Below are 576,716 nucleotides of genomic sequence, written 5' to 3' on the forward strand. Positions count from 1 at the left end.
GGTGGGTCTCAGGGTAGTCAGGACCCCCTTTCCGGGCTCCTCTGAGGTCGCCGTCTAACAACAATGAAATCAATAATATTATTAATAGAGACACTACTGCCACAATACTACTATTCTGACGACCTCCACTTTTACTTCTATTACCCTTACTATTACCCCACATATAACTATTAGCCTCAAACTGCTACTATTACCATTTTTACTCTTAGCCAATACTATACTAAGATGACCTCATCTGCTGCCGCCCTACTACTGCAGCTACCACTACTACTGCTTCTGTGACGCCTACTTCCTTAACTGTTTTTACCACCATACCACTTCTACTATTATTACTATTGCTACTATTATCAAATATACTACTGCCAATACCTCCCTTACTACCACATCTGGCAATAGAGCTGGTTCTATTACTACTACCATTATTAACAACAATCATATTAATGATAATTAATAATAGCAAACATATTAACAAGTATACTAATGGTGATGCTCTTGATGTTAACATATTATGATAACATATGCTCCTCATTTATGAAATTCTAAAAGCTCATCTCAAAAGGTTGTAGTGTCACTAGTTACCCCCATCTTTCTAAATAGGAAAACATTTAAAATGTCATTTGTTTAGATGTTTTTTTCTCTTGAAAGTGAAAACATCTCTCTCAGAAAGTGACATAAGGATTTCTATTCAAGACATACTCCTGCACCTGGATATTGGCAATACCCTGTTCCACTGCCTTCCAGAGTCCCCAAAAGCCCCCCTTATGGCACTCCTAAATGATGTAGCATATCACATCTGAGAAATATGACCAAATAACCGTCCCTCTGGTGGAACTCATCTTGCTGTATTTACTAGCAAGTACTATCCTCAAAACTAGCTGCATCATCTACAAAACCGTGACAACCGGTACTCTCTTATCTGGCTGACAAACTACCCACCTCCAGTGACTCTTGGCACACCTGCACCCAAGACACCATCAAACTGTTATAATTATCGTATTTATTTCTTCTTATAGGTATCCCCTTTTGTTAGGTATATATGATAATCGTTTATGTCTGAAAGACAAATGTGGAATACATATTTGGTTAATGTCACTTTTCCTTGCAACATGATAATCAAGCCTGCTCAAATTCTCTGTTCTAAAACAATTGTTTTCAAGTTATGTAGAACGTTTTATGGGAGCTGATAATTTCATTCCTCATTTATTGTTATTATTGAAGAAGAAGGATTTCACATAAAGAAAATATGTAAAAGACCTTAATGCCACTTTCTGCTAATTGTTTATTCTGATAGATTCAACAATCACCAGATAATGTTATATGTGTTAAGAACAGAGTGTGAAGAGGTAGAGCAGCACTTGCCAGGAGACAGTGTTGAAATAGGCCATGAAGAATCACTTAACCTACTTTTGCTGAAGGCTAACAGGAGGTGCAATCAGCCTGCACTTGCTGGGGGCGTGTTAGTCTTTCTACCAGTAGAGATGAGAATAGCAGACTATGCTATTATAGTGAACAATAACTTCATTTTTCAAGCAGGTATGCAGCTTTGAAACTTAAATCGGGTTTCACTTTTGGTGCGTAGTAAATCAAAGATGTAAGGGTTACATTGACATAAAATTAATTATTCAGTATGTTGGAATATTGTCTGCTCCTAGAAAATATTTTAAATGTTGCAGCTACTATTCAGTTTGTTTCCATTATAGTTACTATTTATATTGTGTGCACTAAGATATAATTTAAATGTTCAAATTAATCTTTAAAAAATATCCACTGTTTCCTAGTCATTTGAGTGTGCCATTCTATCATGAAAGAGGGTTTAGCTTCCACTAATCATTCCTGTCATATTTCACAAGATTGATCATTACCTGAAATGCATCTCAATCAAGTACTGCTCTGTCGGTTGTGGGGTAGTTGCTGTTTAACTGGGTTTCAGTCCATTGACAAAGCCCTTAGAATAATGGCGTCTAGAAAGTGTATTCCTGGGCTATGTTCTAGAGGATCTAGAAAACATATCAAAATTGGAGGTGAAGAAATGCATTAAAAAAACTTCAGCAATAGCCCTTCTACATTTGTGTGCCAAAATCTGGAACAACATTTATGTAACCATCAGGAGCATCACCATATGGTCAGCAAGTGCAGGGAAAGTTAAGCCAAAGGGAGAACACAATCTTCTGGTGAACAATCAGATCCCTGCAGGAGTAGGGCCTTGGGTGTAGAAAATAAGTGTCCCTGATCGGTAGATCCCACTGGTAGACCCCATGGGAGCCTACACACTCCTTGGGTGAACTTAGCATTGTAGGGACTGTAAGAAATCTAGAGGGGACTTTTTTAAACGGAGATGTTCAAATGAAACAATTGTAAGCAAACACAGGGGGCTCTGGGGGAAAGCAGCTTAACAAAATGGGAACAGGTCCTTTTAAATGCTAGTCAGAAACTGGTGAGTTTGTGAGACCCAGTGCAGAGCATGGGAGGAAGAGATATATGTTTACCCAAGTGGAACCAGCAAAGGCATTTCTGGAGCAGTTGCAGATGTGAACGGGAAGAAGCTGTGGTAGGGTTTCAGACATTTAATGCTAGGGGGCCTGGTTGGGAGATGGTATTGCTACCATATTGGGGTGGAGGGGTGGAAAGTACCCACTGGTAAGGGAGGGAAATTATGCGATGGCTGGTTCTAATTATGTGGTTTCTTTTCATGTATAATTATGATCCCTTTGCCTTTCTCCCTTTCCCCTGCAGCTCCTATGGGAGCAGCTTGTTTTTATGTATACTGGGTTAATCTATAGATTGTTTATACATTTTAATTTACAACTGTGTAAGCTTGTGAGGTTCTGGTTATGTCACTGAAGGGGTTTGCATTTTTTGCTTATTGTTAATTGAGCAGAAATCTCAAAAAGATATAAACCTAAAGACTTAATGTAGAAAATTAGGGCGACTGATAACAATATGGTATAGGAAATTGTTAGACTTCACTGAACTTTCCTGTCTGAGTGAGGAAGCTCCTTGATTCAGGAAGAGAAAGAGTAATTGAATAAAAATCACTTGTGCTCCTAAACTGTACTGTTAAGATGGCAAAGTAAAATATATATATGATTTTGTGCCACAGGCTGTACTATTCTATAAAGAAAAAGAAATTTAACTCTGTTACGGAAAGATGCAAAATGCTTGGGATAAATGAGAAAGTAAGCAGATGATCTGAACTTCCTTTATCTATCCAACCTTGGAAGCAAAGTGTGGAATAGTCAACCGGATTGTAAGTAAAGTGTTAAAGACATAGCTCCAGTTAAGTTCCACTATGATTATTTCTTTGCATTACTAAGACCAATAAAAGTGTAAATTATAATTCAAGTAAATTCCTTTGTTTTTTGTTTTGGCAGGATTTCAGTTGATGAGATCCTGGAATCTGGTGAAGTTCTGTCTGCTGCTCGATAGTCAGCCTATGTAAAGACATGCATGGACGAAGGCTAGAGTAAGAATAAGCATCGACAAGGAAGGAGCAGATACAGTGGTATTATAGTCATATTGTGGTTGCAAACCATGGGTTGGTGAGAATTTAGATCCATTTGGATGAATTGAGTATTTCATTGCAATCAAAAGTTAGATGACCAACTACCCTGTCTTTGTAGTATAAAGGAGCGTAAAGGAAAGCCCCCCCCCCCCCCCATATATCACAGAAGCATCACACCTCCAGGTGAGGGACTACCATGTTAACCTGATCTCGCTGAGTGGTCACATCTTCCTGCTATGTTTAGTCCTGTTGTAATGCACTTAAAAAATCATGGAAGTATCGCCTTACTCTGCAACAATGTGAGCAATTCAGCCGTTGAGGCACATTTTTGGGTTTGTTAATTTCTGGTCAGTATCTTTTGTCTGGGCAGTGACAGCTCTTTGTTATTATCTGAGACCTGCTTGCCTTCTGGGAGGATGAGAATGTCTTTTGTCTGACAAGAACAGCCAGCACGCTGGACTCAGAACCTACTCCTGGCATTGCTAGGCCTGGCTCTGCCTCTACTCTGTGACTACAGTTTAGGAAGAGTGCCAACAGCAGCATTTCAGACAGTGGGATCCAGAAACCTGTAAGAAAGGGAGGATGCAAGATCTGAGATGGTCTGATAGTTACAAGCCATAATTGTGTTATCCAGAATTCTTACCAAAGTCCTCATGTTTTACACACTCAGCAAAATCCACCATAGTCGCATTGATCTCCCCATCAATGCCTCACAACGAAAAGTATTTGGCCATCTGGGAGTTATCCCCCCCACACACTACAAACACTGAGTCCCATCAGTAGCTAATCTCAGTAGGCTATCACAAGTAGGCAACACACATACAACTATTTGTGTCGAATATACATGTGTAGGATGTGAACAGGATATCTGACCATGAGGTGTTGGGGAATGTTTGACCTCAGAAGACCATGACAGAAAAAACGAGGATTTTAAAGCATCCAGTGAGCATTCCTCAACGATTCTCTCCATCCACCAGAAACGGTGCAATGCTGGGCTGAACATAGAAAAACGAATACCCCCACTGTATCTCAAGCATTATATAGCATGACAAAAATATTTCATGCAGTACAGATAAATGGTGGATTTGGAGTAAAGAATAAATATTACCATGATAATGCGGTAGTTGACAATGCATTCATTATTATTGTTGATCAATATTGTTGAGCTTAACATAGTGTTATACACCCAAGGAAAGGTTTTCTAAAACTCCCATTAAAGAAGAAGGCAGGGGTGAACAGCCAGTGGCTACAGGGTTGCATATGATCCTGGCTAAAGTATATGAAATGCAACAAAGAAACAAATTATAAAGGCCACCACCAGTATTGTCTTTTTTCAGCGTGTCATAGTAACATCCTCATCTGCTTGTCCTTGAGGATACCATGTGATTAAATCTGGCCCTTTTATTGCATTGGAATTAAACTCAAGACAGTTTATTTCTGTTCCCTTTTTGTTTGATTATTTATAGGGGACACCTCATACCCCTCTATTTTTTAGTTTATTGGGGAAAGACCCCAGGTTGCCCTCTTTTGTTATTGTTCATCATGAGTCACGTATTTTCTCTTGTTTAACTTATCCTTTTACCACTTTTGCCTGTCATTTTCCAATGTTTTTGTCCCATTTGCTTTCTTTTCCTGAAGTTTTTGCCAAGATTTTTTCCCTCCAATGTTTTTGCCAGGATTTAATCAAAAGTCATAGCATCCCAGTGAAGGGAAAACATATTTTATAAAACCGTTCTAAAAGTCTGTACGGTTCACATGGTTGACTGGATCCCAAGTATACCCAATTCTGCCAAGGTGTCTCATTGAACCTGGTCTCAACTGCACTTATGGTTTCATCTTGACAGCTCCCAAGCCCTATTACAGACTGCCAGAGCAGAAGTTCATAAAGAGTTCAAGCCCGGTCAATCTGTGGACATGGTATGGGTTGATCTCTCTGACTGAGAAATGTACGCACATTTTTATCTTGTGTATTAACGGTTCTTGGAGACACACAAACCATATACTTCTCTGAGCTCCCTGAATTGCCACGTATCTCCTCTTCAGGGTTTGGTTTTAGGAAGTAGAGAAGTCGAACTGTCAAGACGTATATTTCAAGGGAAGTGTGAGGTAGAATGTTTAATGAGAAAAGCAAACACGCTGTTCACAAGAATACAACCAGTGTTTGGGAGAGTGGGTGCAGCCAAGACTCTGACCACTTTTGTGTGTAAAAAAGGTTGCTTTATTGAAACAGGTGCACATTACAAAAACATAACCGGGCAACTGCCTTACGAAATTAAAACCTCGCTATACATCCAATACCTACCACCTGATCCCACCCCCACCCCTATGATCCCCTCCAACTTGCCCAACCCTGCAATTAACACATTACAATTTATTGCAATAAAAAATTCACAATTCTATTAAACCTACATCCCATGCCTGCAATTATGAAACTGTAAAAACCAAACATCTAAAACTGAACCTTGAACTACCTGCCTACCCTTTCCCTTCCTATGGCTCCTAACTTTCAATGCCAACCAAGCTTCTGCTTACCCGTGGCAAAGTGTGCATGCCCCCATCCACCCAGAAAAAGGGGTGCACACATCCCTTTTTCTGCCCCCCCCCTTTGCTGCCAACAATTTGCATCTTCTATATTTGCCGTTGCACATTCAAAGTTCTAGCCAAAACTTCCCTGATCTCTAGCAGGTAAAGATCCATGCCTATTCTAGATAGGTGAATTCCATCCCCCCCAAAAAACCTCCACGGTGTCAAAACCAATCTCAGAGTGACAAATCCTACCAAAACTGAGTCCCCTAAAGAAACAAATCATTTCACTGTTCACCTTCCATCTTGTCCAATCTACTGCTTCCGGCTTAACTGCCCCTCTCCACGCCCTCTGGGCATGAACTCCGTCTATAACACGAAACAGCCTGCCCACTGCTCCTTGATGAGCGTCAAATCATTTTTCATGCTTCGCTTTAGCACAACCCATTTCTCTTTGCAAAGATCATTGTCTCCTGGATGCAAGACCAAAATATCTGGGCACCGACCGCCCACCAGCATGTTATTTTAACATGGGACCAGCTCCTTCCAACACAAGCCCCCTTTTCCTTTCCAAGTAATTTTGAGCAAACACTCATTAAATCCTAGATTTTGACCAAAATAGCTCTGCCGGGCTTGTACTTGCGCCCATTTAATAAACGAGTGTCCCATGACCCAAATAGCCATTTCTTCCTTCTCTGGGCCGGACACTGAACCTGAACAGACAAAAAGGTGCATAAATATCGCATATTACTGCTACCACATGCGATTCCTCCCCAACCCTCTCACATAACGCCTGTAACACTGACGACCAGCGCCCAAGCCGCATCATTTCATCCTGTTCTGATGCCGTTTCCTGCCTCTGACGCCTCTCTGATTCGAACGGAGTGTGTCCCATATCCCGACCCGTCTACCCTCAAATGTTGCAAAGCTTTCCGTATCAATGTTAACAACTGATGTGCTGTCACTCTGTCCTCCCCGGTATGCTTGACGACTGCTCCCCTAGATAACTTGGAGAAACCTGACCATTGTAATGCCCACCAAAGGGGGCAGGTGCCTGTAATACGACCCATCTTCCCTGTCCCCGCTGGTCTTTCTTGGAACAACTCAACCATATTTGCACCCAGCTGTCGTGCATGACCACGTCCTCCCAAAAAACTCCCCCTGCCCCTTTTTTCTCCAGCAATTTTGACACCTGAAATGCACCAAATAACATCCACACCATCGAAGTGGAGAAAAGGAATGTTTTCTCATCTACTCTGCATACTTTCGGCAACATCGCTAGCAACCGGTGCAACTCTGCCAGTATAAAGGCTTCCTGACACTGGCCACCGAGCCCTGATCCCGTGCCCAAACCTCCAGGATTCTCCGTCCCAGTTCCCCTGCCGATGGGGCATAGCCCCATAACAGCTTCCCCATTAAAGCAATTCCATCTAATTTACTGGCAATGGTGACCCTCAATAAGCCTCTGTCAATGAGGTATAAGATATATTGTATTACGTCCTCAGCCCGCAGCCACCCTTCATCCCGCTGCTGTGCACCCGAATGCAAAAATTCTCTCCAGGCCAAAATGTATGTCACTCTTGTGGATTCCGCAAGCGACCCTACCACCAATTGAAACATCCAACGTTGCCTAAGTACCACAGATGCTGAGGCATGGGTGTCTGCATCTTGTCGGGGTCCTTGGTCAACCCACGGAATCTCCCCCACTGTGAACAAGACAAAGCATCCGCGATGTCGTTGTCCACACCCGGTACAAGCAAAGCTTTGAAAGCAATATCATGGCTCAAGCATCCCAACACAAAGACTCTCAACAATTTTAGCTCCTGCTCATCCCAAGTGGATTAGCGGTTTACAATTTCCACTACTGCCCTGCTGTCCACCCGAAACAGCACTCTCAAATGTGTCAACTCTTCACCCCAAAGCGTCACTGCAACCACTAGGGGTAAAAACTTCAAAAAAACGATGCTTCGGCCGCCGTTACGCCAGAGTGCTGGCCATTGTTCAGCGTACCACCATCCTTGCCAAAACAGTCCAAAACCCAGGCTACTGGCCGCTACCGAAAAGATTTGCGCATCCCACTTTATGTCCCTGTCCCTCGCAAGCAGAACTCCATTGAATGGTTGCAAAAACACCCCCCACATCCTCGAGTCTTCTTTGACCCTGGCTGAGAGTCTGATGTGATTTGATGGTGAGGTAGGTGTTTTCCAGACAAAGCGCGTCCCAACCTCCTGCAGACTGTCCTCCCTGCCCTCACTACTCTAGAAGCAAAGTTAAGGTGTCCTAAAAGGACCTGTTCTTCTTTGACCTTCACTTTCTCATGAGATAACATGTCCCCCAGCAATGTTAGCATCTTGTCCTTGTCCTGTGGCTAGCGCGCCTGCATTTTCCTAGAATCATGCTAGATACCCAAAAATGACTGCTCTGTGTTAGAGCCCATTGTCTTTTCTCGTGCCAGTGGCACCCCAAGTTCCCCCATCAGCTCTTGGAAACTTTCCAGCGCTTCCTGGCATTCCACAGAGCTAGGGGGGCCCACAAAGTAAAAGTCATCCAGGTAGTGTGTCACCAACTGGTGCCCTGTGCGCCAAGAAAACAGCTACTGCAAAAATGTGCTGAAACATTCGAACAGTGTGCACGAAATGGAGCAGTTCATTGGCAATGCTTTGTCCACGTACCACTTTTCTTTTAAGTGGATACCCAAGAGCTGAAAACCATCTGGGTGGACGGGAAGCAGCTGAAACTCAGATTTAATATTTCATTTTGCCATTGGTGCCCCTGCGCCCACAGTCACTACCAGTGACATGGCCACATCAACGGATGAGTACGACACCGTGGCTGCATCCTCGTCAATAAAATTATTGACTGATCCTCCTTCCGGGCAGGACACATGCTGAATCAACCTAAATTGTCCCCCTTCTTTTTGAGAACTACGCCAATTGGGGATATAATCAAATTCTCCATAGGGAAATCCTCGAAAGGACCCGCCATCCTACCCTCCCGCACCTCCTTGTCAAGATTGTCCTGTCCTCTACTGTCTGTCTATGCTCCCTGGCTGAGCGCAAATGTTCTGCCCAACTCCTATTCCGCAGCCCCGTGTAACCCAACCCAACCTCGTCTGAAACTCCTCTCTCAAAACCCTTGCTTCCTCCTGACACCTGTATTGCTGTAGCCAGAAATCCAACCTGTCGACCCTAACCAGAGTATGAACCCTTAGGCCCAGCCCCTTGTGTGCCATTACCTGATGGTGTCACCCTGCCTGTGTTCCCTCCTGGATGCTGCCAATGACTTCCTCCCTGATGGTACCCCCCCGCCCCAAAGCAATTGACCAGAGCGTGCCAACCCCCACACTTTGAACATCCGTAGTGGAACTTACAATATTCGTTCATGCACAGCCCTGTGTTGAAGTACTAGCAAGCTCCTCCTGGCCCACTCTTCCCTGTTCCCCCCACCCCTCCCCAAGTGGGTCACCCCTGAAAGGGCCGGTAAACTATTGGCAGACCACTGGCCATGAAGATTGTCTTCCCCCATTGTGTGTTGCCACAAGTCAGTGTCTAGCTCTCACAATTTAGCTTTGGGGTCCCATGCTAGGCACGCCCTGAACTCCTCATATTGGGCTCACGCATATCTCCCACCCATGATTTGTGGTTTCCTGATGACTTCCATATAATTAAATAGGGCCACGCACCGCTCTGGATATTTCTCGCAATAGACGCTTACATATATCAGGAATGCTGCCGTCCAATTTTCAGTTGTCAGTGGCACCTTTGGCCGTTTAACCAATTCATATTCCTCCTCCTTGGACCTAACTTCCCTATGCAATAGCTTTAGCATCACTACGCATCACCCTTTCCAAATACGCTCTTTGTGGCCAGGATAAGGTGTGCCCCCAATGGTTTTGTCACCCCATGTAAGAAAGTTTCTAAAACTTCAATTCCTTACTCTCTGTACCTTCTTTCTTGTCCCCTTTATTATTTCCTTCTCCTTCTCTGTGTTTGCACTACTCTCTACTTTTTTGCCACCAAAACCCATGCCTCACTGGTGCCCACTCCCAAAACTTCCCTTTCTGTAACCTACCCTTCTCTCCCAATGGAGACCATGGCCTCACCTAACTCCAACGAGGGTGCCCGTAATGCTGCAGTCAGTACCCCCGTCCCTTCTGTTGCTCTTGCTGGCCTCACCGCAGGCTGCGACACAATTTGTTGGCCTCTCTGCTGGCCCCTGTAACACACTATGCAAAACATCAGAGTGGCCCCCGCATCCCTTTCATCATCCTCCCGTAGCTTGCCTTCTGCAAGGCTCTCTTCGTCAAAACCCAATACTTTGTTTCCTTGAAAAAACTAATGTGGCCATTTGTGGCCCTTAAGCACCTTTACCGGTGGGGCTCTAATGGCTCCTCCACCCATAACTCCCCTTTGTTTATCCGGGGGGGTGGCTGACTGTACCCTACAGGCCCCTTCTGGAACCCCTATGCGCTGAGCGTCACTCACCTTGGTCCCAGAGGTCATGCGAGACCCTCCGGGTGTTGGGGCCAGCAAGGTCGTTGTGGGCCTACATGTGCTGGCCACAACGGGCTCCTCTGCTGGCATCGGGCGTGCTGTTCTAGTCACAGCCCTCTCTTCGCCTCAGCGCCAACGAGCCGTACCCAGTTCTGCCAAGTCCGCTGCGCTGCACCACTCGTCGCCCTGTAAAACAGACAGCTGGACTGGTGTGCTGGTTCCCTGCCACAAACCTACCTGCTCTGCCCTCCTCTTCCTCCCCTGCCCTTTCGCAACTTGTGCATGTCCCTTTTCTCCCCCCTACTTCCTTTCCCTGCTCCGCTTCGCTGTCCCCTCCTTCCTCCTCCCCACTCCATTCCAGCATTTCTGCGATGAACGCAGATGCAGGCCCCTGCACCAATCCTGCCTCCTCCCCTGCCTGTTTCCCTGAACCGCTCTTTCCTAACCCCCTACCCTTCTTCTGTCCTGGGGATGCGCTGTCCCACTGTAGTGACACTCCCTTCGCCAAGTTAGCCCCCAACAGAGACACCCTGTCCCCCCTTCTCACCCCTTTACCCCATGACTGAAAGATGTCCAAAATTTAGCAATACAAACACTCTAACTCGCGTTGTTGTGTCTGTGGTAAGTATTCTGAAGGACTCCAGATGCATTCTAGTTCCCAGGGACCTACAGATGGACAATACACATTTGTTTCTTTGTGTGAGTTATGCTGGACAAAAGAAAAATATGTTGATTGGCATATCTGGGGCGCATAGATCATCTTTAACTGCTACATCTATCCACTTGCTTCAAAAGGCCTTTGCTAGTAACAACTTGCATCTAAACTGTATAAATAGTATACGTACCCTTTTCAGCACTATTTCAACTATATTAGGCTCATAGCATGAATGTTAACATATGGGTATGAAAGAGATACATATGCGATTTGGATTTGTATGTCCCAGCTGAGGTTAGATGACGATTTTATACCCAGATAATAAAAACTGGACACTGTGGCTAGTACCGACATTCATCTGCCCAATTTCTTTTGGTGCGTTGGGCTAAATACTATAAATGTTGTTTTTGTGCTGTTTAGGGCAAGGCCCGGCTTCATACAAATTGAGGAAAATCATTTCACAACTGCTGCAGTCCCTGAGGGGATTTCGATAACAGGAGCTTGTCATCCTTGAAAAGTGGGACGGGCATCCAACGACCCCCCCCCCCCCCCCACACTTTTGGCGAGTCACACCCATCACTGCCAAAATGGTGAACTCCCCCATTTATGAATAGGTATAACAGGGTTGGTGCAAGGACACAGCCTTGTCTGGCACCTCGATATATCCTAAAGGGGTCAGTCAACTGTCCCTGTTCCCCCATCTTACTCGGGGGTAATTTTCAGGGAGCAGCCAAATAAGAATTTCCAAAGATTCTCTGGTAAACTCATTTTGGAAGCTCCCTCCATAATATGCTTCCGAGTATTAAATCAAAATTTGAGGGTCGTGATAGTTTTAAGAAGGGAACCTTCCAACTCATCTAGTGCATCTCTGAAAATTTTGACCCCTAAGTAAAGAAACATCTGGGGTGTCACCTGAAGAGACAATTCCCCGAATGGCGGAGATGGCCTTTATAAGTGTCTTCAAAGGAAAATGCATAGGATTTATTCTCATTAATTTCGAGGCCAGATAGAGATGCAAAAACCGCTAAGTGCCTAGCCACTGCCATTAGGTTCAGGCGGAGATCTTTAATGTACAATATCATATCATCAGCATTTAATGAAATTGCGTGGGTTGTGCTCTCTATTGAGGTGCCCCGTCCTTGGGTATCTTGACCTATTTGCTGTGCCAAGGGCTCTAGTGATAGGACAAAAAGAAGCGGTGACAGAGAGCAGCCCTGTTATGTACCTCGCTGTATCAAGTGAAGAGCTGAAATATTTTGGCATGTGTGGGTTCGTGCGGTAGGACCAGTATAGAGAAATTTTACCCAGCGAATATATGCCAAAAGGATGCCATATTATTTAAGGGCAGCAGTCATAAAATCCCTGCTAAGCGTATCAAATTCTTCAAACTTGATAATCCACACGGTATCGTTGTTTGCAAACTATAGAAACTCTTGAAAGGTACTATTTCCTGGAGAACACGGAACACCACGGTACACTTCCCCCTATCCCCTGGTGCAGAGTGCGTCATCACCCCAGATCTACACACCTCGAATACAGAGTATTAGCGGCAATTTTAATCTTTTTCTTCTTTACAGTTCATGTTCCTTCATATATGAATATAGAGATCTGACTACCCTTAAAGCTTATCGTTCAAACTTACGCGGCCGGCCCGATGTGGTTGTAGGCGGCTTGCTGTGTATTTCCCCGTCTCTTCCTTATACTTTTTCCGTACATGATGCATCGCAATGCCGGCCCTACTAGGGATTTAGGCAGTAAGATGTGATTCACACTTTTCAACTCTTTATAAAGGATTTTCAGACTAAAAAAAAAATGAAACTCTTGAAAGGTATGATAGTGCTCGAGGTTAAAGGGCCAAGATGTGACATCCTGTGTCAGTGTGAATAAGGCAAAGCAAAATGCATTATCGAAAGTAGATTAAATCAATATGAGGAGAAGAGATATACTATCAGTATCTATCATAAGTGGGTATCTCACGTGGCCAAGTGATATTTTATTAATTTAAGATTCATATTTACAGCAGAGCGTCAACTGTCCAAAGAGTACACACAAACTTACCCTGACACAATTATTCCAGGTAAGTCTTCCAAACGGAGTGCAGAGTATCTTTATTCTCAAATTACTGAAGCTGGGCAGCGAAGTGGTTCCAGCCTGTAGCGCCATTTGTGCTTACCTTATGCCGGGTACTTTCCCCAAGCTGACAGCAGTTGTCATTTAATATCTGATCCTCGACCGCCGTCCCAAGAATCAGAAGGACAGCATGAGGCAATGGTACCGCCTTTGGGCGACAGCCACAACTCAACCTGCAGGTCTCCTAGCCAATGCCACTGAGCCTGTCCTCAAGCCTTAGGCCCCTCCCATTACCCCCAGGCCGACGGCCAAAAGTCGTGTCTGCAGCCTGGCCCATTGTTCGCCCCAAGTAGGCGTTGGTATAGGCAGCAGGCAGAGGGGCGGCGGTCAAAGTGGGGCTCAGATCCAGGCCCACAGTGATGACATTGCACTTTAGGTCAGGTTCACCACAGGAGGCTGAGGCCCCACGCGGCCAGGCCCGATGTCAGGAAGGGCACAAAATGGAGCGGTGCTGTTCACCAGGCTTAAAGATTCATGCCATCGCAGCTGGGAGTTAAGTGGGATGCATCAGGGTGACAGATGCCTCAGTGTCTCGCTAAACGAAGATAGATAACCCTCCTATTCCCAGGAGCTCAGCGATGAAGCCGCCGCCATCTCTAGCAGTTTGGCCATGCCCATGCTATCATTCCACTTAACAATGCTCCAGCTGAGGTAGGTAGGACAGCACAGAGTGGTGATAGAGCATTTATAAAAGAAAGTGCCAGAGAAGGAAGTTAACTGAGCAAACATAATGAGAGCTTCATGAGCTGAAAGAGTCAGCGCATGCTTTTTACGGAAAGGCTACTTTCCAAATCTCCCCAGGGCCTCCAGCAGCATTTAAATAATTTTAATGCATTTTGTATGGTGAGGGGCCTAGAACTGAATAGTTCAAACACAAAGTTTATGGTTTTAAGTTTGACTGGACAAATGTGTTTTAAGAGGCAAATGAATGTAGGTAAAAATTGATCAGGTGCCCTATGTTGATTATCTTCGTGTGAGGCTCACACCTAACCTAAATTGAGGTTTGCCACTCCAGAAATGTCAGTCAGTCTTAAACCAGCAATACAGCATCTATAACCAAATTCCATAGACGGAACGTTTCCAGGAGTGTAGGTGCAGCTCTGTATGGCTGTGAAATCTGGGGATTCATGCGTACTCAAATCTTAACTAAAATAGAAAATAAGTTTATTGGATCTTTCTCTTAGGACTACATGTAAGTACTCCAATGATTCCCGTATATGTCTGGAATTGACCCAAAGATGCATTGCAAACAAAGCTGAATGTAGAATATTCCTATACTGGCATTGACTGTGGTTGACAGTAGAGTTAAGTTTATATTTCATGGGGCTTCGATATTTTATGTCCCCTGAATGTGGGAAAATAGGGATGATGAATCTTTGGGTCTTGCCTGAAGAGGTGTGTTTTATTGCAATTACTAGACTAAAAGAAGTATATTAAGAATTTGTTATCGCCCAAACCATTGCAAACAGTCAAGGTTCTTTGCCAAGGGATTTTCTTGATGTAAACCTTTCCCATATTATGAGCCTACTATTGATGAAATCACTTCCCCCTTAGCATGCAAACTGTACATTCAATTTCAGTATAGAATCCCTGTGACCAAGAAACTTTGTAGCAATGGGCCAGAGCTGCACCAGGTATGACATATGTCCTGTCTGTGGAGAGGCTATGGAATCGCTAATGCACATTCTGTCTTTTTTTGTCCAGCATATCGGTTCCAGAAAAAAAAGTGGATAGCCCCCTTTTCCAGAGGTTGGGCACTGGCGATATATGGAGGCATATGGAATTCTCTGCACTGAAACAAGCAGATTGACAGTTTTCTCAATTGCATGATTCCTAATGTTTGTTTGGATCTGGCGAAGTAAGTGCACATCAGCAGTAGTAGGCTAGGAACTGGCTAAGTGCTGGTATAACAATAAAATAGGGTGCTATGTTATTTAATGTGTTTTTTATCCGCTTATCACTTTGTGATTAACAAATTGTGATGCATTATGCATGATATTTGATATAGAACCTCAATGTAAATTTGAAGGTCCCGTAATAGTGGAATCTAATTCCTAGCTATAAGGTAGACCCTGTGCCAAAACGTCAGTAAAGTAGCATTAGGATTGTTATTCTGTGGCACTTGTGATTTTATTTTTTAAATAGATGCTGTATAACCCTATGTTGAATTTTGCTCTGGACCAGGCCCTTCCTCTTTTATTCTGATTATTCTTTTATATTATAAGATGTGTTATGAGCACTTACACTTTTCGTGATTTATAATTGCACTTTCATCTGTATTGTGTATGATGCTGGCACGTTTTTAATTGTATCGTCTTACGCATATTTAGATCTGAGTCTCTATTGTAATTAAATCCTTTTTATTACCTATGGGCCCGATTCACAGAATGAACTTAAGACTAAATCCTAAACTTACTACTTTGTGGTATTCACAGAATGCACTTACTACTTTTGGTATTCACAGACTGCACTTACTACTTTTGGTAATCACAGAATGGATTTACGACTACTAACTTTACGTCCGCACTCGGGCCGGAAATTCCGGGCCGCAGGCGGGGCTTCCGGGCCGGAGGCGGAGCTTCCGGCCCGGAGGTGGAGAGTTCGGCCATGGCTAAATCTCCGCCACTGGCCGGAATCCCCACCTCCGGGCCGGAAGCTCCGCCTCTGGCCCGGAAGCCCTGCCTCCGGGGCGGAAGCTCCGCCTCCGGGGCGGAATTTCCAGCCCGAGTGCGGACTTAAAGTTAGTAGTCGTAAATCCATTCTGTGAATACCAAAAGTAGTAAGTGCAGTCTGTGAATACCAAAAGTAGTAAGTGCATTCTGTGAATACCACAAAGTAGTAAGTTTAGGATTTAGTCTTAAGTTCATTCTGTGAATCGGGCCCTATATGTTTATGATCTATGGTGATCTTCATAATGATTTTGTAAGGATGATTTTATGTTTTTTCTATGGTTATTATACTATTATTATCCTGGAGATCTAAATAAAGTTATTATGAAACTGAAAGGCTTATGCAGCTTTATAGCAAGTACACTGGAGTTGAAGAGCCCGCAAGAGAAGGCATTAAGGGATTTTTGGTAGTTTTCATTTTGAGTGTCCATCCGTTCTCATATTCAGTAGTGTAATGTGTTGACCGACTAAAAGTATCAACACAATTCTGAAGTATGCCAAATACTTAAGCAACTGTTTTGAAATGAAGCAGAACAGGGTCAAAAAGCAGTTGATGATTGTACAGATGGAGCAGAGTCAGAGAAACAACAGAATCAGATGTTGAGTTCTGGTTCAGCTTTTGCTCAATCTGAAATTTTTTAAATAAAATGGTACACAAGGGATGTAAGAAGTGGGAATGAGAAATGATATGGTGAAGACTCAGGGTGTAGGCAGTTGGAGTGAACGCAAATATCACTTTGCTATAGAATAGCACTGCTTATCAAATCTGCGGTGAAACTGATCACCGGAAGCAAGAGTGTAGACAAAACCCAGATTTAATCCAAAATGATTTTGTTACCCAGATTTAGCGAAGCACAAATCAAATAAGGCCACAGTTTACTGCCCCAGCCCAACAGACTCCAATGCAGAATGTGAAAAATCAAGAGCAGTTCCATATGAATATGACCATAGCTCAACTGTCACAACAAAACCTGAGAAATAATATGCCACATAATTCAGGGTACCAACATAGTTCATTGATTCTGAGCAAAAGATTTTTCTCAGTTTTACCCGGGACAAAATCACAATGGTGGTGTAATGGGGGGGGGGGGGGGGGGGTTTGCATACTTAGTGATGTCCTAGAGTTAGATCAGCGGTGTCCATATGTACATGGTAAAGTGAATGTTCACCTCATGTCATTTCTGATCAGTGCTGGTGCTACCAGCTCTACTGTTCGTTCTGTGGAGTTTCCAAACCTACTCCTCTCAGGAAAAGAGGTCCAAGTTGTAGGAATTAGCAGCAAAAAGATTATTAATGTGGTTACAGCAGATGTCCTAGTTAAAATAGGGTCAATGGAAAACAGTCATCGTTCAATATTGTGAGATTCAAGTCCTGCTAATTTCCCTGCAAGAGACTTGCTTTGCGAAATTAATTGTGTGATTTATTGGACAGCGGATGAGGTTGCAATTACAACACAAGATGAAGTTTCAGTTTTTAAAATCACAGGAATCGAGAATTCAGGTGTTCCCAGTCCTTACAGAAGATGATCTGCCTCTTGATTTAAGACCAAGAGTGAAAGAAAAGGTATGGGGTTTCACAGTAAAAGAAATAGGATTAATAAACAGTGCTAAACCAGTTAGGATGCAAGTCAAACAATGCCTCTGACCCCAGAAATCGGCAATACAAACTTTCACAAGAAGCAGATAAAGGAATCAAGCCTGTCCGAGAAAAAATTACAGAACAGGGCATTCTACGGTAGCTGCTTGGTAGTCCTTGCAACATTCCTGTGATAGCCAAGATAGAAGAAGGTTTAAGAAAAGTCAGCCTAATTGTAGTTCCATGTTGTCGGGTGGTACCAAATCCTGCTGCAATATTGTAACTAAAGATTTGGAAGGTTTACATTTACCCTGTAACTCAGTTTTACTGCAATATATTGATGATATACTAAAAGACAAAATACGATTTTAATTTAAATACAATTGCACTCCTACATCATCTTGCTGACAAAGATCATACACTTTCACCCACAAAGATACAGTACTGTAAAAAGAGGTGGTTTATCTTGGTCATCACATTGGGATGGGGTAAGAATAGTTTTGCAAACATTTCTGCAATCCTGAAGATTAATCCATCAACCACCACCCAGAGGGAGGTGAGGGTGTTTCTTTGAATAGTTGGTTACTGTTGTCAGTGGATTCTAATGTTTTCCTTTATTGCAAAGCCTTTAGTAAGGCCTACTTGCAGTGACATCAAGAATCCAGTCCCATTTGATGGAGAATGCCCTCAAAATGCCTTGATTATGTGGAAGAACATTATCCCTGTTACCATGGTAAGGACTGGGGTGCACTATCCATGCTGGCTCAGAAGCACTGAGGAGTAATGCAACCTGTTGGTTACATCACTGCTACACTAGATCCAGTAGCTGTGCTCTTTGTGGTTGTTTGAAAGGAGTTGCAGCTGTTCGACGTGCTATAGAACAGAGCGAACGGATTGTTATGGGTCATACATTTATTGTGTTTGTTTCTGTATCAGTTGAGATTTTGTTCACTCGCACCAAAGCCCAGCATTTGACAAACAGCAGCAGTATAAGCAGGCAATATTGGCAGCTGGAAACATTTCAGTCAAGAGGTGCAATAACCTAAATAGTACAGTTCCTTAAATAATGCAACACTTATTCTGATTACAGACAATAATGATCATGAGGAAGACCTTGCTTCAGGATTGTGTTAATGTGACAGAATTGTGTACCAAGTCAACACCAAATTTCAAAGATGTTCCTCTTGAAATGGCTGATCTTACTTTATTTGTAGGTGGTTCTTGACTGAGAGATCATCAAGGAGCACCGCACCATTTCTGAAATAATTAATGTGTCATACTAGTCTTATGTGACATCAGCACAAACAGCATAGTTAATTGCTCTGGCAAGAACTTGCTGGCTAACAAATCAATTAAGGGTGAGAATTTATACAGACAGGCAGTATCGATTGGGAGTGGTACACGATTTTGGGCAGCTATGATCACAAAGGGGTTATGTGACATTCTCTGTTACTCCCATCAGGAACGGTTTCTACATTCTCAATCTTTTAGAATCTAGTATCAGAGCATGTAGCCACAGCTTTATTAATCTAGCAAGCTTGCCTGGCCTTGTCCGCCAACAGGCCTGCTTTCATCCACTAGGATCAGAGCAGGTAGCCACAGCTTTATTAATCTAGTGTTTTCTGTGTGGTCTGTTGAATTTAGACTTCATTTAGGGCATGGATGGCATTGGATTGAGTTGGGAAAGTGTGCTTTTTGGGGGTGGCCTTTCTGATGTTGTTGGGCCTGGCCATGTGGCTGGTGGCCATTTTGAAGCCTAGGCCTGCAAGCTTGCCTGGCCTTGTCTGCCAACAGGCCTGCTTTCATCCACTAGGATCAGAGCATGTAGCCACAGCTTTATTAATCTAGTGTTTTTTGTGTGGTCTGTTGAATTTAGACTTCATTTAGGGCATGGATGGCATTGGATTGAGTTTGGGAAGTGTGCTTTTTGGGGGTGGCCTTTCTGATGTTGGTTGTCTTAAAGACATGCTTTTGTTGTATGTGTCTGGTCACTGGTGTGTTGTTGGTGTGCAATGCATGCACCCTGCAGACATTTTTGGGGCCTGTGAATGTTCGTATTTACATTTTGTTGCATTAAAAAGGCAGAGCAGTGTGCTTTAGCATGCATCCTTTACCTGGCTTTTATAGGCCTTTTGTCAGCTCCTGGTGTTCTGTTCTCCAGGCCCCCGGCTTGTTTGTGATTTGTGAGTGTCTATGTGGGTGGTGGCCTTTTTTGGTGTTTGGACTGGGAGTTATTAGTGTCCTGCTTTTGCCATAGGCCTGCATGGTTTTCCTATTGGCTATTTGGCTTACTGCTTCCATCCATCCACCCCCTTTGCCAGCAGCAGCTCCATGGATGCTGAGATGCTCAAATAATTTAATGGCAAATAGGGTCCACCCCCCACTTCCATTACATTTGTATTTTGGTGGTTATTATTAACTTTCCTATCCTTACTGAGAGTGTAGTGTGTGGCTGTACACAGTAGTATAACATAGCCCTAGTTAAAAAAAAAAAGTCATAAATGGCTAGACTATCTTTTGTTTGCACTAGTACAGTACTAAGTAACTGAACCACAACAACAAATGCAACATTTCACTGATGTTCTTCTCCTGGCTTATTTGCTTTTAGGTGCACAAAAGACAAGAGTAGGAGGTGTCATCAGCATCACCCGGCTACCCGTTGTACTGCCAACCAGACAGAAGTCCTGCTGCGCATCACGTCCACGTGTGACCAGAACTTGTTGTGCATCTGCATCCTGCCTGACATCTGAAGAAGATGGCCCCAAAGAAAGGTACCAGGTCCAGTACCAAGAAAGTTGCCGGTGAGAAGAAGGAACAGAAAAAGGAAGTGCCATTAACCACGACTGGTGGTGTGCCGGCCAATGTTTTTTTTGGCACCCAAAAAGTTACGCCTGCAGCAGCGTTGTCCGGGAACCAAGCTAGGAGCAGCACAGCGGTCCAACCACACCAACCTAGGCACAAGGGCTTTAGTGTCGCAGATGTAGCCAGTCTACTAACGAGCAGCGATGTTGAAGAAATGTCATTACCGCAAAGTAGTACACAATCAAGTTCAATGCAGGCGCAAACTCAGCAGATCAGTGTGCAGCCGCAACAAGAACAGCAGCAGCCGCCGCAACTAGAAAAGCAGCAGCCGCCGCAGCCCACCATAGTAGTTGTTGCTCCTGACGTAGGGGCATTTCAGGAAATCGAGCTTCCTGCAGACAAAGTGGAGCAAAGTGAAACCACTGTTTCAGAAGATCTATTGTCTTCCAGACCACCAGCAATGAAAAGGAGGCTTAGTCCATCATCTTCTTCTTCAAGCCCCGCTTCTGATGATCGTGATGCCACTTGGCTCCCACCAGCTCAGTCTGAGAGTGATATACGCCACAAGACAATGCTTCTGAAAAGGAAGGTCCCAGAAAAACTGAGAGTTATGGAGGTAGATGTAGAAGAGGGGGGTGATGATGTTGATGAAGACGAGCCAGTCATCACGCACATTACTCCCACCCCAAAGGGATTGGAGACCAACATTCTCACCCTATCCAGAAAGGCTGCTACTGAGCGGGATGTAGCACGGATATCACCAACACAGGTTACACCACCACTACCTCCAGCTGCCATATTTTCCAAGGCCCGGCAGGGACCTACATCCAGCTCAACCATCTCAGTAGGTAGTGGTAGTAAAAGTCACAGTCTAGGTGCACAGGGTCACATTTCAAGCACCCCCTCCAGTTCATCTGGTGTTGGAAGTGGCACATCCAGCAGTGCCAGAAAGTTCTCCTCCCCAGTTTGGGACTTCTTTTCTGTTAGCGCCAAGGAGGAGAACATTGCTATATGCTCAATTTGTCGGCAAGGTGTTCGGCGTGGTAAGCTTGGTACAAACTATGGTACCGGAGGACAAGCAAGTCATCTAAGAATACACCACACTATTGTGTGGGATGACTCAACCCATTGAAGTTGGTCAGGATGAATCAGAGAGCGATATTATTGCGGTGGCAGGTGAAGAAGAGGGAGGCATTTCTAGCCCTGTCCCCAGTAGTGCAGTGGTAACGCCCACATCCTCCTCAGTAACATCAGAGTGGCACCGCAGTAAGAGCCATACTCAGAGTCTGGGTGAGACACCAAGGCGACCGGCGAGTACCTCAATGAGACAATCATTGTCGTTGAGTCTTAGTGGGTTAATGAAAACAGCACCACTAAGGAAAGTAAGCCAGCCTACCATTGAGAGCATGTTTAGGTTGGAGGGGCAGTTCCAACGCAACCACCCAACGGCACGATTTTACAATGCGAAGCTGGCTAAAATGTTAGCGCTGGACCTTCTTCCTTTTTCATTTGTGGAAGGGGTGGGTTTCCTTGAATTTGTGTTTGCCATCTGCCCGAAATGGAAAGTTCCCAGCCGGTCCTATTTCGCAAGAATTGCTGTTCCGGCACTACATCATGATGTGCTGGAATTGGTTGCACAAGCTTTGCAGCAGAGTGCTGTGCACAATATCCACCTGACAACAGACATGTGGAGCAGTTGCCAAGCCACAGATTACATGTGCATCACTGCACACTGGATCTCTTTTGTGGGGGTTAGAGATCAACTATCTGCACGAGGTGTTGTTGACACAGCTGCGATTTTTTAAGGTACTCTGAAACATGCAACTGTAGCCATGTTCGCCATGGAGAAATCTCATACGGCTGAAAACATTTTACACAAGTTTTGCAGCAAGGTTTTGGAATGGCTGCGGCCCAGAGGGCTTGGTATTGGTTTTGTTGACACAGACAATGGCAGTAATGTACTTAAGGCCATGGAACTTGGTTCCTATTTCAGGGTTCCGTGTTTGGCGCACTGCATAAACATTATAGCTCAAGACTTTCTGAAAAAAGAACCCATAGTCAGCAATTTACTGGCCATCTGCCGAAGAATATGCACTCATTTCAGCCATTCTTTTAAAGCTCGGAAGCAGCTGAGGATCATCCAACGTGAACTTAGGATGCCAGTCAAGGCACTCATCCAGGAGGTGGCAACACGTTGGAACTCAACGTATTACATGCTTGATCGTCTGTACGAACAGCACAGGTCACTCCATGAATATGTCTGGTACAGAAGCAGGGATGCTAGTGTTAAAGGCATGAACCTTGAGAGGGATCAATGGACCCTAATTAAATGCCTGACTGAGATGCTGTCTCCTTTTGAGGTCTCCACACGTGAAGTGAGCAAGGAGGACTGTACAATGGGCCAAGCTATCCCATTACTGCAAATGCTAGAGCATGAGCTGAATAATGTGTCTGAATCATACAAAGGTGTAGAGGACAGAAGGCAATCCCATGACTTGGTGGAGAGCTTATCCCGGCGCTTAGCTGAAAATGTAAGGATACAAAATAAAATTTTGTCACAAGAACATTACATTTGTGCCACAATTCTGGATCCCCGTGCAAAATTAGGACTACTGAAGACATTCTTTGCGTTTTCCGACATTGATGTTGCCCGCTACAAAAGTTGTATAGCTGAAGCAGCCAGTAAGTTGGAAAACGAAGGGCTGCTAATCAATGTTCCCTCTAATTTCTTTCCTCTGTGTGCGGCAGTGGAGGGTCTCTGTGCGCTGCAACCATGGCTATGTGCGCCAGGAACCAGACCGCGTGTGCGCGCAGCGCCAAATGTCACTCAGCACGTTTACTTCAATAAGTGAAAAGATGGTGCATTTTCACACATACAGTGCCACAATAAGTGTCTTGAGGGCAGTTTCCAAATTAGATAAACGAGCCATGATGACATGAATTGGTTACACAGGCAAGTACACTTCAAGTATAGAAAAGCACAAGACTTAAACGGTGGTACCATCATAAGATTTTAATAAATATTCTTAACTAAGTTGAAATATGATTATGGGGAAAAAATAACACAAGCATTGGCAAAGCCAGTAGGTCTGAAATGTGTGGTCAGCCTTTTGGTTTTGTCAATGCGTGACTTGTTTAGGCATGTTTTTTGTAAAACCTTATCGTGTGGGAGCTGCTGGGCCCTCACCATTATAACAAGCATTGGCAAACGCAAAAATAGATTTTGGTCTCCAAAAAAAAGCACACATTGACACAAAGGTCATGGTTTACGCAAGGCCTAATTAAAGGCCCAATTAAAAATCTCAAAAGTGCATCCATGGTATATATCCTTGCATTAAGTGCATATATACAGTTTCTGTGAATTCACAAGAATTTACAGAAGTAGGCCAAGAAATAGTAGGGGCAAAATGGTCATGCTAATTGTTATGAAAATCAATGTGATTTTGAAGTTGGAGTGAAACTGCTTTTTCAAGAACTTTGAAGTGGGCTGGTGATGGGGGAAGAATTTGTAAAGTTGGAGGGAAGAATCATGGGTGTCTTAAGCATTGGAAGTATCTGGATAATTTTATAGGAGGGGGAAACATCTGTAGGCAACATTCCTAATGGAGTTCTTTGCTTGTCCAAAAAACATACGTTTATTAAGGGACCTTTCATGTAGACTGCTTTGCCTTTGTATGGGCGAACGGGTGGCAAAAAGAGTGTTCAGTATTTGTGGGGATTTAAACTACAGCTCTAGGAAAGGAGGTTCAGGTGGGGTGGGACAGTCACATGGTTCAAAACCCAAGAGACTTTCTTTTAAAACGTTTGACAACAGGCAAATTTAAGAGGATTTTTTTAAATATGTATTTGTTATTTCATAAATCACAAAAATAAATGAAGACAGACAGTGTGGCATACACGGTTGTGCGTCCTGACAGCCCTATTGTAGCAGATATAGTGCACTGCCTGAGGATGCACAGTATCCCTGATAAATAATGTGGATTGCGCTTGTGTGAGGGGACGTACATAAAGTACGCCCCTCAGACATGCACAGTACAGACATCCACCTACAGAGTGCTGTGTTTTGAAACATCTTTTTGTAGATGGTTCGTCCCACAGCCTGCAAATCCCCCTCGACCTCCTCGCATCAGGAGTCTGGAGAAGCCAAGAGAGCTGACCTATGTACTAGCTGCCTCCATGAGAAATAAAAACACTGCTAAATTAAATAAAAAGCAATATGGCCACAGTCGAGGGGCATGTTGTGGTGACTCACAGGTGGCCGGCTGCAACCTGAAGCCTTTGTTAAAGAACACCAATGCCCTCTGATGACTTCCAGGGAGCATTGATGTGACACTCCAGGACCAACAACTCCCTGCCCCTGGACTGTTATAATGGACTCTTGCTGATGACTCCCACTGATATCACCATCCTAGCTTCAGCTAGATTTGTAATACACTGAAGGCATTCTGTCCCTTCCTGGATACTAACCTAATTTAAATATGACGCCCCAATGCAAATCAAATAGTTAAAAAAGAGGATTGCTCAGTGGCAGACAACAAATGACAATTATACTCACTTCCCTTTTCTACTCAACTCACTCTTTTGTAAGGATCACTGCTGTACTACTGATAGCAACCTTTTGCCTGTTGTAGAGTTTTATTATTCTTTACTGAAGACATTTTAAGGAGGATGCTGGTACAGGGAAACATAGGACAACAGAGTAGTCTGACACCCTTCTGCAAGGTGCTTTAGTCCCTCATTAAGGGTACACAGTGCAATATCAATAAAATACCTATAAATGCCCTTCAAATCATACATCTTTACAACCTGCAGGACACTAACAATCCTTAGCATTCCACTTTAAAAACGTTTTAGAAGTTGAAAATCGTTCACAAAATGGAGGACAGCCAAACTAAGTGAAAGGCTTAGAAAAAAACTACATATCAATTAGAGATAAAGAGCGTATTTACCAATTGAACATGAATAGAAAGATCGAACATTTTATTTTATCCAAAATGTATGCTCTCCAAGAAATAATTCTTAAATCGCCCATATATATTTGGGTGTGCCTATCACATTGACTATTTAGGATAGCAACAAGATTTTATAAACTGTTTCCTAAAAAAGCGTAATAAGTTACTCTCCTATGAGTTTGCCTGGAGGAGGCAGCTAAACAGATATTGGGCCAACATTGCTTTGTTAACATTATCCCTAAGAGTTGACTGATATATAAAAGTTGTACCAACTATCTGCAGGGACCCAGTGCCATGGCTGTCCAACTTAATCCTTGACTTATCTGCCTTATGTGGGTGGCCTTTGGACCAGTGGAATATATAAACAGGATTTAACATGGCAGCACCAGTGTAACTTTATCTTTTACTATGAATATTGGCCATAGAATAGGTCTGATTTTAAAAGTGATATTTAGAATAAACCATTATGGATCATGAATTTTGATATGCAATTGTTTTAAGATGCAGCACCTCTTGTCCTCTTAAACAGTCCCATAAAATTATTTCATTTGAGACCAATTGAAAACTTTCACAGAAAAAGCTTCAAAGTTGTGTTTTTAATTCAGAAGTTGTGCTCAGCAACGTTGTCAAACCCGCTTTCTCCCAGATAATTATGAGTTTTCCACATATAATACAAATCAGTGCAAAACGTGGAAATGACGAAAAATCAACAAGTCTTGAAACTGATAAACATACACTTATAAAAGATGCCTATCCGAACAGCGATTTAATTTTCATTTGTACGCTGCACACCTCTAGTGATTGTTAGAGAGCTGTAGTAGTAAGCTTTCCAAAGTACAAACCAGATAATGTAAAGCTTGTCTATTCCAAATAAAAAACACCTTTATCCCGTGCTTTAAAAAGGTGTTCCATTAGGGGCTGTAGGCTACGTTCCCTGCACCGCTATTACTAGCAAAAGAGTAGAGCCAGTTTACAAACACAGCGTGTACTTCGGTACACGCTGTGATTTTAAACCGACTCTACTGTTTTGTTGGTAAAGCGCGGGGATGATTGTGGCCTTTTGTTTAAGTATTGATGGTAATCAGAGCCCCTTCACGGGCTGTGATTACCATCAATACATAAACAAAAGGCCACAATCAGTCCCGCGCTCTGCAGCCACACACCCCAGAGCACCCCCCCAAGCCACCACAAGCCCGCCACAAGCCCCCAAGCCCCCTTACCTGCACTCTCCACGACTCCTCGCCGGCACCACTGGAACAAGTGCCTGGTTTTCACGCCGCTCGCTTCTTAAAGCGGCGGCGCGGCCGGCGCCTCTCCGCCGGACGTCCTGAAATCGTTGTGTGCGCTCCACATCCGGGAGTGCGCTGTGACGTCGGCGAAGGTGCGCGTGCGCGCGCCTTAAAGAGAACGTAGCTGCTACTTAAAAGCCCGCAAGATCAACCCACAACAAGTACTGAAGCAGGCCATGCAGGATCAAGTGCAACTTCGTCGGCTGAGGGCAGTGCGTTTGGCTAACAATCACAACACTAACCATCAGTATTGAGTACAGAAACAGTAACTGGATCATTAGGCTGAGAACAATCATTATCATTACAGACTTGGTATGTAAAGATAGGCCTTTGTAAGCACAGTGCTGATGCACAGAAAAAACAGCACGAAAGCTTACCAGCAGCAACCCTGAACATTGAGCGGATGGTCCAGGCCTATCTGGACGACCCAACAGAGGTGTACGTTGATCAAAACCCATTGCAGTATTGGTATAGGAAAAGGTCTGAATGGCCACAGCTCAGCAGGCTGGCGATAAGCTATCTGGCTTGCCCTGTCGCAAGTGTCTCTTCCGAACGTGTTTTCAGTGCTGCTGGTTCCATTGTAACATTGAGAAGGACCAGTCTATCTCTAAAAAACGTGGAGAGGTTAACAATGATCAAAATGAATCCGCACTACATACCACCGAATTACACAATACATGAATCAACGGAGGAAGATGAGGACAGCGGCTCAGGTGACGGAAGTATTGTGTCAGATGATTACCTACTACTGGCTGAACCCCCAGAGTTTGAGGACGAGCTATACTTCCCTGACAATTAGGCTCGCACTTACTGTCTTCCTCCCTTTTTTCCCCCTTTGTTTATGTGGCTGTCGTTCCGGTTATAAACTTGTGAATCACAACATCCATTACCACCTTCTTCTACTCTTCTAATTTAATATACAAGTTTCAGGTGTCTGCTATTTGACAGTACAGTCCTCCGAATCCAGCTCCTCCGCTCCATCATACTGAATCTCCTGCTCAATTCCATTTCCCTCATGAATGATGATTGGATGATGGTAACAACAAATTCAAACTTTCCTAGTCCTTCCAAAAGAAGTGGAGCATGAATCAGATGACTACTATAGCTATCCTCCTTTCAGAGCCGAGAGAGACTGGCCATTAACTGAAAATAAGATGGAACAGGTAATGATTGATGCCATGCATGCCATGCACTGAATGATTTAGATTTTGTTGTGTTTGTTGTGCATGAATTTATGTAATTGTGCACTGCCACTAATCAACTTTCTACAGAACACACTAAACTTAACTCAAGGTGAATTCAATTTTCCCCTTTTTGCAAATAAGAAATTTGTACTTCTCCTGCAGCTTGGTGATACATTGCTTTTAATTCAATACAGGAAGGGCACTCACTCAATCTGCGCAATGAGTATGATTGATACAACAGACCCGTCCATCATGATGATGGCGAAATAGACGGCCCGTTAACTTAAGATGAGAAGGAACAGGTAATGATGACAATTAATGGCATGCATTGGACACCTGACTCTGTGCGATTGGTGTTTGTGTTTCCGTTGTTTGTTTGTTGTGCACAAAGTGATGTCAAAGTGTACTAGTAATCTATCTTTCTGTACACAATAATGAACGACTCAAGTCAGTAATATTTATATTTCTACTCTTGTTGTGTCATAAAAATTTTACATATACTGCAGGCCGATCTTCACAGTCAGTCAGTAAAAGTATCGGAGATGATGATGATGAAGTCAGGAGGACGTTTCATGAGTGGCATAAAACGGAAAAGCATAAAGGTAAACACGCCAACAACAACCACAGCAGACACAAATGTCTGTGTAGAAGTGGAATAGAGTGTAGCAGTGGGATGACTGCAGTGCATTGATTTTACTAACTGAAACTGTAAAATGCAATGTTTGGAATGGATAATGTGCTTTGCGTTTGTCCAACTCTTTGAGAGAAAAAAAAGGACTCTAAACTGTTAACGTAAGATGTGCTACTGCTAAGCACTGTGGGCCTGCTCTCTCCTGTTACTGTTGAAGGTCAATGCTGTAAACAGACTAGAGTAGTAGAGATGATGCATACATGCCACCTCGGAAAGTGTTCTTGTTGCACTACACCATCACTTGTGCATTTGTTTTAACTTTCTTTCTCAATATCCCCTTTGGTTTTCCATCTACAATTACAGGCCGGGCCTTGCCCAAAACTTTGTAAAACATTACAATGCATATTAATTACCTTACCAATAAATCACCTTTTTTTTCCAGCCACCTTTTTTTTTCCAGCCGGGCAGTGGCGAGTGGCGAGGCGACACACCCAAGATTGATGGACGAGAGGAGCAAGAGGAATGCCGAAATCCAGTCCACATTTTTGACCAGGATAACACAGTAACAGTATCCACTTTTATCTTCTTTTAAATAATTTGATTAATATTTTGTATACAATCTTTACAACAGTGTGTTCTTGGAGTTGTTATTATCATCATTAGGTTTGCTCTGTGTTTACGATTCTTCCCTACCAATATTTAAAATTTCTATTTGCTATCTGTAAAAGTATTAAGGCCGGAACAGAACAAGAACTAGAAGTATATGTAATCCGGGTCTCTCATCATCATGCATGCATTGCCTTTTTCTCCCTTAACATATGGATATGGTAGTCTTCAATGATTGTCTTTTGTTTGTCTATGTATGCATACTGTTTTTCTATGTCAAACCTTTCCCAAAAACCCCCTTCCCATCCATTCAACAAACCCTAACTCTCTTCCCCCGGGCTGTGTGACTTATTGTCGAGGTGTAACTAAATTAAATGTACACCAATACTTAATCACACACTTGCTGGGGCGGATGTGGTGAAAGCAACACTACTTCAATTTCAAGGCAGAGCGATGATCTTCTTCTGCTTGCCCACCCATGAGTAGGATATTTCAGAGGTTATTTTATTTAACAAAGGGACACATACCTCAGCATGAATTGCCGGCATTGATTGGATTTGTTTGTTCTCATTCCTCATATTCAGCACTAACTGTTAGGCTGTAGGCCTAGTCAAGTGACTCGACACAACTATAGTTTGTAACTGTCTAGTAGGCCATCCCAAACCACCATTCTGTTTTTTTGTCAAATATTTGAGCATATTATTGTTGATCGGTAAGTTCTGTACTGTACTTCATTCAACTACTCCTCTAACAGTCTCTCAAAGGCGATTGACTGTCTCCTTTTCTTTTTTTGCAAATGCTGCCGCCCTGCCAGTGTCTACTACTACTACTATGCTACCACCACCACCACCCCAATAATGGCATGTATGAAAAAGGAAACCATCTTCACCATGCAGCCAGTGCTGCCACAGTTGGACATAAACATCAAGCACCGGTAAGAGAGAAGTTTGGGGGAGGCAGAATTAATAATGGACATGTTGTCAATGATTTCATTTTCAAACACCACTCCAAAGAATGCATAGACTAGAGGACAGACTGAAAGTACTAGAAGGACCAGTCAATGAGTGAGGTGTGTCGCATCTATCTGTTTGTGTCTTATACAGTCAGCCAATTATTGAAATCAAACACAGGCTATGGGCGGCCATGCACCAGCAAGGAAACAGTGTGATGTAAAACAGTTACCCCACCTACAAAACATTAACAACATTGCATGTAACATAGAAAAATATATTTAATTTACCCTAACAAAAATAAACGAAACCCACAAAAGCTGACCCACCCCCCTCCCTAACCCCAACCAATGTCCATAGAAGTCCGTAACGCCCAAACAAGTTCCCACCCACCCACCCAAACAAGAATTAAAAAAGGGGCAGAACAGGATGACAGGGACTAAGTGGTGGGGCGGGACTCAAGGAGGACATGCATCTGGCGCATCTCGCCCTCTAAACGGGCGACGCGGCGTCTAAGGGCGCGGCAGTTGCAGCCACAGTGGGGGGGGGGCACTGGAGATGGCCCGGTGGCGGCGGGCAGCCGCCAGACGGTGGCGCCGTACTGCTGGAGAGCGGTGGCTGGGGCCCGGGCCACTGGAGGAGGCTTCAACAATTGCAGCCGCAGTCTCCTCCTCCTCCTTGGCTAAGACCACCAGCCGCCGGTATTCTCGCTGGATTGCCTCCAGCTTCCGGCGCCGTGCCTTGGCGGCCAACTCCTTCCGATTTTGTTTCGGAGTAGCTGTGTATCAAAAAGAAAAAACAAGACAATTGTAAAATATACTCTTAGAAAAACAGTAGGACAAGGTAATTATTTATACACACAGTGGCATGGTAGAGTAGCACTATAAAATAAAGCACAGTAGTACATAACATTTTAAATGTCGCCCGTCCTTCTTCCTTCCACCCGTCTTTCACTTTTTAGTTGAACAGTGCACCAGGTGCTCTTCTCCATAAAACTTTCAAAGCGGAGTTGAAATCAGATAGATGAGGCCATTGGTTACTCAATACTCCCGCTCCTATGCCAATTAAAGGGAATTCTAGTCTTCTAGTTCACTCTTCAAACGTCCCCAACAACTCATACTTACTTACGACATCGGATAGCGGGCGGACTTTGTCCGCCCGCCATCCTCATGCTAAAAAGGGTGGGGGTCCCGTGGGGACAATTAATTAGGATGATGCGCCCGGCACAGTGGCGGGCGCATCCTTTTTTTTTTTACATTCTGGTTGGCACAACATGACGGGCCCCGCACGGAGCCTGTCACGTTTTGCTTTGAAAGGCGGGGGGTACCATAGGATAGGTAGGTACCCTCCATGGGGGCACCCAAGCATACTCTGCAATGTCTGCATGCCTCTAGGCCTGGGTCAAAATTCCGTTCCGTTCGCGGAAATTGCGATATTTTGGCATTTTCGCGTTCCGCGGAAAGCGCGAAAATGTCAAAATTTCCGCATTCCGCAGCTTAGCGATAATTTGTTTCTTGCTCGCGCTGTAAAATAATACATTCTCACGCGCGCGCGATCGCCTTACCTGAATCCCTGCGTTCTCCGACAAGTTTTCTTGACCCGGTCGCGTTCTCCACGAGATGTTGGATTTTGATAGCCATTTTGCGATGTCTTGCGAGAGTTCGCGGCCGCATTAACGTCATTTGTCACGCGATCATGTCATTTGTCGCGCGATCACGTCTTTCTTCTCGCGATCATGCACCGCGCGAGTATGAGAAGATTGAGATCTCGAACATGTCATTCTACATCGCGAGCCAGAGGATGAGGACGCGAGCACGTGTAATCGAACGCGAACAGGAGAAAGAGACCGCGAACACGTCATATCCAACGCGACAGGGACAAAGAAGAGAACACGATCATATCGTTTTCGACACGCCGACGGAAGTAATGTGAAGCTCGAGAACTCAACAACGTAAAATTTACAATTTGGAGAGGAATATCGGCTCTAGCAGCATGAAACCATCTGCAAATGCTGATTTTGGATGAAAAGAACTCCTTACATTGACATTTTTGTGCAAGGAGTCATTTTTTTTAAAGGTGGAGAGAGGGAGGAAGTGACACAGAATCTCCAACTTCCTGTTCCTGTCCAGCAGGCTCCTCCCAGTGCTTTGTCCATCTCCTGCTCATTCTGTCTTTGGATTTGGAGCTGGAAAGATCACTCTTTTTGTCTGCTGCATCATTGCAATTGGATTTCAGGATTTTTGGAATAGGATATTTTACAAGTAAGTGGTTGTTGTGTTTGATTGTGGGCATTGCAGTTGTTGTAACTACAATTTATTTTTGTTAATTAATTAATTATCATCATTCCTTTTTTTGTTTTTTAAATTTTGTGGGTTGTAGTAGTAGGCCCGAGCTAGCCATGGGCATGGCCTCATGGGTGTGTGTGCATGATGAAGCAACTGTTCCTTTTGTTTTTTGAATGGATTTCATTTTCAAGCACATTTAGGGCATGAATGGCATTGGATTGAGTTGGGGAAGTGTGTTTTTGGGGGTGGCCATGCTGATGTTGTTGGGCCTGGCCATGTGGCTGGTGGCCATTTTGAGGCCTAGGCCTGCAAGCTTGCCTGGCCTTGTCTGCCAACAGGCCTGCTTTCATCCACTAGGACCAGAGCAGGTAGCCACAGCTTTATTAATCTACTGTTTTCTGTGTGCTCTGTTGAATTTAGACATCATTTAGGGCATGGATGGCATTGGATTGAGTTGGGGAAGTGTGTTTTTGGGGGTGGCCTTGCTGATGTTGTTGGGCCTGGCCATGTGGCTGGTGGCCATTTTGAGGCCTAGGCCTACAAGCGTGCCTGGCCTTGTCTGCCAACAGGCCTGCTTTTTCATCCACTAGGATCAGAGCAGGTAGCCACAGCTTTATTGATCAAGTGTTTTCTATGTGATCTGTTGAATTTAGGCATCATTTAGGGCATGGATGGCATTGGATTGAGTTGGGGAAGTGTGTTTTGGGGGTGGCCTTGCGGATGTTGTTGGGCCTGGCCATGTGGCTGGTGGCCATTTTGAGGCCTAGGCCTCCAAGCTTGCCTGGCCTTGTCTGCCAACAGGCCTGCTTTTTCATCCACTAGGATCAGAGCAGGTAGCCACAGCTTTATTGATCAAGTGTTTTCTATGTGATCTGTTGAATTTAGACATCATTTAGGGCATGGATGGCATTGGATTGAGTTGGGGAAGTGTGTTTTTGGGGGTGGCCTTGCTGATGTTGTTGGGCCTGGCCATGTGGCTGGTGGCCATTTTGAGGCCTAGGCCTACAAGCTTGCCTGGCCTTGTCTGCCAACAGGCCTGCTTTTTCATCCACTAGGATCAGAGCAGGTAGCCACAGCTTTATTTTTTTTTTTATTTTTTTAAAAACCTTTATTCGCATAAATCAGATACACAGCTATTCAGCCGACATCCCGGAGGTTCGGCAGCTAAACAATCAACACGTGAAGTCCTCCATGGCTCTAATGCAGGAGAATGACAAAGGTCTCATTTTTGAAAACTACCTACAATAAACACATCAAGCAAGGCAGTATACACCACAAAGTCGTGCCAGTTTCCAGCGGGGGCGCGGCCCCATTTCCAACATCAAATCAAACCACCGATCGGGAGGATGAGGGAGAGCAGAGGCACTAACATTCTAACGGAGGTGCATCAGAAAAACCCAAGTCGGAAGTGAGGCTAGGGGGAAAGTTGCTCCTCTGGCGGTTCAATGGCAGGAGGCAGACATATGCCTCCCCTATATTGGTTCCAACTTCCCCATACCTTATGCCATTTCTTAGGCCTCCCCCGTGCACTATACACCGTTTTCTCCCGAAACATGCTCCAGTCCATGTTGTCCTTCCATGCATCCAGGGTGGGCGGGCTATGGGATCCCCACAGTCGTGCTATATCTCGCTTAGCCACCATATTGCCTAGGGTCACCCATTGAGTCTGCGCTGCGTCATAATCCGTAGGACCCCACACATTCAAAAGACAGCGCCGCGCTTCTGGGTGCAGTACTATACCCATGACCTCCTGCATCACCAAGTGAATCCGCTTCCAAAAGTCCGCAATCACACCACACTCCCATATGATATGCAAAAAGGTGCCCACCATCCCGCAGCCCCTCTTGCATAACCCATCCTCGGAAAAGCCCATATGAACCAGCCGGGGCCCAGTGACGTAGACTCTGTGCAGTATCTTAAGCTGGACCAGCCGTAGTCTGGCGGGGATCGCGACCTCCTTAGGAGAGGAGACGGCGTATTGCCAATCTTCATCGTCCAGCTCAAGGCCGTCCCTAGTCCACTGATCCCGAACCCCCATGAGGAGGTCGGTCCGGACATTCACAAGCTTTTTGTAAATTAGGGAGATTGTGCTCTCCGGCATATGGCCGTCCAGGATCCGGTCCTCCAAGGGAGAGGACTCAGGCACCCTCTCCCCCTCAACGAGCACCGACCGCAGCGCATGGCGCACCTGCGCATACCGGAAATATTCCGTGCCCTCCAGCGCATATTCCGTCCGTAGTTCGTCAAACGACTTAATCCGCCCCTTGGCCAGCAGGTCGCCCACCCTGGAGATGCCAATCAGATCCCATTTCTCGAATCCCTTAGAGTGCCAAAGTTTCCCCAGCATATCTGAGTCATACAACGGAGTGGCGAGGGTGAGCCTATCTTTCCAGCCCAACGAGTTTGTGACTGTCTTCCACACATTCACCGCCACCCCGGTCGGCCCCGTGAGGGACCCAGCCGGGGGCCTCGAGTAAAGTGCTCTATAGTAGCCACCCCCACGCAGCAACCACCGGTCCATAGCAAAGCCGGGGCTAAGCGCCGGGCCGTAGACTCCATGGTTGATCGCACTCAGCTGGGAGGCCCAATAGTATCTTCTGATGTCGGGAAGCGCGATACCCCCATCGTACCAAGGAAGAGTTAGTTTTGCTATCGCTATACGCGGACGGCCGTCCCACAGCAGCGAGCGCTGGAGACTCTCGACCTCCCGAAAGTAGCTGGCCGGAACCAGCTCCTGGGTGTTCTGCAGGACATAGAGAAAACGGGGAAGAGACATCATTTTGAATAGCACAGCTCGGCCAAGGAGGGAAAGCGGCAGCCGCCGCCAGCCCGCTACATCTCGCCGCAAGCGCGCCAGCGGAGGGACCAGGTTCCTCTCATACCGTACCGTTGGGTCGGTGGAGATATAAATCCCAAGATACATGAAACCCTCCCGGGCGATCTGGGTCGGGCAATTCCGCGGGGGAACCGGGACGTCTCCACACAAGGCATACAGATATGACTTCCCCCAGTTAATGGTTAGTCCCGAATTCCTCCCGAAGGAAGTCAAAATGTCGCAGATAACTATGAGGGACTTCCGGGGTGAAGCGAGATAAAGCAGGATATCATCGGCATAGAGGGAGATGCGGTCCTCGTGGTCAGGTGACCAGCGAAGCCCCCTCACCTCCGGGTGCCATCGTATCCAGGCCGCCAGCGGCTCGAGAGCAAGAGCAAACAACAGCGGCGACAAAGGACAGCCCTGCCTGGTACCTCTCCCCAGCCCGAAAGGGCGGGACGCCCTACCGTTGACCGCGACTTGAGCGAGAGGCTCTTCATATAATAGTCTCACCCAGCCCATAAATCCGGGTCCAAAGCCGAATTTCGCAAGCGCAGCCCACAGGTATTCCCACTCTACCGTATCGAAAGCCATCGTTGCGTCGAGCGCTGCCACAATGGCCGGCTCCCGCAGTGTCCCCACCCTTGCGATCACTCCGTGGATGCGCCTAAGGTTCAACGCGGTGTTACGATGCGGGATGAATCCGGATTGGTCAGGATGGATCAGATCACCGATCACCCTGACCAAACGGGTAGCGAGGATTTTAGCGAGGATCTTCGGCTCGGCATTAAGGAGCGAGATCGGCCTATATGAGCTGCACCTGTTCCTGGGCTTACCATCTTTATGTATGACCACGATTGTTGCCAGGCGCTGGTCGCGTGGGAGGCATCCCGTCTCCCGCGCCTCCACGAACATAGCTCGCAAATGCGGAGCGATCTTATCTGGCCGGAGTTTGTAGAACTCAATTGGCAGGCCATTCGGGCCCGAGGCCTTGCCCGAACGTAACGAACGGATAGCCCCCGCGATTTCGTCGACTGTGATATCGCCATCAAGATCGTCCCTGTCTATGTCGGAAAGGCAAGGCAAAGCAAGATCACGCAGGAGTTCACACGAATCCCCCACTGGCCTGTCCGACCCGGAGGTATAGACCGTGTGGAAGTAATCCGCAAAGCACTGGACAATGCCATCGGGCTCCGCGACAACGACGCCATCCTCCGTCACGAGGTCCGGCACAACACGATTGACCCGCTCCTTTTTGTCCAGCCACGCGATTAATTTCCCGGCCTTGTCCCCGACGTCGTACAGACGGCCCTGCTGTTCCCTTCTCAAGGCTTTGGCCGCATCCGTCACAAGGGCCTTGTACTCCGACTGCTTAAGGGTCAAATTGTGCAGCGCCGCCGCCGTAACCTCCCCCTCCAATGACAGCTCCAATTCCGCGATCTCCGCCTCAATCTGGGCGACCTGGGCGACCTCCGCGTCTCGCCGACGCTTGGCCGCTACTATCAAGGAGAGGGCCTCTCCCCTAAGCACTGTTTTGAACGCTTCCCACAAAGACACAGCCGACGTGACCGAGCCGAGATTCTCCTGGAAGTAACGATCGACCGCCTTCAGCACCGCACTACGAGTCATCGGGTCCCTGAGATACCACGGGTTAATTGGGGCCACCCTACCCCCCATTCCTCTACCAACATCCATACAGATCCACACCGGCGAATGGTCAGAAATACCCCGTGCCATGTGCCTGGCCTCAGAGACAAAGGAGGCGTGTGCAGCTAGGGTAAGCACATAATCAATTCTGGAGAGACTGCCATGCGCCCCGGAATGGAAAGTGTATTGCCGCTGTGTGGGATGCAGTAGTCTCCAACAATCAACCAGTCCAAGGGTATCTACAAAGTCCGGAAGCCATTTCTGAGCCCCCCCCGAGCTCCTTGGCGGGTGTCTGTCAAGCAATCCGGAGCCTACCGCATTAAAGTCGCCACCCACCACCAACATTCCCTCTGGGAGATCCAACAAAGTCCTCTCTAAGTCCGCAAGTGTGGAAGGTTGCAGTGCAGGAGGGACATAAACCGACACCAGGACCAGCGTCCTGCCCTCCCACCTCCCCGCTACAGCCGCAAAGCGTCCCCTATCGTAAACAGTAGTGGAGTCAACCTCGAAGGGCAGGGAGGACCTGACGAGTATTCCAGCCCCTCTAGACCCCGAGGAAAACCCGGAGTGTGCAACAAACTTGTAACCTTTCCTATTGAGTGCATAGCACATGTTACCAATCAAGTGCGTCTCTTGCAATAAGACAATATCAGGGGTACATCGCTTCAGGAATTGCAGGACAATCCCACGCTTAATACGATCCCCCAAGCCATTTACATTCCAACTGAGTATTTTTAAGCCCCTACCCCCCATCCCAACATGTAAGGAGACCACCCCCCCCCGCGTGGAACCGCACTAGAGTCACAGAAGCTTGCATCCTTACGCCTTGCATAACCAAAAACAACAACAACCCCAACAACAACCCCAATCCACCCCCCACCCTGCACCCCTGCGTAAGCTCTAAAATGCCCCCCAACTTGCAGTGTGCCTGTCGCCCCATACAAAGACTAATCTACAAAAAGAACCCCAGAGGAGGAAAAAGCTCCCACACTGCCCCCGCTACCCCCCGGACTGTCACCCTCCCGGGGGAACCGGAGATCTGGTACTTAAGTCCAGGCTCATTGTTCATCGCCGCCACCGTCTGCTCCACCGGAGCGTTCCACGTTAGTCCGTCCTTGGGGCAATGTGTCCAGCCAATCTCCGACCATGTCTGGTGATTCAAAAAAGAAAGTCCGCTCCTCGAACACCACACGCAACCTGGCCGGGAAGAGCATGGCATATTTCAGTCCCATCTCTCGTAGCCTTCTCTTGACCGCCAGGAAGCCCTGTTGTTGCTTCTGTACCATCTGGGTAAAGTCCGGATAGAAACTTACAGTGGTGTTCTGGAATAGCGTCGGGCCGGACACCCGTGATGCTTGCAAAATGGCATCACGGTCCCTGAAGTTAAAGATCCTGGCGACAATTGGCCTCGGAGGGGCCCCCACCTTGGGCCTCCCGCCAGGAACTCTGTGGGCCCTTTCAACAGTAAAAAACTTACTAAGGCCTTTGGGCGCCAGATGGTTCACCACCAGGTCCTCCACAAACAGGTCCACTGACTGTTCCTCCGAATTTTCCGGGACCCCAATAATGCGCACGTTATTGCGCCTTGCGCGGCCCTCGAACTCTTCCAACCGTCGGGCAAAGTGATCATTTGCAGTCCGCAAGGTACGGACTTCCAGCTGAAGGCCGGAGACGTCGCCCAGGAGGCCTGCAGTCTTGAGGTCCAAGGACTGAACCCGCTCCTTAGTTTTCCCCAGGTCTGCCCGAATCAGATCGACGTCGATCGATATGGCATCCACTTTATGCGCCAGGGTCTCAAATTGTTGTCCGATAGAGGACTTCATCCCCTCGATGGCCCCCATGATATCTTGCAGGGTTGGTTCCACGGAGGGGGGCGACACGTCCTTCGAGGCCTCCAGTGTCTGTCCCGATCCGCCCGGTGACCCCTTCTGGTGGGCATAGCGGTCCATGTTGTTAGTCTGGGTGTAGCCTCCCCGCCTGGTACTTTTGGGCTTCTGTTTTTCGGCGTCCGATTTACTCGACATCGCTATCTGCCGCGGGGACAATCTCTTTGCCCATACAGAGTAGACAACCATGCAGCCAGTGACTGGCGCTACCCACGTCCAGGCCGGGCGCGGTGGAGACAGGAAAGTGAAAGTGAAGACACCTTCCTTCCGACGACTCGCCCCTCGCGTGGCCGCTGTTGTTCAATTAGTGCACGGGCACTGTGCCAACGCAAGTCCCGGGCACCTTCCGGGGAGTAGGCCACAAACTTCCAGGCAGTACAACTTCGGTCTCCGGTGGGCGATTTCGATCCGGGCAACGGCTCTCGCCTCAGCAACGGCTCCCCTCCAATATTCCGGGCATCAAAAGCAGGATACTAGACAGGATATCTGCCGGAGGGAGCGAGGGTCTCGGGAGCTCTAGGCTCATGCGGCCATCTTGATCACGCGCTAAGCTCCTCCCCCCAGCCACAGCTTTATTGATCAATTGTTTTCTATGTGATCTGTTGAATTTTTAGACATCATTTAGGGCAGGGATGGCATTGGATTGAGTTGGGGAAGTGTGTTTTTGGGGGTGGCCATGCTGATGTTGTTGGGCCTGGCCATGTGGCTGGTGGCCATTTTGAGGCCTAGGCCTCCAAGCTTGCCTGGCCTTGTCTGCCAACAGGCCTGCTTTCATCCACTAGGACCAGAGCAGGTAGCCACAGCTTTAGTAATCTACTGTTTTCTGTGTGCTCTGTTGAATTTAGACATCATTTAGGGCATGGATGGCATTGGATTGAGTTGGGGAAGTGTGTTTTTGGGGGTGGCCTTGCTGATGTTGTTGGGCCTGGCCATGTGGCTGGTGGCCATTTTGAAGCCTAGGCCTGAAAGCTTGCCTGGCCTTGTCTGCCAACAGGCCTGCTTTTTCATCCACTAGGATCAGAGCAGGTAGCCACAGCTTTATTGATCAATTGTTTTCTATGTGATCTGTTGAATTTTTAGACATCATTTAGGGCATGGATGGCATTGGATTGAGTTGGGGAAGTGTGTTTTTGGGGGTGGCCATGCTGATGTTGTTGGGCCTGGCCATGTGGCTGGTGGCCATTTTGAGGCCTAGGCCTGCAAGCTTGCCTGGCCTTGTCTGCCAACAGGCCTGCTTTCATCCACTAGGACCAGAGCAGGTAGCCACAGCTTTAGTAATCTACTGTTTTCTGTGTGCTCTGTTGAATTTAGACATCATTTAGGGCATGGATGGCATTGGATTGAGTTGGGGAAGTGTGTTTTTGGGGGTGGCCTTGCTGATGTTGTTGGGCCTGGCCATGTGGCTGGTGGCCATTTTGAGGCCTAGGCCTGCAAGCTTGCCTGGCCTTGTCTGCCAACAGGCCTGCTTTTTCATCCACTAGGATCAGAGCAGGTAGCCACAGCTTTATTGATCAAGTGTTTTCTATGTGATCTGTTGAATTTAGACATCATTTAGGGCATGGATGGCATTGGATTGAGTTGGGGAAGTGTGTTTTTGGGGGTGGCCTTGCTGATGTTGTTGGGCCTGGCCATGTGGCTGGTGGCCATTTTGAGGCCTAGGCCTGCAAGCTTGCCTGGCCTTGTCTGCCAACAGGCCTGCTTTTTCATCCACTAGGATCAGAGCAGGTAGCCACAGCTTTATTGATCAAGTGTTTTCTATGTGATCTGTTGAATTTAGACATCATTTAGGGCATGGATGGCATTGGATTGAGTTGGGGAAGTGTGTTTTTGGGGGTGGCCTTGCTGATGTTGTTGGGCCTGGCCATGTGGCTGGTGGCCATTTTGAGGCCTAGGCCTGCAAGCTTGCCTGGCCTTGTCTGCCAACAGGCCTGCTTTTTCATCCACTAGGATCAGAGCAGGTAGCCACAGCTTTATTGATCAAGTGTTTTCTATGTGATCTGTTGAATTTTTAGACATCACCTTCCTGAGAGTGTAGTGTGTGGCTGTACACAGTACTAGTAGTATAACATAGCTCTAGTTAAAAAAAAGTCATAAATGGCTAGACTATCTTTTGTTTGCACTAGTACAGTACTAAGTAACTGAACCACAAAAACAAATGCAACATTTCACTGATGTTCTTCTCCTGTCTTTGCTTTTAGGTACACAAAAGACAGAGTAGGAGGTGTCATCGGCATCACCTGGCTACCCGTTGTACTGCCAGCCAGACAGAAGTCCTGCTGCGCATCACGCCCACGTGTGACCAGAACTTGTTGTGCATCTGCCTCCTGCCTGACATCGGAAGAAGATGGCCCCAAAGAAAGGTACCAGGTCCAGTACCAAGAAAGTTGCTGGTGAGAAGAAGGAACAGAAAAAGGAAGTTCCATTAACCACGACTGGTGGTGTGCCGGCCAAGGTTTTTTTTGGCACCAAAGCGTTGTCCGGGAACCAAGCTGGGAGCAGCACAGCGGTCCAGCAACCCCACCAACCTAGGCCCAAGGCTTTACTGTCGCAGAGGTAGCCAGTCTACTAACGAACAGCGATGTTGAAGAAATGTCATTACCGCAAAGTAGTACACAATCAAGTTCAACGCAGGTGTAAACTCAGCAGATCAGTGTCAAGCCGCCGCAACCAGAACAGCAGCAGCCGCCGCAACCAGAACAGCAGCAGCCGCCGCAACCAGAACAGCAGCCGCCGCAACCAGAACAGCAGCAGCCGCCGCAACCAGAACAGCAGCAGCCGCCGCAACCAGAACAGCAGCTGCCGCCGCAACCAGAACAGCAGCAGCCGCCGCAACCAGAACAGCAGCAGCCGCCGCAACCAGAACAACAGCAGCAGCCGCCGCAACAGCCCACCATAGTAGTTGTTGCTCCTGACGTAGGGGCATTTCAGGAAATCGAGCTTCCTGCAGACAAAGTGGAGCGAAGTCAAACCACTGTTTCAGAAGATCAATTGTCTTCCAGACCACCAGCAAGAAAAAGGAGGCTTAGTCCATCATCTTCTTCTTCAAGCCCCGCTTCCGATGATCGTGATGACACTTGGGTCCCACCAGCTCGGTCTGAGAGTGAAGTACGCCACAAGACATTGCTTCTGAAAAGGAAGGTCCCAGAAAAACTTAGAGTTATGGAGGTAGATGTAGAAGAGGGGGGTGATGATGTTGATGAAGACGAGCCAGTCATCACGCACATTACTCCCGCCCCAAAGGGATTGGAGACCGACATTCTCACCCTATCCAGAAAGGCTGCTACTGAGCGGGATGTAGCACGGATCTCACCAACACAGGTTACACCACCACTACCTCCAGCTGCCATATTTTCCAAGGCCCGGCAGGGACCTACATCCAGCTCAACCATCTCAGTAGGAAGTGGTAGTAAAAGTCACAGTGTAGGTGGACAGGGTCACATATTTTCAAGCACCCCCTCAAGTTCATCTGGTGTTGAAAGTGGCACATCCAGCAGTGCCAGAAAGTTCTCCTCCCCAGTTTGGGACTTCTTTTCTGTTAGCGCCAAGGAGGAGAACGTTGCTATATGCTCAATTTGTCGGCAAGGTGTTCGGCGTGGTAAGCTTGGTACAAACTATGGTACCGGAGGACAAGCAAGTCATCTAAAAATACACCACAATATCGTGTGGGAGGATCACCTACGTAAGTTAAAAGAAAGTAGGAAAACTAAACCCTTTGAAGTTGGTCAGGAATCAGGGAGAGATATTATTGTGGTGGCAGGTGAAGAACAGGGAGGCATTTCTAGCCCTGTCTCCAGTAGTGCAGTCACTGCAGTGGTAACGCCCACATCCTCCTCAGTAACATTAGAGTGGCACCGCAGTAAGAGCCATACTCAGAGTGTGGGTGAGACACCAAGGCGACCGGCGAGTACCTCAATGAGACAATCTGTGTCGTTGAGCCTTAGTGGGTTGATGAAAACAGCACCACTAAGGAAAGTAAGCCAGCCTACCATTGAGAGCATGTTTAGGTTGGAGGGGCAGTTCCAACGCAACCACCCAACGGCACGATTGTACAATGCAAAGCTGGCTAAAATGTTAGCGCTGGACCTTCATCCTTTTTCATTTGTGGAAGGGGTGGGTTTCCTTGAATTTGTGTCTGCCATCTGCCCGAAATGGAAAGTTCCCAGCCGGTCCTATTTCGCAAGAATTGCTGTTCCGGCACTACATCATGATGTGCTGGAATTGGTTGGTCACGGTTTGCAGCAGAGTGCTGTGCACAATATCCACCTGACAACAGACATGTGGACCAGTTGCCAAGCCACAGATTACATGTGCATCACTGCACACTGGATCTCTTTTTTGGGGGTTAGAGATCAACTATCTGCACGAGGTGTTGTTGACACAGCTGCGATTTTTGAAGGTACTCGGAAACATGCAACTGTAGCCATGTTCGCCATGGAGAAATCTCATACGGCTGAAAACATTTTAGAAGAGTTTCGCACCAAGGTTTTGGAATGGCTGCGGCCCAGAGGGCTTGGTATTGGTTTTGTTGCCACAGACAATGGCAGTAACGTACTTAAGGCCATGGAACTTGGTTCCTATTTCAGGGTTCCGTGTTTGGCACACTGCATAAACATTATAGTGCAAGACTTTCTGAAAAAAGAACCCATAGTAAGCAATTTACTGGCCATCTGCCGAAGAATATGCACTCATTTCAGCCATTCTTTTAAAGCTCGGAAGCAGCTGAGGATCATCCAACGTGACCGTAGGATGCCAGTCAAGGCACTCATCCAGGAGGTGGCAACACGCTGGAACTCAACGTATTACATGCTTGATCGGGATTACATGCTTGATCGTCTGTACGAACAGCACAGGTCACTCAATGAATATGTCTGGTACAGAAGCAGTGATGCTAGTGTTAAAGGCATGACCCTTCAGAGGGAGCAATGGACCCTAATTCAATGCCTGACTGAGATGCTGTCTCCTTTTGAGGTCTTCACACGTGAAGTCAGCAAGGAGGACTGTACAATGGGCCAAGCTATCCCATTGTTTCAAATGCTAGAGCATGAGCTGAATAATGTGTCTGAATCCTACAAAGGTGTAGAGGACAGAAGGCAAGCCCATGACTTGGTGGAGAGCTTATCCAGGCGCTTATCAGAAAATGTAAGGATACAAAATAAAATTTTGTCACAAGAACATTACATTTGTGCCACAATTCTGGATCCACGTCCAAAATTAGGACTATTCCTTTCTTTTTCCGACAATGATGTTGCCCGCTACAAAAGTTGTATAGCTGAAGCAGCCATCAAGTTTGAAAACGAAGGGCTGCTAATTAAAAGCCCGCCACATCAACCCACAACAAGTACTGATACTGAAGCAGTCCATGCAGAATCAAGTGCAACTTCGTCGGCTGAGGGCAGTGCGGTTGGCTCACAATCGCAACACTCACCATCACCATCGACTACAAAAACAATAACTGGATCATTCGGCCGAGTACAATCATTATCAGATTGGTATGTAAGGATGGGCCTTAAGCACAGTGCTGATGCACAGAAAAAACAGCACAAAAGCTTACCAGCAGCAACCCTGAACATTGAGCGGATGGTCCAGGCCTATCTGGACGACCCAACAGAGGTGTACGTTGATCAAAACCCAGTGCAGTATTGGTATAGGAAAAGGTCTGAATGGCCACAGCTCAGCAGGCTGGCGATAAGCTATCTGGCTTGCCCTGTCGCAAGTGTCTCTTCCGAACGTGTTTTCAGTGCTGCTGGTTCCATTGTAACCTTGAGAAGGACCAGTCTATCTCCCAAAAACGTGGAGAGGTTAACAATGATCAAAATGAATCAGCACTTCATACCACCGAATTACACAATGCATGAATCAACAGAGGAAGATGAGGACAGCGGCTCAGGTGACGGAAGTATTGTGTCAGATGATTACCTACTACTGGAAGATCCCCCAGAGTTTGAGGACGAGCTATACTTCCCTGACAATTAGGCTCGCACTTACTGTCTTCCTCCCTTTTTTCCCCCTTTGTTTGTGTCTGTCGTTCCGGTTATAAACTTGTGAATCGCAACAAATGCATTATCACCGTCTTCTACTCTTCTAATTTAAGATACAAGTTTCAGGTGTCTGCCATTTGACACTACAGTCCTCAGAATCCAGCTCCTCCGCTCGATCATACTGCATCTCCTGCTCAATTCCATTTCCCTCATGAATGATGATTGGATGATGGTAACAACAAATTCAAACTTTCCTCGTCCTTCCAAAACAAGTGGACCATGAATCTGATGACTTCTATAGCTATCCTCCTTCAGAGCCGAGAGAGACTGGCCATTAACTGAAAATAAGATGCAACAGGTAATGATTGATGCCATGCATTGGCCGCAGAATAGCAGACTGAATGATGTAGATTTTGTTGTGTGTGTTGCGCATGAATGAATTGATGTAATTGTGCACTGCCACTAATCAACATTCTACAGAACACACTAATTTTCCCCTTCTTGCAAACAAGAAATGTGTACTTCTCCTGCATCTTGGTGATACATTGCTTTTAATTCAATACAGGAAGGGGACTCACTCAATCTGCGCAATGCAAATGACTGTGACTTAACAGCACCGTCCATCATGATGATGGCAAAAGAGACGGCCTGCAGCGTTAACGAGATGAGATGCAACAGGTAATGATTGATGCCAAACATTGGCCGCAGAATCGCAGACTGAATGATGTAGATTTTGTTGTGTGTGTTGCGCATGAATTGATGTAATTGTGCACTGCCACTAATCAACTTTCTACAGAACACACTCATTTTCCCCTTCTTGCAAACAAGAAATGTGTACTTCTCCTGCTTCTTGGTGATACATTGCTTTTAATTCAATACAGGAAGGGGACTCACTCAATCTGCGCAATGCAAATGACTGACTTAACAGCACCGTCCCTCATGATGATGGCGAAAGAGACGGCCCGTTAAGTTAAGATGAGAAGGAACAGGTAATGAATGACAATTAATGGCATGCATTGGACACCTGACTCTGAGCTATTGGTCTTTGTGTTTGCGTTGTTTGTTGTGCACAAAGTGATGTCAAAGTGTACTAGTAGTAATCTATCTTTCTGTACACAATAAAGAATGACTCAAGTCAGTAATATTTATATTTCTACTCTGGGTGATTCATAAAAATTATACTTATACTGCAGGCCGATCTTCAGTCAGTAAAAGTATCGATTCAGAGATGATGATGAAGTCAGGAGGAGGATGTTTCAGGAGTGGCAACGGAAAAGCCTAAAGGTAAACACGTCAACAACAACCACAGCAGACCCAAATGTCTGTGTAGAAGTTGAATAGAGTGTAGCGGTGGGATGACTGCAGTGCATTGATTTTACTAACTTTAACTGTAAAATGCTATGTTTGGAATGGATAATGTGCTTTGCGTTTGTCCAACTCTTTGAGAGAGAAAAAAAGGACTCTAAAGTGTTAACGTAGGATGTGCTAATGGTAAGCACTGTGGGCCTGATCTCTCCTGTTACTGTTGAAGGTTAATGCTGGAAACAGACTAGAGTAGAGATGATGCATATGCATACATGCCACCTCGGAAAGTGTTCTTGTTGCACTACACCATCACTTGTGCATTTGTTTTCACTTTCTTTCTCAATATCCCCTTTGGTTTTCAATCTAAAATTACAGGCCGGGCCTTGGCCAAAACTTTGTAAAACATTACAATGCATATTAATTACCTTACCAATCAATCACCTTTTTATTCCAGCCGGGCAGTGGCGAGGCGACACACCCAAGATTGATGGACGAGAGGAGCAAGAGGAATGCCGAGATGCAAAAAACCAGTCCACATTTTTGATCAGGATAAGACAGTAACAGTATCCACTTTTCACTTCTTTTAAATAATTTGATTAATATCTTGTATACATTCTTTACAACAGTGTGTTCTTGGAGTTGTTATTATCAATCATCATTACGTTTGCTCTGTGTTTACGATTCTTCACTACCAATATTTAAAATTTCTATTTGCTATCTGTTAAAGTATTAAGGCCGGAACAGAACAAGAAATAGAAGTGTATGTAATCCGGGTCTCATCATCATGCATGCATTGCCTTTTTCTCCCTTAACATATGGAATGGATATGGTATGGTAGTCTTCAATGATTGTCGTTTGTTTGTCTATGTATGCATACTGTTTTTCTATGTCAAACCTTTCCCAAAATCCCCTTTCCCATCCATTCAACAAACCCTAACCCTCTTCCCCCGGGCTGTGTGACTTATTGTCGAGGTGTAACTAAATTAAATGTACACCAATACTTAATCACACACTTGCTGGGGCGGATGTGGTGAAAGCAACACTACTTCAATCTCAATGCAGAGCGATGATCTTCTTCTGCTTGCCCACCCATGAGTAGGATATTTCAGAAGTTATTTTATTTAACAAAGGAACATATACCTCAGCATGAATTGCCGGCATTGATTGGATTTGTTTGTTGTCATTCCTCATATACAGCACTAACTGTTAGACTGTAGGCATAGTCAAGTGACTCAAGTCGACAAAACTATAGTTTGTAACTCTGTCTAGTAGGCTATCCTCATAATAACCACCATTCAGTTTTTTTGTAAAATATTTGAGCATATAATTGTTGCTCGGTAAATTCTGTGATGTACTTCATTCAACTACTCCTCTAACAGTCTCTCAAAGGCGATTGACTATCTCCTTTTCTTTTTTTGGAAATGCTGCCACCCTGCCAGTGTATACTACTACTACTATACTACCACCACCACCACCCCAATCATGGCATGTATGAAAAAGGAAACCATCTTCACCATGCAGCCAGTGCTGTGCCACAGTTGGACATAAACATCAAGCACCGGTAAGAGAGAAGTTTGGGGGAGGCAGAATTAATAATGGACATGTTGTCAATGATTTCATTTTCAAACACCACTCCAAAGAATGCATAGACTAGAGGACAGACTGAAAGTACTAGAAGGACCAGTCAATGAGTGAGGTGTGTCGCATCTATCTGTTTGTGTCTTATACAGTCAGCAAATTATTGAAATCAAACACAGGCTATGGGCGGCCATGCACCAGCAAGGAAACAGTGTGATGTAAAACAGTTACCCCACCTACAAAACATTAACAACATTGCATGTAACATAGAAAAATATATTTAATTGACCCTAACAAATAAACTAAACCCACAAAAGCTGACCCACCCCCCTCCCTAACCCCAACCACTGTCCATAGAAAAAAGTCTGGAACGCCCAAACGAACAAGAATTAAAAAAGGGGCAGTGACAGGGACTAACTGGTGGGGCGGGACTGGAGGAGGACACGCATCTGGTGCATCTTCTCCTCTAAATGGGCGACGCGGCGTCTAAGGCCGCGGCAGTTGCAGCCACAGTGGGGGGGGCACCGAAGATGACACGGTGGCGGCGGGCAGCCGCCAGGCGGTGGCGCCGTAACGCTGGAGGGCGGTGGCTGGGGCCCGGGGCACTGGAGGAGGCTTCAATAGCTGCTGCAGTTTCCTCCTCCTCCTCGGCTAGGACCACCAGCCGCCGGTATTCCTGCTGGATTGCCTCCAGCTTCCGGCACCGTGCCTTGACGGCCAACTCCTTACGGTTGACTTTCGGAGTTGCTGTGTATCAAAAAGAAAAAAACAAGATAATTGTAAAATATATTCTTAATAAAACAGTAGGACAAGGTAATTATTTATACACATAGTGGCATGGTAGAGTAGCACTATAAAATAAAGCACAGTAGTACATAACATTTTAAAATGCGCCCGTCCTTCTTCCTTCCACCTGTCCTACACTTTTTAGTTGAACAGTGCACCAGGTGCTCTTCTCCATAAAACTTTCAAAGCGGAGTTCAAATCAGATAGATGAGGCCATTGGTTACTCAATACTCCGGCTCCTAGTCCTATACCAATTAAAGGGAATTCTAGTCTTCTAGTTCACTCTTCAAACGTCCCCAAGAACTCATACTTACTTACGACATCGGATAGCGGGCGGACTTTGTCCGCCCGCCATCCGACTGCTAAAAAGGGTGGGGTTCCCGTGGGGACAATTAATTAGGATGATGCGCCCGGCACAGTGGCGGGCGCACCCTGTTTTTTAAAATTTAAATTCTGGTTGGCTTTGCTGAAAGCAATGCTAAAATGTTGTGCTGCTTTTCCAAGCACAACATGACGGGCCCCGCACGGAGCCTGTCACGTTTTGCTTTGAAAGTCGGGGGGGGTACCATAGCATCGGTAGGTACCCTCCATGGGGGCCCCCAAGCATACTCTGCAATGTGTGCATGCCTTTCCGTGGCGGACGGCAATGCCGCCACGCAAAGGCATTCCAAAATGCAGATTATATGGCTGGCGGTGTGGTGAGAGAGACACCACCGCCATATTGAACCCTTTTCCCCCTGGACATGTCTGAATATTTTCTACAGGGATGGCGGGAGGTTTGCCCCTGCGGTGACGGCAGTTCCAGCCGGCCCGGCGGGGGCAATACGCCCACCATCCTAATGGGGGCCCTAAGTCACAACTGTACAGTATACATATACATACAGTACACCCTTGCAGTGAGTGTGCTGTCAAGTTCAACAATAGTTAAAGATTATGAATCTAACTTACCACCGCCTGCCACTGGTGCTGCCACTCCCCCTACCGCTCCATCGTCGGTATCGGCAGCAACTGCCGCATCCTCTCCCTCCGCGTCGCCTTGTTCACTGGCCCCAGCACTGGTGGTCGGTAGTGCGCCTAGAAAACATTACACATTTATTAGGCGTCATATACACCTCCCCCCTATTGATCAGTAGCAAGGTTGAAAAATGAGTTAATACTAACATACATCACTAGTACAAATCAGGTAGTAGTAGAGTAGACACTAATAGTTATATGATCATTGTAGCCTTTGCTTGATTAGCCCTAGCCATGCACATGTGACGCTACCTTTACCATGCAGCTTCTTAAGACACCTTTGAGGCCACATGACCTGCCTCACACTGCTACTGTCTAGTCTACGCGCTGCGTACAAGCGGTCAACAAACATTAACAAGCCACTTTTTTAGGAAGAACTGGTGTACTACTGTTACTGTTAGTCCATATTGCTTATCCATAGATGCTACACTTTTTGGCACGGCTGAGAAATGCTTGCAATTTGCAATATACTAACGCACACCATTTCTTTTTTCGCATTAGACGCAAGATTCCCTTCTACGAACCAGAGCTTCTGAACGATGCACAAACTACCAGTACTAGGTTCTTCTGAGGTGAGGGGTCCATTCACTCACATCTTCATTTATAAATGTATATAAACTAAATTGCTATGGGATGGTGGTGCTGCCTTCCACCACTGTTCAGTTATCATGATTTAATTCCCAACTGTATAAGTGTAACAACAATGTATATTGTTTTAATGTTATTGATTTGCCGGTTGGTGCTGCTAAGAAAACAGTGTACAGACCTTCTCAAATTGAAATAAACATTTTAAACTTACATAGACTTCGTGGTATTTGGTGTGGAGTGGACTAAGTTACACGAGTGAGCAAATGAAAGTAAGGGTGTGCATGTGAATTGCTTCCACGACAGAGGTTGGGTTTGTTATGCTCTGGGTTGTCTACTTGTTGGTATCTTGGGGGGAGGGTTCCGAGACCTAATAGGTATGACAAGACAGTACTATAGTCAAGCAGTGGAATTGTGGTGGGTGCGGAATTTCTGATTGAGGTGTGCAAGGAAGGTCCAACCTACCATCACCAACATCCTATTTTCTGGTGCAAATGTATGTGCAAGATCCCTACAACAGTGGTATGTCCTATAGGGTATCATATCAAAATATTAAGAAATCTGGTAGGGCTGTTGCTGTGAATTTTCAAAGCCTCAACATCAATAAGAGTAAAAGTAGTACAAGACAACGACCCAACGGATTGTACGTGCTACTGGTGAATATGAGTTTTATATTACAACCTTTCACAAAGAGTGGCACTGGCCAACTGGGCAAGACTAGCTACTACAGTACAGACAGATTGATAGGATGTAGTAGTACTCAGAGTCATCATAGCGGAGGCAGGGATAAGATTTTTGAAACCGTACAGATCGAAGGATAATTGGTGGTAAAAAAATAGCATTTGGAAACACACTATAGTTCGGGAGAAATGGGGCAGTAAAAGTTATGGAATAAGAAATATTATTAAAAACAAGAAGACTTACTGGGGCCAGCAGAGGAGCCATCAGCGGTGTCCTCCTGGTGGTGTTCCTGTCCCGCCGACTGCCCAGTCCCTGCCCGTCTGCCCCTGGGTGCTGATGAACAGGAAAGATATAAGAAAGAGACAAACATTGATGGATGGTGTCAAACAAATACAATATTTTTCAACAACGGTCAAAAAACACTTATGTAAACAACAATTGCAATAACTACATTGACCGATCTCATCTGGTCAACATGTAATATCGGGGGATTCGCAGTTCGACTACTTAAGTTACTATTTATCAACAGTAATCCAGTCTTTCATTCTGATTCCAGAAAACTAAGTTACAACTAAGCCTAAGTAGTAGTACAACGTACCACCCAACCTAGCCCACCTATTCCAGGCATGCCAATTGTACATTAAGTATGCATTTCCACTGTATTCCTCAACAATGCGTATGGTCCAATCATGGAGGACACATGAACATGACTACATTTTTTGTATACACCAAATTTTGGTTTGATTAATGCTGATCTGCTACTGCTAAGTAACTGCTAAGCCTACCTCCACTCATTGAACAAACTAGAAAAGTTTCTAAAGACTGCCGTAATAGTAGCACGTCACGTAACTGAGTGAGGGGGGGCATCACGCATACCACTAACCAATTAGAAGCTCATACAACTACAAAGTCCCTAAACCTAAGTATCAATCCGCCCCTCTCTATTAGTGACAGGACAAAGTAAGGAGTGGACGTGAGTCACTGTAGCATTACGTAACTTAATTTCTCTAAAATAAACTCGTAAAGAATCACGCTAAGCAAGCGCAAACGCAAAGCTGCAAACAAGTAAGATTAGTAGTAGCGCAGAAGAGCACCTGTGTCATAATAATCACAGAAGACTTTTAAACGTTATTAACCTGGAATGTATTGTAAGCAGCAACATTCTAGCTGGTTGGAAGGAAAAAAAGATATTCGCAATATATAACATAGAGCAGAAGAACAGACACAAAGTTGTAATAATTAAATAGGTACTCACCAAGCCCCGGGACCTCCACTCCTAGCAGGTCCAGCAGGTCCTGCTCACGGTCCAGGATGTCGGACCACCAGTGCGTCAGCTGTGCCTGGGTGCGCCGGACCCCAGAGATGCGCGACACTGCCCGGCGCACCTTCCCCCACCGCTGCCGACGCTCCCGGAGGCCGTACCCGGACCCAGGCCTGCCACCTGCTGCCAGGGTTGAGGGGAGGTGGCGCTGCACAAAGAAAATGAGTGCAGCCAACTCCACCTCCCCAAATAAGGCCCGTGCCTGCACCCCTTGTGGGCGCCGCCTTCCACATGGAAGGCGGTCGCGGCTCTGGCTGCGGCGAGCCCTACCCTTTGAAATGGTTCTGGGGATGAGAGACGGGGTGGGAAAGAAAAGGTAATAAAATTAAAAAAGTAAGTAAAGGAAATAAATAGGCAATAGAAAGAGTGAAAAAGTAGCTAAAAAACAAAAAAAAGTAGACAAAAACCAAAAATATAGAAGCAGGAAAATAGTTAGAGAAATAATAAGTAATAAAGATCCAAAAAAAGTGGCTATAAACAAAGGATTGAAAAGATTTAGGGAGGATTGAAAATCAGGCCCCAGAACCATGCAATAGAGTGAAAAACAAGATGGCCGCGCCCATTGCGACCACGTGCGCAAGTTTGCGCGATATTTTCTCCCCGAGCAAGCAAAAAGCAACACGATCAAGTAAAAGCGGTCGCAAACAGGAAATATCGACCGCGAACGGGCGCTAACATGCATTGCGCGACACGGAACAGGAAGTAAGCATCGCGAGAGGGCGGGACAAGTGAAAACAAGATGGCCGCGCCCGTGAGCAACCGCATGGGTAAGTTGACGACCCGATATCACGCAAAAAATACCGCGAACAGGCGGGAAAAAACTTCTGCGTCTTCGCGATATTTCTGGCGTGTTTGCGGAGATTTTCAGCATTTTCGAGATAATTTGCGAAAGTTAATTTCGCAAACTCCGCCCACCCCTAGTTTTATACCATCCTCAGAGATCGTATGACCCAGGTACTCTACAGATCCTACCCCTATGCGGCACTTCTCCTTCTTTAGTGTCAAACCCGCTGCTTCCAATTTGGTCAACACTCTCCTCAAGATGGTATTATGTTCCTCCAGGTCTTTCCCGTAGATGAGGATGTCATCCTGGAAGCACATAGTACTGGGGAGGTTCTTCAGCACATGTTGCATGATCCTCTGGAAGGCAGCGGCTGCTGATGCCAACCCGAAGGGCATGCAAATGTACTGGAAGGCCCACAGGGGAGTTACAAATTAGGTTAAATGGCGGGAGTCTGGGTGCAGTTCTACCTGGTGGTAGGCAGACGAGAGGTCCAATACACTGAAACAACTAGCTCCCTTGATTAGGGTAAGAACCTCATGTATGCATGGTAATGGGTGCCTATCGACCCATATATTACTGTTTAAGTCTCTGAGGTCCACACATAGTCTGATTTCCTTGCTAGATGCTTTGGTTGTAAGGACAATCGGGGCCAACCACTGTGAGCTTTCTATGGGTTCGATAACCCCTTGTGACAAGAGTTTGTTTAACTCGGCTTGCAGGGGTGCTTGCATCAAGTGTGGTATTGGCCTAACTCTGTGGGCTACTGGTTTGGCATTACTTTTTAACTTGATGGAGTGTTGGTAGTTCTTTAGTAGGCCCTTCTCCTTAGTAAAGACTTTGGGGAAATCATCACAAACCTCAGTTCCTCCCACTGACTGGTCCACCAGGAGTACCTGGTCAGGGCTATTAGGGTCTAGCTTGATACCCAGTTCCCTTTGGTGCTTCCACCCTAACAAGTTGGATCCTTTCTGTGTGATGTAAATCTTGCCTACAGTACCCCTACCCTTGAACCCTATATTCATGGTTGTCATACCTACCAAGGGTATGGGGTCCCCATTATAACCCCTGGGATGTATGTCGGGGGGCTGCATGCTCTGTTGCCATGAAGGAAACATTTTAGTAAACATCTCAGCTTCCACCAGAGTGTAGGGTGAGGAAGAATCGGCAAACACCGTCACCTCTCTTTTGTCCATGACGGGAAATCATTTGTCTTACCGTCATTTTGTAACTGGAGCACCAGTTTGGTTTCTTGGGGAGGTTCTTGCTCAATATTAAGAACCGCTTTGGGTTGGTGACCTCTACAGAGTCTGGCAAGGTGACCCCTCCTCCCACACTAGTGACAGGTGACTGTTCTAGCTTGACACCATGAATAATGGCTGTGGCTGGCACACCTATAACACTTAAGTTTAGCCCCTGTGGGAAAGACACTGGGTCTCTTATTCTTGTTCTCCTTGGTGACTTCTTGTTTGCTTATAGCATTTACCTCAGCACTTTTCTCCCCGTCTCCCTTCATGGCTACCATGAAATCTGCTGTGTGTTCAATACCCACTGCAATGTCAATAGCTTGCCAAAGATCAGGATTTGCAACTAGGAGCCTTTCTTGTATGTTGGTGTTGTTGGTGTACCTTACCAACTGATCTCTAATTAAGGAGTCCTGCAAAGCATCAAATTCGCAAGTGTTTGCCAAACCCTTTAAGGCCGCAATATATGTCTTAACTTTTTCGTTTTTCCCTTGAAAAAAACTTGTGTCTTTCTAGTACTACGTTATTGGTTTTACCAAAGTGCTTTTCAAGTCTGTTGACTGCAAGTAAGTACATTTTCCTCATCATCGCTATCCTCCTCCGCTTCTGCTGATGCTGTGATGTTGTCGTAAGTCTTGTGCCCTTCAATCCCTAAGTTGTGAAGCAGAGTGTGCAGCTTTTGCAGTGAGGAAAACGTTTCCCCACCTATTGCAATAAGGTAGGACTCCAGCAGTCCAAATCACTGCTACCATGGTAAGAGTGGCTCCCCCACCTCGTTTAGGAAAGGGGGTGGTTGCGACATATTTGTGATGGCCATTATGTGAACTTCACACTAATACACACTCAGATACCCTTTATTACCAACTACAAGGTTAGGCTTTTCTTTGACGTGACCCTGCCAAAATTAAGACATGAGTGACTTAAAGCCAAGTAATACACTGAATATGAAGTTACATGTAAGCTGTGCGTGTCAGCATGAGATGGGAAGACAGACGGACTCTGCGCCAGTTGGAAGAACCAACCCGGTAAGTCACATGTAAGCTGTGCCTGTCAGCACGGGATGGGTCAGGCTTATGCAAGCTACGAGAGAAACGTTACACCGCCTCGTCTAGTTGTGGGAAAATGCAGTGAGGAGGGGGTTAAGCTTTAGAGATTAACGCTGAGGGAGGCCTCTATTGCCAGCAGCGCCGCCTCATTTGATGACGCGCTTACCAGGAAGATAGAGTCACTCGAGCTCCGTCGTGAGGAAACGCCGCTCTCGCTGGGGCCTTATCTTGAGACCCCACCCCAGGGCTACCGCTCACAAGGGCTGCGATGTTAGGTTAAATGTGCCCCCCACGACCCTTAAATTACACGGGCACTGGCTGGGGCTGCCGCTCACCTCCGTAAGGTTCTCTCACGCTGATACTTGAGCTTGGGCACACCGCTTGGACTGCCACTACCTGCAGTATACCAGAGGCTGCTCCTTCTTCTCGCCGATCACTTCATTGTTCAGGACACACATTAGCGATGCCATTTAACCACCACCGTCTGCGAGACGACCGGGCTCATTTCCCCTGTCAGAACAGTGCAACGTGACAGGATCGCTCGCGACACCAGAGTAGCCGCTCCGCACATTCTCTGTTATAACTGGACAGCAGGGCGACACGATGCTCTGGGCGGCTGGAGGGTTGTAGGATGAAAACGACTTCACAGACACCAGTACGTTTTTTTCGAACAGACAAGAAGCGTTGTGATACCCAATGATTCAAGTATCTTGAGGCAGAGATCCGATCATCAGCATAAGGTAAGGTAGAACCTTATAAAATTACTGGCTGTCACTGGAGTACAAATGGAGGGTGATGTATTAGAGCTGCATGTGTTCAAGTAGTTTTCACAACTATGTTCCCATTTATAAGAGAGACCAAACATATTTTCTATTTCTACCCCTTCATCTTCCAGTACCATAAGCATATACATTAAGAATTCCTGTGCATCTTGCTGGACATTTTGAGTAAACTGTGTACATCCAGAACATACATCTAAAAGATTTCTAACATCAGAAGCACTTTCTATTTTAGTTTTATCATTACTCAGCTTCTCATAAAGGAAACTCAGCAGAGAACAGAATCTTTTTTCATGATTTAGTATTATCTACTCTTTCAAACTTTCAAGATAAAATACAACATTCAGCACTACATTAGCGTAGCAGTTGACACCAGAGCTATTTTCAAAATGACAACCAACAACCTCTTCAGTATTGTCCTTTTTCTTTTTGCTTTCACATCAGTCTCTATTTGTTTACTCTTCTGTACATCCTCATTACAGATATTCTCAATTCTCCTTTTCCGACAAACAACACGATTTTTAAACACAGGATACTGACCTAAATGAGGAGCATAGCTTCTTCTTAATCTATTATACTCCTTTACACAGTTTGCATCAGCACTAACTTTTGACTCATCAAAGTCTATCATGAATAAACCAGATATTTTTTTCACGCGTGACAAAGCAACATATGCCATACCTTCATTAAACACACTAGATCCAATGTTTACAAAAGCACTATCTACAGTTAATCCTTGAGATTTGTGAATAGTTACAGCATATGCTAGAGAAAACGGAAACTGCTTCCTACGTACATATAAGTCTTTCACAAACAAGAAACGAACTGAACAACGACTAATGTCTTTAACCTCTTCAATCTGATCAAATTTTATTTTTAAAAATTCAATTCCATCTTTTTTCTGGTAATTAACAAAACCCACAACTTTACCCATAGCTCCATTCACTAAACCTTTTTCTACATCCAAATTACGTCTTAAAATTACTCGACAGTTCATACATACATAAAGATTCTTTTCTAAACCAGCTGTTTTCGATATGTTTTTCTCTAGAGAATCCAATTTAGTTGTAAATTTGCTTGTCAATATAATAGTTATTCCTTCATGCTATATTTTATCCACAGCTTCCAGTTTTATAATCTCTTCATTTTCCAATTTCAAAAGTTCTTGATTGAATATAGAGCATTCATGTAGTGTTGGCATTAAGCAGATTACAGTATTTTTTCCTGCAATTTTCTTGTATATTTTCTCTGGAACTATTTGTTCTGTTGGAAACAAATTACATAGCAATCGACTCTGTAAAGCTTTTCAGCCATGTTCTGTGAGTAGTCCAATTCTGATATCTTTGAGAATACTTGCATAATCATCATCATTTGCTTGCCGCATATTGGTAATGAGTTCTTTGTACTCAAAGTATGTCCAAATATTCACATTACCTATACTTCCTAACGACTTTTTCGTGTCTTCATGTGTAAGAGTATGAAATACTGGTTGTCCTTTAACTGGAGTGAGCTGCAGTAGATCCCCAAAAACTATAACATGTTTTCCTCCAAATAGCACGTCATAGTCTGTCTTTAGAATTTGCTGCATTCTTAAATGCACAAAGGCAAGCATTAAGTTTGATACCATGCTTACCTCATCAATAATGAGAACTTTCATTTTTTTCAATACTCTTGAAACTTCAAAACATGCTTCTCCTGTTAGCTTGTGGTATTTTGTTCTCATGCTCTACTGGTAACATTAGCAAACGATGGAGGGTAATTCCTTTTATGTTATATGCCGCTAACCCAGTTGGAGCAGTAACAACACAAGACAAAGTTGAATCAGTTTTTTTCTGTAGGTAGCTTCTAATTACTTTAATTAAGAAACTGTTTCCAGTTCCAGCTTGTCCACTCACATACATTCTGATTGGTTCACATGATATGCATGAGCACTCTTTATTTTCATGTAGTAATCCATGATCAATTTGTTTTGTAACTTCCTCATAAATTTGTTGTTGTTCATCATTCAGTTGTTCCAAATTTGGTAAGTTTATTAAATCTTCCTGAACTTGATTCATAGCTGTTTCCACTTCAGTCATGGCTATTGCAGCTTCATTTTATATGATTGGTTGTCCTAGAGGATCTTGACTGAGCGTCCCAGAACTTGGACTGTCTTGTGGACTGTCTCTAGCTACTTCAGCTGCAATTGTTGCTTCGTGTTCAATTTCTTCATTTAACATTTGTACATAAGTTGTGAAAGTACTGCATTCTATGGTATCTTTGCATGCATTAAAGGAATCTTCATAGCTTTGAAAATGTCCAAGTAATTCATCCTCTGAACGCCATGGTTTAAACAACTGTAAAAGTGCTTAGTAGTAAAATTCCTTCTTGTCAGTAGTGTCGCAACTCAGCTTTCTGTGATTTATCAAACTTCCTTTTGTTTGTTTTACCAAACATCCTTCCTCACCAATGACTTTATATTTTCCATTGTTGATGTCTTCTGTGGTATTCCGTTTAAAAATGTAGTTCTGCAGCACTTCATAGAGACACATGTTCTCAAGATGATGACTTCTCTTTGGGTAATATGTGTCCAACATGTTTGTTCTTAAAATGTCTGTACTTTCTGGTTCGTACTCTGCTAAATATTCAATTTCTCGAATAGATTTCAATACCCGATTTCGCATTCCTGCAAGGCCTAAACTTACCCAAATTATTCTTCTGGATTTGGAGTACAGACTTGCAGATGATAACCTATCTGAGCATTCGTATGACCCAATTTCTCGATGCGATAACATCTTTAAACTGAAACTGTATAGCTTTTTACTGACAGTCTTCTCGTGAGAAATCTCTTCCCACATTTCTTTCAATTCCGTTTTCTCAGATTTAGTGATGTAAGATGTGACATACCGAGCAACAGCAATAGAATTGTCAGCTACATACTGAATATCCATGTTAGCATTCCACATGGATAAAATGACTGGGTTGTAGTCATTTATATATTTTGACTCTTCTTTTCTTCTTAGGTTGTAGGTATTTTTAGGCGATTTTCTTGTAATAGTATGTCGCACAGCTGACATAAAACTGTTTACTCTTCCTTTTGAAAGAACAGGTCGTGGAAATCCAAATCGACATTTTGTGTAGAATTTATCTTTACTCTTGTACTTTCGTCGACAGTATTTTCCACACCGATGACTTTGAAAACGTAAAACTTGCTCTTTTAAGTTTTTTTCTTCTGTGCTTTTAGGTATAGCACATGTTGCATATCCTTCAATGAAAGATAAAACTGCATCATCAGAATCTGTTCCAAATTTTGGGGCATCCTTGATCCACAACAGCATATGAATATGAGGAGCACCTCTTGCTTGGTACTCTTTTCTCCAAAAGAAATCCACAACTTCTCCAAGAGGTGGATTTTTTTGATTGCAGACGAAGGACATCATAGCCTCAAATCTATGATTGAAATATCTGCAAACATTAACCGGATCCAATTAGCACAATTCTCCTGCTGTCTTGTATTGGATGTTTTCAATATTTGAATTTGCCTCTCGAAGAAAATCCAGTAAATCATCCCAAGCGTACTCAGCACAGCTTAGGGTAAGGAACCATGTAGGAGTTCCTAAATTCCGTAACATACATTTCAATTCTCCATGGCGTCGGTATCAATATTCATTAGTCCCACGCTGACAAGCCATCAGATTAATCAATTGAGATTCCAAATGATCATCTCGCTGTTGCACTTTGTTCAGAAAATCCTTTGCAGACACATTATGTAGATGTACTCCAGTTTTTAAAATGTGATTTACTGCATAAGATAGTGCAGACAAGTCACTTTCAAATAAAAGATGGAACAAATAAGGAATACTTTGACGAAATCTTGGATCTTCTGCATATAATCTTGTAGTCCGATACTCAGAAGCAGGAATCTGTACTGGACGTTCATCATATCGTCCACCTTTTCCTGTAGGAAACAGCTGGGGAAAACAACAAGCTTCCAAGCTCTCCTCCCATACACTCACTGGAGTTTCTTTTGCTTTTTTCATCTGAAACAGATCAATAGTGTTTCCCATAACTTCTTTAGAATGGAGAGGATGTATGCTGAAATGTTCATAAATTTCTTCTTTTTTTGACTTATCCACTTTTTCAATTTGCCCAGTTGGTATTCCTGTGTCTGCTAGTAAAACTTCTTCATCTTCATCCATATAAATTGATTCATACCATTTATTATTTCTTTTCAAATATAAATTTGCTCTTTGTACTTTTCTTACATCTACCAGCTCCTGCCAAATTTTCTTATTCTTTGTAGGTACACCATTAACCAGAATAACTAATGGTTGCGTTTCCAAACTATCTGCATCAATTTTTTCAATATTTTTTTCCAAATCTAATGGCAAATAGACAACTCTTCCTTTTAAACCTCTTTGTAAATCTGAAGGAGGTAATTTGCCTGTTTTGGGCTCCATACGAACTATAGTCTGAAATGGATGGACACATTGAATGAGTATAGACTCATACGTATTTAAATCACTAAGTTCTGCAGGAATATCAACCAATTCTAAATTATTATGTACAGCTCTAGCTGGAATTTTATTTTCTTCTAACTTGTTATAACAGTATTTACAAATACGCTGACCTTCACCCAAATCAAAACAATTTTCCAGAAATAAATATGTAGCAAAATCCTTCCACTTAGAATTATTTTCTTTTTCACTTTTTTTATAGAGATCAACATTCCTTGTTTGAGTTTTATAATGGCTTCTCCGGCAACAAATACAAGTAATATTTGGTCTTTCATTAGAGATGATAGTACATTTTGTCATTTGATCTTCAAAATTTTTACTAACAGTGAGTTCTACATTCTCTTCCACATTTTCTTCAATAACTGTGTCATTTCCTGCACTTTCTTGCTCTGGACCAAAGTAACAAAACTCAATATCCTCACAAACCTTCTTCACATCTGATACAGATCCACGGAACATAGCACTATTCAATTCATTTAACTTTAGTGCTGGACTTTTAGCAAAATACAATCTTCTCACAAATTTTCTCATTTCAGTATGAGCCAGCATCCTAAAATGGTGAAAAACACTTTGACAAACTTTCCTAGAAAGACAAGCCAGAGAATGTCCTTGCAAACCAGTATTCTCTCTCACTCTGCATGGATCTAGTCTTTGAAGCACATTAATCTTCTGTTTAACACTTTTTTTTACTATATTCTCTTAGAAAGTCACGTAATTTATCAATATATTCCTGTCGTAGAGTACAAATACTACTACAATTCCAAGTGTACACTGGGGCTTTAGGACGTCTCCCCATAACCTCATCAGCTAACACTTCTTCCTCATTTCTTGGAACCATTTTCTCCTTTTCCATTACACAACCATCCTTAACGTCATATGCTCGACCACTGGTGTCGACTGCATGCGGCAAACTATTACTTTGAAGATAACTCTCTTAATTAAAAAATGGTTCAGTACTTGAACTATGCTTCCATTCTCCTAAGAACACTTTACAAAAGTTTTTTTTCCCTTCTCTTTTTCTTTTTCTTTTTGACTTCATTACATTCACTAATTTATCTAATGTACGGATCCTGTTCAAAATTAAAATGAATAGTTTTCTTTTTAATTCCAAAGCCTTTGCAACAATTGATTCGATATGTTTCTTTTTCTTATAAAATTTGGCTTTCTTCCTATATTTTTTCACGTCCTTTAGCAAATTGAACATCACTCTTCTCTGAAACATTTTTCTACGAATGTTTTTAAAATCTATTTTTCTTTTTAAGTCATTCTTTCTTACTTCTGATTGTACATTAGCATTTAGTATATTCTGTCGATTGTCTTGTTGTTTTCTACTTGAAACACTATTTGCAGTGGATATATTTTTTACATTTTTTCTTTGCTTGAGGATATTTTATATAAAATCCTTAGTCTGCTTACCAGAAGACTTTTTCTTTTTTCCAACATGAGGTTCTTCAACTAATTTTTGTTGTCCAGTTGTCTTCAAATATAGATGTTGTTGCTGTTCTTTTCTCTTTCTTGATTTTATAGGCATCTTTAATTTATTTCAGTGTTGTTCAGCAATACCTGAAAGAAACTAAAAAAAAATACCTTTATGTAATTTAAATATATTACTATATTTTTTATGAGCTTTTCAAATCCTATCATATGAGCTGTCCCTTTCCTACGACTGCAAGTCTTACACAATAAAAGCTACACAAATTAAATCTCTGACAACAATTCTGCAGGCAAACGTTGCTTGAAAATCAATTGTGAATCATTACACAGTGTCCAGCCTTTTTCACATTTCAGATAAACTGTGTAATGACCAGAAGTTATACAAGGTCCATCATGGAAAATTATTGCAACTGCAACAAAAGTCTTTCCTGATATTGATAATTGATTTCCTGTAAACTTCTTTATTAAAGTGTCCAATTTTGTTCCATCAGCTCTACAACGTTGCATCATTAAAATTACATACTGTCCATATTTCTTTAAAAATAACGTTGATAACATTTCTGATTTACATTGAGAACATTCCATGTTGCGATTTGCATCTTTAACTAATGTACTAAAAGTCACTGATTTACTCTCTGGTAATGTTAAATATATGAACCTTTCAGAATCAACATTAGAGCTGCATGTGTTCAAACAGTTTTCACAACTATGTTCCCATTTATAAGAGAGACCAAACATATTTTCTATTTCTACCCCTTCATCTTCCAGTACCATAAGCATATACATTAAGAATTCCTGATCATCTTGCTGGACATTTTGAGTAAACTGTGTACATCCAGAACATACATCTAAAAGATTTCTAACATCAGAAGCACTTTCTATTTTAGTTTTATCATTACTCAGCTTCTCATAAAGGAAACTCAGCAGAGAACAGAATATTTTTTCAGGATTTAGTATTATCTGCTCTTTCAAACTTTCAAGATAAAATACAACATTCAGCACTACATTAGCGTAGCAGTTGACACCAGAGCTATTTTCAAAATGACAACCAACAACCTCTTCAGTATTGTCCTTTTTCTTTTTGCTTGCAATCACATCAGTCTCTATTTGTTTACTCTTCTGTACATCCTCATTACAGATATTCTCAATTCTCCTTTTCCGACAAACAACACGTTTTTCAAACACAGGATACTGACCTAAATGAGGAGCATAGCTTCTTCTTAATCTAGTATACTCCTTTACACAGTTTGCATCAGCACTAACTTTTGACTCATCAAAGTCTATCATGAATAAACCAGATATTTTTTTCACGCGTGACAAAGCAACATATGCCATACCTTCTTTAAACACACTAGATCCAATGTTAAGAAAAGCACTATCTACAGTTAATCCTTGAGATTTGTGAATAGTTACAGCATATGCTAGAGAAAACGGAAACTGCTTCCCACGTACATATAAGTCTTTCACTAACAAGAAACAAACTGAACAACGACTAATGTCTTTAACCTCTTCAATCTGATCAAATTTTATTTTTAAAAATTCAATTCCATCTTTTTTCTGGTAATTAACAAAACCCACAACTTTACCCATAGCTCCATTCACTAAACCTTTTTCTACATCCAAATTACGTCTTAAAATTACTCGACAGTTCATACATACATAAAGATTCTATTCTAAACCAGCTGTTTTCGATATGTTTTTCTCTAGAGAATCCAATTTAGTTGTCAATTTGCTTGTCAATATAATAGTTATTCCTTCATGCTATATTTTATCCACAGCTTCCAGTTTTATAATCTCTTCATTTTCCAATTTCAAAAGTTCTTGATTGAATATAGAGCATTCATGTAGTGTTGGCATTAAGCAGATTACAGTATTTTTTCCTGTAATTTTCTTGTATATTTTCTCTGGAACTATTTGTTCTGTTGGAAACAAATGACATAGCAATCGACTCTGTAAAGCTTTTCTGCCATGTTCTGTGAGTAGTCCAATTCTGATATCTTTGAGAATACTTGCATAATCATCATCATTTGCTTGCCGCATATTGGTAATGAGTTCTTTGTACTCAAAGTATGTCCAAATATTCACATTACCTATACTTCCTAACGACTTTTTCGTGTCTTCATGTGTAAGAGTATGAAATACTGGTTGTCCTTTAACTGGAGTGAGCTGCAGTAGATCCCCAAAAACTATAACATGTTTTCCTCCAAATAGCACATCATTGTCTGTCTTTAGAATTTGCTGCATTCTTAAATGCACAAAGGCAAGCATTTAGTTTGATACCATGCTTACCTCATCAATAATGAGAACTTTCATTTTTTTCAATACTCTTGAAACTTCAAAACGTGCTTCTCCTGTTAGCTTGTGGTATTTTGTTCTCATGCTCTACTGGTAACATTAGCAAACGATGGAGGGTAATTCCTTTTATGTTATATGCTGCTAACCCAGTTGGAGCAGTAACAACACAAGACAAAGTTGAATCCGTTTTTTTCTGTAGGTAGCTTCTAATTACTTTAATGAAGAAACTTTTTCCAGTTCCAGCTTGTCCACTCACATACATTCTGATTGGTTCACATGATATGCATGAGCACTCTTTATTTTCATGTAGTAATCCATGATCAATTTGTTTTGTGACTTCCTCATAAATTTGTTGTTCATCATTCAGTTGTTGTTCCAAATTTGGTAAGTTTATTAAATCTTCCTGAGCTTGATTCATAGCTGTTTCCACTTCAGTCATGGCTATTGCAGCTTCATTTTATATGATTGGTTGTCCTAGAGGATCTTGACTGAGCGTCCCAGAACTTTGACTGTCTTGAGGACTGTCTCTAGCTACTTCAGCTGCAATTGTTGCTTCGTGTTCAATTTCTTCATTTAACATTTGTACATAAGTTGTGAAAGTACTGCATTCTATGGTATCTTTGCATGCATTAAAGGAATCTTCATAGCTTTGAAAATGTCCAAGTAATTCATCCTCTGAACGCCATGGTTTAAACAACTGTAAAAGTGCTTAGTAGTAAAATTCCTTCTTGTCAGTAGTGTCGCAACTCAGCTTTCTGTGATTAATCAAACTTCCTTTTGTTTGTTTTACCAAACATCCTTCCTCACCAATGACTTTATATTTTCCATTGTTGATGTCTTCTGTGGTATTCCGTTTAAAAATGTAGTTCTGCAGCACTTCATAGAGACACATGTTCTCAAGATGATGACTTCTCTTTGGGTAATATGTGTCCAACATGTTTGTTCTTAAAATGTCTGTACTTTCTGGTTCGTACTCTGCTAAATATTCAATTTCTCGAATAGATTTCAATACCCGATTTCGCATTCCTGCAAGGCCTAAACTTACCCAAATTATTCTTCTGGATTTGGAGTACAGACTTGCAGATGATAACCTATCTGAGCATTCCTACGACCCAATTTCTCGATGCAATAACATCTTTAAACTGAAACTGTATAGCTTTTTACTGACAGTCTTCTCGTGAGAAATCTCTTCCCACATTTCTTTCAATTCCGTTTTCTCAGATTTAGTGATGTAAGATGTGACATACCGAGCAACAGCAATAGAATTGTCAGCTACATACTGAATATCCATGTTAGCATTCCACATGGATAAAATGACTGGGTTGTAGTCATTTATATATTTTGACTCTTCTTTTCTTCTTAGGTTGTAGGTATTTTTAGGCGATTTTCTTGTAATAGTATGTCGCACAGCTGTCATAAAACTGTTTACTCTTCCTTTTGAAAGAACAGGTCGTGGAAATCCAAATCGACATTTTGTGTAGAATTTATCTTTACTCTTGTACTTTCGTCGACAGTATTTTCCACACCGATGACTTTGAAAACGTAAAACTTGCTCTTTTAAGTTTTTTTCTTCTGTGCTTTTAGGTATAGCACATGTTGCATATCCTTCAATGAAAGATAAAACTGCATCATCAGAATCTGTTCCAAATTTTGGGGCATCCTTGATCCACAACAGCATATGAATGTGAGGAGCACCTCTTGCTTGGTACTCTTTTCTCCAAAAGAAATCCACAACTTCTCCAAGAGGTGGATTTTTTTGATTGCAGACGAAGGACATCATAGCCTCAAATCTATGATTGAAATATCTGCAAACATTAACCGGATCCAATTAGCACAATTCTCCTGCTGTCTTGTATTGGATGTTTTCAATATTTGAATTTGCCTCTCGAAGAAAATCCAGTAAATCATCCCAAGCGTACTCAGCACAGCTTAGGGTAAGGAACCATGTAGGAGTTCCTAAATTCCGTAACATACATTTCAATTCTCCATGTCGTCGGTATCAATATTCATTAGTCCCACGCTGACAAGCCATCAGATTAATCAATTGAGATTTCAAATGATCATCTTGCTGTTGCACTTTGTTCAGAAAATCCTTTGCAGACACATTATGTAGATGTACTCCAGTTTTTAAAATGTGATTTACTGCATAAGATAGTGCAGACAAGTCACTTTCAAATAAAAGATGGAACAAATAAGGAATACTTTGACGAAATCTTGGATCTTCTGCATATAATCTTGTAGTCCGATACTCAGAAGCAGGAATCTGTACTGGACGTTCATCATATCGTCCACCTTTTCCTGTAGGAAACAGCTGGGGAAAACAACAAGCTTCCAAGCTCTCCTCCCATACACTCACGGGAGTTTCTTTTGCTTTTTTCATCTGAAACAGATCAATAGTGTTTCCCATAACTTCTTTAGAATGGAGAGGATGTATGCTGAAATGTTCATAAATTTCTTCTTTTTTTGACTTATCCACTTTTTCAATTTGCCCAGTTGGTATTCCTGTGTCTGCTAGTAAAACTTCTTCATCTTCATCCATATAAATTGATTCATACCATTTATTATTTCTTTTCAAATATAAATTTGCTCTTTGTACTTTTCTTACATCTACCAGCTCCTGCCAAATTGTCTTATTCTTTGTAGGTACACCATTAACCAGACTAACTAATGGTTGCGTTTCCAAACTATCTGCATCAATTTTTTCAATATTTTTTTCCAAATCTAATGGCAAATAGACAACTCTTCCTTTTAAACCTCTTTGTAAATCTGAAGGAGGTAATTTGCCTGTCTTGGGCTCCATACGAACTATAGTCTGAAATGGATGGACACATTGAATGAGTATAGACTCATACGTATTTAAATCACTAAGTTCTGCAGGAATATCAACCAATTCTAAATTATTATGTACAGCTCTAGCTGGCATTTTATTTTCTTCTAACTTGTTATAACAGTATTTACAAATACGCTGACCTTCACCCAAATCAAAACAATTTTCCAGAAATAAATATGTAGCAAAATCCTTCCACTTAGAATTATTTTCTTTTTCACTTTTTATAGAGATCAACATTCCTTGTTTGAGTTTTATAATGGCTTCTCCGGCAACAAATACAAGTAATATTTGATCTTTCATTAGAGATGATAGTACATTTTGTCATTTGATCTTCAAAATTTTTACTAACAGTGAGTTCTACATTCTCTTCCACATTTTCTTCAATAACTGTGTCATTTCCTGCACTTTCTTGCTCTGGACCAAAGTAACAAAACTCAATATCCTCATAAACCTTCTTCACATCTGATACAGATCCACGGAACAGAGCACTATTCAATTCATTTAACTTTAGGTCTGGACTTTTAGCAAAATACAATCTTCTCACAAATTTTCTCATTTCAGTATGATGAACTGCCAGCATCCTAAAATGGTGAAAAACACTTTGACAAACTTTCCTAGAAAGACAAGCCAGAGAATGTCCTTGCAAACCAGTATTCTCTCTCACCCTGCATGGATCTAGTCTTTGAAGCACCTTAATCTTCTGTTTAACACTTTTTTTACTATATTCTCTTAGAAAGTGGCGTAATTTATCAATATATTCCTGTCGTACAGTACAAATACTACTACAATTCCAAGTGTACTCTGGGGCTTTAGGACGTCTCTCCATAACCTCATCAGCTAACACTTCTTCCTCATTTCTTGGAACCATTTTCTCCTTTTCCATTACACAACCATCCTTAACTTCATATGCTCGACCACTGGTGTCGACTGCATGCAGCAAACTATTACTTTGAAGATAACTCTCTTCATTAAAAAATGGTTCAGTACTTGAACTATGCTTCCATTCTCCTAAGAACACTTTACAAAAGTTTTTTTTTCCCTTCTCTTTTTCTTTTTCTTTTTGACTTCATTACATTCACTAATTTATCTAATGTACGGATCCTGTTCAAAATTAAAATGAATAGTTTTCTTTTTAATTCCAAAGCCTTTGCAACAATTGATTCAATATGTTTCTTTTTCTTATAAAATTTGGCTTTCTTCCTATATTTTTTCACATCCTTTAGCAAATTGAACATCACTCTTCTCTGAAACATTTTTCTACGAATGTTTTTAAAATCTATTTTTCTTTTTAAGTCATTCTTTCTTACTTCTGATTGTACATTAGCATTTAGTATATTCTGTCGATTGTCTTGTGGTTTTCTACTTGAAACACTATTTGCAGTGGATATATTTTTTACATTTTTTCTTTGCTTGAGGATATTTTTTATAAAATCCTTAGTCTGCTTACCAGAAGACTTTTTCTTTTTTCCAACATTAGGTTCCTCAACTAATTTTTGTTGTCCAGTTGTCTTCAAATATAGATGTTGTTGCTGTTCTTTTCTCTTTCTTGATTTTATAGGCATCTTTAATTTATTTCAGTGTTGTTCAGCAATACCTGAAAGAAACTAAAAAAAAATACCTTTATGTAATTTAAATATATTACTATATTTTTTATGAGCTTTTCAAATCCTATCATATGAGCTGTCCCTTTCCTACGACTGCAAGTCTTACACAATAAAAGCTACACAAATTAAATCTCTGACAACAATTCTGCAGGCAAACGTTGCTTGAAAATCAATTGTGAATCATTACACAGTGTCCAGCCTTTTTCACATTTCAGATAAACTGTGTAATGACCAGAAGTTATACAAGGTCCATCATTGAAAATATTGCAACTGCAACAAAAGTCTTTCCTGATATTGATAATTGATTTCCTGTAAACTTCTAAGTGTCCAATTTTGTTCCATCAGCTCTACAACGTTGCATCATTAAAATTACATACTGTCCATATTTCTTTAAAAATAACGTTGATAACATTTCTGATTTACATTGAGAACATTCCATGTTGCGATTTGCATCTTTAACTAATGAACTAAAAGTCACTGATTTACTCTCTGGTAATGTTAAATATATGAACCTTTCAGAATCAACATTAGAGCTGCATGTGTTCAAACAGTTTTCACAACTATGTTCCAATTTATAAGAGAGACCAAACATATTTTCTAGTTATAACAGTATTTACAAATACGCTCATCTTCACCCAAATCAAAACAATTTTCCAGAAATAAATATGTAGCAAAATCCTTCCACTTAGAATTATTTTCTTTTTCACTTTTTATAGAGATCAACATTCCTTGTTTGAGTTTTATAATGGCTTCTCCGGCAACAAATACAAGTAATATTTGATCTTTCATTAGAGATGATAGTACATTTTGTCATTTGATCTTCAAAATTTTTACTAACAGTGAGTTCTACATTCTCTTCCACATTTTCTTCAATAACTGTGTCATTTCCTGCACTTTCTTGCTCTGGACCAAAGTAACAAAACTCAATATCCTCACAAACCTTCTTCACATCTGATACAGATCCACGGAACAGAGCACTATTCAACTCATTTAACTTTAGTGCTGGACTTTTAGCAAAATACAATCTTCTCACAAATTTTCTCATTTCAGTATGATGAACTGCCAGCATCCTAAAATGGTGAAAAACACTTTGACAAACTTTCCTAGAAAGACAAGCCAGAGAATGTCCTTGCAAACCAGTATTCTCTCTCAGTCTGCATGGATCTAGTCTTTGAAGCACCTAATCTTCTGTTTAACACTTTTTACTATATTCTCTTAGAAAGTGACGTAATTTATCAATATATTCCTGTCGTACAGTACAAATACTACTACAATTCCAAGTGTACACTGGGGCTTTAGGACGTCTCTCCATAACCTCATCAGCTAACACTTCTTCCTCATTTCTTGGAACCATTTTCTCCTTTTCCATTACACAACCATCCTTAACTTCATGTGCTCGACCACTGGTGTCGACTGCATGCAGCAAACTATTACTTTGAAGATAACTCTCTTCATTAAAAAATGGTTCAGTACTTGAACTATGCTTCCATTCTCCTAAGAACACTTTACAAAAGTTTTTTTTTCCCTTCTCTTTTTCTTTTTCTTTTTGACTTCATTACATTCACTAATTTATCTAATGTACGGATCCTGTTCAAAATTAAAATGAATAGTTTTCTTTTTAATTCCAAAGCCTTTGCAACAATTGATTCAATATGTTTCTTTTTCTTATAAAATTTGGCTTTCTTCCTATATTTTTTCACATCCTTTAGCAAATTGAACATCACTCTTCTCTGAAACATTTTTCTACGAATGTTTTTAAAATCTATTTTTCTTTTTAAGTCATTCTTTCTTACTTCTGATTGTACATTAGCATTTAGTATATTCTGTCGATTGTCTTGTGGTTTTCTACTTGAAACACTATTTGCAGTGGATATATTTTTTACATTTTTTCTTTGCTTGAGGATATTTTTTATAAAATCCTTAGTCTGCTTACCAGAAGACTTTTTCTTTTTTCCAACATTAGGTTCCTCAACTAATTTTTGTTGTCCAGTTGTCTTCAAATATAGATGTTGTTGCTGTTCTTTTCTCTTTCTTGATTTTATAGGCATCTTTAATTTATTTCAGTGTTGTTCAGCAATACCTGAAAGAAACTAAAAAAAAATATATTTATGTAATTTAAATATATTACTATATTTTTTATGAGCTTTTCAAATCCTATCATATGAGCTGTCCCTTTCCTACGACTGCAAGTCTTACACAATAAAAGCTACACAAATTAAATCTCTGACAACAATTCTGCAGGCAAACGTTGCTTGAAAATCAATTGTGAATCATTACACAGTGTCCAGCCTTTTTCACATTTCAGATAAACTGTGTAATGACCAGAAGTTATACAAGGTCCATCATTGAAAATATTGCAACTGCAACAAAAGTCTTTTCTGATATTGATAATTGATTTCCTGTAAACTTCTTTATTAAAGTGTCCAATTTTGTTCCATCAGCTCTACAACGTTGCATCATTAAAATTACATACTGTCCATATTTCTTTAAAAATAACGTTGATAACATTTCTGATTTACATTGAGAACATTCCATGTTGCGATTTGCATCTTTAACTAATGAACTAAAAGTCACTGATTTACTCTCTGGTAATGTTAAATATATGAACCTTTCAGAATCAACATTAGAGCTGCATGTGTTCAAACAGTTTTCACAACTATGTTCCCATTTATAAGAGAGACCAAACATATTTTCTAGTTATAACAGTATTTACAAATACGCTCATCTTCACCCAAATCAAAACAATTTTCCAGAAATAAATATGTAGCAAAATCCTTCCACTTAAAATTATTTTCTTTTTCACTTTTTTTATAGAGATCAACATTCCTTGTTTGAGTTTTATAATGGCTTCTCCGGCAACAAATACAAGTAATATTTGATCTTTCATTAGAGACGATAGTACATTTTGTCATTTGATCTTCAAAATTTTTACTAACAGTGAGTTCTACATTCTCTTCCACATTTTCTTCAATAACTGTGTCATTTCCTGCACTTTCTTGCTCTGGACCAAAGTAACAAAACTCAATATCCTCACAAACCTTCTTCACATCTGATACAGATCCACGGAACAGAGCACTATTCAACTCATTTAACTTTAGTGCTGGACTTTTAGCAAAATACAATCTTCTCACAAATTTTCTCATTTCAGTATGATGAACTGCCAGCATCCTAAAATGGTGAAAAACACTTTGACAAACTTTCCTAGAAAGACAAACCAGAGAATGTCCTTGCAAACCAGTATTCTCTCTCAGTCTGCATGGATCTAGTCTTTGAAGCACCTTCATCTTCTGTTTAACACTTTTTACTATATTCTCTTAGAAAGTGACGTAATTTATCAATATATTCCTGTCGTACAGTACAAATACTACTACAATTCCAAGTGTACACTGGGGCTTTAGGACGTCTCTCCATAACCTCATCAGCTAACACTTCTTCCTCATTTCTTGGAACCATTTTCTCCTTTTCCATTACACAACCATCCTTAACTTCATATGCTCGACCACTGGTGTCGACTGCATGCAGCAAACTATTACTTTGAAGATAACTCTCTTCATTAAAAAATGGTTCAGTACTTGAACTATGCTTCCATTCTCCTAAGAACACTTTACAAAAGTTTTTTTTTCCCTTCTCTTTTTCTTTTTCTTTTTGACTTCATTACATTCACTAATTTATCTAATGTACGGATCCTGTTCAAAATTAAAATGAATAGTTTTCTTTTTAATTCCAAAGCCTTTGCAACAATTGATTCAATATGTTTCTTTTTCTTATAAAATTTGGCTTTCTTCCTATATTTTTTCACATCCTTTAGTAAATTGAACATCACTCTTCTCTGAAACATTTTTCTACGAATGTTTTTAAAATCTATTTTTCTTTTTAAGTCATTCTTTCTTACTTCTGATTGTACATTAGCATTTAGTATATTCTGTCGATTGTCTTGTGGTTTTCTACTTGAAACACTATTTGCAGTGGATATATTTTTTACATTTTTTCTTTGCTTGAGGATATTTTTTATAAAATCCTTAGTCTGCTTACCAGAAGACTTTTTCTTTTTTCCAACATTAGGTTCCTCAACTAATTTTTGTTGTCCAGTTGTCTTCAAATATAGATGTTGTTGCTGTTCTTTTCTCTTTCTTGATTTTATAGGCATCTTTAATTTATTTCAGTGTTGTTCAGCAATACCTGAAAGAAACTAAAAAAAAATATATTTATGTAATTTAAATATATTACTATATTTTTTATGAGCTTTTCAAATCCTATCATATGAGCTGTCCCTTTCCTACGACTGCAAGTCTTACACAATAAAAGCTACACAAATTAAATCTCTGACAACAATTCTGCAGGCAAACGTTGCTTGAAAATCAATTGTGAATCATTACACAGTGTCCAGCCTTTTTCACATTTCAGATAAACTGTGTAATGACCAGAAGTTATACAAGGTCCATCATTGAAAATATTGCAACTGCAACAAAAGTCTTTTCTGATATTGATAATTGATTTCCTGTAAACTTCTTTATTAAAGTGTCCAATTTTGTTCCATCAGCTCTACAACGTTGCCTCATAAAAATTACATACTGTCCATATTTCTTTAAAAATAACGTTGATAACATTTCTGATTTACATTGAGAACATTCCATGTTGCGATTTGCATCTTTAACTAATGAACTAAAAGTCACTGATTTACTCTCTGGTAATGTTAAATATATGAACCTTTCAGAATCAACATTAGAGCTGCATGTGTTCAAACAGTTTTCACAACTATGTTCCCATTTATAAGAGAGACCAAACATATTTTCTAGTTATAACAGTATTTACAAATACGCTCATCTTCACCCAAATCAAAACAATTTTCCAGAAATAAATATGTAGCAAAATCCTTCCACTTAAAATTATTTTCTTTTTCACTTTTTTTATAGAGATCAACATTCCTTGTTTGAGTTTTATAATGGCTTCTCCGGCAACAAATACAAGTAATATTTGATCTTTCATTAGAGATGATAGTACATTTTGTCATTTGATCTTCAAAATTTTTACTAACAGTGAGTTCTACATTCTCTTCCACATTTTCTTCAATAACTGTGTCATTTCCTGCACTTTCTTGCTCTGGACCAAAGTAACAAAACTCAATATCCTCACAAACCTTCTTCACATCTGATACAGATCCACGGAACAGAGCACTATTCAACTCATTTAACTTTAGTGCTGGACTTTTAGCAAAATACAATCTTCTCACAAATTTTCTCATTTCAGTATGATGAACTGCCAGCATCCTAAAATGGTGAAAAACACTTTGACAAACTTTCCTAGAAAGACAAGCCAGAGAATGTCCTTGCAAACCAGTATTCTCTCTCAGTCTGCATGGATCTAGTCTTTGAAGCACCTTAATCTTCTGTTTAACACTTTTTACTATATTCTCTTAGAAAGTGACGTAATTTATCAATATATTCCTGTCGTACAGTACAAATACTACTACAATTCCAAGTGTACACTGGGGCTTTAGGACGTCTCTCCATAACCTCATCAGCTAACACTTCTTCCTCATTTCTTGGAACCATTTTCTCCTTTTCCATTACACAACCATCCTTAACTTCATATGCTCGACCACTGGTGTCGACTGCATGCAGCAAACTATTACTTTGAAGATAACTCTCTTCATTAAAAAATGGTTCAGTACTTGAACTATGCTTCCATTCTCCTAAGAACACTTTACAAAAGTTTTTTTTTCCCTTCTCTTTTTCTTTTTCTTTTTGACTTCATTACATTCACTAATTTATCTAATGTACGGATCCTGTTCAAAATTAAAATGAATAGTTTTCTTTTTAATTCCAAAGCCTTTGCAACAATTGATTCAATATGTTTCTTTTTCTTATAAAATTTGGCTTTCTTCCTATATTTTTTCACATCCTTTAGCAAATTGAACATCACTCTTCTCTGAAACATTTTTCTACGAATGTTTTTAAAATCTATTTTTCTTTTTAAGTCATTCTTTCTTACTTCTGATTGTACATTAGCATTTAGTATATTCTGTCGATTGTCTTGTGGTTTTCTACTTGAAACACTATTTGCAGTGGATATATTTTTTACATTTTTTCTTTGCTTGAGGATATTTTTTATAAAATCCTTAGTCTGCTTACCAGAAGACTTTTTCTTTTTTCCAACATTAGGTTCCTCAACTAATTTTTGTTGTCCAGTTGTCTTCAAATATAGATGTTGTTGCTGTTCTTTTCTCTTTCTTGATTTTATAGGCATCTTTAATTTATTTCAGTGTTGTTCAGCAATACCTGAAAGAAACTAAAAAAATATATATTTATGTAATTTAAATATATTACTATATTTTTTATGAGCTTTTCAAATCCTATCATATGAGCTGTCCCTTTCCTACGACTGCAAGTCTTACACAATAAAAGCTACACAAATTAAATCTCTGACAACAATTCTGCAGGCAAACGTTGCTTGAAAATCAATTGTGAATCATTACACAGTGTCCAGCCTTTTTCACATTTCAGATAAACTGTGTAATGACCAGAAGTTATACAAGGTCCATCATTGAAAATATTGCAACTGCAACAAAAGTCTTTTCTGATATTGATAATTGATTTCCTGTAAACTTCTTTATTAAAGTGTCCAATTTTGTTCCATCAGCTCTACAACGTTGCATCATAAAAATTACATACTGTCCATATTTCTTTAAAAATAACGTTGATAACATTTCTGATTTACATTGAGAACATTCCATGTTGCGATTTGCATCTTTAACTAATGAACTAAAAGTCACTGATTTACTCTCTGGTAATGTTAAATATATGAACCTTTCAGAATCAACATTAGAGCTGCATGTGTTCAAACAGTTTTCACAACTATGTTCCCATTTATAAGAGAGACCAAACATATTTTCTAGTTATAACAGTATTTACAAATACGCTCATCTTCACCCAAATCAAAACAATTTTCCAGAAATAAATATGTAGCAAAATCCTTCCACTTAAAATTATTTTCTTTTTCACTTTTTTTATAGAGATCAACATTCCTTGTTTGAGTTTTATAATGGCTTCTCCGGCAACAAATACAAGTAATATTTGATCTTTCATTAGAGATGATAGTACATTTTGTCATTTGATCTTCAAAATTTTCACTAACAGTGAGTTCTACATTCTCTTCCACATTTTCTTCAATAACTGTGTCATTTCCTGCACTTTCTTGCTCTGGACCAAAGTAACAAAACTCAATATCCTCACAAACCTTCTTCACATCTGATACAGATCCACGGAACAGAGCACTATTCAACTCATTTAACTTTAGTGCTGGACTTTTAGCAAAATACAATCTTCTCACAAATTTTCTCATTTCAGTATGATGAACTTCCAGCATCCTAAAATGGTGAAAAACACTTTGACAAACTTTCCTAGAAAGACAAACCAGAGAATGTCCTTGCAAACCAGCATTCTCTCTCACTCTGCATGGATCTAGTCTTTGAAGCACCTTAATCTTCTGTTTAACACTTTTGTTACTATATTCTCTTAGAAAGTCACGCAATTTATCAATAGATTCCTGTCGTACAGTACAAATACTACTACAATTCCAAGTGTACACTGGGGCTTTAGGACGTCTCCCCATAACCTCATCAGCTAACACTTCTTCCTCATTTCCTGGAACCATTTTCTTCTTTTCCATTACACAACTATCCTTAACTTCATATGCTCGACCACTGGTGTCAACTGCATGCAGCAAACTATTACTTTGAAGATAACTCTCTTCATTAAAAAATGGTTCAGTACTTGAACTATGCTTCCATTCTCCTAAGAACACTTTACAAAAGTTTTTTTTTTCACTTCTCTTTTTCTTTTGCTTTTTGACTTCATTGCATTCACTAATTTATCTAATGTACGGATCCTTAAAATGAATAGTTTTCTTTTTAATTCCAAACCCTTTGCAACAATTGATTCAATATGTTTCTTTTTCTTATAAAATTTGGCTTTCTTCCTATATTTTTTCACATCCTTTAGCAAATTGAACATCACTCTTCTCTGAAACATTTTTCTAAGAATGTTTTTAAAATCTATTTTTCTTTTTAAATCATTCTTTCTTACCTTTGATTGTACATTAGCATTTAGTATATTCTGTCGATTGTCTTGTTGTTTTCTACTTGAAACACTATTTGCAGTGGATATATTTTTTACATTTTTTCTTTGCTTGAGGATATTTTTTATAAAATCCTTAGTCTGCTTACCAGAAGACTTTTTCTTTTTTCCAACATGAGGTTCTTCAACTAATTTTTGTTGTCCAGTTGTCTTCAAATATAGATGTTGTTGCTGTTCTTTTCTCTTTCTTGATTTTATAGGCATCTTTAATTTATTTCAGTGTTGTTCAGCAATACCTGAAAGAAACTAAAAAAAATACCTTTATGTAATTTAAATATATTACTATATTTTTTATGAGCTTTTCAAATCCTATCATATGAGCTGTCCCTTTCCTACGACTGCAAGTCTTACACAATAAAAGCTACACAAATTAAATCTCTGACAACAATTCCTGTGTGCACACAGACTCATGGTGAGATTCTAGGCAGAAATTTGATTGGCAATTTCAAAGCACATTTACTACTGTGGTAGAGCAAGTGATAATTACTGTAACAGCCTGACACATTTTCCTTATAGTTTAGGGAGGCAGAAAAGAGTATATGTCCTAACAGCTACTTGAGACCATGAGCATGTGGAACCTGGGTGAGTGATTAGACTAGAGCAAAGGAAATGAGCCTTGGTGATGTTGAATGTGGTAGCGTTACACACTGCTATATGAAATACCACACAGTGCTGAATACTTAGCATGGGAGTGCAGGAGAAGCAGCTGCCTGTGTGCTAAGAGTGTGTTTCTGGAGACTGTATTTTCAGGTGCAAGAGAGATCTGCATGGACGCTTGCACAACTGCATGAAGACTGCAGAGATGTCTGTAAGAGTAGATGTGTGGTAAGGGTTAATTGGAGTTTTGAACATGTAGGAACTACCTCACCCATTGCAGGAGTGAAAGGAAAATCTACTATGTTGATTTCAAATGTGTTAGCATTTGCCTCTCATTTGTGAGATATTGATTTGTGCTGAATGCTAACCATCACAGTTCAAGAAAACAAGCTGCCCCTTTCCTGCGAGTGCAAGTCTTACAGTACAAGAGCAACACAAATTAAATCTCTGACAACAATTCCTGTGTGCACACAGACTCATGGTGTGATTCTAGGCAGAAAACGATATTTGATTGGCAATTTCAAAGCACATTTACTACTTTGGTTTTGCAAGTGATAATTACTGTAACAGCCTGACACATTTTCCTTATAGTTTAGAGAGGCAGAAAAGAGCACATGTCCTAACAGCTACTTGAGAGCATGAGCATGTGGAACCTGGGTGAGTGATTAGACTAGAGCAAAGGAAATGAGCCTTGGTGATGTTAAATGTGGTAGCGTTACACACTACTATCTAAAATACCACACAGTGCTGAATACTTAGCATGGGAGTGCAGGAGAAGCAGCTGCCTGTATGCTAAGAGCGTGCTTCTGGAGACTGTGTATTGTCAGGTGCAAGAGAGATCTGCATGCACGCTTGCACAACTGCATAAAGACTGCAGAGATGTATGTAAGAGTACATGTGGGGTAAGGGTTAATTGGAGTTTTGAACATGTAGGAACTACCTCACCCATTGCAGGAGTGGAAGGAAAATCCACTATGTTGATTTCAAATGTGTTAGCATTTGCCTCTCATTTGTGAGATATTGATTTGTGCTGAATGCTAACCATCACAGTTCAAGAAAACAAGCTGCCCCTTTCCTGCGAGTGCAAGTCTTACAGAACAAGAGCAACACAAATTAAATCTCTGACAACAATTCCTGTGTGCACACAGACTCATGGTGTGATTCTAGGCAGGAAACTATATTTGATTGACAATTTCAAAGCACATTTACTTCTTTGGTAGAGCAAGTGATAATTACTGTAACAGCCTGACACATTTTCCTTATAGTTTAGAGAAGCAGAAAAGAGCACATGTCCTACCAGCTACTTGAGACTATGAGCATGTTTAACCTGGGTGAGTGATTAGACTACAGCAAAGGAAATGAGCCTTAGTGATATTGATTGTGTTAGCGTTACTCACTGCTATCTGAAATACCACACAGTGCTGAATAGTAAGCATGAGAGTGCAGGAGAAGCAGCTGTCTGTGTGCTAAGAGCGTACTTCTGGAGACTGTATTGTCAGGTGCAAGAGAGATCTGCATGGACGCTTGCACAACTGCATGAAGACTGCACAGATGTATGTAAGAGTACATGTGTGGTAAGGGTTAATTGGAGTTTTGAACATATAGGATCTACCTCACCCATGGCAGGAGTGGAAGGAAAATCTACCATGTTGATTTCAAATGTGTTAGCATTTGCCTCTCATTTGTGAGATATTGATTTGTGCTGAATGCTAGCCATCACAGTTCAAGAAAACAAGCTGCCCCTTTCCTACAAATGCAAGACTTACAGAACCATGGTGTGATTCTAGGCAGAAAACAGTATTCCTGGGTGATACCAGTACACCTTAACTTATGGTGAAGACATACTCCATAATATCTTACAAGTTCAAGGCAGTTAAATATCTTCCAAAACATAAAATGTAAAACACAACTTTAAAACAAGAATCACATTTCTATTTTTTTATATCAAAATGCACCACATACCCTTTAAAAGTAGTTAGTTGAGAAAGAAATGTGGCAGCCTAGTTTTTAGTGTTGAATGGTCTGAAACAGCCAATGAGATCTTTTTATTTAAAAAAAAGTATGTAAACCTCCATTTTACAACTATCTTTCTTTTCATATTGCCATTCTACTGAAAGACACCTTCTGAGTGCATCCAGATCTCCTTGAAAGATGTTCACAGTGTGGAGTGTAGGTCATAGCTATGTCTTCTGGAGTGAAAAGTATGCAGAAAAAAGAGGTATTGTGAAAGACCTTGCTTTGCCAAATGTAGACATTAAATGGATTGGTCAGAGAGGGTTAAAGTGGCACCAATTATTGCCATTGGTGAAATCCTTTCTACATCTCCCACAGCCTGACCTTATAATTGTGCACTGTGGTGGAAATGACCTAGGCACTTTAACTGGGGTAGGTCTGGAAATGCTTGTTAAGGACACCTTTGTGCAATTGATGTCTCTTTTTCCACAAACTACCTTTGTATATTCTAATATATGCCAAAGGCAAAAGTGGAACTGGTCCAACCAATATTGTCCGCAGATTGACAAAGCAAGAAAGCACGTCAATAAGCCTGTTTCTGCTTTCCTCAGAGACTATGGTATGGGTTCTATATACCACAACAACTTGCGTTACAACATGCGAGGCATTTATAGAGGAGACGGTGTACGTTTCCCAGATGAATGCAACAGAGTCTTCCTCTTGAACTTTAGACTCTGCATCGGTACTTACTTGTAGGTACAAAAAAACACTCAATGAACACAACGGCTCTTTTTAGAGCCAACCAACATCTAAACACTTAGGGCCTCATGTAGGTAGCCAAATACCGGTCGGTAACGGCCGATTTTCGGTAAATATGCCGTTACCGACCGGTATTTAGACAAGTGAGATGTAGGAGGCCAAAAACAAGTTTTCGGTAAATATGAAGCGGTAAATACCGATTCATAATTACCGAATTCGAAAATACCGATTCATATTTACCGAATACATATTTACCGATTCGGTAAATATGAAGTGGTAAATATGAATCGGTAAATATGAAGTGGTAAATATGAAGTGGTAAAACTGAAAATGACATGTAGGGAAAATCGGTAATTAAGAAATCCATGAAATTCGGTAATTAAGAGTCGGTAATTAACACTGAGTGAAAGCAGGTGGTAACCATCAACAGACCATATAAGCAATCCCAAAATGCAACAGCGTGGACAACATGGCCGCTCTGTATGTCATTGCAAGGCGCCTACGTCTACAGGCTGCAGGTCTGAGGATAAGGAGACGGGGAGGAACGCATCTACAGAGAGCGCATCACACTCTTCCAACTGACTGATGCAGAGATACATGAAAGGTACAGGCTACACCCCCAGACCATCATGGACCTGATAAGGGACCTGCACCCACTCCTGGACCAGCCAACAAGAAGGGCGCATGCCATACCACCACATGTGCAGGTGCTCTGCAGCCTACATCTACTGGCATCTGGCAGTTACCAGGGGGTGATAGCTGCGGTGGGCGGTGTATCCCAGAGTTGCCTGTCCCGTTTCTTCAGGAAGTTCCTGGATGCCATGATGCAGAGAATGCACCACTACATCAGCTTCCCAAACACACAGGCTGAACTGCAGAAAACTAAAACTGACTTTTATCACATGGCACAGTTCCCCCATGTCATTGGCTGTATTGATGGCACACACATCCCAATCTGCCCACCAGCTGACACTGAGCACATCTACAGGAACAGAAAGTCCACCCACTCCATAAATGTGCAGGTGATCTGTGATGCAGGGAACATCATCACTGATATTGTAGCGAAGTTCCTGGGAGCACCCACGACTCTTACATCTTCCAGAACAGTGGGATCTACACACGACTGATTGCCGGAGAATTTGGAGAGGGATACCTGCTAGGTAAGTAACAGTGACGCCCCATGAAACCTGCAAATCATAGTGTATAGAGGCATGTGACTGATGGTTCCCTTTTACTCACCTAGGCGACAGTGCATATGCCTGCCGGTCATTCATCCTCACTCCCTACCTACACCCATCAACCCAGAGTGAGAGACGATATAACGTGGCACATAAATCCACACGCAATGTGGTGGAGCGCACGTTTGGACTACTGAAAAGCAGGTTCCGCTGCCTCCACAAGAGCGGAGGCGCACGCCAGTACACACCGATCAACTGCTGCAAGATCATTGCCACTTGTGCAATGCTGCACAACCTTGCCACGAAGAGAGGAACAGAGGTGGAACTAACAGAGTTTGAGGACAACGAGGAAGAGTCAGGCCAGCCAGAGGGCAACGCAGCTGGAGTGCCAACTGCAATAGATGGGAGAGAGAGACGGGCAGAGATCACATGCAACTATTTCTGAGTAAGTAAGGGGACACAGCCAGTTGTGGTATGTCATGACGTAGTTTTAATGCGGCACTACGCCATGAGAACATGATCAAGCCAATCTGGCAACATAGCATATTTACAAGGAGCCGCCTGACTTGTTAATAGCACCTCTAGTGCACTTGTCACCTGCACCATCCCCCGAGACACGTCGCTGCAGCAGTGTGTCAGGCCCTCCTGCATCGACACAGAGCGCCGGCAGAGTAGAGAAGTGGCAGTTGCCAGACGGTTGAGTGCCCTGGTGTTAGTGTCCCTCCTCTGCCGTTCCCGGCGCCGTGCATCTATGTCAGCATCTAATTTGCTGCACAACTGCTGGATTGACTGGGACATGTCCCGAATGCCCGCTGCCATTGTGCTGATGTTATTGTCCATGTTGACTAATGTAGATTTCATGCACCGCATGTGCCTCTGGACTGACATGACTGCCTTTGTTTGCAGGCGCTGTTGTTTTAACATTTGGCCCTCGAGCCCCGAGAAGACACCATGGCTGTCAATGTTTGCTGGTGGACTCTGGACACGCGACCTGCGGCGCCCTCTTGTACCCGTCTGGTCTGCCTGTGAGGTGTAGGGCACAGTGGCATGGCTCCCATCCTGGGGCATAGTAATTTGCTCAGGGCCCCTGCTGTCGTCAGACGAGGTGTCTAAGGCTCGCAGCCTGGCGGCAGCACGCCTCCTCATTCTCACACATGCAGGCGGTGATGTGGCCGGTGACTCAAACATGAGTGGCGATGCTGGCTCTGGGTGAGGTGATGCTGGCTCTGGTTGAGGTGAGGCTGGCTCTGGTTGAGGTGAGGCTGGCTCTGGTTGAGGAGAGGCTGCCTGTGTTAGTGGTGCGGCTGCCTGTGGCACTGCTCCCTGGGCTGAACTTGTGCTGGCCAGAGCTGATCTGTGTGGCCGGTGTGCCCTCTCTCCTGCAGCATGTCCTGTCCTGCGCGATGTCACATCTGTGGACAGAAATGCAACATCGGCTCAGTGTACCTGAAGGGCTGCATTGCAAGCATCACAATAAAATCATGTTACACTCTAAATTTGTCCTCTGCCTGCTTTTGGCTAATGTGTGTTACATGCCTTGTTGTCCTGTGCCATTTACGTCATGGTTGGGGTTTCCCTGACTACATCTCCCAGAATGCATTGCCTGTCTTCACTAACACATGGACTGGAGTGGGATACTCATTTCACAATGGGGGATGTGGGATAGGGGTAGGGGGGGCTACATTGCTGTGCATTCGTCTTACCTTGTTGGGTGGCGGCTCTGGCAGAGCTGGCAGCATCCCCAAGGCCTACGACGCTCTCATTCTCGATTGTGGCCCCCACCAGCTCCTCCAGTTCGGTGAGGGCAGGTGCCCTGTTGGTTCCACCTCCAGTCTGGCTGGCCTCCTTCTGGATTTTCCCCATCTTCCTCTTGGTTACAATCCTCAGGTCATACCAGCGTTTTTTGAGGACCTCTATGTCCCTGTGGGTCACTCCCACAGCATTGACCTGCGCCTGGATGGCCAGCCAAATATTGCGCTTTTCTGCCTCAGGCACTTGCAGGGACTGCCTCCCAAACAGCTTCTGGTGCTGCTTCACCACCTCCTCCACCAGCACCTGGAGTTCCTTGGGGCTGAATTTTATCTTCCTCCTCCTTTCCCCTCCATCTCTCACTGTCCTCTGCGTCGACATGATGTTTTTTTGCTGCACAAACAGGCACTGGCTCCCTGCCTCTCCTCTGCACTCAAAGCCTCTCCAGTGTCTCTTAATTGTGTGCACCTGCCTGGGTGTGGCCACTTCCTGGTTGGGTGGGGTGTGGTTGCACAGGATTGGCTGTTTCATCCAGTCATGTGATTTTTTTTCCCGATTCGGTATTTACCGATTCGGTAAATACCACCTCGGTATTTACTGATTCGGTAAATTCCGATTCTTGATTACCGAATGTTACCGATTTGGTAATTATTACCGAATTTTTACCTACATATAACTTACCGATTCTTAAATACCGATTCGGTACGGTTCGGTATTTAAGAATCGGTAATTTTGATTTACCTACATGAGGCCCAAAAACGTGATTTTTAATTCAATTTTTTGTAATGTTTTTTTTGCCGCCGTGCGCGCACCCCGCTATATTTTTTTTTACATTTTTTTTTTTTTTTGTGACCTAAGGGGTCTTTCATGGTCCCCCTGAGAAGGCATAGGGGGTCAGGAACTCTCTACCCTGCCCCCTTTTAACGTTCTCCACTTGTGTTTTTAACTCTCTTCTGCCTCTAAAACTCAAAATGGCGGCTGGGGGGTGCGCGCACCCCGCGATTTTTTGAACGAAAATAAAATGTTTTTTTCACCCTTCGGGGTCCTTCAGGGACCCCCTGACAAAGGCTAGGGGGTCAGGAACTCTCTACCCTGCCCCCTTTTCATGTTCTCCACCTTTCTTTTTCCCTGTCACACACACAACACACAAAATGGCGGCCAACACTTTCTGATTTCGACCGATTCGAATGTTGACTGACATGTAACCACCAATCAGAATTAAGCTCGCGCACGGCACCGTGCGCGCACGGTGCGCACATATAGATATTTATGTGCTTTTAAATGCAATTTTCTCAGGAACTACTGAACAGATTGACACCATATATGCAAAAGGCACATGCCTGGCCTGAGGACTACCTCTTTGCCAAATTTCAAGTAATTCTGTTCAGCCGTTCGGGCTGTACCTTCGACTAAAGGTCCTATGGGAAAATGCATGGGGAAAACGCGTTTTGGGACCCCCCTTTTTTATTACGTACTGGCGGTCGCCAGTAGGCAGTTATAGTCAGGACCTATTTTTCATAGGAAATCCGCAACATTCTATTTGGAATAACTTTGGTGCCCCTTGACGAATCTCAGCCCCCGCTACATGAATCATCACAAGACTTTCAGGATAGGAGCAGACCGCTCCTATCCTGAAAGTCTTGTGATGATTCGTGTAGCGGGGGCTGAGAAAAAGGGGGGTCCCAAAACGTGTTTGCCCCATGCAATTTCCAATAGGACCTTTAGCTGCAGCTACAGCCCGAACTGCTGAACGGAATTGCACCAAATTTGGCAGAAAGATAGACCTTGGTTCAGAGTCGTGCCTTTTGCTTAAATGGTGTAAATCCGTTCAGTAGTTCCTAAGAAAATCAAAAGTAAAATCACATATATATCTGGGCGGAGCCTAACCACACATCTCATCGTGAGATCTGATTGGCTGTCAGCACTTCATCCTAGAAGTGTTGGCAGCCATCTTGGGACCAACATACCTGATGGCACCTCATTAAAAAGCATTGCAGTTAATAGAAGGTTTTAAGACTTTAGTTACATTATAAATCATTTGTTGATGGTACTGCTGGAGCGGGTAGTACAACATTTTGTACACCCCCCCATTCTGCATGTTATTTTAATCCGAATAATCAATTAACGGTAATATTACTAATCCGTTTGAAGTGATAACTCACCAATTATATTAACAAAAGAATTACACGTGGGATTTGCATTTTGCATGGCTAAATTAATTGTATACTAAGATATGTACGCATACTAATGGTAGAAGATTAGAATATTGCATGATATATATTGCTTTTGTGATATAATTGTAAGTTGCACCATATGACATCACTGGGTGAATATAAACGCTTTGAATGTTGCAATTATGCTAGATAATTACTTACACATAGGGGAATTAGTGAGGGTTTATCATTTTATTAGCCATTTCAATGTTTTAATGACGTTTTTGTGTTTGTTTTGCTTAAGTTGACCATTTGGGCCTTCGTAAAGATGGCTGACTGAGACGCACGACGTGACTGCTACTGTCCCACGAGGTTTTGGGTGAAGTGCGCCTGCGCCACCGCTAGCAACAGTGGCCTCGTCCTGACCCCAGGAGAGATGTACCCACCAAGGTCATACTGGAAGAGTTGCCAGGACTACAAAACAATGAACTGTCTTTAAAACCGGAACCAGCAAGTGCGATGACTTAATCTAATGGACTATGTGAGAACTTCACCGAGTGACGCCAAATCCACCAATCAGGACTGTCTAAAACTCATTCTTGATACATTTTGACATTCAAATCATTATAAAAGACGGTAGAATAGTAAGGAAGCTGGTCGTTCGATTTGTCTTGCTGCGAATTTCCTGATGTTATGCTGACAGAGAGGACGGTGACACTGCTGGACAGCTGTTATCCTGAATCCTTGAGAGACTGAATTGCGGCCTGACTTTGATGAATTTAAAGATTTTCCACGACTTGACTGACTTTGAGGACGTCTAATAGCCAGATTAGGTAAATATGATGTTCTGCGGTTTGGACGATGATTTTCTAAAAATTTGCAATTTAATTAGATAAAAGATGCTTTGATTAATAGACAAACGTGTTGTGTCGATTATTTGAAGAAATTAGATTAAGAGAAGAGTATAAATAAATGAATTGAATTACCAAACTATAAAAACAACTAACTGATCGCCAATGAGGAGAATATTACGAGGTTTGAAGTTAATAAAAGTATTTAATGCACATTAGGGTTTAGGTGAAAAGATATTCCTTTCATGTCAGCGTTTGGAAACTTATCCCTCTAGGGAAAAAGATCAATGAAGTGTGAGTGTTGGTGTTATGGGCCCCACCAATGAATGTATTTGAGTGAATGTGTTATTGCGATATTTGGTCTGTGACGAAGGGGGAATTTGACATTCCACGCTGCAGCAGTTTTTCTGGTAGCAGAATGATGGTTGTTATTGTTTTGGTTTGGTGATTATTGCTTGTAAATTGGTTATTGATTGATATTGGTTTATGTATTAACACTCTATGTTAAGTCGCGTCGAGTTCTATGTTGTTTGCACGGCTTCTGGGATGTAGGAAGTCGGAAGTTTGTAAAGGTTCCGTAGTAGAGCAGAGGTAAGCGCTGCTCTTGGGAAAGACGGAATTGTTGTTGCCCTTGCCCTGTAGGTACACAGGGAGAAACGTGTAACGATTGAAGTTGCACGACGCATTGTCTGGGTTCGATTTGGTGACATCGTCGTGTGTTGCCATTAGAGACATTTTTTGTGTGAGAGAAGTGTGTATGATAGCGAAGGTCATCTGTGAAATCTTGGTCTTAGGTACCAGGAGTCCAAATGGCATTCCGATAACGCTTATCACTGGAAAGGTAACAGGTGTTCTCTGAGCTTGCTAGAAGGATAAAGTAGAGGGAAGTGCTACTTTGTTAACGTATATCATAATTCTGTAGTAGGACAGACTGTTCGCTGTTCTCGGGAAAGATAGGATTCTGTGTGAATGTATTACATTTTCTCGTATGAAAGTGCGTGAATGTGAAAGCATTCGGGTTAATTGTGAAACTCTAGTTTCATTTCTCAGGAGCATTGGGTCTCCAACCATGTGTCTTAATTCTGGAGAAACGGTTAGCTAATGCTTGTTAGCAGGGTAAGGTAGAGGGATGTGCTACTTTATCAATGGAAGTAACGATTCCGTAGTAGGGCAGAGATAAGCGCTGCTCTCGGGAAAGACCGAATTCTCGTGAGAAAGGTCTATTGCTATTCCTTGGTTAGCGAAGCGGACAATGGTGGTGTTTTGTGTTGTTACTAACAGAATTGTAAATCTGATACAAAACTTACTGAGTGGATTCTGTAAAAAGGAGGGGTAGACAGGAGCTGGGGCAGCGGCTGTTGACGTCAGAACAACCGCGCTGGGATTGGCCAGTCAGTCGAAAACGTAGAACGCTCCGGATTGGTGCGTTAGTGTACGCCGCGCTAGGAGACTAGAAGCACAGGATGACGTAAACGCTCCGTTTTGGTGCGTTAGTGTGAGTCGCGCTACGATTGGACAGAAAAGCGGTACAGTTGTAAGGAGAGACTAGCGATACACGGAAGACAGGAAAATGTATTACGATCCACCAGAAAAGGAGAAAAAGTCCTAGTTTGGTAGAATTAAAAAGTGGTTTAAAAAGGACAAACCGATTGTAACTAGGGAAGGACAGTTACTCCCTCCACCAAAAACCTCTGCATCCTTTATGGTTGCGAAATATGGATATCACACCTGTATTTGGTTAGACAATTGGGTCAACTATACTGAGAAAGACAGAGTGTTGGCTTTTCCTGAACATGGTTCATTTAATTTGGCAGTTTTGAGAAATTTAAGAGAAAAAATTATGAATTTAGAACCAAGACCTAGACCGACACAATTCGAAGCATTGACAGAATGGGAAGATGAGATGCATGACCGAGAAAGACAGAGAAGTGGCGGAAGGTATGGGTACATGTTTGGTAGGTCGTACGGACATGAGAATCATGAGGATCGAATGAGAAGGTGGCGGAATGCGAGTATGACTGAGGGTTTATTTCCCGTAAGAGCTGCAGGAGAGAATGAAGGAAGAAAATGCGTAGAAAAGAGACATAATGTGGAATCAAGAGGGTATGGAGTGAATGAATCAGAGGATGATGTTCTTTTTTTTTTGTGTTCAAAATATTTTATTGAAATTTTATAATGAACATCAACAACATAGACATACAAAAATTATCAAATTCATTCCAATAGAAAAGAAATTGGTCATATTCTTATAAACTTAAAAGGAGGGGGGGAAGGGAAACATCTAATAACAAATTATTGAGTAAGCAATAAATAGAGCTACTATGACATATTAATTAGTATAAAAATCGGAAAAAGCATTACAATACATAAACATACCCCTAAGATGCAAAATAGAGATCAACAGGACTCCAAAAAGAGTGATAGGAAATAGGATTATGATTAACCCCAGACAAAGATAATTGAGCACCTCTTCTTGTAAAGATAACCCAAGACCACCAAGCATGAACTGATAACTTAGAAACATCTTTCCAACAAAAGGTAATAGATTTTAACGCAGCAGAAATCAAAAAATCAAAAAGCCTACATTCAAAAGAACTTAGAGATTGTGATAATGTAACTGATTTGCAAATTAACATTTTATATGATAAGTCTTCATGTATATTCAACAATTTCTTAATAAAATCCCAAACTTCTGTCCAGAATTTTGCAATTAAAGGGCAATCAAAAAGCATATGTCGTAACGAACCAGGATGCAATTTACAATGCCAACAAGTGTCAGATTGAAGGAGTTTAGCCTGGAATAAACGTATTGGAGTCCATAAAGAATTAAATAAAATATAGGAATTGGTTTGATAAAGTGAGACAGGTAACCAACCAGAAATACTTCTAATCCATATAATTTCCCATGAATCATTAGACAATGTAAGTGAAAGTTCATTATTCCAGAAGGTTGCAATCATCGTTATGTTACTTCCTAACGTATTAGATAATTTTTTATATAAAATGGAAACACCATTAGCTTTCAGCGATATAGTTTGCATATACACGGATAGATCAGCTGTAACACTAGTCGGAATAGCTTGTGGAAAGGAATCTAAAATTGAATTAATTAAATATTCATATTTAATACGATCAGATTGGGTTAAACCAAACCTTGTTTGTAGATCCTCAAACGGTATAAAGGTATTGTTGGAATAAATGTCTTTAAGATAAAAAATACCCGCTTTGATCCACGAAGACCAAAATCTAATGTTCCTATTTAGTTTAATGATATTGCTATACCATAATGATAATTCAACAGTGTTATACATGGGGTATAGAAAAATAGAATCTAAATCATTAAAAACCAATTTAGTGGATTTGAGAACGATAGATTTATGAAAAACTGAGGAGGTGTTAGACATAGTTAACAGCGTTGGTAATGGGAACGGCTTCACCATAGATTTTTCAATTAGGAGCCAAGAGGGTGGATTATGTAAAGGGAAATGACTAAACCATATGGCACTTTGTTTTAAAATAGAAGCTTTATGATACAGAAAAAAATCTGGGATACCAAATCCAGCATTACATTTAGACATTTTTAATTTTTTATAACTAATGCGAGGTGATTTGTTATTCCAAAGAAACTTGGAGAGAAGTTTATCAATATCTTTATAAAATTTTAATGGGAACTGAGAGGGAATCATGGAAAGAGTATAAAATATTTTTGGAGCAATATTCATTTTAATAGATTCCAGTCTACCCCACCATGAAAGATGCAGCAATGCCCATTTAGACGTTTTATCTTTAATATAATCTAAGACAAAATTACAGTTTAAAGTCATTGTAGATTTTATAGATGAGGAAAATAAAATACCAAGATATTTTAATTTAGTCTTTTGCCAAACAATTTCATTCATAGGTATCATATCAGGAGTACAATAAATGTTTAAAGGGAAAAATTCAGTTTTATTAGTGTTTAATTTATAGCCAGACACCATAGAATATTTTGTTATAATCTCTAATAAAGAAGGAAATGAGGATAAGGGGTCACTAATACATAAAAGTACATCATCAGCATACGCTAAAGTTTTAATAATAATCTCATTAATAATAATTCCTTTAATGTTATCACATTTTCTTATAGATGTAAGAAAAGGTTCAATGCCAATTAAAAACAGTAGCGGGGAAAGGGGACATCCTTGTCTAGTACCTCTAAAAAGGGAAAATTGATTTGAAATTTGGCCATTAATAAATAGACGAGCAGTAGGAGCACAATATAGAGCTGAAATCATACGAATAAAATTATCTCCAAAGTTAAAAGATGATAAAGCATGGAATAAAAATTGCCAATGCAATTTATCAAAGGCTTTTTCAGCATCCAAAGCCATAATTCCTGAAGGAGTAGTTAACGTAAGACCTTGTTCAATGACATGTAATAAAGTTCTTGTATTATTTGCAGAGTGTCTATTCTTCATAAAACCAGATTGATCCGAATGTATAATAGAGTCTAGTACAGGGGATAATCGTGTGGCTAATATTTTGGCATATCATTTACAGTCTTGATTAATTAAAGAGATAGGGCGATAATTAGATACAAGGGTGGGGTCTTTATCAGGTTTGGGAAGAACGATAATTAAAGCTTCAGTAAAGGATCCTGAAGTAATTCCCGTAGAGCCAAACGTTGTGAAAAGTTGAAATAATAAGGGTAAAAGAAGGGATTGAAACTCTTTATAAAACTCCGATGGGATACCATCAGGACCCGGAGATTTATTCTTTTTAAGAGATTTTATAGCGGTCAAAATTTCCTCCTTAGTAATTGGAGAGTCCAGTCCCATTTTATCTGATGGAGAAATTTTAGGTAAACCACATGAGGATAAAAAAGAATCAACTAAAGATTCATTATGAAAATCAGGTTTATCATATAACTTAGAGTAAAAATCCAAAAATTCATTCACAATATCTTTATGAGATAAAGCAATTTTACCATTGGATCCATGAATAGAAGTAATTTGAGTTTTATCCTTTTTGATACGTAAGTAATTCGCTAACAATCTTCCAGATCTGTTTGCATTAAAACTAAATTTAGCTTTGGCCTTAGAAATCTGAACACCAGCTCTATTACTAAGAATTGTATTAAATTCATATCGAAGCTTTTGCAACTTACTTCTATATTGAGGGTCATTAGACGAAATAAAAAGTCGTTCATATTCCGCTATTTGCTTTTCTAGCTTTTTAATATTTGCATTAAAGGTCTTATTTTCGTGAGCCATAATAGAAATAGTCACCCCTCTAATATAAGCTTTAAAAGCATCCAATCTATTAACCAATGAAGTAGTACCTTCAGGGTTAAATTGAAAAAAATCATGAATGGCAGAGAGGAGCTTTGGTTTATTAAGTTCATTGAGAGCTATACCAAAATTCATTCTCCATCTAGGCTGGTTAGTAAAGGTTGGATTTAAATTTAGAATACAAGAAACCATAGCATGGTCAGAGACATCAATGTTGCCAATCTTGGGGTTACTAACACAGTTGATCAGCTGTTTCGAAACTAATATATAATCGATCCTAGAATGAGAATTATGTGGGTTAGAAAAAAAAGTAAAACATTTTTCTGTAGGGAAGTGTAACCGCCAAATATCAACTAACTTAGTGGTTTGAAGAAATAATTTAAAAGCAAAATAAACCTTAGGGGGGTGGAATTTAGTACGAGATATTCTATCTAATAAAGGATCAGATATGACATTAAAATCACCTGCAACAATTAAAGGTACATTACCAATTTTATCCACCTCCGTTGAAAGAGTAGCCCAAAAAACTTGGTCATCTGCAGTAGGGCCATAAACATTTAATAAAAATAAGATAGAATCATGAACTTTAACCTTAACAATTAAATATCTCCCATCCGTATCTGTAATTTTGCTCAAAACTTGGCAATGTGCTTTTTTCGCACATAATATAGCTACACCATTTTTCTTGCCATTAGCAGGAGAAGAAACAATATTATCAACCCATTTTTTCTTCATATAGTTTAAAATTTTATCATCTATATGAGTTTCTTGCAAAAAACAAAAATCAGCTTTGCAACTACCTAAATAATCCAAAATTTTTGTACGTTTCACAGGATGGCGTAAACCTTTAACATTCAGTGACACTACTTTAATATTAGCCATGACAAAATAAAAAGAGAGAAGGGTTAGAAAGAAGAAGGTCAGAAAAAGACACAAATGTTAAGAAGAAAGTAGCTCCAAAACTCACAAAAGGGAATGGAAGAAATAAAACATAGCAAAAAAGACAAACAAAACACATAAATATGAAGATTGGGACGCACACACGCTCTACAAGCATGGCCAGAAACCGCTGGAGCCCAGAATATTATGAGTTATATAAATCTGTCAAAGACGATCATACATGAAAGAATCAAGTGATAGGACCCTGAGTGTCCATAGATTGCTGTACTTGTTGATCCAGAAATTGTCGTAGATCTTCAGGACGCTGAAAGGATTTTGAAAAATTATCTTTCCAAATGCGCATAGTTGAAGGGTCAAAAAGGCCATATTGGTATCCAAGGCTTCTCAATCGTGGGCGAAGATCAGTAAATCCCTTACGTGTTGCAACAGTTTCCTTGGCAAAATCTTGATGAATAAAGATTTTGTGACCATTGACCAACAATGAAGGAATTTCTCTAGCTGCTTTTCTGATCAGAACCAAATGATGGTGACGGAGAACTTTAAATATCATCTGTCTAGGCTTGCTATGTTGAGGATTGCGACGTGAAGGAATTCTATGAGCCTTATCGATTTCAAATTTTTCTGGAAATTTGACATTTAAAAGACCAGGAAGTAAGTTCTCTAAGTATAGTCGACAGTTAGATCCCTCAACCTCTTCTGGTAAATTAAATATGCGAAGATTGTATTGTCTATTGCGATTTTCCATGTCCAGAAGTTGTGAGCACAAAGGTGATATTTTCGCCACAAGTGGAGTAAAAGCATCGACTCTAACTTTATTGTCTTGTATTTTAATTGAGTTGTCTGAGATTTTCATCGACATACTCGCCATTTCCTTTCGTACATTTTTTATTTCAGTCGCAATAGTTTCTGTATTAGCACGAAGAGCCTGAATTTCCTCCAAAATTAAAGAAAGCGAGGGTTCAGATGACTCCACCACCTTTGATTTTATTGGGGGCGGTGAAATCTGCTGTTTTCTTTTATTTTTATTATCCATTTTTGAGAAAAGATAATAAAATTTGATTAAAAATGAATAGATTATGAGTAAAAAAGCGAAAAGAAGCAAAGCAGTCCTCCAAGATACTGGTGCAGCAGCTAAACTGGACTAGGGGTGTGGCTAGGCCCAAGCCAGGCCCTTTCCTGAAGTATGCTCCGCCCCCCTGACAGACTAACCAGGCAGTCCCTCAATGCAGAGCTCGGAGCAGGAACCAGGGAGCCAGAAACACGACTTCCCACGATGAAAACGAGCTGAAACCGCTTCACAATGCTGGTAAGCCTGTAATTTGAGCAGCGACCTCCTTTAAAACAAAATTTTGACAGACATTCGTCGTTTTATTTAAAAAAAACGGGCGAAAACGCGGAGGAGCTCACCGGGTGGCGGCCATCTTGATTCGCGCGCTCGCGCGTCTCAGAGGATGATGTTTTTGATGACATGTTCTATAAAGATCCACCCCCATATCGGCCAGAACCAGAAATATTAATCCCAAGTGCCCCAATGATGGAAACAGTACGAATCATAAAATCGGAACCAGAATTCCAAGATTTGGGTAAAAACAATTCCATTAGAGAGGTAGAAAAGAAGTTTGGAGGTAATATAAACAATGAAAATTCAGCAGAACTAGCAAAGACGACCCTAGAATTAACAGAGAAAATAAGAGAATTGACCAAAAATCTGGAAGCTGTAACAGTTCCAGTAACGATAGGTCCAGTAATGCCTATTTTTGATAAACAGAAAGATAGCAAACATAAGTTTGACGGTCCCTTATAAAAGCAATAAACAGGTTGAACAACCAAAACTGAGTCAAAATGATAATCCATGGAGACAGACAATAAGTATGATTGAACCAAATGTTTCAAATAATCCGTTTGTAGGCCAGAATTGTGCAGAAAGGCGTATAACAACAGTGGAGTCAATATTGGAAACACAAAAGGATTTTGGACAAGGAAACGTAGAGAAGTCAGTAGGGCCACCTACAGAGGAATTATGTGAACGGTTGAGAAGCTTGCAGAAGAAAGACAAAGAATCTCAGTCAATAGATGTGGCTAAACTACGAATGGTACTGGAAGAGTTAATAGTAGGAACTATCACTACGGAGATGTTAAAAACCTACCAAGATGAGGAGTTGTTATTAAAGCATAACGTGGAGAGCAAAAAGTCTCCATGAAAGATTAGAAGAAGTGGCAAATGAAATGGGTATAGATATTGAAAAGGTAAAAGCACTACAGAAACCATATCGGGTAGATTCCACTGAAAAGGACATTGAAAATATGAATACCACAGGACGAATAAGTCAGATTAAGGAAATAATTATTTGGTTTTGAAAATTGGGAGATGTGGACAAATGGAAAAGTAGATGGTACCGAAAACGAGATGATGTTTCAGATAAAACCTTTTCAGCTTTCCCTGTTAGAGAAAAAGAGAAGGTAGTAACAGAATGCCCTATGAGAGAAATTCCAGGGGGAGGATATGTACATGTCCCATGGACTAGGCAAGATATTTTGTCATTTACAAATGACTGCCCTCGACTACGTGAAAAATCCGTCGAGTGGTATAGACAGGTGGACAGATTTGTAAAATTGTCCAAAGTATTGTGGATTGATCTCAATAGCTTGTTTGACATAATAGTACCAGCAGATCTATGGACAGAGTGCAAAATCATGATAGATTGGCCAACACAAGAATACCCAAGAGATCCAAAAACAGGGGCTCCAGACCCCGAGGTAATGAAGAAATACGAACAGGTTATTGCGTTTCTGAAAAACAAAGTACCTCCTAAAGAGACAGATTGGGTAATAATTGACAGAACACATCAGGAAAGCAAAGCGTCAGTACACGCATATTATGAGAGGTTAATTTTGGCCTTTAAACAATTTAGTGGGGACGAAAATCTGAGTGAAAAGGATCTAAGTAATTTTGTATACAGGTTTGTATATGGTCTTCTTCCATAAATTAGTGAGATGATAAAACAGCATACCGTAGACTGTCAAAATAAGAAAATAGACGAAGTACTGAGACATGCTAAATATTTTAGTGATGAGATTGAAGCAAAACAGCGAAAATTGAAAGAAAAGGCTATGTGGGCACAAGTAAAGGTAGCAGAGAGACAGGAAGCTCAATTAGCAGAACAAGCGAATAATACAGGATCAAAATTTAATCCTGGGAAAGGTAAGGGAAACATAGAGGAAGCTAAGAATACATTTCTGTGTCATAATTGCGGTAGGATAGGGCATTGGAAATCCGAGTGTAAATTTCCCCCGAGTACTAACGATGAAAATGCATCATTGAATTCACAGGTGCAGAATGAGGTGAGTGGTCAACCGCAGCGACAGCAGCAGGTTGTAACACAATAGAATCAGGTGCCAAAACCACCTTTTCCACAGAGCAAAAATTCCCAGAAGTATAGGAATGAAACAGGATTCTACAACGGAAAACAGGTAAATAAACCGCCACGCGCTAACGCTGCTTCGCAGTATTGGCTGCAACGCGATGAAAGTGATTCAGAAGATGGTTATTGACGGTGCCGAAGGGAGGAAGAAGAGTGCGTACTTGGCGCAACTCTAAAAGTAGACCAGACAGGCCCATTTGTAGATGGAAAATTTAATAATGAAAATATTACTTTCCTAGTTGATACTGGTGCTACTCGATTAACTGTCAGATCAGCTGATGTTAAGAATCTTCCTTTCTCGGATGAAACGATCCAAGTAGTTGGTGTATCCAACAGGCAGATTAAAACTTACCTTACAGATCCAGTGAAAGTTAGCATAGGGACATTTTCTGAAATGCACCGCTTTGTCGTGTGCGACACCAGTCCTGTGAACTTGTTAGGTAGAGATTTGTTGTGCAAGATGAACTGCGCTATATTTTGTACCCCAGATGGAATAGCATTTGAAACACCAGATGATGATGTGCTGTATAAAATTACAATGGCAAACAGGGAGAAGGGGGTTACTGAAACCTATGCTGTATTTAACTCTGATGAATTATCTAAAGAATTAAAACAATCTGTTAAAGCAGAAGTTTGGGATTTCACCGGAGAAGACGTAGGATTAATGAGAAATGTAGATCCAGTAAAAATAACAGTAAAAGAAGGAGTAAGTTATCCAAATGTCCCTCAATATAAATTGACACCTGAAATAATCGAAGGAGTTACTCCTGTGATTGGAAAAATGATAAAACAAGGTATTTTGAAAGAAATAATGAGTAGTCCATGTAATTCACCAATAATGGGACTGAAAAAGCCTAGTGGGATGTTCAGGATAGTAAAAGATCTGAGAAAGATAAATTGTTGTGTCATGCTGTTCCATTGTACCGAATCCATCTGTGATTTTATATCAGATTCCCCATGACGCAGAATGGTATAAAGTGATTGATCTATGCCATGCTTTCTTTTCCATCCCATTGCACCATGACAGTCAGCAAATCTTTGCATTTCGTTTCGGTGAGCGTATTTTGGCTTGGTGCCGAATTCCACAGGGGTATACAGAAAGCCCCTCAATATTTAATTAGCTATTGAAAAAGTCCTTGGAAAATCTAGAAATGCCAGAAAATTCAGTGTTAGTTCAATACATCGATGACCTACTTGTGGCATCGAAAACCCGTGAAGCTTGTATGGTAGACACAATAGCCTTGCTGAATCATTTGGCAGATGAAGGACTAAAAGTGTCACCATCGAAATTGCAATTTTGTAAGAAGGAAGTACAATATTTAGGACATAATATTGAAAAAGGATTGAGAGGAATAACAATAGACAGAATCAGGATCATAAAGAGAATGAGTCCACCTATGACCCAAAGAGAAGTGAGAATGTTTGTGGGAATTGTTGGATATTGTCGTCAATGGATCAGCAATTTTTCGTTGATCGCAAAACCTTTGGTACGACTGACAAGAAGTGATGTGAAAGGTCCCATTGATTTGAACAAAGAGGAATTGGCAGCATTCAAAAGATTGAGAGATGGGTTGTGTGAAGCACCTGCATTAGGTATGCCTGACTATGAAAAATAATTTGAGTTGTGTTGCAGTGAGAGAAATGGATGTGCACTCTCTGTTCTAGTACAGAAGCATGGAAAACTGAGGAGACCAATTGCATATTTTTCATCAATGTTGGACCCAGTAGCTGTAGCCCTACCTGGGTATTTGAAAGCAGTAGCTGCTACATGTCGGAGTTTGGAACAGAGTGAGGGAATTGTGATGGGATATCCTGTGAAAGTGTTTGTACCTCATGATGTGGCGATCCTTTTAACAAGGAGTCGTACTCAGTATATGACACATAGTCGGCTGACTAAGTATGAAAAGGTCATATTAGGTGCAACAAATGTAAGTCTTGTGAGATGCTTGAATGTGAATCCTTCAACATTGTTGCCTGATGCAGAGATTGTGGAAATAAGAGATGAATCAGATCGTGACTGTTTGGATGTACTTGATTTCTGTACAAAACCACGACCTGACATAAAAGATGAAACTTTACCAGAAAGTGATTTTGTTATGTTTGTTGATGGGTCTTGTTTGAGGACAGATAATGGAGTGTTAAGTGCAACATATGCAGTATGCACGGTTGCAGCAGTAATGGAAGCATCCTATTTGAAAGGAGTAAAATCGGCCCAAGTAGCTGAACTTGTTGCTTTGACGAGAGCATGCAAGATTGGGAAAAGTGTGAGAGTGACTGTGATAACTGATAGCCAGTATGGCTATGGAGTTGTCCACGACTTCAGCCAGATATAGCTGCAGAGAGGATTCTTAACCTCAAGTGGAACTCCCATTAAGAATGCTGAAGTGGTTGGAAAGTTGCTTGAGGCGATATAGCTGCCTAGGCAATTGGCTGTTGTAAAGTGTGCTGCCCATAGTCGCAGTGGTGATTATATCGTCACTGGAAATAAATTTGCGAATGACATGGCACAATACTGTGCACGGAAATCAGAATTCAATTAACCGGGCTAAGGAAAAAGAGGTGATTTCTTGCTCTTTGATGTTTACTAACACTGTGGGAACATGGGAAGAAGTAAGACAATTGCAGGAAGAAGCAGGAGAGGAGGAAATAAAGCAGTGGGTAAAAGCAGGATGTGCACCAAGAGAGAAAGATCATGTGTGGGTCTATCGAGATGGAAGACCAGTCATGCCTGATAGCCTGATGTCTGCCATGGCACGGATGTATCATGGACAGGGACACATAGAGAGAGACGCTATGATCAGGTCCTTTAAACAAACCTGGTATAATGCAAAGTTCAGACTTGTAGCAGAAAGTCTTTGTCAGAGATGCCTAATATGTCAGCAATACAATCCAGGAAGTAAGACAGTAGTGAGTTTAGGAACAATAGGTCGAGAAGGAGGGCCTTTTACCAGAATGCAAGTGGATTTCATTGAAATGCCTCCCTGTAACAGGTTGAGGTATGTCTTGGTTATGGTCTGTCTATTTTCCAGATGGGTAGAGGCATTTCCAACAAGAAGAAATGATGGGATGACAGTGGCAAAATTACTTTTGAGGGAATTTATCCCTAGATTTGGGTTCCCAGTGACAATTGAATCAGACCGAGGAGGACATTTTCATAATGAGATCATAAAACTGATTTGTGAAGCATTGAATGTACAACAAAAACTACATTGTGCCTACCGACCAGAGGCTTCTGGTGTGGTGGAACAGATGAATGGTACTATCAAAAACAGGATAGGGAAAATGTGTTTAGCCACAGGTATGAATGTCTTGCCTCTAGTACTCATGACTATTAGATCAGTTCCAGACAGAACTACTGGGTTAAGTCCTCATGAAATCATCATGGGACGAGCCATGTGCCACGTGTTTATACCAGTCAACAAGCTGATGACTATAACTGATGACATGGTGTTGGAATACTGTAAAAGCCTGGCTGACACAGCTCATTCTGTGTTTCATCAGGTTGGAGCGGATGACACCACCCTTGAAGAGAAGCCAGCCCATGATTTAAGCCCAGGGGACTGGGTAAGGATAAAAGTCCACAGAAGAAGAAACTGTTTGGTTCCCAGGTGGGGAAAACCAAGACAAGTCATCTTGACCACCACAACAGCTGTGAAGTGTGCTGGATTGAAGAACTGGATCCATGCAAGCCATACTTTGAGAATTCCAAATCCAGTAGACAGCACAGAAAAGGAGTATTTTAATGAATCAGAATCCAGTACTGAGTCAGATGACGGAGAGCCAAAAGACAAAGGAAACCCTGAAAGGGGGGAAACAGAACCGAGTTTAACATTTGTCCCCAGAAGTAATTCCCTGAGGAGAAGGTTATACATTTCTGATACCAGTTCAGACTCAGAGACAGAACAAAGAGCACAATCTTCCAGGAAAGAACAAGGAAAGAACAAAGAAAAGGACAGTGAAGAGATGATAAAAAGAGATTCATGAGAAGGAAGTGCCAGATAAAAGATTGAGAGAAATTCTACCTGAAACAACACATTTAGATGGACAGGTGCCAGATACAGAGAGAGAGGGAAAGATTATTGCGGAAGACCCCCGAGGAGGTGTAGGGAACTCCAACATTCGGTTAGAAGCAGGGACAAGTAGTCAGCAGGAAGATTGCGTATCGGAGATTCGAGGAGGGACAGAAGTGGGAAAAACAAAAGAAGTGGTGGAAAAAGAAACTGTTGAGAGTAAAAAGCAAGTTGAAACAGAGTCAGAGGAAAGCAAAGATGAGATACCTGAAGGTCGAGTTCTAAGAAAGAGAGCTTGGAGAACTGAAAAGAATGATAAAGGGAGTAAATTGAAAAGAACTGCAAAAGACGATGTTTGGCCGAATAAAATAAAAAGATTGAGATATCGACTGACACAAGTAAATTCACCAAGGGCTGAACAGGTGAATGAAGTGACGAGTCAGGAGAAATCAAAAGAAGAAGAAACAATTGTAGTTAAAGAAAGCAAAAGAACAAGGAAACCTAACCAGAAGTATAAATCACCAGAATGGACGTATGTGGCCCTGCCTGAAGTAAAAGAAGAGGCGGATAGCCAAGGAAATCCAGAGGTGGTTGTACCGGAAGTGGTTGAGGAAGACGAAGAATCAGAAATCCTGAGAGTTATCTTGTCCAATATTGGAGAAGAAGCGGATGTTCAGGACATTCTGTATACTGAAAACGAAGGAAAAGTGAAAAATTATGAAATGCCAAACTGAATGAGACAAGAAAACTATTGATGGGAAGACAATAAAATACTGAAAAAGACAAAAAGTGGTAGAACCGAGTAGGTGCTTAGAGCCTTGGGTTAGAAAAACTAGTTGTGAAGTAGAAGGGCCTAAGTCAAAAGACACGGTCCATTTTAGCTAAGATGGCAAACATAGATAGTAGTAAAGGTAGATGTACATTTTTGAGGAGATGGTGTAAAATGTGTTGTTGTTGTACAGGATTATTAATGCTTCTATGGAGTATACTTGCTCTATTGATCTCATTTAAAGTTGCTATAGATACATTAGAAGGACATAGTAAAAACATAACTAATATAGTGAAGATTCAAAAGGTAGATCCGACTAGAATAGCTAAAAATTATTTACATAAAGACAGTTCTATAACTGATTTTTCTAATAATGTGTTTTCAAAACTATTGTATGAATATGTAAAGACAATGGACATAAGGGACTGCTATGTCTGCATGCAGTTACCTACCTCTGTATCGGAGGGAGTGACTTATCACAACCTTCCAGTAACTTATGGAATAACATGTAGTGTAATAGCTAGTTTATTTTATCAAACAGGTAAATTAGAGTATTATTTTTCAGATGTAGATACTATATTTTCACAAGTACCATCAATTAACAAACTAAACAAGGTAAAACCTGCAAAGGTATTAGGTGGAATTTTTCTTAGAGACTAAAGAACTAACATTAGAATACATATTTAGAAATAATTTGACTTGCAGTTTAAAGAAAGAGGAAAATACATTTTTAGATATGGTTGAAGAAAGGAGATTGAAAATGCAAAGAAAGGCTTCAGAAGGAAAAGTGGAGAAGACAGTCTGGGATGTAGAAATGGAAAAACATCTGAAAGGTGAAGCTAGTCCAACTATGGCTTTAGATTGGCCTCAGAAAGGTAAATTGTGTATTAGAAGGAATCAAACAGCATATGATAATTATTTTGTAGGGAATAGCGAGTGCCATGATACATACCGAATCATGGGTGGATGGAGATTTAAAGGTGGAGAAGATCCCGTTTTTCCTGGACTGTATTTCATTTGTGGGAACAGGGCATATTATCGTTTGCCAGGCCATTGGTATGGCACATATTATGTAGGCCTGGTTTTCCCAAAGATTTTTCATATGCATAGAGGAGAAGATGGTGTACATAGTTTAGGTAGTTATTTAGCACAAAGTAAGAGAGAATCTTGGACAGAAGTTGTGGGTGACATTTTTGGAGCATTGATACCAGCAGTGGGAATATCTCTGAATGCAAACAAAATTAGAAGACTTTCAACAGTAGTGGATCGCTTGTCAACAAGCACCGCTGGAGGATTTTTATTGGTAAATACTGAAATGGTTGCCATGCGTGCTATGGTAATGCAAAATCGACTTGCCCTTGATATATTATTGGCAAAAGAGGGTGGAGTCTGTGGAATGCTGAAAGTTCAACACTGTTGTACTTACATCCCTGACGAAAGTAAAGATTTGAAAATGTATATTAAAAATATTACAGAATTGCATGATGAAATTGCACCACTGTGTTTGGGAAAAGATTGGAAAGAAATTATCAGCTATTAAAGATTTTGTAGTAAAACTAGGTAGTACGTTTTTAGGTAAGATATTATTTCCATTAACATGTTTGATTTTCATATTATTGATAATTAGATTAGGGTGTATTTTGTCATAAAAAGGATAAAAATCAGAAAAAGTTAAGAAGAGAAAATTTAAGAAACGAGAAAGAGAATTTGAAGAAATAGAATTGGAGGAAATCAAGGAGAACATGTATAAATCAGTAAAAAAGAGAAGAAACCGGGGAAACTGAACTATGAATAAAAACAAGAAATCACTTTGATCCTCTTTAAAAGGGATACAAAATGTTGTTGGTGTGGTGATATAATCACCAAAGGGGGGATTGCTGGAGCGGGTAGTACAACATTTTGTATACCCCCCCCCCCCATTCTGCATGTTTATATTAATCAGAATAATCAACTAATTGTAATATTATTAATTCGTTTGAGGTGAAAACTCACCAATTATATTAACAAAATAATTACACATGGGACTGCATTTTGCATGGCTAAACTAATTGTATACTAATATATGTACGCATACTAATAGTAGAAAATTAGAGTATTGCATGAGATATGTTGCTTTTGTGATGTAATTGTAAGTTGCACCAGATGACATCACTGGGTGAATATAAACGCTTTGAATGTTGCTATTATGCTAGATAATTACTTACACATAGGGGAATTAGTGAGGGTTTAACATTTTATTAGCCATTTCAATGTTTTAATTACGTTTTTGTGTTTGTTTTTCTTAAGTTGACCATTTGGGCCTTCATAAAGATGGCTGACTGAGACGCACGACATGACTGCTACTGTCTCACGAGGTTTTGGGTGAAGTGCGCCTCCGCCAGCAACAATGGCCTCGTCCTGACCCCAGGAGAGATGTACCCACTAAGGTCATACTGGGAGAGTTGCCTCGATCTCAACAATGAACTGTCTTTAAAACCGGAACCAGCAAGTGTGATGACTTAATCTTACGGACTATGTGAGAACTTCAACGAGTGACCCCAAGTCCACCAATCAGGACTGTCTAAAACTCATTCTTGATACATTTTGACATTAAAATCATTATAAAAGACAATAGAATAGTGAGTTAAAAAGTACTGTCGTTCGATTTGTCTTGCTGCGAATTTCCTGACGTTATGCTGACGGAGAGGACAGTGACACTGCTGGACAGCTGTTATCCTGAATCTTTGAGAGACACCGCAGATAGCTTGGGGAATGACCTTTCCTGTCATCATATGGAGGCGAGAAACTTGCTTTTAGGACAGCAGCGTGTCCACCCTGGTGGAATAAAAAGGCAGTTAAGGAGAAACCCGCATAAGGGGCCATTGTTTGGGTTAGACACTACTGATTTACCACCAGAAGGGTTCACCACTGAGGTCGCACAGGGTAAAAGGTACAAATTGAGGTCCAGAACTCTTTTTGGGAAAGAAGTTCTCCTACAACCCCCTACGCTTCCTCCACAACTAATACAGTTGGTACAGCCCCCCCAGATCGCCGAGTCCATAGTAGACTTCCATAGAAAGCCCTCAAATAAACCAGGAAAAAAACCCCTGTGAATGGCAGAAAAAAAGATAATAATCAACCTCTCCTAAAGATAACGCCATCATTAAGGTCCTACTTTTCAGCTAATTCCCAGATTAAAAGAGACCAAGATAAACAGGCTATGGCTCAGGGGGACAAATTGTCGGCCTCAAGTTCTGCTCTCCCACTTTCAAACAGATTTTCCATATTAAGCAAAAAGACGTCAGATACTTGCGGGATGGAGGGGAGTAACCAAACTGAGGTGGAAGAGATAAGGGGTACTTCTCCAGAAGGAGGAGTATCCAGCCTCGAGGGTACTGAGCAGGGTGTAGAGCAGAGCCCTGCGACGATACAAGGAATGTTAAAACACCTATCGGCAGAGATTGGCGCTCGCTTCTCCACCTCAGAGCTTAACCAGAGGAAGATTCAAGAGACCTGCTCTAACTTAGAGGAAAATCTGACAGCACTAACATATCGAATGGAGGTGTTGGAAAACAAAGTGGGAGAAATGAACCTGATGGTTAAGGACAATTCACAGGAAGTGGTGAGGCTTAGGGAGAGGGAACGGGATCTTACTGACAGGCTGGAGAGACTTGAAAACATCTTGAGAAGGACTAGAAGGGGATAATGTGAAAGCCTATGTTATAGACATTTTGACAAAAGCATTCCCTCAGATTGCCTCGGTATCAGTCTGGGAAACCGAAATACAGCGGGTTCACAGAGATCCCTTTAAGCTGAACCCTGCACGAAAGAAACCTAGGAAGATCCTTATCTTTATCCAGTCCTATCTCGTGAAAGAACAACTTTTAGGGGCTGCCCTTAAACTTAAATCCATTCAGACCGGAGACGCCTCTTACAGAAGGTGGGAACTAGATAAGAGGATGGACACACTAAAAGAGTTGGGAGCCCAGGTGCAGTTGAGGTTCCCTGCCTTCTTGAAAGTCCTCTTGGCTAATAAAATGGACAATTTCAGGTTCCCTGAGGAAGTGGATGGTTTTTTGGCGCAAACCAAAACTAGTTCGTAATTTTTAGGCGTGGATTCATTATTAAGTAAGCTCGGTTTCGATAGTGTAGCTCTTCTGTTTTTTTGGGGGGGGCGTTTATAGGACGGGAGATCTCCGACTCACAAGGCAATAGATATTGCCAATGGTCAGACAGGGAGGGTTCCCGTGGGAGGGTTGGGTGGGGTGGTGGGGATTTCTTACTCGCTTGTTGGTGGGGGGAGTTGGGAAAAAACAAAAAAACAAAATATATAGCTTAATAATATACTCATGCGACACAATGACCTCCAGCACTAGCCAGAGTAGCGAGTAGGATCAAGCTAAAAATGGTGGGTAGTCCCCAGTATGGAAGAAAACAGACTTTGGGGCTTCTTACCTGGAATGTTAATGGCTTGAGAATACGAAGAAGGCAACGTTTAGTTCTTCAATACTTGAAAAACAGCTCAGCCAGTATCATTCTGTTTCAGGAAACCCATCTTATGTTATCAGAGTGCAAAGCATTATTTGGAAGACTGGGATGGGTGGATAAGATCATAGCCTCGGATCAGTTGTGCTGCTCGAAAGGGGTTGCTATTATACTAAAATCTAACTCAGGGATAGACCTTACTAAGTCCCTAGTGGATGACAGAGGACGTTGGGCTATTGCCGAGATTAAGATTCAGGGTTCTAAATACACTTTAGTATCCTTTTATGGTCCTAATGAGGATGACGTGGGGCCTTTAAATAATCTTTGCCTTGTGTTGGCAGATTTTGAGTCACCTCTGCTAATGGGAGGAGATTTTAATGTGCTGTTAGATAACAACTTAGATAGATCTTCCCCACGGGCACAGATTTCTGCACCACGTTTTAAAACCCACCTTATGTCTACCCTTAAGAATTTAAATCTGAGTGACGTGTGGCGGGAAATAAAGGGCCAGAATAGGGAATATTCTTTTTATAGTAAAAAGAACTCACATTGCTCCAGGCTCGACTACATATTTCTGGATCATTCTGAAATCGATAAAGTCAACCTTATCGAATACCAGCCTATCCATATTTCTGACCATGGAGCTGTAGTCCTTATTTTAGATCTCCCTCAAGAACCCCCCTTGAGGAGATGGACCCTAAATAGGAGATTTTTACTGCAGACATCTACCCCAGGCTTTCTGAAACTTGAAACAACCTGCTTTTTAAAAGATAATGTGGGATCGACGTCTCTGATTAACATTTGGGACGCATTCAAGGCCTGGTTGAGGGGTACATTAAAGGGGGCAATATCGGGTTGGAGTAAGACAGAGAGGAAAGATCTGTCGGATTTAGAAACTCAAATAAAAAAAGCCGAAGGTGACTTAAAGTTTAGGACTCCTCCTGGCACAGACTATGAATACTTAGAGAAGAGACTGGAAGCTACAATTCAGACTCAAGTCGGAGGAGATTCTGCTCCAAAAATGGGAAGTCAGCAAGATGAGAGAATTTGACCAGGGGGAGAACAGTAGGAAAATTTTAGCCATGCAGTCCAGAATCGATAGGTCTCATAAATATATATAAAATATTAGAGTAAATGCTCAAGTAATTGAGGCCAAAGATAAAATAGAACAGGCTTTTGCGCAGTTCTTCCAAGAGTTATATCATGAGGAAGAAGTTGCTGCCAAATTAGATATTTATAAATGGCTTATAGCTAAATAATTGCCAAAACTTTGTGAGGATAATCAAATGTCTCTCAAAGCAGTAATAACAGAGAGTGGGATACTGACAGCATTGGATAAAGCCAAGAGCGGTAAAGCTCCCGACCCAGATTCAATTCCGACGGAGGTTTACTCCCTACTTAAGGAAGAGCTTGTCCCTGTCTGGTGGTGGTTATTTAATGATATCCTGACCGGAAGATCTCCCATACCAGCTTCTTGGAGTGGGGCTGTCATAACTCTGATATTAAAACCCGGGAAAGACCCAATGCAATGTCAATTGTACCGACCAATCTCGTTATTAAACGCTGATTATAAGATCTTCGCAGGGATACTGAATACTCGGCTGTCTAAGATAGTGGGTACTATTATACATCAAGACCAGAAAGGTTTTCTCCCGGGTAGACAGATGTCGGAACTAGTTTACACCTTGATAGGAGCAACAGACTTGGCAGTCTCATATGATCAGCCATTTGCTATTATCACGGTTGATGCGGCCAAAGCCTTCGACCGTGTGAGCTGGGAATTCCTAGATAGGGCTCTGAAGGTTTTTGAGTTTGGTGAAGAGTTCAGAGAAGTCCTTAAAAAATATATAAATCATCTACTGCTCAGATCTTTGTAAATGGCAGTTTATCCCCCACGGTCAGAATTGGTCGGGGAACCAGACAGGGCTGCCCACTATCTCCTATTCTCTTTGACTTATATATTGAACCTTTTGTACAAAGTCTACGGCAGAATATGAAGATAGTCCCCTTTGTATCAAATGGGTTTGAAAGGAAGGTAGCCCTTTATGCAGACGACCTGGTCCTATTTTCTTCCAATGTTGAGGTCACCCTTCTTGAACTTTTGGTTGAAGCTCAGCTTTTCGGGAATCTCTCAGGATATGAGATTAACGAAGATAAAACCGAGATCATGGCCTGGAACATCCCCGATCACGGCAATACCTTCGCAAAACAGCTTAGAAATCTTAGAGTTATAACCACCCAAAACCCTGATAATATTCCAAAAGTGAACCTAGATAGGTTCTCCAAAGAGGTGGATGTCTTACTAAAGAGGTGGCAGAGTATCCCACTTTCTCATTTTGGCAGAGTAAATCTTGTTAAAATGTGCATTCTCCCAAAATACACTTACTTATTTAATAACATACCGCTGGAATTTGCAAGGGCAGACCTGCTTAAAATTCAGGGTAAGATCTCTTCCTTTATTTGGGCAAGTAAAGGAATTCGGCTCTCCTGGAAAAAACTCAGGCGCAAACTACAGAGTGGAAGTATGGGTTTGCCGGATCTACAACTATATTCATGGGCCTATCAACTGAAAAATTGCAGGATGCTACTGCAAAGACCGGATGACTCACTAATCGGGAATATGTTTAAAGCCATGCTAGTAGGTATAGCGGAATCTGGGTTTATGTACAAATTTGGGTCCCTTAAATTTTTTAAGAAAGTGCGCCTGAAGACTTTGCGTGCGGCGGCCAAGCTTTGGTCGTCCTGTCGAGGACACTTTGGACTTTCTTATTATAGTGACTGGGCCCCGGTGTGGGACTCCCCTGGAACTCCAGAATGTCTATTAGATGCTCTAGCCCGTCCTCTGATTGAGGCTGGAGTTACGCACTGGAAAGATATTATACAGGATAATAAATGTCATCCTTGGGAATACTGGGATGCCATCACCGGAGGTTCCCTTTCAAGGTTTAAATTCTACCAGATCTCCTCATGGAGTAAGACACAAAGTTGGCCTTCTCCGGTAGAGCCCTTAATAGAAAGTAACTTACAAATCCCCACATTGAGGAAGAAAGAAGTGGCTCTATGGTACAACCATTTCCTCTCCGCTGCAGATTCCAAGATGAAGAAGCAAAATCAAGTTTGGGAAAAATACTTGCCGAGCGAGGAGTTGGATGAGATATGGCAAGTATCTATAGATACTCTTTACCCACTAATAAAATCTGCTGCACTCAGGCTGAACCACTTTTTTACAATCCACAGGTTATACTGGTCCCCTCTTAAGATCTCAAGAATAAAAGGTGGTGGAGAAGCGAGATGTCCTAGATGTGGCACTTTGAACGCGGATGATATCCACATATTTGCTTCCTGTTCCAGGCTCAGTGATTTTTGGGGAAGCGTGGGTAAGACCATCGCTAGGGTGTTGGGTCCTGCTGTGGAGGTAAGCCCATATCTAATATTATTTGGGGTGACAACCAAAGCTGAGGGTGTACATACTTTAAAGGGGGTACAATAGAAGTTACTATTTTATTTGATACTCCTGGCTAGGGGAGAGATATGCAAGCTGTGGCGTCAGGAGTCTCCTCCTTCATGGAATACTTGGTGGAACTCTGTTAAATACTTTAGAGCCTTAGACCAGAGAGTAAACATACACAGAGAGAGACCGGATATTGGGTCATTTTGGAATCTGCTAGATACTGAATTCCCTACTTAGACAGAATTTAACAAGGATTTGGTTTGACTCCAATGATTAAAACCTCTGGGTCAGCTCAGACTGAGTATTTCGGGTGAAGCCCGAAAAAAAAGAAATTATCGGCTGAGACTTCAATCCACCAAGCTATCAGTAACAGAGGCGGATCAGGTCGAGAGGTTGCTATAGTTACGGAGGTCATATGAGGAGAAAGTAAAAAAAAAAGAAGAGAAAATTTAAGGAGAAGAGATAAGAAACAAGAAAGAGAATTTGAAGAAATAGAATTGGAGGAAATCAAGGAGAGTATGTATAAATCAGGAAAAAGAGAAGAAACAGGGGAAACTGAAATTTGAATAAAAACAATAAATCACTTTGATATTCCGTAAAAGGGATACAAAATTTTGTTGGTGTGGTGATATAATCACCAAAGTGGGGATTGCTGGAGCGGGTAGTACAAAACGTTGTATACCCCCCCCGCCCCCATTCTGCATGTTATATTAATCCGAATAATCAATTAATGGTAATATTACTAATCCGTATGAAGTGATAACTCACCAATTATATTAACAAAAGAATTACACGTGGGATTTGCATTTTGCATGGCTAAATTAATCGTATACTAATATATGTACGTATACTAATGGTAGAAGATTTGAATATTGCATGATATATGTTGCTTTTGTGATATAATTGTAAGTTGCACCATATGACATCACTGGGTGAATATAAACGCTTTGAATGTTGCAATTATGCTAGATAATTACTTACATATAGGGGAATTCGTGAGGGTTTATCATTTTATTAGCCATTTCAATGTTTTAATGACGTTTTTGTGTTTGTTTTGCTTAAGTTGACCATTTGGGCCTTCGTAAACATGGCCGACTGAGACGCACGACGTGACTGCTACTGTCCCACAAGGTTTTGGGTGAAGTGCGCCTGCGCCACCGCCAGCAACAATGGCCTCGTCCTGACCCCAGGAGAGATTTACCTACCAAGGTCATACTGGGAGAGTTGCCAGGACTACAAAACAATGAACTGTCTTTAAAACCGGAACCAGCAAGTGTGATGACTTAATCTAATGGACTATGTGAGAACTTCACCGAGTGACCCCAGATCCACCAATCAGGACTGTCTAAAACTCATTCTTGATACATTTTGACATTAAAATCATTATAAAAGACGGTAGAATAGTAAGGAAGCCGGTCGTTCGATTTGTCTTGCTGCGAATTTCCTGACGTTATGCTGACGGAGAGGACGGTGACACTGCTGGACAGCTTTTTGTCCTGAATCCTTAAGAGACTGAATTGCGGCCTGACTTTGATGAATTTAAAGATTTTCCACAACTTGACTGACTTAGAGGACGACTAATAGCCAGATTAGATAAATATGATGTTCTGCGGTTTGGACGATGATTTTCTAAAAATTTGCAATTTAATTAGATAAACGATGCTTTGATTAATAGACAAACGTGTTGTGTCGATTATTTGAAGAAATTAGATTAAGAGAAGAGTATAAATAAATGAATTGAATTACCAAACTATAAAAACAACTAACTGATTCATCGCCAATGAGGGGAATATCACGAGGTTTGAAGTTAATAAAAGTATTTAATGCACATTAGGGTTTAGGTGAAAAGATATTCCTTTCATGTCAGCGTTTGGAAACTTATCCCTCTAGGGAAACAGATCAATGAAGTGTGAGTGTTGGTGTTATGGGCCCCACCAATGAATGTATTTGAGTGAATGTGTTATTGCCACTTTCGTCGAGCAAAGCAGAGCCTTGCATGACACACAATCGGGTTTCAGGACTGGTTTCAGCACAGAGACCGCTCTCCTTGAGGTAGCCGAGTCGATAAGATGGTCACTGGATTCAGGAGTTTCATCTTTACTGGTGCTCCTAGATTTGTCGGCGGCCTTTGATACCGTGGACCATTCCATACTGGTTCAGAGACTGCACGGTGTAGGTTTTGGAGTGAAGGCTCTGGTTTGGTTGTCATCCTTCCTGAGCGGTCGCACTCAGAGGGTCGCCCTTAAGCCATTTGAGTCCACCCCACTACCGTTATGGTGTGGCTTCCCCCAGGGCTCCGCCCTGAGTCCCTTACTTTTCAACCTCTACCTAGCCCTGCTCTTTTCTATGATTACCAACTGGGGTGTGAAAGCGATTTCTTATGCCGATGACACCCAGCTGTTCTTCTCATTCAAAGAGCAGACCGCTGAGGCTTTCAAGAACTTCAAAGGATGCCTGCGCGACATAGCTTTATGGATGAATGCAAACAAACTAAAGCTTAACGCAGGAAAGACCGAAGTCATGTTCTTTGGTCAGGGCTGTGCCCCCGACGCGGATCTATGGTGGCCAGAAGAAATGGGACCACCACCCTCCCCCACTAATTGCATTCGCAATTTAGGAGTAAGATGGGAGTCTGGTCTTTCTCTCCTTGCTCAAATACAGCAGGTCTCCGCAACATGTTTCAGTAAATTAAAAAACTTACTGAAAATTCTGCACCTGCTACAGGAAGATTGCCGGAAAATAGTAGTCCATGCCACAGTCACATCCAGGCTGGACTACGCCAACGGCCTATATCTAGGTCTCCCTAAATACGCCATCCACCGCCTCCAGTTGGTACAGAATGCGGCTGCGAGACTGGTTCGTCGGATTCCTTTCCGACACCTCGTCTCTCCGCACCTCTTGAAGCTCCACTAGCTACCGGTCGAGAAAAGAGTTATTTTCAAGGCAATGACCCTGGCTTATAGGGCCTTACACGGAAATTGCCCACGATATTTGAAAGACAGATTATGCCCTTACAAGCAGAATCGTGTTTTACGCTCCAATTCTTCTAATCTGCTACATTCTTTCCGCTTTAGAAAATCACGTCTGGGCGGCAGAACCTTCACGGTCAAAGCCGCCACACTGTGGAACCACCTGCCTAGCCATCCACGGCTGGCAATTTCGGAATCCTACTTCCGCAAGGCCCTGAAGACATGGCTCTTCGGGTCAGAGTAATGGTAATGGAGGTCAGCCCCCCACCTTCGTATGTTAATCTAGCTTTCCCTACTGTGTTAGCGCCGGGACACCCCTGCTTGGGGTAGCTGTCGCGCTCTACAAGCTTCAGTATTATTATTATTATTATTGCGATATTTGGTCTGTGACGAAGGGGGAATTTGACATTCCATGCTGCAGCATACTCATACAGCATACTCTTCACCATACTCATTTTAGGAATTGTGGTATGTTCTAAGGTGATTTTACCATGTGAAAAAGCCTTCTGCTGGGATATCATGTTTGAGAGAAAACTATTTTCTCATGCTTTTCCCACAGAGGTTTGGAAGGTGATCTATAAGCTAAACTGAGAGCATATTTTCTGTAAATTCACATTATCTTTCTCAGTCATGTGAGAATGAAGTCTGACATTCTCAGTAAAACATGTACATCCAACAAGGGAAAAGACTGTCAGTTGATTCCTTTGTGTTCTACTCAGTGTTGCCAGATTTTTAGACCCGTCCCAAGCCCAAAGCAGCTCACATATAAGCCCAAAATAAGCCCAATCAGACCAGTTCCTGCCCAAAAACCAGCCCAAATTAGCAAGTGTCCAATTAAGCGCAAATCGACATCAGAAACAATTTTAACGACAAATATACATTCTTTTCAATATACAGATGGTGGGAGGGTGTTAACTGGGCACCTGCCTTCATGCTACTCATTTTTAAGACCAGTTCTCCCTGTAACTTTGTCATGTGAAACAGGCACTGCTCAGAATACAATAGTAGAAAACAAAGAATAAGCAAGGCATAAATAGTGGTCTGTGCAATTTACTGCTCCCTCTAAATTGGATTTTTAATAAAGTCTGTAAAACTCGGTGTCTTCATTATTCATTACACATTAAAAAGCTACATTGAAAAATGGTCACTCACCTCTCGTGATGAGCAGCAATTTTGTAAATCTTGTGGTTGTTGGATTACAGGTATGGCAGTTTTTGGCTGGACGTTGCTTTCAGCTAGCATTTGCTCTGACACCTGCTCACATTAAAGCACTTAGTAGGAGCCACTTGGGTTTCTTCCATTGCAAGACAGCAAGCAAAGTCAATAGGCACATCCTATGCCTCAGTAAGCTAGGTCAATAGGCACATGGTGTGCCTCCAGAGTAGACGCTCGTTTCAAGGGGTGAGGCAAGTCCCTGTACACATGGCCAGCACAAGGAAACTGCGAATTGTTCATTATACACTTCTTTGTATTTCAGCTTTGGCAGCTTTTGGGCTGGACACATCAAAGACCTCAGCAGGAGACACTTAGGTTTCTTCCAGGTAGAAGTCAGCAAGCTAGGTCAATAGGCACATGGTGTGCCTCCAGAGTAGACGCTCGTTTCAAGGGGTGAGGCAAGTCCCTGTAAACATGGCCAGCACAGGGAAACTGCGAATTGTTCATTAATCACTTCTTTGTATTTCAGCTTTGGCAGCTTTTGGGCTGGACAAATCAAAAACCTCAGCAGGAGACACTTAGGTTTCTTCCAGGTAGAAGACAGCAAGCTAGGTCAATAGGCACATGGTGTGCCTCCAGACACTCTATCTGTACTGGCATAACTGTGGTAATCCTAGCGCTAACACATGACAATGGCACCTGCTCCATCAAAGTAGGGGGGAAATAGGCGTGGCTCATCTTGATTAATAGCTTGGAGTATTTTGTATTTCGAGTTTGGCAGCATGTTGCTATTATCTATCAAGTGCGCATTAGTCCTCTGACACACCATGCACCTGTAAAGTAGCCAGCTGGTTAACTGAAGCTCTCAAAGTTTGCTGCAGGTTGCTTCAAATCATTGTAATGGTCATGCAGTTCTATAGGGCTGAAATATGTTATGCAAATGCACAGCAGTTTTTCCCTTCAATGGCATTCGATTCATCAATTACAAAAGAAAATGGTGATGCTCCAATATCTTTCAGCAATTCCTCTTGAAATGTGGGCCCAACAGAGACTTAATTAGTGCTGTACATTTGTTGCGGTGCATTTGGAAGGCAGGGAATTCATCTTTCAAAATTTCACCATACCCACCTATAGTATTAATGGATCTACAACAAGCAGTTTGTATGGGAAACCAGATTTCTGTTCTTTTCTGATCATTAGATATGGAAGGGATAGGTTGTACAAAGGATGCCACAGATGTGCTCGCTGCATTACAGCATGAGCGCTGTTTCGTGGTTGCTGCATGTTGCTTCAAATCATTATAATGGGCATGCAGTTCTATAGGGCAGTACTTGCACGCTGCCTCTGTATTGTCTTATTTTATTGGGTAATCCATCCTTTGGATTCAGAAACCACTACCACCGTTCTTAATCTTTTGGACTCACATGACCATGTTGCACTCTTTAAACTGCAACTGTTGGGCTGCTGGGAGAAGCTGCCCAATGATGAACTGTGTGTTGATGTGAGGGCAGGGGAATACCTCAAACTGCAAGAGACAACCATCTCTATCTGTACTGGCATAACTGTGGTTATCCTAGAGCTAATACATGACAATGGCACCTGCTCAAAGTAGGGGGGAAATAGGCGTGGCTCATCTTGAGGCAAAGCAGTGTTCCACATATGTTGCAATGCAAAAGTTTAATTTTAAGGCTATCATCTTGTTGTAATAAACGATTTTGTGTGAGGTGTTAAGAAAGGAGCATGAGGAGAGTTCTCCATTGTGACTCCAGGACCTCTGATGGACAAGTGAAAAGGGCTTCTGGCAAATCTGTTACAGGTGGTTTGGGATCGGTAAGTACTTTGTGGGGGACTTTCTAAGCACGCTGAGAGACTCGGGGAGACAAGCTTTATATTCGCACACCAATACTTTCATGAACTCCAGGCACCTTGCCACGATGCCTTCCTTTGACAGAGGGGAGTTTACTTTCTTCCACCTTGTTACGGAAAGTGAGCCCAAGATCTGCATCATCCTTTGAAAGGTAAATGGCAGAACTTTGTAAGTGTAGGGTCTGCAACTCTTCTTGATTGTTAAATGTGAAAACACTCGGTTTTAGTATCCTTTTCATTGTGGACAAGTACAGAGTATATAGATCACAGAAGATGTGGAGTGCATCCCGAGATTCTAGCTGAAAGATTTTTGTTAACGACTTTTATTTCTTTTAGCACTGGCTTTAACCCCTTCAGTGCCACGCCCTTTCCCCCTCCTGTGCCGGGCGTTGCACTAGTGGGCGGGGTTCATGACGAGATAGTCTCGTCATGGGCACAGCGCAACCGTGCTCCATGACGAGACTATCTCGTCATGGGCACTGAAGAGGTTAAGAAAGTGAGGTAAAGTAGATTTATCTCATCTTGATACATTTCTTGGAGCATCCTTGCTGCATAGCAGTGTTCCACATAGGATGCTGTGCTAAAGTGTAATTTTAAGGCATCATATTGTTCTAGTAAACGATCCACACAATCTGCCATCAGTAGCCAGCGTGTTTTGCAAGGCGAAATTAATTTCAAGGGCATGCCTCCGTCCAATGTGAGATACAACTCTTTATAGCCAGCCTGGCGTTTTGGCGAGTGGGAAAACTAGTTGTACGTTTCTCTGATCATAAATTCTATATTGCTAGGAATGCTCCTTATTGCTTTCTTAGCAATGATGTTAAGGGAGTGGCAAATAAAGCGCACAAGTTGCAAGGATGGTTGTTTATCTCGCAACAAGGTGAATGTTGAGTGGTGCTTCCCACACATGACGCTTGCCCCATCTGTACCTATGCCAATTAAATTTGTAATCTCAAGGTTACATGTTTCATGCAACTTTAGGACTGCATTTGCTATATCTTCGGAACAGGCCGATCTAATTCTACCATGGCTAGGAAGGCGCTTACAAATTTGTTAAGCTTTTTGCTGAAATATTTAATGCAAATGCACTGGTGTTTTTTCACTGCAATGTGTGTTGCTGGAAGTAGGAGCAAGGGGGAGAATGCTGCTCTTCTAGAGTTGGCACCAGCAGGACTGGCACACAATGCTGTGGGGTACACACTGGCAAGAGTAGGTCTTAGAAAGTGTTCTTCTGGTCCTGTCAGTAGCGGGCAGGTGTTCTGCCTCCTTCTGCAGGTCTGTGAAAGTGTTTTTCTACCCCTGGCAACATACATGAGCTGCATGCAGCTCCGGGGTGGTAGCGCATTGTTTCAAGTCTAATCATAGATAGCGCTGTTAAATTTTGCATACAAGAGTGGGAGTGGAACAAATGAATATGACTTTAATGCAATGCGTTTCAGTCCAAACTTAATATATAGAATATTTGACAGCAGTTTTAGGCCCATTCTGTTCCTTCGATCATTTTTTAACAGCGTCATCTGGGAAAAAACTCGTTCAGCATGAGCATTGGATATCGGGAGAGTCAACATCTTAATAGCACCCATTGCAAGCTCGTGAAAACAATGGTTGCCAGCAGCATCGGTATAGTTATACACTTCCATCCAGAACGATTCTATGTTTGAAGTGTTAAGAAAGGAGCATGAGGATAACGTTCTCCATTGTGACTCCAGGACCTCCAATGGACTATTGAAAAGGGCTTCTGGCAAATCTGTTACAGGAGGTTTGGGATCTGCAAGTACTTTTTGGGGACTCAAAGTTTCTAACTTTCTCAGCATGCTAAAAGATTCGGGGAGACAAGCTTTATATTCACACACCAATACTTTCATGAACTCCAGGCACCTTGTCACAATACCTTCCCTTGACACAGAGGGGAGTTGACTTTGTTCCAGCTTGTTTCGTAAACTGATCCCAGGATCAGCATCATCCTTTGAAAGATAAATGGCAGAACTTTGTATGTCTAGGCTCTGCAACTGTTCTTGATTGTTGCATGTGAAAACACTCGGTTTTAGTATCCTTTTCAGTGTGGACAAGTACAGAGTTTATAGATCACGGAAGATGTGGAGTGCATCCCCAGATTCTAGCTGAAAGATTTTGTTAACGACCTTTATTTCTTGGGGCACTGGCTTTAAGAAAGGGAGGTAAAGTAGATTTATCTCATCTTGATACATTTCTTGGAGCATCCTTGCTGCATAGCAGTGTTCCACATAGGATGCTGTGCTAAAGTGTAATTTTAAGGCATCATATTGTTCTAGTAAACGATCCACACAATCTGCCATCACTAGCCAGCGTGTTTCGCAAGGCGAAATTAATTTCAGGGGCATGCCTCCGTCCAATGTGAGATACAACTGTTTATAGTCAGCCTGGCGTTTTGGCGAGTGGGAAAACCAGTTGTACGTTTCTCTGATCATAAATTTTATATTGCTAGGAATGCTCCTGTAGGACCGGGGGTCACCAGGCCCTATGGGGGTAGCGTGGCGCGAGCAGGTAGGCACCCAAAGGCTTACGTGTAAAGTGACCATACAGCACACACATCCACTGAGACAGGAAACGCACGCAATAATTGACACCACACGGTAGGTTGAATAAAAAAAAACAATTAGCTTTATCTAAATCAAGGTCAGGTTCTCAAAGCATTTCATTAGACAGGTTCAGTTGAGCAATGCATTAAAACGTTAAACCATTTCAGTTGAGCATTGTATTTTAAGCAGAGCGCTTCACATAGCAATTCGTTAAAGCATCCAACATGGCATTTTAAACAGCGCGCTGCACATAGTAATTAATCAAAGCGCTAGGCAGGACAATTAATCAAAGCGCTAGGCAGGACGATTAATCAAAGTGCTACGCGTGGGAAGAAATCATAGCGCGACACATGGCAAGCTGTCAAAGTGCTAAATATGGCATTGGCATTAGAGCGCTAAACATAGCATTGACTCAAAGCGCTAGACATAGCACGCAATTGAAGCGTTAAACATGGCAGATAATCAATGCGCTAGACATAGCCTTTAACTAGAGCATTACACATAGCATTTCATTACAGCCTCCAGCATGGCATTTCCTCAGGGCATTAAACTTGACATTCGATTAAAGCATTGCAGCAGTTAAGCAGGGATAATCCGTCTCTCCAACCAAATTAGCTTTAGCGGACTCCTTTATGCCCCAAGATGCCCGGCCTATTATGCAAACGTTTAGCCCTTCACAGGGCGAGAGTTGAGGGGGCCAGGGGGCGATTTATTCTCCCTTTTGAGGCAGTGGGAGCCCACCGGGTTTGAGGAGAGACTTCCCGGGGGGAGGGGCGAGTCCAGGGCCTCTCCGGCCTTCCGCCCTCCTCCCAAGGGTTACCTTACTCTTGAGCCTCTCGCAGGCCGTCTTCGGCCGTGCGGGGGCTCGCTCCTCACAGAGCTCCTCCCGCCGGCAGGCCCAACTCTCTGGCGGTGTCTGGGGGCTGAAGCGGGACTTAGTAGCAGGCCCCGAGGTAAGCAGAGCTTCGTGGAGCCTCCGGCGGGCCTCGGGTGGCCGGGGGGGCTCCGCGCTGAAGTGGGGTCGATCTCGGGCCTTTCGATGGCTCCTGAGGCCCGGGGACTGGTCGTAGTGGCTGCCGGGAGGCGCGCCCGCAGCTGCCAGTAGCAGCGCGGCCTGCGGGGGCACGGCCTCCCCATCCAATCGGGCAGCGGCGGGGGCGGCGTTCCGCAGTCCGCCCCGGCACGTGATGCGGGTGATGGCTTCAAGGCCTAGCGCGGCCTACTTTGACACACGGCGGCCCTCTCCTGGTTGGGGGCCGCGTCGCGCGGACGACTTCGGCAGCGGCGGGGCCCGGTCTTCCCCGTGGTCCCCGAGGATGGCGGGGACATTCTACACGGCCCAGGGCCGCAGCGGTGAGCAATTCCTTTCTGGTACCCCCGGTGGGGTGGGGGAAATTAAGGGATGGCCTGCAGCTTGGGGGGGTGGTGATTTGTTCGGCGCCCAGCGCCCCCTACTCCCACAGGGATGCCCCAGCTCGGGACAGGGAGGCTGAAAGGGGGCAGGCCACACACCAGTGGCAGCACAGGATAGGGGGGACCCAGGCAAAATCAGGGAGCGCAGGAGTATCACAGCGCTGGTACCTGGTCGATCCCCCAGCAGTTCTGTGGAAGGTTAGAAGGTCTTCTTGGCACTTGTTGGTTCTGGCGCCCTTAGTTTCTTGAGGGGGGGGGCGTAGGTTGAGTTGGTGACTGAAGCGAGTTCTCAGGCAGGCTTGGTAGGATGTTCCTTGGTTCCCCTCCCGCTGGGCCAGATCAGTGGGCTAGTTCAGGATCCCTCACTCAACTTAAAAGGCAGCACCTAAGCCCTGTCACTTCCAGTGGCATAGGTCCGTGACTAGGCCCTACCGCCTAAAACTCCTGCGTAGGTTCCCCCAGGTCTGCGTCGCCCCAGCTGACTAAAATTGTTCCCTCCTTTCCTTAAGTATCCCTAGGTCAGGTGACCACTCTCTAAGGCGGCAAAAGTAAACCACACCCTTATTCTAGAAGGTTCCAGCAAGTTCCAGGAGCTTCCCCACTCTAACTATAGGAGAAAAAAGGCGGGCTGGTGTCGCAACAATGTTGTAGGGTCCCAGCCAGCTCCTGGCAGCTAGGGTGCTACTAAAAAGGCCACTCCGCAGTAGCAGGGGCCTGTGGCAGCCATATTGGGGGAAGAGAGCACCTGCACCTTAACACTGATTAGCAATGGAAAGGTGCTCGGAGACCTAAGGCCAACGAAGAAGATGGTGGAAAAAATGAGGCAAGGGCAAAAACACAGGGAAAGACCACCCTAAGGCTGACAGGTCTAACAGCTCCTTATTGCTTTCTTAGCAATGATGACAAGGGAGCGGTGAATACAGCGCACAAGTTGCAAGGATGGTTGTTTATCTTGCAACAAGGTGACTGTTGAGTGGTGCTTCCCACACATGACGCTTGCCCCATCTGTACCTATGCCAATTAAATTTGTAATCTCAAGGTTACATGTTTCAAACAACTTTAGGACTGCATTTGCTATATCTTCGGCAAGGAAGGTGCTTACAGATTTGTTAAGCTTTTTGCTAAAATATTTAATGCAAATGCACAGTAGTTTTTTCACTTCAATGTCAGTTGATTCATCGACCGATAAAGAAAATGGTGATGTTCTAATATCTTTCAGCAATTCCTCCTTAAAATATGGGCCCAACAGAGAATTAATTGGTGCTGTACATTTTGTCCGGTGCATTCGGAAGGCAGAGAACTCATCTTTCAAAATTTCACCATACCCATCTATATTATTAATGGATGTACAACAAGCAGTTTGTATGGCAAATCTGATTTCTCTTCTTTTCTGATCGTTAGATATGGAAGAGATAGGTTGTACAAAGGATGCCACAGATGTGCTTGCTGCATTACAGCGTGAGCGGTGTTTCGTGGTTGCTGCATGTTGCTTCAAATCATTATAATGGGCACGGATGTGTACATGGCAGTACTTGCATGCTGCTTTGCTATCATCTGTCCTTACAGGGGCATTCCATCTTTTTAGTTCAGGATCCAACTCCCACTCTTTTCTGTATATTTTTTTATATCCTGACCACTTGCCCATCTTGCAATATTTAAAACTGCCAAGTCAGCTGGGAGCAGAAAAATTATGAACTATTTCACGATGATGCTGGACGAATACCTGAAATTGCAACAGACAATATTCAATCAATAGCCCCATCTAGTGGATTGTTATACACTTTTTACTGAACCAATACAGGACACAAAATGAATCCTACACCATTGGTTGCCCAAACCACATTCCTAACTACAACATTTCAATACTTAGCACCCAGGGGACATGCATCCAACTGATCTGGTCAGACTTTGTCCATTCAGCATTACCCCTTTAGAATTCAATGCATGTAACATGACTGTGCTTTAAGCATGATGTATTAATTAAAAATGCATATTAAACTTGACAAAAATAAAATCTCATTTATGATTCAGATTTCTTTTTTCCTTGCGCATTTCCACGTGGTAAGAAAATTAAGGAGGATAATGAATTTGCTGGAGGGATCCATGTTTTCTCTAGCCCCAGCTTTTCATTTATAGATAAAGGCCAAGTTAAGGGCCCATCAGGCCTACTTTAGAACGAGTGACCTGCAACTTCACACTTAAATGTAAACACAAGGAAGGGGAACAAAAGAACACAGCTCATCTCTTCACAGGTACTTGAGAGGCATGCTTGACCTGTCCCAGTATTTACACGTAATTTAAATAGCAGTATTTTATTTCTTTTATAGTGCACTTCATTGTATCAGAGTGCTTAACATAACAGACACTTTGACCATAAATCCTACATCATGCAAGTGTGTAAATCAACGTAAAAGATGTGTTGCATGACTGAAGGTAAAAAGATGTAGCAGTCACACATAGCTCAATGTGCAATAGTGAAAGGCTTACTAATTATGAACTGCAAGGAACAAAAGGATCTGTGTTCAAAGCACTAGCCCACTAAAGTAGCTGCATAAAAAAACTGTCATCTGCAAATTACATTATGTGTAGTGTTTTGCCATAGACACATTCAACTTCTACACTACTTTGATTCAGATCTAGGACTGCACAAAGCAGACATCTAACAGATACTTTAACCTCCAGACTTCTCACCAATTATTATTCACTGATTACTGGGCACCTCTGAAGATGTCTTAGCCCCATAACATATTAAAAAATGCACTTTGCAACCAATTCTGCATAACAGATGTAGTACCATGCTTCTCCGTGTTGCCACTTTCATTAATGCTATTTGAAACTGCCATAAATGAAATGTGTTCCAAGTGAGTAAAGGTGCACAGAAAACCTCAGTCTCTTTTGCTTCTAGGAAACAACCCGTACATTTATATATGAGGATCTAAGTTGGCGGGCATGGATATAGCGCAGAACTTTCAAGCAAGTAGAGGAGACCAGATGTTTGTGGTTACTTTTAAAGCACAGCATTCGCCAGTTACACGGCCTCTTGTTGCTTCTGCAGACTATGGCCTGCGGTTGTGATTCATCCAGCGGTTGTTATCCACATTGCTATTTGGGGGTGGTTTGGAGAATGTGGGCTTATCTCAAGTGGGTGCTCCATAAAGTAGTGGGTCTTGTGACCTTCCACCCTAGCCAGTGAAGCTAGGCCTCCTGCGCCAGCATGCAGCACGGTCACTGTAAAAGGAGTACCATTGAGTTGGGCAACAATAAACCTCTGTTATTCAGCCCCAAGAGGCCTACGGGTGAACGTGCTCTTTACAAGAACTAGTAAGCACCGATTAATCTTTTAAATTAACAGAGTGAAAGATGTCACTGGTTTTCCAGACACTGTAAAACCTGCATGTTATCTGTCAAGAAATCTAAAACGCGCTAAGGCCCTTCTGAGTTTGTGGGAAACGTGTGTGCCCAAATGAAGGTCACAACTGGTACAATAATACCACACTTTTTAGCCTCGTACAACCTGCCATGATTTTTACATGGAAAGTACCACAGAGTACTCGTTTTTGCAGTTCAGAAGGATGAAAACTTGCACCATTACTATGATATCCCCTCCCCATTCCAAATGACAGAGCTCCTAACGGAGGTTACAGAGCGCCGGTAAATACTGCACTCAACAGGGTAATGCTAGAGCAGCGGATTTTGAATCGGTGAACTGGGTTCGAGTCTGGCCGGAGGCTCCAACATCCTGTGATTCAGGCAAAAAAGTAATGTGTCCGTCTTTAATGCAGCATTATGCAACCGGTATTCATATAAAGGCTGTGATACCTTGGGGTCGAGTTCGCGCTATATTGTGAGTTTGCGCTATAGAAAAGTGCACAAAAAAAGAAATCCTCTGAGTGCCTCAATCAAGGTTACACGTTCTTGCGGGGGGGTTTAAAGATTATGCCCCCTATTTTGAAAAAGGCCAACTGCGCACACACATTTGAGACTCACTCATTTAACAAAGCCCCCTTTTTGTTCATTATCATATTAATTGAGAGCACCTCACTTACCTGAGGAGATCGCGTCGAGGTCCACCGTCCAGGACAACAGGTACCGCTGGGCCAGCGCCGGACTGTCACCAGTCACCACTCCCAGTCCCTCACCACGTCAGTGAGCTCAGATGAGCAGACTAGAGGACTCAGGAGTGGACGGACGGTGTGGCGTGGGTCGTCGTCGTCTGATGTGCGAGTGCGAGTCTTTTCTTCTCAGCAGAAGAAGCCAGGGACCCAGGGCAGGCAAAGGAAGGCAGCCGCTGATCAGACTGTCTGTCTGTCAGACTGTGTCACTCACTCTGTGAGTGACTGACTCACTCAGAGTCAACAATGCCGTGCGCGTCACGCGTGCCACTGCAGTGCCGCCAGCCGCCGGGCTGGCCTGTGCATGTGTGCTGGCTGCTGTGGTCGGTGGTGACTCGGTCACCGGTGGCGGTGGTGGGTGGCTGGCAGTGGAAACAAAAGCTGCCTGGCACTGTGGCAGTGGCTGCCGGGCCTGGGCTGGGGGCTGGTGGGCCTGGGGCTGGCGTGACTGGGCCTGGGGCTGGGGCTGGAGCTGGGCCTGGGCCTGGGCCTAGGCCCGGGCGGCTGGGCCTGGGCCTGGTCCTGCTGATGACTGTGGTGGCCTGGTGGTGCCTGGTCAGCCGCCGCCCGCCTGAAATGCCACTGCCTTGACACGCCGCTGATGAAGACGCTCACGTCACAATTGAATGATCGGATATTCGACGTCGTGGCCGTGGACAGTGGGAGGGGGGGGGGCACTGGACTACTCCAGTACTCTCCGACTGCCGTGAGGTGAGGACCGGTCCGTCCGTGACTGTGTCAGAGTGAGAGTAGACAGTTAGACACTACTTCTAGAGTGACTAGTACCAGTAGACAGACATCATCACCACCGCCGCCCGCCACGCCGAAAAGACTGTGCTTACGTCAGCCCCCGCATTATATGAGAACCGCGGGGGCTGACCTAAAAATAATACCCAGGCAGTGTTGCCAGATTTTTAGACCCCATACCAAGCCCAAAGCAGCGCAAATATAAGCCCAAAATAAGCCCAATCAGACCAGTTCCAGCCCAAAAACCAGCCCAAATTAGCAAGTGTCCAATTAAGCGCAAATCGACATCAGAAACTATTTTAACGAGAAATATACATTCTATTCAAGATGGTGGGAGGGTGTTAACTGGGCACCTGCCTTAATGCTACTCATTTTTAAGACCAGTTCTCCCTGTGACTTTGTCATGTGAAACAGGCACTGCTCAGAATACAATAGTAGAAAACAAAGAATAAGCAAGGCATAAATAGTGGTCTGTGCAATTTACTGCTCCCTCTAAATTGGATTTTTAATAAAGTCTGTAAAGCTCAATGTCTTCATTATTCATTACACATTAAAAAGCTACATTGAAAAATGGTCACTCACTTCTCGTGATGAGCAACAATTTTGTAAATCTTGTGGTTGTTGGATTTCAGGTATGGCAGTTTTTGGCTGGACGTTGCTTTCAGCTAGCAAGTGCGCAAAAGTCCTCTGACAACTGCTCACATTAAAGCCCTTAGTAGGAGCCACTTGGGTTTCTTCCATTGCAAGACAGCAAGCAAAGTCAATAGGCACATCCTATGCCTCAGTAAGCTTGTTTCAAGGGGTGAGGCGTGATCATGGGCAGCAATTTTGTAAATCTTGTGGTTGTTGGATTTCAGGTATGGCAGTTTTTGGCTGGACGTTGCTTTCAGCAAGCAAGTGCGCATAAGTCCTCTGACACCTGCTCACATTAAAGCCCTTAGTAGGAGCCACTTGGGTTTCTTCCATTGCAAGACAGCAAGCAAAGTCAATAGGCACATCCTATGCCTCAGTAAGCTTGTTTCAAGGGGTGAGGCGTGATCATGGGCAGCAATTTTGTAAATCTTGTGGTTGTTGGATTTCAGGTATGGCAGTTTTTGGCTGGACGTTGCTTTCAGCAAGCAAGTGCGCATAAGTCCTCTGACAACTGCTCACATTAAAGCCCTTAGTAGGAGCCACTTGGGTTTCTTCCATTGCAAGACAGCAAGCAAAGTCAATAGGCACATCCTATGCCTCAGTAAGCTTGTTTCAAGGGGTGAGGCGTGATCATGGGCAGCAATTTTGTAAATCTTGTGGTTGTTGGATTTCAGGTATGGCAGTTTTTGGCTGGACGTTGCTTTCAGCTAGCAAGTGCGCATAAGTCCTCTGACAACTGCTCACATTAAAGCCCTTAGTAGGAGCCACTTGGGTTTCTTCCATTGCAAGACAGCAAGCAAAGTCAATAGGCACATCCTATGCCTCAGTAAGCTTGTTTCAAGGGGTGAGGCGTGATCATGGGCAGCAATTTTGTAAATCTTGTGGTTGTTGGATTTCAGGTATGGCAGTTTTTGGCTGGACGTTGCTTTCAGCTAGCAAGTGCGCATAAGTCCTCTGACAACTGCTCACATTAAAGCCCTTAGTAGGAGCCACTTGGGTTTCTTCCATTGCAAGACAGCAAGCAAAGTCAATAGGCACATCCTATGCCTCAGTAAGCTAGGTCAATAGGCACATGGTGTGCCTCCAGAGTAGACGCTCGTTTCAAGGGGTGAGGCAAGTCCCTGTAAACATGGCCAGCACAGGGAAACTGCAAATTGTTAATTAATCACTTCTATGTATTTCAGCTTCGGCAGCTTTTGGGCTGGTCACATCAAAGACCTCAGCAGGAGACACTTAGGTTTCTTCCAGGTAGAAGACAGCAAGCTAGGTCAATAGGCACATGATGTGCCTCCAGACACTCTATCTGTACTGGCATAACTGTGGTAATCCTAGCGCTAACACATGACAATGGCACCTGCTCCATCAAAGTAGGGGGGAAATAGGCGTGGCTCATCTTGATTAATAGCTTGGAGTATTTTGTATTTCGAGTTTGGCAGCATGTTGCTATTATCTAGCAAGTGCGCATCAGTCCTCTGACACACCATGCACCTGTAAAGTAGCCAGCTGGTTAACTGAAGCTCTCAAAGTTTGCTGCAAATCATTGTAATGGTCATGCAGTTCTATAGGGCTGAAATATGTTATGCAAATGCACAGCAGTTTTTCCCTTCAATGGCAGTCGATTCATCAATTACAAAAGAAAATGGTGATGCTCCAATATCTTTCAGCAATTCCTCTTGAAATGTGGGCTCAACAGAGACTTAATTAGTGCTGTACATTTGTTGCGGTGCATTTGGAAGGCAGGGAATTCATCTTTCAAAATTTCACCATACCCACCTATAGTATTAATGGATATACAACAAGCAGTTTGTATGGGAAACCAGATTTCTGTTCTTTTCTGATCATTAGATATGGAAGGGATAGGTTGTACAAAGGATGCCACAGATGTGCTCGCTGCATTACAGTATGAGCGCTGTTTCGTGGTTGCTGCATGTTGCTTCAAATCATTATAATGGGCATGCAGTTCTATAGGGCAGTACTTGCACGCTGCCTCTGTATTGTCTTATTTTATTGGGTAATCCATCCTTTGGATTCAGAAACCACTACCACCGTTCTTAATGTTTTGGACTCACATGACCATGTTGCACTCTTTAAACTGCAACTGTTGGGCTGCTGGGAGAAGCTGCCCAATGATGAACTGTGTGTTGATGCGAGGGCAGGGGAATACCTCAAACTGCAAGAGACAACCATCTCTATCTGTACTGGCATAACTGTGGTTATCTTAGAGCTAATGCATGACAATGGCACCTGCTCAAAGTAGGGGGGAAATAGGCGTGGCTCATCTTGAGGCAAAGCAGTGTTCCACATATGTTGCAATGCAAAAGTTTAATTTTAAGGCTATCATCTTGTTGTAATAAACGATTTTGTGTGAGGTGTTAAGAAAGGAGCATGAGGAGAGTTCTCCATTGTGACTCCAGGACCTCCGATGGACAAGTGAAAAGGGCTTCTGGCAAATCTGTTACAGGTGGTTTGGGATCGGTAAGTACTTTGTGGGGGACTTTCTAAGCACGCTGAGAGACTCGGGGAGACAAGCTTTATATTCGCACAACAATACTTTCATGAACTCTAGGCACCTTGCCACGATGCCTTCCTTTGACAGAGGGGAGTTTACTTTCTTCCACCTTGTTACGGAAAGTGAGCCCAAGATCTGCATCATCCTTTGAAAGGTAAATGGCAGAACTTTGTAAGTGTAGGGTCTGCAACTCTTCTTGATTGTTAAATGTGAAAACACTCGGTTTTAGTATCCTTTTCAGTGTGGACAAGTAGAGAGTATATAGATCACAGAAGATGTGGAGTGCATCCCCAGATTCTAGCTGAAAGATTTTTGTTAACAACTTTTATTTCTTGGAGCACTGGCTTTAACCCCTTTAGTGCCACGCCCTTTCCCCCTCCTGTGCCGGGCGTTGCACTAGTGGGTGGGGTTCATGACGAGATAGTCTCGTCATGGGCACAGCGCAACCGTGCTCCATGACGAGACTATCTCGTCATGGGCACTGAAGAGGTTAAGAAAGTGAGGTAAAGTAGATTTATCTCATCTTGATACATTTCTTGGAGCATCCTTGCTGCATAGCAGTGTTCCACATAGGATGCTGTGCTAAAGTGTAATTTTAAGGCATCATATTGTTCTAGTAAACGATCCACACAATCTGCCATCAGTAGCCAGCGTGTTTCGCAAGGCGAAATTAATTTCAGGGGCATGCCTCCGTCCAATGTGAGATACAACTCTTTATAGTCAGCCTGGCGTTTTGGCGAGTGGGAAAACTAGTTGTACGTTTCTCTGATCATAAATTCTATATTGCTAGGAATGCTCCTTATTGCTTTCTTAGCAATGATGTTAAGGGAGTGGCAAATAAAGCGCACAAGTTGCAAGGATGGTTGTTTATCTCGCAACAAGGTGAATGTTGAGTGGTGCTTCCCACACATGACGCTTGCCCCATCTGTACCTATGCCAATTAAATTTGTAATCTCAAGGTTACATGTTTCATGCAACTTTAGGACTGCATTTGCTATATATTTGGAACAGGCCTGATCTAATTCTACCATGGCAAGGAAGGCGCTTACAAATTTGTTAAGCTTTTTGCTGAAATATTTAATGGAAATGCACTGGTGTTTTTTCACTGCAATGTGTGTTGCTGGAAGTAGGAGCAAGGTGGAGAATGCTGCTCTTCTAGAGTTGGCACCAGCAGGACTGGCACACAATGCTGTGGGGTACACACTGGCAAGAGTAGGTCTTAGAAATTGTTCTTCTGGTCCTGTCAGTAGCGGGCAGGTGTTCTGCCTCCTTCTGCAGTTAATGGGCAGGTCTGTGAAAGTGTTTTCCTACCCCTGGCAACATACATGAGCTGCATGGAGCTCCGGGGTGGTAGCGCATTGTTTCAAGTCTAATCATAGATAGCGCTGTTAATTTTTGCATACAAGAGTGGGAGTGGAACAAATGAATATGACTTTAATGCAATGCGTTTCATTCCAAACTTAATATATAGAATATTTGAAAGCAGTTTTAGGCCCATTCTGTTCCTTCGATCATTTTTTAACAGCGTCATCTGGGAAAAACCTCGTTCAACATGAGCATTGGATATCGGGAGAGTCAACATCTTAATAGCACCCATTGCAAGCTCGTGAAAACAATGGTTGCCAGCAGCATCGGTATAGTTATACACTTCCATCCAGAACGATTCTATGTTTGAAGTGTTAAGAAAGGAGCATGAGGATAAAGTTCTCCATTGTGACTCCAGGACCTCCAATGGACTATTGAAAAGGGCTTCTGGCAAATCTGTTACAGGAGGTTTGGGATCGGCAAGTACTTTTTGGGGACTCAAAGTTTCTAACTTTCTCAGCATGCTAAAAGACTCGGGGAGACAAGCTTTATATTCACACACCAATACTTTCATGAACTCCAGGCACCTTGTCACAATGCCTTCCTTTGACACAGAGGGGAGTTGACTTTGTTCCAGCTTGTTTCGTAAACTGAGCCCAGGATCAGCATCATCCTTTGAAAGATAAATGGCAGAACTTTGTATGTCTAGGCTCTGCAACTATTCTTGATTGTTGCATGTGAAAACACTCGGTTTTAGTATCCTTTTCAGTGTGGACAAGTACAGAGTATATAGATCACGGAAGATGTGGAGTGCATCCCCAGATTCTAGCTGAAAGATTTTGTTAACAACCTTTATTTCTTGGGGCACTGGCTTTAAGAAAGTGAGGTAAAGTAGATTTATCTCATCTTGATACATTTCTTGGAGCATCCTTGCTGCATAGCAGTGTTCCACATAGGATGCTGTGCTAAAGTGTCATTTTAAGGCATCATATTGTTCTAGTAAACAATCCACACAATCTGCCATCACTAGCTAGTGTGTTTCGCAAGGCGAAATTAATTTCAGGGGCATGCCTCCGTCCAATGTGAGATACAACTGTTTATAGTCAGCCTGGCGTTTTGGCGAGTGGGAAAACCAGTTGTACGTTTCTCTGATCATATATTCTATATTGCTAGCAATGCTCCTGTAGGACCCGGGGGTCACCAGGCCCTATGGGGGTAGCGTGGCGTGAGCAGGTAGGCACCCAAAGGCTTACGTGTAAAGTGACCATACAGCACACACATCCACTAAGACAGGAAACGCACGCAATAATTGACACCACACGGTAGGTTGAATAAAAAAAAACAATTAGCTTTTATCTAAATCAAGGTCAGGTTCTCAAAGCATTTCATTAGACCGGTTCAGTTTAGCATTGCATTAAAACGTTAAACCATTTCAGTTGAGCATTGCATTTTAGGCAGAGCGCTGCACATAGCAATTCGTTAAAGCATCCAACATGGCATTTTAAACAGCTCGCTGCACATAGCAATTAATCAAAGCGCTAGGCAGGACAATTAATCAAAGCGCTAGGCAGGACAATTAATCAAAGCGCTACGCGTGAAAAATAATCAAAGCGCTAAATATGGCGAGAAATCATAGCGCGTCACATGGCAAGCTGTCAAAGCGCTAAATATGGCATTGGCATTAGAGCGCTAAACATAGCATTGACTCAAAGCGCTAGACATAGCACGCAATTGAAGCGTTAAACATGGCAGATAATCAATGCGCTAGACATAGCCTTTTAACTAGAGCATTACACATAGCATTTCATTACAGCCTCCAGCACGGCATTTCCTCAGGTCATTAAACTTGACATTCGATTAAAGCATTGCAGCAGTTAAGCAGGGATAATCCGTCTCTCCAACCAAATTAGCTTTAGCGGACTCCTTTATGCCCCAAGATGCCCGGCCTATTATGCAAACGTTTAGCCCTTCACAGGGCGAGAGTTGAGGGGGCCAGGGGGCGATTTATTCTCCCTTTCGAGGCAGTGGGAGCCCACCGGGCTTGAGGAGAGACTTCCCCGGGGGAGGGGCGAGTCCAGGGCCTCTCCGGCCTTCCGCCCTTCTCCCCAGGGGTTACCTTACTCTTGGGCCTCTCGCAGGTCGTCTTCGGCCGTGCGGGGGCTCGCTCCTCATAGAGCTCCTCCCGCTGGCAGGCCCAACTCTCTGGCGGTGTCTGGGGGCTGAAGCGGGACTTAGTAGCAGGCCCCGAGGTAGGCAGAGCTTCGTGGAGCCTCCGGCGGGCCTCGGGCGGCCCGCGCTGAAGTGGGGTCGATCTCGGGCCTTTCGATGGCTCCTGAGGCCCGGGGACTGGTCGTAGTGGATGCCGGGAGGCGCACCCGCAGCTGCCAGTAGCAGCGCGGCCTGCGGGGGCGCGGCCTCCCCAACCAATTGGGCAGCGGCGGGGGCGGCGTTCCGCAGTCCGCCCCGGCACGTGATGCGGGTGATGGCATCAAGGCCTAGCGCGGTCTACTTTGACACACGGTGGACCTCTCCTGTTGGACGACTTCGGCAGTGGCGGGGCCCCGGTCTTCCCCGCGGGCCCCGAGGATGGCAGGGACAGTCTACACGGCCCAGGGCCGCAGCGGTGAGCAATTCCTTTCTGGTACCCCCGGCGGGGTGGGGAAATTTAAGGGATGGCCTGCAGCTTGGGGGGTGGCGATTTGTTCGGCGCCCAGCGCCCCCTACTCCCACAGGGACACCCCAGCTCGGGACAGGCAGGCTGAAAGGGGGCAAGCCACACACCAGTGGCAGGACAGGATGGGGGGACCCAGGCAAAATCAGGGAGCGCAGGGGTATCACAGCGCTGGTACCTGGTCGATCCCCCAGCAGTTCTGTGGAAGGTTAGAAGGTCTTCTTGGCACTTGTTGGTTCTGGCGCCCTTAGTTTCTTGAGGGGGTGGGGCGTAGGTTGAGTTGGTGACTGAAGCGAGTTCTCAGGCAGGCTTGGTAGGATGTTCCTTGGTTCCCCTCCCGCTGGGCCAGATCAGTGGGCTAGTTCAGGATCCCTCACTCAACTTAAAAGGCAGCACCTAAGCCCTGTCACTTCCAGTGGCATAGAAGGTCCCCCAGGTCTGCGTCGCCCCAGCTGACTAAAAATGTTCCCTCCTTTCCTTAAGTATCCCTAGGTCAGGTGACCACTCTCTAAGGCGGCAAAAGTAAACCCCACCCTTATTCTAGAAGGTTCCAGCAAGTTCCAGGAGCTTCCCCACTCTAGCTATAGGAGAAAAAGGGGGGGGCTGGTGTCGCAACAATGTTGTAGGGTCCCAGCCAGCTCCTGGCAGCTAGGGTGCTACTAAAAAGGCCACTCCGCTGTAGCAGGGGCCTGTGGCAGCCATGTTGGGGGAAGAGAGCACCTGCACCTTAACACTGATTAGCAATGGAAAGGCGCTCGGAGACCTAAGGCCAACGAAAAATAGGGTGGAAAAAATGAGACAAGGGCAAAAACACAGGGAAAGACCACCCTAAGGCTGACAGGTCTAACAGCTCCTTATTGCTTTCTTAGCAATGATGTCAAGGGTGTGGCAAATACAGCGCAAAAGTTGCAAGGATGGTTGTTTATCTTGCAACAAGGTGACTGTTGAGTGGTGCTTCCCACACATGACGCTTGCCCCATCTGTACCTATGCCAATTAAATTTGTAATCTCAAGGTTACATGTTTCAAGCAACTTTAGGACTGCATTTGCTATATCTTTGGAACAGGCCTGATCTAACTCTACCATGGCAAGGAAGGTGCTTACAAATTTGTTAAGCTTTTTGGTAAAATATTTAATGCAAATGCACAGTAGTTTTTTCACTTTAATGTCAGTTGATTCATCGACCAATAAAGAAAATGGTGATATTCCAATATCTTTCAGCAATTCTTCCTTGAAATATGGGCCCAACATAGAATTAGTTAGTGCTGTACATTTTGTCCGGTGCATTCGGAAGGCAGAGAACTCATCTTTCAAAATTTCACCATACCCATCTATATAATTAATGGATGAACAACAAGCAGTTTGTATGCCAAATCTGATTTCTCTTCTTTTCTGATCGTTAGATATGGAAGGGATAGGTTGTACAAAGGATGCCACAGATGTGCTTGCTGCATTACAGCTTGAGCGGTGTTTCGTGGTTGCTGCATGTTGCTTCAAATTATTATAATGGGCACGGATGTGTACATGGCAGTACTTGCATGCTGCTTTGCTATCATCTGTCCTTACAGGGGCAATCCATCTTTTTAGTTCAGGATCCAACTCTCACTCTTTTCTGTATAGTTTTTTTGTATCCTGACCACTTGCCCATCTTGCAATATTTAAACTGCCAAGTCAGCTGGGAGCAGAAAAATGATGAACTATTTCACGATGATGCTGAACGAATACCTGAAATTGCAACAGACAATATGCAATCAATAGCCCCATCTAGTGGATTGTTATACACTTTTTCTTGAACCAATACAGGACACAAAATGAATCCTACACCATTGGTTTCCCAAACCACATTCCGTTACTACAACATTTCAATACTTAGCACCCAGGGGACATGCAATTCTTTTCATAAAGCTTTATTCGGCACTTATAAAAGACCATGAAAGCATAAACAAAAAAGACAACAATACATTTTTTACAAAGACATTGCAATTAAAACTTACAGTTATTAATTATAGTTATTGGCTCATTGAGTAATACATATGATCATTCATAAATATATAAAATGAATAATAAAATACGTTAAAAACTCATACTTTTCCTGGAATTGATGCACTGATTTAAAAAGGTGGCAGTATAAAAACAAATATATGCCGATTGCAGATTAAAAATTAAAGCCATAGCATGTTTGACTGTACGTGTTCCGTATTTAACAAACAGAGGTTTCAAAAATACTATACGAAAACTTGTATACAGTTTACAGAGCAGCAAAAGGTGCACAGTGCTCTGTGTAGCTACATTATCATACCTACATGGCCCAGTCGGGTGTTTCTTAATGTTTGGATGTGCTACTAAACAATGTGCCATCCCAAATCTTAGTCTGGTTAGCACAAATTTGTGTGAATGCCTAGTCACCATAGTTAGGTAAGATGGAAAACCCTCCATTAGATTGTATCTATTATAAAAAATGACAGAGGACAATGATCCGGCTATGGTTGCTCGTTTCCTTTCTGCATAAGTTAAGAATATACTTTTCATTTCTGATTTGGAGATCGTGGATGCTGCACTGGGATTATTTAAAATATTCAGATTAAAAATGTCTGAGAAACAGACAACAACATATTTAACCCAGGGAATATCTCGGTATTTATCCAAACGTAAGCAATTCTCAACAATAGTTCTGTTAAGTAGCTTCTCATCGCCAAGCCAAAAAGACCGCCAGATCATCAATGGTCTAAGTGATATCAAATCAATTAAATAATTAATGGCTAGTTCGCGATGGCTTAATTCAGTTGAGGCAGAGATGGGCAAAAACAGGAGCTTTTTTAAAAACATATTTTCCTCCAACTGTAAGTTGTAGGTACAGCTATAACCCCATACTCCCGCCCCATACAGACAATAGTCACACATCTAGCTTGGTAAATCTTGAGCATATCCCTGGTTCGACGATCCCCAACTTTTTGCAGCAGATCTATAAATACCATAAGCATTTTTTGCCATTTTATTCCGGATGTTATTAAATTCATTGTTCCATTTCCTGTCGTTAGAGAAGGTAATACCTAAATAACAAAATTTATCCACCTGTTGCACCTTTTCGCCGTCTATAAAAAAGGCATTTAACATTTTAGCTTTAGCTCCGCAGGTCATGGTATGCGTTTTTCCCTTATTAATTACTAATTTTCTATCTTTAATAAAGGAGGAAAAACTATCCATTAGTCGTTGTAATCCGACAGGTGTTCGAGAGAGTAAAACAGCGTCATCGGCATATAATAACACCGGCACCGGAACACCGTTGATCTGGGGAGCATCAGCATTAACCGTTTTTAAAATATCATCAATTCCATTAATAAATAAAATAAATAAAAGAGGTGCCAGAACACAGCCCTGTCTAATTCCTCGTGTAACACAGATTTTTGGAGTACATTCTCCTCTGGTTCCAAAACGTACATTGGTTTTCAATTTCTCGTATAACCTAGCGAGAAAAAAGATTATGCCTTCTGGGGCTCCTAACTTTAACAAAGTTGGCCATAAAATGGAATGATCTACCATATCGAATGCGCTGCTCAGGTCAGCAAAACAAAGATACAGGGAACCGGGTTTCGCTTCAGTATACTTCCCGATCAGTAGATCAAGATTGATGCACTGGTCGAGCGTACCTCGTCCCTTCCTAAAACCATACTGGCTGTCAGCCAGTATGCTATCCTGCTCAGCCCATTCCTCTAATCTTACTAACATCACTCTACTCATAACCTTGAATGAAGAGTCAAGGAGAGAGATCGGGCGGTAATTCTTAGCGTCAGATCTACTTCCCTTTTTATGAATTGGCACAATAATTGATTCACCCCAGGTTACAGAGGCCTCGGCACACACGGCAGCATTAAAAACAATGGTTAAAAGAGGGCCCCAGACATCTGGCGCAGCTTTATAAACATCTATAGGTACCCCGTCCGGGCCCTGGGCTTTCCCTCCTTTGCTAGCACCTTTACCACATTTGACCTCATTAACAGATATGTCCAAAGGCAGAGCAGGCCACTTATTGAGACTAGCATCAATGACATTATCAGAGTCAAAAATGCTGGAGAAATGTGCAATCCAACCCTCGCTAGAAACATTAGAAGTCAACTGGGGTGTTTTTTCATCCCTTAGAAAAGGCGAGTTGACCGTGGCCCAAAATAGTGTGCAATTTGATAATTCAGCAGCTTGGTTGAGGGAATCCCAAGCCTGTTGCTGCAGTTCACCCTTCCTCTGTTTGAGCGCACATTTATATTCCGTTCTTAATTTATTTACCAGTTTTTTGTCCCTGGGCCTCGCTGCTAAAGCCTGCTTGAGGCCAGTTAGTGCGGAAGTGCAAAGGTGATTAAACCATCTCGGTTCGTTCCTACTTTGCCCGCTATTGCGCCCGGTAAACTTGGCTTCAATAGCTTTGTTAATTTGGTTAAAACAATATAAAACCTTCTCAGAGTCAGAACTATTTTCTAAAATAGAAGCAATGTCCAGCAGGCTCTCATTAATTATGGAGCTAGTTAAATCATCGGCTCTTTCACCTATCCATCTTAGCCTTACACCGTTAGTCCTATGTGGTTCTACATTAGAGATAATAATTCCCACATCCACCGAACTACCGGCCCAGAGGGTGGTGTCCAGAATAATACGGTTGTGGTCACTTAAGGTAGTTACTTCAATTCTTGGTGGATCACAATAAGAACTAATATTAGAAGATGTGATCACGTGGTCAATGACCGAGCTGGTGTGCCAATTTTTAAAAGTGGGAATGGATAAACCATTAGCATCTTTACAGCACTCCACTATTTCCAGGTCATAGCAGCCCATGAGCTTATGCAGTGCTTCCCCATAACTGTTATGTCCAAAATGCGGAACATCCCAGCCGGCACTGTTGGTAACCCCACAGGCCCTTTGTGTGGACAAATCGCACAAAGTAGTATTGAAATCCCCTACCCAGATAAAATCAAATACAACATTCTCTGCCAGACATAGGTTTTCAATAGCGCCGGCTAAGTCTGTTACTACTTTGACCCGGGTAACATCAAAAATGTTATTATAATAGTTAATCAATAAAACATTATGGTCTTTGTCATCCACAAGCCAGAGGATCTGCACAAGGTCCCCTACAGGTATATACTTTTTAACCACAATAGGACGATAGATCGTTACAAGTATAAGGAGACCGCCTTTCGCTCTGCCTGTACCTCCTCCCAACGCCGGTAAATTGTAAGAAACAAATCCCTCATAGTTAACTTCATCTTTACACCATGTTTCTTGAAGACATATAATGTCATGGGCATTAACAAACGTTAACCATCCCGGATCCCTCTCCTTTGATTTCAGCCCTGCCACATTCCAACAAACAATAGTAGTAGTATCTTTACCCCTAACACAATTACTATCAAGCACCATACCGTTGTTTCGTCCCCAATTCGCATTCTGGTTTGAATTGCTTATGTCCCCACAATCGGGCGGTGCCCTTGTATCCACCGCCAATTCAATTTCTGTTTTGTTGGGCATCTCTTGGGCCATGGTATTGACTGTACAGGTATCCACACAGGGAATAATAATCACCTGGGGTAAGAACTGCCCTCCCTGATTAAGTCAATCATTTGCATCCAGAAAACTTAGGGATTGAAACCGGTTTTGCATTGAGATGTCAGGGTGTGGCCTGTGTGTGGCCGGGCATAATGTACTTCCTCTACTTCCATGAGGGGCATTATTATGATGGCTATAAAAGAAAGCAAGCGAGCGGGCACACACATTATTGTCGGTAATTGGTAATGAGGCAGCTCTTATTAATACAGTGGCAGCATGTTGAGGATGTTTAAAGTTTATAATGACGCAGTCACCACTAAAACTTTTCTTAGAGCTCCCTATCCAATTTGCCCTTCTGGTAGTCAGAACTTGATCCGAGAGTTCAGTTGGGAATCCACAATGCCTGTGCATCCAGGAAACAGTTTTATTTTTTAAAGACTCGTGGGTTTCCTGATGATTCCCATTCACAACAGGGGGAACATTGGTTAAAACTACCACATATGGTGCGCAGTCAGGGGGGAGATTAATGGGCGCCTTCGCCTTACCTCAGTCCAATCCTCTTTTCTATCAGGTATTAAAACAACCTGGCTATCATTACAGGCTAAGGGCTGTGCTGTCGGGTAGTTCTGTACAACACTCCTGCTAATATCTGAACCTGTAACATCGCCAGGAGGAGCAACCTGAGTATCATGATTGCTTATTATTGGGGCTGACACACTAGCCGCTTCCACCAGTGTTTTTTTGAGGAGATCGCCTAATCTATTAACCTCTGCGGTTAGCTGATCAATTTTTACCATAAGAGGTTTGACAATACCCTTAATCTTTAAGTCGATAGTGCTTACTAAGTTTTTGATTTGTTCCGCATCTAGTTTAACGGCGTCATTATTTGCCGTAATATCCTCATCCTTATCTGGATTCTTGAGGGGGCTAACTATTCTTTTTTTTTCGGGCCGGGCACCCCCACGTTTAGTCTGGGTCTTTCTCCATGCTCTAACCACTCTAGGTAGTGGGGTGGGTGGGTGCTGCACTATGGAATCAGTAGAAACCTCTAGGTCGACTAAGGTAGAAGTATTCTGCACAATCATTTCCCTATCAGAAACACCGGGGTTAGTGCAGACACTACTACTGTCATCCAGTGCCAATGGAGCAGGTGAAAGTTGCATACTAGGTAATGGGGGGGGGGGGGGCTGCTTAGCCCTAGGGATTGTCTCCTCTCGCAATTGATTTTACTAACAATCTTCACTAAGTAGTTATCCAGAGTCTGGGGCATAGAGGGAACTTTTTGCTTTGACATGCTTAACAGTCACAAATTATCAATTTAAAATCGAATAAAGCTTTTCCTAATTACACACAAATAATAAGATAATAAGGGCCGTTTGCAAACAGAGTGTGATATACACAACATACATATAGCCCCACATTAAAAAACAAAACACTTAATAAACTCTCACTGTATACAGGTCGCGAAGGTCGACAGCCTGTATGAATCAGAACCTTGGGCCCAGCCCAGTCACGTCCTGTCACAGACTGTCCGCCCTTTGTCCGGGCTTCGTCCTGGGCATCCCGCTCGCGTCCCGCGCAGCTGTAGGCTACCTGCAATATAAGGAGTCAGCAACCAATAGGCAGATGGGCGTGCACGGCACAGCTGAGAGCCCCCACGCGCTCCTGGGAGCTGTAGTCCCGTGTAGCGCCTCACCGGCTCCTTCCCAGCAGTCTCCAACAATCGCAGCCCCTCCTGGGACTACGGCGGCACAGGTATCAAGATGCCTCCAAAGAGCGAAGCGTGACCCGCGCCAGCGGGTTCCGCGAGGTTTAAATTGCGGCTGTAGGCAGATGGGCGTGTACGGCACAGCTGAGAGCCCCCACGCGCTCCTGGGAGCTGTAGTCCCGTGTAGCGCCTCACTGGCTCCTTCCCAGCAGTCTCCAACAATTGCAGCCCCTCCAGGGACTACGGCGGCACAGGTATCAAGATGCCTCCAAAGAGCGAAGCGGGACCCGCGCCAGCGGGTTCCGCGAGGTTTAAATTGCGGCTGTAGGCAGATGGCCGTGCACGGCACAGCTGAGAGCCCCCACGCGCTCCTGGGAGCTGTAGTTCCCGTGTAGCGCCTCACCAGCTCCTTCCCAGCAGTCTCCAACAATCGCAGCCCCTCCAGGGACTACAGCGGCACAGGTATCAAGATGCCTCCAAAGAGCGAAGCGGGACCCGCGCCAGCGGGTTCCGCGAGGTTTAAATTGCGGCTGTAGGCAGATGGGCGTGCACGGCACAGCTGAGAGCCCCCACGCGCTCCTGGGAGCTGTAGTCCCGTGTAGCGCCTCACCGGCTCCTTCCCAGCAGTCTCCAACAATCGCAGCCCCTCCAGGGACTACGGCGGCACAGGTATCAAGATGCCTCCAAAGAGCGAAGTGGGACCCGCGCCAGCGGGTTCCGCGAGGTTTAAATTGCGGCTGTAGGCAGATGGGCGTGCACGGCACAGCTGAGAGCCCCCACGTGCTCCTGGGAGCTGTAGTCCCGTGTAGCGCCTCACCGGCTCCTTCCCAGCAGTCTCCAACAATTGCAGCCCCTCCAGGGACTACGGCGGCACAGGTATCAAGATGCCTCCAAAGAGCGAAGCGGGACCCGCGCCAGCGGGTTCCGCGAGGTTTAAATTGCGGCTGTAGGCAGATGGGCGTGCACGGCACAGCTGAGAGCCCCCACGCGCTCCTGGGAGCTGTAGTCCCGTGTAGCGCCTCACCAGCTCCTTCCCAGCAGTCTCCAACAATCGCAGCCCCTCCAGGGACTACGGCGGCACAGGTATCAAGATGCCTCCAAAGAGCGAAGCGGGACCCGCGCCAGCGGGTTCCGCGAGGTTTAAATTGCGGCTGTAGGCAGATGGGCGTGCACGGCACAGCTGAGAGCCCCCACGCGCTCCTGGGAGCTGTAGTCCCATGTAGCGCCTCACCGGCTCCTTCCCAGCAGTCTCCAACAATCGCAGCCCCTCCAGGGACTACGGCGGCACAGGTATCAAGATGCCTCCAAAGAGCGAAGTGGGACCCGCGCCAGCGGGTTCCGCGAGGTTTAAATTGCAGCTGTAGGCAGATGGGCGTGCACGGCACAGCTGAGAGCCCCCACGCGCTCCTGGGAGCTGTAGTCCCGTGTAGCGCCTCACCGGCTCCTTCCCAGCAGTCTCCAACAATCGCAGCCCCTGCAGGGACTACGGCGGCACAGGTATCAAGATGCCTCCAAAGAGCGAAGCGGGACCCATCCTACTGATCTGGTCAGACTTTGTCCATTCAGCATTACCCCTTTAGAATTCAATGCATGTAACATGACTGTGCTTTAAGCATGAGCTATTGATTAAAAATGCATATTAAACTTGACAAAAAAAAAATCTCATTTAGGATTCAGATTTCTTTTTTCCTTGCGCATTTCCACGTGGTAAGAAAATTAAGGAGGATAATGAATTTGCTGGAGGGATCCATGTTTTGTCTAGCCCCAGCTTTTCATTTATAGATAAAGGCCAAGTTAAGGGCCCATCAGGCCTACTTTAGAACGCGTGACCTGCAACTTCACACTTAAATGTAAACACAAGGAAGGGGAACAAAAGAACACAGCTCATCTCTTCACAGGTACTTGAGAGGCATGCTTGACCTGTCCCAGTATTTCCACTCAATTTAAATAGCAGTATTGTATTTCTTTTATAGCGCACTTCATTGTATCAGAGTGCTTAACATAACAGACACATTGACAATAAATCATACATCATGCAAGTGTGTAAATCAACGTACAAGATGTGTTGCATGACTGAAGGTAAAAAGATGTAGCAGTCACACATAGCTCAATGTGCAATAGTGAAAGGCTTACTAATTATGAACTGCAAGGAACAAAATGATCTGTGTTCAAAGCACTTCAAAAGCACTAGCCTACTAAAGTAGCTGCATAAAAAAAACTGTCATCTGCAAATTACATTATGTGTAGTGTTTTGCCATAGACACATTCAACTTCGACACTACTTTGATTCAGATCTAGGACTGCACAAAGCAGACATCTAACAGATACTTTAACCTCCACACTTCTCACCAATTATTATTCACTGATTACTGGGTACCTCTGAAGATGTCTTAGCCCCATAAAATATTTAAAAAAGGCACTTTGCAACCAATTCTGCATAAGAGATGTAGTACCATGCTTCTCCGTGTTGCCACTTTCGTTAATGCTATTTGAAACTGCCTTAAATGAAATGTGTTCCAAGTGAGTAAAGGTGCACAGAAAACCTCAGTCTCTTTTGCTTCTAGGAAACAACCTGTACATTTATATATGGGGATCTAAGTTGGAGGGCATGGAGAGAGCGCAGAACTTTCAAGCAAGTAGAGGAGACCAGATGTTTGTGGTTACTTTTAAAGCACAGCATTCGCCAGTTACACGGCCTCTTGTTGCTTCTGCAGACTATGGCCTGCGGTTGTGATTCATCTTTAATGCAGCATTATGCAACCGGTACTCATATAAAGGCTGTGATACCTTGGGGTCGAGTTCGCGCTATATTGTGAGTTTGCGCTATAGAAAAGTGCACAAAAAAAGAAAACCTCTCAGTGCCTCAATCAAGGTTACACGTTCTTGCGGGGGGGTTTAAAGATTATGCACCCTATTTTGAAAAAGGACAACTGCGCACACACATTTGAGACTCACTCACTCAACAAAGTCCCCTTTTTGTTCATTATCATATTAATTGAGAGCAACTCACTTACCTGAGGAGATCGCGTCGAGGTCCACCGTCCAGGACACTCTGTGACTGACTCTCTCAGAGTCAACGATGCCGTGCGCGTCACGCGTGCCACTGCATTGCCGCCAGCCACCGGGCTGGCCTGTGTGCTGGCTGCTGTGGTCGGTGGTGACGCGGTCACCGGTGGCGGTGGTGGGTGGCTGGCAGTGGAAACTAAAGCTGCTAGGCACTGTGGCAGTGGCTGCCGGGCCTGGGCTGGGCGCTGGCAGGCCTGGGGCTGGCGTGACTAGGCCTGGGGCTATGGCTGGAGCTGGGCCTGGGCCCGGGCAGCTGGGCCTGGGCCTGGTCCTGCTGATGACTGTGGTGGCCTGGTGGTGCCTGGTCAGCCGCCGCCCGCCTGGAGTGCCACTGCCTTGACATGCCGCTGATGAAGACGCTCACGTCACGATCGAATATTCGTCGTCGTGGCCGTGGACGGTGGGAGTGGGGGGGACACTGGACTACTCCAGTACTCTCCGACCGCCGTGAGGTGAGGACCGGTTCGTCTGTGACTGTGTCAGAGTGAGAGTAGACAGTTAGAAACTACTTCTAGAGTGACTAGTACTAGTAGACAGACATCATCACCGCCGCCGCGCCGAAAAGACTGTGCTTACGTCAGCCCCCGCATTATATGGGAACCGCGGGGGCTGACCTAAAAATAATACCCAGGGCCGTCATTGGTAGCGTTTTCGCACGCTACAACATTGACGGCCCTGGGAGACCCCCACATTGGCTAATTTGCCTCTTCAGTAAAGTAAAAGGTAAAAAGTTAGGTGGTGTCTTGACTCGTGACTGGTGTGACGTCACATGACGTGACTTCAGACAGAGTGTGTGTGCACTGTGCAGCCTGTGCACCACCAGCAGCAGACGTCACGGCGCAGCAGCCGGCCCAGGCCCCTACTACAACAATATAACAACTTGTACTACTTACTTAAGCCAATGGCAACTGCAAGTCAAGATGATTGACTTGCCGATGCCTGGCTTGGTTGCTACTTGCTGGGCTGGCTGGCTGCTGCTGCTCTAGGGGGTGGGGCGGGATGATTGCTGGGGCTGGGACTACTGGGATTTGATTGACAAATGTTTGTGTGTGTTTCACTTTCGCACGCCGTGCAGTTTAGGCAGAGGCAGGCCCCCAAGGACGTGCGCTGCGCTCTGATTTGCCAGTGCAACTGTCTGTACAGTGACTGGCATCATGGCATGGCGGAGGTGGGCGCCCGCCCCAGGCCAGTAATTGCGCACAACCACTCCATTCCAGCACAAAAAGTAGCCCCCCGCTAGGCATGGGTTTTTCCCGCACAACTGGGATAAAAGTCGCCCAATTGTGCGGGAAATAGCCCAATCTGGCAACCTTGGTTCTACTGCAGCTTCCCAGAGTGTTCCAAAGAACAACTAGAGCGCTAACACTCCTACTTATGACAAACGTTTGGCACACCTGAAGCCATCTTGATTGGAATAAAGTGGTAACTCTTAAAACATTTAATTTAAAAAGGAACAAAATGAGGGGGTTCATTTTTGCCATAGAAAGTATGATTAGTGCTGCAGAAAGAAAAATGAGGGCACATTTTGAGTGATTTCTCAAATCCTCTTCTATTTCATAAAAAAATTCTGACATGCAGACTGAAACATGCACTTTCAATACCAGAAGCAGACTTCCCTGGTGAGCAGTAGCTTTACTACAGTGATCTAATGAGCAACTAGAGTGCTAACATTCTGAATTTATGGCAAATGTGTGACACATCTGAATGCCTTCTTGATGGAATCAAAGTAAAAAACTGAAAGTATTCCTACTGAGGAGACTGTAGTAAATTAGGAAATTCGGAAACTTCATAACAAATAAGTCTCCCAAGATGGCCACCAGAGACAAAACAGCCCAAATATAGCACAAATATCAGCCAGATGTAGCCCAAGTATAGCCCAATGACAGAATGTCCCAGAGTGTTTTAAAGAACAACTAGAGCGCTAACAGTTTTACTAATGACAAAAGTATGGCACACCTGAAGCCATCTTGATTGGAATAAAGTGGTAACACCTAAAACATTTAATTTGCAAAGGGACAAAATGAGGGGGTTCATTTTGCCGTAGAAATTATGATTAGTGCTGCAGAAAGAAAAATTAGGGCACATTTTGACTTCTCAAATCCTCTTCTATTTCATTAAAAAATTCTGACATGCAGACTGAAACATGCACTTTGAATACCAGCAGCAGACTTCCCTGGTGAGCAGTAGCTTTACTACAGTGATCTAATGAGCAACTAGAGTGCTACCATTCATAATTTATGGCAAATGTGTGACACATCTGAATGCCTTCTTGATGGAACCAGAGTAAACAAGCATTGAAAATGCAATAGGTCTCGCCCTCGTTTAAGTTAAAGCAATTCTGTTTGTAATTAGGTGGCTTTTCAGCTTTGCTTGTATTAGTGTTTTTCAAACTTTCATGTACATAACATGCATATGTATGCATATATGTATATGTTTGTATGCATTTATATTTATATAGCTATGCAGATTATATATATATATATATGTTTATATATGTATGTATATATATATATACATACATATATATAAATGCATATATATGTGCATATGTGTGCGTGTAGAGAGGTAGAGGTAGAGAGTAGTAGAGAGAGAGGTAGAGAGCGAGTAGAGAGAGTAGAGAGTGAGTAGTAGAGAGTAGTAGAGAGAGTAGCAGAGAGTGAGTAGTAGAGAGTGAGTAGTAGAGTGAGTAGTAGAGAGTGAGTAGTAGAGAGTGAGTAGTAGAGAGTAGCAGAGAGTGAGTAATAGAGAGTAGTGGAGTAGTAGTGACTGAGTAGTAGAGAGCAGTAGAGAGTGAGTAGTAGAGTGAATACTACAGAGTAGTAGAGAGCGAGTAGTAGAGAGCAAGCAGTAGAGAGTGTGTAGTAGAGAGTTAGAAGTAGAGAGAGTAAGAGTGAGTAGTAGAGAGTAGTTGAGAGCGAGTAGTAGAGAGTGAGTAGTAGAGAGTGAGTAGTAGAGAGTGAGTGGTAGAGAGTAGGAGAGAGTAGTAGAGTAAGTAGTAGAGAGTGAGTAGTAGAGAGAGTAGTAGAGAGCGAGTAGTAGAGAGTGAGTAGTAGAGAGTGCGTAGTAGAGAGAGAGTAGTAGAGAGTGAGTAGTAGAGAGTAGTAGAGTGAGTAGTAGAGAGAGAGTAGTAGAGTAGTAGAGAGTGAGTAGTAGAGAGTAGTAGAGTGAGTAGTAGAGAGAGAGTAGTAGAGTAGTAGAGAGTAAGTGGTAGAGAGTAGTCGAGTGAGTAGTAGAGAGTAGTAGAGAGTGAGTACTAGAGAGTGAGTAGTAGAGAGTAGTAGCGAGTGAGTAATAGAGAGTGAGTAGTAGAGAGTAGTAGAGAGTGAGTAGTACAGAGAAAATAGTAGAGTAGTAGAGAGTGAGTGGTAGAGAGTGGTAGAGTTAGTAGTAGAGTAGTAGAGAGTAGTAGCGAGTGAGTAGTAGAGTAGTCAGTCAGTCAGTCAGTGTCAGTCAATCAATGTCAGTCAGTCAGTTTCAGTCTATCAGTGTCAGTCAGTTTCAGCCAGTCAGTGTCAGTCAGTATCAATCAGTCAGTCAGTCAGTGTCAGCTAGAACAGCTCTGCTGACCTGGTGCTCTCGCTCTAAAGCAGCTCTGCTGACCTGGTTCTCTCTCTCTAAAGCAGCTCTGCTGACCTGGTTTCTCTGGCTCTACAACAACTCTGCTGACCTGGTTCTCTGGCTCTAAAGCAGTTCTGCTGACATGGTTCTCTGGCTCTAGAGCAGCTCTGCTGAACTGGTTCTCTCCCTCTAGAGCAGCTCTGCTGACCTGGTTCTCTCCCTCTAAAGCAGCACTACTGACCTGGTTTCTCTGGCTCTACAGCAGCTCTGCTGACCTGGTTCTCTGGCTCTAGAGCAGCTCTGCTGACCTGGTTCTAAGGCTCAAGAGCAGCTCTGCTAACCTGGTTCTCTGGCTCTAAAGCAGCTCTGCTAACCTGGTTCTATGGCTCTAAAGCAGCTCTGCTGACAAGGTTCTCTGGCTCTAGAGCAGCTCTGCTGACCTGGTTCTCTGGCTCTAAAGCAGCTCTGCTGACCTGGTTCTCTGGCTCTAAAGCAGCTGTGCTGGCCTGGTTCTCTACTCTAAAGCAGCTCTGCTGACCTGGTTCTCTTCCTCTAAAGCAGCTCTGCTGACCTGGTTTCTCTGGCTCTACAGCGGCTCTGCTGACCTGGTTCTCTGGCTCTAGAGCAGCTCTGCTGACCTAGTTCTTAGGCTCTAGAGCAGCTCTGCTGACCTGGTTCTCTGGCTCTACAGCAGCTCTGCTGACCTGGTTTTCTGCACTCACGATGCACGCACCCGACTTCGCGAAAATATATTTAAAAATAATATAAGTTTATTATAAGTACAAATATATTATGTTTATGAATATCTTACATAATCTCTTGCCCTAATATGTATATTAAAGACACATACATATCATTTTGGAACATAACGTTTTTTTGCGGGAGTCGCGCACCCCAGCATGTATATGCCGTCATGCGGGACCCGCAACCGCGCAAACATCTCGTACCGTAATGCGCATGTGTTGCGAATGCGCGGGAGCAGGAGGTGCGGACTGGTCGCATACCAACCTCGCACATCACGTAATATTAAATGTATATGATGTAACTGAAAAACACGCAGCCGTCGCACACCATACGCGGATCCTTCATGACTTTTCTAAAATGGCCGCTAGAATGCGTGCACCCATCGTGATGTGTACGCTTTGAGTGCACGACTCCGAAAAAAATTGGAATTGTTTTTTAAAGAAAATAATATAAATATATCAAAATAAAAAATGAAAACAAGAAAATTAATCAATATTTCAGTTTTAGTTTGTTTTAATTTTTTTTCCAATTTTCAGAAAAGTATATAATATAATATAATGAATAAAATATTTATAAATAAACAGTTAAAAAACTGTAGAAAATCAGTACAACAAAATAGGTATAACTACTATCACACTTAAAAATTAGCATTTAAAAAACCTTTGAAATTAACCGGAAAAAAACATAGGTTTCAGAGACATTTTAGTTAGAAATTAGCATTTAAAAAAGCTTTGAAATTCACTGAAAAAACCATAGGTTTCAGAGACGTTATAGTTAGAAATTAGCATTTAAAAACCTTAGAAATTCACAGAAAAAAACATAGGTTTCAGGGGTGTTATAGTTAGCTGGTCATTTCACTCATACAAAACCATAGAAATTCCTCCGTTATAGTTAGTTCTGCTAGCTATAACTCGCGCGCCCACAATGCACTGCTGATGATGTCACATATTGCATCTTTCATGACATGGTCAGTGACATCACTGATGACATTTCAAATAAGTAATCAGACTTCCTAATAGCCTTAGACTTGTCCGGATAGAATCTTAGAACTCTCTCTAGGCCCAAAGAATGGAGAGACCTCTCAGCTGGAGAGGAAGGATTGGGAAAGAAAGTAGGCAAAGAGAGGGATTGGTTGACATGCAAATCCGACACCACCCTCGGAAGAAAGGAAGGGTGGATTCTCAGAACTATTTTTTTGTGGTGATAAAACTGTGGACAGTTCATTAGAGCAGAGTGCCTGAATCTCGCTCACCCTAGGAGCGGAAGTGATTGCCACCAAGAAGGAGGCTTTCCATGTAAAATGTTGATGGTTCGCTTTGTGAATTGACTCCGGGGGAACCCATGAGCATGGAAAGAACCAGATTGTGCTCCTAGGGAGGTGAAGGAGGACGGACTGGGGGGAAAACTTCATTTAACCCCTGTAGAAAATCCTTTAACCACCTGAAGCTGAAAGAAATATGGTTGAGTAGGAGAATTTCTGAATGCCGTAATGGCAGCAAGGTGTACCTTTATGGAGGCAAATTTTAGACCCGACTTGGCCAATTGTAGGAGATATGGCAGAATGACCTCCTCTTGCCCTTTGGTAGATTGGAAACCCTTTTGCACACCACATATAAAACCTTTTCCATTTAAAATCAATCATGTTAATGCTTCATTGAAGGCCTTCTAGATTCCTTCAAAATGTTCATGCAGTCCTGAGTAAGACCTAGGTGTCCAAACTGGAGGACCTCAGGAGCCATTCTGCTACGTTCAGTGAGGGACGGTTCGGAATGATGGTTCCTCCCGTTCATTTTGGATAGCAGATCCAGCCTGCTCTGTGGAAACTCCGAGAGGTGTAGAATGTCCGGGTACCACCACTGTTGTGGTCAGTCTGGTGCTATCAGTATCATCCTCGCTCTGGAGTGGGAGAGCTTGGTATTGACCTTCGGGATAAGCGGCAGAGGAGGAAAAGCGAACAAAAAGCCCCCTAACCAATTGATCAAAAGGGTATTCCCTTTCAACCCTGGCCGGTAAAACCTTGACGAAAAGTCTTGGCATTTTTTGTTTTTCTTATTCGAGATGCTTGGATGACCCCATTCTTGGAAGATGTCTGCCACCACCTTGTTGTGCAAAACCCAGTCTTGCTGATCTTCTGAGTGACGACTTAGGGCATCTGCTTGAGCATTTTGATTTCCTGGCAGATGGACTGCTGTGATTGACAGTTGTCTGGGTAGAAGCCAATGCCAGATCTCTTGAGCCTCCAAGGACAAAGGGTGAGAGCGGGTCCCTCCCTGCTTGTTCAGATAGTACATAGTGATCGTGTTGTCCATCTGGACCAATACGGACTTGGACTGTACGGAGGTGTAGAAGACCTTGAGGGCTAAATGCACTGCTGGTAACTCCAGTATTTTGATGTGATATGCTTGTTACTTGCTCGACCACTGGCCCTGAGTCTGCAGAGGGCCCATGTGAACTCCCCAACCCTGAAGGGAGGCGTCTGTGATCAGAGACTGTGTTAGAGGAGTCTGGTAGAAGGGAACTCCCACCAGGAGATTTCTCTGATGAGTCCACCAAGGGATGGACGAACTCGCAGGTTGGGAAAGTAGAATCCTGTTGTCCCATTGAGCTGTTTTCTGATCCCATTTGTCCTCCAGATCCTGCTGCAGAGGCCTCATCCTCAGTCTGGCATTGGGAACTAGGAAAATGCAAGATGCCATCGAACCCAGGAGCAATGCAACCTGCCAGACCGAGAGATGATGAGCTTGAAGAAGATGATTGCATTTCAGAGTGATTGATAATAGTCTCTCCTCCGAAGGATACATTCTTCCTGCATTGGAGTCTAGAGTAGTACCGAGGTAATGTATTCTTTGAGTGGGTTGATAAACTGATTTCTCCAGATTGACCCAAAGACCCAGCCGCTGTAACAAGTCTAGAGAGATTTAATAGTGGATTTTCACACTCTGAGGAGATGAGCTCTTCAGGAGCTAGTCGTCATGGTACAGAAAGACATACAGCCCTTGGCGACGTAGAGCAGCCACTACTACAGCCATGCTCTTGGTGAACACTCAAGGAGCTGACTTCAAGCCAAATGGAAGGACTTTGAACTGGTAGTGCTTGGTTCCTACCATGAAGCATAGGAACATCCGGTGGGGCAAGGTGACTGGAACATGGAAATATGCATCCTGAAGGTCTATCGACCACATCTAGTCTCCTTGTTGGAGATGAGGATATATTTGACGGAGAGCCAGCATGCAAACTTTTTCTCTTTGGATGGCTTTGATGGGAATGCGAAGATCCAATACAGACCAATACAGACCTGAATTCTGCTTTTTGGCCCTTCTTTTGTACTAGAAAGTATCTTGAGTAAACTCTCTTCCTATCTAGGAGAGAGGAACTTCCTCTATGGGAGATTTTTGTAAGAGAGTGGATTCTTCTTGCTGTAACAGCAACAGTTGGTGACATCTTGATTTTACTGGAGGGGAGGCCTGCGGTGGGTTGTGGAAACATAGAGCGTATCCATTCTGCGGTATACGCAGTACCCATTGATTTTTTGTAATGCTGTGCCCCTCTTGCACATGGTAGGCAATACTTTCCCCCCACTGGAGTGGGAAACGGCGATAGGGGAAGCGACTGATCATTGTTTGGTTGTATTTTTGGTAGTGGAGGGTGGTTGAAGTTGTGTGCCTCTACCACGGGAAGGCCAACACCCTAGTAGTGTGTTTTGTTCTGGTGATACTGCCTTTGAGACCACTGAGGGGCTTGAACCCTCTAATGGAATTCTTCTTCTTCTCCAGACCAACACCTTTAGAGTGTCCAGTTCAGATTTCATTCTGGCCATCTCTTTGTCCGTAGTCGAGCTAAAGAGGGAATTTCCTGAAAACATGAGGTTCAAAATTTGCTGTTGGACCTCAGGCTTCAGGGCAGTGAGTCGTAACCAAGACGATCTTCTAGCACAGATGCCATGAGAGTAAGAGTGTGCAGCCAGAGACGCCCCATCTGCTGCCATGCCATGCTGATCATTTGGTTTGCCACTAAACCTCCCTCCTGAAGGATCTCTCTGAAATCCTGGTGATCCTCTTTGGGCAGCTTACCTTGAAGCACTCGAAAGAGTCCCACAGTGCTCTGTCATAGCGCCCCAAAACTGCTGAAGCGCTAGAGACCTTCAATGATGCAGCTGCAGAGCCACAAGCTTTCCTTCCCATGAGTTCTGCGCGCTGCTCCCCTTGTCTGGAGGCACCGTTGAGGAGGTGGCTACTGCGTGAGTCTTCTTCGCAGCAGCAATGATAACAGAGTCTGGAGGAGGATCCGCTCTGAGGAATAGAGGATCTTGCTCTGGTGGCTTATACTTTTTTAGGATCCTCACAGGAGCTGTTTTGAGCAACAATGGTGTGAGGTAAATATCCATGACCGGCTGAAGAAGCCCCAGAACCAAAGGCAGGATAGCCTCAAAGATGACCGATACTGATGTTTTAGGCACAGACATCTCAATGTTCAATTTGTGCGCTCCCCTTGCCAGCACGTCGTGAAAAGTATAAATGTCACCCACCAGCGATATTCTGGAGGGCGGACTGACTGTTAACATTGGAGAACAGTCTCTTTTGGAAGCTTGCATAGAAGAAGACCAAGAAGGTGTTCTGTGCCTCTTACAGTGGCTACATGAAGTGGATCTCCATCATGATGGAGTAGTCTAGAGGCTGCTGAATCTGCGTAGTGGTAGATTTCTGCTAGTGGTTTACTGGAAGGAGCCATCTGGAAGAGAGGTGAATGGAGGATATCTCTGCCCCTCCTCTCGTTGTGCAAGAGGAAAATTAAGTTGTGGTGTGTTCTTCTGTGCCTGCCGTTCCGGAGGAGGCGAAGTGGAGCTATTCGATGCTGAGAGCGGAACCTGAGGTGATCTTGTCTGCGATATTGAAGACAGTGAGTGCCCCTTCGATGTTGAGTGAATAGACAGAGTATGTCTTACCGATGGTGAGCAGTGCATCAATATCGACAGATGAGAATGCCTCGACGTCGAGCGGCTATACAGCACCAAGACTAGGCCTGGGCCAAAATTCCGTTCCGTTCGCGGAAATTGCGATATTTTGACATTTTCGCGTTCCGCGGAAAGCGCGAAAATGTCAAAATGTTCGCATTCCGCAGCTTAGCGATAATTTTTTTCTTGCTCGCGCTGTAAAACAATACATTCTCGCGCGCGCGCGATCGCCTTACCTGAATCCCTGCGTTCTCCGACAAGTTTTCTTGACCCGGTCGCGTTCTCCACGAGATGTTGGATTTTGGTAGCCATTTTGCGCTGTCTCGCGAGAGTTCGCGGCCACATTAAAGTCATTTTTCACGCGATCACGTCATTTGTCGCGCGATCACGTCTTTCTTCTCGCGATCATGCACCGCGCGAGTATGAGAAGATTGAGATCTCGAACATGTCATTCTACATCGCGAGCCAGAGGATGAGGACACGGGCACGTGAAATCGAACGCGAACAGGAGAAAGAGACCGCGAACACGTCATATCCAACGCGACAGGGACAAAGAAGAGAACGCGATCATATCGTTTTCGACACGCCGGCGGAAGTAATGTGAAGCTCGAGAACTCAACAACGTAAAATTTACAATTTGGAGAGGAATATCGGCTCTAGCAGCATGAAACCATCTGCAAATACTGATTTTGGATGAAAAGAACTCCTTACATTCACATTTGGCTTTCCTTTTTTGTGCAAGGAGTCATTTTTTTACAAGGTGGAGAGAGGGAGGAAGTGACACAGAATCTCCAACTTCCTGTTCCTGTCCAGAAGGCTCCTCCCAGTGCTTTGTCCATCTCCTGCTCATTCTGCCTTTGGATTTGGAGCTGGAAAGATCACTCTTTTTGTCTGCTGCATCATTGCAATTGGATTTCAGGATTTTTGGAATAGGATATTTTACAAGTAAGTGGTTGTTGTGTTTGATTGTGGGCATTGCAGTTGTTGTGTAACTACAATTTATTTTTGATAATTAATTAATTATCATCATTCCTTTTTTTTTTTTTTTTTTTTTTTAATTTTATGGGTTGTAGTAGTAGGTCCGAGCTAGCCATGGGCATGGCCTCATGGGTGTGTGTGTGCATGATGAAGCAACTGTTCCTTTTGTTTTTTGAATATATTTCATTTTCAAGCACATTTAGGGCATGGATGGCATTGGATTGAGTTGGGGAAGTGTGTTTTTTGGGGTGGCCTTGCTGATGTTGTTGGGCCTGGCCATGTGGCTGGTGGCCATTTTGAGGCCTAGGCCTGCAAGCTTGCCTGGCCTTGTCTGCCAACAGGCCTGCTTTCATCCACTGCTACCAGAGCAGGTAGCCACAGCTTTAGTAATCTACTGTTTTCTGTGTGCTCTGTTGAATTTAGACATCATTTAGGGCATGGATGGCATTGGATTGAGTTGGAGAAGTGTGTTTTTTGGGGTGGCCTTGCTGATGTTGTTGGGCCTGGCCATGTGGCTGGTGGCCATTTTGAGGCCTAGGCCTGCAAGCTTGCCTGGCCTTGTCTGCCAACAGGCCTGCTTTCATCCACTGCTACCAGAGCAGGTAGCCACAGCTTTAGTAATCTACTGTTTTCTGTTTGCTCTGTTGAATTTAGACATCATTTAGGGCATGGATGGCATTGGATTGAGTTGGGGAAGTGTGTTTTTTGGGGTGGCCTTGCTGATGTTGTTGGGCCTGGCCATGTGGCTGGTGGCCATTTTGAGGCCTAGGCCTGCAAGCTTGCCTGGCCTTGTCTGCCAACAGGCCTGCTTTCATCCACTGCTACCAGAGCAGGTAGCCACAGCTTTAGTAATCTACTGTTTTCTGTTTGCTCTGTTGAATTTAGACATCATTTAGGGCATGGATGGCATTGGATTGAGTTGGGGAAGTGTGTTTTTTGGGGTGGCCTTGCTGATGTTGTTGGGCCTGGCCATGTGGCTGGTGGCCATTTTGAGGCCTAGGCCTGCAATCTTGCCTGGCCTTGTCTGCCAACAGGCCTGCTTTCATCCACTGCTACCAGAGCAGGTAGCCACAGCTTTAGTAATCTACTGTTTTCTGTTTGCTCTGTTGAATTTAGACATCATTTAGGGCATGGATGGCATTGGATTGAGTTGGGAAAGTGTGTTTTTTGGGGTGGCCTTGCTGATGTTGTTGGGCCTGGCCATGTGGCTGGTGGCCATTTTGAGGCCTAGGCCTGCAAGCTTGCCTGGCCTTGTCTGGCAACAGGCCTGCTTTCATCCACTGCTACCAGAGCAGGTAGCCACAGCTTTAGTAATCTACTGTTTTCTGTGTGCTCTGTTGAATTTAGACATCAATTAGGGCATGGATGGCATTGGATTGAGTTGGGGACGTGTGTTTTTTTGGGGTGGGCTTTCTGATGTTGGTTGTCTTAAAGACATGCTTTTGTTGTGTGTGTCTGGTGAGTGTTGGTGTGCGATGCATGCTCCCTGCAGACCTTTTTGGGGCCTGTGAATGTTCGTATTTGCATTTTGTTGCATTAAAAAGGCAGAGCAGTGTGCTTCAGCATGCATCCTTTACCTGACTTTTATAGGCCTTTTGTCAGCTCCTGGTGTTTCCCAGGCCACCTGCTTGTTTGTGATTTGTGAGTGTCCATGTGGCTGGTGGCCTTTTTTGTGTTGGGAGTTATTAGTGTCCTGCTTTTGGCATATAGGCCTGCATGGTTTTCCTATTGGCTTACTGCTTCCATCCATCCACCCCCTTTGCCAGCAGCAGCTCCATGGATGCTGAGATGCTCAAATAATGCAATGGTCCACCACACTTCCATTAGTTTTTTATTTTGTTGTTTATTATTAACTTTCCTATCCTTCCTGAGAGTGTAGTGTGTGGCTGTACACAGTACTAGTAGTATAACATAGCTCTAGTTAAAAAAATAGTCATAAATGGCTAGACTATCTTTTGTTTGCACTAGTACAGTACTAAGTAACAACCACAAAAACAAATGCAACATTTCACTGATGTTCTTCTCCTGTCTTCTTTGCTTTTAGGTGCACAAAAGACATAGTAGGAGGTGTCATCGGCATCACCTGGCTACCCGTTGTACTGCCAGCCAGACAGAAGTCCTGCTGCGCATCACGCCCATGTGTGACCAGAACTTGTTGTGCATCTGCCTCCTGCCTGACATCTGAAGAAGATGGCCCCAAAGAAAGGTACCAGGTCCAGTACCAAGAAAGTTGCCGGTGAGAAGAAGGAACAGAAAAAGGAAGTGCCATTAACCACGACTGGTGGTGTGCCGGCCAATGTTTTTTTTGGCACCAAAGCGTTGTCCGGGAACCAAGCTGGGAGCAGCACAGCGGTCAAACCCCACCAACCTAGGCCCAAGGGCTTTAGTGTCGCAGAGGTAGCCAGTCTACTAACGAGCAGCGATGTTGAAGAAATGTCATTACCGCAAAGTAGTACACAATCAAGTTCAACGCAGGCGCAAACTCAGCAGATCAGTGTCAAGCCGCCGCAACCAGAACAGCAGCAGCCGCCGCAACCAGAACAGCAGCCGCCGCAACCAGAACAGCAGCCGCCGCAACCAGAACAGCAGCAGCAGCCGCCGCAACCAGAACAGCAGCAGCAGCCGCCGCAACCAGAACAACAGCAGTAGCCGCCGCAACCAGAACAGCAGCAGCAGCCGCCGCAACCAGAACAGCAGCAGCAGCCGCCGCAACCAGAACAGCAGCAGCCGCCGCAACAGCCCACCATAGTAGTTGTTGCTCCTGACGTAGGGGCATTTCAGAAAATCGAGCTTCCTGCAGACAAAGTGGAGCGAAGTCAAACCACTGTTTCAGAAGATCAATTGTCTTCCAGACCACCAGCAAGGAAAAGGAGGCTTAGTCCATCATCTTCTTCATCAAGCCCCGCTTCTGATGATCGTGATGACACTTGGGTCCCACCAGCTCGGTCTGAGAGTGAAGTACGCCACAAGACATTGCTTCTGAAAAGGAAGGTCCCAGAAAAACTTAGAGTTATGGAGGTAGATGTAGAAGAGGGGGGTGATGATGTTGATGAAGACGAGCCAGTCATCACGCACATTACTCCCGCCCCAAAGGGATTGGAGACCGACATTCTCACCCTATCCAGAAAGGCTGCTACTGAGCGGGATGTAGCACGGATCTCACCAACACAGGTTACACCACCACTACCTCCAGCTGCCATATTTTCCAAGGCCCGGAAGGGACCTACATCCAGCTCAACCATCTCAGTAGGAAGTGGTAGTAAAAGTCACAGTGTAGGTGGACAGGGTCACATATTTTCAAGCACCCCCTCAAGTTCATCTGGTGTTGAAAGTGGCACATCCAGCAGTGCCAGAAAGTTCTCCTCCCCAGTTTGGGACTTCTTTTCTGTTAGCGCCAAGGAGGAGAACGTTGCTATATGCTCAATTTGTCGGCAAGGTGTTCGGCGTGGTAAGCTTGGTACAAACTATGGTACCGGAGGACAAGCAAGTCATCTAAAAATACACCACAATATCGTGTGGGAGGATCACCTACGTAAGTTAAAAGAAAGTAGAAAAACTAAACCCTTTGAAGTTGGTCAGGAATCAGGGAGCGATATTATTGTGGTGTCAGGTGAAGAACAGGGAGGCATTTCTAGCCCTCTCTCCAGTAGTGCAGTCACTGCAGTGGTAACGCCCACATCCTCCTCAGTAACATCAGAGTGGCACCGCAGTAAGAGCCATACTCAGAGTGTGGGTGAGACACCAAGGCGACCAGCGAGTACCTCAATGAGACAATCTATGTCGTTGAGCCTTAGTGGGTTAATGAAAACAGCACAATCACAAGAACACAAAGAGGGTGAGGGACTATCACTCTTGTTCCCCCTGATTCAATCAATTAAACAACAAAAGAGTGACAAGGGATAAGGGAGCAAAAAAGGCACGGGCAAAAACCAAAAAGATTTGTTAAAAGAACCCTCACTCACCAACCTAGTTGGTGACATGCTTCATCATCGGGTTCCCACCAGAGAGGCCGAATGCCTCTCTGGTGTGCTGCGACGCCTGTGTTACAGCGGAGCTGGTTTCTGATTGTGAAAGGGAGTGAGATTAAAAGGTAAATGATTTTAACCAATAACAAATTTAATCTTGGCAAATCAAAGACCAATAAAAACGTGAGTTGGGCAAGATCTGGCTTGTTAGGTTAACCAGAGCTTGGCCAATTTATAAGGTCGACATGTTTCTGCTTATTGCGCCCAGTTGGCGAAGCTTTCATCAGGACCACAAGGGTCTCCACGGCGGTATGCACACGCTAAGGCGCACCCTAACCTGTGGAGATCAAATGGTAAAACTCACGGTTTTACCGAGAAGCCTCCTATTTATCCGGGGCTAAGAATGTCTGAAAAAGAAAATAAGACAGACAAACCACATATAAAGACACAAAGAGACAAAACATTGTTGATTGCATTTCATCTTTTTAACGTGCTTGTGTGAACAAAACTTTTTTGTAAACCGTGCTGTGGAGCGAGAGTGGGTGTCTGAATAGCGATAATAGCTAACAACACCTAGATACGAGTGATTATTCGTCGTTATGAACGGACTTATGGAAATGTAGGCTATTTTCACAAGACCGTAAACACTAATTGTGCCTGCATTTGATTACATCAAGTGGTGTCAGAGCTACTGACAAAGTGCAATCGTAGTGGCTATTTAGCCGTAGTGTATGCCGAAGATATAGCGAGCTCGTGAAGTGGTAGGCATGCTAAAAACAAGCGTCTGAGGTGTTTGCCAGGCGCCGTTGCTCCAGAGCATGTCTAACATTTAAAATTAGTTATAAAAACAGCTGCATGGAAAAACCAATTGGCCCTCTTACTTATGTTCTTGGTGTTACTAGCATCATGGGTCCGGGAGGGGGGTAGTGAGCTATAGTATCTGGCGAAAAAAGACAAATCATAACTGTTTTGATCTGTTTAAGGAAGATAAGTTGAAAGGAACCTAGTGCCGTGTCAAAAAGTGGTTTGTCAACTTACTTCCATGCTCGCACACTCCCGCGATCAACTTCGATCTGTCCTCCTCGGCCCGGATATTAGTGAGTGAATGGGGAACACGGAAGTAAATACTCCGTGGTTCCCGTCACGTGATTGTTTTTACGTGCGTATGCGTGTGATGCAGTCCGAAGGGGCGTATGATTACGAAGTTTGAGTTCGTGTTCCTATTGGTTCTCCCCTCGTGATGGGGAGGTTTTGAACTGGCGTGTTTTATTCAACAGGTTGATAATGCCAAATACAACCTCTGTCAATAAATTAAATTACAACGTCTAATCTCAATTAGTAGACTCTTTTCCCTGATGTTTGTCAGTTTGTAAGGGTTGGCATATACCAAATCATAAAACTGCCTATGGGGAGTCTTGATCGAAGACAGTTTATGTCAACATGATAATTGGGATTGTCGAGAAAATTGGGGAATCAAAGGCTGTGTACGGGCAAGGAACTGCACGGAGGCTACTAAGGTGTTGATGCCAAACTGGTTAGGTTGGGTCAGCAAATCAGTTTTTCAATATGGATCCCCAAGGGATATTGTCATTCAGACCTTTGAGATGAGTAGATAAACGATAAACCCAACGTTGTTCCTTCTCAAATAGCAATTGTTGGGTATTTGCTCCAGGCCTCAGTTTTTCAATGATCGTCCATTTCATGTCATTTGTTGTGTGATTTAACAGCAAAAAGTGTTCCGCCAGTTTTGTACTCAGCTTGCGACATCGGATAGTGCTGCGATGTTCGCAGATGCGCTGTTTTATTTTCCTACTCGTCATGCCGACGTATCTCAGTCCGCATGGGCAAGTAATCAAGTAAACCACATCGGTGGAATTGCAATTGGTGTGCATCCTCTGCATCCATTGTTTTCCTTGTTCAAGTATTAAATACTTAGAGGGGGATGTCAAATGGCAGACACTGCATGAGCCACAAGGATAGTGTCCAACAATGGGAGGAAGACCCCACGTACTGACGATGGACTGTTCTTGATTTTTATCCTGAACTTTCGGACGGGTATGCACCAGGGAGTCCTTAATGCTCCTTGCTCTTTTATAAGAGAACAAGGGTTTCTCCCAATCATGTTTATTGCTTGTCAGGGTATTCCAATGTTTCCTTATGGACTTGCTTACTGCGTTGGAGGTTGTGACTCAAGTGAGAGGTATGGTGTCCTGATCCTCTTTCTCATAAACTTCCAAAAGAGCTTCTCTGTTTTGGTTACGAGCTCGTTTGTTGCTCTTTGAGAGTATTTTGTCAGGGTAACCGCGATCTTTCAATTTAACAGTAAGTTCATTGGCTTGTTTTTTGTATGTTGAAACATCACTACAATTCCGACGGAGCCGAAGATATTGACCAAATGGCAGGTTTTCCCTCAGTGGGCGAGGGTGGTAACTAGTGAAATGTAGTAGATTGTTTTTTGCCGTCGGTTTGTGGTGAGTTTTGGTTTGAAGAGTGTCGCCTACCCTGGTGATTACTACATCCAAGAAAATCATCTCATCTTTGTTATGAGTATGTGTGAACTTGAGGTGAGGATTGCATTCATTCACCCAGTTGTAGAAATCGAGGAGGGATTCCTCAGAGCCCTGCCAGATGATCAAGACGTCGTCAATATTCTCTTTTCCAAAAGAAAATATTGGACGAAAAAGGGTTTTGTGGCGCTAGGATGAATTTACATTCAAAATCGAATACGTACAGCCCAGCTACCGAAGGCGCAAAAGTGCTGCCCATCGATGTGCCTGTTGACTGTAAGAACAGATTGCCCTTGTATTCAAAGAAATTTCTTTTTAATGCAAGTGTGGCACATGCAATCACAAATTCACGCGGAGTTGTATACATGATTGGGAGAAACCCTTGTTCTCTTATAAAAGAGCAAGGAGCATTAAGGACTCCCTGGTGCATACCCGTCCGAAAGTTCAGGATAAAAATCAAGAACAGTCCATCGTCAGTACGTGGGGTCTTCCTCCCATTGTTGGCCACTATCCTTGTGGCTCATGCAGTGTCTGCCATTTGACATCCCCCTCTAAGTATTTAATACTTGAACAAGGAAAACAATGGATGCAGAGGATGCACACCAATTGCAATTCCACCGATGTGGTTTACTTGATTACTTGCCCATGCGGACTGAGATACGTCGGCATGACGAGTAGGAAAATAAAACAGCGCATCTGCGAACATCGCAGCACCATCCGATGTCGCAAGCTGAGTACAAAACTGGCGGAACACTTTTTGCTGTTAAATCACACAACAAATGACATGAAATGGACGATCATTGAAAAACTGAGGCCTGGAGCAAATACCCAACAATTGCTATTTGAGAAGGAACAACGTTGGGTTTATCGTTTATCTACTCATCTCAAAGGTCTGAATGACAATATCCCTTGGGGTTCCATATTGAAAAACTGATTTGCTGACCCAACCTAACCAGTTTGGCATCAACACCTTAGTAGCCTCCGTGCAGTTCCTTGCCCGTACACAGCCTTTGATTCCCCAATTTTCTCGACAATCCCAATTATCATGTTGACATAAACTGTCTTCGATCAAGACTCCCCATAGGCAGTTTTATGATTTGGTATATGCCAACCCTTACAAACTGACAAACATCAGGGAAAAGAGTCTACTAATTGAGATTAGACGTTGTAATTTAATTTATTGACAGAGGTTGTATTTGGCATTATCAACCTGTTGAATAAAACACGCCAGTTCAAAACCTCCCCATCACGAGGGGCGAACCAATAGGAACACGAACTCAAACTTCGTAATCGGACTGCATCACACGCATACGCACGTAAAAACAATCACGTGACGGGAACCACGGAGTATTTACTTCCGTGTTCCCCATTCACTCACTAATATCCGGGCCGAGGAGGACAGATCGAGGTTGATCGCGGGAGTGTGCGAGCATGGAAGTAAGTTGACGAACCACTTTTTGACACGGCACTAGGTTCCTTTCAACTTATCTTCCTTAAACAGATCAAAACAGTTATGATTTGTCTTTTTTCGCCAGATACTATAGCTCACTACCCCCCTCCCGGACCCATGATGCTAGTAACACCAAGAACATAAGTAAGAGGGCCAATTGGTTTTTCCATGCAGCTGTTTTTATAACTAATTTTAAATGTTAGACATGCTCTGGAGCAACGGCGCCTGGCAAACACCTCAGACACTTGTTTTTAGCATGCCTACCACTTCACGAGCTCGCTATATCTTCGGCATACACTACGGCTAAATAGCCACTACGATTGCACTTTGTCAGTAGCTCTGACACCACTTGATGTAATCAAATGCAGGCACAATTAGTGTTTACGGTCTTGTGAAAATAGCCTACATTTCCATAAGTCCGTTCATAACGACGAATAATCACTCGTATCTAGGTGTTGTTAGCTATTATCGCTATTCGGACACCCACTCTCGCTCCACAGCACGGTTTACAAAAAAGCTTTGTTCACACAAGCACGTTAAAAAGATGAAATGCAATCAACAATGTTTTGTCTCTTTGTGTCTTTATATGTGGTTTGTCTCTCTTATTTTCTTTTTCAGACATTCTTAGCCCCGGATAAATAGGAGGCTTCTCGGTAAAACCGTGAGTTTTACCATTTGATCTCCACAGGTTAGGGTGCGCCTTAGCGTGTGCATACCGCCGTGGAGACCCTTGTGGTCCTGATGAAAGCTTCGCCAACTGGGCGCAATAAGCAGAAACATGTCGACCTTATAAATTGGCCAAGCTCTGGTTAACCTAACAAGCCAGATCTTGCCCAACTCACGACTTATTGGTCTTTGATTTGCCAAGATTAAATTTGTTATTGGTTAAAATCATTTACCTTTTAATCTCACTCCCTTTCACAATCAGAAACCAGCTCCGCTGTAACACAGGCGTCGCAGCACACCAGAGAGGCATTCGGCCTCTCTGGTGGGAACCCGATGATGAAGCATGTCACCAACTAGGTTGGTGAGTGAGGGTTCTTTTAACAAATCTTTTTGGTTTTTGCCCGTGCCTTTTTTGCTCCCTTATCCCTTGTCACTCTTTTGTTGTTTAATTAATTTAATGAAAACAGCACCACTAAGGAAAGTAAGCCAGCCTACCATTGACAGCATGTTTAGGTTGGAGGGGCAGTTCCAACGCAACCACCCAACGGCACGATTGTACAATGCGAAGCTGGCTAAAATGTTAGCGCTGGACCTTCTTCCTTTTTCATTTGTGGAAGGGGTGGGTTTCCTTGAATTTGTGTCTGCCATCTGCCCGAAATGGAAAGTTCCCAGCCGGTCCTATTTCGCAAGAATTGCTGTTCCGGCACTACATCATGATGTGCTGGAATTGGTTGGTCGCGGTTTGCAGCAGAGTGCTGTGCACAATATCCACCTGACAACAGACATGTGGAGCAGTTGCCAAGCCACAGATTACATGTGCATCACTGCAGACTGGATCTCTTTTGTGGGGGTTAGAGATCAACTATCTGCACGAGGTGTTGTTGACACAGCTGCGATTTTTGAAGGTACTCGGAAACATGCAACTGTAGCCATGTTCGCCATGGAGAAATCTCATACGGCTGAAAACATTTTAGAAGAGTTTCGCACCAAGGTTTTGGAATGGCTGCGGCCCAGAGGGCTTGGTATTGGCTTTGTTGCCACAGACAATGGCAGTAATGTACTGAAGGCCATGGAACTTGGTTCCTATTTCAGGGTTCCGTGTTTGGCACACTGCATAAACATTATAGTGCAAGACTTTCTGAAAAAAGAACCCATAGTAAGCAATTTACTGGCCATCTGCCGAAGAATATGCACTCATTTCAGCCATTCTTTTAAAGCTCGGATGCAGCTGAGGATCATCCAACGTGACCTTAGGATGCCAGTCAAGGCACTCATCCAGGAGGTGGCAACACGTTGGAACTCAACGTATTACATGCTTGATCGTCTGTACGAACAGCACAGGTCACTCAATGAATATGTCTGGTACAGAAGCAGTGATGCTAGTGTTAAAGGCATGACCCTTCAGAGGGAGCAATGGACCCTAATTCAATGCCTGACTGAGATGCTGTCTCCTTTTGAGGTCTTCACACGTGAAGTCAGCAAGGAGGACTGTACAATGGGCCAAGCTGTCCCATTGTTGCAAATGCTAGAGCATGAGCTGAATAATGTGTCTGAATCCTACAAAGGTGTAGAGGACAGAAGGCAAGCCCATGACTTGGTGGAGAGCTTATCCAGGCGCTTATCAGAAAATGTAAGGATACAAAATAAAATGTTGTCACAATAACATTACATTTGTGCCACAATTCTGGATCCACGTGCAAAATTAGGACTATTCCTTTCTTTTTCCGACAATGATGTTGCCCGCTACAAAAGTTGTATAGCTGAAGCAGCCATCAAGTTTGAAAACGAAGGGCTGCTAATTAAAAGCCCGCCAAATCAACCCACAACAAGTACTGATACTGAAGCAGGCCATGCAGAATCAAGTGCAACTTCGTCGGCTGAGGGCAGTGCGGTTGGCTCACAATCGCAACACTCACCATCACCATCGACTACAAAAACAATAACTGGATCATTCGGCTGAGTACAATCATTATCAGATTGGTACGTAAAGATGGGCCTTAAGCACAGTGCTGATGCACAGAAAAAACAGCACAAAAGCTTACCAGCAGCAACCCTGAACATTGAGCGGATGGTCCAGGCCTATCTGGACGACCCAACAGAGGTGTACGTTGACCAAAACCCAGTGCAGTATTGGTATAGGAAAAGGTCTGATTGGCCACAGCTCAGCAAGCTGGCGCTAAGCTATCTGGCTTGCCCTGTCGCAAGTGTCTCTTCTGAACGAGTTTTCAGTGCTGCTGGTTCCATTGTAACATTGAGAAGGACCAGTCTATCTCCCAAAAACGTGGAGAGGTTAACAATGATCGAAATGAATCAGCACTTCATACCACCGAATTACACAATGCAGGAATCAACAGAGGAAGATGAGGACAGCGGCTCAGGTGACGGAAGTATTGGTTCAGATGATTACCTACTACTGGAAGATCCCCCAGAGTTTGAGGACGAGCTATACTTCCCTGACAATTAGGCTCACACTTACTGTCTTCCTCCCTTTTTTCCCCCTTTGTTTGTGTCTGTCGTTCCGGTTATAAACTTGTGAATCGCAACAAATGCATTATCACCGTCTTCTACTCTTCTAATTTAAGATACAAGTTTCAGGTGTCTGCCATTTGACACTACAGTCCTCAGAATCCAGCTCCTCCGCTCGATCATACTGCATCTCCTGGTCAATTACATTTCCCTCATGGTATGAAGATTGGATGATGGTAACAACAAATTCAAACTTTCCTCTTCCTTCCAAAACAAGTGGACCATGAATCTGATGACTTCTATAGCTATCCTCCTTCAGAGCCGAGAGAGACTGGCCATTAACTGAAAATAAGATGCAACAGGTAATGATTGATGCCATGCATTGGCCGCAGAATGGCAGACTGAATGATGTAGATTTTGTGGTGTGTGTTGCGCATGAATTGATGTAATTGTGCACTGCCACTAATCAACTTTCTACAGAACACACTAGTAATTACTAATTTTCCCCTTCTGGCAAACAAGAAATGTGTACTTCTCCTGCATCTTGGTGATACATTGCTTTTAATTCAATACAGGAAGGGGACTCACTCAATCTGCGCAATGCAAATGACTGTGACTTAACAGCACCGTCCATCATGATGATGGCGAAAGAGGCGGCCTGCAGCGTTAACGAGATGAGATGCAACAGGTAATGATTGATGCCATGTATTGGCCGCAGAATGGCAGACTGAATGATGTAGATTTTGTGGTGTGTGTTGCGCATGAATTGATGTAATTGTGCACTGCCACTAATCAACTTTCTACAGAACACACTAGTAATTACTAATTTTCACCTTCTGGCAAACAAGAAATGTGTACTTCTCCTGCATCTTGGTGATACATTGCTTTTAATTCAATACAGGAAGGGGACTCACTCAATCTGCGCAATGCAAATGACTGTGACTTAACAGCACCGTCCATCATGATGATGGCGAAAGAGACGGCCTGCAGCGTTAACGAGATGAGATGCAACAGGTAATGATTGATGCCATGCATTGGCCGCAGAATGGCAGACTGAATGATGTAGATTTTGTGGTGTGTGTTGCGCATGAATTGATGTAATTGTGCACTGCCACTAATCAACTTTCTACAGAACACACTAGTAATTACTAATTTTACCCTTCTGGCAAACAAGAAATGTGTACTTCTCCTGCATCTTGGTGATACATTGCTTTTAATTCAATACAGGAAGGGGACTCACTCAATCTGCGCAATGCAAATGACTGTGACATAACAGCACCGTCCATCATGATGATGGCGAAAGAGACGGCCCGTTAACTTAAGATGAGAAGGAACAGGTAATGAATGATGACAATTAATGGCATGCATTGGACACCTGACTCTGAGCTATTGGTCTTTGTGTTTGCGTTGTTTGTTGTGCACAAAGTGATGTCAAAGTGTACTAGTGGTAATCTATCTTTCTGTACACAATAAAGAATGACTCAAGTCAGTAATATTTATATTTCTACTCTTGTTGTGTTATAAAAATTACACTTGTACTGCAGGCCGATCTCCAGTCAGTCAGTAGAAGTATCAGAGCTGATGATGAAGTCAGGAGGATGTTTCATGAGTGGCATAAAACGGAAAAGCCTAAAGGTAAACACGTCAACAACAACCACAGCACACCCAAATGTCTGTGTAGAAGTTGAATAGAGTGTAGCGGTGGGATGACTGCAGTGCATTGATTTTACTAACTTTAACTGTAAAATGCTATGTTTGGAATGGATAATGTGCTTTGCGTTTGTCCAACTCTTTGAGAGAAAAAAAAAGGACTCTAAAGTGTTAACGTAGGATGTGCTAATGGTAAGCACTGTGGGCCTGATCTCTCCTGTTACTGTTGAAGGTCTATGCTGGAAACAGACTACAGTAGAGATGATGCATATGCATACATGCCACCTCGGAAAGTGTTCTTGTTGCACTACACATCACTTGTGCATTTGTTTTCACTTTCTTTCTGAATATCCCCTTTGGTTTTCAATCTAAAATTACAGGCCGGGCCTTGTCCAAAACTTTGTAAAACATTACAATGCATATTAATTACCTTACCAATCAATCACCTTTTTATTCCAGCCGGGCAGTGGCGAGGCGACACACCCAAGATTGATGGACGAGAGGAGCAAGAGGAATGCCGAGATGCAAAAAACCAGTCCACATTTTTGACCAGGATAAGACATTAACAGCATCCACTTTTCACTTCTTTTAAATAATTTGATTAATATCTTGTATACATTCTTTACAACAGTGTGTTCTTGGAGTTGTTATTATCAATCATCATTACGTTTGCTCTGTGTTTACGATTCTTCACTACCAATATTTAAAATTTCTATTTGCTATCTGTTAAAGTATTAAGGCCGGAACAGAACAAGAAATAGAAGTGTATGTAATCCGGGTCTCATCATCATGCATGCATTGCCTTTTTCTCCCTTAACATATAGAATGGATATGGTATGGTAGACTTCAATGATTGTCGTTTGTTTGTCTATGTATGCATACTGTTTTTCTATGTCAAACCTTTCCCAAAATCCCCCTTCCCATCCAATCAACGGACCCTAACCCTCTTCCCCCGGGCTGTGTGACTTATTGTCGAGGTGGAACTAAATTAAATGTACACCAATACTTAATCACACACTTGCTGGGGCGGATGTGGTGAAAGCAACACTACTTCAATTTCAATGCAGAGCGATGATCTTCTTCTGCTTGCCCACCCATGAGTAGGATATTTCAGAGGTTATTTTATTTAACAAAGGAACATATACCTCAGCATGAATTGCCGGCATTGATTGGATTTGTTTGTTGTCATTCCTCATATACAGCACTAACTGTTAGACTGTAGGCATAGTCAAGTCGACAAAACTATAGTTTGTAACTCTGTCTAGTAGGCTATCCTCATAATAACCACCATTCAGTTTTTTTGTCAAATATTTGAGCATATAATTGTTGCTCGGTAAATTCTGTGATGTACTTCATTCAACTACTCCTCTAACAGTCTCTCAAAGGCGATTGACTATCTCCTTTTCTTTTTTTGGAAATGCTGCCACCCTGCCAGTGTATACTACTACTACTATACTACCACCACCACCACCCCAATCATGGCATGTATGAAAAAGGAAACCATCTTCACCATGCAGCCAGTGCTGTGCCACAGTTGGACATAAACATCAAGCACCGGTAAGAGAGAAGTTTGGGGGAGGCAGAATTAATAATGGACATGTTGTCAATGATTTCAGTTTCAAACACCACTCCAAAGAATGCATAGTAGGACCAGTCAATGAGTGAGGTGTGTCGCATCTATCTGTTTGTGTCTTATACAGTCAGCAAATTATTGAAATCAAACACACGCTATGGGCGGCCATGCACCAGCAAGGAAACAGTGTGATGTAAAACAGTTACCCCACCTACAAAACATTAACAACATTGCATGTAACATAGAAAAATATATTTAATTGACCCTAACAAATAAACTAAACCCACAAAAGCTGACCCACCCACCTCCCTAACCCCAACGACTGTCCATAGAAGTAGAGAACGCCCAAACAAGTGAAGAACGAACAGGAATTAAAAAAGGGGCAGTGACAGGGACTAACTGGTGGGGCGGGACTGGAGGAGGACACGCATCTGGTCCTCTAAATGGGCGACGCGGCGTCTAAGGCCGCGGCAGTTGCAGCCACAGTGGGGGGGGGGCACCGGAGATGACACGGTGGCGGCGGGCAGCCGCACCGCTGGAGGGCGGTGGCTGGGGCCCGGGGCACTGGAGGAGGGTTCAATAGCTGCAGCAGTCTCCTCCTCATCCTCGGCTAGGACCACCAGCCGCCGGTATTCCTGCTGGATTGCCTCCAGCTTCCGGCGCCGTGCCTTGGCGGCCAACTCCTTACGGTTGAGTTTCGGAGTTGCTGTGTATCAAAAAGAAAAAAACAAGACAATTGTAAAATATAGTCTTAATAAAACAGTAGGACAAGGTAATTATTTATACACATAGTGGCATGGTAGAGTAGCACTATAAAATAAAGCACAGTAGTACATAACATTTTAAATGTCGCCCGTCCTTCTTCCTTCCACCTGTCTTACACTTTTTAGTTGAACAGTGCACCAGGTGCTCTTCTCCATAAAACGTTCAAAGCGGAGTTGAAATCAGATAGATGAGGACATTGGTTACTCAATACTCCGGCTCCTAGTCCTATACCAATTAAAGGGAATTCTAGTCTTCTAGTTCACTCTTCAAACGTTCCCAAGAACTCATACTTACTTACGACATCGGATAGCGGGCGGACTTTGTCCGCCCGCCATCCGACTGCTAAAAAGGGTGGGGGTCCCGTGGGGACAATTAATTAGGATGATGCGCCCGGCACAGTGGCGGGCGCACCCTGTTTTTTTAAATTTAAATTCTGGTTGGCTTTGCTGAAAGCAATGCTAAAATGTTGTGCTGCTTTTCCAAGCACAACATGACGGGCCTCGCACGGAGCCTGTCACGTTTTGTTTTGAAAGTCGGGGGGGTACCATAGCATCGGTAGGTACCCTCCATGGGGGCCCCCAAGCATACTCTGCAATGTGTGCATGCCTTTCCGTGGCGGACGGCAATGCCGCCACGCAAAGGCATTCCAAAATGCAGATTATATGGCTGCCGGTGTGGTGAGAGAGACACCACCGCCATATTGAACCCTTTTTCGCCTGGACATGTCTGAATATTTTCTACAGGGATGGCGGGAGGTTTGCCCCTGCGGTGACGGCAGTGAATTCCAGCCGGCCCGGCGGGGGCAATACGCCCACCATCCTAATGGGGCCCTAATTCACAACTGTACAGTATACATATACATACAGTACACCTTTGCAGTGAGTGTGCTGTCAAGTTCAACAATAGTTAAAGATTATGAATCTAACTTACCACCGCCTGCCACTGGTGCTGCCACTCCCCCTCCGTTGCTATCTGCAACTGCCGCATCCTCGCCCTCGGCGTCGCCTTCGCTGGCCCCAGCAATGGTGGTCGGTAGTGCGCCTAGAAAACATTACACATTTATTAGGCGACATATACACCTCCCCCCTATTGATCAGTAGCAAGGTTGAAAAATGAGTTAATACTAACATACATCACTAGTACAAATCAGGTAGTAGTAGAGTAGACACTAAGTTATATGATCATTGTAGCATTTGCTTGATTAGCCCTAGCCATGCACATGTGACGTTACCTTTACCTTGCAGCTTCTTAAGACACCTTTGAGCCCACATGACCTGCCTCACACTGCTACTGTCTAGTCTACGCGCTACGTACAAGCGGTCAACAAACATTAACAAGCCACTTTTTTAGGAAGAACTGGTGTACTACTGTTACTGTTAGTCCATATTGCTTATCCATAGATGCTACACTTTTTGGCACGGCTGAGAAATGCTTGCAAGTTGCAATATACTAACGCACACCATTTCTTTTTTCGCATTACAGACGCCAGATTCCCTTCTACGAACCAGAGCTTCTGAACGATGCACCAACTACCAGTACTAGGTTCTTCTGAGGTGAGGGGTCCCTTCACTTACATCTTCATTTATAAATGTATATAAACTAAATTGCTATGGGATGGTGGTGCTGCCTTCCACCGCTGTTCAGTTATCATGATTTAATTCCCAACTGTATAAGTGTAACAATGTATATTGTTTTAATGTTATTGATTTGCCGGTTGGTGCTGCTAAGAAAACAGTGTACAGACCTTCTCAAATTGAAATAAACATTTTAAACTTACATAGACTTCGTGGTATTTGGTGTGGAGTGGACTAACTTACACGAGTGAGCAAATTAAAGTAAGGGTGTGCATGTGAATTGCTTCCACGACAGAGGTTGGGTGTGTTATGTTCTGGGTTGTCTACTTGTTGGTTATCTTGGGGGGAGGGTTCCGAGAGCTAATAGGTATGACAAGACAGTACTATAGTCAAGCAGTGGAATTGTGGTGGGTGCGGAATTTCTGATTAAGGTGTGCAAGGAAGGTCCAACCTACCATCACCAACATCCTATTTTCTGGTGCAAATGTATGTGCAAGATCCCTACAACAGTGGTATGTCCTATAGGGTATCATATCAAAATATTAAGAAATCTGGTAGGGCTGTTGTTGCTGTGAATTTTTAAAGCCTCAACATCAATAAGAGTAAAAGTAGTACAAGACAACGACCCAACGGATTGTACGAGCTACTGGTGAATATGAGTTTTATATTACAACCTTTCACAAAGAGTGGCACTGGCCAACTGGGCAAGACTAGCTACTACAGTACAGACAGACAGACTGATAGTATGTAGTAGTACTCAGTCATCATAGCGGAGGCAGGGATAAGCTTTTTGAAACCGTACAGATCGAAGGATAATTGGTGGTAAAAAAATAGCATTTGGAAACACACTATAGTTCGGGAGAAATGGGGCAGTAAAAGTTATGGAATAAGAAATATTATTAAAAACAAGAAGACTTACTGGGGCCAGCAGAGGAGCCCTCAGCGGTGTCCTCCTGGTGGTGTTCCTGTCCCGCCGACTGTCCAGTCCCTGTCGGTCTGCCCCTGGGTGCTGATGGACAGGAGAGATATAAGAATTAAGAAAGAGACAAACATTGATGGATGGTGTCAAACAAATACAATATTTTTCAACAACGGTCAAAAAACACTTATGTAAACAACAATTGCAATAACTACATTGACCGATCTCATCTGGTCAACATGTAATATCGTGGGATTCGCAGTTCGACTACTTAAGTTACTATTTATCAACAGTAATCCATTCTTCCATTCTGATTCCAGAAAACTAAGTTACAAGTAAGCCTAAGTATTAGTACAACGTACCACCCAACCTAGCCCACCTATTCCAGGCATGCCAATTGTACATTAAGTATGCATTTCCACTGTATTCCTCAACAATGTGTATGATCCAATCATGGAGGACACATGAACATGACTACATTTGTTGTATACACCAAATTTTGGTTTGATTGATGCTGATCTGCTACTGCTAAGTAACTGCAAAGCCTACCTCCACTCATTGAACAAACTAGAAAAGGTTCTAAAGACTGCCGTACTAGCAGCACGTCACGTAACTGAGTGAGGGGGGGCATCACGCATACCACTAACCAATTAGAAGCTCATACAAAGTACCTAAACCTAAGTATCAAGCCGCCCCTATCTATTAGTGACAGGACAAAGTAAGGAGTGGACGTGAGTCACTGTAGCATTACGTAACTTAATTTCTCTAAAATAAACTCGTAAAGAATCACGCTAAGCAAGCGCAAACGCAAAGCTGCAAACAAGTAAGATTAGTAGTAGCGCAGAAGAGCACCTGTGTCATAATCACAGAAGACTTTTAAACATTATTAACCTGGAATGTATTGTAAGCAGCAACATTCTAGCTGGTTGGAAGGAAAAAAAGATATTCGCAATATATAACATAGAGCAGAAGAACAGACACAAAGTTGTAATAATAAAATAGGTACTCACCAAGCCCCGGGACCTCCACTCCTAGCAGGTCCTGCTCACGGTCCAGGATGTCGGACCACCGGTGCGTCAGCTGTGCCTGGGTGCGCCGGACCCCAGAGATGCGCGACACTGCCTGGCGCGCCTTCCCCCACCGCTGCCGACGCTCCCGGAGGCCGTACCCGGACCCAGGCCTGCCACCTGCTGCCAGGGTTGAGGGGAGATGGCGCTGCACAAAGAAAATTAGTGCAGCCAACTCCGCCTCCCCAAATAAGGCCCGTGCCTGCACCCCTTGTGGGCGCCGCCTTCCGCAAGGAAGGCGGTCGCGGCTCTGGCTGCGCCGGCGAACAGCCCTGCCCTTGGACATGGTTCTGGGGACGGGGCGGGAAAGAAAAGGTAAAATAAATAAAGGAGTAAAGGAAATAAATAGCGGGCAATACAAAGAGAAAAAGTAGCTAAAAAACTAAAAAAAAGTAGACAAAAACCAAAAATATAGAAGCAGGAAAATAGTTAGAGAAATAATAAGTAAATAAAGATCCAAAAAAAGTGGCTATAAACAAAGGATTGAAAAGATTTAGGGAGGATTGCAAATCAGGCCCCAGAACCATGCAATAGAGTGGAAAACAAGATGGCCGCGCCCATTGCGACCACGTGCGCAAGTTCGCGCGATATTTTCTCCCCGAGCAAGCAAAAAGCAACGCGATCAAGTAAAAGCGGTCGCTAACAGGAAATATCGACCGCGAACATGCATTGCGCGACCCGGAACAGGAAGTAAACATCGCGAGAGGGCGGGACAAGTGAAAACAAGATGGCCGCGCCCGTGAGCAACCGCATGGGTAAGTTGGCGACCCGCGATCACGCAAAAAATACCGCGAACAGGCGGCAAAAAAACTTCCGCGTCTTCGCGATATATCCGGCGTGTTTGCGGAGATTTTCTGCATTTTCGCGATAATTTGTGGAAGTTAATTCCGCAAATTCCGCCCACCCCTAACCAAGACCTCTGGTTGAGAAGACACTGATGGAGTTCTCGTTCTCGGCCTTGGGGTGTGAGTCTCCAACAGAGACTGCAGTGCTGATGTCGAGTGTGTTTTATGCTTTGAAGTAGAGTGATACTGTAATAAGCAGGATTACACACATGGTTGAAGTCCGGTTAAAGGCTTCTTTATTTTCAAGATAGTTGGTAACAGCGTCCTTGCCACAGGAGGTTTATCCGCAACTGTCGTCCACGGAACCCTCCAGCCAGGCACCTTCTACATTCTACATTCTAGATTCCACACCAAGGAAAGGGACAACTTTATACCTGAATACAAAATCATAAACATTAAATACAGGATTACCACACACCTCCCCCCGAACATAATAAAAACCAAGGGAAGACAACCTAGTCACAGATATAATCCTGGAAATTAGAAGGAATAGAAGAAGTCCGAGAACTCCTACGCAGAGGAGGTGTTTGTTGGACAGGATAAGACTGGTGAGGAGAAGACTCAGTAGGAGTAACATTACGTACAGGGGCAATTCTATTAAGGTTCCAAATACGTCCATCATCAAGTCACAGCATTTTTAAATAACTTAACCACTTTATGCGGAATGGAAAACTTGCTACCTCCACTCTTCTGTGGAGACCTAACCCGTACACAGTCCCCAACATTGACTATCGTATGAGCAACAGCATGTCTAACATCAAAATTCACTTTCATCTTCCTAGACTTGGAATCTTGACGAAGCCTCCACTGAGAATCTTCAGGAATACAAACATCAGAACCATAACCTCTCATCCAAGATTGAAACAGTTGAGTGTTAGGAGTACGCCCTCTAAACAACTCAAAAGGAACCTTTTCCGTTGTGGAATGAGGAGTTAATCGATATGCTAAAACCTTTTCTTGAATAGCATTTTTCCAGTCACGCCGTAGTTCTTTAGCAGACTGTACAGCTTCCTTCAACACTCGGTTGAATCTCTCAACCATCCCGTTACATTCAGGATGATACAGAGAGCATTTTCTATGAACAATACCCCTTTTGCACAGAAAGTCTTCCATCTCCTTTGAGACAAGTTGTACTCCATTGTCACTTAACAAAGTCTCAGGGAGACCTCTGTAAAATACCTCCTCTAAAAACCTTATAACATCTCTCGTTTCAGAGCTCTGAGTGACTTTGACCTCTGGCCATCTGGAGTACATATCAATAAGGACCAAAACAAAGAACTGACCAGAATTGGAATGAATTGGTCCCAGGAGATCTAAAGCAACATCTTGCCAACACCTAGAGGGAGGATCACAAATAATCATAGGTTGTGTCCTAGTCTTGCAAACTTTGTCCGACAACCTGCATTCTGAGCAATCCCTAACTAACCGTTCTACAACAATATCAACCCCAGGCCACCAGAAGTGCATCCGAATTCGCTCTTTAGTTTTTGATAGACCCTGGTGACCATTGTGTGCAAGACGAACAATCTTCTCTTGCAAAGAACTATGTGGAACCAAACGAGAACCTTGCAACAACAGATCTTTGTGTAGAGAAAGTTTGTGTCTCACATTCCAAATTCTTCTTGCATCCTCAGATAATGACCTAATGCCTGTCCATCCATCAGACACAAACTGGCAAACTTCAATTAATACTTTGTCATTCTCTTTAAAGATTCACGCTATTCCATCTCTGAGACAACACCCTCAACGATCTCGCACACTTTGAATGTGTCAAACTCCCAGGAATCCTCTGTGTCACAAACATCATGACATACGGGTATCAAACGTGACAGGCAGTCAGCAACCTTGTTGTCAACACCAGGGATGTATTTGACAAGGAAGTCAAAATCTTGCAAGGCAATGATCCACTTACAGATTCTGGAAGAAACTGCATTAAGATCCTTCTTGCTGAACAAATCCTTGAGAGGTTTATGATCAGAATGAACAAGAAAAGAAGAACCCCACAAACATTTCTTTAGTTTTTTGATGGCCCAGTATACAAAGTGTTTCCATCTCAATCACAGAATATTGTAATTCTGGTCCAACAAGCGCTCTAGACAGAAACATAATGGTTTCTTCCTTTCCACCCTTGAATTGTTTGAGAACTGCCCCCAAACCTTTGGAACTTGCATCTGTAATCAAGACAGAGTCCAAGGAAGTGTTGAAGCTCTGTAAGGAAGGAGCTGACTTAAGCGCCTCCTTGACTTCTTCAAACTCCATCTGACACTGAGACGTCCAAATAAATTTCACCCCTTTTTTTAAGAGAGATCTTAGAGTATCAGTGCGGCTGGCGAAGTGTGGTACAAATGTATTATAATATTCAGCCATACCTAAAAAGGTTACGAGTTCCTCACGTGACTGAGGGACAGGCAAATTATCAATAGTCTTGACTAAGCTTTCCTTGGGTTTAACACCATCAGAAGTTAATTTGTGCCCAAGATACTCTATTTCCTTAAGATTAAATTTACATTTATTCTCACGAAGCGTTAAACCTCTTTTGCGAAACCGTTCAAGAACACACCTTAGTCTCGAATCATGCTCAGCTTGTGAAGAGCCATGGATCAGCACGTCGTCTTGATAAATCTTTACTCCCTTTATGTCCTTCAACACATCTTCCATGACTCTCTGAAAAACAGAGGCGGCAGAGACAAGCCCAAATGGAAGACGAGTGAATTTGAAAGTCCCAAACGGGGTGACGAAGGCTGTCAGATCCATGGATTCAGGATCAATTTTAACCTGATGGTAAGCAGCACGCAAATCAAGAGTTGAGAAAACACATGAATCCTCTAGTTGCGTGAGCATTTCAGCAATATTGGGAAGTGGATACTTGTCCGCAACCACAGCGCGGTTAAGTGCGCGCAAGTCCACACAAAGACACACCTCACCTGAGGCTTTGCGTGCAAGAACAACTGGAGCCAACCACTGACAAGCTTCAGTCTCTACAATGATACCATCCCGTTTTAATTTCTCAAGTTCAAGATGCATAGAATCTCTCATAGCAAGGGGAACGTTCCTTACCTTGCAAGAAATGGGACTTGAACCAGGTTTTAAAACAATCTTGTGAACATAGTTAGAAAGGCAACCCAGGCTTTCATTGAAGACCTCACGGAATTCAGATTGTAAATTTGTTTTGAAATCATCCGTGCAAGTAACCTGTTTATCATGAAGTCCTAAACACCTAATGCTTTTAGAGACATCAGAACTCGTTACATCCCTAAGAACACTACAAGGATCTGCCCCAGGAACTAAGGAAACTCCCAGGTCAGCCTGGTGAAACTAGCTGATGATGCTGTCACCCCTACATGATATGTAAATTTTCCCAGCTGTCAATCTCCGTTTGTATTCTAAACTACCAAGGAAGTAACCAAATAGCTTTATGGGTTGTCCCCCATACGCCAATGGTTTGATGTCGGGCTTATGTACTTCCACTTTACCTTGTAACTTTAAGTCGAAGAAATCTTTCGGTATAAGAGAAATTTAGCACCCGAATCAAACAACATTCTAATATTACAATCATTCACTAGAACACAATCTACAGGACCTTTACACTTGTTGAGAACGCCTGAAGAGATAATTTCTCCACAATGCAGTCCTTCGTGTTCACTTTCAGAGTCAACATCATCAAAGAAGATTTCTTTAACACGTTTGCTAGACTTGGGTTTCTTGGCCCTACAGGCTTTAGATACATGACCAATTTTCCCACAGTTGTGGCATTTGGAAGAAAGGGCAGGACAAGATTTCTCATTAGCAAGATGACCATAAAGATCGCAACGAAAACATTTGACTCTGTTATCTTCTTTCCATCTGGAATTGGATGAAAAATAATTAGTAGGCCGACTCTTCCTGATTGAGTCAATGTCTTTTAAGGAAGATTTCGAAGTGGAAGGTTTTTGAAAACTTTTGTCAATAGACAACTTTTTCTTGACTTTTTTCTTGACCTTTCTCTTGAGAATGACCATTTTCCTTCTTTTTGATGACCTCCACACATGCCATAGAATGTTCAATTCTTTTAGCTAGCTTGATGACTTCATCAAGAATCGGATCATTCTTTTGCCAAAGTTCGTCTTTTATTTTTTCCATATTACAACCAAGCATAAACTGGTCACGAATGCGTTCCTCTAATGAACTTTCAAATTTGCAAGTAGCACCCAATTTGCGTAAGGCTGTAATGTAACTTTCAACAGATTCTTCTGTTTGTTGAACACGTCTTCCATAATGTATTGCTCTAAAATTGTGCTGAGTCTTGGAAGATAGTGTTTATCCAACTTCTTTAGAGCAATTTCAAGTTCATTGAGGTTGTCGGCTTCATCATCGTTAAGATCTGAAAGGTGCTCAAAAACATCTTGACCTTCTGAGCCTAAGCAATGCAATAAAAGAGAAAAACGTTCTTTCTGCGCTTAGAGACACCCCACAAACTCTAGCGTAGATAAGAAATACCTTTTTCCACTTAGACCAGCGTATTGGGGGATCTCCAGGATCAGAAAGAAAGAACGGTGCTGATGTTACATTCTGCATTTAAAAAAAAAAAAAAACAATTAAGTAATGTAGAGTATTGTCAAAGTATGTATACCTTCAGGAAAAAAAAAAGTTAAAACAAATAATAAATAACAGTCACTTGCACAGGTAAAGTAATTAAACAATATTATCCAATTGACATGGAATCAGTCACCATTCACATTAAGAATAACAAGTAAATTGTGAAGAAGGTCTGAAAGTTTTTATCTTTTGCTGTGTTTGTCAGCGAGATATGACAAACAAAGGCTGTGTTTGCCAGCGCAAAGTAAACCAGGAGCAAGTAATGAAGAAGACAAGAAGCTGTGCTTGTCAGCGTAAAGCAGGAACAAGTACGGAAAAAAAAAACTTCAACATTTAGAGAATCGCACTGTTTAAGCGTTGCTATGATACAAGACACGTAGATTCTTGTAAGCGGAGACGGCGTAGGGTCGTCAATCTTATGCCAGGAAGTGTTCAAATGGATGACGACTCATACGTCGGTGAGCTTCTTAAAGGCAACGCCGCTTAGACGGCACTGTCAGCACTCCTCACGCAGCGTCACATCCAGCAAGCCCCACAGAGATGTGCTCGAGGCAGCACGCGACACGCTGAGGACTCGTGCTCACAGGCTCAGCGCTGCAATGTGTCTGACGAGATGAAAACACAGCGCGAGGAGGCTCCAAACGTGCAGTGAAGGCCACATGTTGGGATTTTGAATTAGGTGAGTAACAGGAGAACGGGAAATTTCAAAATTGTCACAAGGATGTAGAGATCGCAGACTTGGGCGTAGTTGTAAAGTGCAGACAACTAGGTGAGGATGAGGCAGCGATTACATTACTTGAAATTTTTGAATGACTTAGGCAGAAGAAACGTTGTCTGAATGAACACACATTACATGCGGGAACACGCGGTGTGTTAGGACGCTTAAAGAATTAGATCTCACCTCGCCCAGAAGTATCGTCACGAAACGTCGAATAAATGAAGCGAAAGAGTTCACCACGGGTTTCTGTCTCGTTGAGTGATCCCGGTCGTCGCCAGTGTAATAAGCAGGGTTACACACACGGTTGAAGTGTGGTTGAAAGCTTCTTTATCTTCAAGATAGTTGGTAACAGCGTCCTAGCCACAGGAGGTTCATCCGCAACTGTCGTCCACGGAACCCTCCAGCCAGGCACCGTCTACATTCTACATTCTAGATTCCACACCAAGGAAAGGGACAACTTTATACCTGAATACAAAATCATAAACATTAAATACAGGATTACCACAGATACCCTGCCAATGGAGACTGGTGCTTCGACGTTGAGAGTGAACTGCCCAATGGAGACTGATGCGTCGACGTCGTGCGGGGAGACGGCGATGGAGAACGTCCTCTGGATATCTAACCTCTTCTGGATTCTGTTAGAATTGATCAAGGCCTCAAAGTTGACTGCCGCCAGGTTGACCGCAACAGAGGACTTCGCCTCGACGTCGAACGCCGTAGCGACTGCGACATCGGAGAGCAATGTCTCGACGTTAGGCTATGAGTCGGCACCAACAGAGGTCGACTCCTCGACGTTGACCGCCACTGGGTTGACTGCAACGAAGGAGGTTGATCTGATGTCAATGCATGACGCCGATGGGTAGACGTACCTCTATCCTGAAAAGCCTTCAACGGCGAACAATGTTTTGACGCTTCTGACAATCTTGTCGACGGAGAGCCACTCACAGCCGATTTCTCCGTCGTTGGAGGTATTTTTGATGCTGAGCCCGACGCTAAAGAAGAACAGACTGGGTCCTTACTCTTCGAAGTCGACCTGGGTCTCTTCTTCTTGTGCCTCACTGGAGATCTTCCTCTGGAGGTAGTGGGTTTCTTCTTCTCTGAGAGGCCATAAAGACAGATTCAATCCCTCTCCTTGAGAGTGTGTCTTGAAAGATTCTTGCAGTGTTAGCAGGTCTCAGAATTATGAGACTCTGGAAGGCAGAGGATACAAACAGAATGGGAATCTGTTGTGGCCTTTTTTCTGCCACAGGAGGGGCAAGGCTCAAAAAGAGAAGGCATACTCTGACATAAGAAGAAACATTTCTGCCAGAAAAAAAGTACCTCTTACTTCAATAGATGAAAAATGTCGAATGAACCGAAGTTAGTTGCAATAAGAGGGAACTTTTTTGGCAAAAAAAGTACAGAGCTGAAATTCCAGGGTCCTGACTGAAGGAGCCGGAAAGAACAACTCACCCAACTGTCACCCCTGAGGCATGATGGGAAGCTGTGAGCCATGGCTGCCTTAAAGGCACAGTGCCAGTTTATGCTTGCAATTTCTTTCATTTTCTATTCTATGCTGTTAAGTTTTCAATGCAGGCTGTGGGCTAACACTGCCTGAGTTTTTTGCAGGACAACTTACTGCTGTTCATTAAAGAGAGTCCAAGTGTCTCTTTGTCCTCCTGTTTTCTGTTCTTGTTGCAAGTGCAACGTTCCAGAGCATTGGTTAGCCTTGGTATTTTGCTGGAGACTGCATTGGTTTGTGAAAAAATAATATATGAATATATAGAGCAGTTGTCAAGGCTAGAAACTATGGTTCTAATGGCACGGGAGCAGAACGACGCTAGTTTCCAATGCCCCTCTCGAACCTCCCTGCTAGTATCTCAATAAACCATTGCAGGTAAGTACCAAGGGGGGAAAGGGGAATGGGACAGAGAAGAGACAGCTCCCAACACTCTGCTTGTTCCGCCAATCTTCTTTTCTTCTTCGTAGTGTTCTTGTAGTGCTAAAACACATATGTAATGTAACTTTACTTTTCCATTAATCTAATTAGAACTTACTTTCCTTAACATTTAGTATTGCTTGTCTTACCAGGATAAGATTGGGAGCCTACTTCTCTTCTTACTTCTCTTTTTGTTTTCTTCTTTAATTATAAAGAGAAGTGCAGTTCAGTAATCTTCTTTCTACTTTTTCAGGGACGACAGCGCCTCTCCTGCTTCAGCTTCCTTCACAAGAAATGATACAGGTAAGTCAAAGTTTTATTTATTTAATTCAGTAATGGTGTGCCTCTAATTTCTATTAGTGTACTTACAGTGAGTTGAATTGAACTGGCTGTATTAAATGGGGTTCTGGGAATTCATTTCTCTGCCTTTCTTTCTTGTAACACAGTTTTAGAAAAGGCTTTTTAGTTTCCTAGTATAAATTTGCAGTAATGTGTTTTATTTATTTTCTGTAAAGCTCTTCCTGTGCTTGGAAAGCATCTGGAGCTCTAATTATTACACACGAATATCTCTGACTCTGGTAGGGACTTATTTGTTTAAGGGATGTTGTTTTTATGTTAGTTTTAATTAGCTCTACATGTCCTTGAAAAGAGCCTTGATATATGGTGTGCTAATCGTCACACTCGAATAACTCTGACTCTGGCTGAAAGGTTTTTGGTTTAAAGAATATTCCCTTTTTATTTAACTGAGAGGAAACTCGGTGTGTTAAAAGAGAAGCCCGGGGTAAAGATAGTTTGCCTCAGCTGACTGAACACAGCTGAAATTGAATGCTTGCATTTCTCGCTGGTAAACATTGCGTGTTGAAATGTCACGCCCGCGTTCCGGAGATTCCAAATGGTTCTGACAGAAATTGTCTAATGAAAGCCTTTGAAAATTCACCGAAGGTTTTGAGGGGAACTGAGGAAGCAGTTTTAAATACTTTTATTTAACCTCTATCCTCCCGGTGATATTTAGAATCTAGGCTATTAGCTTTTCACAAGCATTTCTTTTTTACATGACAAGAACTAAACAGTTCACTGACCTTGACTCTGGAAATGTTACCAACCGTCGAATCTAAACCCGGTGTGCACGCAAACGACCCTGACTGACTTCCACGACACCCATGTAATTTCGTTGCTCTTCCTTGAGGTACTTTGGTGAAGTGCACAGTGGAATCTTGGAGAATGCTTCACCAGAGTATGATTAGCCTAAATGACTAGACTGCTACAGCAGTGTTGGAATGTTGGCGGCCATGTTGGAATTTCTACGATGCCAACTTGCTCTCCAACTCAAGGGATCGAATGCTTTTTGATGGTTTTGTGAGGGGGAAATGGTGGCCAGAGTTAAATAAGGAGGAAACCTACCGTGAGTCCTGACAGCAGTATATATATGTTTTCATATATATATATATTATGTATTCCGGGGTCCCCGCGCTTGGGTGGGGATATTCAGTGCTTATGACTATTGATGAGGATCCCCTAGAAGAGAAATTAGCTTTACAATGCTATTCTCTGTACATCATTGGTTACAAGAGGCCATAGACTGCAAGGAAGGGCAGAGTAAAAATGACTATTGCATAGGCTGAAGAGTTAAGCAGTACACGCATGGCTTTGGCTTGGCATTCTCAATGTAAAATCACCCAATGTGAAGCCAGGTTTTCCTGGATGAGTTGACCTCACTGGGCCTGAATAGGGTTAATTAACTAAATACATTTGATTTACAGACATTATAAAGTATGGGCAATGGTTGGGATTTCTGTCAAAGTCACCCTTAATCATGGCTTATTGATGTTCTTCTTGGCTCCTTGTATCGAGCTGACTTTATTTAACTGTTCCTGCTCCATTTTTAAATTAAGTGGCTGTCAATGGTTTGGCGTATCGTTTGGCTCTCGGTGCCACACGTATGGTGCAGTAATATCTCAGTGTCTTTACACTTTTCACAATTCACTCCTCACCGCTTACCTTCTAGATATTCTCTCACCTAAGGAATTTCTGTTATGTAGAGTCTAGCTAGAAATGGGTGTATGTCAGGAAAAAACCTTTCCAGCAGAGCCAGTACAGAGGTTCCTCACTCCACATCCCATCATGGAGAAGAAGAAATACCTGAAAACAAACAATTTAGCATGTGAGTGGCTGTTGTCTGACCTTTCTCTTGTATCATAACACATACAATAGCAAGAGACAACTTAAGAATGTGATGCAGCGATAGATGGAAAAGGCAATAGTAGGATTGGAAAGTTGTACTTACTAGTAATCTGATGAACAGCCATTGTCTGCTGATTCCTTTAGCTGTTTGCATACAAAGAATAGAAAAGATAGAAATCTTAACACATGCAATTGTGAGTAGCACCAACAAAGATAGGGTTTATGACCATACAAATTTATGATAGATAGTGGTAACTGCAGGGAGAGTGTTGTGGAATCACCGAATGACATGGTGTTAGATTTGGGGGTCTCTAGTTGGCATAGGTAGGTACCTGTGACAAATAGGGACCCTTGCCTCTAGTCAGGGTAAGGGGCTACACTCCTAAAATAACCCCTGCTCACCCCCTTGGTAGCTTGGGACTAGCAGGCAGGCTTATCTCAGAGGCAGTTTGTAAAGCATTTGTGAACACATACAGTAATACAGTGACAACAATACAAATGGACACCACACAGGTTGTATTATAAAAATAGGTATTTTTATATAGACTTAACACAAGACCAAACGGCAAAAATCCACAATACTGTACTCAAAAATAGTCTCTTAAATGTTATAAAATAGCTTAGTTCTCTCAAGTTGTAAATTCAACACTTTACTCTCAATGTACCTTAGATGCGTAATGCAAAGAAAACAAACGGGTCGCAGGGAAGGTGATGCGCTGGTTCCTTACACGCAGGGGAGTGGATGCGTCGGTTCCTTACTGCTGCGCAGAGCAGTTGATGCTCGCTTCCTTACTGTGTGGGGAGTTGATGCATCGGTTTCTTACTGCTCTCTGGTGCAATGCGACACGCTGGCATCTCGATGCGATAAAATGGCGTCCTGGTTGTGTTGCGACAACGTTGGTGTGATGCGTGCACGCCCAACAGGCGTGCGGTGACTCGATGATCTTTGGAGCCGCGGCAGGCCCTGCGACGCGCTTCTCCGGTGATGCGACGATGACCTCTGTGGCAGCGTCCCGCTTTTTCGCCGATGCGCCGAGCCACGCATCGGCGATGATGGCAGCGGCGGCTCGCTTCCTCGGCGATACGATGACTGCGGCTGCGACACGCTTCTCGTTGTTGCATCACGCTTCCAGCTCCCAGCAACATGCAGTCTCTCAGAAGGCCCAGCACAACAGCAGGCACTTCAATTCCCAGCAAGGAAATTCAGGGGGGAGCTGGTTGGTGAAGTCTTGTGTCCCTGAGACTTCAGGCAGGAGGCAAGCTCTAGTTCAAGCCCTTGGAGATTCTTCTTCATGTTGATAGAAAGCACACTCAGTCCTTTTCTCCTATCTTTGGCAATAAAGCAACCACTGCAGGCCAACCCCCAAGCACACAGCACAGGGGTAGTCTCCTCCTTCAGCTTCCTGGTTCTTTTCCTCAGCAAAGGTTTGTCTTGATTCCCAAATCTGATCTAAAGTTCTTGGGTCTGGGTCTCAATATTTATACTACTTTTCTCTTTGTTCTCTGAAGGCAGAGAGGCCTGTGCCTAGTCCAAACCAGTTCTGGTCAGTCCTGGAGCACTTTGTTCACATGTCTCCTGCTTTCCTTTCACAGTGCAGGGCAGGGACATCAGACACACCACAGGGGGTGGAGCCAGCATTGTGGAGGGAAGGCCCAGCCCTATTCAGGTCCCAGGTGCAACTCCTCCCACCCATCTAGATGCAGATCTTTCTATTCAACCTTGTGCTGACTCACCCTGTCTCCTGGAATCCCCCAGCCCCTGTCACTGAAACTCCAGACAAGGAATACACAGCCTTGCAGAGGCAGGTTTGGATAGTTAGATAAGAAAATACCTACTTTCTAAAAGTGGTATTTTCAAACACAGAATTTTAAAACCTACTTCACTAAAAGATGTATTTTATCATTCTGAGTTCAGGCATACTAAACTCGAAATTCTACCATGTTCTCTGAGTCAGTTAGGATTATAAAATCTAATAATCAAACTGCCCATTCTGGCCTATGGAGAACAGGTAGCCTTGCAATAGTGAAAAACGAAAATGGGTGTAATTCGCTATTAGGACATGCCACACACATCAGGGCATGTCCTACCTTTTACCTACGATGCACCCTGCCCTTGGGCCTGCCATAGGGGTGACTAATATGTATCAAAGGGAAGGCTGGCAAGAGGGTGCACTTGCCCAGTCAGCATGGCAGTACCAGACTGCACACAGGCTGTGCAATGGCAGACCTGAGACACACTTTACAAGCTGCTCCGGTGGGTGGCACAATCAGTGCTGCAAGCCCACCAGCAGCATTGGTTACAAGCCCTGGGCACACGCAGTGCACTGTACCAGGGTCTGACAAGTAACCCAATCAAGCCAATCATGGAGTCACTAATCCTTACATCAATTTACCATAGGAAGAACTTGCACAGTGGCACTGAACAGCAGTGGCACAGTGCCTAAAGCATCTATAACCAGCAAAAACACATGAGGCAACAGCAAAAAATGGAAGGGAGACCCACGCCAATGGTGCCAGGTCAGTGAGGCATGCAGGGAATAATGCACATAAAAGTTCAACAGACAATGCCCCACGCAGACCCAGACTCCTTTTCCAAATCCCCTGACAGTCTTTTAACACAACTTTAAATCAAAAAGTGACAATGGAAATATTGAGACCTATACAACTGTACAGGAATCACTATAGACACATCAGCCTTTTTTTCAAATATAATATGTATTTCCGTCTGATTCCCTTGAACTACTTTCATGAGATGTAGCACGTGCAACCTAGTGTTTCCTTTGTCCATTTCACTTCAGCTGTTCATGAAAATTAACCTTGAAACTTGATAATTCGTCAACTATTTTTAAATGTTCTTGCCCTAGGAACCTGTGATATGTGAGATGTCCACCTGTCTTGGAAAAGCTCACTGACAATTAGAAGAAGGAGGGGGGGCTACCAAGATCTCTAAGTATATATTTTATAGTAGGGGGACAATGTAAAGTTTGAATCACATTCCTCTTCCTCCCACAGTTCCAGGTGTCAGAAAACAGCAGTTTAGCAGTAATCATGGATTCCAGCGCAGAGCTCCTCCTGGGATTCTCATTCATTCATAAAGCTTTATTCAATTGTTACAAATTTGCAATCATAAAAGCAAAAGTAAAACAATTTACATTACATCCAATCAGATGAAATTATAGAGTAGCAGCAATCTTGTTGGACAGACACAGTCAAAGATAAAATGTACCATAAAGTTTTAAAAGCAGTTCAAACAAACAATTATAATTCATCGGTAGTTGTTAGACCTTTCCTTAAATAGAATGCTCTCTTTAAAAACATAGCAAGCCTCCATAGTACATGTTCGTTATCCAACAGCTGAAATTTTAAAAAAGCAGGGTGGCATTGTCTTAGCCCATAAGTTTTTAAAAGCGGAACTAACCACACTTTTCTTAATTCAGTATTAAATTTACAAAAGAGAATGGAGTGGATAGTAGACTGGGATGAGTGATTATCGCAAGGACATGGCGGGAGCTGTCTCGACCAATCATTCATTTTGGGCCACGACAACAGTCTATGAAATGTATTAAACCTATATCTAGCCAATAACACTCTATCATAGGTAACAGTTACAAATGATAAATATGGCTCCATTCCAAATGTAGTTAAAATAGTTTGATGTTGGTTAACGGTGGGCTTCATAAGTTCGCTAGACAATCTAGCCTCTTCCAGCATACAGAGCCCCTCTATTTTTAGTGTTTCCCGTGAAATCCTCTGCAAAGAACTTGGATTGGTAAAATATTCAAGGTGCCCTAAGTCCTTCATAAAATCATGAACAAAACCGATCGGTATTTTTACTCATGAACAAAATCGATCCATGGTATTTTTAAGGCTCCATCTAATTTAAGACAATAAGCAAGAATATCCCGATTTAACTGTGTCTGCTCTTTAACCCAGATACTGTGCCACAGTAGTATTGGTTCTATTTTAATTAAATCAGATATAAAGGGGAGACCCAATTCTTCGTGGCTGACGAAAGATGTACTAGGGGGAACAGATAATATAAATCTTAAAAAAGAAGTCTCCACATGTTGCAGCTTCATGGTATTTGCTAATCCCCATACATTGCAGAGGTGATACACTTCACTTTATAGATTTGTATCAACTCCGCAGGGGGTTTCCGGCCCAATTTCTTAGAAAAACCCACCAAGGCGTTCGATGACCGGATAAACATCAGTTTTTTGGCATTTATAGTTTGAGCCCATGATTCATTTTGATTAAATAACACGCCCAAATATGAAAAACTCTTGGTTGAGCTTCATTTCTGCCCCTCTACGAAGATGTCCTTCACTCGCATAGGCCCACGGCCACATCTCATTACATATTTCTTTGAAATATTAATGCTAAGGCCTAGATCCTTCATAAAAACAGAGAATCCATTAAGGACCCTTTGGAGAGCAATTTGGATTCTTGAGTGCCTTGATATGTCGGCCTGCAATATGGGGAAAGTCGTGTGTGTCGTTCTTGCTAGAGCTTCTCCTAGCCCGTTGGTATACAAAATAAAGAGAAAGGGGGCCAACACGCAACCCTGCCTTACCCCCCTTCTAAATGGAAAGTTAGCTGTGCGTTCCCCCCGTTTCAAAATGCACGCCAGCTGACGCCTTACTATAAAGGTTCCTTAAGAAAACAATAATTTGAGGGTCTACCCTCAAATCCTCAAGGACCTCCCACAATCTTGCATGTTTCACACAATCTAAAGCCGCAGTTAAGTCTACAAAGACCATGTACAATCTGCTATTTTTTGCCCTCGTATACTTTCCAATGAGTAGGGCCAGATTTAAACACTGCTCCATGGTTCCAAGCCCCTTTCGAAAGCCGTATTGTAGATCTGTTAAAATATTATCTTCTGACCAATCCTGCAGGCGCTCTAAGATCACGCGTCCCACCACTTTCACCATAGAATCTAGTAAGGAAATCGGTCTATAGCAACCTGGATTCTGGCGGTCCCCTTTTTTAAAAATTGGAACTATTATTGACATTCCCCGCCTTTCGGGTAATTGGGTTCGACAACTTGCATTTATGACCTGCGTTATAATGGGCCCCCATAACGAAATATTACATTTGAACAGGTCTATTGGGATGCCGTCCGGGCCTGGTGCTTTTCTGGTCTTAATCCGGTGTAGAGCTCTATTCACTTCATCTACAGTGAAATTTAGATTAATGTTAGAACAATCTCTCTCTAAATCATCATCAGATCTAATACAGGAAGTGTCAATGCCATTATATACCTGTGAGAAATGGGTAATCCATTCCTCCTCTGAAATAGCAATTGCAATTGATGGGCCCTCCTGTGTGGTTAGGAAAGGTATCTTCACGGCCCTCCAAAAAGCTGCACTATCTTTCAATACTGATGCTGTATGTAACGCTTCCCATGCTTCATCTCTCAAGGTATTCTTCCTTTCCTTTATTGCCTGTCTATATTCCAATCGTGCAAGTCTGATGTTATCCACTATCCCAGGTTGCCTATGTAATTCCTTTTTTAAATTGGAATAAGCTTCGGTACATCTTGAGTTAAACCAGCCTGACTCCTTTTTTTTCTTACGATATTGTACTAGTAATAGCTTCTTAAGATCATTCGATATTTCAGCATAGGATGCGACGATGCTTGTAGTAGGTATTGACTCAGACAAGCAGATCTCAATCGCTGACTTACAATTTACCACAAGAGATCTAGTTATTTCGGCGGGGTCCACCTTTGACCATTTTAAAGTATAACCATTGATTCGATCTAATTTCAATTCACCCGCATCCTCTCTATCCTTATTTATATTGGGGACCTTCTTTAAGGGTAGAAAAACAACCAGGAGTAGCGGGAAATGATCACTTAAAGAATTCTGGTCGACCTCAAAGCAAAGTAATCTTACAGCATGATTATATGAAACTAGTATATAATCGATTGTAGAGGAACCTCTTCCATTATAAGTAAGGGGCATCATTACTGGGGGCTCCATAAGCTCATTTGCAAAGCCTAGATTGTTAGTAGCTAAAAATTCATTAAACAGCTCTCCCACCGGGGAATGACAAAAATGGGTTGTATGAGTACCTTCTTCAAATATATGGCCACATAATCTATTGCCCTCAGAGGGGCACATTGCACAATTAAATCGTCCATCATTATTATCATAGCATCTGCAGGGGTAGCTGTACAAATCACATTTAGATCCTCACTTAAATTTTTTTAAACCTGGCAGAGTTCTGTTGAGATAACGTTGTTATAGAAATTTACTAATACTACACATTGATTCGTAGTCAGGAACACCTTGATTATCTGATAAAAACTATTCCTCAAAAATGGCTGTTTTGGTAATTACTAACTTGTTGGAGATATACAAACTCAGGCCACCCTTAAGCCTACCCCCAAGGCCCTTCATGGCCGGTGTGTTAAAAGTTTTAAAACCATTAATGTAGATTGGATCATTGATCCAGGTTTCCTGTAGGCCTATTATATCTCTATGTTGAATAAATTTGTACCATGCTGGGTTATCTATTTTTGACTGCAACCCAGCAATATTCCAAGAAATTATATCACAAGAGAGCACATCGCCATTCAATAATGATGGCGGTTGGGCAAACCTGCAGTTGTTACTATCGCCAGAACAAGTCAATTCTAGCGTTTGCACGGCAGGAATATGGTTTAGAGGTAAGGGCACCTCCTTCTAAACCCCTCACTAGCTCATCCTCTGCTCTTTGCTGGTCACTAACTTCAAACACCTTATTGCTTATCCCCGATGATGGTAAATCCTCACCGCTAATTATTCCTGGCTTAATATTCTCGGCCGGGTGGTGAGCCCCAGCAGTCAGTCAATCAATGTGCCCCAAAGAACTTGAGACATCGAAACAGTTACTAGTTGGAATAGGCACTTAGGACATCCCTGTATGAGCTTGGTCTGCGCTCACTCTGGGACGATCCGGCGAGAGCCAGCTTCCCATCTAAAAGTATTTTAAAGAACATTTATTGGGAGCTGGTTGCTCGACGGAATTGGAATAGCTTGAGTGCTGGTTCTATGACTTCAGATTTTATAGAGGTAAGATGTATCCCTGTCTGGAACCTTACTGGGATATTATAACAAGGCCCTTAGAAAGAAAGCTTCTTTTTCAACTAAGAGTGGGTGCACTTCCCCTTAAATTTTTGACATCTAAGTGGGAAGGGGGTTCTGGTGATGGATGTCCTGTATGTGGTTCAGGTAAACAAACCATTGGTCATTTTTTATTTGTCTGCAAGTTCTACGCAGTCCCTAGGCGTAACTGGTTGACCCCGATGTGTAAAAATTTAGGAACAACCAGTGGTACCGTGGCCCTGCGTATTATACGAACTAATACTTTGCCATGGATTTCTGTAGCCACTGCAAAATATTTAGGCTGGGCGTGGTCAGTCAGACAGAGACTGCTAGTCGTTTGACTATTCTCTTGATCTGGGAGAGACTGCTAGTCTTTGATTATTCTCTCCTATGTTTTATGTCATTTTCTCTGCTTTTTAAAAAGGTTTTTAAAATATCCCTATTCCATCATTTAGTTGAGTTTTAAAAATTTTTTACCACTTACCGCCAAAAGACCAACACGTCGTAGGGTCACGTTTAAGATAAAAATTTTACGCGTATGCTTTGTATCTGATCTTTTGATCACAATTTAATACTTCTTTTAACCATGTATGAAATTGTTTATGTAAATGTATTTTTTTTTGCTTTTATGAATGATATTCGAATAAAGCATACTTTGACTTGTTACTAGTTGGAATAGGGAATCTTTGTTGAAACCCCCCTAGCGAATTCTCTATCTCAATGGGGTACTGTGGACGCCTGGGGCGTTGGTAAAAGAAGCCCAGAGGTAGGATGTTTATCCCCGTGTAGTTACAGATCTGGATCCAGCTCTCTCCAGTAAAGTTTGAATCGTGTTAGGTGAACTAAATGTTAACACTATACAATCTCCAGGCACAGATTTGCTGACCTTCCTACCCAAGCAATTCTTCTAGCCATTTTAAATTTGGCAAATAAGGTGTTAGTAAGCCCAGTCCTAGTCCCCAGTAAATGCAGAGACTTGTTTCTCAATGTTGTCCAGTGCTCTATTGTACCAGTTGGTAGTGGGAGAACATTCGCTAGGACTATAGTATATGGGGTTGCCTCCAGTGGAAGATGCAAGTTCCTGGTTTCTAGTAAGCCTTTCTGCCTCGATGTTACATTTCCTATTATAATTACGGGCTTGTCCTTACCTAATTGTGTTTGCATTTCCACCGTTGCGGCGGTTTGCATGGAGTAATTTGCCGCCATCCCTCTCCCGAATGATGTACCTCGTCTAGCATAGGTTGCCTGCGGATAAATTTGGGGGGCATTTGATGTACTTGCTCTCAACAACTCAGGTCTTGTCTGAATATTTGGGTCTAATTGTGTCTGCTGCTGGTGTATAACCCCACTCTCGTTGTTAACTAGGAGATGGCTACCTAACATAGCCCTTTTTGAACTAGGGTGTACCCCTTGTGTACTGCAGCTGCACACCGTGGTATTAGTATTCATTAAACTCTCCATTGATGTCAGCCTGTTTTCAATTTGTGTTAGCATTTGTTTTAATGGATCAAGCAGAGTCCCTACAATAGATTCAAGTTCTTGCCAGAATTCCTCCCGCCCATTGTCGGCCTGTAGACCTAGACCTGAACTTTCTTGAACACTCGTGGTTGAGACCTGCTCCTGATGTGACATATTTGCCACTGGCTTACTCTTACAAGCCTGACCTTTTGCAGTTTGTCTCTGTTTATTTATACCCTGCCCCTTTCTCTTTTTTGATGGAGGGGTAAGTCTATCACAATCGCTGGATTTTGCCTTTTGGCCTCTGGTGGTCACTTTAGGCCTGGGCCTTTTGTTACAGGTCTCTGGATTCTCTGCTGAGACAGCATCCTCTGTATCGGCCGTGATCAACTGGAGCACTGTGGTTATACATCAATCACTATTATGCGGACTATTTACTGCCGGGGTAATTACTACAGGGCAGGCTAAGGGATTTTGTGGCTCCAGCGAGAGTCTGCGCTCAGTAAGCTGTATTTCGTGGATTAGCGCTGACTCTGCCCTCATTGAGAACGCATCTAAGGTTCCCACTACCCCCCGCCCAGTAAGGGACATACGCCTACTCATTGATTATAAACCCTCCACAATAGCTTACTCGTAGCACTGTTCAAATAATTACCACCCGTACCACGTATCATAAAACCCTCAAGTCCTGATCTCAAACAAGTTCAAACTGTTGAGTTACTGCCTCGATATATATGACCCCAATTTGAGCATAAGTCACTCAAAACAGTACCTTGTTTCCTAGAATGTGGGTTATGTAGAATACAATCCAGCACATGGTATAAAACAAGGGGGGTGGCCCAGCCCGGCCTCCTTCGGCCCCCGACAGGCACAGAGGGGCCTGCCCTTCAGCCGGGTCCCACGCTGCGGGTGTGCTGCGGCGCTTTAGAGGCTGCATGCGGGGCTGCGATGACTCTCCTGTCCGGCGCCACCCAAGGGGTTACTGGGAAAGTAAGTTCTTGGCCATTCCCCTCACGGCGTGGAAGGTGCTGACAAGCCGTTCCCCTCACGGCAAATGAAAAGCTCCTTGGTGCGCGACACGACTTGGCTTTTTTTTCCAAATGGATTGCTGACTGCTCCCTCTAAACCTTGGCTGTTTATGAGGGATTCTGGGACACTGTGTCCTGTACAGCCCCTACCTTTGCCTCTGTGAGAGAGTCTGGCTGCCGCTCTGCGACTGCGCCAAAACTCAAGGGCTGCCCTCGACCACTGTGCGACCCCCTCCTCCTGTGTTGCACGAGTCTCATGCCAGTTTTCTCTGCCCCGCTCGTTCGCGGCTGTTACCGCCCCAGGGGAGACCAACCCCGTCACCACCAGTGCCTCTCCCGGGGGTAAGCCGCGATAGTCAGAAAACGGGAAAAGACCGATAAAACGGACTCCCTGGGGAGATGCAGCTGCGGGCATTGCTGAAGCGAGGTCAAACGACTTCAGAGTCTCTGGTGCTCCGGCGTTTCCCAGCTGATGGATCACGCACCGCTCCTCCTCACAGCAGCGCTCCTTTTCTCCTCAGGTAAGAGTAGTCCAATTCCCCCCTTTCAGTTGTAGTCCTCTTGACCTCTATAAATTCTCGCTTTTGCTGGGGCTCTCGGCAGAAGCGTCCCTCTCGCGTCGGCGGTTGGCAGGTGAGACGGCTGTCAGACGCACTCTGCGCGCGCACTCGCTCTCCCAAGGGTGTGTGGCCAAAACACTGGACCTCATTTTGTGAAACTGGTAGTTACGGGAGAGAGGTAGAAGCCGTAACATTGTTGTCCGGGTCATTGTGTAGCCAACAAACCCATGCGTAGTAAGTAAAATTAGTGACATGGACTTTCAGCTTTACTGATCGTTGTGCTAGTCAATGCTAATTATTGTTTCTTCACCTACTTATCTGCTTTCAGCCTCCTGCTCAGGTCCATTGTTCAGGTGAGCACTGCTTCCTAGTATTATTGACTGAGTCAGTAGTGCTACAAAAGAACACAATAAACATCCAATAGCACGTCTACGAGTATCAGCACAAACATTTAAAAAATATATATATTTTGGACGGCAATGAGAACCATAATACAAGGAAAAGTAATTGCAACAAAATTAGACCCTGTCCATTAGCAAGCGATCAGAGTAAGAGATACAGATAGAAATAATTGTTGTGGGAGTAGCAATGCACCCAGGCTGGAGGGCAGCATTACAGACAGAAGTAGCTGAGTGAAGACAGATAAGACATTTAGGGCCAGATGTACGACCATTTTTCCATGCGACAAATCGGTCGCAGATTGATTTGCGCATGCAAAAATGGCCGTACGCTATGTACGATATGCACTCGCAGTTCTAAAATTAGCATTGCGCATGAATAGCGAGTCGCAGAAAAAGCAAACGTTATTAGCGTCTACCGAATTACGAGTCGCAAGAAGCGACTCGCAAAATCAAATGTACGGAGTACACGCAAATTGCGACTACGCACAAAACGGGCCATTTGTACGTGCAATTTACCACTAACCTGAAGCAGGTGGTAACCAGTCCCAAACTATAAAAACAAGCCCAGAATGCACCAGAACCTTTCCAAAATGGCAGTCCTGTATGTGATAGCGAGGAGGATGTGGATTCTTGGTGCTCTACAGAGGAGTCGGAGACAGGAGAGGATTTTCAGAGTCAGGCTGACATTGAGAAGACTGAGGAAGAGATATATGAACAGTACAGGCTGAGTAGCACGGTCTTCCTAGACCTCATAGACACCCTGAAGCCACATTTGGAAAGCAGAACTCAGTGCAGCAATGCAGTTCCAGCACATGTGCAGGTGTTGTGCTCCCTCCACCTATTGGCCACTGGTAGCTACCAAGATGTCATTGTAGTGGCTGGAGGTGTGTCACAGAGTGCGCTTTTTGGTTTCTTCCGCAACTTTCTAGATGCCCTGCTACACCACATACATCAACACATCTATCTGCCAAGGAATGGTGAGGAACTTCAAAATACCAAATTGCAATTCTATAGAATAGCAAGATTCCCACAGGTCATAGGGTGCATAGATGGGACCCATATGTCCACCATCACGCATAGAATATATATTCCGTAATAAGAAAAGCACACATTCACTCAACATCCAAGTTGTCTGTGACGCAAACCACATCATCACAGACATTGTAGCCAAATTTCCAGGAAGCACACATGACTCATATATCTTCAGACACAGTGGCATATACCAGAAATTAGAAAGAGGTGATTTTGATTAAGGATACCTACTAGGTAATGAATCCCCTCACCCACACTGAGATGTACTTGCACATAAATGTCTGTCTGCATGTTGTCTCAACTTCTTACATTTCCTTGCAGGTGACAGTGCATATGCCTTGCGTACCTTGATCCTCACACCGTACCTGTCTCCCTCCAACGCACATGAAAGGTGATACGAAAGGGCACATAGACGCACCAGGTCAATCATCAAGCGCACATTTGGCATACTAAAATCAAGATTCAGGTGTCTACACAAGAGTGGCGGTGCCTTGCAGTATACACCGGAGACAGCCTGTAAAATTGTGGCAAGCTGCGCAATACTCCACAACATTGCATTCAGGCGTTGCCTGCCCATGGAGTTATCAAATGGGTATGGATCACGCAGTCTGTAATAATCCTTTGTTTGTCAGATTGTGGTAGCAAATATTAAAGGTTGGTTGGTGTGCAGTAAGGCATCGTCCTCTGATCCTGAATGTGTAATATAAAAATGATTGCGCTTTCACACTGGGAAGCGTTCGTTTGGTGCACTGCCGGGGTCACAAATGGAAAAGTTAATCAATTTGATCCCAAATCAGGTTGTAATTTAATTTGAAATTCTTTATTCCGCTTCAAAAATAAGCTTTTTTGTAGTAATCCGCGTGATCCATATGTCAACACAAACCTTATAACTCAATGGACGGACATCAAACGAAGGTTACAAATATCCCCAATGCTTTTCGGGCATTGATGCTCTCCTTCATCAGGGGGTAGGTTGCTGAAAAACAATAATCAAGGCGACAGTGAAACAACTGGTAAAGGATGTGCTCAACCCACTGTACCAGGTGTATAATCCTGGTGTGTTAGTGATGTATAACAATTGAATTTAACGAAGTCTCATCTTTGTTTCAAGCAGTTATAGTAAAAGATTGACAAAAGTTCCACGCAACTGTTCCGACTGTCAACGACCAGAAATGATAACACAAAGTGCCAGTTATGCAAGGTTTCAAGACCTTGTGAACGTTCTGAATAACAGGAACGTCATATGCTTGTGAATCATGCAAGTGATATTATCTGCAATAAACAATGTATATGAAATGCGGGTACATCGTAAGACATGTTTTGTTGATACCCGGTAATCCACTCGAGTGCGCGGGTGATTGGTGCTTCTATGATATGACAAAGTCAAACCAGTATTCAATAAACCCGACCCTCACGATTATAAATCAAGTAGCGGGTGCCTCATTGTGCGCGTGTTGTTGAATTCCGTAAAGGCAACGGCGTGCACAGGGTAACTGGTGTTGTGACGATACTAAACCGGTGTCAACCTACATAAATTATTTGTGTGACACTTGCAAAAAATACCTTATCAAGATGCTGTGAGTTTCCGTGGACTAGACGCGTGGTGTTTCGGTAAACACCATTACGTGTAAACCAATGTTATGGCAATAAAAATAGACAAAGGTAACGTGGCGTAAGTGAATGGGCGCCATCTTTGAATGGGTATTTGCAATGTAAACTGTGCAGACAGAACGAGATGGAGTGAAACGTAGTTTCAGAACATTATATATGTACAATGAGTGCCTCGAAGCAATGTCAATTGCAAACATGAAAGGAAGGAATAAAAGAAATATAAAGTTATAGGTCTGAATAAAATGTCAAGCACTGTCAATTGCAAACATTGAAATGAAAAAAGAAAAAGCTCAAAGGAAGGAATAAAAAGACAAGATTGTCAAGTTATAGGATTCAATGAAATCTGAGGAGACTGAATACAGGAAACCAACCACAAAATATAGTTGCAATAGAGTCATGGTAGTGAAACTGTATGGGTGTATATATGTAGTGTCTTCTGAGTTGAAAAAAAGAAAGTGAAAATGTAAATAGTATAAAGAGCGAAGAAGCCACCGGATGAACAAAGATGAGAGACGGAAAGGAGAAAACCAGCTCCAGACTTTTATAAGAAGCAGCTATATTCAATTTGGTCATTAAGCCCATGTGGCGTCAAAGTGTTAAGCTAGTTCATCCAAAAGGTTTCTCGCTGTATCAGGAATTTATGATTTTCTCTGCCTTCTTTTAAATCCACTTTCTCCAAGACCAGGAAACGTAGCTGGCTAATGTTATGATTGAGAGCCCAAAAATGTACCGCCAGGACACATTTGATGTTTTTGTTTCTGATATTGCTCTTATGTTCATTTAATCTTCTTTTAACTTTCCTTTCTGTTTTCCCCACGTAGGCTTATCCACATGGACACTTGAGTAAATACACCACATTCTTCGAATCACATGTGGCTGTGGTGAACAGTCTGATTTTATAGCCCTTGGTTGGATGATTGATTGTGTTGCCTTTGATGACATTGTTGCAATTGCTGCAATTGAAACATGATATGGTGCCTTTGTATATTTTGGTTTCTACGCTTGTCTTCTTCGCTCTCAAGAGTTAATTGAGGTTTTTACTCCTTTCATAGGCAAACGGGTATATCTGTGAATAATCCCTTGAAATCTGGCTCCAATTGGAGCATAGGCCAATATTTGAGGATGATTTTCTTGAGTCCAAAGCTTTCCGCGAAAAATCTGAATACCATTGTCATTCTGTTTGTTTTCATTTTGATTTTTGGAGTAGCCATTAGTTGAGTGTGGGAAACAGTTGATACTCTGTTTATAGCTGTGGTGAGTATGTTGGTGGGATATTCTCTTTATTTGAATCGGTCTGTCATGCTGGTCATATTGGATGTGAGCTGATTTTGATCAGATACAATTCTTTTTACTCTCAAGAGTTGTGAGTTTGGTAGATAGACTTTTAGTGCATTCTGATAGAAACTGTTGAAATGCAGCAAGTTGTTGCGATCAGTCTCCTTCCTGTACAGGGTAGTCTCCAGTTGTTGATTGTTGATGTAAATCATCACATCCAAGAAATTAATTATCTGATCATTGATATCATTTTTTTTTTTTTTTAGCTCAAACATTTTATTACGGTCTTATATTGTTTTTTTTGTAAACAGGAATTGAAAAGAAAGACATTTTGATATCATCTCAGTGCCGCCCGAATAAGACTACATCTTTTCAATATTGGCCCCATTTTCCTGATAACTAAGTCTTTCTGTGATTGCCTTAGGCCACTGGATAACAAAGGGTCTACTGTGACTGTTCCAGATCATTGGATAACAAAGGGTCTACCTGTGACTGCCCCCGTTCAATGTATAATTAAGAGTCTATCTGTGATTGCCCAAGGCCACTGGTTAATCTGACCCTCATTCACCTTATAACTAAGAGACTATCTGTGATTGCCCAAGGCCACTGGATAACAAAGGGCATACCTGTGACTGTCCCAGGTCATTGGATAACAAAGGGTCTACAAGCGACTGTCCCAGGTCTTTGTATAAGAGGGAGTCCTCCTTTTCAAATAACGTCCTAATGTGATTGCTCCAGGTCATTGGACAAGATAGGCTCATACCTTCCCGATTTCCTGTCAGTGTGATTGCTCTGGTCTTGGTATTACAAAGGGTTTATCTGTCACTGCTCCAGGTCACTGGATTGATAAGAAATGATCAATCTTTCCTGATTTCTTCTTAGTGAGATTTTCCTAGGACACTGTATAAAAAGGGTGTTGATCTATGTTGCTCCAGGTCACTGGATAAGAAAGGATCAAACTTTTCTGAGTTCCTCTCAGTGAGTATAACTAGTGATCTATCTGTACAATTGCCTCAGGTCACTGGATAACAAAGGGTCTAGCTTTGATTACTCCCGGTCAATGGATACGTTTGGGTTGATCTTTCCTGTTTTCCTCAGTGAGACTGCTTTTGGTCATTGTATAACAAAGGGTCTATCTGTGATTGCTGCAAGTCATTAGACTGATAACAAAGGGTCATTCTTTTCTGATTTCCTCTCAGTGACATTGCTCCAGTTCACTGTATAACCAAGGGCCTGCCTGTGATTGCCTCACGACACTGGATAAATAAGCTGTATCTGTGATTGCTTCAGGTCATAGCATCAGAAAGGATCCTGATTGCCTATTGGTGAGATTGAACTGGGTGATTGTATAACATAGGCTATCTATCATTGGATAAAAGGTGATCGGTCTTTCCTGATTTTCTAATCAGTTATGATTTCTGCAGGTCATTGTATAAAAAAAAGCTCTTTCTCTTGAAGGGCGCGCAGGGACTCTTCTTGAGACTTAGTCCCTTTCTTCAGCACCATCTGAATCAGCGTTGAATTCCGTGAGTTGCTGGTCTTTTCTGTAAGAACCTCTTCGGCCTCTTCATCCTAGAGTACCCCTTTGTGCCTTAGAATCTCCATTATGGATTTAATATTTCCCTTTCTTTCATTGAGACTGAGTCTGTGTTTCTTAATGAAAGTTCCACTGTTTTTTTCTTCTCTTTTGAGAGACTCCTGGGGTACATCATCCTGACCTGGTTGAGTGACCATTCCTGGTGGCCTTTGTATTTTTGAGAACTTGGAATCAATGTCACCTTCATGGAGAAAGGCGGGGCCGGCATCGGCCACGCCAAAAGTATGGCTGTCATCTGATCATTGATATCATAAGTGAAACTGATGCGGTCATTTACTTGGTTCAAAGCTTCGATAGCTGAGGTTAGATCTTCCTTGGAACCCTGCCAGATAACTAAGATATGTACTTCAGAAATTTAACCAAATGTTTCCACGTATCTTTGTTCAAAACATTGTCCATTGCAAATTTGTGCATGAACAAGTTTGTGTAACTGGGGGATGCACAATTCCCCATTGATGTCCCCGTAAGCTGTAGAAAGAACTTATCATTGTGTGAGAAATAACTGTCATAAAGGGTGAATCGAAGCAACTCCAAGAGAAAAATCTTCAAATCCTGTTTCATGTTTGATTCTAATGGAAAAAAATTCACCTGCTTCGATTCCAAAGTCGTGTGGAATGGAGGTGTATAGAGCCTTTACATTGATCATGCACAGGAATGTTTCTTTGTTCTAATCGATGTCAAGATTCCTGATTTTTAGTAAAAACTCTGTGGTGTCTTTAATGTAGATGGTCATACTTTGCACAAATCCCTGTAAATGGGGGTCAAAGTATTTGCCTACTGGTTTGTGTATTGACCACGCGTAGAAACTATAGGCCTCATTGGTGGTTTCTTTAAATCCTTGTGGATTTTAGGTAGAATGTGTAGCACAGGACTTCTTGGAAACTCTTGGATTAAATATCTCCGGTCTACTTCTGTGATGGTTCCGGAGGCCACTGCTTTATCAATCGTTTCTTTAAGTTCTCTTTCGAACTCTTCCGTAGGATTGTGTCCTTGTTCTATGTATGTTGACAAATCTTCCACATGTTCGTTTATTGTGTGATCATAGTAAGATGCATCCATTGCAACTAGGGCACCCCCTTTATCATCTTTGACACATTTAATCTGTTGGTTGTTCGCCAGAAGTTGTATGATGCTTCTTTCTTTAGTAGTCAAGTTAGATTGTTTAATTTTCTTGGTTTTGTAGAGATGTTGTAAATCGTTTTTCATGAAGGTCTCAAAAGCATCTAATATCTTATGGCTAATGGGTGCCGTATATGAACTCTTGAGTTTCAATCCCTTTAGGGTATCATCCATCTTGGGTTGTTCTTCCGTGAGGATGTTCTCAAAAAAGTGCCTTAGTCTAATTGATCGCATGAATCTGAATATGCTTACTTCTTCCAATATTTTGGATTTGTAGGTGGGCACAAACGAGGTGCTTTTTGCAGGATTTCTATTTCCAATGAATTAAACGTCTGTGAAGAAATGTTGATGACCAGGTTTTTCTTGCTCATGTCCTCTGACTCCTGGTTATTCTCTTGATGTGGTTGGGTCAGTGCTTACCTGGCCCTCCTGGTTCTTCATTTCCTAAGGGACCTGCTCCTAAAAAAGAAACGGCTGTGATGCTTGGTGTGACTGACGTTGGGATATTTCAGTGAGTGGCATGTTTCTCTGCTCTGAATGAGCGTTTGAGTCAACGGTGGTTGTTGTTCGCCTGTCATCTCAGAGTTGCTTCCGGCTGATGAAGTTTCACAGTCAGAAGCCTTGTTTTTAGGTCTGTTCTGTCTTCTCTGTGCATAGACTTCGGCCCAGTTCTAGACCTCCTCAACTTATAGTCTACTGTGTCTCTTCGAAACTTTTTCACTTTACGCTCGTGGAGTTGTCAGATACAGACTCGGGATGAAGTGCCTGGACCCCCAGCCCACCAACCAAGTGAGGGAAGCTCAGTAGCAGAGGGGCGAACGTTCAGGGACCACATAGCCTGACATTACTTTCAAGGTACGTCATTATCATTCACAAATATGCACAAGAAACTACACAAGAGAGAGTCAAACTGTGTATTGCTATATTCCTTTAATTCAAGGTCATATTGACTGAGTCTATGGAACAACCTGTACATCTCAGATAACTTTTACTACACAAATTATAAATGCAAAGTGGTTACTTCATTTTTTTTTTTTTTTTTTTTTTTGGAAAACCTTTATTGTTTACAGTGGTATCTTTACATAGTGTACATGCACCATCCATGGTATCAAATCAGTTATGCAATAGGTGAGTGCTTGTTTAACAATATGACACAGCCATTCAGCCGACAACCCTGGGGTCCGGCGGCGTTGTACATGGTGGCATTGTTGTAGCCCTTGGACGCGCACCTGAGCAAGTGATAGGTCTATTTGGTTGTGTGCGTGTGCTTGGTGTACCTGATTCGCAGTGGTGTCAGCAAGGATGGCGTTGCGTCCCAGCCCGTGCCGCAGCCACCGCCCAGACCCCAGGTAAAGTCGCGCAGAGCTTCATTAAAAACCTCAGGCTTAGGGGTCCCTAGTCGGTACAGCACCAGCGTCATGTCCGCAGCGCGGGCCGGGCGCGGTGCTGCTGCTTCAGCATAGCTCACTACGACATAAAGGAAGAGCCTTGCATTTAAATCAAGCAATTCTAGTCTGTACTGCCGTATTCGGGCCCATGTGTGTGTTGTGTGGTGCGCGCCCAGTCCCCGAGCGCTGTATCTCTCAATCCGTTGGCCATCGGGGCATGCCCAGCTCTCAACGCTACGCGCCCTCGACAAGAGGTTGCCGCAAGCTTCGGACACTCCCATCCCTGGCAGGACAGATAGGTCATCGCCGCTCCGCCGTCAGAAAGCAGGGCACGCAAAGTAGGGCAGCGCTCCGGGGATGCTAGACAGCGCAGCTACCGTGTGTTATCTGCGACAAATCAGGAATCCAGTCGGGAAACACAGCCGATAAGCAAGCCGCTCCCGGCGCTTATGCGGCAATAGGGGCAATAGGGATGAGGGTTATTAACTCAAACAGGGTCAAGGGGGGGGTGAGGGAGGAGATCATTTTGCGCCAGTGCGGAGAGGTCAACAGCCGCCCAGTGGGGCACAGCGGGTCCGTGCGCCGCGTGTGGGAGATAGCGGCCAGGAGGGGGGGGGGCTGGAGGGGCCCCCGGTCATGTTGAGAGTCCAAAGCATCCACGCAACCCCCACAGTTGGAGTCGTGAAACGCAGGGCGCTCTGCCACGCTGAAGGGGGAGTGGCAGGTCGAGACGGAGTGGTCGCATCCTCCCGCCAGGGTCCCCAGCTAGGCGCTATTTGCACTGCTTCAAGACGGGGCGGCAGTATGTAGTAGGCGTGTGTGCTATCCGTGTAGCGCTAGGCCTCAGGTGTCGGCCCCGCTGAGAGGGAGTAGAGGGTACCAGAGGCAAGTGGGGGGGAGCAGGAGGTGGCGCCGCCGCAGCTTTAAGGCCGCCTCCGTCAGTCCACAAGGAAACGGGAGGCGTTAGTGATTCAGGTTACCCCTCTTTCCTGGCAAGCCATCTGAAACGCTTTGAGAAGGTCATCCCAGAGCTGGGCGATAGGGAATTTGCGGAGCCCCGCTATTTCCTCATGGAGGAGCGCCGCGCTCTCCGCGCGCGCCCAATTGATGAAGGAGGCTGTCCAGTTATGTTATGTTATGTTATGCACTTTTGTATTGCGCACAGCTGCCCCAGCTAAGGGGCGTCCTGGCGCATGGCAGGCAATGTGCAACAGATAGCAGAGACACAACACAGATAAAAGATCTATTTAAAAAGAAACGTTTTCAGAGCTTTGCGAAAGGCCAAGAGGTCAGTCAGTAGCCGCAAGTCCACTGGGAGGGAATTCCAGAGTTCAGCCGCCCTCACCCGAAAAGAGCGACCACCAGCCCGACACAACCTGTATCGGGGGACCACCGCGAGCGCTTGGCTTCCCGATCTCAAAGCGCGGGAAGGAACATACCACGACAGGAGGTCAGCAAGAATTGGCGGACCTACTCCCCTCAAGATCTTAAACGCCAAGCACAACACCTTGAACTGGATGCGTGATTTAATGGGGAGCCAATGCAAGGATCTCAAAACACCTGAGACAGAGCTCCTTCGGGGTAAGCCTACAATGGCTCTAGCCGCGGCATTCTGCACTCGTTGAAGGCGGGTAGTCTCCGCCACGTTGGTCCCTACCAAAAGCGAGCTGGCATAGTCCAGGCGAGATAATACCGTGGCCTGGACTATCAGCTGCCTGGTACCACGGTCAAAGAACTTAAGAATGGGCCTCAGCGACCGCAAGATGCCAAGACAGCCGGCCGCGATTTTCTTCGAGTGGCCCTCGTAACTGAGAGCGGGATCCATCCACACTCCCAGATTCCTAAGATCCGTGACCGGGAGAGGGACCGGCCCCAGTTCAATGGGCCACCACTTGTCCCCCCACAGCTCCGCCTTCCTGCCAACGATCATGATCTCGGTTTTCTTCGCGTTGAGCTGGAGACAGTTGTTCTTCATCCAGCTTGCCACCGCCCTAAGTCCACTCTGAAACCTGGGGGCATCCCGATCCGCATCCCCGCCGCTAGCTGAGTATCGTCAGCATACGAGACCATAGTCATGTCCCATTGCTTGACGATCTCAGCCAGCGGTCTCACATACAGATTGAAAAGCGTGGGACTCAGCGAGGAGCCTTGCGGGACCCCCTGTCTCAGAGGAAGGAATTGGGACTGGTACGGTGGCAACGCAACGCTAAAGAAACGATCGTTCAGGAAAGAGCGAAACCACTGGAGGGCAGAGCCACCCAGCCCGACCTCCTCCAGGCGATGCAGCAGGATAGGATGGGACACGGTGTCGAACGCGGCGCTCAGATCTAATAAGACGAGCGCCGCTGTCTGCCCCGCATCCATCACTGTGCGTAGGTGTTCAGCCATGGAGAGAAGGGCAGACTCCGTGCTGTGACCAGCACGGAAGCCATTTTGGGTGGGATCCAAGATGTTAAACTGGATGAGGTGGGCCGAGAGAACTTTGTTGACATGGGCCTCCATTACTTTGGAAGGCCAGGGAAGCAAAGAGATAGGCCGATAGTTTTCAGGCTTGTCTGGGTCCAGTGAGGGCTTCTTTAGGATGGGGGAAACCATCGCCCGCTTCCAGCTACGGGGGACCGTGCCCGACTCCAACGAGATGTTGATCAGGGAGTGTACCACGGTCCGACCCACGAACGACTCATCTCTAAAGAGAGCCGAACTGAGAGGGTCGGCGGGGGACCCAGATTTCACCTGCTTTGCCAAGATGTGAAACCCTTCCAATGTCAACAGGGGAAGCGAGTGCAGGGCTGTGTCTCCACAGATGGAAATCGGAGATTCAGCTGGGGGTCCTGTGGATGGAAAGGTCATATAGATGTTTTGGACCTTTTCCTGAAAGAACACCGCAAGAGCCTCACAATGAGCAGTAGAGCCCGTCGTCGGAGCATCGGGGCGCTTAGCTAGAAGATCCTTCATCAATTTGAAAATAGTTTTCGAGGGGTTAGAGCTGTTGCCGACTTCGGCAGTATAATACAATGCCCGAGCGCGGCACACAGCCCGATGGTATACTTTGGCGGAGGCGAGATAGATAGCTTTTTTCCCCGAATCGTACGCCTTCCGCCAAGCCCTCTCTGCGCGCCTGCAACTGCCCTTGAGCGCACGTAGGGCGCCATCGTACCATGGGCTAGATTCTCTGGCACTGGTCTTACAGGCGGTGAGTGGAATGAGCGCATCTAGCGCTTTGGAGATCCACGCGCAGAACCCATCGTAACCTGAATCAACAGTTACAAACGGATCTAATGGCTCTGCAGCGAGGACACGGTGCAGATCTTCCAACCGTAATTTGCCCCAATGCCGCCTTACGATCAGCTTAGCAGGAGGGATGACAGTCCTACCTGATAAAGGGGTACTAATGGCGACCAAAGAGTGATCAGTCCAACCCAGGGGCGAGACGGCAGTGACAGCAGCATCTGTCAAATTAGAGAAGAAGGGATCTAGCGTGTGGCCACCGATGTGGGTGGGCTGCTGAACAAGCTGCAGCAACTGTAAGGCCTCCAAATCCGTGAGAATGCCACTGACGGATTTGGTAGGTTGGGTCTATCGAAATGGAGATTAAGGTCCCCCAGAATCGAAAAATTGGGACACCCCACCACCAAGGAGCTGACCACATCCGGGAAAGCGGCGCGAAACGCCGCCTCGCTCCCTGGGGGACGATAGACCACCATCCCCGAGAGAGAGAAGTGAGGAGTAACCAGAATCTTAAACAACGCACTTTCACATCCCGCAATGGTCAGTGCGGTCCAGGAGCAAGTAAGACTAGAACGAATAGCCAGGGCAATTCCCCCTCCCCTAGAAGATCGATTAAGGGTACGGACTGTATAGTCAGGGGGGAATGCCAGATTAATAATGGCTGCGTCCTCGTCTTTCAGCCATGTCTCGGTGATAGCCACGATGTCCGGGCTTTCATCCTGCAACAGGTCAAATACTGCCTGATAATGTGACACCAGAGACCTAGCATTAAAACTAAAAATGCGGAGAACATGCTCCGGGCAGGTGTAGCAAACGGCTGCCACCGGACGTGTGGGGGCAATAGAAGTAGCTTGCTCCAAAAACCACTGACAGCCAGCACAATAATAGGGACCGTCCAATGGATGTAGGAGGGGTAAGCTACAGCCAGCAGTCCGGCGTCCCAGGTCACGCAGGGTGTCACAAGAGTATGTCAACATGGCTGGAAATAACCAACCGCACCTCGTACCAGCAGGGCCTGGCCAGAGTCCCGCGCGTCCTTAGCGCGGACGGGCGCAGACGGGCAGGACTCTGGCACGACTCCGGCCAAGCGACGGCGTCCCAGCTGCGCGTTCCCGCTGCGCGGAGAGGACGACTTTAAATAGGCGTCCCCTGGACTGAAGCGAGCGTCAGGACGCTCTAAGATGGCGCCCGCAAAAGCGCCAACAGCCCCAATCCAAAATGGCGGCCAAAGTTGAATAGATATGCCCCCTCGGGACCCGGACCAGCCAAAACGGCGGTGCATCAACTCTTTAAATGCAGGTAAGTGGAGACCCTTGCCCCCAGGCCAAGCAGCAAAGCACAAGAAAAATAAACGCTAGTAAAAAGCACATTTAGTTAAAATACAGCGCTGAGGAGCGACGCGCTAAAAAGCTAGGCCAGAAGTAACAGCAGAGCCTGACCGCCGTCAGACCCCACGAGTCCGCCTTAAATAGGCGTCCCCTGGACTGAAGCGAGCGTCAGGACGCTCTAAGATGGCGCCCGCAAAAGCAGTGCCTAACGTGCGGGGACGCCGCAGCCTTCCAGTGTTTGGTGAGCAAGCGCTTGGCCGTTATAAGTCCCATGTCCCAGAAGCGCGCCTGTACTTTGTTGTTTTTTGTGCGCTTATATAACCCCAGTATGCATGCTTCCCATGTATGCGTCAGTTGCCCGTCAGTGTCGCGCACGAGCAATGCCAATACGCCGTCCCAATATGGCCGCACATCTGGGCAGTGCCACAGCATGTGCAGAAGGTCTGCTCCCGGTAGCAGGCAACGCTGGCAAGCTGCGTCTGTCAGCAGGAAGTATCTATTTATCTTGGCGGGCGTGAGATATGCGCGCTGCAGTATGTAGTACTGTATAAGTTTAAAGCGGGGGTTGCGCGGGATGTAGGTCGGGCCAGCCAGGATCTGTGTCCATTCTTTGTCCGTCCAGTCTCTTCCCCTGTCCGTCGCCCAGCGTTCCCGCAGCGGTAGCGTGGAAGGTTGCGAGTGCGCCTGCAGTGCCCGCGCTAGCCAATGTATAACGTGCGAGCCATTGCCCATAACATGTAGATATTGTATAAAGCTGTGCATCGGGAGTTCCACTGCGATGTCGCCCCACGAAGCAGTGAGCGTGCGCAAGAGGGACGCATGTAGCAGAAATTGCCCTGCCGGGAGAGCCGCGTCGTCAGCTAGGGTTGCGAAGGTGAGCAAGTCTCCATCTGCATATAGGTCGCCCAGCGTGTCCACTCCCGCGCGCCCCCAGCTGGCCAAGTGCGCCTCCGTGAGCGGCCCCGTCGGGCCAGGTGTGCCCAGGAGCGGCAGGATCGGGGCATATGGCGTTGTTGCGCGCGTGAGGCGGAGGCATCTCAGATAACACCTGCGCGCCACTGCTAGGTACATCTGGGAGGGGCAGCGCGTGCGGGTTATCGGGTGAAACAACGTGTTTATTTGCGTTTGTGTCCAGGCAGCCGCGGTCGAGGCGGTGTCCTCCAGCTGCTTGCCGCCGAGCCATCCCGCCACCCATTGCATCTGCGCCGCGAGATAGTATTGCTCCATGTTAGGGACCGCCAAGCCCCCCGAGTCCGTGGGCAGGTATAGTTTGGTCAGCACCACTCGCGGTCTCCCCTTGTTCCAGATAAGGGTGCGTAGCAGCACCTCTAGCTCGCGGAACAGCTTGGGGGGGACATACACGGGCAAATTTGCAAAATAATATAGCAGCCGGGGCAGTACAATCATCTTGGTCAGCGCCACACGGCTGGGCACATTAAGGGGTAAGGTGTTCCAGAAGCCAATTTGCGCTCGGACAGAGGCTATCGCTCGGAGGAGGTTTCCCTCCAAGACGTCCGCTGGGCTTCTGTATATTCTGATCCCCAAGTAGCGGAAGGTGGTGGGGTGCCACTGCAGCCTGTCCCCACCCAGACTGATGTCGCATTCAGGCGTGTCCGGACTAAATGGGTAGGCCCCCGATTTGGACCAGTTGACTCTCAGTCCCGACACCCCTTCAAAGGTGCGGAAAATGTCAGAGAGGGAAGCGGGGATATCCGTGATATCTCTGACGTAGAGTAGCAGGTCGTCCGCATACAGTGACACCGCATGTAGACCGTCCGCCAATGGGATTCCCCATGTCGGACCCTGTGCTCTGAGAGTCGTAGCTAAGGGCTCCATGGCCAGGGAGAATAGCAATGGCGAAAGCGGGCAGCCCTGCCGAGTGCCTCTGCGGACCCGGAGGGCGGCCGACAGTAGCCCTCCCGTGCGGATTCGGACTGTCGGGTTACCATAGAGCAAGTCAACCATGGCTCTGTACCCTCCCCCTAGCTGGTACTTCTCCGTGACTGCTTTCAGGTACGGCCACTCCACCGAGTCAAAGGCCTTCTCTAGGTCTAGTATCAGACACCCCGCTTTGGGCCACTGTTGCGTGGCGTACTCCTGCACCCTAAAAAGACGACGGATATTGTGAGAAGTATGTCGCGTGGGGACAAAACCATTTTGGTCTCGGTGCACCAGGTTGGGCACATGCGGGGCTAGTCTCCTGGCTAGGACAGATGCTAGTATTTTGTAGTCTGTGTTTAGCAGCGCCAAGGGGCGGTAGGAGACCACCCGCGTGCTATCCTTGTCTGGTTTGAGAATGGAGACCAGCGTGGCTTCGTTTAACGTTGGGGGTAAAGTGGCGCTTTCTGCCGCCGCATTGTATACTCTCAGGAGTTCCGGTACAAGAATATCCGAGCCGGCCTTGTAAAGCTCAGCTGGGAGCCCGTCCGGGCCCAGGGATTTGCCATTAGACAGGTTGAAGATGGCTTCTCGGAGCTCGTCTGTCGCAAGCGGGGCTCCCAACCCGTCTTGTTGTGCAATTGTCAGCTGTGGCATTTGCAGGGGGGAGAGGTAGCCGGCCATGTCACAAAGTGGTTACTTCATGACACCAAAAAGTGAAAAGCCAAAACAAAAAGCAAATTATTTTTGCCCCTCTGTCCTGCATATCTGGATCTGGCACTTTGAAGCATAGAGTGCCGACTGCTTCTTCTCCTCTGGGTTGGGGCATCAGCAATGGAAACACTGCTGCGGCTGGACACTTCACTGTCAGCAGTGTCTGTGCCTTCACCTGTAGCTACCATGCTAGTTTGCATAGCCTCAACAGCAGCTGTGATCTGTTGTAGGCCACTTGCTACATCACCACTGTATTGGCCCATATCAACCTGCAGTGCTAGGGTGCATTTACTGTGCAGTCTTGTTGCAGTTGCCAGACGACCGATTGCCCTCGTCATGGAGTGCATTTCTTGTGACCTGCTGCGCTCCATCCTCCTGATATGTGCTCTGTCCTCTTTAAGCTCTGCGCACAGCTGCAGAATTGCATCAGTCATGGCATCAAATTTGCACTCCTTACAGACCTGATTCTCAGACACTTGTTTGGTGATTCTGTCATATCCCATGCTCAGCTTCATATTCATAAACCTCATTTGCTTCTGTTGCAGGTGCTGAATTTTAAGCATTGATTCCTCCAGGCCAGCAAACGGAGATGCATTAACTGCCATGGTGTTGGCAGGAGCGTGCCTACGGCTTGGAACAGCCTTTGGGATCGCTGGGTCGAACGTGGTACCCTGCCCCTTGTGCCCAGAGTGCGACGTGTGGTTGGCTGCTGCTGTGGGTCTGTTGTATCAAGCCCTTGTGCACTCCCCAATGAAAATGAACTATCTCTGTGGTGGTACTGTGTTCACAACTCATGTCAGTCCCTAACAGCAATGTTTGTGTCATGTTCAACATTTCCTATGATGCACCAACTGTGACTTTTTTTATCATCTAGACGGAGCATGTAGATGTAGTTTGGCCTGTGTGTGGTGCATGCATGTGGGGTGCTGGCTTGAGTGTGACATAATATGGCATTCATTTATCACTTACCTGTGGGTGGTGGAGGTTGGGATGTGTTCAGGCTTCCAATTCCCACTACTGACTCCGGCTCTAGGGTGGCTTCCACCATTGCCTCTGCTGGAGGTTTTCGGGAGGCTGGATGGGCCACCTCCTGTTTGGTGGGCAGCACACAGCTGTTCAGCCACCCTCTCCTTTGCCCTGGAACGGAGGTCATACCACCTCTTTTTTATGTCATCGATTGACCTGTAAGCAACACAGAGGGCATTCATGCGTAGCTGCATGTCACGCCATATTTTTCGCTTGTCAGAGTTTGTCACGGTCAAATCCCGACCAAACAGCTGCTCGTGGTTGTTGCAGCACTTCTCGATGATTATGTCAATTTCTTTCACCGAAAATGTAAGTTTGCGCAGCCTCTTCTTCCCTTCTTTCTCAGATGTTTGGCTGGCCATCTTGCTGTGCTGTTCTCTCGGTGTATCAGTGTTCTACTGAGTTGCTGCACCTTGCCATGTGCTTGTAATTTTTATCAGGAATCTCCGTGGACACCACTTCCTGGTTTGGGGTCATTCAGAGTTTTAAGCATGTGATTTCTATTTTAAAATTGTTATTCGCACTCGCTATTTGTGCATGCAAAATGCATGCTTTCAACTGCGTACGCTAATTGTGCATGCAAAATGCATGTTTTCAACAGCGCATGCTATCTGTGAGCGTTTAGCGTATTGCAATTTGCAATTCACAATTTTGCGTTGCGAGCCGCTATTTGGGGCGCGGTTGTGTGGGTACATTCAATTTAGCAATTTGTCAGTCGAAATTTGGCACATCTGGCCCTTAGTGCATTGAGATGAGACAGTTTTGACCGTATGTAGAGCTTTAACAAACACAAGTAGAACTTCACTGATCACAGTCTTACACAGTGCAGTACGTATTTAGAAAACATTGACATCAACCAAAATGGATGCCTTTGTGGAGCACAATGATATGCACAGAGGAATACAAAGTATGAACATCTGTCAACCAGGATCTTTGAGCTAATGGAGCTGCTCTTTAGTAGTTAGGTCTGGAGGACAGTATATTCACCATCATCGACAGCTGTGATTATACGTTAGAGTTATTTGGGATGCATAAGACTCGCTACAGTTCTTCAAGTTGGTGTTCACTTTTTTACCCACCAACAGAAGCATCTGAGAACAGGTGTTGTGTATTTATTTATTTATTTATTTATTTATTTAACTTATATGGCGCAACAGCTACCCAATAGGGTTTCCCGGCGCCTGGACGGAACTACTGAAAAGGAGAAAGCCTATTGATTGAAAAGCCAAGTCTTAAGGGCACAACGGAAATGAGAATAAGACGGCTCTTTGCGTAGGGCAAGAGGAATGAGGTTCCAGAGAGAGGGGCCCAGGACAGAAAAGGATCTACCTCCCATTCTTGAAAGCTTAAACCTGGGAACGTGGAACTTTGCAAGTGAGGCGGAGCGAAGGGGACGGGTTGGAACATATTGACAAACAAGGTTCTGCAAATAATCAGGTGCTAGGCCCCATTTGATTTTGTGCATGAAAGAAAGGGCTTTAAACTCAATCCGTTTGTCAATACGGAGCCAATGTAGATCCCGTAGATGGGGGGAGATAGGTAAGCATCGAGGAACTCTGCATAGAAGTCGAGCAGCGGAGTTTTGCACAAGTTGCAGCCGACGGGATACTGCCTTGTTTGCACCCAAAAACAAAACATTGCCGTAGTCCAAACGAGAAGTAATGAGAGCATGGACTACGGTATTTTGGGTGTCTTTAGGCAGCATCCAAATGATCTTACGCAGCCACTTCAAGATGGTAAAGCATATGCCTGAAACTTTGATAGCTTGATGGTGCATTTTCAAAGAATCATCAATGAAGAATCCCAGGTTTCGGACATGGTCAACAGGATGGGGGAGAGAACCCAAATCATTCGGCCAGTGACGAGAACCCCAAAGATCCCTTTGTTTACCCAGAATAAGGACCTCTGTTTTATTTGCGTTTAGCTTGAGATAGTTGTTATTCATCCAAGCTGCAATTTGACGTAGGCCCGACTGGAGAACAGAAACAGAAGATAAGGGATTAGATTTGGAGAGTGAGAAGATGATCTGAGAATCATCGGCGTAGGTGAACAGGGATAGTCCTGCATTAACAGCAATGTCCGCAAGAGGCCTTACATACAGATTGAAGAGTAAAGGACTCAGAATGGAGCCCTGAGGGACTCCAAAAGGAGAGGGGGAGATGTTAGAACTATCAGATGCAGAAAACACTTGAAAAGTGCGGTCAGTGAGAAAAGAAGATAACCAATCCAAAGCTGAACCGCAGATACCAAAGGATTCAAGAGTGTTAATAAGAATGGGGTGAGAGATGGTATCAAAAGCCGTGCTCAGGTCTAACAATATGAGCGCGACTGTCTCACCAGAGTCCAAAAGGAGGCGTAGTCTTTCAGTCACGCCTAACAGTGTGGTTTCCGTCGAGAATCCGGCACGAAAACCAGACTGAGAAGGATGAAGAAGATTATTGGTATCCACAAATTTAACAAGGTGGGTGTGAATATGTTTTTCTAAAAGCTTAGATAAGATGGAAATAAGAGATATGGGGTGAAAGTTAGACAGGACTTTAGGGTCAGCAGCTGGCTTTTTCAGCAGAGGGACAACCATAGAGTGCTTCCAGATTGGAGGAACAATAGAAGATGTAAGGGAGGAGTTAAGAACTTCCATAATAACCCGGAGGTTGACAGGGTCAAGTTGTTTCAAAATGAAGGCAGGAAGAGGGTCATTAGGAGAACCGGATTTAATGGAACCAAGGATGGAAGTAAAAGTTTCCAATGTCAGAGAGGGCCAGCAAGACAGTTTAGGAGGGACACTGGAATGTTCTTCATGAGAAGCGTCGGCCAGAGTGGAAGGGGACGCAGAGCAGTTAAGTGGTGAGTTTGCTATTTCTAAATGGATGAGTGCAATTTTTTCTGAGAAGAATTTAGCAAGATCATCGCAAGATTGTTTGTTAAGAGTCAAAGGTTTAGCTATAGTTTGAGCACCAGCCAAATTTTTCACTAAGCTAAACAATGTCTTAGGGCGGTTAGAGGCAGTGTTAATGATATTGCAGGTATAAGCAGCACGCAAGGATTTGCATAGATCATGGTATATTTTTAAGGAGTTTTTATATGCTATTTTTAAATCGGGAGCATAGCTTCGCCGCCATTTTCTTTCTAATGCTTTGCATTTGGATTTTTCAACCCTAAGGCTGTCAGTAAACCAAGGTGCAGGAGGGTGATGGTAGGATGATTTTTTCTTGACAGGGGGAAGGCAAACATCTACAGCACGAGACAGCCAGTCTTGGATGCTTTTAGCAGAGACAGGTACCTGCATAGAAATGGAGGGTGAGTTTTCCTTAAGCAAGTTGTTCAAAGCATTAGTATCTAATTTTTTCCAATCTCTGGTGAAGAACATGGACTGTGGGAAAACAAAAAAAGAACTATAAGGAGCCTGAATTTGAAATTTCAGTAAAAAGTGGTCTGACCAAGAAATGGGTAACGCAGGTTCACACACTATAGATGTAACATTGGAAAAAATGGGATCCAAAAGATGACCAGCTTTATGAGTAGGACCAGAGTTACAAAGAGTTATATTCATAGCTAAGAGATCAGAAATAAGATTAGAGCAGGTAGCATTAGTAGCGTCTTCCAGATGGAGATTAAAATCACCAAGTAGTGTGAAGTTAAAGGAAGAAAAAAGGAGGGAAGAGACCAAACGAGGCAACGAGGCCGACCACAGTGAGGAGGGGCCAGGAGGTCGATAAAGCAAAAGCCCAGAAAAAGAAAAGTTAGGAGTAAGTCTAAGTTGAAATAACGCGGCTTCACAATTGGGAAGTTTAACAGGTTCTAAGTTGCATTGGAAAGACTGTTTGTAGATGACAGCAATTCCTCCGCCCAACCCAGTGGTTCGATCCAGTCTGGCGATGGCATAGTTAGACGGAAGGGCAACAGCTATATCCGGGCCAGAACTGTGTGTAGAGCTTATTGAGTATGCAAAGCAAAAGCTCTGTCCAAAATGCCTACAGGAAGATTATGAATAAAGCGTTTTTATCATGATAAAGGGTTAGACTCTATTTTCACAGCTACAACAGTCTGCAGGACTGCATGTAGCCATGGTGTAAACATAGTTTGTAAAGGGAGTATGCAAACAATTAATGCGCTTAACCTCTTGCAAGTGAGTTTAGCGTAACAATGTATCTCACAACTGGGTGCTATCCCAGCCTGGTTGAACAGTCACAAATCAGAAGCATCTGTGTGATCGTTTGAGAAATTGACAATGCCAACAGTGAAGTAGATGTAACTGGACAGAAGGAAGTGAGACACTGGCGATATGAAGCAATGCTTTTGGCAAAAGGTTTTACATTTTTTAAGTGCTGTGAGTAAGAAGTGAATGGCCAACAGGATGAGTGCATTAATGACAAGATGCATGAATTAGAATCAGCCTACAGCACACTACTGACAACCGAACAGCTTCCCAGTACTCTGTACACTGAATAAGAAGCTAGGTGGAGCATTACAAAAGCTGTGCTTTGCCTTCTTTTAAACAGTCTGCTAGTTAGGATCTAATTGTACTTTAAGAAGACAGTGCTTCCCACATCTGATGTCCCTAAACTGCAAACCACCATCCTTCTTAGGGGGTGCAGTGTTTTCTTGGAATGCGTAGTTTGTTACAGTTTTTGCAGCAGAGGGCACGTCTTATGGAGAGTTTTCATTTCTAATTGCAGAGGTACTTGGGTGCTTAGATGTGAATATGTGAGTTTGTGAAAGTGAGGTAAAGAGTCTTGAAAATCACGTGGGAACTCACCAGAGCGATTTGAGATCTTGCTGGATGACCAAGACTCGTTAAATACGTTTTTTTGCTTATAGGAAATAAAATTGAAATTGCACGTAATTTTTATACAATTACTACAAGTGGAAAGGACTGTGACATCTTTCCACTTTTTCTAATAAGGAGTTGGATGTTACAGGTCCAAAGAACAGGAACGCTCTTCATCAGAAATACAATCACAAAATACATTCAACAAAGGAACCTCCGCTCTAGACTGGTACCTCGCCTCAAAATCGCACCTTTTAAGACAAAACCATGGGTGGTACATCCTTCTCTGTTAAAGAAGCCAATCTGTGGAACTCTTTACCCCCGAATATAAGATCCACGGATAACCACTTTATCTTCAGAAGACTACCCAAGAATTGGCTTTTCCCTACATAACCACCATACTTGATTTCTGTTCACATTAGTTTATTAGGTTTTTCTTTTTGGTTCAACAGTATAACTCCCACAATGTTTATTCACATGTATACAGGGCAGTAAAGAAGCATCAGTTGAACATTTCTATTCACTTGTAACATGTTTAATTTACTGGTAACAATTCCCATTCAACATATTATGCTTGGCGTAATTTTGAGGAACAGGGAGTGCAAAGCTGTGTGTAAGGTTTTTACGATGGTGTTAACTGCCGTTCAATACTGTGTGTCACCGCCCTCTAGTGTTACATGTCCCCTCTGGGCCTGCGCGTCTATGTGTTGGGATTGTATGGTGCTTGTCTATATTCCATAAATGATTGTATTATAACTTTTTTGTGGTTATGAGGTGCATGCCATTTTTAAGGGCTGTATAGACTCTGGTCTAAGTCGTGTTGGTGTCCGCCTCACTCTGCATCAGTTATTTGCCCTCGTGTCTCATCTACCTCTTTGATGGTTGTTTGGGGCTCCTCATGCACCTGCCAGGGTTTGCGGAGATCTTGAAGTTTTGCATCCCAAGCTGCTGCTAATGGCTGCGCCCGTAGCCCTACTGTGTCTTCACGTCTCAGTGCCAAGCTTTCCGCCTGGGCCCAGCACACCATAGATTGGTACCAGGCTTCTAGTGGTGGGGGTTCTGGGGAATTCCAGCGCCTGGTAATAAGACGCTTAGCCACAATGAGTCCCGAATCTATAAATCGGGATGTCAGTTTTCTTTTTTTTTTTTTGGTTCCTCCTAAAGAGTTGTAGGAGACATACCACCCAAGTATATTCACAATACGTCTCGTGGAGCATGTCAGGTGCACTGCAACTGCTTACCTATCGGTGGAGAGTGTTCGGCAAGCCCACAACATGTGCAGAAGGTCGCCACCTACCTGCCTACATCTAGGGCATTGAGCATCAATACGACCAAAGTATTGGTTTATTCTAGCTGGTGTCATGTAGGCTCTTTTACTGTATAAAATACTGCATAAGGCGGAACCTGGTGTTTCGGGGAATATATGGGGGTCCCCCCAGAATGGTCGTCTATCCACCCTCTGTACTTTGCTGCTGTAGGTCTGTTGCAGGGATTCTGCTCATACACAGAACTATGCGCAGGAAACCAGGACCTCAGTGTATTGTTGTGTACCAAAAAAGCCACCTCAGTTCCCAGAACCCCAATCTGACTAGCATTAGTGTCTCATTCGTTTTCCGTACTACAGCAAAGCCACCATTGATTAGACAACCTAGAACATGCGACTTAGTAAACTCTCAGGAATAGTGAGAAACAAGAACACTCTTTCATTCACACTCATACTTGTCCACAACATGAGTAATCAGAGACACTGTATAGTTTAAAATGTTTATTTTTAACTAACGTGCTCTACGGTTCAGTACTCTAGCCAATACAAGCAGCATAATGCATAAAAACAATATAATTAGCATTGTTACAATTTCATAAAGCACAAAAAAGGAAATCATATTATAATGACAGTGGAAACAGACTTAAGCTCCTTTTACCACCTTCCCCGTGCTCATGAGCTAGTTTAGAATAATTATACATGACCTCTGGGCTTTGTCAGTGAGACCCCATACCTACGAGATCAGATGCAGTAAATTACGTCTCAGGATCAGCACAGCTCTTCTATGTTGGAAAGGTTTTCTCCAAGTGCCTTCTCATGCATGTAATGCCATATTAAAAGCACCCGAGTTTCAGTTGGGCCGCTGTGCTTCATGTTATGTCTATGTGCGTGGGACTGACCAAAGTGAATCAACAGCTTACATTGTTATTCGACCTTGAACAGGCTGTACAGACAGAGAGCGCGGTGCCCTGCTGAATATGTGAAAGGTAGACAGTTCTCATGTGAAGCTGCACCAGCAGTATTTCACGAGAACAGAGCCATGTAGTTTTATGTGCAACAGTAGCAGAATGGCAGCCAAGCCTATACTACTTATGCTAACTTAGCAATGTCTGCAGTTAACCCCATTTCCTCACTACAGGTCTGTATCCCATCGCTGCATAAGCGATGTCAGTGAGTATGCCGCGTGTGTCCGCAAACCATCTAATGAGGTGTTGTCCCGTGCCCATTACGTGTAAATATTGTATTGTGAGGTGAGTCATTGGCTCTTGTGTCATATCTCCCTTCAGTGCCCGCAACGCCCGCATTAGTATAGCATGCAATAGGAACTAGCGTTGTGGCAGATCCCAGCCCTCGGCTTGCATTCCAAATGACATAAGCTGTTGATCTTGGTATAGGTCCTCCAGGATTTGGATGTTTGCTGTATTCCAAGAATGAAGCTCTGTCAGAAAGAGTGTGCATATGGGGTCACTGCTTTCGTGAGTCATAGAGTGCGGTGTAAACAATTGTAAGCAATTGGATGCTGCTCCTATCCTGCCGGGGTGAAATAACTCAATGGTCTGAGTGCGAGTGTGGCCTGGCTGATGCTTAGCAGTATCTGCTATGTTCAGGCCGCTGATCCAGCAAACTACCAACTGCAGCTGGGGCGCAATATAGTAGTGTTCCAGGTGTGGTACCGCTAACCCTCCGCAATCAGTTGGTATATAGAGCTTGGCCAGCGCTATCGTGCTACGTGGACCATGCCATATGAACTGTCCCATATCTTGCTCAAATGTGCGGAAGAGCGCAGGTTTGAGATATAGGGGTGTGTTTGCAAAATGGTAGAGAAGCCTTGGGAGCACTAGCGTTTTGAGGTGCACAATGATACCCATGGTGGCTATTGGGCGGTTCCGCCAAAATGACATTTGTGCCCTGACTGCTGTTGTGGCTCAACTGAGGTTTTCCTCTAGAAGGTCCTCTGGCTCCCGATAGATTCGTATCCCCAAGTATCGGAGTGCCGACTGTTGCTAGCATACCAGGGTGTTATTGAGCACTAATCTCGGGTCAGGTGTTGTCTCGATAAATGGGTAGAAGCATGATTTCCCCCACTTTACACGGAGTCCCGATACAGAGGCAAAGTCCAGCAACTCTCTTTCTATCTCTACACATGGTTCCTGGGTGTTGCGAAGGTATACCAGTAAGTCATCTGCATACAGAGAGACTGCATGTGTGCCGTCTGCCATAAAAAATGCCCCAGTCCTCTCCCATTCCACGCAAAGATGCGGCAAGTGGTTCAATGGCCAGTAAAAACAGTAACGGGGAAAGTGGGCAACCCTGTCTGGTGCCACGTTTAATTGGGATCAGCTTTGATATATAAAGGCCCGTTCGCAGCCGCGGTGCGTCCATTGGGGTGGCTGCCGTACGGTAAAATAATTAAAATAAATGTTTTTACATTTACTTAGTTAGCAGCACGATATTTATCCGGCGCCGCACCCGACTGAATCGGGAGTGCGCAGGGGGGGCGGGCTGCCCTGGTGATTGAATGATTGACACTGTGTGAGGCACACAGTAGTGTGAGGTCTTAGTTTTTTTCCAGCATGTATGCTTCGGGCAGCAACGGGGGGGGGGTGCAGGTTTATGCTGGCGGCAGCCCCTGGCAGCAAAAGGGCGACAGGGCGAGCAGTTAGTGTGCCCTCCAAGCCAATCCTGGCCGGTCACCGCGCAGCACAGCAGGGGCAATCCATATTGGATGCCGAGCGTGGGTGGCTCAGCCGCCCTGCACAATGGCCAATCACTGTCTCTGACTTAATGTAGTCATGCAGTAATTGGCCATTTGCGGCGCGCGGCGCTGCAGTGTCGTCATTGGATCCGGTTCACGTTCCCTTCAGCCTGGTAACGGTTCACTCACTCGCCTCGTGGACCTCGTGGGTGGTGTGTGGACTAGAAGTTCAATCAGGCGTGGTGGTGGTAAGTATCCATGTGACGAGGAGTGTTGTCCATGCCGTAGCTAGCTGTATAAGCCAAGGCACACGCATAAACAGAAGTCGTTTCAGGAATGTAATATCAGAGGGGTATTGCCCGAGATTCTTGTCTGTGAATCCTGCTTCCACCGTAAGAATGTCCCCCCAAAGTGTGGAAACCTCTCTGTTGCTAATTGGGCACGACGGGCACATTAAGCTGGCATGGAACGCTAGCCGACAGCACACATTTGAGCCTACATAATTTAAGGGCTTGGAAATCTGATTTTGCTAAGCGGATTTTTTTGGGAAAACAGCCTGTGTTCACAAACTGTTCAAAGGATATTTACCTAATTGTAACCCCGCAGGATGGAAGCGGTAATAACACCTTTTAGACGTGTGTGCTGGTCTGGCGCCATTTTAATTTGCAGTGGCGGTCAACCCGAGCCTTCCAATAGACTGCAACTGCAAGTGATGCCCGGGAGCAAAGGACAACGGTCCGCCCTTTGTTCTTCAGTTCTGCCGTCCATTTACGTTTCATGTGTGTCTAATGGCGGAAATAACAAAGATATTAGCGGTGTCTCCAAAGCGTTCTGTTAATTGAAGGAACACATCAGGTAGCTGCAGAAACTATGGATTCTATCAGGCGTTGATTATAACGCTACAGGGGAAGAACAAATGCTTCAGGTGGAAGAAAATAATCAGCCTTTTGCAGGCAACCTTTTCAAAATGTAACTCAACAACACGAGGTGACAATGTTGTTATTTTCAAGATGTTTTATGTTCACTCAGCTGCTTTAATGTGACTAAATGCACATTGCCATTCCACCCGCTTGTTGCGAGCACTCTTAATTTTGCGAGCACTTTTACTTCATTGGTTTTGGGGTGCATGGGAACCCTTGACTTGAAACTGTGTTCCCTGTACAAGAGAGGGAAGAGAATCACAAAACCTGGCTCACCCGAGGACACATTTGCTTTCTCAGCTCCATATGTTTTTGGATTTGGGAAGCCTTGGCACTCAGAGCTAAAGCATTGTCCCAGCAGCATGTCATTGTCATACGTCATGACATCAGCGATGTTGTGCTTGCTATGTGAACACAATCGGTGATACCGTGCTACACGTCATAAGCATTGAATCAGCATATTTCCAGAATTTTCAGGTTTTGTTGGCTAATATAGTTATTCATATTCATTCTTCTTCAGCAAATTTCAAGATTTTGTTTTTATTTACAGTAAAGCATGCGTTTGAATGCTTCCAATAAACCTTATCATACCTAAACCACGGGATTTTGAGTTAAATTTGAGGAGGTTTCTAATGATACTGTATGCTCCTTGAGGTGCATATTTAATCTGGAGAAGTGTGGCTCACTGGTTAGAGCAGGCAGACCCTGAAGCAGAGGTCAGACCTGGGACCAGGGTTCAATTCCCGACGCGGCAGGGTCTTGAGCTCAAAATGTCCATGGACTCTATAATTCTCGCTTCGGTGCCTGACCTAATCATGGGTTCACACTCTGCAACTCTGGGCATTAAGCTTGCTTAATCTCCACAACGGCCCCCCGCGGCGGGATGCCTGGCTTTCACCTTGGGGATGCCCTGTAGGGGCTATCTCACAGGGAAAAGCCAGGACGGGTTCCCAAGGCAAGTGCGGAGATACCCCTTTGGGGGTCGATTCAGGCGCTATATAAGAAACATAATAATAATAATCTGCTGTCTTTGGCCATGCCTTCTGTAAACACACGCTCAGCAGATACAAGGCATGGCTGTTGGCCATTGCTGGTGTGCCATATGTATTGAGAACAGTTCACGTAAGGCTTGGCCTTTGTCCATGCCATTTATGATCTGCACATGGCACATGGCCTTTGGCCAGGCCAATTGTGAAGAAGCTTCAAGCGCAGTTCTCATTGAGTATGGTCGGTGACCATTTTCATGTCTAAACTGTGCAAAGTGCATTGTTTTCAGCAATATAGAGTTTTATGTAGTGCTGGGGTGGGTGCATTCATTGGATTTACACAGGGATTTAAGGGGATGAAAAAAACTGTGTAGGACTCTGAGGCCTGGCCGATGTAATTAAGGGCGTTGCTTAAAAACACGCAAGTTAAAGTCTGCGTCCATACGTCCCGGTTTATGGAGAAGTGTCCCAACACTTTTCTCCTTATTGAATAAATGTCCAGGTTTTCGGGTACTGTCTAGGTTGAGCATGCATGCAAGTGTTAAAAAGAGGTGCGCATGCTCAGTACTGGAGAAGTTGAACAACACAGCATTCTAAAACCTTTTTTTCACGGACTGTTCCGAGGTCCCAACACTATTTTCTCATTTAAATACATGGCCCCCATTGGCCCGGTTTTTTAAGATACATAAGCAACTCTGGCTTCGTTGTACATCAAATTGAGAATACTGCAAGTTGTGATATGGTTAGACTGAAGGCAAGATAACTAGTATTTTTGAAGTTACAGCAGTGGCAGTGAAGGGTGTTAGTGCGGCAGAATTAAGATTTTGACGGTGAGGGCAAACATGGAGAGCTGGATAGTGACCTGTCTCGGCACCAGCTTTTTTTTTTGTGTAAACTTCCGGTGCTGAGCACTGGCAGGACCCGGTCCACTTAAAGCCCTGGATATACATTTGCACAAATTAATGTTTGTGAGGTGCTTGTTTGATTGAGACTGCAGGATCAAACAATTGAGATAGAGACAGCTAAGCAGTACCGAGGCTGCACTGTCACTGTGGAAAAGAAAAATGCCAGAAAAAGACTACAAAAGTGTTTTTATATTTTGGATCCATTTCACAGGGGAACAAACAATAAACGAAAGGAGGAAAGAGAGGCTGAGAACTAATCCTTGAAGTCACAGTTTTCAGTAAGTGAGGAGGAGCTAGTCCTAAAGAGAGGGAATAAGCTGAAAAAAGAGAGGGGGCAGAGCAGAAGTGGACACTGCCCTTGCCTTGTCTGGGCTAGTCCTTCTCTGCCCGCCACGCCCGTCCCGAACAGCCAGGAACGCCGAGCCTTCTCTACAGAGTTCAAGTCTGGCAGGAGTCTCAAACATCCTGTGATTCTGGGAAAATCACTCAATATCCCAGTGCCTAAAAATGAATATGTCCGTTTGTAATACAACTGGTGCTCAAGGCACTGCTTTTGTCAGAGAGATCCTTTTGTTACTTGCAGTTTCTAAGTTAAAATCCTAACATACAACAGAGTGCTATTAACTGTCATCTAAGAGCTGGATGCAAACTGCAAGGAAAAAATTGGAGCGTTATGTTTTTTCCCCACAGTCTTTGTTTCATTACCCTACTGTTTCAAAAATAAATTGATATCTTTTCATTTTCAGCACCTGACAACCTGAAACATTACCGCATTTTGGGGCAATTTTCCAGCAAACAACAGGAGGACCCCAACCTCCTTTGCTGCTCTCTCACCCGACCCCGGCTACAACCCAGCAAACACCAGTGTTAAAGGTAAGGAAACTGATGCTATATATTTTTTTAAATGGGAGTTAGGGCTATGTATGTATGTGGTCACTCTCAAGGCCCTCAAGCAGTGTCTTTCAGTGCCTCCAGCAACCACTATGGCACAGAGAGGCAGGAGGCAGTACGGCTCTATTTTTAGCAGTCATTTGAGATGTATTAGGATAATGCACAAGATATATGTATAATGTATTTATACTGAAATTTGATATTATTGCACTGCACCTTATACGTTGTACTTTGATTATTGACAGGTTTCTTTAATATATATATATTGGTAAGGCCAGCAACACACCATCATGAATACAGTACAAGAGCTGATTACAAAGTCATTCCAGTCACGGCCACTTGAACAAAAACTACAGATAAAACAATTAGGACCTCATCAGCCTGAAATAAACCTACAGCAAACTACCCAGGACAGAGGAAAAATGTCAAAACGTACATTCTCAAATGCCTGGTACACAAAAGCTGATTGGCTTACAGGGTGCCCTATAAGAAATTCTCTGTTCTGCTTCACCTGCTTGCTGTTTGGCGGTGACTTTTCTTGGACACGGCAAGGAATGGTCGACCTGAAGCACATCGCTGAAAAAATAAAGAAGCATGCGCTCACAAGAAATCATCTGGAAAACCTGACAAGACTGGGAATGTTGGGGGAAGACGCACCAATTGAGCAGCAGATAAATGATGCGTATCGCAAATCCATTCAAAAACACAATGAAGCTGTTAATAAGAACAGACAAAATCTATCCAAGATCATTGATTGCATTCGTTTCTGTGGTGCTTTCGAACTGGCATTGCGAGGCCATGACGAATCAGAAACTTCCTCAAAACCTGGGATCTTCCGAGGCCTAGTGGATTTAATGTCAACCATAGACCAGGATTTGGAAAGACATTTAGCACATGCTACAGTCTTTAAGGGCACCTCTAATACAATACAAAATGAACTCCTTGACTGTATGCTCGAAATTATAAGAAGCCATATTGTGCAAGAGTTGCGAAACACAGACTTTGTGGCTATTCAGGCTGATGACACCACTGATGTGTCCACTCAAACACAGTCCGTGTTAGTGTTTCGGTACCTTGACAGTGACAAACGTTGTGGAAAGATTTTATGGCTTCACGCATTTAAGTGACTCTAGTGCAGCAACCATCACTGAAGCAATACTGTGTCAACTGGACTTAATTTTCCCGGACCTGCCTCAAAAACAAAAACTTATCGCACAAAGCTATGATGGTGCGTCCGTAATGAGTGGAAGCCTTAGTGGAGTACAGAAACGAATTCGAGATGTGTACCCTAATGCTCATTTTGTGCACTGTTACGCCCACCAACTCAATCTTATTATGCAACAGGCGGTATCACAGATCAGAGAGACACGAGTTTTCTTTCAGGATATCGGAGGCATAGCAGCATTCTTCACACGTTCCCCCAAAAGAACAGAAGCCCTTCATGAGATTGCGGACAAAAGCGTACCAAGGGGATCCTCAACTCGTTGGAACTTTCACATTCGTACAGTCAACTTAATCTTTGAACAGAGGGAGGGCCTTGAGAAATGTTTTGTCGCCATAGCATCCAGAGCAGACTTTGATCACACAAGTCAGAGTGAAGCCCATGGCTTTATTAGAACACTACAAGACAAAGAGTTTCAGTTCTTACTGTTTTTATTTCATGACATAATGATTCCTGTTGATGTGTTATACGATCAGTTGCAAAGAAAAGACATAGATACTGTCTCTGTGAAAGCCAATACATCTGCATTTGTACAACAGATTATGAAAGTGAGAGATGGGGTTGAAGATTTAGAGAGCAAACTGCCGGAGCATTCTATTTTTGCAAACCGCAGACAAAACATCACCTCTCTGGTTCGAATTGGAAAGGAGATATGTGACATTGTAATTGTGCAGGCAAAAGAACGTTTTTCATTCACAAAACATTTGGTGAGTGCAACTTTATTGCAAAGTAAAGAGTTTGCACAATATGATGAATCCTTCACTGAGCGTGCTCTGAATCAGGCTGTGGAAGCATATCCTATGCTCCAAAAAGAGCAGCTGAGAACTGAGTTAACTGTTCTACGGAATGCCTGTGTACCGGAAGGCCAGAAGCGCCTTGACTTTGCTGAGTTTAATTAATAAACTGCATATGGAAAACTCACTTACAGAGACAGTGACTTTACTAAAAATTGTGATTACGACTCCAATGACAACAGTAGAAGCTGAACGATGTTTTTCAGCCTTAAAGCGCATAAAGACATTCCTCAGGAACACCATGCTAGAGGAAAGACTAAATGCTTTGGCGATGCTATCTGTAGAGAGCAAGCTAGTCCAAAAGATACCGGACTTCAACATGAAAGTAATTGACAAGTTTGCTACACTGAAAGACAGACGTGCGGATTTCATTTACAAAAAGTGAATGCTGCTACTTGTTTGTTGAATACAAAAAATTCTGATTGAGGTAAGAAATGCATTGTTATCTCTGTTTTTAAAAGTTTTGTAGTGTTTGTTCTATTTGGAGACTACACAGATTTGCTCACCTTTGTTCACTGGCTGGACCTGTCTCCCGCAGGGTGAACGATTCGTTGCTTGTGTTGCCTATCAAACCTTTCCCCTTGGCAAATTGCGAAAACCTTTATACCATTTATATTTGGGGTACTTGCGTGGACCTATGTGAAGTGTGTGTACAAAGCTCAGCTCAACCAGAATCACGGTAACAGCGCATTGCGCTGCCTCTTTTATATTCAGTATATTGTAAGACTGTTTTTCTTCCCCCGCCTTTCCTTGTTTTGTTTCCCTGTTTTCCCCTTGCTTGCCATTCGTTACTCTAGAGTCTAATATTCAGTATGTTGTAAGACTGTTTTTCTTCCCCCGCCTTTCCTTGTTTTGTTTCCCTGTTTTCTCCTTGCGTGCCATTCGTTACTCTAGAGTCTAATAGAGTCGGAAGGCCGTAGGGGAAGATTGTGGACTTTTCTTCAAGTTCCTGACGCTCCTGCGGAACGAGCCTGGCAACCATTACACTGCTGTGCAACTTCTTCTACTCTTAGAGCTGAGATTTCCATGAGTCTTATAGTCTGAATTCAGCACCTGAGCATAATAGGACAGAATGTATGAAGCTCTGTGGTAATACTGAATAAGCAGGTACCTATGTTATGCCATCTTTTAATGTAATAACTGCACTTTCACAATTGCTTTATTAACCTTCCTGCTTTCTCAAATTTGCTTCATCTTTTTTTTCAAAATTTTCTTGGGGGGGGGGTAACACCCCCAAACCCCCCTTTTGGGGTTCGGGCTCGCTCGCTCGCTACGGTGCTGTATGCTAATTCGTTTGCGCCCCACCACTTTAAAATCTCACCCACCGCCCCTGCCCGTTCGGACATTGGCTTTTGGTCGCATGTATAATAAATTACTAGGCCTCAGAAGCTAGCGCCCAGCCCATATGTGCTGAGAGCAGCAAATATGAAATCCAATTCTAATGTGTTGAAAGCTTTTTCTAAGTCGAGCACAAAACAACCTGAATGTGGCCAACGTTCTCTAGAGTAATGGGCCACTCTGAAGAAGTGTCTCAAGTTCAGGGATGTATTATGAGCAGGTACAAATCTATTTTGATCTGCGTGTACCAGGTGTGGTACCAAAGGAGCTAGTCTATTCGCTAAGACTTTGGCTAGTATCTTGTAGTATGTGTTTAAAAATGCTAGCGGACGATACGAGCCAATCAACTCTGTATTCCTATCTGGCTTAGGTAAGGACACTAGCAAGGAATTGCGGAGCGTCTCCGGTACGTAGATGTCTCCTGTAAGTTGCGGTACGTTTCTTTCGAGTAATTGCAGGGCTGGAGCCGTTTGGTATGCTTTATAATATTCAGCTGGGAACCCGCCGGGCCAGGCGCTTTACCTGTCGCCAGTCCCTGGATTGCTGCTTGTATTTCAAAGCGTGTTATAGGTCCGTCAAGCCCGACCCTCTGCTCCGCAGACACAGAGGGTAAGGAAAGAGAGGACAGGTAAACCTCCAGTGCTGTTCACGTTGATTATTGACTTGTATACCCTAGTATAATAGTTGGTAAATTCGAGGTGTATGTCGTGTTGGGGGTTAGTAACTGTCCCGTCACGGATCTTAGCGAGAGGGTCAGTTGCTGTGTTTGCTCCTGCCTGATCAGTCTCGCTAGCAGTCTGCCTGCGCTATTTGCTGCCGTGTGCGTGCGTGCCGAGTGTGCGCTTTAATTTAGTCATCATAGGTGCTCTAGGATTTCAGTATGTTCTTTCCTCAGTTCAGCTAAGGACTGTTTGGTGCCAGTACTGATTGCTAAGGCAGTTTCTAGGTGAATGAGTGCATCTTTGATGCGTTTGACTTCATTGACTAACTGGCGGCATATGCTCCATCTGAGTCCCATGCACTGTCCTCTGACCACAGCTTTACAGGCATCCCAAACTACACCTATGTCAGGGACCGAGTCTTTCTTCGTTTCAAAGTAGGAGTCTATAGTGGTGCACAGCGAGGCCCCCTGAAGGGGGGGTCTTCCAGTGCTGCAGCCGTTTGGTATGCTTTATAATATTCAGCTGGGAACCCGCTGGGCCAGGCGCTTTACCTGTCGCCAGTCCCTGGATTGCTGCTTGTATTTCAAAGAGTGTGATAGGTTCATCAAGCTCGGCCCTCTGCTCCGCAGACACAGAGGGTAAGGAAAGAGGGGACAGGTAAGCCTCCAGTGCTGTCAACGTTGATTATTGACTTGTATACCCTAGTATAATAGGTGGTAAATTCGAGGTGTATGTCGTGTTGGGAGTTAGTAACTATCCCGTCACGGATCTTAGCGAGAGGGTCGGTTGCTGTGTTTGCTCCTGCCTGATCAGTCTCGCCATCAGTCTGCCTGCGCTATCTGCTGCCGCGTGGGTGCGTGCCGAGTGCGCGATTTAATTTAGTCATCGTAGGTGCTCTACGATTTCAGTATGTTCTTTCCTCAGTTCATCTAAGGCCTGTTTGGTGCCAGTACTGATTGCTAAGGCGGTTTCTAGGTGAATGAGTGCATCTTTGCTGCATTTGACTTCAGTGTCTAACTGGCGGCGTATGCTCCAGCTGAGTCCCATGCACTGTCCTCTGACCACAGCTTTACAGGCATCCCAAACGACACCTATGCCCAGCGAGGCCCCCTGAAGGGGGGGTCTTCAAGTGCTGCAGACTGTAATCTCCACATATGGATCGCGTTTCCTATGCTGTCCCCCTGCAATTGTAATATGTGAGGGTTATGGTCCGAGTCTGTGCTGCCTACGTTGTCAAGAAGGAGTGTTGTGTTTGCAACTAAACGATCTATGCGGACGTGTAGTCCGTGTGGGTTAGAGTAATAAGAATATAAACGTATCGTTAGGTTCAATGACCTCCAAACATCTACTAGGCCCCAGTGTCTCATCCATTCCCCCAGGGCTTGGGCGTTTGAATTGGCTGTAGTTTGCTGCAGTGGCGGGAAAGATCTATCTAGGTGCGTGCCTAGCTCTGCGTTGAAATCACCCCTTCGCAGCCAGGGGATGTTGCACCATGGGGATAGAACAGCGTATTTGGGGCGTATATGGAACCTAGCACTATTTGCCGACCATTTAGGTGACCTTTGGTCAACACGTAACGGCCACGCTTATCTATTTCTATTTCCTCAGGAGTGTATGGAGTGCCTGTGCGGCCCCATATTGAGGCCCCTCTGGCATAGGAAGAATATCCTGTGGCAAATAGTTGTCCTTTCCACCTATGCTGTAGTCAAAGGACCTCTAGTTGCGCCAGGTGTGTCTACGGCAATAACGCTATGTGGGCTGTGTCACGGTTAAGATACATGTAGGTTTTGTATTGGCGCGCTGATGTGTGCTTACCTCTAACATTCCAGGTAACTATATTTGTGGAAGGCATCTGTCATATTTATCAGTCAACGGCGCATTCAGGAGGACCAACGCGTTGGGGGCGAGACGGCAACTATTTTATCGTGTGGCGGGCGTGTACCATGTGTGCAGTGCTGTTGGGCGTGTGACAGTAGCGTGTGAGGCTGTAAACAAGGGGGTAAACGACGGGTCGTTCAACTGGGATAGAGCAGAGGGACAACATGTATCTCTGCCCAAACTACGAACCCTGCCATATGGCAACTTGTGAGTGGTTAAGCCGTGTTACTCGCCAGTAGGGAGGAAAAGTGGGGGGGGCTTTTTGGGTTGAGTCCCCGGACGGTTGGGTGCGTGCTTTGTCCTTGTAGCCAAGTGCAAATAGACTCACTGCACACTCTCCTCCGTGTGGGGCAGTGAATTTACACCGGGAGCGGTCTAGATTTATATTTACGGCTGGGATATATAGGTATTATGTCTGGTTAGATGATGCATAGATGGTGTGTAGTGTTTTGACATTAATAGACATTTATAAGGGTGGCAGTGGGTTCTTGCTCTGAGGTACTGTAAGTCATCTACCATTTGGGGTGTCACATCTGAGGGCTTCTGCAGTTCATCACCGAGTGGCCACACAGCAGATGCGTTATCTCCGCTGAGAGACCCCTCAGACAAGGCATCTGTGATTCTGTGAGCAACCCATTGATGCTGTGATGTTAGTTGTGACTTTATCTATGCATTCTTCCAGAGACGTGAAGGTTTGCGTCAGGGAGTCTCCGATTTGCACCACCGCCTGGAGCACCAAGTCTATTTTTGATTCCAACATGGGGGCCACAGGGAGTTCAGAAGCCTCATAATTTTGCCCTGGTGGGTTGGGAGTTGCAGTTTGTGGAGGTTTCCCCTTGCTGGTCCCAATGCGCTGTCTGCCCAACTTTAACCTGTTCCAAGGAGGTGCTGCGCACACCGTTCTTGGCTGACATGAGGCTAATGCAGGTCGCTTTGGAGATTCTTATGGCCAGATGCTGCGCAACAAGGTAGGTCACCTTGAGTTAGATCCTGCGCTGCATTTTCCCATTTATGCAATAGTGTCTTGACTGTTCGATGTGAATGTGTCTAGTTCACGCTCTGATATTCACTGGTCTGGTAGCAGAAACTGGTAAGGCGCTCACAAAACGTTGCCCACCACTGCAGGTGTGGATGTCTGAGTGCGGTCACTTAAGGAGTCTCTACGCCTGCCGCATACCAGTTCTGACAGAGTGGTCCTTAGTCGTCCGTTCCAGCACTCATTGCAGGGCCACCGAGCCCAGATCTGCTGGCCTCCACTATTTGCGACCGCAGCCTCCCCCACAGTTGTCTGCCTGTGTCAGCGTCATCTGCTGGGGCGCTATGCCTCCCAAATTCTCTGATCTACCCAATATGCTTTCTTGTATCGTGATAACCTCCTGGATACAATACAATTGGAATGACAGAGACGTATACGCCTTTGGGCTACAGGTCTGGGGGTATCTTGCTACCGATTGGATCTTGACCTGGCTCAGGTCAGCGAAGGACACAGGGCCCAGCACTCGCCACCAATCTCGACTACGGTCTATATTTGAGTCACTTTCCTGTGTGGTAACCTAAGAGCAGATACCGCCTTGGGCTTCACCACCCGATACAGGCTGCATCCAATTGCTACGGGTGGCACAACCACGCCTCCGCTCCATTAATTTATCTGGTTTTCTCCTTCCAACTGGGGTCCTGCTCGTGCTGGGGCTCGTCTGGTGTCTTGTTTCTCTCCTCTTGCCACCAGTGCAGGCTGTGGGTCCGTGTCATTCACTGCCAACAGTTGCTGCGCGGCTCCAGAGTACAGATCTGGGCTCGAAGCAGCCCCCCGGGCTTCGCCAGTAACTTTGTGTGCCAGTAGGGTCCATTGCTCGGATCCCGGCTCGCCTCAGGCCAAGTCACACTGGTCCACCTCTGCTACAGAGCACTCACTGGCAGGCCTAGGCTCGAGAGAGGCCCCGGACTCACCGGTCGTCTGGCGCGCTCAGAGGGGAGGGGCCACATCGGTCAAGGTCAGTCTGCGATGCCTCACAAACTCAGGCGGTGCAACTTGGCAACACCCGCCCCTCACTCACAGTTCTCACCATCTGTTTGGCCCGTGGGCTGGGACCCTGCCTCCAGCAGGTCGCCAGCAAGGATACGACCCTCCGCGTGGCCACCGTCTCTTGTGTCTCCTGAGATACAGTCCCGATCCACCAGCCAGTACGCTCCGATTTCCTGGAGGGCTGCAGTCTTCTGTGTGCACCGCAGTCAAGGTAGGCGCCTGCTTGGTCCAGTTGCGCTATCCGGCAGTCGATCGAGCAGCCTACTGCCACAGTCATGCACCAGCAGTATAGTGAGTTCGATTTGCCGGTGAGATGGCGTCAGTGGTCGGGTTATTTCAGCAGATAATATGGACATGATGCAGAGTCGCTTCAGAATGCGACTGCCATCTTTGCTAGCTAGCCATACCCCATAACCACCATACTCGATTCGATTCAATAAATCTTTATTCGGTTAATATAGACCACAAAAGCACATAAAAACTTACATTTCATATAAATGCAGACTAAAAACACAATTTCATCAGGGAAGATAAATGCAGATGTAAAATAAAAGCATATTACCAAATGCAGAGTAAAAACGTAAAAAAGTTTGCATTATAAAATGTAAGTGACCCAGTGCATTATCTTGAACAGGTTGAAGAAATTCGAACTAATACAGCATAAAATTCCACGTTCTGGATAAATACTAAATTACCCTGAGTAATGAGGTTGATAGGGGATCCCTCTAATTCTTAAATAGTTTTTTCCTCAGTCTAAGGGCACCTGAGAAGAATCTTGCATTTCCAAAACAATTCATAGGGGAGGGTAAAGTTTGTAAAAGAAACGGTGTGGGTCTTACTTGTACAAATCGGTTGTGTCTTACCAGCGAAATGATACATTCACGCCTCAAAACTGAATAAAAATCACAGAAGATTATAAAATGCAAAATATCCTATTCTGAAAAGATATCACATGGGCAAGGTTTCAGGGCTCCCGGCTTTGAATCCCATTGGAACAGTTAAAAACCAGTGTATAGAGTTAAACCTAATTCTGGTCAATAGGAAACAGTGGTGAGCATTATAGACAAAAGACAAGTAGGGTTCCCCCTCAAGCTTGTCAACAGAGCATGTTGACGCACTGGGGGTTTCTTGAGTTCCCTGTCTTCCCTTTCGCCAACCCGCCTGATGGTTAACAAATCTGAGTAGCCTAGCCTCATCAGCTGCTCCTGAACATGTCCTAATCACGGGATATGCATCGGCACTTTCAAGGGCACTACAGTCATTTAACATATGCTGGTTCAGATTGGAAGCAGAACATGACCAGATTTCATATCAAGACCAAAGGCTACCATTATGCATAAGTATATATTATTGCCACTCTGCAGCACCTTTCAACAACACAACTAACAACAATCTAGAGTTAGAACACTACTGTCCATAAATAATCTCCTCTCCTGCTCTTTTTAATGCTGGTCTGGAGAGATAAGTACCTTATTGTTTATATTCAAATATTTGTTAACTAGGGTTTGGTAAAGAGACTTAGGACTGGGAATGTGTGGGTGCTTTTAATTTATAGAAGCATATTATCTCAGAATGTTAGAAGAAAATATATTTATTTTTTATAGGTAAGCGCATGAGTTATTGAAATAATTTTAACTTCAACAGGTTTACACACATATATATTTTATTTGTGTGTTGGTTTTTTATGGGCAGTATTTCAATTTTGTATGTTTAGAGGACTTTAAGAAATTAGGAATCTTGAACGATCATAGCGCATGCAGTGTTTATTTGCGTATCTGAGCAAACACGTTGTTCCTTATCCCGCGCACTGTTTCTATGAGAGACATTAGGTTCGGCTTGAGCGGTACGCTTATCTCCTCGCATACGTTCTCTGGCCTTGGTTGGACACCGCGCGCTCTGGTTTCGCTTAACGAGGAGACGTTTCTCCATGTGCCCGAGCTGTATCCTCAAATCTCCTTGCGTACAGTCTCTGGCCTTGGCTGGTCACGCTGGTGATCTTGCGGGATCTTGGTGTGGCACAAGTTCAATTGAATAGAAGGAATGAAACGTTAGCACGATGTGTGTTACGTTAGATCAATAAAAGAAAATTGGCAGTTTGTTCTTCATGCTCGATCAGGAGAAGAGAGCGCACAGAGGTTTTTTCTTTGGATGTGTTTGGATAGTTTGTGTCAGAATTTTGAGGTGATAGTTATGGACATTTTAGGAAAACTTTAGAAAGGTTGAATTTTATAATGGAAGCTGAGCAAGGCAGCAGTGGGGGTATGATTGCATCACAAATGGGTGAGAATATGGTTAGAAGGATAATTCAGCAGGGGATGAAGAGTAAGGTTCAGGAGTCTGTGACTAATAACTTGCATAAGAAGAGAAGGCTGAGAATGGATTCAGGTGAGGATTTTTTTTCATTGTCTGAGGAGGATGACATGTCAGTAGTTATAGGGGGAAAGAGATTGAAAAAACTAAACATGTGGAGTACTTAAGTATGACTAAAATAGGGAAGGATCGTTTAAATTCCTTCAGGTGGAGAGGTGCCCTTGCGGCATGCATAGATGGGGTTCCCTAGCGGCACACAAAGGAAAGGTGTCCATTGCGGTAGAAAAAGAGATGAAAGCCTTATGCCTAATGGAAGTACATCTGAAAATGAAAAAAAATGGAATGAGTATACTTTAGATCTGCAAGGGCCTAGAATACGACGAATTTGACAATTTGGAGGATTGTAGTTTTGATGAAGTACTTAGAGACCCTTTAGGTGAGGAGATGTATTCACCCTTTAATATAAAACACCCTAGGAGTGGTGATTTGTGGCCAGTGGATCATGTGGGCAAGTTCATTAAGCAATGGATACGGAAACCTTTGGACAAGGAGGTGAGACGTGTTATGAGAGCAGAATGTTCTAGGCCTGTAATAGAGGAAAAAGTTTGAGGTACACCAAATTTAGACCCCAAACTAATAAGCTTTCTATTTAGGCTAAGTAGGTATCCAAGAAAGGGTCTAGAGCGTTCATTAAAGATTTGCCAAGACAAGGTCTTGGATGTGGGGACTTTTGCCCGTATTATGGATATTGTTGAGGAGGCACATGTAAATGGAACGCCTATTGATTTAGAGCTGCTCAGAGGTTGGAGCCAGAGGGCTGTGGTGCTACTGGGATATACTAATGCTGGATTACTAACAGAAAGAAGAAAATCAGTTCTGATGTAGCTAAGCCCTAAGTTAGGTGATATGGCTCAGAGAGAACACAGCGAAGATGCTAAAGGGTTACTCTTTGGAGAAGGGCTAGTTAAAAGTCTAGGCAATTATGTAGTCACTTGTACAGCTTTGGATAAAGCTCAGACAAATATGAGGGAGGTGTTTGGAAGGGGAATGTTAGGACGGGCCATTAGAAGGGGACCCACTACTGGCCAGGGCATGCAAATGTCCCTGTATCACTCCTAATGAGGGAGAGGAATTCAGACCTCGCACGTTTTTTTCCAGAATTGAGGAAGAACTGGAAGGACATGTAGAGACCTTTTTTCCGCAGCAGAGGGCAATCTACTGGAATCCAAGGTGAGTACGGAGACTAATATTGGTTCTTCCCAAGGAAGAGTAGGGAGTCGTTTGAAAGATTTTATAAGTCAATGGGAGAAATTATCTTAGGATCCCTGGGTATTGTAGACAGTCAAAGGTTTTGTGATAGAGTTTTTGAGTTTTCCAATTCTAAAGAAACAGTCAAGAGAATAACAGTAGGAGATAAATTACTAACAGTAGTAGACTTTGAGATAGAGGCAATGCTTCAAAAGTGAGCTATCTTATGCTTAGATAAGTCAGAGAAGTTCCTCGTAAGTACTATTTTTGGGGTAAAAAAGAAGGGCACATGATGGAGACCCGTGATCAATCTCAGTAAACTGGACAAATATTTAGTATATAGACATTTCAAAATAAAAGGCTTACATTGTCTGAGGGATTTGTTGTTAAAAAAATTACTGGTTAGAGAAATTGGATTTAAATGTTGCGTATTTCACGATTCCAGGGGAGAAAGAGAGTCAGAAGTATCTACAGTTCCTTTGGAGAGGTCAGTTGTATCAGTTTCAGTGCCTCCTGTTCGGACTTTCGTCACCACCGGGTTGTGTTACCAAGGTGATGAGACTAGTGGTAGCTTATTTGCGGGAGAGAGGAATATACGTTTGATTGCATATTTGGATGACATTTTAATTATGTCCCAAAGCATGAACAATTTAATGAGAGATTTGGAAATGGTGAAGGGCATGTTAGGATTTATAGTGAACAATTTTCTTGCCAACTCAGAGTTTGGAATTTTTAGGGTTCCAGATAAATACTGGCAGGTTGTTGTTGGAACTTCCAGAGAGGAAAGTGAAGCAAACAGATATCTCAAGTTTTAATGAAGGATTTTTTAATCCTAAGAGATCTGGCTTCTATGATTGGACTTTTATCTTCCTCCATCCAAGCAATTTCTCCAGGACCATTGCATTATCGTGCTTTGCAAAGGTTAAAAAGAGAAGCATTGAAGAATGTTTTTTGGCATGGGGACAGGATATTTCTGAGTTCAGAAGCAAGGGAGGAATTGCTTTGGTGGTTGGTAAATATACAGGCCAGGAATGGCTGAGCCATTTTTGGATGCGCCGAGCTTTGTTTTAGAGAAAGATGCAAGTTTAAGAGGTTGATGAGCTTGTTTGGGAGAGTTAGAGACAGGTGCAATTTGGTCACAGAAGGAGAGGAAAAGACAAATAAATTGTTTGTAATTAAAGGCTGTATTGTTTGCATTGAAGAGTTTGAAAGGGCAGTCAGTTTTGATGAAGTTGGACAATGTTTCCGCAGTAGTTTACATCTACTAGTTGGGAGGAAGCAGATCCAGGGGTTTAGCAGAGCTGGTGAAGGTCTTTTGGAGTTTTTGTTTAGAATACAGGATTTAGGTTAGAGTGGGATATTTACCAGGAGAAATTAATCTTTCTACAGATTGGAATTCACATAATTTGAAGGACTTCAGTGATTGGCAGTTGAAAATGTACTGTTTTGGGAAGATCAACAAACTTTGGGGACCGTTAGAAGTGGATCTCTTTACAAGCAGGTTGACTTGCCTGTTGCTGATTTATTACAGTTGGATGCTGGATCCAGAAGCTAGTACAGTGGATGCTTTTCTGCAAGTTTGATTGGGGAGGAGAGCTTATGCTTTTTCTCCTTATGCAATGATACAGAGAGTATTGTTGAAGGTGAGAGAAGAGAGATGCCAAGTTGGATTAGTGACTCCGTTTTGGAGATCTCTCGTATGGTTTCCGATTGTGATGGAGTTGGCTTGTGCAATTCCTTTTTTTGATTTCAGTAGGAGAAGGTCTTTTGATAAATAGAGAGGGCCATGAGCATCTGATGGTACAGGAAGGAGTTTTGAACCTTCTTGTTTGGAAGGTGTCAGGAGATCTGGATGTTTGCAAGGCCTTTCGAGACAAGCTGCCGAGTTATTGGAGGAATCATGGGCACCAGGAACTAGGAAAAGATATAGAGGGGTTTGGGAAATATGGGACAGTTGGTGCTAGGAAAGGGATTTATATCCCATGGAGGCTCCCATTGTGGAAGTAATTCATTTTTTAGTGGAGGAATATGAGAGAGGTCTGGAATATAGAACTTTGAATTGTTATAGGGCAGCAATTTCTGCTGGCTATTCTGAGGTTGATGTCAGTTGGAAGGAATATTATGGTTAGTAGATTTATGAATATTATGAGATTAAGGCAACCTCTCAGGGCGTGATATACAGTTTTGTGGGATGTGAATTTGGTCTTACATTTTTTTCAGGAGTGACCTGTAAATAAATATTTAGACTTGAAGAAAATTATACAGAAATTACCTACTATATTATGTCTAGTCTCTTGTAGAAGGTCTTCAGATGTTAAGGCATTGGAGATAGATAGTAGAGTTTATAGTCCGGAGGGGATATATTTTGAGATATGTAAGAGGACGGAGACAATGTCAGCGTCTGGTTTTTATCCTAGATTTTTGCAAAATTATGTGTTGTGGATTGTTTGCATAAGTATGAGGGAAGAATCTTTAAACGTAGGAATGATGGAGAGAATCAGTTATTGATTTCTTATGTCAAACCACATAGGACGGTGAGTACTTCAACTATAGCATGATGACGGGAAAACATTATGATGCAAGCAGGTGTTGATGTGAACATGTTTAAGCCGCATTCTCTGAGGGGGTGCTATGGCAACAAAATTATATCTATCTGGGGGCATTTGGAGGTAATACTTACTGAAGATATAGCTGGTTCTTATAGCCAAAAACATTATGTGTGAGTGCCAACTAAGCACACTGCAACACAAAGGATGGTGGTGTATCGTAAAACCACTCCCGCACCCCAAGTCCCTGTGCCACTCCCACCAGCGTGGCATCTTCGAGAATGGTGGTATACAGGTATTCGTTATCAATTGTCACCAACAATTGGTGTTCAGGATCATAATATACAGGACCCAGGATGTTAAGAATGTCAGTTGTATCCTGGACAAACGAGGGTTGAGTTATGACAGATTCCCTCAAGAAAAAGTCCGCAAACTGTAAGAACGGCTCTAGTAATAACATGTATCCCCCGACACAATTGGGCGACCCAGGGGTGGACGTTGTGCCTTGTGAATCTTCGGCAAGATGTAAAATGCCGGGGTCCTTGGCTTTGGATTCATCAAGAAATCAGTTTCCTTGTGGGTAATCCACTTTTTCTCTTTGGCACACGCGACCATGGCCTAGATCGTGTCCTGGAGCTCTCCCGTAGGGTCTTTCGCCGAAGTAAGTGGCAATGAAACATGTCGGCCTTTCTAACTGAAATGGACTAACACATGCCGTTCTTTTAATCTGAGTGTGATCACTGCAACCAATTAAGTATGTATATCTGCAAGTGAGTCACAACTCATTTTAGCTTGGAGAAGCAATTTTCTTCTTTCTCACAACTGGCTTCGATTGGCTAAGAATGACATAAGCATCGATATTGCATTCTCTTCCACATTCTTTTCTTTTCTTCACCTCTAAAAATTAGGACACTACCTTTTTTCTTTCTTCACAGTCATGAAAGTTACCAATGATGATAGTGTGAGCAAACTGGTGAGGACCAACCAGCAGGTCCTTTGGTGTTGCTTACGTGAGGTACTTTCTGACCTCTTACTTTTTTAGTTTTGCTCATGAGATGAGGTGTTATTTGGTGCATTGACAAACATTTTAAATTTGAACACTGGGAACTAGGTATGACTGGGATCTTGGCAAAGCCAGCTTCTTGGCAGGGTTAACTTCAGACTGCCCCAGATACTCTAAAAAAGAATAGTGTTCCCCCATAATCAGGTCTTGTGTATTATGGTTTAGTGAGTGATGGGCAATTTGATTACTTTTCCCTCTTTTGCTCCCTTTTTGTTGCCAAACCTTCCCATGCCTGTTCTCTAATGTGCTTTATCGTCAGCTAAATCACTGTTCTATATTAGGCCTGGGCCAAAATTCCGTTCCGTTCGCGGAAAATGCGATATTTTGGCATTTTCGCGTTCCGCGGAAAGTGCGAAAATGTCGACATTTCCGCATTCCGCAGCTTAGCGATAATTTGTTTCTTGCTCGCGCTGTAAAATAATACATTCTAGCGTACGCGCGATCGCCTTACCTGAATCCCCGCGTTCGCCGACAAGTTTTCCCGACCCGGTCGCGTTCTCCACGAGATGTTGGATTGTTGGTAGCCATTTTGCGCTGTCTCGCGACAGTTCGCGGCCGCATTAACGTCATTTGTCGCGCAATCACGTCATTTGTCGCGCGATCACGTCTTTCTTCTCGCGATCATGCACCGCGCGAGTATGAGAAGATTGAGATCTCGAACACGTCATTCTACATCACGAGCGAGAGGGTGAGGACGCGGGCACGTCTAATTGAACGCGAACAGGAGAAAGAGACCCCGAACACGTCATATCCAACGCGACAGGGACAAAGAGAAAGCGATCATGTCATTTTCGACACGCCGGCGGAAGTAATGTGAAGCTCGAGAACTCGAATATGTAAAATTTTCAATTTGGAGAGGAATATCAGCTCTAGCAGCATGAAACCTTCTGCAAATGCTGATTTTGGATGAAAACAACTCCTTACATTGACATTTGGCTGTCCTTTTTTGTGCAAGGAGTCCTTTTTTTAAAAGGTGGAGAGAGGGAGGAAGTGACACAGAATCTCCAACTTCCTGTTCCTGTCCAGCAGGCTCCTCCCAGTGCTTTGTCCATCTCCTGCTCATTCTGCCTTTGGATTTGGAGCTGGAAAGATCACTCTTTTTGTCTGCTGCATCATTGCAATTGGATTTGAGGATTTTTGGAATAGGATATTTTACAAGTAAGTGGTTGTTGTGTCTGTTTGATTGTGGGCATTGCAGTTGTTGTAACTACAATTTATTTTTGATAATTAATTATCATCATTCCTTTTTTATTTTTTTTTAATTTTGTGGGTAGTAGTAGTAGGCCCGAGCTAGCCATGGGCATGGCCTCATGGGTGTGTGCATGATGAAGCAACTGTTCCTTTTGTTGTTTTTTTAATGTATTTCATTTTCAAGCACATTTAGGGCATGGATGGCATTGGATTGAGTTGGAGAAGTGTGTTTTTGGGGGTGGCCTTTGTGATGTTGTTGGGCCTGGCCATGTGGCTGGTGGCCATTTTGAAGCCTAGGCCTGCAAGCTTGCCTGGCCTTGTCTGCCATCAGGCCTGCTTTTTCATCCACTAGGATCAGAGCAGGTAGCCACAGCTTTATTAATCAAGTGTTTTCTGTGTGATCTGTTGAATTTAGACATCATTTAGGGCATGGATGGCATTGGATTGAGTTGGGGAAGTGTGTTTTTTGGGGGTGGCCTTTGTGATGTTGTTGGGCCTGGCCATGTGGCTGGTGGCCATTTTGAAGCCTAGGCCTGCAAGCTTGCCTGGCCTTGTCTGCCAACAGGCCTGCTTTTTCATCCTCTAGGATCAGAGCAGGTAGCCACAGCTTTATTAATCAAGTGTTTTCTGTGTGGTCTGTTGAATTTAGACATCATTTAGGGCATGGATGGCATTGGATTGAGTTGGGGAAGTGTGTTTTTTGGGGGTGGCCTTTGTGATGTTGTTGGGCCTGGCCATGTGGCTGGTGGCCATTTTGAAGCCTAGGCCTGCAACCTTGCCTGGCCTTGTCTGCCAACAGGCCTGCTTTTTCATCCACCAGGATCAGAGCAGGTAGCCACAGCTTTATTAATTAAGTGTTTTCTGTGTGATCTGTTGAATTTAGACATCATTTAGGGCATGGATGGCATTGGATTGAGTTGGGGAAGTGTGTTTTTTGGGGGTGGCCTTTGTGATGTTGTTGGGCCTGGCCATGTGGCTGGTGGCCATTTTGAAGCCTAGGCCTACAAGCTTGCCTGGCCTTGTCTGCCAACAGGCCTGCTTTTTCATCCACCAGGATCAGAGCAGGTAGCCACAGCTTTATTAATCAAGTGTTTTCTGTGTGATCTGTTGAATTTAGACATCATTTAGGGCATGGATGGCATTGGATTGAGTTGGGGAAGTGTGTTTTTTGGGGGTGGCCTTTGTGATGTTGTTGGGCCTGGCCATGTGGCTGGTGGCCATTTTGAAGCCTAGGCCTGCAAGCTTGCCTGGCCTTGTCTGCCAACAGGCCTGCTTTTTCATCCACCAGGATCAGAGCAGGTAGCCACAGCTTTATTAATCAAGTGTTTTCTGTGTGATCTGTTGAATTTAGACATCATTTAGGGCATGGATGGCATTGGATTGAGTTGGGGAAGTGTGTTTTTTGGGGTGGCCTTTCTGATGTTGGTTGTCTTAAAGACATGCTTTTGTTGTATGTGTCTGGTGTGTTGGTGTGCAATGCATGCACCCTGCAGACCTTTTTGGGGCCTGTGAATGTTCGTATTTCCATTTTGTTGCATTAAAAAGGCAGAGCAGTGTGCTTTAGCATGAATCCTTTACCTGGCTTTTATAGGCCTTTTGTCAGCTCCTGGTGTTTCCCAGGCCCCCGGCTTGTTTGTGATTTGTGAGTGTCCATGTGGGTGGTGGCCTTTTTTGGTGTTTGGACTGTGAGTTATTAGTGTCCTGCTTTTGCCATAGGCCTGCATGGTTTTCCTATTGGCTATTTGGCTTACTGCTTCCATCCATCCACCCCCTTTGCCAGCAGCATCTCCATGGATGCTGAGATGCTCAAATAATTTAATGGTCCACCCCACTTTCATTACATTTTTATTTTGGTGGTTCTTATTAACTTTCCTATCCTTCCTGAGAGTGTAGTGTGTGGCTGTACAAAGTAGTATAACTTAGCTCTAGTTAAAAAAAAAAGTCATAAATGGCTAGACTATCTTTTGTTTGCACTAGTACAGTACTAAGTAACTGAACCACAACAACAAATGCAACATTTCACTGATGTTCTTCTCCTGTCTTATTTGCTTTTAGGTTCACAAAAGACAGAGTAGGAGGTGTCATCAGCATCACCCGGCTACCCGTTGTACTGCCAGCCAGACAGAAGTCCTGCTGCGCATCACGTCCACGTGAGACCAGAACTTGTTGTGCATCTGCATCCTGCCTGACATCTGAAGAAGATGGCCCCAAAGAAAGGTACCAGGTCCAGTACCAAGAAAGTTGCCGGTGAGAAGAAGGAACAGAAAAAGGAAGTGCCATTGACCACGACTGGTGGTGTGCCGGCCAATGTTTTTTTTGGCACCAAAGCGTTGTCCGGGAACCAAGCTGGGAGCAGCACAGCGGTCCAACCCCACCAACCTAGGCCCAAGGGCTTTAGTGTCGCAGAGGTAGCCAGTCTACTAACGAGCAGCGATGTTGAAGAAATGTCATTACCGCAAAGTAGTACACAATCAAGTTCAACGCAGGCGCAAACTCAGCAGATCAGTGTCAAGCCGCCGCAACAAGAACAGCAGCAGCTGCCGCAACAAGAACAGCAGCAGCCGCCGCAACAAGAACAACAGCAGCCGCCGCAACAAGAACAGCAGAAGCCGCCGCAACAAGAACAGCAGCAGCCGCCGCAACAGCCCACCATAGTAGTTGTTGCTCCTGACGTAGGGGCATTTCAGGAAATCGAGCTTCCTGCAGACAAAGTGGAGCAAAGTCAAACCACTGTTTCAGAAGATCTATTGTCTTCCAGACCACCAGCAAGGAAAAGGAGGCTTAGTCCATCATCTTCTTCTTCAAGCACCGCTTCTGATGATCGTGATGACACTTGGGTCCCACCAGCTCGGTCTGAGAGTGATATACGCCACAAGACAATGCTTCTGAAAAGGAAGGTCCCAGAAAAACGTAGAGTTATGGAGGTAGATGTAGAAGAGGGGGGTGATGATGTTGATGAAGACGAGCCAGTCATCACGCACATTACTCCCGCCCCAAAGGGATTGGAGACCGACATTCTCACCCTATCCAGAAAGGCTGCTACTGAGCGGGATGTAGCACGGATCTCACCAACACAGGTTACACCACCACTACCTCCAGCTGCCATATTTTCCAAGGCCCAGCAGGGACCTACATCCAGCTCAACCATCTCAGTAGGAAGTGGTAGTAAAAGTCACAGTGTAGGTGGACAGGGTCACATATTTTCAAGCACCCCCTCAAGTTCATCTGGTGTTGAAAGTGGCACATCCAGCAGTGCCAGAAAGTTCTCCTCCCCAGTTTGGGACTTCTTTTCTGTTAGCGCCAAGGAGGAGAACGTTGCTATATGCTCAATTTGTCGGCAAGGTGTTCGGCGTGGTAAGCTTGGTACAAACTATGGTACCGGAGGACAAGCAAGTCATCTAAAAATACACCACACTATCGTGTGGGAGGATCACCTACTTAAGTTAAAAGAAAGTAGAAAAACTAAACCCATTGAAGTTGGTCAGGATTCAGAATCAGGGAGCGATATTATTGTGGTGGCAGGTGAAGAACAGGAAGGCATTTCTAGCCCTGTCTCCAGTAGTGCAGTCACTGCAGTGGTAACGCCCACATCCTCCTCAGTAACATCAGAGTGGCACCGCAGTAAGAGCCATACTCAGAGTGTGGGTGAGACACCAAGGCGACCGGCGAGTACCTCAATGAGAAAATCTGTGTCCTTGAGCCTTAGTGGGTTAATGAAAACAGCACCACTAAGAAAATAAGCCAGCCTACCATTGAGAGCATGTTTAGGTTGGAGGGGCAGTTCCAAAGCAACCACCCAACGGCACGATTGTACAATGCGAAGCTGGCTAAAATGTTAGCACTGGACCTTCTTCCTTTTTCATTTGTGGAAGAGGTGGGTTTCCTTGAATTTGTGTCTGCCATCTGCCCGAAATGGAAAGTTCCCAGCCGGTCCTATTTCGCAAGAATTGCTGTTCCGGCACTACATCATGATGTGCTGCAATTGGTTGGTCAAGGTTTGCAGCAGAGTGCTGTGCACAATATCCACCTGACAACAGACATGTGGAGCAGTTGCCAAGCCACAGATTACATGTGCATCACTGCACACTGGATCTCTTTTGTGGGGGTTAGAGATAAACTATCTGCACAAGGTGTTGTTGACACAGTTGCGATTTTTGAAGGTACTCGGAAACATGCAACTGTAGCCATGTTCGCCATGGAGAAATCTCATACGGCTGAAAACATTTTAGAAGAGTTTTGCACCAAGGTTTTGGAATGGCTGCAGCCCAGAGGGCTTGGTATTGGTTTTGTTGCCACAGACAATGGCAGTAATGTACTTAAGGCCATGGAACTTAGTTCCTATTTCAGGGTTCCGTGTTTGGCACACTGCATAAACATTATAGTGCAAGACTTTCTGAAAAAAGAACCCATAGTCAGCAATTTACTGGCCATCTGCCGAAGAATATGCACTCATTTCAGCCATTCTTTTAAAGCACGGAAGCAGCTGAAGATCATCCAACGTGAATTTAGGATGCCAGTCAAGGCACTCATCCAGGAGGTGGCAACACGTTGGAATTCAACGTATTACATGCTTGATCGTCTGTACGAACAGCACAGGTCACTCCATGAATATGTCTGGTACAGAAGCAGTGATGCTAGTGTTAAAGGCATGACCCTTCAGAGGGAGCAATGGACCCTAATTAAATGCCTGACTGAGATGCTGTCTCCTTTTGAGGTCTTCACACGTGAAGTCAGCAAGGAGGACTGTACAATGGGCCAAGCTATCCCATTGTTGCAAATGCTAGAGCATGAGCTGAATAATGTGTCTGAATCCTACAAAGGTGTAGAGGACAGAAGGCAAGCCCATGAATTGGTGGAGAGCTTATCCAGGCGCTTAACTTAAAATGTAAGGATACAAAATAAAATGTTGTCACAAGAACATTACATTTGTGCCACAATTCTGGATCCACGTGCAAAATTAGGACTAGTGAAGACATTCCTTGCTTTTTCCGACAATGATGTTGCCCGCTACAAAAGTTGTATAGCTGAAGCAGCCATTAAGTTTGAAAACGAAGGGCTGCTAATTAAAAGCCCGTCACATCAACCCACAACAAGTACTGATACTGAAGCAGGCCATGCAGAATCAAGTGCAACTTCGTCGGCTGAGGGCAGTGCGGTTGGCTCACAATCACAACACTCACCATCACTATCGACTACAGAAACAATAACTGGATCATTAGGCCGAGTACAATCATTATCATTACAGGATTGGTATGTAAAGATGGGCTATTGTAAGCACAGTGCTGATGCACAGAAAAAACAGCACAAAAGCTTACCAGCAGCAACCCTGAACATTGAGCGGATGGTCCAGGCCTATCTGGACGACCCAACAGAGGTGTACGTTGATCAAAACCCATTGCAGTATTGGTATAGGAAAAGGTCTGAATGGCCACAGCTCAGCAGGCTGGCGATAAGCTATCTGGCTTGCCCTGTCGCAAGTGTCTCTTCCGAACGTGTTTTCAGTGCTGCTGGTTCCATTGTAACATTGAGAAGGACCAGTCTATCTCCAAAAAACGTGGAGAGGTTAACAATGATCAAAATGAATCAGCACTTCATACCACCGAATTACACAATACATGAATCAACAGAGGAAGATGAGGACAGCGGCTCAGGTGACGGAAGTATTGTGTCAGATGATTACCTACTACTGGAAGAACCCCCAGAGTTTGAGGACGAGCTATACTTCCCTGACGATTAGGCTCGCACTTACTGTCTTCCTCCCTTTTTTCCCCCTTTGTTTATGTGTCTGTCGTTCCGCTTATAAACTTGTGAATCGCAACAAATCCATTATCACCGTCTTCTACTCTTCTAATTTAATATACAAGTTTCAGGTGTCTGCCATTTGACAGTACAGTCCTCCGAATCCAGCTCCTCCGCTCGATCATACTGAATCTCCTGCTCAATTCCATTTCCCTCATGAATGATGATTGGATGATGGTAACAACAAATTCAAACTTTCCTCATCCTTCCAAAACAAGTGGACCATGAATCAGATGACTACTATAGCTATCCTCCTTTCAGAGCCGAGAGAGACTGGCCATTAACTGAAAATAAGATGGAACAGGTAATGATTGATGCCACGCATTGGACGCAGAGTCGCAGACTGAATGATTTAGATTTTGTTGTGTTTGTTGTGCATGAATTTATGTAATTGTGCACTGCCACTAATCAACTTCCTACAGAACACACTATTTTTCCCCTTCTTGCAAATAAGAAATTTGTACTTCTCCTGCAGCTTGGTGATACATTGCTTTTAATTCAATACAGGAAGGGGACTCACTCAATCTGCGCAATGCTTATGACTTGGACACAACAGCACCGTCCATGATGATGATGGCAAAATAGACGGCCCGTTAACAAGATGAGATGGAACAGGTAATGATTGATGCCATGCATTGGCCGCAGAGTCGCAGACTGAATGATGTAGATTTTGTTGTGTTTGTTGCGCATGAATTTATGTAATTGTGCACTGCCACTATTCAACTTTCTACAGAACACACTAATTTTCCCCTTCTTGCAAATAAGAAATTTGTACTTCTCCTGCATCTTGGTGATACATTGCTTTTAATTCAATACAGGAAGGGGACTCACTCAATCTGCGCAATGCGTATGACTGTGACACAACAGCACCGTCCATGATGATGATGGCGAAATAGACGGCCCGTTAACTTAAGATGAGAAGGAACTGGTAATGATTGATGCCATGCATTGGTCGCAGACTGAATGATGTAGATTTTGTTGTGTTTGTTGCGCATGAATTTATGTAATTGTGCACTGCCACTGATCAACTTTACAGAACACACTAAACTTAACTCAAGGTGAATTCAATTTTCCCCTTCTTGCAAATAAGAAATGTGTACTTCTCCTGCATCTTGGTGATACATTGCTTTTAATTCAATACAGGAAGGGGACTCACTCAATCTGCGCAATGCAAATGACTGTGACACAACAGCACCGTCCATCATGATGATGGCGAAAGAGATGGCCCGTTAACTTAAGATGAGAAGGAACAGGTAATGAATGATGACAATTAATGGCATGCATTGGACACCTGACTCTGAGCTATTGGTCTTTGTGTTTGCGTTGTTTGTTTGTTGTGCACAAAGTGATGTCAAAGTGTACTAGTAGTAATCTATCTTTCTGTACACAATAAAGAATGACTCAAGTCAGTAATATTTATATTTCTACTCTTGTTGTGTCATAAAAATTTTACTTATACTGCAGGCCGATCTTCACAGTCAGTCAATAAAAGTATCAGAGATGATGATGAAGTCAGGATGATGTTTCAGGAGTGGCATAAAACGGAAAAGCCTAAAGGTAAACACGTCAACAACAACCACAGCAGACCCAAATGTCTGTGTAGAAGTTGAATAGTCTGTAGTGGTGGGATGACTGCAGTGCATTGATTTTACTAACTTAAACTGTAAAATGCTATGTTTGGAATGGATAATGTGCTTTGCGTTTGTCCAACTCTTTGAGAGAAAAAAAAAGGACTCTAAAGTGTTAACGTAGGATGTGGTAATGGTAAGCACTGTGGGCCTGCTCTCTCCTGTTACTGTTGAAGGGCAATGCTGGAAACAGACTAGAGTAGAGATGATGCATACATGCCACCTCGGAAAGTGTTCTTGTTGCACTACACCATCACTTGTGCATTTGTTTTAACTTTCTTTCTCAATATCCCCTTTGGTTTTCCATCTACAATTACAGGCCGGGCCTTGCCCTAAACTTTGTAAAACATTACAATGCATATTAATTAGTAATTACTTTACCAATCCATCAACTTTTTTTTTCCAGCCGGGCAGTGGCGAGGCGACACACCCAAGATTGATGGACGAGAGGAGCAAGAGGAATGCCGAGATGCAAATCCAGTCCACATTTTTGACCGGTATAAGACAGTAACAGTATCCACTTTTATCTTCTTTTAAATAATTTGATTAATATCTTGTATACAATCTTTACAACAGTGTGTTTTTGGAGTTGTTATCATCATTAGGTTTGCTCTGTGTTTACGTTTCTTCCCTACCAATATTTAACATTTCTATTTGCTATGTGTTAAAGTATTAAGGCCGGAACAACAGAACAAGAACTAGAAGTGTAGTAATCCGGGTCTCTCATCATCATGCATGCATTGCCTTTTTCTCCCTTAACATATGGATATGGTAGTCTTCAATGATTGTCGTTTGTTTGTCTATGTATGCATACTGTTTTTCTATGTCAAACCTTTCCCAAAAACCCCCTTCCCATCCATTCAACAAACCCTAACCCTCTTCCCCCGGGCTGTGTGACTTATTGTCGAGGTGTAACTAAATTAAATGTACACCAATACTTAATCACACACTTGCTGGGGCGGATGTGGTGAAAGCAACACTACTTCAATTTCAAGGCAGAGCGATGATCTTCTTCTGCTTGGCCACCCATGAGTAGGATATTTCAGAGGTTATTTTATTTAACAAAGGAACATATACCTCAGCATGAATTGCCGGCATTGATTGGATTTGTTTGTTGTCATTCCTCATATACAGCACTAACTGTTAGACTGTAGGCATAGTCAAGTGACTCGACACAACTATAGTTTGTAACTGTCTAGTAGGCTATCCTCCTAACCACCATTCAGTTTTTTTGTCAAATATTGGAGCATATTATTGTTGCTCGGTAAGTTCTGTACTGTACTTCATTCAACTACTCCTCTAACAGTCTCTCAAAGGCGATTGACTGTCTCCTTTTCTTTTTTTGGAAATGCTGCCGCCCTGCCAGTGTCTACTACTACTACTATACTACCACCACCCCAATCATGGCATGTATGAAAAAGGAAACCATCTTCACCATCCAGCCAGTGCTGTGACACAGTTGGACATAAACATCAAGCACCGGTAAGAGACAAGTTTGGGGGAGGCAAAATTAATAATGGACATGTCAATGATTTCGTTTTCACACACCAGTACAAAGAATGCATAGACTAGAGGACAGACTGAAAGTACTAGAAGGACCAGTCAATGAGTGAGGTGTGTCTCATCTATCTGTTTGTGTCTTATACAGTCAGCCAATTATTGAAATCAAACACAGGCTATGGGCGGCCATGCACCAGCAAGGAAACAGTGTGATGTTAAACAGTTACCCCACCTACAAAACATTAACAACATTGCATGTAACATAGAAAAATATATTTAATTTACCCTAACAAAAATAAACTAAACCCCAAAAGCTGACCCACCCCCCTCCCTAACCCCAACCACTGTCCATAGTAGAAAAAAGTCTGTAACGCCCAAACGAGTTAAGAACAAGAATTAAAAAAGGGGCAGAACAGGATGACAGGGGCTAACTGGTGGGGCGGGACTCGAGGAGGACACGCATCTGGCGCATCTCGCCCTCTAAACGGGCGACGCGGCGTCTAAGGGTGCGGCAGTTGCAGCCACAGTGGGGGGGGCACCGGAGATGGCACGGTGGCGGCGGGCAGCCGCCAGACGGTGGCGCCGTACCGCTGGAGGGTGGTGGCTGGGGCCCGGGCCACGGGAGGAGCTTTCCCCAATTGCAGCCGCAGTCTCCTCCTCCTCCTCGGCTAAGACCACCAGCCGCCGGTATTCTAGCAGGATTGCCTCCAGCTTCCGGCGCCGTGCCTTGGCGGCCAACTCCCTTCGATCTAGTTTAGGAGTAGCTGTGTATCAAAAAGAAAAAAACAAGACAATTGTAAAATATACTCTTAGAAATACAGTAAGACAAGTTAATTATTTATACACATAGTGGCATGGTAGAGTAGCACTATAAAGCACAGTAGTACATAACATTTTAATTCGCGCCCGTCCTTCTTCCTTCCACCCGTCTTTCACTTTTTAGTTGAACAGTGCACCAGGTGCTCTTCTCCATAAAACTTTCAAAGCGGAGTTGAAATTAGATAGATGAGGCAATTGGTTACTCAATACTCCCGCTCCTATGCCAATTAAAGGGATTCTAGTCTTATAGTTCACACTTCAAACGTTCACAACAACTCATACTTACTACTTACGACATCGTATGGCGGGCGGACTTTGTCCGCCCGCCATCCTCACGCTAAAAAGGGTGGGGGTCCCGTGGGGACAATTAATTAGGATGATGCGCCCGGCACAGTGGCTGGCGCATCCTGTTTTTTTTACATTCTGGTTGGCGGTGCCGAAAGCAATGCTAAAAATACATGTTGTGCTGCTTTTACAAGCACATCATGACGGGCCCCGCACGGAGCCTGTCACGTTTTGCTTGGAAAGGCGGGGGGTACCATAGCATAGGTAGGTACCCTCCATGGGGGCACCCAAGCTTACTCTGCAATGTCTGCATGCCTTTCCGTGGCGGACGGCAATGCCGCCACGCAAAGGCATTCCAAAATGCAGATTATATGGCTGGCGGTGTGTTCAGAGAGACACCACCGGCATATTGAACCCTTTTCCGCCTGGTCGACATGTGGGGTTCTGAATAATTTCTACAGGGATGGCGGAGGTTTGCCCCTGCGGTGTCGGCAGTGAATTCCAGCCGGCCCGGCGGGGACAATACGCCCACCATCCTAATGGGGCCCTAAGTCACAACTGTACAGTATACATATACATACAGTACACCCTTGCAGTGAGTGTGCTGTCAAGTTCAACAATAGTTAAGGATTATGAATCTAACTTACCACCGCCTGCCACTGGTGCTGCCACTCCCCCTACCGCTCCATCGTCGGTATCGGCAGCAACTGCCGCATCCTCTTCCTCCACGTCGCCTTGTTCGCTGGCCCCGGCACTGGTGGTCGGTAGTGCGCCTAGAAAACATTACACATTTATTAGGCGTCATATACACCTCCCCCCTATTGATCAGTTGCAAGGTTGAAAAATGAGTTAATACTAACATACATCACTAGTACAAATCAGGTAGTAGTAGAGTAGACACTAATAGTTATATATGATCATTGTAGCCTTTGCTTAATTAGCCCTAGCCATGCTACCATTTTACCTTTGTGGCTTTTATTTTTGTACAAGTGACGTTACCTTTACCTTGCAGCTTCTTAAGACACCTTTGAGCCCACATGACCTGCCTCACACTGCTACTGTCTAGTCTACGCGCTGCGTACAAGCGGTCCACAAACATTAACAAGCCACTTTTTTAGGAAGTACTGGTGTACTACTGTTACTGTTAGTCCATATTGCTTATCCATAGATGCTACACTTTTTGGCACGGCTAAGAAATGCTTGCAAGTTGCAATATACTAACGCACACCATTTCTTTTTTCGCATTACAGACGCAAGATTCCCTTCTACAAACCAGAGCTTCTGAATGGTGCAACAACTACCAGTACTAGGTTCTTCTAAGGTGAGGGGTCCCTTCACTCACATCTTCTTTTATAAATGTATATAAACTAAATTGCTATGGGATGGTGGTGCTGCCTTCCACCACTGTTCAGTTATCATGATTTAATTCCCAACTGTATAAGTGTAACAATGTATATTGTTTTAATGTTATTGATTTTCCGGTTGGTGCTGCTAAGAAAACAGTGTACAGACCTTCTCAAATTGAAATAAACATTTTGAACTTACATAGACTTGGTGGTATTTGGTGTGGACTAACTTACACGAGTGAGCAAATTAAAGTAAGGGTGTGCATGTGAATTGCTTCCACGACTGAGAGGTTGGGTGTGTTATGTTCTGGGTTGTCTACTTGTTGGGTATCTTGGGGGGAGGGTTCCGAGACCTAATAGTTATGACAAGACAGTACTATAGTCAAGCAGTGGAATTGTGGTGGGTGCGGAATTTCTGATTGAGGTGTGCAAGGAAGGTCCAACCTACCATCACCAACATCCTATTTTCTGGTGCAAATGTCTGTGTATGTGCAAAATCCCTACAACAGTAGTATGTCCTATAGGGTATCATATCAAAATAGTAATAAATCTGGTAGGGCTGTTGTTGCTGTGAATTTTCAAAGCCTCAAGATCAATAAGAGTAAAAGTAGTACAAGACGACGACCCAACGGATTGGACTCAATGGCTCGAGCTACTGGTGAATATGAGTTTTATATTACAATCTTTCACAAAGAGTGGCACTGGCCAACTGGGCAAGACTAGCTACTACAGTACAGACAGACTGATAGTATGTAGTAGTAGTAGTACTCAGTCATCATAGCGGAGGCAGGGATAAGATTTTTGAAACCGTACAGATCGAAGGATAATTGGTGGTAAAAAAAATAGCATTTGGAAACAAACAATAGTTCAGGAAAAATATGGGGCAGTAAAAGTTATGGAATAAGAAATATTATTAAAAACAAGAAGACTTACTGGGGCCAGCAGAGGAGCCCTCAGCGGTGTCCTCCTGGTGGTGTTGTTCCTGTCCCGCCGACTGCCCAGTCCCTGTCGGTCTGCCCCTGGGTGCTGATGAACAGGAAAGATATAAGAAAGAGACAAACATTGATGGATGGTGTCAAACAAATACAATATTTTTCAACAACGGTCAAAAAACACTTATGTAAACAACAATTGCAATAACTACATTGACCGATCTCATCTGGTCAACATGTAATATCGGGGGATTCGCAGTTCGACTACTTAAGTTACTATTTATCAACAGTAATCCAGTCTTCCATTCTGATTCCAGAAAACTAAGTTACAACTAAGCCTAAGTACAACGTACCACCCAACCTAGCCCACCTATTCCAGGCATGCCAATTGTACATTAAGTATGCATTTCCACTGTATTCCTCAACAATGCGTATGGTCAAATCATGGAGGACACATGAACATGACTACATTTTTTGTATACACCAAATTTTGGTTTGATTGATGCTGATCTGCTACTGCTAAGTAACTGCTAAGCCTACCACCACTCATTGAACAAACTAGAAAAGGTTCTAAAGACTGCCTTACTAGCAGCACGTCACGTAACTGAGTGAGGGGGCATCACGCATACCACTAACAAATTAGAAGCTCATACAAAGTAGTGTACCTAAACATCAATCCGCCCCTATCTATTAGTGACGGGACAAAGTAAGGAGTGGACTAGAGTCACTGTAGCATTACGTAACTTAATTTCTCTAAAATAAACTCGTAAAGAATCACGCTAAGCAAGCGCAAACGCAAAGCTGCAAACAAGTAAGATTAGTAGTAGCGCAGAAGAGCACCATAATCACAGAAGACTTTTAAACGTTATTAACCTGGAATGTATTGTAAGCAGCAACATTCTAGCTGGTTGGAAGGAAAAAAAATATCCGCAATATATAACACAGAGCAGAAGAACAGACACAAAGTTGTAGTAATTAAATATGTACTCACCAAGCCCCGGGACCTCCACTCCTAGCAGGTCCGGCAGGTCCTGCTCACGGTCCAGGATGTCGGACCACCGGTGCGTCAGCTGTGCCTGGGTGCGCCGGACCCCAGAGATGCGCGACACTGCCCGGCGCACCTTTCCCCACCGCTGCCGACGCTCCCGGAGGCCGTACCCGGACCCAGGCCTGCCACCTGCTGCCAGGGTTGAGGGGAGGTGGCGCTGCACAAAGAAAATTAGTGCAGCCAACTCCTCCTCCCCAAATAAGGCCCGTGCCTGCACCCCTTGTGGGCGCCGCCTTCCGCAAGGAAGGCGGTTGCGGCTCTGGCTGCGCCGGCGAACAGCCCTACCCTTGGACATGGTTCTGGGGACGGGGCGGGAAAGAAAAGGTAAAATAAATAAAGGAGTAAAGGAAATAAATAGCAGGCAATAGAAAGAGAAAAAGTAGCTAAAAAACAAAAAAAAGTAGACAAAAACCAAAAATATAGAAGCAGGAAAATAGTTAGAGAAATAATAAGCAATAAAGATCCAAAAAAACCTATAAACAAAGGATTGAAAAGATTTTGGGAGGATTGAAAATCAGGCCCCAGAACCATGCAATAGAGTGAAAAACAAGATGACCGCGCCCATTGCGACCACGTGCGCAAGTTCGCGCGATATTTTCTCCCCGAGCAAGCAAAAAGCAACGCGATCAAGTAAAAGCGGTCGCGAACAAGAAATATCGACCGCGAACGGGTGCAAACATGCATTGCGCGACCCGGAACAGGAAGTAAGCATCGCGAGAGGTCGGGACAAGTGAAAACAAGATGGCCGCGCCCTTAAGCAACCGCATGGGTAAGTTGGCGACCCGCGATCACGCAAAAAAGACTACGAACAGGTGGGAAAATAACTTCCGCGTCTTCGCGATATTTCCGGCGTGTTTGCGGAGATTTTTAGCATTTTCGCGATAATTTGCGAAAGTTAATTTCGCAAATTCCGGCCACCCCTTTTCTATATGTTTTCCTACAAAGCCTTATCTTACCCTCATCCATAGGATGATGCTTAAGTGCCGCCATTACATTCTTGTGGGATTTTGAACGATTCCTGTCAAACCACCTTTCCCTGTTACTAACATTGGTCTTTCCACGGCCCGCCAAGTTTTCGACTATCTGCATGGTTATTTTATCGAAAGCATCTAAAAGTAGTGGGACCTACTATCCAGGCAGAAAGCAATGTCACCGGCTCTTACAAAAACGTAATTCTCTATAAAGGCATCAGGTATCACCTTGTTCCATTTCAGCCTACGGGCTTAGTCCTTTGTGCTGATACAAGTGTTTGGAGTGCTCTTGCCCACCTTCCTGTTTATATCTGACTTCCAGGCCAGATCTGACGTGATGGGATTGTGGTCACTAAAGTTGTTCCGGGAGATTTCCCATGGGGAAACTACTTGACATATGGATAACAGCACTACCCCTGGTGAGCAGCGATGGACCCCTGATGGAATCCATTTGACTAAAGTCTACATTGACCTCTGTGGTGTAATTTGGCTTCATCACCTGGTCACCCCCTTGAAAAGATGGTGTGCTATAATGCTCTCTGGCGGCTCGCCCCTGTGTTAAAACGTTCACCGGTAAGGGCCCAACCTGAGAAGTAGATCCCTTGGCCGCAGTCACCGCTATACTATTGGAGGCTATGAAGTCTGGGAATGACATCAGACAAATCTTTGCCTCTATCTCTTCAAGTCACATCTGGATAGGGGCCAACAAGCTTTTAAGCAATAATTCAAACAGGAAATAACCTGTCCTTCACATTTTATAGGTCAGAATCCATAATACGTGTAACAGGTGAAGACACCCTCTTTTGCAACGGAGGTGCTCTCTTCCTACCGGCAACTCTTCTTTTTGACCGAGGACTCCACAAGCATAGTATTATCATCCGTTTGAGACTCCATAGCATGCGTGGCTGTGGGGGATGAAAAGGCTGCCGATGTGGTACCAGCCGCTCCCTCAAGATCGATTGAAGAATGGGACCGCTGAGTGCTCCAGAGAGAGTCTCCTTTCTGTCAGGGCTATCTCCTTGGAGTTAACACTCACCGCTCAGACCAGAAAGGATTCTATGGTAGTAATGGTATCTCCCCCAGATGTGCCTGTGTTCATCTTCCTTTTCCCCATGGCAACTCAGGTTTGGGGGGGAGCAAATACCAAAAAGTACTTCTAACTTGAGGTCCTTTGGGATCAATAACCTAACCACGGACTTGGCTGCTCTGATGTCTAAAGTATGGGCCTGAGCAGAGCCACTTTGGGGGACACCTAGGCCCATAGGAACATCAGGGGAAAAAGAGGACAGTCAAAGTAAAATATCATTTAAAATGATGACATTACCTCAACAATGGAAAACAAGGAAGCAGAGTCAAGAGGGGTGGCTGTGAGGTGGAGGGGCAATACTCTCTGCCACCCAAGACCCTAGAGAAGTATACTCATAATCTTTTGACTCCCTCCTCCAAAATGTAACACCGTTGCAGCCATTGCAGTCCCAGAACGAAGAGGAAAATTTTAAAGACACCCTCCCCTATACAGGAAGAAGATTCACCGGAAGACCAATTAGGAAAAGGTGTAGGCGGGAGCAAGGACGTCTCTCCGTCGGAAGAGGAGGAGATCACAAGCAGGAAGTGTTCAGACAAGGAGTCGGGGAAAGCAGTGCGTAGGATGCCAATCGCTGTAGGAAGTCCGGAGGAAGACAAAACCGCCATATGGAGAAGAAGAGGTGGTAGAAGACAACTGTAAGGCAGGCAAAGTGGCCGACAAATGATGCAAAGACTGGTGGTTTCCACCCTGCAGAGGCGTAAACTGCCGGCGCAACTCAGGATTGTTGCAGCTGTGGCAGTGAGTGCATATCGGGCGGGACAGTGCAATTTGGGACTGGGGAGGGAACGGAGTGGGCGGGAAGCCTTTGGTGGTGTTACCGTTTTTTTTTTAATGTTATTTTTTCTTCCTCCTCCCCACTTCGTAGGAATACTATATAAGGAATGTTGATAGCAGCGTCAGGTCGGAACTTTCGTAGCTTAACTACATGAGACTCGGGTTCCATAGGGACTAGAAAGGAGCCCTTGTGGCTTATAACGGCAGTGGTAGACTATTGCACCATTCAGGCTAGCTTTCATGAACACACTCTCTCTCCCTCCTCCAACCGGCACAATGGTTATCTATAAATGGTAATTTTAATCACTCTTGTTTTGGGCAGGTAAATAGAGAAACGTGAAGGGCAGAGAAAAGAACGACTTATAGGCCTCCCCAGACATTACGACCCTCTTTCTTCTACCTAAAGACGCAGAAGCACACATCCCTTCTTTTGTTTCACAAACCGGGTGAGATGAAGGTTCCATCTCTATACCTCTCAGAAAGAGAAAAGTCTCACATGTTACTTACCACCATTTCCTTTTCTCCGAGACTGCTGGGGACCACCGCATGTAGAAGAAAAACCTGGAGAGGCCAGCCCGTGGGGAGAATAACCTGCAAAAGATGACAAAAAGGAAAAGAAGCAGCATAGACTAAAAAGACAAGACCTTAAGAGAAGAAAATTAAGAAGTTAAATGTTCCCTACATATTCCTGAACGAATGAAGCATCAAAATTGAGAAGCGTATTAAGTCTCCAAGTTTTAATTTCTGCCTATCCCTCCCACAGTAGCCCAGCCTCGGCTGCTTGCTGACAGGCACAGACGAACCCGCTCTTGGCCCATTCTTCGCCCGGGCCACGCATGGGTGCGACCTGCACCCCCCCATGCTGCGGGTGCCTCAAAAAACCTATGGCGCATGAAGGCGACGTCAGTGGACAAAGGTTGCTGCAGCACAGCGCAACACTTCCGGGCAGAACACAGCGGCAAGACGTGGGTCCCCAACCTCAAACATAAATATACAGCGGGAAACAGCGGTTAACGCGGCGCCATTACAATGCAGTCAGTACAACGACCGCGTTGTTAGCATGCGTACCATTACAACGACTTGCTGTAGGGGGCTTTAGGTGTTGGATTTTAAATCCAACACCTTCCCTACTGTTGCACAGACTGGAGTTGGAGTAGTAATTTATACATTTCCAAAGTCTAGTACCCCCTACAGCAAGTCTTAGTAATGACTTGCGTTGTAATGGGTCACGTGGTAACAACGCAGTCGTTGCACTGACCGAGTTGTAATGCATGCGAAGTAACGTCATATATTCTATACAGCATATCGTTCTGTATATAAGCATTTATTTGGACTATAGATGGGTACCGACATATGTGTAATGCTTTGTATAAATAGGTATAACAATTATGTTTTTAAAGATACAGGTATTCGTTAGCTCTGCTTAAAAATTTATTTGACATATTACTTATAGTTAGATTAGTCTATGTTTAACATGTATATAAGTGACTGCATAAATAAGTGCATCTTTTATCATAACTATCTACAATTGCTTAACTATTGAATTGCAAAAATAAAGAAAATAAATTAATCTAAAGTACATCTCTTGAAAGGTTGAGTTTATTAAATGCAACTTTAATCTACATATATAACCTTCCTTATGCATATATACCTTCCATGTACTTAATATATACCTATGATGGAAATCAAAATAAAGAGAGGAAAGGTTGAAGCCAGTTCACTTCCCCTAAGGTTATATGTAAGTATTAAAGGGAACTAGCTACCATGTAGGAGCTCCTAAAGTGTGTATGTAGAACAACACATATGTGTTTTAGGAAGACCCTCACTCAGCAATCTAGTTGGTGACATGCTTCATCATCGGGTCCCACCCGAGGTACCGAGTGCACCTTAGGTGTGCTTTGACGCCTGGATACAGCAGAGCTGGTTTTGTGCAGTGAGAGTGCAGTGAAAGTGAAATTAATGTGGTCCCGTTAAACAACAAAAGACTAATTTAATGTATGGGCCCTCGGCAGTAGTTGAAATGGAGAGAGGTGGATATCCGTGGAGGTATTTAGGCTCCGATATCCTATGTGGTCAACATGTTTCTGCCAGTCTCTCACTACTGGGCTGGCTTTCCTCAGGACCTTATGTGCGTGAAATTAAAATGGTACTTATATACACATATACATACATACATTACAGGAGGTAGGAAGAAAAGATGCTCACCTTACATAAAGAGATTACTTAGCACCGCTTGTCCCACTGCTGTATCAGCATTACTGCCAGCTTCAAGACAATAGTGCTTTGTAAAGGTGTGCCTGCTGGACCAAGTAGCTGCTCTGCAAATTTGTGTAATAGGCACACCGGCAAAGAGAGCTGTAGATGATGAGACTGCTCTCGTAGAATGCGCTTTAACCGCTGCATGCAAAGGCTTGCCAGCTTGCTGATGGCAAAATTGAATTGCACATGAGATTCAACGTGCAATAGTCTGTTTAGTCACTGGATATCCTTTTCTTATCTTTCCATAGGCTACAAGAAAGCAGATCAGCTTTACGTATACAGGCTGAGTTGTATATAAAACTTTAAACATCTCTTAACATCCAGAGAATGTAAAGCCTTTTGTGCTGGTGACTGAGGATTAGTAAAGAAAGTCTTCAAAATGACTGGCTCATTTAAGTGAAACTCTGATGTTACTTTAGGAATAAAAGCAGGATTTGTACGAAGCACAACAGAGTCCTTAGTAAATTGGAGAAAAGGGTGTTGAGTTGTCAAAGCCTGTATGTCGCTTACTCATCTAGCCGAAATAGGAGCCAAAAGAAGTGATGTTTTCCATGAGATGAATTTAAGATCAGCCCTATGAATGGTCTCAAACGGCGCTTTCATGAGTTGTGCCAACACAATGTTCAGATGCCAAGGCAGAGGTGTGCGCCTAATTGGTGGAAACATTCTAAATAATCCCTTGAGAAATTGTTTTAAAATTCTTGAAGACCAAAGCGATTGTGATCCATTTTGTCGTCGAAATCTGGAAATTGCAGCAAGGAAAACCTTAATTTTAGAGTGAGAGAGGCCAGATTTTGCCAGTTGCAAGAAAAAGGGCAGTAGCTGATCTGGTGTAGAATGAACAGGGTGAACCTTGGAAGTTTCACACCAAAGACAGAATCTCTTCCACTTGAGTTTATAAGTCGTTTTGGTGGAGGGCGCTCTGGCATTAGCAAGAACCTCCCGACAATCATCAGGTATAACTAAGTCAGCAAACTCATATTATTCAGGCGCCAGGCTGCTAATCGCAGAGATTTTGGATCCGGATGGCAGACCTGGCCGCAGTTCATTGTCAGCAAGTTCTGCAATGGGTGCAACAGTATGGGTTTGCACTCCGACAGGAGTAGAAGTTCTGTGAACCAGAACTGGCAAGGCCATCTGGGGGCTAGGAGAAGTATTCGGCAGGGTTCTTTCCTCATCTTCCGAAACACCCTTGGGACTAAAGAAATCGGAGGAAAAGCGTAAGCATATATCTTTGACCAATTTATCGAAAACGCATTCTCGCACGATATTTGTTGGGGTAGCCAACTTGCGAAGGATGGGCATTTGTGGTTCAGGTTGGTCGCAAATAGATCCACTGTGGCCACAGGAGAAACTGGAGGGGGCGATCTGATAAGCAAGGAAGGTTGCGGAAAAGGTGTCTGTGGAATGGAAGATGCCGGATCCAATGGAGGAAACCTGCGGTAGTAATCCTCTACCATGTGTTGTAAATTTGAGACAAGAGACATCGGCATTTGCATTCTCTGATTTGCATGTCTTTCTTGAGTAGTAGCCTCTAGGTAATAATTGTAATCATCATCATCATCATCATAAGAAGTTCGAAAGGACTTCGAGCAGCACCAAACCTTTCACCATCCTCTGAATCCTCTTCATCAGCTCCATAGTCAAAAATCTCCCCTGGAGGCCAAGGAGATACCTTAGCTGGAGAGGTATGTAATGGTAAAATAATGTCTTGGGAATTCTTTCTCTTCGGAAGCCCGGGACCATCCGCTAACACCGATGATGATACAAACATTGATGAAGATGTTAAGGGTACTACAGACATCAAAGTTGTAGATTTAACCAATGGTTCTTCCGTCGTTGTTATGGCCGTCGACGTACTGCGTCGACGAAGATCTGCATCGGAAAACTTCGGCACCGTCGACGAAGCTTCAGTCGACAAGGCTACTGCCGACGAGGCTACCCTCGACGAGGCCACCGTTGACAAGGCCACCGTCGACGAAGGAGATTTCTTCTTCAGCGCCGTCGACAGTCTCTGAATCTACCACCGACGTGGGCTTCTTCTTCATCGACAAGGACAATGTCGACATGAGAGGTCTTACCTTCACCAATACCAAAGTCGATGGAGAAGATGCAGACGACATAATCATCTTGGGCTGAGGAGAAGAAAAAATGGATGTTGCAGTCTTTCACCTGATGATCTGGGTGAAGACAGTAGATACATTTTTTTGTGGGGATCATCCGAATGAAGTCGTAGCTTTCCACAAGATTCACAGTGTCTGAATAAAGATCTCTTAGAAGTAGACATGTTCAGAGAACAAAATCTGAAGAAATCCGAAGGAAAAGTTGAAGTACTGAGCAGAGCTCAGGGAGACTCCCTTCACATGACGTGCGGTAGAAAATCTGAGAGCCTGGAGCCTCTGTGGAGATGGTTCTAGAGGGTGCTGTCGCCTGATTGGCTGGAGTTTAGGATGAGCTATTAAAGTGAATGGTTTTTTCTCTATTAACTTTCCTTTATTGGTATTCTATGTCCCGTGGGGCTCCCACTTCGACGACAGGGAATGATTCAAGCATGTGAATCTATGAAAGCTACCCCAATACTGGAGAAAACGTTTTTTTAGACTCTTCCCTCTTCTATAGCTCCACTATCCCTTTTCAATCCACATAACAGACTAACATTTCCACCACTCAAAATAATTTCATATTCCCCCACAGACTAATTCACCACTAATCCTTTTTAGGTCTCGCCTGAGATAGCGCTTTTTAGACATTTTGTAAGTGGGATTTTCAAAGTGCTACCCACAGTCTTTTGGCTGGCCTAAAGCTTGAGTGCACGATCACATGCACGTGCACAGCTGCCATCTAATGGCTCCTCGGCTCCCACTCCCCCCTCCCTTCTCTATAGCTTTGGCTCCTTTGTTTGTATTGCACCCTCCCTTCTCTCCCCGCTCTTTTCGCACTCCCCCCTCCCTTCTAATCAGTTTCCTTGACGCTCCTCGGATTGACCTTCCCACTCCCTTCTCTCCCCACCTCATCACAGAGACGGAGGAGAAAGAGCCATCCTGCATGGTTAATGCTTTTGCAGGTATCAGTTTTCCAATTTATGCAATCTTCACTCAACTGCACACACACGCACACATTCACACAGACACACACACACATTCTTTTCTACCTTTATTTGTTCAGGTATCAATCAGCGGCGCCCGAGATCTCATTATTCAGCAGGAGCATTCAACATATTTTGGGAATGTCTTTCAAAATAGAGACCTTTACACTGCGCGTTTTGTTTTACTTTGGAGCTCCTCTATTTCCCTCCTCCCTTCTAATCAGTTTCCTTGACGTTCCTCGGATTGACCTTCCCCCTCCCTTCTCTCCCCACCTCATCGCAGAGACGGAGGAAACTGAGCCATCCTGCATGGTTAATGCTTTTGCAGGTAGCAGTTTTCCAATTTATGCAAACTTCACTCAACTGCACACACACACACGCACACATTCACACAGACACACACACGCATTCTTTTCTACCTTTATTTGTTCAGGCATCAATCAGCGGCGCACGAGATCTCATTATTCAGCAGGAGCATTCAACATATTTTTTAAATGTCTTTCAAAATAGAGACCTTTACACTGCGTGTTTTGTTTTACTTTGGAGCTCTTCTATTGAATATTAATAATGCCTCCGTGCCTCATGTACCCGTCCCCGCATTCACTACCTTATTACATTGCAAAAAGCTATGCCCCATAATCTGGACACGCCTGAATGTACCCATCTTCTGGCGGGAAGTTGGAGTGAGGCTCTTGCCAGGGGTGAAAGCCGTGAGTGCTGCAGGGCTCACTGGCCACAGCTGACGGACCCCTCTGCTGATAAGAGATCACTTTGAAGCAAGGCCGCCATGCAGGCCCTGCAAAGAAACTTTAGCCGCGAATAGTGAGATATGCACAGGCATACATGAGTGCCAAGGCAATCGGCCAGCTGCCCTTTGCTACTTTTCTCAGCTGCCTCCCTTCCTCCACAACCCCCCCTCCCCCCCCCCCAACCCCCATTGCTTGTTTATAAAGCCTCTGTCTGTATAGATCTCTCACGGAGTCTTTCATTTACAAAAAAAAAAAAATATTTACAGAAAAACTTGGGTAAACTGTCCAACAAACAGAGGCTTGTTTTTATTAGGCCGTTGGACGTTATGGGTCCATTTCACAAAGGCATGCAAGAGTACTACTGAAGAACTGCTTCTCATAATCATATAGTAAATCAGCCATAATGTCTCACCAACTTACCCAAACATATTATTTTTACCTCAATCACCCATTCAGTCACTTACGTGCTATCTTAAAGATGAATAATCTTTATGAAATATAATTGCTGCTGATCATATTCCAGTTCACAGAGGCGGAGGAGTGTGTTGGACAAAATAGGAATAAACTTTCTAGAGGTGAACCTTCACTTCTATGACATCCCACACAAAACTCTTCCTTCCTGTGTATTGTCATCAGGAAAAGTGAGAAAACCAATGGAAAACGGAGAACCCTGGGGTAAATTGTGTAGAAAACATTCAAGTGGCCAGTTAACACTACAAAGGTTTTCTTGCAACAAACTGAAAGAAGTTGACATTTTTGAGAGACAATTCCGTACACAAAAGTGGATGCTGGGACTCTATACTTCCGAACCAAAACCATCATCGCACTCTATAGTGACTGGATTTGAAGTCCCAGCAACCCCCCAAAAAACGCGGCAAACATTCCTAAGCAGACTTTAAAAAGGAAAGCCACAGAACAGTACAACGACAAATTTAAGTCAAATGGTAAGGATAACCTCCGGATAACACTTGTAAAAAGGTTTTACTCTGCAAATATGAGGAAATATATTTCTAACAAAATGTCTTATCAACTCCAAGGCGAACAAGCTGTATACACACAGTGATTAACCTTCAAAACCATAAAGGTTTATTGGGCTTGGCTGCCAGCGGCCCTGGCCGGGGGAAACCATGACTAAATTAGCGTTCAATCTGGTCTCTCAGTGTGTTCGTGAAATATCAATGGTATTACCGCGAAATTCCAGTCACCAGATGTGATAACATTTTTAAAATACCATGAGGTCATACTATTGCAGGAAGCATAGTCCGAGGTCAACCTACCAATAGAAGGATATTTGGAATACAGGTCCCCTGCCCTGAGGTCGCACAAGTTTGGTAGATCAAGCGATGGTCTTTCAACCTACGTAGCTAGCAAGCTAAATGCTAACATTGACCAACTAATATTCGAGGAAGACTGGATATCCGGCATATGGATCGGAAATTCCAAAGCGATTGAACAACTGCTCCTGATTAACATATATATTTCACCAAGTGCCAGGGAGAAAAAATCCACGTTTGATCATTTGATCCTGCTCTTGTGTAACTTACTAAGAAACTATGGAAGAACAGCCTGTTTAATATCTGGCAATTACAACACAAACCTCTTCCAAGAACTCCCTGAAGAGAACAATGTAATATGGCCACACATCTTGGAACAAACAAAGCCCACTGGTAACAAATACAACAAACTCCGAGAATAAATGGTGCTTTAACTCAGCATTTTGGGTTACACAATCCTGAATGGTTGTTTTCCCATGGACATCCCTCCAAACTGGACAAGAACAAATGGTCGCACCCACTCCTTTCTAGGTTATACCATTTAAAATAAGGAAATGCTTTCGTTGATCGAAAATTACACCATTGGAGGAGACAGCGATCACCGACCCCAAGTGATTACCATGACATTCCACGTAGCATGGCATGCCGTGACAAGCCGGACAACAAGAGGAATCCATACAGAGAACCTCAAATGCCTAAAATGGTCAGACTCTACCATACCGACAATAATGACAAAATGTAGAGCGCTGCTAGGTGTATGGAGTGTCGATGATACCCCACTCACTACATCATGGGAGTTTTTTTCCAGTCAACTGCTTAAATTCATGTATCCCATGAAAAACCCCAAAAGATAATCTAACAATAACAACTGTTGAAACCTCTACGTAATTCCTCACTACGACAAGCACGGATGCATCCAGGGGAAGACCTTCTACTTAACACATACAAGCAAGCTCAAATGGCATTCAGGCAAGCAATATTTCTAGAGAATAAAAATGCTCTGAGCGGTTCTGGATAAAATTGGTCCATGCAAGCAAAAATCATAACTCAAAGTCATTTTGGTCCCTTGTTAACGGGAAAACATATAACCAAGGAGGACAAAGCAGTGCGAACATTCATGAAGATAAATGGCCATCTTTTCTAATGACCCACTTCAAAATACCAGAAGAAAATGAGTTACTTACCTGTAACTTTGGTTCTTCAGTATTGGTATCTTACATAGATTCACATGCTTGAATCATCCCCGTCGTTGTAGTGGGTGTCCTGCAGTATACATATAAAAGCAGTAGATAATACTACAATAGGCTACAATGCAATGAACAGTCACTGCGATAGCCTATCCATTTTCTTTAGTAAAAAAGAACCAAACTTAAGTAGCAGCCAATCAGGCGATGGCACCCTCTAGAATAATCCCAAGAGAGGCTAGGTTCCTCAGATTTTCAAGCACAAGTGTGAAACTATAAACCTTGAGGAATAAGGGAAGCCTCTCAGGGGAGAAGGTGGGTCGCATGTGAATCTATGAAAGATACCAATATTGGAAAACCGATACTGTCAGGCGGTGCAGTAATGGGCGCTAGAGGGTTGATTGATCTCCATTGGGAGGCTTGTGAGATATCTGAGTCAGGCTTAGGATGTCCTACCAGACAAGCTGGAGCTTTATACTTTTTGTCGATCCTGGGCAAGACCGGGATAACTGTGGCGGGTGTCCTCATTACTTTTATACCCTCTTCCCAAATGTGATCTACAATGGGTATAGATCTGACAGATTTTCTGGATAGATCGTTGAAATCCAAGAGAAAGCAATCTGATTGCTTGACTTTTATAGACAGTTGAAAATGTGAAGCTGCTTTTTCTATTAGAGCATGAAAGCCGCCAATATCTTCTGGTGGAGACTCTACAGTTTGAGGAGAAGGAGAAGCAGGTGTCGATATAACATAGTCCTCCCATTCATTTCTTGCTTGCCCATCTGTTTGAGGTTGACTGTCCTCAATTTCTCCTTCATCAAAAGTGTCCTAATGTTGTTGCGGCAAAACAGTATCTCCCGCAGGGGAGATCGCAGGCAAAGGTACAGAGGTACGTGGTGGAGAAGAGGCAGGCAGTGGTGGCTGTGGAGGTGGAAGAACAGCTGCTGAAGGAAAGTGTGTGCGATATTCATGCAGTAAATCTTGAAGGTCCTGTACCAGAGTGGCAGAAAGGTGGACCATAGGCTCATTGACTGGTTCCATATATTGAATCTTTGCATGAGGAGGGTGATATTCTTGTTGGTAGTAACCCTCATATTCATCATCCTCTTCCTCTTGATATTTTACATGCTGCTGAGAAGGACTATCAGCAGGTCCAAACATTCCATTGTCTTCAGATTCCTCCAAAACGTTGAAGGTGGCAAAAGTAAAACTATTGCTGGATTTTGCAAAAAATGCCTCGTCGACGGGTACTTAAGCGTAAGCTGTAAGGACGATGGATGCTTACGACCCGGCGTGGGATAAAGCGTCGTCAACGGTAGCGGCGTCTGCGTCGTCGACGAGGACATGACAGGAACGGATGAAGTCGTCAGCATCGTAGACGAGATTGTCATTGATGTGGTCGTGGACAAGGTCCTTGACGGAACCACCGTTGTGGAGAGGATGAAGACGAAAAGGTTGTAGTCTTCGTCGTCCAAGTCGCCATGGGCAATGAGGTCATCGGCTGTAACACTTTTTCTGGTGGATAAAGTATCTGCCTGTGGATTCCTCACCTATGAATATCCCCTGCGCCAGCATTCTTCGGAAATATTTTGTAGCTCTCCACGCTGACGAGTTCGTCACAATGCCATGGCTCCGCACGCGGCTCCACGTGACGTCACTGGTGCCATAAGAGGGCCACGTGATGACGTCAGTTCCACCCATTTTTTCCGTGCCACCGAGGCGAAACGGGCGGACCGACCATATAGAAAACGCATACATAGTACACATAGTACACAGTTTTCACACAAATACACACGGTGTAAAGTGAAAAAGGAAAGCACAGTAAAGCAAACATTTCCTTTAAGCCTACAGAAAGGCAAAACAGAGGCAATGCAGAATGACAATATGAAACAACATATTAACCAATACCTCTTTTAAGGTATAAAAGGGTGGACAACGGGGAAGCGGGTGGGTCAGTGAGGAATCCACAGGCAGATACTGTATCCACCAGAAAAAGTGTTAACGAAGGTAAGTAACTTGTTCTTCTGATGGATACATCACGTGTGGATTCCTCACCTTATGAATAGAACCCCACAGCAGTTCCACTCCCGGAGGAGGGTGTCCACCCTTCTATACCAAGATGTCCTGCAAAACAGAGCGCGCAAAATTGCCATCCCTCCTCACTTCGGAATCTAAGCAGTAATGCTTCGCGAAAGTGTGGAAGGAGGCCCAATTTGCTGCTTTACAGATGTCCCTCACAGGAACACCTCTGGACAAGGCAGAAGTAGACGATTTAGCCCTGGTGGAATGAGCTCTAATGCCTTCAGGAGGCTCCTTACCAGACAGAGTGTAACAGATCTTGTTGCACAAGATGATTCACCTGGATAAAGTGCGCTTGTGCACCGCCTTGCCCTTCATCCGTCCAACATAGCCCACAAAGAGCTGATCATTCTGACGAAAGTCCTTTGTTCTATCAAGATAGAAACTAATCGCCCTCTTAGGGTCCAAACGGTGAAGCCTTTCTTCCTCCTTGAAAGGGTGAGGGGGAGGATAGAAAGTAGGAAGAGTAATGGAATGTCCTAGATGGAAGGGAGTTACCACCTTAAGCAGAAAAGCAGCCGTGGTCCTGAGAACTATCTTTTCAGCATGTATGGTCAAAAACGGAGGCTTTGAACTCAAAGCCTGAAGCTCACTCACCCTCCTGGCCGAAGTGATAGCCACCAGAAAGACTGTTTTGAAAGTAAGCAGTCGCAAAGGACAGCTATGCATTGGTTCAAACGTGGAACCCATTAAAAAAGTTAACACTAAATTCAAATCCCATTGGGGCATAATAAAAGGAGTGGGCGGTAACATGTTAGTAAGTCCCTTAATGAACCTTAAAACTATTGGAGACTTAAAAAGTGACTGCTGATCAGGCAAACATAAAAATGCCGATAAAGCCGACAAATATCCTTTAACAGTGGCTACAGCAAAACCTTGCTGGGCCAAATGAAGCGAAAAACAAAGAACATCAGAAAGATGAGCTTTCAAGGGATCAATAGACTTCTCTCCACACTATTTAACAAATTTGGACCACCTGTAGGAGTAGATAGACTTAGTGGAGTGTCGCCTGGCCGATAATATAACATCCACCACATCAGGCGGGAGAGAAAAAAAATTCAGGTTGCTCCGTTCAATCTCCAGGCATGAAGGTGTAGGCTCTGGAGGTGGGGGTGTAGAACCTGCCCCTCTGACTGCGAGAGGAGATCTACCCTGAGAGGAAGACGGAGCGGAGGGTGCGATGAGAGGTGAAAAAGATCTGTGTACCACAACCTTCTTGGCCAATCCGGGGCGATCAATATAACTTGGGCCCAGTCTTGGCGAATCTTTCTCAGAACCCGCGGAATCAAGGGTATGGGAAGAAACGCGTAAAGGAGTTGTGAACTCCAATTCAACTGAAACGCGTCCCCCAACGCCCCCTGCATCGGAAACTGGAGACTGCAGAATGACAGGCAGTGCGCGTTCTCAAGAGTGGCAAACAGGTCCACCCGAGGAGTTCCCCACATCCGAAAGATATGTCGAACTACCTCTGGATGAAGCCTCCACTCATGGTCGGCGGAGAACTGCCGACTGAGACTGTCCACACGCATGTTCAGCACCCCGGCCAGATGATTTGCCATCAAGAAAATCCGATGGTCCTGAGCCCAGGACCAAAGCCGCAACGCCTCCCTGCAGAGACGGTACGACCCTACTCCTCCCTGCTTGTTGACATACCACATCGTGGCAGTGTTGTCCGTCAGGACTTGAACCGACTGACTGCGAAGGGAAGGGAGAAAGGCCTTGAGCGCTAAACGTATCGCCCGCAATTCTAGAAGATTGATATGTGACAATCTTTCCTCTGGAGACCAAAGACCCTTGATCTCCAGATCCCCCAGATGAGCACCCCACCCTAGGGTAGAGGCATCCGTTATCACTGTGGCCACCGATGGAGGAAGATGAAAGGGCTTTCCTTGAGACAGATTGCCCTCCACACTTCACCAAGATAGATCCACTGCAGCTTCTCTGGAGATCCTGACAGACTCCCGGAGATCTGCGTTGTGCTGATACCACTGCCTGCGGAGGCACCACTGGAGCGCCCTCATGTGCCAGCGTGCATGGTTGACCAATAGAATGCAGGAGGCAAACAGACCGAGCAGGCGAAGGACCTTCAGAACTGGAACATCCGCCCCATTGTAAAACAAGGGAATCATTTCCTGAATGTCGATAATCCTTTGTTTAGGAGGAAAAGCTCAACACACAGTGGTATCGGGTACCGCCCCTATGAACAGGTTGCGCTGAGAGAGCACTAGGTGAGACTTGGGTACATTTATCGAAAAACCCAAATTGTAAAACAGCTAAGCTGTTACCTGCAGATGATGAAGCACCATCTCTGGCGTCTCTGCCTTCAGAAGCCAGTCGTCCAGGTAGGGAACAACAGGACTCCCCGACCTCCTGAGATGAGCAGCCACCACTGCCATCACCTTGGTGAAGACTCGAGGTGCAGTAGTAAGACCAAACGGAAGAACCGCAAACTGGTAGTGTTGCGACCCAACCGTAAATCGGAGATACTGCCTGTGCGACTTCAGGATTGGGATGTGAAAATATGCATCCTGCAAGACGATGGACACCATCCAGTCCTCTTGCTGCAGGGCCTGAAGAACCTGCACTAGGGTGAGCATCTTGAATCTCTTCTGCTTGAGATAAAGATTCAAAATTCTGAGATCCAGGATGGGACGTAACCTGCCATCCTTTTTGGGAATCAGAAAATAGTAGCATCCCTGACTCTTCTCCTGCTCCGGAACCACCTCTATCGCACCTTTTTGTAACAGGGCAATAACCTCCTTCTGAAGGAGAAATAAATGATCCTCCATGCAAAATCCTTGGCAAGGAGGGTAAGGAGGAGGGAATTCCCTGAATGGAAGGGCGTGCCCATTTTCTACGAGATCTAGAACCCAAAGGTCTGAAGTGATTGATTTCCAATCTCGTAGAAAATGGGTAAACAGACCTCCCACAGGACCTACATGATCCAAGATGGCGGATCTAGGGCTGCTTTCCTACGTTACCAGGAGGGGGTGGGGAGGTAGAGGAGGAGGAGGAAGGAAGGATGACGCCCGGCTCCTCGTTGGCGACCTCTGTCTTTACCCCTATAGGACTTATACAAGGGGTTTTATTGTTGCTGTTGAGGCTGCCTGAAACTCCGAAAGGAAGACTTCCTGAAGCCTCTGTACCTTTTATTTATTTATTTATTTATTTTTTGAAAACCTTTATTAATCGCAGTCGCATCATTTTACAATGTACATTCACCATCCAAGGTGTCGGATCAGTGAGACAAAAGAAAGCACATGTTTCCAGTTGGTAAGACACAGCCATTCAGCCGGCAACCCGGAGGTCCGGCGGCGATGTGCAGGTGAACATTTGTATAGGAATTAGGTGCGTACATTGTGAAAATGTAGGCCTATGGTGCTTTTCTGTGTTTTGTTGTAGTGTGTCTGAAGCGCATTACTAGCCATAGAGGATGGCGCTGTGGTCCAGCCCACATTGCGGCTATTACGGTTGCCATCCAGAACCTTAGCGGGTGTCGTACAGGACACCGTGGCTACCCCCAAATGCCAAGGCCTCCGGGCGGCTTAGCACCAGCGTCATGGTCATAGTGTAGGCTGGAGCGCGACAAGGAGGTGTCGGTATAGCTCACAGTGACATATATGGCAGCGCATATATCTGACGAGCCCGGTGTGCAGCTTCGCAGTTCAAGTCTATGTGCGTGTTACGTGGCGCGCATCCGTCCCTCCAGCATTGTGCCTCTCAAGCCGCAAAGTGTCTGGGTACGCCTGATATGCAGCTCTGTGCACTCCGGGTGTAATTGTTACGTGCTTTCCGGGCGTATCCATCCCCTGCGCGGAGTGTGCGCTATCGCTGCCTCATCAGCAGTATTCAGGGCACGCTAGGTAGGGTAGCGCTTCGGGGGCGCCGGGCGACGCCTCCATCATTTGTTATCCGTGGTTAGGTAGGGATTCGATCAGGGAGCTTAGCCAATAACCAAACTGCTCCCTGTGTGCGTGCTGCGATAGGGGGGATCAACTTTAGGGTCGTAAACTCAGGCGGGGTCAAGGGTAAGGGGGGAGGAGGGGAGAGGAGATAATTCTGCGTTAGAGTGGGAGGGAGCATCAACTGTCGAATGGGGCACAGCGGGACCACGCAATATCCACGGTAAGCAGCAGGCCGGAGGGGGGGGGGGGGAAGGGGGGGGAGAGAAGGGGCTGTCAGAAAGGCCGAGAGCCCGTAGCGCCGGTATCCGCACCCTTCTTCTCTATGTATAAGGCGCTCCTCTGTGCCTGGGATGAAGCCTCTGTACCTTTTATAACCATAACCATAACCTCTCGCCTGTGTTTGCAGATCCAAAGATTTTGCTGTGGCCTTACTGTCCTTAAATCTTTGCAAAGCCGAATCTGCCTTATCTCCAAAAAGTCTAAATCCACCAAAAGGTAGATCAAGAAGAGCAGCTTGGACATCGGGAGAGAACCCAGAAGACCTCAACCATGCACATATTTTTGTTGCAATAGACAAACCCATCACTCTGGCAACAGAATCCGCAGTGTCCAGGCCCGATTGGATGTCCTGGTGAGCTGCAGCCTGAGAGTCCGCCAACACCTCACTGATATTTCCCCTGTCGTCCTCAGATAGCTTAGGAAGTAGCTGTTTGGCAGAGTCCATTAAGGCATGAATATATCTACCCAGGAGACAGGTGGCGTTGGTTGATTTCAGTGCCATGCTGGCTGAAGAAAATACCTTTTTCGCAGACTGCTCCAGCTTTTTGAAATCTCTGTCGACAGGAGCTTGCGGAAAAGTCCCTGTGAACTGCTTCGAACAAGAAGCCTGAACCATCAAGCTCTCAGGAGAGGGGTAGGATGAAAGGAACACTGGATCTCCAGGAGCAGGTCTATATCTTCTGGACACTGACCTCGAAACCGCAGGAGCAGAAAGAGGGTTGCGCCAAACATCCAGTATGGGCTCGGTCAGAGCATCATTAAAGGGCAAGAGTGGTTCAACCACCGAGGACTGTGAATGGAGCACCTCCATAAGAAGATTAGGCTTATACTCAGCCATAGGAAGCTGCAAATCTAAAAGTTCAGCCGCCTTCCTAATTACAGAATGGTAGGGAGCAACCTTCTTTGAGGGGATAGCCTTTAGAGAAACAAAGTCCCACTCTGGAGAAGCATAAAGTGCACTTGCTTCACACAAGTCCTCAAACACATCCTCTGTGTCATACACTTTTCCTTCCTCCCTCTCTTCCTGGTACTGCTCCTACTCCAACAACCTCTGCGCTTCTCTCCTCAAGTGCATCTTCGGCTGCGGCGTCGACAGTGCCACACTCTGCGTCGACAGCTCCGGGAGCGGCATCGAAGAAGGACCCACTGTGGTAACCGGCGCCCATCGAATCCGAGAAGCTTCTTGGGATGGAGCCGGGGACTGCCCATACAGAAACGACATCCTCAAAGCCGGAAAATGCCAGAACGGCGTCACTGGCATGAAGGGCACAAAGGGGGCCTGTGGATACTGCTGAGGCACACCTAAATTATATGCCAAAGGACCCATGGGACCCGAAGGTGCACCAGAGGGGTACGAGGCTCTGGCGAACACGCCATACATGGCATTAAGAAAATGCGATGGATCCGAACCCGGTGCCGGAAACTGTGGAAGTTGACCCGGTTCGAGATCCAAACGAGGCACCTCTGGAGTCGGCGCCACTGGAGCCACAGGTGGAGCAGAAGGAACCTCAACCTCAACCGGATTCGACACACCCTCTGAAGCTGGTGAGAATCTCGGAGTCGACGACCTCTCCGGAGTCTCCTTGTATGATGGGGAATGGACCGGAGTCGCCTGAGGAGACACTGAAGGAGAAGGAGGGACAAAGTCCTTTACTCAATGTCGCTGTACTGGAGAAGGCAACATCGACTCCACAGCCTTCAACGACTAGCGCCGTGAAGCATGTCTCTTCTTCTTATGCTTCCTCTCGGAGTCATGCAAAGTTGATCACCTGGACTTCGACCTTTTCCAACCCCTTTTTTCTTTCCTTGCCTTGGCCATATACAGTTTGGCCTCCCGCTCCTTCAGAGCCTTCGGGTTCATCTTCCTGCAGGAAGAACAGCCCTTGACGTCGTGGTCAGACGACAAGCACCAAAGACAGTCTTCATGCGGGTCCTTGATAGACATGTGACCTCCACATTCTTTACAGGGCTTAAAACCAGACTTCTTTGGTGCAGACATGCCAAAAGAGAAAAAGATACAATCGACAAACAAAGTATCCAGTCAAAAGTAAGGAGAGTCCCAGAAAAAACTGTTAGCGTCGATAGCGCGGAAAAAAGGGAACTGAAGTCATCACGCCGACGTGGCCATCTTATGGCTCCAGTGACGTCACGATGAAACCGCGTGCGGAGCCATGGCATTGTGACGACCTCGTCGGTGTGGAGAGCTACAAAAAATTTCTGAAGAATGCTGGCGCAGGGGATATTCATAGGGTGAGGAATCCACAGGCAGATGTATTCATCAGAAGAAGCCATCCTCGTCGCTAGAAGTGCCATCGGCGGGACCGTCGTCGTATCCGTCATCGACGATGTAGATTTCCTCGACAATGAGGTAGGAGAAGCATGTCCAGAAGGTGATCCAGATGGGAACACCATTGGTAAAACAAGCTTTCTACAGACTGAAATTTTCATCACTGAATGTACTGAAGAATGCTTGTTCTTTCTGTTTTTTTCTGTTTTTTTCCTCAGCAGGAAATAGAAGCTTTCTTTTTTGTGAGGTGCCTGTATCGTCCTGACGAGACTTTTTTGAAGACTTTTTCTTGGAAACCTCAGGAGATTCCAGAGGTCTATCTCTCCTTTTGGATGTTTCCTTAGAAGCCTGTCAGATTTAGTTTTAAGACTCTGAAGCCAAATCAATAATCTACCCTCTCTCTCTTTGAGGGTTGTTGTGGAAAAAGTCATACAGATTTTAGTCTTTTACCTTATGTTGAGGGTAAAAGCAGTAGATGCAGTTCTTATGTGGATCTTCAGCATGCAGTCTCTTCTTACCGCATGAGCCACACGACCTGAAGAGACCTTTCTATGAAGAAGCCGACATTCTGGCTGAATTCGGGGAAATAGGAAAAGAAAACTGAACAGGGCTCAGGGAGACTCCATTTCACACGACGTGCGGTAGAAAATCTGACAAACCTAGCCTCTCTTGGGATTGTTCTAGAGGGTGCGGTTGCCTGATTGGCTGCTACTTAAGTTTGGTTCTTTTTTACTAAAGAAAATGGATAGGCTATTACACTGACATTGCATTGTAGCCTATTGTAGTATTATCTACTGCTTTTATATGTATACTGTGGGACTCCCACTACGATAACGGGGATGATTCAAGCATGTGAATCTATGAAAGATTCAATTCTGGAGAAAAGAAAGAAGGTCCACCGGCCAAACTTTTAACACCGGCCCCTCAAATCAATTGCAGTTCCACCTTGGTACAATTCAAGCTGGGATATCTGAGCAACCTGCAGAATTGACCACCAGGACGCCATCTGTAATAGAACTCAAATCACAGTCCCAGCAAGAAGTGTTTCCTCAACAGGCACCTAAACCACTAGAAGCACTAACGACCCGAACAGCACGAATCATAACCAAGGGTCGTTCAGAGAGAGCTCCTGGGCCCTTCTGGGCCAAACATCTGGCACCCTTATTCAGCTACTGCTGGACCAACCAGCTCATACCTGAAACCTGGTGCGGAGCTATCATACATCCAATCTATGAAGGTGGCAAGAGATCAGACCCCAAAAATTACAGGATGATTACCCTCCTAGATGTTGAATCTAAATACTACGCTAGTTTGCTCCTTCAAGATCTGTCATCTTGGCCCACAAAAAAATCATCTTATACCCTTCAATCAGACAGGATTGTGTGTCAAAATCAGGAACCATACCAAACTTGCTTGAAAGATAGGTCCTGTTGGACATGAATGCTAATTCACTGTTGTTTTGTCGACTTCACGGCCGCTTTCGATCGTGTTCCCATGGGACAACTATGGTCCAAACTGCAGAAATGGGGGATTCCACCTCCGCTCCTACAAGCTATAATTCAGCTACACACAAACACATGGATCCGTATAAAATTCTGAGCCGGATCCCACATCTCCAGAGAGATACAAACATCACGTGGAGTAAAACAAGGTTGTGTGCTGGCGCGCCTCCTTTTCAAACTTTTCATCTCAGATCTATTGCAGTTATTTGAAGACGTCTACTCTCATCCTCCAAAACTTGCCGGGTCAGCAACCTACTGTAGGCAGATGACCTCATTCTGATTAGCTACACCAGGGTCAACTTGCAGAGACTACTTGATTGTCTTCCTACACAACCAAAAATGAGCTGGAATTAAATTTATCAAAGACAAGGGCAATCACCTACGGGTCGAGGAAATATCAAGATGACGGATGGCAGTACAATGGTAAAAGTATCGACAGGGCCACCTCATACAAATATTTTGGGTCCAAAAGAAAAAAAAACAAAAAAAATAATATTTTGGTTCCACATGGACAGAAGGGGCACGTTTCTAAAACACAGAGATGAGGTAGAAGCCAAAGCTCTGACAATTCAGGTAGCACTCACGAATCTCGCAAGGCAGCTATCTGGCCCAAGCTTGACCCCTTTAATAACCGTCATGAAGGATTTAATCCTTAATTATATCTCATATGGTCAGGAGATTATGCAGGGGAAAGATAACAGCCTTGTGAACAAAATAACAACAAGAATTTTCAAGCAAGTGTTGAGCCTACCAAAAACCGCATCCCCTGCCCAAATACAACTTGAGTTCGGCCTTCAATATCATTGAGCTTTTGGGGCTGGAGCATGCATCAAGTTGTGTAACAAGCTAAGCACCTCCAGAGAAGAAGCTTGGAGGCTATATTGTGGCAGGAAACCACAACTAGTCTGCTGGGGCGAGCATATTGACGCTACCTACAATATTCTCTACAACATCTGGAAGCAGAAGAAATTTGGAGTTCGAATCCCCCTCAGCAGACCCTCAAAATGTTTATCAAAAGGAATGTCTGCTCTTGGTCCTTCCACTCGGATAGAGCACAACTGGCACAATGTATGCAAGCCTGGACAGTCATATCAGGGTTTAAGCCAGGGGCTGTGGCACCACACTTGTCGTGTAGCTATGCAATGTTTTGGAAAAAAAAAGATTTTTGGCCCTCAGAATGGGAGAATAGCCTTTCCTGTATCATTCACCAGGCTGGCGCTGTACAAACAACAACATACTTTATTGTATCACCCAATAGTGGCTGCATCTGGTACTTTGCACATCATTCCTTTTTATTGCTCCTTGTCCTGTTCGATTTTAAAGTTTTCTACTATCCTTTGCAGGGTTTTACTTATTTACAAATAGAACTGTGGAACTGTTAGCAGGTTTTTAGTAATGACTAGTGCTTTGCCCGTTCTCTTTCGCATGATGCTAAAATTAAATGAATTATTACAGTTTTAATTATGACTTAACCAAGGGACTCCTCATCTAAACACAGTCAATATTTAAGCAGCATGAATTTAGAGAGATTATAAAATTCTTAACGGGCGTTGATTAAGTCTTAAACAACTATTTATCGTTAAATATCATACTCCTCTATTATTCATTATTTATATGTGATGCTATTAACGGATTTGAGGGCTGTACCTAGGCTTGTTTTTAAAAGAGCGTGAGGAAATAATGTAAGCAAGGATACAGAAACTCAGTTAACGTTTTTCCGGTTCTCCCAGTATGTGTAAATATCTTAGTTACCGACTGACATATGTTTTTATTGTTGTATGTCCATCATTGCAATGATTTTTATTAATCAAACAATAAAGTAATTCTAAGTTTGACTCTATATTTTGTTGAAGTTATGTGATGGGATTTAATTGCACAGACGTCACTCTCGTTTACCTCATCAGCATGTTTTTGGCATGAGGAGCTGAGCACTTTGTAATCGCATGGTTTTTGTATCAACATCAGATTCAAACACCATGGGTTTGGTCTGCTTTAAAAAGAAACAACCAGTGACAGCCTCACTCAGTAATGTTTAATATAATAAGAATTGCTGTTGTGTTCTCTCTTCTCAAATATATAGAACTCTTTTTGACCATTCCCTCAAAGGAAGAAGGTGTGTGTTCAAAAACTGCTCAAAGTTGGAAAAACCAAGGTGATTATGAGATTCAAGTAGCCCTAAAGGTGTACTATCTCTAGGAAGCTGTCTCTGTATATACTATACCAAAGTGAGGTATAGAGTGCACAGAGTCCAGTGGATCCCCAAAGGTAGGCAGAGGTAAAGTTAGATAGCACCTCACTCTGTATTTGTGGTAGTGTGGTCGAGCAGTAAGGCAGTATCAGAGGACAGTGTTAAGCATTTGTTGTGCACACTCAGTCAGCAAATAATTTCACATACTCAAAGACTGAACTTCAGGCCAATTGTTCTTGTATCAAAAATATTATTTTAGGTATTTTATTTCCTAGAGCCAAGCAAACCTGGCATAGGTAAGTGATAAGTACTTTGCAGTAAATATACAGATTGTAACAGTTTGGATTGCAATTGTAAATGTAATTTGATTTGATTACAGTAGTGTTACTGATAATGCAATGCTTTTCAGAATACAGTACATATGCTTTGAATGGAACTTTCAGTAGGATTACAGGTAAGTTACTTTTGGATTACTTTTCCTACTCAGAGTAGTATACCTGGATACTACTTTGGAACATTTCCTGTTAACAGATAAGTAAAATCGTTTTTGTTAAACAGTACAATCTTAAAGAATTTCTTTAGGTTTTCAAGCTCCTCACTTAGAAACTTTTCACAGAAAAGCAGTCAATGTTATCGTATGGAGGAAAATAGTGTTATCTGTTTTGAGGTAAGGATTTGGTAGTGGGAGTTATGGTTCTGGGGGTAGACTCAAGGGTCCTTCAGGGTCAAGGAAACCCCAGCGGCACTAGGTGTGCTGAGGCCCAATGTTATCCTATGGGGGATAGGGGGCCTCCGGTTGGTGGCTGCTAGCAAGCAGGCCACTTGGTTGTGGGAGCAAAGCTCCTGGACTTTAGCTTAGGGCGAATGGAGAAACAAAGTAGCACCAAAGGTGCACCCTCAGCAGCACTTGGGCAGCCGGGTGCTGTTTTGATGTCAGATGCCCTGTTGTTTTCAACGGGGAACCTCTGGTTTGCAAAGGCACTGCAGGCTTGGGGACGAAGGTCTTCTGGGTGCAACCACCACTTCGAGAGGTAAGTGTGGAAGTTAGGGGTTGGTTAGGCACTGTTGGTTTGGCCACACAAGGCCGGGGGCATCGGGTGCGGGGTGCCTTTTGGGGTTGGATCTTCTTACCAGCTCCTGTTCAAGGTTGGGGGGACCTTCTGGATTTAGGCTGCAGGCGTCGGCTGGAGGCTTGAGGCAGGTCAGGGGTCTCTGGATCTCGGGTCAGGATCGCCAAGGTCACCTCCTCGTGGTGTTTGCCCACTCGAGCTCAGGCCGTGGACGGCGGGTGCAGAGTGGGGCAGATTCGCGGAGTCCGGCCGGAGCCAGAGGTTGCAAATGAACAAATCCGGTGTTCACAGGAGACAGAGTCTTTGTTCTTGAAGGCAGGCAGGTCCTCTGAGGTTTTCAAGGTTGCTGGCTGCAGGCACACTGGGATTTCGTAGGAGCGGGTTCAATGGGGAGACAGGCCAGTAAGGCTGGGGCCAAGTCAGTGGGCGTCTTTCTCTTGTTAGCTGCTGCACAGCTGTTTGGTCCTTCTTCTTCTTCTTTTTGTAGTTTCTTCTTGTCTGCCTTCTTGGTTCAGGGCTGCCCCCTAAATACTGTATTTAGGGGGTGTTTAGGGGTCTCGAATCAGAAGCCAATGGGCTACTGACCTTAGTTTGACTACAACCTTGGTGTGCTCACCCCACGTGGGAAGTGAGCACAATTCCTAATCCTGATTGGGGAGGGTCTGCCATATGCAAGATGGCGGGCACTAAAGAGTGGGCTTCACCTTGCCTCCCCCACCTGAGGGGTGGAGTTGGCAGGTGGGTACACCTTCTGGGCTGGCTAGTTTTTCCCGCCTGTCTTCCTGCCGAAAAGGAGGGTAGACAGGAAGGGGGCCTGCTCCTGATAGCAGGAGAGGCTGGGGGTTGCATTACAAAGGCTGCCAGGCCTTTGAAGCTCCCCTGCCACAGATGGATCTTCCTGGCCTGAGGGAGGGGTGAACACCTCCACCTAGGAAAGGCTTTGTTTCCGGGCTCAGGGAGCGAAGGCTCACACCCTAGGGTTCCAGAAACATGTCTCGTGGTGGCAGGCTGGTATCTACAAGTCAGGGAACCCAATAGAGGCTGGTCGTTTTTCAGGGGGCATCTCTAAGATGCCCTCTGTGTGCAATTTTTATTAAATCTCACACAGGCATCAGTGTGGGTTTAATGTGCTGAGAAGTTTGATACCAAACCTCTCAGTTTTCAGTGTAGCCATTATGGTGATGTGGAGTTCGTAATGACAAAATCTCAGCACCATATACTCTTAATGGCAGCACTGCGCTTACAATGTCTAAGACTGGACTTAGACACTGTGGGGGTACAGGGCTCATTCACCTGTATCCTCACCACTGGCACCCAGCTAGAGGGGTGACTAATCAATGCCAGGGCAATGGGTTGTAGGCATGGCACGTGTGCCATGTCAACTCTTCACTTTGTTCTGCACCAAAACATGCATCCTGCAAAGGCTGTGTGTGAGTGTAAAGGTGCAGGGCCGCTAAGGGTGGCACAATAGGCGCTGCAGCCCTTAGAGGCCTTCCCTGGTCACAGTGCCCTGGGTACCTATGGTACCATTTACCAGGGGCTGACCTGTGGCCAGAGATTGTCAATTGGGTTTGTTTTGGGGAAAGAACACAGGCCCTGGGAACCTGACTGGCAGGGACCCAGGACACATCAAGTCAAAATGCATCAGTAGTCTGGCAAAAAGTGGGGGGGTTACTGCAACAGAAATCCACTTTCTTACACAATCCTTCCAGAACAAACATGATTGTTAATATCACTTTAACATCTTAAACTGCTGTCAGGATCATTTCCATGCCAGTACTGTCTTAATATCAGTTTAAAAATCTGCTACAATATATTGCATTAGTGCCACTCACTCTAGCGGGCCTACAGACTCCAAAATTATGGGGAGATTTTAGTCTGTGTTATACTTTCGAAAGTGATGGAAAACGGCTATTCTCCGATTAAAATGAATAGAGAATCAAGGTTTCATTAAAGACATGGAGGCTAACATTATGCAAAACATCTCTTTAAAGAGCTTCCAAACAATAAAACAATCTTGAACACTGTAGTCCATAAATAGCCCCAACTCAGAACACTCTCCTCTTTAAATGCAGCAAATACCCCTCCTAAGTATCTTCATCCATTTCGTTACCCCCCGCTGTACTCTTTTTTTGATCCTCCTGTACTGTGCCTCTAGAAAAAAACATCACACATATCACCGTTCTGCACCTAATCAAACCTAAAACCTAGTGCAAACCTTGACCAAACATTATTCTTACAATGCTAAATCATCTCTATACAGAACGTACTTCCTTCCTTACTTTCTTCTTCCTAAGATTAAAAGAAACTACTTACCTTCTTACTCTAATTCTTTTTTTAATAATCTCTTACTTCAAAACATCAGGAGGGTGGGATAATGATAACCTCTGTGTTTTTAATTACATTTTGATTCTCTATTCATTTCAATCGGAGAATCGCCATTTTATTTCAAGACTGGAGGTTACCATTATAAATGTTGAAAGCCCTTCAACACCACATTTGACACATGCTTTATGGGTCTAAAGTCATGCTTTGCAAATGTCCCTGCATTCTACCAGTCAGCTGCCTTCAGAATCTCTCTCAAACGCCCTTCTGAAATATATTTACAACTTGCTTGCTATAGCACCTCGTAAATAATGTGGTTTATATTTCTCTACATCTATACCTGCTTGCTTCATTACTTCTCTTACCCATCTTGCAATAGTTACTATACTAACCGCTTTGTGAGGTTTAACATGCAAATTCTATAATTGACCTACACCATGCCATCTATGCTACATCATTCTGCTGTCATACTCCTGAAAAACAATCGACAAAATCAATTTCTTTCCCTCTGGAAATAGAGGATATAAACTAGACTCTGACATAGTCTTAGTCCTCCTCCAGATGTCAAAAAGCACTCCATCTTGCCCATAAACCGTACTACTTACCTCCCATGCTTTCACTTCAGAAACCCTTCTGCAAGACACCAAACATAAGAGAGTAGCCAACTTCCCCGCAAATAATATCTTCAAATTCAACTACCTATTCACAGGCCAATCCTGAAATAAAGACAAAACTATATTTGTATCCCACAAAATATCATACTGTGCCCTGGGCGGCCCCTTCAGCCTCATACTTTTAAGAATTCTGCATTCCAATACGTTTCTTCTAAGCGATCTACCTTCAACGTGGTCATGGCCTGCTGATCTGTAACAATTCATTGTCCTGTACCCCAAACCTTTCTCATGCTGCTCTACCAAAACATTTATCACTTACATGACAAGAGCTTCCACGCGCCCAAGACTCCTCCAATAATTGTGCAACCCTGCCCGAAAGTCCCTTGCAATAGTCGGATCCCCTGACACCTTCCAAACAAGAAGAATCAACACCTTGTTCTGTACTGAAAGGTTGCTGTTCTCCATCTTCATTCCTCAGAAGACCCTTTTCCTTCGGAATTAAGAAAGGAATTGCACACACCTTCTCCATCAGAATCGAAAACCAAACCTGAGATACCCAGAATGGAGTAACCAAAACTACTTGACTCTTCTCCTCTCTCACGTCCAATAACACCCTCTGTATCATAGCAAATGGAGGGAACACATAAGCTCTCCTCCGCTTCTATACCTGCTGAAAAGCATTCACTCCTGACGCCTCTGGATGTGGTATCGAGCTGTACCACGTCTGCAACTGGAAAGTTAACCTGCTCACAGTAAGATCAACCACCAATGGTCCTAAAATCTTGTTTAGCTCTTAAAGGCAACTCCGCTCCAATTCACAGTTGCTGAAATCCCTCAAATGTCAGGAATTCCAATCTGCTGTCACATTCAACTCCCCTGGCAAATACTATGCTATCTCTGAAATTTTGTGCTCCAGGCAAAAATACCAAAACTCTTTTGCTAACTCCGACAACCCATGTCCCTCCTAACCTGTTGATATAAGCTACTGCTGAAATATTGTCCATCTTCTTCGATACCGACTGCCTTTTCAAGACCTATCTGAAGCTTTTCAGTGCATACAAACCTGCCGTAAACACCAAACAATTTATGCGGTTCATCCTTTCCTCCTCTGTCTTGCATCTCTCTCTAGCACATAATCCAGAACACATACGAAAATGGCACCGCCTTACAAGCTTGCATATTGTCCAACCACCAACTTAACTCTTCCTTCGCCTTTGTACTCAGGAAAATTCTGTCCCCATACCAAAGCCCTTTCCTCAAGGCATCCCCCTTTAACCATTGTAAAGCTCAATAATGAAGAGACCCTAGGAAAATTGCCTGTATTGAAGATGTCAACAAACCTACAATCCATGCAGGATCTCTTACAGACAGAAACTCTTTCTTTCACAAATGAAAATGTCTTTGCTTATTAACCTAATCTTGTCAGGGAGCTGCAAAACAACCTCTCATTTCCATCTGGAATCCTAAGAACTCCAACTTTTCTGTTGGCTCTAAAACAATCTTCACGCTGTGTAAAATAAATCCTAAGCCTTCCTACAAACCCCTCACCTGTACTAGATCTTCAGTTAGACTCTCCAGTTCCTGAGACATTATAAAGATATCGCCCAAATACACTATCATCCAAATGCCCCTTTCTCGCCAATATGCCTTCACCACTTTCATCACTTTCGCGAAGCACCAAGCGGGTGTTGAAAGCCTACACGTAAGACTTCGAAATTGGTACAAACAGCCTTTCCAACAGAATTGGAGAAATCTCTGATTCTCCTTCCGAATGGGAAAAGTGAAGTGCGCCTCCCTCATGTCTAACTTCACCAACCAATCATTCCTATGCAGCAGATCCCTCAGACAACGGATTCTTTCCATTTTGAAAAGTCTGGAAACCAAATACTTGTTTAACTCCGTGAGGGTTATCACTGGTCTCCATCCTTTATCTTTTTTCCTCACCAAGAAGATTGCACTTAGAAAGCACGTTCTTGATTCTTTTATGCATTCTACAGCACCCTTCAGAATCATTGACTCTTTCTAGAAATCCACTACCTTCCTCTGATAGCGCCAATTCCCTTGGCTCTCCTGTTTGATGGGGAACTCCACAAACTATATCATAAACCCTTGAACCATTTCCAACATCCACGAATCTGTGTTATACTTTTCCACTTCTTCTTGAAAATTGTCAACCGACCCCCTGCTTTTCCTTGGAGAGAACCAGTAATAATCCCCGTACTCATCTTGGAATCATGTTGAACTCTGGCCTCGTCCTCTGGAAAATCTTCCCCTTCTAGCTCTCTCAGCTCTTCCGTCATTGGGATAGAAACCTGCTGAGCCCTGATAACATCTTTTTCCATACTGATTGTAGTATTGGGACCTTTTGTATCCTTCGGCCAGTAATGGGTCCCCTTCTACTGGCCCTACCAAAAACTCCTCTACTGAAAACTCTTCTCATATTTGTTTGAGCCTTATCCAGGGCTGTAAACGTAGCTACGTATTTCCCCAGGCTTTTTACCAGGCCCTCGCCAAAACGCAAGCCTTTTGCATCCTCACTAGGCTCCCTCTGAGCCAAGTCCCCCAACTCGGGACTTGTCTTCATGAGTATAGCCTTTCTTCTCTTCGCTAGCTAGCCAGCGTTCGTGCTCCCTAGCATTACTACTGCTTGTTGACTCCATCCTCTGAGCAACTGCACGTCCACAGGAGTCTCATTAACATAGGCCTCCTCTTACTCATCTAAAATCCTGGCTATAGAGCCCAATACATGCAACAGCTTGTCCTGGCATATTTTCAACAAGCACTTCAGACCTTTCCTAGGATCCCGGCCTAACCCAAACAACAATCTTATCAACTCGTGATCCAAGTTGGGTGTTTTACCAATAACCAATAGCTGGCACAGTGCGTTCCTCTCTCATTCCTCGCCTCACATCCTTTTCCAAGGGTCTGCATATCCATTCCCTTATAAACCTACCCACATGGTCCATAATACCAAATAGGAAAAACATTTCCTCGCCCAAAGGATTTCTAAGCATACCTCTAACTTACCTTCACTCCCAAATCTATTGAAAATTAATCAAAATCTCCTTCCTGTTGTAAAATCAATATGTACTCATCCCACTCTTCACCTTCCTCTGTCAGAGGCCTTTTTGCCTGTACACTCTCTTCCTCATGTGTGCCGCTTAGGACACCCCTGTGTGCCATTCCCTGTGTGCCACAAAGGACACCACTTCTTTTGATGGTGTTCAAACCATCCTTCCAATCCTTAGTCTTATGAACGTCCTCCAAATCTTTTGTCTTCCTTTATTTTTATCCTCCACTGACTGCGAATAAAACTGCTCACCAAACTTTTTGTAAAATACTGCCAATCGTCTCCTGCACCTTATTCTGTAATTCTTGTTGTACTAATCTCCTCAAAGTAAAGCACACTGCAAGTCCTCACAATGCCACTCTGGTCAGACTCCATACCAGTAACAATCTATACAGAAAACACTGCCAAACAATTTATCCTAACTATTCCTAATAGCTATCCCTTAACAGCAAAACAATGAAAATTCACATATTTATCCGAGTTGTTTAAATCCCTCTAAAGTTGTCATCAGACCTCACCGACTGCTCACAACCGCTACCTCAACAATTCATGCTTGTATTTTTAAACCGCCATAATACCAACTGGCATCGAGCCAGTGTATCCTCGATTTCCTATATTTATTTGGGCCCATTTCAAAATGGCGCCGAATTCTCATGTGATCCCTCGCTTGGAAAGTCAAAAATCTTCCTCCTGCTGCACAACAGCGCATGAGGAGGCACTCTCCCCGGCAGCGCTGTCTGAAAGAGAGAGCACAAGTCCAATGCCCCAGTCCTACCTGTGAGACTGCACACACTTGTAAACGCTCGCTACTCCCCCGATCCAACACCGAGAAGAGGCCTACTCACCCCCACCTCTTTTGGATGTCCCATGCATGCTTTACTAAAATCTAAACACCCTGTGTTAAGCTGTATAAAACGTCTAGTTTTAAAATTGAGAAATTAGACTAAAATGTTTTTCTACATACCAAAATGATAAAACGTGCTTATGTAAATTCGAGGCACACATATATTATAAGTACCAATACTCCTAAATCAATGCCAAATTCTGTAAAAACAATAAACCTATACTCAATACTACAGTTAACACAGAACATGAAAGGCACTTATCGCTCCAAAGGAGGAAGAGTGTTCAGAGTTGGGGCTATTTATGGACTATAGTGTTCTTGATTGCTTTATTGTTTTAAAGTTCTTTAAAGATGCTGCAGAGTGGCATTAAAAAGATGTTATGCATAATGGTAGCCTCTGGTCTTCAAATGAAATCCAGATTTATGTGCTGAGCTGGTGAGGATGAATATCAATATCACAAATGAAGGACAAGCTTTTTGGAGGCCCGTCTGCTCATTGATTCCCACCCTAACAGGACAATAACATAATGGGCATCTGTGAGGCCTGTTCTCTACAAAGGTTTATCTATTTATTGCAAAGGGTACCTGAGAGAAGCTTGGTGAACCATGGGAGTGGGCTGCATTGTGCTGCACTGCCAAAGACATGTTGTAACTTGTTGGCAGCTGAAATACTGTTTGCAGGGAATCAAGAGAGGGAGGAGGAATTGTGGTTAAATAGTAAAGTCAAATATGTGCTAAATGTGCAAGGTTTCAACTTTGCTTTGCAAAAGCAGATAGCTCTGTGCATTTGTGGGCAACTACTGAGGGGAGACAATGTTCAGTCGTCCATCATGGACCAAGTAAGTTCACATTAATGTCAGAATCTCCTCCGACTAAGGTAGGCAAAGATACATTTCTGCTTACCTTTTCTTTGACAGGGAGGCTGCTCTGCTTCAGCAAATAATGAAGACGCTCTTTGCGCTCTCTTTTGTAATAACCTTTAGTTATTAAATCTGTTATTATACCTAAATTTGTAAGGATGACCTGCATGAATGGAGAGAAATTACAATGCAGGTTGAGTGAAAACCCCCTCATGAGATATTATCTATTTACAATAACACATTATGGCACGAGTTCTGCCAGGGTGGAGGGAGTATCAAAACCACTGTAGGAAAGAAGATATTAAGGCATTCCATTCTGCAAATGAAACTCAATCAATATAAGTAAACTATTTAGATTAGGCAGTCTGAATTGTTATTTATATTTCAGTTGCCTTGACATACAAATATACAAACACTCTCCCCTTCAAATAAGTGCTTGATTATGAGTATAGGTAGTATTTATCGCACATGACAAATAACGATACCATTGGATACGTTATTTAGCGAGTGTAATAAATACCACCTATTACAAGTTATTGGGGAATAACATGCAGATTTTGTGGTTTTACACATCAAAATCTGCATTCTATGTTAAATCCTGTTTAGTATTCCCCCATTACATTTCGGCAGGTTTGATCTACCAAAATTTAAGGATTGTTGAGTTACCTAACGCTTCTAGTAATTATCGGATGCATTAACTACCTGAAAACTCCTAACTTCAACCCATGCATAAACAGGGCTTTATGCACAGGACATAATTTAATGAGCAACTCAGAGTCAGGTCAAAAGAGTTTTACAGACCAATTGAATGTGGAATATAGCCACTCTAAACAGGTCGACAACACGTCCTTTCTTTGTTACTCTGATATACAACTTTCAACTTCAAGGGGATATATACTTCCTCTAAGACATGTAACAGAAGAGAAGACACACACACACTGGAAAGGAAAATATGCCGCATGCAATTTGACTGGACAGCACAGATATGGTCAATGGGACATATTAGGGTAGTGGACCAGGGTCAAAACGGACATGATAATTCTCGCCTCGGTACCTACAGGCAAGATGGCGGTCGTGTAAGACCGTAGTGCAGTGACCGGTGCTGGAGCTGAGCACGGAAGACTAACCGAGAGGAATATGTGACGCTGCGAGCAGTTATACTAATCATCTCAATGAGTATATGAATGCCTGAACGCCTGGGAAGACGAATATAGCTACTTAAGATCTTTTCTGGTGCTCCCTGATGCTCCCTGATGCTTCTCCGACTAGCTAGTGCCGCAAACGCCGGTCAACCCGGCTCAACTGGGTGTACAGGAGCTCACCTTAAGACCCTTGCAACTCTTATCGGCCTGTCCATTTTCCGCGTCTTTTGTCGGGAGCAGCTGCTGGTCACAGGGGGATCGAAGCGGAGTGGCGAAGTCAGCGCTGAAACAGCTACCGCAGTCGCAGCCACCGATCAGTCTTCTCATTGCAAGGATACACAGGGGTGCTTAGAGATGCCACCCAAAAATGCTGGTTCCACTACTACCGCCGCTAAGGCAAGGGCGGCGGCAGCAGCAGCGGCAAGATTGATACAACGGGAAGAAGCGGTAGCCGGGAGACGGGCCGCTAAAGAAACTGACACTTGACACTGGCGGCAAGGTTCAAACAAGGCAGCGAGCAGCATCGACAGAGAAGAGAGGCACACTTGCTCCGTCAGTCGCTGACCTCCTCCTATGCCGCGTCCCGACCGGAGTGCCTTCAGTGATTCCAGGTCAACCGAGGCAGAGCTTGCCAGTGAGCGCGCAGGCTCCGATTCACCCCTTCGAGGCTAGTTCCGAAACTCTTCGAGCCACAGCCGAAGAACCAGGTAACGAATTGACTGCATCATGCTCAGATCAAGCTGTGGGGGATAACTCTTCCAGTCCAGATGATCTAACAAAATTAAATGAAATGTTTCAAGATTCCCCTATTACTGCAACTCCAAAGCAAGGCAAATTCAGGCAATAACAGGCATCTGGAGGAAATACTTCAAAACGAGTTCACCATGCCTACTCTGCAATATTTGAGCTCGGCTAAAATTAAGGATACAATGATATGCAGGGCATCCCCTATCATAGACTCCGTAACATTACCCGAGGTGACACTTGATAAACTTAATGGCAGGAACGTGATTGAGCAGGATCAAAATCAAGATAACATGACCAGCTTGGGGAGAACGAGGCACTCCGGTAGCGTTTATTCTGATAGTGCTCATGAAGTAATTAAGGACAAAGCTGACTCTACTGCTGGGGTATTTACCAAAAGAGCCGCAGAAATTGATGTAGAAAAGGACCCTAGCGACTTCTACTCATTCTCAGACGATTATGAGACCTCAAACGGGACGAGTTCTATCTCTACGTGCAGTGATAATGAGGGTGGAGCTCAGAAAACAGTTAGGAAAAGAAAGGGCCATCATGGCGCAACTGAATTGCTATGGGATTATACCCCTACAATGCATCCTACACCTCAACAAAATGTAGAACATATCCCGACAAGCACCTTGTGCCCCCCTCCCCAAATGGCACCTTCCAGCTCAGGATCAACGGCGACTCTGAATACAGTAATGGAGACTGTCTTGCAGGCTATTGCGGCTCATAGGGAAGAGACAGCACAGGACGGGCGTAAGACCCAGAGTACTCTCCGGAAAGTACAAGGGGTTGTACGGAGACTAAATAAAACTGTCACTACATTTGGAAATCGACTGACGGAATTAGAGTCCTGCATAGTGGCCAATGAAACGGAGATAGCTTCAATCGCGAACTAGCTGAGTCACATGAAGCAGAACTTTCCGATGTTAGATGGAAGCTAGAGGACTATGAAAATCTCCTACGTAGAAATAATCTTCGCGTGTTGGGAATCCCGGAGATATCAGAAGGGGAGGATGCTCGTTCCTTTATCATCAGTCTATTTCGAGACTCCCTACCAGAACTCTCTTCATGGAACTGGGATATTGAAATACAGCGGGCGCATCGGGTCCCTATGTATCCAAAGGAACCTTCACGCCCTGGGGGCTATCCTCGAGCAATCCTTGTATACTTTGGCAATTTCCTTCTGAGGCAGGCAATTTCAGACAAAGCAAGGCCGGAGGCAAAGCGTGTTAGCGGCAGCATCTCTTTCGTCGTGCGTCCTGACTTTTGCCATGCCACAGTGGAAAGGAGGTGGCGCCTCCGCCAGCTGATTAAACCTTTCCAGGAGAAAAATGTGGTGGCCTATTTGAATAACCCAGCTCGCCTCAAAGTAGTTAATAAGGGAACTACAACATTTTTCACATCGGAGATTAAGGCCAAGGAATATTTGGATGATTTATGATTTTTCTTTTACAAAGATTAGTGGGGTTCTCTGCTGTAGACTTCATGTAAATTTAAGCAGAATCTTTATGACTTGGCCATATCTATGACTGAAAAGAATTTGTAATAACTATTAACTAGCAAGAAGTAGGGGGAAAGGTATTCACTCCTAGCCACCTTACCTATCTTCTGTGATTATTCTTTTATGGCCGAACATTGGCGCTTCCTTAAACCTATTGAGATATTGAAAATTTCCTCTTCTTATGTTTTTTTTTTCTTTTTTTTCTTGTTTTTTCCTTTTTTCCTCTCTTTGGGCAGAGGGTAAATTACCACCGTGTTAAACTCCAGCACCGGGATCCTGGTTGCACATTCATCACTCAGACTCTCATTGAGTCATATTGCCTTACCGAGGGTGTGGTTGTGCGGGGGCGGGGTCGGGGGTGGGACCATGTGAGTGGGAGGTGGGATGGCTATTGTAAGGGAGGGAAAAACAGGGGGGGTAAAAAAGGCAACTTCTTATGTACAGCGTTTTCTAAAGTCAAAAGGAATAGGTTACTGTTCTACTATTGTGAAGAACGAATTCTTGAAATTAAATGCCTCACACTATGGGGAAGCTAAGAATAACGTCTTAGAACGTGGCTGGTTTAAACGACAGGGCTAAAAGAGCCAGTGTTTGTGAGCTACTTAGACAAGCATCTTATGATATTCTCTGCCTACAGGAAACTCATATTACATGGGAGGACAGAGATTTACTAAGAATCCCAGGGTACGATATGTTAGCAACCACTACACAGACCTCTAAAACACGTGGTGTGGCTATTTTTGCTAGAAGCTTCTTGGGTCAACCCAAACGTAAGTTAGTAGATGCTTTTGGAAGGTGGGTTATTATTGAACTAGATCCGGGGATTACAATCTGTTCAGTCTATGCCCCTAACATAGACGACCCGCTGATATTTGAACAATTAGAGCTTGAGCTTGCTTCATGGCCCAAGTTAATGATACTGTGTGGCGACTTTAATATCTCTTTTAAACATGTAGGAATGGCACATAATCAATATATGTTCACCTATACTGGAAGGAAACCCAAAGTTTATAGGGCATTATCCCAACTCAAAGGTAGTTTGGATTTAATAGATATCTGGGCTCTCAAACATAAACAGGATCCTGGATATACATATTTTTCTTTTCCTCACAATAAATACGTACGAATCGATTACATATGGCTAGTTTGTGAGCAATCTTCAGGAGCCGAAATCGTCAAAAGCCCTAAGGTACTATCCGATCACAATATGCTCACTCTAACCATCAATCTGACTAATTTGCATAGGCCCCGTTTTAACTGGACATTCGACAGAAAACTTTTGGTAAATAAAGAATATATTGAACACATTAAGATGTGGGTACAGGGTTACTTTGACTGTAATCGCTATAGTACATCGAGGAACATGGTCTGGGATTGCTTCAAAGCGGCTCTTAGGGGAGAAACTATGAGTTTTGTAGCCAAAACAAGGAAAAAGACGGCCCTGGTTAACCAGCAGCAGATGTCAGAATTAGCTAACGCAGAGCACGAACATATAACTACTATAATGAATGGCGAGAACAGTCAAGCAATATTACGTAAACTGATAATTTTGAAAACGGAAATTAATAGCAAGCTTAATCAGAAAGCTGCGGAAACTTTCCAGGCTAATCGAAATAAACTATATGAGGACGGGGAGAGGGTGGGAAAACAACTAGCTCTTCGTACTCGACAAAAACAGTTGTTTAATAAAATCAATACCATCCATGCAAACGGTATGATATATAGGGAACCCGTGGAAATATTAGACGTTTTCAAGGGATACTACAAAGACCTTTATAAAAATGAAGACTCAATCGATCCAGACAATTTGCAAGATTTATTACGTGATTGGGGAGGGAGTAATATCCTTGACGCAAATAATAAAGAAGAATTGGATAAGGACATCGCCCTCGTAGAGGTACAATTGGCGGTAATGGATCTCGCAGCTGGTAAGGCTGCTGGCCCTGACAAGATTCCCATAGATTTATATAAAATGCTGGGGTCAGTAATTATACCCTATTTGCTAGACCTTTGCATAGGGATACAGGCGAATGGAACTACGCCTGTGTCTTGGAGGGAGACCAACATAATGATTTTTCTTAAAAAGGGCAAGTCTCCGGAGCATCCTACTTCGTATCGCCCTATCTCCCTAATCAATTCAGATGCAAAAATGTATGCAAAGGTCTTGGCCAATCGGCTCAGGAGGGTGGTGGAACGCCTGGTCTCCCCGTGGCAGCATGGATTTATCCCTCATAAGGGAACCACAGATCATACCCGTAGGGTTATTTCATTATTCGATATCATGGCTGCGACGGGGGGCCGGATGTCCATGATCCTCCTCGATGCCGAGAAGGCCTTTGACCGAGTATCCTGGAGATACTTATGGGCAATACTGAACTTTAATAACTTTGGGCCTGGTTATATTACAGCAATCCAAGCTATGTATCAAGAACCGACTGCGAAAGTTCTGATGATGGGCCTAGAATCGAGATCATTCAGAATCCAAAGGGGGACAAGACAGGGTTGCCCCTGCTCGCCGATACTGTTTGCCCTATATATAAATCCCCTGATTGAGAAATTATTGGCAAGTACTGTCATAAAACCAATCAAAACCGGCATCTACGAAACTAAGATATTGGCGTATGCTGATGACGTGGCGGTTGTGACACCTTACCCTTACGAGGCAATAGAAGAATTTGAGAAAACAACTAGGTCTTTCGGGGCTATGTCTGGGTACTCACTGAATAGTGGAAAAACTGTGGTTATTTGCACTAAGAACACCTTATTCAACGATCCACGAAAAGCAACTAATGCAGTTTATCTGGGAGTTTGTATATCCCCTCGGATTGAAAATATTAACAAACTTAATTACGACCCCATGCTTGTAAATATTAAAAAGGATCTACTCCGGGTTAACAGCCTCAATCTCTCAATTATAGGTAGGACTAATTTTGTTAAAATGAATATTTTTTCAAGGATATTGTATTTATTCCGTGCAATTCCTATCCTAGTTGAGGATAAGCTGATCAAAACTCTAGAAACACAAATCTCTAAGTTTGTCTGGGGCTATGGCAAAATCAGTAGATCCTCAAAATTTTTATCTCTTCCGCAGGAGAGAGGGGGATTAGGGCTTCCAAACATAACCCTATATTTTTGGACTAGTCTTCTCCAAGGGATGTTTCCCTTACTTAACATAAGTCTTCCATATTTTAACACAACCAGTATACGCATCCCTTCTATATACGAGCTAGCTGTAGGGGAGAAAGCAAAAGGGCTACTGCTGCGACAAATCAAACCATCATACTATAAGAAGGTTACATTTAAAATCATAGACAATGTTTGGAGGGTTTGGAGGAAAATTAGTAAACATTTTGACATCTCTAAAATTAATAGATGCACACCTTTATGGCACTCTTTCCTTCTTTCCAGACAAATCAATGATGATATTGCTAAAAGATGGGAGGCCCTTGGGGTGCTATCAGTGGGGGATATTTTAGACGCGCCGCCCAATATGAGATTCTCCAACCTTCAATCTAAATATAATATTCCGGCTTCCGATCTTTTCAAATATATTCAAATCAACTCTATTCTTTCCACGAAGCTTTTACACATCTCTATGAGGAAAGTTTCTATTCTTGAACTTAGCGGTGGAAGGAAAAAATCTAGTATAAGTATATTATACCGACTGATGTTGGAACAACATCAGGATGACCTGGGAAGAACGGAATCATGCTGGGCACTCAAACTAAATAATCCAAATGTGGACTTAGATAAGATCCTCTCCCTTGCTGGGAATGTATTTTTAACAGCAACCCCGAAAGCACAACTTTATAAGACCATATACAATTTATATTTTACACCGGCAAAACTGTTTTCATGGGGGAAACGGACAGATGATAAATGCCCTCGGTGTGGGTCAGGATCGGCTCATCTATTACATATGTTTACGGAATGTAGTAAATTGATTATTCTCAAAGCTAAAATATCAGATTTTTGGGAGGAGGTTTTTGGCCATAAAGTTCAGATGTCTCCTACTCTTTGTTTGTTAGGGTATGATAACACCCTTGGCCATAGTAAGGAGGAAGAGGTATGCATGTTTTTGGGCATGGCAGTATATAGATTAATATTGGCTACCAGATGGAAAGACATAGATCCCCCTAACTTCCAAGTCTGCCTAACCCGTTTCTTGGGAATAGCTAATCAAGAAATGGCAATCTACTCAGCTAAAGGTGTGAAGGCTAGACAACGCGGCGCCCTAATTTGGAGGCCAATTATCTCTTGGAAAGACAGGCTCTAGGATATATTCTCCTGTTTTGCTCTCTGTTGTCTTGATTAATTGCAATGTAATATATACTTGTGTTTTATCCAGCCACGGACTATTTTTTTTAATTTTTTTATTTCTCTTTTTATATTCTTTTTATATTCTTCTCTTTATCCCATAGCAAAGATATAATTTCTACTTCCTAAATGTATTCTAAAAGTACGGAAAATTAGTTTTATGTATATTGTACATATTGAAGCTGCCTAATAAAAATTTATCCCAAAAAAAAAAAAAAAAGGAAAGGAAAATATGCTGCATGCAATTTGATTGGACAGCACAGATATGATCAATGGGACATATTAGGGTAGTGGACCAGGGTCAAAACGGACTTGATAATTCTCGCCTCGGTACCTACTCTAACCTGGAACACACTCAGCAACTCTGGGCATTAAGCTTGCCTCATCTCTACAACGGCCCCCCACAGACGCCGGGGATGCCTGGTTTCACCTTGGAGATACCCAGAAAGGGACCATCTCACAGGGATAGCCAGGACGGGTTCCCCAGCGGTCTATAGCGCCGGCACACTTCCGAGTAGCTGTGCGCTGTATAAATTAAAATAACATAACATAACATATTGACTCCGAGAGGCGGAGAGAATGAAGTATATGTGATGTTTGTAGGTCACAAGACACAATAATTTTACGGATTCCAAACATATGGAAAACCTACAATTATTAGTTATTAGTCTGTGCATGGAGGAACACACTGGCAACATTAACCCATGAAAATAGTGAAAACTGAGCTACACAAAAAAGTGTTACATGACATGTTTGAATAGTCAGCTTTCACACAGTTTTATATGTGATTGTTTGAAACAAAACACCTTCAGAGTACCGTAAGATCCTCCTCTTTGAGCACATGAAACACAGACTCTATGTCAGGTGTCTCCAACCAGTCAATCGTGAGCTACCAGTAGCTTTCGGATACCTTCAAAGTAGCTTGTAACCTTGAGTTTATTTTTAAATAAGCACAGGGTCACATTTTTCTTTTAATATTAACGGAACGCTGTGTTTACTTTACATTATCATCAGGTCACAGATAGCAGAGCCTGATAAGAAAATAAGTTACTTAGCTGTAACTGTAGTTCTCCAGTATTGGAATCTTTCATAGATTTACATGCTTGAATCATTCCCCGGTATCTCTTTAAAAGTAATGTCCTAGCAGACATAAAATATATAGGCCTGAGGCCTCATTATTTAGTAACATATCCAAGTCCTTATTTAAAAAAAGGTCTAAACTTAGAAAACAGCCAATCAGATGGTACCACCCTGTAGAACCTTCGTGAGAGAAGCTCCAGTCCTTCGGATTTTTCAAGCACTAGTGCGTACAAATAAAAAAAACTGAGAGCCTTTCTCAGGGGCGGTGGGTGAGATTTTAAAGTGGTGGGGCGCAAACGAATTAGCATACAGCACCATAGTGAGCGCAGCGAGCAAGCCCGAACCCCAAAAGGGGGGTTTGGGGGGTTACCCCCCCCCCCCAGAAAATTTTGAAGAAACATCGTGCATTTTCAAGCAAATTTGAGAAAGCAGGAATGTTAATAAAGCAATTGTGAAAGTGCAGTTATTACATTAATAGATGGCATAACATAGGTAGCTGCTTATTCAGTATTACCACAGAGCTTCATACAATCTGTCCCATTATGCTCAGGTGCTGAATTCAGACTATAAGACTCATGGAAATCTCAGCTCTAAGAGTAGAAGAAGTTGCACAGCAGTGTAATGGTTGCCAGGCTCGTTCCGCAGGAGCGTCAGGAACTTGAAGAAAAGTCCACAGTCTTCCCCTACGGCCTTCCGACTCTATTAGACTCTAGAGTAACGAATGGCACGCAAGGGGAAAACAGGGAAACAAAACAAGGAAAGGCGGGGGAAGAAAAACAGTCTTACAACATACTGAATATTAGACTCTAGAGTAACGAATGGCAAGCAAGGGGAAAACAGGGAAACAAAACAAGGAAAGGCGGGGGAAGAAAAACAGTCTTACAATATACTGAATATAAAAGAGGCAGCGCAATGCGCTGTTACCGTGATTCTGGTTGAGCTGAGCTTTGTACACACACTTCACATAGGTCCACACAAGGTTTTCGCAATTTGCCAAGGGGAAAGGTTTGATAGGCAACACAAGCAACAAATCGTTCACCCTGCGGGAGACAGGTCCAGCCAGTGAACAGAGGTGAGCAAATCTGTGTAGTCTCCAAATAGAACAAACACTACAAAACTTTTGATAACAGAGATAACAATGCATTTCTTACCTCAATCAGAATTTTTTGTATTCAACAAACAAGTAGCAGCATTCACTTTTTGTAAATGAAATCCGCATGTCTGTCTTTCAGTGTAGCAAACTTGTCAATTACTTTCATGTTGAAGTCCGGTATCTTTTGGACTAGCTTGCTCTCTACAGATAGCATCGCCAAAGCATTTAGTCTTTCCTCTAGCATGGTGTTCCTGAGGAATGTCTTTATGCGCTTTAAGGCTGAAAAACATCGTTCAGCTTCTACTGTTGTCATTGGAGTCGTAATCACAATTTTTAGTAAAGTCACTGTCTCTGTAAGTGAGTTTTCCATATGCAGTTTATGAATTAAACTCAGCAAAGTCAAGGCGCTTGTGGCCTTCCGGTACACAGGCATTCCGTAGAGTACAGTTAACTCAGTTTTCAGCTGCTCTTTTTTGAGCATAGGATATGCTTCCACAGCCTGATTCCGAGCACGCTTAGGGAAGGATTCATCATATTGTGCAAACTCTTTACTTTGCAATAAAGTCGCACTCACCAAATGTTTTGTGAATGAAAAACGTTCTTTCGCCTGCACAATTACAATGTCATATCTCCTTTCCAATTCGAACCAGAGAGGTGATGTTTTGTCTGCGGTTTGCAAAAATAGAATGCTCCGGCAGTTTGCTCTCTAAATCTTCAAGCCCATCTCTCACTTTCATAATCTGTTGTACAAATGCAGATGTATTGGCTTTCACAGAGACAGTATCTAGGTCTTTTCTTTGCAACTGATCGTATAACACATCAACAGGAATCATTATGTCATGAAATAAAAACAGTAAGAACTGAAACTCTTTGTCTTGTAGTGTTCTAATAAAGCCATGGGCTTCACTCTGACTTGTGTGATCAAAGTCTGCTCTGGATGCTATGGCGACAAAACATTTCTCAAGGCCCTCCCTCTGTTCAAAGATTAAGTTGACTGTACGAATGTGAAAGTTCCAACGAGTTGAGGATCCCCTTGGTACGCTTTTGTCCACAATCTCATGAAGGGCTTCTGTTCTTTTGGGGGAACGTGTGAAGAATGCTGCTATGCCTCCGATATCCTGAAAGAAAACTCGTGTCTCTCTGATCTTTGATACCGCCTGTTGCATAATAAGATTGAGTTGGTGGACGTAACAGTGCACAAAATGAGCATTAGGGTACACATCTCGAATTCGTTTTTGTACTCTACTAAGGCTTCCACTCATTACGGATGCACCATCATAGCTTTGTGCGACAAGTTTTTGTTTTTGAGGCAGGTCCGGGAAAATTAAGTCCAGTTGACACAGTATTGCTTCAGTGATGGTTGCTGCACTAGAGTCACTTAAATGCGTGAAGCCATAAAATCTTTCCACAACGTTTCTGTCACTGTCAAGGTACCGAAACACTAACACGGACTGTGTTTGAGTGGACACATCAGTGGTGTCATCAGCCTGAATAGCCACAAAGTCTGTGTTTCGCAACTCTTGCACAATATGGCTTCTTATAATTTCGAGCATACAGTCAAGGAGTTCATTTTGTATTGTATTAGAGGTGCCCTTAAAGACTGTAGAATGTGCTAAATGTCTTTCCAAATCCTGGTCTATGGTTGACATTAAATCCACTAGGCCTCGGAAGATCCCAGGTTTTGAGGAAGTTTCTGATTCGTCATGGCCTCGCAATGCCAGTTCGAAAGCACCACAGAAACGAATGCAATCAATGATCTTGGATAGATTTTGTCTGTTCTTATCAACAGCTTCATTGTGTTTTTGAATGGATTTGCGATACGCATCATTTATCTGCTGCTCAATTGGTGCGTCTTCCCCCAACATTCCCAGTCTTGTCAGGTTTTCCAGATGATTTCTTGTGAGCGCATGCTTCTTTATTTTTTCAGCGATGTGCTTCAGGTCGACCATTCCTTGCCGTGTCCAAGAAAAGTCACCGCCAAACAGCAAGCAGGGGAAGCAGAACAGAGAATTTCTTATAGGGCACCCTGTAAGCCAATCAGCTTTTGTGTACCAGGCATTTGAGAATGTACGTTTTGACATTTTTCCTCTGTCCTGGGTAATTTGCTGTAGGTTTATTTCAGGCTGATGAGGTCCTAATTGTTTTATCTGTAGTTTTTGTTCAAGTGGCCGTGACTGGAATGACTTTGTAATCAGCTCTTGTACTGTATTCATGATGGTGTGTTGCTGGCCTTACCAATATTTATATATATTAAAGAAACCTGTCAATAATCAAAGTACAAAGTATAAGGTGCAGTGCAATAATATCAAATTTCAGTATAAATACATTATACATATATCTTGTGCATTATCCTAATACATCTCAAATGACTGCCAAAAATAGAGCCGTACTGCCTCCTGCCTCTCTGTGCCATAGTGGTTGCTGGAGGCACTGAAAGACACTGCTTGAGGGCCTTGAGAGTGACCACATACATACATATCCCTAACTCCCATGTAAAAAAATATATAGCATCAGTTTCCTCACCTTTAACACTGGTGTTTGCTGGGTTGTAGCCGGGGTCGGGTGAGAGAGCAGCAAAGGAGGTTGGGGTCCTCTTGTTGTTTGCTGGAAAATTGCCCCAAAATACGGTAATGTTTCAGGTTGTCAGGTGCTGAAAATGAAAAGATAACAATATTATTGTGACGTATTTTTGTCTGCCACTGCTTTTGGTTTGTAAAACAGTTAGTAATTTTACCAACGCATTGTCTAGAGCTCCACTGTCTTTTCTTCTTCTCTTTAAAAAAAATGTATTTATTGTAATAAATTTGTAACTTTTGATAATTGTATATATAAGGGTCATGTTTGCTTCAGTTTATTTTCTTTCCTTTTTTCTTTTCTTTGATGACTGTCAATATTACAAAGTGTAAATTTATTGTATGAGTTCTTGAACTACTGTTTAGATTAATTATAGATTGCCCCTGGTTCAGGAGCTTTTGGGCCGCCCCTGTGGTTGGTATTATAACAGATAAAGAGGGCTGGCTGAAAGCTCCATAAGTAAGTATATTATAAACAATGTTTGTAAAATAGAAAGGTTTTGGCTAACGCTCGACCTAATCAAATGGCACTCATAAAAAGGGAATTCAATGGAACACCAGCCTCCAGAAAAGCGTGATTGTTTCGGTTACACTGCCCTACAATAGCACCAAATATCAACCTTCAAATAAATGTTTCTAATGAGTTGCCTTTTGTCTGCACTGCCCCTACAAAATATTATTTGCTCCGTTTGTTTTTGGGATGTGGCTCCATTGGTAGAATTTTAGCATGTACTGCAATTTTTACTTACATTAAAGAAGTTTTGTTGGCTAACTATGCTTTGTTGTGCTTGAAAATGATGAATACCCGAGGTGATTCAAGATGAAAATCACAATGGCAAACTGGAGCTTACCAGCTAGTTACCTAAGTGAACACGTGGACACAAAGCTACGTCATCTGTGTAGATCAAGTATATTTCATAACGAGTCAACAGATTCCCCAAATTTGAATAAATGGGTACGTCTCAGTTATCGATAGAACAAGTGTTCCGAGTTAATGATGAATCTGAGACAATTCCTGTCATGAAAAAGGTAAACTTATTGGAACCTACATTTAGAACCAGAATGCAGTACTTTAACAAACCTCGTGGAAGCATCTTGCGGTGCCTTACCTATTGTGTGCGCCGCAGAAATCTGTAAAAACAGACAACTACAAACTCTAGCGAAACATCATTAATATGAGCTTGCATTGTCATTCAGGAACCGACAACAACCGGCCACACTCACCAGATTTAGTGTAAAACGTCCGAAACCATCTTCCCTTTCATGACGTCAATCCGTGAAATGTCCCTATTTGTATACACCCAGAGGAACATCCCTGAACGAATCAGAATACCAGAATTCAAACTGAATGAACTTTATTGTTCATTGCAACTCAGAGCGGGACCAGGGTCGCTCAGGTGCACAATATATGAATATAGTGAAACGAACATTTCGGGAACTAATGTACAATGAGTAAAAACAAAAGCTACCATAACTGAAAACAACACTGTATTCCTGTGAGGATCCTGTAACCGTGTATGTACATGACATCAGTATGTAAATCCTCCCAATATGTATACACCCCGAGGAAAGCCCCTCAATGACTCCAAATGTCATGGTTCCAAATAAATTAACATTATTGTTCATTCCAACTTTCAGCGGGACCGAGGTCCCCAAAGAAATGTTTTTGTGCGGATCATGCTCTTATGTTCGACTATTCAAACTTTAATTTTACGTGATGTATCAATTTCGGTCCACCTGAAAACCTCTTCAGGCTAAAGATTTTTGCCCGGATCCTTTGCTCGCGCTTCAGAGATAATAGGCCCGCCCCGGTACTCACCTGGCAACACGAGCAGGAGCAGCAGCCAGCCAGTACCACACACTAGTACACCGCCACGAGGTGTGTGTGGCGCGGTGACGACGGACTGCCAGTGCGCACCTGCTAACGATGATGGCCAATCACTGTTCGCATAAGCCACAGTGATTGGCCATACCTTGCGTGGCACCCAATGCCTGGTTTGCAGGCTGCGCGGTGTCTCTCAGCCAATCCAGAGACGCTGCAACATTAGCAGTGCCTGAATTGGCTACAGCACCGTGGGCACAGATAGGGCTCGCCCATAGGAGAGACCGGGGGCTGCTGCATGAAGCAACCCTCGGCCTTTCTGGTCCCCCTCCCTCGCTCTCCTAGCCAGTAGTGGCTGACTGGCTGACAGTGCGCATGTTTGGGTTGGTCACAACCCAAACTCGAGTATGCGCCTACGCCCCGCTGGCCTTCAGTGTGCACTGTCACTCAAACGGAGTGCTCGCCCCCGGCCCCACCCCCTTCATCGGCCGGTCCCACGCTATTGTGAAGGAAAGGAAAACTGACAGCGCTGCGTCACTGCTAGCATACGTGAGCAGCTGCGGGTCCAAGTGGCTGGTGGGGCTACGCCCCTACGCCCCAATGGACGCACCGCGGCTGGCCTTTCTTGGGGAAGCAGGTGGGTCGCGTTTGAATCTATGAAAGATTCCAATACTGCAGAACTACAGTTACAGCTATGTAACTTATTTTCTTACACCAGTATTGGAACTTTCATGCATTCACATGCTTGAATCAGAGTAGAGAGCAGTAAATAGCAAGTTTTAGATTAAATGAGACACATTATGCGAGTAACGTGAAATACTACTCCGTGCGCATATAAAAAAACAAAATATATATATATACGTACGTACATAATTATATAAATAGAAACCTATATAGAAATATTATTCCAGCCGTTAGCCCTCTTTGGGGATGTGTGCAGACATGACCTCATACTTTTGTTGACAGGTGGTCATGGCCTGACGCTGTGTGGCTGACTTGACAAGGCTGTTGGGTGTTGCTTATTGTTTGTCTTGTTCTTCTTTTTTGGTGTTTAATGGCCTGTTTCCAATCCTGCAATTTTCTTGAAAGCAAAATAGTCTACCCAAAATGTTCTGAATGGTTGACATGACACGGCTGTTGGATGTTGTCTATTGTTTGATTTTTTTTATTGTTCTCTGTTCAACTGTTTCTTCTTTACATCCTGTGGACATGTGATTTCAGTCTTGAGTTCAATGACAACAGATAGAGACATCCCTATTGCTAGCATTTTTCATGTATTGGTTAAAGGCCTCATTATTTAGTAACGTATCCATGTCCTTATTTAAAAAAGTACAAAACTTATAAAACAGCCAATGAGATGGTACCACCCTGTAGAACCTTACTGAGAGAAGCTCCAGCTCTTCAATGTTTCTACGGCATATTGTGCTAGAAAGTCTCCGATGAGCTCTACTCAGCTTTTTTCTTCACAGTTTTTTTAAGATCTAATGCTAGCAGGCCCCATCTGTATTGTGTGTCTCCCCTTGTGAGATGATCTTCCCCGGGAAGGGTATATGCTGTGGCAGCAGGTCTCTGAGCAAGGCGACTCTTGCGGGGGGAAAAAAAATATTATGTCACTTCTGAACATCTTGAAAAAACATAAGAGCGGACCCCCAATGTGGAGATCGACCCGAACATGCATGCCTTATCATGACAACTAGACTAACGTCTTTGTTCGACTTCAGGGGCAAGCACCAATTTAAGGGGGGAGGAGAGCGAAAACAGGTACGAATTCCATCCCCCTTATTTACCCCTGTATCAGTAGGAAATAGACCATCAGGTGTGTAGTTGTGTATGGAAAGTCCCAGGAGTATCTCATGTATCAGTGGGGACTGGCGTGCAATCTAAAACCTATGAGCTTTGCCCCATATGAAAGCGAGGAAGATTGGGAAGGTAGGCAACATTATTTCAGATAATGCTGTCTGCAGTCTGAGGAGTAATGTCTGGTAGCCCAGGCGAGCCCGCGTCAGTCGACCATTCCAGTATGGAGTCAGCATCTCCGGACTTTGGCAAGGATCTGACAGAGCTGGTGGGCCAAGGCGATCTGGTGGATTGAAGGGCCGCCACAGTTTGCAAAGCCCCCTGACTGGTCTGGGCCTGGGGCCGCTACGAGCGACCGCATATCTCTGCCTTCCTTCCTACGCCGGCCACGGCGGGGTCACTCGTGTGCTCGGGAATCCACAGATGGCGTAGGCGCTGTTGCCAACCCATTCTTCTCGAGCCAGTCTCAGGCCTCTGAGGGGGAATCAAATTACCGGGTGTTACCGTCCCTGATAACTCGAAGGCGGGCGGGAAAGTATCGGAGGTCCAAATCCCTAAGTTGTTTCTTGACTGCGCCACAAGTGGCTCACCTCCTTTGAACATGAGCAGTAAAGTCCGGGAAGAAGGAGACGATGCCATTTTGCACTTTAGGGCCGGGGTGTTTGCCAATTTCCCGCAGTATGATATCTCTGTCCCTGTAGTTCATCACACGAAACAAGAAAGGACGAGGGTGGGTCCCCAGAGGAGGTTTGCAGGCCGCTACTCTATGGGCCTGTTCTACTACAAACTGCAGTGAGAGCAACCCCGAGGGGCGCAGTTCTCTCATCCAGGTTTCCGTGAATTCTTCTGGATCCTGTTCCTCCGTCCCCTCCGGTAGTCCAACCACTGGCACATTACTGCAACCCGACCTCACTTCAGCATCATCTACCTTCTCCGCTAGGGTGCACACACGGTCCAACAGGTCCTGTAGTGTGGATGCGCAAATTATGGGATTGGGGCTGAAGATCTGCCAGTGTTGTCTCTGCATTGCGAATCCTGTCCGATAGCTTGGGATGATCAGCGCAGAGAAGCGTGAAGTCGGCGGTGATGGTATCCATCCTGCCTTCTAGGGAGGTTCGCGTCAGTTCCAGCGCAGTGCCGATCCTTTCCACCACTGCCACGACTGAGTCTAATTTGGCGGCTATGTCTGGTTGGCTTACCCCCCTTCCCCCCCCCGCCCACCCCTCAGTGGGTCCGGAAGCCGTGAGTGGTCCCTCTGTCTGGCCCCAAGGGGGGACATCCTGGTGTGTATAGGAACGTAAGCGGCCCATGATGATTTGCTGGTCGCTCCTCATAGGGAGCGTGCTATGAACGTCTATTTGCTGCGGACATTGCAGCACCTCCTCTGCGCTTCCCAGCTGCTCAGGGCTATGCCCTACCCCAGAGGTCACCCAAATGAGTTAGGCACGCTCCCGTTTAGCAGAAGGTTTTTTGGAGTAGGGACCACTCTAGTCAGTTGTTAGCACTACCACCGCCCTGCTAGACAGAAGCAGGCAAGGTCCTGGAAGGGAGGAGAATTTTGCAGAAGAAAAATCCTAACTTTAAGACTTTCGGTATTCACAGAAGGCATTTAGTATTCCTAAAATTGGGACTCCTAACTTCTGTGAATACCGAAATGAGTAAGTGCCTTCTGTGAATACCAAAATGAGTAAGTGCCTTCTGTGAATACCAAAATGGTAGCAAGTTTAGGATTTTGTCTTAAGTTAGTTCTGTGAATCGGGCCCTATATTATTCTTGGAGGACTTGTATGTATTTACCATGCTATGTTGGGGTTCATGTCTTAAACTTAAATGCAATAGTAGGCAGCCATATCTAGAGTGCAAGAGCTTAAATCCATGCAGGCAGGTGGTAAAAAATGACATTATAGTGTGTAGGAGTCCCGAACCAGTTGATGCCCTCTGTATAGTGATTACAATATGGATTCGGTGAGGCAGTAAGCAGTCATTGCTCAGGTTATCTGCAATATAGTAAGATGATAACGTGGAGTGTTACGGCTTTAGTATTCAATGCGTGAATGCATGGTTATTAGCACACTTCCTCCAAATAACATTCGTTTTTTGGTCACATTTACTTTCACTGGAATGTACATATATATCCATTTGCTTAATTGTGTTATTCTGATTTCTAGCTAATAAAGGGTACTGTTATCTAGTAGTGAATCACCCTCATGTTGTAAGGGCAGACATGCATAAAGGTTTGATTGCCTAGAAGTGCAAGAGCATCTTCCACATCTTCCACACTCTTCATGAAAAGGAGGAGCATGTGCCACCCTGTCCTTAACTCTCCCAGTGACAGGATAAGGGTCTTGGAGGCCACACAAGAGGCTTCCCCTTTGTCAGAAACTCCACTTGATGCTGAGCAGATCTGCCAGAAACAAGGGTGTGTTAAATAACAATGAAGGAGAAGCAAAGCACTCACTACCATTCCAGTGCATTCAGATAATATAGAACTCCATGTTTCAGTGGAAACATGATGGCCTGACAGCTCAGTGCATAGTGTGAACATCTTTGTTTGTGTATCTGAAGCAGCCTGGACCTAGAGTAAAGAAATTTTTTGCAAAACTCAATGGATCACTGACATGATATTGACGTAAACAATATTATCATTTGACACAAATATTTGTCAAAAATATAGTTTAGCAAAATATAGTACCCCTATACTTATAAGCCATAATGCAGAAATGTCAGAAAAATAATATCATTGACACTAATAATGTCCAAAAATATACAAGAATTTCGCTTTCAAATTTAAATAGAACTTAAAGTAGTAAATACACATGTTTTAATATATACATTTATAGCAGTGTAAATTAGATAAATTCCATTAATTTTTAATACTATATATATAAATATATATACATATATAAGTCTTGATCTTTATATAAAAATATACATATATTGTGTAACATAATTGACATGATATTGACGTAAACAATATTATCATTTGACACAAATATTTGTCAAAAATATCCTGTAGCAAAATATAGTACCCCTATACTTATAATGCATATTGCAAAAATGTCAGAAAAATAATATCAATGACACTAATAATGTCCAAAAATATACTAGAATATCGCTTTTTAATTTAAATAGAACTTAAAGTAGTAAATACACATGTTTTACTATATACATTTATAGCAGTGTAAATTAGATAAATTCCATTAATTTTTAATACTATATATATAAATATATATACATATATAAGTGTTTTTCTTTATATAAAAATATACATATATTGTGTAACATAATTACCAAAATTATTTTTTATACATTATATTCTTTTTTAATATTCATATTCATTACTGTGAAAATAACGCATATTTATATATATGATGTATATATATATATATGCAATTCAATAACAAAAATATATTATTTCATTTATACTATAAATTTAAATTACAAATTTGAAACCCCAATTATTTTTACTATAAAGAGTACGGAAAGTGTTGGACTTCGGATGGATTATATTACTGTACAACAGTACAAAAAGCATTGGACTTCGGAGGGGTTAAGTTTAGTATTCCCACTCTGTACAATAGTAGGAAAAGCTTTGGAATTTAGAGGGGTAACATTTACTGTTCTCACTCCAGTCTATGCTACAGCAGGGAAAGTTTTGGATTTTTTTAGAGCTTACATTTACTATACCCACTCCAGTCTATGCAACAGTAGGAAATGCATTGGACTTTGGAGGGGCAAAACTTACTGTATCCACTCCAGTCTGTGCAACAGTAATGAAATCATTGGACTTCAGAAGGGCTAAATTAACTATTTATACTCCAGGTTGTTCAACAGTAGGGAAAGCATTGGACTTCAGAGGGGTTACATTTACTATTCCCAGTCCAGATCCCTGCAACATGTGCCAGGCACCTCACTGTGCCTGCCACACGGACATGGATGTTTCCCCAGGTCTCATAGCGGAGGCCGTGAAGGGGCAGGGGTCCTGCTAGGACCCCCACCCCCATAGTCCCTTTCCGTCTGCCTTCTGTGGCAGTCAGATCACCATAGAAAGACAGAGGGAAAGGGTCATCATATTTATTTTGTAAAATCCTTTTATTGCCATTTCCTAAATTCGCCCAATACATCCATTTTGTTTAATTATAGAGTACATAACATGCAGGTTTACATTATAACACTCAGTAAACTGTTACATCCGTAGCGAGATATATTTTTGTTATCCAAGCAATTTAGTTGTGGTGAGAGTACAGACCGATTCAAGACATGACTACTTGGGACGGTGCCGAGAGCTTAGCTTGTATCTGATGTGCTAGTGCTGTGGCATAACATTTGCTGTCTTTTCGGTGTGGCACTAAACTCTTCAACCGGGGTAACTATAACTGGGGTACACTGTGTCCTGAGATATCGTGATTCGATAAGGGCCAAGTAACTGAGTCGCTCTGGGTGGTTCAGTGGTTGCATTGGCATGGTATAAGGCGGAAACGTCGATCTGGGGGTGCTCTATGTATCGTGTGTCCTCATCTGAGGGCTTTGCTTTGTTAGCCGTCTACTCTACTGGGGAGCCCCGTGTGGTCGCTGTATGGCACATCTTGTCTAAGGAGGGATCTAGCACCCTGCGAATCTGGCGTATCAGTTGTTTCCTGTTTAAAGGAATGAAGTAAAATTGCCCATTGCATGGATATGTGGTGTTTGTGGGTGCTTTTGATTTCTTCTGATTGAAGCGCCTCCTCTTCTGCGGCTCCCCACTTGCTAATCGCACCCCTCCAGACTGCTACCGGCGGTGCCTCAGGGGCTCTCCAATGCATTGCTATGCTTCTTTTAGCTAGAAGGAATGCTAGGGACGCGAACCGTGTCTCTACCTTTTGGTGTTTTCGGCGTTTGGTTATGCCCAACGCACATGCCTCCCACGTATGAATGTCTGTGAGTCCTGTAACAGTGAGGAGGGTGGCGTGTATTTTGACCCAGTAGGCTTGGAGCATTGGGCAGTCCCAAAACATGTGGAGGAAGGACGCATTAGGTTCCGGGCATTTGGGGCAGGTGAAGGATGTGTCGGGATAGTAGTGTTGTAGTTTCTCAGGAGTCAATTAGGTCCGGTGTCATGTGCAGTTGTATGTTTTTGAATCAGTAATTGCGGGACACTTTTTTGGGGAACTCCAGCACTCGCTCCCATTCTTTATCATGGAGTGGTCTCTGAATCTCTGCCTCCCATTTTTCACGAAGGGGTGTAAGAGTGCTCAGGCTCAGTGCTCATACCGCTTTATATATCCAGGTCACTAAATGTCGCCTGGGGCCCATTTGTAGTATTGTATGTATCACCAGGTGTGTGCGTGATTCTGCATCTATTGTGTGCCACATTCGACGACAGTCCTCTAGTAATTGCCTATGCATCAAGAATTACCCTCTGGGGAGATCCGTATCCGCCACAAATTCTGTGAATGTCTGTAATTGTCCATTTTCATAGAGGGAGCCAACCTCCGTAACTGAGTGTTCCGTCCACGCTCGCAGTGCCCACTCTGTGTAGTGAGCACGGCCTCCAGGGAATCCTACCAACGGTAGAATGGGGGAGTATATGGGGGCTGCACGCCTCATTCTATGTACCCGGTTCAGGCAAGTGCGTACTACTGTCACCTGAAGGGGGCACTCCTGTATTGGTTCCGCCCTGGGCAGTAGCATGCGGTGTACGGTAGGGATAGGAATTGGCCCTGTATGTGTGATTGTTTCTCCTAGCGCTCGAACCACAGTCCATCTCGACACCCATTGGAGTTGGGCTGCGAGGAAGTATGCCTCAAAAGATGGGACCCCCAACCCTCCCTGGTCCGTGGGTAGCTGCAGTGTGGCAAGGGCAATTAGTCTTTACCTTGATCCCCAAATTAGGGTCCCGAGGAGGGTGCCTAACTCCTGGAAGAATGAGCGTGGAGGAACCACCGGCAGATTAGTGAAATAATATAGCAACCTCGGACCAATATCATTTTGGCAACCAAGATTTTTCCAATGGCAGCCAGGGGAAGATCCTTCCAGAAGTTCATGGAAGATCTGATTCCGGCCATTACCCTGCAGTAGTTTCCTTCATACATGTCCTGCTGCGTGTTATATAATCGTATACCAAGGTATCGAACTGCCTGGGCGCTCCATGATACATCTATATCGCCCAGTTGTATCACCTGGGGAGGAAGACTGTCTGAGAGTGGGTATATTGTCGACTTGGACCAGTTAACTCTGAGACCTGCCACCGCCTCAAATTCCTGTTGAGAGTTTAGTATAGGCATGAGGTCTGATACATCGTCCACATATAAGGAGACTGCATGAGTAGTGTCTGCAATAGGGATAACCCACCTCTCTCCCTCCTACGGAGTTGAACCGCATTCGGTTCCATTGCCATCGCGAAGAGTAGGGGGGAAAGCGGGGATCCCTGACGCGTGCCCTCTAAGTATGGGAAATGATAGTGACATGTGTTGTCCGAGTTTCACCCTGGATGTTGGTTTGGAATATATTAATTTGGTATAAGCAAGCAGCCGGGGTCCCACTCCCATCCTACGCAGGACCCGAAAGAGATAGGGCCAGAGGAGGGTATCGAAGGCTTTCTCCAGGTCCAGGACCAAGCATCCCACACGAGGGAAGCGGTCCCGAGCCTGGTCCTAAACATGGAACAGTCGCCTTATGTTATAGGAGGTATTTCTGCCCGGACAAACCCGCATTGATTCAGATGAATCAAGATTGGGAGGATTGTGGTGTATCTGTCTGCCAAGATTTCCCCGTATATTTTATAGTATGCTGGTAATAGGGCTATGAGACAGTATGAGCCTACTTGGTGGGGTCCCTGTCCGGTTTGAGGAGAGAAACTATTACCGATTCGCACATGGATTGTGGTAGCTCGCCTGTATCCAATGCTAAAAAATTGGGTAAAAGATGGCGGCAAGGGAGCTTTCCACCACACTACTATGTGTGTTGAATCAAGTAAACGGTTCACTTCAATAGATCTTTTGATTTTTGCCCACCTCTAAAGGCCAGCCACCATCATTGGCCCTTCATTGGACAAACTATTTACACAAATAAAGAGGCAGATAACCAAAATATACAACTATAATTGAAACCTAATGTCAATGTGAAGGGACAATAAAAGGAGACAATGTGAGAGGTCCGGTGTTCTTTACAAAAATCTTGTACTTCGTTTATTCACTATACAGTTCGACACAGCCAACGCGTTTTGCCCACAATACGGTGTTCTTCAGGGCTGTAAACATAACAAACACAACTGTCAGACATCGGACAGTACATTTAAAAATCACACAAGTCTCACATTTTGTATAAAAATAAACAATCACTTATCCATAAAAACTCACAAAATACAGTATATACTTTCAAAACACAAATTGTCTTGGTGCAACACATAGATTGTATGGTTAATATCCTTTGCTAAGCACAGAGTTTAAACCTATAAATTCATAAGCATGCTAAAGCAACTTGACAAATAGGGTATATCCTATAACAATAATAGAGACTTGGTATATTTTCCCTTATATGTTTCATGTACTTGTGATGTGTGGCGTGGTGAGAAGAGACTGGCGCCTCATGTATTCATAATCCAGAAGTACAATCCATATCCATAGACTGACAACATCTCGCGAATCCTATATGAAAGGTTTCCAAAGCCAGAATGTTAGAAGAAGAGACTTTTTGAAGCAAGAAAGTTCCAACATAACTATGGTCAACATCTGTCACCATTAGAAACAAACATGCTACCAACTTCTAAAGGAAGGGTAGAAAAACCCACCGTAAACACAGTAGGTAATTCCCCTCAGATTACCGTTATCATTCGCCGGTGCAGTCTTTTACCCTTGTTAGGGTCAGTATCTGAGGGATATATAGAAGCTGTCAAGCAAACAGATTATGCTGGGCGCAATACCATTGATCACCCGTGTTAAAAAATAAAAGATCTAGATCGCATACTGCACCTCTGTGATCCTTCCACACTACATGTCCCCTAGGTGAAGTGATACGTGAATTGCATCCATTAAGTGATTCATTTACATAAAGTGCATCAGCATGTCGTATAGCCCACCTTTAAGTGACAATTAGAAGATTGCGACACAGTGACTAAATCTCGGTGTCAAACGCACAAAACACGCAAGTGTAAGGAATCAATAAAGCCACACAATAGTACTGCAGATGTGAATCTGCTCTGTACCTTCATAATTTGTGCACCGTACATATATTCATTTGAACCAATCGAGATGGTCAATGTATTTTTGTTTGACCTCACGTCAGAGGCTAAAAATATAAATTAGAACGTGTAAAGACTCTAGTTCTAATTAAATCAAGCGCAAAAGTCAATTGGACAACCTTATATTATACCAGGAGCACACCAATTCATACCTTTATGAGCAGTGCTTTGTACAGCTCTGTCAATCTTCATTAGAAATTTTTAAAATCTTCAAGGTTGGGGCTCAAATTTAAATACACTGAAATAAAACACCCTTCCATATGCATCAGAGTCCCCGCTACGTATTAATCTCATAACTTATAGTGATATAAATATCATATAATCTCATTCATTAACGTGCTCCGTTAATAACAACTTTTGAAAGACCAAGGAGGAAAGACCATTAACAATCAATACATAGTTTGCGACATCGCTAGCTCGCATAAAAGCATATTTTATTTCCCACTTTAGTATTATACGAGGGAGAGGCAACCTACACATTCAAGGTGCCTTCTCCGCATCGCTAGCCAAACTTTCAGCATTATGAATACTAAATCGATCCATTTACAAAGATAGTGCCCCAATAAGAACCCCTTTCGAGGTCCTAGGTGAAAAACGCCCATACCCATCCTACGCTTTAGGCACAGCGTCATGTCAAGTCTCAGAAACACCCAACGCACAATAATTTTCCGAACCTGCCAACAATACTACCCACCCGTGTGCGGCCATCATCGGCGCAGTGTAATGCAATATCTCAAATCAAGGAAGGTGCCCTTCTTTTTTCTAAACCTTAAATCCTGGAAGTTTTCCGGTTCAACTTGTGATCAACTAGACCTACCTCCCTTACGTTACGTAGCCCGGTGTTACGGAATGCCGAGTTCTTATTTTCAAAGCCCTAAAAACCGGAAGTCTTCTAATGTGAATAATGATCAACTAGACCGCTCCCTTATTTCCCGTAATCCAGCGTTACGAGCGCAGAGTTCGAATCTCCTAAAACCTGGTTAGTAGATATAAACAAATAATACCGGTATGACTTCTTGCCGCACCCAGTGTTACACCGCACAAGTATTCTGCATATGTTTGGAAATAAAAAAATCATTCAATTTCACTTGATTATATTTATGTCATAGCGCAGTCACTTGCAAAGCTCCAGTAACCAGGCACATCGAAACTCCTGTAATCCGGTTAGTAGAGATACACAAATAATACCAGTTTAAAGTATTTCTGCACCCCTTTTTACACCGCACAAATATTCTACATATGCTTGGAAGTAGAACAATCCTTTATTGTCACTCGATTATGTTTATGTCATAGCACAATCATGCTCGAAGCTCCAGTAACCAGGTACTTCGATACAGACAAAAGTATCAACTTGACCTCATGGTGCGCATCGTGCATCCTGCGCGCTGGATTTATACAATAATTTCAGCATTCAATTCAAGTTACATTTATATGGTGCAATCAGTTGACTTCAACCTATTCGCAACTCTCAATGCGGCCATTATATACTGTCATAATTTTGGTCTAACAAGTAGTTGAATGCATGCAAGATTCTACTCAAACTGTCCCCTTAAACAATATATGTGTGCAGAATGTCCCACCATGTTTTCTAAAACCATATGTGTGTGCAGAGTGTCCCACCATGTTTTAAGCAAAGAAAATTAATACAAAATGGTGTAACTTAGTATCCAGATTAAGTCCCTCATTGACTGATCTCAATTTACATTGATAGCGCCGCATGATGTTCCAGTGGCATCCCTGGAGCATATATAGCCAATTTGTCGGCGAGCTGCCCTGTAGCTTGCCACGCCGCTACTGTAGTATCTATTGTGTTTATTTCCGTTTTTAGAGTGCCTCGTCGCATGTGAGTGATGATACATAGGGGGGTCGGGGAGGCATCGCCTTCTTCAACTGCCACATGAGGGGTGTAATCATGTCGGTTGAACCAGTAATAAGCATATTGTACTTGAGCACTTAAGTAATATATGTATGGATCCGGTGCACTGAAGCCCCCCCTGGCATAGTCTAACATAATAGTAGCCCAAGCCACACAAGTCTGCCTACCTCCCCAGATCAATCGAAGCAGCGATCTTCGCAATGCAGTGAAAAACCCTTGTGTCAGTTTTATTGGGATGTTAGAAAAAAGATTTTAAAAAACGGGGCAATACCACCATTTTTATTATAGCTCTGCGGTCCGCTAGGGACAGTGGCAATGCTATCCGTGTATCTATTTGGTGATCAAGTGAGACACAGGCTCTCCCATAGTTCTCTTTTATAACGACATCAGTATCTCGATGAATCCAGACTCCTAGATATTTGACCGGGTCAGCAGACCAAACTATCCGGTATTCCATAGGTGGTGCAGGGTGGCTGCCGTCAAAGGGATAATAATTGGCTCATCCCAGTTAATGTGGAGACCAGAGAGCAGTCCGAATCTGATATATATTCCCTCAGCACCTGCGCCAAATATCGAGCGGGTTCTCTAATAAAAGGCACCATGTCATTGGCATAAAGTGATATACCAACTGGACGGTAATTACAATTTAGAGCAGTCTCCCTGTGTCTTTGGCGTATCACACACGCCAGGGGCTCAATTAGAATAGCAAACAGCAGCGGCGATAGAGGGCAGCCCTGATGGGTACCTCGCTTGATAGGAAAGGGTTCGGACGTCTGACCCCCCACTCGGACCTTCGCCGACGGATCAGCATAGAGTATCTTCACCCATCCCAAGAAAAGCAATGGGAATCCCATGCGCTGTAAAATGTGAAACATGTAGTTTCACTCTATGGAATTGAACGCTTTAGCCGCCTCTAGCATGACCACCGCAGTTTGCAAATTGGGGTCGAGAACAGGCATCATTGCGAAGATGGTCCATAAATTGTGAGACATGGATCGCTCCGGGATAAATCTCGATTGGTCCGGTAAGACCAAGCACGGCATCAATGGCCGAAGTTTAGTGGCCAGGATCTTGGCAAGTATTTTAGCGTCAATGTTGATCAGAGATAAGGGCCGGTAGGATTCACATGCGTCAGTGGGTTTGTCTTTCTTTAAAAGGGTGATAATTAGAGCCCGTCTAAGGGAGAGAGGCAAAGCCCCAGTCTCATGCGCCTCAGCGTACATCTCCAATAGGTATGGAGTGAGGAGATCTGTATAGGCTTTATAGAATTCTACGTCCAGACCATCTGGCCCTTGTGGTTTTGCATTCGGTAGGGTAAAAATTGCTGCTTTTGTGTCCGCCTCATCTATGGGTTGACTCAGAAACTCCCGATGACCATCCGCCAACCATGCACAGTCAATGTCATCAAGAAACTCCTCTACTGCGGAGTCTGGGCCCTCCCCCTGAGAGGTATACATATTGGCATAGTAACCTCTGAATTGTTCCACTCTTTCCAAAGGAGCATAGTGTTCCCCTCCCCAAGAGTAATTTATTTTATCAATATGATGATCTTCCTGTGCTCTGATTTTTCCAGCTAGATAACGGCCTGGTCTGCCACCCTCACCGTATTTCCTAGCCACGTGTCGACGTGAAATATAGCGAATTTCCAATTCCGCAGCTGTGTCATATTCCAGAACCAATGCATGGATGCGTGATAGTGTGTCAGGGGTTGGGTTATCTGTGTAAGCTCTCTCTCTAGGGTTTTTAGTGTTGTCTCTATCTTGGTGAGTTGGGTTCTGATATCTTTCAGAATACCGGCAGTGGTGCTAATACAGACTCCCCGGATCATCACCTTAAATGCCTCCCAAAGTGTGCCAGCACTGTCCACCATGCTTTTATTATCCGAAAAGTAGAGTTCTATTGCTTTGCGAATTGTATCATTATACAGGGGGTCCAGTAGCACCTCTGAACGGAAACGCCATGTGAATGGGTGATGAGTCATAGTAGGGATATGTAGAGCCAGTTTCACTGGATTGTGATCAGATAGAGTACGTGAGAGGGTAGCGACACCAGTCACCCACTCGGCAGCGCCCTCACTGAGGAGCCAGTAATCTAACCTAGACCAGCTATTATGCGCTGGCGTGGGATGTGTTCCCTCCTTCGCTGTACCATTACAAAGCCTCCAGACATCTACCAACCCAAATTCCACCCTAGCATGGTTAATACTTTGGGCCACTTTAGGCGTTCAAATACTTTGTGGTTTAGATTTGTCCAGAGAGGGATCCAGTTACATATTGAGGTCCCCCCCCCACACAATGGGAGTCTCAGGCCATTTACTTAGTATGCCATACATTCACTGAAACACTTCTGGCTCATCTGCTATGGGACCGTACATATTTATGAGAGTGAGCAATGAATTCCCTAGCTTACCCTGAACCATAACACAGCGACCTTCGTCATCTATGTGAGTCTTGAGTGGCGTAAACGGGATGCCCTTTTTGATCAGTATGAGGACCCCCCTAGCATAAGAGGAGTATGATGAGGCTAGCTTGTATCCAGCTCATTTAAGTGCAATGTTCGCTTCAGAATCCTTGGCTAGGTGCTTTTCTTGCAAGAATGCAATCTGGGTATCATGGCGATTCAAATATGCAAAAACGTGGTGGATTTTTTTCGGGGAGTTTAGCCCTCTAATGTTCCATGTTAGAAAGCTGTAGCCCTCACCCATTGGCCTCTCTAGCACTTTTGCTCACATACGGATCGAGTAGCTGACAATCATAGTACACTAAATGAAAAGCACATTTCCCAGTCCTCGTGTCAATATAATCACAACAAATAGTCTTCTTGTTTTCCACAAGTAAACATTGGCTAGTATCAAGCGCCTGTAACCCCTCTTTCCACCCCCCTCCCGCTACAACCTCCCAATTAGGTCGAGAATACAAAACCCCCCTTCCCCGAAATTTACCCCAAACCCAATGTGAAACTGCAAACAAATGGGGGATCACGCTCTGGGGGAGGAACGACAGCAAACACCTATCAAGCGGCAGGGTGGCCAGGCTGCTATATCAATGGAACCACCCAGCTCTCAAACCTTGAGAAAGTGAATACACCAGAAAGTCTGTCTGTAGCAAAGACAGAATAATACTAGTGGCACATTTCTGTTATCTCAGCAACGCAACCAGACTGCGGACTTGCATTTAGTAATATAGTCTAGTGCGTCCATATATGCAGTAAAGTGATTAAACAATAGTAGAACTCAACTCGTCAATATAATTAACTGTTTTTCAGCATCACTGTGAGTTGGCGACATCGTTAAACTCTTTGAAGCGGCCTGAGGAGTTTTGCGAGGACAAATATGTTTCGTGAATTTCAGAGCCGACTTAGAGTCCGTGAAAAAATGCGCTTGTCCATCATGTGTAATTTTCAATTTGGCAGGTTATAACATTGCATAGGGAACAGAGGCAGACTGTAAAATCCTTTTCACTGGCATGAACTCCCTGCGTGCAGCCTGCACTGTTGGGGTGTAGTCCGGATAAAAGGACAAGTTATCTTGGCCTTCGCCTATCGGAGAATAGCGTCCCTGTCTGCATAGTTGAGAAGGCGTGCTATGATCGGGCGCGGCGACGTGGCCGGCACCGGTCTGGGTCCGAGTGTCCGGTGAGCCCTCTCCGCGATCATGACCGGGGAAAGCACTAGACCAAACAGCTCACACTGCAGGTTGTCAATGAAGGGTTCCATTTTCGAGATGGTTGTTGATTCCGGAAGGCCAGTTATTCTAAGGATTTTCCATCTGGAACGCGCTTCGAAATCTTTATTTTTCGCTCCTATGACCTCCAGCACCTTCTCCATATTAAGGATCTGTGTCCTAGTTTCAGCATGAGAGTCCTGGGTATCAGACAGCCTATTCTCCCGCATATCCAGTGTGGTTTCATGGGTGTCCACCTTTTTCTTGACTGCGTCAAGGCTGGATGTAAGAGCATCAATTTTACTATCGATAGTTTTAAGACCAGTGCGCACCTCCAGCAATATAGACCTCATGTCCTCCTCCGGGTTGTCCGCGGCATCAGGAGGGCCCTGAGTGGCACCCAGCTCTGTCGACAAGTCCATGGTGCGTATTTGGTGCTTGTTTTCCAATGGAATCTTGAACTGTTTGGGGTCTGTCTTACCCATGATCTAGAGATAGTAGCGGCATAGTCAGCCGCGCTCGTTCATTCGCTGTGTCTTGCTATTTCAAACTGCAACATCGTTTATAGGCCCAAGCCTGCCTCAAATCGATGGGGCCTAGGATGCCGGGCAAAAGAGAGCACACCCTCAGCGAGATAGGGCACTTGCTCCCCTTCTTCGCAGTAGCAGGTGACGCAGCACTGGTACAATACCCATGTGATTGTCCCCGGCACACTCCACTATGGGCAGTTATGTGAAAAGATAAATCTGAAACAAGCAATATGGAACAGCGCCAGCGCTGGACTGCACCCCAGGGGCACTCGACAACCAGCCACAGTCAGTTGGAAAAGGCATGCGTCTTCAGACTAGCCTCAGACTGGCACCCATAGCCTCCGCTGCGTAGGTCCGTCTAAAACTCTGCCCTTAGGGTAACCACCCTTGAAGAGCAGCACTCAGCCCCAGCGCAGGCTCCACCTGACTTGGTTGATGAGACAGAGGACCCTGGCCGCACCGCAGAATCAGGGAGGGGAGACCCGGCAGGCCCGCACACCACCAGAGCAACCCCCGCGTTTGTTGCTTAGGGGAAGCCAGGTGCCGCCCGCAGCCCGTCTTCAGTCGCCCCCCCCTGCACTGGACGGCTCAGGAAGGATCGCCCTGAGTGGAGGGAGCAGGTGAGGCCCAAGGCCCCTTGCAAGGGCCAACCAGCCCGCACCGCCAGACACAAGCCCCACAAAGTTGCCAGGTGAGGCCCAGGCCGCGCTACGTAGGTCAGCCAGCACCAGCTGAACCCAGGCCCCACCACTCTCACCTCGTATCCACTGCGCTCTTGGGACCATCCGCCGCATCAGCAGTCGCCACTGTCCTCGCCTCTTCACGCTGTTCCGGTGCTATTCACAGGACAGTGCTGCACCACAGGCCTCCAGCGTTGTCTCGCAGATGTCAATCACAGTCCTCCGGCGGTCCAGCATTCCGCCTCATATGTCGCCACAGGCGCACGGATAAGCACACCACCAGTCCCCACTTTCCTTTCCAGCGTAGCGTGGTGCTGCCCGTTCAGCCGGTATCGCCGTAGCAGCCGCTTGTCCCCTCAACAGATACAGCTCACTTGGCCGCATCGCAAACGCTGGGGCCATGTTCTCACAGTTCCTGCTGCACATCACCTTCTCTCGGTTCATTGAAATTCGGCGGAGTCCGGGCTCGCAGATCACAGCTGCGTGCTCCAGATAGGTTCAGCCGGCAATGTGTGTATTTTTCAGCGAGCTCGGGTGATTCTTCACTATGGTATTTGCCGGATTGCGGAGCCTGGCCTGCGGAGCTCCTTCAGCAGGCAGCCATCTCACAACGTGCCGTAGCCACGCCCCCTGCATCTTCTATAGGTTACACATGGGGTGTCTCTTAGTAAATGACTAACCCCTGGCACCCCTTTTAACAGGTTCCAATGTTTAAATTCACACATATAAGGAGCACTCTAATTCAAAACAATATTTCCAAACAAGAATTTTTTGATTCAAACATAAACATAATTTATTCTTGATTCCCATATTTTTTCCCAACATAAAGAATATCCAATTAATTGCATGTAAATGTCCTCTTTATTTCTGCCTTTAATTGGTCCTTTGTCCTTATTCAATGTCAATATCCAAAAAGAGAAATTATATGTTTGTGGTGCTTTATCCTTGTTCCATATAAAAGTCTGTTTGTTGGGTTATTTGTCAATAAAGTTCCTTTTGATCCATCAAACATTTATTCCATCCTTTTATGTTCCAATCCTTTTATGTTCCAATCATTCTATCAAGGATAATGCTTCAATTCCTTATTTCAAAAACTCTCAACAGCCGACGCGTTTCGTCCCCTCCTGGGACATCATCAGGGCTGTGAAATGAACAAGAATATTCAATCAGAATCTAATCCCTCCTGCAAATATATTCACACTACCCATTCCTTATGGATCATTTCCTGCCTGTATAACAATCTCCATGGTTTATCAGGATGTTTGAACAAATCATCCTAGTTTTTAACAAACACCTTCTAAGCTATCAGCATAATGCATTTCATAATTTACAAGGTTCCACATTAATAAAATTCACCTCATATGTTACAGTACAAGTCATTTGATTGCCCAGTACTCTTTTATGTGTTCTATTACATAATTACTCTCTCCTATGTCCTCATTTCTTAATCCTTCCCCAGTGTCATTCAACCCAAACCGTTTTATCTTACTTCCATATTCTTAACCAAGTCCCCCACCTACCATAGTAGAATCATATTAAACCACTTTTATTATACCGTCATATTAGACCTGAGACTTCAATTCAAAACCCCCAGCCCCAACATAATTTCAACTCCTCTCACCTTATTTCCCCCCCAAAAAAAATCTTGGTGAGCTCTTCCAGGGCTTATTTTATCTTATCCTGTCCACGAATTGTTTTTCCTGCATTGAAGACAAAGGAGACAACACATTCTCCACCAGTTCGAACCATTCCCTGATTATTAAAAACCTTCTCTCCAGACTCTCTGCCCAAGTACCTGTATGTGTTCAAGCGTTTTCACTGCCCGGAGCGCCTCTCACCGCGGTCTGTCTGCAATTCCTGCTTCACAAGTTAACCCGTCCCGCTCCTCTGGTTATAAGGGGCAGGGCAGCCAATCACCAAGAATTAATTCTAATTGGTCACCCTGTTCCCTCTCAGGTCCGCTGTATCCCCGACCAATCATCATACCCCGTTTCAAAACCGTTTATCCAACCAATCATCATACACCGTGTCAAAACAGTTGCTTAAAAATTCAAGTTCCCTCTCTGGTCCACCACATCGCCCGGTGCATAAACCTCATTGTCTTTTCATTTCGAATCCACAGCGATCACCTGTTATTGCCCCCATTACTGTAGTGTTCATAGTCCTAATATTTAAAATCATTCCCGCTGTGTTCTTGATCCTCGTTACACCATATATCTTCAGTTTATTGTTAATTAGCGGGTTCCACTACCCGTTCCAAAGCCTAATTTTCTTGCTATAACTATCATCCAATCTGATTCCTTCTCCTGTTCACTACGGCCAATCACAATGTGTCATTCCAAGCCACGGTATATTTCTGAGCGTCATCAGCCCTACTCCTCCAAGCGAGGCAGTCCGAGTGACCAACCATTACATTACGTTACTGAGTCGTGCATCGGTTAATCACAATGCATCATTACAAGCCACGGTATATTTCTGAACGTCATCATCCCTACTCCTACAACCGAGGCAGTCCGAGTAACCCATCATTACAGTACATTACTGAATCGTACATCCTATCATCTTCAATTTCCTGTTTACCCAGGCCAATCAAAATGCGCCATTTCAAATTCCATTCCAAATCGCGGTCTATTTCGCAGCATCATTCGCCCCACTCTATTGATTAAGTCAGGCCGAGTACTACAATCCATAGCTAGATTGTCAATCAACCACCCGGTGATGTCTCTAATTCGTGTAACCTTCCAGTGAGTGATCACCCAGTTATGTTATGCTCGTTACATCGTATTGGTGTGGAGTTCCTCTATAAAAATCGTGATTGTTTAAAAAACTCTCAACAACCTCTCACTATAGTAATCCATCCCAATCATCTAGAATTCATTATTCAACTCCTTGTCCATTAACAAAGTATTTTAGATGTACATGTCCGTCCGTTACCTTTCATTCACCTTCAACTTCTAACTAATCTACTTGCTGCCCCTCCATATTTCTCCTGCTCAAATATACGTCCTGTACAACAGTTACATATCAACAATTTTTCTAGTCTAGATATGTACGACATGTGCTTTGAGGTGTCTTTCCAGAGAGTCTGTCTGTCAGTAACTTCTTGCCACAGGTTGTGTTCCTAGATGTCAGAGTGGCGTGGCAGTCGAGTTGGTAGTGTATGTAGCAGTAAAGAAAAAAGAGACGGTCCCTTTGGCCGACCCTGCCCCTCTCACAAAGCGCTCTATTTAACATTTTTGCTAAATTTCCTATTTATTTCTATGTGGAGATAGTCTTTTTTTTGTTTCGTTTAGTGACTATTTTATTTACAGCTACCTTCAATTTTGCAACCTATTTGTTTTATTTTTATTCTGTTTCATTTTCCCAGAACCAACGTACGGTAAAATGCTGCTGTTCGTGAGAATAGGTAAATTCTTTGCTTAGGATTATTTAAGGATTTTGAGAAAGGAGTGTAGGGGGGAGGTCTACAAGTTAGTTATATTGTAATTTGTGAGTTTTTTGTACATTTAGATAAATTAGTGTTAGTGTTTTTTACTAGTTGGTCATTTTGTCTTTTCGTACACTATTTTAGTAATATATCGCTATGTTAAGTTAAAATATGGTATGTTAGTTATATTTTGATTATAAACTGTTATGTATATGTATTTTGGTCCTATGGTACTCATTGCACAAGGCTCCAACAAAAAGAGATGCCAAGACCGTTTGGAAAAAGGCGGCCCATTGGCTCAATGGCAATAGGACTTTATTGGAGTTTACTGTACAGCCTGAAGAGTGGGTGTCCCACTTCGAATGTCTCTATGCAGTGGACAATTTAGATTCAGAAGATCTTATAGCAAGGGGGGGGGGGGGGGCTGGGCCTATCAGGAGCGAATTATGCTCTAGCCTTCTCTCTTTAAGAAACACTAGCAGCAATTCACTCATGTGTCCCTGCTAGAGCTCCCGGCCCTGATAAAATTCCAAACGATCTGTGCAGGGAAGACCCTGCTGTCTGGGGCTTATACATCAACATGTTAACAAATGCCATTACATTGGGCATGGATATCCCACCATCGTGGAAACTAGCCGAAATAGTGCCAATTTACAAGAAGGGCAATAGAGCGGACCCTGCTAGCTATAGACCCATAAGTCTCATTGACTCTCTCCAGAACGTTTTTTGCAAGCAGGTCCTAGCGAAAATCCAGGATCGGATTACAGAGTCCAGTATCTTAAGTGACTTCCAAGCTGGGTTCCATGCTAATATTAGCATGGTGGACCAGGCTTTTCGCTTCATTTGCATATATTGGAAGGAAGTGATTATTAAAGGTGGGAAACTATATGTGGCCTTCGTTGACCCGCAGTCTGCATTCAACCTTGTTCCCTGAGCAACTCTCTGGAGAGTGTTGAAAGAAATGGGTTTACCACACAACTTCCTGGATATCCTAATTAGATTGCATACATCAAATGCAGCCCAAGTGAGATGGGGTACGAACCGCCAACTAACGAAGAAATTCCCAATCAAATGCGGAGTGAGGCAGGGGTGTGTGCTTGTGCCCACGCTTTTCTCACTTTTAATTAATGGGGTGGTTTATTTTCTGTATAGGAACGGGTGTGATGCCCCCAAAAAAGCAGAGAAAAGAGTTCCATCGATACTTTTTGCAGACAATACTTTATTAATTTCCAAATCCCCCCAAAGCCTCCAATTATTGTTAAATGATTTTTTAAGATTCTGCAACGAGGGGGGTTTGGTATTAAATGAGGCCAAAACCAAATATATGTTTTTTACCAAACGTAACAGAAAACCTAATAAAAAAAGGTCTGTTTGTAGGAAGCGCTCCCTTGGAGCAAGTATCAGCTTTCGACTACCTGGGTATCCGCCTCACACAACCCTAAACTGGGCACCTCATATTGACAAAGTAAAGCTACTGCTGATCCAGCAGACTGTCCATATTTCTAAAATTCAGAAAAAAATGATGTCCAGAAAAGTGGCTCCCGCACTAGAGATTTATAATATCAAAACTCTGGGAGGAGCTCTAAATGGGGCTGAATTATGGGGTAGTGAGAACAGAAACTGTCTCATTTCTGTAGAAAATAGCTTTTTAAGATCTCTTTTAAACGTACCCCCTAGCACTCCTTTATACCTGGACTTTGCCCAGAGAAAACTGACTTACAAGCTGTGGTTTGTTGAACAGTTAGTCCCATACAGAGCAGCATTGACTGGCCTTTTGCGCTATTCTCAGGCAACTTTGATCCTCTGGTTTAGTGCATTAAGAGGCCTACTCTGGCGATTAGGGCTGGAGTCATATCGGTTAAACCCGGAAAGTATATATTTAATACCAAAGGCAAGGGTTAAATTGACTTATGGGAAAAAAATTATGGAGAAGGAATCATCTAACCAGGTGGGCTACTTGAGCAGAGTTTTTTTAGATTTTAAGCCAATCGCAAGTAACGAAGAAAAAATTGATGAAGTCGTGTCTCCTCGGGCTCATAAACTATTTGTACAATTTAGTTATAAGACTCTGCCAACCAAACTGTTTTGCAGTAAATGAAGCTGTAATATTTCCACGGATAACCTCTGTCCATCTTGCTAATTAAATGCAGAATCTATAGTCCACTTGCACTTTTTTTGGACCCATTATCAAAGTTTGAGGGCCAAGGGGATCATTTCAGTGTGTAGACTGGTTGGTCCCGGTCACTATCTGGTGGTGTTAAGAATTCTGTCCACTGACACAAGTAGGTTGATTGTTTTTTCCCTGGCCAAATTTTGATATGATGTTTGGATTAAGCGTGCCAAATGCATTGTATGAACTACTCTTATACTTTTATTGTATATATTGTATTTTATGATTCTTATGTCTTTTACTGTATTATTTTTATGAGGTGATAAGTACTTTTTAAGATTTATATGATCGAAATAAAGTTTTATGATGCTATATATGTATTTATAGAAATATAATGTGTTTTGTGGGTACGTTTTTTCATTTACTAGGATTGTGTACTATGGGCATTGGGAGTTTACGTTTAAAAAAAAAGAAATTCATGAAATAATTTTTACTTCATGATACACCAATGCTTTTGACTTTGCTCTCCTTTTTTTGGATTTTTTTGGAGCATTTATTTTTTTCAAACACTTTTTCTTTAGGCTTCCTAGATACTTTGGATTGCTTTGAGGTACTTTTATTGGATTTGTTTTATTTTTGCATTTTTATTTGGCTTTTTGGAAAATGTTTTTCCCATTTTTGGTGATTCCTTTTTTTTTTCATGTGGATACAGATAAAGATCTGTAGCTACAAAACAGTAGGATTTATTTATTTATTTTCTCATACCCTCACCATGCACAGATTTCTCATCAATAGTTTTACTGCAACTGTTACAGTGATATTATATGATCAATGATGTCATAGAATATGTCATGAGTGATGTAATATCTGGGTTAATTGGCAGTGCATGGCAAAGGCGACTCATAATTACCTTAGGGCATGAGGTATAGCTATTTGAAATAACTCTAATTATAAAAGCTACATTTTTATGGCTCTGTGGTGTAAAATCTGAACCTAACTATAACATCCCTGGAACTTTTGTTTTTTTGTGTGAATTTCACATATAAAAACTGCACAACTACACGTCCATGTAACCTTTGTTTTTTGAATTTCTAGTTTTTTTTAAACATTAAGTAAGATACCCATCGCAATGCATGGTGGGGGAGGGGTTGGGCACAGGCCTGGCCTGGCCTGGCATTTTGCAGCCCCCACCCAAGCCTGCTGCTCCGGTCCCCCTCCTCCAAGCCATCTATTGTCCAAGTACATGCCCCTGCTCCATCATTTCAGCCCTGTGTGGCTGTTGCTCTGCCACGGCCCTCTTCCCTACCCTCTATTGTCCGAGTCCCTCCCTCCTGCCCTGCATGATCCGATGTGCTGCCACTACCCTCCATTTAGCTTGATGTCCCTGCCCACTCCTCCTGCCCTCTGTTGCCCAATTCTATACCCAATCATTTTCCTCCTGCTTAGCCTCGGTTTTTCACTTGCTGTCCCTATCCTCCTTCCCCCTGCCCTCCGATGTGTGTATGCATGCACCTGCTCCCTCCTTTTTGACCACAGGGTTCCATGGACCTGCCAATGCTCATCCTATCTACTCTGAGTGTTCTGTTGAACTGGAACTGCCCCTCCCGCCTGCCTAGCATGGTCAGATGACGGCCTGTCCCTACCATCTCCACCTGCTATGCCCCATCCCCTCCCTCCTATCCTTCATGGTCCATTTTGCTGCCACTCCCTTCTGCCCTCCATGCTCTGTTGTACTGCAAGTGCTCCTCCTGCCTGTCCTGCATGGTCTGTTGTGAAGGCCCTTCCTCCGCCCTCTCTTGTCTGTGTCCAGCCCTTACCCCTCACTTCTGTCCTCCATGATCCTTTGTGCATCCCCCTGCCCCCTCCCTCTGGCCCACCATGGCCGTTGTGCTGCCACTAACCCTCCATCTTTCCATGCATGGTCTTCTGTGCTGTCACTGTCAAGAAAGTCACTCACCTGTTCTCCTTGCTCTAGCTGACGATGACCGGACCCCAGTCTTCCCGGAAACTCCTCGAGCGCCACAAGTGAGAAACTATTCCGTCACTCTGAGAGGCCCCAAGGGGAAAGGGGGAATGGGAATGAGAGAGAGAGAAAATGTTGTCTCCTGGTGTGATGCGATACCTCTGTACATTCTGAATCGCTTTCTTCCACAGGAGTAGAATCGGAAGGATTATTCTCCAAAACGCAGGAAGGTTTCTTGGAGTGTTCTAATGCAAAGACAATATATATCAGCAAGGAGTTAATTACTATAATGCCAAGTATTATTTTCACAAGAAATAATTCTAGTACCTAGAATAACATTTGCTCTCCTGAATACTCTCTCAGGTATGTATTAGTTTAGCTTAGACAACTACTGTGTTAATCTTCAGTTGTTTCACTCTGTAAGCAGAAAACAAACATTATGCAAATAGCCCTGGATCATGTTACATCGGACTGAACAGTAAACAAACGATCGATTTTGCTTCAGTTCTAAATTGTTATACCTTCCAGAATATTTTGTACCACATATAAAATGTTCCATTACAATTTTTAGTACTCAACAAGTTCCTGTAATCACTTGTTTGATAGTTTAGTCGAAGAGTTCCTTTTTTCTCACGAGTTTTTCCTAGGATAAAGTCTCCAACAACAAAAGTAATTCAAGCGTCTTTATATTGTCTTTTCATGGATAAACTGCTCCGAAAACTCTTTTGTTTAACACAGTTTTTTGTTTAAAAATGAAGAAATGAATACTCACCGGTAAAAGTCTATCTGCGTGGGAATTAACTTATCTGTTTGGTGATGTCTTTGTATTTTTCAGACTCTTGACACCGGAAGATCTCCAGGAGATGCGGAAGATCCGGTTCACTGAGGGAAGAGCAGCCGGCGCCGGAAGAAACACTGAAGGCCGTCGGAAGAAGGAAGGAGGAACGTCTTAGAAGACAGGAGACTCTGGAGGGGGCCAAGAATGCCACCGGAGATCGTGGCGTTGATCCTGAGGGCATCCCGAAGTCCGCAATGCTGGAATAGAGAATCTGGTAAGTGCTGACGCTGCCACTGACGAGACCAAGTGCATTCTGTAGGTGCGAGCGGTTTAAATACTCTTCACCGCTCGCGCTTGCTTCAGTTGGCTCGTGTTCCATGTTTCTTTCGTTGACACGTGGAACATTAATCACCAATGCTCGGCAATATTGTTTACGTGTCTTTTCTGCTTTTGGGCTTGATGCTTGACGCGTGAGGAAAAAAAACTTGTTGTAAACTTACCTGTCTTCACATGCGACTTTACATAACGAGTCACAATGTTTTAGCACGTTGCACTCTCAAGAACTCTCATACAAGCATGTCAACTTGGTAAACAAAAGGAAATCAATGTTCGTATTCCTCTGAGTCAAAAGTTAAAAAAATCAAGCACTGAACAACAGACGCTCCTGCATCATATTACAGTTAGTGTACAGTATGACAATTACAGTTAGTGTACAGTATGACATGTATACTTTCATATAGACTACAATAATCATTATAAGGGATGATGAATATTTTAACACTTGTACCCTTCAGGACTTCAAGAAGGTCTAGCATGAGTGAAAACGTTAGGGTTGGGGTGAGGGCTTGGGTGATCATGGTAGTTCTCCCCCTTAACGATCATCCTACTGGTCTTGTGTTAGTGGGATGAAAGGACTGAAAGGCTCTAATTAACCTAGGAGCTTTTAAATGCGAAGCTGGTTCCCAGGATCATTCAGTAATGTCATAAACCTTCCAGTCAATCAGGTAATATAATTATTTATTTATTCTCTTGGAATCGATTATCCGATTGACTTCATATTCAAGATGGTCATTTATGATTATCGAAGGGGGAGGAGTATCCTTTCTAGTTGCTGGATAATTAGGTTTTAGTAGGGAAACGTGAAAAACTGGATGGATTCGATACTCAGTGGGTAATTTTAGTTGCATGGTAACTGGATTCACAATTTTCTGTATGGGAAATGGACCTACAAATCGCGGTTGTAATTTTCCTGGGCCATCTAGCTGAATGTTGCGAGTGGACAACCATACTAAATCCCCTACCTGATATGAAGGTTCAGGAGATCGATATTTGTCGGCCTGTAGTTTGAGTCTAATTTTGTTCTGAGCCAAACACCTTCTAGCTTTGTCTTGTATCGATTGTAATTCTTTTATTTTTTCTGCTACAGGTGGTGCCAAAGTCTGGCTGTTAGGTGATTGTGTAGGGATGCTACGGGGATGGTAACCAGTGTTGAAATAAAACGGAGAACACCCCAGGGCAGAATGAATACTATTGTTATAAGAAAATTCGGCTAGGGGGAGAGCTTTATCCCACTGGGAGGTTAGAGTTGTTGTAAAACATCGTAAGGTTTGTTCTATGTATTGGTTAACTTTTTCCGTCTGTCAATCTATCTGGGGGTGGAAAGCCGATGATAAAGCAGCTTCAATACCTAATTGATCACAAACATTCTTCCAAAACCTTCAAACAAATTGGGGGACTCTGTCTGAAACAATTTTACTAGGCAATCCATGTAATCTAACAATTTGTTGCACGAATATGTCACAGAGTTCAGTTGCATTTGGTACCTTTCTTAGTGGGACAAAGTGACCCATTTTAGATAATAAATCAACGAAAACTACAATGGTAGTAAAGGTATTACAGACAGGAAGGTTGGTTATAAAGTCAACACTGACAGTATGCCAGGGGATCAATGGAATTGGTAAAGGCTGCAAGAGCCCAGCTGGAGCTATGTGCTGAGATTTATTACGGGCACAGATAGGAAACTTTTTGACATATTCTTGAATATCTTTTCTTATACCATCCCACCAGAAATTTCGTTCACAAAGTTCCCGAGTTTTATGAATACCCGGATGTCCTGCTAAACCTGAGTCATGATGTCACTTCATGTTTTGTTCTCTTTTTTCTTTTTAAGGAATGAATAATTTGTTTTTGTGGAATAGAAACCCATCCCATATTGAATTGTGCGCCTTACTTTCCCAATCATTCTGATTGACCTATTGAGATTCTATTTTAACTTCTGTTAAAAAAGTGTCAGACTGAATAACTGCCACTATGAGTTCGGCTGGTATGATATTTGGGACTTGAATTCTAGGGTCTTTTGAATCCTTCTCATTTAGTCGGGATAAGGTGTCCGATAATACTTGGTTCTGTCCAGGTCGATAGGTAATCAGAAAATAAAATTCGCTAAGGAAGTGTAACCACCTCATTTTCCTTGGTGTTAGTGCTTTGACTGATGTGAAAAATTGTAGATTTTTTTGATCTGAATAAATGGTTATTGTATGTTTGGCCCCCAACAAGTGATGTCTCCATTCTGAGAAGACATTGTTTATGGCCAGTAGTTCACGTTCAGCAATAGTGTAATTCTGTTCTGCTGGAAGAAGTTTACGTGAGTAGTAAGCTAATGGATGGAGATAACCTGTCATTACGTCTTTTTGCATCAGAACTCCCCCTACCGCTGTTTGAGAGGCATCTGCTTCTATAAAAAATGGTTGGTCAGGGTTGGGATGAGAAAGTACAGGAGCTGTAGTAAAAGCCTTTTCGAGTGTTAAAAATGCAGTGTTAGCCTCATCAGTCCCGTGAAAGGTTTGCCCCTTTTTTAATAATTGTGTAACAGGGGTTACAATTCTGGAAAAGTTGGCAATAAAACATCGATAAAAATTGGCAAAGCCTAAGACTTTTTGAATATCTTTAACCGAAGTAGGGGTGGGCCAGTTAAGAATAGCGTCAACCTTTTTGGGGTCCATTGTTACACCATTGGGTGAAAGAATATATCCCAAGAATTCTACTGAATGGGCATGGAATACACATTTGTCAGGTTTAGCATAAAGAGAATTTTCTCTTAATCTCTGTAGCACAGTTCTTACATGCTTCACATGCTCTTCTTCATTCTTTGAAAAAATAAGTATATCATCTATGTAGACTATAACACAGACGTCGAGGAGGTCATGAAAAATTTTGTTTATGAAATGCTGAGATGCCGCTGGGGTATTACATAATCATAACGGTATTTTCAAATAATCCAAATTTCATACGAACCGCAGTCTTAGATTCGTCTCCTTCCTTGACGCGTATCAAATGATACACGCCCCGAAGATCTAATTTCGTGTAGATGGTTGAACCCTTAACCTGATCTAAAAGAACAGGAATGAGAGGAAGAGGATAGCGATTCTTGATCGTGACTTTGTTGACTGCCCGGTAATCGATGCATGCTCTACGATCTCCTGATTTTTTAGCTACGAAGAAGAGTGGAGATGATACGGGACATGTGGAGTGACGAATAAACCCCTTTTCCAGGAGTTCGTCTAGGTATTCTCGCAAATACTGGGATTCAGGTTCTGTGAGGGCATATATGCGACTACAGGGTAAAGGAACTCTTGGTATTAAGACAATCTTGCAGTCGTACACCCTATGTGGAGGACATTTGGTAGCCTGAACTGGGTCAAAAACATCTGCATAATCTCTATAGTCAATAGGTAAGATGTCTTGTTCCGCCTGTGTGTTCGCACAGTGTAGAGGATAAATGGGATCCTGTGCTTCCTGTTAACAATGGGCCCGACAAAAGGTCAAATCAAGACTCACAGTTCTAAGGACCCAATCTATGCTAGGGTTATGTTTTTCTAACCAGGGTATTCCTAGGATGATTCTGAATGTTGTGGTATCAATTAAGTTAAAAACTATCTGTTCTGTGTGACCATTCTCACTTACAATGGTCAAGGGTATAGTATAAAGTGAATTAGTCCTGAAGATAGAGCAGAACCATCTACAGCCCTAACAGGCTCTGGTTCAGTTTTAGATATTATTGAAATTCCTACTTTTTGCGCTAACCGAATATCAAAGAAATTTCCTGTTGCACCAGAGTCCAATAAAATGGACAGGATGTGTCTTTGTTGACCTGTGATTATGACTGTCATTAAAAGCATCATATGCCTTGGTACGCTTTTACTAATGTTTACTACATGTTTTGAGATCTTTTTAATTCTTTCTCTCGAAGAGGCGACCTCTTCTTTCTTCGAGACAGTTAGTTTCCCAAATCAGATTGTTCTGGTTTCAATAATGCTACTGATTTCTTACTTTGAGGTATTGCGGAACATTCTTTGGCAAACTGCCGCGCTTTGCCGCAATACAGACACAATTTTTCCTTACGTCTTCTTTCTTTCTCCTCAGGAGACAATGGGCCTCTGATGCCACCTATTTGCATAGGTTCTGGGTCACTACCTTTAGATTCTTTATCTTTCCTTTCTGGTTTTAGTAAAAAGGGGCGAAAATCGGCCTTCCTTTTCTTTTGCTTAAACGGTGATCTAATTTAACAACAAGATCAACAAATTCTCCATAATCAGTAGGTAATTCCACTATGTGTGCCAGAGAGTCCTTTAAATCATCTTTTAAACCCCTATAAAACAATGAGGTAGTTTGTCCTCTGGCCAACGTGTTTCTGCAAGAAGGCGGTTAAGTGTAGTGATATATTTAAGAAGGTCTTTGGTTCCTTGACGGAGATTTAAAAGCTCATTGTCACTGGATTGTACAAAAACATTACGAGCAAATAAACAAGTAATTATTTCCTTGAAGTTATCAAAATTTTGTAAAAGGGGGTCATTAGAATCTGTCAAAGGAATAGCCCAATTGGCCGCTACTCCACCTAGGTAAGAAATTATGAACGCTGTTTTTGCAGTGTCAGAATTAAAAACTTGAGGTTTACTAAGGAAGTGAAGTTGACATTGGCTCATTAAAGCCGCAAACCGGGAACTATCTCCTGTAAACCGTTCTGTATTTGCTAAAGGAACTGGAGTAGGTGAGACAACTGTAACATGTATAGGTTAATCAGTCTGTTGTGAACTAGCATTAGAAGAATGTGGGAAAAACTTAGGGGGTGCCAAGATAGGACGTGTATCTGAACCTTTTGGTTCTCTCCATTGTGTGAGCCCTGACCTACTTTTAATGAACTCGTCTCTGAGAACCTGGTTCTCATTTTTTAATTGCTGCATCTCGACTTGCAGTTCTCTAATAACCTCAGTGAGTTGTGAGAGTTGTGACCTCTCCTCAGAAAATTCCATGTTTGATCGTTGTCAGCAAGAGCGTAGTGAGGCTTGGTCTTTTGTCAAGGAAGGCACTCACCTGTTCCCCTTGCTCTAGCTGACGATGACCGAACCTCAGTCCTCCCGGAAACTCCCCGAGCGCCAGAAGTAAGAAACTATTCCGTCGCTCTGAGAGGCCCCAAGTGGAAAGGGGGAATGGGAATGAGAGAGAGAGAAAATGTTGTCTCCTGGTGTGATGCGATACCTCTGTACATTCTGAATCGCTTTCTTCCACAGGAGTAGAATCGGAAGGATTATTCTCCAAAACGCAGGAAGGTTTCTTGGAGTGTTCTAATGCAAAGACAATATATATATATATATATATATTAACATCAGCAAGAAGTTATTTACTGTAATGCCAAGTATTACTTTCACAAGAAATAATTCTTGTACCTAAAATAACATTTGCTCTCCTGAATACTCTCTCAGGTATGTATTAGTTTAGCTTAGACAACTACCGTGTTAATTTTCAGTTGTTTCACTCTGTAAGCAGAAAAAAAACATTAAGCAAATAGCCCTGGATCATGTTACATCGGACTGATTAGTAAACAAACGATCGATTTTGCTTCAGTTCTAAATTGTTATACCTTCCAAAATATTTTGTACCACATATAAAATGTTCCATAACAATATTTCGTTCTCAAAAAGTTCCTGTAATCACTTGTTTGTTTAGTCGAAAAGTTCTTTTTTTCTCATGAGTCTTTCCTAGGATAAAATCTCCAAAAGAAAAAGTAATTCAAGCGTCTTTATATTGTCTTTTCTTGGATAAACTGCTCCGAGAATAATTAGTTCAAGTGCTTTTCGTGAACTCTTTTGTTTAACACAGTTTTTGTTTAAAAATGAAGAAATGATAACTTCAGACTCGTGACACCGGAAGATCTCCAGGAGATGCGGAAGATCCGATTCACTGAGGGAAGAGCAGCCGACGCCGGAAGAAACGCCGAAGGCCGTCGGAAGAAGGAAGGAGGAACGTCTAAGAAGACAGGAGACTCTGGAGGAGACCAAGAATGCCACCGGAGATCGCGGCGCTGATCCAGAGGGCATCGCCGAAGACTGCAACGCTGGAATGGTGAATCGGGTAAGTGCTGACGCTGCCACTGACTAGACCAAGCGAATTCTGTAGGTGCGAGCTGTTTAAATACTCTTTACCACTCGTACTTGCTTCAGTTGGCTCGTGTTCCACGTTTCTTCCGTTGACACGTGGAATATTAATCACCTATGCTCGGCGATATTGTTCACGTGTCTTTTCTGCTTTTGGGCTTGATGCATGAGGAAAAAAAACTTGTTGTAAACTTGACTACCTTCAGATGTGACTTTACATAACGAGTCACAATGTTTTAGCACGTTGCAATCTCAAGAACTCTCATACAAGCATGTCAACTTGGTGAACAAAAGGAAATTAATGTTCGTATTCCTCTGAGTCAAAAGTTTAAAAAATCAAGCACTGAACAACAGACGCTCCAGCAGCATATTACAGTTAGTGTACAGTATGACATGTATACTTTCATATAGACTACAATAATCATTATAAGGGATGATGAATATTTTAACACTTGTACCCTTCAGGACTTCAAGAAGGTCTAGCATGAGTGAAAACGTTAGGATTGGGGTCAGGGCTTGGGTGATCATGACAGGCACACCCCCTCCCACCTGCTCTGTGTGGTCAGCTTGCTTCCTCTGACCCCCACCTTCCCTCACTTTCCACAGGAAAAGCATGTTTTTTATGTGCCTATATCTTTGATGCAGTTTGACGAATCTTCATGAAATGTTCCAAAAAAAAGTGTGCCAGTGATTCTAGTTGTGCACGGAAAGTTTCAAGATGATCCGTCAAGCAGGAGCTGGGTCGAAAAAAAGTGTGTTTTCCATGTTAATTCCTATAGGAATTTTAGACACGACTACAGCCCAAACTACTGGATGGAAATACACAGAATATGCCAGAACGGGGGCTCTTGTTCCAGAAAGAACGCTTTTTGCTATTTGGTGTATATCCGTTCAATACTTTTGAGATATTAAAGGAAAATAAATTTGTATATCCGTACAGTTGGTATTCAGATATGCTCTGGTTGGCCAATTTAAAGGTGACTACTACATCCTAATTGCTTGGTGACAACCTGAAAATATGCTTTGGCAGCCATTAAAAGACTCATGGACTTGGTCTCTGTGTCCTAACAATTAATTACAAATATATATATAAGTGGGACATGAGTACACCTAGACCCTAGAGGGCATATATGGGGCTTCAAAGGGAAAATATGAGGGCATAAATGGATACCCCCCTTCATTGTCTGGCCACAGCATGTACAACATGCTGTGGCAGCACTTACGGAACTCTGAACCTTGATCCCCAATGAAGTGCTCTGAAGTTAATGTCAGGTTTTAAGAGTCACAAAATGAAGAATGTATAAAGAGTGATAACAGATTTTAATTACAATATAAATCATTTGTTGATGGTACCATACTAATTATAGGAGTTGTGTGGTGTTTTAAGGCTAGGATTTCATAAATCACTGTAGTCCCTTGTATATATGTATTTATCCTTCTCTCCTGTTACTTTCTCCCTAGCTGCTCAGCCAGTGTGAATGTGCTGCGTGGAATGTTGGAGTGGTGATGATGAATGGAATGTTTGGGTGCCTGTGAGGTGAGTTGTGACAGTTGGAGTATGGGCTGAGCAGCAGGCAGGTTGCTCCTGGTGGGTCGCACACTACATGGATTTACCATCCTGCAACTAAGACAATAAATCATCCTAAACTGCACTTGGGTTAATGGACGTCATCATTACAATTATGTTTGAGAGAAAACTGTTTTCTCACGATTTCCCCATAGAGGTTATCGAAGGTGCTCTAGAAGCTTAAATGAGGGCCTGTTTTCTGTAAATTAACACTATCTTCCTCAGCCATATGAGAATTAAGTTTGACATTCTCAGTAAAAAATTTACTTACCTAAGAGAAGCAGCCTATCAGTTGATTCTCTTGTTTTCTACTGCAACCTCACAGAGTGTTTTATAGAACATCTAGAGCGCTAACAGTCTTTCTTATGACAAAAGTGTGGCACACCTGAAGCCATCTTGATTAAATCAAACTGGTAAAATTGAAAACATTTAGAAAGGAACAACATGAGGGGGTTCATTTTGTCATAGGATTTATGGTTAGTGCTTTTGAAAGAAAAATTCGAACACATTTAAGAGAGTTCTCAAAGATCTTCCTCTTCTATTTCATTGAAACATTCTGACATGTAGACTGAAACATGCGCTTTCAACACCAGCAGTAGACTGCCAGTTAACTCCCTGGTGATCAGCATCTTTACTGCAGAGTTCTAATGAGCAACTAAAGTGCTAACATTCTAAATTTCTGCCAAAACTGTGGCACATTTGAACGCTATCTTGATGGAATCAAAGTGGAAAACTGAAAGCATTTTCTCCTGAGTATAGTGTAGTAACTGATGAGATTAGGAAGCTTTATAACAAGTAAGTCTCCCAAGATGGCTTCCAGTGAAAAAAGGAGCCCAAATGTAGCAGAAATATCACCCAAATGTAGCCCATGTATAGCCCAATGACCAAAGTGTGCATAACACCAAATTATTTGTGCAATTTTATATATTTCATAGACTTGACACAAAGGTATTGTTTTGTTATTGGGAGTGCTTTACATGAGTATCAGTTCTGTAGGAGAGTAGGTGCTTCACATGGGTACCCCCACTTTTTGCTGGTGTTTCACTGTTTTTCGACCTTAGTCTGGCTGTGGCCCTGCTAATCAGGACCACAGCCTAGCTGCTTCCTCTCTAAAATGGTTTGCATGTACATTAGGTACATATCTAATTGGATTCTGGAGTGCCTTATAAGCCCGTAGTATATGTTATACTATGTACCTAGGTCATAGGTACCTCAGAGGCCTACCAGGGGCTGCAGCATATATTATGCCACCCCTGGGAAGCACTCCAAAATGGCATCACAGGTCTGCTACTGTAGCCTGGGTAAGGGTGGGCTTTCACCCCTTACAGTGGTATAGGCTACCTATATCCACACATATATACAGACACATATAAACCTATAAGCCACTCCTATGGCAGGCCTTGACAATCCTGAAGGCAGAGTGCTTGGTTTTATGTGAGAGGGTGCCCAAGCATGAGATGAGCCCCTCTGCAGCTTTCGGAAATACTTCCTTATGGCTGTTCTGTGATACAGCCATACCATATACTCTTAAGTGCATTATAACCTTGCGGTGAATGCTAACTTTGGAATGGATTCATCCAAGCATTCCACCCTTCTAGAGGGAGAGACATGTTCACACTGGCTAAACCCGGTAGGACTTTCCTGAGCCCTGGCATCACAAAATTGATACCTCTGCCACAGACACGGGTCTGGCCTCCTGCTGCTGACCGAAACTCCGGCAGAGGAGGCCTGGACAGTAGGTTTCCTGTCCAAGGGAGGTGTGTCCACCTCCCCAGACAGGCAGATGTGTATTGGGGCTGGGCGGGAGCACTCTCTGGTGCTTTGAAGTCCTGCACTGGGGGCACGTTTGCTGTCCCTGTGCATAGCCCAGTTCAAACCGGTTGCAGGGGCTACCTGCCCCTGCTCTGGCACGAAACTGGACAAAGGAAATGGGTGAAACCACCCCTCTTTCCAGGCCCACCCATAGGTGGGGCCTTAGAGTTAGTCCGGCCCCTAAACTTACTATAAGTATTGGAATCCAGTCCCTAGGACTTTAGATTACCCTGGACAAAAGTCTGCAACATATATCCTGGACCTTCCATGTTCTATCCTGACTAGAAGACTGAAGAAATCTCCCTTGGGGTCAATGAGTGACTCCCCTGCTTGGCAGGCACCAAAGAAGCAACTAACCGGTCTGCATCGCTGAAGCTCCCACCAGACGCCGAAGTCTTTGCATCACCAGAGGTGGATTTCCAGACTTCCCCGAGGCTACCCTAAGTCCACAGCAAAGCTGAGGCCCGTGGCTATCGTGGGTGACGTGGAACTGTGACCCCCTGGACACCGTGAACTTTTGCAGCAACACTATCTTCCTGGTCCTCCTCGAAGTTGTGCTTTGGGCTCCGAGTAGCCCAAGCCTTGAGCACCTCCTGCACCGAAGATTGTTGGCCTCCACTCCACGAGTGACCCGTGGGTCAGCTTCAAGTGCGACCGCTCGAGGCTCCTTCGCGATCACTAGCCCGTTGGCTAGCAGGTCCCCACGAAGGCAACTCCTTTTCTAATTGAGCTTACCTGATTGCTCCAGATGTGCACTGACTTACCCTCGCTGGGTGAGTCCCTCAGACCTTGCTGGTCTGCACCGCAGTCCTTTCTCTGAATTCCAGTGACTTGCCATTGCCAAGGCTTGTTGGGTCCATTCTGGTCGCTGACACCACAGCACTTGACAGACTTTGTGGGACAGCTCGAATCCGGCTCGTGGACTTCGTTGACACCTCCTGGACCTCATGGCTGAAGAGTCAAGACACCCATCAACTCACCTGAAGCACCCGACATCTGTGGGCATTGGTCCTTCCTGCCCTTGGTCACTGGCTAGTGACCCAGACTCTGTCCCCTCTGCTTTCAGGTTCCTTCCATCCCAGATCCAGGCTTGGATCTCTTCGGACACTTCTCCTCTTCACGGCAGCAGCAGTTCTTTGCAGGCTTCCATTGAAATCGACGACGCGACCCGACACCAAAAGACACCTATGCACCCGGCTTCCCTGGGTGAGGTGACTTGAGTACTCCGGTGCTCTCGTGGGTCCAAAAGGGTTTGGTCCTGACTCGATTAGAAGTGTCCCTAATCTTTAAATTTCCAACCGCGACATTGCCCATAGAAGATAACTGGAACCCGCGGTTGTGTTTACACACTGTATACAGTCCCTGTGTCACTACCTTGGGTGGTTCCTTGGGGTCCCAGCAATTCTACAGGCTGTAGGCCTAGTGTCTATTCCAGTTGTGGTTCTTATACCACTTTTTTGGTATATGGTTTGGTACGCCCCTAGGGCCCAAACGTGTATTTGTGCTATTACTGATGATTGCTATCTTGTAAACTAAGTACTTTGAACTCCAGTCTCATTAAAAGACTAGAGGGGTGTGTTTTATCTTAAATACATATATTTTGAATATATACCTGGTGTGGTTGTCTTTTCATTTGATCATTCAAGAAAATTTAGACTGGTAAAACAAGCTGCTTTACATTCCTTCAAGACTTAGCCTGAAGGCTGCTCTCCATAGCTACCACTAGGATAGCTTTCAAGAAAGGTTGTCTTTAACCTATCACCATAAGGGGTTGTTTGGACTGATAAAAGGTGCCCACTAGAACTAGTGGACAGCATATATCAGGCCACCTTCTCACAAGTTCGATTACACAAGGACACATTCACTCACAGGCATTTGGAGATTAAAGGATTTGCCCAGAATCACAGGATGCCAATCTGACGCCAAAACTTGAACCTGATTCCTCTGCACCAAGAGGCCCTCCAAAATGAACATGTTAGTTGTCTGTGTGTTTATCATTATAGTCTCACTGTTGCCCTCCATTGTGTGTTGTGCTTTCAGTGCCATGGTCAGCTTGCTGCTGCTGCCCTCCGTTTTCCATGTGCAGGCCCATATCCCTTCCCTCCTGCCTTGTCAAGTTTGTTGTTGCGACCCTGTCCCCTCCCTCCTGCCCTTCACGGTCCGTTATGCTGCAACTGTCCCTCCTGTCTGTCTGGTATGGTCAGTTTGCTGCCCTTTCCCCTCTGCTCTCTGCTGCCCAAGGCAAGCGCCAGTCCCCTCCCTATTGCTTTACATGGTCTGTTGTGCTGCACTGCTGTCCTGCTTACCTGGTGTGGTGTATTTCGCTCTTGCAACCCCTGACACCTGCCCTGGGGAAATAATTGTGCCCATTGATTTACATAGAAAAAGAGGCAATTACAGTTAGGAGCATTGGAAGTCTCCTGCCTGAATCAGGTTTGTTTGCATCTATGGTTGCACTGCCACTGCCTCTTCCTTCTGCCCTCAATGGTCTGCTATATTACCACAGGCTCTATTGCATGTGCTGCATGGTTGGTTTGTTGCCCCCTACTCTCCTTTCCCATGCCCTCCATGGTCCTTTTTGCCTTCACTGCTCCCCCCACATGCCCAGTGTGGTCAAGTTGTTGCCTCTGCACCCTCCTCCCGGCCCTCAGTTATACAGGTCTGTGCCCCTGATCTCTGCCTCCCCACAGCATTCCAACAAACAACTAGATTGCTGACATTCTATTTGATTACAAAAGTGTGTCACACCCGATGTCATCTTGATGTAATCAAAATTGTAATATCTAAAGTATTTACTTTATAAATTATAAAAATTAGATGGTTTTATTCTCATAAGAATTACGGTTAGTGCCTTAAAAAAACTAAAATGAAGACATATTTTCTGAGTTCTCAGACAAAGCACTTTTAAATTATTTGCTATCTTGATGTTTTCTCTACTGAGGAGGGAAGTTATCCCGAAACCCGAGCCATGTCTCGGGCGATATTTTAAAACCCGGGACATGTATCGGGTCTAGAGATCATCAGTTCAACAAGTACTTACTTGCACCCACTGGGGTGAACCACTCAAGAACTCCATCAGAGATCATCAGTTCAACAAGTACTTACTTGCACCCACTGGGGTGAACCACTCAAGAACTTCATGTACCAGCTTCCCTTGGGGCGACCCGGAGGAGGAGTTAGCGGAGTGCGGTCCATTGCGGTTGAGTATTTGAGTATATGTTACACTTAGGGGAAAGAATGTGACATTACGGCCACAGCTGCAGACTTTGCAACTGGGAACCAGGTTCACGTTTTGGCATCAGCTTGACATCCTGTGATTCTAGGCAAATCACTTAATCTCCACATGCCTAAAATCAAAATAAATGTGTCCTTATGTAATCTAACTGATACTCATGTAATGTACTCCAATACCTGCGGGTCAAGTCTGCGCTATATAAAATTGTAAAAAAAAAACAAACTGGGTGTTTGGCACTCTTCCGTCATTAGGCTATACTTTGGCTACATTTGGGTGACATTTGTGCTACATTTGGGTGACATTTGTGCTACATTTGGGCTCTTTTTTTTACTCATGACCATCTTGGGAGACTTATTTGTTATGACTCTCCATAATCTCATAATTTACCACAGTATCTTCAGTAGAAAATGCTTTCAGCTTTCCATTTATATTCCATTTAGAATGTTATCATTCTAGTTGCTCATTTGAACACCGTAGTGAAGCTGCTGATCACCCGGAAGGTAACTGGCAGTCAACTGCTGGTGTTGAAAGTGAAAGCTTTCCTAGGTAGCATGAAGGAAGGTTTCAATTCTGTTAAGGGCGCCGAGGCGAGGATTATGCATATCTTTATTCTCTCATTATTAATATTAATAGCAAGTACAAAGGTAAAAGTCAAAGCAACACAGCAACAATACTACAACTCCCATGAACCACAGGGAGTAACCATGGTCACCAATAGTCCAATCCAGTAACAGTCTAATAGTCTAGATAATACATAACACATCGTAGTCCTTCCTCTTCTTCACTGAAGAAAGTTAAACGCACTGTTCCTCATTCCGTCTTTGATTCCGAACCTAAGAGGATATGGTGAAAAATGTTAGTACGTCCCAAGAACGTACACCACAACAGGCGTGATATAACAGGTCACAAGGCAACAAAGCATATGAGAGAATAATTACAGTAACCACAACATTAGTTTATCAATTTTTAAGTACGACTACCATAGTCAAATATCATTCACATAACGTGTCTGTTTGCCAGGTAGAGAGAGAACATTGCACTTGGCACTACAGTACATAGTATTACATTGAAGTTGAGTAAGATCCAGAATACCTCCCTGTTAGACACAGCATCCAGTTCATTAAGTTCCAGCATAGTGTAGAGTTAGTCCAACTTTTCCTCTAAGGGCAGGTAGCATGGGAATGCATGCCGGGGGGGATTATCCTCGCCTCTGCGTCCTTAATAGAATTGAAACTTTCCTTCATTCTATGTCAGGATCAGAGGTGAGGATTATGCATATTTAAAGCTTACTTACCACCTGTTTTGTAGATTGATTTAAAATCGAACCTCTTGAAGGTGGAGTCCGAGGACCAATCTGCCGCATTCATGATATCCTCGAGTCTGCCACCTACCTGTACAACACCCCTGGTGGAGTGAGCTCCAAAATCAGTGACATCAATGCTGGCCTCTGCCATGACCAATCCCACCCATCTGGCAATGGTGGGAGAGGACACGGCCTTTAAAGGCTTTTGGATGGCAATCAAGAGTTGCCATTCTCCTGGGGGGTGAACCTCTAGTGCCAGGTCTTCATATGCCTTAAGGCACCTAACCACACATGGTTTGGGATTATCCAGGAAAGATGGATAAGATACCCACCTGGTACTCGTCTTCGTTCTCCTGGAAATATTATAGGTGAACCCTTCTGGGGGGAAAAAGTCTAGCCGACAGAGCAGGAGCCAGCGCATCCAAAGCTCTCTTACACCAGATGAGACAGAGAAACATTGCCAGCTTCGCTGACATCTCCTTCCTAGAGAGATATTGATTGTCTTGCCAGAATGTCAGCAAACATAGGACCAGGTTGACGTCACACAAGCCCGCATATCGGGGCTCTGGGGCACAGGACATCCTGTTACCCTTGAGGAGGTAACTTAACCATGGGTGCTCACCCAGTGGAACATTCTTCACTGGAATGTGACCCGCTGAGATAGCCGACCTGAAGGAGTTGATGGTGCAAAACCGTCTTCTGCCAGGAAATTCACCACGTCAGTAACGCTGGTACCCACGGGATCCAGGTGTTTTTCCACACACCAACAAACCTCTCGACTCCAAGCCAATTTGTACCTCTTAGTAGTTCCTGGGACCCACGCCTGCTGGATGAGGGATTCAGCCCCTTACGAAAGTCTGACGTACTGCCACCATCACCTGAAATCCGCCATGCCATGAGATGAAGATGACCCTGGAGGACCAGAGGGTGTGCTGGCCCAGGCGATCTGTCAAGATCTCAGCAAAGGTTGGAAGAAGTACCGGCGCAGCCCATGCAAGCTCCAGAAGGGAAGGTAACCATTCTCAGAGTGATCAGCACCAGAGAGGCCTGTTGACGCCTGGATTGGGCTGCCAATCGTTGGATAAATAAGAAAGGAGGGAAGGCATAGGCTTTAGTTGTCGACCAGTCTTGCAGCGAGGCTTCCACCCCCTCCCCCCCTGCATCCAGAGTCCTCCTGACATAGCGCCGAAGTTGAGTGTTCCATCTGGAGGCAAAGAGATCCAGCTGGCAAGGACACCAAAGTGACATTAGAGCCGGAAATATTCCTGGACAGAGCCTCCAGTCACTGGCATCCCTGAGGTATCTGGAGTTCCTGTTTGCCACAGTGTTCATTTCTCCTGGGAGGTATTCCGCCATCACCGAGATCTGTTGTTGGAGGCAGTAATGCCAGAAGTCCGTGGCTAATTCCGCCAGAGACCGTGAATGGGTACCACCCAACCGACTGACATATTGCTCTGCTGTCATGTTGTGCATCCTCAGCAGTATGCAGTAGGATATCCTGTCCTTCGTGAGGGACTGAATAGCAAACTAGCCCACCAGAAGCTCAAGGCAATTGATGTGGAGTGTGAGTTCCTCCTCCGTCCACCTGCCTCCCATGGAGATTGAGCCGCATCTGGCACCCCAACCCAGACGGCTGGCGTCCGCCTCTATCACCAGGTCTGGACAGGACCTGAAGATTGCCCACCCATTCAGGCTTCCATCTGGTTTATCCACCGCTGCATCTTCATCCTGGCTTCCGACATCAATGTCACCAACTCCAAATAGGTACGACCCCTCGGAAGGTGAGCTGCCTTCAGCCTCTGGAGAGCCAGGTAATGTAATGGACCCGGAAAGATAGCTTGTATTGAGGATGATAATATGCCAAAAATCCTGGACAGTTGATGCAAAGAAAACCTGTCCGTCCGGAGGACCTTCCCCAGTTCTTTTTTGGTCTTGTTTATCTTCTGGCCCAGCAAGCTCAGGGTCGCTACTCTGGAGTCTATACAGAAGCCTAGGAAGGTCATGGTCTGTTGAGGTGTCAGATCTGACTGCTGTTGGTTTATGACAAATCCCAGGTCTTGCAGAAAATGTATGGTGGTGTTTAGGTGGTCTATTAGGCGGTTCCGTGATAGGTCCATAAGCAGGACGTCATTCAGGTAGATGATTAACCTGATGCCCAAAGTATGGAGGTACTTCACTACTGGCTTGTGGAGCTTCATGAAGCACCAAGGTGCTGAAGATAGGCCGAACAGGAGAGTCCGGAACTCAAATATTTGCCCTCTCCATTCGAATTGGAGATACCTTCAGTGAGGTGGGAAGATCGGGACCGTCAGATAGACGTCTTTTAGATCCAGACACACCAAACAGTTGTCTTAAAGCAGCATATCCCTGAGGAGGTGAATATCCTCCATCTTGAAGTGGGGATAAACCAGCCACTCATTGAAGGACCTGTGGTTGATCACCGGGCGGAAACCCCCGTCCTCCTTCTCTACCAGAAACAAATTGCTGAGGAAGGCATTGGGATGAAGGTGGGAGAAACATATTGCACGCTGTCTGTTGGGGACATCTCCTGGGTGGAAAAGGCTAGAGGGCATCATCTCCCTGTTTGTGACGGCGTTCCGTAGAATTCTATGTGGTACCCTTGGACGGTCTCCAGTACCCACTGGTCTGCCGTTATCTCTGCCCATTTGTGCGCGAAGAGGCGTAACCGTCCCCCCAAATGGAGAGGTGATGACAGAACAGGACTTGCCGTTGTATCCATTGTTGTTGGGTCCTCCTCGAGGTCGGTTGTGTTTCCCTCGACCGCCGCTGCGGGAGGGGTAGAAGGTTCCCTGACGGCCATCGAGCCATCCTTTGTTCTTCCTCACCTGGACAATGTTAGGACCTTGGTAAGACTGGAGGTAGCAGGAGCGACCACTGCCTCTTCCGGCCCCTCCAAAAACCTTCCCCGGCAGGATCTTTTTCACTGAAGACTGTGCTTTTTCGAGTGCTGAAAACGGGGTGACAAACTTTCCGAGTTCTTTGACAAAAGGGTCGCCGAACAGGGAACCCAGCGCTATCGGGCCTGCCTCCGAGGATGAAAATTCTCCCAGTTTGGGGTCAATTTTAATCAGAAGGGACTGGTGACGTTCCGCCGAGAGGGCGCAGTTGGCGTTGCCCAAGAGGCAGATCGCCCTCTGTGCCCGGTCCGCTATGTCATCTGTGTGGAGTGGGTTCCCTGACTGTGTAGCCTCGTCCGCTAGTTCGATGATCTTGGGTAAGGGCCCCACCACATACAGGAGTTTGTCCTGGCACGCTCGCCAAAACCTGTCTGTCCATTTTTTTGGGGTTCCTCATGTACTTGGCAAAGAAGGTGTATAATTTTGGATCGATCTCGGGGGTCGCTGTCACCTTATCGTCAAGGGAAGATCTGGGGCATTCTGCCCATAACCGTGCCCTAACTTCTTTACTTAGAGGTTTGCGGATCTTGCTCGCCACGTATTCCACCACTTTTCTCTCCGGGACCGACTCTACAGAGCCTGTTCAATAGATTCCTTCTGGGTTGAACATGTCATTAGGGGCAGGCTCTCCCTCAGCGGAGTCTGAGCAGGTGGAATGTGGGGCCCAGCATCTGCCTGAGTCTTGGGCCTCATAAGAGGAGGCTTTGTCATCCTCAACATCATCCTCCCCCAAATCGGGGAACGCCTCCTCGGGGTCAAAATCAGTTGCGACTTCGTGGACCATTACTTCGGGTGTTTCTTCCTCCCGGTAGGGTGCATCCTTTAACATACGCGCACTCTTATGGAAGACTTCAGTCAAACGGCTAAAGCCTTCCAGTTGCCCCACTTCACGTTTGCTGGCGTTGCGTGTGGGGACCCACTAGCCCAGCCCCCCGTACTCCAGTATTCCAGTGCCCTTATTTCTCTCCTGCAGAGGTGCAAGCACCTGAGATATGGCTTGGGTAAGGAACTTATCCACATCTACAGGAAGGTGTCGCTGGGGGGGCCAAACCTCGTCTGAGGCACATTAGGGTGCATAGATGTGTTCTCTCTGTGATTGCATCCTTTTTATTAAGAGTGGGAGCACCAATACGCCCCCTCGCCGGTGCTATGAAGTTGTGTAGCAATAATTAATTTCAGGGATGTATTTTAGTCCTCTTGCCGCGCTCACGGCATGCCACCTCACTGCAAGAGTAAATTGGGCTAAGCCCTGTTCTCCTACTGCCCTACTGGGTGTCAGGTGATGGTTGGAGAGAGGAGACATACAGCAGGAGATCGCTTAACCTCTCTTCAGTGCTACGCGTCCACCGGAGAACTGACAGAGCTGCTCCATGTCACGAAGAGTGCGTTGGGAAGCATGAAAGAGCACCACCTAGCGTACCCACGCGGTACTCGAGAGACGTGCTCGGGCAGCTTGCCTGCCGCGCTGGGAGCCTGAAGCATGTAGGCTAGCAAGAAAACAAAGCGGAGTGAGTGCTTATTAATAAGGCAATGAAGTATGTATTAAATACTAGTATCAATAACGCTATGCCAGCATGCCCCACTATCCACCTAACTAAAGTCAGAAAGTAAAGTAAAGGCGACTTAACTGACAAAGACCAGTGAAGAAAGAGGAAGGATTACGATGTGTTATATTGAACTGTTACTGGATTGGACTATTGGTGACCATGGTTACTCCCTGTGGTTCATGGGAGTTGTAGTATTGTTGCTGTGTTGTTTCTACTTTTACCTTTGAACTTGCTAATAATAAAGAGTGAAGAAAAATATGCATAATTTTGGTCTCCAGTCCTGACATAGAATAAAAAATTTGCAAACATTTGTGACAAGAATTTTCAATTCTATTAAAGACACCGAAGAGTTGGTGCATTTAGTCAGTTTTGTGATAGCAAAAGTCACTCCCTCTGGGGAAAATCTACATCCCGCTAGATCTAACTCTCGGACAGCTAAGACTCGCATGAAACCAGACACAGCAACATGGTCAATTTGGCGGACAGTTGCTTTCTTGATAAATACCTATTGGAAGGCCAGGTTTCCAAGAATCTCAGGACTGTAGACACATCCCATAATACAGAATACTTAGGACAAGGGGGCTTGACCATCCGTATACCCCTGAGCAGTTTGCACACCAGGGGATGCACTCCTACCAGTTTGCCATCCCCTGGAACATGCCCTGCTGAGATGGTTGACCGGAAGTTGTTTACAGTCTTGTAAGCTAATCCCAAAAAAGCAATGGAAGCCAAACTAATTTGCACTCAAAGAGACATGTGCCTTACCGGGATCCACTTCCCGTTGAGAGCACCAGCAACACCATCCTTTACAAGCTGATGAGTATCGCTTGTGGGTATTTGCTGACCAGGCTTCGCTAATAAACCTGTCAGTGTCTCTTCAAAGGCCCGGGACCTTTCATCTGTCCCTGAAACCCACCAGGCTACCATAGGGAGTTGCGCCGATTCTATGAATGGATGTGGAGCTTTCTGAGGGTCCAGCAACAGATTCCCCCAATGAGGGAGGAGAATGGGCGTTACACATAACATCTCCAGAAGAACCGGAAACCATCCTTGCGCTCTCCAGAGTGGGGTGATCAGTATTAACTCGGATTGCTGATGTTGGGTCTGTGCCAGAACCCTGGGAATCATAAACAAGAGGAAAGGCGTAGGACAGAGATGTTGGCCAGTTCTGAAGAAACTCATCTGGATCCGGACGCCAGCTGTAAAAGGCTGGGAGTTGTCTGTTGAGACGTGATGCAAACAGGTCCAACTGACAGGGTCCCAAAGGCAGTTCAGTGGCTGGAAAACCCGGGGATGGAGTCTCCAGTCGCTGAAGTCCTGAAGATGTCTGGAGTGCCAAACGGCCACCTCGTTATTGCAACCCAGGATGTATTACCCTACAACTGAAATTCTGTGCTGAAGACAGAAGTGCCAAAAATCCTTGGCGATCTCTGCTAGAATCTGGGACCTCGTCCCCCCAGTTTGTTTACGTAGCGTACCGCTGACACCTTGTCCTTGTGAAGCAGGATACAACAGTCCATCTTCCGAGGTGAAAGACTGCGGATCACAAAGGAGCCTGCCAGCACCTCCAGACAATTTGAATTTGAATTTAAAAACATTTATTGAGCGCACTTATACCATGCGGTTTCATGGCGCTTTAAGTGATGCAGTAGCAGTCGGCAGTAGAGGCTAGACAATGTAGGCTTGCTCAAATAACAGGGTTTTAAGATCTTTCCGAAACTGTCTATATGAGGGAGAAGTACGGAGAGTGGCAGGAAGAGAGTTCCAGAAGAGCGGGGCGAGAACAGCGAATTTTGCTCCGCCAGATTTCTTTTTCTTGAAGCGAGGAGTGGTCAGGAGAGCCATGTGGGCAGAGCGGAGTTCGCGACCTGGGAGGTACGGTTTTATGGCAGCGCATATAAACTCGGGAGCTGTACCCGATCTGGCCTGAAAAGTGAGGCAACCGAGTTTAAAAAGAGCACGCTCCCTCACCGGGAGCCAATGCAATGCTTTAAGCAGGGGAGTGGCACGATGGTATTTGGGTAAGCCATAAATCAAACGAGCCGCTTGATTCTGAATGAGCTGCAAGCGATAGAACGCATAGGCTGGAGCTCCATTGTAGATGATGTTACCATAGTCAACTCGCGACAATACCATGGCCAGCACAATAATTTTTAAAGCGGAAAGGGAGAAAAAGCGGGATACTTTCCTAATTAATCTTAGTGAAAAAAAACAAGCAGAAACCACTGAACCAACATGTGAGTGGATAGAGAGTTGTGAGTTAAGAAAAATCCCAAGAGTTTTGACCTTAGGGACGGGAAGAGGGGGAACACCAAGTGACAAGGGCCAATGGGAGGGGGTCCATGGACTACAACCACCTCCGGTCAGGACTAGCTCAGTCTTGTCCGGATTGAGTTTGAGGTGGTTGCAGTTCATCCAGTCCTGAATGAATGTCATTACAGTCTGAACATTGGAGGCAGATATAGGGGAATTAGAAAGGTTAAAGATTAGCTGGAGATCATCGGCGTAATTAAACACCGTGACCTCCATCTGCTGTAACGAAAAAATGAGGGGGTGGATGTATAAATTAAATAAAAGGGGGGAAAGTGATGAGCCTTGAGGGACCCCGCATTCCCCCTTACGAAAGTCCGCGGTGAAATTGGCCAGATGGACAGCTTGGGCCCTCCCTGTGAGGAAGGACTCAATCCACGAGAAGGCTAAGCCTTCTATGCCCGCCGCCCTGACACGATTGAGGAGAATGGAGTGATCCACCGTGTCAAAGGCGGCGGACAGATCTAATAAAATCAAGGCTTGCGGGAGGTTGGTGTCAATGCCTTCACGTAGCGCATCCATTACCGAGATCACCACTTTCTCGGTGGAGTGCAATGGGCGAAAACCGGCTTGACGGGGGGAGAGACAGTGATTGATTTCGACATGAGTACTTAGGGTGGTTGTGACATGAGTTTCCAGAATTTTTGCTAGGTAAGGCAGTAGGGATATAGGACGATAATTGGAGGGGGAGGAAGGATCAGCGTCAGATTTTTTAATAATAGGTATTACAACCGCTGATTTGTGTATGCCAGGAACATTTCCTTTCCTTAACGAGTCATTAAGGAGGGTCAGAGGGGGAGTGGGGGAGGTTAAGTAGATTTCCCTAAGGATATGGGCTGGGGCAAAATCTAAGGGAGAACCAGATTTGACTCGGTGAAGTAATGGGAAGAAGGTGTCCTCAGTTAGTAGTGGAATGAGATTGAGTTTAAGGACAGTGGGTGGAGGGGAAGGATTGACGAATGTGAGGGAGGGTGGGGGAATGTTAAGTTTAATTTTGGCTACTTTGTCAATAAAAAACTCATTGAGCGAGTTACAGAGGGACTGAGAGGGGGGAATGGTGGCCGTGGTTCTACTGGATAGCGCTAGTTCATGGACCGTGGTAAAGATTTCCTTTGAGCGCGACTCAGCTGCCATAATCCTGCTGGTGTAGAATTCAGTTTTAGCCGCAAGAATGCCCTTTTTATAAGTTTTTAAAATAGACAAATACATTGTCTTTAGCTCTGGACTATAGTTTTTCCTCCAGGCTCGCTCGGCTCTTCTGGCTGCTAATTTCTGTTCTTTTAGTTCTGAAGTGAACCATCGATTGGCTGCATGGGCCCGCTTAACAGTGAGTCGCCTCAGGGGGGCGAATTCGTCGCCCGCCAAAGTCAGCCAGTTGTCAATGGCGGCCAGTTGAGAGGTAGCAGTGAGGTCTGTAAGATCGGGAGCGGTTTTGGCCAGAGTAGAACAAAAGGAGGGCATGTCCGTTTTTCCCCATTTCCTGACCCAGATGTTTTTGGGAAGTGGAGGTTTGACCGACGCGGTCAGTGCAAGGGAAAAGGAAATGATAGAATGGTCGGACCAAGAACACGGGGAAATTATGGGGGATGTAGATGGAATATTTAATGCCCAAATTTGATCCAACATGTGACCGTGTGTATGTGTGGGGCCATGAATGAGCAATGAGAAATTTAGAGAAATCATAAAGTCTGTAAATTCTTTGGATTGAGGGCTCTCAGCAGGTTCATTGGGCCAAAAGTTGAGGTCCCCTAGAACTAGTACCGATGAGTTGTTAACCACCAGGGTGGCTAAGAGTGCCTGAATGCTAGGAAGGAAGGATGGGGTAGGCTGGGGAGGACGGTAAATTAAGACAAAAGTGAATGGTACCTGATGGAAGGTTGAACGAGCTACAAGGTAATCTACCTCAGGAATGGGTAGGGAGGGGAGAATCTGGAAGCTGAAGTCGGTCCGGGCTATTAAGGCTACTCCACCACCCGTTTGCCCTCAGGCCGGTCTGCTCGAATGGCAGAGTATGATGGAGGCAGCGCGGCTAATACGTTGGGTAGGGAGTCAGCTTTGAACCAGGTCTCAGTTAAAAATATAAGATCTGGGTTATGGGAATCAATATAGTCAAATAGATCGTATTGATGACTAACCGCGGATCTAGTGTTTAGGAGTATTGCTGTGGTATTGCAAGTTGGTGCTGGGGGGGGCTGATGGGGGCAAAAGAGTACAGGATGGTGTTTTGGGTGAAGGAACTAAGTATGGGCCGGTAATGGGAGGACAGTGAGGTGGGGGGGAGTATAAATCAAGCTGTCTCAGGTGGGTACTGATCAGAGGGTCAACCGCTCCAGGGACCCAGTAGGAGAGTAGTAGTGCTGGCGAATACGTAAGTAAACGAGTAGCCTTTCGTGCCCCTAGCCCCGGTCGGCCGCGGACGGGCACAATTGATATGCAATGAAAGTTCCTCCTGTGACCAGTGACCCCCAATGGAAATCTGTCCGCAACGGGCTCCCCAAACTCAACCGCTGGCATCAGATTCGATTACTACTTCCGTAGTGGATCCGAAGATGGCTCTGCCGTTCCAAGCCTCCATGTGGTCTAGCCACCACATCTCCAACCTCGCCTCCTCTGAAAGAAGGATCTGTTCTGCATACCCGAGGACTTTCCGGAGATGCTGAATCTATAGCCTTTGGAGTGCCTGGTAGTAAATTATTTATTTATTTATTTATTAAGGAATTTGTAGAGCGCACAGCTACCCCCAACGGGGGTGTGCTGGCGCTGAGGCGGACTGAAGCAGACAGGCGAGAAGAGAAAGCTAGGTGCTGGTGAAAAATCAAGTTTTCAGGGCATGCCGAAAAGTGAGTTCTGACTCCGATAAGGGGATGGAGAGTGGCAAGGCATTCCAAAGTTTAGAGGTTCTGACCCCAAAGGCTCTTCCACCCTTCCTGGCCTTGTGAAAACTAGGGATGGCAAGAAGACACTGGTGGTTAGAACACAGAGTCCGGTTGTGATGGTAGTGTTGGAGTCTAGCTCTCAGATAGGCCGGGCCTAGTCCCCGGAATGCTCTAAATGCCTGGGTAATGGCCTTGAATTCAATGCGCTTGACAACAGGAAACCAGTGTAGGATCCGCAGGTGGGGGGTGGTAGAGTGGCGGAAAGGTATTTTACAGATCAATCTGGGAGCAGCGTTTTGAATTATCTGCAGACGCCGAGTCAGATAGACTGGAGCACCCAGATAAAGACTGTTAGCGTAGTCCAGGTGGGAGGTGATTAGAGCATGGACAACTGTGCGTCTACATTCCAGGGGAAGGAAGTGTACAAGTTTCAGCAACATACGAAGCTTACCAAAGACAGAGGAGGAGACTTGCCTGATTTGGGTTTTGCAGGAGAGTTCGTTATCGGACCTAAAACGGGGGGGGGGGGCGACTAGAGATTTTTGGTTAAAAAAAATACCTCGGTTTTGTCCGACTTGAACTTGAGACAATTCAAAGACATCCATACCAGTTGGGTGTCATCAGCGTAGGAGACCACACTCACCCCCGCACGATTCCACCAGTGCCGTGAGAGGTGATATGTAAGAGGAGAGGGTTTAAGGCCGAGCCCTAAGGAACCCCGCATAGCAAGGGCTTCTCATCTGAGGTGAAAGGATGGACAAAGGCTTGTTGAGACCGGTTCCTCAGAAAGGACCGGATCCAGGACAAAACCGTGCCCTGAATACCCATGCCTCTTAAACTATCCAAAAGAAGGGGCTGGGCAACCGTGTCGAAGGCCGCGGACAGATCAAGTAGCACAAGCATAGCAGCTTTGCCCAAATCAAGGGCAGTCTCCATGCTGTAGCCAGCCCTGAAGCCGGATTGGGAGTCATGAAAATGCTTACTAGATTCCAGATGGTAGGAGAGTTGCTCCTGGACTATTTGTTCGAGAATTTTTGCAGGTGCCGGTAGCAGGGAAATGGGTCTACATTTTTTTAAAGCAGCAGGATCAGCATCCGTAAGGTAAGCCTGTTTCCATACTGCCGGGAAAATCCCTGAGCGAGGAATTCCAAATCTCATTCAGTGGGGTACTAATACCGGGAGCCAGGAGTTTATAAAACTGAGCCGGGCATGGATCGCCGGGTGAACCTGATTTATAAGTTAAGAGTTTTCGCAGAAAAGCATCCAGAGAGAGAGGGTGGAAAGTTGTCATTACATCATTGCTGATGACAGTTGACAGCTGGTGATCCACAGCAGCGGATGCATTCTTGCGCTCCACCTGTGGAGCTGTGTTGGTGAATAAAGAACTTTTATTTACTATACAAAACCGCTTTGTTCTTTACAGTACGTGGTTATGAAAGTTAGGTCTTTCCAGATTTCGGGCAGATCCTACTAATTTAAAGAAAATTGATATACACCTCAAAACTACCTATTGGAACTTTATTAATGAATGTGTATTAAGAAAAAGTTCTGTAGGTTCTTTGACTAACACATTTCTTGATTTTAAATATTCTCCACTACTAGAGGATTACATGGATTGTATACCCTTTGCTTTCTCTAAAAGTCTCTTCATACGGTTTCGTTTGGGGATGTTACCTATAAGATCATTTACCCACAAATGGAATCAAGCACAGCCAGTATTGACCTGCCCAATGTGTAATCAGTGTGACAAAAATTAATCACATTTGCTATTTTTCTGTCCGGAGTACTCCTCTCCCCCCCCCCCCCCCCCCCCTTGTAGGAGGTGGATTATTCCAATTTGTCGCGAACTGGGGATTGCACAATATCAAATAGCACTAAGGATTCTAAAAACTGACCTCTGCCCTAGAACTGTTGTAGCTGTTAGCAATTTTTTAGAGGCAGTTTGGCACAAGCGCAATGCAATTAAAAAAAATTAGACCAGTGTAAAGATCATGAGTTGCATTTTACCGTTTACCTATATCAATGAACAGTTTTTCTTCTTGTACTGTTCTATTTGGTGTGATTTTATTGTACTGTTTGCAGCCTAGTTTTATATATAGTTTTAAAGCACCCGACACTTTACATCAGGGTCTTTCACTGATGAGAGTAGATATTATACATTGCTGCTATTATTGTATCTGATTCTGAAGCATTCTGCATTTTAAAAATGGACGTATTGCTGCTACAATTGTATATATCTGTGTATTTTTATTGTAATTTTAATGTTTGGGCTGTTGGTTGAAACTTTGAAGGTTGTAATAACCGAATAAAGTTTTATATATATATACATGCACGATTCGGCGGCCGAAACCAGCTATGAAACCTGAATATTAACTCAGAAATCGATGGAATTCCGGAGCTAAAACCACGGTAAACACCACAATCTCAATTATGAGTGCAAATAACTTTAGCCTGAAGCCACACAAATTAAAGTAGAAGCAGAACATCAATCAAATAGAATCAGAACATCAATAGTATAAATCGAAGCTAGTTATAACAACAAGCAATATTAGTATAATGGGAATGCACTTAACTGGCTGCGGAGCAGCAAAGAAAGAGGACACTGTCACTTTAGTCAGAGTTTATATAGGGTTATACTCGATGGTTGGTCATGTGATATTGAGGTGTTCATGGATAATGTAGTGTTTATTACTTTTCTTTTTATTGGTTGCTGTGAAAAAACAGTAAAGAAATGAGAAGCATAATCGGAGCCTCCGGTCCTGACATAGAATGGATGTTTTAGTCCACATGTCAGAATGTTTCAAGAAATAGAAGAGGAAGATATTTGAGAACTCACTTTCAATGTGTTCTAATTTTTCTTTCTACAGTAGTAACTATAATGTATGTGACAAAATTAACCCCCTAATTTTGTTCCTTTATAAACTAAATGTTTGACGTTTTACTAGTTTTATTCAAACAAGATGGCTTCACGTGTGCCTCACTTTTGTCATAAGTAATATTGTTAGCGCGCTAGTTGTTCTGTAGAACACTCTGGGAGGCTGCAGTGGAACACAAGAGAATAAACTAACAGGCTGTACCTGTTGGGGAAGTACATGTTTTACTGAGAATGTTAGACTTCATTATCATATGTCTGAGAATGATAGTGTGAATTTACAGAAAATAGGCCCCCATTTTAGCTTCTTGAGCCCCTTCTATAACCCCTAAGGGAAAATTGAGATTTTCCTAGCTTTGGTGTCAGAAGGCTAGATTTTATTAAAGACACGGAGGCGAGTATTATGACGAACCTTCCTTGCATTTAATAAACAGCAGCCAAGAAGTAAACACAAGCACTGTAGAGATCTGCTCTCCTCCTGCTCTGATGCTAAAAGGGCAGAACCTCTGGACTCTAGTCCCAGAAAACCCTGGGAAAGAACTACAAACAATACATCATAATGGGTTGGCCAATGGACATCAAGTACAGTAATGATTATCTTGACTGAGGGCTACAAGCCCTTGCGAGAGTCAATCTAGATAAGGACTAGAAAACAAAAGTAAAGCAGAAGTCAAGGTCATATAAACATCCTTAAGGACACCCAAAAGCAAAGCAGGAATCATGCTACAAATCCTGAAGCGTCCAAGGCCATCCACCAAGAGGGGTCCATAGTAGGAGAATCTTTGTGACAGTTAGAATGATGAAGTGGAGCTGGTTGAAGGCACTCGAACTGCATAGAAAAGAACCAAGGAGGGTTAGAGAAAAAGTGTTGGGATAATACCCGCCTCTGTGTCTTTAATAAAATCTAGCCTTTCTGGCACCAAGCTAGGAAAATCTCAAATTTATTACAAGACCGGAGGCTCACAATATGCTTGTTTAAAGCGACAAAACAGATTCAAGCTTTAACATCAGAGACACTGTTGAAGGAAACCAAATACAGAATCATAGTCAAATTTCAACATAAGTCCTTGAGAGAGAGATCAGTATTGTCAGGCCATGAGTTAAACAATCTTAAAAACAAATAAACATCCCTCATGGTATTGTACTTGGGTAGAGGAGGTTTAGAAAAAAGTACTCCCTTTGAAAGTCAACAGACCAAAGGATGCTCACCAACTGGCCTTCAATCCACTCTGAAATGTTCTGCACACATGTCGGATCTGTAGGTATTAATGGTACGATAGTCCTTCCCTTGAGTAGCCAAAGAGGCTGTGAAATTAGCTACTAAAATTACATTTGCTGAAATGGGATCTGAATCTCTGTCCAGGCACCAGCTTCACTATACCAAACGGGCAGATTTGTAGACCTTAGCTGTGCCAGGGGCCCAGGATTGCTAGATGAATTGTATAGCTTCCTTCGAAATTCCTGGGGTTCTCCATGACTTCCCACAATCTTCCACGCGATATGGGACAGAGTTCCGTCTAACAAGAGGTTGTGACGCAGATCTTGTATGCAAACAGTGGACAAATCTGAATCCTCCCATAAATATAGAGTGGAGAGCATCTTTAGAATACTTTTTCAGGATGGATGCAGTTTCTTTAGAGAAGAAAAGATATGCCTTTTGGCTCCCGATAACGGAATGGATGGAACAGAACAGATAGGGATGAAGACGAGGAAAGGAAGGGATGGGCCAATGATTAAGCCCAACTAAACCTCAGTAAAGCACATATCATTCTCATTCCCTTGTCAACCTCCCATCTTTCGTTTTTGTTTTGGGGGAGAGTCGAATATAAGGGAAAATGCGGTGAAGTGCAACAGAAAAGGTTTGGACAAGAGGGGATCAGGCTTTCTATTCCCAGCACAAGGGATTGGGTTTCGGATAGAAGTGCTGTGGATAGTAAATCTGAGGCTAATGCGGACAAGAAAAAAAAAGACTAGGGCTTATCTCGTGGCCCATAGAAACATTGTCGTCTTCACTAAGTTAGTATGAGCACACTGCAGCTTGTCTGCTGCTTTGCGCATATTACTACACGTCTTTATTTTTTACAATAATTTCTATGGCTGTTTTCACATGAGAACTCATCACTGTGTTCACTCTCTGCATGTTCTTGGGATTTTGACTGAACATTATGTGTAAGTTCGAACAAAATGCCCCTTTTTTGCTGTTGTTCTGGACAGGACTTAGCCCTTAGACAAAATATACTGATGCAGCTGTTGTTTGTCCAAACGTACTTTGGTCTTATTAGAATACATGAATAAGAAGCGCACACTTGTGGGTGGTGGACCATCTCCTCCCGGTTTCAAAGGGGCATGTCACACTGGTGTATCGGGTGCAGCTGGGTCTTAGGGCCATGGTTTATAGAGAGAACAGAATAGTAGTCGTGAATAGATCTGCTGCCTTGACTAGATGGACAGTGCGATGGGTGGGGGGATGGGGTGGGGGGGTTTATGTTCATTTAAGTGGGGGGACTGCCTTGGTTCTGCATGTCTCTTTTGTAATCTTCATAAGATATCTCATGAGAAAAATGTCAAAGCTGGTATGTTGTCTCTTGATGCTGTTGAAGTCTCTGGGTCACAGAGCTTCGCTGAATGTGTCTTTGACGAATACAATTTGTTTACAAAAAAAAAAAAGAAGCGCACACTTGGAGAGGGATCTTTCCAGGGAGAAGAGCGAGACAGCACCTATGATGTAGATCTACCATCTATAGGCTAAGGTATAGGGTCTGCTGACAAAGCCCAGAGATCTTCTAATATATAATAATAATACTTCTTACCAAGGGGAGGGAGGTTAGGCTCTATTGTCTTTTCTCTATTGTCTTTTCAGTATGACATCTCCCTTCATGATATATGGACTAGCTGCTATGCTGACTGTATTTGTACTATACATTTTCCTATAAGCCAGTAGATTTTGCACAAGAATTAGTACAGGAGGAAGAGCAAGCTAGGGGTGTAAACAAGCTACAGATACCCCCGATTAAAAGTTGGACCAAGGTTGGGCAGCAGGTACTGTCTTTTACCTTAGCCCATGGGGTGCGTGCATGTAACGGGCGGACCCTCTCAGATGAGGACGCTAAGTTCACGTTTAAGAGGGGGAATACTAAAAGTAGGATCGATTATATCATGGTGGACCTTGATCAGTGGCCCTATGTCAAGGAAATAGGTGTCCAAAACCGTGAGGACAGCGATCATAATGCCTTTCTCCTGGAGCTAACTGGTCTCCCTATCTCATATAGCCAAACTCACCAAATAAGATCCCCAATTGTTTCCACAAATAACAACAGGAGAATCAAATGGCCCCATGTTGTGGTCGATGGGAAATTACTCCCTACTATGATTTATAAAGAAGTAGTTCAGGCTCTTATGGCACTTATTGATCTTATCCAAAGTGACGATTCCATTGTGTCTAGCTTCCAACAATTAATTAACAGTATCAAACCCTATTTTACCAGATTGTGCAATTTTATCCAGATTGTGCAATTTTAATATGCCCTAACGGAACTTCGCCCCATGGTACAATGAGGACTGTAGACTAGCTAGGAACAATTTAACATCGGCAGTAAAGCAAGGGACACAAGATGTCATTAAAAGTAGAAGGAAGATGTATAAGAGGGCTCAGGATGCGGGAAAAAGAAGTTTGGAGGCTGACAACTTGCGTACATTAGCTAAGGCTTCTAAACAGAAGGATAGCCAGCTTTTCTTACACCTTCTGTCAAAGGGCTCAATTAAGCAGGTTAGTGAAGATGACTTTTACATACAAGCGCATGTTTGGGAAGAATACTTAATACTGGCGCGGCCTCTGACCCAGAACAGGGAACAGTAGTAGCAGGCTAATACTGCAATAGAAGGAAGCATCTACACAATTGACATTAAAAGTTTAAAATGGTCATATGAAACAATAGAAGCACTTCAAATTAAATAAAAGAGGCTGATAATGGAGTGTGAAACCGAGGCCCCAAATAAAATCCAAGCTTGGGTAAATTTCAGTTCAGCTCTCATAACATTAATGCCCAGGAAGCAATATCAGGCTGAAAAGAAAAAAAAATGGAACCACACAAAATCTGACGGCTGGGGTGGGTCCCTTGAAACGTGAACTCTAAAAAGCAATCAGGAGGTTTAAAATAACACACCTCGATCAAGCAGCCTGGGATAACGTATGCCAGATGAGGAAAACTTATTTTTAAAAAAGTTTATGGGAAGAAAAGAGAAATAACAACAACAAATTCTGGGCCGAACTACTCTGTAGTGCAAAGAAAACCAACTCGAATACATTCTCGGAAATGATAAATAAATTGCATAGGCCGGTGAACATGTTATCATCAAACACACAAGAACATGAGTGGGCTAAATTTCTCACTACAAAGTTTACAGAAAACACAATTCTTGATAATCCAGCATCATCGGAAATCATTATACAAGGAGGTGATAACACAAGCAAAATAGGAGAGGACAGCATGAGTAATTCAATAGTAATGTTGGATTCTGGGGCAAACCCAATTGAGGAAATTACTAAACTGCATGTTAAACACGGCACAAGTTTCCTCAAGGTAGATGTAGGCCGGTCCCCCCTCCCGGCTGATGGAATAATATGCACAATACAGAAAGGCAGAGGAGACGGTGCTCCAGGACCTAATGGCATTCCTCAAGCCATCTTTAAGAACAATCCATCCTTCTGGAGCGAGCGTCTATTCCTGTTATTCAAAGATATTGAGCTACTAAATTGTATTCCACCGAACTGGCAAGGCTCGATAATGACACCTACCTTTAAAGAAGGATACAGAATAAATCCATCGAACTATAGGCTAATTGCCCTATTAGACATCAAAGTCAAATATCATGCCTCACTCATTCTGGAAGAGCTGAAGGAATGGAAAAACATGCTTAATCTGATTCCAGTCAATCAAACAGGTTTCAGACAAGGCATAGGGATGATCACAAACATTTTGGCTCTATCACTAATAGCAAACAAATGCAAGCGGAGGAAACAACAACTTCACCTCTGCTTTATTGATCTAAAGGCAGCCTTTGACAGTGTAGACCGGTACCTCCTATGGAAATAATTGCGAGCCTGCAAAATTCCAGAGAGATTGCTACAAGGAATGCTGCAATTTTATTCTAAAACATGGATAAGAATCAAGATAGGAGACAGTTCCAGACTATCGAGGAAGCTGACTACGACCAAAGGACTAAAACAAGGTTTTGTATTAGCACTACACCTTTTTAATTTGTTTATGTCTGACCTTGCACAAAGGCTTGACTGTATTAATTCCCACCCTCCGCAAATAGGTAAATTATTATTAACACATCTCTCGTACGCCGACGATGTGGTGCTAAGGAGTTCAACTAAGATCGGTCTGCAAAGAGCTTTAAACGAGATGTCAGAATACATCTCATTTAACAAACTAGAAATAAATACATCAAAAACAATGATGATTGGCAATTATCGGAGAAGCAAGCAGAACATCTGGCTCAATGGCAACCAGATAGAGGAAGTAAAAGCTGACAAATATCTGGGGTTCTATATAGATAATAGATAACATCATCTAGAGCAAAAAACTTACATTTTACAGAGAACCAGTGCACTTACATTTGCCTTCAGAATACTGGCAAAAATATTGCGTGGATCGTCACACAAACCCCTGCTTGCTGTGATGGTGGCCAAAATGCTGCCAATGCTAACGTATGCCAGTACTGCTCTACATGGCAAAGATTCAGACCTTTTAAACCGAATAGTAGTCTCTACTTATTAAAATGTCTTCCAGATACATCGGACGGCTTCACCGGCTCAGGTCTGACTTGAATTTGGTCTCTTAAATGAAACCATAGGGAGAATCAACACAATAAAGCTTTGGTATTGGTTGAAACAGAATGTGGTTACCTCTCTAATTAACAAAGCCCTGTGGACAGAAGTGGATGAGGATAAAAAATCACCATACAAACAATACTTATACAAATCCTTGCTAACAACCTGCAAGACCGAGTTATGGAATAAACACTTGCCATATCAGTCCTTCAAACAAACAATACACAAGTCAGAAAAATTCCATTCACTGCTGCTCAATAAAAACATCTTCAGTTCAAGGTCGCATGCCTGGATGGTGATTAACAATTATGAGACCCTTGCACCAGCACCTTATTTGAGCATAACATTCTCAATCAACTTGAAGAAACAACTAATGGCGATACGTTTCGGGAAATTGCCATCAATAGCGCATTAGCCAACCTGGGTGCACACAGGGCTTAAATCATGTCGACTTTGCGGCAACTACGAAGAAGATATTATCCACATAATCTGCACATGTACTAAACTTCACAATGCACAAGTCACTTAACTTAGAAAAACATTTAATGCCAGAGGTATCAGGACCTGCCGAGCTGCAATTATTTCAGGGCTAGATCCATCGGACCCACAATTGAATTGCAAATTGATTACATTCCTTAAAATCTTCGAACAGGCCCTGAAAACTGACATTAAAAAATCCAGCTAGAAGATGGTAGTGTCTGACCCCTCTGAAGTACAGCACAGGACCCCAATTTTTTTTTTTGTATACAACAAATCAAGTCCGCTGAAATGGTTGGAACTATGACAGTACAAATAGATAGGGACCTGGACTAACAATTAGAGCATGTTTAATTAATAGTGTGTTAAATTTATGGCCGAAATGCATTGGGTTAAATGGTCATAATGAAATGTGCCTATCCGACATTCTGTACTAAAGGCTGAGGCATTATACAAGCATTTGAATATCGGAAGAATCATGTTTCACCAATTTATCTAAATGGACAATAAATTTCACAAGGAAATTGATTAAAACGGTTAAGAATGAAAAAACTTTTTGGCTTACGATGTTTTTCATCTCACATGTGGTGGTTGCATCCTGGGACTGATATGCGGATATCAGCAATCTAATGTATTTTCATAGTGCTCAGGACATAGCACTTGCCAGGATAGCACCCCGAAATAACTAGACTAATGAACTTTGAAGAAATAGGTGTGCGGGACGTATCTGTTTGAATTATTTAGCACACGATGTCCTAACCGACCCAGCACCCGTGAATGATCTGGATTACCATGTTCACCAATATCTATTCATTGAAGAAGATAATCGTTATTGTGAACTTTTGTATTTTGTTATGTTCAGTTTCAATACATTGGTTAAAATATTTAGAGGTAACAATGGGTGATTTTGGTTTTTAAGTGTAGATGGTCACATGAAAATAGCGGGAGGTTTTTGCTTTTAAGTATTTCCTTTATGTTGATGAATACACACGTGATATTTGAGGGCGTGACAGTGGGGGTTTAAACTTCTGCTGAGTTATAGCCATTTGAGAACTTTTTTCAACCTGCAAGGGCGGATACTGACGAACGCCTTTGAATTCGATGGTAGAAATTTTGAAGGTATGATCTAGATACTATGTTACACTCCTCGCTGAGTCACACAGGGGCTGAATAACAAATGATGACAATTGCGTGTTGAAAGGGGTTGTTTTCCTTTAAAGTTAAGGGTGTTGAGCAAACAGTGGACTCAATTGTGCATGGAAACGGGGGATTGAGTATTGGATAATGTTTTTTAATTTTAGTTTATGATCATTTGTTTTTTTTAGAAACTGTTTATGATACGATGTATTTTTTTCTTTCCTCTATAGTTACCCCTGACGAAGGCCGTAAGGCCGAAATGCATTGGGTTAAATGGTCATAATGAAATGTGCCTATCCGACATGCTGTACTAAAGGCTGAGGCATTATACAAGCATTTGAATATCGGAAGAATCATGTTTCACCAATTTATCTAAATGGACAATAAATTTCACAAGGAAATTGATTAAAACGGTTAAGAATGGAAAAACTTTTTGGCTTACGATGTTTTTCATCTCACATGTGGTGGTTGCATCCTGGGACTGATATGCGGATATCAGCAATCTAATGTATTTTCATAGTGCTCAGGACATAGCACTTGCCAGGATAGCACCCCGAAATAACTAGACTAATGAACTTTGAAGAAATAGGTGTGCGGGACGTATCTGTTTGAATTATTTAGCACACGATGTCCTAACCGACCCAGCACCCGTGAATGATCTGGATTACCATGTTCACCAATATCTATTCATTGAAGAAGATAATCGTTATTGTGAACTTTTGTATTTTGTTATGTTCAGTTTCAATACATTGGTTAAAATATTTAGAGGTAACAATGGGTGATTTTGGTTTTTAAGTGTAGATGGTCACATGAAAATAGCGGGAGGTTTTTGCTTTTAAGTATTTCCTTTATGTTGATGAATACACACGTGATATTTGAGGGCGTGACAGTGGGGGTTTAAACTTCTGCCGAGTTATAGCCATTTGAGAACTTTTTTCAACCTGCAAGGGCGGATACTGACGAACGCCTTTGAATTTGATGGTAGAAATTTTGAAGGTATGATCTAGATACTATGTTACACTCCTCGCTGAGTCACACAGGGGCTGAATAACAAATGATGACAATTGCGTGTTGAAAGGGGTTGTTTTCCTTTAAAGTTAAGGGTGTTGAGCAAACAGTGGACTCAATTGTGCATGGAAACGGGGGATTAAGTATTGGATAATGTTTTTTAATTTTAGTTTATGATCATTTGTTTTTTTAGAAACTGTTTATGATACGATGTATTTTTTTCTTTACTCTATAGTTACCCCTGACGAAGGCCGTAAGGCCGAAATGCATTGGGTTAAATGGTCATAATGAAATGTGCCTATCCGACATGCTGTACTAAAGGCTGAGGCATTATACAAGCATTTGAATATCGGAAGAATCATGTTTCACCAATTTATCTAAATGGACAATAAATTTCACAAGGAAATTGATTAAAACGGTTAAGAATGAAAAAACTTTTTGGCTTACGATGTTTTTCATCTCACATGTGGTGGTTGCATCCTGGGACTGATATGCGGACATCAGCAATCTAATGTATTATATTTATCAGCAACATATAGATGTCAAGTGTTAAAAGCTGGCAAATTTTATTGATGTTTTAAATAACCCTGGGCGTAGTTTGCGTAGTCGCGCTACGCTACGCGAAGTGCACTCCGCACTAAGCAAGCTACGCGTAGCTAGGCGAGCTGCGTAGTGCGGTAGGGAAAATGCTGTTCGCACTGATTGCACAGTACCGGATGCTTTTCCGCACTGTGCAATCATTGCAAATGGCATCTTGCACAGTGCAAGCGGTCGTTTTCTGCCGCTCAAGTAGATTTGTACTCAAGCAGCAGTTTTCTCAACGCGACTGGTAGTTTCTCATCGCGAGCGGTCGCGAGCATACGCGACCACTCGCAATGAGAAACCTGACCAACCCGCGATGAGAATCTCGCCGAGAAGTTTATTTTCCAGCCTCGCGATCGGCAACTTAATGTTGCTGATCGCGAACGAGGAAAAAGTCTCGCCGGGATGTCATTTTGCTCGCTCGTGGTCGCCAACTTGATTTTGAGGACTGCAAGCAAGCAATAGATGCCCGCTACGCTACAAGTTTTGCTCTGTGCTACGTGCAATTCGCGTAGTGCGAAGTAGCGCAAACTACGCGAACATAACGTAGTACTACGCCCAGGGTTAGTTTTAGATGTCTTTTATATTGTTAAGGTTTTAACTGACCAAACAATAAAATTTACTTTGACTTTGACAGTAGTAGCAGTTGGGGATTGTACCTTAATGCCAACACAGGAATACGCTGTAGGTTTTTCCTTAAAGGAAATTATAACAGCAATCAACATACTCCAGACTGGGAAAGCTCCTGGCCTAGATAAACTCCCTGAAGACCTGTATAAAGCAGAGCCTAATATCTGGGGCCCACTGCTTCAAAAGGTTTATAATGCCATTTTGCGAGGCGGGGACATCCCCTCAACCTGGAAGGGAGCTGAAAAAATCCCCATATTCAAAAAAGGGGACCCTTCAAATTATAGGCCAATAAGCCATATAGATGTCTCCCAGAAAGTCTTCTGTAAAGTAATTTTGTTACGCCTTCAAAATTGCATAGAAGAGAACAATACTATCTCACACTTGCAGACAGGTTTCAGGTCAGCAACATGCACCCTAGATCAAGTGTTCAGCTTCCTGCTGCTCATTTGGAAGGAAGTGAAGATAGATCAGGAAGGGTCATCTACATGTCGTATTTGTCGACCTTAAAGCGCCTTTTGACTCCATTGACTGCAATAAGCTCTGGGCCGCTTTTAGAGACTTAGGACTCCCAGGCGACCTACTTCACCTATTGGTTCGTTTACATAATGGCAATTATGCCAAAGTCAGGTGGAACTCTAATGGTAGTCTTACTAACAACATATTAGTCTCTAAGGGGGTGCGTGCTCGCCCAACCCTTTTTACTTTGTACATGAATGGACTTATAAAAGATTTATATGATTGTGGAGGCAACCCACCAAGGCTAGCTGGTAGCCTTATACCCTCTTTGCTATTCATAGATGATACACTGCTCATTTCCAAGACCACAATGAGCATTCAGAATGTGCTAACTAAGTTCGCTGAAGCATGCAAAGATCGGGGCCTTGAGATTAAATGTTTAAAAACAAAGTTTATGGTCTTCAACCCTTATAAATTCACCAAGGGGAATTAATGCTGGGTACCCAATTTCTAGAACAGGTCAAGGCTTTTGACTATCTGGGAGTCAGAATAGTGATAACTTAGCATAGTCACCTCAAATTCAGAAGAGTGTACTGACACTTCAGCATGCAGACGGCACAATAGTAAAGAGGGTAAAACGCTTGGTCTTCCGCCCAATCTCTCCCATCCTTGAAATACACCGGGCCAAAGGCCTAGGTGCAGCCCTTTATGGGGCTGAATTGTGAGGGCTGGAGAACTTGAAACAGCTAGAGGTATTTTAAAAGGCAATCCTTAACCTTCCAACAAATACACCCATATTACCACTACGCCTTGACCTTGGTCTAAAGCCCTTTACACACTTTGCTGTTCTTAAAGTATAAACGTTTTGGGTTAGACTCTGGAACAGTAATACCCTGTAAACAGTAATACCCTGTTAAGGATGCAGTGGAGGAATTATTAACTTTTCAAAGACATACAGGGCAACTGGCCTGGTTTAATAAGGTCTGGGAGTGGCTTTTTAGACTGGGCTTGGGTGCAATGTGGGACGATCCGCATTCTATTACAAAAAATATGGTCCCTCTGTTAAAAAAAAGGTATTGGGATTTTGCTGATTCTTCTTGTACAGATGCAGGGGCACGTGACACTTCAACTCTCCATTTTTTAAACGTTAAAAGTTGTTTTAAGTTCGATATGTATATGGATGATATTGAACCCCCTCGGGCACAAGCACTTTACATACAGTTTAGGGCAGGGATTCTCCCACTGAATGCAAGGAAAAATAGTTGGTCAAATGTCACTATCTCCCCCTTGTGCCCGTCTTGCCACTCTACCACAGAGACTATAGAACATTTCATTTTCTTCTCTACCGTGTATGCCAATTTAAGGAAATCATGGATTACTCCGGCTTGCCGACTGCTTTCTTTCTCATGCCCTTCTGATGCTTTACGCATATTCAGGTCAGATACAACAAGGTGGCTTGTTTTTACAATAACAAGATATCTGCTCTATGCCTGGTGGCAGAGATCAAAAGTTGTAATATAACATTGTGATATAGACCTATATAAAAAAGCGGGGCAAGCAGCTGGCAAAGTTGTCTAGAGGGTCAGTAGGGAAATGATGGGGTCAGGTTGTTTTAATATGTGTGTCCTTTTTACTAATTGCTGTTTTAAAGAAACTGCAAAAATGTTAACCCTTTCTTAAATGCTGACTCGGCCTCTGAGTTTAACTATGTTTTTTATGTAACATTGTGCACTATGGGATTTTTAAAGCTGTGGATGATCATGTTATTGGTCGAACAATAAAATATATACTATGCATTTTCCTGCTTCTTGTGGCACGTATACTGCATGTTAAGGCACGTTAGTTAAAATAAATATTTTAAACTGATTTGTGTCTCTGTCAGATCTTATTGTAGACAAGTACAAAAAAGCAAGCAAAAGGGTGTGTCGTGTTACCGCGATTCCTGACAGATCTGGGAGTGTTGTGTTCTGGGGTGTCTAATCATTTGTTTCTCTGTGAGTGAGTAGGAGACCAAGTGAGACACTATAGCTAGTCGGTCCTGGGCTCGTGGGTACTAAGGTGGTAGGAAGACTCAGTCCCTATACACCAAGGTCCGATAATCCTTCACATAGTTCTGTGTTTGTGCAGAATCCCTGCAACATGGTGCCACCAACGTTTGGTCTGGTACTTATTCACGAGACCCCTGAGTAGTACTTGTGCTTGTCCACAATACTCTCTCGCCGGTTCCCGGAGACATCCTTACCCTCTTATATTTGTATATTTCAATAAGTTTTTCAAGCTTGAATTTTAAAAGGTTTATTTTACTGACCCTGTTTTGTGCTGCCGTTTTGTTATTTGCTTTCTTTCTTAACATGGCACAACCGGTTGCGATTGCGGCACAACACCGTGCAGCGGTTACAACTCCCTTGACTTAACGCGGAGTCCCAAATGCAGGGGCTAACATTATTTTTGTTGGCGAAGTGGACCCTGCTTTTCACTTTGAAGTTTTTACTCTTGGGTTACATTCCCCGCAGTGGATGGGAATGATAATTCGTTTCATGAATATATGAGCGCTGCTTTTCGGGCGGCTTATCGTCCATATGTATTACTTAAAGTTCCGTTGACGGCCTGGGAGCATACCATTTGGTTTAATGGTGCCCTTCCTCACCCTATTACTGCTGATTGCATGGGCCCCTTATCTATTGCTGGGGCCACTTGGCCTGTGTTTGCTGGTTTTACACCACATCTGAATTATCTTAATCTTACTCACGCAGAGCTACGTCAGCTACATACATTATTGATTCACATACACAGAAGTGTCATATAGTTTTTGTCACATGCACTTCAAGTGGCTCCGGCTGGAGTTATTCCTCCATCTCCAGGACATGGTGGTGGTCTTGTCATTAGTTCCATCATGATTAACTCAGTGATGGGCAAACGCCCTCAAAATAGTGATGACCTGCCTTTTTGGCTTGCAAAAAGATATGAGCAACTCAAGCCTGTTTTTCCACACACAACTCCTGTTGAAAAACACAGGATCCTTACAATGAATTTGCCGAGTGGTCTGATTCCTGTTTTAGCCGACTGCACTACTTGGGGGATGGTTTTTGCTTCATTGTATACACTGTGCTTTGGCACTCCCTCCATGGGTGTTCTAACGAGCATTCTGAAAAAAGTACAGTATAAACACGGGGCTGGTCCAGCCCTTGATTTAGGGATGAAGTTAGTGGGAATGTTCCTTTTTGTCTCCGATATGGTTCTGGCCAATAATAAAGATGAAGCGGTTTGCTTACAAGTACATCAACACCTAGCGGCGGTGGTAGAAGTGGATCGGCAGCAACAGTTGACGATTATCATTGCGGATGTGTATACTTCTTTGGGACACAATGGCTTAGGGATTCGGCAATTTGCTCAGCCACAGACTACACCCCCTCCTGACAAGGAGGGTCACCCAGTCTTTGCTAAAAAGGCTAGGAATAAAAATCAGCGGCAGCAACAACAGAAGTCTGGGTCACTTGCAAGTTTGCCTCCACCTGACGCTTCTGAATGTAGATATGATTTGTCGTCGGATCAACAATTTGGCGTAGGAGGGTGATAAGATCGTAGACAAGGCGAGTCTACGCAAGCAAGACGTGACCCGCAGCGCCAGTTTGATGTAAAAGTCAAGCAGGAGGAACCACCTCAATATCATGCCCCATTTCAGAAGAAAAAATGTGCTTCTTTGACCTCAAACTATGCCTCGGATGGTGAGAACCCTGCTTCTCAACAGGAGTTGGGTAGTAACCCTCATCAAACGTATGGCGGAGGTTACCATAGTGCTGCAGACACTCCACCAGCGTCTGGAGGCAAAAGCAACTGACACTTTTATTACAGTAGAGACAGCTGATACTCGAGTTGCCTCTCCTGATAGGTTTTATGAAGTCCAAATTAAAGGTAATATTAAATGCGCGATTAAAACAGTCTTTTGGGAAAATCTAACTTCATCCTATGATATTTTATTGGTGGAGGTTGATTGGCATCCCCCTTTTGTCCTAGTTTCCTCCAGAGGGGAAGATTTTATTCTACCCAGCTTTTCTCAATATGTTCCTGATGATGATAAAATGGCTTATGCCTCAAAGTGGGCTTTATCCTTAGCCCCAGCATCATATTGCAATCAGGCGAGTTCAGAGAAGTATTCCTGTGTTCATGTGATACCTTTGCAATCTACACCTCAGCCCCATCTGCAGGATCCAATTAAACATGACGCTAAAGCGTCCGTCGTCAGTGACATTTTGACCCAATTGGAACACCAGGGTGTAATTGAACCCTGTGTTTCGTCGATGAATAATCCTCTTTTTCCGATATTGAAACCAGACAGTTCCTATTGTATAGTTTTAGATTACAGACATCTGAACAGTCATTTTCGTACCTTTGCGGTTCAGAACACACATAGCTCTTTCCGTTAGTAAACAACATTGTTCACAAAAAATATAAAACAACAATGGACATTTCCAACGGCTTCTTCAGCCACTCTTTGGCTCCTGAGAGATTTAAACACATTTAGTTCGTTAGGCAATCAGCACCGATATGCGAGATTGCCTATGGGAAATACGAATAGCCCTGGTGTGTTTGTGGCACGTATACTGTCCCTTTTGCATGAGATCGACCCGATGCCTTCTCGTATGCTGATGACATATACTTGACGGATGATGAACTACAGCTGCATCTCTTGCGTGTAGACTGCATTCTAACACTTTATGCGTTGATACAATCTTCTTTCCTGTCTTCCAGTTGGCTTCCGGAACACACAGCAATTCTTCGGTCTTTACAGTCTGATATGCTGGCGACTCAGTTCTTGTTAACAATAGCTACTACTACTAATTTGGTCATAAGGATTGTCCCAGGAGCCTTAGGGTTCACTTACTTGACTTTTAATGAAGGGGAAACTGTCCCCATTGCTTGTTAATCGCATTTATATACTCCAGCTGAGATGCTTTTCTCTTCTACCGAAAAAATCCTTACAGCGGTCCAGATGGCGATTCTGAAAGAATGCTTATTGGCTCTGGGTAAAAACATGTTCATGGTCTTGCTAGTACCTGCTTTAGTTGCAGTGGGCTAGGTCTTTGGCGTCGGCTGATGTCAACTTTGTCGTTGATCCTTCTTTGCAAACACAGGAGTTTTTACAATGAACATGTTCATCCTACTCCTTTATCATTACTCCCTCTTGATCAGTACAAATGCATAATTTACACTGATGGTTCTGCACAGCCAGCCATTGGTTCTAAACCTCCTTATTCTGCAGCCTGTGCAATTGTGGCAGGTTTGATTGTTAATGGGGATTTTAGATCCTCCTTAATGCATACACAATCTCTTTGAGATTTCACAGCTCAATTGGCAGAGCTACGTGCATTGATTTTAGCTCTTGAATTTGCTAATCCTGATGTTCCTACACTTATAGTGTGCGATTCTTTTTACTGCGTACAACCTTTCAATGACAACTTGTTCTTCTGGACAAAATTATTTTCGTGGAAGACATTCACCGAGGAGAACATGGCGGCCGTGAGTTGAGTGGTCGTAGGCCGGTAGCCCTTCCGCTCCAGGAGTTATGCTTTTGCTGTGTGGTATGATGAGTCAGCTAGCTTATATTTTTTTGTGAGAACTACGAAACTACGGAAAAAATTGTTTTAGTACCTGACGTATTGAGGGGGAGCTGAGATGCACTGGGAGCTTTCGTCGGATCTCCCGCGCTGCTTCTGGACCGCATTGGAGTGGAAGAGAGGCCGGGGGTTCGTGACATGTGGGCTTCTACGCGGCGGTCTCTCCTGTGGAGGGAGCGTGGTGGGCAGCGTCAGCACAGGGAGTGCGGCTGCACTATTCACGCTGGAGAAGGAAGCGGCGAGGGGAGAGGAAGACGTCGCTGTCGCTGCCGCAGAGGAAGGCAAACGAATCCTGGCTATCACTGAAGTGGAGGATCAGGAGGATCAGGATTGTGAGGTATTGGGGGCCCGGGGCTTTACTAAACCGGGTAAGTCCTCTCCACCTTACTGTCTGAGACAGGGGAGCCGGAGGGGGGGACCGGGAAAAGTAAGGCTGAGTGTATTGACGCCGCCAACGCCCTCTACGATTTTTATACTGCCCCCCCTGCCCAGTAGTAATCTAGCTTCCAAAGCACCTAAAACTATAAAAAATAAAACAGCTAAAAGGGGCAGGAAGCGGTGGGCAGCCCAAGGCACGGACATTCAAGAACTTAATGTCCAGGAGAATTTTGAGGGGGGGAAAGCTATAAATAAAACTAAGCTGGTGGATAAGGAAGACATCCTTAAAGGTTCAGAGGGGGGTATCGGGGAGAACCCTCGGGAATATAAGGGAAAGGGCATTAAGACCTCAAATAAGAGGGGCGCAGAGGCTAAAATTAAAATTACGCCCTCATTAAGATCATATTTCAAAGTTCTCCCCCAAGTGTTGGATGTGGTAAAAGAGGGGGGAGCTCTAAGAGAGGCTTCGGAGTTTGAAGGGTCAGTAAGGCCGTCTTCTTCTTTTGGTATGGACGTAGATTCTTCCCTGTCTTTGACCATGTCTCCTGCTCTCATGCCTGCCCCCACGCTTGATTATTGCTCCCCTCTGGACTCTTCTTCTTTGAATCCCCCTGGATTAGCAATGCAGCAAGCCAAATCACCAGCTAATCAATCTGCTCTATTAAAGGACTCTGAAAATGTGGCCATTTTAGAGAATAGTATGTCAATAGCTACATGCATAGGAGGTAGTGGGGGTCGGATATGGGGGCAATGTTAGCGGTGGGAGCAGCGGATGTGTGTAGTGGCCCTTTGGAAAATGTGTTCCTCACAATGGCTTCAGATATTAAAAAAGGGTTCTCTGTCTCCGAATCTAATCAAGGAGAGATTCGTCTTTTCTGTGAATCTCTAGAGAAAAAATTTGATAACTTATGCACAAGGACAGTGGCCTTAGAGAATGCCATGGATGTCTTTAAGGATGTTCTGGGAATGGTTAAAGCGGATATCTCCACACTTAAAAAAGAAAAAGCCGTCCTCCGAGATAGAGTTGAATTCTTGGAGAACAACGCAAGACGTAACAATCTGCGAATTTTAAATATCCCAGAAGGAAAAGAGGGTGATGACCTTAAATCTTTCATCGTGGCCCTCATTAAAGATTGAAGAATCAGTGGACGAAATAAAGAAGGACATTCAAAGAATCCATAGGGATCCTTTCAGGAGACATCCCAATCGGACAAAACCGAGGAAAATTCTAATTAACTTTCTGACTTTTTCCCTGAAAGAGAAATTATTAACAGCTGCTCTTAAATTGAAAACATTAAAATCAGGAGATTCTTCTTTCTCCTTCGAAATAAGGTCGGACCTCTCACGTACTACATTAGATAGAGAGTGGGAGTTGGGTAAAAGAATGGAGGATTTCAAGAGACTGGGAGCAACTGGCCAACTCAAATTTCCTGCACAGTTAAAAATTATGTTTAACAATAAAATGTACTTTGCAAAATCTGTGCAGGAAGCCGACGACCTCCTAGAGAATTTAAAATAACTTTCTTAGTCTCCCCTTGCATGTCAAAGAAAAGCTAGAAAAAAAAATATGTACGCTAGTAATTTGCTTATATCTACACCTATAGGTTTTTCTCTTAAAGCTGACCTAGGGAAAGATAGGAAACTATACATACAGCTTTGGAAAATAGTTTAAGAATAACAACTGGAGCGGTTAGAGCTTACCGGCCGGTAAAACCTGGATTTGTCCAGGCAAATAGGGGTAGGGTTCGCCAGGGGAGAGTGGTTGGGTGTTAGGGGAGGGGAAGGGGGAGCACGGGTGTGGGGGTAGGGGGTTGAAAAAAGAAAAAGTTGTTCTCCTTTTATCTCAGCTGAGGTTCATTTTGTTCTATTTTTGGTTTGGTGTTGGAACTCCGTAGGACGGGGTAAAGTCAAAACCCAGTGTTTTTACCCCCCATGAGAACATTACAATGACTATCATGGAACGTGAACGGTCTGCGAGTCAAAAGCAGGAGGGAGAAAATTTTCCAGTATTTAAGAGATTCACCTGCACAGATATTCATCTTACAAGAAACGCACCTTTTAAAAAAAGAGATTAGTGAGTTCTGTGGGAAGCTTAGATGGGTGGAGCACTGTGCCTCCTCATGCCAGACGGCTAACATCAGAGGTGTGGCTATCTTAATAAAAAAACAAGTGAATGCTACCCTTCAGGAGGTCAGAACAGATACAAGCTGCAGGTGGGTCATAGCTAAGATCATGAGAGAATATACTTATTACGGTAGTAGGTTACTACGGCCCCAACCAGGATGATCCGTCAACATTAAATACTATTTTTGCGAACCTCCTGGAATTTCCCGATACAATCATTCTTGCAGGAGATTTTAATATAGTATTGAATCCAAAATTAGATAAATCACCAAAAAGTAGGGCCAACACCCCTTCCAAATCCAGGGGATATTTAAAAATAATGATGAAGCAATACGCCATATGTGATATATGGAGGGAAAGATCTGGCTCTCAGTTGGGAGTATCATTTTATAATAAAAAATACAGACATAAATCACAAATGGATTATGTTCTAATCAGTAGTAATCTACGAGGTAATATTAAGAAGATCGATTATCTGACACCCCATTTATCAGACCACGCTGCAGTTTGGTTAGACTTAGATCTGTTGGGGAAGGAACAACAGTAGGTATGGACCTTTGACCGTACTCTCCTTCTAGATGATGCCGTAACTAAATATTTAATCCAGGAGACAACATCTTTTTTGGATATTAATATAGGTTCGGCAAATATTATGGTCGTTTGGGATGCCCTGAAGTTTTTTCTGAGAGGTCTAATCACAAATAAAACTGTTTATAAGAATAGACAATATAGGGAGGAGATCGCATCCATCGAGCGTCAATTGAAGCGGCAGGAGGAGAAGATTAACAAAGTAACGGACCAGCAACAGGAACTTCGTCAGACATTAGTGGCAGATCTGGAATCCTTAAAAACCTCACTGGATAATATAATCCAGATCAGGATTTCCAATAGGTGGGAGGTGAGTAAGCTCGCTCACTTTGAATATGGAGAGGGGGCTTGGAGACTACTGGCCTGGGAGGCCAAATCGGATAGAGCCAGAAATTACATCAAAGAAATAGAGAATGTGCACACTAGATCGCTAATAAGCAGGGAAGATGAAATAGGTGAGGCCTTTCATGCCTACTTTAAAGAACTGTATGACGAGGAAATACATCCAGACAGAACATATATCCAAGATTGGCTAAAACCAATTCAACTAGCAACATTAGGAGTAAATCAACGTGACAACTTAGAGGCTGAAATATCACCTCAAGAAGTGAGGAAGGCACTTTCAGAGTGTAAAAGGGGTAAAGCTGCTGGGCCGGACGGTCTTCCCGCCGAACTCTATAAAAAACTAGGGGACGTAATAATTCCTGTTATGTTAGAGGTCTTTAACAAAATCCTAATTGACGGAGTTCAACCACCCACCACATGGGGAGAAGCAAATATCACTTTAATTTTGAAAGCTGATTAACCCCCTGCAAAATGTGGGTCATATAGACCCATGTCCTTGCTAAACTCAGATTACAGGGTATTTTCAAAAAAATTGGCAGATAGATTGGGGGCAGTAGTGGGGAATTTATTGCATACCGATCAAAAGGGTTTTGTAAAAGGCAGAAACGTCTTCGACCTTACACATGACTTGATTGGTTTAATTGGTGCGATAGATCGGGCTTCTAACTTCTCTCTTCCTCTGGCAGCAATGACGCTAGATGCAACCAAGGCATTTGACAGAGTCAATTGGAAATATCTTATTGCAGCCCTTGAGAAGTTTAATCTCAGGCCAAGATTTTGTCAAACATCCGTCTCATATATAGCGAGCCTTCAGCAAGGTTGGTGGTAAATGGCAGAGTGACCAGGCCGTTTAAAATCAAAAGAGGAAGCAGATAGGGCTGCCTCCTCTCCCCTCTTCTTTTCGATCTGTACATAGAGCCGTTTGCTCAGCGTCTCAGAGATGAGGCAGCTATTTCATCATTTAAGAGTGGTTCATGGGAGAGGAAGGTAGCCCTGTATGCTGACGATATCCTTGTTCTTTCTTCAGATCTAGAATCTTCTTTTCCCCGGGTCATTGATCTAGCGCGAGACTTCGGCCATGTTTCTGGCTACGAGATAAATGCAGCTAAAACTGAGTTAATGACCTGGAATTTACCGGAGTGCCGATACCAAACCAAGAGTGAGTTGCGTTACTGAGGGGTTAAAATAGTCCCAGAAATAGATAAAATAGCTAAAGTAAATCTTGGGAATATCCTAAAAGAGAGTCAAAACCTGTTGGGTCCATCTTCCATTGTCCATTTTGGGAAGAGTGAATTTGATAAAAAATTATAATCTTACCAAAAAATAACCTTATTTAACACGATTCCACTAAATTTTGAGAAACCGTTGATAGATAAGTTCCAGCAAGCTATCAACGGGTGTATGGGCTCATAAATCCACCAGAATATCGTGGAAAAAACTAAGACGGAGAAGGGAGGAAGGGGGTCTCACTCTTCCCGATATTCAGGACTATGCTTGGGCCTTTCAGCTAGTGCACTCTATAATGCTGCTAAAATCTCCAGACTCTTCAGAGAGAGGTAAAATGTTTTTAGCTATGTTACAACAATCGGGGCTTCCATGTGAAGGTTTTCTATTCAAATATGGGGACATCATTTTTTTCAAGAAGGTTAGACTGAAAGTCCTAGGTGGTGCGGCTCAGATTTGGGCCAGAATTAAAAAACTAACGGACCTCGAATACTACTCAAGGCTAGCTCCTCTGAGGGATAGTCCAGGAACTCCTAACTGTCTTCAAGACTTGTTGGCTGTCGCCTTAAAAACAGCTGGATTATTATCATGGGGAGATTTAGCGGAAAATGGAACACTTTTATCTTGGACTAAATTAAATGATAAACTGGAAGACGGTAAGTCTAGAATTAAATACTTGCAGCTAAAAAGCTGGTCCCAGGATTTAAAAAAACCGATAGGGTTGGGGAACCCTTTGGAAGAACATTTGGCAAATAGTCTAGCAGGGAAGAAAGAGATCTCGTTCTTCTATTGGGCAATTGAAGAAGCTATTGATGGGGAGTTTGAGCTAGCCAGAGAGTTGTGGGGGGATTCTTCCCGGGGATAGACTTGGTGGATTTGTGGCAAAGTTCCTATAACACTCTTTTCTCAGCTGTTAAACCAGCTTGGCTGAGGAGGAACCACTATTTCACTACACATAGAGCCTATCTTTCCCCGTAAAGGCTCTCTAAAATGTCTAAAGCTCCACCTGCTAGATGCAAAAAATGTAATCTGGAGAGCGTCCCTGATGTAAATATGTTCTGGGAGTGCCCATCTCTTTCTGTATTTTGGAAGGGTGTTGAAGTCTCTTTAATATCTATTTTGGGGCACCCAATACAGATTTCCCTTAAGCTTATTATCTTTGGTATACTAAGTGACATCACTGGCTGCAACAGAGGCTTCTTATTTTTCGCTATATTATTAGCCAGACTGGAAATATGTAAGAGATGGGTTGAGATTACACCCCCCACACATTCGGACTGGCTATCCGCCCTGTATAAAACATCAAAGACAGACCTGGCCAGATTGAAGAACTCTAAGAAGAGAACTATCTGGGACTGCCTGCTAAGCTGGACTTCAGTCTGATCCTTTTTTTTGTTTTTTTTTTCCACCAACATTTTTGTCCTATGATTAAGCCTCAGGGAAGCTCTTAGACTGTGCTGGTTTGTGTTACTATCCTAGGGGCCCTAGTTGTCGATCAATGGTAGGCCACCAGCACTAGTCGTCGGTTTTAAGGAACCTGTAGAGCATGACCATCCTCTCAATAACAACAGGAGGTCAGCAACTAGAAGGAAGTCGGTATGCCACTAGTAAGTGGGGGACAGAAAGGGCGTGAAAGATTACCCCAAGGTCTACTCCTCTTAATTGAGTAACAGTGGCGACCTTCTGACTTCAGGTTAGCTGGGGTCGGAGGCGAATGAGGCAAAAAAAAAAATGATTTTCGTGATTCTAAAGGTAGCACAATTAAGCATAAAACTCTTTGGGTCTGAGTGGCCGCTCTTAAGGAACGTTTGCCACTCACACATGTTATCCATACTTTAAGCCATCAACGTGTGGGCGCACACACTGTTGGTAATTCGCTGGTTGATGAAGCAGCCAAATGTGCAGTAGCCACTTGTTCAGTAGCAGCAGTCACTAGTTCTATGACTAAAATTGATGATGATATTCTAGCAGCTATTGCTGCGACGAAAGAGGTTACAGAGTTTCCCCAAGGTTTCCCTTCACGTTATACATACCACTTGTCTTCTGATCAAATTCCATTTGCAACTATTCCATCCGTTGCGGATCGGCTGATTCCCAACTAGGACCGCAGACTTTCTTTGATTATAGCCGCACAAGAAGGCGTTGTTTCTGCGCATGCCTGAGTGAAGCGACTATTTCTCTTTTACAGCAATGTTTTTGGTGGTGTGGTTTATACCAACAGGCACGTAAATATGTTCTTTCCTGTGACATTTGTCAACAGATTAAGCCTTCACTGTTTCACGTCCACCTCACACTCAACTGTGCATTTCGAATCAATCTTTTTCTTTTGAATTTATCTTGATCACTGCGGCCCTTTAACATCTGATAATACTTTTAAGTATACCTTGGTTGCAGTGATTCCTTTGGGTTTGGCCGCAACGTAGTGCTGATGCTCGAACTGTTATAAAAGATTAGCGTGTCTTTGTAGGGACATTTGCCTGTGGAACCTTCCATTCTGACCAAGGTCCTGCTTTTGCCTCTAAGGCTTACCTAGATGTGATCAAGTCTCTGGGGGTGCAGGTGCAATTCTCGTCTCCATATCTGCCTGAGGGCAATTCTGTTGTGGAGTGGATGAACCGTGACTTAAAGCAATCTTTAACAGCGAGAGTATTAGGCACTGATCGGGGCTCGTTAACTATTCTTTATGGAGTTCAACGTGCCCTTAACAATCTCCCAAGAAGATCTCTGGGTGAGCGGACCCCATCCGAAATGCTCTTCGGCATTAACATTTTTGTTCCAGACCTTGATGGTTTAGACGTTGTGGCAGCTGCCACAACCTTTGACGTAGATAACCATTCTGCTATGTTACAGGATCTGCAAAAGGCTTGTGATTGACAAGCAAAAGTCCATTTGCCCTCTTCCACAGAGGCAGCTGTGCTGATTCCGGGTTCTGGCTAGCTTCCTAAAGTTGGAGATCTGGTCCAAGAGAAGGTGGAGATCAAAAAAGAATTTTGTGCATCATACCGTGCACCGGTCAGAGTCCTTGGCTTAAAGGGCACCTGTATTGTGATTCTTCCTCCACTACCTGGTCGCAAGGAGAATCGTTACATTTCAGTTGAACATGTCAAGCTACACCATATGGCCCATACTGAATAGTATGCCTCCAAGCATTCCACACCAGGATTTCTCACTGAATCCGATGGCTTCTGTTTCTTTGAACAATCCCCAATAAATGGAAGGGGAGATGGAGCCTTCAATTGATTTGTTACCTATTTTACCTTCAACATCCACGACTGTGAATATGGAGTATGCTTCTCCTCCAGCTGAGGTTATAATTGACATTCCTGCAAGTACAATACATTCACCTTCCAATGAAAAGCAAGAGTAGTGATTACTACATAGGCTGTACTAGCTTTTCTTCTGATACATCTTCCTCGTCATCCTGTGTGGCAGAGCCCCCTACTCGTACCAGTCTTTTCATTTCCTGCTTCAGAAAGACTTACCTAGTCCCGCCCTGGACATATGTCTGGATGGTACTGACAATGGTGTTACTCTTTATGTGGATTGGGTTTGTGACTGTGTTTTTTCTTTTGATTATTGGCCATTACCTACCTGAACGCTCTGCTATGAACGTGGTTGGCAGATTTCTGGCCCCTCAAACCTTATAAAGTTGTTGATGGCATTGTGTGGGATAAAGAACAATTCAATATCCATGGCCCAACCGAAATTTTGAACTTTACATACGTTTTCCGCATTTCATTAGGAGATGTGGTTTCGCCTGGTATAGACTCTGATGACTGGGATGGTCAAGCTGTTTATTCATTGTTCTCAGATTTGAAATATTATACTGCTTTTGACACTGAAGGTTTGTATTTGAATTCTGCAAATTACACTGATTTGTTCTTTTTCCAACATTATGGTCATCACTTCTTGCACAAAACTAATATACAAAGACCATTTGTTAATTATACCTAGTGGAAACATTGCCCAACCCCGTTACCGTGGAGCTCTCAAACACAATGGAGTAAATTTGTGTATTTTACTGGTTACAGTCTCTTTGAACCTGTGTCCTATTTTTATAAATTAAACATACCCACCCAAACCAAATTTTGCTAACCCATACTAAATTGGTTTACTCCTTGTCCTTCATAACTAATTTGTCTGTGAAAAGTTATGATTACTGGAAGGACACAGTCAATTAAAAAACTTAGGGGTACCAAAACTTGGCAGGTGCAGGGCACCGAGTCATTGCATTGCACATGTCTGATACCATCTCAGCTCATATTTTTAGATGAGACGGTACAACAGTTTTGGTTTGGCCACGCCTAAAAATCTAAAATATTCCCACCATTCTGGTATTGGATCCGTATGACACGTGGCAAACACATACCAACTGTACAATTGAGGACTTAGCTGTCATGTTTCAGAATGGCACACTCAACTCTTCCTCTATTGACCCCTTGGGATGGTTATTGTGGCCAGCGAGCTCAAATGCATGTCAATTACGTTTTTTGAATACCACACCAGGGTTTACTCAAAGTAGACCTGATCCTCCTTTCCCACATTCCCATACAGTTACCACATATTCAGTGGGTAAATTGTGTCAGCAATGGTTGGAACATTGCACATTGTCATCTGTGAAACAACACCTTTCTCTCTTGTTGGATGACATTGATCTTGCTGATTTTCTTTTAGGTCCAAAGTCCCTTTGAGCAAAACGATTTGTTTATGCAACATACAATGAATTTTGTAAGCTATCACATATAGAAGCTGTGGTGCGCCTGTGCCAAATTGACGAAGCTAATTTAGAAAAAGTACTTGCAGTAGTCGATAATAGCATTAATACTCTGTCTTTCCGTATATATACTTTGGATAAAATTGTAACATCAGTCATTGACATTGTTCAAAATGAAGTCTCTATTTTGTATCATGGTCAGAATCAGTTATTTAATGCAATTTGTTTTGACCTACAGACCATCAAAAGTGGAAAAGTACCATGGGATTACCTCAATGCTTCCGCATTGTTCTTGCCGTTTAATTTGACTGATAAACAGAAGTTAATGTCAATGAAAGACGCAACATACACATTGTTACAAATTCAACAATTAGAACAATTACCATTTTCTGCGGCAGAGACTGATACAGCTGTATGGTTAATCCATGGGTTTATTTCACTGCCTATCTCACTTTTTCAGTTTGCAGCTTGCATGAACCATTTTCCTGTTGGTAGATTTGAGCCCCTTGGCAGTAGGTATATTCATGAATTATGGTCATTGCCTTTCACCTTCAGATGTCAACGAGCAGATAAGGAAGTTTTTCTTACAGAGGAGGATTGAAATACCACAGTGGGACATTCCCTAGTCTGTAAACAAGTTGAACTTCATGGAGTCTGCAATGTTTCGGCCACTAACCTGGCTTGTTTTTTAAAAGATACCCCTGTCCCAGCTATTATTCCCACACTAACTTTGCTTTCTAATGGCAGTTATCTTATTGTGAAGTACCTCAACTGCTGTGGCTTACGGGCAGGCATCCTGTATATAGTAACAGTTTCCCAACGTGTTACATGTTGCAGCAATGTCCTGGTTCCACCCCGCATGGGATTGTAGATAGTTTGCTTTGGCTTTGCATTCCAACTTTTAAAACAGATTTCAATAAACTAAGCAGACTCAAAGAGCTATTGAGAAGTGGCTCTCATATCAGCTCGCAAGACCTTCCAGTGAGATTCCCTCATTGTTAAACACGAATCACCCTGTCCATTTTGGAGAATGAATTCACCAAATATTTAATGCGTCTGCTACTGCGGGCCTAGCCCACTTTTTTAAACTTGTGGGTTCTGGCCTTGCCACCTCCTTTCAGACTATTTTTGGAGTCATCCCAGTATTTATCCATTCTATTTTTTCCAATGCCTAAGGACGTTTTCCCCTGGTTCTCCTGCTAATTTGCGGTGTACTTGTACTTCTACTGTTGCTCCACAATGGCTGCTCAATTTGTGGCGCTGCCAAATCCAGTCCAGTTGCAGCTGTATCATGACCAGATGCGCCAGCTTTTTGCTGCAATGCCATTAAAAGCTCTTGATATCAACTACTGGCTCACCTTAAGTTATTATTTGAAAGATTGAGAGGGACCCCTTAAAAACCAAGGGAGATAGGGTACTTAACCCAGATAAAAGAAAATGTTCCCTTGATCCACCAATTAGCAGAGCATAAAGTATTATGTCAGAAAGAAAGTTTTCTTTGGGAATTAAATTTTTTCTTTATTTTTTAAAAGTATATTCATCCTTGTAGATCATACAAATTCATTAAACATTTCATAAACATCAAAATTATTAAAAAAACCCTAAAATACAATACAGTTTGATTACAATCACATAAAAAAATTTTATAACACCATTATGACCAGCATAACGTGGAGACAAAACACAAATTGTAAGATTCAGAAACTCCTCTTTACGAGTGCACATCAGATTCAATTTTTAGAAATACAGTACATTATACGTTTACAAATCTGTATATACGTGATCTGTATTTGTTCTCTGATTGCGCTATCCACAGCGTCGACGCGTTTCGATGGTTTCAGACTGATAATGCCATCTTTATCAAGACCACATACTTTTGTCTCACACTTCAGTAATTTTCCTTTGTGATGGGGTATCTTTCTGTGCTCCTTTTTCTTTTTATGTCTCAGAAAATCCACTTCTTTCACCTTCTTCGTGATTTAGAGTGACATATTTTATCTTTTCTTCTCGTGGTAAATGCGGGCTTGTCGATTTCAAAGAGCCTCTTTCTGTGGTTCTGTTTTCCGACTTTCTGCACTGCGCGGTATTTTAAAATGTTTCTTCCTGCACCAGCGCGTCTGATTGCTCGCTGTCTTATAACCGTCCTGTTTGTTTTCGGATCGGAGCCAGGTCTGTGATAATTTTCAGAATTCCTGCGCTGCCGAGTATTTTGAAAGCCTCTTCCTACATTGGCGAGTCTGATTTCTCACTGTGTAACGACCGTCCTGTCAGTATCCGGATCGGAGCTAAATCTTAAGTTATGCCTACTTCACCTGCATGCAACCAGTGTTCCACTGCCTCCGGTGCCCTTATCCAATCCAAAGACTTCATTCGGATAACAATGTATCCATAAAAGTAAAACACATACAGAAAATAATATCATAGGATGACAAATAAATAACATATCAAATTCATAATATAACAGCCAGTGGATGAGTGGGTTCCATAGTAAAAACAAACACAGGAGCATTACCAGAATACATATTTAAAATAGCAAAGTTGCAATGTACTTCACGGGTCACACATCGATTTACGGGCCCCTGTGGCTAATCGCAGGAAGGTACGCACGCGCAGAATCAGTTAATCATTTTCCATTTTAAGTATGCGGTTAAGGGCGTCAATTAGCTTGATAGGTGATAGTTTTTTTAAAAAGGGGATTAGCAGCCATTGAGCATATTTCATATAATATTTACAGAAAAATAGAAAATTTAAAAGTGTTTGTCCACTGCGGCTGTCACATGGACACAGCAGGGAATCAAGATTAGCATTATACCCAAGAGGAAAACAGAGCAAATATCTTATGGTCCCAGCTCTTAATAGAAAGAGGAGACCTCTTTCCCAGTGTGACATAGGTAACACAATGTAGCTGGGTAAACAATGTTCTGGTTGCTCAATGAGTATGAAATTAGAAACAGTTTGTTTTGTTGATTTCCTCTCTAATCATTCCGAACTATAAAGTGCATACAGTGCTGACCTATGAACTTTTTTGTCAACTGACATGGCTGTATTTGGATTAAGAAACAATCCTCTGAGATTGACACTTTCCAGGCTCTTAATGACTCCAGCAAGCCAAGGAATAGCCATCCCTTTCTCACAACAAATACAGTCTTCTATTATATTCCTTGTGAGGGTTGGTTCGGGGTTTTTCATTATGGCTAGCCAAAACAATGCGGGGCGTGCCCTTATAAAATCTTCAATGTGCACCAATTTTAATTCCCTATGACATATATACTGAGGGTTGGAGATAGGAGCACCCAGGAGTTTTTTTCAAAATCTATTTTCCTCTAATTGGATGCTATTGCTTTTGGCAATACCCCCGACCTCTGCGCCATAGGTGGCTATTGGTATGCACTGTGACTTAAAGATCTTGAGGATTGCTGGTAAAGTCCCAGATCTTTTAAGGCGGGGGAGACAAAGGATTGAGTTAAAGGCCTTTGAGAACTTGTTTTTACAGTTCACCATGTGATCATTCCAGGTGCCGTTCGCAGCGAAGACCAATCCCAAATAGGGAAAAGTGGCAGTGCAAGTTAGTTTTTGGTCTCCCACAGAAATTGAGTTTAGAGGATGTTTCCTAGGCCCACAAGACATTATAAAAGATTTCTTAAAATTTGTACACAAGTCTAAACCAGTCATAAAATCCGTAAATCCTTGTACTAAAGTGTGTAGTGCGTTAGGAGTACGACCGATTAAACCCGCATCATCTACATATTGAAGTACCAGAAGGATTTTGCCTTTAATTTTGGGGACGTCGTTGGTGAGTGTAATCAGTGATTTATGCAAATTATTTATGTAGATGATAAAGAGGAGGGGGCTAAGACACACCCTTGCCTAACCCCTCTACCAACACTGATATAGCCGGGTGTAAAGACGAGGAAACGGCTTCAGGTTACTTTAGATGCATTAAGTTTATTTCTTGGTACAGAGAGCCGTCCCAACCGGCATTGCTCCAACACGAAGTCCCAACTGCTCCCAGCAGAACTCCAGAGCAGAACCCCCACTAACACATTCCATGTTACATCATTACATTCTCTACCAGTGTTAGCATTAACATCACATCACCACACCTCCCCCTTTTTTTAAGAAACAGACTTCTAACAATAAAATAATACAATAAAAATGTAAGGGAAAAGAAAAGTGATGAAAATAAACATAGCTATATATATAACTATATAAATATAACTTATACATAATCCTGTAACCTGCTTGACTTTGTATGAGTTCTGGTGCTCCTTCTCACACAATTATCACTCCTTAAAGCAACTTTCTCATGTTCCCCATTCTTGTTAAAATAACCTGGATCCTTTGCTACTCGAGAAGTATTCCACCAATTTCCATTGGCCAACTTAACAGCATTCTTTCTGATGTCCACAACCTGCTGAGAATCTAAAAACTTTGAAAGACCTTTTCTAACTGACACCGGATTTTTCACTCTAACCCAATCACCAATGCAAATACTGTGAGCATCTTTTCCAGTAACTGGTTCAATTCTTTTACAGACTTCGGATGATTTTCTACTAGCAGAGTCCCACATGTTCCCTATGTCACTAACACGATGAAAAGATTTCACCACCCAAAAAGGATAAACTTGCGAAGGAGTTTTCCTCCCTCTCATAAGTTCAAATGGACTAAAATTGCTAGCAACATGGGGCGATGTACGATACGACCACACGAGATCATTCACTGCTTTGAAAATGCAAGCCTTAGACCTAAAAGCTGCTTGAACACACTCTACTATAACTCTATTGAATCTCTCAGTTTTCCCATTGCTTTGTGGGTGATAAAGAGGAGTTCTTGTGTGTTTAATACCACAAGAACGTAAAAAACCAACCATCTCTTTCGAGACAAATTGAACACCATTGTCTGTAAGAATTTCCTCCGGAAAACCTTCCCTAAGAAAAATCTTATTGAGACAAGCAATAACACTTTCGGAATTAGGAACATTGATGGGCTCAACCTCAACCCATCTGGATAAATGGTCCACAAGCACCAAAAAATATTTAGAATTGGCAGGGAGAACATGGAAAGGTCCAAGAAAATCCATGCCTATTTTCTGCCATGCTCTCCCAGGAGGAGATACAGGAGAGTCAACAGTGCCTTCTAACACCAAAACTTTGTCACTAGTATTGCATCTTACACACTGTTTAACCATCTCATCAATTGAGAATCCATTCTTGGCCACCAAAAACCAGATCTCACCTTCCCTTTAGGAATGGTTGCACCTAAATGACCCGCATGAGCAGCTAAAATAATTCTATCTCGGTAACACGAGGGAGGTACAAGTTTGTCACTTCTTACTACTTTTCCACCTTCTAGAGACAGTTCACTGTTGACTTTCCAGAACATTTGAAGTTCTGGAGTAAGAAGTTTCTCCTTAGGCCAACCTCTCTTGATCAAAGAAATAACCTCACTAAGTACAATATCTTTATCAACTTCAGCGACCCAGTCTTCTTCTGCAAATGAGAGAATGTCCTGATTGACACACGCTACAAAACATTCCTCTACATCGGTTTCCCAATCTTGTTCATCTGTATCCTGAATGGGAAGCCTAGATAAACAATCCGCTCTGCTGTTTCTCCCTCCAGGAATATACTCTACCTTGAACGTAAATTCTAGCAATTTGGTCGATAACCTAGCTAATCTAGCAGTGGTACGTTTAATATTTTTTCCTGACAAAATGTCAACTAATGGTCGATGGTCAGTTCTAAGGACAAAGGATCTGCCCCACAAATATGACTTGAACTTCTCAACACTCCATGCACAGGCTAACAGTTCCTTTTCAATAACCGAATACTTTCGCTCAACAGGACGAAGAGTCCTGGAAGCAAATCCCACTGTGAACTCTTTCCCTTCAGCAAACTGCGACAACACAGCACCCAGACCATACTCGCATGCATCAACTGTAATGATGGTTTGCCTTCCTTCCACAAAAGCCTGCAAAGCAGGTGCACTAACAATGTGACTCTTAATAGATTGAAAACCTTTTTCACATTCTTCTGACCATACAAATGTCGTTCCTTTTTTAAGTAGGTTTCTAAAACACTCTGTGGTTTTGGCAAAATCTTTCATGAATTTTGCATAAAACTCACAGAGTCCGAGAAAAGACATCAATTGTTCTCTATTTTGGGGAGCTGGAGCCTCCACTATACTTTTGACTAAGCCAGGTCTTGGTTTAATGCCTCGTTCTGATATTACATGCCCTAGATATTCAATCTCTTTCACCTTAAAGAAACACTTACTTTTCTGTAAGGTCACCCCTCTGCTCTCTAGTACACTAAAAACTTGATCGAGAACAACATCATGTTCCGCTTCACTTTTAGAGAAAACAAGAATATCATCTTGGAATACCACCACATTGGGGTTATGTCTAAACATTTCAGTCATTAGTCTCTGGAAGACCGCAGCCGCAGAAGCTAGCCCAAAAGGAAGTCGACAAAACTGGAAAACACCATCGGGAGTGACGAAAGCAGTAAGGTGTCGGGACTGAGGATGAAGTTCGACTTGATGATACGCAGCTTTGAGGTCCAATTTCGTAAACCATGAAGACAAACCAACTTTCGCAATCAGGTCCTCAATGCGTGGAAGAGGAAAGCCGTCAACCCAAATGGCCTCGTTCAAGCTTCTCAAGTCGACACACATCCTCAGGTCCCCAGACCTTTTCTTTGCCAAAACAATAGGGGAAAGCCAAAGGGTGGACTCAACTTTTTCAATTATGCCTTGTTCACACAAACTTTGCAGATGTTTAGAAAGATCCTCTCTGATACTCAACGGGACATTGCGTAATCTGTGTTTGACAGGAGTGGTATTCTCTTTTAGCTTTATAAAATGTTGAAAATTAGTAATTTTTCCCAGACTATTTTTAAAAACATTACTGAACTTGTGTTCCCAATCATTGAATGACTGTGTGCTAGAAAGTGAGTAGGCATGTTTATCATGATGTTTCTGATCAAGCTGCCTGTCAATGAAGACAGGGTTCTTCAACCCAGGCTTAATAGTTAAACCAAACTCTGCTTGGTGAACGAGCCCAAGAACATTGATCCCTCTTTTAGCAACGTATACCTTACCATTGATAGTTTCACCTAAAACCCCTATGGTGGCCCAAAAGTATCCTAATAAGTCAATTTTACTACCTTCAAAAGCCACTGTACGAACATCAGGTGGCAAAAGACTTTTCTGATACCAGAACTTTTGGTACTTTTCTTGTGCCACAATAGTGATACGAGCCCCTGTGTCAACCAGAAGTCGGATTTGACTTGTTTCAATTGTAACTAAAACTTCCGGATCCGGAATGTTTAATAGCCCTTCTTCATTGCGATTCTTTACCACTACAACATATTCTTGATTTTCAACATCTTCATCATAAAAATTCTCTTCGTTAATTACGCATCTAACATTTCTCCTTCTGCTACCCATACAAACTTTAGCAAAATGGCCCATTCTTCCACATTGCCCACACTGTTGATTGATAGCTGGGCAATTTTTAAAAGAAGAAACATGTAAAGGAGAACCACATCTAAAACAATATATTCTAGAGTTGAACTGCCTATCTTGTACAAATGATCTTCCACCTCTAATAATACCCGGTCTCCTCATATTGCCACGAAAAGCATTACCCCTAAAAGCATTGTCAAACATAGGAATAGAAGGTTTGACAGAACTGGCACCAGGATGCTTAGTAGAAACAGCACCTGAAATGGAAGAGTTAGATAGAGCAGTTTCAAGCTGTTTTGCGTCATCCATTGAACTCTCAATACTATTAGCAATATCAACTGCTTTGTCAAGAGTAGGGTCTTTACATGTTAGTAGCCTTTCCTGTATCTTTTTACAATAACAACGTGCGACCAGTTGGTCTCTCACTAATTGGGAAGTGAAATTCTCAAATTCACATTTAGAAGCCAAAACTTTTAAAGCTGTAATAAAAGTATCTATGCTCTCATCAGATTTCTGTGTTCTCGTAAAAAACTTGTATCTATGCACCACAATATTCTTTGTTTTAGTGAAATATTTGTCCAATTGCGCTACCGCTGTTTGGAACTCATCAGGATCTTCTCCTTCAGGTGGATCATAGGGAGGTAGATGGTCAAATACATTTTGTCCTTCAACCCCTAGATGGTAATACATTAAGTTCTTTTTCCTCTCAGGCCTGTATCTCTGTCCATCAATCGCACCTAGATATGCCTTGAACGATCTAAACCATAGTTTCCATTCTAAAGGAGGATCTCCGGGTTCTTGTAGAAAAGGCGCTGGTGCAATGACGCTCTGCATTTCGCCAAAGAGAACCAAAAATAATAATAATAAAAAAAACTGTGGAATGAAATTGATTAACAAGAAGAAAATAGAAATGGATATGAGAGAAAAGAAGAAGGAAAAAAAAAAATAATTCCTGAAAATTCACTGCCTCTGCAAGATAGCAGAAAATGAGAAGGCCAAACTCTGTTAAACTAAGAAGAAACACAAAGTCGACACCTCTCACAGATAGCAGCGAATCCAGATAGTGACCAAAAAAAAAAAATTCCAGTTTAAACCAGCAGATGGTAGAATTGCACCATATGAGTTATATTCTTGGTGTATATATACATTTCCAATAACACATTTGCGTTATGAATGCCCAAGTTTACAATTTCCAATCCACGTGCAATCAATAAAGAGAAGAAAAAAAAATTGCGCCCCAAAGCACGTAACAAATGGCTGTGCGCACAAATCGATAAAATATAACTTCGAACTGAACGCTACGTTTTGAAAGTAGCAAATAATGAAACAAACGAGAAGTATGTGACCAATCCAAAATGGCCACTGTGAACGCGACGTTGCGCGCTGACGTCAAATTAGAAACGTCTCAGTGAAGATTCTTCCTGCGCACTGAATAACATGGAACCCTTTTCAGCCTCCTTCGCCAAACTCCGCTGAAGGTTCCACAACGTCATCAAACAAGAGGAGTAACGAGAAGATGAACACCTCCTGCTTTCTGTAACGACGCTCGAAATTAACAATGAGATATGACGGTGACCGGTAAGATAAAGTCCTTCTTTAAAATGTTATCCTTCTCTTTGGTATAGTTTTTTTCTTTTTATTGCTCGTATTCTTCGAATCTTTGAATCTCCCGCAAACCTCTTATTTTAAAAAAAAACGGGCAGGCGAATAAAAATATGGGCACGGCTCTCTGCACGACGGAACGTTCGATGTTAACTCGAACAACAATAAAAACAAAAATTACTCACAGTTGAATGAAAACCCAGGCTCCGGGCAATCAATACGAAGTTTTCAAATGCCGAATGTAGTCAGCTGTAGTAGCGATATAAGTAACATCATCCTCTGTCGCCACTGTAAAGACGAGGAAACGGCTTCAGGTTACTTTAGATGCATTAAGTTTATTTCTTGGTACAGAGAGCCGTCCCAACCGGCATTGCTCCAACACGAAGTCCCAACTGCTCCCAGCAGAACTCCAGAGCAGAACCCCCACTAACACATTCCATGTTACATCATTACATTCTCTACCAGTGTTAGCATTAACATCACATCACCACACCGGGTCTGGTGGCTCAGTGGACTAATGTGTCTACTGAAGGGGCCTGTGTTCGACCTCATGGTCATAGGTTCAAATCCCGTTGGGTCCACCCAGCCTTTCATCCATCTGAGGTCGATAAAATGAGTACCACTGGGTTGGGTAACAACAAACATCTGTTATTCAGCGGCAAGATACCTGTAGTGGTGAATGTGCGCTTTACAAATACACATGTTATGTTATCATTAGACACCTCGCCTCCTTTACCAATCCTGAACCGAGCTTTCAGATCCGTGTGGAGGTAGGCCAGAAAATGAACAAGGGCCTCATCCAAGCCATAGGCTAGGAGAATAGACCACAGGTGAGACCGATTAACAAAGTCGAAAGCTGAGGTCAGGTCCATAAAAGCTAAATAAAGTGGTGAGTGCTGTGCAATAGTGTACTTCCCTATAATCAGGTTTAGATTTAGACACTGCTCATTTGTGCTGATTTTACTCCTAAAACCTAATTGACATTGTACTAAAATGTCATTGTCTTCGGTCCAAATTAAAATTTTGTTATATAAAACTCTGCCTAAAATTTTAAGGGTGTTATCTATCAAAGAAATCGGCCTATAGCAGCTATGTTGGGATCGTTTACCCTTATTAAAAATTGGGACAATAATGCTAGTGGTCCATGTCTTTGGGAGGTTATTACAAACCTTTAACAGCAGTGGGGCCTAATGAGATGATGGGCAACCCATCAGGGCCGGGGGCTTTGTTGCCCACGCTCTGGCGTATAGCCTCGTATACCTCTGTTAATGATATAGTGACCACGGATGGTGCCCTATAGTTAAAGGGGTCTGGTTCAGGAGCAGGAGCTAGATAAATTAAGGAGAAGTGACTTTCCCAGGTTGTGTTTGTTATGTTGCAGCTTATAGATGTTAGCGGCTACCCCATTGTTCTTAGGTCTTTGATGGCAGTCCAAAAAGTATTCCCGTTTTTTAAGCTGGCAGCATTAACGAGAGCATCCCAGTGCTCACCCAATAATTCTTCCTTCTTGTTGGCAACGACCCGCTTATACTCCAGCCTTAAGGACTTAACCAGTGAGTTACTCCTTGGGCTATGTGACAAGGCCTTGCGTAACTGCCTATTGGCAGCAGAGCACTCACGATTAAACCATCTTGGTACTCGTTGTGTTTTGGCAATTGGTTTAGACAGCAGGGATTTAATAGCTCCACAGAGTTTAGTAAAGACAGTAATTACCTTGGGGTGGGTCCTGGGCCTCCAAACACATATTAATGAAGCACAGGTTTCCCCCGATTATTCTCTAAAATAAGTCTGTATTATTAACACCCCGCCATACCAATCTAAGGTTGTCTGTCATCGGTAATAAATTCCTGGCAGCACATTCTATAATTGGTGTTGGAGCTGGGGATACTCTCAATACTATTTGAATTGTGTTGTGGTCCCCAAAGGTTGTAGCCATAATTTCAGCGCTCAACAGGCTGGGTTCTAAGACGGGAGATAAAAACATAGTTGATTGTAGATGTGCAGCCCCTGCCTCTGAATGTCGGTTCAGGGGAAGCGTTGTCTTTAGTAATGGCGGCAGTCTCCATAACATTAATTAGGTTGTGGTTATTCAAATGTTCCACTTGCTCCGTGCCACTATTGCATATTGGCCACTACTATGTAAGCTTGGCCGTGATTGCAGTAGCTCAGCATTAAAATCGCCCCCTAGGCAGATTCCAGTTTGCTTAAAACAGTCTTTGGATTTTTGAATGGATGTAAAAATCAAATAGATGTTGAAAAAAATCCTATTTGGTACAGAGTAAAAATCTTTATTATAAAAATTAATTAAGAAAAATGATAAACAGTATAGCTTGGAAGTTGTTATTTGTGCGTAAGGTTTTGGTGCTTCCGCCAGAGGCGATGTTGACTCAAATCGATAGACCCCCCAGATGGTCGGCCATGCTTAGAAGATGTTGCTAAAATATTGTGGCATTTGAACCCCTCAATAAATAAATCTTGGGTAGCCCATGTTTCTTGGAATAAAAGAATGTCCTGCTCTCTAATAAGCTGCAGCCAGTCGGGTTGGTGGAGCTTAGAGTGCAGCCCGCAACATTCCAACTTAAGATGCGAAGATCTGTGCTGGCTGAAACCTTCACTGGTATCTGAGAGCTAATGGGCTTAGTTGCAAAGGCAGGATGAGAGAAACTATCAACAGAGACAAGCGCTACCTCAGAGGGAGGTAGTCAATCTTGAGCGTCCAGTCCAGACAAGGCCTGAAACCTATTCGAGGTGAGTTTCGGGGTAGTCCCATTGGGACAGGGCCCGTGGTTAGGTTTGTGAAATAACCAAGGGGTAATGTGCATACATTGGTGCTATTAGAGGTTATGGGCTCACAACCCCTTAGTAAGTGTCTCACCAGAGCTGGCCTGCGAAAGTTGATTATGATGCAGTCCCCTTCGATATTCTTTGTAGATGCACCGACCCGCCCAACTCTGCGTACCATAATAATGTCCTTTTTTCCAGATATGTGAAACCTCCTATGCCTCGATAACCAGTTCGCGCATCTGTTTCGTAATTGGGCCCATGACTCGTGCTGATCCCTTTTTAAAGCTGGTACCCCTGCCAGGACCAGCACGTAGGGGCAAGCGGCAGGGGGCAGACTCAAGACATCTTGGTTAGGTAACAAGGGGTTGCAGTTTAGTGTGGGTGGGGCATTACTACTCAAACTTCCAATCTGTAAGTTCTGAGCTACTCCATTAGGTCTATTTAATCCATTAGCACTTTCCTGAGTGGAATGGGTGTGTGAAGTAGTGGTGTGATTATCAATGGGACCAATGCTATGCCTATCAAAGTTCAATTGGGGACAAGGCTGAGGTTGTCCTGATATCCCACATGAATGACTTGCAGAAACGTTGGCTCTAACAATAGGGGGTTGGGTTCCATGGAGTTAATTATTTGGTATACTCGTTATTACACCTTTGCTGTCCCCACCCCTTCCCTTTTCAGTAGTGGCCGTTTGTGTGCTCCCTGAGTGTCCAGCCCCCCCCTATAAGTGATGCCAAATTGTCTCTGCAGGCCTGATTTGGGGCAAGCTTTTTTTCTAAAACTTCATTAATTTGTTCATTCACCAAAGCAGCAACAATATTGGCGACCGTGTCCCCAAGACTCTTGGGATAAGGTGTCGCCTCAGTCTGTGTACTGATGGAACAACTCAACTTCGGATTCAATGTTATTTCAGGAAGAACAGGAGTTTCAGGAATAACAGTACTTAGAGGCCGCTGTATCCAGGCGGAGAGACAGGTTTATGCGGGGGTAATGCAGGTGGGCTGCTTCCTTTTAGTACAGGTGGGTTTCCCGGTCTTCCTCTTCCGTTTAGCGCTCCCGCTTGCGATAGGTGATTGGTCAATTCCAAGTCTCTGGGACGAGGGAGGGTCATGGGTGTGATCAAGCTAATGTGCTTCTAAAATTTGAAATGTCCACCCACCCTTCCATACCCAGGGACATGCGCCGCTCTGTCGGTTCTATTTCGCCCGAAACGATGTTAACAGCCCTCTCAAGCATGCTGTTGATACTAGCATAGTGGGGGTGCTGGCGGTAGCGTAGTGTGTTTTCCCATGATGGCAGCTCTGGGTAGGTCTGAAATGGTGACAATGCAAAAGGACCCCTATGGGCTCTGTAGCCGGTCAAAGAGTCACTCACCCGTGATGTCACTGATTCCAGATACCACTTGAAAGAGGGATGGCCAAGGCACACCCAAGAGGCTCCCATGCTGCGGGAGCCTTGGCCGGTAGATAAGCGCCTCCTGGCGCGAACAGAGGGCGTTGGCGACGTCCACTCCGTAAAGCAGGCTGGGGGTTGTGATTCCTTTCCCCCCACAAGCGAAACAACAGTGGCGGCAGGTGGGTGATCGCGGCCCCCCAGCAAAGGCTGGCTGTCAGGATCGGGCAAAATTAATGTATTTAAATTTGAGTTGATATCTGTAAGTTTGCAGCTCATCTGATTCATCACTTAAGTCTTGGAGTGAATCTGATGAATCGGAGCTGGGATAGAGTTTGAGTTCCCCCTGTGACAGCTTCTTCAGAATAGCTGCGCCGAGATCTGCAGAGCACTCACTCAGTTTCTGTAGTTTGCAGCCAGGATGTTTTAGGCCTTCACACAACTTCTTCTCTCCAGTGTTTCCCAGCTCCTCATTGCCTTCCAGGTCGAGCTCTGTGAGAGATGTGTTTGTTTCCAGGACAGAGGCGAGGTCTTCGCAGCATAAACCGATGAGGGAGCAGCTCCTCAACCTCAGTGTCTACAGTTTGCAGCCAGAATGTTTTAGGCCTTCACACAACTTCTTCACTCAAGTGCCTCGCAGCTGATTGTAGCTCAGGTTGAGGTCTGTGAGAGATGTGTTTGTTTCCAGGACAGAGACGAGGTCTTAGCAGCATGAACCGTCGAGGGAGCAGATACCCAACCTTACTCTTCACACGACGCTGCCTTCCCTTTTCAATGGGCCCTGGATGTCTGCCTCTCCAATACAACCCACGCTGCCCTGGATTACGAACTGTTAATGGGTCCGTTGAAGGGGCAAGACCAGGAATGTTCTTTGGGTAGGCGCCTGGTGTGCGATCCTCTATTTGGACCAACGGCAGACTTGAGTACCTGTGCTTGTGCGCAGCACCTCATAGATTGGAGTTTTATCGAAGTTAACACAGGTTGCCCTGTTATGCTCCTACCGGCAACTGGATATGAGGAGCATGTGTGCTTGTTTGACTTACTCAATTGGATGGCATACCTTTTTACTATGCATAGGTTCAGATAACATACTGCAGTTTATGGCATTCCGCTCTTCCCACAGTATTTTTCACTTTGAAGATTCACTATGAGTGGATGTGTTTTTGGGTACCTGTAGTGCTAGAGACACTCTTGTGGTTTGACACCCTGTGATGACCTTTGACTACCATTATTTTAATTGACTTTGGTGTTTAATTTTATCCTAGCCTGAATGTACGACGTCCTTCATATGCCGTGCTTCTCTTAAAGGTTTATTTCTTGTAATCTTGCAGTCTTTCAGTGGGAGCTGTCACGGAGTAGAACAGCCTTGCCAAGAAAAGAACTTGTGAGGGACCTTTCCAGGGAGACGAGCGAGACAGCACCTATGATGAAGCTCTACCATCTATAGGCTAAGGTATGGGTCTATTGACAAAGCCCAGAGGTCTTCCTATATATAATAATATTACTTCTTAGCAAGGGGGTGGAGGTTAGGCTCTATTGTATTTTCTCTATTGTATTTTCAGTATGACATCCCCCCTTCATGATATATGGACTAGCTGCTATTCTGACTGTATTTGCACTATGCATTTTCCTGATTGTTGTGGCACGTATACTGCATGTTAGGGTACGTTAGTTAAAATAAATATTTTAAACTGTTTCATATCTGTCAGATCTTATTTTGGACAAGTACAAGAGTGCGGACGAAAGGGTGTGTCTTGTTACCCCGATTCCTAAGAGATCTGGGAGTGTTGTGTTCTGGGGTGTCTAATCATTTGTTTCTCTGTGAGTGAGTAGGAGAGCAAGGGAATAATTCTGCGTACAGTTCTGTGTTTGTGCAGAACCCTGCAACAGGCTTGTTGCACTCAGTCAAGTTAATAATTACTGTACTCGATGTCCTATTGATCAACCTATTATGATGTATTGTTTTTAGTTCTTTCCCAGGGTTTTCTGGGTAATGCAGCATTTTATTTCTTGGCTGCTGTTTCTTAAATTCAAGAACAGTTAGTCATAATATGAGCCTGCGGTCTTGTAATAAAATCATGAGAAAACAGTTTTCTCTCAAACATGATTTATGAAATCCCGGCCTTAGAATACACCACAATTTCTAAAATGTGTATGGTACCATCAACAAATGATTTATATTATAACTAAAATATGTTGTCTCCTTTTATACGTTCTCCTTTTTATGACCCTTAAAGCCTGCCATTCACTTCAAAGTATTTAAATGGGGACCATGCCTCGGGTCCTGTAAGTGCTGCCACAGCATGCTGTCCATGTTGTGGCCAGACAATGAAGTGGGGACCATTTGAGATCCTCATATATGCCTTTTGGGGTCTGAGTGTGCTCATCCGGCATACTTACATATGTTTTTTGATTCATTTTCAGGACACAGGAGCCAAGCCCCAGAGTCTTGTAATGGCTGCCAAAGTATATTGTTCAGGTTGTCACCAACCATTCAGGATTGACTAGCCTGCTTTAAGGCCAATCAGAGCCAACTGTCCAGATATACAAAGATCGGCTCCTTTAATATCTCAAAACTACTGAACAGATTTACACCAAATAACAAAAAGCGTGCTTTTTGGACCAAGAGCCACTGTCCTGCCAAATTTGTTGTAATTCCGTCCAGCAGTTCGGGATGTGGTTGTTCATACAATCCCTATGGAAATTAACATGGGAAACACACTGTTTTTTATCCCCATTTTCTCTTAGCCCCTGCTTGGTTGATTACCCTGAAATATTCCATGCACAACTAGAATCACCGTACAGTTAAGAATTGGTCCCATGAGAGCAATCCTCAGAAACACACACAATTAAAACAAAATCAGGCATAAATACACTATTACACTGTGGATATCTTGTTCAATGTTATTTAATCACATTGAACTTCTTGGATGCTTAAATCAGCAATGGCTCCAAAATGCTGTATCAAACAAGTGCCCCGTGTACGGGAGGGAAGAGAAATGGGGGAGAGGTACTGTGCATCAAGTGAGAGTTGAAAAAGTGTAAAGGAAAGGTAGTGACATTATTTCATCACAATGAAGACGGCTTACTTAAGCCACACAGTTAGATGATAAACAATGCCTCATTTTGTTTTCATTTTGTGTGTTTCTAAGGATTACTCGACTGGGACCAATTCTTTACTGTACTGTCTTTCACCCAGATCCCAGTGGCTTATTTGGGTTTTCCCCTTTTTTGTAATTACAACTAGAATCATGGGCACACTTCTTTTGGGATAATTTTTTAATGATTCTTCAAACGGCACCAAAGATATTTCCAAGTCAAAAAATGTTTTTCCTATGGAACCTAGGTCCTAACCACTGATTCCTTAGGTGATGGCAGAGACCACGCTAACTGTGGAACAAAAGGTTTCCAGTGTGCTGGTTCAGCTGTGACCTATGCGTTCTCTTCCACCCTGGGTCAGTAGCTTACTGAACTTACGTTGGGTTGTAGGCCTCCCCAGGTATACTTTACTGTGAGGATTTGTTTGTGTGATGGGGTACTTTTTGCTAATGCTACACATATTCTCCCCATTCACAAGTAGATTTGGTTTCATTATTTGGTCCTAAAGATTAGCCTAGATCGACAGCGATACTTGAGGCAAGAAACATGTTTACCTACACACACAATATTTTATGATCTGGATAGGACCATTACTTACACATTCAGCCACCCATTGCTTTTTAATCATTCCAAGAAAACACACTTATTAAATGTTATTGGTTATCTCTTAGCTGTTTTTAAATTCACAATTCACATTACCCCTATTTACACCTAAAGCACCTCCACCCTACACCTAACTGACATCTTGTGCACAAAAGACCTCCGTCAGAGACTCCCTCCCGCCGAGGGGCCCGTTGGGCATTGCAGTGCCGACCTAATGAGAAGCTGCCCGATGATGAACCACACTAGTGGGTGTGAGGTCTTTTGCTTCTGAGCAATCGGATACCCCACTCTCCTTTCTCAGTTTCCCTGACCTAGATTTCTTTCCTCCCCTTCCCTCAGGAACTGCATAATGTTTGTATTATATACTGCTGTATTAGGACCAGGCTGGTGAGGATCAGGGGAACCAGGACAAGTAGAGCCACAAGGACCAGTGGGACCAATCAAGAACCAAAAGGACTATGACCAGCCCAAGAGGACCTAACAAGTAGGACCAAGACCACTGGATGCAGTACCAGGTAGACCAAATGACCAGAGCATGGAAAATCAATATGACTCCAAACCAAAAAGACTAGGAGTGCAGTCCTAATAGAAACAGGAACTGATGGCTAGTTGGATAAGGACCCAACAGACCAGGAGGATCAGAGTGAAGATTAGTTGTACCAGGATCAAGAGATCCCGAAGGAGCTAATGCAAGGTTGTGTCAGGAGCAGGGACAGGAAGGACTACAGCCAGGGCACCAAATACTGGAAACCAATACTAGGGTGACCAGACTTCGTTAGATCAGGACCAGGATGAGGGTCAGGAGCCAACCAGCCCAGAAAAGGAGGACTTGGAACAGGACCAGGAAGAGGATGAATGCATAAAGGCACAGAAGGACCTGGAAGTGAAAGAAGAAGACCGGGGGAGGAGGACACCTATATGACTCTAGGCCACATGTATTAGGATGTTCCTTTTGTATTTTTATTTAAATTGTCTTTATTGAATTTTTAGATATAAGATACATGTTAGAACAAGTATGGCATAGTAAAGATGAGGCATAACCTCTGGCTACAAGAATTGAGGTCCGTACATAAAGAAAAAGAGAATTGTAACAACATTCCACATAATCTTCAAAGGACAGCAGATTATAGTATGCATGACAGCTGTTCGTTCGTACAATCAGGTGTGAAGGGGTGTCAAGGTGGTGGAACTTGGCGGGGTTTGACGGAGTGCAGTAATTTCTCGGTCTTGGGTGTGCAGGTATAGATGGAAGTGGGACCAAATATTCTTGGGTCGTGATGTGAGGGGTTGCAGGTTAGCATAGTCTTCCCCCATATTTCACATCTGCTCATGTTTTCGAGCCATTCTTTGGCAAAGCGTGGTCTGGATCTCCCCCCCCCCCCCCCCCCCACCTCATGGATATCTCCCTCTTGCCAAGGAGCAATGCCATAGAGACTAAACGGCTGATCTCCTGGGGCGCATTGTGAATGTAGCCTAGTAGGGCGATTACCGGGTTGGGAGTCATTTTGAAGTCGGTCATGTTGGAAATCTGGGCAAATATATTCTCCCAGTAATTGGCGATCACCGGGCATGTCACGGTGAGATGGGCGAAATCCGCACCGGGGGTTTGGCATTTCAGCCATTTGCAGACCTGGTGGGATCAAACTTCACAATGTCCTCTGGGGAGAGATAGTACCTATGCAGGTATTTAAAATGAATGAGTTTGTGTCTGTGATTGACGGAGATGCGTTTTCTTTGTTCACAGCAGTATCTCCATATCTGATCAGTGAGACGTATTCCCAGCTCCCTCTCCCAGGACTCCCTCACTCAGGTGGTTGTGTCTGGCCATAGGAGCAGGCAGGCTTGATATAATTTGAATGTCATATGCCCCCGTCTGATGCTTTACTTACTAAGGACAGTGGTGGGAAGCCCTCTGGTGTGAGTGGGTATGAAGGTATAAGAGACCTGAGGGAGCACTGGATTCTTTTGAAGACAAAGATATCCATATAGGAGGCATCTTGTATCCTAGTATCGTTTTCCAGCCGTATGAAGTGGCTTTTGGGGAATAGGTCGCCCATGGTAGACAGTGAGTGTTTATCAAGTGTGTTGTCTGATATGGGGATGGCTTCGGAGTACAGGGGGCTACCTCGCAACATATGGTTTATGCCATACCATGCCCAGCAGGTTGTTGAGACTGTCTGTATGTCTATGGTTTCTAGCAGAATGCCCCGCGGCAGTATTTGCGAGTGGAGCAGACCATCCAGTTGGGCGCGTTCTGGGCACATGTATGGTATACATGCATCAAGGTGGTACCAATGATATCTATAGTGGCACTGTGCTGCGAGGTAGTAAAGGCACACCCAGACCCCCACGTTCATTGGGAAAGTTCAATGTTTCCCAGCGTACCTGGAGGCAGCCATCCGCCCAGATCAGCCATAGGAGAATGCCTCTGATTATTGAAGAAGGACTTGGGGAGTGGTATAGGAATGTTTTTTTGTTTTTTAAAAGTCCTCCTTCAACGAGTAATGCTCTGAGTTCAAGAAAATAGGGCCTAGTCAAACCAGTAAGGCAAGGGAAGACCCGGTCACTCCACACAGGAGGGTAGGTAAGTATTTACCCCAGAGTCAACCATCAAGATACGCCTCTTGGATGAACCATGGCGCCGATTCTTCTACAGGCGAGTACTTAGAGTGAACTGTGACGGCCTGTGGAGCATGTTGGTAATCATTGGACCATAGAACACAAAGTTTTGTTTCATACCTAAGCAAAAGAATTTCCCACAAACGCGAAAGAAAGCAGTGGCAGGTGGAAGAAAATTAGATAGAGACCCGGGAGAAAAAAAACAGTGAAAGTTGTGTATAGATTATATTCAGTGAGATATGCTGAAAACATAGCTTTTAAACCAAGTGTCCCAGAGCTCCCAAAATATTGTTTTCTTAAACCGCTTGTTTACACGATGAAGGTGTGAAATCCTCTGTATATAATAAATCCATTCAGTTTCAGTGGGGGGAGAAGGAAGAATCCATTTAACACACAATTCCCTTCATGCCAAGAGAATCAGAACAAAAAATAATGCCTTATGAGTTTTAAGAAAGCTTCGGTTGTCCACCCCACCTGGAATCACACCAAAAATAACAGAGGACACGGTCAGCCCAATCTCTTGACCCATGATAGCTGAAATGTTCAGTTCAGTATAGCTTTATTTCGATATAAATATTATAAAAGCATAAAACACTACATCATTACCAAAAAGATATGGGCTAAATGTGTTAAGAACACAATACCAATCGAAACATAGCTGTTTACTCCTAAAAACATCTCATTGCAAGCTAAAATAATAGCTTAAATGATCTTACCCACGTTTTGCCAGAAGGACTGGATTGAAGGACTCTGCCAAAACATATGGACCTCGTTCACATTGTTCTCATCACATTTCGGGCACTTCTTTGTCACCCCATTCCTCATCTTCGACCATTTCCATGGCGTCCAGTATGCCTTATGGACAGTAAAAAGGTGGTTTCTTTTTAATGGAGCAGCTTTCACATATGACCGCAAAAGAGACATAGATACTTGCCCTAAGGTTTCGAGGTCTTCGCTTGGCAGGTCCCTCCTCCAGATCTCTGTGAATGGATTCTGTGTGTCCTCACCGGTTTGGATTAGCATCCAATACCATTCTGCTACTTCTTTCCATGCTGTGGACCTTGAGCAGATCTTAGTCGCCAGATCTCGATTCCCTTCGATCTCCTTCCCTATTGATTTTAACCAGCTCGAAATCTGATAAAATTTAAACTTTGATAAAGAGTTCTCAGAAACTGCAGAAAGGCATTGGCCAGGGATAAACTCAGTGTCCACAATAAGTTGCCCCCACCTTAGTATCCCACATATTCGGAGGGGAACTGCAAGTGCATCAGTTAAGCAGGCCGGGCTGCCTGGGGAATCCCAGATGGGTGCTTCATCGTTGTAGTAAGGGATTTGTAGGATCGACCTCACCTGAGACCATACTTTGGCAGCAGCTAAGAGAACTTTCAACCTAACCTTCTTAAAGAATGTGGGGTGTCCAAATTTTAGGAGGAAATAATCTGCTTGATTCACGATACTCATACCAAGAGCCTTAAAAAGTGGAGGAAACGTCGAGCTTTCCTTCAGTAATTGACAAAAATTCTTTAGGTGAAAAGCACAATAGTATATGTAAAGGTTCAGGGTAGCTATGCCGCCATGGTCTTTCTTTCTCCTAAGCTTCTTTAGAGATATTCTTGGGTTTTTACTTCCCCAAATAAAGCTGGAGAAAAACCCCTGTACTTTCCTAAACCAGATCTTCGAGAATTCTAATGGGATATTGTCGAATAAAAAAGTAAACCTAGGTAAAATTGACATTTTTAAAAGGTTTGATCTACCCAGGATGGAAAGTGGAAGGGTCTCCCATGCTGGTAGCTGCGATCTAACACTCGCTGCTACTTTGTCCAAATTCACCTGCGCTACCTTTTCTATATTTTGGACTATTTGAACCCCAAGATATCTTATTTCATGTTTTATAAGGTCACTCTTGTAAGGGGTGTTCCATGACATTAATTCAGTTTTTTGCTGATTAATTGAGTATCCAGATGCCGTCCCAAATTCTTCAACTGCTCCCATATCTCAGGAAGTGACTGCTCTAAGTTCCCTGTTAAAATCATAAGATCGTCAGCATTCAACCCTATTTTCTTTTCCCAGCCGTTACAGCTAAAAGGAAAAATATCCTGACAGGCTCTTAGTTTACATGCTAACGGTTCGATATTCACGTTAAAAAGAAGGGGTCCAGTGCCCCTACATATTTTTATTTGTTTTGTTAAGTTTCCGTTGAGAAGGACCCTGGCAGATGTATTTTTATACAGGGCCTCTCCACTGCTGTAAACGTTTCTCCTAAGGTAAAACGCTGAATCGTTTCATGTTGGAAGGGCCAGCTGACCCTATTGAATGCTTTTGCAGCGTCGAAGGTCATAACCGCTAGCGGGATCTCATATTCCTTTGCTATGTCAATTTCCCTAATTAGATCATGAGTTAATTCGTGGAGTTGCCTCCCCTTCATAAATCCCTTCTGATCAAGATGTATTATTGATCCTGCTACCCTATCTAGACGTTTGGTTAAGATCTGGGTATATATTTTATGGTCGCTGTTAAGAAGGGAAATGAGCCTGTACGACTCACAGGATCTCGGGTTCTTATTTGGTTTCAAGATAATAGTTATAGTGCCGTCGTCCCAGGATGCAGGGAGGTCTTGGGCAGATATAAAAGCGGAATTAAATAATTGGAGCTAACTCCTCTTTCAAGATGTTGTATATTTCATTTGGAATAGCATCAGGGCCCGCGGCTTTCCCTTTTCTTAAAGTGGTAATAATTTGAAGAATTTCTTTGAAGTAATGGGGTTGCTCAGATTATCTTTTTCTAAGTCTGAAAGTAAAGGAAGTTCCAAGTCTTTAAAAAAGGCTTCCACAAGTTCTTCACTCAGTGTTGAATCTTCAGAGTAAAGATCTTGAAAGAATTGGGCGAAGGCCTCCTCAATCCCAGTGTCCTCAGTGATGATATTTCCAGAGGTCGGGCATTTGAGGTCTTTTATCATATTCCTGGCCCGGTTTGCCTTAGCCTTCCATGCCAGGAATTTGCCACACCCCTCACCATATTCGTGATGGGACAACCTGCTAGCTTCCCACTTCCTTTTAGTTACTGCTTCCAGATAATCCGCCAACTCGTTTTTTGCCACGGTTAGTTTTCGTGAGTTGTTTAAATCATTCGGTGCATAATCTAACGGCACTTGATTTGTATGTATTGCCGCTTCTAAAGTTCTAATTTCCTCCCTCACTTTCTTGTTCTGGGCTATAGACAGGGAAGTTCAGATGCCTCTTAGAAAAGTTGTATATGTATCCCATACTATGTGAGGGTATGCAGAGTTTGAGTTAAATAGGAAAAATTAATTTGTCTCTTTTTTCAGCCTTTCGATTACTAATGGCTCTGAAAGTAGCAAGCGGTTTAATGTCCATCTGTGAGGAGGGGGACTCTTTACCAGAGTGATTTACAAAACTATTGCTGAATGATCCGACAAGTGTTCTGAGACATGACTAACCTTAATCGTGTTCTTGCTAGTGGAGAGATCTACCAAGAAAAAATCAATCCTGGAATGATGTCCGCATTTTTTATTGTGAAAATTGAAATTCTCCTTTCCCCCCCCCAATGTCCCCGAATTGTACCCCATCACTCCCCATATGTCAAGGAGTCCTATATCTGTCATCAGCTGTTTCAAGGACTTTCTCGCATTCTGGGTTACCAACGCTGCTCTTTTTGATGTTGAATCCTGCCTAGGGTTTAGAACTATATTAAAGTCACCACCCATTATAATGGGATCTCTGGTGTCAATTAATTGAAGGAACAAAGCATGTAGGGGGGCTGGGTCATCCATGTTGGGGCCATAGTAGCCCACAAAGGTTAACCAAGAACCATTAATTTTTGCTCTGGCAATTGCCCACCTACCAAGTGGATCCACCGCAAAATCTCCTAATACTGCTTGTGTCAGGACTCACGGGAGGTTTCCTCCTTGTAACGCAACGCTGGCTACCATCTCCCCCCTACAAAATTATCAAAAGCCAGTTAATCCCTTAAGCTGGAGTGCATGTTGGCATCGTTGGAACTTCAAGATGGCTGCCAGCATGCACATACTACTACAGCACTCCGCAGTTAGCAGTCTAGTCATTTAGGCTTCAGGACACCTGGTGAAGTGTGCTCCAACATTCTACTGCGCACTTCACTGAAGAAACTAGGAGGAGAGCATCTGTTTTTCCCTGCGTCGAGTTAGTCAGCTAGGGCAGTTTGTGGAAACTGCGGGGTTAGCTTCGACGGTACCCAGATATCCCCTTCAGATTCAGGTTAGTGAAATATGAGGATAATAATAAAATAATTCTAGTGAGCATAAAATGAGGTACTCATTGTTTCTTGAATAAAAGTCTTCTGTGATGTTATTTAAGGCAGCAGAAAATAACTGTAGATAAAACAATCTTTTAATAAAGTGTGAGTTGCCATTTTGGAGTTAAAATCTTCTGCTGACACAGTTTTCCGTTTCCTGTCTAAATAAACGCGGGCGCATAAACTCAAGCGCTGCGTCTGTTCTAAAACGTGAATAATACTTGAGGTTTCTTCAGCGAAAGAACTGAAGTAAACGCGGGAACAATTCTTCCATTGCCGCACGTTTAAATGAGCAATTATTTCTAGTTTGGAAGCTCTAGGCGCGGTCGTGACCTTTTAACACGACGCGCCTAGTTAAAAGCTTTTAGTTTGATTTATTGTGAAGGTTTAGATGTGAGTAAGGTTTTCTTCGCTTCTCGCATCTAAGCAAACAAACCAAAGCTGAGGTTAAGTTAATTGAGAACTACAAGACCATTGCGTAGCTAATTAAAAGGCTTTCCAAGTTCCTAATAAGAATATTTCCGAAACTAAAAAGGTAGGGAAATATTTCAGTTAAAAGACTAAAGAGAGATTACACGCTTTTGGAAACAGAGACTTCTCTAAGGGCATAAAAGAATCTCCCATAATACTCTACGCTCATCTAGCAAAAAGAAGAAGACAAAAGCTAAAATCAAGGCTGTGCAGAATCCCCAGTACAATATCTCACTCTCAACTCTTCTCAGTAAGTTATAGAGAGTAAGGAAGGTAGATCAACCAGTTGAATAAATAAAGACACGTATATACTTACCTTATTTTCTTTTGTGTAAAGGGTTCAGGAAAAAGTCCAGTACAGAGCGAGTCTAAAACAAAAGAAGAGAGTAGAGTGAAGACTTCTCATAAATACCTTGCTTAGAAAAAATGAGAAGCAAAGAAGAGAAGCAAGCCTCCAAAGACTTTCTGATAAGATAGATATCTATATTTAAAAGTGAAGAGAGTACAGTAAAGTTCAAGTTTACAGTAAGTTCTATTTATAATGTAACTGTTGGCAGACCTGGAAGAAGAAGAAGAAGAAGAAACTTAATGAAGCAGAACAGGCAGATATTTGGAGCAGTCTCTTCTCTGTCCCAACCCCTTTCCCCCCTTAGAACTTACATGTGACGGAACATAGAGACCTAACAGGAAGTGTTCTCAGAAGGGCCTTTTGATCTTGCGTCATCCTGCTAATGTGCAGTTTAAGTAGTTGCTAATAATAGTCCTGACAGAGTGAAGTGCCCACGTAGGTACAAGCACCCAAGCAGAATGGCGGAAGGATGTAATTTAAAAAATTTAGGTGAGATTTTGAGTAATATGCAAAGAGATTTGGAGGCATTCAGGGAGGAAAATAAAATTTTAAGGCAAGAAATAATTACCTTTAAAACTGGAACATCTAATTTGGGGCCTAGCCAACAAACTGTATCCTTCGACACTCAGAGTCAAAACCCCAGCTCCTCATCCTTCGCCCCAACACAAGTAATCCACTCATTATCCCCAGTAATACCCTTAGCACCTCCTGAGCGATTCAACGGAGACCCGCAGAAGGCACAATTTTTTTTAACACAGTGCTCTCTGCACTTTATGTGCCATCCAACGATCTTCCCCGATGCGCAATCCAGGGTGGCATTCATCCTGTCATACCTTAGTGGTTACGCCGCCTCTTGGTCCATGCCGTTGGTTACTAAAGATGACCCAATCGTATACAGTCTAGATGACTTCAAGAAGGAATTCCTCTGAATTTTTGACAGGAGAACAGCATCTCAAGCCTCCGACAACGAATTGTTGGAATTAAAACAAGGTAACAGAGAACTTGTGGCTTATTTAGCCCAATTTAATAAGTTAGTAGTCGAGACCAACTGGCCTGAAGACAAACGAGCAGCAGTATTTTACAGAGGGTTGCGAGAGGAACTAAAGGACGCGCTCTCTCAGATCCCTAATCGCCCCACTGACATCTCTGCCTTAGTGGATTTAACCTTAGAGATAGATTATCGACAAAGTGAGCGGAAGGGAGAACGGAGGAAGGAGTTCAGACCAAGTGTTCCTTGTTTCGACCGTGTCAAGACAGAATCCACAAGATCAGTAGAGAATTCTTCTGGAACAGAACCCATTCAAATTGGGGTGGTTAGAGGTCCACTTTCTAAAGAAGAAAAAGAGAAGAGAGGGCTGAACAAACTGTGCCTATACTGTGCAGGAAGTGGACACTTTGTCAAGAACTGCTTAAAGAGATCAAAGTTACCTGCTAAAGAGAAGGAAAACTAGAGGCACCACAGGTTAGTGGAGTTGGACCTGTGGATGCGAATGGACAAATAACTCCAGCACATCACCATTTGGCAAACACGCTACAAGTCTCGTCTCCTCATTTGGTTATGGCAGTGACCTTAAGATTTAGAGGCATAGTATTGACAGGAATAACCGTCATGGTGGATTCAGGGGCGACCGGGAATTTCTGTGACCACACATTTGCTAACCTGATCGGTCTACAAGCCATCAAGAAGGAGAAATGCGAGAAGGTCAGAGCAGTGGATGGTACAGATTTAACTTCAGGGCCTATAACCAGTCATACTGAATTGGTACACATGACCACTGTCAAAGGACACCAAGAAACCTTGCAATTTAATTTAATAGACGCCCCTCAGTTCCAACTGATTCTAGGTTTACAATGGCTCACGGAACACAATCCTTTAATCGATTGGGGAGCTCGAACTATTCAATTGAATTCAGAGTATTGCACCAAAAATTGCTTTGATGGTTCCACACATTCATCCATGACCGGTGCAGCCACCCAGCTGTGTGATAGTGGAGTTTCGGTATGTGTGATTCAAACTACCACGATACCAGAAGAATATCATGATTTTGCAGATGTTTTTGACGAAGTGAAGGCAGAGACTTTAACCCCCCCCCCACACACACACACACAGGCCCTATGACTGCAAAATCGATTTAGAACCAGGGGTTAATTTACCTTGCAGCAGAGTTTACGCCTTGAATGAGAAGGAAAATGTCCATTTGAAGGAATACCTAGCAAGAAATTTGGAAAACGGATTTATCTGACCGTCACAGTCCCCTGTCTCTTCCCCACTTTTTTCGTACCGAAAAAAGGGTGAGATCTCAGGAATTGTATGGAATTTAGGGCAATCAACAGGGTAACTGTTGAGAATAGTTATCCATTGCCCCTCATTTCAGTATTAATTGATCAAGTGAAGGAAGCAAAGATATACACTCGCCTTGACCTACGAGGAGCATATCACTTGATTAGACTCTGGGAAGGTGACGAGTAGAAGACCGCGTTCAGGACCAAATTTGGCCTTTTTGAGTATCTGGTAATGCCATATGGTCTCTGCAACGCTCCTGTGGCCTTCCAGTACTTTATCAACAATGTTTTAAGTGAATTTATTGACCAATGCGCTAGAGTTTATATAGATGACATTCTGATTTATTCCAACACGGTAGAAGAACATCAAGACCAGGTCAGAGCCATTTTACAATGACTACGAGAGAACTCCCTATATGTTAAATTGGAGAAATGCCTCTTCAACACAGATACAGTGGAATTCCTAGGTTTCGTGTTATCACCTGCTGGAGTTCGAATGGATGAACAAAAAGTAAAGAAAATAACGGACTAGAAATCTCCTACCAGTATTAAAGAAGTTCAAAGTTTTATTGGTTTCTCTAATTTTTACAGACGCTTCATTCATGGATTCTCCCACAAGATATTTCCACTGACGCATCTTCTGAGGAAAGGAGTTCCTTTCCAATGGTCTGAAGAAGCTGAAGAGGCGTTTCAATTGCTGAAGAACAGTTTCACCACAGCACCAGTGTTGCTGCATGCAGATTCTTCTGAGCCTTTCTACCTGGAGACAGACGCATCCGACCTAGCCATAGGAGGAATACTCTCTCAGCTGCATAAGGACACGGGACAACTACACCCGGTGGCATATCGGTCCCGAAAACGTTACCCTGCGGAATGCAACTATACCATTACAGAAAAAGACCTCCTTGCGATCAAAGATGCATTTAAGGATTGGAGGCATTACTTAATGGGGGCAAAGCACACTGTGACGGTGTTTACGGACCACCGCACCTTAAGATTTCTGAGATCCGCTCGAACTCTCACACCACGTCAACTCCGTTGGTCTCTTTACTTCGCGGATTTTGATTTTGTTATCACCTTTCGTCCTAGATCCAAGAATGGAAAGGCTGACTTCCTCTCTCGACTTGACACAGAAAATCAAATTTCAGTCGTGGAAAATCACCAAATCATCCCGGATGGAAAATTCATTGGCGCTATTTCTTTAGAACCCTTTGAACAGTATGTTTGACAATCACTGACCGACCTTGAAATGGAGAATTGGGCTGCAGAAGATCCACAACGTTTCATTCGCAATGACCTCCCTTATCTAGGCACCACCTTGTATTTACCCACCAAAGAACTTCAAATGAAGGCTATGCAGGAGTGTCACGACAACCCTCTGGCTGGACACAAAGGTATTTTAAAAACTGTAGAATTACTCAAACTACGTTTCTGGTGGTCCTACTTGTGTCGTGATATCCGCCAATATGTTTTAAGTTGTGAAAATTGTGCATGGGAAAAATCAGACAGGCAGGCTCCTAAAGACCTCTTACAGCCCTTGCCAACTCCTCCATATCCTTGGCACACTGTCTCTTTAGATTTGATTGTTGATCTACCTTCTTCCCATGGGTATGATACCATTCTAGTGGTTGTCAACACCTTTAGTAAAATGGCTCATTATATACCCTTCAAAGGCACACCCACTGCTATACAATTGTCCCAACTTTTCAATCAACATGTTATTCATCTTCATGGGATCCCTAAGATCCTCATTTCAGACAGGGGCTCCCAGTTTCTATCACGATTTTGGAAGGCTTACATCAAGGGCCTTAACATTGACCATCGGTATTCCACCAATTTTCACCCAGAAACTGATGGTCAAACTGAACGCATCAACCAAGACCTAGAACAACACCTCAGACTTTATTTGTTAGATGAGGAGGGTGACTGGCCTGACCATTTATGGACTGCGGAGTATGCCCACAATAATGCTATAAATGTATCCACTGGCCACTCCCCTTTCTTTATAAACTCAGGCAGACATCCTAATTCTCATGCTAATTTTGATGAAGTTAATGTTCCTGCTGTTCAGGATATCGCCCGACAATTAACTAAAATCCATCACTCAGTAACCCAGAATTTGTCGATTGCGAAGGATCGTTACAAACACTTCGCTGACCGAAAACGTAAAAAAGAACCCGAGCTTCATGTAGGAGATTTAGTCTGGTTGAGTACAAAAAATCTTCGACTTAAAGGTCCCCGTAAATTTTAGCCTCGTTTTATGGGTCCTTATCCAATTGAAAAAGTCATAAATCCAGTCACTTATCAACTTTCCCTTCCTAATACTATCAAGATGCATCCGGTCTTTCATGTTTCTCTCCTCAAACCTATTCAACCGGGGTTACGCAGGACCTCCCCTCCTGACCCTCTGATTGTTAATGGTGAGGCAGAATATGAAGTTAAACGAATTTTAGACTCAAAACTCATACGTAATGAACTTTTCTACCTCATTGATTGGCAGGGTTATGGACCTGATGAACGATCTTTGGAAAAGAGAACTAATGTCCATGCCTCCCGATTAATTAAAGCTTTTCATGCAAAATTCCCTGCTAAACCACGTTTGGAGGAAACCCCGTTGGGAGGGGGTACTGTCAGGACTCACGGGAGGTTTCCTCCTTGTAACGCAACGCTGGCTACCATCTCCCCCCTACAAAATTATCAAAGGCCAGTTGATCCCTTAAGCTGGGGTGCATGTTGGCATCGTTGGAACTTGAAGATGGCTGCCAGCATGCACATACTGCTACAGCACTCCGCTGTTAGCAGTCTAGTCTTTTAGGCTTCAGGACATCTGGTGAAGTGTGCTCCAACATTCTACTGCGCACTTCACTGAAGAAACTAGGAGGAGAGCATCTGTTTTTCCCTGCGTCGTGTTAGTCAGCTAGGGTAGTTTGCGGAAACTGCGGGGTTAGCTTCGACGGTACCCAGATATCCCCTTCTGATTCAGGTTAGTGATATATGAGGATAATAATAAAATAATTCTAGTGAGCATAAAATGAGGTAGCCATTGTTTCTTGAATAATAGTCTTCTATGACGTTATTTAAGGCAGCAGAAAATAACTGTAGATAAAACAATCTTAATAAAGTGTGAGTTGACATTTTGGAGTTAAAATCTTCTGCTGACACAGTTTTCCGTTTCCTGTCTAAATAAACGCGGGCGCATAAACTCAAGCACCGCGTCTGTTCTAAAACGTGAATAATACTTGAGGTTTCTTCAGCGAAAGAACTGAAGTAAACGCGGGCAAAATTCTTCCATTGCCTCACTTTTAAATGAGCAACTATTTCTAGTTTGGAAGCTCCGAAATGCATTAGACGCAGTCGTGACCTTTTAACATGACGCGCCTAGTTAAAAGCTTTTAGTTTGATTTATTGTGAAGGTTTAGACGCGAGTAAGGTTTTCTTCGCTTCTCGCGTCTAAACAAACAAACCAATGCTGAGGTTAAGTTAATTGAGAACAACGAGACCTTTGCGTAGCTAATTAAAAGGTTTTCCAGGTTCCTAATAAGAATATTTCCAAAACTAAAAAGGTAGGGAAATATTTCAGTTAAAAGACCAAAGAGAGATTACACGCTTTTGGAAACAGAGACTTCTCTAAGGGCATAAAAGAATCTCCCATAATACTCAACGCTCATCTAGCAAAAAGAAGACAAAAGCTAAAATCAAGGCTGTGCAGAATCCCCAGTACAATATCTCACTCTCAACTCTTCTCAGTAAGTTTTAGAGAGTAAGGAAGGTAGATCACCCAGTTGAATAAATAAAGACATGCACATACTTACCTTATTTTCTTTTGCGTAAAGGGTTCAGGAAAAAGTCCAGTACAGAGCGAATCTAAAATAAAAGAAGAGAGTAGAGTGAATTCTTCTCATAAATATCTTGCTGAGAAAAAATGAGAAGCAAAGAAGAGAAGCAAGCCTCCAAAGACTTTTTGGTAAGAAAGACATCTATATTTAAAATTGAAGAGAGTACAGTAAATTTCAAGTTTACAGTAAGTTCTAATTATAATGTAACTGTTGGCAGACCTGTAAGAAGAAGAAGAAGAAGAAACTTAACGAAGTAGAACAGGCAGATATTTGGAGCATTCTCTTCTCTGTCCCAACCCCTTTGCCCCCTTAGAACTTACCTGTGACGGAACATAGAGACCTAACAGAAAGTGTTCTGAGAAGGGCATTGGGATCTTGCGTCATCCTGCTCCTATGCAGTTTAAGTAGTTGCTAATAATAGTCCTGACAGCTTGAGTTGTATCTATTAAAAATAATAGCTACCCCTTTCATTGGACATGTCTGGGTGGTGTAAATACAATGCTCTATCCATTTTTGTTTTTTCAGTATCGCTGCCCATGTGTTAGGAATGTTGATGATGAGATATAGAAAACGTGGCAGTATCATAATTTTAATAATGGCCACCCGCCCCATAAGTGAGAGAGGTAGATTTATTCATCCGTCTACTTGTGTGGTCAGTGTGTCTACTACCTGCCCATTGTTGCATCGAAGGACCTGGTCTCTGTCCCTATGCAGTAATATACCTGGATATTTAGTGCCATCCGATGCCCGCCCAAGGGGATACTCTCTCGATAAAGGTTGGGCAGAATCTGTGAGCGGGGATAACTCCAATTTTGTCCTGTTAATACAGAGCTCTGATAGTTGACCAAATATTTTTATCTTTTGCATAAGTGGAATCATATTATCCCTAGGGTGTTTTATAAATAGTAAAATATCATCTGTATATAACGATAACAAATATTGACCATATGTGAGTTGCAGGCTGCGGTGGATGTGCTTAACTTGTAGTGTCCTTACCAGTGGGTCCATTGCAATGATGAAGAGAAGGGGTGAGGGAGAGCATCCCTACCTGGTGTCATTGGATATTGATATATAGTGTCTGGGAGCGCTCCATTTATTCTGAGACGGGCTATGGGCTTGATGTAACGCAGCATCATCAATGCTAAAAATGTCGGGGGAGTTCCTAGTTTGGCCAAGACAGCTTTCAGAAATGGCCATTCGACTGAGTTGAAGGCCTTCTCTGCATCCAATAGGGCCTCCGCGGCTTGGGTGTCTGGGGCTACTGTAAATAATGTTCAGAGATTGAGGGAGGTTGAGCGGTGTGGGACAAATCCAGCCTGTGCTGGTGAGATAATCTGTTTCATCAACAGGGACATCCTATTGGTCAAGACCTTGGCTAAAATCTTATTGTAAAGATTGAGTAATGACAATGGGCGGTAGGAGGCAAATTTAGTGGGGTTGTTGCCAGGTTTCAGTAGTATTGTAAAGACCGCCTCACAGAGTGTGGGCGGAAGCTCACTTGTGGTTAAGGATTTGTTATATAAGGCAAGGAGTTGTGGGGCTAGCTGTTGTTTAAATGCCTTATAGAAGGCTCCAGTGAGCCCATCAATTCCTGGTGCCTTGGAGCCATCCAGCACGGTAATAGCTTGTGTTACCTCTCCCAGGGTAAGTGGTTGATTAAGAAATTCCTGCTGTCCGTTCGAAAGCCACACCACAGCTACATCTGCAAGGTAGGAGGTGATGTCCAGTGGGTTGGGTGTGGCATTGGATGTATATAAGTTTTGATAGTAAGTTTTGAATTTCTGCAGGATATTTTCGCTGCCTGTAATGATGGTTCACATATCTGAGCATAACCTGGCTTTGTAATTTTGCGGTCTATTTGGGCGTAATAGTCTAGCTAGTGTACGTCCAGATCTCTCCCCCTCCTCATACCGGCATGCCCTGCTGTATTTGTCCATGTATTTTATCTCTCTATTTGCCAAGTCACAGAACTGCACACGGAGAGTGTGACATTTGTGCACCAGTTGTGTTTTCTCTTTCTCTGTGGCCTGGTTCCGTTCATTAAGGGCGCTCTCGGTTTTCTGCAGTTAAGCTGAAATGTCTCGCAGTATGCCCGCGTGTTTGGAGATGCACACGCCACGGATATAGACCTTGAAGACAAGTTACTCTGTAATAGAGGTCAGTAATTCAGTACGGATACTGGGTCTAGTAGAGTCTCTCCATGAAATCTCCAGCTATACTCTGTTGGGTTACTGTGTGGAATTTTTAGCTGCAAAATAATTGGTCTGTGGTCTGACAGTGTTCGTGGGAGGATTGTAATGTTGCTAACCCATTGATGTACAATTGGTGAGAGGAACCAGTAATGTGATCTAGACCAAACAGCGTGAGAATATGAGTCGAATGTGAAGCCCAGGGCAGTCGGGTTATAGGTGCGCCAGACATCTAATAAAAGATAAGAGTCAGTGATGTGTGTAAATGCTTGCCGGGAGTGGGTTTTACTGGAGGGCTGTGTGCTGGTTGTGTCTATTTTTGGGCAATGTGGCATATTCAGGTCGCCTCCCAGAATCCAGAGTAATCCCCTAAGCCAGCCAAGTGAGTGTGTAGCTCCCAGAGAAACTCTGAGTCATTGGTATTTGGTGCGTAGACATTAACTATTAAGATCTTCTGGTCTGCTAGTGTACCCTGAACGTACTGGTATCTGCCATTTGGGTCCAAATACTGGGCTTTGAGGAAGAATGGTACACTTTTATGAATCAGTAGGCACGTACCCCTGGAGTAGAAACTATAGCGGGAGAAGTGTCTTAAGTCTTCTTCACAGTTTGGCAAAAGGGGGTTCAGTACATGGGGAAAGATGAGTCTCCTGAAGCAGGGCAATTTTTGAATTGTGCCTGTTTAGATAGGTGAGTACCTGTTTCCCTTTCCGTGGGTTATTAATTCTGTGGAAGGTCCAGGATATAAAATAAATGTCTACTGTCCTAGACCTGTTTAAGGTGTTAGTACCTCATGGCGTTGTTGGACCAACTGTCATGTGCGTTATGGTATCATGCAGTCAGCATCATATACAATATTACAAGACAATTTTGACTAGTCTTCTTAACAACTAGAAAAAACAATCCCCAATTGTTCCTTCCCCCCCTCCCACACCAGATTTATCTTCATCCAGTGAATTCTAAGAACTCTGTAGGAACAAAGTGAAACAAATAAAAACGTTCCCATTATAGAACATTTGGTATATGCCATGGGGCGTGTCGGCAACTCGGCCATGGCAGTCCGTAATATCAGGATAAATGCCTTTGTATTTAACCGACCACTTATTTGAGGAGAGTCATATATACCGGTTTTATTTCTAATATGTTGCACCTGTATGGGCAGGTTCTTAGTGAGTCTGTAACGAAGGTGTCAGGCAGAGCCATACAGTTTCATTTTGCTACATCTTGTGTGTCCGGTGGTGGATGGTTCTGGTCCCCTGGCCTGTATGTGAAGGTTTAGTATGTGATGGGGATCACACGGGCACCGTCTTGCAAAATGCTATGGCGTCCGCAGGAGTGTCAAGGATTCTGGAGCATCCTTTATATTCAATCCGGAGCGGTGCCGGGTACAGCATGGCATATTAAATGCTCATCTTGCGAAGCATGGTTTTAACATCATTGAATTTCTGCCTAGCCTCCTGAACCACAGGTGTAAAATCAGGGAATATCGAGATGTTGGCCCCCTGATATCACAATGGTCCTTTTTCCCTGGCCACTCTGAATGCAGAATCTCTGTCCCTGTAATTGAGGAGACAGGCGATGATATACCAGGGTGGTGTGCCCTCCAGGGGTCGTGGGCCTAGGGACAGGTGTGCTTGTTCCACTGCGAAAGTGGCTAAGAAGCTGGGATGGTCAAATAGGTCAATCAAGAGCTGTTCTATAAAGACTTCTGGGAGCACCATATTTGTAGTCTACGCTATTCCAGAGATGCGCATATTGTTGCAACGTGATCTCACTTTGAGGTCTTCGTTCTCCACGGTGACCTGTTTCAACAGACGTTCAACCTTTTCCAGACTTTTTTGCTTAGTATTGGAGGTGTTTTCTAGGTCCAAGACCCTCTATTCCCCCTCTCTGACCCGTGCCCCCTGTCGGTCAGTCTTCTCCCCCATCTTGTCAATGCGGCCTGCAAGTGTGTCAACCCGAGCATCAATCGCACTGAACCCAGCCTTTAACTCTGCCATCAAGGGTTCCATATCACCATTGGGTATGTTGTCCGGGCCTCTCCCAGCAGATTCCTCAGTGTCTGAGTGGGCCCCTCGACTCTCTGTGAATTTGGTGGGGTCGAACGTGAGCTGCCGTTTGGGGTCAGTGCGGCCCGTGCTGGTTGGCCAGTCACTCACAGATGCTAGTTCACAGGGAGGAGGAACGGCTGGGGTTTGGCGTTGTATGTCCACCAGTGGATTGCAATCACTCCGAGATTGCAGTAATATGAGCTAGATGGGTGGTGTTTGCAGGGTCCGGGCGTGGTCTTTATTTTCTACTCAGGCCCCCTATGAAATAATGGTATCAGGGGCCCCCTCTCCTGCGTGGCTTACTTAATACAGCGCGGAAGGATGGCTTTAGCTACAGTCCTTCTGTATGCTGCTTGCATGTTACTCGGCTCGCTATACTACCAGGCCTCTCCCACAGCAGGGTGGTGATGCCTTCCAATCAAAGGGGTTCTCAGGGCACAGCAGGCTGTGAGGGGCATCAGCCCTTACCTGGATTGTGGTGCCTGGGCTTCGGTTTCATGAAGACCGCACGCCTGGTGTCTCGCAGACCTGCCCTTCCTCTCAGGCGCACTCCTGGTTCGTCATCTCCAAGCGGGAGCGCAGTCTCCGGTACAGTTTTTGAAAGGGCGGTTCCCCTCCAGTCGATGTAACGTAATGGTGATGGTGGGTGGGGAGCCTAGTGCGTTCTTTTGTCAGCGGGTCCGGTGGTCCCGGCTTCAGGCTCACCTGCGACACTTCCCACTGCGGGTCCTCCGAGGCGATGCTGACGGCGCCTGCCCCCTCTCCACATTTGTGCCAGATCTGTTCTAGCTGGATCACCCTCGCCTCTCCCGGTCGACCCTCAGGGGTCCACACAGGTCCCACGTGAGCCCAGAGCCGAGCTACACATTATTGCAGCAGTGGTTTTTGGTGAGGACGGACTGCTTGTGCCAGAGCCTCTAAAGAAAGCGGCCATCTTGGTGGTGGTCGTAGCCACGCCCCAGGATGTCCCGTTTGTAAATGGTTCTCATTCATGCTTCTTAGGCTGCCAACCCTAAGAAACCCCCACCACTTTAGCCCACATAAAGAACTGATAAGTATTTGCCGGAAAATCAGAGCATGCAAAGTGAATAAAAAACCTGGACTGCTACACTCTAACCTCAGAGTGATAGAAGACCCTGCCTGATACTGGCCCAGTAGTCTGAGGATGGATTTGAGGGTTATGGATGGGTGAAAATGGGTGTGGACTGTGAAGGATGGCAGAAAAGGTTTGAGAAACTCAGATGTGTGAAGTCGGACAGAATGGCTAATTGATAATAAAGGGGTCAAATGGCGATGGCATTCAGCAAAGGGGAGCTCAGGATCATAAGAAGGGTCCAATGAGCAGAAGAGGGGGGATGGAGTCTCCAGATAGATCATCTGAGAAGGCCCAAAGAGGGATATTGTGTGACCCCCCAGATGTTTGCGCTGACATTTCTTTGCCTGAATGTGCAGTGCATGTAGCAGGTGCGTAGTAGTAAGACTCCTGTGATGAAAGTCTAAGTGCATGGACCAGTGGGATACATTTTGCATGATGTATGAAGAGTAGATACGTCTTACCTACATAGTGGGCATGTTTTGATTGCATTCCTGTGGATGGAGGGTGGAGACCCAGAACTGAAATTAGATAGAATGGAGAAAAGGCTACCGAAAGAAATTCTGTGAGGGCCTTTTTAGCAAAGGGCTGCTCATTAGTTCTTTCTGTGATGGCATAGGGTAGACAGAAGGAGTAAGGGGAAGGTCATAGGTTACTCCTGTTAAAGGTGTCAAAGTATCTAAGCAGGGCTGCCATTTTGGCAGTGTATAATACCTGCTCGAGAAGCCTGATGACAGCCAGGTGCTGAGATCTCATGCTTCATTGTGCCCTTTTTTTGGGATAATTCTGCTATGAGCCAGCACTATGGCTACTGCTGTGAGAGCCACCACATAGCACCTAGTCAGTGTCTAACCTAAAATAATAATTGAAAGAGCATCACCCCAAATCAGTTCTGGAACCTCAATAGTGTTTCCGCATCCCCTGTCTGAAAAATCAATAATAAAGTTGAACTGTGAAATGAGCGATCCATAGGTCACAAGAATGGAGGTAACAAAATATCTCTTGTTTATTCAGTGTTGTATCTCTTACACTTTTTGTAATAAAGTCAATGCATAAAAAGCTCTTTGAGGTTGTTTTTTTCCGTGCCTTTGATGCCTATATGTATTTCTCTGAATTACTTTAAAAATTAATTCATATTCCAATGGCATTAAGAACAATTAGTTTTAGTGCCATTCTTTCCTTGTGGTTCCATGATAGAACACTTCCTCTGATGGCGCACAGTAGGAGGACTTTATAATGTCCACCCTCTTTAGAGTAAGACCTGACTGTAAGGGACAACAACAAAAATAATGACTGTGATCACTTGACAGACATTAGCTGTGTGTTGCAAGCGTCACTGGCGTGTATCGTATTACTCTGTAGAGACAGGCAGGCAGGCTGCCTACAGGGAAATTAGGCAAGTACCAGCGGACGGTGGGGTTAGGGGGAGTCAGTCGTGAGCCTCTGAATAAACAGGCCGGCTGAGCTCGAGGCAGTTAGAAGTCAGCTTTGCCTGACACATGACTGACCGGAGCCTCAACAGCGAGAGCTCCGAGCAGCGCGTCTGAAACCCATCCAGCGAAGACCCAGGCGGGAGCCTACCCCGCGCTGGGCCGGGGAGAGAAGCGTCGCCCTCCTGAGTCCCCGAGCGGGACTCCACCCTAACGCGGCCGGTGACTGAGACCGGCGCCTCCTTCCTGTTTGAGTGCTACTTCGCCGTGAGAGGCTTTGGAGTGTTGAACGACGCTGTGGCATTTGGAGGAGCTGCGGGAGGAACCGGGTGTTGCCGCTGGTGAAGTTGGGCTGCTGCACGGGACTCCATTGACCAGGAGTCCGTGCGTGGCCTCAGGTGCGCTGCTGCCCGCCCACCCGCCCACAATCCTTGAAAAAAGCTTGCGGAACCCGCTGGCGCGGGTCCCGCTTCGCCGTGAGAGGCTTTGGAGTGTTGAACGACGCTGTGGCATTTGGAGGAGCTGCGGGAGGAACCGGGTGTTGCCGCTGGTGAAGTTGGGCTGCTGCACGGGACTCCATTGACCAGGAGTCCGTGCGTGGCCTCAGGTGCGCTGCTGCCCGCCCACCCGCCTATCAAACCACGCCTATTTATTCCCCTTCCTTCGCCGCTGCGCGGGACGCCCAGGACGAAGCCCGGACAAAGGGCGGACAGTCTGTGACAGTCCGGGACAGGAGGGGGCTGGCGGGGGCGGTGGACTTCTCGATACGTTTAGAGGTACCAGCTGGGTTGATTATATATTGTTGTGGTGTTGTGAGAATATAGCACGACATTGGAGAATACGAGAGGGTTGGCAGGGTTGGTAATCGCTTGTTACTCATGCTCTAACTGCTGTAGGGCTGTATCAGTTTAACCCATGTCAAAAGCTAAATCTACTTCGGGAAAATCAACCATGGATAATTATCTTGTGAAAATGGTTGATAAGATAAATCAGGAGCGAAGAAAGTCATTGGGGCGGCTAGAAGCCGCTGACCCTATTCTTTCTAATAGCAACTCCCCTACTCCTTTACCCGCTGTAGATCATGTAAGTGATGAGATTAATGACTCGATTCATGATACGGATGGCCCCATAGTGGTTGCCTCCGTAGAAGGAAACAGCCCCGCTGACTCCTCCCTCGAGGACTTAATACCTATACCAGACCCATCGACTGCTACTCTGACGGCTACAACATCACAGAGAATACTACGTTCTAGCCGGACCCATAATAAGATTGTACATTCTAAAAGGGGGGGGGGGGGGGGGGCGATCATCTAAGAGAGCTGATCCTTTACCCATTAATTCTGCCCGCGACCCTACTGTAGTGCAGGATAGCCACCCGGTCACCATAGATAGTAGGCAGCTGGACCTTTTAATCAGCATGATTGATGCCAAGTTTGATCTACTAATCAAACCATAATTGAACAAACTTGATATGGTAGCTACCGAAGTGGCCAGACTAGGAGGCTTGTTAGAATCACACCTCAATGCAAGCACTGGTACCAAAGTAAATGTTGAGGTTTTAGAAAATAGTCATGTTCCCCGACAGGCTTCTGAGACAGTTAAACCAACGGTCAAGATTAACCCCCCTAAGACTCCATACGGAGAACACTGTGATGAAAGAAGAAATGTTCCAGACTCCCTGCAGACCCCAGGCCAACAAAGATTGTTATGTACCCCTGTCGCCGTGAATCAGCTTGGACCTGGTGTAAAAAACCCTGGTACTTCCAGGCCCGATCTGCCCCCAGCTTGTGCCCCGTTTGTGGCAGTTCTTACCAATGTTCCACAAGTTAATGAAACTGGCCGCAATTATAGTGAATCCCATGCTTCTTTGAAAAACAAAACTGTGGATTGGCTGCATCGGGAATGCGGCTTCCCAGTTGTCTTGGCAAAGGATATATTAAGCACAAGAAGAGTTAATTGGATTGGGAGCTCGCGCAAGACCTGTGGGGGTGACTGTATTATAGTTAACTTCCGAAGCCCCCATCTTGCATCAACAGCCTTGTTAAGAGCACAATCATCCCCTTCACGGGATCAAGGGATATCTCTTCGGCCTCTAGGGTATTTCTATAGGCATCTTAATACCCGTCCTAATGTTGTACATACTGGGACGAGAGAAGGAGATATGAATGTTTTCCCTGGTCTTACCATTACTACGTCAAACCGATTTGAAGTACTAAGCGGACTGGATTGCAATGATTGACCGGCGCCAGCCTCGTCTAAACCAATGGACGTTGTTGACACCGTTGGAGGCAAGGGAGGGAACGTTATTGTGAGGGTGCTAGACATAGTAGATGCCAATAGGAATGATATTACCAGTGGGATGACCAGATGTTGTGAAAGAGAGAACTGTGTTCCCCTGGTTGGGGACCAGCCTTGTAGTTTTGTCCCCTCTGTCCTTACTAGCCCCATACCCTCATCCAGACCCCGTAGACAGAGTGCTTGTTTGATTGCTAGCTGGAATATTGCGGGACTCTCATCTAAGGACACTTGTCTGGGATGGTTAGAATTTATTAATACTTTTAACATTGTATGTCTTCAGGAAACCTGGTGTGTTGACCCAATCTATTATAATGGTTTTGTTTCTTTCAATTTACCTGCTGTGGCCTCATCGTCGGGCAGGGCAAAGGGTGGGTTATTGGTTCTGATTTCTGTAGAAATACCCATCAAAGTTAAGAAACATGTTTTGGTTGGTGCACACTCCCAGATTTTATGGCTTCAACAGGAGCAGGATAGAAATATCCTTTTAATTAACTTTTACAATAATATTTTTGACTGCTCAAGGTATCAGGTTGTACTTGCATTGGAATCTGCTATGGAAGACATTATAACCAAATTTGATATTGTTTTTGATATCATTTGGGTAGGAGATTTTAATACAGTGGTGTGTCCCCTTGCCGCTCAAAGGGTATGTGGCTTTACTGACCATTGGGGGGATGGTGTCCGCCATTTCCCTCATAATTCTTATGGTAATTCTTTGAACAAAATTTTAACAACCTATGACATGGAAATACTGGTTAACCAGGTTAATTCCTCAGGCGAAATCATTCCCACTTACACGGGAAGGAATGCTAATACAGTAATTGACTTTATCTGTATATCATCCGGTATTGGCCCATGGTGTTCAACCCCTGTAGTTGTGGATAACCTAATTAGTGACCATAACTGTATCACTGCTGAGGTAACCTTATGGAAGGACCGACAGGTGTATATTCCATGCACTATTACCAATATTGAGCCACATCGACCTAATGGTATTCGTATCAGATGGAAAGGTAATAAAGCGGACATTCAATCCAAGGCCATCGTTTCAAAATGTCTTACGGAAATTGTTACAATTTTAGAAAGTGAGGCAGGAAATGTTGAAATTGTGCATCATTTTATTAATATTAATTTAATCATAGATAGCAACTTCACCGTACTCCACAAGGGCAGGAAACTCCAGCATAAGGGATGGTTTGACCATACATGCACTACTGCACTTAAGAGGCTAAAAATAGCACTGGCAGCAGAGAGGAGAGATATTGGAACGATTAGGGAACTGCGAGGGATCTATCAGACCGCTATTAAGTCTAGGAAAACAGAACTAAGACAAGAGGCATGGGATAAACTAGACCAGGCAGCCTCCAACGCAGATTCCTCTTTGTTTTGGGCAACTGTTAATAGTCCCTTTTTAAAGGACGATAAGATGCACGAACTATCAGCCAACGTCAGTGCGGAGAGCTGGGTCACCCATTTCTCTCTGATCTTTGACTCGGCTAGAGATGGGGGACTTTATGATGACAGGTGGCCTGTCATCCCCTTGGACATCACCACCGCCGAAGTGTGGGACAGTATTAAATCTAGTAGGGGTGGGAAGGCCCAGGGACCTGATGGGGTACCCATTGATGTATACAAAACAGCACCCGAGATATGGAGTCCATTGCTTACAAAGGTATTTAACACTGCCGTATGCAACGGGGTTCCCCACACTTGGGAGGAATCCATAATTGTACCAATCTACAAGAAAGGAGACAGGGGGGAATGCGAAGAACTACCGCCCAATTTCCCTCCTGGACTCCTCGGTGAAAATTATGAGCCGGGTACTTATGGTTAGGCTGGAAGAATGGGCGGAGTCCAATAATATCCTGGCTGATTCCCAATATGGTTTCAGGAAGGGCAGAGGAACATTAGAACAATGCCTCAACCTCGACTTAATAATCGGGAAATACACTAAGGCAAAAAAAGGATCCCTCTACCTCTGCTTCGCAGACTTGAGCAGCGCCTTTGATATGGTGGACCATAATATTTTATGGGCCACATTATTGGAAATGGGGGCACCGGAGTCTATTGTTTATTTTTTAGCGAGACTCTATGTTAAATTAAACTCTAGTGTCCGTTATGGTCAGGCTGGGGAGTGCACCCCCAAGTTTAGGGTTAGGCGGGGAATTAGACAAGGGTGTGTGCTTGCTCCTTTACTTTTTATTCTTTTTATTAATAAAGTGGATCTAGTTTTAAAGGAGGTTGCGGCTGATGCACCAAAAATTAATGATTTCAGCGTCCCCGTACTTCTTTATGCGGACGACGCCGTAATCTTGTCCAGGACCCCTATTGGCCTACAGCGCTTGATGGACAGGTTCTCACTGTTCATTAAGGACAGGAAGCTGTTGATCAACAAATCAAAAACCTTTATTATGGAATGTGGTGCGGTATGTAAAAAACCCCATGCCTTTTTCATAGAAGGACAAAAGGTGTTAACAGTGGAGTCTTTTAATTATCTCGGCATCACCTTTTCTAAAACGGGCAGTTGGACCAGCGAGATCAACCGTGTCCAGGCTAAGATGGCGAAAAGCTCTCATGGGGTGTTTAAGTTTGCTACCAATATCGGAGACAAAAGGATTAAAGATATGCTAACGATTTTTCAAATGAGATGTCTCTCGGTGGCCCTTTATGGAGCCGGGGTGTGGGGGCATATCAAGGCAGGGAACCTGCAAGTGGAGGAAAACCTCTTCCTTAAAAGGCTCCTGTGTTTGCCCAAATCAGCTACCAACGATTTGGCTCACAGAGAGCTAGGTATTTTCCACCTCTCCGACCTATTGGCAATAAGGCCTTTAATGCTGTGGCGCTCTGTTTGGTCAAAGGAAGAGACCTCCTTAAGCAGAGCAATTATCGGAGATTGTCTCTCCACTGACGGCCACCTAAAAATTCCCTGGATCAAATTTGTCTTAAATTGCTATCTAGAGATTTATGGTATTAAACTTAAAGATGATTGTAACGCCCCTTCCAGTTTGCCCAAAGAAGAGATGAAGTCGGTTTTTATGAATTTTAAGTCAGAGAAGCGGGAAAGGATCAGTAGTAACTTAAGTACATGTATGTTTTACGGCAGATTCTGTGAAAACGAGGGATTTCAGCCGTATTTAAGTCTAGTTACTCGACCCTCCCACCGGTATGTTATTACCAGATTAAGGTTTGGGATAGTGCACCATTTGGTGGCCTACCCGTGTGTCAAAAAACATCCGGTAGGCCCATGCCCATGTGATAATGTATCAGCTCAAAGCACCATGCACTTTCTCTTACTGTGTAACCTATATGGTAACTATCGTCAAGCCTACCTTAAGCCTATCCTGTTAAAATATGGAGTTAGGAGTATACAAGATGCTATGAAGTTGCTCTTTAAACCTTATTCTGATGTCTGCTTTTTTACTGCCACCTTCCTCCTATTAGCTATCAAAGCAAGGCCGAGTATGCTTTTTTAACTATTTAAATGTTTTAATTATGCTTTCTGTTTTGCAATTTTTTAATATGATTATGTCTACTGTATTTGTTGTGTATTCGTTCTGCTTTTATGGACTTGTGTTTTAAGCTCCGAATAAAGCCTTATGAAATGAAATGACTGTCACCCTGGGAGAAAGCTCCCAGCGTGTGGGACCATTAGCTTTTATGTTCTTTAAAACCATACTCCCACTTTGTGAGATAGGTTTTAAAGATAAACATTTTTTGGAAAGGTCTGCTGGCCAATCATCATGTCTAACAGTGCTATCCTTCAAACGTTTCATGAAAAGACAGGAACGCTCATGACAGCAGTTCAACCTAGCCAGTTGGCCACAAGGCCGAGAGATAAGTCTAAATTTGACAGTCAGAGGCCCCTCAGGATAGCGGAGGTATTGTCCTCTGTTATCCTGACAGCGTTAACTCCATCCTCAAAAATCAGGCCCATAGTTTTGTTCCATCTGTCATAACATTGGAATGAAGCTTCTTAATGATACAGTGTTGCTCACTTCTTAAGGAGCCCTTTGCAATCGTTGCTATTTTTCTAAAATCACCCAAAATATCAGATGGTTCTGTGTCACTGGGATGCAAAATTTCCAGTTCTGTTTTTTGCTTTTACAATTCATTGCTTTCAGGTGTTTTAGTCTGATATGTTTATTTGATCTGAACCAGAATTAATAATTACAGAATGCACTGATTCACGGTAGAGAAATAGGTGTTCCGATAACATAAAGCCTTTTTGTAATGCTATATCTGATCCTGATGTATTCCCATAGCTTTGTTTGTAAGAGTGAATACATCCTTTAGTAGAGTAAACAGCTTTACCTAGTCTTGCAAACATTCTAATAATTATCATTAGTCACCTCTGCAGCTAATATGAAGAGCATTTGTGAAGCAAAAGACAGCTCCAAGAATGACTTCCCAAGTTGCTGTGTCTTTGTGGTGAAATGGAGTGGCATTCTGTGCCGTGTCTGACAAAATAACTTGGAAAAATCAAAACATTTGGGAACTATAGGTTAGTGCCTGCATCTTAGCTAGTTTTAGCACTAAAGGCCTCATGTTGCAAACTCCAGGATTTGTGACCACAAAAGTATTTATCATTATGTACAAAACCCTTTTTATGAATTAGAATTGTGCTCAACTAGTAAAAGCCCTTTTCCTATTGTTTCTGAATTGCGAATAGGAGGGTTCATGAAATGGGTTTCCTTCCCCCCTTTCCAATTCGAAAGGAATTTATTAATAGTTTTGTGAGTTCAATTGCTGTTACAAACGATTGATGAGTTTGCACTATGGATGCCTCTCGGAGGGTGCTGGAAAAGTGTGCTTGCTAATTATGCCATCTCATAAAGGCAAAGAAGTCTGGGAAATAATGTGCCTTGAAATGTAAAGCTCAGCGGGGAGACCATTGGTTCCAGACGATTTACCGGAGGCTGATGCTGTAACTGTCATCTTCACCTCTTGCACACCCACCTTTCAGTGTCTATGTATTCTTGCTCAGAAGCCTCCAGATCTCATAGAAGAGTTGGCCAAACCCCCACTAACGTTTGTTTGCTCTCACCTCTAAGTTCCACCTTAAAGGCCCCCAATTAAACTGCAGGGGTAGAGGCCGTACCCTTGTTGTGGTCAAAATAGTCCTGAATCTTTTCAGCCAAGGTATTGCAGACTGGGAGGGGTCTTCAAGGGTAGAGGGCTGGAGCCTCTATGTGGGGCTCGGGGGTGTTATGCCCCAGTGAAGGCCTATTACAGGCCAATACCGCTCACCTGAAATCCAGGGATCTGTGGAGTGACGCATGTATACCCATACCCCTTGACCTAGTCCTCCACACCTGGAGGAACCAGGATGTGAGCGATTAGTCCCAGGGGGAAAGGGATAGGGGACAGGGAGTGGGAGAAGAAGGAGATGAACCAACACTGGTCAGCAGCTTCAGTGACTGGTGAGAAGACTAGGCTGAGGATCCCTTGGGTGTATAAAGAAACAAACAAACAACGCAGTCAAATCACCAAACTTCCCCAATCATCTACACAATCCTCCTTACTCAGTGGTAAATTAGTATGGCTTTCTTGGCACTTACCAACATTACTCTATTGACATCTTTTGCGCACAAGGCACAGTAAAAGTCAAGTTTACAGGCATCACTTTGAGCGCATGCAAAATAATTATCATATAACTATTGGCTTCCACATTTATTGAGTTTTCATTTCTTGCACCTATGCCTTAATCATGTTCTATTACCACATGAGAGCTGATACTGAAGAGGTTTTAATTCAAGTACATTGTTGTCCTTAGCTCTGTAGGCCCTTTCACAGCACAGGTAGTCTTTTGTAAGTGAAAACGAAGAGGTGCCTCTAAAAATAAGCGTTCTTACAGTTTTTCTGAAGGAATGTTGTTATTGGTCTAAGCAGATAAAGAAACTACGATAGTCACAAACCCTATTCGAGTCTGATTCAACACTGAACCATCAGTGCGCTGACCTAGTTCTCTCATTAAGACCATGTTGGGAAGACCTTCGGAATCTTTGTGCTGCCTTCTGTAGGGCTTCAGCCAGAGATGTCTGGAAGGCCAAAGTTGATCCAGAAACTCCACTGCTAAGGAGGTGGAGTCGAGTAGCAGAAGACGCACCTGTGATGCACTGGTCTGGAATTCCTAGGCCAGGGAGAGGAAGCTCGATGAATGAAGATGGCAGAAGCCCAAGGTGGTCCAAGCAGGGGTCAAACGGGAGGTGGGTATCTCGAAGCCAAGCAACTGAATGTAGCTGTGGGGGCGATTTAAATAGTCTTTGTATTGTGTGCTGACTCATCCCGGGCGGGGCAAAGCCTGGGGTCAAGGCCATGTGTGCTGATCAGCTCATTCATCCTGTTTACGCATGTGCACTGATGAGCTTAGTCCATCATGTTTACTGGGTGGGCTGATGACTCCTCTTTCCTGCCTATTTCATTGTGAGCAGGGTCAAACCGAGTGCCATTGTATTACTCATCTTTCCTGTCAAGCCAAGTGTCAAGGGATTACTCATCTTTTCTGTTTACTCATCTAAAGTGAGGTGAAACTGAGTGCCAAGGCCATGACTCATCTTTCCTGCCTACTCATGTTGAGCAGAGTCAAGCCGAGTGCCAAGGCTATGTAAACAAAGCACTGATCTGCAAAATGCGAGAGGCACAGTTGAGGGGATGATGATCTAAAAAAATGCACTCATACATAACCATTAAACATAATTGCGTAGTAGTGAAGGAAGGGAGGCTTAGGAGGTCATTAAGTATTTGACCAATTTACCCATAGGGAGAGGGTCATTATAGGAATGTGGTGTAAAGATGGGGCAGGAGACAGGTGTTGTGACAGCCCGATTGTAATGGGTTGTAATGTCAAAGTTTCCTGCCTAAGTAGTCAGGGGATATGATGGAGGGGCATAGGGCATTAGAGCAGACAATGCGGTCTAAGCTTGTGTAGATCCAGGGAACAGGGGAGTAAAATGAGTAGAGTAGATTGCCCAGATTATTAGTGTCGCCAGGCATCCACTAATGCCCACATAACTCAGTTAGGCAGACAGGGACTTAGCATTAGTGGCTCTTGGTGCTTTAGGGAGGGTTGGTTGAGAGCGGTCGATTGTGAGGTCCAGAACAGCGTTAAAGTCCCTCCCAAGGAACCACAGAATGTGTGTTGACCTGGCCAGTGTGAGAGAGAGGAGCTGGTGGAAGCCGGGTTGGTCAATATTGGGAACATAAATGAAACCTAAGATAACATGATTGCCATTAAGGCGCACCTCCAGAGGGGCATACCGGCCCTCTGCATCTACCTCCTGATGTAGTACCACAAGGGATTCAAAGCCCTCAACCAGATTAATGGTCCTCTTGCATATGCTGAAAAGTTGGTAATGGAAACCTGCCATCTCCATCTGTTTTGGAGCCTGATACCTTCTGTTTTATTGATGTGTGTTTCTTGTATCAGGGCCATGTGGACGTCCTTGCAATTGAGGAAAGTGTGGATTTGGTAACGTTTGGGTGGCCTATGCATGCCCTGCAGTTTCCAAGACATCACATTATATGTCTGAGGTTACCTGCTTTTGGTGTGTCAGATGCTCCCACTTCTCCCACAGGGAGCTGGTCAGGGTGTGGGTCACGGGATAGGGAAGGTACACAAAAGGAACCCATTAGCAGGAGGACAGTATGGCGGCGCGTGCTCGCTTATCGAATTGGAATGCAATAACAGAACTATGTCTAATAAACAATAGCAATACTGGTGGCAGCTTGGCAACTGCCTACCCCTAAAATAAAAAAAGCAAGTCATTGTAGGTCAGGGTGGGACAAGAAAGCAGGTGTGTATGATTGGCAACTGGTCTGGTCCCTAGGGAAGTTAATATATAACAAGAGGAAGAGGGACCGCCCAGCCCAATATAAGCATCATGAAGGCCCCAATTGGAGAGAGGAGTGCATTTGGGTCAGCAGTCTAAGGTGGAGGAGTTAAGGTACATTGGAGGTTCTGCCGGGTTAGATTATGTCATTTTCTGTTTGAGGAGTCACTTGTGGGACGGAGCCCGTATCTGAGGGGGAGAGTCCATGGGAGCTTCCGCCCCTGAGCTTGCTTCACCCCTCATCAGTATGAAATCCAGGAAGAGAATGCAATGACTGCCTCAAAGGATTGGAAAGGCCTAGCGCACTATGCAGTGGATAGCATTGCAGTCCTTGAAATGTGAAAGTTTGGCATTGATGGGCCCTGGGTGGTGGGCGCCCAGCGGAAATGCGGTGTGCTCTTTCAATAGAGAAGAACGGGATGAGGTCAGCAGCAGGTACGAGGTCCCTGAACCATTGTTTTAAGTAGTTGATAAAGCCAGGGCCTTGAGGTCCCTGAACCATTGTTCTTAGTAGTTTATAAAGCCAGGGTCTTCGCCGCAAGAAATGTTACTGCACCTGGTATGGCCCTCAGCATTCCGTTGGGTCCCAAATCTGTTTCTGAAGATTTGATACCTGGGTTTAGAATGGTGCTAGGAAGACCGTGTGAGTGACCTGTTCTGATAGTTCCCTGTGGTCCTGACCAGGTTCTTGACCTGAGGAGGCACCCCTAGGATGAAGCATGACACCTCAGGTGTGTGAGGGGAACCGTCCTTAAAAAGGGATACCTTCCCTGCTCTTCTTTGTCCCTATCTCGTGTTTGGTATATTTGTTCCACATACTCAGCAGACTCATACTCTGGTCCCGTGGACTCTTTTTGTGTTGAATATTTTTAGTGGGGAGTGTTCCCACGCTGGTCGTTAAACCTCCTCCAGGCCCTCTTTTGTGTGTGACAACTATTTCCATTCTACCTGTTTCAAATAATTGATAAAACATCACATGACGTTAGCCCCGCCCCCCCCCCCCACCCAATCCCAACCCCCCCCCCCCCCCGGACAGTTTTTCCCACATTTAGAAATCCAGGCACATTGGTGTGTATTACAAGTTCAATAAGTCTTTATTTCGATATTTTCATCATGAAAGACATTATTGGTGTGTATTGATACTTGAACAGTGGCTCAGCCATGGGAACTTTGTATAGTCTTTTCTTTATTTAACTGATGTTAAGCACAGTTTGCAGATTTCTCAGAAAATTCAATGAGAACCCATTACTGACACAGCAATTCCCTGTCACTTTATAATATATTATACACACTTATACACTTCAACCATATCTGAACAGAATAAATTACCATATGAGGATATGGTAACCAACCTCCTCAGGGCACCCTCAATTATGGGGGATATTAGCCACACAGAATCTTTATTGAGTGAATGGGAATCACTCACTCAGCTGAAGAGAAATCTTGATGACTTCACGTTCCATAAGGAATGGTCGTAAATAGCCTAGAAATTCACTAGGGATTGGCTACTGCTCATAATTAACACAGCCAAGAGGGTATCAGATGCTATGCTAATTCAGATTCAAACCAGCGAAAACTATTTAAAAGCAATGGTGCACTAAAAGAAATTGGAAGTGATTATAAGCAGGTGACACAACACAGGATATTTGTACCACAATCTAAAATCAATAAATTACAGAAAGATATCCATAGGCTCAGCCATGAAACCAACTTTCCTTATAATACAGATGATACTAAACCACCAATGTGAGAGTTCCTCAGGGACAGAGATGAAGTGGCAAGAGGAGACCAACTCCTCAGAACTGGTCATTCAGTTCAGATGAAAAGAGCAGCAGCAGTGACGTAGAAGAAGATGGTACATTAAATATATTTGTACCTCCCATGATGTCACAATCATTGTACCACTTTGACTTTGTCCACAGCTGTATCAACATTTTCAACTAAGATTACCTTCCCACCACCAAGGCCTTTTTTATGGTATGGGAAAACGACGTGGCAGAGGCAAGCAGAACATCACCAGGGTTCAGTGAACAGACGTACCACAGATGATAATGAAATTTCTGCTTAGATGAGTCTCTAAACTAGTTACATTTGCCCTTTTTGCATTGTCAGTACATGACATAAGGCAACACAAGATAGCGGATTGGGCTATCTCCAAAAGCAATGCTACTTGGGAAAACGATATAAATTGAATTTGCACCCTGATACCTCCTTGCCCTTCTCTCAAGGTATTCTATTAGTATTTGACATTAGAGTGCACTTTCTATAGCCATCTAATCAACAGACACACTTTATTGAGTATCGATTGACATTATTTTGAATTGTGAACAGGAAGTGGAAGAGGCAGATTAAAAGAGACCCACTGAAGAAGAACGTATTTAAAGCAAACTCCGAACTCTGCCTGCCACAATCTTCATTGTGTTAACCTATTCCTTAGGTTCACAAGATATTATTTCATCAAGTAATTTATGCAGATCCTGGAAAGAGCCAGAAAATTCTTCAGGATTAACTAGGGTATTACCAACAATTGTGGACTATCAGAGTGCTCCTAGAGACAGGAGGAATACATGACTGCACATCATAAGCACCTGCTAAGAAAATACAATTATAGTCTCTCTCACATCAACAGTATTATTTTTTACTCTAATTGAGACAGTCATATCTTAACTGAGACTAGCAGTGTGCTTAGTGCATTCACATGAAACCCGTCCCTGACAATTACAATTAATAATTAAGGCTGACATTCGAAGCAGCAACCATGTGGATGATCAGTTTCCTTGATCTGTTCTTCTAGTCTATGTGTGTGTGTGTGTGGGATGCTCTTGCTTATTATGTTGTCTTTTCAATGTGTGTAACCCATCTTGTTCCCCACCCAATAAAATTACACATTCACAAGTCTTGTATTGTGTATTTTTCTTTTTTTTAAACACTATATACTAATTAAGCAATTTTTCCAGAAAGAGTTGCACTCAGGACTAAATAAAAAAGAAAAAACTCATTGAAGTTGTTCTGACCTCATATGGCTTTCAGGAACCTTGAGTAACCAGTGTTGGGTATGAAAAGGCTGCTGAATCATATTGAGGCTCAATAGCTCCTCCGTGGATTGATCTTGACTAAAAATGTCAGGCACAGGCTTACATTCTTGCAGCTTTTGTGGCCACATGGATCCTACAAGTGACGTTTGAGTACAGAGTGAAAGTTGCTCAAATAAACATCTGGAATGAATGCATGATGTTGTTGGATTTTTAATCACACAGGTGTATGAAAGATCAATTGCTTTAGAAAACAATATCCTTTTATTGCACAGCATCATCTCAGACCTGCCAACCATAATTGTGTATGACAGACTAGTTTCCCTCCAACACTGGGGGGCTAGAGAATTGGGCTGATATTTGAGCCCTTCCTTGGCCATCTATGGACAGTCAATGGAGGGACCTGGGTCACAAAGCAATGGTGGGCTTAGAGGCTGCTACAGCCTAAGTAGTGACTCCTACAAACCCTAGAATACAAATGCTTTTGAAAACGCTTCCCATGTCTTGTGGAGATTGCAAAGTATGTAATGGACTTAAAGGATACAGAACTTCTATATATGAACTTTAAACCTCCGTTCTGAAGGATATTATAACTAACCTTTGTTATATTTTATATCGGTTCCCTAATATAGGTTTAGAGAACATCGTACTCATTCCCTACATCATCTCCCCTTCATTTCATATGAACGAGCCTTATAAGGACATAACTCCAAATAAGGACAGAATGCCTTATAGGGACTGAACGCCTTATAAGGACTGACGCCTTTTAAGGACTAAACCTTTCACCTAGTTCTATGACGAGGGTGGGTTCTGCCCGATCGATATTGTTAAGATGTCATCCTTAGCACATATGAATAATTTATGAGTACACTCTCTAGGAGGGCATACTTCACCTCTCCTATCTACGCACCAAGTTTTAATCTCCAACGTCATCCTTATACTGAACAATGGGTAACATACGCACATAGACTGTATAAATACAGCACCTCTTGCTATCAGTAGTCAGGAGGGAACTCAGACTTCAAGGCCGACACACTGACCAGAGACGCTGTGGCTCCGGCATGGCATCTCTCCAGCTGACAGTGGTTAACTATCCCTGACCGGGTGTCCAACTCATGTCCAGGACGAGTCCCACACACTCACTATTCAGGCATGGAGGTTCGACTAAATCCTAGCGGGATTCTTGGCTCTTAGACTCTAGGCTCTTAGGCTTAGTAGCTCTTTCGCACCTACTTACATGCTAGGTACACTCAGGTACATCTAGACAGGCATCTTAGGAGTACGCACTTTATTTTATAAATGCATTTTATATTCATGTATGTGTTCATGACTATTGCAAAATGGTAGAACTGTACTATTCCTTTTTATTCACTGTACTGCTGGTTCTATATCTCTGCTACTGTGTTACAGTTGTAGCATCACATTTGTTTTACATGAGAAGAACAACGGTACAATAAATTCTTATTGTAAACACGCCCGACTGTTTCTTCTGTGTATCTCTCTGAGAGCAAAACAAGCAAGCACGAGTGACTGGGTGAAAAGTAGTATATTGTTTCCACGAGTCTGAGGTTATTGTGTTCTGAGGTTGCAAAAACTAATCTCTCTGATAACAGAAGATTCTAGTAGCACTACAAGCTAGCTAATGCAAAAACAGGCTAACTTATTGTGCGGGGGTGTACAGAGTCAGTCTGCCACCAGACCCACAGTTTATGTTATCCGCAAATGCGTAGGTCCTGCATGAAGGGTACTATTGGAACTACACTATATGGCGCCCAACGTGGTCTAATGGCACCCAACCGATTGGTTTGGTCCATATTTAATAGTAGAATCTGAGTAGCTCAGTCGTGCTTATTCTCAGAGACCCTACTTACAAAAACCCAGAGACGTCTGTATCGAGTGGGGAAAAAACTCCGCCACAGCTGAGTAGGCGAGACATCCTATTTATTTGCCGTTGGTTATTCAAGCTTGAAGGAAATATTCCCAAAATTGTGCATAAAACCTTTGCATAAAAACCTTTACATAACTTCCTTAAAAAACAGTAATTTCGTGTTCTTAACACAATGGTTTGAACAAGGGGGGGATTTAGACCAGCTAGCCCCGGGACTGAATCAGTCTGGTGAGGAAGATGTAGATGCAATACATATTGCACCAAAAAGTAAGACAGACTCTGACAGTTAAATTTGTCAAACATGGGTTATCACCCAGAGGGGGTGTAGAACAAGTTACTTACCTTCGGTAACGATGTATCTGTAAGAAACATTAGTTAGTTAGATTCCTCACCTTAGAATATCCCCAGGTGTCAGACTGGATCCGGAAGATTTTTCGTCAGCAACACCCCTTGCGCGTCGCTAGGCGTCGTCTGCGGCTCCGCGTCCGTCGTCGGCGTCGTGCGCCGGAATGACGTCGCCGGAGTACTTAGACGCCGCCCTCGCGCGCTGACGTCATTTCTTGTACATAGCTTTCCGCGCCAGAAACGCAGAGCCATGCAAAGACCGACACTGGTGCCAAAAATAAAATCTAGGGGCCTGAAAAGGATAACCTTAACCCTAGATGTCAGTTCGCAGAACGGGGAGGATGGGTGGGTCGGTGAGGAATCTAACTAACTAATGTTTCTTACAGATACATCGTTACCGAAGGTAAGTAACTTGTTCATCTGAAAGAAACACGTTAGTTAGATTCCACACCTTAGAATAGATACCCAAGCAATACCATCCCCGGTGGTGGGTCTGCGAACCAAGATCACACCAGAAAGTCCTGGAGGACAGAACGGCCAAAGAAGCCATCCCTCCGGACTTGGCTGTCAAGGCAATAATGCCTGGCAAACGTGTGTAGCGAAGCCCACGTTGCCGCCTGACAGATGTCCTGCAAAGGGATACCCCGTCCCAAAGCAGTGGTAGCCGCCGTGGCCCGAGTAGAATGGGTGCGCAGCCCAACAGGAGGGTCCTTTTTAGCCAAGGAGTAACAAATTTTGATGCACAAAACGACCCATCGAGAGATGGTCCGTTTGTGCACAGCTTTCCCCTTCTTAGCACCCACGTATCCAACGAAAAGTTGGTCGTCCACCCGGAACTGCTTTGTGCGGTCCAAATAAAAGGAGAGCGCACGTTTTGGGTCCAGACAGTGGAGCCTCTCTTCCTCTTTGGAAGGATGCGGAGGCGGAAAGAAGGTGGGCAAGGTGACAGACTGCCCAAGATGAAATGGAGTCACCACTTTCGGAAGAAAGGAGGGACGAGGCCGAAGGACAACCTTGTCCGGATGAACAGAGAGAAAAGGAGGCGTTGAAGATAAAGCCTGGAGCTCACTCACCCGTCTAGCCGAGGTGATGGCTACCAGAAAAGCAGTCTTAAGCGTCAGCAGACGAAGAGGACAATTATGAAGAGGCTCAAAGGGAGCGCACATGAGAAATGTGAGAACAAGATTCAAGTCCCACTGAGGCATTACAAAAGGGACAGGAGGGAACGTGTGAGTAATGCCCTTTAGAAAGCGTGTAACTACAGGGGACTTGAAAAGAGAAGGCTGATCAGGAAGCCGCAAGAAGGCAGAGATGGCAGCAAGATAACCTTTCAGGGTGCCCAGGGCAGAGCCCTGCCGGGCCAAAGAAAGAAGAAACAGTAGAACCTCAGAAAGAGGGGCGGAAAGGGGATCCACAGCCTTTGCTGTGCACCATGCCACAAATTTGTTCCACCGGCAGGCGTATACCGTCTTTGTGGAGGGACGCCTGGCTGCCAGAATGATATCACAGACTTCAGGAGGCAAGTCAAATGGCATCAACTGCCGCCGCTCAATCTCCACGCATGGAGGTGGAGGCTGGACAGGTTCGGGTGGAGGACCGTCCCCTGCTGCTGCGACAGAAGATCCTCCCGAAGGGGCAGACGTATCGGAGGATCGGTCAACATACTGAGTAGCTCGGGATACCAGTACCTTCGTGCCCAATCCGGAGCCACCAAGATGACTTGGGCCCGGTCGTGCCTGATCTTCTTCAGCACTCTGGGCAGAAGTGGTATAGGCGGAAAGGCGTACAACAGACCGCAACTCCACTCGTGACGAAAAGCGTCGCCGAGCGAGTGCCGCCTTGCAAATTCCAACGCGCAGAACTGCTGACATTGCGCGTTCTCTTCGGTGGCGAATAGATCTAACCAAGGCTCTCCCCACTGCTGAAAGAGACCTTGCGCCACTTCGGAGTTCAGACGCCATTCGTGATCCATCATGCACCGGCGGCTGAGTTCGTCTGCTCTGGCGTTCAGAGAGCCCGCCAGATGTTGAACCACTAGGGTGACGCCCTGGTGTTCCAGCCACGTCCAGAGGCGCAGAGCCTCCTGACAAAGGGTCCACGACCCCACCCCGCCCTGTTTGTTGCAATACCACATGGCGGTGGTGTTGTCCGTGAACACCTGCACGACACTTCCCCTGACAGAGGGAAGGAAGGCTTTCAGTGCAAGTCGGATCGCTCTCAACTCCAACAGGTTGATGTGGAGACAAGACTCCGCCGGAGACCAGAGGCCTCTGATCTCTGCCTCTCCCATATGGCCACCCCATCCCAGGAGGGACGCATCCGTCACTACGACATGCTCCGGTTGGGGAAGGGAGAGGCTCTAGCCCTTGACCCAATCGCGGTCCGTGAGCCACCACTGCAACTGCTGTGCAGTGCCCTCCGAGATCAAGACATGGTCGGACAGGTTGCCGTGATGCTGGGCCCACTGAAACTTCAGGTCCCACTGCAGAGCCCGCATGCGCCGCCTGGCGTGATGCACTAGTAGGATGCAGGAGGCCATCAGCCCCAGAAGCCGCAACACTAGCCTGACCGAAACCCAGGATAGAGGCCGAAAGATGGGAATCAGGGCCTGAATATCCCAGACCCGCTGTTCCGGCGGATAGACCCGGAACTGCGCCAAATCGAGAACCGCTCCGATGAAGAGGAGCTTCTGAGAGGGACTCAGGTGTGACTTCGGCACGTTGATGGAAAATCCCAGCAAATGCAGGAGATCCGCCGTAGTCTGGAGGTGGGAGACGACTGTCTGGGGCGAGCCCGCCTTCAACAACCAGTCGTCGAGATAGGGGAAGACTGGAACCCCTGATCTGTGCAGATGAGCTGCGACCACTGGTGAGGCCGAAGGGGAGCACGGTAAACTGAAAGTGCTCTTGGCCCACCGTGAACCGCAGGTAACGCCGGTGGGCCGGCAGGACGGGGATGTGGAAATATGCGTCCTGCAAGTCCAACGCTACCATCCAGTCTCCAGGGTCTAGGGCAGCTAGAACCTGAGCCAAAGTTAACATCTTGAACTTTTCCTTCCGGAGGAAGGCATTGACGTTCCGGAGGTCCAAGATAGGGCGTAGGCCCCCTTTGCCCTTCTTGGGAACCAGAAAGTAGTGGGAATAACAACCACGACCTACTTCTGGGCTCGGAACGCGCTCGACGGCCCCCTTGGCCAAGAGGGCCGAAACTTCCTCGTGGAGAAGATTCAAATGATCCCCCGAGATACGGTGGTGCTGCGGTGGCATGGCTGGAGGGGTCGTCTCGAAGGGGAGGGAGTAGCCCCTTCGGACGATTTGCAGCACCCACCTGTCCGATGTGATGGACCGCCAGTGGAGCAGGTGATGGCGAATTCTGCCGCCCACTGGCGTGGAATGGGCCTGAAAGCTCGGACTAGGAAGGCTTTGAGGCGGATGCTGCCGGGGTGGATGTGGGCTGACCGCGTCGTCCTCCAGAACCGCCTCGGCGGAAACCACGTCCGTGACCACGCGCAGGTTGATTCTGCGGCTGGTGGCTAGGCGTACGTGAGGAGGCACCCCTTCCTTGGCCACGAAAGGGGCGAAAGGCGTAAGTTTGCGACCGCGGGGCCGAGAGGCCCAAGGACTTGGCCGTAGCCCGGGAATCCTTAAAGCGATTCAGCGCACTGTCCGCTTTCTCGCCGAAAAGTCGAGTGCCATCAAAGGGCATGTCCATGAGGGTGCTCTGGACATCACCTGAAAAGGACGTGGACCGCAGCCAGGCGTGACGTCTAAGCGCCACTGAGGTAGAAATCGCCCTACCCAGCGAGTCCGTAGTGTCAAGCCCACATCGGATATCATGTCGCGCTGCATCCCTCCCATCGGCCAGAGCCTGGGTAAGTCGTGTCTGGACCTCCTCCGGACACAGGGGCAGCACGTCCTCCACCGTATCCCACAGAGAGTGGGAATAACGGTCCAAGAGACAGGCGGTGTTCAAAGACCGCAGGCCCAAACTAAGGGAGGAGAACAGCTTTTTGCCGAACTGTTCCAGTCTCTTGGAATCCCGGTCCGGCGGAGCGGTCGGGAAGGAGGATTGGGAGGTAGAGGCCTGGATAACCAGGCTCTCGGGGGTAGGGTGTTGGGACAGAAAACTGGGGTCGCCCGGAGCAGGGCGGTGGCGCCTGGCGACGTTCCTGTCCACAGGAGGAACTGTGGAGGGCTTGGACCAGGTGCCCTGCAGAACGTCAGTGAGGGCCTCATTGAATGGCAGCAGAGGCTCAGTGGAGCTTGCTGCAGACTGAAGCACCTCAGTGAGGACGTTAGTCCTCACAGCCACGGCAGGTAGCTCGAGCCCAAGGGCTGCGGCCGCCTTGCGCAGTACCACAGAGAAAGCAGCACCCTCCTCCGAAGCCACAGTCAGAGGAGAGAGGAATCCAGTGTCTGGAGAGGTATCCAGACCACTGGCCTCCCCCAGTTCATCTGCCCAGTCCTGGGACAGTTGAGCCTGAACGGCCATAGGATCCTCGGATCCCTCCCATTCGCCCCCATCATCCGATGCCTGGTATGCAGGAGGAAGGATCGGAGCCGGGCGATAGACATAATGTGTCTCCAGCGGCGCCGAACGCGGCGTCCATCGACGCCGTAACGGCGCCGGGCCCGGAGCGGGGCTGAACTGGGGCTCGACGCCGAGCGGAGCCGGCGTCGTAGGTGGTACCGGTGTCGACGCCGGCGGAGGAGGCGTAACGAGGTCGACCGGCGTCGGCGGGGACTCGGGAACGGGTCCCTCGGGCACTTGCGGCGTCGAGGCCGGGGCCGGAGCCGCCGGCAGGCAAGGTTGCCCTGTCGGGTCCGTGGGGCCCGAAGGCGCGCCAGCGGGCGTCGACGGCGGAGCCAGGGACCGGTGGGTATGGGGACTTGCGCGGCGCCTGCGGCTCTGCTGGAGCCGCGGGGGTAGAACCACCCTGACCCTCGGCCGAGTCGCGCGACCGGCGAGGGGAGTCCGAAGAGCAGTGTCGCCTCTTGGACTTCTTGGAGTGCTTCGACTTACCCGAAGACTTGGAGCCAGACGATCGATGATGAAGTCGGCTGCGGCTCCGCGACCGATCCTTGGACCTCCTCGTGGACCGGGATCGAGAGGGGCGCGGAGCCGAGTGGCGAAGCTCGAGAAGCTTACGGGGCCGCTCCCGTCTAGCCTTCGAGGTCAGGGCCTTGCAGTCCGAACACGACTCCGCGTCGTGGTCGAGGCCCAAGCAGTAAAGGCACCGGCGGTGATGGTCCGTAACCGACATCAAGCGGTTGCAGTCAGCACAGGCTTTAAAACCAGGCATCCTACCGGCACCGGAGTCGAGACAAGATCAAAAAGGATCGAAAAAAGTTAGTCAAAAAGTGACTAAAGGGGTAGCTCTCCCGGATCTGCGCTTACTGGCGCGGAAAAAAGAAGAACTGACGTCAGCGCGCGAGGGCGGCGTCTAAGTACTCCGGCGACGTCATTCCGGCGCACGACGCCGACGACGGACGCGGAGCCGCAGACGACGCCTAGCGACGCGCAAGGGGTATTGCTGACGAAAAATCTTCCGGATCCAGTCTGACGCCTGGGGATATTCTAAGGTGAGGAATCTAACTAACGTGTTTCTTTCAGATGTAATATTCATGATAGAGGCACAGGAAGATTTCCAAACAGAGGTATTCTACTCTTGGGTTACATTCCCAGCAGCAGATGCTGTAACACAAACTTTTCATTATTACACACATGAAGAAGTTCCGCTTAATTGCCAGGAACATATTTTCTCGTTTAATGGCGCCCTAACCCACACAAAAACAAGAGCAAGGCTCGGTCCTTTAGGAAAACCAGGAGCAACTCGGCCAATATTAGCGATCTATGCACCGCATCCGGACATTGACACAATGCCAGGTGATGAACTGCTGGTTCAACACAAAGAGTTGATAAAACTTTACAGAAACATGACACACTTCGTCTTAAGGACACAGCTCAGGTACTAAAATTACTCCACAAATATTACACGCGGTAATGGACAAAGTGCCTACAAAACGTGAACAAATTCCTTTCTGGGTAGCTCAGAAAATAACCCAGTTAGAAGCAGTATTCCCAAATACCACACCATTTAAAAAACACAGAATGTTAACAATCTGTTTGCCCATGGGGATTACATCACAGTTAGAGTATTGGACCTTTTGGGGTGCAGTCTTTGCTGCCATATAAAACTGTAATGCCTAAAGCATTTCCTTTAGAACTTATGAAAGGGTCTTTTTCCCATACAAATTATAGTTAGTGCTCTAAAAAAATTAAATGGGGACATATTTTCTGAGTTCTCAAATAGCGACAAAGCACTTTTAAATGATTTGCTATCTTGATGTTTTTTTTCCAGTTGATTACTTGATTATATGTTACACTTAGGGGAGACAATGTGGCGTTACGTCCAGATCTGCAGACTCTGCAACTAGGGGCCCAGGTTCGAGTTTTGGCATCAGCTTGACATGCTGTGATTCTGTGCAAATTACTTAATCTCCACATGCCTAAAATCAAAAGGAATGTGTCCTTGTGTAATCTAACTGATGGTCATGTAAACCACTCCAATACCTTCGAGTCAAGTCTGCGCTATATAAAACTGTAAAAAAAAAGTGTTTTGCACACTTCTGTTATTGGGCTACATTTGGGTGATATTTGTGCTACATTTGGGCTCTTTTTTTACTGGTGGCCATCTTGGGAGATTTATATGTTATAAAGTTCCCTAATCTCATCATTTACTACAGTATCCCCAGTCGAAAATGGTTCCAGTTTTCCACGTTGATTCCATCAAGAAGGCGTTCAGTTGTGCCACACGTGCGGCATAAAAAAGTTACCACTAAATGTTGCTCATTAGAACACCTTAGTAAAGCTGCTAATCACCAGGCAGTCTGCTGCTGGTGTTGAAAGATACATGTTTCAGTGAACATGTCAGAATGTTCAAATGAAATAAAAGAATAGGAAGATATTTGAAACTTACATAAAATATGTTCTAATTTTTCTTTCTACAGCACTGACCATAATGACAAAATGATGCTGTCCTTCTAAATTAAATGTTTTGAGTTTTACCAGTTTATTCAATCAAGATGGCTTCAGGTGTGCTACACTTTGCTATAAGTAAGCCTGTTAGCACTCTAGTTGTTCTTTAGAACACCCTGGGAGGCTGCAGTAGAACACAAGGGCATCAACTGATTCCAGTGTTGCCAGATAGGGCTATTTCCCGCACAAATGGCCGACCTTTTTCACATTTGTGCGGGAAAAACCCACACCTGGCGGGTGGCTACTTTTTAGACGTATATTACCCCTTGTGTGCAAATTTGTGGCAGGGGCGGCGCTGACACTCATCATGCTCATGAAGATCGTGCATTGTGTTGACGCGCTGCTCCTATCACTCTGTCAGTCTGTGGCACAGACACTAACTCCTACTCCGTACACGAATAAAGGTCAGCGGCGATTGGCGAATGAGCGCAAAGCACGCTGCATGGCTGGGGCATGATTGGAGGATTGGGCACGAGTCACATTCAACTGCAAGCTCACCTGCTGCTGTTGCAACGTGTTGGCAGCCACCCTAGCCTAGTGGTGCAGTGGGTGTACAGTCTAGGGGGCCACAGGGCCGTCAATCTTATAGCGTGCGATAGCGCTACCAATGATGGCCTGTCAATACATTTTGACCTGTTCCCGTGGCGCCTTTACAATGAGCGGTCACACACACCAGGCAGAGTCTCGGCGCGGGTAGCACACTCAGCAGGGTGACGACTGGCATCAGGATCTCACAATCATGTCACAGTCATACTGTCACTGTCTCGTTGTCATAGAAAAGATTGAGACAAAGTGAGTGACTGAGTGTGACCACCAACGCTGCAACGGACTTCTAGAGTCCCACTCCCGACCGGGGCTGGCCTGTGACTTTACTACGAGTCGTGATTGCGGCAACGAGCGGCCCGTAATGAATTACCACGCTCGCCAGCTTTAAATTGCAGCAAATAGTAAGTGGAGTGAGGTACTCTCTGCTTTTGTTTTGTAAATCACATCACTGTTATGCAGCCGGTAATTATTGGCAGGGCAAACTTCTTTCAGTGTTCTTATGACTCCACAGTGTGGCTGGCTCTGTCAGTCAGTGCACGGCGCGTGTCTAACACCAGACAGGATTATGCATTGTTTTACAAGTCCCGTCGGGCCCTAGGAAGTCATTGCTGCGACCCTTTTAGGGCATAGGCAAAATAAACTAATCGACTTGTTTCCTGTCACGGTGAGGCTGTTTTTAAAAGACACACATAGCGCACTGTGTAAACTTAAGTTCTACTGCTGCTAGCATTTGCCCTTTGTGACCCAGTCATGGTCTGGCAATTTTACACCGTCAATGCAATTTCTCTGTGGTTCTGCAAGCAGCAGTAGTGATCACAAGTGTAAAATCATGTAGGATTAGATTGTGGGTATACAATCATTTGTCAGTAGGATTTATGGAGCAAGGACTCGTAGAAAAGAGACTTGCTCGGTAGCAATCCGCTCCTTTAAATCACTAACAAGTTATTAAATTTGTTTTGTGTAAAACGAATACGCACCACATGAATACGCAGGTTAGTGAAGCTTGCTAGTGTGTACTAAAGTCGATAACATGAACAAAGACCTAAAACCGCTCTAAACGGGAAATCTTTAATGCGCATGCGTCAACTGCATCTTCGCAGTATGACGAGCTATTGCTTGGAGGGAAATTGCTGCACATGAGCAGAAGGCACTAAAATGGATTCTTGGAGACTCAGGTGCATGGCATCTGCTTAGCTGAAGCAAAAACAAGCTATTCTACTAACGCTAATGCGGGAAAAGTATTAATAAGTAAAGGGGAATAGAGTAGAGGTGGGTGGTATACAGTGTGACCACTTTATATGTGAAATTAATACTTGTCTTTCTGACTTTATTACTAGTGCGCATTTGGGCCTCTCATGTATAAGTGACGTGAGCTGAATAAAGGAAAGACTGCGCATGTCCACTGAAAGTTAACTCGGAAGAATGACATAAAGGTTGAATGGAAGCCATGGTCGCAACAAGCTTTACCCTGGAAACGGATGGTGAAAAGTTCAATGCATGTGGACTTGAATACAGATTATTATAAAATTGTTTCAAATAAAACGTTAATACGTGTGTGAACTGAAAACTTATGAATAAAAATAAGGGGACAGGTTTGCCAACAATAGCGGTATTGACTTTAATGACATGTAAGCATGGTGTGATGATCTCTCCCCCTTGCCTGACCAGTTAAATTTCGTATTTTTATGATATTGAAACTTTAATGGGTGGGCTATGAAGAACGAAAGGTATAATTAAGATAGCTTTAGTTAGTTAGTTGGCAGAACTCTGGATGCTGCCTGTTGAAGGAGCAAGGTTTCGTAATAAAAGAGACTTGCTCGGACGCAATCCTCTCAAATAACATGTAACACTATAATCAACCTGTTTTGTGAATACTATTATTGCATTACACACATTATACTGTATCTAGGGGAAGCTTTTCTATCTGTATTACTAACAAGTAACCCGAGTGTCTTAATAAGGCCGCCAAAAAACGCGGGAACTTCATTGCGCATGTGTCTACTGCATCTACGTAGTATGACGTATTCTGTCGCTTGGTGGGAAAACTTTGCAGCTGCGCAATAGCTTTAAATATGGCCGCTTGAAACTCACATATCAACGCATATGCTACTGCTTGAACTAAAACTCGTAAGTTCTACTAAACACTAATGCAAAAGATTTAAATAAGTAAATGGGGATAGAGTAGAGATAAGTGGTATACAGTGAAATCATTTATTGTCACATTCACGTTTGGGCCTCGGAGGGAGACTGAAAATCCCTACCCACTTGATGTTCACGCAGGCGCACAAGAACCTACTGAAAACCCTGGGACAGCACCAATTGAAACCCAGCCAAGGCCACATTGGCCGAAGACGCCTGGGAAAGAAAACTATTGACCCACATCAGCAACAATTTTGAATAAAATGTATAAACTCGTATTGATCATAATGTGAAATGCGGGTGGGAATAAAGCTATGGGAAAGTAAATTAAGGGGCAGACACATAGAACAATGGTCCACAGTAAAATTATTACTTTTAATATGGTGTGATGAACTCACCTCCTCGCCCTGACCAATCAGAATAGGGGAAAACACAAAAATTGCAATTCTGGTGGGAGGTACATGTATATAGAATAATATAATTGAGGTAAGTTAGCTAGAGACCTTGTCAGACTTGTCAGATCCGCCATTCCGACTCGTCACCGACCCAACGTGTATGCTGCTATTCTGTCTGAGACGCTGTCTCAGACCCTGCTGCTGCCAGCAACTCTGCTCGAGAAATTGAGATACTGATCACTAATCTAATCATCTGGAAGGGAATTTCAGAAGAGGGACACCCGAGGAGAGTAGTATCAGAGAGGGGTGCGATGCTGGCGTTGCACTTAGAAGAGGTCACCGTCGCAGATCCAAATCTGTCCAAATTCTCTTTCTGCATCCTGTCCTGGCAGATTCTATCTGCTTATCTTCAAAGAGTTGGGGTCATCTATCACCTTAGGTAAATATACCTATTTAGTAAAACTGTCATTGTACCTGCTCTCTCTCTTTTACCTTTTTCAGGTACCGTCTTCATTGATCATTATTTTGATTATGTTATGTTTGACTTAATTTTTCCTCTCGTAATAATGTGTTTAAGCTGTGATTGATTTTGACTCACAAAATTATTAATTTAGATAAAGGTTTTCCAAACTTTCTGAGGTTGTGGTTATTTCAAGTATAAGATAAATGTCATTTTCTACCTTAAACTATCTCAGAAACCTTATTCATCGAGAAAGCTATCATTAAGGAGATAAAATTGGTAAGACTTGGTAAAGGTGAAATTAAATCTGCAGGTAAAACTCAAAAAATGTATATCAGCTGGGTTAGCTAGCTCATTTGTGTGAATGGTTTGGGCCCAGGTGAGTATTTAGGTATATCTGTGTTTATCCCGAGCTGGTGACCGGCGCTCTATCAGTTTTTTCTTTGGTAGCAGAGGCATGGTTAGGTTCTAGTTAGTTAGGTAGAAAATATTGTGGATTGAATTATTTGATTTATGCATTAACAACCACTATTCGTTAAATGTTATGTATTGTTTCATGTCGTCTAGAAATTCCCGGGAAAATTGAATAGTGGGTGGCGAATGGCTGCCATACCGCAGTGAGGTTACTTGTCTGGATCAGGAAAGTGCTGAAAGGTACACTGGACTAGAAGCACTGATTTAGGGATTATATTCTTTCGTATAAAAGTGAGAGTAATTGGTAGCAAAGGTGTCCGCTGGCGAAACTTTGGTCTTATATCACCTAGAAAGGGTAATACTGAAGGAGTAGCAGGTTCTCTGATGCTTGCGTGAAGAGTAAGCAGAAACTTTTACTCGTAGTGTATGAAGAGTAAGCGGAAGGGTTTTACTCGTAGTGTGTGAAGAGTAAGCAGAAAAGGTTTGCTCACAGTAAAAAGGTTGACTATTCTTTGAATTTTGAAGATCAGACACAGTAGCGAATGTTTCTATGTTGTTGATTAATGAAAATGTTATGTAAAATTGTGAGAAAAATGAGTTTTTGCATTACCTTGTAAAGGAGGGGCAGTTGCGGGTGCTGCACTGACATCTCAGAGGGCTGCGCTGGGATTAGTTGAAACTGCGGGCGTGTGACTGTCGTGAAGAATTGTAAAGGAGGGGTCAGTAGTGAGGAGTGATACTGACGTCACTAAGAGCCGCGCTAGTATTGGCTAAACGCATGAGAAACAGAATCTGATTGGTGAGAAGAAAAAAGGAAGCCATGCTGGTATTGATCAGTTATTAAAATAAAAGCAAACATCTAATTAGTTGAAACTAAAAGCCATAATAATAATTGATAGTGGGTCTTGCATGTGGAGACACGATCCTACATTAATAGGGAATTGCCCAGACAGAATGTATTTAGGTTTTGCCTACGAACAGTACATAAAAGGAAGATCTTGCGAAATGTATGGAGAGAAAAGAAAATTGTCATTTATGCAGAGAATTAAGAAATATTTTAAAAAGGATAAACCCATTAAGACTAGAGAGGGAATTCTTATCCCTCCTCCGAAAACTCCTGCATCCTATATGATGGTAGAAAGAATATGTCATACTTATGTATGGATAGAAAATTGGATAGAATATACAAAAGATGATGGAATATTGGCGTTCCCAGAGACCGGGACATTTAATGGAAGAATTTTGCATAACTCATGCACTAGAATGAATGAGTTAGAACCAAGACCCAGATTAACGCAGTATGGAGCCCTAGAAGAATGGGAAACTGAGGCATTTGAGTGAGATAGACTTAGGAGTGACAGAAATTTGACGTGAAACTCGAGATAAGCAGATGAAACAGTGGAGACAGGCCATGCTAACTGAAGGGTTATATCCTGTATTGATGACAGAAGAACAAACAGGAGGCAAGTGCACAGAAAAGAAAAAGCATTTAACGTTAACAGGTTGCGGTAAATCAGAAGATGATTATTTAGAAGATAATTTAATGAAAAATTCTCCGCCGTATGAAGAAAGACCTAATAGAACTACCCCGAGTGCTCCGATTCTAGACACACCCTTAGTGCCACAAATAGTACATGAAAGAACAATGGAAAGGGTACTTCAGGAAAAAGAAAGGGAAGCGATAAATAAGAATAGAGACAAATTAATATAGAAGATAACGCAGTTAAACGCACATCCCGAAGCTCTGACTATACCAGTGACTATAGGTCCTGTTGTCCCACTGTACGGGGATAAAGCAAACTGTCCTAAAACACCTCTCATGACAACACCTATTATTGAGCCAAGAAAAGAGAAGTTAGTAATTGATGACCAAGCTAGTGATTGCGAGTCTGTAATTTCATTAATGGACTTACCGATAAGAGGGCAAATAAATGACACACCCAGAAGAGTCACCCCAAGTTGCTCAAAAGAAGTACGAATCGAGACAGCCACCGAAACCAAAAATGCCACAATTGTAACCCCAGAAGAAATAGAAAGATGGGCACAAGAAATAGAGAAACCAAATTCACCACTGAAAATATTAGACATATTCAAATTGAAAGTTGAATTAGAAGAAATGATAGCTGGGAATGTAGGACTAGATAGGTTAAATACCTATAACGAGGAAGAATTGCTATTCATTTGCAGAAGCATAACATGAAACACAAAAACATTTCATGAAAAATTGGTAAATTTGGCTTCTGATATGGGAATAGAAATAGGGCGATCCAAAGTATTGCAAAAACCTTATAGAGCAGAATTTTCTGATAAGGATTTAGAAAATATGAATGTGTCAGGAAGAAAATTACAGGTTAAAGAATTAATAACGATATTGCAGAAATGGGGGAGATTTGGACAGGTGGAGAGTTCAGTGGTCAAAGAAGGAAGAGGAAGCCCAGACAAATCGTGTCACATCTGAATATTTAGTAAAAGAAACAGAAAAAGCAGAAAAGTTGTACCCAATGAGAGAGGTTCCAGGAGGGGGATATGTACATGTCCCATGGACCCGACAGGATATATTATCATTTACAAATGATTTTTCAAAGTTGAGAGAAAAAAGAGTGGAATGGTATAGGCAAGTTGAAAGGTTTGTGAAAGTATCGAAAGTTTTGTTGAAAGATTTAGATGGTCTCTTTGATATAGTGGTGCCTGCTGATTTGTGGACTGAATGTAAAATCACAGTTGATTGACCTAATGATGAGTAACCGAGAAACGAGAAAACAGGAGCTCCCTCAGAGGAAGTCATGAAGAAATATAACCAAATAATAACGTTCTTAAAAGGTAAAATTCCCCCAAAGGAAACAGATTGGATAAAAATAGATAGAACAACTCAGGAAAAAGATGAGTCTGTTCATGCGTATTATGAGTGCCTCCTACAGGTGTTCAAACAGTATAGTGGATTGGGGACAAGGATATAATGCATTTTGTGTATCGATTTGTGTCTGGGATAAGAAAATAAACATCTGAAATGATTAAGCAGCATAGTTTGTGCGGGCAAGCAAAGCCAATAGAAGAGATTTTAAAATATGCAAAATATTGTGGAGATGAAATTGACAATAGACGAAAGAATTTTGAAGAAAAAGTGATGTGGGCTCAAGTGAAATTGGCACAACAGCTAGAACTCCAGTTACAGAATCAGGCAGGAAATACTGGAAGGGGGAAAGTCAGGGGGAAAATAATGGGGGTAAAACAAAAGGACGGTTAAGTAGGGAAAAGGCCAAAAAGAGGTTTCCCTGTCATGGGTGCGGAAAATTGTGGCATTGGAAGAACGAATGTAAAAGCATACAAAGTAATAATGTCCGAATCAAAATTTAAATCCACAGACGCAGAATGAGATGCTAATGAAACAACCCCAGCAGGTTGTAAACCTACAGAGTCAATTGCCACCTGCCCCTTTGCCAAATTTTGGGAGTGAAGCCAAGTACAGTGCGGACACAGGATTCCAAGAAGGAAGTGGTAAGAAAAACTATGTAACATTGCAGTTTCTTTAGCAGGATGCATATTTTGGAGATCAAGATCAATGACGGTGCCTGAGAGGGGGGAAGAGGAGTGCGTACTTGACGCATCCTTACCGGTAGATCAGTCAGGTCTGTACATTGACGGAAAGGTAGAAGGAAATGACATTACCTTTTTGTTGGACACTGGGGCTACCCGTTCTACTGTGAGAACAGCAAACACCCCAAACTTACCCCTCTCGGGAGAAGCGATCCAAGTAGTGGGCGTTTCTAATAAACAGATTAGGACCCCTATTACAAAACTAATGGAAGTGTGTATTGGAAACTTTAAAGAAATGCACAAATTTGTAGTGTGCGATTCTAGTCCTGTAAATTTATCGGGAAGGGACTTGTTGTGCAAAATGTTTTGCACCATATTTTGCACACCGGACGGGGTTGCCATTCAGACCAATGATGAAGATGGAATATATAAAATTATGTTAGCCAAGCACGGAACAGGGGTGATGAATTATATTCAGTGATGACCAAAGATGACTTACCCGATGAAGTCAAAACAACAGTGAATCCTGAAGTATGGCATTTTAAAGGAACAGAAGTAGGGTTAATGACAGACATAGACCCTGTTAAAGTGACTGTGATGGACGGTGCAGTCTCTCCAAATACTCGACAATACAAGATGAGTCACGGAAGTAAAAGCAGGTTTTGATGCAGAAATTGATCAAATGGTCAAACAGGGCATTTTAAAGGAAATCAAGAGTAGTCTCTTTAATTCACCTATGATTGGCATTAAGAAACCAAGCGGAAAATATAGTGTAGTTCAAGATTTAAGAAAGATAAACAAGATTGTTGTGCCATGTTGCCCTATAGTACCCAACCCTGCAGTGATTTTGTACCAAATACCATGGAAAGCAAGATGGTTCACTGTAATTGATTTATGCCATGCTTTTTTCTCCATCCCATTACATCCTGATAGTCAGTTTTTATTTTCCTTTAAATTTGAGGAATGTATCTATATTTGGAATCGCGTTCCTTAAGGGGACACAGAAAGTCCATCAATTTTTAACCAAAGTTTAAAAAAAATGCCTTGAGACATTGGTGCTGCCTCGGGAATCAGTTTTGGTGCAATATATTAATGACCTATTGATCGCGTCTAAAACAAGAAGTGATTGTGTAACTTATTCCATTGCCTTATTGAACCATCTAGCAAAGGGTGGACATAAAGTGTCCCCTGAAAATTGAAATTCTGCAGAAGCGAAGTAAAGTATTTAGGACACCAAATAGAATGAGGATTAAGACGAGTGACCACTGAGAGAATAAAAATATTAAAGCAAATGAAGCTACCACAGTCACAAAAAGAAATAGGAATGTTTCTTGGTGTTGTGGGATATTGCAGGTAATGAATTGTAGGGTTTTCTCTACTGGCAAAACCCTTGATACAAATGACAAAGAAACGAGCAAAAGACCCAGTAGAGTGGGACGATCTGAGCATGCAATCTTTTGTAAAATTGCGAAATTGTTTATGTGAAGCACCTGCTCTAGGTATGCCAAATTATTCGAAAGAATTTGCATTGTTTTGTTGTGAGAGAGATAACTGTGCCCTCTCAGTTTTAACACAGAGACATGGTCTAATGCGACGTCCAGTGGCATATTTTTCTGATACCCTAGATCCTGTAGCATCTGCATTGCCAGGATGCTTAAAAGCTGTGGCTGCAACATGTGCAAGTATAAAACAAAGTGAGTCATTTGTAATGGGACATCCTGTTAAGGTATACGTCCCTCATGCAGTTGAAATTCTGCTAACAAGAACACAAACTCAGTATCTCACTCCGAGTAGATTAACCAAATATGAAAGGATTATATTGGGAGCAGAAAATGTGACCCTAATCAGATGTACAATTCTTAACCCAGCTACCTTGTTGCCAGACCTATACAATAAGGAAGTGAAAGATGAAGCTGAACACGAATGTCTTGATGTAACAGAACTCAGAACAAAACCCTGACCCGACATACAGGATGAACCTTTGAAAGATGCTGAGCACAAACGTTTTGTAGATGGTTCATGTATGTGCCATGAGGAAGGAGGGTTAAGTGCTGCTTATGCTGTATGTACATTGGCTAGAATAGTCGAAGCATCCTATTTACCAGGAGTCAAGTCTGCACAAGTAGCCAAATTGATAGCTTTAATTAAAGCCTGCAAAAATGGGAAAAATTGGAGAGTAACCATTTACACTGATAGTCAGTATGGTTACTGGGTTGTACATGACTTTGCCCAGCTTTGGATGCAGCGGGACTTCCTGACTTCTTCAGGGTCTCCCATTCAAAACTGAATTTTTGCTAAAGAGTTGCTTTAAGCAATACAATTACCAAAAGAGGTGGCAGTGGTAAAATGTGCCGCACACAAGTCAGGAAACGACCGTGTGACTGTAGGCAATCGATATGCTGACCAGGTTGCCCAACACTGTGCTAAGTTTCAAATGGCAGTAAACACGAAAGTTGAAAATTGTGGAATCAGCTGCCAACTTATGCTATTGTCAGGATTACAAACATGGAGAGAAATACGAGAACTCCAAGATGAAGCAGAGACAAAAGAAAGAGAAGAGTGGGATAAAATTGGTTGTCAGAGAAGGGCAGAAGATGGTGTATGGGTTTACTTAGATGACAGACCTGTATTGCCAGACGGTATGCTTGCACCCATGGCTAGGATGTATCATGGAGACACCCACATAGGTAGAGATGCAATGATTAGACTCTTTAGACGGGATTGGTTTAATCCAAGGTTCAGGAACATTGCAAGGAGACTTTGCCAAAGATGCTTAACATGTCAGGAAATGAATCCTGGCAAGAGAACAATAGTCTATACAGGGAAAATTGGAAAAGCTGAAGGTCCCTTTATAAGACTTCAAATTGATTTCATTCAGTTGCCTGTTTGTCAAGGATTAAAATATGTACTTGTCATCATTTGTCTATTTTCAAAGTGGGTGGAGGCATACCCCACCAGAAGAAATGACAGCTTGACAGTGGCCAAACTCCTATTAAGAGAGTTCATACCGTGTTTCGGTTTTCCAGTAACTATTGAATCAGACCGAAGGTCTCATTTTAATAATTAAATAATTTGATTAATTTGCGAAGCCTTCAAAATTGAACAAAAGCTGCACTGTGATTACCTCCCCAGAGGCATCTGGAGTGGTAGAACAATTGAATGGCACAATTAAGTCAAGGCTGGGAAAGGTGTGTGCATCCAGTCCACTGGATTGGCCTGATGCTTTACCTCTTGTTCTGATGAAACTTAGAAGTATTCCAGACAAGAATACCGGATTAAGTCCCCATGAAATAATCATGGGAAGAACAATGAGGCAGGCATGTATACCTGGACACAAGCTGTTAAATATAACTGATGATTTGGTACTGGAGTATTGCAAAGAGTTGGCTGACCAAGTGCGTTCTATATCTCACCAGGTTGGAGAAGACGCAGTCCCCAGGCAGCCGAACCCAGTGCATGATCTGAATCCCGGTGACTGGGTTTTAGTGAAGAATCATAGTCGAGAATCGTGCCTAGCACCAAGGTGGGAAAAACCACATCAGGTTATATTGGTTACAACAACAGCAGTAAAATGTGCAGGTTTGCCTAATTGGATTCATGCAAGCCATACTAAAAGAGTACCAGCACCAGACGAAGAAGAATCTCAACAGACTCAAGCAGGAGAAGGGGCGGAAGGTTGTACAGCTGAAGGATCACGAGTAATAAATCCTGAAGTAGCTGAGAAGGAACAGCCAAGCACAAGTCAAGATGATTGGATCCCAATAGTTGAGATACCCAAAGAAATTAAAAGGACAAGGAGCCAATCTAGATTAGCTAGCCAGGAAAAGAGCAAGGACCAGGTAGGAACAGAAGAACATGCTCAGGTAAGTGAAACCACGATTGTTAGGGAACCTGAGCAGGACCAGATAAGGAAAGAGCAATCTACTCAGACAGATGAAGTTGAAATTACAGCGCCAGTGTCTGAGGTGGGACAGATAGGTCTTAGAAAAAACGTTCAGGCAGAAGAACATCAAGAATCAGAAAGACCTGAGCAGGACCAGACAGGGGAAGTCAAACAAGTTCAGGAAAAGAAAGAAGAAAAGCCAATTAAAACTGAACCTGAACAGGGTCAATTTAGGGAAGAAAAACGCATCCAGGCAGAAGACATCAAAATAAGAAGCCCTGGACAAGGTCAGGTAGAGAGGAATTCGGAAAACGAAAATAAACAAGTTGTGCCACAACCTAGTGAAAATAAAAGAACACTTGAAAAAAGTGAAAGCAAAGTGCAAGCTAAAAGAATCAGGAGAGGCGATAATTGGCCTAGTGTCATCAAGAGAGTGAAGTACCATTTTAAACCCATAACTAAGGAACCAGAACAAGTAGACGAAGTATCGAGTCAATCGGGACCGTCAACAGAAGTGCCAAAACAAAGAAGTCCAAGATTGAAAATAATAAATAAATAACAAATTCAAGGGTCCTGAATGGACATATGTTATTCTTGAAGATATCGAAAATTTTGAGATAATTGGAGAAGATGATGAAAGCTTAAACGCTGAACCAATTGATGAAGAAGTGAGACCAACCTGAAAAGAATTTCCCTTTATATTCTGTTACAAAGTTAAATACCAAAGTAAAGAAGAGAAATCTTCTTATCCCAATTGATAAATGGCTGACAATAGAGCTGATGGAAAACCAAATTGTGTACAGAAATGTTGTAGAATATGTATAGGTATTATATTTTTAGTACTCATAATATGGTTAGTACTAACTATGGCCATTCCTTATTTGATGGTTACAAATATAAAAAAAATAGCACTAATACACATGAAAAGGTAGATGCCATCAAAGGAAACAAAGTAGAATTAGAAGCACCAGATGGGTTAGATTTACATCACACTGTTAATGAAAATGATACAGATTTGAATGTTTTTACCAACTTATTAGTACAATATGTAGAAACCGTGGAGGATAGTGAATGTTATGTATGTATGAAATTACCCGCATCTGTAGCAGGAGGAACATATCATCATTTACCATTGACATATGGTATTTCATGTAGCGTTTTAGCTAGTTTATTTTATAGAACAGGCAAATTGCAGTATTATTATTCTAATGTAGATGTGATTTTTTCTGAGGTTCCTATGCGAAAAAGCACTAACCATGTCCTTAGTACGAGAGATTCACAATTAATTGGTGAATATTTTCTAACAATGAAAGCAATAGATATAGCCGAAGCACACAAGCACAATTTAACTTGTAAATTGCATGAAGAAGAGAAAATATTTTTGAATTTAGTTGAGGGAAGGAGACAGGATTTTCAAAAGAGAGCTGTTGAACCTAAACCTCAGATACCTAAATGGGCTGAGTAGGAAGAGCATTATGCAAATGGCAAGACTCATGCTGCAATGTCTTTGGATCTTGAAAAGAAGGGAAAAATCTGTCTTCATAGGTTAAAGAGTGAATATAACCATATGTTTATTGGTTCCAGTGAATGTGAACATCATTTCTTAGTAATTGGGGGATGGGGACTTAAAGGAGGGACGGATCCAGTATTTCCTGGAATCTATTATGTTTGTGGCAATAAAGCCTATTTTAGGTTGCCTGACCATTGGTATGGGAGTTGCTATTTTGGAATAGTATTCCCTAAAGTTTATCATATAAAGAGAATAACTGGAAGCAATGAAGAAAATAATGAACTAACACGTGTAAAGAGAGCTAGTTTTTCAGGAATTGTAGGTGACATTTTTGGTGCATTGATACCTTCAGTGGGAGTTCTTCTAAATTCACGGAAAATGTGTCAGTTGTCTACAGTAGTTGATCGGTTATCTACTCACACTGCTGGAGGATTCTTGATGATTAACACTAAATTAGTTGCGGTCATATCTATGGTTATGCAAAATTGACTTGCTCTTGACATACTATTGCAAAAGAGGGTGGAGTCTGTAAATTATTGAAAACGCAACATTGTTGCACATATATTCCAGACAAAAGCTTTGAAATTGGGAAATACATTAAAAATATAACCAAATTTTTAAAGAAATTGTGTTTTAATATTGTCTGTAAGATGGAGTGCGCATATTCCTTTATGTAATCCTGGACTTTCGTGGGGTCGTACTGAATGGCTGGTACATTTCTTTTGTAAAATCAATAAAAATGTGTTTAGCAAAAAAAAAATATTACGGAATTAGAAGACGAGTTGAAACCACTGGAAGTTGAAAATGTTTGGACGAAATTGACAAATAGCATTACTGGTTTAGGTAGTTGGTTTTCTAACATAGGTAATGGTATTCTAGGCCATATAATACTGACCATAATGGGATTAACACTCTTAGTATTAGCAATAATGTTCTGGCATAAATGTTGCAAAGGGAGAAAAAAATATGAATTGAATGAAAGAGGTAAGAAAAGAAAATTAGAGGAAATACAACTAGAAGAATTAAAAGGATATATTTACAAAAGAATGAGAGGATTACAGTGTAAGGGGAAAAGAAAGGAATTAAAAAGTTGAAGAAGAAATTGAGATGTGCTAAAGTTGGCATCTGATTTAGTAGAAATTAGTGATGGCATTAAATGCCATCAGGGAGGGGATTGATGGAGCAAGGTTTCGTAATAAAAAAGACTTGCTCGGACGCAATCCTCTAAAATAACGTGTAACACTATAATGAACCTGTTTTGTGAATACTAATATTGCATTACACACATTATACTGTATCTAGGGGAAGCTTTTCTATGTTTATTACTAACAAGTAACCCGAGTGTCTTAATATGGTCGCCAAAAAACGCGGGAACTTCATTGTGCATGCATCTACGTAGTATGACGTATTCTGTCGCTTGGTGGGAAAACTTTGCAGCTACGCAATAGCTTAAAATATGGCCGCTTGAAACTCACATATTAACGCATATGCTACTGCTTGAACTAAAACTCGTAAGTTCTACTATACACTAATGCAAAAGATTAAATAATTAAATGGGGATAGAGTAGAGATAAGTGGTATACAGTGAAATCATTTATTGTCACATTCTAACGTGTCTTTTTCTGACTTTATTATTAGTTCACGTTTGGGCCTCGTAGGGAGACTGAAAATCCCTACCCACTTGATGTTCACGCAGGCGCACACGAGCCTACTGAAAACCCTGTGACAGCACCACTTGAAACCCAGCCACGGCCACATTGGCCGAAGACGCCTGGGAAAGAAAACTATTGACCCACATCAGCAACAATTTTGAATAAAATGTATAAACTCGTATTGATCATAATGTGAAATGCGGGTGCAAATAAAGCTATGGGAAAGTAAATTAAGGGGTGGAAACATAGAACAATGGTCCACAGTAAAATTATTACTTTTAATATAGTGTGATGAACTCACCTCCTCGCCTTGACCAATCAGAATAGGGAAAACACAAAAATTGCAATTCTGGGGGGAGGTACATGAATATAGAATAGTATAATTGAGGTAAGTTAGCTAGAGACCTTGTCAGACTTGTCAGATCCGCCATTCCGACTCCTCACCAACCCAAAGTGTATGCTGCTACTCTGTCTGAGACGCTGTGTCAGACCCTGCTGCTGCCAGAAACTCTGCTCGAGAAATTGAGATACTGATTGCTAATCTAATCATCTAGAAGGGAATTTCGGAAGAGGGACACCCGAGGAGAGTAGTATCAGAGAGGGGTGCGACACTGGCATTGCACTTAGAAGAGGTCACCGTCGCAGATCCGAATCTGTCCAAATCCTCTGTCTGCATCCTGTCCTGGCAGATTCTATCTGGCTTATCTTCAAAGAGTTGGGTTCATCTATCACCTTAGGTAATATAAATCTGAGAAGACTCATTGTACCTGCTCTCTCTCTTTTCCCTTTTTGAGGTACCGTCTTCATTGATCATTATTGTGATTATATTTTGTTTGATTTAATTTTGCCTCTTGTAATAATGTGTTTAAGCTGTGATTGATTTTGACTCCCAAAATTATTAATTTAGATAAAGGTTTTCCAAACTTTCTGAGGTTGTGGTTATTTCAAGTATAAGATAAATGTCATGTTCTACCTTAAACTATCTCAGAAACTCGGATTCATCGAGAAAGCAATCAATAAGGAGATAAAATTGGTAAGACAGTAAAGGTGAAATTAAATTTGCAGGTAAAACTCAAAAATTGATATCAGCGAGGTTAGCTAGCTTATTTGTGTGAATGGTTTGGGCCCAGGTGAGTATTTAGGTATGTGTGTGTTTAACCCGAGCTGGTGACACGCGCTTTATCACTGTGGAGCGGGAGATGCTGATGCTGGGAGAGATGCTGTGAGATGCTGATGAAGAAGCCGAATGCAGAACTTTCTATTCTAGTTTAATTCGGTTAGATCAGAAGATTGCGGAAGAATCTCGAGGAGGAAGAGAGTGTCAGAGAGGGGTGCGGCACTATCGTCGGTAATCTAGAGAGGTCAACTATCCTGTCCTGATTCCTATCCTGAAGTCTTTGTCACCTGACCTATCCCAGGGGACCCTTACCAGCTCCTTGGCCAGGCGGTTGGTCTTCACACCATTCTTGGAAATTATCTTTTCTCGTTATTTGCGAATGATCTTTTCTCTCTGTCCTCTCCCTTTCTGTGCATTGATTATTGCATAAGTCCGAAGTAAAATTTTCTTTGAATTTTGTAAATTGAATTTTCTCTCCTACAAATGATGGTGACTGTACTGTGTTTTTGAAGTGGTTCACATGCATTTAATTTAGATAAAGATTTAAAACGTTCCTGAGTCTGTGGTTATTTTACTTCAAGGTATAGAAGTTTAGAATTGTGTTAATTATCACAATCAATTAGTTCATCTAATGGTCCATCGACCAGAGGAAATAACTTTTTGATCAGTGAAGAGGTTAGTTAGGAGTAAGAAATAACTAATCCAAAAATGGTGAAAATTATATAAACTGTGACTCCAGCGGTTTACTCAAATTGTGTGTATGTTTATGGGCCCCGGTGAGTATATGGTAGTAGAGTATCTGTTGTTGGTACGCTGCTGGATCAGGATCAGGTGATTTGCAGCAGTTTCATTTTCTTTTCATAGCTTGTCCTTGCTTAAATGAGTGTCATTTCTTATGTTTATCTGTTTACATGAACTTAATTTCTTGATTTTGCTCGCAAAAAAGTGTCACTCTTAGTGTCATACATTTATTAGTTGAATGTCATTCATAAGTACTCTGAACCTTGAAAATGTCACACATAAGCACTCTTAAAACCTGGCAACTATGCAGTCTGTGTTTTCATGTTGAATAGTGCCCTTCCATTTCTGGTGCTTTGCAATAGTTTTAAGATCTTCGTAGAGTTTCTTGTTGCTGAAATGGCTGTAATTTGTTGTTTTTGCACCTGGTGTCAAAAGATAAAAATGAAATAAATACAAATTAAATTACTTGCCTTGCCGTGCTGTGGAATCCCTCTGTGCTGTGGATACTCTGGTGGGGGACACTGCCAAGTTCTTCCGAAGATATATGTATATATATATGTGTTTCCCTCATCTTTATTGCTTGATTTTTGCTCGCGAGAAAGTGTCACTCATAGTCGTTGAATGTCACTCATAATTACACTGAAGCATGAAAATGTCACTTATAAGCAATCGGAAACCTTGGTAGCTATGCACTGTGTCACTTTTCTCTCGATTCTCAGACTGTCAGACCCGGCCTGGTGGTGCAGCCCTGTGCTACTGTGACAGTTGAGTCGTGGGGCCTGGCCGCAGCATGTAGAAGTAAGCACAAATTGAAGTAAGTTCATTTATAGACATCAACAATAGCTGAAACAAATGTTCAGTATTTGGGAAATGTGTGTGTATCTGAATAATCTATTAGGAAGAAAGAGGGGTGAAGGACAAACTGCCAGATTCAGTAATAAGTTAGGTTTTGCCGTATAAAGCATTGCAGCGACCGCTTTAAGAGTACATCAGATATAGCCCCCCGATCTGTGTTCGAAGCCAATTTAGCGAACTAAAAGCGTGGCTCAATTGTAGGCACACGCACATGCTTGTGGATGTCCTTGTGGAGTCCTTTCTGTTGCTCTTAAGCTGCAGCCAAATTTAAGTGTCACATGCGCAATGGTTTAATAAATAAAATCAGAAAAAGGAGAGGCGAATTGTCAATAGGCATATACGGGCATTACGGAGAAGTGAAAAAAGCTTACGGAAATCCCCACATCAACTGAATTGCGCTCAAAACTGAACAGTACCCTCCTGCTCCCATAGAAGCCTTGTTCCCTGGCCCATGGAGTACATCTTTTCAATATACAAAACATGAGATTGTTCACAGCGGTCTTAAAACGTGCACCTTCCGTGCTGCACAGCCCTCATCCTTTGTTGCCCAAGCAGCACCTGTCCTTCATGTGCAAGTGAAACGTGTGAGATTGGAAGGAGTTACATTGATAGAGAACATTCAATGTAGGGTTAACTACCATAGATTGCAGAGATGGGGCATTAAGTGTTGTGTGAAGAGCAGTAGATGGTGGTAAGGATGAGGGGTTGAAGGTTTTGCTGATTTGGAACTTAAAGTGATAGCACAAAGGTGCACACAAAAAAAGAATATTGACTCGGTCACTAAGGGAGAGGGCTGATTTTGGAAAGCAGGATGGGGCTAGTATGAGACAGCAAGGGCCTACCTAATTTAGCATTAAGGCCGTCATTACAAGGGGGATTCTGCTTTTGGCCATTTTGGAGTGGCCCTGTGTTCCCACACCTGGACCTGGTGGGAAAACACACATGGTAAAACCATTAAGGCTGAGTCCGGGAACAGTCTCAGCCAAGGTGCCACCTTATCACTTCCACAGCACTATGTACCCTTAACTGCCCCAGAGTCTGCTCTGTCCACTCACATTCTTCTGACTCCTTGCCTGTCGCACAGCAGTCTTCTGTGACCCCCATTCCCCACGCGGGTTATTTTGTTACCAGTTAACTTAGGGTGAAGTAGGATATTCCTTGTTCCATGGCATTCATCTCAGAATGCCTGGAGTTAGGGGTAGTGATACCGACACGAAGCAGAAATTTCAACGTTGATACCACTCCCATCCCACCCCCTGCTGATACCCAATTTGTGCTCAAAGTTCAATGGATTAAAACATGATTACACTCAAGCGATGAATGTCTAATAGCTGGCTTTGCCCACAAGGCCCCACAGTGAGCATTCAGAACAGAGACATAGAATGGTCACTTGCTACATAGCTTGCATATGACGTCGAACAAAAGGGACAAAAAAGCTGCTGAAGATTTAGCGGTGTTGGCAGATATGCTGCAGGTAGTGACGACCATGCATGACACAGGGATTCAAGATATACCACAGGAGAGAGCTGCAAAGGCAAAAGGATTGATCCCCTGGTCACCAGGACTTGAGAAACGGAGGCCACACACAGGTTAGATTTGGTAAATGTTTTTTCTTACGGCAAGAGTAGGAATGAGTGCTATATGATAAGTAAAGCACTGACTCAGATGCTCTGTATAGACTTGTTATCTTTGATGTGAACATTTGCTGTTGTAAAGCGCTCTGATACCTTTGGGTCTAGCTATTGCTATATAAAAATCTCAAATTAATAAGTGAAGGTTGCTGTGCTACTGTCTGTGTGTTACCTGCTCTGTGTGAGGAGAAGCGCACACTGCTACTGCCTCCAACACATGGCTGTGGCCGTAACGCCATATCGTCTCCCATAGGTTGTACTTTTATTCAATTTAGGCAGGAGACTGCACATTTTGGAAGCTAAAAGGTGTATTATATTACATAATTATCTCTTAAAGTCTCCCCCCCCCCCCAAACAAAATACAAGTTAAAGGAGTAATTATTTTATCATGGGTTTGTCTCTGAATCGCCCTCTTATTTGTTTCCAAATGTTGACAAATATGCTGTGGATGAAATAGAAGTGGAGGTTGTCAGACTCCATTCGGAAAGGAGGGAGGAGGGCTTGAGGGCTATGGGGTAAACAGAGGCTACTAGGCATTACCTTTGGGAGTTGCTTAAAATACAAATTAGAGGGAGCAGTAATTAGCACATAATACCATTTCTGCCTTTCTCAATCTCTGTGTTTTCTACTATTGTAGCTTTAGCAGTGCCTGTTACAAGTTGCAATGTCACAGTGGTGACGGGTCATGAAAATGAGTATCATTAACACAGGTGCCCAGGTAACCCCCTCCCACTATCTGTTTATTGAATAGAATTTAGATTAATCTTTGAAGTGGTTTCTGATGACTATTTCTGCATAATTTGAGAGTTGTGGGGTTGGGCCAGTTTTTGGGCTGACACTGGTGTGCGTTGGGCTGATTTTGGGCTTATACTTGAGCGGCTTTGGGCTTGGGACGGGTCTCAAAATCTGGCAACACTGGCTGCTTCTGTGGGAGAAGTAGATGTTTTACTGAGAAAGTGAGATTTGATTCTGGTATGGCTAAGCAAGAGAGTATGAATTCACAGAAAAATAGGCCCTCAATTTAGCTTCTTGAACACCTTCCATAACCTCTATGGGAAAATCATAATAAAGCAGTTTTCTCTCAAACATGATTTTTTGAAATCCCAGCCTTAGAACAAACCACAATTCCTAACATTAATATGGTACTGTTGTATATGTAATCACTGTTACACTCATAAAATTAATTCTGTATAATGGTCTTCACTGTGCAGTGCACATGCACTTGCTGGTTGCATTGTGATGTCAATATAGAATCCTCTGTATGTACATATATGATGTCATAGAATTTTGGTTGGATCAGTCAGCTGCTCTGCTTGTAAGCCACGCTTGTTTGCGGGCTTTTAGCAGGCCTCTTTATTCAATAACCTACTTTGAGTATTATGAAGCTGTGAACATTCTCTTCTTTATACTACAAATTGGAGACGAGTTATTTAGCGGTCGAATTCACAGCATTTGAATTCTAGAGGCCTGTTACCGCTTTACATTTACTTCTAAAACTGACTCAGGAGAGTCTGACGAGCATCGAAGGATAAACGAATGAGGCAAGTTTTTATTGCAGCGCCGCAGAAAGAAAAAGCAAATAGTAAGCTAATTTCAACTTTTGCACTGTTTCTGCATCTGTATTAAGGGTTTGGCATACCATTAGAAGACAGTTGTAAGCGACAGTTAGTGGCTCCTTCTGCTTTGCAAGTTCTCAACTGCGTTTTTGACGTCTTATCAGCGTCTACAGAGAGATTCACTACGTGCATCAGAGCACGAATTACGTTACGTGTGTGACTCCATCTTGAAACCAGGCAAATCTAGCTGGGAAGCATCTGTAGTCCTCGTGTTTTTCTCTCACTGCATACAAACATTGCGCTTAAAGCAGACAAGCGAAGTACGAAGGTATTGTGCTTATTTCATAATTGTAAAGTTTTTAAAGTGCCAAAATAAATATTTTGAAGAAGAAATTTGGCAAATAATAATGTCTACATAAAAAGCAATCTCTTCATCGATAAATATTAATTTCTGTTTTTTTGGCATTTGGTTAATCCTTCTTTTCTTAATTTTTAAAGACAAAATACAGTTTATTAAAATGTTACACAGTACAGCAGTGTCATAATTTGGAGAATTCAAAATAGATTACCAAGTTAAAAAAGAGGAAGACAGTTATTACACAAATACTATGGCACAAAATAGTAATTTAAATACACCTGCAGCATTTTTGGCAGAATCTGGTAAACCATCAATGCGCTAGAAGAACTGGTTACGATCGTTCGAAAATTAACTTGTGGCTATTGATGGAAAAAATATGAACCTGAAAGAAAGAAAGCTATAATGTTTGGGCTGCTTGGAGCAGCTGGACAGGAAATATTTGATAGCATGCCAGAATATGAAAGTCCACCTGGTCAATTCATACCATTGGATGAGTATCAAGAAGCCATAAAAAGATTAGAAAAACAGTTTGGAGAAGAACCCAATATTATGATTGGAAGGTATACTTTTTGCATGAGGAAACAGTAAGAGGGAGAAAATATCAAGGAGTACATCGCTAGTTTAAGGGTCTTGACAACCAAACGTGAATTTAATGACATGGTTGACATTTATATAAGAGACCAATTTGTTTTTCACTGCTTCGAAAAGAAGATCCAGGAATGAGTGTTAACTTGTAGAAATCCTATGTTACAGGAAGTGATAGACATAGCTAAAGGGATTGAACGATCATCTGAATCTTCAAAAGTACTGTCAGCTGAAAATTATCAGAAACTAATGTGTTTTCTTTACAGGAGAGAAAATAGGTAGAAATGAAAAAAGAAATAAGGTCGGAAGTTTTATGTGTTTGTTACAGGTGTGGATCGAAAATTCACAAGGCAGACTATGGAGGGGAAGATATGCGCAAAGTGTTTAAAAGTTGTTCATTTTGCAACTGTCTGCAAGAACCTTAAAACTCCACAATATCAAAAAGTTAAAGTTAGCCAAGTTGTGGATTGTGACAAAAAAATGTGTTCCAACATTGTTTTAAATGTGGATGAAAATAGAGGTAAGATCAAAGGACCACTAGGGGTAGCCTACATAGGAGCAGTAGAGTTGAAAATAATGGCCGATTCTGGATCGCCAATCACAATAATTTCTGAAAATACGATATTAATATGCTAGGTTCTTTTCAAGAAATCTTAACTATAAAAGGAAGATCTGTTTCTACAAAAATGTATGTTGCAGAAAGGGGAAGGAATACTGTTGGATGAAAAGATTTGGCAAGTCCAGAATAATCTTAAAACCTGGAGCACATGATCCTATAGTGTTGGGTGACCTTGAAGTTGCTAACATACATGTTTCAACAGAAAGTAAAGACTTAGCGGCAGTTTTAAAGAAATATAAAACAGTTTTTGAAGACCGCATAGGTCCTGTGAATCGTTTTGAGCATACTATTAAGTTAAAAAACAAATGCTATTCCAGTTAAACACAAAGTAAGGGCTGTACCACTGTTGGTCAAGAGTAAACTTACAAAATTACTCAATAAACTGGTAGAAGAAGGAGTAATTGAACCTACAGACTCAGCAGAATGGGTTTCTGCTATTGTGATTATTAAAAATAAAATGGGGAGATTTGTCTCTATGCTGACTTGAGGTCATTAAATAAAAATGTAGTTGTATTTTTCGTTAATTGACCTCAAGTCAGCCTTCCATCAGGTAAAATTATCTGAAGATTCCAAGGATTACACAACTTTTGTTACACCTTTTAGTGCATACAGATTTATTAGATTGCCATTTGGCCTTGCTTCTTCAGCAAGTGTATTCCAAAAAATGACGGAACATATATTAAAGAATGTAAAAGGAGTTGAAAAATTCCAAGATTATATTTTTATACATGCTAAAACTGAAGAAGAACACAACAAAATTCTTGACATGGTTCTTCATAGTCTAAACACAAGAGTTATGACAGTCTCAAAAAGTAAATGCAAATTTATGAAAGATGACATTGAATATTTAGGACATGTTTTGAGTTCCAAAGGAATAAACACTTTGAATTGGTAACTGACCACAAGCCTTTAACTTACATGGTGGATGGATGTGGCAGAAGTAATGGGAAGGCATCTTCTAGGCTATTAAGATTATTGGCCAAATTACAAGAATTCAATTTCACTATGAAACATATTTCAGGAAAAGACAACAATAGAGCAGATTGCTTATCAAGACTGCCAATTTTTGATTTGGAATGTAATGTGGAGGAGGATACGGAGTGTGTGGTAGCAAATATTGACATCTTCAAAGATACTGATTAAATGTGTTCTGAAACATAATGGTTAGAATTGAGTAATACAGACCCAGTTTTGCTTAAAGTCAAAGAGTATATTACCGATAAATGGCCTCCAGTCAGGAATCTTTCTACTGAATTCAAGACATTCTAACAGGTGTATGATGAGTTAAGTATTGAAAGTGGATTATTATTAAGGGGTGATTTATTTGTTCCACCATCCAAACTTAAAAAACGTTTAATTGAATTGGCCCACAGATGTCACACAGGAACTACTTCAACCAAAAAAAACTGTTAAAAATGTACTATAGGTGGCCAGGTTTGGACACTGATGTCAATATATTTGTAGACAATTGTTCAGTTTGTTTAAAGTCTGATAAACACTGGAAACCTAGAGTTAATTAAATGCAATTAGTAAATATGCCAACAAGGTCCTGGAGTAAAATAGCTATAGATTTTGCAGGCCCATTCAATGTTTTCGGACAGAAAACAGATTTCTTGTTGTAGTAAGTGATTATAACAGTAAGTGGATTTATTTTGAATTTTTAGATGAGATTGACAGATTCAGTAATCCAATTTAAAAAAAAATATTTCACCAATGAGGGTTTACCACATGTTATGGTATCAGACAATGGTAAACAATTTACATAAAAAAATATGGTTTCATTTTAAAAAAATAATGGAATCAAACAGGAAAAAACTCCTTTGTATTCACCTAAATCTAATGGACAGGTTGAACGAGTAAATAGGTTTATCAAAGAAGGTGTCCAACTTGCATTGGCGTCTAAGATGTCAGTAAAAGAATTTACTCAGGAAAAGGTTGATTGTTAACAGGATATACCCCATTTTTCTTGATGAGGGGTAGGAAAGGTAATACCTTACTCATTCCTAAATTTGTTTCGAATGAAAAGGAAGACAAGACATGTGTTGTCATTGAAGGAAAACCTTAAAGGCAGGGATAGAATTCAAGACAAACAACTTATGTCAAAGGTTTATCATGACAAAGTACACAGAGCTGAAGACAAAGTGTTTGAAAAAGATGATTGGGTTATTGTAGAAAAGCTATCAAGGTACAAAAGGGAGAATCAAAATATTCAGAACCATGCAGAGTAGTACAAGTAGCAGGAGGTTCAGTACTTTTAACAGACAAAGGATGGAGAAACAAAAGTGATGTCATTAAGCTTAAACCTGTTCAAAATTTACTCATAGATACATCTAATAGTGTTTTATCAAAGGAAAGAGATTGTTATGTTTGGTTTGAAACTGATTCTGTTGAAAACCTCAATGGAGATTTTGGTAGATGTCTAAATGGTGGAAATGTACCAACGACTTTCTGTTCAAGAAATGTAGGCACTGGTATTGCAAACATTGGCAATATCATACAACATGATGATTGTAAGGAAATCTCTGAACCACACAAAGACAGCTGGCAAGCATTACAATCAAACACTACTCAATAGATCTTATTTTAATAGTGACAACAGTGTTTCTGATTTTAGTAGTGTTACTTCTCAAAATGTTGTCCAGCGTACATCAACCAATTCAGGAAGAATTTCCCTTTTGCCATATAGGTACAAAGATTATGTTTTGTCTAAAATCTTTAGAACCCTCTGTATGTATATATATATGATGTCATAGAATGTTGGTTGGATCAGTCAGCTGCTCTGCTTGTAAGCCACGCTTGTTTGCTGGCTGCTGGCAGGCCTCTTTATTCAATAAACTACTTTGAGTATTCTGAAGCCGTGAACATTCTCTTCTTTCCACTACAGGTACCATCAACAAATGATTTATATTGAAACTAAAATATGTTTTCACCCTTTATATGTTTTCCTTTTTGTGACCCTAAAAACTTGCCATTCACTACAATGCATTTCAATGGGGACCATACCTCAGAGTGCTGTAAGTGCTGCAACAGCATGTTTTTCATGTTGTGGCCAAACAATGAAGGGGGTCCATTTGGGACCCCCATATATGTCCTTTGGGTTCTGGGTGTTACCCTGTCCACTTACATATGTTTGTAGTTCATTTTTAGGGCACAGGGACCAAGTCCCTGAGTCTTGTAATGGCAGCCAAAGCATATTGTTCAGATTGTCACAAACTAATCAGGATTGACTAGTGTTAGAAGTAAGAACAAGGTAAGGTACATAACTAGTTTATTGGTCAACCACTCTCCTCAATGACTAGAGCATTGCCACCCTTCTACTGTCAACTCAAAAGGGAGAGACCAAGGGAGGAAGGGGTGGGTTGGGAAGGAAACGCAGGATTACAACACACCTCCCTTGATTATCTAACGGAAACATTGTTACATCTTACAATCTTATCACAGCTCCATTCTCAAAAAGTACAACATTGTTAAAAGTTTTAGATACTCGACAAGGAGGGTAAAATTTACTTTGACTGTGCAAGTCTTTTACATTCCTCCTGACCTGTAGCATGTCTCTCATCTTCCACTTGGTTGCTTTAACCCCATATTTATTGTCGTACCAGTTCTTGTACTTGGTTTGGTGACGTTCAACTTTCCTACCAACCTCTTTGAAGTTAACTCCCACAACCCTACCACCCCTCAACCAATTTGGGTTAAACTTGGTGCTGGACTCTCTCCTTCTGAGGGCAACAAATGGGGATACTCCTGATACAGGATTTGGTGCCAGAAACAGTCACGCAACAATGACTCTACTTCATGACCATTGGCTATTGCTAGCTGGAGGTGTTCTTTTATTAGTTGATTGGTCCTCTTGACCAGGCCATTTGCCTTAGGGCAATAAAGAGCAGTTTTCTCATGTTGATGATCCAGTTGGCCAAAAAGTCTTTCATAAGTTGGGATGTAAACTGTACCCTGTTGACTGTGACAAGGGTAGATGGTATACCTTTGTTGGAGAATACATCCTTGAGAAAATCCAGAACAGACTTGGTATTGGTGCAGTGCACGAATCTCTGTGAAATCCAGTGGGACGTGTAGTCTACTAAAACCAGCATGAATTTTTTGTGGGTCCCTAAATTGTCCATGGGCCCTATTATGTCCATGGCCAGCTTGCTCCGTGGCTTAAGTGGAAATTCGACAGGAGACAAAGGAGCCTTGCGAGTGGACCTGGACTTGTCACTCCTGGCACAACTGATGCAGTCCTTAACTTGCTGTTCCACTATAGCATCCATCCCAGGGAACCATAAATTCTCTCTATTTCTGTTTATTGTTAGGCTGCGTCCTAGGTGCCCTTTATGAGCTAAGTCCACGATTCTTTTCCTTAGGCTCCCTGGGGGTACAATTTTGTTCTGGCGGAATACTTTATTTCCTATGGTGCTCAGTTCGTACCTGACTTCCCAGAAATCTTTAATTTCTTCTTCAACTTCATTACGCTTGCTGGGCCAAACTTCCACCATAATCTTTTTTTTTATCTTGCAAAACAGGTACATTTTATTTAGTGAAAAAAATCAATACTACAACAAAAAATTAATGTTAATTAATAAATATATCTTGTAACAAGTGAATCATCTTCTTTGAAGGACACTTTCTTCAACTTCTTTCTTTGACCCCCCCTCTTGTGATTTCATTCAGCTGGAGTCAGTCTCTGGTTTGGAAAACTGCAGAATTTGAAACATAGAAACCATTTCTGTTTTATGTAATTACGCGTATTTCTTCATGTCCACCTAACTGTAACTAGATTTGAAGTGAAAAAAGTACAGATAAATCTGTTTAATCCACATCTCAGTTTCATTACTATATCTGTTTTAAAATACTTCATCAGATATGTGCTATTAGAATACCAAAACATATTTTATATTTTGGATTGAATCAGTAGAAATGTGATGCTTGCCATAACAGATTAAAATAGGAAGCTTGCAAAACACCCTAAAAGGAAGTCATGCAACCGAGAGATATGCCAACTGTTTGCCAGTGGGATGTGCTATCCTTTAGGAAGGCAGTACAATATCTCTCCTCATGAAAAGAGGAAAAATAACCTCACCTTTGTGCTAAACGGTTTATTGTATGGTCCTATTCGGTCAGCTGCAATAGTTGCAAAAAAGGTTGGCTTTAAATAATGTAATCCCTTAAGTGTGCATCTTTATTTAAGTTTAAATTTACGCATGTGGTATATGTTGCTCTGGCTACCAGTGCCAGCTGTATAGGAACAGCATAATCTCCATTACCAAATGTATGTGGCTGCTTGTGCAGAAACAATAGTGATGCTAGGATGAGAATATTGACGCAATTTATTTGTCTCAGAAGACCACCAGACGTTGTGACTCCTCCAACTCGTGGTACTCATTTATGCTGCAGTATGTGTATATGGCCAGTGCATGAATTCTGGGTTTAAGAAGTTGTGAATGTGTTTAGAGTCATCATAAACATTGCACCCCTGTCTAAGATAATGTACTTAGGACTGGTGACATTACTGATTGGGCTTCTACTACCATCAAAAACTGAAGTTTCTCAAATCCTTTTAAACAAGTTTCAAGCGTGATGTTTTTGGTGCACAAGACCAAGTTTTTAATGAAATTTGTAGCTCATTGATCTCTTCACACTATAACAGGAATATTTTTTTAAAAAAGATGGTTTATCTAATGTAGCTTATATCTGTTTATTAATACAGTTATGAAGTGTTAGTTTTTAGCGGGGTGTTTTAAAATCTGTAGCTATTTGAAATTTGTAGTGTTTTGGTGGAAATTATTCTATCCTGATGTTTATGTTGCAGAAGATCATGTCCTAAATGTACTGTGTATATGTTTTTAATGTTTAAAAAAATATATATATATTTTATTTCTTAGGTTGCACATCAAGAGAAAACATTGCATGCTTTAGAAACAAGAAGTAAATTCCAAAATTGACAAATAAAGAAAATTGTCTCTAAGCGTCTATACCATAATCTCTTTAAGTCTGCACAAAACTTTATCTTCTTCCATTCCTCTCCTCCATTCTTCTTCCGTGAGAGCAGGGTAATTTAACACCATGATTGGACTATCCAGCATCTCCTCCTGTGGTTCTGCTTGCAATGATGTTCTGGGCAGGATATCTGCAACTTTATTGTCATTGCCTGAGACATATTCTACTTTGAAACAGTAGTTTTCCAGGCCCAGAATCCATTTGCCTTTGCGGGGGCTACTGTTCTCCATACCTTTCATAGTAGAAATGAAGGTTAGAGGTTTGTTATTGGTACGGATCGTGAAATTCAAACCCCGTAGAAAAAGCTTGAAATGCCTCATGGCCTAGAAACACGCAGAGGCCTCTTTTTCTATCACTGAGTAGTTACTCTCAGCCTTTGAAAGACATCGAAAAGCGAAGGCAATGATTTTTTTTCCCTTCCCATCCTTCTGAGAGAGAGTGGCTCCCAGTCCTTTGTTGGAGGTATCAGTAGTGAGGATGGTTTTTTTCTGGGATCAAGTGTACCAAGTGCCGGGGAATTTACGATTTCTTCTTTGAGTGCATCTGCTGGAGCGAGGTTTTCCCTAAGAAATCGTATACCTCCTCCATTTTATCATTTTGAATTAACATGAATAATTGATTAACATTAATAGTATTAATTGTTTTCTGTGTTTAATTAATCAACATTACTAATTAGAAAATACACGTGGGAATCGCATTTGCATGGCCTGATTGATACGTAAACTAATTTCGTACGCATACTAATGTCAGATATTTAGAATTTGTATATTATATGTTGCTTATGTGATGCGATTTATGAATCGTGCTTTCAATTGTGAGTATAAACCGCAATGCGTGTTGCTTTTGCTAGATAAATACACACACATAGAGGGTTTAGTGAGGGAATAACATTTTAATAGTCATTTCCATGTATTAATTACGTTTTGTGTCTCTTTGCTTAAGTTGACCTTTCTGGACTGGCCACAAAATGGCTGCCATCCCTATTTTGACGAACAGACGAGATACAGAAGTCACTGAGTGAAGTGCGCCTGCGCTAAAAGATGAGTGACAATAACCTCGTCCTGACCCCAGGCAGACTGTACTCATGAAGGACGCACCGGGAGGAGTGCCAAGCCTCCAACAAAGAACTTCCTTAAACTATGAACTGTTATAATTGATGACACCATGGACACAAACCCCCATGGGAATAAACATGCCCTGGATGGATTGGAAACTGTTACAATTTTATTAATAAATTGAGAACTGCATCTAATGCAACATCAAATGTATGGGAATCAGGAAGAATGATTCTGGTTCAACCAATCGAATTTGTTCTAAAACATGTATTGTAACATTGTCGTCGATATTTTACTATAAAAGTAGACTAGAGAGGGTAGGGCTTTAACACACCTTCACTTTACCAGATTTCCTGACGTTATGCTGACGGAGAGGACGGTGACACTGCTGGACAGCTGCTTGCCAGAGACTCTGATGGACTGATCAGATGCCCAATTAACTTACAAACTGATTAATTGATTTATGGGCATAGAGACGAAAGATCTGAATTTGACTTAGAGGACGCCATTTAGCCAGATTAGGTAAATATGCGAACCAAAATATTGAATGCTTTATGATTTCCTTATGCTTTAATTAGATAAACATATTATTTAATTTAAGAACTGTGTTGGGTTATTATTTAAAGTGTTTTGATGTATATTGTTTAGAAGAATAAAATGTCGCTTTTCCCAGCAACTAGCTGATCCATGGCCAATAGCATGGGAGGAACTGCTAGATTATAAAGGTATTAAGACCCTGGTGAGGTAGGGATGAAGAGGTGAATTTATTGTTACTCATCAGGTGATCGGTGCAAATCTTCCTCCCATAGTATTCCAGCGCATGGAATAAGAAGAGAAAAGAATTTCCCCTCTCTCTCTCTCTCTCTCTCTCTCTCTCTCTCTCTCTCTCTCTCTCTCTCTCTCTCTCTCTCTCTCTCTCTCTCGGACCATTGATCTAAAAAGTAAGAATGAATGTTTGGTGTTATGGGCCCCACCAGTGAATGAATGTGGTTGTTGAAGAAGATCTGTGGTCTGTAGACGTAGTGAGGGGATTTTTGGTATTAAGCGCTGGAGCACATCCACCATGCACTTATGTTGGTCCAGCTACTCAAATTCTTGGTTCCTCTTTAACAGTTTCCGCAGTAGGTCACACTGTGCTGCAAAATTCTTGATGTATTTGGACATGTATTCTAGTAGCCTCAATAAGGATTTAAGCTTGTCTTTGTTCTTAGGGTATGGAGCATCTCTCACGGCACTCAGGAGGTTGTGCTTAGGACGGAACCTATTCTCAGAGATGGAGTGTCCTAGATAGTCTACAGATGTCATTCGGATTTTGCATTTGGATTTCTGCACAGTCAACCCTGCATCCATCAACTTCTTGAAAACCAATTTAAGATTGTGATCGTGTACCTCCACACACCAGGTTGTCGTCCTGAAAACACATGGTGTGATCCACATCCTTCAGGATCTGGTGCGTGGAAGACCGCTGCGGCCAATGCCAGGCCGAACGGCATCCTATTGAGAGATCGATGACGCTGAAGTACTTTGACTGACCCATGGTACTGAGCATTTAATGTATGTTTGATAGCGGGTATCTTTCAACCCAAATGTTTTCGTTCAGGCTCCGCAAATCCACATATAGACGGATACCCTCACCTTGGCCTTGGAGGCAATTACGATGGGTGCCAACCATTCTGATGTGTCTATGGGTTGTATGATTCCCATGCTACTCAACGGGTTAAGTTACTTCTCTAATGGCTCTCTCATGAGATGTGGCACTGGGCGTAACTTGTGCACGATGGGTTTGGTATTAGCCTTTAGCTTGATTCTGTGTTGAAAATCATGTAGAAGACCAAGCTTATCTTCATACAGCTTGGGGAAACCCTCACATAAATAACTACCTGATCTGTCAGGAGAACTTGATCCTGATTATTTGGGTCAAGAATAATGCCTAATTCTTTTTGGTGTTGCAACCCCAGGAGATTGTATTCTGTTTCTACTATGTAAACCTTTCCCAAGGCGCTCCTCCCTTAGAACTCAATGTGCATTTTCTTCATGCCCACTATGGATATTGGCTCTTCAGAGTAACCAGTGGGTGATATGTCAGGTTTCTTTAAAAAGGTACCTCCCTGCTTGTCCATGCATTCAATATCACTACAGTTCAATAGAGTAAATTGAGAACAGGAGTCAGCAAATATGGAAACAGAAGTATTGTTTAGTAGCACATCACATTTTGGATAAATAACATTGACACTCCCTGTCTCGTTTTTAAGTTGGAATACATATTTCTTCTCATTGTGAACAACACATTTAACCTCTTTAACTACTGTACTTTCTTTGCTCCCCCACACCCTGCTGTGTGGGTCACCCTCTCTTCACTCTCTAGTGAAATACCCCCTTCTATTACACTTCTTACATGTGACACTTTTGGCGGGGCATTGGTGGCTAGATGATTACTGCTACCACACCTAAAAAATCGGAACTTCCTTTCGTTACCAGGATCTGTGTTGTGCACATTTTCTTTTCCTTTTACTTTGCAGACCTCATTTTTCTCCTCGAGTTCCTGAACATTGGCTATTAAATCAGTTGGCGGCTTCCTTTCTGTGATGCACTTAGCTGTGTCTTCCACTGATTAAGCAATGGCAACTGCCTCGCTAAGGTTGGGGTTCTTGGCTAATAGTTTCTCTTGTATGCGCAAATTGTTGGTGCATCGCACCAGTTGGTCTCTTATGAGAGAGTCTGTAAGGTTGCGAAAATTGCGTAATTGGCTAAGACCCCCTAGCGCTGCAATATAATTAGGTAATGTCTCTTGTTTCCCATGCGACCTGGTGAAGAACCTGTGACGTTCTAGAACGACATTGATTTTGTCCCCAAAGTGTATTTCCAATTTTTGCATAGTATTAGCAAAAATGTCCACTCCCTCTACTTCTCCTCCCCCCTCAATCTTTGGCTCAGGCAATGTTTCGAATATTTTACACACATACACTCCCAAATTGTGCAGAAGAATATGTTGTATGGTGTGAAACTTTCTCTCCCTATGGCAATTAAGTATGACTCGAATAGTTTGACCCAGTCTTTCCAACATATTTCAGGTTCTCTATTCTCATTGAGGAAAGACAGGGGTTGGCTCATGCTAGCTGCAGCCATCATAGTGAATGAGGGATATAAAGGAAATTTGCCAACAACAACAAGAAGATCAATGAATGTAGAAGGAGTGGGCTGTAGAGGTTAAACAAACTCCCCGACGACGTCACTCCATCAAACCAGCTGGGGTGTAAGGTACTAGAAGGGAAAGGTTCACAGACAAATGGGAACACCATGCATCAAAGATGTTCCTGTAGAATACTTGTGAATGGAAACACCCAGTACGGTTGAGTTCAAAAATATTCTCCCTTCAGTCTGCACAATAGAAGGGAAAGAGCGATGAGCTGGCCAAAGAATTTAAAATAATGTTTGCAAATACATGGACAGTGGGGATGAGAATTCCTGGAGTGGCACAGGAAAGGACTATGGGCCCGATTCACAGAACTAACTTAAGACAAAAACCTAAACTTACTACCATTTTGGTATTCACAGAAGGCACTTACTCATTTCGGTATTCACAGAAGGCATTTGGGAGTCCTAAAGTTAGGAGGCCTAACTTTGCTACTCCTAAACTGAGAAAAATCCTAACTTTAAGACTTTCGGTATTCACAGAAGGCCTTTAGGAGTCCTAAAGTTAGGACTCGTAACTTCAGTGAATACGGAAATGAGTAAGTGCCTTCTGTGAATACCAAAAGGAGTAAGTGCCTTCTGTGAATACCAAAATGGTGGTAAGTTTAGGATTTTGTCCTAAGTTAGTTCTGTGAATCGGGCACTATGTGAATGAGTTAAAGAGTGGGGGTGCCGACATTTATAGGCAGGAAAAAGGGTACCCCCCTGTCACAGTCAGACCTTCCTTAAAGGCAGTTGAATTTAAGTAAATGACCAGGAATCACAAATTCCTGCAATTGCTCAGACTGTAAATTGCGGGAAACAGTGGAAACGGCTGTGCCCTTGTCGTGTATTCTCATCTTGCTTGTTAAGGATATGAAGAGAGATGACAGCAGAAAAATAAAAAATCCATGCAAAAGACGTGGAAGTAGTATCAGAGTGATACGCTGCAACAGTCTGTGGAAATTAATGAAACGGAACGAAGAACACTGCTCCTGTGCGCTGGTGAGAAATCCAGAGTGCGCAAGTCAAGAGATTGTCTCTGAGTTGCGCAGTCCCGGAACTCCCTGAGGTGAAGATGAAAGGCGAAGCTGAAGAGAAAGGCGCTGGACGCATGAACAATCCTCAGGTACAGCGCTCGAAACTGGATACCCAACAGGAGACGACCAATGAGTCACACTCCTCTGTATATTGTGTGGAAACTCTTATATGTTGGACTTCACACTGTGCTCCTGACAAAACGCCACACCGCTGTTATGCCGATTTGATGAGAGAAACTGCCTGTCAAGAACCGGCACATTGAAACCTGACTTGAAGTAATGCCCGCACCAGAACAACCGCTGACAAGAAAAAATATACAGCGCGAAACACCTGTGTCCTCTTTAAGTCAGCCCTCGTTGGTGCAGATAGTGCGTGAAAGCCACCAAAGACGCTGTACTGCCAGGCAGAGGAAGGAATGCACAGCAAGATAGGACAATAAAAGGCACTTACAGTTCATGGAAAAAAATCCAGACAGACCTTCAAAATAGTCCGCAATGCGAAAGTCACAAGGCACCAACTCAGCAACAGGCACGATGGATCCTTGTAAGAGAAATCCTTTTCTCTTCAATTCCGCACACCTTGTACATTGGATATGGGGAGAGCACACAAAAAGGAAATGACCAAATCTGCCCCCTGCACAGAGGATCGTCGCCAGTGTTAGAAGTATGAACAAGTGAAGATGAGGTAAGGTACAGAACCAGTTTATTGGTCATCCACTCTCCTCAATGACTAGAGCATTGCCAACATTATACTCCCAACTCAAAAGGGAGAGACCAAGGGAAAAGGGAGGAAGGGGTGGGCAGGGATGTATCAAGGTAAAGTTGGATAGGAAAAGCAGGATTACAACAACTAGTCTCGTCTAAATTGGGATTTACACCAAATAACAAAGAGCATGCTTTTTGGACGAAGAGAGACTGTTCCGCCTAATTTAGTGTAATTCCATCAAGGGGTTTGGGCTGTATGTCTAAAATCCCTATGGGAATTAACATGAGAAACACTTTTTTGACCCCCTTTTTTTCTCGGCTCCTCCTTGATGGATTACTCCTGAAACTTTCCATGCACAACTAGAATCACCGGCACACTTTTATTTTGGAAAATGTCCTGAAGATTTGTCAAATGGCACCAAAGATATAGGCAAGGCAAAAAATGCTTTGCCTATGGAAACTAGGTCCTAGCTACTGACCACTTGGGTGATAACAGAGACCATGCTAGCTGTTTACCTTAAGTTTTCCCCTATGCTGATTCAGCTGTGACCTACACCTTCACTGCCACCCTTGGTCAGTAACTTACCAGGGTATTAGACATCCGCAGGTTTACTGTGAGGGTTTGGTTGTGTACTTGGGGTCGTTTTTGCTAATGCTACACATGTTCTCCCTAATCACAAGAAGATTAGGTTTCATTGTTCAGTTCTGAAGATTTGCCCAGATCGACAGTGCCACTTGAGGTAAGAAACATGTTGAACGACACACACACTATTTTATGAGCTGGATAGGACCGTGACTTACACTTTCAGCCACCCATTGCTTTTTAATCATAACAAGAGAACCCTCTTATTAAATTGTATTGGGTATCTGAACTGTTTTAAAATTCACAATTCTCATTACACCAATCTACTCCTCGCGAAAGGCCTTCGGCAAAGAGCTCCCCGAGGGGTCTTTATGCATTGCAGTACCGGCCCATCGAGGAGCTGCCCAATGATGACGTACACTCGGGGTGTTAGGTTTCTTGTTTCTGAGCAATCAGACCCCCGATCTGTTCTTTCAGTCTCTCAGACCTAGATTTATTTCATCCCCTTCCCTATGGAACAGTATACCTTGTGTATTACATACTGGGGTATTAGGAGCAGGCTGGTGAAGATTGGGAGAACCAGGACACTCACAGCCACTAGGACCAGTGGATCCATACAAAAAACAAAATGACCTGGCCCAGCACAAGAGGAAATAATGAGGACCAAAACCACTGGGTACAATACTAGGTGGGCCACAATAACGAGGGCATGGAGAATCAAAATGACCCCAAACCAAGAAGACTAGGCATGCCAGCCCTAATAAAAATAGGAAAAGAGAGCTAGGTCAATAAGGACCCAACAGACCAGCAGGATCAGAGTGAAGATCAGTAGTACCAGGAGCAAGAGGACCAGAAATAGTTAATACAAGGATGAGTCAGCTAGCAGGGCCAGTAAGACCAAGGTCAGGAAGGAATACAGCCAGGACCACCAATTACAGGAATTCAATACCAGGGAGGCCAGACCTAGTTAGATCCAGGCCAGGATGAGGCTCAGGGGCAAACCAGCTCAGAAACGGAGGACTTGGAAAGGACCAGGAGGAGGACTAACATTTAAAGGACAGAAAGGACCTGGAAGAGAAGGAAGAAGACCGGAGGCAGGAGGACACCTAAATGAATGAAATGAAAGGGCATATATAAAGCGATCTAAGTTTGGTTTTAATGAAAAGGAAGACAAGAAATTTGTTGTCATTGAAGATGAAAACCTTAAAGGCAGGGATAGGATTCAAGAAAAACAACTTATGTCAAAGGTGTATCATGACAAAGTACACAGAGCTGAAGACAAAGTGTTTGAAAACGATGATTGGGTTATTGTAGAAAAACTATCAAGGTACAAAAGGGAGAATCCAAATATTCAGAACCATGCAGAGTAATAGAAGTAGCAGGAGGTTCAGTACTTTTAACAGGCAAAGGATGGAAAAACAAAAGTGATGTCATTAAGCTTAAACCTGGTCAAAATGAACTCATAGGTACATCTAATTGTGTTTTATCAAAGGAAAGAGATAGTTATGTTTGGTTTGAAACAAATTCTGTTGAAAACCTCAATGGAGATTTTGGTAGATGTCCAAATGGTGGAAATGTAACAACGACTTTCTGTTCAAGAAATGTAGGCACTGGTATTGCAAACAGTGGCAATATCATACAACATGATGATTGTAAGGAAATCTCTGAACCACACAAAGACAGCTGGCAAGCATTACAATCAAACACTACCGATCTCAATAGATCTTATTTTAATAGTGACAACAGTGTTTCTGATTTTAGTAGTGTTGCTTCTCAAAATGTTGTCCAGGGTACATTAACCAATCCAGGAAGAATTTCCTGTTAGCCTTATTGTAATGAAATGAAGTTTCTTCAGTCGAGGTATTTTCAGCAAGGTTTACTTAGGAGATAAGTTATATAAGGAATGAGTGAGAGCCCCCCCAAGAGCAGCCTGTATGGTGCTCAGCTTACTTTCTAACCTTCTACATTGCAACATTCTAAACTACATTCATAATGGCTGTGCGTCATATTACAACATCTCCCTCCTTTACAATGAAGAGAGAGAAAGTTACAAGAGGCATGAGGAAAATTACAAGGAAAGCATCTAGTGAAAACATCGTAAAGATGTAACATGAAAAATTAACTTTGAAACCTGAAAAAGAAGGTTGAAAATGGAGGAATGAGAAGACGCCAAGAGACAAGGAGAAAATAGTGAAAATGAACGACAGAGAAGACAGAAGGCACAAAAGGCAATACACTCATGCACCATCCATCTATCTCACACAAGAGCAAACACACACTCCCTCACACAAACAATAAGACAACCTAAATACACAGATTATGAAAGCTGGCCAGGCTGACACGAAGAGAGTAAAAAGGTGCTGGAAGGAAGTGATAAGTGAAACAAACAAAGAAGTAAGGAGAAAGGATGAAAGCGAGCCGCAGACAGAGAAGGCGAGATAGTGGCTGTAAATAAACAAAGCAGAAGAATGGGGGGTACATCCCCAAAAACACAGCAAATGAAGATGTATAGAGCTCAAAGGGGTGGGAAAGAAAGAAGTGAGCTATAGCAGTAGGACATACTGAGCTCACATGAGTCGAAGAGTAGGGGGTGAGCTAGAACAGAGTTTTTCCCCCAAAGCAAGTTGAGGTGAAAGGTGTGCGTAAACGGCACACGGCACAGTGTACAAAATGAAACTGTGAAACGGATGTGGAGGCGGACCACATAAAGCAGTAAAGTTTCCCTCAAAGCAGGTTGAGGTGAAAGGTGTGCGAACAAGGCACACGGCACAATGTACAATATGAAACTGTGAAACAGATGTGGATAAAGACCACATGAAGGAATGAAACATGTGCAACAGGCAAAGTGGATGTGGGGACGCACCACATGGAGAAGAAGGGACTGGCATGCTGGTGTTGAGGGTCACTGGTGGGGCTCTCAGTGCCAGTAAGCTTGATCTGCTTTTCAGAGGGTTTTCTTTATCTTGAAGGGTCTTTATCTTGAAGTTGTTGAATTAGGTGGCAGTAGCATGCGCAAGTTCTTCCAATCGTCGCCAATTGTAATGAAATTAAGTTTCTTCAGTCGAGGTATTTTCAGGAAGGTTTATTTAGGAGATAAATTATATAAGGAATGAGCGAGAGCCCCACCAGGAGCAGCCTGTATGGTGCTCAGCCCTTTCAGCAACTGACAACAGCTTACTTTCTAACGTTCTACATCGCAACATTCTAAACTACATTCATAATGGCTGAGCGTCATAATACAATTATAAGTACAAAGATTATGTTTTGTCTTAAATCTTTCGAATAAAGGGAGATGTTGTATATGTAATCACTGTTACACTCATAAAGTTAATTCTGTAAAATAGTTAGCCTTCACTGTGCAGTGCACATGCACTTGCTGGTTGCATTGTGATGTCATTATAGAACCCTCAGCTGCTCTATTTGAAAGCCATGCTTGTTTGCTGGCTGCTGGCAGGCCTCTTTATTCAATAAACTACTTTGAGTATTCTGAAGCCGTGAACATTCTCTTCTTTCCACTACAGGTACCATCAACAAATGATTTATATTGAAACTAAAAAAATTTATCTCCCTCTATGTGGTCTCCCTTTTGTGACCCTAAAAACTTGCCATTCACTAAAATGCATTTCAATGGGAACCATACCTCAGAGTGCTGTAAGTGCTGCAACAGCATGTTTTTCATTTTGTGCCCAGACAATGAAGGGTGTCCATTTAGGTGTAGTATTGAAGAAAGGACGCTCCAAGCTAGGTAGTTTACCACGTAGATTTATTGAGGTGATAAGTAGATACAGAGAGGTAAAGTCAGAGTCTAAGTAGGAGCCCCACCAGGAGCAGCTTCCCTGCTGGACAGACCTTCATCCAACTGATTCACGCACACACACATTCCAAACACTAACGTTCCATCAGGCAGTCATCCTGGCTGAGCAGCAGGATATCACATATCTCCCCCGCTTTACAACGCAAAGGAAGGAAGTTTTAAAAGGCATCAAAAAGAGGCAAGAAAATAAAAGAATGAAGTATAGTGAATGGTGCACTGAAAGAAAGCGTAAAAAAAAGAAATATGGAAAGAGCAAGAAGAGGAAGTATAGTGGATAGGAAGTGAGACAAAAGACAAGTACAAGCGACTATTACACAAGTTTCCTTTCCACAGAAACACATAAATAAATACAAACCCGTACAACAGACTAAAGATGAAACCAAGTACTAAGATCATGTATGCTGGCCAGGCAAACAGGAAAGTACAGGGTGTTAGAAAGAAGTTGAAAAAAAAGAATGACAAAATAAGTACAGATAACAGTGGAAGACAGCCAAACACAGCCAAGAAAAAAAAATGATGGCTGTAGTAAGACAAGCAGAATACAATAGTGGTATGAAACGCAGTAAATAAGCGGGTGTTACGCTCACAAAGTTGGTAAAGGGTGGAAATGGAAAGGTGAGCTACACTATAGTACTTCCCCAAGAGCATGTTGGGTGATAGGTGTGGGAAGGAACCCACAAAGTAGAACATAAAAATGTAAAATGCAACATGCACAATAGATGTGGATGAACCACATGAAACAATGTGAATGCAATATGTAAAATGGCAAAATGAAATATGTAAAAAACGCATAAGATGTAGTGATACCACATGAAACAATGTGAATGCAATATATAAAATGTGCATAAAATGTGGTGGTACCACATGAAACAATGTGAATGCAATGTGTAAAATGCGCATAAGATGTGGTGGTACCACATGAAACAATGTGAATGCAATGTGTAAAATGCTCATAAGATGTGGTAGTACTACATGAAAGTGTTAACACAGCACACGGAACAATGCAAAATGAACATAATAGATGTGGGTGCAAGCCACATAACAAAATGCAATATTATGAAGAGTAGATGTGAGTGCAGGCCACATGACAGAACAATGCAAAATGTACGTCATAGATGTGGGTGCAAGCCACATAACAAAATGTAATATTATGGAGAAAGACCAAAATAAAATGCAAAGCAAAGAAGCACAACATGGCGTATGCAGTAATACAAATCACTCAAAGAAAGGTTCCCTAAAAGGAAACAAAACATGTAGCAAGCATGTAAATATAAACTGCTCACGACATCGGAAAATTAAATAAAAATGAATAATCCTTGTAGCGCAGCAGTTTGAAGCCTTGTAGCGCAGCAGGTTGAAGTATTGTAGCGCAGCAGGTTGAATCCTTGTAGTGCAGTAGGGTAAGGTAAGTACACGTAGTGAAGTGTTGACATTACTCTTTGCCCCTGACGAACTCTCACACGAGTAGAGGGCAGTTCCAATGAAGTACTTGTAGAACTGTTTAAATTGTGTGATTTGGTATAATTGTGTCCAAAGTCTGGTTGGCAGAAAAGAAGAAAAGGAAACACAACAGTACCTGGTTCACTGGTAGAGAAGGCTTGATCCAAAGAGCAATGGAGAGGCAGCAGGTTGCTGTAGAAAACAGTACCTGCTGTGAAACACGGCGATCTGTTACGGTGCTCCGATGTATTTGAACTATATCGAATGTTCAGGTGCAGTGGTGCTGGAAAGCCACTAGATGGCACTGTTGTATTATTGTCTATATTACCCACAGTGAAATGCCGTCTCCGAGACTTGAAGTATTGGAATGAAGATGCAGAGAAGTAAAGAATTCTTGGAATGATGGAGGCTTGTAGAAACCAATAGAAGGCATAGATAAGCAGACCACTGAATTCAACAATATTCCGGCTACATCTGTAGAGAGGATCTTGGTTGGCAATAACACGTGGTTGGCAAAGAGACAGGAATGCAGGAGAAAACACTGCAGCAGAGCTTGTGGTGTACAGCGACCACAAGATGGAGGCACGCTCCAGACGCAAAGCCGGGTGCTCACAGTGCGTTGGAGCAGCAGAATGTCCAGGAGCAGCAATGGAAGGTAGCAGGAGAAAAGTAAGGCTGCGCAAGCTCGCGTGCTGGAGGCAATTTTAAATGTGAAGAGGCGGTTAAACTGCCATGGCGATAACACACGGAGTCCTAATGCGCGGCAAATAAAAATTAATACGAAAAACTTACAGTCACGGCTACTAGATTCTAGATAGATGCATTAGCTCACAGTTGTAGGTGTCGGTGTTGCAGTTGTCAGTGAACCATCACGGCACAGGAGAGCTGCAAGTGAGGTAGATGCAGGAACAGTAGATCTTCTCCCGGTCACAGGGTAGAAAGTGAGGCAGGGCGTATGAAGCGAAATGGTGGCAACCGCACCAAAAGCAAAAGGGCATGCAAAACAAGTCCAGGGCAGTAATAACAATAACAGAATAAAAGAGATCACTGGGAGTTCAGGTGCTTGCTCCTCCCTTGTCAGGCTCACGCATATAAAGGCGGGTTGAAATGGGAAGCCAGTGGGAAGTTTACTTGCACTGGAGACATACTCCGAAGGCAGGAACTGGCAGGTAGCAGAACAGTGCTCCAGGGCAGTGGTAAAGGCAAGCAGGCAGTAGACAGCAGGTAGGTAGCAGGCAGAAAGGAACTGGCACAGAAATGTTGTGGGCGACCGCTGGAAGGTCACTGGTGGGGCTCGGAGGTGCCAGTTACTAGAGAATCTCCGCATTGAATTAACAGAAAGTCCTTTAGCTTGATTGTGGGTTCTTGTTCCTTCAGTCTCTTCTTTTCAGACTGTAGTGCCCCACTCCTGGTACCAAAATGTAGTATTGAAGAAAGGATGCTCCAAGCTAGGTAGTTTACCACGTAGATTTATTGAGGTGATAAGTAGATACAGAGAGGTAAAGTCAGAGTCTAAGTAGGAGCCCCACCAGGAGCAGCTTCCCTGCTGCTCAGCCCTTCATACAACTGATTCACGCACGCACACATTCCAAACACTAACATTCCATCAGGCCGTCGTTCTGGCTGAGCAGCAGGATACCACATTGGGACCCCCATATATACACTTTGGGGTCTTGGTGTGCTCACCCTGCCCACTTACATATTTTTGTAATTCATTTTTAGGGCACAGGGACCAAGTCCCTCAGTCTTGTAATGGCAGCCAAAGCATATTGTTCGGATTGTCACCAACTAATCAGGATTGACTAGTGTTAGAAGTAAGGAAAAGTGAAGACGAGGTAAGGTACAGAACTAGTTTATTGGTCAACCACTCTCCTCAATGACTAGAGCATTGCCAGCATTCTACTGTCAACTCAAAAGGGAGAGACCAAGGGAAAAGGAAAGAAGGGGTGGGCAGGGATGTACCAAGGTTAAGTTGGGAAGAAAAAGCAGGATTACAGCACACCTCCTTGGTTATCTAACGGAAACATTGTTACATTTGACAATCTTGTCACAGCTCCACAACTGTCCATCCTCAAGAAGTACAACATTGTTAAAGGTTTTAGACATGCGACAAGGAGGGTAAAATTTACTTTGACTGTGCAAGTCTTTTACATTCCTTCTGACCTGTAGCATGTCTCCCACATTCCACTTGGGTGCTTTAACCCCATATTTGTTGTCTTACCAGTTCTTTTACTTGGTTTGGTGACGTTCAACCTTCCTACCAACCTCTTCGAAGTTAACTCCCACAGCCCTACCACCCCTCAACCAATTTGGATTAAACTTGGTGCTGGACTCTCACCTTCTGAGGGCAACAAATGGGGATACTCCTGATACAGGATTTGGTGCCAGAAACAGTCACGCAACAATGACTCTACTTCATGACCATTGGCTATTGCTAGCTGGAGGTGTTCTTTTATTATCTGATTGTTCCTCTCAACCAGGCCATTTTCCTTAGGGCAATAAAGAGCCGTTTTCTCATGTTTGACGTTCCAGTTGGCCAAAAAGTCTTTTATAAGTTGGGATGTAAACAATACCCCGTTGTCTGTGACAAGGGTAGATTGTATGCCTTTGTTGGTAAAATCCAGAACAGACTTGGTATTGGTGCAGTGCACGAATCTCTGTGCAATCCAGTGGGACGTGTAGTCTACTAAAACCAGCATGAATTTTTGGGTCCCTAAATTGTCCATGGGTCCAATTATGTTCATGGGCAACTTGCTCCGTGGCTTAAGTGGAACTTCCACAGGAGACAAAGGGGCTCTGCGAGTGGACCTGGACTTGTCACTCCTGGCACAACTGATGTTAGGCTGCGTCCTAGGTACCCTTCATGAACTAAGTCCACGATTCTTTTCCTTAGGCTCCCTGGGGGTACAATTTTGTTCTGGCGGTATACTTTATCTCCTATACCTTCCACCGTAATCTTTTTTTTTCTCGCAAAACAGGTTCATTTTATTTAGTGAAAAAAATCAATCCTACAACAAACAATTAATGTTGATTAATAAATATATCTTGTAACAAGTAAATCATCTTCTTTGACGGACACTTTCTTCAACTTCTTTCTTTGACCCTCCTTCTAGTGATTTCATGCAGCTGGAGTCAGTCTCTGGTTTGGAAACCTGCAGAATTTGAAACATATAAACGATTTCTGTTTTATGTAATAGCATGCATTCCTTCATGTCCACCTAATTGTAACTAGATTGGAAGTGAAAAAAGTACAGATAAATCTGGTTAATTCACATCGCAGTTTCATTACTATATCTGTTTTAAAATATTTCACCAGATATGTGCTCTTAGAATACCATAACATACTTTATATTTTGGATTGAATCAGTAGAAATGTGATGCTTGCCATAACAGATCCAGAACATATTAAAATAGGAAGCTTGCAAAACACCCTAAAAGGAAGTCATGCAACCGAGAGATATGCCAACTGTTTGCCAGTGGGATGTGCTATCCTTTAGGAAGGCAGTACAATATCACTCCTCATGAGAAGAGGAAAAATAACCTCACCTTTTTTCTAAAAGGTTTATTGTATGGGCCTATTCGTTCAGCTGCAGTAGTAGCAAAAAAGGTTGGCTTTAAGTAATGTAGTCCCTTAAGTGTGCATCTTTATTAAAGGTTAATATTTACGCATGTGGTATATTTTGCTCAGGCTACCAGTGCCAGCTGTATAGGAACAGCATACTCTTCATTACCAAATTTATGTGGCTGCTTGTGCAGAAACAATAGTGATGCTAGGATGAGAATATTGACTCTTATTTATTTGTCTCAGAAGACCACCTGAAGCTGTTGACTCCTCCAACTCGTGGTTCTCATTTATGCTGCAGTATGTGTATATGGCCAGTGCATGAATTCTGGGTTTAAGAAGTTGTGAATGTGTTTCGAGTCATCATAAGCATTGCACCCCTGTCTAAGATAATGTACTCAGGACTGGTGACATTACTGATTGGGCTTCTACTACCATCAAAAACTGAAGTTTCTCAAATCCTTTTAAACAAGTTTCAAACGTGATGTTTTTGGTGCACAAGACCAAGTTTTTAATGAAATTTGTAGCTCATTGATCTCTTCACACTGTAACAGGAATATTAAAAACAAAGATGGTTTATCTAATGTAGCACATATCTGTTTTTAATGTTTTTTTTAATTTTATTTTATTTCTTAGGTTGCACATCAAGAGAAAACATTGCATGCTTTAGAAACGAGCAGTAAATTCCAAAATTGACACATAAAGTAAATTGTCTCTAAGCATCCACGTACACCTTCCACCATAATCTCTTTAAGTCTGCACAAAACTTTATCTTCTTCCAATCCTCCCCTCCATTCTTCTTCCGTGAGAGCATGGTAATTTAACACGATGATTGGACTATCCAGCATCTCCTCCTGTGGTTCTGCTTGCAATTGTGTTCTGGACAGGAAATCTGCAACGTTATTATTGTTGCCTGAGACATTTTCTAGCTGCTTGGATCCCTGCACACGCCATCCTTCCAACCAGTTCTTTACTTCCTCCAGAGCAGTAAAAATGAAGGACTTCCCTTCTGCTATGATTTTTAGCTTGGCTGGGAACAACATCATATATTTAATATCTTTCTCCCTAAGGACCCTCTTTACGTCCTCAAATCCCCTCCTTTGCCTTTGGACCTGATATGTAAAGTCAAGAAAAAATTGATTGTTGTATTTTCATACTTAAGATTTCCCTGAGACCTTGCAGCCTGTAAAATGACGTCACAATCTCTAAAGCAGTGGTTCCCAAACTTTTGACTCCTGAGGACCCCCATTGAGTCACCACTGGAAGCCAGGGACCCCAAAGCAATTTGTCGGATTTAAATTTCAAACATTAAAACAGTAATTCGAAAAAAATAAACACGTGTGCACACAAAACAATTACTCGAATTACTAAGGATTTTAGGGGCATATTTACAAGTCCCTATCGCCATGGGAATGTCAATTTTTGCGATGTTCCTGTGGCGATAGGGGCTTCCCCTTATTTACAAGGCCGCGTTAAGCCACTTATTGTGGCTTAACGCTGCCTTGTAAATAAGGCCCCCTTTCACGCAATGCTTAGCGTGAAAGAGGTGGACAGTGGGAGTTGCAGTGGCCGTTCCACCCCAACACCCATTGGTTTTGACGCAGCCCTCTATTTACAAGGGCAGCTTAAATAGGAGACAGCACCTAAATTAAGACCATGAAAAACCTGGTTTTAACTTGGCGAAACGAGGAGAAATGCCTTATTTCTCCTCGTTTTTGCTTTTTCCCACGGGAAAATCAAAACACCTTGGATTGCTTTTGTTCAGGAAGGTGACCCTTCCTGCACATAAACAATCTTTAATAAAAATGGCGTTTTGTAAATTCCATGTGTGCTGCATTAGGCAGCACACATAGAAGTGACAAAATGGCATTTCAAAGACCTAACTATGCACCAGGATACAACAATCTTTGTTGGGGTTCTTCAATGATTCTCTTATTATCACCCTCCAACAGTGCCTCTCATCTCTCCATAGCCCCACTGTCACATGTATTTCATTTGTTTTAGCATCTCTCATACCATTGTAGGATCTCAGAGCACTTTACATCACACACATATAGAGATAATGAATCATACGTGTAAATCAGTGTATAGAAAATGTTACATAAGGCAAAGGGGACTACAAGGTGTAGGATTCACATGTCATTCATACTGGTAGGCATTTTTAAAGAGTGCTTGGTCTGGAGAAGCACAAACTCAGGATTCAGAACATAACACAGTGGTTAGCATTGACTTTAACAAGATAAATGTATTTCCACCCTAATAAACCTTTTTAGCAGCATCAGGATAATGATAGAGTGGGAATAAACATATGTTACTAACTTTTACCATGCAGTTTACAAGCAGCTCTTGGATGACAGTTTATAGGTCACTGTGCTAGATTACGATGGTCCCTTATGAATTGCACAGTGACAAAAGAATCTCTGTGACAAAATCTGTAACCCACTGACCTATGCACATATAAAATACTGTTTTTTAAAATAAATGCATTGTACACGTTCTTTGCAGTAGGTATATTAACTCCCTGTGTCACATTAGATAAGTCAAAGCTGCCACTGGACAAAACTCTCATCTCTCTCCAGCAGGTACATAAATCACTGGCATTTTATTGACACTTTTATAGTTGCTGGAAAACTGCAAATTTTACAATGAACTTTGCAGTGCTTTTAAAACTGCTGCCTGCGGACCCCCTGGGAATGTGCCACGGACCCCTGGGGGTCCTCGGACCCCAGTTTGGGAAACACTGCTCTAAAGTTTAGCAGTCGGGCTATGATGGAGCGTGGTGGGGTCCCCGGCTTTGGACATGGGACCGGGGCCCTACGGATTGGACGTAGGACCGGGGCCCTATGGGTCCTTTCAACCGAGAAGTTTGACAAGCATTCATGTTTCAGGTGATAGACAATTAAGTCCTCTACGAAAAGGTCCACACTTTGGTCCTCAGCCCCCTTCGGGACCCCCACTGTTGGACACGGCCTCGTAGCATGGCTCTACTTGTCCCCGCACCACCTAACCTGGTACCTGCAGCCCCGAGCCCACGGCCTAGCCGATCCTTTCCACCAGAACACACGCACCCGACCCGTACATCCTCGTCCATGGCCTCTCTCCCTTCGGCCACCCCGGGCCCGCGTGCCCACTTCATGCACCAAGATGGCCGCCCGGACCCAGCGCGACCCGGGCCTAGCGGCGCCACTCCGGCTGGAGGACACCACGCTTGCCAGGGGATGAGAGAGGGAGGAGCAGTTTCTATCGCACCTCTGAACTCCCCTGGGACGATGAGTTTCGATCGGCCCTCCGGCCTCCCTGAGAGCTGGCTCCACGCCTGCTGGGTGTCTGGGACTCCTCCCGACCCGGCCCTGAGAGGATCAAAAGACAATGGCAGGAAACCCCGACAAGCGACCCCCAGGTGACAAGACCCCTGCCTGCACAGACTCCGGACATCAAAGAGGGGTCGACCTATAACAAGGGGTGCTCTGAGACTGTCCGGCAGATTCGACGCTGGAACAACGAGAGCCTGCTGACGCGGTCGCGGCTCCTGGAACTTAGAACCACCTGAGCCCTGCTGAGTGACTCGCGGCTCCCTGAAGATCGTAAGACCTCCGAACTGTACCTGAGCCCTGCTGAGTGACTCGCGGCTCCCTGAAGATCGTAAGACCTCCGAACTTGTACCTGAGCTCTGCTGAGTGACTCGCGGCTCCCCGAAGATCGTAAGACCTCCGAACTTGTACTTGAGCCCTGCTGAGTGACTCGCGGCTCCCTGAAGATCGTAAGACCTCCGAATTTGTACCTGAGCCCGCTGAGTGACTCGCGGCTTCCACAGACTCCACTGGTCCCGCCGGACCCCAACGACAACAAGCCTACCCCCCAGCTCGAGGATTGTGAGCTGTGCGCCGGGTATGTCCTTGCCTTGAACCTTTTACCAGAGACTGTCCTGCTACCCCCTATCCCTTCCGAGACTCATTGAGCCCGCGCTCTCCTTGTACATATTTGCAGTGCTAACCTGTTTGATAAAGATTGATTCCTAAGAACGCACGGTGTGGTGTTTCTGTGTCGTGTGGTGCCAGAAGTACGATCCTCGATACGGGATTCCTCCTCCTGAGGAGTCTCCCGCCAGTGCCCGGCTACGATACTTTGAGGGTGGGTCTCAGGGTAGTCAGGACCCCCTTTCCGGGCTCCTCTGAGGTCGCCGTCTAACATTGGTGGCAGCGGTGGGATTCGGGCCCATCACCTAGAGATCGTACCGTGAACGATGGACGCACTACTGACAAAGATGGCAGAAGGAAACGCCATGATCCCCGCAGAAACCAACGCCAACAGGGTGTTCCAGGTGGAACAACTAGAAGAATACACGCACAAAGAACTAAAGCAATTCTGCAAAGAACTTAAAATCGCTACCACCGGTCTCAACACCAAAGAAGATTTGCAGAAAGCACTGAAAGCTTGGGGGGATGCCGGGGCCTCCCGCCCAGAAGGCACGGGGGAGCGCCCCGACGAAGCCGAACCCCCCCAAGGCGAAAGCAGCAGCAATCAGGTGCGAGGCATCGTACCAGACGGGGGCCTATCCCCGGAAGAACTCGCGGACAGAGAGAGAAGCCGCAATCACGAACTCGAGTTAGCCAAACTCAAAATCGAAGGCGAATTAAAGTTAGCGGAAAAAAAGCTAGCAGTAAAGCAAATGCGCGTGCAAGGCGAGCTAGAAGAGAAGAAGCTCCAACGGGAACACGAAGGAAGGAAGCTCCAACTAGAGCACGAACGCAGCTTGAAGGAAATCGAGCTCAAGGCCAGAAGCGAGGAAGGGAGGCCCCCGGGAAACCGAGAGGCGGCCTCCCCAGTGGAGCAGAAGGTCCACATCCCCAAGGACGTGGTCAAAGAATATTATAAAAACGATGACATTCAACAATGGTTCAGGGCCTACGAGGTCGCCATGACCTCCCATCGGGTCCCGCAGAAGGACTGGGGGGCGGGGTTGTGGGGACGGTTCCTGAGCGAAGGAAGAGACACCCTGCTCGACCTACCCATCTCTCTGCAGACCTCCTACAGCCACATGAAAGAGGCTCTACTCACAAGGTACGGTCTCACCCCCGAGATGTACCGTCAGCGATTCCGGGACTGCAGGAAAATCCCGGGCACCACCTGGGTGGAATATGTAAACTTTTTCAGTCGGGCCTTCGATGGGTGGATCAAGGGCAGCAAAGTCACCACCCTTGAGGAACTCACCGACCTCATGTTGTGGGAACACCTGGCTGCGAACTGCTTTGTGGAACTACGCCAGCATCTGCTTGACAGCAAACTCACCGATCCCAGGAAGCTGGCGGTGGAAGCAGACCGCTGGACCAACACCCGGGTCCCCCGGGGCATGGTAGGAGAATGCCCCCGAGCCAGTCAGGGACCACCACGCCAGAGAGGAGGAGGGAACCAGGGAGGGCAGCGAGAGTCCCAGCCTAGCCCCCCAAAGACCCAACCTCCACCTTTTCCAGCGCCCCCCCCCACCAGTAACCGGACCCCCCGGGAGACGGGGACACCGGGTAACCGTCACTTGCTTTCGTTGCCAGAAGCCCGGGCACTACGCCAATGACCCAGAGTGCCCCATGGCCACCCAAATCACCCCTGCAAGACAGATAGCCAACATAGCTCTGGGGGAGGAGGTTGAGGAAACCGGGGAGTGGGAACCCGCAGCTATGGCCCTAGTATCCCTGGGAGATAGAGAGATGGTCCCTGGTAGCCTCCTGCCCTCCAACACGAAGAAATACGGGCAGCTCGTCAAGATCAATGGCCACCAAATAGAGGCCCTGCGGGACACCGGGGCCAGCATCACCGGTGTCCTCAGGCACTTAGTCCCCGAGGAGCAGATCCTCCCCAACGTCTTTTGCCCGGTAATTTCCACAGATAATAGAGAGAGTATGTGTCAGGTAGCCCTGGTGCCGTTTGAGTGGGGTGGGGTGACAGGTAAACTGAGGGTTGCCGTAAGAACCTCCCAGCCGGTCGACTGCCTCTTAGGGAACGACCTGGAGAGTTCTCCCTGGAAGCACGTTGAGCGCAAGGCCCACCTAGGAATGATGGGGCTCTCCGAGTGGGTGTGCGCCACCACCCGATCTATGTCAGCTCGACTTCCCCCCCTGGGAGAAGTCGAAGACGCCCCGACCGAAGAAGTCAGAACAGTAACCCCCGAGGGTCCTCCCGTCCCCCCATCGGAAGGGTCAGTCGCCAGCGACGAACCCTCACCGTCCGACACAGCCCCGGTTCCCGAGTTAGGCGATCTACCCGAATTGGCCCAATGGCGCCACGAGGGCGGGCCCACCCGGGAGGAATTTTGCCGGGAGCAAGCCACTTGTCCTTCCCTGGTCGGACTGCGGCGCCAGGCCGAGGGCCAAGCCGCAGGCGACCAAACTGGAACGCACCGAATTTATTGGGAGAATAACATTTTGTACAGTGAGCAGAAGTCGGTGGAGCTGGGATCCGGACGGGTGCTGGTGGTACCCCTCCGCTTCCGAGACTTCCTCCTGGGCTTAGCCCACGACGTCCCCCTCGCCGGCCACCTGGGTCAAGACAAGACCTACAGCCGTCTCGTGACCCATTTTTACTGGCCTAGAATGAGAGCAGCTGTAGAAGCCCACTGCAAGTCCTGTCCCACGTGCCAAGCTAGTGGGAAGAGTGGGGGGAAGCGCAAGGCTCCCCTCCAACCCTTCCCGGTCGTCAGTACCCCCTTCGAACGAGTCGGGATCGACATCGTGGGGCCCCTGCACCCCCCCACCTCCCAAGGTCACTGTTTCATCCTGGTCCTAGTGGATCACGCCACCCGATACCCTGAGGCTATCCCCCTACGCACCGTCACGGCCCCCGTGGTGGGCCGGGCCCTGATGGGGATCTTTTCCCGGGTGGGTTTTCCCCGCGAGGTCGTGAGCGATCGCGGAACTAATTTTATCTCGAAGTACATGACGTCCCTGTGGCAACAATGTGGAGTTTCCTATAAGTTCACCACCCCGTACCATCCCCAAGGGAACGGCCTAGTAGAGAGGTTTAACAGGACTCTGAAAGGAATGATCACCGGCCTAGAAGAGCCCCTCCGGCGTAAGTGGGACGTCCTGCTCCCCTGCCTCTTGTTCGCTTACCGAGAAGTCCCCCAGAAGTCCCTAGGGTTCAGCCCGTTTGAGTTGCTCTATGGACACCCCGTCCGAGGTCCCCTCAGTTTGGTTAAGGAAGGGTGGGAGGCGGCACCCCAGACCACCCCACGAGATGTGTTCCAATATGTTCTGACCCTCCGGAACCAGACCAGGAAGTTCCGAGCACTGGCCGAGGCCAACCTAGAGGCAAGCCAAGAAGAGATGAAGCGCTGGTACGACCAGAATGCCACTCTGGTCGAGTTCCAGCCGGGCCAACAAGTTTGGGTCATGGCCCCCGTGAAGCCAGGCGCCCTCCAGGACAGGTGGACCGGGCCCTACAAAGTGATTGAGCGGAAGAGTCAAGTCACATACTTGGTGGACGTCCAGTCGCCTCGGGATCCCCTTCGGGTCCTTCACGTGAACCGCCTCAAGCCTCACTTCGTGCGGACAGAACTGAGCCTCCTGCTGGCCACCGATGACGGGGCCGAAGATGAGTCCGATCCCCTCCCGGACCTCCTGTGTGTCAAGGAGCAGGATGGCTCCGTGGAAGGAGTGAACCTCTCCCCAGCTCTCACTGCCCAGCAACAAGAGGACTGCCGCCAGCTCCTAGGACACTTTGCCGACCTCTTCTCCCTGATCCCCCGAGTCACCGACTGGTGTGTCCATGACGTGGACACCGGGGACAGCCCGCCGGTGAGACACCGAGCATACCGGGTCCCTGACCGGGTCCGGTCCTGCATTCAAGCTGAAGTCTCGAAGATGTTGACCATGGGGGTGATCGAGCCATCTGACAGTCCCTGGGCCAGCCCCGTGGTCCTGGTCCCGAAGGCAGCGGCCCCCGGTGTCGTCCCCGAGCTCCGATTCTGTGTGGACTACCGGGGGCTCAATGACGTCACCCGAGCCGATGCCCACCCCATTCCACGGGCCGACGAGCTCATTGACCGACTCGGGGCAGCCCGGTTCCTCAGCACATTCGACCTCACGTGCGGATACTGGCAGATTGCGCTCACCGAGGGAGCCAAGGAGCGGTCCGCCTTCTCCACCCCAGATGGGCATTACCGCTTCCGCGTAATGCCCTTCGGAATGAAAAATGCCCCGGCCACCTTCCAGCGACTGGTGAATAGAGTCCTGGCCGGGCTGGAACAGTTCAGCGCGGCCTATCTAGACGACATCGCCGTTTTCAGTTCCGAATGGAGTGAGCACCTCCAGCACCTCCGGAGGGTGCTAACCGCCCTGCGCCAGGCAGGCCTCACAGTAAAAGCCAGCAAGTGCCAAATTGGGCAAGGATCAGTAGTCTACCTGGGGCACCAGGTCGGGAGTGGCCAGGTCGCCCCTCTACAGCCGAAGATCGACGCCATCTTGGCCTGGGAACCCCCCACCACCCAAACGGAGGTCCGAGCCTTTCTGGGCCTCACTGGCTACTACCGAAGATTCATCCGGGGGTATGGCAGCCTTGTCGGCCCCCTCACAGAACTCACATCCAAAAAACAGCCAAAGAAGGTGCAGTGGACGACTTCCTGCCAGGAGGCGTTCGATGCCCTAAAGAAGGCCATGTGTACTGCCCCCGTCCTCCAGGCTCCCGACTACTCCAAGGAGTTTGTAGTCCAAACCGATGCCTCCGAGCATGGCATTGGGGCCGTCCTGTCCCAGGTGAATGACCAAGGCCTAGACCAGCCCATCGCCTTCCTCAGCCGGCGGCTGTTGCCCAGAGAACAGAGATGGAGCACCATTGAGCGCGAAGCCTTTGCCGTGGTCTGGGCACTCAAGAAACTACGCCCCTACCTGTTCGGCACCCATTTCAAAGTCCAAACCGACCATCGGCCCTTGCGATGGCTCATGCAGATGCGAGGAGAAAACCCCAAGCTACTGCGGTGGTCAATCTCCCTCCAGGGGATGGATTTCACCGTAGAACATCGCCCTGGTACGGACCACGCCAACGCTGACGGCCTCTCCCGGTTCTTCCGCCTCAGCAAAGAGAACCCCCCAAGATGATGGGCAGTTCTCTCCGGCTTTCAGCTGGGGGGGACGCGTGTTGGACCCGGCCTCGTAGCATGGCTCTACTTGTCCCCGCACCACCTAACCTGGTACCTGCAGCCCCGAGCCCACGGCCTAGCCGATCCTTTCCACCAGAACACAGGCACCCGACCCGGACATCCTCGTCCATGGCCTCTCTCCCTTCGGCCACCCCGGGCCCGCGTGCCCACTTCATGCACCAAGATGGCCGCCCGGCCCCAGCGCGACCCGGGCCTAGCGGCGCTACTCCGGCTGGAGGACACCACGCTTGCCAGGGGATGAGAGAGGGAGGAGCAGTTTCTATCGCACCTCTGAACTCCCCTGGGACGATGAGTTTCGATCGGCCCTCCGGCCTCCCTGAGAGCTGGCTCCACGCCTGCTGGGTGTCTGGGACTCCTCCCGACCCGGCCCTGAGAGGATCAAAAGACAATGGCAGGAAACCCCGACAAGCGACCCCCAGGTGACAAGACCCCTGCCTGCACAGACTCCGGACATCAAAGAGGGGTCGACCTATAACAAGGGGTGCTCTGAGACTGTCCGGCAGATTCGACGCTGGAACAACGAGAGCCTGCTGACGCGGTTGCGGCTCCTGGAACTTAGAACCACCTGAGCCCTGCTGAGTGACTCGCGGCTCCCTGAAGATCGTAAGACCTCCGAACTGTACCTGAGCCCTGCTGAGTGACTCGCGGCTCCCTGAAGATTGTAAGACCTCCGAACTTGTACCTGAGCCCTGCTGAGTGACTAGCGGCTCCCCGAAGATCGTAAGACCTCCGAACTTGTATTTGAGCCCTGCTGAGTGACTCGCGGCTCCCTGAAGATCGTAAGACCTCCGAATTTGTACCTGAGCCCGCTGAGTGACTCGCGGCTTCCACAGACTCCACTGGTCCCGCCGGACCCCAACGACAACAAGCCTACCCCCCAGCTCGAGGATTGTGAGCTGTGCGCCGGGTACGTCCTTGCCTTGAACCTTTTACCAGAGACTGTCCCACTACCCCCTATCCCTTCCGAGACTCATTGAGCCCGCGCTCTCCTTGTACATATTTGCAGTGCTAACCTGTTTGATAAAGATTGATTCCTAAGAACGCACGGTGTGGTGTTTCTGTGTCGTGTGGTGCCAGAAGTACGATCCTCGATACGGGATTCCTCCTCCTGAGGAGTCTCCCGCCAGTGCCCGGCTACGATACTTTGAGGGTGGGTCTCAGGGTAGTCAGGACCCCCTTTCCGGGCTCCTCTGAGGTCGCCGTCTAACATTGGTGGCAGCGGTGGGATTCGGGCCCATCACCTAGAGATCGTACCGTGAACGACGGACGCACTACCGACAAAGATGGCAGAAGGAAACGCCATGATCCCCGCAGAAACCAACGCCAACAGGGTGTTCCAGGTGGAACAACTAGAAGAATACACGCACAAAGAACTAAAGCAATTCTGCAAAGAACTTAAAATCGCTACCACCGGTCTCAACACCAAAGAAGATTTGCAGAAAGCACTGAAAGCTTGGGTGGATGCCGGGGCCTCCCGCCCAGAAGGCACGGGGGAGCGCCCCGACGAAGCCGAACCCCCCCAAGGCGAAAGCAGCAGCAATCAGGTGCGAGGCATCGCACCAGACGGGGGCCTATCCCCGGAAGAACTCGCGGACAGAGAGAGAAGCCGCAATCACGAACTCGAGTTAGCCAAACTCAAAATCGAAGGCGAATTAAAGTTAGCGGAAAAAAAGCTAGCAGTAGAGCAAATGCGCGTGCAAGGCGAGCTAGAAGAGAAGAAGCTCCAACGGGAACACGAAGGAAGGAAGCTCCAACTAGAGCACGAACGCAGCTTGAAGGAAATCGAGCTCAAGGCCAGAAGCGAGGAAGGGAGGCCCCCGGGAAACCGAGAGGCGGCCTCCCCAGTGGAGCAGAAGGTCCACATCCCCAAGGACGTGGTCAAAGAATATTATAAAAACGATGACATTCAACAATGGTTCAGGGCCTACGAGGTCGCCATGACCTCCCATCGGGTCCCGCAGAAGGACTGGGGGGCGGGGTTGTGGGGACGGTTCCTGAGCGAAGGAAGAGACACCCTGCTCGACCTACCCATCTCTCTGCAGACCTCCTACAGCCACATGAAAGAGGCTCTACTCACAAGGTACGGTCTCACCCCCGAGATGTACCGTCAGCGATTCCGGGACTGCAGGAAAATCCCGGGCACCACCTGGGTGGAATATGTAAACTTTTTCAGTCGGGCCTTCGATGGGTGGATCAAGGGCAGCAAAGTCACCACCCTTGAGGAACTCACCGACCTCATGTTGTGGGAACACCTGGCTGCGAACTGCTTTGTGGAACTACGCCAGCATCTGCTTGACAGCAAACTCACCGATCCCAGGAAGCTGGCGGTGGAAGCAGACCGCTGGACCAACACCCGGGTCCCCCGGGGCATGGTAGGAGAATGCCCCCGAGCCAGTCAGGGACCACCCCGCCAGAGAGGAGGAGGGAACCAGGGAGGGCAGCGAGAGTCCCAGCCTAGCCCCCCAAAGACCCAACCTCCACCTTTTCCAGCGCCCCCCCCACCAGTAACCGGACCCCCCGGGAGACGGGGACACCGGGTAACCGTCACTTGCTTTCGTTGCCAGAAGCCCGGGCACTACACCAATGACCCAGAGTACCCCATGGCCACCCAAATCACCCCTGCAAGACAGATAGCCAACATAGCTCTGGGGGAGGAGGTTGAGGAAACCGGGGAGTGGGAACCCGCAGCTATGGCCCTAGTATCCCTGGGAGATAGAGAGATGGTCCCTGGTAGCCTCCTGCCCTCCAACACGAAGAAATACGGGCAGCTCGTCAAGATCAATGGCCACCAAATAGAGGCCCTGCGGGACACCGGGGCCAGCATCACCGGTGTCCTCAGGCACTTAGTCCCCGAGGAGCAGATCCTCCCCAACGTCTTTTGCCCGGTAATTTCCACAGATAATAGAGAGAGTATGTGTCAGGTAGCCCCGGTGCCGTTTGAGTGGGGTGGGGTGACAGGTAAACTGAGGGTTGCCGTAAGAACCTCCCAGCCGGTCGACTGCCTCTTAGGGAACGACCTGGAGAGTTCTCCCTGGAAGCACGTCGAGCGCAAGGCCCACCTAGGAATGATGGGGCTCTCCGAGTGGGTGTGCGCCACCACCCGATCTATGTCAGCTCGACTTCCCCCCCTGGGAGAAGTCGAAGACGCCCCGACCGAAGAAGTCAGAACAGTAACCCCCGAGGGTCCTCCCGTCCCCCCATCGGAAGGGTCAGTCGCCAGCGACGAACCCTCACCGTCCGACACCGCCCCGGTCCCCGAGTTAGGCGATCTACCCGAATTGGCCCAATGGCGCCACGAGGGCGGGCCCACCCAGGAGGAATTTTGCCGGGAGCAAGCCACTTGTCCTTCCCTGGTCGGACTGCGGCGCCAGGCCGAGGGCCAAGCCGCAGGCGACCAAACTGGAACGCACCGAATTTATTGGGAGAATAACATTTTGTACAGTGAGCAGAAGTCGGTGGAGCTGGGATCCGGACGGGTGCTGGTGGTACCCCTCCGCTTCCGAGACTTCCTCCTGGGCTTAGCCCACGACGTCCCCCTCGCCGGCCACCTGGGTCAAGACAAGACCTACAGCCGTCTCGTGACCCATTTTTACTGGCCTAGAATGAGAGCAGCTGTAGAAGCCCACTGCAAGTCCTGTCCCACGTGCCAAGCTAGTGGGAACAGTGGGGGGAAGCGCAAGGCTCCCCTCCAACCCTTCCCGGTCGTCAGTACCCCCTTCGAACGAGTCGGGATCGACATCGTGGGGCCCCTGGACCCCCCCACCTCCCAAGGTCACTGTTTCATCCTGGTCCTAGTGGATCACGCCACCCGATACCCTGAGGCTATCCCCCTACGCACCGTCACGGCCCCCGTGGTGGGCCGGGCCCTGATGGGGATCTTTTCCCGGGTGGGTTTTCCCCGCGAGGTCGTGAGCGATCGCGGAACTAATTTTATCTCGAAGTACATGACGTCCCTGTGGCAACAATGTGGAGTTTCCTATAAGTTCACCACCCCGTACCATCCCCAAGGGAACGGCCTAGTAGAGAGGTTTAACAGGACTCTGAAAGGAATGATCACCGGCCTAGAAGAGCCCCTCCGGCGTAAGTGGGACGTCCTGCTCCCCTGCCTCTTGTTCGCTTACCGAGAAGTCCCCCAGAAGTCCCTAGGGTTCAGCCCGTTTGAGTTGCTCTATGGACACCCCGTCCGAGGTCCCCTCAGTTTGGTTAAGGAAGGGTGGGAGGCGGCACCCCAGACCACCCCACGAGATGTGTTCCAATATGTTCTGACCCTCCGGAACCAGACCAGGAAGTTCCGAGCACTGGCCGAGGCCAACCTAGAGGCAAGCCAAGAAGAGATGAAGCGCGCTGGTACGACCAGAATGCCACTCTGGTCGAGTTCCAGCCGGGCCAACAAGTTTGGGTCATGGCCCCCGTGAAGCCAGGCGCCCTCCAGGACAGGTGGACCGGGCCCTACAAAGTGATTGAGCGGAAGAGTCAAGTCACATACTTGGTGGACGTCCAGTCGCCTCGGGATCCCCTTCGGGTCCTTCACGTGAACCGCCTCAAGCCTCACTTCGTGCGGACAGAACTGAGCCTCCTGCTGGCCACCGATGACGGGGCCGAAGATGAGTCCGATCCCCTCCCGGACCTCCTGTGTGTCAAGGAGCAGGATGGCTCCGTGGAAGGAGTGAACCTCTCCCCAGCTCTCACTGCCCAGCAACAAGAGGACTGCCGCCAGCTCCTAGGACACTTTGCCGACCTCTTCTCCCTGATCCCCCGAGTCACCGACTGGTGTGTCCATGACGTGGACACCGGGGACAGCCCGCCGGTGAGACACCGAGCATACCGGGTCCCTGACCGGGTCCGGTCCTGCATTCAAGCTGAAGTCTCGAAAATGTTGACCATGGGGGTGATCGAGCCATCTGACAGTCCCTGGGCCAGCCCCGTGGTCCTGGTCCCGAAGGCAGCGGCCCCCGGTGTCGTCCCCGAGCTCCGATTCTGTGTGGACTACCGGGGGCTCAATGACGTCACCCGAGCCGATGCCCACCCCATTCCACGGGCCGACGAGCTCATTGACCGACTCGGGGCAGCCCGGTTCCTCAGCACATTCGACCTCACGTGCGGATACTGGCAGATTGCGCTCACCGAGGGAGCCAAGGAGCGGTCCGCCTTCTCCACCCCAGATGGGCATTACCGCTTCCGCATAATGCCCTTCGGAATGAAAAATGCCCCGGCCACCTTCCAGCGACTGGTGAATAGAGTCCTGGCCGGGCTGGAACAGTTCAGCGCGGCCTATCTAGACGACATCGCCGTTTTCAGTTCCGAATGGAGTGAGCACCTCCAGCACCTCCGGAGGGTGCTAACCGCCCTGCGCCAGGCAGGCCTCACAGTAAAAGCCAGCAAGTGCCAAATTGGGCAAGGATCAGTAGTCTACCTGGGGCACCAGGTCGGGAGTGGCCAGGTCGCCCCTCTACAGCCGAAGATCGACGCCATCTTGGCCTGGGAACCCCCCACCACCCAAACGGAGGTCCGAGCCTTTCTGGGCCTCACTGGCTACTACCGAAGATTCATCCGGGGGTATGGCAGCCTTGTCGGCCCCCTCACAGAACTCACATCCAAAAAACAGCCAAAGAAGGTGCAGTGGACGACTTCCTGCCAGGAGGCGTTCGATGCCCTAAAGAAGGCCATGTGTACTGCCCCCGTCCTCCAGGCTCCCGACTACTCCAAGGAGTTTGTAGTCCAAACCGATGCCTCCGAGCATGGCATTGGGGCCGTCCTGTCCCAGGTGAATGACCAAGGCCTAGACCAGCCCATCGCCTTCCTCAGCCGGCGGCTGTTGCCCAGAGAACAGAGATGGAGCACCATTGAGCGCGAAGCCTTTGCCGTGGTCTGGGCACTCAAGAAACTACGCCCCTACCTGTTCGGCACCCATTTCAAAGTCCAAACCGACCATCGGCCCTTGCGATGGCTCATGCAGATGCGAGGAGAAAACCCCAAGCTACTGCGGTGGTCAATCTCCCTCCAGGGGATGGATTTCACCGTAGAACATCGCCCTGGTACGGACCACGCCAACGCTGACGGCCTCTCCCGGTTCTTCCGCCTCCGCAAAGAGAACCCCCCAAGATGATGGGCAGTTCTCTCCGGCTTTCAGCTGGGGGGGACGCGTGTTGGACCCGGCCTCGTAGCATGGCTCTACTTGTCCCCGCACCACCTAACCTGGTACCTGCAGCCCCGAGCCCACGGCCTAGCCGATCCTTTCCACCAGAACACAGGCACCCGACCCGGACATCCTCGTCCATGGCCTCTCTCCCTTCGGCCACCCCGGGCCCGCGTGCCTACTTCATGCACCAAGATGGCCGCCCGGCCCCAGCGCGACCCGGGCCTAGCGGCGCTACTCCGGCTGGAGGACACCACGCTTGCCAGGGGATGAGAGAGGGAGGAGCAGTTTCTATCGCACCTCTGAACTCCCCTGGGACGATGAGTTTCGATCGGCCCTCCGGCCTCCCTGAGAGCTGGCTCCACGCCTGCTGGGTGTCTGGGACTCCTCCCGACCCGGCCCTGAGAGGATCAAAAGACAATGGCAGGAAACCCCGACAAGCGACCCCCAGGTGACAAGACCCCTGCCTGCACAGACTCCGGACATCAAAGAGGGGTCGACCTATAACAAGGGGTGCTCTGAGACTGTCCGGCAGATTCGACGCTGGAACAACGAGAGCCTGCTGACGCGGTCGCGGCTCCTGGAACTTAGAACCACCTGAGCCCTGCTGAGTGACTCGCGGCTCCCTGAAGATCGTAAGACCTCCGAACTGTACCTGAGCCCTGCTGAGTGACTCGCGGCTCCCTGAAGATTGTAAGACCTCCGAACTTGTACCTGAGCCCTGCTGAGTGACTAGCGGCTCCCCGAAGATCGTAAGACCTCCGAACTTGTATTTGAGCCCTGCTGAGTGACTCGCGGCTCCCTGAAGATCGTAAGACCTCCGAATTTGTACCTGAGCCCGCTGAGTGACTCGCGGCTTCCACAGACTCCACTGGTCCCGCCGGACCCCAACGACAACAAGCCTACCCCCCAGCTCGAGGATTGTGAGCTGTGCGCCGGGTACGTCCTTGCCTTGAACCTTTTACCAGAGACTGTCCCACTACCCCCTATCCCTTCCGAGACTCATTAAGCCCGCGCTCTCCTTGTACATATTTGCAGTGCTAACCTGTTTGATAAAGATTGATTCCTAAGAACGCACGGTGTGGTGTTTCTGTGTCGTGTGGTGCCAGAAGTACGATCCTCGATACGGGATTCCTCCTCCTGAGGAGTCTCCCGCCAGTGCCCGGCTACGATACTTTGAGGGTGGGTCTCAGGGTAGTCAGGACCCCCTTTCCGGGCTCCTCTGAGGTCGCCGTCTAACATTGGTGGCAGCGGTGGGATTCGGGCCCATCACCTAGAGATCGTACCGTGAACGACGGACGCACTACCGACAAAGATGGCAGAAGGAAACGCCATGATCCCCGCAGAAACCAACGCCAACAGGGTGTTCCAGGTGGAACAACTAGAAGAATACACGCACAAAGAACTAAAGCAATTCTGCAAAGAACTTAAAATCGCTACCACCGGTCTCAACACCAAAGAAGATTTGCAGAAAGCACTGAAAGCTTGGGTGGATGCCGGGGCCTCCCGCCCAGAAGGCACGGGGGAGCGCCCCGACGAAGCCGAACCCCCCCAAGGCGAAAGCAGCAGCAATCAGGTGCGAGGCATCGTACCAGACGGGGGCCTATCCCCGGAAGAACTCGCGGACAGAGAGAGAAGCCGCAATCACGAACTCGAGTTAGCCAAACTCAAAATCGAAGGCGAATTAAAGTTAGCGGAAAAAAAGCTAGCAGTAGAGCAAATGCGCGTGCAAGGCGAGCTAGAAGAGAAGAAGCTCCAACGGGAACACGAAGGAAGGAAGCTCCAACTAGAGCACGAACGCAGCTTGAAGGAAATCGAGCTCAAGGCCAGAAGCGAGGAAGGGAGGCCCCCGGGAAACCGAGAGGCGGCCTCCCCAGTGGAGCAGAAGGTCCACATCCCCAAGGACGTGGTCAAAGAATATTATAAAAACGATGACATTCAACAATGGTTCAGGGCCTATGAGGTCGCCATGACCTCCCATCGGGTCCCGCAGAAGGACTGGGGGGCGGGGTTGTGGGGACGGTTCCTGAGCGAAGGAAGAGACACCCTGCTCGACCTACCCATCTCTCTGCAGACCTCCTACAGCCACATGAAAGAGGCTCTACTCACAAGGTACGGTCTCACCCCCGAGATGTACCGTCAGCGATTCCGGGACTGCAGGAAAATCCCGGGCACCACCTGGGTGGAATATGTAAACTTTTTCAGTCGGGCCTTCGATGGGTGGATCAAGGGCAGCAAAGTCACCACCCTTGAGGAACTCACCGACCTCATGTTGTGGGAACACCTGGCTGCGAACTGCTTTGTGGAACTACGCCAGCATCTGCTTGACAGCAAACTCACCGATCCCAGGAAGCTGGCGGTGGAAGCAGACCGCTGGACCAACACCCGGGTCCCCCGGGGCATGGTAGGAGAATGCCCCCGAGCCAGTCAGGGACCACCCCGCCAGAGAGGAGGAGGGAACCAGGGAGGGCAGCGAGAGTCCCAGCCTAGCCCCCCAAAGACCCAACCTCCACCTTTTCCAGCGCCCCCCCACCAGTAACCGGACCCCCCGGGAGACGGGGACACCGGGTAACCGTCACTTGCTTTCGTTGCCAGAAGCCCGGGCACTACGCCAATGACCCAGAGTGCCCCATGGCCACCCAAATCACCCCTGCAAGACAGATAGCCAACATAGCTCTGGGGGAGGAGGTTGAGGAAACCGGGGAGTGGGAACCCGCAGCTATGGCCCTAGTATCCCTGGGAGATAGAGAGATGGTCCCTGGTAGCCTCCTGCCCTCCAACACGAAGAAATACGGGCAGCTCGTCAAGATCAATGGCCACCAAATAGAGGCCCTGCGGGACACCGGGGCCAGCATCACCGGTGTCCTCAGGCACTTAGTCCCCGAGGAGCAGATCCTCCCCAACGTCTTTTGCCCGGTAATTTCCACAGATAATAGAGAGAGTATGTGTCAGGTAGCCCTGGTGCCGTTTGAGTGGGGTGGGGTGACAGGTAAACTGAGGGTTGCCGTAAGAACCTCCCAGCCGGTCGACTGCCTCTTAGGGAACGACCTGGAGAGTTCTCCCTGGAAGCACGTCGAGCGCAAGGCCCACCTAGGAATGATGGGGCTCTCCGAGTGGGTGTGCGCCACCACCCGATCTATGTCAGCTCGACTTCCCCCCCTGGGAGAAGTCGAAGACGCCCCGACCGAAGAAGTCAGAACAGTAACCCCCGAGGGTCCTCCCGTCCCCCCATCGGAAGGGTCAGTCGCCAGCGACGAACCCTCACCGTCCGACACCGCCCCGGTCCCCGAGTTAGGCGATCTACCCGAATTGGCCCAATGGCGCCACGAGGGCGGGCCCACCCGGGAGGAATTTTGCCGGGAGCAAGCCACTTGTCCTTCCCTGGTCGGACTGCGGCGCCAGGCCGAGGGCCAAGCCGCAGGCGACCAAACTGGAACGCACCGAATTTATTGGGAGAATAACATTTTGTATAGTGAGCAGAAGTCGGTGGAGCTGGGATCCGGACGGGTGCTGGTGGTACCCCTCCGCTTCCGAGACTTCCTCCTGGGCTTAGCCCACGACGTCCCCCTCGCCGGCCACCTGGGTCAAGACAAGACCTACAGCCGTCTCGTGACCCATTTTTACTGGCCTAGAATGAGAGCAGCTGTAGAAGCCCACTGCAAGTCCTGTCCCACGTGCCAAGCTAGTGGGAACAGTGGGGGGAAGCGCAAGGCTCTTCCCAACCCTTCCCGGTCGTCAGTACCCCCTTCGAACGAGTCGGGATCGACATCGTGGGGCCCCTGGACCCCCCCACCTCCCAAGGTCACTGTTTCATCCTGGTCCTAGTGGATCACGCCACCCGATACCCTGAGGCTATCCCCCTACGCACCGTCACGGCCCCCGTGGTGGGCCGGGCCCTGATGGGGATCTTTTCCCGGGTGGGTTTTCCCCGCGAGGTCGTGAGCGATCGCGGCACTAATTTTATCTCGAAGTACATGACGTCCCTGTGGCAACAATGTGGAGTTTCCTATAAGTTCACCACCCCGTACCATCCCCAAGGGAACGGACTAGTAGAGAGGTTTAACAGGACTCTGAAAGGGATGATCACCGGCCTAGAAGAGCCCCTCCGGCGTAAGTGGGACGTCCTGCTCCCCTGCCTCTTGTTCGCTTACCGAGAAGTCCCCCGAAGTCCCTAGGGTTCAGCCCGTTTGAGTTGCTCTATGGACACCCCGTCCGAGGTCCCCTCAGTTTGGTTAAGGAAGGGTGGGAGGCGGCACCCCAGACCACCCCACGAGATGTGTTCCAATATGTTCTGACCCTCCGGAACCAGACCAGGAAGTTCCGAGCACTGGCCGAGGCCAACCTAGAGGCAAGCCAAGAAGAGATGAAGCGCTGGTACGACCAGAATGCCACTCTGGTCGAGTTCCAGCCGGGCCAACAAGTATGGGTCATGGCCCCCGTGAAGCCAGGCGCCCTCCAGGACAAGTGGACCGGGCCCTACAAAGTGATTGAGCGGAAGAGTCAAGTCACATACTTGGTGGACGTCCAGTCGCCTCGGGATCCCCTTCGGGTCCTTCACGTGAACCGCCTCAAGCCTCACTTCGTGCGGACAGAACTGAGCCTCCTGCTGGCCACCGATGACGGGGCCGAAGATGAGTCCGATCCCCTCCCGGACCTCCTGTGTGTCAAGGAGCAGGATGGCTCCGTGGAAGGAGTGAACCTCTCCCCAGCTCTAACTGCCCAGCAACAAGAGGACTGCCGCCAGCTCCTAGGACACTTTGCCGACCTCTTCTCCCTGATCCCCCGAGTCACCGACTGGTGTGTCCATGACGTGGACACCGGGGACAGCCCGCCGGTGAGACACCGAGCATACCGGGTCCCTGACCGGGTCCGGTCCTGCATTCAAGCTGAAGTCTCGAAGATGTTGACCATGGGGGTGATCGAGCCATCTGACAGTCCCTGGGCCAGCCCCGTGGTCCTGGTCCCGAAGGCAGCGGCCCCCGGTGTCGCCCCCGAGCTCCGATTCTGTGTGGACTACCGGGGGCTCAATGACGTCACCCGAGCCGATGCCCACCCCATTCCACGGGCCGACGAGCTCATTGACCGACTCGGGGCAGCCCGGTTCCTCAGCACATTCGACCTCACGTGCGGATACTGGCAGATTGCGCTCACTGAGGGAGCCAAGGAGCGGTCCGCCTTCTCCACCCCAGATGGGCATTACCGCTTCCGCGTAATGCCCTTCGGAATGAAAAATGCCCCGGCCACCTTCCAGCGACTGGTGAATAGAGTCCTGGCCGGGCTGGAACAGTTCAGCGCGGCCTATCTAGACGACATCGCCGTTTTCAGTTCCGAATGGAGTGAGCACCTCCAGCACCTCCGGAGGGTGCTAACCGCCCTGCGCCAGGCAGGCCTCACAGTAAAAGCCAGCAAGTGCCAAATTGGGCAAGGATCAGTAGTCTACCTGGGGCACCAGGTCGGGAGTGGCCAGGTCGCCCCTCTACAGCCGAAGATCGACGCCATCTTGGCCTGGGAACCCCCCACCACCCAAACGGAGGTCCGAGCCTTTCTGGGCCTCACTGGCTACTACCGAAGATTCATCCGGGGGTATGGCAGCCTTGTCGGCCCCCTCACAGAACTCACATCCAAAAAACAGCCAAAGAAGGTGCAGTGGACGACTTCCTGCCAGGAGGCGTTCGATGCCCTAAAGAAGGCCATGTGTACTGCCCCCGTCCTCCAGGCTCCCGACTACTCCAAGGAGTTTGTAGTCCAAACCGATGCCTCCGAGCATGGCATTGGGGCCGTCCTGTCCCAGGTGAATGACCAAGGCCTAGACCAGCCCATCGCCTTCCTCAGCCGGCGGCTGTTGCCCAGAGAACAGAGATGGAGCACCATTGAGCGCGAAGCCTTTGCCGTGGTCTGGGCACTCAAGAAACTACGCCCCTACCTGTTCGGCACCCATTTCAAAGTCCAAACCGACCATCGGCCCTGCGATGGCTCATGCAGATGCGAGGAGAAAACCCCAAGCTACTGCGGTGGTCAATCTCCCTCCAGGGGATGGATTTCACCGTAGAACATCGCCCTGGTACGGACCACGCCAACGCTGACGGCCTCTCCCGGTTCTTCCGCCTCAGCAAAGAGAACCCCCCAAGATGATGGGCAGTTCTCTCCGGCTTTCAGCTGGGGGGGACGCGTGTTGGACCCGGCCTCGTAGCATGGCTCTACTTGTCCCCGCACCACCTAACCTGGTACCTGCAGCCCCGAGCCCACGGCCTAGCCGATCCTTTCCACCAGAACACACGCACCCGACCCGGACATCCTCGTCCATGGCCTCTCTCCCTTCGGCCACCCCGGGCCCGCGTGCCCACTTCATGCACCAAGATGGCCGCCCGGCCCCAGCGCGACCCGGGCCTAGCGGCGCTACTCCGGCTGGAGGACACCACGCTTGCCAGGGGATGAGAGAGGGAGGAGCAGTTTCTATCGCACCTCTGAACTCCCCTGGGACGATGAGTTTCGATCGGCCCTCCGGCCTCCCTGAGAGCTGGCTCCACGCCTGCTGGGTGTCTGGGACTCCTCCCGACCCGGCCCTGAGAGGATCAAAAGACAATGGCAGGAAACCCCGACAAGCGACCCCCAGGTGACAAGACCCCTGCCTGCACAGACTCCGGACATCAAAGAGGGGTCGACCTATAACAAGGGGTGCTCTGAGACTGTCCGGCAGATTCGACGCTGGAACAACGAGAGCCTGCTGACGCGGTCGCGGCTCCTGGAACTTAGAACCACCTGAGCCCTGCTGAGTGACTCGCGGCTCCCTGAAGATCGTAAGACCTCCGAACTGTACCTGAGCCCTGCTGAGTGACTCGCGGCTCCCTGAAGATTGTAAGACCTCCAAACTTGTACCTGAGCCCTGCTGAGTGACTAGCGGCTCCCCGAAGATCGTAAGACCTCCGAACTTGTATTTGAGCCCTGCTGAGTGACTCGCGGCTCCCTGAAGATCGTAAGACCTCCGAATTTGTACCTGAGCCCGCTGAGTGACTCGCGGCTTCCACAGACTCCACTGGTCCCGCCGGACCCCAACGACAACAAGCCTACCCCCCAGCTCGAGGATTGTGAGCTGTGCGCCGGGTACGTCCTTGCCTTGAACCTTTTACCAGAGACTGTCCCGCTACCCCCTATCCCTTCCGAGACTCATTGAGCCCGCGCTCTCCTTGTACATATTTGCAGTGCTAACCTGTTTGATAAAGATTGATTCCTAAGAACGCACGGTGTGGTGTTTCTGTGTCGTGTGGTGCCAGAAGTACGATCCTCGATACGGGATTCCTCCTCCTGAGGAGTCTCCCGCCAGTGCCCGGCTACGATACTTTGAGGGTGGGTCTCAGGGTAGTCAGGACACCCTTTCCGGGCTCCTCTGAGGTCGCCGTCTAACACCCACTATTCGCAGATTGTTTCTCCTGGATCTCCCTTCTTGCCGCTTAGTCAACCAACGCAGCCGTTCTTCCATAGTTTTTGACAAGTTCTGGAGTTCTTCAATATCTGCCTCCACTACATGCACCTTCTCGGACATTTCTTGGAAATCTGAATGTAGTAGGCTCATCTCTGTGGTCACAGACTTTATTTTCGGCTCTAGGGAGGACTAGAGGGTCTGAATCGCTGCCATTTTTGCTCCTAGCGAGGGTTCCTCTGCAGGTCCAGGGCCCTGGCGCCCCCCTCCAGATGTAATCTGGGGACCGCATAATTGTTCATCTTATTGGACTGGAGCAGTGGGTTCCCTTTACCCTTCATCTTCTCCCCCCTGTCTGATCCTTTAGCCTGTGATTCTTCATGCAGAAGAATGGGGTGGAAGCTTTGGTTTGCCAGGTCTGTAATCTACTGCCAGTCCCCGTTATGTCCTGGCCCTAACTTCAGAGGATAGCCTCTTGAAGACCTCCTGGTGCCCCATGTCTCCGGTGTGATTCCACTCACTGCGTCAACCAACAAGAAAAAGGTGGGGGGGCTCCACTACTCACAGCTTCTGGTTCCAGTAGACGCCGGCAAACCCCAATCAATGTAGGCTTGACCCCTTGAGTCCTCCAAGTCAGTGGTCTGAACTCTCGTTATCCAGTTACCCCTTCCTTAGGGACTTATTTTCAGGACCACTTCTTATCTTGCACTGGCTCAGAGTTCGCCCTTGGTTCCCTGAGCCTGCGGGCCCACTCCACTCTTTTTGCTTTGGCTGCTGGATCCCGCTTGCCTCACCTCCAAGACAAGACCTTCTGGATGCCTTAGACGGGAACCAACTTGCTGTCCCTTCTTCACCGTCACTTGGACTCGTACACCGGTGCTTCATCAAAGTCGTTAGGTAGGCCTGTGCTTTCGGGCCGCTTGCTGCACTAGTGGGGATGTCACTCTTCCGTCCCTCACAGCACGGCTGCCTCACAATGCTTTGGCCTCTCAGGACCCCTCTCGCCGCCAGGCCCTTACAATGGCATCTTCGCAACATGAGCTCCTGCAGGGGGGTTTCACCAAGATGGCCACAATCCCAGATTTACCTCTGCAGCTCAGCTGCCTCCTCCATTCCGATGTGTATTTCACTCCGGTTTTGGAGCCGATGCCTCTGGCCACCTTGCTCTCACCGTGGGCTTCTCCCAGCTCCCCCTCTGCCGACCGGGCACTCAGTCGCAGCCGGGATCGCTTTCGGCTGGGCTGTGACACACCTTCGCTGGTCCGCTCATCTAATCAATTCTGGGGTCACTCCGCGTCATCAGTGCCCTGTAATTAGCTCTGGATGATCACTTCAGACTTGGTCACCTATAGCCATGCTTTCTTTCCTTGTGGGGATCAGATAGGGCTTCGGATTTTAGGTTATGGGCCGCACTTACGCCAGAGCTCTCTCCTAAAGAGCCATGTTTGTTTAGCGCCAAGCCACACCCCAAATATTTCATATAGGCTCCATTCCCCCGCTGGAGATTAATTTCAGTCCAAGCTCGTTTAGTCAGCGCCTTGTTGGCAGAGCTTTACAAATGACGCAGGTCTGGCAGGTGACTGTTTTGTGATTAAAAACTTCAGCCGAACTTGGGCAGGCGAGGCAGATTTGGGTAGCCTAAAGTTTTGTTTATACAATCTTATCACTAGTTTATCAAGGAGGCTGGTATCAATGCCTAGCATTATCTCTGATCCATACGTAAGGGAAGGTATAAGTTTGGCCTTAATTACTGCTTCCAAAGCTTTCTGGTCATGGCCTCGAATGGATCTTGCCAACGCTGAAAAGGCATAATTGATTGATTGGGCTTTCCCCTTGATTGTATTTCTTTGGGGCACAAATGTACCTCTTTCATCTATTTTTTCCCCTAAATATACATAGGTAGATGCCTCATGTATAGTATTTTCACTGAGGTATCCTTTGCAGTTTTCCATTTTAATGCGCCAAATAAAGCAATCACATTTGTTTTTTTGCGGTTTACTTCCAGGCCATTCTTATCTGCGTAAATCACAAGACAATTGAGAAGCCTTTGAAAGCCTATTTGTGTGTTGCTGAGTAGAGATAAGTCATCTGCGTAGATGATATTTGGCATGCTATTGTCCAACCAAGCTTGGGGCATGCGCTGTCAGCTCATCCAACTCCGTTGAGAGATCTGCAATATATAAATTAAACAAGAGGGGTGCTAACACTCAGCCTTGCTTTAAACCCGATGATGTTTGAACTTTGTCTGATACATGGGTACCATCTCCAATCTTTATCTTAACCCACGTATCCGAGTATATTAATCCAATTGCTCACAGGAGGTTAGATGGGATTCCCCATCGCTGTAGTTTTGTCCATGGACTATTATGTGGAACAAATCAAAAGCTGCCTTGAAATCAACTAAACACATATAAAGCGGTGTACTGGTTGCCTTTTCTCTATTCAGTATCAGGCCCACAGATATGATATTGGTAATAGTGCCTTGAACCCTTATAAAAACCAGTTTGACAAGAGCACTGGATTTGTCAACCACAAGCAGTACAACTTAAAAGCAGCCCGTATTTCACTGGTGCTTGCACCCGTGCCATAACTGCAGAGAACAGGAATTTAGCTGGGCGAGTAACGATGTTATGATTTCACTAGGCCTTGCATGTCATGCCATGTGCAGTGGTAAACCTGTTGACCACTGAGGGAAGTGTAGGCCAGGCCTTCCTCACATCAGAGACCAAATGAACTGTACAGTTCAGGGCATACATCTAAAAAATACATCTATTGAAAAACTTTCAATATTTGACTCAGCAACCTAGAACTTGACTACACTCCTGAGAGAAGGTGGAGTGTTTGCATGGTCGCATGAGAAGAGACATTGAAAAATTATATTTGAAATGAAATGAAAGATTATATTTATATAGCGCATAGACTACCCGGAGGCCTCGCAGCGCTTTAATTGATCACTGTGGCGGGCCGCAGGGTGAGACTAGCACGTTTTTGCAAACAGGTGGGTTTTCAAATCTTTCCTAAAAGCCAGCCGGTTATTATTTTCTCTGAGGGCTAAGGGGAGGGAGTTCCAAAGTCTCGCAGCAGTATGGGAGAAGGAACGGCCGCCCCAACATGCTTTGTTGATTTTAGAAGTGGTAACTAGGTGCAATGATCCCGAGCGAAGGGCTCTGGATGGAGCGTAGGGCACAACTAAGGGGGACAGGATGGCAGGGCCTGTTCGATGGAAAGATTTGTGCACAATGCACATAGCCTTAAACTGTGCTCTAGCAGCCATCGGGAGCCAGTGCAATTCTTTTAGAGCTTTCTTGGCTGACTGCCAGCGGGGGATGTTGAATAATAATCGGGCGGCGCAGTTTTGCGTGACTTGGAGCCTGTTGGTCACTGAAGCCGGGGCACCCAGATATAGCGCGTTTCCATAGTCCAGGTGGGAGAGTATCAGGGCCTGAACCATGATTCTCCTCGCCTGGAAAGGAAGCAGAGGGAGTACTTTGCGGAGCATTTTCATTAGGCCGACACACGTGGAGGCAGTTTTGGTAGCCTGGACCGAGAAGTCCAGCGCTTTATCGAGCCAGATTCCCAGACTCTTTATCTGCGGTTTGGGAGGGGGACATGATCATTTCCCAAGGGGATCATTTGGGCATGGTGACCCCAACAAAACATTGCCCAATCCCAATGAGAACTCTGAGAGAAATAACCAATATAACAAACTTGGTGTGCCTTTCTGAATCCTATGTACAGACCTGTTGTAGTGTAGAAGTAACATAATTTTCATTCTCAGTGAACATGCTATCTCAATGTATTTATTGGCCTTATATTCTTTATTGAATTCAAAGTTTCAAACCTCACAATACCTTCCTGAGTAAGCCATGGGAGGCTCGGCTACACTATTGATGAATGCTGAATTTTGGGTTCAACCGTAAAGTTAAGCCCCAAGTCACTAGTGGTAAATGGCTATGATTGTCACAATCTAAGTCTTGTACAATTTTACTTTATTTATGGTAAAGGACGTTTAGTGGGCGAACAACTCCCTTTCTCTCTTGAAATGTATATAAAACCACTAACGGTAATTAAATGGGCTTTACAATGTTATTCTCTGTCCATCCTTGGTTACAAAAGGCCTTAGACTGCAAAGAAGGGCAGATTATACATGACTCTTGCATAGGCTGAAGAGTTAGGCAGTCCACGGATGGCTTGGCCTTCTCAATGTAAAACCACCCAATGTGAAGCAAGGTTTTCCTGTATGGGTTGACCTCACTGGGCCTGAATAAGAATAATTACCTAAACACATCTGATTTTACAGACATCAATAAAGTATGGGCAATGGTTGGGATTTCTGTCAGAGTCACCCTAAGTCATGGGTCATTGATGTTCTTCTTGGTTCCTTGTATTGAGTTGACTTTATTTAATTTGTTCCTATTCCATGTTTAAATTAATTGGCTGTCAGTAGTTTGGCGTAACTTTTGCCTCTTTGTGCCACATGTATGGTTCAGTAATACCTCAGTGTCTTTTCACAATTCACTCCTCACCTCTTACCTTCTAGATATTCTAGCAACAAAGGGATTTCCGTTCTGCAAAGACTAGCTAGAAATGGGTATATGTCAGCAGAGTCAGGACAAAGGTTCCTCTCTCTGCATTCCATCGTGGAGAAGAAGAAATTACCTGAAATCGCACAGCGTAGCACACGAGTGACTCTGTTGTCTGACCTTTCCCTTGTACCATAGCACAGGAGAAAAATTAAGGATGTGAATCAAAGATAGGTGGAAAAGGCAAGAGTAGGATTGGAAAGTTGGATTTACTAGTAATCTGATGAAGAGGCTGTGTATGTGGATGCCTTTATCTGTTTGTCTATAAAGAAAATACAAGGTAGAAAAACTTAAGACATGCAATTGTGAGTGGGACCTGCAAAGAAAGGGTTTATGACCACACAATCCTATGACAGATAGTGGTAACTGCTGGGAGAGTGTTATGAAATCACCGAATGGCATAGTGAGGCACGCCAGAGAATAATGCACACAAATGTTCAACAGACATTCCCCTACACAGACCAAGACACCTTTTATAAATGCCCTGTCCGACTTTTTACACATCTTTAAATGAGAAAGTATGGAACAGAACCATTGAGATCTATTCAACTGTACAGGAATCACTATAGGCCCCCACAGCCTTTTTTTCAACTATAGTACGTATTGCTGTCTGATCCCCCTGAACTACTGCCATGAGGTGTAGCACATGCAATCTCGTGTTTCTTTTGTCCATTCCACTTCTAAAATTTTCTTTCCTAATGACCCAGCGAAACGTGATATGTCCACCTGTCTTGGCAAAGCTCACTAACAATTGGAAGAAGAAGAGAGATCTACCAGGAGCCCTAAGTGTATATTTTATAGTAGGGGGACAAGGTAAAGTTTGAAGCACATTCCTCTTCCTCTCACAGTTCCATGTGTCAGAGAACAGCAGTTTAGCAGTAATCATGGATTCCAGCGCAGAGCTCTCCCTGGGATTCTTATTCTGTGACACTGGTAGTTATGCGAGGTAGGGAGCTGCCAGAACATTGTTGCCGGGGTCTTTGTGTAACCAACAAGTCCACACGTAGTAAGCAACATTAGTGCCATGGACTTTCAGTGTTACTGATCATCAGGCTCATCGTTGCTAATTATTCTCCCTTTACCTACTTATCTGCTTTCAGCCTTCTGCTCAGGTTGATTGTTCAGGTGAGCCCTGCTAACTACCATTGTTCCCTGGTTCTGACGTGAGTAGTGCTACAACAGAACACGCACACAGCCAATGACATGTTTGGGGGTATCAGCACAAACATTTAAAAAAATACATCCATTTTGGACCACATGGAGAACCATAATACAGGAAAAAGCAATTGCAACAAAATTCTACCCTGCCCATTAGCAAGCGATCAGAGTCAGACACAGATAGAAATACTTGTTATGAGAGAAGCAATTCACCCAGGTTGGAAGGCAGCATTACAGACAGAAATAGCTGGGTGAAGAAAAATAAAACATTTAGTTCATTAAGGTGGGAAAGAGTTTTGACTGTATATAGAGCTTTAACAAACACAAGTAGAACTTCATTGATCGCAGTCTTATACAGTGCAGAATGACCGACAGGATGAGGGCATCATTGAGAAGATGTATGAATTGGAATCCGCCTGCAGTACACCACTGACATCTGGCCTCCCAGTACTCCTTACAACGAATGAGAAACTAGATGGGCATTAAAAAGGCTGTGGTTTGCTAGTGAGTATCTAGTTGTATTTTAAGATGACAGGGCTTCCCACATCTGATGTCCCTACACTTCAAACCACCATCCTTCTCAGGGGTTGCGCTGTGTCCCTGGAACGCATAGTTTGTTTCAGTTTGTGCAGCACTGGGAATGTTTTATGAGAGTTTTCATTTATTTTTTAACAACATATTTTATTCAGTTTTCATCATACCAGAGGGGCAAAGCCCGGCAAACAAAGCACAAATGAAATGCATTAGAGAATGTCTCTTGGTACTGTATAACCCCCTCCCCTATAGTCTGCAGAACCTCAGACCAGGATAAACACCCAACCCCTCTTTCCCCTAATGTGCACCAAGCATACTGCAAGAACATTGCATGTAAAGGCCAACAGAACTTCCAGCCACATCTTTTGAACATTGGTATATTAAACAGGTAAATCATTCACCACCAGTCGTTCGATGGGGTCACGGGTGTTGGTCTGTGACATTGAGGGCAGATCTATGCCCCTGTACTTAGCCCACCAAGACCAAATCTTCCCGTGCTTCTGTGGGCACCCCCTCGCCTGGAACACTACAATCTCCGCTGACATGCACCTGTCCAGGGCCTTTTTCCAGGCGGTTATACAGGGCGGGGACGTGTCCTTCCAGTGCTGGGCTATGTCCCTCTTACACAAAGAGATGATGGACGGAGTGCCGAAACTTTTCAAACACTCACCCTCAGTCACAGATCTGGGTTGAATCCATCATCATTTTTTAGCTCACTTTGCCACCCGCTTAGCCAAGGGAAGACCCAGAAACAAAAGGTGTCTTTTATACCTGTGGCCCCCGATGTCTTCTGTGCTATGTAAGAGCACCAATCTAGGGTCTGACGGGATATCCCACACCAGAACACGCCCCAAGCAAGACAACACGCCTGACCAGATGGGCTGTAGTGCCCCGCAACTCCACAGCGTATGCAGCAACGACCCCTCGTCCGTATCACAGCGGAGACAGACAAGGGACTGGATTGCTCCCATCTTCAAAAGACGGAGACGTGTGTAGTATACCCTATGGATTTACTTAAATTGAATTAGCCTATATCTGGTGCAGACGAAGGCGTACCAAGGGCTGGCCAGTGCCTCGGCCCAGTCGTCGTCAGTAAGGGCTGGCAGGTCTGCCTCCCAAGCCTCCCGGGTCCTGTGGATAGTGGTCTTGGAATGTGTAGTAAGTGTTTGGTAGATTTGCCAAATTTTGTGAGCCCTCAGATCCCCATCTGTAGGTGACCCTCCAGTGGGTGGAACTCCGGTAGAGACGCTAGCTGCCGTATCTGGGGGATCAACGCGTGACGGAGTTGCAAATAATGATGGAACTCAATTTATGAAGGTCAAAATCTGCCTGTAGCCTTTGGAAGGATTTAAGAGTGGTCCCCTGCATAATATGAGAGTTTTAATTTCTAATTGCAGAGGTATGTGGGTCCTTAGATGTGAATTTGTGTGTGAGAGAGTGAGGTAGAGAGTTTTGAAGATCACAAGGAAACTCACAAGAACCATTTCAGATCTTGCTGAAGGACCAAGACTCATTAATAATTTTTTTCTTGATTATAGGAAATAAAATGTAAATGATCTCATAATTTTCATATGTAATTACTTGAAATGGAAAGTACCATGCCCTCTTTCTACTTTTACTACTAAGGAGCTGGATGTTACAGTTCCAATGACAAAGACATTTAGTAGGACGTGAAATAGTACTCCTGTAGCTCAAGTTAAGTACTTTTACATGCCTTTGAGAATTGGCCCGAAAACATGTAAAATGGGGATACATTGGAAATATTCAGGGAATATTCCTCTACATTTAGAAAGACCTGTATCCTTTTTGCACTTTTAGTAATAGGGTGTTGAACGTTACGGATGCATTTCAAAAAGGAGCGCAAGTGTTCTACTGAAGAGCTGCTTCTCATAATCATAAGTGCTTTAGTGAATCAGACCCATAATCTCTCACTCACTTCCCAAACATAAATGTTTTACGTCAATCAACCCTTCAGTCACTTACTTGCTGTCCTAAAGATGCATAATATTGATGAAATATAATCCCTGCTGATCATATTCCAGCTCACAGAGGGGGAGATGCGTGTTGGATAACATAGGAATCAACTTCTTAAAGGTGACTCTTCGCCTCTATGACATTCCACACAAAACTCTCCCTTCCTGTGTATTGTCATCGGGTGAATTGGGAAAAGCAATCGAAATTTGAGCACCCAGGGGGAAAATGTGTAAGAAAACATTTGCCTGGCCAGTTAACACTACAAAGTTTTTCTCACAACAAACTGGAAGAAGCTGACCTTTATAAGAGATAATTTTGTACACAAAAGTGGATGGTGTGACATAATCTTTTTATTGGTTTTTAAACAGCCACAGAAATAACACAGCTGCAGCAAGCACACTATATGCCAAGAGTTACAGATATCATAATGGAAACACAGCTTATTCACAAGGTCTCAGCATAACTTGGATTCTTTTACTTATGTCCCTACTAGGTTCATCCTGCTATTACAAACTACAGTGAGATGTCTCGCAGAATGTCCAGGACAAGATTACAGTTAGCGCTTGTACACCTGTAACAAACCACAATCATGCATCATGGTGATTACATTATAGTGGTGATCAAATCTGGGGGGTGTTCAGCAGTAGCAGGGCGGGTCCCTAGGGGGCACACAGTACGGCGCTTGAGGTAAGATCCCTGAGTTGTTATATTTGAAAAAGATAGAGGGCTCTCAATCTAGGACTACATGCCAACAGATGGAGACCATATATAGTCAAACCCCTTCCTTGTGTCCTCCACTATATCAGTAATTCGTTCCAGGTATAGTGCTCACCATAACCTAGCTTGCCATTGCATCAGAGAGGGGGCCTACTACTTCTTCCATGCAGCAGCTACTGCCATTTTTGCGGCGCCCAAACAGAGCCAAATGATGGTCAAATCTCCCTACCACTGGCACCTCAGACTTGGATCCAGTATCCCCAACAGGGTGTGTTGCTCGGTGTCTGGGATTGGGTAACCTAGAATCGATTAGATTTAGGATAAGATTTCCTTCCAGAATGGTTGTATTGAGCGGCAGTCCCATCAAATATGGAGAAAATCCCCGAACAGTCTGCATTCCCTCCAACATCTATCCGAGGTGTGACGGAAGATATTGTGTAGTTTCTGGGGGTAGAGATACCAGTCATACATGACTTTATAGCGAGCTTCTCTTAGAAACATAGATCGATTATATTTGGCAATATCCCTATAGAGGACTGCTTTTCCCCTACGGAGGTTGTGAGAACTGTGTCCCAAGCGTTCAGTGTCTCTGGGTCGATTGTGGACTGATCGCCCAAATGAGGGAGTCTGGGAAGGAGATGCACCCCTTGGTTGTGGTGCCAGATTGCGCAAATTTCTCAATAGGGAGCAGGTGTCTGGTGGCGGCCAGCCGCACCAGAGGTTGCTGCACCCAGAGTTTAAGCTGCAGATAATGGTCCTCTGGAGGGCACAATGTAAACTGCCTAGTACACTCCCCAAAAGTAAGTAACTCCCCCTTTTTGTATGTCAGAGATCATAAGGCAGCCGCCTGTCCTTCACTCATCAAAAGGTCCCTCCTGAAGGGCCAAGGGAAAATCGGGATTAAAGTGGATGGGGGTATATGGGCATGGTCGTCATCGGCAATGTTCCGGTGAGGTCATCCCAAACCTGAAGAGCGGTGGCCATGGGTGAACTAAGGTAGGCATAAAGCGGCCTGTCTGATTTCGGTTTCCATAGGAGGTCCCATATAGTCCTACCTGTTATCCACCGGTCCATGTGGAGCCAATGTTTTTCAGAGGCTTGAAGAGACCATTCAGTCAGCACTTGGCAACCCTGGAAGAAATAAAGTAACCTGGGGAGGGCGTTCATCTTTATGGCATTTAACCTGCCTATCCATAAAATTTATGCTGATCTCCATTTGCTAAACTCGGCTTTAAGCTATTGCAGCGGGGGGGAGGGGACTATTGGCTTTGTAAAGATTCGCTATATTACGGGTGAGCTTGATACCCAGATAAGTGATTTTTTTACTTGTGCAGCAAAATGGAGAGGACTCCTCCACCCTCCCACACACCTCCCAGGGCAATGTTAGATTAAGTAAGAAGGATTTGGCTAGGTTGACCTTGAATCCCACGACTTTTAAAAAAAGCTTATGCTTGGCTTGGATTGCCGGTAGAGAGGTCAGTGGTTTGGTGACAGGGAGAAGAACATCATCTGCAAATAGAGAGATCTTGTGGTCGTCTGTGCCAAATTTCACACCTCTTATATCTGGGCTTGCTCTTACCCGACCCTCTAAGGGCTCTATGCACAGGGCCAAGAGCAATGGGGAAAGGGGACACCCCTACCTCGTCTCCCGCGAGAGATTGAATAAATCCAAGGCAGCTCCGATTACCAAGACTCAGGATCTGGGGGTATGGTAGTTGGCCCGCACCATATCAATAAAGGTCTCACTGAACCTGAGGCGTCCAATGTCCAGAATAAAAAAGATCAATCGACGCTGTCAAAGGCTTTTTCCACATCCAGTGAGAGGAGGGCTGCTGGAATGTGTTTTTCTGTACCTTTTCCATGATATGTATGATTCACCGCAGATTATCGTGGGTCTGTCGCTCCTTGATGAATTCTGATTGGTCCGGGTCAATTAGTCCTGGTAGTATATTTTCTAAGCGTCTGGCTGGTATTTTGGAGTATAATTTGTCATCCATATTTAAAAGTGCTATCGGCCAAATGAGGAGCAAGCTTTAGGATCCTTCCCCATTTTCTGAATTATGGTCACAAGTGCCTCCCCCATTCTGGGTGTTACCTGTTGCGTGATCGCAATATAATTAAAGAGGTTCACCAGGTGAGGAGTCAGCTCCTTCGCAAATGTGCGATAAAAGTGAGCGTTTAGCCCATCGGGACCTGGTGCCTTCTGCAATTTGAGCGCATCATTCGCCTTCTTAACCTCTGCGCTCAAAATGGGTTTACTGAGTTCCTCATTAGTCCTTGATGAAACCTGCGTAAGGTCAAGGGCCTCTAGGTACCCCAACTGATCCTGAGGCGCCAGCGAGTCTGCAGAATAAAGAGTGTGATAAAACGCCCAAAAGGCATTGGCCTTCCCCTCTTCACTAAAATGGGAGACGCCAGCATCATCCACTATTTGCTTGACATATTCCTTTTCCGTTTTTGCCCCAAGCTGACAGGCCAACAGTGTGCCTATATTGTTTCCCCCATTGTAACCCCAGGCTTGTAGGCGTAGGATAGTCTTGTTGACCCTGTTAGTGTATGTAGCCTGCAACTTTCCCCTTAGCGAGGTGACTGTCCACAGAGTTTGGACCAATGGGTTCCCCTTGTGTATTCTTTCCGCGTCCTGCAATTCTCCTTCTAGCAGGAGCCTCTCCTTTCTCTGTTGATTTTTGAGAGTGGTGGCCAGTGCAATACATTTGCCCCTTATGACCGACTTGAATGCATCCCAATTAGTTGCTTGAGAGGTGAGTGTGGGATCATTAATCTTGAAATAGTCTTTCATCGTTTTCCGCAGTTCTTCCCGCAAACGTCTATCCCTGCTAAGGAAATTTGGAAAGTACCATCTAGTGTGCTTCGGTATCGGGGCTGGCCAGTTTGGAACTAATTCAAGGGGGGCATGATCAGAAAGGCATATTGGATGAAAATGGGTCCTCCGTACTGTGTGGAAGAGTGACTGACTGATAAAAATATAAACAATTGTAGAGTAGGTTCTGTGGGAATGTGAAAAAAGGAATAATCACGTGTCGTGGGGTTGAACCCCCTCAACACATCCACCAAACCCAAATGTTACAATGCCTCTTTAAGCATCTTGCTTTCCCTAAACCCCCGTCCTGTTCCCCCTTCCCCTGCCTCCCCACCATAGTTTTGCGGCGGCTGCCACTGCCAAAAATGCTTTCAAAATGTTGAAAATGTACTGGATGCTTTAGCTCAAGGTCTGTTAAGTGTTTACTTGCTGGCATTCCAGTCATTCACACGTTCTAGGTGCTCAGCAGAAAGAATTAATTTAAATTAGATGTTAGCAGTGGAGGACAGAGCAGCAAGGTCATTACTGCCTCAAAGAAATCCCCTTGTATGGACATCATTAATTAGATTTTACTTTTAATTTCTGCGTGCTTTCTTTAGGCTGCATTAGATTAATGGGCATAGTGTGCGAGATAGATGTGTACCTGCCATGCTTCAGAAATTAAGTTTACATCTCTGGTCATGCTAACATTGCATTTGCCTTTTCCATCTGTCAATGTGGATAGCTTCTGAGTGGTCCTATATTACCTGTGATATCTTCTGCCACTTCTGGATTTATGTCTGAAAAATGTATTTTCTCTGGCATTTTCCTTTACAGGTGTAGGTTAAAAAAATTTAGCAAGCAAGATGGTGCTGACAAAAAGTCACGGACTGTCCGCCGATGTCACACTATGCCTGTTCGAATTGTACCTCTCTATATGTGTGCCCTTGTGTCTGCATGTACATAGCATGCCATCTTAAATAGGGTATATTCATTTAAAGTACTTCCTTTCACTTTAACCAAATAACGGGAATGGATTAAAAATGAAGTCTATCAACGCCCTTCTTTGGTGCTGATCACGATCCTGTAAAAACCGGGTACGAACCGTCGGACGGAGCATATTCTCCGTCCGACGCGTACCCGGTCGTCAAAACTTACAAACATGGAATTACGATTCGCACGGAAACTCCATTTCCGTACGAGTCGTACAAAACCCCGACCGACGAAAATAACCATACAAATGCGATCCGGGAAAGCGCCGACGTGACGTCGGGACGCACGCAGCCTGCCATTCACGAACCAGGAATTACGATTCGCACCGACGTCATCCCGCACGGTGAATATTTTCCGGCTGCCAAAAAATGCCGGGAAATCAGGACGATGCGAACAAGGAGTACCTGTACGCGACGGACAGACATGGACCCGAACCTACGTGTCATCCCGGACCTCATAGCAGTCGACCTCCTCTACAGGTTCGGACGCAGACGCCGCAGAAGGTCAGAACAACAAAGGGAGGGGGGAGAGGGGGGGGGCAGGACCAGGGGCAGGCCACAAAACCCCCACCAAAGTCACACAGCACACATGCCCTGGACATACCTGACCCCCAGGCCCTGGTCACTACGAGGGGGTGTGGGCGTGTCCAGCAAAGCCAGCGTCCGCCACAACGGAAGTGCTTGACGACGCGAACCGCTAACACAACAATACAGGTACGTCCCGTACCCACGCCTTAAGAGCGTGGGTACGAGTCGTACCCCGCCCACACCTACGTCATCCCAACAATGGCGGGAAGTCCGTAACCACGTGGCAAAGGCCTGGGTACGGCCCGCACAAGCATCACATAGCGTGGGGATGGATATGTACGGACCGTACCCCCACCCCCCTATGCATGGAGCGTACCCCCCACCCCAACAGTGTAAGTACGACCCGTACCCTCACCCGCGTACGTATGGAGCGTACCCCCACCCCAACAGTGTAAGTACGACCCGTACCCTCACCCGCGTACGTATGGAGCGTACCCCCACCCCAACAGTGTAAGTACGACCTGTGCCCTCACCCGCGTACGTATGGAGCGTACCCCCACCCCAACAGTGTAAGTACGACCCGTACCCTCACCTGCGTACGTATGGAGCGTACCCCCACCCCAGCAGTGTAAGTACGACCCGTACCCTCACCCGCGTACGTATGGAGCATACCCCCACCCCAGCAGTGTAAGTACGACCCGTACCCTCACCCGCGTACGTATGGAGCGTACCCCCACCCCAACAGTGTAAGTATGGACCGTACCCTCACCCGCGTACGTATGGAGCGTACCCCCACCCCAACAGTGTAAGTACGACCCGTACCCTCTCCCGCGTACGTATGGAGCGTACCCCCACCCCAACAGTGTAAGTACGACCTGTACCCTCACCCGCGTACGTATGGAGCGTACCCCCACCCCAACAGTGTAAGTACGACCCGTACCCTCACCCGCGTACGTATGGAGCGTACCCCCACCCCAGCAGTGTAAGTACGACCCGTACCCTCACCCGCGTACGTATGGAGCGTACCCCCACCCCAACAGTGTAAGTATGGACCGTACCCTCACCCGCGTACGTATGGAGCGTACCCCCACCCCAACAGTGTAAGTACGACCCGTACCCTCACCCGCGTACGTATGGAGCGTACCCCCACCCCAACAGTGTAAGTACGACCCGTACCCTCACCTGCGTATGTATGGAGCCCAGCCCCACCCCAACAGTGTAAGTACGACCCGTACCCTCACCCGTGTACGTATGGAGCGCACCCCCACCCCAACAGTGTAAGTACAACCCGTACCCTCACCCGCGGACGTATGGAGCGTACCCCCACCCCAACAGTGTAAGTAAGACCCGTACCCTCACCCGCGTACGTATGGAGCGTACCCCCACCCCTACAGTGTAAGTACGACCCGTACCCTCACCCGCGTACGTATGGAGCGTACCCCCACCCCAACAGTGTATGTACGGACCGTACCCCCACCACGGATGCATGGAGCTAACCCACACCCGTGTATGTTCTAAGCGTACATATCGTGAAATAGGAGGGGTGGGTGCAGAGTCCTCCCAGCAGTGCCCAGAGACAGGAGGGGTGTGTGCCTATCACTCCCAGCAGTGCCCAGAGACAGGAGGGGTGTGTGCTTATCACTCCCAGCAGTGCCCAGAGACAGGAGGGGTGTGTGCCTATCACTCCCAGCAGTGCACAGACACAGGAGGGGTGTGTGCCTATCACTCCCAGCAGTGCCCAGAGACAGGAGGGGTGTGTGCCTATCACTCCCAGCAGTGCCCAGAGACAGGAGGGGTGGGTGCAGAGTCCTCCCAGCAGTGCCCAGAGACAGGAGGGGTGTGTGCCTATCACTCCCAGCAGTGCCCAGAGACAGGAGGGGTGGGTGCAGAGTCCTCCCAGCAGTGCCCAGACGCAGGAGGGGTGGGTGCAGAGTCCTCCCAGCAGTGCCCAGAGACAGGAGGGGTGGGTGCAGAGTCCTCCCAGCAGTGCCCAGACGCAGGAGGGGTGGGTGCAGAGTCCTCCCAGCAGTGCCCAGAGACAGGAGGGGTGGGTGCAGAGTCCTCCCATCAGTGCCCAGACACAGGAGGGGTGTGTGCCTATCACTCCCAGCAGTGCCCAGAGACAGGAGGGGTGTGTGACTCCCACTCTGGCTGCGTGTCTTACGTTTGCCCCCCGACCCAGTGGGTGTGCCTACCTCACCCTGTGTGTGCGTGCCAGGAGGTGTGCGTATGACCTTCCCTGCTGGTGTGGTGCCTGTGTTTGTTGTGGTGGGTTCATGCTGACGTCTGGGTGTACGTGGGACAGGCATGGGTGTGGGAAGTGTGGATGGGGCAGGGGTAGGGGGTGGGACGTAGCGCTGCAGGAGACCCACTGCTGCAGTCAGTGTCGAGTCTATGGACCTCAGCAACTGGCGTTGGTCAGCCTGCAACGAAAAAATGCCCTCCAAGTATGCCTCCATGTTGTGCAGCACTTGGCTGTGGCCATGGAGGACATTAAGGATCGCAGCCTGACCAACCTGCAACTGCCACTGGATGTCCACAGACTCGGCATTGGCGGCAGCAGTGGAGACAGGGGCAGGGGGTGCGGTGCCTGGCAGGAAGGAGACATGTGGTGACCGTGGACGTTGGGAAGGGACACGAGCAAGTGGGAGGCGGCTGATGGCAATGGAGGGGGCAGGGTGCGATGTTGTGCCGCTGTCAGCTGCTGGTGCAGCCTCCGCCCACTCGGAGAGATCATCCTCGGACCCGTCGGCTTCATATTCGGTGGTGCCAGTGGACAGGTCCTCGGCCTCACTCTCCTCCGCCTCTGTACCACTCAATGTGCCAGCCACGATGTCAACGCTGGCACTGGTGCTCGGTCCCTCCGCTCCGTCTGTGCTCATGTCTCCCTCCATGTCCCCCGACGATGCTGTGGGCAAGGTGAAGAGACAGCAATTAATCACACACCTGTATACATATGTCACATGAGTCCAATCTACATAGGTTACAGTGCATAGCCTGCAAAGAAAGGTAAGTAACATCTACAAAACAAGGTACAGATGTAGGGCATGCAACACACAGTTGGTTGACCCACCATGCCCCAGAAAATCCATGGAGAGCATGACACAATAGCAAATGACATGAAATGGAGTTTGACATAGGAGCCAGGCCCTGGGGACAATCCAGCACTGCATCAGCACCACACAGCGTTGCCGACAATAGGGATGAGGAGGGACCAAATCCATGTGCTTGAGGCACATGCTGCATAGGTAATACTGAAAACATGCCCAACATGACTGTCTCACTGCACCTTGAGTGTATGTCCAGACAAACATCACACACTGGCCATACCTAGCAAGGAGAATCCTGGTTTTGACATGTGGGCTTGGCCCGCACCAACCACCCCCTACATGAGACAATTTGTTGAGACACAGGTGGCACTTACATCTCTTAGTCTGGGTGAAATACACAGGGGATGCATAAATGCAAGATTGGGCGCCAAATACCCGAGGTGCGCCTGTCGAAATAAACATGTACAAATGGGCATCATCAGATGATTGTGACAAGACACACAGGCACTGGCCACCGTGAGTATGAACAAGGAAAATCAGGTCAGGCTGTACAGTGGACACTTGTACTACATTTCATGTCAATATACATGTTGCCAGGGGATAATGGCACAGAGCACAACCTATGCTGTAGACACTGAGAGTGTCCACGTTTTGTGATGACACACATGACACCTATGAAAATATGCCCCAGGGGACAGTAGTGGCAACACAACTCCATGGTCCTGAATGGGAATGATTGCAACACACGCCACCATCCCTGCACTATGCGTATCGCACACTCATGCACATCATGTCACAGGCCACAACATAGGACATGCGCGCTGTAAGGCATGACACTTGTGAGACTAACTCCCATGTCTGGACTCTGCATCAGTGCCAACTGACATGGAACCCACATGTACTGAACTGGACAGGGCACAGACAATGTCCCCAAACCTGTTACACACCACTCCCACACATGATGCTACAGGCATAGTTCACGTGGAGAAAGCGCCAGCCTACATTACCTTGGGAAGGAGTGACTACACACAGACCAGGGAACACATTGCAAGGAGGGGAAGGGAGGCAGGAGAGCACAGCTATACTGTGGGTAACTGGATCTGCACAGCACCTTTAAACTCTGGCAGTGTATCCATGCAACTGTGCACTTACAAATGCTGGTGAAACACAACAAGCACACATGTACCTACCCCCTTCCTGCTGCTGCTTCTCCTGTAAGCGCCTCTCCAAGTCTGGAAATACCACCGGCAGCACACGCTTGTGGATGTGGGTCAGTCGGCGGCGCCCGCGGTTCTTATGGCTCTCAGGTGAGTCCCTCAGCAGGACCCGTGCGATCCTCCGCGTCCAGCACCGGATATCCTGCCAGCGTTTCCTCACCTGGGACAGGCGCCGCTTCCGACCATCCGCACTCCTCACGGCGCTGACGGCGGTCAGCATATCTGCTCCTTGGCAGAGGCGCCTACCTGTGAGGATGAACAAGTGACACTACATCAATACACCTGGCACATGTCACAGAGACACATATTAGAACACATTTGCTGTTTACAACAAGGCATAGTATGCATCCAACGCATTGCACCTTTGTCATAGGGACATGATCCTCTGGGGAAGGTCAAAAGCAGTACGTGCCATTGAAAGGACACAGGTGGAATGAGGGCAACTACACAATCAATGATCCAGGTTCACACTGTGCATCACAAGCTACACCAGGATAATGTGCAGCACCTCTAAGCAGTCACATGCCATAGGCCACTGACGCTACCGTAGCAGAGTACACAGACACACACAGGCACAGGACATTCACCTGCCATTGCCAAATGCTACGACATGCCTCACTCTGCACATGTGCCACTAGACTGGGGGGGGGGGGCTCACAGGTGTGGGGCTGGCTACACACACACCGATGTCCAGGGTACGAACACATCATGTGGACACTCTCAGCACAGGTACACAGAACTAACACACATCTGTCGGTACAGTCACCTGTCACACTGGTGTGAGCACAGAATCACATGAGGACTGTAGAGGCTACATTCCCAGGAGGACAAGACAGGCAGAATGTGGCATGCACCATGCAGTGATTGTCACAGTAAACACAATGCAAGTGAGGACGGCAGACATGCACCACAGCATGCTCTGGCTGGGAGACATCAGGCATTCCCCCCCCGGGACCCACCCTACAGTACTTAGCATGTGTGCCACACCTGGACACAATGCCAGAAGTCACACTCACAAAAAAGGGACACAGTCTGTGCTGGTGGACTCTGCACTCACCTGATACCCTGCTCGCCCATACAGCATGGGGTACTGTGGGAGGATCACATCCAGCAAAGCCAGGTTCTCCTCCAGGGTGAAGGGCTGTGACCTCTCCACAGACCTTGACATGGTTCCAGGGAATCAGTAGCAGCAGCTGGGTCGTGGAATACAAAGATTTGCAGGCAAATGCTCCCTCATGGGACCTGGCTGCCTTATATCTGCCTTGCTGGCCTGTTTCATGCACAGGAGTACAGAGTGATTGGTCACTCACATTTGCATCCTATGTTTCCTCCATTCCCTTCAAACCTAGCACAGTCAGTGTGTTCTCATTGTGTTTTTTTCTACAGCATGATGTCAACCCCACAAACACATTGCAACAAAGTAGATTCATTCCAACTGACTTCTGCTGTGCACCTTCCAGAACAAATTCAAACTTTAAACTTGGTCTCCATGACAACCAGCATGCATGTAGGCCTTTATACTTGTCCCTCATGTGTCCCCTATGTAATTTGGAGCTTCACACACAGGTACGGTGCGTTCCGGGGCCATAGGGCACCCCAAATGCATATCAACGGCCCGTACAGGCGTGTGTACGCTCCGTACCACTATGGGTGTTCTCGCGTATGCGTACTCATGGTGGTACGGACCGTACACACGCCTGTACGCTCACTATCACTATGGGTACGCATACGCGAGCACACCCATAGTGGCACAAACCGTACACGCGTGCGTACGCTCACTATCACTATGGGTGTTCTCGCGTAGGCTACTCATAGTGATAGTGAGCGTACGCACGCATGTACGGTTTGTACCACTATGGGTGTGCTCGCGTATGCGTACCCATAGTGATAGTGAGCGTACAGGCATGTGTACGGTCCGTACCACCATGAGTATGCATACGCGAGAACACCCATAGTGGTACAGACCGTACACGCGTGCGTACATTCACTATCACTATGGGCGTTCTCGCGTATGCGTTCTCATAGTGATAGTGAGCGTACAGGCGTGTGTATGGTCCGTACCACCATGAGTACGCATACGCGAGAACACCCATAGTGATAGTGAACGTACGCACGCGTGTACGGTCCGTACCACTATGGGTGTTCTCGCGTATGCGTACTCATGGTGGTACGGACCGTACACATGCCTGTACGCTCACTATCACTATGGGTACGCATACGCGAGCACACCCATAGTGTCACAAACCGTACACGCGTGCGTACGCTCACTATCACTATGAGTAGCCTACGCGAGAACACCCATAGTGATAGTGAACGTACGCACGCGTGTACGGTCCGTACCACTAGGGGTGTTCTTGCGTATGCGTACTCATGGTGGTACGGACCGTACACACGCCTGTACGCTCAACATCACTATGGGTACACATACGGCAGCACTCCCATAGTGATACGGGAACGTACACAGGCCCTCTTTTCGAAATTACGGTGGTTTTCACACATCACAGTGTTGACAGGCGGCACACAGGAAGGAATAGGGCTGACATACTTGTCCATGGATGGACATCAAGGCATTGTCTGGGCAGTACTACATGTGTGGGGCACAGGTGTGAAAGGCTGTGATGTGGCACATCACTCCTGAGTCGAGAAGGCACCAGATGTATGATGAGATGTGTACACATGTAATGTCTGATGGTGCAATGTGTGCCAGGCATGCCCTTGACTCCTTTGACATGTGTGCATGTCGTACTGCACACTTGGGATGAGCGTCACTGGCATGGCACGGACAACAACACACGCAAGTGTCCCCTGAGGCCCGGTATAGGGGTTACCACACCTGACATGTCACTACCCACGGTGCACGATGTGACTATGTCATGTATGTGTGGGGGATTCCCATTAGCTTGATGTTGGAGCTCCCTCAAAAGCTGCAGCTGTTGCAGCAACCAACATGTGTCTGTGTGTAGATTGACATGGCACACTGTTCCGCACACCATGCCACATGTGGTGTCGGATGTGAGGTGCGTATGTATGCATGGGACACGGAGTAGCGTAACAAGGACATGTCTGCATCCTCTCTATGAATGTGTGGTGAGTCATGACATGTACACCTTCTTGGCAAGGTGTGTGGGCTGTCCTAGTGTAATGTCATGTGACCTGTGGCTCTAGTGTTCCGCTACCACTCTCTGCAATCGACATCCTACTTCTGCTGATGTGTGGATGTATGTCACTCCTGTCTTGCGTCTGGCTGTTCACTTACACTGGGAGACAGCTAATCCCATGCCATGGCATGTGGAGGTTCACAATCTCCGTGTGTAGCTGGGTCTTGGTAGGAGTGTCACCTGGCAGCCATACGTATCCAGGGCATGTGGCACATACCTGACTCCGTATGTAGCATATGTGTATAGACAGATTAACATGTGCACAGTACAAATAAATTGGTGTTGTGGTGCACTCACTCTTCCTTGTCACTTCCAAATTACTGCAGAGCGCCGCCTCTTCCCCGACCAATTCCGGACTTGGCTGCCATGCGGGAGAATGACTGTATCCGGTGCTACCGCTTCCCCCAACGGTTGATTCTGGAGTTGACGGCGAGACTGGCACCACACCTGCAACCGCTGCACAGGTATCCTACGGCACTGACACCCAAGCTGAAGGTAATGGCAGCCCTACATTTTCTTGCCACGGGTACCTTTCAAAATACCATAGCTCATGTTGGTGGCATGTCCCAGAGCATGTTCTGCCGTGTGCTGCATGATTTCTTAGAGGCCATGTTGTTGAAAATTGAAATAACGATGTGAGTAAGCATTCACTAAAGACATGAATTCTCCTTTAGGACCGAGTTTCTTCCGTTATGTTGACTAAAGTCTGGACTCCATTTTGTATTGTCATGCCTCCACGTGCGTAGCACGAGAAGAGTCCTATCTTCGTGTTAGTTGCTCTTGTAATCTGCCTAGTAACAGTCTATAAATAGCTCCTTTGTCCGTCTGGCGCATGCCCAGACTTGACCACATCTGTTATCAGTTAGTCCTTGCTTGACCATGTTTTCGCGGGCTCAAGGAGTGTGTTAGCTCCGCCCATATATTGATTCTGTATCGAAAATGACCATAAAAGGTAATACTCTTTGCCTCATGTTGTATCCACCCACTTATGAGCCCCTCTGTTGTGTATAAAATGGGACCGTGTATGCAAGTTCGGTGTGCTACTCTATGCAATACTGAAGAGTGTTGTATGGATTGTAGGACCACCCTTAAGGGTTAATAAACTTTGTCTTTGTACTTTGCAGTTTCTGTGCCAACTTCCTTGTAGATTCCATTTGCAGGAGAGCGAACCCTTGTTTTCCTGCGGGCCTAGCTGGGGCCTATATTCATCAATGTTGCTTCACCTGGATGACTTCATCCATTTCCCAACCCCTGAAATGTTGACTGGGGTCAAGCGTGGATTCTATGCCCTGGGAGGGATGCCCATGTCATTGGGTCCATAGATGGGACACATGTGGCTTTGGTACCACCACAGGCACAGGAGGTAGCGTACAGGAATCGCAAGCACTACCACTCCATCAATGCCCTTGTGGTGTGTCTATCCAACATGGTGATTTCACATGTCTGTGCTCGTTTTCCAGGATCAGCAACGATGCCTACATCATGAGGCGTAGCAGGGTGCCTGAAATGATGACGCAGCTGCGCAACGAACGAGCATGTGTTGTTGGTGGGTACACTCTGTCTGTCCTGTATTTAGCGTAGACTTCCAGCACGACCGCTTCTCCTGTCCTACTTATGTCCATGTGGTTTCCATGTAGGGGACGCTGGCTATCCAAACATGCCATGGCTGATCACACCTCTCCGCAACCCCATCACGCCAGCCCAGCTCCGCTACAACACCGCCCATGGCCGGACAAGGCGAGTGATAGAGAGGACATTTGGCCTCCTGAAGAGCCGATTCCGATGCCTCCACAAGACCGGCGGCGCCCTCACATATGCCCCGGCGAAGGTCTGCAAAATCTTCATGGTCTGCTGCATGCTGCACAACATGGCAGTTGAGAAAGCTGTGCCACTCATCCTGGATCAAGATGATCAGGACCATCCACCCGTGGAGGACGAAGGGCTTGGCAATGGAGCTAGTGATGTGGAGGATGTGGAGCCGCAAGAGGACATCCGGACTCGGCTCATACGCGACTTCTTTGCTTAGTGGTGAGTACCAGTGTCTGAGTGTGCACGCATTGGTCCCCGTGTGGCATGTGTTGCGATGTGTGTGTCCATCTGCATGTATGCCACGTGAGTCAGAGGTGTGTGTGGATGTGTCACTGGAGTGATGGTGCCAGTGATGAGTGTATTTCCCCAGTCATAATTGTGACCTAGCATGTTGTCATCCATACATGTGCCGAGTACATGCACATGCAAGTGGCTGTGCTTTTTGTGGCTGACTTCTTGTGTGTCTCTCTTCCCCAGGTACTTGCGCATGCCGTCGGCTGCTTGCATTGTTGTGGCACTGCTATTCCTCATGGACACGTCATCGTGTGCTGACTCAGCGTTACACGCACGGACAAGTTTGGAAGTCTCCTTCGGGTAAGGGATGCATCAGGGGTGTATTGGGTGTGGCAGTTGCTCACGATGTATGCACACTGCCCCTGTCGATGTTTGGTTCCTCTGCAGACATGTCGCATCACCATGGTACACATGACATGCAGATGGGTACACCTGAATAGATGGTCAGACTTGTTGACAGTCATCAGTGATGGGATTGTGGAATGTGATGATGGCATCAATGTGTGTTACACTGCTCTCGGACACATACTGTTTGCATTGGCTTGACATGGTGTGGGACTTCCACATCAGCGGTTCTATTGTGTATGGCAGTCTCTCTGTGAGCAGCAGGGGGTGTTTAGCTGTTAGCCGACACTTGTGTGCCAGTTCCATGGCTATCACGCATTTGTGGTGCAGAAGGGGGGTGCCAGTGTTGGACCCACATGTTACTCCACATGACATGTTCATGTGTACTCCGAGTTGCCTCTGCAATCCCGAATACATGACTAATAAAGGTGTCCCTATGCCTCCAAGGTGCCTCTTCTCAGTCAATGCTGGTGTGTTGCCATGGGGCATACGGCATGTCTGGCATGGTTTACCGTGATAGTGGCTATGTGTCTAGGTGTAGAGTAGCTAGATGCAAGCTGTTTGTGTGTGATTAGACTCTGTATTGTGCATGATGTCCATGACTGTGTGGGTATTGTGACATGTGCCATCCCCATGCATCCAACGTTGGGCAGGCCACCATTCTCTGCATCCACCTGACTCAAGCTTGCAGGACATGGTTCTGCCACCTGTCCACACATACCTGGGTGCCCCCCAGGACACTCCACATGATCCCTGACCTCTGCGCATGGCTGTCGCTGTACTCAAAATGTCTGTCGGCACGGTTGTGCGGCCACCCCCTCAGCTGGTTGGGCACATCATGGGTGTGTATGGTGCTCCATGTCTGTCTTGCCTAATACAATGTGACCCATGTGTGTCCTGTGCCAGACTCAGGCCCCAGGGTGTGGATGGTTGAAGTCAAATGAGAACTCAGGCATGGTTAGACTTTACAAGACACATGTAAGGTAATAATGCAATAAGTAGGCATCTTCACTTTATGGTGTGACTTTTTATTTTGGTTGGGGTAGGGGGGGGGGGTTTGACATGAGGGGCTTTCCGGGTGTGTGGAATCCAAAGTTCACTAGGGGAGTTGGTTTCCTTGCCATTTGAAATCCTCAGAGTCCATGCCACAGTCTTTGTCAACATTGGTCAGACACTGACCAGCAAGTCCATGTGGCAGAGAATGTCTTTTGCTGCTGTGCTGCTGTTGCTCCAGTGGGCCAGGTGCCAGGCCAGGTGTCCTGGGAGATGGTGCTGTAGCGCCGACCCTCACGGTCTTTTACGTGGACGACCCGCCCTCCCTGCGGGGACCCTCAGAAGCAGGCCGTGACGATGTTTGGGATGCTCCATCGGATGTTTCCTCCTCCTCCTCCTGATCCCTCCCTGTGGGTGGTGATGTTCTACGCCTGCTGGAACAGGGAGGGTTGCCCATGTTGTCGGCCATCCGACGGAGTGTACTGTGAATTCCCGTGAACACCGTCACGAGCTCAGCCTGTCTGTCCTCCATCCACCGTTGGTGTTGCTGTAGACAGGCATGTTGCTCCACATGTTGCTGGGCCTGCTGGGTCTTGATCTCCTCGAGGATGGATACAACCTGGGCCATGCCCGTGGTGTCCTGCCGGTATGTGTCAAGGATGTTTCGGACATGGGAAAATACCGGTTCCCCAGCCAACTGGTCAGGCTGGCGCCTCCGCCGTCCTCCACTCCCACCACCCCTGCCCACTTGCACCTGGCATGCCCTTGTGGGCACATCGGGTCTCCGGGACCCCTGAGGGGTGGCATTGGCGTTGTCGCCTGCCTCCTCCTGGGTGCCCGGGACACCGTGTCCCTCCTGGCCAGCCTGGCTGCTTTGTGGTGGTGGGGCAGGGATCCTGGGTGTCTCCTGGGATGTGGCAGGAGTGGGGGTGGTGGTTGGCCCGGTTGTACCTGACGCAGGTGCTGCAGGTCGGCCGACACCAGAGGGGCCAGGTTGGTCGGGGTCGGGTTCGTCCACAGAGTGGTGAGAGTCGTCGCTGCCGGTGGCTCCTTCATCCTGCCGAGCCGGGTCCTGTGAATCTTCCCCCCCAGTGTTGGGGGGTGATCCACGACATTGACCTGTGTGTGAGAGAGACAATGTTAATTTTGTTCCATGCAACATCCATGTTTCATTCGTTTCAAAGTTGGAACATTTCCTCTGGGATTTTGCTTATGTCTTGCATTCCACTCACAGTGCACTTGTGCATGGGTATGTCCCTTGGGCACAGCTTTGGCGACTTTACCTATGTGTGGCACAGTCTTACTTGCTGCGTCAAGTGTGACTGCAGTCAGCAGTGGAGTGGGCAGGTGTGGCGAGCCGTGCATTGGCGCCTTCCGTGTAGCACTGTACGTGGGCACATGGAGTTGTTCCACACGCTTATATGATGCAGGTAGCTGTCGTTGTGCTCGTGCACAGGTTGTGACATGGCCCTGTGTTTTGCCATGGCGGAGAGGGGGGGTTCTGGCACTGGCCACCCTTGTCTACATGCACGCAGTCCACCTGCTGACGAGCAGACATTCCCACACACCACAAGGCTGATTTGCTCTCCCTGTGTCTCCCTCCCTCTCTGTCCCCCTCTCCCTCCCTCTGTGTGTCATCCTCCTCCCTCTGTCCGTGTCCCTGTGTCTCCCTCCCTCTCTGTCCCCCTCTCCCTCCCTCTGTGTGTCAGCCTCCTCCCTCTGTCCGTGTCCCTGTGTCTCCCTCCCTCTCTGTCCCCCTCTCCCTCCCTCTGTGTGTCAGCCTCCTCCCTCTGTCCGTGTCCCTGTGTCTCCCTCCCTCTCTGTCCCCCTCTCCCTCCCTCTGTGTGTCACCCTCTGTCACCTCAGCCCAGCTTACTGTGCACACACTGTTAGCAGATCTTTGAATGGCCCTTGGCTTGTTGATGTGAGTTTGTTTCTGATCTCCAGGCACCCATTGGGTGTAGTGTCTGTGTCTGCGCTGCTGCTGTGGTGGTGTGTGCTGCCATCTTTCACAGTGTTGGCTGTTCATTAGCTGCTGTCATGTGCAAGAACGTGCCGTCACCCCCATGTGTTGATGCAAGGCGTCCGCCATTTGCTGGCAAGTCATTCCTGTGTTGGGACACACTGTTTGTCTGGCTGTGACCTCGGCCATATGGGCTGGGGGCATTGTTGTCCGCTTCTGAGTTGTACTATGTGATTTTTTGGGCCCACCCTCCCGCCATCCGGCTTACCGTGTCATGTGTTGGTGTCTTCTGTGGCCTGTGACTTGACATTGTCCAGCTGGGTGCATGGGGCATGGTGGCGCCAGTGGCATGTGCGTGTTCATGGAGTGTGGTTGAGTCATGCGATAGCTTGGGGTGGTTGCGTGCCTGTTTGTGAGTTTGGTTGTGGATGACGTTCCCCCCATGTGAGGTGAGTTGTTTGTGTACTCACCCGGGTCTCGGAGTCCTTCTAATCCGTCCACTGCCACCACCGGCAGTATGGCCATCATCACCCTCTCCTCCCAGGGATGGTACTGTACGGGTCTGCGGGCCGGCCCTCCTCCAGTGACGTTGGCCTGGTTGTGTTCATCGGTCATCTTGGCTCGGACCCTCCTCCGCAGATCGTACCACCTGGCTTGGCATTCCTGCTTGTTCCTTCTGGTGTCCGCAACAGCATTCACAGCATCGACGATGGTCTGCCACATGGCTGTTTTTGCTGAAGGGCTGGTCTGTCTGACCAATGTTCCAAAGAGGTGTGGCTCGACTCTGAGGATTTCATCGACAAGGACCTCCAACTCTCTGCTAGTGAACTTTGGATTCTTGTTAGTGGGCATGGTGAGGGGTGTGGGTGTGGATGGTGGGGGGGTGTGGATGGTTGTGGGTGTGTGGGTGTGGTTGTTTGGGTGTGTGTGTGAATGTGATGAGGGGGTGTTTGTGAAGGTGTGTGTGTGAAGGTGTGCAAGTGTAAGGTGTGGTAAAGCTTCTAGTATGGTGCTGTAGGTTGTCTGTGGGGTCTGGCAGCAGTGAGTCTGTTGCAAAGGCTCATGGTTTGTGTGTGTGGGCCCTTTTTATTGGTCCATTGGTGGGTGTGGCTGTGTTTGAACTTTGGGTGGGTGTGTTATAAGGAGTGGTTGTGTTTTGGGCCTCTGTTTGTTTTTGGCAGTTGCAGGTCAGTGAATGTGTTGTTTTAGTGGTTGTTGGACATGTTTTGTGGCTTTGCGCCATTTGAATGGTGTATTCTTGTGTCGTTTTGGTTTGTCCTGGTTGTGTACGTGCGTTTTTAGCGTGTGTACTGTGTGTACATGGGCCATTTTGGTGTACAGTGCTGTCCTTGTGTGTGGCTTGGTACGACTCGTACATGCGCGATGTTGTGTGAAGGTGGTGATGTTGGGGCCTGGGGTGCGCTCCGTACTTAGAATGTTGGGGTGGGGGTACGCTCCATGCATACGCGGGTGGGGGTACGACTCTAACGTACACGGGTGTACATACACGGGGGTACGACACGAACGTACAGAGGGGGTGGTACGACACGTACACGGGTGTACATACACGGGGGGTACGACACGTACACGGGTGTACATACACGGGGGTACGACACGTACACGGGTGTACATACAGGGGGGGTACGACACGAACGTACACGGGGGTACGACATGTACACGGGTGTACATACAGGGGGGGTACGACACGTACACAGGTGCACATACATGGGGGTACGACACGAACGTACACGGGGGGTACGACACGTGCACGGGTGTACATACAGGGGGGTACGACACGTACACGGGTGTACATACGGGGGGGTACGACACGTACACGGGTGCACATACAGGGGGGTACGACACGAACGTACACGGGGGTATGACACGTACACGGGTGTACATACAGGGGGGTACGACACGTACACGGGTGTACATACACGGGGGTACGACACAAACGTACACGGGGGTACGACACGTACACGGGTGTACATACAAGGGTGGGGGTGTACATACACGGGGGGGTACGACTCTAACGTACACGGGTGTAAATACGGGGGGGTACGACACGAACGTACAGGGGGGGTACGACACGTACACGGGTGTACATACACGGGTGGGGGTGTACATACACGGGGGGTACGACTCTAACGTACACGGGTGTAAATACAGGGGGGTACGACACGAACATACAGGGGGGGACGACACGTACACGGGTGTACATACACGGGTGGGGGTGTACATACACGGGGGGTACGACTCGAACGTACGGGGGCTGGGGGGAGTGTTGGGCGCGTATGCGGGCACATGTCTCCATGGTTGCTATGGGAGTTCGGTGCGGACCTGTTTTTTCCATACGGTTGTAACATCGGACCCACGGGATGGATCGTGATTCCGCGGTCGGACTTCACTTTTCACATTTGTACGGTGATTCGTCCGAGGACGTGTTGGACACATTTTCCGACCCGAGGACGTGTGGGGAATTATTCCCAATGCGATTCGTATGGTCTTTTTCCCATGCGAATCGTGATTGCCAGTTTGTACGGCACTTGTACGATTCGTACGGTAAAAAGACCGGATACGAGTCGTACGGGGAATTTTTTTACCGGATCGTAATCGGCACCCAAGTCTTCAAATTTTCAGATGCCAGAAGTCTGTTATAAATTTGGCTGCTTGTGCTTGGAGTATAGTATGTATAATTAAAGGAATGCTACACACCTAAAAATGTAATGGAAATATAGGTATGTCTGGCTGCTCTTGCCTGACAAAGGGCATTGTGTGACCTCTCTGACATGCACCATTTTCATCTACTGGTTATTGACTTTGTAATTCTCCATGGAATGCCATACTGAACATCATGTTCCGTCCATGTAATCCATACAAACCTGTGCGCCTGAACTGTACACAAACCAGTGCTCTCCTCATGCCAAGCACTAATTGGCCCAATGACTCAGGGCTCAGTGTTCCCCTAGGAAGCCCCACCCAATTCTCCGGTGTCGTACATCACACTGTACTCCATGAAGGACCTCACTTTGTACCATTAACTGCACATCATAAAGTGATGCATATCACCCAATGCCTCCTGGTGTATTGTTTGTTTGTATGCACTGAGGGATGCCTGCTCGTCTATGTCATCATTGACTATGCTACCTGGACGTTTTGAAAATTATGTCAGTAGGTGACTTAGGGCCTTATTTGTGGTTTGGCATATGGTATACTCCATAAACAAATTATTGGGTACCCCCTGTCCACTGTACTAAAAGTACCATAAACTATAATATGATTTTAATATAGCAGACAAGACTACCGCCATGTTTGTGACAGAGAATCTCATCCACCAAACTTCAACTTTAATTTAAATAAGGCCATTAGACTATGTCTATGTCCATGAGTGCTGCGTTATTTGCATCTATGTGTGCATATACCTTAAAAAAGTGCAAAGCTACAAACTTTGTTAGTACTTTTTTCTGCTCTGTATGTATCAATCTTCTTTTTTGATACATTTGCCATGAAAATGTAAAATATCGTCTTGGTAAAGTAAAACTGTGCTGCTAAGGAAAGTTCAAAAGATGGCTCCCTCACACATTTGCAAATAATCTATAACCAGCGGGCGTCCATAAGATGAGATACATGCCATTTACCTTCTTGGCCGCATTAAGGGTAAACTGGAACCACTTGAGGACCTAGTGGCATTCAAACTCGTGAACCTGGGAACAGTGTTGGAAGCCGATAAACAAATCCTGGAAGAATCAAAAGAAACTCACAGTTACTAAATAGATTAACCACAACACATCAGCAAACATATGATGTGACAATGTATACCTTTACAAAACTAAGTGATGTAATACATTAATAAACGTGTATGGTGCAGTGATTTGGGGATGGCTCATCAGTGAATATGTTGGCTTATCATTAAGCCTGGGCGTTGAACTACGCTCCGTTCGCGGAGCTTGCGAAGTTTAGGTAACTTCGCGCTTCGCGTAGAGCGCGAAGTTGCAGATTGCTATGCAATCTAGCGCGTAGCGTAGTAAATTTGCTTCCTCGCGCGCTCAATATTCATTCTCGCGCGCGCGGTAACGTCTTACCTTGATTCTGCGATCGCCAACTTGCTTTTCTGTCTGTTTGCGAGCGCCACGAGATTTGTACTATGGCTGCCCAAGCCCGCGAGAGTGTGCGACCCCGAACACGTCATTGGTGCGCGCGAGCTGACTTCCGGCGGCTGTTTTGGTAAGATCGCGATCCCGAACATGGAAAAACTGCAATCTGGCAAAGAATATCTCGCGAGCTTCATAAAACCTTCTCTAAAATGATCATTTTGCTCAGAAAACTCCTCAGATTGTGATCTTGCTGTAGTCTTTTGTGTAAGAAAGAGTCCTTTGATTTTTTTAACACTTTTTTTTCAAGAGGAAGGAAGTGCCCCTGAGTCTACAACTTCCTGTTCCTGTCCAGCAGGCTCCTCCCACGTGCTTTGTGCATGTGTTGTTCACTTTCATTTGGATTTGGAGCTGGAAGGATCACTTTTTGTGTCTGTCTGCTGCATCATACCATTTTTTTGGATTTATTTGAGGAATTTTTGATTTGAGATTTAATTTACTACAAGTAAGTTGGAGAATTGGTGTGTTTGTTTCATTGGGGCTTGTTTGTACCTACATTTTTCTGTGATTTTTATTGTTTTTAAAAATTATTGTTGTGGTGGGTGGCCTGTACTACTTTCAATAGTGGCCTAGTTGTTTTTCTCTGCAATTTCAGCCAGTAGGGTACCCATGGGTCCATGTTTTGTGGTGTCTGTAGAATTTCTACATCATGTAGGGCATGGATGGCATAGGATTGAAATGCTAAACGTGGCTGTGGTGTATTTCACTGTTGGTGTGTGTGTGTGATTTACCTTTGTTGGATGTGTGTGCTTGTGGCCTAGTAGTCTTCCACTAGGCCCAGAGGTAGTCAGCCTCCAACCTGTGGTGCGTGATTTAAATGTACAGTTGGTGTTGTCTGGTGATTTTCCTTTACTCCATGGATGGCTTTGGATTTTATTGCAAAAGGTGTGTTTGGGGTGCAATAGCATTTTTTGGGTGTGTGCTAAACAAATTGGGCTATTTTTGGCCTGCATGTAAGGCAAGGGATTCAGCTTGCGAACTTTCGGTAACTCTGCACAGCGCGACAACGCGGACTTACAGTTTTCGTCATTTTTGCGCTCGCAATATGCGTGTTCGCGCACGCGAGAAAGCCTTTTTGTACAGTTCGCGATCCCGAACACGCAGCTTTTGCAATCTGGCAAACAATATCTCGCGAGCAACATAGACCCTTCTCGAAAACGCTTTTTTGTGCATTTCTGCACAAAAAACTCCTCAGGCTGTCATTGAGCTGTAGGTTTGGAGCAGGGAGAAGCTGTTATTTGTCTGGAAAACATTTTTATGAGAGGGATTAAGTTCCGCGGACACTACAACTTCCTCTTCCTGTCCTTTGCAATCACTTTTTTTGTGTTATTGTGGTGGGTGGGCTGGGCATGTGTGTGGCGGCCATTTTAGGAAGGCATGCATTGGGCCTTTGCCATAGGCGTCCATTGACTGTCTCCCATTTCTTGTGGTTGTTGTGGGTTTGTGGCGGCCATTTTGTGAAGCCATCCAAGCAGTGTGCTTGCTTTTGCCATCCGGTTCCAAGCTTGTGGCCTAGTAGTCTTCCACTAGGCCCAGAGGTAGTCAGCCTCCAACCTGTGGTGCGTGATTTAAATGTACAGTTGGTGTTGTCTGGTGATTTTCCTTTACTCCATGGATGGCTTTGGATTTTATTGCAAAAGGTGTGTTTGGGGTGCAATAGCATTTTTTGGGTGTGTGCTAAACAAATTGGGCTATTTTTGGCCTGCATGTAAGGCAAGGGATTCAGCTCGTGAACTTTCGGTAACTCTGCACAGCGCGACAACGCGGACTTACAGTTTTCGTCATTTTTGCGCTCGCAATATGCGTGTTCGCGCACGCGAGAAAGCCTTTTGGTACAGTTCGCGATCCCGAACACGCAGCTTTTGCAATCTGGCAAACAATATCTCGCGAGCAACATAGACCCTTCTCGAAAACGCTTTTTTGTGCATTTCTGCACAAAAAACTCCTCAGGCTGTCATTGAGCTGTAGGTTTGGAGCAGGGAGAAGCTGTTATTTGTCTGGAAAACATTTTTATGAGAGGGATTAAGTTCCGCGGACACTACAACTTCCTCTTCCTGTCCTTTGCAATCACTTTTTTTGTGTTATTGTGGTGGGTGGGCTGGGCATGTGTGTGGCGGCCATTTTAGGAAGGCATGCATTGGGCCTTTGCCATAGGCGTCCATTGACTGTCTCCCATTTCTTGTGGTTGTTGTGGGTTTGTGGCGGCCATTTTGTGAAGCCATCCAAGCAGTGTGCTTGCTTTTGCCATCCGGTTCCAAGCTTGTGGCCTAGTAGTCTTCCACTAGGCCCAGAGGTAGTCAGCCTCCAACCTGTGGTGCGTGATTTAAATGTACAGTTGGTGTTGTCTGGTGATTTTCCTTTACTCCATGGATGGCTTTGGATTTTATTGCAAAAGGTGTGTTTGGGGTGCAATAGCATTTTTTGGGTGTGTGCTAAACAAATTGGGCTATTTTTGGCCTGCATGTAAGGCAAGGGATTCAGCTTGCGAACTTTCGGTAACTCTGCACAGCGCGACAACGCGGACTTACAGTTTTCGTCATTTTTGCGCTCGCAATATGCGTGTTCGCGCACGCGAGAAAGCCTTTTTGTACAGTTCGCGATCCCGAACACGCAGCTTTTGCAATCTGGCAAACAATATCTCGCGAGCAACATAGACCCTTCTCGAAAACGCTTTTTTGTGCATTTCTCCACAAAAAACTCCTCAGGCTGTCATTGAGCTGTAGGTTTGGAGCAGGGAGAAGCTGTTATTTGTCTGGAAAACATTTTTATGAGAGGGATTAAGTTCCGCGGACACTACAACTTCCTCTTCCTGTCCTTTGCAATCACTTTTTTTGTGTTATTGTGGTGGGTGGGCTGGGCATGTGTGTGGCGGCCATTTTAGGAAGGCATGCATTGGGCCTTTGCCATAGGCGTCCATTGACTGTCTCCCATTTCTTGTGGTTGTTGTGGGTTTGTGGCGGCCATTTTGTGAAGCCATCCAAGCAGTGTGCTTGCTTTTGCCATCCGATTCCAAGCTTGTGGCCTAGTAGTCTTCCACTAGGCCCAGAGGTAGTCAGCCTCCAACCTGTGGTGCGTGATTTAAATGTACAGTTGGTGTTGTCTGGTGATTTTCCTTTACTCCATGGATGGCTTTGGATTTTATTGCAAAAGGTGTGTTTGGGGTGCAATAGCATTTTTTGGGTGTGTGCTAAACAAATTGGGCTATTTTTGGCCTGCATGTAAGGCAAGGGATTCAGCTCGCGAACTTTCGGTAACTCTGCACAGCGCGACAACGCGGACTTACAGTTTTCGTCATTTTTGCGCTCGCAATATGCGTGTTCGCGCACGCGAGAAAGCCTTTTGGTACAGTTCGCGATCCCGAACACGCAGCTTTTGCAATCTGGCAAACAATATCTCGCGAGCAACATAGACCCTTCTCGAAAACGCTTTTTTGTGCATTTCTGCACAAAAAACTCCTCAGGCTGTCATTGAGCTGTAGGTTTGGAGCAGGGAGAAGCTGTTATTTGTCTGGAAAACATTTTTATGAGAGGGATTAAGTTCCGCGGACACTACAACTTCCTCTTCCTGTCCTTTGCAATCACTTTTTTTGTGTTATTGTGGTGGGTGGGCTGGGCATGTGTGTGGCGGCCATTTTAGGAAGGCATGCATTGGGCCTTTGCCATAGGCGTCCATTGACTGTCTCCCATTTCTTGTGGTTGTTGTGGGTTTGTGGCGGCCATTTTGTGAAGCCATCCAAGCAGTGTGCTTGCTTTTGCCATCCGGTTCCAAGCTTGTGGCCTAGTAGTCTTCCACTAGGCCCAGAGGTAGTCAGCCTCCAACCTGTGGTGCGTGATTTAAATGTACAGTTGGTGTTGTCTGGTGATTTTCCTTTACTCCATGGATGGCTTTGGATTTTATTGCAAAAGGTGTGTTTGGGGTGCAATAGCATTTTTTGGGTGTGTGCTAAACAAATTGGGCTATTTTTGGCCTGCATGTAAGGCAAGGGATTCAGCTTGCGAACTTTCGGTAACTCTGCACAGCGCGACAACGCGGACTTACAGTTTTCGTCATTTTTGCGCTCGCAATATGCGTGTTCGCGCACGCGAGAAAGCCTTTTTGTACAGTTCGCGATCCCGAACACGCAGCTTTTGCAATCTGGCAAACAATATCTCGCGAGCAACATAGACCCTTCTCGAAAACGCTTTTTTGTGCATTTCTCCACAAAAAACTCCTCAGGCTGTCATTGAGCTGTAGGTTTGGAGCAGGGAGAAGCTGTTATTTGTCTGGAAAACATTTTTATGAGAGGGATTAAGTTCCGCGGACACTACAACTTCCTCTTCCTGTCCTTTGCAATCACTTTTTTTGTGTTATTGTGGTGGGTGGGCTGGGCATGTGTGTGGCGGCCATTTTAGGAAGGCATGCATTGGGCCTTTGCCATAGGCGTCCATTGACTGTCTCCCATTTCTTGTGGTTGTTGTGGGTTTGTGGCGGCCATTTTGTGAAGCCATCCAAGCAGTGTGCTTGCTTTTGCCATCCGATTCCAAGCTTGTGGCCTAGTAGTCTTCCACTAGGCCCAGAGGTAGTCAGCCTCCAACCTGTGGTGCGTGATTTAAATGTACAGTTGGTGTTGTCTGGTGATTTTCCTTTACTCCATGGATGGCTTTGGATTTTATTGCAAAAGGTGTGTTTGGGGTGCAATAGCATTTTTTGGGTGTGTGCTAAACAAATTGGGCTATTTTTGGCCTGCATGTAAGGCAAGGGATTCAGCTCGCGAACTTTCGGTAACTCTGCACAGCGCGACAACGCGGACTTACAGTTTTCGTCATTTTTGCGCTCGCAATATGCGTGTTCGCGCACGCGAGAAAGCCTTTTGGTACAGTTCGCGATCCCGAACACGCAGCTTTTGCAATCTGGCAAACAATATCTCGCGAGCAACATAGACCCTTCTCGAAAACGCTTTTTTGTGCATTTCTGCACAAAAAACTCCTCAGGCTGTCATTGAGCTGTAGGTTTGGAGCAGGGAGAAGCTGTTATTTGTCTGGAAAACATTTTTATGAGAGGGATTAAGTTCTGCGGACACTACAACTTCCTCTTCCTGTCCTTTGCAATCACTTTTTTTGTGTTATTGTGGTGGGTGGGCTGGGCATGTGTGTGGCGGCCATTTTAGGAAGGCATGCATTGGGCCTTTGCCATAGGCGTCCAAACTTGTGGCCTAGTCGTACAGTAGGCCCAGGGGTACAACTCAGCAATCATCACGGCGGGTTTTTGTTCCTTGCTATTCTTCTTCCTAAGTGTACACTACACAGTACAAATACAACAGGATCCCTGGCCTTGTCAGTCTCTTAATGGCTGGCTATACTGTTGATGTTGTTCACTGACTTCATGAAATTTAATAATTGTGATGACCACCCACGAGACACTAATAAGTTATATATTATATTATGGATCTTTTGACTGATGTTCTTCTGGCTTTTTTGCTTTTAGGTGCACAAAAGACAGAGGTGTGTCATCATCATCCGCTGTTGTGGTGCCAGACCGACGTCCTGCTGCTGTAGTGTACACAACGTGACGTGTCAGTGACCCGACCAGGCATCTCTGCAACTTGTGCAACTGAGTCCTGTTTTGACATCTGTTGAAGATGCCCCCAAAGAAAGCAGGTAGCAGGTCCTCCGGTACCAAGAAAGTTGCCATGGAGAAAAGGAACAGAAGAAGAAGGAAGTGTCACTTAAGTCTGGTGTGCCTCCCAAAACCTTTTTTGGTTCACCAAAAATGAGGCCTGCAGCAGCGGTGTCGGGGGGGCAAGCTGGGGGCAGCACCTCCACATCAGTGGGCCCAACCCACCAACCCATGCCCAAGCAGATGAGTGTGGAAGAGGTAGCCAGCCTTATGGTAGAAAGCAGTGATGCTGAGCCTGAACTAAACTTATCGCTATCTCAAAGTAGTACACAATCAACGCAGGAGGGAACATCATCAACACAGCAGATAAGTGGTCAACAGCCGCAGCCACCGCCCGCAATAGTAGCTGTTCCTCCCGAAGTAGGGGCAGTTCAGGAAATTGAGCCTCATGCAGAGGAAGAAGAGGAAGCCACTCCTTTAGAAGTTGCATTGGCTTTTAAATCCCCAGCAAGGAAAAGGAGGGTTAGTACATCAAGTTCTTCACCAAGCCCCCCTTCTGATGATCTAGATGTCACTTGGAAGCCACAAACTGAGTCTGAGAGGGAAACACATCACAAGAGCAGGCATGGCAAAAGGAAGGTTCCAGAAAGCCTTACACTTATGGATGTTGATGTAGAAGAGCAGGTTGATGATGATGATGATGATGAGCCAGTCATCACAAACATCACTCCCGGGCCTGAGGAGATGGATAGCAACATTTTTACATTATCCAAAATGGATGCGAGGGATGTAGCACGCATACCTCCAACACAGGTAACACCAACACGACCTCCAGCTTCCATATTTACATTAGCAAAGGGCCGGCAGCGTCCTACATCCAGCACAACAAGCACCACCTCAGCAGAAGTAGGTAATGGTCCTGCACAGTCAAATTCAACACACACCCTCCAGTTCATCCGGCATTGGAAGTGGGAGTGGCACCTCCAGCAGGAGACAAAAGTTAAGCTCCCCAGTGTGGGACTACTTTACGGTTAGCCCAAAGGAGGAGAACATTGCTGTATGCTCCGTTTGTCATTCCTCTGTTAGCCGTGGAAAGCTTGGTACAAACTATGGTACCGGAGGCCAAATGACCCATCTGAAAAAACACCACGCAATCCAGTGGGAGGAGCACCTTAGGCTCATCAAAACTGGAACCATTGCTGTTGGGCATAAACGAGTAGAAAGTCCGCTCACGGTGGAACAGGAAGAAGAGGGAGACATTCTCTGTGCTAGTGGTACACAAAGTAGCCCTGTCCCCAGCACTGCAGTGGTAACGCCCACATCCTCAGCCACATCTCATTGGCACAAGAGTAAGAGCCAGCCTGAGACACCAAGGAGTACTGCCGGGCCAAAAAGTGCGACGTCGACCACAGGAAGGAATACCATGCAGCCTACCATTCTTAGCATGTTTAGTAGGCCGGAGGGGCAGTACGAACGCAATCACCCAATAGCACGTTTGTACAATGCTAAGCTGGCAAAAATGTTAGCACTGGACCTTCTCCCTTTTTCTTTTGTTGAAGGGGTGGGTTTTCTTGAGTTTGTGACCACCATCTGCCCAAAATGGAAAGATCCCAGCCGCTACTATTTTGCAAGAGTTGCTGTTCCAGCACTACATCACGACGTGCTGGAATTGCTTGGAAAAGCCTTAAAAAAGAGTGCTGTTCAGAGTATACACCTGACAACAGACATGTGGACCAGTTGCCAAGCCACTGATTACATGTGCATCACTGCACACTGGGTCTCTTTTTCGGGTGTTAAAGATAAGATATCTGACGGCGTTGTTGACACCGCTGAGATTTTTAAAGACACTCGCAAACATGCAACTGTAGCCATGTTTGCAATGGAGAAATCTCATACTGCTGCTAACATTTTGGATGAGTTTAACAGCAAGGTGTTTGAGTGGCTGCGACCAAGAGGCCTTACCATTGGTTTTGTTGCCACGGACAATGGCAGTAATGTAGTTCGGGCCATGAAAGATGGTGGGTATTTCAGGGTGCCATGTTTGGCACACTGCATTAACATTGTTGTGCAAGACTTTCTGAAAAATGAAAGCAAAGTCAGCAGCTTACTGACCACCTGCAGAAGAATATGCACACATTTCAACCATTCTTTTAAAGCCCGGAAGGAGCTGAGGGTGATTCAACGTGAGCATAAAATGCCAGTCAAAGCACTCATCCAAGAGGTGCCAACACGTTGGAACTCAACGTATTACATGCTCGAGCGTCTGTTTGAGCAGTACATACCACTTAATGCTTATGTCATGAAAAGGTCAGGGGATCCTACAGTGAAAGGCATGAGAGTTGAGATGGCCCAATGGGACCTTGTCAAAAGCCTGACAGAGATGCTACTTCCTTTTGAGGTCTTCACCCGTGAAGTGAGCCGGGAGGACTGTACTATGGGCCAAGCTATCCCATTGTTGTACATGCTAGAGCAACAGCTGAAGGAGGTGGCAGAAATGTACGCAGATGTGGATGACAAAGTAGACGCACATTCTTTGGCAGACACCTTATCCGCTCGCTTATCTCACAATACAAGGATTCAAAATCACATTCTGTCAGATCCACATTACATTACTGCCTCAATTTTGGATCCACGTTACAAATTATTGCTGCGCAGTAATGAAGTCATTCCTTTTTCAGAAGTGAATGTTGCCCAGTACAAAACTTTGATAGCTGAGGAAGCCACTGAGTTTGAAAACGAAAGGATCTTCATTAAAGGCCCGCCCCTCCAGGGCAGAAAAAGTACTGCAGGGCACCCAGAACGAAGTTCTACTTCGGAAGCCAAGAGCAGTGCGTTTGCCTCCCAGCAGTCAACACTGCCAGCAGCAATAACATCAACAGCACCAACAGGATCATCAGGCACATGTACAAAAACGGCAGGTGATTGGTTTCTACGGAAAGGGTATTGCACATCAATGACTGATGCAAAGGCAAAAGAGGCCCAGGAAATCGGAGCACCCCTGAACATTGAGCGGATGGTTCAGGCCTATCTAGATGACACAACAGAGGTCTACATGGAGCAAAGCCCATTGGTGTATTGGTATGGGAAAAGAAGCCAATGGCCAGTGCTCAGCAGGCTGGCAATAAAGTATGTGGCTTGCCCTGTTGCAAGTGTCTCTTCAGAGCGTGTTTTCAGTGCTGCTGGTGCCATTGTTACTGTCAAAAAGACCAGTCTCTCGCCCAAAAGTGTTGAGAGGTTAACCATGATCAAAATGAATCAACACTTTATACCACCAGAGTACAAAATACGTGAATCACAGGAGGAAGAGGAGAGCGACTTTGATGACATAAGTAGTGGATTGTTAGACGTACTGCTGTCCGAACCACCAGAGTTTGAGGACGAGCTCCTCTTCCCTGACAACTAGGCTTTCAAATTGTTCTCCCTTCCTTTATTTGTGTGTGACTGTGTGTATCTGTTTTTCTGGTTCAAAATCTACATTCACAACAAAGCCATCAACAGTCTCCTCTTTTTATTTCCCTATTGGAGTTGCACGTCTGTGCATAACTGTCCACTCCACTCCTCAGGGTCCTGCTCCATGTTCCTTACTCTCCCTAAGTACATTTCAAGCAAGTCAGACATTGGATGGAGATGGAGAATAGTACAATACAGGTTGCCTCTAACAGTCACTCCATAAGAAGTAAAACGTGACTCCACCTATATTCCATTTTGTTTCCAATCCGAAAGAAACTCATCACTGACTGGCAGAAGGCTAGGCAGGCATCAGATCAGACAGCCAAAGAGAACACCAAGACAGGTAATGAGTGATTATTGTGAATGATGGTGGCATGCATTGCGTTGGATGCTGGCTGACTACGAAGAATTGTGCATGCCATGAAGTAGAACTATACTAGTTTATCGACAAAGTAAAAGTGACTCAGGTGTGGTGACAGTTAATGTTTCCTTGTTGTTTAATAATGACCACATTGTACTCCTACCACTGCAGGTGCCGGCCAATATCCGTTGCAATTTGGTAATATGGAATATATTATAAACTTAATCAGTCACTACAGACTGAGTTGGTGTTGGAGAATACGTACCACACGGTCACCATCATTAAGGATGCTGAGCATACTATCTTTGCACACAGTCAGTTGGATTGGAGAAAATTGATGGAATAACTGCGTTTCATGGGCTGACATAAAAGGTAAAAAGTTTGAACAAGAACCACAGCAGACCTAGGCTAGATGTCCGTGTAGTGGTGTGGACTGGAGTAGAGTGTAGTGGTATGACGGACTGTGGCGCATTGATTTAGTCACTTCATTGGGAAAATTCTAGGTTGCTGCAGTGCATATGACATTTCTCTGGCTCGGTCAAAATGTAAGTAAGGGGTAGGGTGCCTGGCCTGTGCCGCGGTTCTCCTGTTCTGTGGCTGTGCTGGCTCCTGAATCCTGTCCCGTTGTTGTTGTACCTTAATGCTGTAGAGTAGACACACTATGTAGCCTATCCAAGCTGCCTCAGTCTGAAAGTGTTCTCTCCAGAGTGTTGTCTTGCACTCCACTGTAATTGAGTTTATTGTTGTAAAGGCTGTAATTTTTCAATACCCCGTTTGTTTTTCCATCTACACTTACAGGCCGGCCTTTACCCTGTGCTACAGTGGGAGAAACGACTCACACGTACCTTACCAATCCGCATCAGGCGTTTCATGGGCTGACATAAAAGGTAAAAAGTTTGAACAAGAACCACAGCAGACCTAGGCTAGATGTCCGTGTAGTGGTGTGGACTGGAGTAGAGTGTAGTGGTATGACGGACTGTGGCACATTGATTTAGTCACTTCATTGGGAAAATTCTAGGTTGCTGCAGTGCATATGACATTTCTCTGGCTCGGTCAAAATGTAAGTAAGGGGTAGGGTGCCTGGCCTGTGCCGCGGTTCTCCTGTTCTGTGGCTGTGCTGGCTCCTGAATCCTGTCCCGTTGTTGTTGTACCTTAATGCTGTATAGTAGACACACTATGTAGCCTATCCAAGCTGCCTCAGTCTGAAAGTGTTCCCTCCAGAGTGTTGTCTTGCACTCCACTGTAATTGAGTTTATTGTTGTAAAGGCTGTAATTTTTCAATACCCCGTTTGTTTTTCCATCTACACTTACAGGCCGGCCTTTACCCTGTGCTACAGTGGGAGAAACGACTCACACGTACCTTACCAATCCGCATCGGGCAGGCAGTGATACCCAAGATTGATGTGCGGAGTGTCCATGGGAGGGAGGACCAAGAAGAATGACGAGAATGATGCAACTCCACATTTGGACCAGGATAATACAGTAACTTTAGTATCATCATTCGTCTTTACATTTATTTGCTTGCTTTTTTCTCTTTAATCATTACGACTGTGTGTTGTGGTTTGTTTGTTAATTGATCCAACTTTTTTTTAGTTTCCTTAGCTAGCTTGAAAAATAAAAGTAAGCCCGGCACAGCATGTAATTGGGTTCGGTCTGAGCTCTGAGGGCGTCAGACAGGCAAGGCAAATTTCAATTTCGTCCTTGACTGTACTGTCTCATTGGGTCATAGTAGTTATAGTACAACTCATTATCATTAACCATCAAGTTATCCTCCTCAGCATGCATGCATTTGCTTTCTCTCACTTCATACTTTGATTTCCTTGATAATGGATCATGGTCGTCTTACAAGATTGTGTTTTACTTTTGTTGTGTCCATGCATATTGTCTGTTTTTCTTTCTCAAACCTTTCCCAAAACCCCACTTCCCATCCAATCATCAATCCCTAACCCTCTTCCCCCGGGCTGTGTGATTTATATTGAGGTGTGATGTGATGACTATGTACACCAATTGATCACACGCTTGCTGGGGCAGATGTGGTGAAAGCAACACTAATTGAATTTCAACTAAGGCAGGGCAAGGATCTTCTTCTGCTTGACCACCCATGCTGTAGTTTACTTTGTGTTCTGTTCCACTCCTCCTCCCAGAGTCTCAGTCAAGTGACTTTCTCTTTCTTTTTTCAAACGCTATTGCCAGTGTCTACTACTACCACCACAATAATGGCATCTACTCCGTCAATTTGGGAAACCAACCATGCAGCCATCAGTGTGCCGAACTTCATCATCAATTACAGGTAAGATAAGTTTGGTGGGAGGTATGGACTAGGAGGAGAGACTGACAGTACTATGACAATTAAAAATAACTCAGTGAGGGGTACTGCATCTATCGGTTTGTGTGTTACAAAATCGGCAGATCTTTTAAATCAAACACTGGCTGTGGGCATGCAGCAGCACGGAAACAAAGTAAACAACCATGTAACTTACATTGAATTCGGAAAACTGTAACCCACCACAAAAAACATTAACATCGTATAAATAAATAGTAAGTATATTTTTAATGTCCCCTAACAAAAATAAACTATCCCGCTCTGACCTAACCCACCCTCCTCCCTAACCCCAATGAAACGAAACGAAAGTCCAAAGTCCCAATGTCCGTAGAAATCCCCAACGCCCACAAACCCACCCACCAACAAAAGGAATTAAAAAAGGGGCAAACGACGAGGTCCTCTATTGTCGGCGGGCCTTAAGATGTTTGTCCACCAGGATCTTTACCCGCTCCTCCATGTTCTCCTCCCAGCGGGCCATCCGGCGGAGCAGCTGGCGGCGAAATGCCCTAAAGTTGCTTCCAGGGTGGGGAGCAGCAGTGCTGGAAATAGAGGCGCGGCGGCGGGTGAATGCCGGACCATGGCGCCGTGAAAGTGGAGGCCGGGCCTGACTGGGGCCCGGGGCATTGGAGGAGGCTGCAGATGCAGCCGCCTCCTCCTCCTCCTCCTCCTGAGCCACCAGCCGGCGATAATGCTCGCAGATGGCCTCCAGTTTCCGGTGCCGGGCCCTAGCGGCCAACTCCTTCCTTGATGGTTTAGTGGAAGGAGTATCATCTATATCAAGAAAGAAAAAGAACATGTTGAAGCCAATACTCTTAGCAAAACAGGAACACTAAAATCATTCAACACATAGTGTCACAGTATCACTAGCAAGCACAGTTCATAACATTTGGGATTTGGTGCTGGGGTAAGTATCTCTAATCCTACTTCCTTGGACTCTAACATTTGTGACCGTTTCAGACATTATTTATAAATATATTCGTACTATGTATGTACTCCGGTACACCAGTCGTGCTGTTCTTATCTGTAGTTTAGCCCAATTACATAACCTTGTTGTAGGCGGCATGCCAGGTCTATCAGCTAAGCTTGCACCCAAGAGAAACAGATATAAGCCACATGATGCAGACTCACGTTAGTTTTATTTACTACTACTGTCTGCAGGTGGGGAAGCTCATCTTTTTGTCTGACGCCTTACGGCCGTTGCCACTGGTCATACTCTGTTACATGAGGGCAAATGGCATGCACAATTTCACTTACACCCTGCCATGGGTACTACAAAAAGGCTGATTATTTATTTATCGGATCCAACGATCATTGCTTATATTCATATTATAGATGCTGCTAGTGCTAATACGATATACGACATCAGGTCGGTAGCGGTCGGTGGTGGGAGTGCTGCCGGTCGGTGAGGTGGGAAGGTGCAGGGTGGGGATAGTAAACGATGGATTAAGGACATTCACAGGTAATTAAAGAATACATTAAATAAAAAACATTGCTGCACACAGTAGCACACACTGCATCGCATTCGACGGTGCAGTGCGCACCTTGAAAATAGTTTTATTTATTTTTATGTTGATTACCTGTATTTGGCCGTAACAGTAATACACAGTTTACTCGCCAGTGCCACCCACCCGTCCCCTCCCCATGTCACCGCCCGCCAACAATCCCACCACCAACCGCTACTGCAGAGGGTACTTTGCTTTCATTGATTGTGTAACCAATATACATAAACATTAAACAACAGATAGGCCACCCTTTGCAGGCTGGCTGCCCCAATCGAAAATACATTAATAATAATAGGTAGGGAGTGGTCCCCAGAGTGGGAGGAAGGGGTTTCCGCTTGATAATATGACGTGCTTGCACACTACTGCAAGTGTACTGTATCCTCATAATACTACCTTGATTCCTCTAGGCTTTGCTACTGTCGCGCAGTTTCTGTTACATTTTCTTCAAAGTAAGAATCTCCAGTGACACTTTCCACCTATACTGTCTCTTGGTGACAGTACATCCAGGCATACATCCATTAAAGTAAACGTCTATCCTTTTGTATATATCTCTTAACAAACCTTAGTTGGTTTCACCAACAAACACCCATGCTTCTGCTCCTTCCTTCCTTGCCTTGGCTTTGAGTTTGAACCAAAAACACCGCTGATTCTTGCTATCTAGTACTATTCACCCAAACTGTGTCGCCCACCCAGGCAGGCATTCTTTCACCTTCCACCCATCCTTCAACAACCCATGCATCTGATCTTATTACTATCAGACTCCTATACATGCTTCCAACAACATATCCTTCTCTGCCGGTCAGTCATATTGTTTATCTCGCCCGTCCTTCCACCCTTAGTGCTTTCCCTCTATGTTCAACACATCCATGAAGGTCATCTGATCTGAGTTTGTCTTCTCCATAAAACATTCACAGCTGATTTTGGAGTCAAATAGAAGAGCCCATTGGTTACTCTACTCACGCTGGTAATGCTACGTAAAGGGTGTCTTCTTCAACCGTTGTATAATAAGTCGCACAGTACAGTGAAATAGTGAACACGGTTCCATCTAGCTGTAATGTAAAGAAGTAATGAATATAACTTACCGCCGCCGGCCACTGCTGCTGGATCCCCCCTGGGCCCTGTGTCTCCTGCAGGTGCCGCCAGTTCGCCTGCCCCCTCCGGAATGGCCGCATCGCTGGCGGCGACGGCACTGGTGGATGGTAGTGTGCCTAGAAAAAAGCATCACAAATTTTTTAGATGCCTGTAAACCTCCCCCTATTTTAAGTGTTCACTTGGAACATTGAAAAAAAAGTTAATGCGATGCAACATACATCAGCACTAGACAGTAAGTACAGTCAGTAGACAGACACTAGTAGGATATGGTTCCACTTCCTAGGGTCATCTAGTCCTACTCTACTCTTTTGAAAGTTAGCCTGAGCCATGAGTAACCCTTTTAGATTCATCATGTCGACTACTACTCTTTTGGTGCATATTATACCTGCCAGCTTATTGACATGTGCAGTAGATACCTTTAAGGCCGCTTGACTGTTGCGTACAAGTGAAGAGGTCGAAAAAAAACCAACTTATTGACTTTGATTAGTTTATATTGCTTAGCCATCACACATACATGTTACACTTTTTGGCATGACTGCAAAATGCTAGCATTCACCAGTATACTATCTCGCAGCGTTTTTCTCATATATCATAGGCAGAACATTCCCTTCTACAAACCAGAGATTTACAGAGCATATTGGATGCAAGATGATGTAACCAGTATTTCTACGTTCTACGGTGAGGGATCTTCCAGAATTAAAAAGATCTTGGCTCTTGTTCTTGTTGTCAATCATGCACTTGTAAATGTTTACTGTTTTAATGTTAGGCTTTTTGCTGGCTTATTGACTATGGCTGTCGTAAATTAAATTTCATATTAACGATGTACAGAGTTTGATACTTGTTTCAAATAAACCTTTTGAACTTACACATAGACTCTGTGGTATTTGGTGTGGTGGAGTGGACTTACACAAGTGTGTGAGCAAAATGGTGTTTGTTATTATGTTCTGGGTTGTCTCTGTCTCAGTCATCATCAACATTGTGTATCGTCTTCGTGGGGGGGTCGGGAGTGGGACCCTAATGTGAGACACTATAGCTAGTCGGTTAGGGGATCCTGGGTTCTTCGGACTGAGGTGTGATCAGTAAGATCCAACCTCCCATCAGCACCATCCTATTTTGTTGTGCATAGTTCTGTATGTGGCTCTGCAGAATCCTAGACAATAGTAGTATCATGTACTATCCGATCAAAAATACTAGTCAAATATCTGGTTGGGCATTTTGTTTGTGGTAATTGTCAAAGCCTCAACATTGAGAAGACTTGAAGAGGACAACCCAAAGGACAGGACCCAGTGGCTAGAGCTATTGGTCAATCAGAGTTTTATTGTTGCAAAGAAAACCTTCTATTAAAGAGTGGGCAACTGTGCAAGCTTCGCTACACACAGAGTAATAATAGTAATAGTTGTAGTAGTATTAGTAGCACAGAGAGTCATAGCAGAGGGAGTTAGAAGCAACTTCGAGGCAGGGATAAACAGAATTAGTAAACAGATAGTCAAGGTCAAAGAAGTAAGATTTTGTAAAAAAGAGATTCAGAAAGTGGAACCATAATTTAGAGTTTGGGAAAAAAAAGATCCAGTAACATAACATTTAGGGAAATATAAATGTCAATCTAACCAATGGAGGACTTACTGGGGCCAGCTGCAGGAGCCTCAGTAGAGGAGAGGTCCTGGGGTTCCCCCGCCGACTCCGACCCCGTCTTCTTGCCCCTGGGTGGTGCTGATGATCATGTAAAATATAATAAAGAAAGAGACCAACATTAAGGAGTGCTGTGAGAAAAATAATAAATCATTTGGAAAAACAATAAGTCAAAGAACATTTTAGGAAACAACAAGTGCAAGAAAATTGACCTCTCTAATCAGATGGATCGACTACTGGCTGCTTCCTAGTGCATTTACGGATCGTCTACTTATTTATGAACACTCCAGTGTTCCTTGATCATTCTGATTCCAAATACTAACAAAGCCTAGTAAGTACCACCTGACCTACACCACCTATTCCAGACGGGCCAATTGTTCACTAAGTCTGCACTTCAATTTTTTTCAGCCATCAAATGCATAGATGAGATGGAGGACACATGCATAGTTGCATACATTAGTGCATACATACAACAAATTGTGGGTTGGTTGCATAATGCTGATCTAGTTCTGCTACTGACTGACCATGCTAAGCCTACCACTCACTAAACAAAGTACAAAAGGTTCGACGGAAGACTGGGGTAAGCAGCACTCAGTGACAGAGGATGCGTCACGCAGACCGCATAAAACAATTAGTAACTACTACTAACAAACTAAACCTAGTATCCAATATCCATCCACCACTATTTCACAGTAGGACAATGGAAGGACTAGAGTCTCTCTAGCAAATCGCATTACCTAACTTCAGTTCTGTAAAGTAAACTCTTACATAATCAGCATCAGCACAAGCTAGCGCAAACTACGTTGCAAACAAGTAAGAGTACCACCGTGCACCTGGGTCCTTAAATCAAAGAACATTTTGCTTTTTGAAACGTAATTTACCAGCAACGCTTGGCACGCAGCAGTAATCTTGTTGTTCATCTAATTTAATATACACAATCAGTTACTCACCAAGCCCGATGACCTCGACACCTAGCAGGTCCAACAGGTCCTGCTCCCGGTCCAGGATGTCGGACCACCGGTGAGCTAGCTGGTTGTGGGTGCGCCGGATCCCAGTGCACCGGAACACGGCCCGGCACACCTTCGCCCACCGACGGTGCCGCTCCTGGGTAGCGTACCCGGAGCCGGGCCTGCCGCCTGCTGCCAAGGTCAAGGGGAGGAGGCGCTGGATAAAGAAAACAAGAGCCGCCACCTCCTCCTCCCCAAACAGTTGCCGGGCCTGCACCCCTGCAGGACGCATTCTGCCGCAAGGCAGGCGGCGCTTCTCTGCGCCTGCAGGTCCCTTGCCCTTGGGACTTGGTCTGCCCTTGGCCATGGTTCTGGGGTGGGTGGGAGGCGGAAAAGAGAAGTCCGAAGGGGAAAAAAAGTTAGGGGGAAGAAGATAGAAAGAACTTTATAAAAGTAACAAAAACACAGTAAAAGTAGAAATAAAATGCAAAATATAAACTGAGGCAAACAGAGAGATAGATAATAACTAAAAAAAGTCAGAAAAAAGGCTTTAAAGACAAAGGATTGCTATGATAAAGGGAGGATACAAAAGTAGGCCCAGAAACATGGCATAGAGTGAAAAACAAGATGGCCGCGCCCATTCGCGACCGCGTGGGTAAGTTCGCGTGATATTTCTCGCGAACATGTACTATTTATCGCGAACAAGTACAATGCGCTCCCGAACACGTCAATGCACATCTCGAACACGCTATCCGCGACCCGGAACAGGAAATAAGGCATCGCGAGCGGGCGGGACTATAGAAAAACAAGATGGCCGCGCCCATTGGCGACCGCATGGGTAAGATCGCGAGATATATCCCCTGAGCATGCAAACAGTTCCCCGAACATGCTTACCGCGCTCGCGAACAAGAAAAAGCCATCGCGAACAGGTTGCCACAAGCAACTACGCAAGCTCGCGAAGGTCGCGTAGTGCAATGACATCTTCGCGAAGCTTCGCGAAGCGCGACTACGCGAACTACGCCCAGGGTTACTTATCATTTTGTTGGACAAAAATACAGGCTCAACTGTTCTGTACTATAATTGTACAGACTATACAGATTTAAGGAACAAATCTCTAAAAAATGCATTAATTTTTATAAGTCAGAAAAAAGCTCATTGATGAACAAATATAAGGATGCTTGGCAGACTCTTCCTTAAACATTGAGGTCACTAAACACTCTTCATGATATTTTTAATTAAAATGAAGGGTTTTGGTTCATACTAGTCGATATGATATGCTTTATTCGATACAAAAATATATCATAAAAGCAGAATCAGTCCTTATACAATTCTTAAAAACAACATAACATAAAACTAACAATGACAATTCATTGCAAATTTGATAATTAAAAAGTAAAATTCATTTTATGAAGGGGTAAAAAATAGGGAAAGGCCCATAACATTTGAGTATCATAAAAAGTAGTACACAGCAGTATGGTACAAAACAATTCATACAAGCCTAATCCATATTTTTTGATGCCAAAAACTTCGAGCGTAACACCCATGCACATCCCAGGTATTTGGCTACCCCACAGATCACAGTAAGGGAAGTAGAATCTGTCCTGAGGACACGTAGAACAGACAGATAGTTTCTTGAGCCCAACAATATACAAATAGGTTTTAAACCACTTACCTCTTATGTGTCTGTATACTGGGCAGGCAAACATAAAATGGGCAATGGACTCGGTACGAGCTCCACATCCTAGACATGGAGCTACTACTGTTACTACTGCAAATCGGTCGCTCCTCCTCCAGCTCACTATTAGGTCATAGATGGGGAGAGTTCCAATTCTCAATTTCATATACAAGGACCTATCTCTAGGGGTTTGTATAAAATCGAGATATGCTTCCAGCTTCCGAACAGGCTTGTGTTCCAAGAACCGCTCAGTGAGGGTTTCCCAGTCCGCACTGGTCTCTTGTACCACCTCCACCCAATTCCAGTAAGCTTTCTTTATATCCTGTTTTGGAGGCGGGGTCTGCCTAACCCATGCCTCCCCCAGACCTATATCAAATAGGAGACGCCTAAGGTTTAAAATCCATTTGACCCTCTGGCCTGTATCCGCTTTGATGATATCGCTAAAAGCTGCGCCATAGTAGGACAGTTCTGGGGTCGATCTAATACGGGCCCAAAAGAGTAAAGGGCGGAGGCGTACAATATCCTTGATTGAATGTCTGCCCAGATCTAAATACAGGGGCTTCAGTGGAGTAGAGATTGGAAGGAAAACCAGACCTCTAAGAAATTTGTTCTCCGATCTTCCTAGGTCAATGATGTTCTCAAAACCCCATAATTCGGCCCCATATAGGGCTGAGGGGAGTGCTTTACCTTCATAACCCGCAAGGGCCGGGGATATTGGTTTACTTACAAAGAGTTGTTGTTCTCTTAAGATCGCCCCTGATACCCGATTGTGGATTAGGAGCATTTTTGCCAGATGGGAACTCCACTTCATTTCACTGGTGACCCGAATGCCCAAATAATCAAAAGACTCAACTAAGTCTAGTGGTTTTCCTTGAAGGGTGATGTTATTTCTAAACCGCTTCGAGGGGGATAAAGTCATCAATTTTGTTTAACGGTATTAATGATTAAGCCTCGAACGGAACAGAACACGCTAAATCTATCCAACAGCTTTTGGAGACCACTTGGGCTTTTTGATAACAGGAGGGTATCGTCGGCATATAGGAGGGTCGTGGTTTTTTCACCCGCCAGGACTGGTGCGTCGGCCGGAAACTCCCTCACATGGTCTACCACCCCATTCAGAAAGAGGGAGAACAAGGTCGGCGCCAATATACAGCCCTGGCGTACCCCCCCACTCACCTCGATCCTCTCTGTTAGTTGTCCCTGAGTCCCCCACCTAATTGTGGCGTAGTTGCCCTCATGGAGGCGTCTAATAAAATCCAGGACCATGGGGGGGGGGGGTACCCAACTCGCGCAACACCTGCCAAAGCCTGGGGCGCGGGCCAGGTCAAAAGCGGTCTTCAGATCGATGAAGGCCAAGTACAAACTGCCTTTCCCTATGACCATGGTTTTCCAATGGATCATAAAGAATCTAATGACCTGATTCATCGTACCCACTCGCCCCCTAAAACCATCCTGGAAATGCGACAGGATATCACCTTCCTCCATCCACAGCCTCAACCTCATAAGGAGCACCCTACCAACCACCTTTTGTATCACATCGATTAAACTAATCAGCCTGTAGTTGGCAGGGTCCTCCCTATCCCCCCTTTTGTAAATCACAACCACCTCCGCCCCCTTCCAGGATTCAGGGACTGCGTGGCCTCTAGCTATAAGATTCATCAGCCGTAAAATAAACTGTGACCAAGACTTTCGGTCATACAAAAGGAGATCACTAGGTATGCCATCCTGACCCGCCGCTTGGCCGGGGGCTATATTTCCTATTGCCCGGGCTACCTCCTGTAGGTCAAAAAGTTCTACCGATAATGGATCTCCCAATGTATAGGGGGTGATGCTCGTCTCCTATATATGAAACATCTGCCTTACCAGAGTATAGGTCATAGAAATGATCATACCATTGTTGCCCCGTAATATTGTTAGGTATCGGCTCAGATCCTTTACGGGTCCCCTTATTAATTAACTCCCAAAATGACGTGGAGTCTTTCTGTCGTGAGGCTAGCTTAAGTTCCTGCCAGTGGGTCTCTTCCCACTCGCGCTTCGCTGCCACTTGAGATCTGGCATAATCCTTCCTAGCCATTCTGATTAGTCCCACGTCTTTCCCTCTGAGGGCAATGGATAGCGCCTGCCTCTTTTCCCTGCATGTGACCGAATACCAAGGGTTCTTAGGTATTGTTCGGTTTCCTTTCCCTGTTTTACTGTCCTTGGTGGTGAAAAACTGTCCCAACCTTGTAATTAGATTTTGGTAAAAATCAGGGAAATAGGAATCATGAGTTAACTCTAAGTTGTCACCTATCGAGTCAAGCTCCTCAATCTTTTAATTCAACAATTCGGTTATACTGAACAGTTTATCGTCCTGATTTGAAACCTTGTGCCATTTAAGCCGTTGGTTACAATTGGAGGGCTCATACTCTTTCGTTAACAATCTGAGGGGCTCCTCCACTTTAGAGTCAATGGGTCCCCATTTATTTTTGATTTACATACAGAGGGGATTATGATCACTATCCAAGGTATCTTTTACTACCATGTCTATAAGATCGCCCCATAAGTGGACGTCGATCAGGAAGTAATCTATACGTGATGGTGAACTAATTCTGTTAAAAGTGTTGGCCCCATGCTGATCAGAGGGTGTTCGACCATTTACTGCTCTCAGATCATATTCAAGCGTTAAAGCATTCAATTGAATAGCCCTTTGGGACCACTTCCTAATAGGAGCTATGTTAAGAATTGGAATATCCCATATGTTGTCTTCCTCATTCATGCCCAGCAAGTCCTCACTGCTCAATAGTTCGAAAGTGCAGTTAAAATCTCCCGCTACGATGATGTTAGCAAGAGGATGAAGATGTGATAGCTCTTGCTCTAAAGCAGCAAGGGTTGAGGATACTTGTGCCCCGGGAGACCCTCGAGCATAGATATTGAAAAGCTCCATATTTGTGTTTATAGTTGAACCTTTGATCGTTAAATGGAATATGTCTGCTAAATCATGATTATCCTTGACAATTGACCAATTCAAAGAGATATTAATCCATATAAGAAGGCCCCCTGATGGATGACCTTTCCCTGACCAGGAAGCTGGAACAAAATATGTAGTGTACCCTGATTTGAATAGAGGAACCATGCTCCAAGTCTCCTGGAACATGCAGACGTCATACTTCTCAATAAGCTCATTCCACTCAGGAAGAGCCAGTTTTGTCTGGAGGCCTGCTATGTTCCAAGAGAGAACATGGATCACCCTTGAGGTGTGCCTGTTTGTCCCCTCCTCTTTATCCTCAACTACCCCACCCAACGGCTCAACAGTTTGAATAACTATCTCCGTTCTATTCACATCTGGGCTTTTTGAATGGAACCCAAAGCTCCCCAACTGTCATCTGACCCAATACTGGACTTTATTTGTTGAATACCCTTTTTTAGTCAGTCTACGGCATTTAGTCCGGACTCAGTTCCCACCTTACCCTGTGCAATCAACTCCACCGAGCTTTCCAATGACCATAGAGGGTCTGATCTGATCTGGATTGCAGAGTGCCCTGGGGCAGATGTACGAAGCTCCAAAGCCAATAAATTCTCAGCTAATTCAACAGTTGTTAATTTCATCTCAATGCAATCAGTCTGGGAATTTGCCATTGTGATCCTCCTTACTGCCAACAGATCTTCCCGTATAATTGACCTGCACCCCTCACATGTCTTAGCCAATGGATAGTTTTGTTGCAAAGGGATTCACTACTTTCGTGAGCATAATTATGTTTAGGTTTGGGGATTTTGGTCATATAAATTGTTGGTAAATTAGTCCCTTCACGAATGGCACTTCTTTGCAGATTTGATCTAATAAGATCTTTATTATAGAAAAGTGGCCTCTGAGAGATTGCGATGTTTCGATTTAAATCCGAGGGTCTATATACTTTAAGAGACTCAGCGTATGATCCAGTAGTTCTGGTAGAGTAGCCGTGATGACAGCAGGGGGGCCCTGGGATTGAGATTCCAAGACTGAGCTCTAACTAACCCCCTCCCCCCGAATGGGTCTAGATGGTACTCTTGGTGCTGAGATAGTGGGAGTAGTTGAGCGGAAAGGAACGGGAATGGATCGTGGCTGCTCAATTCTACGTGTTAGATCTTCCACTAATGCTTTGAGAGATGTTACCTCAGTTTGGAGGGAATCAACCTTCTGTAACAAACCTTCGATTGAGATACCACATTTACAGCCCGTTTTTGGCTCTATGATGGTGGCTACAAAAGGAGGGTCAGTACCTAATGTTGGCAACATACTGTCATCAATATGATCTAAAATGGCAAATCTATTAGAACATACAAGCTGTTTGTCGCCTTCACGTTAATGCAGTGCCTCTTGAGTAGTGGGCTAGAGCTTATATTTGAGATAGCAGCATGATGACTTAAAGTAGTGTTCTCGGCTATGAGAGACAGAGATGTACCAGTACGAGGACTTTGGGTTTGTTTAGTTAACATTGTTGGAATCACTCTTTTTTTTTCCTACGGACCAGAGCCTCCTCTAAAGGAATTACGTGGGCATCAGGGTTATTGATGTTGTTGGCTCCCAAAACCTTTTCACATTCAACTATTGCTTCTATCCTTGTGAGCACACAGTTACTAGCGGCAGAGCCTACTTTCTTTGCTTTTTTCCCATTCTTGTTGGGGAGCAGTGATAATAAACCCCCTCCCTCCAATGATTTCCTTTTCCCCATTACTCACAATTATAAGAACAGGTACAACAATCAATTTAAAGTAAATAGACTACTTTATTTACACAGTCACCATTGGGATACAAATTTGCCCCGTGACTCCCCTGTCCCTGCTGGTTTCCAATTACAGTACCTTTGATCCCCAGCGGTCCGTTGCCCAAAACGAAAGAGGGATGGCCATACCCTGCCTCTTCCTGGCAAGGACGGGCCCGCCCTTGGCATGGGCTTTGCCCGGGCGCTGCCAGCGCGCGTCCCGCGCTGTTGGGCACCGGCTGCGCTTAAAAGCAGCCCTGGCGCTGCCTGATGACACCAGTGGCAGGCGTCTGGGCTGAGAGCGAGGCTGCTGGGTGATGGAGTCCCGGCCTCTGGTGGATCCTTCACTGGCCGTTCCCCTCACGGCGCTTGAAAGCCTTCGCTGGCCGTTCCCCTCACGGCAGACTGTCAGGTAAGTATTGACCCTTGATGTGACAGAAGATTGTTGTGGCGCGTCCCGCGCTGCGGGGCACCGGCTGCGCTTAAAAGCAGCCCTGGCGCTGCCTGATGACACCAGTGGCAGGCGCCTGGGCTGAGAGCGAGGCTGCTGGGAGATGGAGTCCCGGCCTCTGGTGGATCCTTCGCTGGCCGTTCCCCTCACAGCACTTGAGAGCCTTCACTGGCCGTTCCCCTCACGGCGGACTGTCAGGTAAGTATTGACCCTTGATGTGGCAGAAGATTGTTGTGGCGCGTTCATACTAGTACACACTTGACTTGCACTCTGTAAGGAGAATTGTAGGATGTGCTGTGTGATAGCAGACAATACAGAACTGAAACTACTGAGTCAATTCTCAAGACTCACCACCTTATTTAGAGTTTGGTTGAGCAGCACCTCACTGTAAATCAGTGGATGCACCGATGTCCCGATTTAGAGATAGGAAAACCATCAGGTGTCTGGAGTGGAGCCTCAGCTGCTGATGCAGTCGTATACCTTGAAACAAAGGCCTAAGAATAACTGTCCAAGAACCACAGGGCATTCAGTAAACAGACATAAGAAATCCCACCCTGTTTGTGCCAGGCCTTCTGACATTATTTTACCAGTTTTTCAGAAGCTAAACTTCTCTTATGGTTTTTTTTCTGAAAAACAACAAACTTGGAATTCTTTTTAACTATGCAAACATATTTCAGAGGCATGTTGTCTCTAACAAACAATACGTCCTGATGTCATCCTTATCGAGCACAACTAGTCATGCTTATATGTGAATAAACTAACAATAATGGGGGTGTTATGTGACCTTAATTGTTCATTGAGTGTCTGTCACGATGCACTGTACACAAATAAGCACAAATACACAAATAAGCCATTTTTGTGAGAGTTACACAACACTTTTCCTAAATCTCTGTAACCTCTACTAATTAATTCAGAACATCTGACCATGTTTTTTTAGCACACTAAAGAAAGGAACACAATATATACAGTCAGGCTTCAGTGATTGAAATCACTCTATTCTGGTAAGCTTACAGACCCTGTCAAGTACAGATTGACATCTGGAACATCACATCAAGGATTGATAAGCTCTGGTTACCAGAGACAATCATGTACCTCCGTCTGGATGGTTATCTGAACAAAACATGGAAGGAAGCTAGCTACACCTGGTGAGACATAGGAATGTGTCAGACCAGTAGTCACTTGGTATGGAGAGAGTCTCATGTGTCACTGGTTTTCATAGAGCACATGTCACTCATTGGTCTACATGGAAAAGCTCCTCTCACATCATGTTTGCTCTGTAGTATGAGTGTGATATTTCTCCACACTATCACTGAGTCTTTAAAAATGCAAATGAGTGCACTTGATATGTACTGAATGCTTTGAAGTTGCTATGAACCTAGTGGAGCCAAACATACTCCATAGATAATGTAGAGCCAGCTCACTGTCATCGCAGATGGCCATGACCCTGCCCAGGCATCGGAAAATAAATCCCTAAAATAAGAAGGAATAAAGACTACTTGAGATAAGAACACTTAGTAAAACCATTCACACTTTATGAGAGGATTTTTGCCTGACTTAGCTATAGTCAATCTGTAACAAGATAAGCTAAATAGAGAGAGGAGATAACAATAATGCCTACTAGAATAAAAAAAATGCCCTATTCACGTAAAGGACATAACCCAATCCAGTGGTGTGTGCTCACAAAACAAAAGGGAATGTGAACAATCAGAATGCAATGGAAAGGACTCATAGACAGCCCAATTATCTCCGTGCATGACTTGCCTTTGAATTGAAAGCTGAAGTTGCAAGGCATTAATTACACTGCTTGTCCAGAAGAGCACTCACCTCCTCATGCTGCATAAAGCTGGGAATCTGTAGGGTGAGTTCTTTAATCAAGAGTACATTTCATTGTTTTGTCTAGACCCTCTTCCAGGACTGCACTTAGGAACTGCAAAAAATATAACAGAAAATTGAGCTTCCGCCCTAGAAAGGGTAATTCAACTGCTCCAAATATGTCGGGAATCCGGGCTGGTTGCAATCTAGTCAACACAACATTATGAATGTATGGTCAATAAGGGAAGGCACTGACCACAGAGAATTAACAACAGTATTTCAACAACAGATGCAGAATTAAAAGCACAGTGGCAGGGTGACATACTGGCTTCCGAGAAAGAATATAGCGAAAATGTTATTATTGAAACTTAGAAAAGGTACAGAGTACTATTGTCCTAAGCAACAGGCGGAGCAGAAACAGTGATACTACAGCAATCGTAGAGAAGAAAGGGACATCGGTATTGTGTGACGTCTCTACGATAGACTATGGACATTGCAATAGTGTGACTTGCTTAGGAAAAACCACAGCACTGTGAAGGGGTTACAGTGATATCTGCATGTATTTTCACTGTCAGAGTTATGACTTTGGATGACAAAAGGGTCATGCACAACATCATTAGATAATTAATCCTTACTAAAACAAGCTTGCTTTTAAATTCTGCCAAATTAAAGGTGTTCTCTGAGGAAGCTGAAGAAAAGAAAAACATTTGTAAATAACTGTTCCGTTATAAGTCACATTTACAGTTTTAGAGTTTTATCTACCAAGCATTTGCAAAGCAGAATTATGTAATGTGAAGTGTACACAATTGCATGGGTACTTCCTTAGGCTATTCATGGTCTGTGCAAATGGATATTGTGACGACAGAGGAAAGTCCCCTTCAGCATCAAATTCGCCATAGCTGGCTGTCCCTTTTTGACCCCTATTTCAGAACACATAGCTTTCCTGCCCCATTGTTCTTAATGACTACAACCCACAGGTTAAAAACAAGTTAGGTTGGGCAGCCTCCCTTGCCTTTGTGCCCTTGTTTTGGGTTTCTCTATCCTAGGGACTCTAAGCTTTTCCCCACTTTCCTGCCCACAGTTCGCAACTACGACCTGGATGGACCAGTCTGAGAAGAATAAGGGAAACTCTGGAACTGTCTGAAACTGGTCTCATAGCTGATCATTAAAACCCACAAACACTGATTGCAACTTTGATATAAAAATGGGACAGAATGTTTCAGCCAGGGTGCCAATATTTCTTTACTGTATTCCAGGGTCTCCCCACAAGTGGGAATGAGAAGATTCTTCTGCATCTACCAGGAAAGGACAACTGTCAACTCCCCATACCAGATTTCAGATCAAACACTTGGAGAAGTTCTTCAAGCCTTCTAGGTAGTGCTGCTTGAAACCTGCTCGAAGGAAGTAGCTGACCGACTGCTCAGTAGGGGCAATAAAAGGAACCCTTGCATGAGGAAGATGGAACCCAGAAGAGAGGGACGTTTAAGGATCCTAGGCAGGGAAAAGTAAAACTGCCGCTCTAGTTCGGACATACCCGCACCACTTGCGCCAATGGTTAGGATCCTTGAGCCCTAAGTGCTCCAACAGCATGTGCTTTTCTTTGGATCACTGCTGCCCAGGGACCTTTCTGAATAATACTCAAAGTGCTTATGGAGCACTGATTAGGAAAAGAAGCACGAAAAAGTGAGCGGCGCTTACCAATTCCCTTCTGTGTACCATAGTGTTAGAAATGGGGGTCTCTAGTTGGCCGAGGTAGTTACCTTTGTCCAAGAAGAGACCCTTCTTCCTAGTCAGGGTAAGGGAGATACACTTCTTAAATAACCCCTGCTCACCTCCTTGGTAGCTTGGCATGAGCAGTCAGGCTTATCTCATGGGCAGTGTGTAAAGCATTTGCACATAACCCACAGTAATACAGTGAAAACACTACAAAAGGACACCACACCAGTTAAGAAAAATATATTTTTATATAACCAAAACAAGACCGAAATTATAAGAATCCAATGTACAGTACTTCAGAAAATATATACTTTGCAAGATATCCTTAAAATTGAAGAAATACCTCAAAAACACAGTTCGTATGAGTCGGTAGCTCTTTCCGGGACTACCTTGATGCTGAAAACAACAGAGTCTAAGAATCCCAGCTTACTGCGTCGGTACAGGCCAGCGAAAGGGTGGACAGACTCATGAACAATACCTTTCTTGTTGCAGCTGACACGTTTGTGCGAGCCGGTTGTGGCAACCATCGCGGTTGAGTTGCAAAATGGAAGCGGTGCAGGGTGCGGTGCCCTCTCAATGCGGTGCAGGAAGCGGCTCAGTGATGATCATCCAGACGGCATTGGTGAGACCAAGGCTTACTGTGCAGGGTGAGGCGGTGCTGGTAGGCTGCGGTGCAAGCGATGGAGCCGGTTAGCGGGAGCTGGCATCGGTTGGCCCAGATGGCTGTGTGGGACAAGGCGGTGCTTCGTGAGACTTACGAGCGGTGCCCCGAGCCACGATGTGGTCACAAGTGTCGAAGTCAGCAGCAGACATGGCGTTGGTGAGAAAAGGATGGCAAAGTGAAGCGAGGCGGTGCGGAGTGCGTGGCCACAGGTCACGGTGCAAGCTGCGGCTCAGTGGTAGCAGCGTAGGTCGTCGACGTCGTGAGACCATGAGTTGTGGTGCGAGATGCGGACAGTGCCGTCAGGACACAGAGCCAGCGATGGAGTCGGTGACAGAGTCAGTTGCGGTTCCCTTCTCTGTGGCAACTGAAACAGCGGTTCCAGAACCAGTACCCAGAGGTTGGTGAAGTCTTTGCAGTCCCTGAGACTTCAGAACAGAAGACAAGCTCTACTTTAGGCCCTTGGAGATACTCAGCACAAATAAAGAAAGTTCAGTCCAGTCCTTTCACTGCCCAAGGCAGAAGCAGCAACTGCAGGCCAACCCAACATAGCAACAACACAGCAAAGGGGCAGTACTTCTCCTGGCGGCTCTTTCAGCTCTTCTTCTTGGCAGGTTCCTTGATTCTAGCGAGTTCCAAAATGTTGGGGCCTGTGCTTCAATATCTATACTCAAAATCCCTTTGTTCTCTCAGGCAGTGAGTGTCTGTGCTTAGTCCAAACCAGTTCTGTCCTCTCTGGCCCAGCTTCCTGGCAGGAGGTGGAGACAGCGTTGTTCAAGGCAGACCAGGCCCATTCAGGTGCAAGGAAATCTCCTCCCACTACTCTAAATGCAGTCAAGGTCTATTCAGCCCAGCCCTAACTCATCCAGAAAAGACAGGTCACACCCGACCCCCCCAGTGGCTGTCTGAAGAGAATGCACATACCCAGCCCCTGTCACTCCAAAGCCAGATAGTCAATCCACAAATCCAGCAGAGGCACACAGGATTTCTAAAAGTGGTATTTTCAAACACTGAACATAAAAATCATCTTTACTAAAAGATACCTTTTTACATTCTGAGCCCAGGTATACTAAACTCCATTTCCCTATCTTGCCCGAATGGGAAGTTATGCTCATAATATGTTATAAGTAACTGTAGGACAGATAGCCTTGCAGTGGTGAAAAAACGACATACACTGTATTTCACCACCAGGACGTGTCACACACACCAGTGCATGTCCTACCTTTCACTTACACAGCACCCTGCCCACAGGGGTACCTTGGGCCTACCTTAGGGGTGACTTATATGTAAGAAAAGAGAAGGTTAGGGCCTGGCAAGTGGGTTCACTTGCCAAGTCGTCATGGCAGTTACAAACTTCACGCAGACTCTGCAGTGGCAGGTCTGAGCTACCTTTCCAGGGCTACTTCTGTGGGTGGCACAATCAGTGCTGCAGGCCCACTAGTAGTTTTTGAATTACAGGCCCTGGCAATCCAAGTGCACTGTAGTAGGGACTTACTAGTATATCAAATATGCCAAGTATGGAAACACCAATCTGTAACACAATTTACAACAGGAGCACTTAAACTTTAATACCGAACAGCATTGAGACAGTGCGCAGATACACTTAACCAGCAAAAACAGAGTAAAAAAAATGGAGTTCAGAAAGCAAAAAAGACATGCTAAACACGCCAAAAGATACCACGTCTAACACACACTCACTGTGAATTGACCTGTGTTCAAGAGCTGGTATCCTGTTAACCCCTTAACTGCTGGGCCGTTTCCCCCCCCGCTGCTGAGCCCTTTTTTGGCTATTTGTAGTAGTTCGCGATTAGGTCTCTGTAACTTTTTGACCACATAAGGCATCCACGCCAAATTTGCGTCCTTTCCTTCCAACATCATGGGGATTCTAAAGGTACCCAGGGTTTGTGGAGTCCCCTGGAGGGGTCCTAGAAATTAGCCAAAATACAGCTAAATTCAGTTGTTTTTTTTGAAAAATGGAAAGAAAGTGCTGCAAATAAAAGCATCTGGGTTTTTCCCTGCAAATGGTATCAAAAAAGGGTTTGAGGGGCTGAAATCACAATTTGTTCAGCTTATAGGGGGGAATGACAGACTTCTGCAAGAAAACCAACATTTTTTACACAGTTTTGGCATTTTTCTGGGACATAGCCTATTTTTGCTATTTTTTGTGCTTTCAACCTCTTTCCAGTTAATGGTAGAAATGGGTAAGTAAGCAATAATGCATCCTGGAAAGCTATACATTTTAAAAAAGTAGACCAAACGCTGAATTCAGCAAGGGGTCATTTGTGTACATCTATCCAGGTTTCATTAAAGAAACTAACAGTTAAATATAGGGAAAATGGAAAATTATTTGAAAAAACCAGCCTTTTGTGTCAACGTTTTCACCTGTAACTTCTTCTAATTATGACAGCTGTTTGAAAGCAATATACCGTTACATCCACTGGACCTTACTGGTTGTGAGGATATATAGGACTTGTAGGTTCACCAAGAACCCGACGAACCCAGAGCCCAAAACTGAGTAGAGTCTTGCAATGGTTTTTTATTCTGTACGGGGTATATAGCAATTATTCCGGGAAAATGTATACATGGAAAATTTGGTATGAAAGACTCCTATGTATTTCTGAAATGGGAACAAAATGTAGAGTTTAGAAACAGTATATGTTTGCACATTTCCAAAATTGGGAATACTCATACTAGCATGTAAATTATTGGTCATTTTTCAAAAAGACTTTTTTTTACACAGTGTCTTTCATTTGGAAGGCAGAAATGCATCGAAAGTCAATAGGTAATAACAGTAGCTTTACAAATCTGTATTACCCTACGTATCACGACAAAAATGGTACCTAACTTGTGTGGTTAGGCCTAGTGCCCGCGACAGTAAACGGCACAAAACCCAACGTGGACTCATCACAATTTCATTGTGAAAAATGAAAATTTTTGGGCAAAGTGCCTAGCTGTAGTTTTCGAACCCTAGCTCTGCCGGCACCTAGGGAAGAGTAGCAAACCTATACATTTTTGACTAGACACCCATGGGAATCCAGGATGGGGTGACTTGACTGGCCCCCACAATCCCTTGCAAACCTAAAAAAAAGTCAGAAAAACCCACATTTTCCTCACATTTCTGTGGTGGAAAGTTCTGGAATCTGCGTGAATCCACAAATTTCCACCCACCCCGTGTCCCCCAAAGTCTTCCGAGAAAAATGGTACATCATCTGTGTGGGAGGCCCAAGTATCCGCAACCGGAAATGGCCCAAAATGCAACGTGGACACACCACATTTTCCAAGTGAAAACTGACCCTTTTTTTGCAAAGTGTCTAGCTGTAGATTTGAATCCTAGCTCCGCCAGTACCTAGGGAAACCTAGCAAACCTGTACATTTTTTAAAACTAGACACCCAGGGGAATCCAGGATGGGGTGACTTGGCTGGTTCTCACCAGGTTCTGTTACCCAGAAACCATTGCAAACCTAAAAATGTGTCCAAAAAAACACATTGTCTTCACATTTCTGTGGTGGAAAGTTCTGGAATCTGCGTAGATCCACAAAATTCCACCCACCCCGTGTTCCCCCAGGTCCACCGATATAAATGGTGCCTCACTCGTGGGCGAGGGCCCAAAATGTATTGAGGCGACATCAAAATTGCCTATCACAAAACAACCTGATTTTGCAAGGTGTGTCACCTCTGTTTTTGGCCCCGTGCTCGACGGCCAGCTAGGGAAACCTATCAAACCCACACATTTCTGAAAACTAGACACCCGGGGGGTTCCAAGGAGGTATGGCTTGCGTAGATCCCCCAAAGTTTTCTTACCCAGAATCCCCTGCAACCCTCACATTTAGCTAAAGAAAATCACTTTGGGAGTTTTCTTTCTCTGAGCAAAAATGTTTGCTTAGTGGGTGCTATAAACAGGGGGCATGCTTAGCAAACCTTTACTACTGGAAATGGTGCCACCCAGGCAATGGCTCTCTCTACAATCTAGAGACCCCTGCCATGCATGTGGAATCTCTAAATACGACAGACTGTCCTTGGCCAGAGAAGCAGAAGTCATGACCTATGCACACCAGAACACTGGCAAACCATCCGCCAAGGTCTAAATAAGGTGCTTAGAATTTGTTACTGATGCTTTATTATCTCCACTTGCAATATAACGAAGGCACTGCATTCCATCAATATATACATGCAAAAAATAAACAAAGTCCTACCGCAGTCAATACTGGGAGATTTCACCGAGAATGAAGGGCACTAGTGATGATGCCACAAAGAAAGTGTATGAATGCACAAAGAGAATCCCACCCTGCCATTCTAAATACCAAGACTGAACCAATATTTCTGTTGGACAGTTTTAGCTGTCTTAATTATAGGAATAAACGTGCTGGAAATCAGCCCCTGATGTGCTAACATTTCCGTTCCTGTTGGGATAAATTAAAAAATGATAACAAATATATGAGCAGTGATATACCAGTAGTACAGTGAAAACCAGTGGAACATAAGGACAGGTTTGAATTGGTGACAAAGTTGTGAGGCTGAAGATAAGTTTGATGGTGAAGACAAAAGACAAGATAGTACATACAGTAACATGATGTATTTATTATTTATTCTACTTTAAGCAAATAGTCAGTCAGAGTTAAAGGGAAGAGGCAAGGCAGGCCAAGATGATACTGAGTTAAGAAGGTCTAAACAGAACAGATATTTGCTTTGCAGTTGTCTTAGCTTGGAGGAAAGGGTTGGAGGGCAAGACAATGAAACCTGGTAAAATGTGGGAAGTGCATTAGCAAGCAGGTGGGGGTTTGGTAACAGTGAGAAGGAGACATTTACTAAAGCTCAGATGTGGGAAGGAGAGTGCTGAGAGACCATTTCAGACAAATTTTGATAGATAATCCCCGAATCAACAAACAAGATGAACTGTTTTTACCAGGCTCACCTGCTTATCAAAAAACCAACAGCCGTTTGCAGAGGGAAGGAAAATGGACTGGTGATTAAGAGGATTAACTTGTTCTGAGACTTGGGTGGGAAGGCGTAGATGGTAGCGTGGATGGCCTGCACATTAAGAGGCAAGGGTTTGGGCAGGGTGTAGTGTTTATTCCTAGTATTGTTATTCTTAGTAATAAATAATAGAAATCTTTAGCAACTATAACCTTAGAGGAAGTAGTGCAGGGAGGAGTTATGAATGGATGACTTGGCCTAGGTGTTTTGGATCAGAGCAATGCAAGCAAGTCATCTTTATATATGGTTTAAGCCTCTTAAGAAGATGATTGCTAGTTGGTATGTTTTCAAAAGTGTAGTTCTCTCACTATATGTATAGTGTCTGACAGCATTGTGATCTTAAGGGTGCAAGTATGTGGAGAATCCAAGACTGAATGAGGAGTATCCATAGGATTGAGGTACATTTCTATTGGGTTCAATATGTTGTCACTAAAGTCCTCAAAGTAGATGTAGGTATGTGTTCTGGTAGGTTGATATGGAGAGAAATGAGTGAATATAATCAGAGTGGGATTTTTACTAAGGGATCGGACAGTTGGCATTGGGTAGTGGATGTAGTGGTGGGGACACATTGAACTTCAGAAAGAGGGCATGCTCTGAGGGGGGATGGATCAAATACAGTTTGAGAATTTATGAGGAAGTTATAGGTGAGCATTAGGAGATGACAACTGCCAATTGAGAGTGGTTCTGTATGTGTCAGAAAGAAGTTATGAAAATATGGTGTTTTAACGTGATTTTTTAAGGTTGAGGTTTATATTGGCATGAATGGGGCCTCATGTGCTTAGTCGATGCCACACATTTCATAAAGTAACTCCTTTGCCCTAACTGTTCATCTCTAATTCTAGAAACATTGAGGGGGATATTCTCAAGAACGTGTGATAACCATCGCAAAAGTTACTTAACGCAACCCTCAACATCGCAGTGTATTGGGGGAAAATTACGCCGTATTAACCAAGCATTCTCAACACTGCGGTACCATGCTATAGAGATAACGCGTCAAATGTCTGCGTTAAAATCAACGCCACGCTGCAAAAATGCGAAACGTGAACGCAAAAAATCATGCAATGAGGCCAATCGCGGTACAAAAAGCAGCGAAAACCAGCCACAGGCCTGCAAATCCCACGCATCTGGCGGGAAAATGCACCATAAAACCACAGAAACAACACACCAGAAACAAGCCAAAGCGCGTAGCAACATGGATGCACCCTGACCGAGCGCAGAGGCCAACGCGAACCCCACAACCCCCACAGACCACCAGCAAGGAACAACGGGGACAGCCAAGAAGAAGAGGGAGAGGAAGACGGGGTGCAGTCCGCAGCAAAACCAGATCAGCGTCATGGAGGTGACAGAACACTACCATCAACTGACCCACAAGTAGAACACCTGGAATGCAGTCGGAGTGCCAAGGAGGCCAATCGAGGAGGCCAGGAGGCGCTGGCATGATGTGACAACCTAAATCAGGCACCAACCCGCTGCCAACAGGAAGGCTGCAACGGCAACAGGAGGTGGCAGTCCTGCGCCACAGGAGGAGCTGGAGGAAACCGAGGCCACAGTCATCAGTGTGGAGATGGTGCAAGGAGTAGGGAGTATGGACATAGCTCGAGAGGACCTGACACAACATCAACAGGGTGAGTAACGACCAGGGACTGGGGGGACGGGGAGAGATGGGCACAGTGGCACACATGCACAACGAGGTGTAGCACACTGCACACCCACAATTACCCTGGATCATGTCCCTGATCCCCTTGGCACACTGCAGCACACACACATAGCAAGAACAGCACACCCACATTGACGACAACATTGCACAATGCGCAAAGCCGACACTGGAGAACAGAGGTTACAACTGGCAAAGCACATGCACAGAAACATGCCTACTACATCTGACAGAGCAGGAAACTGAAATGGAAATGTACGCATACGACCTCTCATCCGTCATGTAGTCCAAATGTACACTGTCCCGCAGCAGTATTCAGCACCTACCAAACAGTCACAATGTACATTGTCATACAGTCTGCATGTAAACCAGAACAAAGCCCCAACATGCATGTCAACATGCATCTCCCCTTCACATTGCAGACGGGCACACAACACCTCCAGAAGACAACACATCTGTAATGCCGGAGCGGACCTCCACACCTTCGACACCGACGCCCTACAACAGCCCATGGACATCCCACGCAACCCACCACCAGGACCCGGGCAGCCAAGCTACTTAGAGGAGAACACAGAGCCTGCAACAGACCACACAACAGGAAGCACCCGCAAGCACATCTGGCTCACGACACTTCACTCACCCACCCATGGCACCCCAATGCCATGTGTCAGCATGCCAAAAGGAGGTGGCCGAACAGGTGTGGGTGGGGTCCGAACCCATGGAAGGCGAACTAGATCACATACTTTGGTGTCTATTACCGTTCAGGGATCACCTACACCCCACAAAGGAGACCCACACTGCCGTAGACACATGCAGGTGCACATTCACAGTACAGAACCACACCCAGGGGCACACAAATAGCAGTCACACACCCACGTTGGCTCTGCGTATGACGGCCCAGGCCACTCCCCTTACGAATTGAGTGGGTGACGACAAAGCTACATGTCCAAGCTCTAACCTGCTGCCTGCGATGACATGTGTGCATCCGCTGTACACAGCACAATGTAATGTTGTAGCGCCCCGTGCCCTTATGCATATAACAAGACCAAAGGGATACATGCAGATATTATGTTGAATTGGCTACGGGCACGTGCACCCGGTCCTTTTATTGGCAGGGCCACATGTACAGTGATGCCTGTGCTAGATGTGTGTGGGGTGAGTGTAAGCCAGCACCCACGGAATGCTTGGTGCTGGCAACCACTTGAACAGTGGACACCAGTGCACATAAACTGAAAACACCTGCATAACAGAGTCAACTGCTGAGCTACATAGAGGGAGCCGGATAAAGTCCAGAGGATACCCGACATGCAAAGAGAAGTGTCCATGAGTTGCAGTGCACTGAGGTTGGGGCACTAGAGCTGAGCGCGCTCATGTGAAGAAAAAGTCTTGGATTGTGTCCCTTCGAGATATTCCTGATGCAGATGCAGTGGGGTGTGTTAGACCTGCATCATTTTCCTCATCAACGTTCCAGGTCTCCCACACTGCTTGAGGTGACTTTGCTGCGCAACCTCTCCACAGCACAAAAATCAATCAGTAACAAACTATGGCTTGCAGTGCATTGAGTTAGTGGCACCTGGAGTGCTGAGCTTGGTATCAGCCCGATGATGGCATCCACGACAGGTATGAGCAACTCCGTAAGTCAGTCAGGACCACTGTTTCGACTCTGGCAGCTGGCGGTTGGAGGTGGTCCTGGCGGTGGTGGCATGTGCCTCCTGCGGTGATGCGACGTCCGGGCCGATCAGGACTCGATTTGATGTGTGAGCCCTGGTGGACCACAGTTGAGGCCAGAGGCAGCGGACAGCGCAGGGCCATAGACACATGGCGTTGATGACCCCAAGGCCATCGCCTCAGAGGCCATCCAAAATCTCAGAAGAAGGGGTCCCGGACCTGACCAGCACAGAGTTAGTGTCCTGGGATGCACAGCAGTCGGCACAGGCACCCTGCCACGGGATGGTTACTCGCGGTGCACTGAGGTAGGGCCACGCACAGTGAGCAGGTCCTCATCGATGTCGAAGGTGAATGTGGCGGAGGCTTGCGGGGGACAGAGGAAGGTGTCCTAGGGCATGATGCGGAAGGTCTGATGTTATCCGGAAGCAGCAAATGGTGGAGTGGAAAGCGACAGCCTTGTTTTCACCATCAATTCGGTATCAGCTACATGAGGATGAAAACTACCCCCTAGTCCATAGACTCAGACTCCACCAATGTACGACCAGTGAGTGTCCATGAATGTCGGGGAACAGACTTAGTGGGACTGGGGCTGAGAGGAGATGCAGTCTGCGATGATGTGAGTACACTGATATGAACTCCGCCATCGCTAAATCAAGACTCTGTGACCTACTGGACCGCATTGTAGGCCGAAGGCAGTGGTCAGCAGTGGCCCACAGCCACGTGTTGTTGGCTCACGATGCACAGAGTTAGTGATACCAGGGCAGCAGGGGACAACAGGCATGTGTCGTAAGAATGCCATGCGCAGAGTTGGTGGCACCACATCGAAGGGAGTACACTGATATAAAATCTGCAATGAACATATGTACTCTGCCATTGTGTAATCAAGACTCAGTTCCAAATGCGTGACCTACTTGACCGTAATGTTGGCCGGATGCAGCAGTAGAGTACGTCAACGAGAAAGGAGTAAAGCGGGCCTGTGTCGTGGAGGCCGTGATGGTCTGAAGAGGCTTTTAGTGTCACGGGCCTCGGGCTTGGAGCTTGCGCCGGCACGTGGTGGGCACTCTGTGACACATGCCGGCATCGGCAGGTGATCAGTGTGGCCTGGCTGTGCAGGGGCGGGCCGGGGTACGGCAGGCGCACATGATCGCAGGCAACTCCGCTCAGTTGGACGGCGTCGGACTCGTGGCGCGGTGAGAGGCGACATCCTGGCAGAGACGTTGGGCATTCCGGAAGAGGACCACGCCCAGGGCTATGTGCTTTTTATTCACACCCCAACGCTGGCCTGGCATACGCCGGGCCATCCCACTCCGCTCATGCTTACGGGGGGGGACGTAACAGGCAACATTTCCGCGAACCCCCCCACTGGCTGGGGTGACATGGTTGCGTCCACTGTCCAGTACACTCCATACACCAGCGGTGTATGTCGCCATGGATATGGGTGTGTAATGCATACTGCGGTCTGTCCAGCACATCGCTGCCACTCTTGGCACTGTGTACTTACCCAATCATGGTTCTCCTGACTCCTTCACACATGCCTGGTACCCAAGTCTCCCCACATTCCACTATTGTGTGGCTGAGATGCCATACTGTTGATGGCTCATGTTCACAGCTTGCCCAGGTTACCATTGTAAGTTGTTCTGTCGTGTCTGGTGGGCATGTTGTTTTGAATTTTGCATGTGATTTTGTGACGTGTACATTGCCAGAGTTGTGAGTTGCATGGTTGTGGAGTTGAGGTGTGTGGGGTGTTCATTTGGTACTTGACAACGGGCAGTGCATTCGCATTGGTGCCATCCTGGAAGCGCTGGTTGATGGTGGACTGTCGGAGGATGATGGAATCATGCACACTGGCTGGGTATTTGGCGACAACGTTGGTGGAGATTCCACGGTGTTCGAATGTTGCCTGTACATTGATGTGAGACGTATGCTTTCTGTTACGGTGATTGTGTGCTGTGTCACCAGGGGGCACAAGTAGGACATGTGTGCTGTGGATTGCCCCCAACATGTGCGTGCATCCAGCTATGGCGTATGGTCATTGCTTGGTCTCCAGCGGATCCTGCGCATTTTGGTAGACATATAGATACTGGGGTACCAGGCTGATGATGGCATCCAGGACAGGAGTGAAGGACTTGGATGGGGTTGGCTGTGAGACTCCTCCGACTAAGGCGGGTGTTGGTTTGGGGGTACCAGAGGCCAACAGGTGCAGCACAGCCAGCAGCTTGGTGTGGGGTACGATGTTCCTTGTCTGCTGTGTTGGTGCCGTCGGCCTGTTAGGCGATGATGGTCAGGATGCATACATGCATACGATGGTTGTCCTTTTGAGCCTGTAGTGGGCAATGACATCCTCTGGTGTTAAGTCTGTGGGGCTGGTGCGTTTCCTGTGGGTCCGCTGTCTTTGTCCGTGCTGCCTCTGTGGTGGTCCGGGGGGGGTTGTGATTCTGGGTGTGGTGGCGGTGGGTGTTGTGGGGCTCCGGGCAGCATGTTCAGTTGCTCGGGGGCATCTGTTGTTCTTCATGTTTGGCTTTGGGCTGTGCTCCCTTTGCTGCTGGTTGTTGTCCGACTTTACACCAGGTCAGAGAAGGTGTTAATTTCCTGCTGCTAGCGCGCATTATCGCAAGTTTCATGGTCTTTTCGCCGATGTGGCTGGTCGTTGAGAATGTTGAGGAGTGGTGTTGTCACAGCTTTTTGCACGGGAATGCCTACTCTGCATCTCATTAGCGATAGTTGCCGGGGACATCTGTGGCGATGTTTTTTGCGGCTGCTATGGCGGATTAACTGGTGTTATGGGCTGTTGACACCAGCTTGTGAATGGGGTGATAAATTTATTGCAACTTTGGCTGCGCTTAAGTTCCGTTAACTCGGCGATAGCTCCTTTTGAATATGGCTCCAAGTTTTGTTAACATTTTATAACCTCTTTAATACTCAACACATTTCCCCTAGTGTGTCTCTTCAACAGATAGGTGGTGTAAAGTGGGTCACTGTGTGTTAAACTTCTGTTGGAAGACGGTCTAAGGTGCACAGAGGTCCTCCTTCAGAGGGACAGTCACATTTGCAAAATGTGCAGGATTTTGTGTATATGTAGCATACCTTTAATTGACGTATAGCTACTATAATTTGTATCCTCTATATCGGGCAAACCATACCAATAGAATAAATCAAAACAATTTCAGCCAACAATGCTAAATATTCTCTCAAAGAGTTCTGTTCTTTTAATAATAAATGTGTATTTGAAATATTCTTGAAATTGCAATTAGTCATGTTCTTTGTGTCTGTCCTAGTGCCGTCTCTACAACTTACCAGCCAAGTTCTTACATTTTAAAATAATATTATGAAACATTGATGGACTGAAATGTATTTTTTATGTAGTTAAAGCTTTAGGAGTCAGGCACATTATTTCAGACCTTCTTATCTCTCCCCTCCCAATACCCTAAAAGAGCCTGAGTACAGTGATTGCCTCTTACAGAATGCATAAATCCTTTGAGATGGTCCACTAGTCTTTATTTTGAAAATCATAAAATAGCAGTCTTTTGCATACTCTTATGACAATGACCAATATTAGCCGGTGGCAGTGATTCATCATAAGTGGATCTTTTGTTCAGAGGTGATCACATTTGGATTCCCGTTCCAATTCACCTCAACTCATTGAAGTTCTGATTCACATGAATTAACTCCTGTAATTTGAAGTCCACTCCATCAATTCAAATTTGTTATAACAGGCCAAAATGTACTTACTGAGAATTACTTCTAAGAGAAAATTGAAAAATGCAAATAAGTGTGACGGGCATGCAGGAATTGACAGTAAAAGGACATGTATGTTTACAGATAATGAGATACAGAACCTCACATATATCATTAGCACACCACTGATTAGTAGAGGAGTGGAGTGTAAATTCATACCTAAATAAGAAAAACATTCAGCTTAATTTATCTTTTTCCTTGAGTTTATTGCTAGTAGATTTTCAATGAAAAAATACATTCCATGGAAAAGGTATAACATTCATAATTATCAATGAAAATATTTTAGATGAGATAGTTTCAATGAGTTGAAATTACAACAAAAAATATTTTAAGTCCCAGAGATCCTAGCCACCTAGTATCCATCCAATATAGAAGAATCTAACTTACCATGTTGAAACGTGAGTTGTTGGATTGCCTGGAAAAACAGTGTCCTCTGGGAAAGAAGGATGCAAATAGACTTACAATCCTGGTACATATCTGCCGGATCCACTTGACCAGAGCAATGTCACATGTTAAAATCACCGTTTGAAGTTTAGCCGTGCCCTAATAGATATGGATAGATACAAAATATTGGTAGTCAGCAAGAGCTGCGAAAATAGAACTGAGCAATAACACAACTGCTGCAAGACAAGAAAAATACAACAGGAAGCAAATGTTTGTAAAAAGCAATGGCATCACTTTGACTCTAGAGCTGGTAAAACATGAATTAAATGAGACCCAGAAGGGTGGATACCAGAAACAAAACAGAGAACAGAGAGGCAAGAGCTGCTGCACCAGGAGTAAAATTAAAAATAGAACAGAAATGAAAGCGCTTCTAAAATACAAGTGTTAGCAAATAGTTCAATAACCAGTAAGTATGTAAGCAGAGGTTGCAAAATACATTTGAAGGAAACCCCAGACAGCTTGAGCAATACATAAAGCAACAAACAGGAAGTACATTATATAGAGTGGTACAAGATGTGAGACAAAACAATGGTGAAGAAAAAGCGAAAAAAGGAGATAAAAAGGCAAGGCAGGGACCCAATTTTCATTAGTCTGAGAGAGAAAAGTTTAAAATCAGGTCTGGAGGAAAAGAACATTTGCTGGTGTCTCTGTTTCCAACCACTGTATGATCAAGTCAAGCATTCTGCACCTATGAGTACTTGCTTTAATGTTAGTACATATTGTATCCACATCCAGTGACACCTATGCTGAGTTCAATCCAAGCGTCAGCCAACATGTGCACCCGGACATGTAAAGGTCCATCTGCTGAAATGTTAGAAGGCTCTGCAATGCCAAGCTGCCTCTGTATCGTATGAGCATGTGGATTCTGAAGTATCAAATAGCTAGGTGGATGATTAGCTCCAAAATCTGAGAACCTGCTACTTACCGAGACCCTTGAGTCTGCTATCCAGTGTGACAGTTACCAGCAGCATGGTGGTCATTCTCAGCTCTCTTCGCTTGATAGTGTTAAACATGCACTGCAGAATGGCTAATTCCTGTGCATGTGATAGTTAGAAGAAAAAACACACTTCCTACTTGCAAGCCGCACTTTCACTCAGTCTTTGCACATAGATTATACCTCCACTTTTATCTAGTGAGGCATTGTATGGATTATTGTGAATGTCCATACCTCCATCCCTGCTAATGCCTTCCAACACTGTTTCCTAGTGTGTCTTCCGGCACTTTTCGTTTTCCCAGTGCACTGACCTGTACTCTTCCTATTTGCACTCATCCACTTCCTATGCCTGTACCCACTCAATTCCCTAACAGTAACTGAAATTACTCAGCCACCCATGCATTTATGTTTTGCCAAAAATGACCAATATAGCTGCTTTCTTTCCCACAGATTGACAACCAGGGCAAACATTTTTTTGGAGTTTATCCACCCCAGAGAGAAATTGTTGCTAATATGTTTCAGGGAAAGTTTGTTAACTAATGTCCCCTTTTTGTCCCAAACTATAGTCCTGATGTACTTAGGTGGACTTCCAAATCAGTTTTTTGTTCTTCACATCAACTAGTTTACAACGCTACCTTCTATTTGTGATGCAACTAATGTTCTGATATGTCACGTGGCAAAATGCCCAGTCCTGATGGGATTGGAGAAACTCCAACTTCATTAATATGTATGAGACAGACACACCAGTCTAACTCCCTATAAATTGACAGAAATGGAGGACTGCGAGGGCCAGTAGACCTCCAACCTTTATTTGCATTCTCTGATCCCCACCTTATTTTTAAACAGCCCTTGCTCCTCAGAAGAACAGAACTGCTTTTTTATATATATTTTTTTTAAAGGTTGTATTCAGGGAATGACAGTGGGAGAACATGTTCAAGGTGGAATCTTTTCCACATGGACAGCTTCCCCTTTGCAAACGTGTTACCACTCCGTTCGGGTCTCTGTAACAGTTTAGGGTTTTGCAACTGATTTATCCCATGCCATTGAACAATAGCAATGCGGACAATAATTATCATGCACCTTTCTATTTGGAAACTGGTCTAGCTCACAAAGTGTGTGTTTGAGTTTGAAATACATTTACGAGTCACAAAATACACAGTTTGAAGTGGTAAGGTGTACTTGTTTTCGCTAATAGAATTCTTTTTAACTGCACAATTATCAGTGTCTACATCTACACTCTCATACTGGAGCAATAGGCTGATCACCTGCCCTAATATAGAAACCACCTTGTGTTATGAGCTGCATGTGCCTCCTTGGACCGCAATGTACTGTTTAGAGAGGAGTGGGCTGTCCACATATATTCTGCTATGGTTGCCAAACAGGAATCAGAATGGCTTACCATGGGAATTTCTTCATATTAGATGAAAGTGTGGCAAGCAGAGCTGCGCAACAATCTTTTTTCAGCAATGTGATAAGCCATCCTTTTAACCAATCAAAAGAGGTCCAATTGCCAGGTACATATCTTGGGGGATGAGGTGAGGGGGTTACACCCCCACTCATAAATATATATTTTGAAAAATATTTGGGTACAAGTGGTTTCAGTCAGGTATAGTGAGGTGTCTCTCAGATTCCACCAGAGATTGTTCACATATACGCAGATACAAATGCACACACATCACACAATGATGACACAAGCCAGTAATTTATTAGCATAAAAAGCCACTTTATTAAGACAGGATTGTGTCATCAATTCATAAAAGGTACATTACATAACTAAAGAAACCCCATCCTCACTAATACGTTATATATCTGACATTACCCCACCCCTAAAAATCCCACTTGATAATTACTGCATTGATGAAAAACCACATGTCCTTCCCCCCTTGTTTCCTTTCTTCCTCCCTCACCGCCCCTTTACTTCGTATTCTTCAATTTCTCTCAATCACACCCCATCAAGCAATCCAAAGCGAAGTCACTTATCGTTTTGAAAGCCCCAGACGTTCCTTTTCCACTCCCCTGTAATTTCCCTCCCCCTGAGGAATGGATACACCCACTCCAGACTTTCCACCCCCCAAAATACCGCCACCCAGGAAAACCGTTAGTGTTTTCGTGCCCTACCACAGAAAAGGTGCTGTTTATTCCTTTGAGTATTCAGTGCCCCACGTTTTCTCTTTTCATAAAAATTCAAACAGTTCTCGCAGTTGTAAAAGGTAATATGCCTGCCCAAATTTTGATAAATGCACCCTGTCATCTTTGAAGAGATAAGCCTCCTTTTCTTGCATATGCTTATTCACTAGAATTAGAATACCTTCCTGCTCACAAAATACCCGCATTGCCCTATTTAACTAGTGTCAAGCTTTATCCATTGCAGCTTGATTGTTAGTCTCCCTCCGGTACCTTCTGTAAGGAATTCTGAATACACAATGCACATGACTACCCATTGTTTCTTCAAAAACATGAGATCCTCTTTTATTTGTTTAATGACATGAGCCCAAACAACTGCACAAGACAATTTTCTCCAAATGCATTATCCATAAATCCAGACACCCTCTGTTGGAAAAAAAGTTCAGAAAAATGTGATAACAGATGTGCCCAATGCATGCCTCTTTTCCTCTTCCATACCACTTCATGTCTGCTACTGGTTAGTCCTAAAGAACAAGATTGTGTATATCCTATGCGTCGACGCGTTTCGATGGGCTTTCTTTTGTGCCACTATCTTTCTCAAGACCATTGATAGGGGTTTTCTCTCAATGTTCAATGCTTTATTCCTATCTTAAGAAAAAGGTTTTTATTATTTGTAGGATAGACCAGTTTCCAATGTAAACTCTTATTTATTCACGCTTGTCTACATTTCTATTTTACACCTTGCCTTTATCAAGTGAGACCATGATTACTTTACTCATAGGTTATTTGCTCTCTAAAGTGTTTGATTGTCAACAAATGTTGTATAAGCTGTGGCGTGGGGGCCTGATTGTCCGCATATATATCCCTACATTTTACTCTTAATGTTGTAATCTTTAATCTAAAAGAGTATCGTGTGTTTTAGTAATTCTCACCTAAATCTATTTTTCATCAAACGCTACTTTTTTTCATGGGATAAAACCATCCTGAATCATCTTCTGCCTTGTTCATAATCTGTAAGATATATACCTTTAGTCGTATCCAAATTGTAATTAACGGTTTATTATACTTGGGACAAAGTAAATTGTTACCTACTTTCGTAGTGCGCGTTATAATTATATCCGCACTGTCCTTTTGATTAAATCTGTGGTCAGGTGCACGAGGAAGAGGCTTATTAAGGACCGTAGTAGATGAAACGTCCTTCGTATTACTTGCACCCTGTGTCCTAAAATGGAAGGGTTGGGAAAGACTTTTTTTGAGTATAAAGAGACACTTATTAGGTCTATATAACACCCTCCATACCCCGATGAAATCTTTCATAATTTATAAGGCCTATGTTTTTTCGTCCAATTGATGTTCTTACAGTTTTACGAATTTTGCAATGAAACCCCTATGGATAGAGTAAATAAATCCCTACCTTTTTTGTTTAGCAGTGTTGCTTTTCCCGCATTTACCCTTTACTTTAATCTGTCATCCGCGGCACGAGGATGAGGCTTTTTTGAGGACCGTAGTGAATAAGGCGTCCTTCGTTTTACTTGAGCCCCATAACCTAAAATGAAAGGGTTGGAAAAGACTTCTTTATATTTGTAGAGACACGCGTTGAAACTGTGTCTCACCCTCCATTGCCCCGAAGAGTCCAAGAGACGGAGTGTATTCCGACCCGTTCTCTGCCTTCTGTTTATCTTACCTTAAACGTGCCGACTGTTTCGTTAATGCGGGGATACGTCTCTGGTCCTGCTTACGTTGTTCTCTACATCTTTCCTTTATTTATTTTCCCTCCACGTTTGCATGTGACTCGTGTGGCCCAATGATAACTCATGTCTGCCCACTATTTGACTTTCCTTTTTAATGTTCTATGAAAGCTTGAATGCTATTGGTTCCTATTTGATTCGTGATCTTCTACCTACTATTGGTTACCAGTTTTTTTATATAATTGTTTTTTTTGTCGGTATGTAACTTTACTTGTTAGTTCCAGGACATTTTTATTATTCACGCTTTTTTCTACATTTGGAATTTATTTGCATCTTGACCCGTCACGTATTTATTTAGACAGGAGCCCTTCCTTATCTCTACTCGTTGAGGGCGACTTATCTTTTAATAATTGTCGGTCAGGAGTTGCACCAGCCCTACTTTCTCGATATAATGGGTGATTGAACCCCCACCGTATCATGTGTGACTAGATCGCCAACTGATAGTCGATAAAACGTCCCCCGTGTTTTTAGAGATTGTAAGAAGGTTACTAGATGGCATCTTTGGACACCCCCATATTGGTCTATTATACAACCTGTCTACACTGTAGTTCAATCCGTATCAGATCTTCTTATGTATTGTTTTGTTATTCTACTACCTCCCTATGCCTTAATTTGATCCATAGTGGGTCCTCCTGCATGTTATCTTGTGATGATACTCATCCAATCTTCCTTCGAGTTTAAGCCCCTGTCAACTGTGTTCAGGTAACACATGAACCACTGTTCCCGTTGTTTTCTTCTTGTGTTTAGATCTCCTCCTCTTCTATCGACTATCAGTTGGCGATCTAGTCACACATGATACGGTGGGGGTTCAATCACCCATTATATCGAGAAAGTAGGGCTGGTGCAACTCCTGACCGACAATTATTAAAAGATAAGTCGCCCTCAACGAGTAGAGATAAGGAAGGGCTCCTGTCTAAATAAATACGTGACGGTCAAGATGCAAATAAATTCCAAATGTAGAAAAAAGCGTGAATAATAAAAATGTCCTGGAACTAACAAGTAAAGTTACATACCGACAAAAAAAACAATTATATAAAAAAACTAGTAACCAATAGTAGGTAGAAGATCACGAAACAAATAGGAACCAATAGCATTCAAGCTTTCATAGAACATTAAACAGGAAAGTCAAATAGTGGGCAGACATGAGTTATCATTGGTCCACACGAGTCACATGCAAACGTGGAGGGAAAATAAATAAAGGAAAGGTGTAGAGAACAACGTAAGCAGGACCAGAGACGTATCCTCGCATTAACGAAACAGTCGGCACGTTTAAGGTAAGATAAACAGAAGGCAGAGAACGGGTCGGAATACACTCCATCTCTTGGACTCTTCGGGGCAATGGAGGGTGAGACACAGTTTCAACGCGTGTCTCTCCGTATATAAAGAAGTCTTTTCCAACCCTTTCATTTTAGGTTATGGGGCTCAAGTAAAACGAAGGACGCCTTATTCACTACGGTCCTCAAAAAAGCCTCATCCTCGTGCCGCGGATGACAGATTAAAGTAAAGGGTAAATGCGGGAAAAGCAACACTGCTAAACAAAAAAGGTAGGGATTTATTTACTCTATCCCTAGGGGTTTCATTGCAAAATTCGTAAAACTGTAAGAACATCAATTGGACGAAAAGACATAGACCTTATAAATTATGAAAGATTTCATCGGGGTATGGAGGGTGTTATATAGACCTAATAAGTGTCTCTTTATACTCAAAAAAAGTCTTTCCCAACCCTTCCATTTTAGGACACAGGGTGCAAGTAATACGAAGGACGTTTCATCTACTACGGTCCTTAATAAGCCTCTTCCTCGTGCACCTGACCACTGATTTAATCAAAAGGACAGTGCGGATATAATTATAACGCGCACTACGAAAGTAGGTAACAATTTACTTTGTCCCAAGTATAATAAACCGTTAATTACAAGTTGGATACGACTAAAGGTATATATCTTACAGATTATGAACAAGGCAGAAGATGATTCAGGATGGTTTTATCCCATGAAAAAAAGTAGCGTTTGATGAAAAATAGATATAGGTGAGAATTATTAAAACACACAATACTTTTTTAGATTAAAGATTAGAACATTAAGAGTAAAATGTAGGGATATATATGCGGACAATCAGGCCCCCACGCCAAAGCGGAACAGCTTATACAACATTTGTTGACAATCAAACACTTTAGAGAGCAAATAACCTATGAGTAAAGTAATCATGGTCTCACTTGATAAAGGCAAGGTGTAAAATAGAAATGTAGACAAGCATGAATAAATAAGAGTTTAAATTGGAAACTGGTCTATCCTACAAATAATAAAAACCTTTTTCTTAAGACAGGAATAAAGCATTGAACATTGAGAGAAAACCCCTATCAATGGTCTTGAGAAAGATAGTGGCATAAAAGAAAGCCCATCGAAACGCGTCGACGCATAGGAAATACACAATCCAGAGAAATGGATATCTGCTTATAGCGATAAAGAGCCCAAACATCCCATAAGTGGTTCAATTCCAGTAGTGTTTTTGGATGTGTAAATATATGACAGATTGTAATGTCTTTTTCATGGTTTGTTTTCTCGGTTATGCGGGTTCATAACGAGGTGGTTTCATTTCAATAATTCTTTGTATTTGATTATTTGCATTATGGTGTAAGGAATGAAATCTTAGTTTTTGGTTTCTGTATACTTCCAAATTTTATATGTTTTTTGATGAAATTCTCTGCTTAGATCAGTGTTAAGTAGGGATTAGAACAGATTGTGTTTTTAATGGTGATGTATAACATGTTTTATATACAATAAATGTCAATTGTTTTTTTAAAAAAATCGTGAGTGTGTGAATATCATAACATTGTATCACTGAAGAGTGTATATACATTCAAGGGATTGCTAGTAGACACTTGAAAAAGTATCCTATTCCCTTGAGTTTACAAGGAGTCTCTCTCTACTTTCTCATACTTGTTAAGTACAACCTGTTGGTTGGAGAGGGCCTAGGTTATACCTAGGCATTTCAATTGGTAGCAATAAGACAATTTTAATCCGATATGGATAAGTTAAAAACCTTTGGATTCTCAGAGGATCAATTTAACAGGCTTATCAGCCTTAATCCTCGAACTGGCAACACCAATGCCTTGAAAAATATGAGTCAGGATCAATTGATTAAGATTCTTAATTCAAAAAAGAAATTGATCCGCACGGAACTACATGCAGAATTTTTAATAGAATATTTGAAGGCCGGAGTGATTCCAATTGGATTACAAGTAAGAAACGAGCCTGGACTCTTTACGGAGAATCCTAAATTCATAGAGACATGGACACACATAGCAAATCGCTGTAGTCGTGACTGGCTCATTCTCATTATTGAGACAGCCCAAGAATTAAT

Source organism: Triturus cristatus, chromosome 2_2, assembly GCF_964204655.1.
Source record: "Triturus cristatus chromosome 2_2, aTriCri1.1, whole genome shotgun sequence".
NCBI classification, from domain to species: domain Eukaryota; kingdom Metazoa; phylum Chordata; class Amphibia; order Caudata; family Salamandridae; genus Triturus; species Triturus cristatus.